Raw genomic sequence first — 576,716 nt, 5'->3', positions numbered from 1 at the left:
GTAGTTCAGCAGTCTGGAAAATTTATGGTAAAACTTAAGAGGATTCATCAGTACACGATAGTCCCCATCATCCAGAGCAGCATCTGAGGCCAGGACTGTGAGCTCCACCGAGGGTCAGAGAGGAGAGGAGGGTTGGCTGGCAACTCAAAAACCTAACCTGAACCATCATCAGTTCATCAGGAAAGGGGAAGTGAAGAGAGAAAAGAAAGACAACACAGGAAAAGTAAAATAGGACATGCTGAAAAGAAAAATCAAGTCTATTTTTAGACACACACAACTACAGTGTAAATAATAAGAATCTCTGCCTGACAATGACCAGATACTCTTGAGCCACGTTTGAGAATAAATCTTCAGTCCTGTGTAACCCTGGCCAGCACTGAAGCAGGAAACCACAGCTTCTCGGGGCTGTAGCACCTGATGCCTCAACCACACTAATCATCGGTTGATGTGTATGAGAAAGGAAAGTCTTTTACTAAATACACTCAGTAAAAATAATTTCTCCCTAAGAAAAATATAATTGGCTAAGTATATCGGATTAGTACAGCCTATGAAGCCTGCAGACAGATTTGTAAGATCCTGAATAGGGAGTTCTAAATTATAACCTATTCTATTAGGAATTTCTGTGAAAAGAATTAAAACATGTTAGGATTAAGTATGTCCCTAAATTTTCATGGATCAGCACATAGAAGGCTGCCGCATTAGCAATATGTTCAAATTACCCAACTGTTTGTGTTTGTCAGTCTTCTCGGGAGCCATAATCAAATGGTGTGTCTATGAATCATTTATGACTTCCTGTTTATTTTATATTTTTAAAGATTTATTTATTTATTTTAGAGGAGGGGGACCAGGGGAGAGGGAGAGCTTAGGCAGACTTAGGCAGGGAGCCTGAGATCAGGATCTGAGCAGAAACCAAGAATCGGATGCTTAACCAACTGTGTCACCCAGGCGTCCCACAATTTCTCATTTGTTTTAATTTAGTAATGATTTAATGTTGTAAAGCTAGAACTTTAACATATATCAGGGACTCTTCCAAATTATCTCCTGAAGATTAATTTGGCTAATACTAAAAGGCTGGTGTTTGAAAAATACGGTTTCTCATCAACCTTTGGGCCTCAGGATACACAATTTTGTGTTGATATATTGACTTTTATGTCTTAGTAGAACTACAAATGCCAGTAAATGTGACTGCTGAAACATAGGAAAGATTCCATTGACATTCTTGGGAAGAATTTTTTTTAAAAAAAACAATGTCAGATGTGACAGGAAAATCTTTAAAAAGTGGATTATTTGAAATAGATGACTTTCATATTATTTTCTCTCTCCTCACTGAACACAATGGCTTCAATGTTCTTCTTTTCCAGAAAATAGATGTTGAGCTTTACTAATAGGGTATGAGTAAGTTTTAGTGCTTTGTCTTCTTTCACCACTTATTATAATGCAAGATTCTTTCACAGGAGTTTCCATTGCAATGCAAATTTGAACGTTTTTTTTCCAGACCTCACATTTCATGATGAAAAAGTGAAGACTTTATTTCTCATAGTGTTTATTTTATTCATATCTCAAGGAACAAATTGGTCTTTAAATCAATCTACCACTTGTTGACAAATACAACAAATGAGGCCCTGCTAATTGACAGAATTAAGTAGCAGGAAATGGGAGGGGAAGATCAGCTCTTCTGTTTCTCTGCAGCCTATATTTCAATATCTACTAGATAGTTAATATTTTAGTGACCTATTCTAAACTTTCCATATCTCAGCAATGATGTTTTTGATAATAAGTTTCAAAAGAAACCATGAAATCAAGATCTCTCTTTTTTTCCTAAAATTCCATGTCTTTCAATCACAATTGTAGGCAGGAGAGGAAATTATAGACAAAACAGAGTTGAATGGAGCATCTCTTAAGTCTTCTATTCAAGATGTGACCCTTCCTTCTGTAAATGACCTTCCATAGGCATCCATGGTTTCCTACCACTATAGATGGCATATTTGTGCCCCCTACACCCCAGAATTCATAAGTTAAATCCTAATGCCCAATATGATGGTATTAAGAAATACAGCCTTGGGAAGTGATTAAGAATTTGGAGACCTCATGAATGGGATCAGTGCCTTTATAAAAAAAGACTTCAGAAAACTCTCTAGGCCCTTAGGTCATGTGAGGACACAGCAGGTAAATAGCTGTCTATGAACAGGAAGCAAGCTCTCTCCAGACACCAAACCAACCTGTGCCTTGATATTGGACTTTCCAGACTCCAGAACTATGAGAAATAAATTTCTATTGTTTATATGGCACCTGGCCTGTGGTGTTTCCCTTAGGGTAGCCCAAATGGACTAAGTCATATTTGTTTGGGGATTAGGGGTCCATAAGGACAATGTGAAGAGTTAAACAATTGTACTGAGTGACAGCCTAGCCAGTTTCGATGCTGCAAAGCTGTAGCTTTGAAAAAGGAAATAAGTGACTCACGCCTTGAATCAAATGTATGTTTTCTTTATACTCTATAAGAACAGTGTGGGTCATTTCCATACTGTATTATTCTTCCGTGTTCAACAATATGTTCCAATCATTTCCATTAGTTAACTTTCAGGTTATGATTCCTATCATAATGACTAAGAACCAAGATTTCTGTTTCCAGTGGATGACAAACTACATTCAGACCAAAGTCCTGTTGGAAACAAACACTGCTTAATATTCTTAAAAACCTTCTTAAAAGAATAAAGTATTTGACAAAATTGTAAGGGACTACCAAGCCAAAGCCTAAAAGAAAATGGGATTTAGAGAAATAAGTGAAATACTGAAGTTCCTTCTAGCCTGAGGACATTTGCTGAACCCAGTAAATTTGGATTTAGGAGATAAGATAGTCAGAAGTTAAGGCCCAGAGTCCACTCAAGGTGGTAAGTTTATTATGAGACTCTTCCCATATTAAGCTGGGTGCCAGGGGTTTCATCTCAGGGTAAAAACAAACCAGAAATAAGTCCCCTGCCTTACTTCCCACATATACACACCCCTCAGGAGACTGTAGAGAAGGTTGTCATAACACTGGGTAAATAGAAAAGAGATAAGAGGGCAGAGAAAATCCCTAAGAACTTGTCACCACAGCCTTTTCCTCATACAGATATGCCATTGGGATTACATTATTTGGGTAACCTAATCAATCTCAAGCCATAAGCTTGGTTGAAGATATTAGTAGTGCCCACTGGGATCTGCAGACAGAAATGCAAATCACCTCTGCAGGAAGACCTCAAGGAATCATAAAAAGGACTTTTTCAAGAACATTGACTAGCCCACAGTAGAAATAACCAAATACACAAAAAAATAAGGCACATGAAAAGTAATCAGCTCCCCAAAAATTGCAAAAGAGGTGCAAAAGAATTGAGATATTGAGGTGATCAGATCAAGAAATAAAACAAGTATGCTATGTATTTAAAGATATTAAAGACAACTTGAAATGTCTGCAAGAAAGGAAAAGTATAAAAATAGACCTAGCTGATTTGAAAAAGAAAGAAAATAGTATAAAAGAAACAAAAAGGCACATAAAATCTCGGTTGGGAGATTGAAGAGAAAATTAGATATTATTGAAAAAGATTTAGGAAATTAGAAAATAGACAAGAAAATTAACTAGAATGTAGCATATAGAGACAAAAAGGTTAGAAAATATAAAGTTAAGAGGGTTGCCTAAGTGGCTTAGTTGGTTGGGCAGCTGATTCTTTATTTTGGCTGGGATCGTCCCAGGGAGGTGGGATCAAGCCCTGTCAGGCTCAAGCTGAATGAGGAGTCTGCTTGTGCCTCTCTCTCCTCCTCTCTACCCCTCCCTCTCTGCCTCCCACTACGTACACTCTCTCTGTCTCTGAAATAAATCAATAAATAAAATGCTTTAAAAAGAGAGAAATGGATAACAGAGAGGAGAGCTGTCACTTTTTAAAATTGTTTTTTATTTTAATTTCAGTATAGTTAAGATTCAGTGTTCTAATAACTTCAAGGATACAATATAGTGATTCAACAATTCTATACAGTACTCAGTGTTGATCATGACAAGTGTACTCTTTAATCCCCATCACTTATTTCACCCATCCCCCCACCCAGCAACATTGTTCTCAATGTGTCTCTTGAGGCAAGGGAAATAAAGCAAAAATAAACTATTGGAACTACATCAAAATAAAAAGCTTTTGCACAGCAAAGGAAACAATCAACAAAATTAAAAGGCAACTCACTGAATAAGAGAAGATATTTGCAAATGACATATCCAATAAAGGATTAGCATCTAAAATATATAAAGAATGTATACAATTCAACAACCAAAGAAACAAATACTCCAATTAAAAAATGAGCATAAGACACAAATATTTCTCCAAAGGAAATATAAGGATGGCCAACAGATACATTAAAAAAAAAAGCTAACTTACTATTAATCAGAGTTGCATAAGGAGACAGATTCGGAAGACAGATGAGAACAGACATAAGAATTAAAGAGGTAACAGCTGGTAATTTTCCAAAACTCAGAAAAAACAGATTCAATAATTGAAACCACATTTAGAAATGTCACAGTGAAACCACAAAACCCCCGCCAAAAACCAGCTATCTTAAAGCAGCCACAGGAAAAAAGGTAGATCATCAAAAGAATGAGACAGAGACAGTCAATCCTTCAAGAACAACAATAGTAGCTCAAAGTTAGTAGTATGGTCACTTATTCATATAAGAAGCAAAATAATGACCAGTCTAGAATTCCGTATCCATAAAAAGTATTTTTTTTAAATGTGGATGGACTTAGTATTGACGGGATTTTCAGACTTGTTTCAAAAAAAAGATACACTCTTTTGTAAGAATAAGTTTAAAAAAAAAGAATATACTATGCAATTCTAGCAAACAACATGGCAGATATAGCTTTATTAATATTAGGCAAAATTGCTTTTAAGCAAAAACCATTACCAAAGATAAAGTCATTTCACTTTGATAATAAGCTCAGTTTTTCACAAAGCTGCCACATTGTTTACATTTGTAAGTAATTAATAAATTAGTCCTAAAATACACAAATCAAAACTCGACAAAAACACAAGAATACTTAAGTATACAATCACAATAGGAGATTTTCATGTTGTCTCCAAAGAGGCTTCCACTCACCCCCACAACATTATGCAGATAGAATTTTAATTCAGTCAGCTCCATCCTTTCTAGTGTACAATTCAATGAGTTTTGACAAATATATACAGGATATTTCCATCCCTGTGAAAGTTTTCTTATGCCCCCTAACAGTCCAACCCTCTCCCCTCTCTCACTGCCCATTCTGGGCAATGAGGGCCACCTCTACTCTGCTTTTTTATCACTATAGGTTAGCTTGCATTTTCTAGAACTTATATAACTGAATCATACAGCATGTATTATTGTTTTGTGTCTGGCTTCTTTCACTCAGCATAATGATTTTAAGAGTGATCTCTGTTGTGTAACATCAGTAGGTAGTTTTTAGATTGCTAAAAGAGACATTGCTCTGTAGGGATGCATCACGCATTGTTTACCTGTTTACCTGTTGACAGACAGGGGGATTGTTTCTAGCTTTTTGCTCCTCTGGAAGTTCCCTTTCCAGCAAGGAGTGAAACTGGGAAGAGGCCTATCACAAGAGGCTTTCCAGCGTGTTAGCAAAGTTCTATTGGTGGTTATACCGGCATTTACTAAATAATGATTTACTGAAATATGCATACAAGTTATATTTATCTTTTTTGTCAATATGTTAGAGCTCATCAAAAAAGAAGAAAAATCAAGATAAAGTAGCTGAGATGTGAAAGTGAAGCAGCTATGGTTTAGTAGAAAAAATCCTAGCACTGATAAAGTGAATTTGGGCAATGTCACTTAACTTCACTCAGGCCCTTTCATTTGTAAAATTAGGTTGATAAAACCACATAAATTATATTATAGGACTTCATAACTTGGACCATGCTATACCCATAGGAGATATTATTATTATTATTATTATTATTATTATTACTACTACTACTACTACTACAAAGGAATAGACAAACTGACTTGGTTCAAGTCACTTGGAACCCAAAGATTCCAATTTACCTGTCTTTTGATTAGCCTGTGGGCCTGTAGCCTCTTTCTCACTGGGCAGCTGTGAAGCTGTGCCACTCAGATATCCTTTAAGAGGGAAAATTCTGCAAAACCTTCTGACCCTTGCAGTGGCTACATGCTCCGGATCTGCTGCAGGGTTCAGGCTGAGGTTACACTCTTCCCAGGTTGCTCCTCCCAGTGCCTGAGTATCATAGGAGCCCTAGAATGGGGTGATCTCTGCCCAACACAGGATTCCCCTAATGGCCAATCTTTTCATTCCAGGGCTTCACCATTGGCCGAGTGAAGGCCTTCCCAGAGCCATACTCTTCCTCCCCTCTCTTCCCTCATCTGCTCCTTCCCTTCCATGGATCAGAACCTCAGCGCTGCTTGAAGGTGCTCCCTGACTATTTCTGCCCTCTCTAGTTTTCACAAAACTTCTCCCTAATAAATCTCTTACACTTCTAATTCTATCTTAGCATCTGCCTAGCATCTTAGAGGATCAGAACTGACTAACTGAATTCAGAATGGTGCTTTTAATTAGCAAGAACTATAAACACTAAAAAAAAAAAAAAAACACACAAGAAATTGTATGTTTACAGAAACTGAGATTTCTGACTTGTAAACAAACAGCCTCATACAATGATGCAAACCAATTTTTAATTTCTGTTTGATCCCATTGTCCCATGTTAACACAGCCATAAGAGATAATATTTTTATCCAAAAAATCCATGAATAGAATAAGTGAGTCTTCAAAAATTTGCTTATTTTGTATACTGACCCACATTTTCTCTCTCTCCTTTACTCATTTCCACATTAAATCCAGATTCCTTTTGAAATAAATTAATTAAAAGCCCAATGAATCTGGATTTGCTAAAGTCTCTCAAAATAAAGTCACCTAAATAAAGACTCTGTGACAATTTGGAAATGTTACTAAACCATAGAATTCAGATGATATAGAGAATTTAAGGATTACAGTAAGCAGAGTATGTTTTAAAAATCTCTGTATCCATATTCTGCATTTATGTTCCAAATATTTACCAAGTCAGCAGCCAAATGAAAATGATTTTTGCATAAACCATGAATTGAAAATTTTCAAGTAACAAGGGAACTGCATCTAAAGTTATTTCATTTAAAATTAGTCATGGTTTTTTACAAAATTTAGCATCTTATAATTTTAAGGAAACAACAGGAGAATATCCTTTTAAAATGGTCAGTTTTAATCGAGAGATGAATGGATAAAGAAGATGTGGTCTGTGTATACAATGGAATATTCCTCAGCATCAGAAACGACAAATACCCACCATTTGCTTTAACGTGGATGGACCTGGAGGGTATTATGCGGAGTGAAGTAAGTCAATTGGAGAAGGACAAACATTAGATGGTCTCATTCATTTGGGGAATATAAAAATTAATGAAAGGGAATAAAGGGAAAGGAGAGAAAATGAGTGAAAATAGCAGTGAGGGTGACAAAACATGAGAGACACCTAACTCTCGGAAATGAACAAGGGGTAGTGGAAAGAGAGGTGGGCGGGGAGTTGGGGTGACTGGGTGACGGGCACTGAGGGAGGCACTTGGCAGGATCAGCACTGGGTGTTATGCTATATGTTGGCAAATTGAACTCCAATTTTAAAAAATGGCCAGTTTTAAATCAATGGATTTACCTAAAATTTCACACGATGTCTTTTATTTACCTCTAACATCACAACTCTAGGAAGTATCCAATCCAAATCTAAAATCACACTTAATTTCATTATTTGAATACCAAACATCCCATTAAAAGGTCAATCTAAAAAGGTTTCTCTTTGATCACATATAAGGAAAGTACAACTAATTATCTGCACTATTTTAAGCCACTGTTGGAACACTGGTGGGTAGACTACAGGCACTGCTTATCACCCAACCTGGGTGAGAGGTAAGAATTCTATCACCAATTCAGTGGCGCAGGTAATGTCACCACTGCTATTTGTGCAAGATTCCATCTTGTTGACTCCACTACCAACTTTTTCCCCTTCTAAATTTTATCTGATCCTGGATCCCTGGGTGGCGCAGCGGTTTGGCGCCTGCCTTTGGCCCAGGGCGCGATCCTGGAGACCCGGGATCGAATCCCACATTGGGCTCCCGGTGCATGGAGTCTGCTTCTCCCTCCGCCTGTGTCTCTGCCTCTCTCTCTCTCTCTCTCTGTGACTATCATAAATAAATAAAAAATTTAAAAAAATAAATTTTATCTGATTCTTTACTTATTTCTTTGATGTGCCAGCTCTCTTTTCTCCTGTATATTTGCTCATTTTCTTCTCTCTTTATATACCTCCTTTTTGATCCAGAGATCAAATTGATTCTTAAGGCCAACATCTGCTTCTCAGTTTCTCATCCCTTCATCTCTCTAGCTATAAATCAACCCAACTTCTTTTCTACCTTTAGGATAGTCTCTCATATGCTCCCTTTGGAGTTGTCCTCCAACTCTGTAGATCTCCTTCTGCACAAGCACCTGGAGATACATCCTCACTTTCTAGATCTTAGCCATCATTCATAACAGTTTGATGACATATCAAGAACATTGCCTCCTCAAAGGAACTAATGAGTAAGTTTAATGTAACTAATGATATTTTAATGACTTCAAACAGAAATAGACCTCTAATTTGATTTTTTTTCTAAGAACTAAACATTCACATGTCTCTTCTGCTTATACCTAAATATTCTGTACGCTAACTCATAGTTTCCTGGATCAGCTTCATTGGCAGAAGGAGGGCAAAGTTATAATCATAATGAACTCTTAGGTTTTTAAACATGAAGCTTCCACTTGGGACACAGCTAAACCTGGGAAGCCTCCCTCTGGTCCTGGAGTGTATTTCTATCACAACAGGGAAGAAATGGAAACTATGGGGAGGGGGAGTTCCTTAAGTAGAACTAGTCAAAACCTCAAAATAATATGTTCCTCTTGATTTCAAAATTGCAGAGGCAGTTTTGTCGTCTACCCTGAAATATTTCGTGGATACCCAAAACCATATTTTGCATTGCATTCATGTACTTATTAAATGATTACTATGTAGTAAAAGTCGTGCTAGCCTTTGCTCTGGTCCCAGGAAGTGACACATAAGATGTATTTACCTCTGTGTTCCTGAATTCATCAGTCTTCATAATTTCAGCATGGTATCTATACTTAATCAGATGTTAGGATCAAACTAATTCCCAGGACTGTTAACTAATTAGCCCAAACGGATCTCAAGTAGATAAAGTCTGAGAGGACTCAGAACCCATTCCTACCACCTGGAACTTGGACACTCCTGCTAGGATAGAGTAGATTAAATTCCAGGTCCTGCTCCCATACCAGTTGCTTTAAAAATCAAGGCCAGATACTTAACATTCTGCTGAAATTTTAGGCCAAGATGATATAAATCAACCAACACATAGTATTGCTATTCTTTTTCACACTGGCTTTATTCCCTTCATAAGATGTATCTTCTCATTGGCCAGAAAGCCAAGGTAGGTTTAGTCCTCACACCTGCTGCTCTGAGCACACATCCAGAAAAACAGAACAAAGCACCACATTCATCCAAGGCACCATGTTGCCATCTTAATCATCATTTTTGCTTGATTCTTGCGCTTTCATACGTTTACTTTCTTTCTTCCACTATCTTCAACAGATTGCTTCTCTTTTAGTTCACAAAGCCTTGGGTCCTCTCAGTCAATTTACTATCTTGCTTTTTCTGTCTGAGGAGCACATTAATTTCTTAATTAAGTGAGACAAGGTGGGCAAAGTACTTTATTAAATATGAAGGAACAACAAGGTGTAAGCTATTGCTTCTAACAGAGGTGGCTGACTCTGGAGAAACTTAAGAAAGGCAAAGACCAAGGACCACATTCCTGTTGTCTCTAATTCAGTTTATCACTTTGCCCGCTCTGACAGCGGCTACCCGATGGCTTCTCAGCCGTAGTAAAATGAATTACCTAAGTGTTAGTTCATCACATCTTTTTTTTTCCTTTAAAAGACATATTTGTTTAGTTCACAAGCTGTACATGAAAACGTTCTGATTGTGAAAGTATAGACAAAGCCAAATTCTCAGCTTTCATCAGTGTCCCTCCCTTTTTATCACCTGCTACAGAAAAACTGCCATTGGCAATTTGGCTTGGATGTTCTCAGACCATTTTCACTATGTTTAGATATGTATATGTATGTGTAAGAGATGCTGCTTTGTTCTGTAAAATTTGTTTTGTTTTGTTTTGTTTTGTTTTGTTTTTTGCCTACAAAAATAGGATCATACTGTTCATCTAGTTCTAGTTTAGCAATGTTTTTTAAGTTAATGTCTTGGAAATATTTTCCCATTTTCAAATAGATCATTCTCATTCTTTTAACTGCTACATAATTATCTCATACGAATATACATAATTTAATCATCAGTCACCTTAGGTGCCCAGCAATTTTCACTTTTCCCAATAATGCCAGGGAATATTTTTACAAATATCACTTTGCACATATGTGGGAATATTTTTCCAGTGTAGATAAATATTTTAATACCAAATGCCAAATTTCTTTAAAAGTTTCTTGGCTAATCTGCATATTCCTCTTCTTTCCACATCCTTGTCTAAGACTTAGATAATCTCCATTTTTTTTGTTTCTTTTTAAATATGTGTTACAAATATTTCCTCTTTGTCCATTCCTTGGCCATTACCTTTGTTAGAGTTCAGGAACTTTGTCACCTGTACAGTTAAATTGTGAATATTTGGGATCCCTGGGTGGCGCAGCGGTCTAGCGCCTGCCTTTGGCCCAGGGTGCGATCCTGGAGACCTGGGATAGAATCCCACGTCGGGCTCCCGGTGCGTGGAGCCTGCTTCTCCCTCTGCCTATGTCTCTGCCTCTCTCTCTCTCTCTCTCTCTCTCTCTCTCTCTGTGACTATCATAAGTAAATAAATAAAAAATAATAAAAGATTTAAAAATAAATAAAAAATAAATTGCGAATATTTTTCTTTATGCATTTGCATTTTGCATCTTGATTAGTAGACTATGCCTGTCCCAGATTTTAAACATATCTCCTCGTGTTTTCTCCTAATTCTTTAACAGTCTGAATTTTGATTTAACTCTTTAATCCACCTAGAGTTCACTTTTGTATATAATTTAAATAATTTCCTTTTTCCTCAATGAAGAGCCATTGACATTTACTGAATAGTTAATACTTTTTCTCTCTGATGTAAAGTGCTACCTTTATCATTTAAACTTCAGTGTATTAAAAAAATAAAAATAAAAAAATAAACTTCAGTGTATATATTGTTCGGTTTCTGAGCTCTATTAGGTCCAGTAGATCAAGTGTTCCATTTTTGTGTAAATAGGCAGTTTTAGGCACTATGACTTAAGAATATGCCTTACTACATGAAGATAAAATTTCCCTTATTTAAAAAAAGTACCTTCTTCATTATTCTTATGTGTTTTAATATCCAGATTAATTTTCTAGTTAGTCTCTCAAGTGTTATAACATTTCTTGCTGAAATTTTTATTTATATTACATTGAATTCATAGCTACTTATCACATTTTTGCAAAATATAATTATTTAATTGTATGTAAAAAAGGAAGAAGATGAAAATGCCCTCAAGGAAAGAGAAAAAATTTCTTTGTGGTCTTGAAAACCAGATAGTGTAGTTTTGATTGAATGTATGAAATAATCAGAAATCTTAATGAATGGAAGGATGAGATGAAAGACTTGCCATTAAAAAGTTTTTGCTTATTGCTTCAGAAGTTTCCTAAAAGCAAAGATTAGGTTAGGATTAGGGTTATGAAAGAAACAGTCTCACATTTGGTAAACAGTTAGATGATGATTGGAATCTGGCAGTGAGGGAATGAGAACCTGACTATGGTAGTGCCAGGGTGTATGAAGCAAAAAGGACAAATGTGAACCACTTCCAAGGAAGAAATGGGCTATAATCAAACCCTTGTTTGATAATTAGGGTTCTGAGGCCTTACAGTGAAATATCTTGGCTTCTTTGTCCTTGAGTCTCCAGGTAGAAGGCGTTCAAGACAAGAAAAGATTACTCCTATGCTTTACTTCATTTGTTTATCTTTGGTATGCCTGATTTGAGTTCAGGAACATTGCAGGATTACAGTCCAATAAGCACACAAGCCGGGGAGGGCACAGAGAGAAAGAGAATCTTAAGCAGGCTCCACACCCAGCATGGAGCCCAATTTGAGGCTTGATTTCACTACCCTGAGATCATGGCCCGAGCTGAAATCGAGAGTCAGTAGCTTAGCTGACTAAGCCATCCAGGTGCCCCCCAGTCCAATATTTTCTGATTGTGACTTTGAGCTGTTGCCTGGGGTTTTATATATGGTTAATCTTTTGACTGACTTTAATATACTTAAATTTATTATTAAATGTATTTAATAATATATATATTTAAATATAAATAATATAATTGATAATATAAACAAATATATTTAATAATATAAATATATTTACACACAGCCTGATTAATTTAAAAGATATAAAACCAGTTTGTATAGTCTCTATCACTATATTAAAGTCACAAAAACATCAAAATTAAAATCTGTAAATTTTATTATGCAGAATAATTGGAATCCTCTAGGGTTATAGGTACCGGGATCTTAAGAACATGTATTTTCTAAATGATGCCCGTCATTATTTTCATCACCATCATAACTCTTAGTGTTTGTTGAGTGGTTACTGTGACCCAGATGCTTTGTTAAGTGCTGTGTACATATTATCTTAGTTAATCCACTCTTTCAAGGAATATCTCCCCAGGAGATAGATACCACTAGTATTCTCACTTGACAGGTAAGGAAACTGGGATGAACAAAAATTAAATAATCTGTTCAAAGGCAGGCCTACTGCTAAGTGAGTGTGTTGAACACAGCAGAGTCCTGAGGCTGAACTTTTAGTGATTATTCTAAATGGCTAGATCAACAGCATCTTTGCTTAGACTTGGAGATCTTAAGAAGTTTATTTGCCACTCACCTTTTTTTGTTGTTGTTGTTGTTAGTTATTTGGGGCCTATTTTCTTTCCCTAGTAATATATTTAGATGTATTGAGATCACATATTTGTGTTCAGAACTTTTATTTAAATGAAAGAGAAAGTGAGTCATCGGATTTCAGATGCCTCTTTGACTTGACTGTTCTAATTTTGCTTGTTCTCCCTGGAAATATGCAAACATCCTGAATGTCTGTGTGACTGAAGCTTCTGAAGTTAGACAGAAACATCCCTTACATCACTTCCTATTATTCACTGTAATGCCGGTCACTTAATGCTTCTGCAGACTCCATTCACTGCCATCCTACGTTAGCACCAAACATCTGGTCACCAAAGATAAAATTTGTCATTCTTCCTCCGTTTCTGTGCTAACTTCTTTTTCGTGGAGTTGAGGTTTGAGCAACAGTTACTGAAAGCCAGTTTCTTTCCGGAAAACAGAAGGTGGGGGTATTTGGAGGAAGTGGATCCCCACAACTGATTGGTTTTGAGTCGGTGGTATTTAATGAACTATAATCCTCAAGTTCAACTTGGAGACAGTTGCAACATGTCAGTCCAACCCACAATGGTGTAATCCAGAGATGCTGCTGATGCACAATTTACTTGAGAGTGATTGAGAGCTGTCTAAGGGGTTCAGCTGCATTTATCTAACTACCTTGTGACAAAAGAACAAATTGTTTCCCAATCTGCCTTGATACTCTAACTGTAAGAGTAGGCAGATCTGGGAAAAAAAAAAAAAAAAAAAAAGCTCTGGGCTTACATAGAAGTTAGTTTAAGTAAGATAAAATGAAGAAATTACTGCTGTTGATACTCTCACTTTCTTTTTGAGAAAATTTCTGACCGTATTGGCTTCAGGAAAAAAGCTCCCACAAACCATCTGTGCTAAGAGACCATTCAAACTCTTCAGAGTGGAATTCCAAGCAGCCACGCTCAGAGGCAGAACTACTGCAGAAAAACCCCTAGGTTTTCTGTTTACAAGAGGGTGGGAAAGTTGTGAAGTGTTCTTTCTTCTAATTGGATGCATAGTCCTAATTTGATGAGCTCTGCTGTATGCTCTTCCCTCCGGGGTTATTTGCTGCTGGAGAAGGGGACTCTGGGGACCATCACGCTACCCTACGCCAGGCAGTGTTTGCTTCCCAAGGCATTTATCCCACAGATAAGGGATGGACTCAGTTCACTCATTTGGAGGGTAGCCTTTCTTTGGATCTGCCCCCAAATGTCTTTCTAAAGATGCCAAGCACAAGGGCTAAAATTGCAGCAAGTAGAATGAAAAGCTAGAGGCAATCCCTTCCACATATTTTTGCACCCACTTGAGATATTTTCTTTCTTTCAAAACACACACACACACACAGAGTAAGAGAGAGAGAGGGAGAGAGAGAGAGAGAGTAGGAGAGACAGAGAGAGAGAGAGAGATTTTAAGGCCATATTGGAAAGATAGTTTGAAAATTTGAAGTAAATACCCGGCTAACATTGGTAGCAAATTGGAGCCAGAGACAAATCTAAGTGGACCAAATTGTGGGAGGGCACGCCTTCTCCTGAGTACACATGAAGGAGGGCTCATGTTCAAAACCGTAATGGAATGAACTAGATGACAAATACTGATTCCTCACAAGTCAAGATCAAAAGTATATTAGTGGTTATCTATTAATAAAGCTGAATTCCACAACATCATATATTCCAAGTCATCTTGCATACAGTTAGAGGCCAAAATACTTACATAAGATGAAAAAGAAATGCATAATTCTCCAATTATAATTCATTTCTCAGCTGACAGAGTCCCACATCTGAATGTTGACTTATATTAATTTATAATTCAGAAATGTATGGTTTCCATCATGTTTCCAGTCAACCCCACCAGGACAAAGCCATTTTGAAAATAGTAACACATGAAGTATAAAGCAGGGACTCGAGCCCCATTTCAGCCCTCTATGGTGTCCCATAATGTATGCACAGTTTTCTCACCTTCCTTCTGGGACTGTGAGATAAGATGTCTCCGTTTCTTGCTTCTTCTTTCAGGCAGCAAGATAAAACTTTTTTTTAAATTCAACTTTTTTATTTTTTAGACCTATTGTCAATGTTTGAAACGGTGACATTATTATAAAGATCTGAGATCATTATCTTTCATTATAGAATAATATATGGCAGTACTAAAGGAAAAAATCACAGGTTTTTTTTTTCAATAACTAGGATTTTTTATCACCATGTGAAGAAAAAAGAAGTAGAAAATAGTTGTTTTTCCCTTTTAAGTGTTTAGTGACCTGACAGCTTGGTCTTCTTGACCTCTTATTTTTAGTTTCCAATTACAAATGCTGGAAGGTACATTTTCATTCAATCAGGAAGTTGGCAGTCTCCAAGGATAAGCCTGCTCCTCCAAACTGCTCTTAGTGAGCTACAGCCGGTTCTCCAAGGACAACCCCCATCCCAAATGCTCCTCTAGGCCCTTGCAACTCCTCATTCAATCCTGAACATGGGCAGGTTTGTGACATACTGGTGAGCACTAGAACGAAGTAAAAGTAATGGATGGTGTGTGACCTCCCCACCTCTGTCAACTTCCCCTTGTGAGCTGGAATATTCATGCCAGAGCCCTGAGCTGCCCTGCAAGCAGTCCAATTGCCTTGCCCCAGGGCAGTCATGCTATGAGGAAGCCCAAGTTAACCCATGGGGAAAGACCACCTAGCATGTCCTGGGATCACACCAAGACAGCTGGTGGCTCCAGTCCCTACTTGTCCTGTTCTCCACAAGCTTACGAGCACCCTGAGTCAGGACCACCCTGAAGCCAAGCCCTTCTTCCCAAACAATTGGCCCACAGAAATGGTAGACATAAAAAATATTTCTCTCTTAATTTACTTAGTTTAGGGGTGATTTGTTACATGGAAATAATAAACATAGGTACTGAGAAGAAATAAATTATAAAACAAAGTGATATTTCAGTTTCAGAAATTCAGAAGATTCTTGGGAGAATTTCTGAAGCAGGTGTATTTGAATATAGCCACTCTGTTTGGTAAGCTCCATTTTTTTCTCATTAATATGTTGAAAATTCTAGATCCCAGTTGGCATAGGGATTGAAACATTTGAATCATAGACCTTGTTTTCTTCTGTCTGTAACAAATATCCCAAATTGCAAATGAGTCAAACCCAGAAAGAAAGTGGTTATATGCCAAATAGGTTAGAGTCACTTTGAATCAACCAGAATTTGTGTTGAGTACTTTTCTCTTGTCTAGTAGGTAAGTTCGTTTTCTTTCTTTCTTTCTTTCTTTCTTTCTTTCTTTCTTTCTTTCTTTCTTTCTTTCTTTCTTTCTTTTTCTTCTTCTTTCTTTTTTCTTTCTTTCGCAGTCTCCACCCCAGGACAGAGCCTGACCTCACAACCCTGAGGTCATGACTTAAACCAAAGTCCAGAGTCAGATGCTTAACCATTTGAGCCACTCAGCCACCTCTCTCCCCATTTTCAAACTGGTAAATAACAGAATGACCTCCTACTATATTTCCAAGATTTTATGTTTTTCCATGGGAAGGAGAGCCATGATTAAGAGATGAAATGGTCTAGGAGGCAACTTTTAAATTATCCTTCCTTAAAGGGTTGTGTGTTTATCATTTGAATGTATTCTTTGGTGCTTCCAATTAAGCTGCTGTGTAAATAGAAGTGTTCTTCCACATTTGTCTACTGGACACTGGTGGTGTGTGTTTTGTCTCATTAGCAATGAAGAGAGAGGAACTTTGTCTTCTCTAGTATCCTGCTACTCCCCACAACACCTACTGTAGCTCTGCACCCAGGAAACACCTAGAGAATGTGATGCCCGAATGGGAGTATTTCAAACAATTAGACATCCAGCAAGATCTTTACAAATGTCTGTAAGATAATAATAAAGGCCTTGATTGTCATAATAATAACAATAACGATGAATATTTATGGGCTATTGACTAAGTATCAAGCACTGCACAAAATATTTGAAAGCATTATCAAATTTACTCTTCATGATATTCACTTAACTGGCATAAAAATAGCTCTGAAGTGTGTGTGTGTGTGTGTGTGTGGGGGTGGGTGGGTGGGTGTACTGGGGCCCTCAGGTTCTTGGCTATTGCTGTTTGATTTTCTTTGTGGCTTCATGAAGCACTAAAGGTATGGGAAGAGAATCACTTTTTCTACAGAAAAAAGCCAATGGGAGGATAAGGAAAGCAGAAAATCATACAGCAGGACCAAGCCTAGCAGAACTGCTGTGAGCATCAGATTCACCTAAGCTAGTCTCTGTGTCAGTCACATGGATAGAAGTGAAAAATGGGATAAAATGAGGGAATATGTTACCTCCTTGGAGAACCTTTCCTGACAATCCAGTCTGAAAGATTCTTTGTCCCTCCAGCCCCACAGCCCCCTGCCTCCTGCCCCTTATAAGTTTTACAGATACACACACACACACATGCATACACCCTGATACGCGAGGTACTAATTGTTTATCAATGGTCTTGTAGGACTAGATAACCTTACTCCTTGAAGTCAGAAATAACAGGGAACCTACTGTGTCCCCAGAGCCTAAAACAGAGACTGGCACAGAGTAGATATTCAATGAATATTTGTTAAATAAGTTAAATTAATAAGAACAAACTTTAAGAAGAATTGAAAAGGGCTAGTTGGATGAGAGAAAGATTTTGGTGAAAACCACCTGCTTCCAGGACTGAAACAGACAAGCTCTTCAATGAACCTTCAGTGGTTTCCCACCCTCCAACCCAAGTGTCATTTTTTTTAGCCCAGAGTTAGTAAGACAGAGCAAAGGAGCAGACACATGATTTTCTAACCACACAAGCTTCATTTTCAAAATACCTTTGGCCAGAGTCATTTTCCTTCTCCTGCTTATAGTATTGGTAGACATTATCTTTACCTTTTTAGTAACCACTAAAATTTTTCTTGTTTCTAATGAAAAGCTCCTACCAGCATTCTTATCACTTAGATACCAGAATCCAGAGACTAAAACAATATCCAATACTGTTTAGATTACTTATCCAATGCCTCTAAGATAACAGGTCAGATTATTCCTTTCCTCCTGCATTTCACAAACACCCACTACAGAGACAGCCGGTGCACAGTCAGGAAAGCGAAGATGACTCAGAGATTATAGACTCAGCCCTCAGAAACCAATATGGAGCCCACCAGGCTGCACCATTTTCCGTGAACACCTGTACCATGTTTCTTTTCTGTGAAAGCAAGTGACAGTTTACATTAAATCACTGAGTTTATTTTCACTGATCTCACCAGCTGCAGAGCGGCCCTCGTGATATTCTTTAATGTCATGGAAAATTTCCTGTGGGTTGTGTTGTCCTGTCTCTTTCTTTCTTGAAGCAGAAAGTAAGAGGGAAAAAAAAGTATTAGGACATCTGGTTTATGTGCTTCTGGGAAAGGACTGAATTCTTGATACTTTTTTGTTCCTTTTATTGCTGCCTTCACCACCATGACATGGAATATTAGTCATTTCAACAAATACCCAGATTACAGGATCTTTATTTTTCTTTTTGAATTTCTGATTTCATGAAGACAGTTTTATAGTCCCATCTATCAAATGCATTCACTCTTCCATGCATCCATTCATTCAACAAATATGTCTTGAGTTACTTGTACAGGCCAAATATTACCCTACTCTCAAGGAGCCTGGAGGGAAGATAGGCAAACCCACAATTTTAGTACAATAAGATATTTAATTTAATAAAGATATGTGTAAGCCTGGGCCAGGGGGAATCATGGGGGGAGCAAAGGAAAGGAGCCTAAGTCTGCCTTGAGAAGCAGGAAAAGACTCATAAGAGAGATAAGTATTAGGCTGCAAGCTGAGCATAAAAGCAAGGTGCGTGTGTTGGGAGCCAGAGGGATGTTCCAGGCAGTCAAAAAAGTTCAGAGAGATGGAAATGCAACATAGATGAGTAGAGTTGGAGTGTAAAGTAAAAGTGAGAAGTGGCAAAAGAAACTAGAGAGGAAAATAAGATCTACTCATAGAAAGGCCTTGTGTTTCAGGAAAAGGAGTTGATATATTTAACCCAAAGAGGATGGGGAAGCATGAGAAATTTCTGAGCAAGAAAATGATAGAATCAGATTTCATTGGAAGGACAGCATCATGAGGATTGAATTTCTGATAACGGAGGAGTGCTGTGGGGAAGCCAAAGATAGCCAGAGAGGTAAGGAAGGAAGGCAGGCTGTGGAGACAACGTAGGTAGGAGACAATGCAGTTCTCATCTAAACAATTTAGTTTTCACTCTAATTAGCTGAAATCAGATGGTCATTGTGAAATAAAGAACAGAGAAAAACTAGAAATCAAGGCATTACTTTAACAAATACCCATTTGTTGGTACATATTACCTGCCAAATGATGTGACAGTCGCCAGAGGGAGAGAGATGAGTAACACGTGGTCCTCTTCTTAAGAAAGCTCCATTCTGGGGTGCCTGGGAAGTTCAGCTGGTTGAGCATCCGGCTCTTGATTTTGTCTCAGGTCATGATCTCAGGGTTGGGAGATTGAGTCCTGCACTGGGTTTCTGTGCTAAGAGTGGAACCTGCTCAGGATTCTCTCTCTCTCCCACTGTACACTCACCCCTCACTTGCATGTCCTTGAGCTGTCTTTCTCTCACTCTCTAAACAAAATGAAAGAAAGCTCCAAGTCTGAAAAATAGACAAATCAAGTCAACCTTAGCATACAATGAGATAAGAGTCCTGCTAAGCATGAAAGGCTCTGGGAACAGAAAAGCTTTAAGTAGGCCAATGGCAGAGGCTTTACATTCTCTGATCATCACAAGCACTAACTTCATAAGAGCTAGCATGTTTCTTGAATACCTACTATTTGCCAAAATCTGTGGATATGCTTTATGTACCCAATCTCCATAAGGGCAAAACACTAAAAATTACTTTTAAATTGTCTGTCTCCTTTCCATCCAAAATATCTTAACTACTCCAACAATATTCTAATTAACAACATGGTGGCGTATTTGCAATACATTCATTTCTGTTTGACTAAGCAATAGTACTGTTGTAGTTCCCAGTTCTCCCCCTTGGCTATGATTATCCAAAACACACAATTATGTTAATAAAAAAAAAAGACATTAAAGCATTAAAGATAACCTTTTACAAAGGTACACATTTGGACTGCTAATTGCAGCCCCTAATTTATTATTACTTCCATTAACGATGGATTTAGCTCTTACTTAACAAGATCTTAAGAAAACATTAACAGATTGCAAATCTTGTCCCTACTTTCGGACTCCACTTAATAGCTCAGCTGAATATTAACCACCAACTGGTGGTTTTACAGAAGTCAGGAGCCTGAGGTCACTTGGAGTAGTGTGTGCAATCAACGTACCCGACACGCATCATCCTTCCACAGGCCTGGTTAGTAGGTAAAACTGGATGTGTTTCTCAAGGACACACCGTGGCTTCCCCTGTGTAGTTACATTGTGTGCTACACTGCTGTTGGGAAGACACATGGTAATGTGGATGATATATGTTTGGGTGGAGGTAAATCTAGGTTAGCAGACTGTCTCAAATCCTCTCCGAGATCCTTAGACAACAGATGCCTGTGACTGCACCTTTTGTCAGTCAAAAGTGTGTTTGTTTTATACTTTACGTATAACTTTATGCAATTCAAAAAAACAGGTTTCTATGAGCTTCAAAGGCTACATGGTCTGAGGACCATGCTCTATCTACTATCTATACACTCTGTTTTCATGGCATCAGTCATTGTCCCAACTAAACTACAAGTTCCCTAAAGGCAGAAGCCATGTCTTATATTTATTCTGCAAATCCCAATATGCTGCACATGAAATGTGGACAAAATAATTCTGCACTTGGCTCTGCTGCTTGCCATCTGTGTATCTTAAGTAAACTTCCTTTCGTGCTCTAAGCTTCAGCTTGCTCATGTATAAAAGAGAGAATAATATTTTTGAGCAATAATTAGGTAATAAATTTAAGCAATGCTCTGTAAGACTAAATAAATTACCAAATATGATGCAAAGCATATTAATAATATATATATTATCAAGCATTATGCTCATATGAATATAATCATGCTAGTGATGATAACAGGCCATCAGTGAAAACATACCCCCCATGTCTCTCAGAGAAGGAATTTCTGAAAGGAGGAAAAATTCATTTACATGATTTGTACAGTGCTCTCACATGTGGTGAAGATCCTACATGTTCTTTTATCATGATCGTGGCAATGCTATCAATATCTCCAGAGATTACAGTGCTGAGGAGATGTATGATTTTGCCAAGAAAATATGTTACAACTCAAAATACAATCCATTTAAGATATCTTGATTCCAATTAGAAAGTAAAGCACAAAAATATTTATATACACTGCCAAAAATACAGAAGAAATGTAAAGAATGAAAAAACTATGAAATCAATATGTTTAAAGTGATTATCATCTACAAAATAAGTTCCTATTTTTTTAAAGTTTTATTTATTTATCTATTCATGGGAGACACAGTGAGAGAGAAAGAGAGAGAGGCAGAGACACAGGCAGAAGGAGAAGAGGCTCCCTGTGGGGAGCCGGATGTGGGACTCAATCCTGCGACTCCATCCCAGGACCCCGGGATCATGACCTGAGCCGAAGGCAGATGCTCAACCTCTGAGCCACGCAGGCATCCCAATAAGTTCCTATTTTTAAAATCACATTAATGGAGTGAAAAACAATTGTAACCTGTGGTCCCTCTGGTACATTCATTTGGTTTCCATGCATTTGAGTGGTACATTTTTTTGTTTGTTTTTGTTTGTTTTAAACTTAGGGGATCTAAAACTCTATTAAAATAAGTTATGTTTTTGAGAGAACTGAGATCAAATTGGAGATGCTAAGTCCAAAACCCCTCATTAGATTGTGTGAAGCACTTTCTTTATAGGCCTCATCTCACTCTTATGATGTATGAAGTCAATGAAATACGCAGTAGAAATTAAAAAGAAGTCATTCAGACCTTAGAAGTTAAGACAGCCAGGTTGTTTATTCCCATCAATATATCATCTATATCCTTTATAATTCAAAGGTTATACACAGCTGTGTATCTTCTATTTAACCAACTCTAAGCAAGAGAGCTCACTATCTCATCTAATTTCGTGTTCAACCGAGGCTGACCACTTCCCCTCTCTCCCCACTCCCAAATAAGGGTATGCCATAGCAGAGAGTGAGGTAGGTGGGAGAAAATAATCCTACATGGACACACGCTAAAGAGTATTTTACAAAATGCTTGCAGGAATTTCCTTAGTCCTTTACTGACCGATCATTCCCAGACTTAGTAACTTGAGAATTTTCCTGGACTAGCTACTGTTTTTGTTGGTTGGTTGGTAGGTTGGTTTTCTTAATAATGTTTTCCTTATGCAAATAATTTTAAATTGTCATTGTTTTTTGTTAACCCTAATCAAGGTCTTATAAAAGTGTGATAATGGCAATAGTGTATCTATCACCTGGCTTATTACACAGCACTGTAGCAATCAATCTTGTGCATTTTGGAAGCCCTGAGAGACCCACTTGGTAAATGGCCACTAAAGTTACAGTGTGTGGTCCCAAGAGATCATAAATAAAAGATAGTCCTGCTGTTTTTACTCAGATCGTAGATCCAGCACTTCTTTTTCCTCAGAAAAGAGGGCATTTTCAACACAGCCAGATTATGCTAGGTGATAGACATAGATCCTTTGAACACTAGTTTTCATGTATAAACTAAATTTATTCTGTCAAAGATTTGAGCTACCAATGTGGCTGTCTAAAAGACATTTTAAAAAGTCTCTTTTTTCCTTATCTTCTATCTACAACACCCAAGTACCTTTTGCCAAACTACTGCCAACTCTGAAATTATATGTTAATTCTTTTCTTCTGAAAAATTAATTACCCTCAAGTTTTAAAGAGAACCACAGAGCCTTAATATTGATCACTTTTGCTGAAAATGAAGCATCATATTCTGATATGAAATGACCAATGAAAATTCAAACAAATGTTCTTAATATTTTGGGTTAAGATTGATTCCTTTCTAGGAGAAAAACTCTTATCAAATAAGTGAATAACCATTTATGCATCCATTAATGAATCCTAAAAACTTTACTGAATACTATCCATGTTCTGTACTAAACAGGTTATCCAGCACAACTTCAACTTGAGCATGTCTTGACCTATTTATGAATACACTGAATTTAGACTGATGATTAAGTAGGTAGAGGTTGGCTCTACTAGACCCATAGAGATACTGAATGCAAAAAAATGGACTGACTATAAGTATCAGAAATCTTCAGAGAAAAGAAACACAGGTGGCTCTTTGATCTCTTATCTCATTTTTACTCATATACTATGTTTCACATCCCTCCCCAGTCTACACTGCTTAGAAAGCTGCTTAAAAAAAAAAAAAAAGAAAAAGGAAAAGAAAGAAGGAAAGAATGAAAAAAGAAAAGAGAAAGAAAGCAAAAGGCACCCTAGATACCCAGTGAGTGCCTGTATACTTTGGCAATTGGTTGATAGATAACCTTGAGAATATAGGACCAAAGTTACAATAAAATATGAATGCAACGGTTGCCTATAAAATTCAGCAGACTGAATGCGGTTAACATGAAGCCAAATTTGGTTTTGCAGGTTACCAAAGAAGAATGGTGTGTCTTTCACAGAGGATCCTGGATTTCAATACCACTAGAAGAGGAAGAGAAGCGCCTTTCCCACAGCAACCTTGCTGTTTTTCCTCTATGCAGTGTTGGCGCCCCCTTCCAGCTCAGGCCGGAGAATAGCAGCCCAAGTGAAGAAGTGAGCAAACCAAGTACTGTAGCTTCATCTCGGTGTGGAAATAAGCATCACGGATAACAGGACTGTTTCATGGCTGTTATTTATTTCCTCCTTGTGTTTGTCATTCTTGGGTCATTTTCAATTTTGATTTTAATCCCAAAACCTAAACCTAGTCCAGAATAAAAATGACAACTGGGTATTTTTAGAGTTTAACACCCAAGAATTAGGGTTTACTCAAGGAAAAAAAATTAGAGGGATGCCTGAGTGGCTCAGCTGTTGGGTGTTTGCCTTTGGCTCAGGGTGTGATCCTGGAGTTACAGGATCGAGTCCCACATCGGGCTCTTTGCAGGGAGCCTGCTTCTCCCTCGGCCTGTGTCTCTGTGTCTCCCATGAATAAATAAATAAAATCTTTAAAAAAAAAAAAGGAAAAATGTTAGAGAAAAGAACTCTTCATACGGTGACACGTAATCCATTAACCTAAAAGTATACATCACTGCCTACAGTCTCATCAATATCATTCTTCACAAACAGGATCTGCAATGACTTGTGAAAAATAGGTCATATAATCGCACTCCCTTGCACAATACCTAATTCCAACCACCACCACACCTTCATAAATGAGGTTTAGTTCTCCTTATTCCTTCAGCAAATATGTTGTCATACACCCTTAATGTGGAAACAGAACATAAATCTATTTTAGAACTAAAATTAGGGTGCATCTGTATATATATGTGTTTGTGAGCACAAGCACTATTCTTTTTTCTTTAGATGTCATAGAGTTGCCTGCAAAGACCTTTGGTGATCTACATTTTCATTTTGTAGAAGTGAAAGTTCAAACACACACACACACACACACACACACACACACACACAAATGACTTCCTTTTAGTTTTAAAATTTATTCTCACAAAATTTCCAAGAATTTTCTGGTCCTATTCTTTAAACAACTCTGAATTTTAAAATAACATAATTTTGGTTGGTCACATGGTTGCTAAAAAGTGGTTAACTGGCTATTCACAACCATTTTTATTACAGACTAATTGAAGAAAATCAAGAAGAAACAACTATTTCCAGATTGTGGTAGGTTCCAGAAAACTCAGTTACAGGAAGCAGTTACTTGCTGTAATAGAATTTGTTCCTCAAAATCTTATCCAAAATGCCAACCCTGGCTGTAACTACGGACATAGAGCTTCCTGAGAAAATGAACTCTTAGACACCTTTTGACTATTATTTAAATCTTCCTTAACTTCCTTGTTACCCTTAAGTAACTACTACTGTTTCTTCTGAAAGGAAAATGATGGAACTAGAAACCAGGCTCCCACAATTGGAAAGCCACTGTGTCGGGCACTACTGTCCTCAACTGAGTCCAAATTCCACATTTATCTTTCTCTGCTGAATTTTTTTTCTTTTTCCTTTGGACTAATTCCTCTCCCCAGGTTTCAGGTGTTTGCATAATCCACACACCATCTAGTGGTAAGAGATGGAAAAAATCCACCTAGAAAATTAAAACCTGGGAGTTCTTCAGAAAGTGAACAATTGACAAAGTACAGTACTTCCTCTTTTGAAGTTACACTTAATAAGATATACCATTTCTTATAAAGAATTAAACAATTCTTTTTTGATAATTATTTTTGATCATTTTTGAACTGTGCTTATCAAGTGGATTACCTATGGCAAGGGGAAGGAGCGTTTCTGGAGAAATTCTTTGGAGACAATTCCTATTATGTTTTTGGTTGGCTAGCAGTCAATTTTCATTCACACCCTTGCCAAAGTGAGAATAGTTAGGGATTAAGTGCTCAGACTATGGGGTCAAATGAGCTGGGATCAGGTTTCTGGCTCTGCTTTCTATTAGCTGAATGACCTTTGGCAATATTAACCTGACCTTTCTGGCCTCCTGTAAACTTTTCTTGTAAAACAGAGATTAAAATTAAAAATACACATCCTAAGCACTTACAAAAATGCTCAATGCATATTAACTACTCAATAAATGTTCGGTGTTATTATTATTAAGCAAATCATAAAAATGTGTAATACTTTCATATTTACCCAGTTCTTCAGTCAAGCCAATAAGAAATACTAAAGCTTTTTTCCTCCACTAATACCATAGCCCTATTTGTTAGCAATGATTAGCTGCTCTCATAGGAACTTCAAAGGCCCAATAGTCACTCCAGCCCTCTTAGTAACTCAACAGCAGTGCATCCTTCAGACAACAGATATAGAGGGGGTACTGGCAAAATGGAATTTTTCTCTCAGTGGAGATGGGCCCAACACATGCTCCTCTTTCAGTATTTTAATGGATATTGACCCATTCTTGAGTTTTTTACTAAACTGTTTTTCTGCTTTCTACTGGTTCTTCTTGAGTCAGTCCACTGTTCATTACTGGACCAAAAAACAAGGGAGTGAGACTAAAATACATTCTAATTTGTTTTATTATGCTGGTTGCATGAGAGTCAGAGAGGGGGAAATATCCATCACGGTTGAAAGCACTGTATGTTGAACAAGGCTCTACAGGAAAGAAATATAAGGTAGATGAGTTTTGATCAATGGATGGAAAGAACAGAATGAAGATGGTACTAAAAACATTGAGCCCATGATAGATGTCCCAGGGGAAGGTGCCTGGGTAATGACTAGGCCACATGTGAGTACTGATTCCTTGGGTATGAAAGAACTTAACATCCTCTCTTTACAATGTTTTACTTCAGCCTGGGGCTGGCCATTGATAAATTGCTTCTAAAATACATTCTCAATGTCTTTGGCTCTACCATCAACTACAAACAAAACTGAAAGGGTACGACTGGGTGGCTCAGTGGTTGAGCGTCTGCCTTTGGCCCAGGGTGTGATCCTGGAGTCCTGGGATAGAGTCCCACATCGGGCTCCCTGCATGGAGCGTGCTTCTCCCTCTGCCTGTGTCTCTCATGAATAAATAAATAAAATCTTAAAAAAAAAAAAAACTGAAACTTGTTCTTTGATTTATTTGACAAACATTTACTGAGCATCTGCTTCACAATCATCGGTAAGTGGTCTCTTCATACACAGACTAGTGAATTACTAGTAGGTCAATGACTGCCTTTCTGTACTTGGCTTTCTTAGTGTTGAAACAAAGTCTGCCCTTTAAACATTTCTTCAACAAATATTTTTGAATCATCTGCTATGTAGCAAATACATGTGTCTATGACTTATGTATATTACCAAGATGGGCAAAGCGCCAGCTCTCAAGAAGCTTACATTCTGTGGAGAGACAGATATGTTGACATGTGAAATAAATAAACAAGGACAAAAGATTGTGATTGGGGCTACTTTGAGGAGAGTGGTCAGGAACCCTTTCTGAGAAATTTAAATTTAATCTAAGATCAGAGCAACAGAGGCCAGTCCTATAAACATCTTTCCAGAAGAAGGGCCAGTGAAAAAGATAGAAATAAGCTTGGCATGCTCAAGAGACAGCTTTCTCCAGTTGAAAATGTTCTCCATTGCTCTTTCCAGATTCTCTACTTGTTCTCCATAAGAAGAGACTATTTGTAGCTAGGAGTCTCTGGAAACTTGGGTTATTTCCTGCCCTATTCTGAAAATGCCACTAAAAAGAAATGAAGTAGGTCCTTTCTTAACATTGCTCTCTCCACAGGAAAATAGCTTAGAAAAAGCATATAGTTTTTTTAATCAACCTTTGGGGGTTTACCAATTTCCCATTGCTATGCTAGACACTATACACATGACCTCATTTGGCCCTCACATCACTCTCATGATGAGGAAAAAATTATCTCTATTTTATAGATGAGAAAACTAAAATGCACAGTTATTAAGTGGCAAATTTAAGATTCAAATTCAGATTTCTCTGGGGCCTCTTAAAATATATGGAAGCAAAGAAGCCATAGGTCCCATCTCTGGGTACAATATAGGTGAAAGATCAGCGGGCATCTCTGGCTGTGTGCCAGTGACCAACACACACACACACTCACACACACAGGCATAGAAAACTCCAGCAACCTAAACTGTCCCTATTTTTGATAGGTGATATTCCAACATGATGGCAAGGAACACTAGCATTACTATATAGAGAACAGTTGTTTTGTCTAGAAAACAGGGGCTCAGAAGTTAAGACAAATGTATGCAAAAAAAGAGGAAAAGATTTTAGGATGTAAAAAATAAGCTAAGAAAATTATCACTTAGATTTGGTATTTAGTAGCAAATAGCATTTCCTTTTTTGGGGGGGGGCATTTCCTTTATTTTTAAAAGCCAAATACAAACTCTCAAAAAGTGTGTCATCTAAACACAGAGTAAATTAAGTATAAGGAACTGTATTTGTTCACATAAGAAATTGTCTGAGATGAGGATTTACCTGTTGGAAGAGGTAGCTGAGAAAATCCAGAGTACAAGATATTGAACGATGCCCATGAATAGAGACCTTTATTTTATCTGTATAGAGTGGTTCGTTTGCTAACTTTCACTGAAATTTTTAAATCTAATCTGCCATTTTGTATGCAGCTAAATCTAGAATATCAAGTGTATTGTGGACACAAGAGTAGTTCTTTGAGTAAAGGAAGCATCCCGATGTCCTAGGAGACTGAAATAAAAGTGATTTAAAAGAAAACAATCATACAATGGCAAATGGTTCCTTCTATTATTTGTTAAATATAAACTGGTAGAAATTTTAAAATTATCACAACCATAACCATAACCTTCTCTTTGATGTGAACCCCTTGATTAATTTACAGAGAGCTGGGAGACTGTATTGTATCACAAATCTCCAGATTAAAGCCTGTCAGTAACAATACATACTGATTCGCTGCAGGGCTTCACCATACCTGTGTAATCAAGCAGGGAATCCACGGATCACTGCCCTATGTTATGCATCAACCACATCTTCTTCAAAAGAGAAACTATAATAGGACATGGCATTGCCACTTTTATAATTGCTCTTTTGAACCATGACTTACTAAAACCACAAAGCTTCTTCCATAGATAGCAAATCCTTTCCTATATAAACTACCAATTTTGTTAGCTTTGGAAGAGTTCTCTTCCTCCAAATCATATATGCTTGACAATATTGATTTAAATATCACTAACACTTAAATAATCTTGTGTATACTCTATTCATCAGACATATACCACATGGTTATGTAGAGAAACCATGTAAGTGATACATTATTCAAATGTATATATTTATGTATCTTCAGGAAATATTAGATATTGAATTAAGGAGCGAGAAGTTTATATTTTTATTTTATTATTTTTAAGATTTATTTATTTATTTATTCATGAGAGACACAGAGAAAGAGAGCGGCAGAGACATAGGCAGAGAGAGAAGCAGGCTCCAAGCAGGGAGCCTGACTTGGGACTCGATCCCAGGACTCCAGGATCACACCCTGGGCCAAAGTTGGGCGCTAAGCTGCTAAGCCATCCAGGGATCCCAAGATTCTAGTTTTAAAATAAAGAACACTACAAGTAGACGCTCTTAGAAAATAAAAATATATGTATTATAGCAGAAGAATAGTCAACAAAAGGACTTAAAAATGAATTTGAAGAGCACTGATTGAGAGGTCAAATATCTAATAATTGAAGTTCCCAAAAGAAGTAGGAAGGCAGATGAGAAGAAATTATAAAAGGCATAAGTCAATAATACTTCCTAGAACTGAAGAACTTGAACTCCAAATTAAAAGACTTACATGTACCTCACCTTAATGAGCAACTCCCCAAAAAATGATGTACACAGGGACAATTGTCATGAGATTTCACAATACCAGGAATAAAGAGAAGATCCCAAAACTTCTGGAGAAAACAAAAAGTCATCTATTAAGGATGAGGTATAAGAATAATATTGTAGTCCTGAGACAACATTAAAAACTAGAGGGAGATGGGGCAACCTCATCATGTTCTTTGTGAAAAGAATTTTCAGTCTCTACTTTATATCCAGTCCAGCTACTAATCAAGGGTGATCATAGAATGAACACCTTTTAGACATCCAAGGTCTTTCAAACTTCTCCACGGTATTTGGAACTGCAGTTCTGTAAGGTTCCTTGGGAATTTCTGGAGCATATTCTCTACCAAACTAAGGCTTAACAAATCAAGAAAGAGGAAGACAGAGCATCTCAAGGGAAGAGAAGGTGATCTAACATAGAAGAACAGCAAAGAAGGGAACCTGGGGGGCTCAGCAGTTGAGCATCTGCCTTCAGTTCAGGGCTGATCCTGGGATCCTGGGATTGAGTCCCACATTGGACTCCCCGCAGGGAGCCTACTTTTCCCTCTGCCTATGTCTCTGTCTCTCTCTGTGTGTTTCTCATGAATAAATAAATAAAATCTTAGAAGAAGAAGAAGAAGAACAACAACAACAACAACAACATCAAAGGGAATTCCCTTGATGACAAAAAAAAGTTTCAGGGTAATAGCTTTAGAGTAGGCCAAGAAAGCAACCAGTATAGACTAGAACAGAATTACTGGAAGAATTGTAAAGAAGATAACAAATAATAAAAAATCTCTCTTCCTGCCTTCAATGAAAATGGAGGCCCCCACAGGAGTAGACGTGTTGAGACCACTGAGTCAAGCTAACAGGCTAAGAATAGTGGAATGAAAAGAAGAAAAAGTGAGCCTGGATCTCTGATGACAGAGTTGAGGAATCAAACACATTTTTAATCCAAACAGTGATGCTTTAGGTTTCTTTTGTGTTTACTTATTTTTTACATATACCAAGAAAACCTGAGGATACAAATTTTTCATAAAAATTTAAAAGAATTGGGGTGCCTCGGTGGCTCAGTTGGCTGAGTGACTATTTCAGTTCAAGTCATGATCTCAGGGTCTTGGGATTGAGCCCTGCTTCAGGCTCCCCACTCAACAGGGGGGTCTGTTTGAGGGTTCCCTCTCTCCCTCTCCATCTATCCCTCCCCCAGTCTCTCTCTCTCTCTCTCTCTCTCTCTCAAATAAATGAATACATCTTTTTTAAAATTTAAAAACAATGCCAACTAAGTACTCACAAAGCACCTCCTTTTAAAAAAATTTTTTTGGAGGGGATGCCTGGGTGGCTCAGTGGTTGAGCATCTGCCTTTGGCTCAGGTAATGATAAGCAGGGAGCCTGCTTCTCCCTCTGCCTATGTCTCTGCCTCTCTCTGTCTCTCTCATGAATAAATAAATAAAATCTTTTAAAAATTTGTATTTATTTATTTGACAGAGAGAGCAAGAGCAAGAGAACACAAGCAGGGGGAGCAGCAGGCAGAGGGAGAGGAGAACACAGGTCCCCACTTATCAGGGAGCCCCACACAGGGCTCAATCCCAGGAACCTGGGATCATGACACGAGCCAAAGGCCAACGCTTAACTGACTGAGCCACCCAGATGTCCCAAAGCACCCCCTTTTTAAAAAATAATGCCACCTTTTCCCCAAAGATGTTAAATGTGTTAAAGGGTGTGCCACAATCTAATTTCTCCTCATTAAAAAGAGAAACACAGGAAACAGAGCAGAGCCTAGTTATATAAATTATATATGTATTAACTGAATTCTCGGTTGGAATAAAGTATATCTGGACCATCATGGCTTTTTTTTTTTCTTCCAGTTATGTGTACAGCATCCTATACTCATAAAACTATTTACTGTTGGCTTACCTTTATTTTACTTACTTTAAACTACACCATAAGCCGAGTGAGAGCACAGGCTCTTTAGACTCAGGTGGCATAGATTCCGAATTGCTGCTGACTCACATCACCGTGAACTTATATCACTTATATCGCTTGTGAACAAGCTACCTGGTCACCTCGATCCTCAGTTCCCACATCTAGGAACTGGGGATAATGATAATATCAGCTTCATTGGATTGTGGTGAGGAGAAAGGAGCTAATAAACACAAAATGTGTAGCACAGTGTAAAATATGGGTTCAGCCAATGTGAGCTATTATTGTAATCCCTACGACTTCACTTGACAAACACATAGCATTTACTGAATGCCAGGCACTGCCCTAGGGCTCGGCAAATACTAATTTACTCATTCCTTATAAAGCGTGGTGGTTATTATTATTGTCTCAGTTTTATATTTGAGGACACAGAGAAATTTAAGAGCTATTACAGGAGCACACAGCTTGAAAGTGGCAGAGCTAGAATTTGGACAACAAAAACCTAGCTCCAGAGTGGGTGCCATGGGTCCCGGCTCTGCTTGCCCCCACCCTTCCCTTCTTCTCCCTTCCCTCCTTTCTAGTTCCTAGCAAATGATAAGTTCCTAGCAAAGAGTTCCTAGCAAATGATAAGCATTAAAGAAATACTTGTTAGATTTGCATTTGTACAGAAAAGAAACAGGCCCAGAACATTTCTAGCACCAGACATGAGGGTAATTGTGAAAGATCTTGAAGGCGAGATCTTGAATCACTCTTACTTAAAATATGAATTTTTACTTAACACTATATTTCTACTTGTTTAACTGAATGTCAGTTGTCTGTATTATACGAGAAAGTTGAGTTGGAGTAAACTCCAAAATATTAACTTACAAGGAGTGCTTTGAACGATCTTCATTATTTTTTTCACAGCAAGCGAACAAGTCTCTAGGTGTTTAGAGCAGGGACTCTTGCTTCACTTGGAAGCATGGAGAGGATACACATTTTGTAGGCTGAGGTATGAAATAGAAGAAAGCATCCTGGGGTAATTCGTTTTCCCCGGGGTTTGAAATTTAACATATTAACCCCGAATTTATTGGCAACTGTTTCATTACCTCTGACCAATGATCTGCTAAAGGTAGAGGCCAATTCTGCTTTAAAGATCTGGAAATCCAAGGTCCCCAGGTGACTCATCTTAATGAGCGTATGAGGTGCGCAATCTGCACTTTCCAAACTCTTTTCTGGGCATCACCACCCAGAATTTGGGGTTGTCAGGTTGCTTCTGGGAATTGTGGGCAGATTCTTTCCACCCCAGATGTATATGCTCTCTCTGTACCAGCAACTCCTTAAAAATGTACATCACACGTTCATGAAGTGTCCCGTGGCCAACTGCATGGGCTCTAGGTGGCTGTAAAATGAACATGGGCAGAAACGAACAGGATACAAAACAGCATGTGTGCTGGTGGGTTGGTATTAGCCCCAGGTGAAAAGTCAAAGTTGGGAAGCCAAAACCTTACTGATCATATCACTCCAACAAAGCCCCCTAAAAAGACGTAGCCTTTTATTTTTTTCATTCATTCATTAACTGAGCTACAGTCACTCTTAAAGATACTAGCTTGCATGGGATTGCACTTCAGCCTTCGCCTACTCCTCCAAAGAAATCCAGAGTGGCAGGTGTGCCGATAAAATTAAATGCAGAAAACAAAAATAAAGATATGGCTTGCCCTGATTATGTTTTACTTACAATACTCTATAAATCAATTGTTAGATGATTATTTAAAGAGGCAGAGATTCAGCAAATCTGATTAAATTAACTTCTCTGGGGCTCATATTTCTTAACACACATACCTTTGCATTTAGCTATACTAAATTATTTGCAGTTTCTCAAAGAAGCCACGTTTGTCAAACGTTTCTATTTCCAGCCCCCACATCTATTGCCTGACTTGTGGAGGGTTTCTTGGTGGATATTTGTTTTTAGAGGTGAAGGAAATTCCACCATACAGATAATTGAGAAAAAAAAAGGGACACAGCTGATCATTTGCTGTTTTCGGCCTCTGTCTCTCATTACGCGATTAGTTAAGCTTGTATGAATGCACAAGCCCTGGGAAAAATAAATGATTTCCAAGAATTTATTAGAGTGAGAGACTTTGCTTTGAAAGAGGTCAGAGAGTTCCAGCAATGTCTTGGATGTTAATCTAGTTTACTTTTACTTGATTTCTGGGTGGATTTAATTTTTACAATGAAAATGAAACATATAAAGAAAACCCAGAAGATTGAGATAGACCAAACTAAAAAATAAGTTATCAAGGAAACTTGTTTTAACATTTGCTTTTATTTGTTGAGGTATCTGTCCGTTCTATCAAATGGTAAGCTTCTTGAGGGAAGGAACTGTAAGCCACTTATCTTCATACCCAGGGATGATACTCAAAATATCTAGCAACCAATATAGGAGAGACTCTGACCAATCAGAACAGATGCTGACTGTAAACTACCAATGTGGCCATAGCTGTGTGCTGGTTAAATATTAGACCTAGCTTATTTCCAGTGCCTAGCATGGTGCCTGGGAAAATGCTGGATGCTAAATAAATGTTCGGTGGTAAATGTGTGGGTAAAGGAAAGAATAAGTGCACAAATGCCACAAGCAGGCTATGCCACCAAAACCCAGTTCTTCCAGGATTATGCTGCTATCCCTCTTAGAAGCTCCTTTGAACTCAATGGCCTTGCGCTATGTAGAGAAGAGTTGCAGGTATCATGGAAGCCACGTGACCTAGATTGCCCTGGAACTATTAGCAGTGGTTCAGTTAGCCCAGGGCTTTGGGGTAGTCAACTGTGGGTATTATTGAGAGCATAATCTCATTAATACACATAGAAAGTACATCGAAACTCCCTACGCAATGAGGATCGTGGTTCCAGAACATAGGCTGATTGTCTCAGTGTTTTCTATGCAGGCATCCCTAATTTGGATACAGAAATGACTGATTTATAAGAGGCTCCTTTTTAATCATTATCTTATGCTAAAATAAAATTCTATTGAAAATATTTTTTATCTTCCCATTCTGTTATTTTGGGTAAACATTCTTCTATGATTTTTTTATGAGTGCAGAAAAGTACTAAAAATTAGCATCAAAATTTATAAAAAGATATGCTTTTCCATGAAATAAATTTGGGAAATAAATCTTAACCCTCCTATCCATTCATTGATTATCAACAAAACATCAAATAATTATTGAATCCTTCAATGAGAAGTTGTAGTCGGAAGCTTCCCAGAATTCTTAAGAGATGTGTGCAGCCTTGCTGAAAAAATGCAAACTCTTCCCTAGCTCTAAAAAACTTCAAGGATTGCTGTCAAACCTTTCTCATTGTCCACACATAGTGGAGGAAGAGCATATAGCTTATCTTGTTCTATTACTCTTTATCTAAGCATTTTTGAATACTGGGCAATGTGACACAAGCATGGAAGAAGCAGATGGGGCTGACATATTGCAGTGGCTGTGCCTATGGAAGATCCTCAAAACGCATCCTGCAGGTCTCCCTACCCCTGACTGTTTGTACCCAGGCTTGGATCTGCAGCTCTCCCATCAAGCATTTAAGCTCTTGTGTTACTTTTTAATGAATGTAATTTTAGTTGAAGTTAAACGTGGTTAGCTTCTGTGGATTGCACAGAAGAATTGGGACTATGTTTGACATAAGATCCTGGAATTACAAACAGGTGTGCGGTACTACCCTTGTCATTAGTGACTGAACAGCTTTAGTTGAAGAGAGAGGAACATGAGTGAGAATACAGGAAGGAGGCAGAAAATGAGCACATGTGGGATAGAAACATAAGGTGAGAGTCTGAGTGACCTTGGTAGTCAGGAGTTTGGGGCAGGGAATCCTCCTCTTCACCATCTTCACTCCTTGGCTTTGTTCAATTAATTGATGGACAGCACTGATTGTCAGGTGTCCACAGAGGCTGGATCATGGAGACAGAAGAAGAGAAAATGTGGCTGCTCCCCTCAGAGGAGGTCATATCTAGTTGAAGTGTGTGTAATACACTAAAAAATGAGAAAGTCATACAAAAGAGGACAGAGCTCAGTGTTGGACTTGGTTATGTTAACTTCAAGTGCTATAGGACTTCAGAGAAGAGAGAAGGGACATCAGTAAGAGCAAATATTAGAGAGAAGCTGGGGCATCAATGAATTCAGAACAACCTTTAAATTTCTCCAATTCAATGAAAATAATCAATTTATTTCTTGGCATTATATAGACCAAAAATTAAATCCTCTGGCTTATATCTTAAAAATCTTATTGTATTTGGTATTATGGATATCTGTAACCTGAATCAGGCTTAATTAAGAAGAATAAATTGGCCTACTTGTGTGTTCAAAATACACACACATACACACACACCCCAATAATAGAATTTGCATTTATTTTTATCCTCTAGCGAGAGACTACATGAACAGAAAAAGTAGGTTTCTTAAAATTTCAATTCTTAGAAGTAATAATCTCCCATGAAGATGTATTTCAAAAATAGCTGACTCTTATATAGAAGTTGCAATATACCAGCACTGTAATTTACATATATATTAACTTTACATATATACTATACTTTACATATGTTAACTCATTCAATGTATGCTGATCAATGTTAAGCAGCCTTCCCTGGGTAGTGAGAAAGTGGAATGCTGAGTCTGTCCATTTCTGTGGTATAAACCTCTGCACTCACCCAGATTTTACTCTACACTTGTGTTGTTGCAGAAGGTAGAATTAGAAAGATGAGCAGTCTGAGAAAAGAAAGGAAGGAAGGAAACAAGGAAGGGAGGAAGGGAGGAAGGAAGGAAAAGAAAGAAAGAAAAGAGAGAAAGAAAGAAAGAAAGAAAGAAAGAAAGAAAGAAAGAAAGAAGAAAGAAAGAGAAATAGAAAGAAAGAAAGAAAGAAAGAAAGAAAGAAAGAAAGAAAGAAAGAAAGAAAGAAAGAAAGAAAAAGCAGCCTTGGCTCTTGGGAGTCATACAAGTCAGCTGGAGCACACCACATGTTCTGACATCCCATATATGGGAGAGATTCATTAGGGTCATGTCTCCATGATTAATGGGTGGGATTTGGGAATCCCTGGGTGGCTCAGCGGTGTGGTGCCTGCCTTCAGCCCAGGGCATGATCCTGGAGTCCCAGGATCGAGTCCCACGTCAGGTTCCCTGCATGGAGCCTGTTTCTCCCTCTGCCTGTGTGTCTGCACCCACCCCCCTCACCCCGTGTGTGTCTCTCATGAATAAATAAATAAAATCCTTAAAAAAAAGAAATAGGTGGGATCTGAAAAGGGATTGGGAGGTCCAACTCGTCCAATATTCACAATATAAATTGTGAAAAATTAGGCCCCCATGTAGGTTGGTGATAAAGCCAGGGTCACACGAGCAATTAAGAGCTGACTGTGGGCCTAGAGAGTCAACAGGCTGAGTTCTAACCAAATTGGTCAAGTTTCCATTCAAAGGACAGTCCAGCCCTGAAGGTGGTCTCTGTTTTCTTAGTTGGGAGAGGTGTCCAAATTTCAAGTCACCTTTTCATGTTTATACACCATTTCTGGTTGTTTCCTTTCCCAGAGAGTGCCTGGATAATCTTGTTACTGCCTTCTGGTTTGTTTCTTATACAATGTATAAAAAGATAATAAATTAGGATCAACCTGACCACTTATTCCATGTCTATGTGACTGCCTTGGGGATGGTCCTTGGTCCCAAATGAGCTTCCCCACATTCCCCACACCAGGCCTGAAATGTCACCACTTACTCTTCTAGATCTTAAAGATTTTTCTGGTTTTCTAAGTCCAATACCACCAAATCTCCCAAAAGAATTATTTTGCCACATAATTTAGGGAATGTCCATGGACTAGAGGCTGAGAAAAAGCTATAGAAATCAAATATGTCTGAAATTCTCTAAAGTTCATTATCAAAAGCAGAATTAAGAAAACCCTATAAACCAATTTCATATATTTAACACCTTTGCTTATGTTTGGAGTTAATATCACTAGAAACTGTAGAGTCTCCCAAAATCTAATATAAAACTGTTAGGTAACTTTCACAAACAGTAAGAAACTACTCTTTCTTCTTTCCTGGCTCACTTTTTAAAATAATAACTTGTTTAAGAAATGCTTGCTTTTTAAAATTATAAACTGTTTAAGAAATGCCTTCTGTGCTGCTTTGTCTCTCAAATGACTTTGTTTTCTTTTTTCATTATTATTTTTCAGGACTTTCAGTAAAGCAATTGTTTTGTAAGGGCCTTGTTACCAATGTCAAATTGTGCTGGTTTGGGAACTGGTTTGATTTTGCATATTGGTGGTGGAGTGTGGGGTTCATTATGCTTTTGAAATATTAGAGTGACTTGGCTGGCCATTAGCACTGTGAAAGGCAATCCCCTCAGCTGACTGCTTGGCCAGATTGCTTCCTTTGGCAGACAACATAAAGAGGGTATTTGCTTTACCCGTGAAATATATATTTAGTATAAACAGTAAGCATAACTTTACATCCTTGAGTAGATGAAAAATGATCTATTTACTTTGAGACTATCAAACCAGCGACCTTATGGATCTGAATAAAAACTAAAAAACAAAACAAAACAAAACAAAAAGACCCACAGGATTGGATGGACTTGGTAGTAACCAGAATCGTAGACTACCAGCTAAATAATCTCCTATTGCTCCCCTCCCCCCCACTCACAGATCCTCCTCTGCTTCCCCACCTCTCCTATGAAGGCAGGAAAGATGTCTCAGATAGCTACTTTCAACCAAAACCAAGATAGTTGGTTTCTTCTCTTCCCCCATTTCAGGAGGATGATTTAAGAATCCCCTCCCTCCTATGGTAGAGCAGTTAGATAAGCCCCCCAGCCCTTGAAGATCCCCTCCCCAAGCCCTAGTACTTTTTGGCTTCTGGGAAGTTATTCATTGATTTCTTGATGGTTTGCTTTGCTCTCGTCCAAGAAGAGAGGTGTTTAAAAAAAAAATCAACAAAACTGAGGACATATCTCAAATTATATTAAAAAAACATTAAGAACCTTAAGTAGTTGTGCTATCTCAGGACATTTTAAATTAATTTTTGCCCTGCATCCTTTCCTGACCTCAGAGAGTTAAGGTCCATAAGCAGGATTAGAGTAGAGACAGGCGGGGAGAGATTAGATGTGCTCTGGGACAAAAATAAGCAAAGGAAACAGGGCTATGCTTTCAGGCATGGATTAATTTAATTTTCTGGGAGAGAGGAGGGGATTGTTTAGGGGCTGAAATCCATGAAGCATATCAGATGCTGAAGTTTGACTTTTTTTTTGGATGGATATATAAAGATGAGCAGAAAACCAACTCATTATCTCTTTTGGAAAAGAAAAGCTATAGGGGTTTATTTTAATTATTTAAATCCTGTTTCCATGTAATACTCTTGGCACAGACTATACATTTTGAGCTCATTGTCAGAAAGAAGCTAATATTTGGTATGATTTCAGTTCAAGGTCTCAATAATTAATTCCTTAAAGATAATAGAATGTCTAACCACTAAATGTTTATTTAAAGCATCACCATTAGAAAATATTCTAAGCAGGCCAATTTTACAATCTACACATGGAATGAGAAGGTATTAAATTAGGCGGAAATATTAAAATATTGAATAATTGAAATGAGTGTTTGCTTATAAATAAAGTAAACCCCCATATCTGTGAGGGGCTTGGGAAAAGGTGGGCATGATGGTGAAGGGGTTTCCTCCTCCCAGTTGCCTAACATAAGCCCAAGTAGGAAGATGGCTCCCTGGGAAGTGCAGAGTACAAAGAGCTCAGGGTAGGGGAACCGGCAGCCTTAAGTCCTGTCCTTTGCTGGTCCCTGAACACCCTGTGACCTTCATCACAGGAATTGAGTCCATTTCCAGAAGTGCTGCAGGAGGAGATAGGGGCCATGGGGGTAAAGGGCTCTGAAATCCAAACAGGCTAAAGCTAAGTGGTATTACCACCACCCCAAACACCTTTATTTTTTTTTTAAGATTTATTTATTTATTCATGAGAGACACATAAAGGCAGAGACATAGGCAGAGGGAGAAGCAGACTCCATGCAGGGAGCCTGATGTGGGACTCGATCCCCAGACCCCAGGATCACACCCCAAGCTGAGGGCAGACGCTCAACCGCTGAGCCACCCAGGAGTCCCCACCTCAAACACCTTTAAAGAAAGTTCCCCTTCTGTGAAGAAACTTAGCAACTTTAAACTAGATCCCAAATACACATAAAAGAGTAGTTAGGAAACTGTCTTCAAGGCTAAATTAGGGCGGTTCATTAAGCAACTCCGGGAAATAGTACAAAGAGAAAGAAGGCGAATGACAAATCACAAGGACTTACTAATTTAGCTACTGGGGTCACATCTCATGTCCTAATTTAGATGAAAATGTATGTTTTCCCAAGACACATGTGACAGATCAGAGACATCTATTGGCTGCTAATTAAAGCTAGGTAATACTTCTCGGGAGATGGGAAGGACAGCTTGGAAGACCTTGTTACTTTGAGACACTTCAAACCTGAGTAGTTCCCAGCATGCTGCCCCGTGGGTAACACAACAGAGCAGGCAACTCAAACTCAAGTCAGTCCCTCTTGGTCCCACCCTTAGCTTCCTCTGCTCCAAGGAAAGTAGTAACTGTTCTCAAACGTGACTTTCTGAGTTTGTAGAACAGGCAACTGTCCACTCTGATTCAAAGAATACAGAACCTGTTTCTTATGCATCAAGCTTTGCTTGTTGATTGGCTTGTTTAATAACTTTATTGAAGTGTAACTTAAATGCAACAAACTACACATATTTAAAGGGTGCATTTTGATATGTTTTAACATATGCGTACAACTGTGAGACCATCATCACAAACAAGATACCGAAGAAATCCATCACCCCTAAAAGTCTCCTTGTTCCCCTTTATAATCTCTCCCTGCTGTCCTTCCCTACCCCCTGCATCCATCCCCAAGCCACTGTGACTATAGTTTATTCTCATTTTCTAAAGTTTTATGTAAATAGTAGTAGATAGCATATACTCTTTTTGTCTAACTCCTTTCACGCAACCTTATAATTTATTTTGGATAATAATTATTACCCATGTGGTTACGTGTTGTAATAGCTCATTCCTTTTTTATGACTTCATCAAATTCTCCCATCCAACCTCCTAAAACTTTTAATTCCACTGTGAGATATCGTTTTGAGTCAAGAAAACTTTTTGATCTTTAACTTGTCACTTCTAAAAATGCAGGTGTCTCCCCAAAAGGTGTCAGCTGACAGCTTTGTTAGGGGTTTGTGTGACAGCTAGCTATGAGTCTGATATACATGGAAGGAAGGGGGCAGGCTCCAAGGGAAGAGTATGAACATTGGGGCAGCAGCAAGCAGTGGATAATAAATTCTGAATTTTTGTTGCTTCTGTGATGACTACATGCACCCCATCTCATGTGGATGCCTGTTTTCAGTACCTGAATAATTATCTTTCACTTCTTTGTTGGTTTCACTGAGAGCCAGGGTTAGAGCTTTCCCTTCCCCATTCTCATTCCTTTCTGGGTATCGAGGATGCCCACCTTCTGATACAGAGAGGCTTAGGTATGTCCTGGACTGCTGAGACAACCCCGGACCCTGGGATCAGCTGGGATCATCAGAGTCACCTACACTGAGGAGACAAATGGCACCCTTGCCAAAGCAACAAGCTCTGTTTCTCAGGGTTTGCCCACCTTGCTTCGTGCCTGTGGCCCTCAGCAGCCTCCCTGCTGCCCCCAGGTCCTCACAGGGGTCCACTCAGCTCCCATTCACTCATCTTCCACCCCCCCACCCCGCCAGTCTCCAGTAAGGAAAGTTCCTAACTCCTGCCACCCTTTCATAACCTCTCTTTTTCCTAGAAATTCAGCTTCTGATTGAAAGGGATGGGAAGACAATGTGGATAGAGCAATCTGTCCTTGTATTTCTTTCCAAATCCATTGTTAATTTATAACATCTGGGGGTTGTTTACTCAGGTCTTTCTTCCTGATGATCATCAAGAGTATGACCTAAATAACTTAAAAAAAAATAGTAAATAAGGAGGGGCAAACTGTTACTTCATCTTTTGTTCCCAGGAAAACAATCTTACTTTTTGAATTAATGTGGAAGAAAGGTCACGCATAAGTAAGTAGGGGACAGTAAAATACAAACACTAATATTTCAAGATATTATCTTACTACAGGTATTTAAATAATTTATATGTACTTGCAATTCCTTAATATTAATGTATTTGGAGACATTTTTAAATAGAATTTAGTAAAATATTTCCAAGACTAAGACGTGCCTACAATGTAACAGTAATATTTACCCCTTAAGATATGGCTTTTGACACCAGGAAGGCTACTTAAACCAAAAGATTGCTTTGTAGCCTTTTAGAAGAATAAAACTTGAAATTACCAAAAAAAAATAAATAGGTATCATTGTTATCCAAAACCAGATCCCAAATAAAGGTAGCACTGTGCTATTCTCAGCAAGGGCAGCCAACGTGGGCTGAAGCTGCATGAGGTCCTGAGGACCACTTTAATTCCCTTAGTCTTGTTTGATGGGACCACTTTTGATCCCTCAACAAATGAGAGGAATGACAAAGAACAATAAAAAGCCATTTTGTGTAAAGAAATAGCTTGCTATGAGACTTTTTTTTTCAAGATTTTTAATTTTTAAGTAATCTCCACATGGGGCTTGAACTTACAGCCCTGAGATCAAGGGTTGCGTGCTCTACCAACTGAGCCAGCCAGGCACCCTTACTGTGAGACTTTAAACCAAACACATTTCAAGGTTTTCCAAAAGGAATGCAGCTTCCCTTGTGCCCCTGACTAGTGAAGAGTTCCCCTCCACCTGGGAGATCCCGTGTTTCACTGAGACCACACTGGCAAAGGTTTGCAAGTCCTGGAAACCTATCAAGATAGCTATATTGGCAGATTCAGCTCAAAGGTTTAGTAGAGTGACCTATTATTTCATCTACAGATGTACCCTTACACACACGTCCAAACGTTTCAAAGACCATTCACTCATCAAGTACTGTCTCTACAATAAGCTCAACCGGAAGCCAACAGGAAGTGGTATCTTGCCCTTCATGGAATAACTGTCCCTTCTTGTTTCAGAAGTAGCTCCAGCTCAACGCCTCTTTTGAGTAAAGCTTCTGTTATTTTCATTCAATCTCCTTGAACTTGCCTAATCTTTCAGAGGCTAACAGGAGATTCATAGTCTGTGAATCATAACTTCCACTTTTCTCATGTATATTTTTTGAAATAATTAAATGCTGATATAATAAGTCTACTCTACTTGGAAGCTATGATATTTTCAAGTTATTCTTTTCTTTTTTAAAAAAGCACAAAAAGGGGTGCCTGGGTGGCTCAGTTGGTTAAGCATTTGACTTCAGCTCAGGTCATGATCTCAGGGCTCTCGGATGGAGCCCCGTATCAGGCTCCCCACTTAGTGGGGAATCAGCTTGTCCCTCTCCCTTTTTCTTTGTCCCCCTCCTGCTCATGTTCTCTCTCAAATAAATAAGTAAAATCTTTAAAAATAATAAAAACGAAATCAGTAAGAAACTACATAGATCTCCTCGAGGTTTTAAAGATATTGATAAAAAACAGTATATAATTGGTTGCCTTTATATGACATTCTGGAAAAGGCAAAACCATGGGAACAACAACAACAAAAAAAAGATCAGTGGTTGCCAAGGATTAAGGATGGAGGGAGAAGGTGACCATAAACTGGCACCAGAATGGAATTTGGGAAGATGAAGCTTGGTTATGGTGGTAGTCATAAGGCTCAATGCATTTGTCAAAACTCATAAAACTGCACACTCCAAAAAGTGAAATCTTCCACATGTAAATTTAAAAATAAAGTGCACTGAGTTCTATTAAATTGTTTTCTGTCAGGGATAAAATTTGAAAAAAATAGTTGAAATTACAAGACAGTTGAAATAAGATTCATCTCCTATTTTTCTCATAACTTCTGGGAAAATCATTTGTTTCTATATTACTATTATTAAAATAATTCTTGATCATCTTCCTAAAAAATGAATAATATATTATGGCACATAAAGAATAGCAAAGTTCAGTACAATGACAGCCTTGCTCCATGTTCATAGAACACCTTAAACATAACTCCTAATCCTCATAAAACCACCTCTACCTTTGTCTTACTAGACCTTTCTCAGCTAAAAAGTTGTTAAGTAGGGACACCTGGGTGGCTCAGTGGTTGAGCGTCTGCCTTTGGCTCAGGTCATGATCTCAGGGTCCTGGGATCAAATCCCACTTCGAGCTCCCCGCAGGGAGCCTGCTTCTCCCTCTGCCTGTGTCTCTGACTCTCTCTCTCTCTCTCTCTCTGTCTCTCATGAATAAATAAATAAAATCTTTTTTAAGTAAAAGGATTATATGTACATTTTTTTCATCATGAAACACTTGGTGTTTACCAGAAAGTCACATATCGACTCTATCAGTAGAGACTAATTAATCATGTTCACATAAAAGATTGTTTACTGATAAAACTCGACCATCTTTGTAGTCCTGATTCACATCTGTGTTTCCAGAAGCCCTTTAGTCTGCTCATGTGTTTAGTAGCCAAAGACCTTTTCCCCCTTGGGTAGAAACTGCAAATTTGCTAGTTAATTAGCTAATTTGTTTCCATGCTTTGTGAACAGTGCTCATTTGTTCTTCCTTTTTCCTCAGATGCATGCTGGTTGATTCTCTTCCCATTTCAGTGTCTTCTGCCTCCCCCAAACCCCAGACAAGATGACTATGGTCAATCAGTTTCCTAAAGACTTCTTGAGTTGCATGGTGTGTGTGTGTGTGTTTAATTTTTTTTAAATGAGAAATTAAGTAGTCTGGAATACTTTTGTAGATTTCCCTGACTGAAGCCACAGAACCTTTTTTTTAAAAAAAAGAATATTTCTAGTTAGTATGTGGAGATAAATAATGTGAACTAAGATGAATTTAGGGTGATATCTCTTAACTAATTAAAAGAAGCATTTGCAAGTTCTAAACCAGATATTCCTATAGGAATATTCCTCACTGTTCTTCTGTTTAGTCAATAGAAACAAAATACTTAAAGGTCTCCCAGCTATTACTCCTTCTGGTCTTGTCTCAACTCATTTAGCAGCCCATTAAAGAAATAACTTCACAGTGAGATTTAAAATGGTAAAAATATATCAGTAGCTTTTTAAATTCTTTAAACCACATTTTCCCCCCTTGCACTCTTCCCTGAAAACTACTTAAACTCTATGTGAATATTTAGAAAGCTGCCCCTACATGAGTAACTGACCTGTTAACATTACCATAGGGTGATTTTGATTTCAGTTAATAAGCAACCCAATAATTAACCCAAACTGAAAAGCTATCTGTGAAAACAAGTGACCTAAAACATCCGAGAAACTAATTTGTGTTCTACGCATCTGTATTCTTTCCACCAACTTCAGGGCCTGGATTGTATTTCTCCCTGGCCTCAGAATGCGTCACTGTAGCCTTGACTACAAGGGAGCCATTGACTCAGAATACAAAGAGGGAGTAGGGACTGTCTCTGCCCAAGTGACTCCTTGTACTTGCTTTACATCTCTCCTGGACCTGAGCAAATCAGAACTTGCCAAATACTTGACACTGCTCTGAACTCAATCTGACATGAATTCAAGATTCCCCAACTTCAGAGTACAGGTTGTTTACAAAAGCATCAATGTGTAAAAACGAACCTCCTACAACGATTTCAACTTATATTCTCTATGTTGGAGGGCAGAGTGGCAGATTAGAAGATGTTTAACCAAGTTTTAAGGCTCCTTGGTATCTCGGTAAATTTTTGAATGGAGGTAATATAGTCCTAATTGATTTCCTACCATGGATAAGAATTTTTTTAGAAAACCTATTTGAATATGAGCTTATATAATCAAATAGTGAAAAATACATGGGAAAGACTCAAAATTGGAAAACGGGAATGATTTCCCAGCATGTTTCTAAGTTTCTTCTATTGGCTTTGCACTGGATTCTTTTCATTTTTGGCAGTTTCTAGGATTTGAAACTGAAAGCCTTAATATCATCTTTTATTCTGAAGTAAATAATAACTTTTCCAAAAAAGATTATAACAGCAAAAAGACTTTCTGATCTTAAGATCAGATAGTTGATCTTAAGATCAATTTATTTTGGTATCTGGTCACTGTCAAGTTCTTCCTCTAATTTTCAAATATCCAGAGCCAGAGGTTGAGCCAGATGTTCATGTCATTTTGTAAACCACTATGATTATTGTGTCTTACCATTATTAAATGGAAATTTATTTATATCTAGAATGTGAGTCTATAATTTCACCTCCTGTGATCATATTACTATGATTATTTTTTTAGCCCAGCCTCCCCTGACATTTAGATCAAAAATGAGCACCCTATCTTCTTCAAGACAATTCATGCCTCTTCCCTGGCCCATGCATTTTGTTTTTTGTTTCCTTTAACTGCATACATTTTGTTCAACCTAGATAAATGCAACTTTGTATTAGGTCTTTATTTTTTCTCATTGTCTTATTTTCCTTTGTTTTTTATGTGCATGTGGATGAAGTGAGCTCACAAGCTTGTTTCCTTTCCTTTTCCTATATAAATTCCTTCTCAGACCTCACCTTTCTTTTGAGTCAGTTTTGGTCACCTTAAGATTTCCAGCATTTTCTGTCTTTTCTGTCTTCTGGTCTAGTAACAGCCCCTTGCTCTGGAGTGATCCCCATCCTTTCTCTATGCCTTACCTGTGTCCCACTTTGATTGTAAGCCCCATGGACAAAGAAGGTAAATAACGCTGTGTTCACTACAGAATCCAGCATCATCGGTAGCAGCTATGACCGTAACATTCAGAATTTTAATTAACTTGCAGATTATTGCATTAATATGGCTATATTAAAACCCTCTTAGAACATATTTAACTCATTATAATCATTGCTGAAGTAATAGGCATCAGTAAAAAGCTGATACTATGTTGATAGCCTCAGGAAAAATTCTCTGGAACAATCTTCAAGGTGCTCTTCTGCCTCAGAATGCATAATCTCGATTGTTGCTAAATCATTTCTATTCTGGACATACTGCTATTAAGCAGCCAAAGCAATACATTGCATATATTCTCGTGTTTTACAGACCATGTATTAATGGGTAAATATGCAGGTTGTGTGTAGGTAATTCAACACAGAAATTATGTAATTATTAGTGAGAATTACATACTTCATTCTGTGTGACACTGAGAATTTAAATCTAAAAACCTAATTATCACTTACTGCCTTCTCTTTATATAAAATAATAGGGCAATCATTAAAGACTCATAAACCTTTGATTTTTCACCTTGAAGGGCATGTACAATATTACAAATGTTACTAGACAGCTCATGTTCTGTAGCTAATGCTAATAGAGGGCAGGAGACTATGGGCAAATATGTCCTTGAATTACCTCTGGAAATGAAACCATTCTCTTTTTGTAAAAGAGTACATCTCTATCTGAAAGATAATTTGCCTTGTATGTCAGAATTTATATAAAAGGGTCATTTCTGAGGATACTCTGTGGACAATCTTCTTAATTTTCAGTGTGGTAAGTAAAATCCTGATGAACCAAACTAAGTTTTATAAATATATAAATAGTAAAATGGGGGTGCCTAGGTGGCTCAGTTGGCTAAACATCTGACTCTTGGATTAGACTCAGGTCATGAACTCAGGGTCCTGGAATCAAGCCCCACGTTGGGCTCTGTAATCAGCGTGGAGTCTGCTTATCCCTCTCCCTCTGTTCCTCCCCCCACTGATTGTACTCTTTTTCTCTCTCTGTCTCTGTCTCCATCTTAAGTAAATAAATAAAAATCTTTAAAATAAATAAATAGTAAAATAAACTCAGTATTTAAATTATTTTTATTAATATTAAATACATTTGAGCCACCCATTTCTATAAAGAAAACTACAAAACATATTTTAACTAAATAATGTTAATTATTTAACATCATTCGTTAAATAGAATTTAATTCTGTATAATTTTGAGTGCTTGTGCTAGATGCTGGGAGTACGGCTTTCAGTGAAGCATGTGTGGGGGTCTGCCTTCTTGGAGTTCACAGTCAATCATGGAAACCACATTTAATAGGTAATCATCGGACTCTTGAATTTTATACATGGGGGAAACATATGAAATCATGATTTAACTTGGACAGGAGAGGATCAACTCATGACCTAGAAAATGGTCCACTGTGGCTGATAAATATTCCCATTCAAAAGTGCCTCATTCCACATAGGCCAACTCAATAGTGCAAGGGCCAATCTAGTCATCTCCATTGGCTATAACCTGGGGTTCTTGAAGTTAAGAGTTTAGTTCCATTTTGGATCATGAAGCTTCCATTGTGAGAAGTTTCTCTCCTCTCTCTCTCTCCCTATCCTGGCTGGTTGCCCAGTTTTCTAGCAAAGTGTGTGAACTGAAAATTGGGTCTAGGAATATGAATGATTCACATAAACTCTTCTCCTTTACTGGCAAGTAAGTCTTTTAAAAATGTCCTCCTGATTGGGTCAGTAGCTGCATTTGCATGTGACTATGAAACTTATTACTCAGACATGCTTGAAAACATCCTTGGATAAAAATAAGAAGTTGAGATTTTGCCAGTTTGTGTATTAAAATGCAATTTAATATTTCAAATGAAGGAAAAAGTGATCATTCATGGAGTTCAAAACCAAAAATTAAGTACATAAAAAGACACCTTATATTCCAAACCATCTCGCCATCTAAGCAAGAAAATGAAGGTAGGTTACAATGAAAGCTTTTTATTTTTTTTATTTTTTTTTATTTTTTTTTTATTTTTTTTATAATGAAAGCTTTTTAAACATGGGCATATACTGGGACACCTGGGTGGCTCAGCGGTTGAGTGCCTGCCTTTGGCTCAAGGTGTGAGCCCAGGGTCCTGGGATCAAGCCTTGCATCAGGCTCCATGCATGGAGCCTGCTTCTCCCTCTGCCTGTGTCTCTGCCTCTCTCTGTGTATCTTTCATGAATAAATAAATATCTTAAAAAAGAAACATGGGCAGATATGGTACCTATACAGAGTAGGCAATCAAAAACATTTGTATATTGAATGAATGAATCACTGCAGAGCTAACTCAGTGGGCTCAGGTTCTTGTATGTAGAGTGTCTTATGAAGAATCAATTGTGCCTTCTAAAAGGCTACACAAAATCTAACTCTGTTGACAAGATGGCATTTGTCTCCATTTTTCTCTTGACAACCTCTTTTTGGGGGTCATTTCAGCTCTAATTTCCTCCAGAGCAGAAAGTGATATCATGACAGGATCCTTTGCAAACTATTTTCTCAGTCTTTGGTAAGATTACTGGCTTGAAAGAGCACACACCAACCTCGATGGCCATGAAGTAGCAGCTCTCCATAGGATGCCATGTCAACCTCCCAATCAACACACTGCAAAACGAGGGGAAGAAAAATCAGAGAATAAAGTAAGAAAGGGTTGCTGGTTGGTCTTACTATGACACTCACATTCCTATCTCAGGTCCAGTTGGGGTCTCACATTCTGTTCAGTGAATTGGAGGACGCCGTCTCCCCACAATGACTCTTAACTCCTCACAAGCACTGAGCCATCCTGACGAGAAGATACATAGCTCCATGCCTTTCAATCTAAGCAGAAGATAACAGAAAATGCTAACATGTCATTTCACCTAGAAATGAGGAGTTATCCACATATCATTAGAGTTGTATAGGTAATTCCAAGAAGGAGTTTTGGTGGGACTAGGAGAAGGAAAACCCACGAGCAGAGTAGACTTTGATCATGTGACACTATTTTACAGATGCTGATGTGAGTGACCACAATATTTTGTATCATGTTATTCCTCCTACAGGGAGCTATTTCTAAAAACATTTAAATGACTAATACCCTCTTCAGACTTCTCTTTGGAGAAAAGCAATCAAGCATGAAATGCCTAAGCCTTACACATCTTAAAAGGAGATTTTTGTCACTACATGACCATCTGTGTGCATGCTTCTTAATGGGTATTGCATCTGAGAGTGGTTGCCAAATACATATCTTACTGTCATCATTATATTCCAAATAAATTGGCCTTCATGAATCACTCAAGTTTGACAGCACATCAATACATTTAAATTAGGCATAGAGGACACAATTCCTTTTGATAAAAATGTTCATACAACATCAGAATTGCATGAACAATTGGGATAGTTATATGGGATATTTCTAGTTCTTAGGGCAGAAATAAGTAACATATGGCTTTGAGTAGGGTTTTTCTTAATAAATATTAAATTAGCAAGTGCAATTGCTAACACTTTGAAAATTTTTAAATGCCTCACTTATCTTCATTCTTAGCACCCTCCTCCATTCTCCCTCACTTTTCTGTCACTTTAGTATATATGGCAACTATGGATTACATGAAATCGACACTTAGAAGCAGATCGATTAGCATGGGATTTGACCAATGTAATTTCCCATCCCGCGGCATGAACTCAGTTCATCTGACAAGGACAAAACGTGAGCATTTATAGTCCAGAAGGTTTGGTGTTCTTTTCTGCAAGTAGAATACAGCTGGGGACTTCATAATGCATCCAAATAATCTAATAAAATTTTACTCCCAAAAGGAAGGGTTTGAGGTTTCCATCCTCTTTCTCCTTGGGAGCCTAAGTTTTCCCTTATTATGTACATGATCTACTCCTTCAGAATTCCAGTTTCACAATCCTAGGAATATTAATTAAGAAGCAAATAGGCCTGTCTATCAGTTTTTACAACCACGTCCTATTCCACCCTTCCTCAAGGATATTGAATGCTGCCTTGCTTTATGGCCTCATAACTTGTACCAACCTTCCCAAAACACAAGCAGGAAGCTCCAAGGTGACTTGCCGCCTCTGATGTGCTTCAATACTGAAAGGGAACAACAACAAAAAATTATTAAATATAAATCTGAAATTGGGATTTTATCAGCTTCTTCAGCATTTTATACATTAATATCTAGAAGTAGATACAGGAATGGTTTTCCATAGAACCCAGAAGCAGGGTCCCTGGGTGGCTCAGAGGTTTGGCGCCTGCCTTTGGCCCAGGGGATAATCCCAGAGTCCCGGGATCGAGTCCCACATTGGGCTCCCTGCATGGAGCCTGCTTTTCTCTCTGCCTGTGTCTCTGCCTCTCTCTCTCTTTCCCTGTGTCTCTCATGAAAAAATAAATTTAAAAAAAAATCTTAAAAAAAAAAAAAGCAAAAACAAATTTCTGAAAACTGGAGATAGAAAAAAAAATCTAAAAAAAAAAAAAAAAAAAACCCAGAAGCAGTCACATAAAAAAGAAGACAAGTAACATTATTTTCAATGTATCCTATCCAAGCAGGAAACTAAATTCAGAGCGACTTCCATAAAGCCTTTGAAATGGGGCAACACCACATTTTCTGGAGCATAGTAGTCATGCAAGAGATATTTGTTGATTAAGAGATGAATGTAGGGGCGCCTGGGTGGCTCAGTTGGTTAAGTGACAAACTGTTGATTTCTGCTCAGGTCATGATCTCAGGGTGGTGAGATGGAGCATTGAGTTGGGTGTGGTTCTCAGTGCAGAGTCTACTCATCCCTCTCCCTCTGCTCCTCCCCACCACGCTCCCTCTCTCCCTCTCAAATAAATAAATAAATAAATAAATAAATAAATAAAATCTTTAAAAAAAATAGAGATAAATGTAGAAATCTATGTCACTAAAGAGCTAAATCAGTGGACCAGTCTCTCACCACAGACAAGAGACTTCGGAGGATGAGTTTGCCTCTGTCATCTACTCATGTCCCACCTATGTAGGTCCAGTCCTGAGAAAAATGACATTCATTTTCTCTCAGTATCCCTCATCTCAGGGATCATTTTAGCTTCTGATCCTCCCAACAAGGGTGATATAAAGTAGTGGAAATTCCCAGTCACCTGCCTTTGAACTCTGAAGACAACACTAGCTTGCATAAGAGCCCACAACAGCCATGACTGTGGATCCCCTAGGCATAAGACAGCAGCTTCTCCAGATAACATGCCTGCTTCCCCCCATAATCAACCTACTCTAAAAAGAAGGCAGGTAGAACCAGAGGAGAGGATAGAAAGAAACAGAGAGGAGAGGAAGAAAAGGCTGCTTGGATCCACCCTGCCACTCTCATTCCCATCTCGTTGCTGAGGTCACATATTCTGGGTCTCCTCTATTCAGAGAATCTGACAGTGTCACCAACCAAGAGTTAATTCTTACTCCCCTAAAACACTGAAGTGTACTGGAAAATAAGCACATAGCCCTCCAGTCTGGGCAGATGACCACAGAAAATGTTAATGTGTAACTTGCCTAGAAACAAGGAGTTGATTATATGTTATTAGAAAGTTGTAAAGGGACACCTGGGTGGCTCAGTTGGTTAAGTGTCTGCCTTCAGCTCAGATCATAATCCCAGGGTTCTGGGATGGAGCCCCACATTGGGCTTCCTGCTCAGCGGGGAGTCTGCTTCTCCCTCTATCCCTCCCTCCTGCCCATGCACACTCTCTCTCTAACAAATGTATAAATCTTTTATTAAAAAAAAGAAAGAATGGGCAGACCAAGTGGCTCAGTGGTTTAGCGCTGCCTGCAGCCCAGGGCCTGATCCTGGAGACCTGGGATCAAGTCCCACGTCAGGCTCCATGCATGGAGCCTGCTTCTCCCTCTGCTTCTGCCTCTGCTTCTCCCTCTGCTACTCCCTCTGCCTCTCTCTTTCTGTCTCTCATGAATAAATAAATAAAATCAAAAAAAATAAAAAGAAGAAAGAAGAAAGAAAAAGAAAGAAAGAAAGAAAGAAAGAAAGAAAGAAAGAAAGAAAGAAAGAAAGAAAAAAAAAAAGAAGAAAGAAAGAAAGAAGTAGTGGAAATTCCCAGTCACCTGCCTTTGAACAGCATGGATCTGCCATAGAGTGGAGCATGGATCTGCCATAGAGTGGAGCATGGATCTGCCATAGAGTGGAGCATGGATCTGCCATAGCAGCATGGATCTGCCCCATGCATGGATCTGCCATAGAGTGGAGAAAGCAAAATGCTATGAGAATGGATAGACATTGGTCCCATAAAATGATTTTCCTGATGTTTCTATAAATAACACAGCATCATAGAATCTTAGTCTTCTAAAGAGAGTTATTTTTTAAGGGAATTATGTTTAAAGACATTTAAATATCTGAATAATACCCTCTTCAAAAATCTCCTTGTAGAAGAAATACCCATGCCTTGCTGATCCCAACCATAGTCTTCACTAGGAGACTTTTGTTACTGTGTGAGCCTCAGTGTACATGACTTATAGTGAGAACTGCACCTGCCAATGCCTGCCAAATAATAGACGCCTTGATTTTATCATTATACAAAGAAATAACTTTCATAAATCACTCAGTTTGACAATACGTTGGCACATTTAAATTAGGAATAAATGATGCTGATTTTCCCTTTGATAAATATTTACCCAAAATCAGGGTTGGAATGTACAAATAAATGATGTAACTATTCAGAATATCTCCAAATCTGGAGACAGGGATAATTAAATATGGCTACAACATAGTTTTTCTTGATAAAATTATAATATCAAGTGCAAATGTTGTTACAACTTTTCAAATACCACACCTACTTTCATTTCCTTAGTGTCCTCATCCCTACATCCTCCCTTTAATACCAATTAATGTCTTGCAATTCTGCATTTCGTGGAATTTTACATATGGCTTAGCTATTGATATATATGCAGAAAAGAGTAAAGGTTTTCTACTTTCCTACCTATTATCATGATCCCTGCCATGTTACAATAATGTGTTTTTGCATCATTGTGTGCTAGAGTTGGAACAGACATGCTGGTCAACCAATAATTTCATATGTGAAACCTTTATTCTCACTAAATTAATGTGGTCTATCGTATCAAAATCACAGAATTTGGCAACTATTTTTAAAAATATTTTAATTAATTAGTTACTGTGTTTCTAAAACACTTATAAATCTACAGATTTTTCTTAGTGATATCTATATCAGTCAGGGTTCTTTAGAGAAACACAACCAATTGGATATATGCAGAGAAAGAGAGAGATTTTAAGGGTTTCGCCCACATGATGTGGAGGCTTGGACGTCCAAAACCTGTGAAGCAGACAGGAAGGGTGAAAATGTAAGCAGGATTTCTATGTTACAATCTTGAGAATTCCTTCTCTGGAAAGCCTCAGGGTTTGGTCTTAAGTCCTTACTGTTTGGGTTTAAGACCTTACTGTTTGAGTGAGTCCCACCTACATTTTTGAAGCAAACTCCTTTACTTAAAGTCAATTGGTTGTAAATGTTAATGATACCTACAAAATATCTCCACAACTACATGTAGACTAGTGTTTAAGCAAACAACCAGGCACCGTAGCCTCGCCAAGTTGGCGCATAAAATTAATTATAAACAGTCTGTAAAACCTAAATTATCTACAAAATAAACTCAGGTGCCCTTTACTATTCAAATTGAAATAGTCTCCAACTGTTTCTCACTTATTCCTGAACTTCCCTTCTCTTCTTAGAATTTCTACTTCCATGATTCCAAGATGTCTCCTCAGTTCCTTTTTGGTAGCTCTCACCATTTGTTTGGCCAAAATCTAGCATGGTTCTTTACAGCCAGGAATCTTCATCAGCTGTGAATGACTGTTACTTGGAGGGCCACACATGTCTTTGAAGTCTGGTCCAGATCAGGAGGGTTGGAACAGCTTTTCAAAAGCTACTTTTGGTGCCACACATGTCTTTGGAGTCCCCTGGAGCAGGAGGGCTGGAGCATCTGTTGGTGCTCCTGTTGCCTCATAGAGAATGACTCCACCTGCTTCTTCATCACTGCTATGATGATGGAGGATTTGCCACGGCTGACTTAGTCATCGTGTCTCAGATTGCATATCAAGGATATGAGGATATCTTCCCTGGGAGTTAGCTGTGGTCATCCCATGTAACCACTGGCCTGAAAATACTCTCTACCTCTTCTTAAAAGGCCATCAATTCTACCTAATTAGAGCCCCATCCTTAAGACTACATTTAACCTCAATTACATCTAAGTATAGTCACATTAGGAGTTGGGCTTCAACATAGGAATTATGAGGACAATGCAGTCCTTAGAACTTTCCTCATGTCTTCACCGTCCCTTGAATCCAATGTTGCATTCTTGTGACTCTTGCTAAATATGTCATGGCAATGAACTTATTTAACATCTAAAATGCTAGGAGGTGGGGATGATGACAAACTAGGACAAAGTATTTTTGTTATTAGCAAATAGCAATCATCTCAAGGGTATTAATTCCTAATATAAAGAACACTAATATCAGCTTAAGAACGGGCATCCTCTCCTGCATTTATTTCTGCTAAATCAAAGAAATTAAAGTCAGAAAGAAAGATCCAATAAGGGAGAAACTGTGGGTACCTCACTGGCATTTAAACTTGCAGTCAATGAGCAAACCAACAGCCAAATATAACCTCTGATTGCTCAAGACCTTTCTGCCTCGGGGAAAAATTGATCAATAAATAGATAAGTACATTTTTCTATTTTCATTTCAAGACATTTTATTTCCCAGTCATCAGAAGTTTAATTTTAAATATTTTATACAATGGTAGATTGCTATAAACTAACACATTCTCATCAATAAATACAATAATGCTTTGATTAATTTAAATTCCATTTTCCTAATAATTTAGAAAAATTATTATTACCAAACAAACTTTACAAAAAAAGAACACAGCTTTACCATTGGGAAGATGCACAAAAGCCAAATTAGTAAATTTCACTTCCTGAGATTTGTCCCAACAATAAATTCTAGTTAAAAGCAAACTTCTTGGTAAATAACATAATTTAATGAGGCTCCAAGAGTAGAAAATTAAATCCTTTGTACCAAATAGGCTTTCAAAAGTTAAGACACAGTTTGTTCTACAAGATTTTTATCAAAAAATTTACCCATAATCTGCATGAGATCTTGGTTATACCACCAAGCACTTTAAACAAGAGTATCTGCTTCCATGATACTATAATTAAAACTTTTCCACAGTCCAAATTGCTTATTGGACATTTCTGACAAAACTAAGTAATGCTCTGTTTAGCTAAAAGCCATATTTATAGAGCTAAATGCGGGGCCATTTTTTTTTTTTATATTGACTCTCTCTTGACCTCAGGCTATGGAGAAATAAATGCAACCTCGCTGTATCATGAAGTAATTGCTATTTATTGACTACTATATATATAGATATATATAAACATACACACATTTATATACAAATATGAATCTGTACAGACACATATAGATACACACACATAAATATATCTGTAATTTAATTTTCTCAACAACTCTATTGTGTAGGAATCAACCATTATCTTAAATCTCAGATGAAGAAATTAAGACTTAGTAAATGGCAGATCTGAAACCAAGATCTGGTTAGGTTAGTCCCAAAATCTAGACTTCCTGTTTTCTTTCAGCACTCCTCACTATACTTTTTCTAGGCTCAGCAATGGGCTAGAGTTTGTGAAAAATTTAAAAGAAACAGGGGCAGCCAGGATGGCTCAGCAGTTTAGCACCGCCTTCAACCCAGGGCGTAATCCTGGAGACCCGGGATTGAGTCCCACATCAGGCTCCCTGCATGGAGCCTGCTTCTCCCTATGCCTGTGTCTCTGCCTGTGTGTGTGTGTGTGTGTGTGTGTGTGTGTGTGTGTGTCTCGTGAATAAATAAATAAAATATTTTTAAAAAAGAAATATAAAGGATTATCAGTCTCTTGAACAAGTTTTAAACTTTGTTTTGACAGCAAGAGAATTGTAATGAAACTATAATCGCTAAAATCTTCTAGATATTTTATGTCAGGCACTATTCTAAACTCTTTACAAGTAATTATTCACTTAATCCTTACCATAGCCAACTGGGTGGTAGTAATTATTCCCACTTTATAGATGAATTTCAAACAGCTATTAAGCGGCCAAGCTGGGATTTGAACCCAAACAGCCTGACTCCAAAGCCCATAGTCCTACCCACTATGGGTCAAAAGGCTTTGTAGGAGGAATCTGTAAAAAGAAGATCTAATGGGTCAGAAGAGGATTGTCTACCCAGCACAAGAGAACTTGATCATGATAAGAATTAAGCGCCCCGCACCACCTCCATTCTGACAGCATTGGAGGGAATGGTGGGGGTGGGGGGACATATGCACATTAGGGAGAGATTCAGCAGAGAAAATAATAGTTCTGGTTCTTTCCTCCTTAGAAGCCAGAGGTTGGTTCAGACGACCAGAGCCAGAAAGAGGCACAAAGTTCCCTGACCACCTCTGAGTATATGCAATTCAATCTTGAGAATTTTAGGTGGTTGATGATGGGAGCAAAGACACCCCAAAGTTCAAATGTCAACTGGGAAATAGTAAGACTAAATGGCTCCCATAAATCGGGCTTAGAGAGGAAGTGACTCTACAGAAACACAGTGTCTCTCCTTTGTGAAGTGCCCAGGACAGGGCCTGACACACAGTAAGCTCTGTGTCAGTGTTCGTCAAATGAAATAAATGGATAATCTATACTCAGTGGACAGACTCAATGTCTCAACTCCATCATGTTCCTCCTTCCACACACTCCCTATCTTATTTAACTCTCATGATTTCTCACTTGCATCACTGACATGGCTTCTGTCTGGCTCCTGACTTTATGACAGGCAGGGGCGAGGTACCATAAGTCAAGGGAGACTGGACAAAGAGTTCTAAGGCTAAATAAAAATGCAATGAAGCCAATCCTAGCTGCCAAGCAGATGTCACAGATAATAAATGCTCTGAGTTCAGGGGAAATTGGGATTTCTATGGGCAAAGTTGTGGTAAATTTACAGGAGATGAAAGAAAGAATAGAATGAGATATGAACAGGACGTGAAGGGACCATTTCAGAATACAGAAACAATGGTAGAGAAAATCTAGAACCTGGAAGCTTAGAGTGATTCCCAAAACCACCGTGTCTCCCAAGGTTTCTGCTTCATAAAACTGCTGCCTCTCACACTTAATTCAGGTCAGAAAATGTACACTATTTTGTCCATGAGAGAGTACACCAATTTCTGAAAAAGTGGTATCTTCCCATGGTCTTAAACTCAGCCTTTCCAATCTGTCATTAGAGGAATTTCTCCTTTATATCGAAAACAAAGTCTCAAATCCTTGAGCTTCAGTCTCGACTTGCTTTAAAGATGCACATTACTGACCCTTCTGGTCTCTCAGAATTTCTGGTCCATGTCTACAGTCATTTTGGGGATAAGAAAATTAGTTATAATTTAAAAGTATTGTATTTGTTATAGAGCCTTGTTTTTTTTTTTTTCCAGGAGGAATACAAACTTTTATGTTCTATTCTGGAAATATGACTTCTTTTTTCCAAATTTCATCCATGGGCACCTGTTCCTCACTCGGTTTCCCGCAGACACAATAAGAAGAAGCACTTTATGTTCTCCGAGCTGCCACAATGTGGGCACAGCTATTACAGATTTTATTATACTCAGTAGAAAAAAAATAAGGCTCTTAACATTTGCTGGTATTGCTTTTGCAATTTATAAAAAGGTTAGTGAAATAGCACTCTGAACATGCTCTCATCTTCCACCATAGGCAGTAAACGTCCGTGGGGGAAACTACTGTTAGCTTCATGGCAGATCCTAACTTACTCAGTGGAAATGACACCTCCAAATGGGTTGTTCCTGGTTAATTTGGATTCTCTTGCTCCTTCACAATGCTTTGAATTTTTCCTTTCTCTCTATTACTGCAACTGTCTGTGTAAGCCATCAGAATTTTAATGTTTTTAAATTTTGTATGGCTCCCCAGAACAATATGAACCAGTCTCCTATTTTCTCCACATCAGCAGCTTTCATGGGTTGGTGTTAGGCTTCAATCAATCCATTTGGGGATTCAATAAATTTTGATTTATTTAAATTAATCCTCTGCTTCTACCAAGTGGCTTCACATTGCACTAGGCAGTAAAAGAAATGCATTTGGTGGTGTTCCTTGCTTTGTCCTCTACCCTTCCCTACTCTGACCTCCAAATGACGAAGATTATCACATAATCTTATCTTTGTGTCAGTATATATCTCAATGTTTTGTTTTTTTTTTTTATAAATGCTTTGTTCCCTTTAAAATTAAATGCAAGCATCACATTGTGGCATTTTTTTTTCTTTCTTCTCAGGGGTTCCTGATTCCACTTGAGGATTTCTGATTTAGAGAAAATCCAGGCCCTGAGAGAATATGGATCCACATAAGCCCAATCAGATCCTTGCTGGGCTGGACACCCAGTAGCTTTGTAGCTGCCCTCATTAGAAGCATTCTCCTCTTCTTCCCAGGCACCTCCACTTGCAGCTAAGGGTGGCCATGTGACTAAATTTTCCACCAGTGGGATGCAAGTAGAAGTGATGTATGCAAATTCTGCTTCCTTTGGTTGGTAGGAAATTACTTTCCCTTGGCTTGCTCTATTATTCCTGTGCTAACTAGTCATAAATATGCCTGAGATGCAGCTTCAGCCTTCCACACAAGCCAGTGCCTTAGGAAAAGAAGAAAAATCATGGACACAACGTGTCACTGAATGACCATACAGAGCACAGCTACCCCACAGTCTCAACCAGGTAGACCGCTGTGTAAGAGGGAAGAAGTTCCGGTCTGTTGCAAGCCACTGTATATTGTACATTTAGGTCATTCTGCTCTGGCAACTTAGCCTTTACTCTGCTTCTCTGAGCCAAGACAGCTTTACCCCTTCTCCTCCCACATTATCCCACAGGGTATTCGGACACCCTGTGGATGTGGGAAGGAAAACCTCTCTGCTGGCCTCTGCTACAAGTCATTCCACATACAGCCCATTCAATCAATATTTGATATGTGCATGTCTTGTACAACACTCTGGGCAAGGCATTGTGCAGGAATTGATACCAGCCTTGCTGGCTTAGAGAAGATATGAAAACAGGAGGGATCAGGAGAGTCCCTAAAAAGATGTAATGTTGGATGGGGCCTTGCAGCTGGAAAGAATTTCACAGTGGAGATAAAGAGATGGAAATTCTAAGCAAGAGGGAGCACTTGAGCAAAGAGACAGAGGCAAGAAAATTCCTCAGCTTGGCTAGAGCATAATGGGAAGGAAGAGAAAATGGAAGATAAAAAAAAAAAAAACAGATAGTTGGACCCCATTTTTGGAAAAGCAGCAGACCAGAATGACAGGTCTGGGACAAAGTATGGACAGCCCTAAATAGGCTTGAATCTGATATTAGACATTGAGAAAATACTGAAATCCTCTGCAGATGCCATTATCCAACTAGGTCTAGGTAAATACTCTTTTTCCTCTTTTTATTGGAAATGACTTTTGTTGCTGGTAGGTGACAAGTGAAAGCATTTATTTAGTAAATTGCCTTGAAGATATAAGGCACTTTGTAAATATTGATAGTAAAACACTAATGTTATTTTCAGCTCCTTAGTATTCCTATAAGAAAGCCAACTTTTTCCCGATCTATTTTTTAGTCTGGTCAGTGAATTATAGGAGAAATGTTAAGGTCATTGGAATGTATTTAGAACAATCTAATTTTATCTATGCATTTAGTGTGTGTTTTCCTTTGGTTGATCACATTGTCAAATCAAAATGCAAGCCCACATATGTTTAACTAGCATAATTGTTTTTTTTTTTATATTACATACACTTTTTTAAATGTGAGAAATGTGCATACATCCTATTTGTTTGTTTTGGATTATACTATTAATAGTGATGGTTTCTTTTCACTACCATTTGCAAAACTAACTCATTATTATTTCTTCATAAAAGTAGTATTGATGGGGGGATCCCTGGGTGGCGCAGCGGTTTGGCGCCTGCCTTTGGCCCAGGGCGCGATCCTGGAGACCCGGGATCGAATCCCACGTCAGGCTCCCGGTGCATGGAGCCTGCTTCTCCCTCTGCCTGTGTCTCTGCCTCTCTCTCTCTCTCTCTCTGTGACTATCATAAATAAAAAAAAAAAAAAAAAAAAAAAAAGTCACCAATAAACTTTAAAAAAAAAAAAAAAAAAAGTAGTATTGATGGAATAGCATTTACAAGCACATCCTAGCATAAGATTCACAATAGAACTCCTTTTTCTGCCTGAGTTCCTGCATCATGATTGGAAGAATTATAAATGCATCAGGTAAGTTTCAGCTGAGTATTTTTAAAGGATTATGGAGAAATGACGCCTCACAGCAAAATTTTATCCAAAGATTATTCTCATTTCCGAAACTAAAATTGATTTCAAAATCCTTAATTTGTAAAAATAAGTTGCCATAAGAATTGAAATTATCAATATTTTAGAGGGATAAAGATGATAGAGATAGAGACAGGGAAAAAGAGTGAGAGGTAATAGTTTTTTTCTCAATTACAATAAGCTCAGCATAGCCAGAGACATAATTTCCCCATTACCCCTGCCACACTCATCCCTCAAAATTGGGCATCTTGTCTATTATTCTGGTAATATAGAATAAAAGAATAGAAGGGAATTCTGATACTAAAAATAACCAATATCCTTCTCAGGGAGAAAAACAAGAACCATGTTGAACATTATTGTTCTTAACTCACTTTAGCTTTAATTATTTTCCCAAAACTCTAATTCCTAATTCCCCACCCAACCACACAATATTATTATCTCAAGTAACACTTCTGTATACACCCTTGCCATTGCCCTTGGAAATATTCCAATTTCTCTCCGAGTACAGGAAAAAAAAAGTCACTCTTACCTCGTCCTGTTGAATTTTTGTTCCCCCCACCCCTTTTACTTACTTAAATTAGGCTACTATTGTACTTAAGTCATTGGGCTAAGGATGCAAAGAATGGGCCATTATCCGAAAGACAAGTTTTGGTACACTGAGAATTTAACATCTCAAATTCCTCCTCAGTAACTGAGTACAAATTCAGCCTAACACATTGATCCTCTTAAAAGTCAAACAAAGAGTATCTGATGAAGGAAGAAGTTAAGAATAGAATTAATTTGCTCAGCACCAAACATCCAAGAGAAACTGGAATGGCTTCACAAAAGATGGTGTAAAATGTGTGCACACCTCCAAAAGCATATTAAATCCCTGGCTAATAACCATAGACTAATCCTAAAACTAAAACAACAATAACAAAAAACTGCCCTGACCTATTAAGTTCTAATCTAAATAAGTAAGTAAAATGCAATAAACCAAACAATATACTTAAGAGAAAGAGAAGAGTTAAGAAATATTTTCTTTTTTTTTAAGAATTTATTTATTTACTCATGAGAGACACAGAAAGAGATAGAGACATAGGCAGAGGGAGAAGCAGGCTTCCTGTGGGGAGCCTGATGTGGTAGTGGATCCTAGGACCCCAGGATCATGACCTGAGCCAAAAGCAGATGCTCAACCACTGAGCCACCCAGGTGCCCCCAAAATATTTTCATTATTGAGGCTAATTTGCTATTTAGCCACTTTCATTTTATCTTAGCACCTTTACATTTCCCTTCCTCTTACTGTTCCTTTTCTTCTTCTTTTTTTTTTAAAGATTTATTTATTTACTTTGAGAGAGAGAGAAAGAGCAAGCACAGGTGAGTGAGGGGAAGGGCAAAGGGAGAGAATCTTTCAAGCATACTCCCTGCTGAGCAAAGAGCCCAACTCCTAGACTCCATCCCACAGACCATGAGATCATGATCTAGGTCAAAACCAAGAGTCAGAGCCGACTGAGCGATCCAGGTGCCCCACTGTTCCCTTCCTTCTATTTCCTTTAGAAATGACCCCAACTTGGATTTTAATAGTGAAGCACTAATACTTTCATCAGCAAGTATGTATTCTCAGCTGACCTTGTTGCATTGTTTCCTCCTATAAAATGTGTGCTAACATCCCAAGTTTCTTCACTTCATTTGGCTCTGATTTACCCTAAATCTGAGAGCAGTCTGGGTCTTGCAGCTTTTCTTTGTAACTCCTACCATTACACCCCATTCAAGCCTAAATGCTGAGGTTTTGTCATCCACAAAACTGAGAGCCAGATCCATAGTTGGTGCTTAATAAATATTACCTTTTCTGTATTACCACCAGTGCACCAGTGGTGGTGCACTGCCATCATCATCATCATCATCATCATCATCTGTAAAAGTCCCAATTCCTTGTCTGGATTTCTGATACTTTGCTCCCTAGCTAGTTAGCTTAGATTAGCAACTCTTTATAATTAGTGGCACAGACTCAACTTTGTTCATAAACACAGAATTTCCAAGACCACTCCACATTTTAGTCAATTTCCCTAGTCGTCACTTCCATATCTTCCTAAATCTTCATTATCTTTATTCCTTTCTTCCATAGAATCACAGCTTGTAAGAGGTAGAAGGCACCTTAAAGATCATCTTGCCAACCCCTACATTTGAAGGTGAAAAAAGTGAAATCTAGAATTAGTAAGTAGAATAACCAGAAGTACAACCCAGTCTTCCCTCTCTGAATCCAAAGCACCTTTTTCTCTTGCTATGATTCTTAGCCCAAGATGATATTGACACCCAGGCAATGGCGGAAGAACATTTTTCATTATCACAACTGGATGTGGGAGGGATATGCTACTGGCATCTAGTGATGCTTAGCAGCATCCTTGGCCTCAACCTACATTTAACCAGATAACATGTCCTTTCATGTAGAAGTAAAATGAAGTTAAAAAATTCATACAAAAAAGGGAAACCCTCTTGCACTGTTGGTGGGAACGCAAGCTGGTGTAGTCACTCTGGAAAATAGTGTGGAGGTTCCTCAAGAAGTTAAAAATAGAGCTACCCTATGACCCAGCAATTGCACTACTGGGTATTTACCCCAAAGATATATATGTAGTGAAACGATGGGGCACCTGTACCCCATTGTACATAGCAGCAGCGTCCACAATAACCAAACTGTGGAAGGAGCCACGATGTCCTTCAACAGATGAATGGATAAAGAATATGTGGGATATATATATATATATATATATATATATATATATCCTTTCTGATGGCTGAGTCATATTCCATTGTATGTATATATAATATTCCATTGTGTATATAGACACACATGTCCACGTTGTGTATATAGATACACAATGGAATATGACTCAGCCATCAGAAAGGATGAATACCTACCATTTACATAAACATGGATGGAACTGGAGGGTATTATGCTAAGTGAAATAAGTCAATCAGAGAAAGACAATCATCATATGGTTTCACTCATATGTGGAATATAAGGAATAGTGAAAGGGACCATGAGGGAAGGAGGGGAAACTAAGTGAGAAAAACTAGAGAGGAAGACAAATCATGAGAGACTCCTAACTCTGGGAAACAAAGGGTTGCTGGGAATGAGGTAATTGAGTGACGTACATTTAGGAGAGCATGTGATGTGATGACCACTGGGTGTTATATGTTGGCAAATTGAATTTAGATAAAAGAAAAAGAAATTAATCCAAGTCACTCAGTGAATAAGTATCATTCCCAGCTCTATATGGCTTTTAGATACCATCCACTTTCCACTGTGGTGCCCTTCTGAAAAAAAAAAAAAAGTAAAAAATCAAATCAAAGTGTTGGTATTGTATATTATCTTTTTTTTCATTTTCCCAAAATTGTACCATTTCTAGTTCTCCTAAGTTTTGTTAACAGAAGCAGCCTCCCCAGGGGAAGAAAATTACGGTCCTCACTTGGTGAGAAGAGGAAGAGGCTCCAATAAGTGGTGTTAGGACCTCAGCCCGGTCTCAGGAGGGGTCCTGCAGAGATTCACTAGCTCAGCAAAGAAGATAAGGCCATCTTACAAAGACACACTGGCAATCAGAATAAGTTATCATATTTAGTTCTCATTTGAATAGGAACTACATGAGGAAAGAGAGACATTTCCTGGCCTTGCATGCGCTTTTGTATCATAAGCTATTTTCTTTGTAAATCAATATGCCCCAGAGGCCTTCTAGCAAAAAGATCAGCCTTCCTGCCTTCCTGCGTGCTCTTGGATATGAGGCAGGTGGGACCAGGTCCACAGAGCTCAGACAAGAGTGTGGAGAGACAGGATTAAAAATAAAACAAACATGAGAAACAAAAATCTCCTAAGAATGTCTTTCAGAGTTTTATCCTATCAATCACCTATAGGAGACAGAGAAACAAACAAACAAACAAACAGCCTTTTTATTTCTAGATTTCTAGATGGTATTTTTATCAAGAGTGTGACTGGCAATTTCATTGCAAATACTCTGACATTTACTATTTTTCAGACTCAGGGATTGACACCCACGTCCTCTGTCCAACCCAAGGTCTCATGTTTTATTACTGATTCAAAGTGTACTCATAAGTGGGTTTTTTTTTATTAGTTTCAGAGGTAGAATATAGTTTTTGTCATCTATGCAATCTGTACACACAGATTTAAGCCTTCAAAATCATAATACTGTGTTGATGGGATCTGGTTGCTTCTCAATGGAATCTGGTCAGTAATTTGGCTTTACTACTTATAATTACTTGAGTGACATAAGACCTGACATAATCAGAGAAACTGCAATTACCATAAATAATACTTAAAGGATCCCAGCTCTATTTTTCTTTTCTCTCACCCACCAGTATTTCTGACTCTGCCCTGATATCTTTTTATTCCTTATTTGCTTACCTGACTGCTTCTTTTAGAGGCTTATAAATTCCTTAAAGATAGGAACTCCACCCTGTTTTTCTCTTTATCCCCAGAGCCTAGGAGAGTGTCTGATGCAAATTAAGTGTTTAAGAAATACTGGTCAAGTTATCTAATGAGTGAGTAGATAGCTACTTGCATGAAAGGAAGAATAGACAACCACTGGATTTCTCAGCAGGTCTTTGTCTGCCATTAAATAAGGCCACAGAGCCCAAATTTTGCCACCATTAGAGTATCAGAGAATGAGACAAGGGAGGAGTCTCTGAAATGTCAGAAAACTTTCTCAGGAACTGAAAGCTGAGCAGCTTCTGAACACTCTATTCAGCATTCTGAAGAAAGATACCAACCTTCAAGGGCTGTGTTGACGCATGCACTAGATAACTTGACTGTTACACTCAGTAAGGAACAGGAGGGGCTAGGTAGGGAGAGATGGGTAGGGCGCCATGGAATTGGGCTCACAAAAATGCCCAAAATGTGGAGATGAAGGGAAACTTAAGATAAATAAATGAGACCATCCTGTCCCAGGTGTCAGAGGTGGGATCTCATTATAGCCCCTACTGGTGACCGACAGATAATTACTGGACCCTAAAAGGGAAATGGGTCATTAAAGATGTCATCACTAGGTCCTTATTCAAGAGTGATATCAATAAAGATGTTCAAAGGATTTAAGTTCCCTGGTTAGCCTTCAATAAAAGACCAACTCAACAAGCCCCTGGTGGCAATCCTGTCGAGACCCCTCTGGCTCCTGAGAGCTTTCTCTGTATCCTCACTTAACAAACTCCTATCCCTTTACTCACTCTCTGTTGTCGGTGAGATTCATTCTTCGACTCTGTGAGACAAGAACCTCACTCTCCCACTTAAACACCCCTGAAGAAGACATGCTCTGTGTTCCAAACCTCAACACGAATTAAGAGGAGCCAACATTGTTCAAGCACAAGGAGTTCTGTGTCTCTTACCTCCTAGAGGTTAAAAACGTGTACGTTGGTGGCAATGAACGGGGTGAGCACCACAATCACACTAAGCTCAAATATTCTATCACCACCAGAACAAATGAGAAGAGAACTCTGGAAATACGATTCTAAAGTACTCTTAATATCAGCGTATCCAGTCTATTTAATTCGGTCCCTGCATGATAACTGGTACATTGCTTAGCTTCCTCGTCTCAGTGTTCTCATCTGAAAAATGGAGACCAACAAATAAGTGAGTTTGGGGCACCTGGATGGCTCAGTGGGTTAAGGTCTGACTCTTGATTTCAGCTCAGGTCACAATCTCAGGGTTGTGAGACTGTGCCCCATGTGGGCTCTGCACTCAGTGGAAAGTCTGTTCAGGATTCTCTCTCTCTCTCTCTCTCTCTCTCTCTGCCCCTCCTCATGCACTTTTTCTCTCTCTCTCTCAAACTCAGTTGTTTTTATAAATTAATTGATTTATTTGGGCAGCCCCAGTGGCACAGCGGTTTGGCACCGCCTGCAGCCTGGGGTGTGATTCTGGAGACCCGGGATCGAGTTCCACATCAGGCTCCCTGCATGGAGCCTGCTTCTCCCTCTGTCTGTGTATCTGCCCCTCTCTCTCTGTGCCTATGAATAAATAAATAAAATCTTTAAAAATTATTTATTTATTTATCGCATTTGCTAGAGAACCAGACACACACTAAATAAATATTGACTGATAGGGTTTATAACACAGTCCCTGATGCTAAACACACAAAGTGCTAAGTGTGCTAAGTGCAATATGAGCCATAAGTTCACAATGTTACAGAAACACAAAGAAAATAACCAACCTTGGGCACCTGAGTAGCTCCATCTCTGCCTTCGGCTCAGTTCATAATCTCAGGGTCCTGGGATCCAGTCCCACATTGGGGTCCCTGGTAATTGAAGAGTCTGCTTCTCCCTCTACCCCTTCCCCACTGCTCATGCTTGCTCTCTCTCTTTCTCTCTCTCTCTCATGCTTGCTTTCTCTCTCTCATGCTTGTTCTCTCTCTCTCAAATAAGTAAATTAAATAAATAATCAATCTGAATCTGGTTCAAGGCTGAGGAAGTTCTCCTGAAGATGTCACCTCATCTAAGACTTTGAGGATAATTAGGAGTTTTGGTGTCATCAAGGAAAGTGGGGAGATGGCATTGCAGGCATCAGGGACAGTCTGAACAAAGGCACAGAGATTAGAAACTACATGGCATAGACAGGAAGCCAATGCTCTTTGGTGTTTCTGGAGTCCAAAACTGAAGATACAGCAGAAGAAGCAAGCAAGGGTCATCAAGATGAGAGCCATGAAGCTACGTTAAGCCAGTAGCCACTTGGCCACATCTGTCATTCAGAAAGAAAGCTGAGGAGAGAATGGAGACAATGTTGAATTTTACCTGAGCTCTGCACTCCTAGAGAATGGTGGAGTTTTAGAAGTCCCTCTGTGCTTTGTTGACACTTACAAAGAAGTAAGTCCCCAAGTCCTTAGATAAGATTCATGGAGGCCCCCTTGTTTATCTACAAGGCCAGGCACAGACCCTCCAAATTCCCATTCTTTGCTTTGTAAATAATTAGCTAAACTGTTTGGTCCCCCACTGGTGAATGAGAATAAAATGCTTGTTAATCAAATTTTGGTAAGGTGAACTTTGGCCCTTATCAGCCTGATGCTGCATGCAGCCCCTCCTGAGAGCAGAGTAGCCTTAGACCATTCTGGAGCATACTTTCCAATCTTGCCACTCCTGCTCGTCCAACTTGCCCACATCCAGTTCTCTCTAGCCTTATTTACTCCTCTGGTGAAGAAAAACTCTTTCTATGCTTGGGATCTTGTGGTCAGAGCCTTCTTCCTGTTGCAATAATCCATCTCACACCCCTACCTCACCATAATCCTTTTAAATAAAGTCTCTCCTTCCTAAGTCCGAAGTTGTGTTTTATTTTTCAATGGACTAGACCAGAACAAGCCTGGAGAGCACACGGGACCATTGCAACAGTCCAGATCAGAGTTGTAGCATCCAAATGAGGACACTGAAGTGCAGCAAGAAACATTTTCAAGGTGAACCCAGTGGAAACTGTTGGTGCTCTAGACACACTAAACTCTAGATGCTTCTCGAAAGAAGGAAGAGCCTGCATGTTGCCTGGGCGCCTTCTCTGAGTGTGTGACCTCTCCTTGGGAGGCTGCTCAGAGCTCCCTGGTGCCTCCTCTGAGCTCCCCATGCACCTGCCACACCCTTGCATCCCTGCACAGGCACCCGGCAACCATGTGTTCCTATAACTGTCCCCCTGTGGGCTGTGAGCTACCTGAGAACGGGGTTCGTGATTAGTCACCTTGGTACTCTCAGTGCCAGGTGGAGTTCCTGGTGTCCTAGTAACAGCCACCAAGCGTTCACTGATTCACATTAGACACGAATTCTCAAAATCGTCTTGATTTCTCAAGACATCTGTATGTGTGCAAGTTCTCAGTAAATAATTATAAAATGTTTAAGGTGCACGCCCTCTGGCTTCTCAATTGATACAAATGGCTGGGGAAATAATTTTACATAATATTTATTCTAGATTTACTGTGTGCCAGTCATCGTGCTAAGCAGTTTGATCTCCACTAAAACCCTAAGAACTAGATACAGTGACTATCATCCTTATTTTACTGATGAGTGAAGTAAGACCACAGTAAGTAATTTTCCATAAAGAAGCACAGCTAGGATTCTCTTTTCTGTTTGGCCCAAGTTCACACACTTAATCCCTACGTTGCAATTGCCTTCCTTCAACCTCAGAAATGGCCATGACCAGCTCATCACCGGAAAACTATTCTTCTTTACATACAAATGAAAATCCGAATAATAATATGCCGAAGAGAAAGAGAGATGATTAAAATGAGCAATGGAACTTACTCTTTCAGGCAAATGCCAAAAAGACAAAAATCATTTGAGAATGTGCGTGCCGTATTTGTAATTCAATAGAAACACGGACTTGAGGGAGGAGATGAGATTATGAGAGCCTTGATGTTTTGTGCTAACCATCAATCAGCATAAAAATTACCTTCCAAATAATCGCAGCCAGGGACACACACACATTAAAAAAAAAACTGAAAAATATCATTTTTGCAAAAATGTTTGCTTTTCCAAAACACTCTGTACGCATTGTGTTTTCTTAGCACATTTCTATATTATGCTGCTAGAAGATGCAGAGATTAAAACAGCCAGCACGGTGCACTGCAGAGCTGATTGTCTGCAGATGTGACACTTCCATGGGAACAGCCTTGCAGAACTATAATATGTGACTCTGAGGGTGACCCGCACTTTAATTGCACCTGAGATATATTTTAAATTAGCTAAGACACATTCCAGAGTGATGGCCATGTGGTGGGCTTAAACGTACAAAAATCATAATTAGCATGAGGCTTGGGCCTAGCCAGCTTCCAGAAGAGAAGAGAGGAGTTAAGAACCAAGATGATCCTAAGGTCACTTCTGACTGAATTATTTCCTTCTCAGGGGCTGTTGTCAGAGCACCAACCTCACTGACTCTGTTTTCTAACCTCTGGGAGTTCTGAAGACCAAAGAGATGGGGAGAAGGATTGGGGTCATTGATTATGACATTGCTGAACCAGTGTTCCATAGTTTTTCTTGCTGTTATGCAGGTTTTTAAACTGAATTTCAAATACTCAAGCTCAAGCCTGGAAAATGTAATCAATCAAAATTGGATATCCTTTAATAAATATGGTGAAAACATAAAACAGGGGTTGTGCAATTAGCGCAATTGTTGCTCAATGACATTTTCATTGAGGAGATAGGTATCGAGAGGCCCAAGTACAAGCCCTGATCCAAGAGCACTTCATGAGGCTGGATATAGAGGCAGGGAGCCCAGGCAGGAGGCTATTGCAGAAGCTGAGACTGGAGCTGCAGCAGACAGTGAATTGAGCAAGGGGTCTGGAGCCCCGCTTTCTAGCTATTCCCTGTCTCATAACCTCAGGAAAGTGACCTCATGCATTTCTGTCTCTTCGTCCTTAATGAGCTGTTTGGACTGCTCAGGTCCTTTATAAACCAAACATTTATATTGCTCTCCTACACATATGCTCCTTGAACTTTGGACAACATTTCTTTTTTTTTTTTTTTTTTAATTTTTTTTTTTTTTTTTTTTTTTAATTTATGATAGCCACAGAGAGAGAGAGAGAGAGGCAGAGACACAGGCGGAGTGAGAAGCAGGCTCCATGCACCGGGAGCCCGATGTGGGATTCGATCCCGGGTCTCCAGGATCGCGCCCTGGGCCAAAGGCAGGCGCCAAACCGCTGCGCCACCCAGGGATCCCTTGGACAACATTTCAACTTGGTTCTGACTTCATTGAGAGCCCAAAAAGTAAAAAAAAAAAAAAAAAAAGGAGAGAGAGAGAGAGAGAGAGATTGCTCTTGAGGATGTGGGTGGGACTCATCCAATCAGTTGAAGACTTTTTGAGCAAAATCTGAGGTTTCCCAGAAAAGAAGGAAATTCTCCCTCAAGAGAGATCTTGCCTGGCTTTCCAGCCTGGGGGCCAGCCCTACACACCCCCAACTCAAAACTGCAGCATGGACATTTGCCTCAGCTTCCAGCTCACGGCCTGCCTTGCAGATTTAGGATTTGCCAGCCCCCACAATCGCATGAGCCAAATTCTTAAAATAAATCTATATCTATCTCTCTATATATTTTTTAATCCCCAAAAGTACTCTTCTTGTTGGATTCCCTATGTAGTCTTTTTCTTAGGAAACCATCTTTCTTTTTTATTGAGTGAATAAACAAGCCAAAAATTCTCAAACAAACAAAACAGCAAAGGCCTTCAACCTCATGTGGGTCTCCCTCGTCCATACCAGGCTGCGTTCACAATACCGTTTACTCTGCTTCTGGATTGTTTGCTTTGTGGTCACCTTCTGTAATGTTACAACAGAACCAAGAATGAAAGCACAATCCTAATTGGTTCAAGATTAAAATCACCATGATACATGTAAATACATGTAAGTCAGGCAATCAGTTACCCAAAAAAAGCTGATATTTCATTTGCTATCCATTAATGTACAGCCATGTGACTACAGGTAAGTTTTTGTATTAAGGAAAAAGCTGTCATTTCCAGTTTTTTATAATCTTGGGTAATTTAAACAACCACCCCGTTCATACTTCATTTTGATTGTAAACCCGTGCTTAATAGTCACACTGGTAATGAACATAAAATGAAGGAGTGTGATAAGTTGAATTGCATGGTCCTCCAACAAGGTACGTTCAAATCCTAACCCCTTGTACCTGAGAATGTGACCTTATTTTGAAATAGGATCATTGGAGATGCAATTAATTGTGCTGGCTTCATGCTGGTATAGGGTGGACCCTTACTGCAATATGGCTGGTGTCTTTGTAGCAGGATGAGAAACAGACACACATGGAGAACACCATGTGATGACGGAGGCAGAGATTGAGGGGCTACAGCTACAAGCCAAGGAGTGCCAAGGATTGACAAGAGACCACTAAAAGCTAAGAAGGGGCAAGGAAGGAGTCTCTCCTGTGGGTTGGACTTCCAGCCTCTAGAACTGTTGTTTTTTTTTTGTGTTGTTTTAAGCCACCCAGTTTGTGGGGTTTCACCACAGAAACTTTAGAAGTAGAATGATAACCATGCTGAGAGATGGATCCCTCTGAGTCGAGGGTCTAGCAGCACATTTAGAAACAGTGAGCAATATTTTAACAAATAAAGCACAATGTCAGGCACCATGAGACACACTGGTATCATTTCATAATATTGTCACAACAACCAGATGAAGTAGGAACTACCATTTATCCATATTTCGCGGCTAATAAAATTGTGCACAGACAGTTCATAGCCAAGGTCACATTAGCAGTAAATATAGGGTGTTGTGGGGACACTATGGCATTTCTTGCCCTTAACAACTTTAAAATCTCCTAGGTAAAAGCTAACACACATACAGGTTGACTCAGTCACTTGTTGGTTTTGTTTCTAATTTGCTTTCCCCTTGAAATATTAACTCAAATGATCCAAGGGAGGATTGAGAGAGAGAGAAAAAGAGACAGAGAATGTGTAGTGGGGGTAATGCAATCCTCAGCAGACCTAAAAAATATAAGTACAAGCCTATTGGGTTCCTCACGAAATCATCACATCAGAGAAGAATTCATTTTCTTAATCCCCAGAGTCACATCAAAGTTCTGGTTTGAGGTGATTTTCTAAATTAACATCCATTCCTTTCTCGAAAGTCCTCAGTTCTTTGTGGATTCGGCACGTGACTCTCTCCCTCCCATGTTGTGCTCACCCAGGCAGTGAGTGCAGATGGGCTCTGTGAAGAAAATTCTCTCCTTCATGATAAAATGGGAGGAAATGCCTTTCACTCTTTTTGCCAAAAAAAAAAAAAAATCCTTTCTGCATATTTAGTTTTGTTTTCTCTTTTTGCTAATCATTCAGGATGTCCAGGACATCTTCCTAGAGTTATCATTGTCTTTGGCAGCCTCTTAACCAATTTCTCCTGACTCTAGCTCACTCCCCACTCCTTCCAAGGGAGGAGGAGACAGAGATTAATATCCGTTCTTTCAGTCATTCTTTTAATTAAGCTCTTCTAGGACTTTCTTATCCTTGGCCTTCCCCTCACCTAACTGCAACTTTTCCTTGAATTTTCTAAGCCACGTTGTATAAGGATTTATGAATAATTCTCTGTTAATTCGCATGCCTCAGCTCATTTTATTCTTTCATTATCATGACAACGAGAGTAATGACTGCTCCCAAGTAACTTCAATTTTTCTGTTTTCCAGTGACCAAAAACACGATTTTCAAAGCTCTTAATTGTCCCCTAAAATAATTGAGACAAAACTACTCGTATTCCGATTCATGGTCTTAATGAGTGCAAAGTCTCAGAGTTGACAGATGTGGATGGCTGTTGTTCATCATCCATTGGGATTTCATGTAGAACCTGGGAAGGACTGTTTAACAAGGGCCCTCAAAAACAAGACTCATTTCTAACTTTAACAAATTTCTAATGCGGTAGTTCTGGAGGCGAACAATGATTAATTCAGGCTCCATGGATAAGACACTGGGTTCTGATGCGCACTGAATACATCTTGGATAATAGTGGGATCTTTGGTTAGCAAATATTATCTCTCCGTGCTGTAGATACCGAACTAAGCTTTACAAGCATTATCTTAATTCTTATGCAGCTTAATGAGGTAATGTAATATTTTTCGATCCATTTCACAGAAGAGAAAACTGAGGTTTTAAGGGGTTAGTAGCTTACTCAAGTGGGGCCAGGATTCCCACCTAGACAACTGAAATCCGCACTTTTTGCTCTGAGCCACCATACTCTACTGCTACCTGTCTCTTCCTAGCAGAAGGCCGTTGAGAGATCAGAAAGCTTGCTACTGCACTTGAGATACTTTTAATTACCAAAGTAATAGTCACATGTACGCTGAATAGTTTTTCTGCTGTATTTTCTAATGTGAGAACCTCAGAAGGGAAGACTCGACCAGAGATATGCCAGCCAAGAAATGTATCTCCCTGGAAGTCAGTAATTGCCACGCTATTTTTAAATGAACAAATGAATTATTTTTCCCATTGCCAACCCTGAAAGATGATTCACACATTTCTTATTCTGGTGCAGAGGGCTCTGCACAATTCAACGACAGCCTTGCCTCCCAGGCTCACTTCTCATTACCCACTGGCTGCCTCTGTCCCATCCACGTCCCATGCCTCTCTTGTATTCAGATAGGCCGTGATCCCTAACACCTTCGTGCCATCATGTCTATGTTTATTCTTCCAGGAATCCCCTTCCTTCTTTCTGCCAGGGTGCAAGCCCCTTACTCATCTTCAGGACCTGGTATTATATCACCTCCTCTGTACAACCTTCCTCAACTTTCCAGTGCAGAATTCATCACTCCTTTGACTGTCACGCATTTCTACTAATATCACAATCATTGCCCTCATTTGCTTTATTATAACTATCTTTTCAGTTATCTCTTGTCCCAAAAGCTTGTCCGTAAATACGGACAATATTGTAAGCCTCACAAGGGCAAACCGTGATTGCAAGGGTTGTGCTCTGAACTTCAGTTTACCTCTCGCCAACACATGCCTCTCTATTTCTATGCTTATGAAACATAAGTCTTATATCCACAAGAAAACAGATGCCTTTTTTCCTTATCCCAGGTTCAGTCTATTGCTTTCAAAAGTCCATTTATTTTTCACCTTCAAGTTCATCACCAATCTTGTAAGGGGTGAACAGTTCACTTACAACTTAATAATTAGAACTCAGAAAGCCATTCTCTTGGCCAACAAGAAAATTTATCCTGAGCTGTGTGGGTTTGAGTGGAGTCAATATTTTCAAATATTCCCCTATTGCCAAAGAAGCATTGCTTTTTGAATATAACCACAGCTGTTAGCTAGCAGAATAATCTCTTTAAAGGAACAAGACTCATTAATGCCTTCATGTAATAAATGTTTAGGATGTCTGCCGTGTGCCAAGCACTGTGTGAGATCCTGGGGAAACAAAAGCTTTATAGTTTACAGTCTAGAGGAAAAGAAAGATGTAATAAAGAATCACTCAAATAAGCATGTATTTCCAATTGTGCAAGCACAATAACAAGTAATATAGGTTCTCTGAGAAACAGTAACAGGGATTCTCATCAAGTCTCTCTCAAAAAAGGACACTTGAAAAAAAAAAAAACAAATAATAAATAAATAAATGGACACTTGAATTGAGACAGGAAAAGTGAGCCATAGTTAACCAGTCAAGAATGCAGAGAATGTCCCAGCAGAAAGGGGCCAGCAGTTGCTCAAAGATGCTGACTGTCCATGGCTCACATATACATTTAGTTCTGCATATAGACATGGCCACTAAAGGCAAAGAGGTATTTCAAAGATACTGAACATAATCTGTCTTTATTTTTATTTTTATTTAAAGAAAATGTTGGCTACATTTAATTACTCCTTGACTAGGTGATTATTATTCAAGGTAAAAGATAGTTACCCATAAAAGGAACGTGAGAAAGAAATGTAGGAAAAGTGACTGCAGAGGTGATAAAATAAAATAAATTTTCAACTTTTTTTTCTTTTTGTTTTTTTAAAAGAGAGAGAGTGAGTGGCGAGGAGAGAGCGGGCTCCACACCCGGTGCAGAGTCTCACATGGGACTCGATCTCACAACCCTGACATCATGACCTGAGCCGAAACCAAGAGCCAGATGCCTAACTGCCTGAGCCATCCAGGCACCCCAATTTTCAACCATTCATATTTGTGGGCCTTGCTCCCGGGCTCCCAAGGAGCCTATTTACCAAGGTCAAAATGACTTGCTAAAGCGTCTAACTAAGCATGGGCTCTATTTCTGCCTTGAGCATACCTTGTACACACCTGCTTTATTAAAAATAATAATAATAATAACCAAGAAGGAGCATTCCAAATATAAAGAAAAGAAAAAGAACTCCCCCCCCCCCCCCGCCAGTTTCCATAAGATTGAAGTCACACAACCTTGTGCACCCTATAAACGTGAGATGTGCTTTAGGCTGTAGCTTTCTGGAGCATCCTGTGTTATGACAATATATGACTCAATGTAAAAAAATGCATACCATCCTGCACCAAATGTTCCTTCCCCTGAGCACCCTCTTCTTTGTGAATATTGTGTATCCAGGCAGCTGTCCTAACTTGGGCTCAAATAAAAATTCTATTCCATTTTCTTTAAAATTTTGTAAAACGTTTGTTCATTTTGCATCAACATTTCCCAACAGACTAAGAGGAGTGATCCTAATCAGGTCTCGGCTCAATAAAAGCTGGGCCAACCACACAGAATCTCAGTTTCTCAGATTACCAGTGGTCAGTTGATCCATGGAAGACTGGGTAGTGAAGCCAAGGAGGTGGGAAACCAAGAAGCTGAGGGAGAGACAGGAGTCTTCAGCAGAGGGAATGGGGGGAGCCAATGCAGAGTGAGAGGAACAGCAACAAAAGCAGATGCACGAAAGCAAGTAGTCCCTCGGAGGGTTTTTAAAAAAAATTCCCCTCAAAAACTGGAATAAAAAGAGAACTCGTAGCCTTCCCCATGAAGAACCATCAGACTTAATCCCCACTTTATTGATATGAAGTTTATTGCCCTCCCTCCATCCCAGCGTCCTTGCCTAGGAGTTCCCATCTTTTCAGTTTCCTCTGGGTCCACATATTGGCAATTCTCCTTGTCTGTTTACACTGAGGACCCAACTTTGGTCCATTTGGTTCTGCCCCAGTCCGTTGGGGTTGTTCTTTTTAACAATTGCCCCTGGTCTGCACACAGGGGAGCTGAGAGGAGAAAGCCCACAGGCCTGAGCACTCTCTGGCTCCCTGGAACAATGCCTTCTCAGACCTGCAGGACGGGCCAGCAGGGGTGGGGAGGCACAGATGGACTGCTATGTGACTTTGGGGGGCCTAACCTGCAAAGGAGGTTAGCCTTGAGCCTTTAGGTTTGGGGCCACCAACACTGCAGGGGAGGACCGCTATCAGATCTATGTTAGAAAGCAGCTAGGTATGGAATGTGGACTTGAGGGGGACAAGGCTGCAGCCAAGGAGACTAGTTAGGAGGTACTGAGTAATCCAGGGGAGACTGAAACAGCCTGAGCCGAAGGAGAAGCAATACCACGGGGGAATAAGGTTGAGGGGCATTTGGGGGTTAGAAACAGAGCTTGGTGAACACTTCAATGTAGGGGACAATAGAGAAGATACTGAGGCTGGCTCTGGGGTTTCTAGCTTGGAAAACTGGAGGACCGTGGAGACATGAAGAAAGCAGCAAGTCTGTAGTTTGATGTCTAGAGTTGTCCAACGACCACATTGTACACCCGATACTAAGGTAACACGGTGTGTCAATTGTACTTCAGTTTTAAAAAAGCAGGAAGAGGGCACCTCGGTGGCTCAGTGGCTGAGCATCTGCCTTTGGCTCAGGTCATGATCCCGGGGTCCTGGGATCGAGTCTCGCAGGGAGCCTGCTTCTCCCTCTGTGTATGTCTCTGCTTCTCTCTCACTCTGTGCATGAACAAATAAATAAAATCTTTTAACAAATAAAGAAAGAAGATTTTAAAAAGCAGGAAGAGGAGCAAGTTCAATACAAAAACAGATATGGCACACGTGAGTGGAAAGACTCTACAACTGAATTATCAGCAGTACATGTTCCCAGCAGCCTTCGATGCTTTGGTTAATGTGATGCTGCCTATAGCATCCTGTGGAATGTCTACATGAATTGGGAGGGGTATTTGTAAAATACGATATTGAAATTTTTAATTTTTTTAATTTTAAAATTTTGATTTTAAAAATATGGATTTCTAAGGGGAAGTTTTAAAATACAAATTTATGTCATTGGATTAAAAAATGTCTTCATTAAAAAAAAACCTCTTCATTAAAAAGATTCTCCTACTAGTGAATTCCCAAAGAATACACTTTTTGTTTTTTAAGATTTTATTTATTTATTCATGAGAGACACACAGAGAGAAAGGCAGAGACATAGGCAGAGGGAGAAGCAGGCTCCCTGTGGGGAGTCTGATGCGGGACTCGATCCCAGGACCCCAGGATCACAACCTGAGCCCAAGACAGACATTCAACTGCTGAGCCACCCAGGTGTCCCAATACTCTTTTTTTTTTTTTTTAATTGAGGTTGTCACTGACAGGCAAAGGAAGTTGTTCACATTTAACACCTATATCTTGATGAGTTTGAGCATAAGTATACATCAGTGAAACCACCACCAGAGACAATACCATAAACATAAACATCATCTCTAAAAATTTATTTTCCTTTCTATTTTTTCGTAAAAGTATTTCCATCTTAGATGCATAACTTTTGGAGACCAGGAGGTCAGGACATGGGGATAAGAGTGCTGTGAGGTGGGATGTGGGGCCTGGGGTTGGGGAGAGGACAGACTATTGAAAAGGGGGTGCTGCTGGCCCCTTCTGCCATGGGTCCCTGAGTGGGTGGCAAATCATGGCGAATATGTTGGAATTGTCTGGAACACATTCTATGTAAGCCTCTTGCAGGCTTGGCAGCCACAAGGATCATACTCCAGGGACTCACAAATAAAATGTTGACTCAACTAAGTGGTCATATCACTAAGGATGGGGGGCAGAATGATAGGAGAAGAGTGTTTGAGGAAGGCACAAATCCCACATTTTCGACCAACATGTATCCTTAGAGAGGATGGGAATTTCAGAGAAACTGCTTCACCTGGAAAAAAAGAAAGTACAACGTACCTGCGGGCCCATCCCTCACAGCAGACAGCCTTCCGACGAGACGATCGTGATAGGCCAGGCTGGGGAGGCCCTGGAAAGCCAAGCTCACACCACCTGAGAACACCATCAGGCCCTTTTCACCAATTTTTCATTTATCTTTCTCAAGGGAGAATGTCTTTTTCAAATGATAAAAATGGACTTCCAGTCTAAATGGTGGACTGAAATAAAAATAGCGGGGGGGGGGGGATCACTCATCTGAAAACATGAAAATTCTGGATACTTACTATGTAACAAAAGAGTCTTCAGAATGCATACCTGAGTGTGAAACACGTCCCAGGCACATTTGGATCAAAGCCAAACGTGGGTGCTGGGGCAGTGAGCAGAAGCCAAGCCAGAGAGGCCACTGGGTCTTTGAGCTAAAAGAAAGCCTCAGGTTGGATGTGAGCTGTGAGCTTCTGTGAGCTGACAGTCCCCTGAGCACGGAGGGGATGGGGTACTCGACTGAGGGATCTTCCCCTGCAAACCCGGGAGCCATGCGAGGCCACCGAGTCCCAAGAGCTAAGACTAGTCACTGGCCCAATCACCTTTTGGGGCTTGGGTGAAAGGAGACTCACTTCTAAGGACTTGGACATCAAGCCCCAACCCTGCATGAGTGTAGGATCGGAGCGGCCATAGACTTGTGCAGGCAAATGGGAATCCATCCCTGCCAGACATTCCCACAGCCCAGGGCACTTGTGGGACATCTAAAATGCCTATGTAATGTGTATGTCTCTACTCCATTTGTTTTGAAGAATATATGAAGACTTTATGAAAAAAAAAATTTTAAATGTTGACTTTATAAACTGTGCCTTTTTCCTTGATGGTTTCAGCCTCAAGTTTGGGTTTGAAGGAGTATCTCTGCAGAGTGCCAAAATACTAACGAATGAGGATCTAAGGGCACCATCTAGTGTTTCAGGGTTATATAGCCAATGTGCTCTAAGAATAAGCACCTAAGTGATGCACCACTGAATTCTACTCCTGAAACCAAAAATGCATTGTCTGTCAACTAACTAGAATTTAAATAAAAATGTTAAAAAAAAAAAGAAAGCAGTAAGCATCTCTATCATAGGTATCCAGAGATTCCATGTACCATCGTTTGGAAGGGCTATGAATGCCTGCAATGGTAGGTTGGCGGTTCTTTATCTCTGTTAAAATCACCTTCTGGACACACGACCTGTGGAGTCCATGTGTTTTCTGCTCCCCATGCCCGTTTCCACTGTGAGGACCTAGCCGAATCCATTCTCACTCCTGTCTGAGGCTGCTGAGCTGTATACAGGCCCTGAAACAAACTGGAGCCAAGTGTATCCGGATGGATGAGAGTAGAGTCATCAATAACTTGGTAGAATGACTCTGCCATTTCAAAGGAAAAATTTTGATGCCCAAAGCAATTGCCTTATAAGAAAAAGGTCTGTCTCTACAAAGAACGGCAATAGTTTCTTGCGGTAAAATTCTATACAGTAATTTCTTCTGTAAATTGCGTAATCGAGGCTTTCAGCATCTTGAGCTTGATAGCCTGACTGTGTTATCAAGGGTTCTTCTTTATTCACAGAAAATGCCTCACATTTGTAGAGCATTCTAGAAGGACAAACTGAGGTCAATGATGGCATTTGCCGAATCAGAAGCACATGCAAGGCTCAATGCTCTCTCTCTCTCTCTCTCTCTCTCTCTCTCTCTCTCTCTGTCTTTTAAGGTTTTATTTATTTATTTATTTATTTATTTATTTATTTATTTATTTATTCATGAGAGACACAGAGAGAAAGAGGCAGAGACACAGGCAGAGGGAGAAGCAGGCTCCCTGCGGGGAGCCTGATGTGGGACTCGATCCCAGGACTCTGGGATCACGCCCTGGGCCGAAGGAAGATGCTCAACCACTGAGCCACCCAGGTGCCCCCTCAGCTCTCTTGATCTGCACCCATTGGGATGGCATGCCCAGGTTCAGTGAAGGAGAGTCAACCCATTCGGTTTGTTTGTCTGTGTTTTTTCTTGTTTTTCAGGGGTAGGAGTCAGTTTCCTAATTGTAAATTGAACTACTGTCTCAGATATTTCAACAAAATAGAGTTTAAAAATTGGTGTTTTCATCTCTTGTGAGAAGTTGCCAGCTACTGGTAATAAGGGTTTTTACAGTTTCCATTTCTTTCAAAGGCAAGTGCCTGTTAGAGAACGATAACTTCCCAAAATTGGGTAAAGCCACTTGACTGAAGCTTAACTGAAAGTATAAACAAATTGTCAGATCCACAAAACGTGGTGAAGACAGTGGCAAACACTCCAGAGTAAACAATAAGTCCAATTCCTTTCAGCTCATGAAAATGTAAGAGCAAATGAACAGGCTAATCCTGCCCCTGCCTCAAATGGAAAGACTTTTTTTTTTAAGATTTTATTTATTTATTCATGAGAGACACAGAGAGAGAGAGGCAGAGACACAGGCAGAGGGAGAAGCAGGCTTCCTGTGTGGAGCCCAATGCAGGACTCGATTCTGGGACCCCAGGATCATGACCTGAGCCAAAGGCAGATGTTCAACCATTGAGCCACCCAGGTGCCCCTCAAATTGAAAGTCATAAACCATCACTGCTAATGTTCCTCCAGGCCAGGGGTTAGCAGGCCACCACCTTGACTAGGAAGTGCCTCTGGAAGCCTTCTCCAGGCTCTGAGGTGGGCAGCAAAGGGCAGGGCAGGGCATCACCAAGAATACTTCATGAAAATAAATAATTTTGTACAATTTATCAATAAATGATAGAACAAGCAGTTATAAGTCCATATTTGTTTATCTTATTCCTGGTAGGCTAAAGGGTGCAGAGAACCAATTTAAAAAGCTCAAAATAACACATTATCCTCACATACATGTCTTAGTTTTCTGTTCTCTACCCTCTAATTCATCTTCGGGATCATTTGTAACTGGAAAGTAAAGGAATCCAAACTAAACCAAGATACCATTCTTCTTCTATTTGAGTAGGATTCTTCTTAGATTACCAATACCCAAAATTTTGGCAAGGGTCTAGGAGGTATAAATTTATGCAAACTTTCTAAAGACTAAAAAGTGCATGCCCTTTGACCCAGCAATTTCATTCTGGGGATTTATCCCAAGACAAAATGTAGAAAGAACACCATCAGAATTTTTATTATACCATTTGTTTACGATGGAAAACAACCTGAATCCTCAAAAGTAGGATAATGCTTAACTAAATTATGATATATTCACATGATAAAGCCCCATGTAACCATTTAAAAAGTATATGGAAGATTATTTAAGGAGATAGAAAAATTTCACAGCATAAAAATGGAAAGGAAAAGACATACTAGCAAACAGTGTGTCCAGATGTATAAAATACGGTAATGTGAGCAGTAGATATCTCTAGGTGTTGGTATGGGTCACTTGTTTTTCTTTCTGGAGTTTACAGATTTGTCCAATGAGCACGATGCCTGCAGTTTTCTGAAAAATAAACAATAAGTTAGATATTAAAAAAAACTCTACAGAAGAAGAGTCATGTGTTGGATAGAGTCATAGGCCTGAATGAAGAAACAAAAATACCCATTGTTCTTCCCAAATAATCAGGACTCTGTAAACTGCAATTCAGCAACCGTCGCAGAGGCCAGCCAAGTGTCACTGCTGTTCGTAATTTATGTGATGAGATTACATGAATCTACTTCAGACTTCATTTTCATAACTTACACTAGTATGGTCCTATAGCAGGATTATATTAAGCTGTGCACTTGCGTAAGATATATGCTGAGACGAGAACGGGGCTCACACAAGTGTGGCAAAGCTTCCCGCGTGTTTCAGTTACCCAAAAGCTACAGCATGACCATGACATGTGGTAAGATGTACAAGCAGGGAAGGGGGACGAGATTGGAAAGACGACTTAAAATGTTCTGGATGACTAGAAAGATGGTGTGCGAGGACTTTAGCATTTGGATACGTTCAGTAGGTTATTGGCAGGAGTTTGTCACCAAGCATTTTAAGCACACTGATGCCACAGTTAAAATCTGTGTTTTTAGAAATGTGCACGCATGCATGTGTGTGTGTGTGTGTGTGTGTGTGTGTGTGTGTGTGTGTAGTATGGAAGATGAATGAAGGCGAAGAAACCAGAGGCCAAGCTATCAGTACGAAAGCTACCGTGGTAGCCCAGAACTTAGAAAAATGAATGAAAATTCCTGAAGCAGTGCTAAGACCACAGAAATGCAATGCAGGGAACATTAGAGAGGTGTTGTGGATGTAAAGGGCCCAGGGCTTGGTGATCAAGTGGAAGCAGAAAGAGACAGAGGAGACACTTAGAAGGTGGCTGCTCAGGCTGTGATGGTGCAGTTTGCACAAACCTTGGAATTCTTTTTATTATTTTTATTAATTATTATTATTATTATTTATTATTTTTATTATTTATTATTTTTATTATTACTGTCCATCTGACTAGACAACTTCCACTAGTCTGTTCCCCTTTAACAAGTGATCACGTGCCACTCGACTCCTAGTTTATTATAGCTACACAGAGCCCCTTCCAACCTTGGGGGACATGATATTTGTTTTTTTTTTTTTTTTCATTTTTTTTATTTCTTCTTTTTTTGTTTAGATATTTGTTATTATTATATATGTTACTATCTATGTTATAATATGTGCTACTATATATGTATGTACTCTGTAGTCCAGCTACCTCTGCATCAAGCACAAGGTTAGATGAGCAGAGGTATGGATAATTTAAAAAGGGATCTTTTTAAAATACAGTTTTCGAATACAGCTACATTTATAAAGAAAAAAATTTTGACCTAGCCAAAAAAAATTTTTTTGTTAAATTTATATGTAGTATTTTGTTGTTGTTTCTACTGCTGCTGTTGTTTTACTGTTAAGCAGTGTGAGAGGGCGGACCCTCTCAGCTCTTCCCCGGGTCTCACATCACCTCTCACTCAGGCACAGAGCCTGGATAGGCCAGATGGAAGGGAGCTGATGGAGGGGGGGTGCTGGGTGGTCACCATCCAGTAGATAGGCCACAAGTGACCAAGGGTCATGTATCGCCTCGCTGGCTTCTCGTACAAAGGCCAATCAAACTTCTAAGCAAAGTGTGTATTTTCTGGTCATTGACTTTTACAGACCACACCTCACTTCTCATGTTCCTCTTGTATGTTTACAATGAAAATGTTCATCGGCCCAAACAAATTTCAAAATTAGCATAACTTTTGGAACACCGATTGGCGGTTGCCAGAGGTAGCGGGCAGGGAATATGAGAAATTGGAGAAGGTGGTTGAAAGGTATAAACTTTCAGTTATAAAATAAAATAAGTCCCAGAGATGGTGACTATATTTACTAATACTGTAATGCATATTTGAAAGTTGCTAAGAGAGTAGCTCTTAAAAGTCTATACCATACAAAAAAAAATTTACAACTTTTTGTGATGATGGACATTAACTAGACTTACTGTGGTGATCATTGCTCAACATATACACATCTTAGCTCATTATGTTGTACACCTGAAACTAATATGATGTTATATGCCAATTATATCTCAAAAAAAAGAACTGGCATATTTTTTGAAAGTATCATATCCATCATTACTTGGAAATGTTACTGCGATCCAATGAAGACTTAAAATAGAACTGGTAAGCCAACAGTTATATCATTCTTAAAGATTTAAAGTTGGTTTTAGCAAAACAAAACTTTTTAAGAAAAAGTCTTAAAATACTAGTGCTTTGTATATATTGAAGGCTAAAAAAAGTGATTCTGAGTGACTTAACAAGGTGATAGTCTGCCCCCAGAACTACGGGAGAAAACTTGGGCCTCTGCCTTCTTTTCTTTCATTATTTCTAGAATATCTACAAGTTGGTTCCATCTCTCCACAACCAGAGGTGGTCTTCCCCATTTTTAAGAAAGCAATCCATTTCCCAAGTAGAAAACTATTAGCGTATTATATGCTACCAAAAAAAGAATGCCATTCTCCATTTTCTCTTCTTGATAAGTATTAATAAAGTTGTGTTCATAGGTCTCCCTTCTTTGAAGACTTGACTGAGTAGAAATTTTGAGAACTCAGTTCGCAACTGATTTTTGTCTATTTTCCTTTCTTTTTTCATCCAGCAGACATCAAGTAGTCTTTAAAGACGCTAAGGAAAGCCCTATTTTTGGAATCACCCATATTTAAACATAGATCAAGAGTTGCTTCTGTAATACTGTCTTCCATGGAAAACAGTTCCTACTGGGGCAACCCACTTTCCACCAAGAAGACAGCTCTCTGCACTGGCTTGTGGGTTCCAACACTTAACAGCTGGCACTTGTGCACGGTCACGTTTCCAGACTGCCACCTTCCTCCCTGGCTTTCCCATCAAAGAGCCATGAGCATGGCCCCTCAGCTGTTAGCATCTCCTGCTTTGCCTGCAAACATCAATTGAGATAGTCCCTTGGAAAGATGCCAGTCCCTGGTCCTTTGTCTTGACAGGATGCTGGATTCGTGAAAACTCCAACCCAGGCGGGAATTCACAGATCCCTCTAGGATTTGTTCTCCACTTTGGGGGAAAGCTTTGCTTCAGCTTGAGTCTGGCTGGGAAACAAGAGTCCCTTGGTTGGTTGGTTGGTTGGTTGGTTGGTTGGTTTCTTTCTTTCTTTCTTCTTCCTTTCCTTCTGAGATTTTATTTCTTTGAGAGAGAGACAAAGAGAGCATGAGCAGGGGTGGGGTGGGGTGAGGAGCAGAGGGAGAGTGAGAAGCCTGATACGGAGCTCAATCCCAGGACTCTGGGATCACGATGTGAACCAAAGGCAGACCCTTAACCTACTGAGCCACCCAGGTGCCCCAAGTCCCTTGGTTTCTTTAACAACATTGGAGTACATGCTAAGAAGGGACCACGTCCTTGACTTTCTTCCCTTTTATTTTCTATTTCCATTCTGAGCATAAATGTCTCCTAAAAGGCCTAAAAGGCCTTTTCACTCTCCTAAAAGGAGTGAAAATCACTCTCACATATCATCCACACCATTCTCATTATTCTGCTTGTCACTAGCCCACACTGATGGGTATGGATAAATGGTATTTATTATGGCAGGGAATGTTCTTAGCACTGAAGTGATGATAATGCAAAGCATCTAGCACTGAGCCTCACTAATCCCTATAAAAGTGAGGTCAGCTCTGGCGCAGAGTGAAGCAAGGCTCTTCTGAAATTACTTTAAACTGTGGCCAGAGCCGCCGCTCAAAGCTCATACCATGGGAACTACCTGGGGCATGAATCTAACTTCAGATGGTTTGTAAGAACAAACAGAACTCTGCCTCTAGATCCAGAGGAGAGCTACCCAACAGAACCCTGCAAGCTAATCCCGTGGGCAGCTCCACAAATATGGCACAGCATCTCCTCCCATCTGTTCCAGGCTTTCTGCTCCATTTTTTTAAATACAAGATGTCCTGGCATTGAAGTAGGGAGGAGATGTGAGTGGTCGAGGACCCAGCATCAAAGTCTATGATCCTTTTACTCATCTCAAACTTTTCCAGTATCATGGCAAGAAAATGGAATTGGCTTCTGTGGACCTGCTATGGCATAATGTAGCCAAGAAAAATGTCCTCACTCTTTGGCTAAAACAAGGATTTTCCTTTGTCAGTGAAGACAATTCTATCTGTAGTTAGATCACTTATTTTATTAAGAAAATGTGTTAATAATTGGATAGGAATCCAATATAAAATAAAATCAGGGGCGCCTGCCTGGCTGGCTCAGTCAGTAGAGCATGTGCCTCTTGAACTTAGGGTTGTGAATTTGAGCCCCATGTTGAATGTAGAGTGTACTTAAAGATAAAAATCTTAAAAATAAATAAAGTCATAGGTGTTTGCTTATTTAAATGTAGCTTACAAGGCTCTATTGTCACAAGCCAGGTATGATTTTTTTTTTAGTTTTTTAAAAATATTTTATTTATTTATTCATGAGAGACACAGAGAAAGAGAGGCAGAGACACAGGCAGATGGAGAAGCAGGCTCCCTGCAAGGAGCCCAATGTGGGACTCAATCCAGCATCCTGGGATCATGCCCTGGACCAAAGGCAGATGCTCAACCGCTGAGCCACCCAGGTGTCCTGCCAGGTAAGATTTTAATAGATAAATGACTCTCCTACCTAATACCTGCTGAAAGAAGAGTTAGTGATCTTTTAAGATCAAAGTCATCATTTTTGTCAGCTGATCCTCAACTTTTAACTAGCATAAAGGTATTCATTCTATACAACATGCTAATTTATTCAGTTACCTTAAGAAATAGTTCTCGATGCCATTTTATTTCAGAAGAAGGGACACTAAAAAGGGGATACTATACTCCTTCTTAGTAGAGAGACGAAGTAAAGTTTCTATGAAACATGTTGACTTTTTTTTATATCTGAAGTAAGTATTTTTCCATAGGCGTTCAAAGATTTTTCAAATAGAAAATTATTCACACCATTTGTTGTAGAGTCTTGGTGGTCCTGTTGCCCTTTCCTCAGGGCAGGGTAGCAGGCTCCAGTTTCTGGAGGAAGCCCTGGGGGCCCCCAAAGATGTGCCTTCATCCTGTCTCCATACGGGGAGCAGCTTCTCTTCGGCATGTGTGCGCCACAGCCTGTGGGTCCAGACCCACTGGCTGCCAGATGGAGTAAATGACTGTGCCCTGAGCTAGCACTGCAGGACAGCCACCCTCTAGGTTCTTGTCACCAGTACAACCTGGAATCACTGCTGTGCAATATAAATCAAAATCGTGTTGACAAACAATATTTTGGTACACCTGTTCCTTTAGATTTTCTAAAAATCCCGCTCTGCAGCAGTTCGGACCAACGTGTCTGTACCTGGACCATAGGTTTTTGAGCTCGCTGAAGCTATTTTCACAAATTACTCATTGACCAACTTTGAGGGATATTATGAACAAGAAACTTGTTGAATCTCTCAGTGTGTTTACTGGAAAGAGGTTGCTAATTGCATTGCACTTGCTAATTACATGACACATCCTCTCCAGGAGATCCCACAGAGTCAGGAATGAATTTGTTTCCTCTACGTAACTAGTTAAAATTAATTTGTTTTAATTTTATTGTCATTTTGAAGCATGTTATCTTTCTTCTTTGAATGGACTGCTGAAAAGCTGAGAGTCAAATCTGAAGTTTATCCTTAGCAAGCCATCTTCTACAATATATGGTTTAAAATTTTTAAATATTCTCTCCTCACTGAAGGAAACAATCAACCAAACTAAAAGGCTGAATAGGAGATGATATTTGCAAATGGTATATCCAATAAAAGGTTAGCATCAAAAATATATAAGGAACTGATACAAATTAATGCCCAAAAAACAAATAATCCAATTTTTTAAAAAGGCAGAAGACATGAACAGTCATTCTCCAAAGACATCCAGATAGCCAACAGACACATGAAAAAATGTTCAACAACACTCATCATCAGGGAAATGCAAATCAAAACTACAATGAAAAAAATAAAATATAAATAAATAAATAAATAAATAAATTTTTAAAGACTACAATAAAAAAAAAAACCTCAGTGAGATATCACCTCACATCTGTCAGAACAGCTAAAGTTAAAAACACAAGAAACAAGTGGTAGTGAGGATGTGGAGAAAAAGGAACTCTCTCGCACTGTTAGTGGGAACGTAAACTAGTGAAGTCACTGTGGAAACAGTTTGGAGGTTCCTCAAAAACTTTAAAATAGAATGACCCTATGATCCAATAATCATACTACTGAGTATTTACCCCAAAAATACGAAAACACTAATTCAAAGTGATACATACATGCCTATGTTTATTGCAGCATTATTTTAAGAGCCAAACTATGGAAGTAGCCCAAGTGTCTGCTGATAGATGAATGGATAAAGAAGAGGAAAGGTAGATAGATGATAGATATAGATAGACGATAGATAGTAGATAGATGGTCAGCTACAAAGAAGAATGAAATCTTGCCATTTGCAACCACATGGATTGGGCCAGAGTGTATACTGCTAAGTGAAATAAGTCAGAGGAAGACAAATACCATATCGTCTCACTCATGTGTGGAATTTAAGAAACATAACAAACAAGCAAAGGGAAAAGAGAGGGAGAGAGAGAGAGAGAGAGAGAGAGAGAGAGAGAGAGACAAACCAAGAAACAGACTCTTAACTAACAGAGAACAAACTGATGGTTACCAGAGCGGAGGTGGATGCAGGATGGATGAAGTAGCTGATGAGGATTAAAGAGAACACTTATCCTGATGAAAATAAAATTAAAATATTAATATTTTATTTATAATTTTTATATAATAATCTTACCTTCTAGCTTTTCCCTATACCTTCTACTCTCATTTTAATTTTTGTCCTGCTTTTCTCTTCCATTCAATTCAAATGAATTTTTACCTCAGCTTTATCTATTTATATAAGATAACTAAAAACCTTTGAAATAGGGAAAAGAATAAATAAAGCCAGGAATGTCCAGTACCTTGATTTAGTTATTTCTCAGAGGCAAATATAGTATCTTTTTTTCCTGAATTGATATACCAGGAAACAGAACACAATTATAGAATTTTATCAAGTTAGAATAATTAGATAGAATATTGTTCCAAACAAATCCACTAGTTAATATTCAAAGCACCATTTCTTGAAAGATTGAACGTGGACCCAAAGCCAGAAGCAAATACAACAGAAAGAGGAAGACAATGGTTTAGGAAGCCAGATCTAAGGGAAGACACCCGGCGTTCCCTCCAGAGTCACATACCAATGTGTTAATTCCTATCTGTAGTGGGTTGAACAGTGACCCCTAAAAGACATATCTGAGCAGAACCCCAGAGTGTGACCTTGTTCATATCCAAATGAAATGCAAAGGGAAACCAGGCTTGAAAATTCCCTGAGCAGACCAAACCAGCTTAGTCATACAAGCAAAGCTTAATTTAGCTTATTTTGCAAGACTAGGGAGGCTAACTTAACCTTGTCACTCTTGCTTGTCCCTGGGAAGATTGTAAGTGAAACTTAAATTGTTCCCCAACTTTGATAGGGCACAACCACTAACCAAGTCCCTTTCATTTAAGAAAACTCTAATATTGTAACCGGTCAGTGTGAAGAATAAACAGTTACTGCCTCCCTACTGTGTGAACTGCTGTATGACACCTACCTCCAAGCATCATTCCATGTTTTGCTTCAGGTGCTCCTGGTCTGCAAACTTGTCTTCTTGGTGTACACACGATAAACTTTTACTAATTACTATTACTGTGATTCATTGGTTTTACACGTTTTTTTTTTCTTTTTTTCTGAACTTCAGGAATAAGGGTCTTTTAAAACATAATGAAGGACAGGACCTAGTGAGAAGATCATCCTAAATCAAGGTGGGCTCTACAGGCAACAGCAAGAAGCCCCGTAAGAGCCAGAAGGAGAAGACACAGAGGGGAAAGCCGTGTGAAAACAGCAGCAGCAACTGGAGGGCAGCCACCTGCTAAGGAGAGCCAAGGATTGCCAGCAACCACCAGAAGATAGGAGAGAAGCAGAATGCAGATTCTCCCCCACATCCTCGAGAAGGGATCAAACTTGTCCAAAAAAACAATTTTGGATTTCTGGCCTCCAGAACCATGAGAGAATAAATTTCTGGGTTTTTTTTTCCTTTTTTTTTTTTTTTAAAGATTTTATTCATTCATTTGAGATAGAGCAAGAGAGAGAGAGAGAGCCTGAGTGGGGGGTGGGCAGAGGGAGAGGGAGAAGCAGACTCCCCACTGAGCAAGGGGCTTGACATGGGGTTCCATCCCAGGACTCCAGGATCATGATCTCAGCCAAAGGCAGACGCTTAACTGACTGAGCCACCCAGGCACCCCAATTTCTGGTGTTTTAAGCTATGCTGTTTGTGATAATTTATTACAGCAGCCCTGGGAAACTAATGCACCATCTTAAGTCTCCAGATTAAAACTCACACTAATTCAGGGCGCCTGGGTGGCTCAGTTGGTTAAGCGTCCAACTCTTGATTTCAGCTCAGGTCATGATCTCAGGATCCAGGGGTCGAACGCCCCCCAGCGTGCATGCATTGGGCTCTGGGCTGGACTTGGAACCTGCTTAAGATTCCTTACTGTTCCCTCTGCTGCTCCCTATGGCCGCGTGCACTCTCTAAATAAATAAACATCACACTAATCCCTGTTTTAGGTTTTAAAAACTTTATCTGCGAATTAAACTCTTGGTTAAAGTGACTTTTTCAAAGTGAAGAAGCTTAAATATTAAATATTTGTAACAAATATCCCAAATACAAATCGGTAACTATTTGTCATATTAAGTTAAAGATGTTGAGACGTTAGCCTATGTATTTTAACTTTCCAGAAATTTATACACTTAGAGGCTATTCACCATCACATTTGTATATGACATATTTTAATAGACAATGGTATGATAAGCAATAGAATGAAAAAAATACAACTCGTGTGCGCATGATTCCTATTATTCAGATTATGTCAACCAGACATAGAACTCCCCAAAATATAGTTATCAACCTTGTGCTTATATCACAGAATGTACACCTCCTTGACAAACATTTTTTACATATGCAAGCAAAGATAATAGTAAGTCATTGCACAACAGCCAGGAGACAAGGAGAAAGGGTAAGAGAGACTTTACTAAGATGAGAATATTCCAGACATAATAATACAAGACAAAATCCAAATGCATATAAGACGGTGATGAAAGATAAACTAATATTGTTGTTAAGGATAAATTTGTTTTTCCTATTTTAGAAAAAATAGAAAACATTTCATGAAAGTAATAAGAAAAAAAGGAAACACAAGGCTTCTTGGAATTTTTTTTTACAAAATAATCTGGGTGTTCTTTCTATTCCTATTAAGCTTGGTGAAAGAAAAGAACATCCAAATAAGTATTTTGAAATTCGTTTGCAATACCTAATTTCACCAGAGGATGGTAGGATTTGGTCAAAACATATGCTCAAAGAGCTACTTTCTCTTTTTCTCCCAGGAGTTCACACAACAAAGGCATAGGTTATCTCTAACTTGTGAAACTGTCAAAATCTGTTTATTCAAAAGCAAATACTAGCGCAGGGTGCCTGGCTGGCTCAGTCAGTTGGTGGAGTGTGCAACTCTTTTTTTTTTTTTTTGAGTGTGCAACTCTTGATCTTAGGGCTGTGAGTTTGGGGCTCTACACCCACACTGGGTGTAGAGATTAGTTTAAAAAAGTAAAATAAAATCTTTAAAATAGAAAACAAAATAGGAAGGTGAAACATGCATACTGTTGGTTGTTAGTATGGTTGATTTGCTTGTTAGTGTGTTTCTTTATTTTATTTTTTTCACAAGACACACAGAGAGAGATGCAGAGACATAGGCTGAGGGAGAAGCAGGCCCCCCACGGGGACCCCAGTGCGGGACTCTATCCCAGGACCCTGGGATCATGACCTGAGCCAAAGGCAGATGCTCAACCACTGAGCCACCAGGCATCCCTGTTAGTGTTTCATCTGGGGCAGGGGGAGAAGGGTGGGGGACACTCCCATCCTGGGACATTAACATACATCCTACAAGTTCCTTGTCCCGTCAGACGTACATAACAAGAAGTTCAGCCTGTGAAAGAACATTTTTCAAAGAAACATTTATAAACAAACTGAGTTGATTCGTAAGAACTTTGCAAAAGTTGGAGAGAAGGGCACTTGTGACCCAACCACAATCTTCCGTTCAAAACCCTTAAAGGGTTGGGGGACACGCTGGGAAGGTCCAGGAGCAGCCAGCAAAAAACAGAAAGGTGTCTCTTCCTACTCATGAAAATGCCCCATGTGCACCCCCCTAGGCATCTTACGCTCTTCCCATCTAATGCACCCAACTTCTAGGAAAAGACGGAGAGATTTTGGTCTTCAACAGGAACTGGAGCTGCTGGTGGGAGAATGCTTGAGGGCAAAGGTAGGCCTTGAATCGTCCCCATTTTATTCTCAGTCACTGAGTTCCTGCTAGGTGCCGACTACCGCATTCTGGGGTTCCAAAGGTAAATAAGGTCTGGTCCCTGAGCCTGAGAAGTGAAAGATGTTGAGCCAAGCGCTGTCAGCCATCGGCCCTCTGGCCTGCGGGTTCTCTCACTAATGGTTTAGTTACCCTGAGAAACCATGGGGCTCAGTGTCAAGCTCCGCCACCAGCCCCCCAGAGGCTCTGAGTCACTGTCATCCCTCCACCTGGGATCCAGGCTTTTAGGCAAACAGGCTTGAGCAATGGGATGCAGAAGGGGCCCAGGCGACCCCCCACCAGGCTGCATACAGACAGGCCCAGCAGGGGACCCACCTCAAAACATGCATAGGTCCTCCCTGGCCAATGGGCTACTTACAGCCAGGCATAGTCCACCCAAATAGGGAGGATTCCTTAGTCACCTTACTTCCTCATCTTCCCCCTTTATTTTATTTTATTTTTTTTAATTTATGATAGTCAGAGAGAGAGAGAGAGAGAGAGGCAGAGACATAGGCAGAGGGAGAAGCAGGCTCCATGCGCTGGAGCCCGATGTGGGATTCGATCCCGGGTCTCCAGGATCGCGCCCTGGGCCAAAGGCAGGCGCCAAACCACTGCGCCACCCAGGGATCCCCTCATCTTCCCCCTTTAAAAACAGACTCCTAACTCTGGGAAACTGAACAACAGGTGGCAGAAAGGGAGGTGGGCAGGGGTGGGGGTGACTGGGTGACGGGCGCTGGCGGGGGGCGGGGGCACTTGATGGGATGAGCACTGGGTGTTATGCTATATGTTGGCAAATTGAACTCCAATAAAAAAAAGAAGAAGAACTATTCTATCTAGAGACAAAATAAAAAAAATAAAAAACAAGTGAAGGGCATAATCCTTCAACTGATGTTGAATAGGGCTGGTGGGGGTGGCGGTGGAGGGTGGCTATGATGGAGACTACTAGGACAACAGATGAAATTTGAACATTGACTGTGAGCTAAATGGTAGTATTCCATCACAGTTAAATTTCCTAATTTTTTTCTTAATTGCACTGTGATTTTATAGGAAAATTTTCTCCTTCTTAAGAAACACAAACTAGGGATAAATAGGAAAAAATGAATGGATGAATGGATTAAGGGATGGATGATGCATACATCAATCAATCAATCGACTGACTGGCCTAGTGAAAAATTTTGAAAACTGTCAAGTGAAACAGAAACCTCACTGATGTCAGTGTTTAGAAGAACAATAAGTAATTAGTAAACAGATGTGTCAAAGACAGAACCATATGCAATAAGAAATAAATCAATAAAAATTGCAACATCTCCTATGTAAGCCCTAACAATATATTATTCATTCAATAAACAAAATGAATAAACATTTAAGTTGAAATGTAAAGATTTATTGAACTAAAAGCTCTTGTAATTGGTTTCATTGTTAATAGATGTTATATTAGAAATATGCTATGACATCATGTCAATTTTAAGTTAAAAAAATAATTGGAGGATTTTAACCATAAAATAGTCCACAGAAATCAAATTCCAGGTATAGGTTGATGATTTAAATCTTTAGTCACTGTCCTTAAAAATCTTAATTTTTAAACTGAAGCACTAATAAAAAAATGATACAACTAAATAAATATATAAATATAAATATAAATATAAATATAAATATAAATATAAATATAAATATAAATATAAATATAAATAAAAACATCCCCCAGCCACTGCCTGGAGGCAGACCACCTGCCCACCTTCTGGTGGCTTCCATAAATTTTCATCTCCTTTGTTCTGCCTCCAGTGAATTCTTTCACCTCCGGTGCCACCAGCTTCCACCGATCGTCACCTCACATTTGGGGGGCCCCCATCCCATCAACAGACACCCAATTCAGGTACCACATTCTTGACCCTTCTTCTCTGGTCCCTGCTGCCCCAGACAGGGATAACCTCCCTGGATAACCTCCTGCCTGTGCTCATCTCTGAGACTCGACCCATCTTCCCAGGTCGGCCCTATCTCCCCCACAACCTCGCTCTGCACCCCGCAATCAGTAACCTCTGTTGGCTGCAATAACTAGTCCTTCCTGACTTTGGCCCAAAGGATACCTGCAGGCGGGCTCTTTAAGCCTGGCTTTTGATAGAAAGGCACCTCAGGGTAATTGGCATAAGCAAAGAACACAAAAGTAAATTACTCCTAGAAATGACAAATATTTACATCATAACTTCAGGCAATATTGAATCTTACTATCTCTTTGCGTGGACTTGGACAAAAGGGCCTGCCTTTTGCATTCTGACCTTCTGGTATTGATCCAACATAGAGATGGAAGGAGGAGTTCTGAGTTTTTAACTCCAGATCTGCTAATTCACCTGCTGTGCGACCATGCAACAGTTACCGCGCATCTCTGAGCCTAGGCTTCCTCACCTGGAAAATCAAATTAAGGATAATACTTCATATAGGGTTGTTGTGAGGACTAAACGAAATAATATATGTTAAGGGTATTGGGCATAGCACTCGGCACAGAGTGAGTGTTCAACCAACGTTAGGGGAGAATAACCTGGCTACATGTTAAAGCTATTTTCTAGCTCTTTAAAAAAATCTGAAAGCACTCACATTAGATTTTTTGTTGCTTGTATTTTTATTCTGAAAGGTTCAAGTGGAAAATAGACAAACTATCCAATTATATAAAGAACCAATTTTCACATCCGGTTAGTCCATCCCCAATTCCTCTAGGGCTACCTACTCAGGCTTCTCCCTTTTGTTATTTTTTCCCTCCTGCCACTTGCATTTTTTAACCGGATTTTCTTTTACTATAAAGACAATGCATCCGTTTTAAAACTTTTAAGGTAGAAAGAGGTATAAAATGAAAAATGAATTTTTCTCTTCCATCACTGACTTCCTATTCTTTTTTTTCCCCTGAGATAATCACTATCTCTATCAAATTCTTACGAATCTTCAAGCTTCTGAATATATATTCCATACAAATAAGGTCATACTACAATACCCCCTGCACCTTGCTTTTTCATTTAACACAATAGTATGTCATATAACAAAAGATACAGATCCACCATGGCATTTTTAGTCCTTTGCTTAAATGTGACATGCTTTATTTGAGTTCCCCGATTGGTGGATATTTATTTGTGATTCTTGTTTATATAAATAGCAGTGTTTTCTATGCTTTTGTACGCATGTCTTGACACCCTTTGGCAAGAATATGGGTAAGACAAATTTCTAGAAATGCCTACTATTAGGCCAAAGGGTCGATGCATTTTTAATTTGAATAGATATTGCCAAACTGTTCCCCTATGGGGTAGAACCAGATTGCGTTCTGATCTCTCAGTGGAGCATGACACTATCTGCTCTCCTGTAACCTTTCACCAAATGTATTATCCACGTTTTGAACTGCATTAATCTGATAGATGAAAAATTATTATCTCTTTGTTGTTTGAACTTTCTTCTTTTTAATTAGGAGTGAAATTGAGCATTTTTCACCTACTCATTGGACTTTTGTATTTTTATAAACTACTTGTCGAAACATTTGCCCATTTTCCTGTTTTTTTTTATGACTCTAAGTTCTTAGTAAATAACCCACTGTTTGTTGTATGTGGTGCAGCATTATAATTTATAGTGAAAATATTGCTGTCACTAATTATACATTCACATTCATATTTATATATCACACAAAATTATTCCATTTATGCAACCTAAAGTAGAAAATTGAGACTGATTTTATAGTTATAGGAAATGTCTACTCTGGCATTTATTTTATTTTTTTATTTTTTTAAAGATTTTATTTATTTATTCATGAGAGACAGAGAGAGAGAGAAAGGCAGAGACACAGGCAGAGGAAGAAGCAGGCTCCATGCAGGGAGCCCGATGTGGGACTCGATCCTGGGTCTCCAGGATCACACCCTGGGCTGAAGGCAGCGCTAAACCGCTGAGCCACCCGGGATGCCCTACCCTAGCATTTTATTATTGTTTGTCATTAAACAAATTAAGTGATACCAACTGACGAACCATTATGTACTATATCCATTCATCCAAGTGTCCCACAGATATATTTATTAGTAATATTTCAGTCTATGTACCACTTTACAAAAATTTACTGTACTAAGGATCAGACCATATGTGCCTTGCCTGGAGAACTGAGTTTTAGAGCTTACTTCTCTTAATATGCCATTTATAAGTATTCCAGGGTAGGTATTTAGAGTCATCAAGATATTTGATGAGATGATTCTAGAAGAAACCTGTGATAACCAGAAAGAGTTGACAGGAGAAGAATGAAGCAAGAGGATCACATACTGTTTTGTGAACCATAGTGGGTGATAAAGGCTAACACTAGAAAAAAAAATCACTATTGTCTGACTCCAAAAAATTCCCATTTCCAGTGAGTCATGCCCCAATTAAACTATGAGTGTCTTAGGAATAGAAAATGTATTTTCAGATTCTTTTTTAAAAAATTTATATTGTGAAAAAAAATTTTTAAAAATTTAAAAAAATTTATATTGTGGTAAGATGAAACCTACCTTCTTAACAAAATTTTAAGTGTATAATACATTTTCATGGACTCTGAGTACTAGGTCATATGGCAAAGCTTTAGAGCTTATTCATTCATCTTGTTTAACCAAAACTTTGTACTCATTAATTAGTAATTCCCTATTTCCTCTCTCTTCAGCCCCTGGCAATCACCAAGCCACCCTTTGATTCTGAGTTTGACTATTTTAGACACCTCACACGGGGGGAATCATGTAGTGCTCATCTTTCCATGACTGGCGGATATATTAGTATAATATCCTCCAGTTCATTCATGGTTGTCACATACGGCAGAGTTTCCTTATTTTTTAAGGTTGAACAGTATCCCATCACATGTAGGTGCCACACTGTCTTTATTCATCTGTTGACAGACATTTAGCATATTTCCACACGTTGGTTTTTGTGAATAGTGCAACAGTGAACACAGCCTTGCTGATATCTCTTCCAGATCATGATTTCAATTATTTTGGACAAATATCCAGGAATGGGATTGCTAGATTATGTGGTATTTCTATTTTTAGTTTTTTGAGTATCCTGTATATTGTTTTCCACAGTGGCTGCACCATTTTGTGCTCCTACTCAGAGTGTACAAGGGTTCCCTTTCAACCGCATTCTCACCAACAATTGCTGTCATTTATTATTTATTTATTTATTTATTTATTTATTTATTTATTTATTTATATTTATTTTTTTTTATAATAGCCACCCTGACAGGTGCAAAGAGATATCATTAGCCATTTGATCTCTTCTTTGGAGAAATGTCTATTCAAATTTTTAGGCTATTTTTTCAAATCAGGCTGTTTGTTTTTTGTTTTGTTTTGTTTTGTTTTTACTAATGAGTCTTAGGGGGTTTTGACATACTTTGGAGATAACCTCTTATCAGATATGTGGTTTGCAAATATTTTCTCCCATTCCATAGGTTGCCTTTTCATTTTGTTAATTGTTTCCTTTGCTATGCAGAAGATTTTTAGTTTCAGATGGTTCCACTGTTTCATTTTTGGTTTTGTTGCCAACTAAGTTTCTTTATATGCCCCATAATTAACAATTTCCATTAATATTGGCAGACTAAATATGAGTGTAACAAATTTGTAATTTTTACATAGTGGTTATTAACACAATACAGTAGTTTTAAGTATAAATCAATAATGTCATTATAAATACACTTATTCCCCATTTCTAACTATGCCTGCTAGGTCTCTGATTTATCATTTCTTCACATTCATATCCCTATTATCTCATATTTTATTTAATCCATCAATTCCTAAGAGTTTTTCTTCAACTATTTCTAATCGTATAAACAGATTTAGTATTCATTATATTAATTATCTTTTACAGAAGTGTATTTTGGGGAATAAATATAGACATAGGAAGCAATACAGACCAAAACATGGTTAAAGTGAAGGTCAACATTATCCAACAAAAACCCCATGTTCCCATGTCTATGGAACAGTTTTAGGTGCTTTAATCATGATGAAATGGTCCCTGTTGACCTAATGCTATTAATAAAGTTAACAGATTTGCCTTAAAATTGGTTAAAGTGGTTTTGGAGGTTATCTGCTCACAAAAGTGCAGACAGTTGTGATTCTTCTACTCTTAAGTTTCTCATGTTCCACATATGCTTTGATTTGTGATAAGAACGTGACTTAGAAGACTGTGCAGATCCAGGACTCTGAGAGTGGGGAGATGCCCTCCGCATGAGGTTCCTGGATATGACCCTCTGAAGATTCTTCATGGAAGACCCTGCAGCCCTGGTGATCACCCAGGGATGATCCAGGGCCTGCCCGGCTGACATGCGATGACTAGCCTCCAAAATAAGTAGTTTGTCTATAAAGTCCTTCGCCAAGTGGGAAATATTTGGCCAAGGCTAGGAAGGAAAAATAAATAAAATAGAATAAAATAAATATATAAAGTAAAAATGCACAAACACACATAGAGAATCATCTTCTTAATTACATAGATCAATGCATATCAAATCCAAAAGACTTTTTTAAAAAGTAAGTTAAATACTGTATCATTAAATATACAGGGAATCGGAAAATCCACTTTTGAGAGCCAAAAAAAAAAAAAACAACAACAACACTCTATTTGGCAAAAGGAAAAAACAAACACAAATTGTCTTCCAAACTCTCTGTTCCCGAATGAGAATGAGAATTCCTTTCCAGAAATCTGTCCAGCATGCTTCAATTAGCAGTGTGAGTTCCCACATCACATTGACGTGGGCTGGACAAGGCAAAGTAGCTGTGGTCCAGACAGTACAGCAGAATCGGGTTTGTATTTACCTCTCTGGTCATCTCAGAGAGTTCCCAGGACTCTGAGAACGAGCTAGACTGGGAAGTGGAATGGATAGAGAAATCGTCAACTTTTTCTCTCCCTTTAAAAACTTATTCCAGACTTAGGACGCCTCCATCTCCACGGCCACCAGAGAAAAAGGGTAAAACATAAGGGGCACTTGAGTGAAGAACCTTCCTGCAGTGCATTTTCTCAACACACACTCAGAGCCCTCATTACTCCCAATCAGTTAGCTACAATACAATACAATTGGGATTGGTCATGTGGTAGAGAGGCTGCAGGGTGCCATGTGTACAACCAACTACTTGATGTTTCAGGGATTCATTCTGGCAATATTTACAGAGTTTGCACACACTTTACAATAGCAGCAATTCATAGTGACTTTTGTGAGGATGGAGACAAGAGAGCTATTGTTTTACACTTGTTTTCTGCATTATCTATCAATACATACCATAGACCTAGGGGGAAAAAAGAAACTGTAGTTTTGTATCCGTTGTCATCTACCAAGGAGAAACATTGGGAAAATTGCCAGTATAGTCACTGTATCTCGAACAATAACTTCTGGTTGACAGGAGTTTTTTAAAAATTGCATCTCCCAAGAAGGATAAGGAAATCCTTACAACCTATTGTCTTTGCCCTCATGTAAGAAAAAATCAGACTCAATTCAGATGTCACACTCTCGATCTCTTAACACTCTATTGGCCTGGAATTTGAATCAAAAGAAACCAGTAAAGCAATTGCTCCTTTTTTTTTTCCCTTCAGCTTATTTAGGTAAATGAGATATGAGAAATATTTATCTCCAAAATAAAAGGCATGAAATAAATGGACACATTTGCCAAATACTCAAACACAGGGAAAATAAAATGTAAACACTACATGTCTAGACAAAGTACGTCAGTGGCTGACACTCACAATGGCATATCCTCTGCTTTGGCTAGACATCTATTTGGCTCTGGATCCAGACACATTTATCTAGGCTCAAGGTTAAATTAGATGTCCCCAATGGAACATTATAAGACAAGCAACTGAATATTTCTGGAAAATATAGAATATGTGTAGTGAGATTTATGAAGAGCTCATTATGATGACCCCAAATGAATATATACTTAAAATGCAGTTGCAGAAAATAAGGCAACATTGAAAAGTTCTTTAGCCAAAGTGCATTTTTCAAAGATGAGTTATAAATTACAGGATTCCTGAGCCATAAAGAACAGCTAGAGAGCACCTGAGAGTCAATTACATATTACACAGTAGAAAATGACAGGTATAAAAAAAATGTCAGAACTATCTATTTTTAGCTTCTTGATCTAAAATTTATTTTTGTCTATGTTGTATAAAGTATAAAATAAATTAACATACATATCTATTTTATAAATGAATAAAAATTGAGAATTGAGTGTGCATGTTCACATCATAATTTTTTGACTAATAGTGCTGTATGACGAGAAATGATTTAGAGGGGCGCCTGGCTGGCTCAGTCAGTAGAGTATGTGACTCTTGATCTTGGGGTTGTGAAGTTGAGCCCCACACTGAGCATAGAGATTACTTTTTAAAAAAATGATTTGGAGACCAAACATTGAATTAAATTCCTATCTTGGACTCTCACTTGATGACATCATTCAGTCCCTTTACCAGCCTGGACATCCACCTTGCCATTTCCACTTTTTGCCTAGAAAATTCCTCTGTTTTGCTTTGCTCAGGAATCTCAAAGAGACATTGCCATCAATCAGCCTATCAACCATTAGTCAGCCTGTCGACCCATCTTAAGGCGGAAAAAGTCTGGGATGAGGCAAGTGGATCTGGACTACACAGGCTGTCCAGCCCTATACAGCTCTAACATAGGGTCTCAGCCTCCTCATCAAAAAAAAAAAAAAAAAAAAGAAAGAAAGAAAAAGAAAAAAAAAAGAAAAAAATGGAGACCATATCTCTCTCACAAGATTGCTATTACAACCAAATTAGATCAAGTATGTGAAAAATGGTTTTCAAAATATAAAATATCATGTAAGTCTTTGTTCCTCTTGTTCTTGTTACTATTAAACCATAATATAGTTCTTTCTTCAGTTCTTTTGTGGACACATCCACCTACTATATTCAGAGAACTGGAAGAAGAAAACTATCCAAAACTTCTCATACTGATTCTACTTACTGTTATCATGATAAATGTGTGTCCTCAAAAACAAGTTCTGCATTAAGAGGTAATGAACCAAGTGGAAAGAAAGGTAGCAAGACATCCAGATGGCTAACAGACACATGAAAAGATGCTCAACATCACTCATAATCAGGAGAATACAAATCAAAACTACAATGAGATATCTGTGAGAATGGCTAAAATGAACAACACAGGAAACAACAGATATTGGTGAGGATGTGAACCCTCTTACACTGTTGGGGGGAACACAAACTGGTATGGCCACTCTAGGAAACAGTATTGGGGCTCCCCAGAAAGTTCAAAACAGAACTACCCTACAACCTGGCAGGCTCACTACTAGGTATTTGCCCAAAGGATACAAAATTACTGATCCAAAGGGATATATGCATCCCAATGTTTATAGCAGCATTATCAACAATAGCCAAATTATGGCAAGAAGCAAAGTGTCCATTGACTGATGAATGGACAAAGAATATTACTCAGTCATCGAAAATAATGTATCTTGCCATTTGCAACAACATGGATGGAGCCAGAGTGTATTGTGCTAAATGAAATAAGTCAGTTATAGAACCACAATTACCATATGATTCCACTCATATGTGGAATTTAAGAAACAAAACAGATGAATGTCAGGGGGGGAAGGGACAAATAATAAGAGACTCTTAACTATAGAGAAGCAACTGAGGATTATGGGGGGGTGGGGAATGGGTTAAATAAGTGATGGGAATTAAGGAGGGCACTTGACAGGATGAGCACTGAGTGTAATATGTAAATGATGAATCACTAATTCTATTCCTGAAACTAATATTATACTATATTTTAACTAACTGGAATTTAAATCAAAACTTGAAATTACAAAAAAAAAAAAAAGAAAGAAAGAAAGAGAAAGAAGAAAAGAAAGAAAGAAAGAAAGAAAGAAAGAAAGAAGAAAGAAAGGAAGGAAGGTAGCACTTTCTTTTATTCTGAGGTCATTCAGTTAATTTAGTGACAAGCAAACTGTAATATTTATGAACAATTCAGTCCTTCTTTATTCCCTTTGCTCTTTCTTCCTTTCCTCATCTGGTTCTTTGCCTATTTGTCTATTCTCTCCAATAGAAATTGATTAAACTGTATAAAACAAAAATAACAAAAAGAAGGTACAAACTGAAATTTAATACTAGCAGTTGCACTATCTATTCACTTTGCAAGAATAAAGGGAACTTAGAGGAATGGTATTTTATGTTCTATTGGTCTTCATTCTTTCACCTTTAAGCAGAGAAGTAAGGAATGATGTTAGTTTTTTGCATTCTAATTTCTTGATGAATAATTCCTCCTAATGTAGTTCGATTGCAGAAATGATTGTAAAGAATCAGTAGTAAGTCATTATTAAGAAGCTAGATACTAACACACACACACACACACACCTGCACACACATACACAGCTCCTAAAATTCTAGATGCAACATCTCATAATTTAAGTATTGTAATTAACATTAAAATTTGCTAAATATAGAGCTTAATGAAATACAGGGTAATAATTATTGATGGATTTAATTATAGTTTTCAGAAAACTACAAATATCTGTTTTTAAGTAGATGGATAAGCTACCATTCAAATCCCTGGACTAAGAGCACTCAAAGTAGAATTTATCTCCTTAAAAATAGTAGCACTTAGTGGTGCCTGGCTAGCTCTGTCAGAAAATCATATGCCTTTTGCTCTTGGCATTGTGAGTTCGAGCCCCTCATTGGGTATAAAGATCACTAAAATAAATAAATAAATAAATACATACATACATACATACATACATACATACCTTTTTAAAATTTGTTTTATAGAATATTTATTCAAAACTTCTACTGAGGGCACCTGGGTAGTTCAGTCAGTTAAGCATCCAATTCTTGGTTTCAGCTCAGGTCATGATCTCAGGGTCCTGGGATCAAGCCCTGTGTCAGGCTTTGCACTCAGCACATAGTCTGCTGGAGATTATCACCCTCTCCCTCTCCCTCTGCTCCTCTCCTGATCACCCTCTTTCTCTAGAATAAATAAATCAAATCCTTAAGGAAAAAAAAAAACACTTCTACTGATGACAATTCTCTAACTAGCATTTTCCTTCCTTAAACTTCAGTGACCAACCTTGGTAGGATTTCACTTAAGCTTTGCAATTAAATTTTATGTAAATGTGCCCAAAAGTACCAATTAACTTTCCATGATTTTATTAGTCGTAGACCAGAAAAAAAATCACTCTTCCTCATGTCAGAAAGCAGGAGATTCTATCATCTTTATATTATAAATACTTAAAATTTTAAATGTTTTCTCCCCAATCTAAAAGCAGACTTTAAATTGTTTTATCTTTGCCAAAGTTAAAACTGTTCAAAGACAGAGCTAATTGCGTCAGAATGCTTTATCTATGGTGGCATTTGTAAACCCTGGAAAAAGTCAGGAGATATATGCAAGTTATTACAAGTAACATCTAATTAAAAATGGAAAAAGAATCAATCCTATACCAGGCTCACAAAAAGAATATTTTTGTGAGTTAAGGAGTTCCTGACAGGAGAGAAGTGATGCTTCCAGTTTTTCTTATAAGGAAAACAGTGGAATTTAGAGGATTGTACAGTGTAATTTGCTTGAGTACCTATCACATTTTGAAACACTCAAGGTTAAAAAGAGATGTGTTCAGTTTTTAAATAAATAAATATATATATATAAATAAATAAATAGTAGAAGAACATAAGATGAGAAACTGAATTAGTCTTTGAAATCTAAATCAATAGTTGATTTATTGTCCCATATATAATATATATTAGAACCAGTTCCTATTTTAAATCTCATAAACCAGAACACAAGCATAACATTAAATTTTGATATTTGTAGGTTGGCAAAAACGTCATGCAAATAGTTATTTTCTCTTCAACTCCATGAATTCCGTTGATGATATCAAGGTCAAAAAGTGCAACATAATCAAGGACACAGATAACTACTTTACACTCTTATAAACTACCCGTTATACCAAGGGTAACATCTACACAGCCAAAATGAAATGCACATGGTTTCAATGCCAAGAAACACTCACTTGGATTGTGTTTAAGGGAAGAAAATATACTTGTACAATTTAAGTCAGAGAAGAGATGAAGAAAGTGATAAAAAGAAAATGAGGTGCATTTGATGTATGTGCAAGATGTGAAATGAAGGATCTTATAACCATTAAAAGTATTTTCTGTAAAACAACTTTCAAAGTAAAAATTTCACTTAAAAAGTTGAGCACCACATTTTTGTGAGCATAAGTTTTTAAGAACTAAACCACAGGAATGGGAACCAAATTACAAGAATTATGGCCTAACTGAAATGTGGTTCATTTCATTATTGAAATTCTAGTCATGGAAAGAGGATAAAAGAGAATCAAAGAGCCAAATCTTTTGTTCTCCTTTCCCTTTTTCCTACTTAATAATCTCAATGGAAAAGAAATACAGCAGAGAAAAAATAAGAGAAATTAATGGGGATGAGGATATAGAAAGAAAATTGGGGTCATGGCTGGTGAGCAAAATCCATCAGATATGTTACTTCTAAGTCAAGGCATCAATAAACTTTTTCCTACCAGTAGGGCAATCATAGGTGAATCTAAGTACATGGGGACCATTTTCTATTAATATCCATGTGGGATTTCTTAAAAATGTTTTTAATACCAGTGTTTATCTTTGCCAGCTGGCTAATATGGTTACAAGACTCATTTTATTATCAATTTTTTTTCACATCAAAAAAGATTCCTGTGATATAGTGCAATATAATTAGACAATAATACAATTCCCAACTCCTTGGCAAGAATGTGTAATTAATTTATCATTAGCATTAAAATGTTAACACCTCACTTTTCACACTTTCCACTTAAAAGGTGATAAAGGTATACTTGGCCTATACATAGGCCTTCATATATATATGAAGATACTGGTTATATATAGGCCTATATACTGGCCTATATGTATATTTATATATAAATATAAAGATATATATATATGTATTTATAACTAGTAACTTAGTTAAGTAAAATTAAAACTTGTAGTCCCACTGTTTCCCACATTAATAGTAATAGTAACAGAAATAGCTAACACATATATAGTGCCATGTACTAATATCTGAAACTATTCTAAGCACTGGACATTTTTAAGCTCGTTTGATCTTCACAACAATGCTGTGAGTAAACACTGTCATTATTACTATTTTACAAATAAAGAAACCGAGATACAGAGAAATTAAGAAATGTACCCAAAGTCACACAGTTAGTAAAAGGCGGAGCTGAGAATGGATCCAGCCAGCATTGCTCCAGCCCTTAACCACGACACTACACTGTTTTACAAAATACCCACATAAATATACACTCACCTGCCCAAATGCTCTAAAACTGTTCATTTTTACTACATATTCCCTTTTACGTGTTTTTGCATATGTCGTTCTGTCTACTTGGAATGTGTCAATCTCCCTTGCAGAAACTCCTCCCTTTCCTCCAAGACACAGCACAAATGTCCTCTCCTTCAGGAAATCTGACTCAAATTTCCTAAGCAGTAAGACTGTCTTCCCTTGTTCCATGGACTTTGCACCTCTGCTCCTTCATGTAGCAGAGCACTTACATTTGAAAACATACATAAAAATCCTTGGTCTCTCAGGCACCTGGGTGGCTAAAGGATCCAACTCTTGATTTTGGCTCAGAGCATGATCTCAGGGGTGTTAGATGGAGCCCTGAGCTGGGCTCCCTGCTCAGCAGGGAGTCTGCTTGAGATTCTCTGTCCCCTTTGGCCTCTCACCCTGTTCATACTCTCTCTCATTCACATAAATAAATAACTCTTCAAAAAAAAAAAAAAAAAGAGTACTTGGTCCCTCAGACAAGACCACTTGGTTCCAAAGAACAAGGACACAGGGACACCGAGCATTTTCATGTGGATGTGAATATTCCCAGAGCTATCCACAACTCCTGGCCAGAGGAAGGCCTGACAAGGAGGGTGGAGAGCACACAAGGAGGCTTTCCGACAGTCTCTGGGAGAATTATGGATGAGTCTTTTACTTACTATCTCCAGCATGAGCCCTGCTGCCAAGCTGAAAGCCATCGTGATGGTACTGATGATCCAGTAGCTAAGTAAAGGCCTCCCTCACACAGGAGACAGGATTTCTTTTTTCTTCACCAGGTGCTCAGTCTTTCTACCCTGGTTGCCTCCTGGCCATTGCAAGAAATGACTGAAAAGGGGAACTCCTACCTCTACCCTGAAAAGCCCAGTGAGTGGAGTAAATGTACCCTTCCAAACCATCCTAACATTCCAGAATGAATTTAATAAATTTAGCAATTGAAGATACTGGTTATCTAAAATCTACCTTGCTATAAATTAAAATTTGAATTCTATGTTCAATGCAGTTATAGTTGAGATATATTTACTCATGTAGTTATAAATCAGCATCTCCCAATAATTTTTTAAAGATTTTATTTATTTATTCATGAGAGACCCAGAGAGAGAGGCAGAGACATAGGCAGAGGGAGAAGCAGACTCCTTGCGGAGAGCCCGATGTGGGACTCGATCCAGGACCCTGGGGATCACACCCTGAGCCAAAGGCAAATGCTCAACCGCTAAGCCACCCAGGCTTCCCAAAATCTCTTAATAATTTTTCAAAAGCAATTATTTGTGTTAAATGCATTCTCTCTGCTTAACTCTTCATGACATCTTATTGGATCTAAGGAGGAAATATGATACAGGCCCAGCCTTCAAAGACCCAACAATGTCTTAGAAAGATTGCATAAATGTCAAAGCAAAAGAAATTTGTTATAACCCTATACACTATTCAGGAAAGAGAAAGAATAACTAACAAGTGGAATGGTCATCAAAACTCCATGAAGGAATATATTTCACCTAAAATCAAGAAGAATTAAACATTATTATAGCTAATCTTTTGCTTATACATGGATATATATATATATTATATTTGCTTATACACAGATATAGATATGCATATAATATATTTGCCAAGTGTCTAGCAAAATATTTGCTATATATATATATTAAACACATTCTTCTTCTTCATCATAGGAGCTATAGCACTTAAATCTCAGGAAGTTTTGTCCTATTTATTGCACTTTTCCACCTGACTTTTAGAGAAAAGAAGTGATTCACGCAATGTGTCATACTTGGAATTTTATTTATAAACAAAGGGACTTTAAAAAGCAACCCACATTTATTATCTTACAGTTCTGCAGGTCAGAAGGGGTCTGACAAGCTAAAATCAAGGTATCAGCAGAGCTGCCTCCTAGAGGCTCCAGGGGAGAGTTCTTTCCTTCCCTTTCCTGTGTCTAGTGACTGCACACATTCCTTGGTGCGCGACCTCTTCTTCCATCTCCAAAGCACATCACTCCAATCTATGTTCCCTTCATCACATCTCCTCTTTCTATCTTTGACACTCCAGCCTTCCTATTGTAAGGATCCTTGTGATCACCTTGGGTTCATCCAGATAATCCAGGATAATCTCTCCATCTCAAGATCCTTAGTCTCATTTGCAAATTCTTTTTTGCCACAGAGGGTAGCACATCTACTGACTCTGGGTATTAGTGTATGGACTTTGAGGGGCTATTATTCTGTCTACCACACCTATGCTTCCAGAATCAATGGTCACCCTAGTATTTAAATAAAATTGGTGCATTTAGAAATTACTTTGCTTGCTGATAAATGGTAGGAATACAATAATATGATGACAGAGAAAACATGATGATATACTTTTCTATGTCTACTAATCTATGTTTCTATGTCTACTATCTTGTTTTATGGATTGAATATTTGTGGATTGAATATTTGTGTCCCTCTGAAATTCATATGTTGAAGCTCTAATCCTTGTATCACTATATTTAAAGAAGAGGGCTCCACAGAAGTAATCAAGGTTTTAAATGAGGTCATAAGGGTAGGATCCTGATCTGATAGGATTAGTGCCCTTTTAAGAGATACCAGAGAGTTCCCTCTCTCTGTCCCTCTCTGCCTCTCCCTACCCCACCTCTCTCTCTCTACACACAGAGGTCATGAGATCACACCATGAGATACCAGCTGCCTACAAGCCAAGGGAAGAGGCCTCTTCATGAAACCTACCTTGTTGGAAACTTGATCTTGGACTTCTAAGCCCCTAGATTTGTGAGAAATAAATTTCTGTTGCTTAAGTCATCCAGTCTGTGGTATTTCACAGCAGCTTGAGCTGACTAATTCACTTAGTTTGTGTCTTGTAAAAGAATGTGAATATGATGGACATAGGTGCCTGACAAACACAGGAAAGAAAGCCAATGGGATATAAACCCAGTAATGTATTTCACAATCTGGCAATCTGCGTTGCATGTTGTCTGAGGCTACAAACAGGCATCTCCTCAACAAGTGGAGGGTGCCACTGTGGAGACAATGTCAATGCTCCATCTGGGTTCTGAGCCCCTCTTTTCTGTATGTACACACACACCCTTCCTTTGGAGTATTTTGCTTCTAAAACCCAAAACCTTGCTTTTTTTCAATGGCCGTGCTGTGGCTCCTGGAGCTACTTGCCTTTGATCCTCAGAAAATGTAAAAATATACCACCAGCTCCCCACCACCATCACCCTCACTGACTAACAGAGAGAGGTAGGTGTGAAAATCCAGCTCACCTGGGTTGGAAGAATGTTGAAGAATTCTTCCCTGCAAGATGAGGATGACCTTTATGGCTTAGTCCTCCTCACCTTCCCAGTCCTGCTTGCCCCACTCCCTGACCTGTCTCCCTGGGAGTTGACTCTTAATAAGTCAGTTGAACATGAAACTTCTTCTCAGGGATTTCTCAGCCTTTTGGGGAATCCAACCCTAGAAACCCTCAGAATTGAAGGACAAACATTATATGGTCTCATTCATTTGAGGAATATAAAAAATAGTGAAAGGGAATAAAGGGGAAAGGAGAAAAAATGAGTGGGAAATAACAGAAAGGGAGACAGAACATGAGAGACTCCTAACTCTGGGAAACAAACTAAGGGTGGTGGAAGGGGAGGTGGGAGGAGGTGACTGGGTGATGGGCACTGAGGTGGGCACTTGAGGGGATGAGCACTGGGTGTTATTCTATATGTTGGCAAATTGAACACCAATAAAAAATAAATTTATGAAAAAAAATAAACCCTCAGAATTAAACCTGATGAAAGGACTTTTTAAACAATATATTGCTCATTATTTTTGCACATTAAAAAAGCAATAGCAATATCCAGTCCACACACGGCCCAATAAAGCACACCTCCGGTACTTAGACTGTGTGTGGTCTCCTTCCACATTGAAGCTGGGCTAGCCTAAGGCTCACAGAACTCACAATAGAATGAGACAGAGGTAATGCTGTGCCATTTCCAAACACAGCCTTGAAAAGCACTGGCAACTTCCATTGTCTCCCTCTTGGAATACTCCCTTCTGCAAGGCCTAAACTACCATGTAAAACTACTACTACTCCACCGGAAAGATGCTATGAAGAATCCCCCAGGGAGAGAAGGCCCTATGAAGCAAAGAGAGAGGAAGGTGAATAAGGCCTGACGGTTCTGGTGACCTAGTTGACCCCAGATTTTCAGCCACCCCCACCAAGATATCAGACATTTGAAGGACCATAGGGACATTATCTCAATCAAGGCCCCATGACTGCAATTCCATCCCACATCACGTAGGACGGAAGAGTCACTGAGCTATAATCAAAACAGAAATATGAATTCTTTGTAAATAAATGAACAACAGAAACAGAAAGATATTCGAACTATAAAGAAAAAAACCAAAATGATCTATAATCCCCACACCAGGAAAGAAGTTCTGCTAGCATCTTACTGTATTTCTTTTAAGCCTTTATCCTATGCATACATTTTTCCACATGATTGTGACATTCTCTATATAGTTCTGCCTTTTTTTTTTTTTTTACACTTGATAGCATACTGTGAACATTTTCCAACATCCCTACAATTTTTAAGCAGGCATAATTTAGGGACTATCATACTTGATCATGTGGATGTTCCATAATTTACTCAAACGTTCTTTTAGGGTTTTTTAAAATGTTCCACTTCTGTAACTGTAGCTCAGATGAGCATCTTTATACTGAAACCTTTGTCGCATCTGGAATTATTTCCTTAGATTCTAGAAGTACAAGGGTGCCTGGGTGGCTCAATGGGATGGACAGCTACCATCAATTCAGGTCATGATCTCAGTGGGTCCTAGGATTAAGTCCAAAAAGGGGTTCCCTGCTTAGTGGAGAGTCACAAATTATATTTCTAAGAATAGAATTGTGCTCTCTCTGTCTCTCAAAAAAATAAATAAAATCTTTTTTAAAAAAAGATTCAAACAAGTGGGATTACTAGATCAAAATATATAAACTTTTAAAAGTTCTAGATATATATTTTAAAATTGCATCATAAGAAATCTGTAAAATCTGCCCTCAATCATCAGTAAATGAGATGGTTCATCTCTTAGTACTCAGCAGCAATAAACAAAGTTGAAGGGGTTTTCTTTTATCTTTATCAATTTGAAAAATTTTTTAAACAAGACTTTGTTTTCATTTGTATTTTTTGGTTATTAGGGAGGCTGGACATCTTTCCAACTTTTAATAAAATGGTACTGCATTATCTGTGAATCCTCACCATCCTTTCCCACTTCCCTACGTACGTCTTAGTTCTCAATCACCAATTTGGAGTTTTTTAAAATGCATACATATACAATAAGATATTAAAGCTTTGTCAAAGTACAGAATATATAATGTTTAAATTAACTTATATAGATTTAAATTAAAAGTTATTTAGCTTTTGATTTTGCTTAAGATGTTAAATATATAGACGTTATACCTTTAGTAGATATCATCAAACTGTCAAAAATTTCCTTCATGAGACAAAGAACCCTTTCATAGTTCAACATACACTATCTTTGGTCACTTGCGGAACATGAAATGAATTTCCCCTTTTGTCAGGCTTCCTACACACAAGCATTCACAACTTCCCTTCTCTACCCCAAAACAACAAGAAGTGAACTACATTCATAAACACCGGGAGTTCCAAGTTTAAAGAGTGGATAAATATTTTACACAAGCTACGAGATTAAACATTTCCTACCGAGGAGACATTACATTACAAAAAGGGCTTGGATCACCTAGATTCAAGGCAGAAAATCTCTCACCAAACACCCAAGGGTCATGCTGAGCTTCTGAGTACACATCAGCCTACTCAGCTGATAGAAGAAAAACTGCAAACTCACTTGTCTACTTAATTATCAGTGTCATATGCTAACCACAGACAACTCAGTAATCCAGGCCTTTGCTACCTTGAGACCAAGAGCTCTCAGCCAGGGGTGATTTTGCCCCCATGGGGGACATTTAACAATGTCTGGAGACAATTTTTGTTGTCGCAACTTGAGGAAGGTGTTGAATCTAGTGTATTTACTAGATATCCAGTACATACCAGTATCTACCAGTAGCATATGGGGGCTGGCGTGGAGACCCACCCAGTATGCCATTAAACATCCTGCAATGCCCAGGACAGCCCCATTCCCATCCCATCCCCTCCCCTCCCTGTAAAGAATCATCTGGTATCTCTCCTGCCCCACACAAACTTACTGCATGGCTCTGGGCATGCCATACACCCTCCAGGACTTGTAATAAATTAATAAATCCTGGGTTTTTTCAAAGTTAAAAAAAAAAAAAAGAATCATCCAGCCATAAATGTCAATAGTGCTGAGGTTGAGAAACTACACTAGGTTAACTCAATAGGAATAAAATTATTTCTTACCTCTCCCGTATAATTATATTTGCCTTTCAGAATCTTCCTGTAAAGTCTTGTATGGCTTTCATCATCAAAAGGCAGGACTCCACTAAGTAAAACATACGTGATTACACCAAGAGCCCACATGTCCACTGCACTGGTATAAGGTTTCCTTAGCAAAATCTCGGGGGCTACATACTCTGGGGTCCCACAGAGTGTCCTCATTGTCCAGTCTCCACTTTTGTTCCCAGAATGTGCCAAACCAAAATCTGTGATTAAAATCTTTGACTCGGCACCCGGATGATAATATAAGAGATTTTCAGGTTTTAGGTCCCTGTGGGTTATTCGCAATGCATGCAGATACCTGATACCATCAGCAACCATCTGGAGAATTCTGACAGCATCGTGCTCTGTAAAGGATCCCTGAGTCATGAGTCGGTCAAAGAGCTCTCCTCCAGTAGCCAACTCCATCACCATGTAAACTCGATCCTGGGCCTCAAAGATCTCCACGAGCTGAACAATGTACTGGTGGCTCACCCGCCTCAGGATGGTGAGCTCTGAATCACACGCTTCTCGGCCTTCCCTCACTCTGGTTTCCACCACTTTTATTGCAAAAGGTTTCTTGGTGGTCTTCTGCTCCACCCTGACAACCTTGCTGAAATTGCCTGTCCCAATAAGAGCCTTGATGTCGTATCTATTGGGAAGAAAAGACAAATCTGTTATCCTCTGAAGTGATGTTTCTTAAAAACTATCTGAGTTGGTGCTTTATATCATCTTTTCATCTTTACATCTCCCTATCTGATTCTTTTGCTCGCTATTGCTTAATTATATTTATTATATTTGAAAGCCCCCCCAGATTCATCTTTGAAATGGAGGTAAGCAATGTTAAAGCAATCAGTTGGCAGAAAGATAACTACTAAGACAACCATCTTAATAACAGCAGCTACCATTTGATTAGATATTTATTGTATGCCAGAAAATTTACTTTTAAAAAAAATTACTTTTTAAAAAAATTTACTTAGTAAAAAAAATTTTTTTAATTACTTTTTTTAAAAATTTACTTTTTAAAAAAAATTCTTGGGATCCCTGGGTTGCTCAGCGGTTTAGTGCGCCTGCCTTCAGCCCAGGGGGTAATCCTGGAATCCCAGGATCAAGTCCCACATAGGGTTCCCTGCATGGAGCCTGCTTCTCCCTCTACCTGTGTCTCTGCCTCTCTCTGTGTGTCTCTCATGAATAAATAAATAAAATCTTTAAAAAAAAAACTCTTCTTACAATGTCCCTATCAGCTAATGTAATACCATCTATCCCCCTTTTTCAGATAAGGAAATGAAGAATAACATAGGTTAAGTGATCTCCCAAGGCCATGTACATGGTAGTTGAAATGGATAGGATTTAAATCCAACCCCTTCAAGTGTGTTTCACCAAAATTCCCTTGAACTTTGGGACAACCTTCTACCATTTTCTTTCCTCCCTCCAGCCCTTGTTTTTACTATTCTGCAACAACAACAACCAACCCAGGTGGAAAGAGTACAGAAAAGAAACCTAGTCCTGTTTATAGCCTCTCATAAGAGGTAGGAAATCATATCAAAAGACAGGGCACAAAGAGTCTTCTTCAGGTTACTTGATTGTGAGCGCACAAGCCCTATTGTGCCCACGATAGCAACCTTGACAGATGATCACTGATAAACACGTCTGATAGGGGTGGTGTTTGAGCCACCATTTCCTCCCAGCTTATTCCCTACACTTACACTTTCTACCCAAGAAACAGAATTTTACCAGGGTATACACGTTAACGTGTAAAGTCATTATCTCTCAGCTAGTATTTCAAAGGCTGGTGATCTTACACTTGAACTATCTGTGTAAACGTCTACGTCAATTTAAGAATTTTATCAAGTTTAACTGCCTATCTGAGAGATGTTGAGAAAGTGCATCACTTAGAATCATGATTTTTACAGCTGGAAAGAATATTAGAGAATGACAGAATCCAACCCCTCATTTTACAAATGAGGAATCTGAAGATCAGGTTAGCAGATTGATTAAGTTCTAGAGTGAGGATGAGAACCCAGGTCGCCTTATTTTTATCATAATTTGCTGCTCTTCCCCTTTATTAAAACTTCTCCTGGGAGAGGAGGCCAGGGAATGGAGTGTGCTGAGGGGAGTGTGCAGGTAATGCTTTCAACTGCACACTCAGTACCAGAGATTCAAATGCAAATATAAATCTGTGTGGTAAATAGCCTTACTTCTTTTTTGCTGAGTTCATTCTTCCAGTAATTTTCCCCCCTACCTCTCTGTTCCTTATATTTCTATGCTTCCTGAATAAAAATGGCATTTGGCTGCACTGGCTTACAGAAAACAGCTTTGTTCTATGCAATGCATTTAATTTTCTGGCCAATTACTTTATCAAAACAGACAGCAATTTACTCATCTTAAATAGATTCTGTTGCCTCTTCTCTTTCCAACTTTGCTTTTTTATTCACGTGCACGCTCAGGTTGATTTTGAAGATAATCACAGGCATTTCAAATGCTACTGCTTTGCAGACCGACCAAAATTTACATTTACCTCTAATGTGGATGAAAGCACTTTGCAAGTACTAATTTTTCACTATGCCTTCAAAACTGCAGGCAAATTCATTTGTTCATGGAATTAATCATCCATTATCAGCTGCATTACCATCTCTGAGGAACTACACTCTTTTGTTTAAATAAAAGGAGCTTTATTCAATGCTGCTAAGGGGCCCTCATATACCAAATACTTGAAAATATGCTAGTCATTTGGCATTGAAGGAAACCGTAGGCTTACAGCCAAGATGTAGAGTACTGGAAATAAATGGTTTCAGATTGAACAACAAATGTCCCATAACAAATTCCTGTAAGTGCAGCCTTGCTTGATGGCCATGGATGGTGACTATTTTTATGACTTGAGTGGCTATATCTTGTGCAGCGCCTGGCCCAGAGGGTACAGCAATAAATGTTGAATGAAAGAATCACTCACTAAATACATATTATTTCCAAATTATCACTTATATTTTGAAAACATTAAGGATCAAATCAAGCATTGGAGAAGGCATTTACAAGGCCATTCCATTCCTTCCCCTTCCACTCTTCTGCTCCTACCCACCGCCCGACCCTCAAAGTTAATTTTGTAGGTGGTGCAATTTTACATCATCCTCAGAATTGAATCATGACTCTAACTTCAGCTGCTACAGACTGGGAATTTTTTGAACACGCATAAAAAAATGAAACATGGAAACAATAATAATATCACAACCTATTTGATAGAAGCAATTATGATGAACGCCCAAGAAGAAAGTGCATATAGTCAGATTTAAATTCTATCATCTCTATTCTGCAAGAGTTATAAATAGAGTCACAATGGAGAAGAAAGACAACAGTCTTTGAGACTCAAGTCTGCCACTGACTTGAACAAGTCACTTTATCATCTGGGGGTTCACTCTTCATCTGGTCAAGAGCCTTGAGTCAGTTGCTAGAGCCCTTACAATGTTGTGACCTTCCCCGTCTATGACCCCTGCACACTCTAAAGAACTGGGACTACCCTGTACATGGAGGTTATGAGAGTGGGTAAGACTAGACCACAGCAGCCTCATTTCTCTGGCTACAGATGACCAGAGATGCCATCTAACCAATTCAGAAGTGTTAAGATTCCTCCCATGTCCATTCTGATTTAGGTACAATTGGATCAGACAACTTTGTTTCCATGCTTAGCAGCTACTGGACTAATCCACAAGGTCTCCTTGTATTAGAAGTTCCCCCGTAGGCCAAGAAGTGGCTCTGCACAGACTCTATTCACAGCACAGCGGGGAAGTGAGCATACAATTCAAGAGCTGGAAATGTCTCTGAGAAGCCAGATGAGCCACCCACCAAGCCCTGCAGGGTGGAAGAGGATTTCATGATTCTCTTCCTCTGTATGTCTGCCATGATACACTCTGCGGAAGTTATTTTTTCAGACCAACCTATTATCCCTGCTCATTTCGTGCATAGAGGTCAGCTAGGTCTTATGTGCACCTTAGCTCAGTAAAGACTTGATTTGAGACACCTGGGTGACTCAGCGGTTGAGCATCTGCCTTTGACTCAGGGCATGATCCTGCGGTCCCAGGATTGAGTACCACATCAGGCTCCCTGCATGGAGCCTGCTTCTCCCTCTGCCTGTGTCTCTGCCTCTCTCTTTCTGTGTCTCTCATGAATAAATAAATAAAATCTTAAAAAAAAAAAAAAAGACTTGACTCATGAACTAAGCAGCACAATTTGAATGTATCACTTTAATTATCCTCACAACATTCATATGGGGTAGATATTATGATTATTCCCACTTTACTGAGACCAAAACTGAGGAAGGAGAGAGGCTAAGGAACACTCTGGTCATCCAGACACATGATAAAAGACACAGGAGTGGATCTCAAGTCTGGCTGACTCAAAGCCTTATTTCTATTCTATGAATTACGGTCTCCTCTTCCAGAATGTGGTGAAGATCCTTCACAAACAGGCCTGTCTGGACCCAGCCCCAGCGTATCTGTGGCAAGGCCCCCATCAGCCGCGTAGGGCTTGGGGGGCCCTCTCCTTCCTTCCCCAGCTCTGAAGTCCCAGATTCTCCCTCTTTCCTTGCTCCTGTCCCTCCTCTACTTTCAGTCTGGAATCTTCCCACTCCTCTGCCCTCCCTGCTCAGAGGGTCAAATAGAATCTGCCCCAACACTTTTTTAAAAACCATGAAGAAGACTCTGTCCCAAGACTATCAGGACTGGAGTCCAAGCTATGGCAGCAGGGGAGGGGGGCTGGCTTCAGCACCGTTGAGACCAGAGGCCAGTTTTCAGCACTGGGCGAGCCAGTAGAAGAAGAGTCCTAGAGGAAGGGCCTGAGGAGGGAGCCGGGTCCGGCAGGTGCTGGCCCAAGGTGGGCAGAGACAGGGAGGAAGCGGCCCCCTGATTGCATTTCAAGGGGAGGGTGCTCCTGTCCTCGGGAAAGACCTTCCTGCAAGACTTTTACATCTCAAAGGGGTTAGAGAAAGAACTTAGGGGCCTCAGGGGCCTTGCATCCCAAAGCTGGCCGCCTGGGGTTTAAATCGGGTTTTAACCCTCGGGGGAGGGTTCGGGGGTCCAGAGGGGCGCGGGCTTGGCCTTCCCCGCCCGGGCCCCGCCGCCGGGGCCCTGCACCTTACCTGGCCAGGACGCGGGGGTGGAAGTGGGCGCGGAAACGGGCCACCTGCATCCTGCGGGCCGCCTCGGCCACCGCCTCCGGCCCGGGGCCCCCGGAGCTGCCGCGGCCCTCGCGCTCCTGCCCGCCCGGGACCCGCTCGGGCGCGCCCGGGGTCACCTTGGTGCTGGCGCCGCAGCCCATGCCCGCGGCGCTGGGAAGGGCCGGGCGGGCGGGGCTGCGCTTAACCCCGAGCCCCGGGGTGGGGGGGCGGGGGCACCTCCATCCGCCCCACCCCACCCCCGGCCCGCTTGGAAGGAACCCCCACCGCGGGCCTCTGAAAACAAGCTTGCAAAAGGTCTGGCTGCCAGTAGGCCGCCTGGAGGGGTCAGCGACCCCTTACCTCCGCGGGGAGGCCGAAGCCTGGGCCTGTTTTCTCATCTGCAAAGTGAAGATGTGAGCCCCCTAAATGGCCCCAAAAGGAGTCAATGAAGGATCTCATCATCTCTCAAGGATCTTCCTGTTTCCAGGGCCGAGCTCATATCCAGATGACATGAACATTGAATGCCTATATGGTTTAAACTCTAAGAGCTTGTGACATCTAAAGTATGTAATAAGAGTTAGGCTGCTCTATTGCATTTATTTTTTTTTTAAGATTTTATTTATTTATTCATGAGAGACACACAGAGAGAGAGAGAGAGAGGCAGAGAGAGAAGCAGGCCCCATGCAGGGAGCCCCACATAGGACTTGATCCCAGGTCTCCAGGATCACCCCCTGGGCAGAAGGTGGTGCCAAAAAGCTGAGCCACCCCGGCTGCCCTATTGCATTTATTAAACACACTAGTTTCTTTCTGGTACTGCACTAACTCTCCTACAGCGGGACGGGCCTTCCCTCTGGATGAAGCATTGCAAAGAGAAAAACTGGGAGAAAACCAGATGTCTAGAACCCAGCCCAACACGTAATGCAACTACAAGAATAAAATATGTAAAAAGAAGAAGAAGGAGAAAATGATATACTCTCTTTATATTATGTAGAGACTGTGTAATCTTATCACATAATATCTAATATAATTATATTACGAATATAGTTATTATATGATATATAATCTTACGTTTTAGATAATTCAACTTTGCGTTCATAACTATCCATACATGTATTGGTGTGCATATTGTATATATCTGATAAATATTTCTTTTTTGATAAATGTTAGTTTATGTATTGATTAGTTATCAACATATTGATTATATATAATTTACATTGCTAAATGTTAAGTAAAAGATGTGTGGAAACTGAGATTCAGTCAAGACCAAGCTAATCAAGATGAGGCACCCCTAGCAAGTTGTAGAGGCGGAACCGGAGGCCCAGTCCCAAACTTCCAATGTGGCACTCTTTCAATTTGCTTTATAACTTCATTTAATTTTTAGTTTGACTTAACAGAATATCTCTGATGAGTCAGTTAGCCGCGAATTTGCCCAGAAGAACTCTATTTTGAAGGAAAATTTAAGACATGTCTTATGGGTAGCTGAGAGAAAAATGAGCCTATCCTGCAAAGGGAGCTAAACTACCCAATAATGAATTTTTCTTGATAAAGAACCCCCAGGATTCTCCAAGTACTGGGAAACAAAGAGAGAAGATTGGTTTTAAGCAGGTTTTAAACTGCTGCGGGGGTCTCAAGCTTTCAAACTAAGTTGCAGAATAAAAAACATAAAGCAAAATGGAAATGAAAAGAAAAAGGGAACAAATGGACAGAAGTAAAATGTCAAGGTGCTGTTTAAAGAACAGTTTTCCAAAAAAAAAAAAAAAGAAGAAGAAGAAGAACAGTATTCTTACCCAGAGAGCCCTAGTGTATGGGGTGTTTGGATATGTGTGGCCCAGCAAATAGGAAGCATTTACTCTAAATGCTGAGCCTGGGCAGCAGGGAAGGCGCTGGGTCGCTGTGAGGCAGCCCTTCTGTGGTCTGGGTGCTATGCTGACTGTGCAAGCTCTGTGTCCTGGCCACAACTGGCTGCACAGCAGGAAGAGCTTTGTCAAGAGCCTCTCACTAAGCCTGAACCACATTCTTTGAAAATCGGCCAATAGGGTCACTGATCTTAAAGTCTTTAAGAAGGAAAACAGTAATAGAACCACTGATTAGTTCTCTTTTGGGAAGCACCAACTAGTAACTGGAAGTATTATTGGCAAAAATAAATCTTGTGCCCGAAGGAAAAAAAGATTAACTACTTAATGCATTCAAAACTTCTACTTTAAGGCTTGTACCAAGTTTTGAAATGCTGAAATGTTAAAGTCACGGGTAAGTATGCTCTTTGAGCCTAAGTTAGCCTTGAGAAAGGTTGTTAACCTAAAGTAATATGCAGAGAAACACCCTACTACAACCTTCTATGTGTATTCCTCTCTCTCTTTTTTTAAGATTTTTATTTATTCCCTTGAGAGAAAGAGAGACAACCAAGTGAGAGAAAGCATGAGAGCATGAGCTTGGGGGAAGGGCAGAGGGAGAGGGAGAAGCAGACTTCCCGCTGAGCAGGGAGCCCCAGCAGGTCTCCATCCGAGGACCCTGGGATCATGACCTGATTTGAAGGCAGATGCTTCACCAACTGAGCCACCCAGGTGCCCCTGTATTTCTCTTTATTGTGCATAATTGCTTCATTATTTGGAAGACTTCTCAAACATTGTTATTTTTACATGCTATTTATACATTATTTATAGTTAATTATATATTTTATCCTAGTTGAAGTAATAAAATTGTTAAAATGAACTTTAGACTCAAGGCCAGTTTTAAATGAATTTTTATTTTTACATCAAATGTTTAGCGCCTATAAGTTACTTCCTATAACATTCATACGAGCTGAATAAATGGAAATGGTGTTTGGCTCCTGGTTCTGGGCTTAACTCTACTCCTGAGGTGTTTTCTGAAGAGCATTAGATGAATCCACCCTCCAGCTGCTAAAGAAAAAAAAATTTAGCTCATTCTTAACTTCCACTAGTTGCCCAAAAGTCACAAATTCTTATGAAGTAGTCAGCCATAATATTCATAACAGTATGGAATATATTGCTGTAATGAATGCCAGGTTCCATCTTACAACTAGTTTTTAAAAATCAGAATTAAAAAAATAAAAATAAAAAAAGATGAAAATCAGAATTAGAAGCCAAATCTTAAAAAAAAAAAAATAAGAGGATAAATCCTAAATATTGTTCTAGGCGATACAGATTCTGGACCTGCAGAAACTTCCTACAATAACGCTCTGGCTTATACCTCATAAATAGACTTCTGTAACTTGACCTGTGAAAGCTATATTCCACAGGTTATAATCCAACTCTTCAAGAGTATTCCACTGAGAGCATGTAAAGAATTATGCCAAATCAAAACCAATTAAAGACTTAGATTAGAAAAAATAATAATAATAAAAGACTTAGATTAGAATTTAGAGAAAATTCACATAACTCTTACATGAGTGATGTTGGTGGAAAACATGAAAAAAATTATAAACATTGTGTATTCTAGTCTATTACCAATCTTCAGTAAAGGAGAGCAAAACAAGAAATTAGAGATATCACAAGGAGTGATGCACTGGGAAGCCCTATAATTCTATACCCTCCTGTATCTCAAAAACAAAATGTATATGTATATATGCATCTATAATCAAATGACATTTTAAACAGATAACATGAAGAATTTGTTTTATTTCAAGTTAAATCCTCTTGGAATAGCTGCAAATTTTTGTGGCTGTTTTTCAAGTCTTAACTTCTCTTTAGAGGCCCTCCCCTCCCCCCCACCAACTCCCTGCTGGGATCCATTTTCCCTAAAGTGATCTCACGCCTGAAACATCAGTTTGAAGGTATTCATCTGATTGACTTCCTTTTCCCAAGGTGTAGGATTTGTGTTTGTAATGGCAACTCGCTTGGGGCTCTTTTAAGCCAATTTCACATACACAGTGATGCGACTGCATGCAGGCAGCAGTGCAAACCTGCTGGATGAGCTTTGTTTCCCCCGAACAAATAATAAAAGAGTCTCTAAGTAGGATGCCTTTGTGTGAAAGTCAGAGATAGGAGAAACTTTCCCCCCTTCCCTTGGCAGACATTTCTCACTCTCATGACACCTTACCAAAAAAGAAAGAAGAAGAAGAAGAAGAAAAAAAGACCATAATCCAGGCAAGTCAAGAAGAAATTTTCAATGACTGAAATGTTTCTCCTTCACTACAATAATGAATTATTCATATTAACTTGCATTTGGCACTAAAGAGTACTTAATTTTTGTAGAATATCAAGTTTTAAACATTCTTTATCTTGTAGTTACAAAAAAGAAGGTAAATATTAGTATATAATACTATATTGTACGTAAGAGCTCTGCTGTCAAAAACACAAATTTCACTTTTTCTATAGTAGCTGACAGCCATCGTGGTGAATCAAGTTTCCCTGTTTTACTGCATAAATTAAAGCGGGAAAGTAATTCACAATTTCAGTTGATTGGCCTAAAGAAATCTGTCTTTTCAAGGTGGGAGTTTGTATACAAAGCCTTTAAAAATTGATGGTTAGAAATGTTTAGTTATATGGAAAAATCTTTACAATATGTTGGTGAGTGAAAAAAAAGAAAGCCCTATATGGTGTGATCTCATTTTTAAACTCGCTAATGAGATATATTCCTGTTGCGAGGAAGGAAGCCTCTGGCTAATAAACAGTAAGGAATTAGGCCTGCTGACAACTATGTGAGCGATCTTGGGAACAGATTCTCCAACTCCCAACGAGGCTTGAGATGGCTAGAGCCCCAGCCTACAGCTTGATGCAACCTTCTGAGAGCTTGGCTCAGAAAGTAGGACTCCCACCTTCAAGTCCCATAACACTCTTAACCTGCTCTATGACCTTAGGATGGCTACTTAACCCTCTGGGCACCCCCCCCCCACCCCCCACACACACACAATTTTTCTTATCTAGAAACCTGAAATAGGGACACCTGGGTGGCTGGGTCGTTGAGCATCTCCTTTGGCTCAGGTCGTGATCCCAGGGTCCTGAGATTGGGTCCCATGTCAGGCTCCCCACAGGGGAGCCTATGTGTCTTTCTCTCTCTCTCTCTCTCTGTCTCTCATGAATAAATAAATTTTTTAAAAAGGAACCTGAAATAATAAAAATATAAATTTCATGGGGTTGTTGTGAATAACTTAACTCATGTAAAGCACTGAGAACAGTACTTGGAAACTTACAGATGCTCAGAAAATATCATTATTGCTATATATTCTATATAATTATTATATATTATATTAAAAATGAATGTAAGTAAATGGCTTTAAAGGGTAGTATTAGTTATCTCTTATTACGTAACAAATTCCCCCCAAATTTAGCAGCTTTCAAACAGCAAGCCTCTGTGTTTTCCCAGTTCTGAAGAGCAAGTGTCTAGGAGGGGTACACCCTAGCTGGGTGCATCTGACTCAAGGTCTCAGGAAGTTACAGTCAAGCTGTCTAATGAAGCTGCGGGCATCTCAAGGCTCGACTGAGCCTGAATGCCCTTCCAACTTTATGTCTGGAACTATCAGCAGGTCTCAGTTCCCCACTGGCTGTTGGACAAACAGCCTCATCACACATGCTTCTCCACAGGTTGCCTGAATGTCCTCTCTACACAACAGCCAGCTTCCCCCACAATAGGGAAGGAAAACAAGTGAGCATGCACCAGTGAATGAGTAGGAAAGGACCCAAAACAAGCTGCAGTCTCTTACAGCTTCATCTCAGAAGTGACATCCCATCACGTTTGCCATTTGTTCTTGGTCACACGGCAACTCTGGTACCATTTGTGCAGGAGGCACGCAAGGGTGTGATGACTACTAGGAGGTGGGCATTGGAGGGGGCCGTCTTGAAAACTGGCTTCCTCGGGGGCAGAACTAAGACCAGAGGGTGAAACTGCACTAGAAAGAGGAACTTAGAAAGTCAAAGATAACTAGGGATGAAATGGTAGGCTCTTTCTCTATGTGGAGTTAAATAGTCTTGCAAGGACCTGGCCTTGCAGGGAAAGAAAATATTCAAAGTGATTGCACTTGATGAATATTCAAACCTCTTTTAAGCCTGGGCTTCTACGCCTTCTTCTTTCATGTGGTCAAGTCTCATCATAACTAGACAGTAAATCTCTTGAGGACCCAGACCACTGTGCCCATCCAACTGTTAGAAAAATGGAAGATCTCTATAAATACTTGTTGATTCAGTCTGCAGCCAATTAAATCTATTATCAGTCTGAATCAATATGAATTTAGGTACATCTGTATGTTTATACATTTTAAAATATATTTATAGGGATCCCTGGGTGGCTCAGTGGTTTAGCTCCTGCCTTTGGCCCAGGGCTTGTTCCTGGAGTCCCGGGATCAAGGGGACTTGATGTGGGGCTCCATCCTAGGACTCCAGGATCAAGCCCTCATCAGGCTCCCTGCATGGAGCCTGCTTCTCCCTCTGCCTGCCTTTGTGTGTGTGTGTGTGTCTCTCATGAATAAATAAATAAAATCTTTTTGAAAAATCAAAAAATAAAATATATTTATATCCATATCTTTGTAATCAAATTCTTTGATTTTGCCATGGTAAGCCTTTTATATTCATCTTTTTAAAAGGTAATTCTTTTATTTATTTGAGAGGGAGCATAAGAGGGGGGTGGGGCAGAAGAAGAGGGAGAAGCACTCTTCCCACTGTATTGGGGGGGACTCCATCCCAGGACTCCCAAGATCATGACCTTAGCCAAAGCGAGACACTTAACCAACCGAGCCACCTAGATGCCCCTGTATATTTACTTCTGTTGCAGTTCTCTAGGGACTTCATCTTATACACTTTTCAAAGGTCTGAGATAACTACAGAAACAATAAAAAAAAAATTAAATTGAGATAACTACAAACTCACATGATTTCAAATAAAATCCCTTGCAAGGAAAATGTGCAGTTTCTAGGAGATAGAGGAATGAAAATTTCAAAGAGGATCGAAGATATTTAAGAGGAGAATGGAAATACAAGGGATAAACGACTACCAGCAGCATCTTGGCGGAGTAGGACATATTGTAACTTTCCATCACTGCAGTCTAGATTTTAGCTCCATATTCTTTTTTTTCTTTTTTTTTTAATTTATTCATGAGGATCACACAGAGAGAAGCAGAGACACAGGCAGAGGGAGAAGCAGGCTCCATGCAGGGAGCCCGATATTGGACTTGATCCCGGGTCTTCAGGATCACGCCCTGGGCCAAAGGCAGGCGCCAAACCGCTGAGCCACCCAGGGATCCCCTTCTTTTTTTTTCTAGCTCCAAATTACTTATGAAAAACAACAACAACAACCAATGCATCTCTACTCCTACACTTCAAATTCAACCACTTTAACCAATCAGAATGCAATTCTGAGCAAAAAACCACCAAAGAGATGACTGTGTTATTCCAGACTCTGGGAGAAGCAGATGTCAAAATAGGACTAAACGTGCAAGAATTTTATTCGGTGAAATGATTGTGCAAAAGGAAACAGGGAGGGAGCCAAAAAAGACTAAAAGAGCCATCAAAAAAGGTTGAGTCCTCAAATGCCATGCAGAAAGTCACTAGGAAGTCCTTGAGCCAAAGTCAGCTGAGAAGAGACCCCCCCCCCCCCCCGCCCCCATCTCTCAGGAACAGGTGTTAGTATTTCCCTCACACCGATCCTGGGGAGCAAGTGGCCTCTGTGCAAATGCAGCAGTGGATTTCAAAGCTCAGAGGCTGGACCTCAGTCAAGTTCCCAGAAGTAAGAACTTCTCAAGGTGCAGTCCTCATGCCTGCCTCAGATGCCAAGTGTCAATGCAATCATTATGAAAAGAAAGCAGTATTTGAATTCCCTAGACGAGCCATTTTCAGATGAGCATTTTAACAAACATAAATCAAAACTCATACTCAAAGAACTTTTGCAAAGTTTTCATAAATATTTCAAACACCAGGGGCTTAGAGACTGATTTCTAATTTAAATAAATCAACGCTTTGTTACTATTTACTGAAACATGCCCTGGATTTCCTTGCTGTACTATTTAAGCCAAACAAAACTCTAAAGAAGTTAGCAGGGAAAAGAACCTTGGATCGTGATTGACTTGTGGCTCCAAGGCATTTCCACACTTACAAGATATTGTTCATTTACCTACAATTCTCTCACTAGCCTTTCTCTCCAGGGAAAGAGCTTTCTCTTCCTAGAACACCGTCCGCTGCATTCTTGGCAAAACTTTTCTCTCCAACTGTTAGTCTGTGACCAATGTTTTCACGCCAACATTTTGGGGAAACCTGCTGTGGATTGAAATTGGAAGTCACAGTTTCCTTCCAAACATTAGGCCCAGAATGCAAGACAAAGCCCTTCTGCCCAAGACAAGCCTGTGGTCAAGCTGAAGCCAGCTGTGAAAGCTTTCAAGACTAATTTTCTTCACTCTATTATCAACTCTTCTGGTGTCCAAATGTGTCAGGTGCTGTTTGGCTTCAGGAATAGCAGAGAATGTTTAGATCCAGATTTTATTCCTCCATTTATTCCTCCAGCATTTATTTCTGAAACGCTGTTTTGTTTTTCAAGACGTTCTTTCTCAGTTTATTTACTTCAACTTCCAAATCATGCTGGTGCTTTAACGTAGTAAATTTCTGGGGGAGGGGGACGGGTGGGAAGATCTCAGGTTATTAAAATTACATCATTGGTTTGTCCCTGTACGTATGTGCCTTTTAAGATGTTGAGTGTATAACCATTTGTCAGAAAAATAGTTCAGACAAGAAGTCTAATAAGCTTAAAATCATTCACTAGTTCGAATATTTTTGCTCTCATTTTTCTCACCCTTGATCCCAGCCATTCCCGTTTATTTTCAAACTTAAATATGCATAAAAATAACCCAGGGAGCTAGTTTAAAATGCAAAGTCCAGAATGCCATTCCCCAAATTTCAGATTCATTGAGCCTGAGAAAGAGCCCAAGAATCTGCATTTATAACAAGCACCCAATGCAAATGGTCTACAAACCACAGTTTGAAAATACTATTTTAGGCATTCAAATTAAAAAGTCATTAAAACGTAAACCAAAGATTCACAGCCAAAAAAAAAAAAGATTCATAGCGATATTCTGTGCTATAACTCATAACAAAGAGTTAATTCATAGACTCCTCCCCCCCAAATGCCTTACCTTCAGGGAAATAGGGGTATAAGGTAGCAACCACAGGAGGAGGGGGGGTGGAGAGGAGAGAGAGAGAGAGAGAGAGAGAGAAACAGCTTTAACTTATAGATGTATGTAAATGCCATTCATTTCCATGTTTGTATCTTATTATTTATTAAAAATATCATGGTGTATATAATGCAATGCAACATTTTTTCTGCTTGTCACTATCCTTATTTTCCTATATCAAAAAAATAGGTATTTATCTAAAAGATGATTTTAAATGGCTGACCAGCATTCTATCATGTACGTACTCCATCACGTAATTAGGCATACCTTTATTATTGAATATTTGGTTCCACTGCATGGAGGACACTGAAATGTGCTTCCATCATCCCCTTCATCACACAGGATTGCTGTTTTTGTTTTTGTTTTTGTTGTTGTTGTTGTTGTTGTTGTTGTTGTTTTAGGTAAGCACTAAGCCTGAGATGAAGAGTCTCCTGCCCTACTGACTGAGCCAGCTAAGCATGCCATCACAAAGGTATTTTAAATATTTGTGTAAAAATCTTTCAGCGCTTTTCCTTTATTGTTTCTGCCTCTTGCATTGTACTCCAAAAGGCCGTCTACAGTGGAAACATTCTGATGTTGAAATGCACCGTGCAAATCAGCCTCAGTACTTTTGATTAAACACCTCCTCACTTTCCACTCACCACACAGATGTGAGATTACCAAAGAAAATTGTGTCCTGGGGTGCAAGACTCATTGCAAATGGCTCTCACTGCTTTCCAAGTAAAGTGGGGAAACGATGACCTCACTCTCAGCAAGCAAATCCCATTCACCTAAATCTTCTCACTTCCTTTCTTTGGTGACTTTGCAAGTCACCACTCTTCATTGACCCTGTTTACCTCTCTAGACCTATAGGAGGTCCTGTGCTTTTCGTGTGTCATTCAGTAACCTGCCATCTAGTGGTGTAAATAGAGAAATAGGGTGTCCCCCCCCCCCCCCCCCCCCGAATAACTCCATTGCAGACTATAGCTCTACTCTAAGGTCAACTGAATAATAAACTCCTATTTGTGTAAAATTATGAACAGTTTTATAAATCACTTTTAAAGTAACAGAATGAATCATAAACCTGAATTCAGAATAGCTTTGTTTTAAATCCAGTTCTGCCATTACTGATTTCTCATGTCTGTTTTTTAAAAAAAAATTGTTAACTCTTTAGAAGCTGAGCTTCCCTTTCTTTAAGATGAGAAGGATGTTTCTTATGTTCCCACGTTCTCGGTCACTTCCCTATATGTTGTATAATTCTATTCCATGTGGCATTTGAAGCACTCTTACATCAAGAGGTTTCTTTTCCAGAAAAAAAAATCGTTTCAATATTTTTAAGAGCCATTTTGTAATAATTTTTAAGAGAATTTGGTGAACCAAATATTTAAGAAAGGAACCTATCCTGCTGAAATAGACTAGTGGATTGGAGTTCTATGGGAGCATGTTTTTCTTTTCTAAGAAATAGATATTTTAATACTTGGAAATATCTGATAATTTAATGATTACCTTCAAAAAGCCATGAGTTCCTCCTTATTTCTGGAGTTGGTGTGACATTATATCAAATGACATCCAAGGTCCCATCCTATTCTGATTGTAAGGTTTATCAGTTAAAATTTTTTCTGACTATAAATCTTTCTTCTGCGACATTTTTCCAGCCTTATAATCATGTAAAATAATGACCTTTCTTCCTATAATAATTTAGTTTTCTTAGTTCATACTTTCTCATAGAAATAGTATTCTTGGCATAATAATACCATTTATTATACCTAGTGGTGAATTTTCCATCATTCATGTAATTACCATAAGCTTACCGCTGTAGCAAGACAGGTCCTGGGATCTTTGCCATCAAGATAGAAAAAATTTAAAAATGGCAAATATTTACAGGAGAGAAGAAAACATTGTAAGGTTGTTACATTTTAAAATACATGTGAATTCATATATATATATATATAATTTCTTCAAGTTACAGATAGATTGTTCATATAATAGTACAAAATGAGTTTTAAAACATTTAAAAATATTTCATGTTATAAATCAGAATTTCCCAAATGTTCCAAAGAATGCTACTTCACATTGTTAAAGGCATGAATTCCCCAAAGAAAAGGAGCTACCGTCCAACCAATTGTTTGAAAAATGCTGTTTTAAGGTAAAACAACTTTAATCACCAAAAGACATCTCAGGGAATTTTTATGTTAATATGCACTTTGGCCAAGGTGGGATATACTTATCTATTGCATTTCTGAAACCTATTTGTCCACAGAGATTTTCTTCCCCTGCGTCCCCCAGAACATCTTTCAGGGATGCTGAAGACAAGATAAGTTGCTGTGAATATAAAGGGCAAATCAATCCGGTTTGTGAAATAACTGCTGAAAAAGTTTTTTAAAAAAAAAGTAGTCTAGAAAGAAGGAAAGAAAGGCTTGCATTTGTGAAGACCAACGATGGCTTGGAGAATGGAGTAAGAGATAGGTCATGGTTGGACTTCTTGAAATTAGTGGGATGTCTAAAAGATATATTTTAACATAAGTAACTGGAAGTCACTTGTCTAAATTTTGATGTGACATTTTTCAAATGAAAAAATTAACAGGTAATTAGAAACGACAAATACCCACCATTTGCTTCAACGTGGATGGAACTGGAGGGTATTATGCTGAGTGAAATAAGTCAATCGGAGAAGGACAAACAGTGTATGTTCTCATTCATTTGGGGAATATGAATAATAGTGAAAGGGAATATAAAGGAAGGGAAAAGAAATGTTGGGAAATATCAGGGAGGGAGACAGAACATAAAGACTCCTAACTCGGGGAAACGAACTAGGGGTGGTGGAAGGGGAGGAGGGCGGGTGTTGGAGGGGAATGGGTGACGGGCACTGAGGTGGACACTTGACGGGATGAGCACTGGGTGTTTTTCTGTATGTTGGTAAATTGAACACCAATAAAAGTTAATTTAAAAAATAAATAAATAAATAAATAAATAAATAAATAAATAAATAAATAAATAAAAAATTAACAGGTAAGGTAAAGCAAATGAAAAGAGGCTTACTATAATGTTATGGTGACCTCTTGTGGTTGCAAAGCAAAATGATCCTCTCCTTGGAAAATTAATTCTGACAGCATAGCAGCAGATAGTTTAGAGCTTAAATAACCTTTTCCAGTGTTCACCCAAACTATTATCAGGGGTTATCTCTTCAGAGTGGTATTAGAGGAAATTTCATCTTATATATTTCTGTAATGGTTGAAGTTTTACAAGAAGTACGCATTGCTTTGATGAGCATAAAAGAAAACAAAAAAGAACAAAATGTAAGAGGAAGTGATCATCTTTCTCAGGTTATTACTCAGAATATAGAATTTGGATTAAAGTACTAGCTAGTGTCCTTAAGCTTTGGAAACAAGTAGCCATTCCAAGATTGTGAACTTTTTAACTTTGCATAGTTACCCTTGTGTAAATATTGTATCTGGATACTATGAGTGATGATTGAGTTTTGTTCTTTTCTAATCAGATTAACAATTTTTGCCATAGACCAAATTTTGCAATAAGAAATGAAATAGGGTCACTGAGGAACAGTGAGGTACTATGAAGGAAGACATGTACTGTATTAGGTCTAGGTTTAATTAATATATGGAAGCAAAAAATATTATTTTGTTAAAGTACAAAAGGTGAATCATTGGAGCAGATAGCACATTGCAAATCACTGACAGAAGAAATTTCATAGCCAGCCAACACCTGAAATACTTTTAGTTTCCTCTTCAGGAATAAGAAAATCAGGGCATTGGGGCACCTGGGTGGCTCAGCGGTTGAGCATCTGCCTTTGGCTCAGGGCGTGATCCCGGGGTCCCAGGATGGACTCCCACATCGGGATCCCTGCATGGAGCCTGTTTCTCCCCCCTGCCTATGTCTCTGCCTTTCTCTGTCTGTGTCTTTCATGAATAAATACATAAAATCTTTTTTAAAAAAGGAAGAAGAAAATATTAAAATACCCTTACAACTTTGAATTATCCAAACTCAACAAAATGTAGATGGTTCCACTTCTAATCCCAAACATAAAAAATCCTTCTCACTGAAGTAGCCCAGAAAAGTCAATGATCCTGATGACAGTTTGCAAATTCTCCTGTTTATATGAGGTAAGTTAAACCAGAAGTGTGTTCTTGCTGGGTAACACGATAGCTGTTCTGAATCAACGTCAGGGGAGCAATCTTGGTTTGCCTGTAGCATTCCTGTGCTGAATTCAGTCACAGGCTTTCTGTTCTTTCTCACCGTAATTCACTTTAGTCAAATTGAGATTCTTGAAGAACATACACAGGAGTTCAGTTCATGTGGCTTTCAAACTCATTTTTTTTTCCAGGATAATGTTTTTCTTGGGCTGACATGGGGGGTTTGTTTTGTTTTGACAAGTCTAATTAGAAAAGCTGAAGTACTGCAGGAGAATGTTAACAAAAGGTAATGGCCAACACATCTGCAAGAGCACTGCCTCTACTGAGCACATCTGCTTTTAGAAATCAGCCCCCCCTGGTTTCTGACCTTCGCTTCCAGTGAGCAGTGTGGGGCCATCACACCACCTGCTGCACTGCCCACCACACTGCAGAGAGTTTGCCTTTTTCTGAACACACAGGAAGGACTGCAGTGTTAAACCAGAACTTTGGGAGGAATGGCTGATTCCAAGTCTGGGCAAAAATTGTACAAAATGAGCATGGAACATCCTGTCATTACAGAAAGCAAGGAAGCTATCAAAGACTACCAGGGTTATAGCAAAAGAACATGTTATGTTTAAATCCATAAATTAATAAATTAAAATACTATTTTTAATAGTATTTTTAATACTATTTAATACTATGACCTGATATTTAATACTATGACCTGAGCCAAAGGCACATGCTTAAACAACTGAGCCACCTCTCAGTTGTTTAAGCATGTGCCTTTGGCTCAGGTCATGATCCCAACATCCTGGGATGGAGCCCCGGGTCAGGCTCCCTGCTCAGAGGGGAGCCTGCTTCTCTGTCTCTCTCTGCCTGCTTCTCCCTCTGCTCATTCTCTCTCTCTCTGTCAAACAAATAAAATCTTAAAAATACATAAAAATTAAAAATACTATTTTTTATTAAAATAAAACCAGTTACTTTCGGAGGAGGCTAGGTGACAAACTCATTATTTGGAAAAGTGGTAAGTAGTAGTTAATTAAGATTTCATCCTACCTTCCTATATAAGAACTATACATCAGGGGTACCTGGGTGACTCAGTCTGCTAAGCAACCCAACTCTTGATTTCGGCTCAGGTCATAATCTCAGGGTCGTGAGATCAAGCTCTGCATCAGGCTCTGCACTCAGCAGGGAGTCTGCTTGAGATTCTCTCCCTCTCCCTCTGTTCCTCTCCCCACTCATGCTCTCTTTCTTTCTCTCTCTCTCTCTCTCAAATAAATAAAATCTTAAGAAAAAAAGAATGCTAAGGGTAACCAGTAGTTGATACTAAAAGTTTCTTTTTTTATAGTAGTCCAGCTAATCAATGAAGACAGAATGATAAACTAAAAAAAAAAAAAATCATTTTGTTACTTCAAATGAAATAATGGATCTGGGTGATAATCACAAATAGCGGATGACATTTTTAAAAAGTGAAATATGAGGGGCCTGGCTAGCTCAGCTGGTAGAGCATGCAGCTCTTAATCTCAAGGGTCATAGATTTAAGCTCCATGTTGGACATAGAGATTACTTAAAAATAAGAAAAAATTTTCAGAAAGAGGGAGAGAGACAGATGTTACATGCATGCTGATGGAGATATTCAATACCGCTGTGAAGTGTTCTTACAAAACAATCTAACATAAAAAAGACCTAGCTTCCAGATCTAACTACCAATTTATAGGAATTACAGGAGACAGAGCATCAAGTTAAATGACACCTCAGGTGCAATCACCAAATTCCAAACTGTGGAAAAGTCTATAGAACATGTGACCCAGCTTCTTAAACAAAAAATAGCACTAATGGGAGGGAAAGTATACCTAGAAGAAAGTTAAGAGACATATAAACCAATTGTAATGTCTCTTCATTCAAACAAATCAAATTTAAAAAAAAAAAGAATGCTGAGAAAATTTGAACATTGGATATTTAATGTTAATAAATAACCTTAGTATTATAATAGAATTATAATTATATTGTAAAAGTGTCTTTATCTTTTAGAGATACTGAAATCCGTGCATCAAAAAATATGATATATTGGGTTTACTTGAAAATAATTCAGGGAGAGGGGTGAGTGGACAAGGTTGTAAATCAGGTGGTGGCTAACTATGGACCAGAAGCCAAATCTGGCCCACCACCTGTTTTTATAAATGAAGTTTATTAGATCACAGTCATGCTTGTTTATTTATGTGTGGTCTTTGGCTGCTTTTCTGCAACAATGTCATAGTTGAGTAGTTACAACAGACAGTATGGCCCACAATGCCTAAAATACTTCCTATCTTGCCCTATACAGAAAAAGCTTGCTGATACCTGGAATAGCTAAATCAAAATTGGCTGTGAGTGGATTATTACTGAAGCCGGGTGATGCTTACATGGTAGTTATAATTCTTCTTATGGGACACCTAGTGTTTTAAAATTTAAACCAACCCACCAGTACTACAGCTTTAGGAAAAGACTTTGACTTGGCCTTTGACTTGATCATTAAGGATGGCATCCTCTCTCCACCCCAAGGTGCATCCTACCCAATGCTCTACCGCTCAAGACCTTCCCAGGGACCACTCAGGAGTGGGTGTGGCTGTCCACTTGGAGAACTACCTCAGAGCTTAGCAAGGCCTTGGCCTGCTGTAGTCGGCTGCACCACAACAATCCAGAAGACTATTCATGGGAAGCAACCTGGATCTCCTTTGCTTATTCACTGCCTTTTAAAAAACCTACTATATCTAGAAAGAAAGTTTTTGTTTTCAGGGCAACAGACACTGTGCCTCTCCAAGGGGTATCTCTATTTCTTGGAAAAAATAAGTTGATCCTCTAAATGCTCTGAAGCTAATGACACTTAAAAGCTCCTAAAATTGATGGAGCACCTGAGTAGTTCAGTCGGTTAAGCATCTGCCTTTGGGTCAGGTCAAGACCCCAGTGTTCTGGGATTGAGCCTCACATTGGGCTCCCTGCTTGGCAGGGAGCCTGCTTCTCCCTCTCCCTCTACTAGCTGCTCCCCCACTTGTGCTCTCTCTCTAATAAATAAAATCTTCAAAAAGAAAAGCAAAGAAAGCTCTTAAGATTGAGAGAGCTCTTAAAATCGAGAGAAAGTCATGATAAATCCTATATATCTTATAAATAAGCATATACATGTATGTATCATGCTGTAACCCCCCCCCCAAAAAAAATAACCTCATTCCTCAAATAATACACTTACCAAATACAGTTTCCTAGAGAAAGGCAGAGCTAATGACTATACGAGCAAGTTAGGTCATTCTAGAAGTCCAGTGCTGGTTCTTCCAGCAAACAGCCCCCCTCAAGCTATGCTACTTAGCAGTTGAGAGACAAAAAGGTGAGTGAAACACTGTTTCTGGACTGAGGATCCAGTGGCACAGGGTTAAGATAACAGTGGTTGGTAATAACAGGAGGAAGAGGAAAAGCCATTGCAGGGGTTTCTTTTATTACCTACTTAGTACACATGCCTAAATGTGTTAAGCATTCTTTTTTTTTCTTAAGGTTTTATTTTATTTATTTTTTTTTTAATTTTTTTTAGCTTTTTTTTATTTATTTATGATAGTCACACAGAGAGAGAGAGAGGCAGAGACACAGGCAGAGGGAGAAGCAGGCTCCATGCACCGGGAGCCTGACATGGGATTCGATCCCGGGTCTCCAGGATCGCGCCCTGGGCCAAAGGCAGGCGCCAAACCGCTGCGCCACCCAGGGATCCCTTTCTTAAGGTTTTAAAATTTTATTCATGGGAGACAGAGAGAGAGAGAGAGAGAGGGAGAGAGAGGCAGAAACACAGGCAGAGGGAGAAGCAGGCTCCATGCAGGGAGCCTGCCTGATGCAGAACTTGATCCTGGGACGCCGGGATCATGACCTGAGCCAAAGGCAGACACGCTCAACCACTGAGCCATCCAGGGGCCCTTGGGTTAAGCATTCTAAGGATATTATCTCACTTAATCTTTACAATAAACTCTGAGGCAAGTATTATTATGCTCATTTTACACATGGAAATACTGGTGCGTAGAGATGAAGTTACTTACACCCTTACTCTGCCACAGTCCAAGCTGCTCTCCTCAACATCGTTGGTAGTTTAAACACTGAAATAAACATTTTTCTTTTGTTTGCACCATGGGGACGGATTAATAAAGAAACTCCAGATACATGTCACTGTGCTGGGTTCCCTCTCATCTCTCACAAGTTGGATTTCATCTTTGACAAATACCTTTAGCAGGAATGAGACATTTTTGTTTGTGCCAAGTTTGAAGGATAATGTGAAGAAGTACTTGGCCTGCCTCATTCATGAATTTTGCAGTCGCAAAGGAAGTTGACATATATCATTTTTTTTATTGTTTTTTAGTCCTTAAAATATTTTTTTTAAGTAACCTCTATACTGGACATGGAGCTCAAACCTACAACCCTGAGATGAAGGGTCGCATGCTCTACAGCCAACGAACAGCCCCCGGTATCTGTCATTGGAACTTGGCTCTACACATAAATGTAAAGGTCTTTTTACACACACACATACACAAAAGTCTTTTTTGAGCATGTTGACATGCAGAGGTAGCTCTGGGCAAAACTATGAGGATTGTATGTTGTACTATAAATGTTTTAACAATTGGCTCTCCCTCCAAAATATGTGTGTATACGTTTATTATAAATTTTACTAATATAAAGGATGTGTACCACCCAATCTACAACTAACAATGAAATAATGCTGCATGTTGTAAATTCCATATAATCGATTGATTTTCACAGAATGCTTTCCTTGATCTTTGTTCGAGTATCTGTAGCCAATCTTTGGTTTGACAAAATAAATGTAGTTCCAACATGAATGGTGCTGGATATTTTTATTTACATTAAAGAGTAGGATGAAAGTGAATCAGTAAAGACATGTATCCGAACTACACTTGTTCCTTATTACATGAGGGCTATCTTTGTTAAATCAGAAAATCATCTTTGAAAACTGGAAGACTTATGTCTCCAAATTTTACAATTCACAATGTAATGGCTAGAGGTACCACATACTTTAAAGTTTAGTTTGCATTATTAACATTTTCTCAAGCCTGGACAAACAAATGAAGTGGGAGAGCGAGGTTCTTGTCTCACGGAGTCAAAGAATGAATCTCAAGGACAAAGCAGAGCAAGTAAAGTGATAGAAGTTTATTAAGCAAGAATACAGAGAAAGTTATCAGGAGTGAGAGAGATCCTGACAGGGTTAGCAACTTGGGCCTCCACTGACAAGTCTTTTATTTATTTAGGGATCTTGTGGTCTTACCATTCTTGTGTTGTCTTGGTTTGATTAAGAACTCATGATAACGTCCTTAATGGCTTACTTCTTTTTTTTTAATTAATTAATTTATTTATTTACTCATGAGAGACAGAGAGAGAGGCAGAGACATAGGCAGAGGGAGAAGCACGCTCCATGCAGGGAGCCTGATGTGGGACTCCATCCCGGAACTCCAGGATCACGCCCTGGGCTGAAGGCAGGTGCTAACCCACTGAGCCACCCAGGGATCCCTAATGGTTTACTTCTTTAAGGTCTGGGCATTCTTTGTTGGTCATATGACTGTCATTAAAAAGACACCCTCCCCACCCCACCCAGGGCAGGTGGTCTAGCCTGTTCTGTTCCCTTATCTCTGGTTTCCTTACACCTCAGTATTTTGGGGATTTCCATGAGCTTGATCACATAGCCCCCTATTTATCTCTCCCTACCTAACCTTGCCTCTCCTTTACTCACAACCAACAAATCACCAAGCCCTGATTTGTACCATTTGCCTATTTCCATGTTCTAATCACTCCCACCATGGTCAACTTGAAGCTACAATAATGATACCATTAAACCTTGCTTGAAAAGGAATACACAGCAGCAAACCATTATATAGGTTATCTACCAAATATATACAGTAGACTTAATCTCAAGTGCATAAATAATAATATAATAAAATAATCAGAGGATGATGAGTTTGATTTATAATTTATTTAATTGTGGGTTTGTATTAAACTGAACTGTATAAAATTACTGACAGGCAACCACTTGTTTGAGCTACAAGAGTTAGAAGTTCATAGGATTCAACCTAAAACATACTCAGGGAGTTTGGAGATGCTGGAAATGTTGGGGGTAGGGTTGGATAATGATGGATGGTAGTCAAAAGGACTTCTACTATTTATTAAATGCTCTCAAGTGCTGAGCACTGTACTAACCCAAGTCTGACTCTCTGTGATTTTCAACAACTAAAGCAGAATTTGTGATTGTGATTCAATCTTATGTAGCTTTCCCAGTTTGAAAATATGGAGACGGACGCCTGGGTGGCTCAGTGGTTGAGCATCTACCTTTGGCCCAGGGCGTGATCCTGGAGTCCCGGGATCAAGTCTCCTGTCGGGCTCCCTATATGGAGCCTGCTTCTCCCTCTGCCTGTGTCTCTGCCTCTCTCTGTCTCTTATGAATAAATAAAATATTAAAAAGAAAATACGGAGACAGACTAGAAAATTTCTGGCACTTTAAATTCAACTAAGAATTTAACACAATATATATGAAAGTGAATTACGATATATGTAAAATAGTGTTCAAGGTATTTGACACAGTTTTTGAGCTAAGTATAGAAAAGAACAAGCACTCCTTTTTGGAGCATGAAACTCAATAATTAAGTCCTGGCTTAATTAAGTACGTACTGTATTACCACCTGTGCATTTTGAGGTGCCTCATGGATGTTGAGATCTGATTTCTTATCTGTGATTTGGGTGATAATACTATCTGCCCAGATATATGTTCCATTGACTGTGAGGTTTAAATGGGAAAAAGAAAATAGAGAGTGTCTTATAAAAGGTCCCATTTTGCAAAGGTAGTGGCTTATTATAGGATCCCAGCTCTGTGTATTTGCCTTCAGGATTGCTTTCTAGGCTCTGCTCCCAGACTTGGGGCTGGGGGCAGGGGACAAGGGGCGGGGTAGGGGGAGGGGTAGGCTGGGGGGTAAACAACTATCTGCCTTTGCAAGGGTTAAGACGTTCCTAAACATTTGCTTTACAAACAACTGCATTGCTGAATTCTCACTTCTCAGGATTCTTCAAATTGCCGGCTCACAACCAATCTATTTACAACTTAATTTTTAAAAAAGAAGAAAAGCCTTCCCTTCTTCCATATTAACAGTCCTCAAGAAATTTAGGACAAATGCAATTCACAATGGAAAGCTCAGGCACTCAGATGGAGGGAGGAATGTTCCCAAAACACACAGGTGTCTCAGGCCTTCCAGTGGCAAAGCTGGGAGGGGGCCAGTTGCTCTGGGAGGGGAAGAGCAGAGCCCTGACCCTCCCTCCCTCCTACTCTCCTTCTCCCTGTTGAGGTTTCCTTGGCTTGTCTTGCTGATTCACTGTTGCTGTGAAAACAGGGCTGAGCATGCTGTTGAGATCCACAGAAACCAGAGGAAACTAGTCATAAAAACCCTGAGTACTGACTATCAGCTGATAGATCTCTTCCTGATAGCGCCTCATAACAGCTCACACTTTTTTCCAGACTAGAGCAAATTTTCAGGAGCCGACCAGGATCCAGAGCTGTGTCAGCCCCACTTGGCAGTGATCTCTTTCCCCATGCTTGAGGGCGCCGAGCTGTACTTCAACGTGGACCATGGCTACCTGGAAGGCCTGGTGCGTGGGTGCAAGGCCAGCCTCCTGACCCAGCAGGACTACATCAACCTGGTCCAGTGCGAGACCCTGGAAGGTAAGCCCTGCTCTTCCCACCATTTAAAAAGGGGAAAAAGGAAATGATGCTGCCCATTGGAAGCCTGGGGAAGGGACTGTGCTCCTATGGCCTGAGAGTCCAAAACAGGTTCTTATTCCCAGGGCCCAGATTTCAGCGGCCCATGCACTTGGAGGAGGGAAAAAAAATTACATCTTTCTTTTCCATTTTCTCTAAGTGAAATTTAGCATTTCCTTTTATTGTGAATGTAGGCAACAAGTCACAGTGGTTAGTTAGTACTGTGTCACCAACAGAAATGCAATATTTTCATATCCCTCTACGATTCTTGCAGATATTTTGAAATATTTATATTTTCATGATTTCACAATTAAACTTGGCATTGCACTTATTCTTTAATCTTGATATTTAATGTCTTAATAAAGTACAGTGTTACGCCTGTTTTATTTTTTAATTTTTTTAGAGAGAGAGCACACATGCTAGAAGGGGGAGGGGCAGAGGGAGATAATTTTTTTTAAGCTTTTATTTTTTTATTCATGAGAGACACAGAGAGAGAGGCAGAGACATAGGCAAAGGGAAAAGTAGGCTCGCTGCAGGGAGCCCCGTGTGGGACTCGATCCCAGGACCCTGGGATCACAACCTGAGCCAAAGGCAGGCGCTCAACCACTGAGCCACCCAGGCGTCCCAAAAGGGAGAGAATTTTAAGCTGACCCTGAGTAGGGCTCACTCTCACCACCCTGAGATCATGACCTGAGTTGAAATCAAGAGTGGGACACTCAAACAATTGGGCCACCCAGGCGTTACAGAGTGTGACACATTTTAAAACATCTTGATCACTATAGTTAACACATTTTGTTCACTTTGCAATCCTATGTATTTTCATTCTACATATTTATAAATAATATCTGGAGAAGGACTTCATCAAACTGCTCAACGACACATGCTTCCCCTGCCCCTCAAAATGCTAAGAAATTTGGTCTAGAGAATTTTATTCTATATGTAGTTTTTCAGTATATATTGATAATAAGATTTATTTGAAGTTTATCTCTAACTGAAGCTTGAGAAAAAAGAGATGGGTGGGTGGTGAGGCCAAGCCCTGTATTCAAAAGTACTAACCTTGACTTCTGCTAAGTGGAGACAGGTGGCCTAAGGCTCACCACCTCTGAGCCTCAGAGTCCTCACTTGTAGAATGCAGTGGTGATGCCTGCTTTGCCTGCTTTGTTTGGAGAAATAAATGAAGTAATACATGAGAGATATGTTAGAAAACGTGAAGCACATGTGAATGGAAATTATCCTTTTTTAAGCACTTTATTGAGGTGTGATTGACATACATAAAACTGTGTATATTTAATGTATTACAACCTGATGAAATTAGGGGTAAGTATACATCCATGAAATCATCACCACAATCTATGCCGCAAATCTATCCATTACCTCCAAAAGTTTCTTCCTGCCTGCTATTATTTGTGTGTGTGTGTGTCAACTGCATTCTCTATGCTGTACAGTAGATCTCTAGAACTTATTAATCTGTGTTTCCAAAACTTTGTACCCATTGACTAAAACCTCCCCATTGCTCCCTTTACTTTGGAAATGATCTTTAAGCTACAGTTTTTTCAAAACTCTATCAAACATTTTGCATCTGTAATACAGCATTTTTATTATAAAAATATCTATGCTAGTTCATTTTGAAATGTACTTATAAAATCAATATATGTCAATAGTAAGGTGCTTTAAAATTTCCAGATTATTCTAGAAGAAACAAAGTAAGAAGGATCAAACTGCTAGAAAGTGTGTTGAAAGCAGAAACAAAACAAAAAACCTGAAGGTGACTTTGCTGAGGCTGAAGGTCCTGGGTCATTTGCTTGTGGTTTTGACTTGTTAAAGCCAGAGTTGAGGTGGAGCTGTTCAAATGGAGATAGATGCTCTCCTTTCATTAGCAATGGAGACAGCTAGAAAAATCTTTCAGATGATAAATAATTTTGTGGGCTACAAATAATTGCAATATAATCCCAAATCCTAAATCATTTCAACATATTAAATTAGAAGCTTAATGACTAGAGAATATTAATCATGTACAGAAAATCTACATAAATATTGCGATAACTTTGTAGAGCGATAGAGCATAACTAATACTTATCATGGTGAGCATTCCATAATGTATACAGTTGTTGAATCATTGTCATAACCTGAAACTAATATAATGTATGTCAACTCTACTTGAATAAAAAAGAGAGAATGTGCTTAAAGAAGAAAAAGTGAATGAATGCAGGGAAAAATGAGTGTTTTTTTAACAGAAGCCACTAGAATGATTTGTATTTAGTTTTCAGTCAAGCTTTTATTTTTTAAAATTTAAGTAATCTTTACACCTAATGTGGAGCTCGAACTCAGGACCCCAAGGTCAAGAGCCAGCTCTCCTCCAACTGAGCCAGCCTAGCGCCACCAGCCAAGCTTTTAAACGAGTTTAGGAATGCAAATTTAACACAAACAATACATAAAATGTGATACAAAATCTGGTTTAGCCTGCTCACCAAAGAATCCAGAGAAACCACCCTCAGCTTCAATTTGGGAGTGGAAAAAGGATTTCAGACCCTTTTGAAGACCTGAAGCAAGAATCTTTTTAGAAAAGTACACACAAATGCATAACATACAAAATTTTCCATGGAATATCAGGGGTCATGGTTAAGAAAGCCTGGCACATACATCAATTGTTTATTGTCCCCGTACCTCAGGTTTATATCCTTCTTTCCTCCTAATAATATATTTTTTTTAGCCAGTCATTTCACACCCCTGTTTGAATCTGTGTACCAATCTGTTTGGAGACTCCCAGGAATATCAAGTGTGAGTCAATAAACTGCGGGTTATAATGGCTGCTGAGAAAGTAAATCTAAATAGGGACTTCATGTCTGCATTAACAGTTGAGGATACTGAGGCTTAGAATAACTGTGTCTAGTCTGACACTCTTGTCAGGGAGTATAGACATATCTGCATCTCTTTTCCTACTAAAATGTCTGTGCCTCCTGAGCATGAACTGGAGCTAAATGATGATTGTCTGTGTTGATGCTAGTTCCATTTTGATATAGAAAATAATAAGGCCTGCCCTACCCGATTATTTCATAGGCTGTTGGGAGATAACTTGTGAAAAGCAATGCACTGTTTGCATCTGCACATTTACGAAGAGAAACTCAACTATCTTCTGAGCTGGATTACCAATTGAGAAGAGGGGAGCCTGGCTGGCTCAGTCAGTACAGCATGTGACTCTTGATCTTGGGGTTATAAGTTCAAGCCCCATACTGAGTATAGAGATCACTTAAAAATAAAATTTTAAAAAAGGGAGTTGAGGGACGCCCGGGTGGCTCAGTGGTTGAGCATCTGCCTTCGGCCCAGGGCGTGATTGATCCTGGGGTCCCGGGATTGAGTCCCACATTGGGCTCCCTGCATGGAGTCTGCTTCTCCCTCTGCCTGTATCTCTGCCCCTATCTGTGTGTGTGTGTGTGTGTGTGTGTGTGTGTGTGTGTGTCTCATGAATAAAGAAATAAAATCTTTAAAATAAAAAAAAAAAAGGAGTTATTCCTTACCAAAAAAGGGGGCAGGAGTTGAAGAGAAGAAATCAAGTTCAAAAAACAAAAAACAAAATAAAAAAAAAAGAAATCAAGGTCATTTTTTTTGGGCTAGCTGGTAAGGACTTCAGGGTTTCTGTTTCCGTTTGCATAAAATGTGCACTGTACCAACAATGGATGAAGAAGAGTAGGTAAAGAAAAGAAGCTAACTTGGCAAATATTAAATTTGCCTTTAGTCTTTTCAAGTTCTCTAGGCTTCAAAGGGGTTCTGACACCCACAAGTTGTTTTAGAATTACTTAGAAAGAACACATAAGGTTTCAGGTAAATTTAGAAGAGAAAATGAAGATTGTCTAGAAAAGCTTTTTGAAAAATCCTAGAATTCGTAACTGCTTAACTAGGTATATAATTGTGCCAGTGTGATCAGAAATACTCATCTGTTCCAAGGTCTGCCCCTGACTAACAGCGACCTGAATCAGTTGCTAGAACACTCCGTGACTCAGTCTTTCCCAGAGACAAAGGAGCGAAGCTAGTTCACATGGCCTGGTCCCACTGGTAGTGCTGGGAGGCTGTATCACATGGAAACTTTAAAGTCTTTAAAAGTGATTTTGCAGCAAAATAATACTGCTAAAGGGACATGAAATACTCTTTTAAAGAATTAACACTTTTTTAAAAAAAATATTACGACTCTGTTTCTTGGAGCAGCTTTTAAGTTAGCAGCAATTTTTGTTGTTGTTGTTGTTAGCAGCAAAATTGAGGAGAAAGTACAGAGATTTCCTATATAGCTCCTGCCTCCACACGCAGCCTCGCCACCGCCAGCATTCCCCCACTGCAGCCCACAGTGCACTTGTTATAACTGATGAACCTACACTGATGCATGTTAATACCCAGAGTCCATAGTTTATGTTATGGTTCACTCTCGGTGTTATACATTATGGGCTTGGACAAATATATAATGACATGTATCCGTCATTATGGTGTCATACAAAGTATTTTCACTGCCCTAAAAATCCTCTGTTGCACCTGTTCATTCCTGGCCTGCAACCCCACTTCTGGCGACCACCAATCTTTTTGCTGTCTCATAGTTTTGCCTTTTCCAGAATGTGATATAGTTAGAATTATACAGTGTGCAGCCCTTTCAGACTGACTTCTCTCACTTAATCACATGCATTTAAGTTCTTTTCATTTCTTTTCATGGTAACACTGCTGTTTTCATTAGAATTTTTAAAATTACAAATAAGACTGCGGTAAATATTCTTTCCTCTTCAAAGAAGACAAGGTGGTAAAATTAATACTTGAGAGCTCTAGAATTTAGTCATTGATCTTTTCTAAAATATATGGTGAGAAGTGTTCACTGGCCTTGTGGATTGAAACTTCACTTTGTCCTCTCTTGCCATATATATTTTTTAAGGGAATGAGGAAATCTGATTATATCTCACCAACAATTATGTCCCTTTTAGGGGACATGACCTTCCTTCCTTTCCAATAGGAATTATTTTAACAACAATATATTAATCATTTCTGGCCAGAGTCGAGGAAGTAAAACTGAATAAGATAGAGTCTCTGCCCTACAAGGGTTCCCACTCTGAAGAATAAAAATATTAAAAAATAAGAACTCTTAATGGGGGCAGTTGGGCAGGACCTATCAAAATTCCAAATGCATACATGCTTGGCCTGGGACCTCATATAGCATTGTTTAGAATAGCAAAAGATGGAAGCAAACCAAATGTCCATCTGCAGGGAACTGATTAAACTACTTATGTAACATTCACATAACAGAATATTCTGTAGCTATTAAAAAAAAAAAACAACATGACAACACCCCTTTAAGAGGACTGATATGGAAATTCGATCACCAAGATCTATTAAGGGGAAGAACTATGTGTGGCATAGTACTCTAGGAAAAGGGCAGATAAATTTAAAAATATTTTTTCTATATGCTGGTCTAGATACAAAGAAACTAAAAGGTTCCAACAAAACTAAAAATAGTAGTTACCTGCATCTAGGAATGAGTGGGCGGGGGTGGTGGTAGATGACAAGCACAGGCAACCTTTCACTTTCTATCTATATTTATACCTACTATCTATTTTTAAGTGAAAAAATACATATAGGAGGAGGACTTCGTTCAAAGGGCTTTCTTCATGCTCCCTTAAATACTATTTGAACCTCCAATTATAGCACTTAGTTTTTCCACCTTGTATTAAAAATGCATATCTAATGCCATCACGTCCCTGTTCAAAAATACTTCAATGGCTTTCATCAGGCAGGATAAACTTTACCCTTGGTTCAAAAGGCTGGAGCAGTCTTGCTGATCTCTACCTTGCAAGCATTTTCTCAAAACTTTTCTACCTTTTGTGAAGTTTATCCCTTCGGTGACAAATTCTGTTCTCTAACCTGTCTGCCTGGAGAACACTCATTCCTCTTTACAGTCTCCACTCGAGTTACTTCCTCTGTAAATCTTTTGACTGCAGCCCTGTTGGGGTACAATCGACAGGCCTTACCTTTGTACTCTATTGTACCTTGAAATGGACCTGATTCTCTGGCATGCATAGATGCGTCATGCTGGGAGGACACTTGTCTTGCTTGACTATCTAGCCCCTGGAAGTAACAGTTAAGGGCTTAACTCATAAATGAATAAATGAATCTATCGCCTCCTATACTATAAGTTTCTCAAGGACAGAAACTATCAATATGTGAGGCCACCAAGGAATAAGATAAGTGGTGGGGGAGATACTTTTACAATGTATATGTATATCAAATGTACACTTTAAATACCTTACAGTCTTGTTTGTCAGTTGTACTTCAATGAACCTGAAATTTTAAAAAGAAATATTCATTTTTTTAAAAGGAGCAGAGGCTATATGCTTTAATGTGCTAGTTCCCCTAGCCTACGGCTGTGTTTTGCACATAGTAAGAATCTGAAAATTCACCTTAGAAATGCCTGCATGTTTGGGTTCAAGTCCTAGCATTTCTACTTTCTGGCTCTAGGATATTAAGCCAGGTTGCTTAACTTTTAGCATGAGGCTTTCTTATCTGATACTTAGATAATATCTCCCTGGCCTAACTCCCAGTGATCAAGAGCATCAGAAAATTCTGAAAATGTTTTGTAAACTTTAAATCATAAGAATTCCTAGGAAACCATAAGTACCTCCCTCAACTACAGTGTGTTTACAACAAGAACTAGTTTCCCCTGTTTTGCTAGACTTTTGAATTCCTGGAATAATTCTTCCCATCTCATGGTTATGATTAGTGGTGTTTTGTATATATATATATATATGGTTCTATGTAGCTGATTCTGTTCTTCAGAGAGCACCAGTTTGTTTGGTGAATAAGAACCAAAATGAGGAGTTTCAACCCTGGTTGACATGCATGGAATTGTATAATGAAGTACTATGTGGTCCTAAGTTTTTAGCACAAAATAAATCTACCAATATTTGTAGTTTATGTGATAAAAATCGTATTAGGTGATAGTAGAGAATATGATAAGCAGTAAGATATTATTCACTCCCTAAACAGTTCTCTAGTTGAGGATCTCATAAATAAGTAAAAACAATCCAAGTTTTAACATGCAAGAATGAGGGGCAGCCCAGGTGGCTCAGTAGTTTAGCACTGCCTTCGGCCCAGGTTGTGATCCTGGAGACCCGGGATCGAGTCCCACGTCAGGCTCCCTGCATGAGGCCTGCTTCTCCCTCTGCCTGTGTCTCTGCCTCTCTCTCTCTCTGTGTGTGTATCTCTAATAAATAAACAAAATCTTTAAAAAAGATAAATAAAATACAAGAATGAGTTAAACCTATAGATGGAAGATATATTCAAAAGGGAAGCAGATCTTCAGGACTAAAGGCTAGAAAAATGCCAATGAAATGCAGGCAAGCAGGGTTGAGGTGGCTGGGCCTTCTGGGCCAGCAGGGAAAATTAATAAACTACAGATTCCTGTACTTAATAAAAACATGGATGAGGAGTAAACCAGTTTGGCTGCAATACTAGAATACATGAAGATAAGGCTGGAATTTCAGCTGGGAAAAACTTTGAAGGACCTTGGAGACCTGATTATGGAGCTTTAGGAAATGAGTGAGGTCAAGGGACCTGTTTAGATAGTTGGTCAAATACTCGCGAGCATAGAAAACATGAACATGCTATTTTTCTGAGCCTCAGTGTCGTCATCTATAAAATAAGAATATTTGTTAAGGTTAAGAGATGATGTCCATTAGAACCACTCTGTCAGTGGTAAAACAGTACAAATATTAGGAAAGTCCTTTTTGATCTGCCTACAACTGTCAATGACTCCAAGATTCTTATAGGGTCATTACTAACTCAAAAGAATTCTTAGGAAAGATGAAACTGGAGGCAGGGAGTAAGTACATGAGGAGAAATGAGCTTGGGAGAATCAATTTAGAGCTCACAGCAGTAATCTTGATGTCAGGTGGCCATTCTAAACCAAGGGCAAGAAGAGTGGAAACCAGAGAAGACATGAAGGAACAAGGCAGGGGATTTGGCTTAAGAAAGCACCAAAAAGGACTTGAAGTTTTATCACTGTAAGGATGGCAGTAAATTAGCAAAAATGGAGGGAGAAGTTCCGGTTTTATAGATATTGGTATATTTATTAAAATCTGAGCAATTATAAGATCTGATGGCCAATGCCAATACATCAGCTGAGAATATTCTGATTTAGAGAAAAAATACCAAAGTCTTTAGCCAACTGAAATAAATTATTGCTGAAGTGGGTGGGTACACGTGAGAAGAAAAAAAAAAAAAAAAAGGTAGTATTATGTAGTAGCTTCCACATGCTGGCTCTTCACCTACATCATCTTGTTTAATTCCCTCAACAACCCCAAAGCATGGGTTCTATATCCATTTTGTAGGTGAAGAAACTGGGCTCAGAAAGGTCAGATTACATCTTATTAAGTTCAGTGCCAGCAGAGTGTAGGGAAAAGGCAGGGGATGCCTCAAGGATAGCACCCCCTGCAGGTACCTCTGCGGGTGCTTCCTTGGCATAAAACCTACATGAAGTATGAAAGGTCTGGACATTCACTTTATTAGAGAGCCCCAAACAGGAAGCTGCACAGGGGGAAAAAAAAACTCTCATTTTTTAAAACTGATCTGACCAACAAATTGATGGAAGGTGATCATGATGTCCCAGATCACTATCCTGCCTCAGGAGCCAAGTAGATCACTCCACTGAACCCAGTGACTGCAACCCACAGAAGACACATTTTTACACTATGACCCTGTGTGCACACATATATATGCTGCTCTGTGTTATACACTTATGTTTGTTATAAAAGCCTAATCCAATACTTTTATTCTTTGCCATTTGGGACCTATTAATTTGATGTAGTTTGTAGTGATCCCAGTTTGGAAAACATTTCCATTTCCTCATTTGAATGAAAAAGAAAAAAACGTCACTTCTCTGGATAAAAAAGCAGTCTAATTTTCCAAAGCGAGCTCCGTGGGTGGCTCCATTGTTTTCTAGTGGGCTCGGGAGGTTCTGTACCATACTCTTTTCAAAAATCACTCAACGTAATGTGTTAAAGGCTTTCCATTGCTACAGCTGAGAAGCCTGTTTATTTCAAATTCATTTGACCACAAAGTCCTTTTTATCATGTACCTATATAAATAAGCACTTGGGGAAATGGAGAGAAAAAATTATGTGAACCCATTTTGAAAACTATAAAATGATAAGCGTTGCTGATATTGTTAGCAGTCTATCGTCAGCTCAGAGCAAACATTTCAGATTTTGAGATGTTCTTAGAATCTCCCTGCAAGCGTCCCTTGGATTGTTTTGGTGCTGGGGAAAAAAAAGGTTCCTCTTATTTCATTTGCCTCTCCATTGACAACAGTATTACACGATTCCTGGGGGATCTGAAATACTTGAGATGTTGAATTTCAGGATATCATTGGCAGCTAAAAGGTTTGGAAATTATTTTGCTTAAAAGAAACATATGCCACATGAGCAAAATATCATGGTTTTGAAAGAAATAACATTTGTATTTCTTCTGTTGGCAAATATTCCTCAGTGTTGAGAACGCAAACTGTCAAATTGTATAAAAATCCAAGCTGCCAAAATAAAAGCCAAGTAAGACGTGCCCCCCCCACCAAAAAAAAAGGATAATTTTTAAAAACCAAGTTAACTAAATAGCTAATTGAGCAAATAAATTCTGCAGTCAGATAAAGAATATTTCCGGCACATAATCTCCTCCAGATAGTAAGAAAGAATGCCTGTCCACTGAATCTCAGATACATAAGAATCACTTGAGGCCTAATTGCAAATCCACTCTCTCATCAGCTACCGCAGCAATAAGTTCATAGCCAACAATGAAATCCGGTTATCCTCGGGATAAAGGAAGTCATTCCAAGCCTTTCTTGAGACAACCCCTGCTTGTTTCTCTGGCTTCATTTCTTAACCTCTCCTTCTCTCCCACTTAATGCTTCAGTAATTACCTGGCATTCAAAAACATTGCCATTTACAGGATGCTTGGCATGGTCTTCTGGAAATGATGTTCGATTTCAAGAGTAAGGAGATCCATCTCCTAATTCAAGCCTTACTACTATAAAACCCCACCACTTAGCCTCATTGAGACTCAATTTCTTTATCTATAATAAAAGGATATTGTTGAAGACTGCCCATTCCACCTCCCATACCCATGGTAAATACTACTAAGAAACTTATTTTTTCCATCAAACCAAGATGAAGCTTTAGACCCTTCTTGACAGTTTTCTGAGCAGCTCTTTCCAAATGACTACAACTGGCTCAGGTAAACTTAGGACTAGGTGGTTGTTAATGTTTTCACCTGTGTTAAATAATTCTAGATTACTTGACTAATTGAATTTTTTTGTTGTACTAGAATATCTGTACTAACATTGAATTTTCTATTGCTTTAGATAGTAACACTCAAAGCTAACTCATACGTAGACTTCATGTTAAGGTCTAATAAGATAATTAATATGCAATTTATCATAAAGTCACAATAAATTCAATTAATGTTGTAAAAGCTACTTAACGCATGTTCAAAATTTAATCTGATTTGAGATTTCATTTAATTTCAGATGTGAAAATTCATCTCCAGACCACTGATTATGGCAACTTCTTGGCTAATCAAACAAATCCTCTTACTGTTTCCAAAATTGACACGGAGATGAGGAAAAAGCTATGCAGAGAATTTGAATATTTCCAGAATCATTCCCTGGAACCGCTGAGCACATTTTTTACATACATGACGTAAGTGGTAGCAGGAAGCCCTATTGATCCCCTATTTGTGCAAACAACCCATAATAGTTATAGGTGGGGGGGGCATTAAGTTGGCATGAGGCTTAAAACCTTTTTCTCTTGTTTGTAAATTTGAATACATAAGCTCACCAAGCCTCATATTCATTGCTAGAAGATAGACTTCATTTATTTATAAACATAATTTTGTAGGTGGTGGTAGCCTCCACATAAAGCCATGTTTTCAGGGCTGCCTAGAAGGCTCAGTCGGTAGAGCATGCAACTTTTGATCTCAGGGTCATGAGTTCAAGCCCCAAGTTGGGCGTAAAGTTTAGTTTGTTGTTGTTGTTGTTTATTGTTTGTTTTCTTTGTTTAAAGTCACTGTTTTCAGTTTACATTTTAAGAAAAATTTTAAGCATGCTGATTTAAAACATTCTGGCTGCTGATACTGAAGGTAAATATTATGTGACATTTTTGGATCATTTGTCAGGTTGGAGCTGAAACATCACAAATTATTGTTAAGGCTACATCTACCCTTTCCTGATTCCCTTTGCAACAAGCAGAAGAAGCTCCCATCATAGTCACATGTTTTATTTTTATTCCTTTCCATCACTAGTAGTTGCAATTTTTTTTCACTATGAAGGCTTTTCATTCTAAACAATGTTTGAATTTCCACACAATAATAAATTGTGCCTTTAGTAACCCAGTTAATAAATTTTATCCAGTGTTCAATATTTTGGGCCTCTCCAGTTCTAACAAAGAAGCTGGGAACAAATGTCCACAATAGATGAGCTGATTATTATGAATATACCATTTCAATGTAATATACAAAGTCAAGAATATTAGATTCAAGCCTTAGACTGGTTTAGAAAGGTATAAAATTAAAATATTCCTCTATTCCACATGCCCCTTTCTTCCCCACTCAGTTCCTTTCCACAAAAGTAAATGCTTCTCCATTTCATATGTATTTTCTAGAAAAATACTTACAGTTGAGTATGTTTATTGATACACACTCAACCCATCTCACTTCATAATTCAAATTTATGCAAATGGATCATATTCCTTCTGCACTTTTTACCCCACCTAATATTTCTTTTTTATATATATATTTATTTATTTATTCATGAGAGACACACAGAGAGAGAGGCAGAGACACAGGCAGAGGGAGAAGCAGGCTCCATGCCCGGAGCCCATGCGGAACTCGATCCCAAGACCCCGGGATCACGCCCTGAGACGAAGGCAGATGCTCAACTACTGAGCCACCCAGGCGCCCCACCACCTAATATTTCTTAGAAATATCCTTGTCAGCATAATTCTCTTTATAATTGCCTAGAATTCCATGTTTGGTATGTATCATGAGTCGATTCACCAGGCATCTATTAACAAATAACTAATTTTTTTTCCATTGCAAAAAGTTTTGCAACTAGCTTATTACTGTGTAGGTCTTGAATTTATTTTTAAGCTAAATTTTTAGCAGTAGAAATAGTGAATCAAAGGAATTTTTAAAATTTTTATAAATTTTGCTAAGTTGTACTTAATATAAGTATCACCAATTTGCACCCCCCCAAAACAGTGCATGAGAAAGCCTGTGTCCTTACACCATCACCAACATTGGATATTATCTTTTTAGTTTTTGCCCATCCAATAAGTTAGAAGTTGTATCTTTTGCTTTGACTTCTATTTCTTTGTTAGCAGAATTGAGTTAGCAGAATTGAACATCATTTTGCACTTGTTAATCATGTGTGTTTGCTACCTGACCAAATACTTTGTCTAATTTTTTTTATTGGAGTATTCAGCAGTTTTTGTTGCTATGGAACGGCTCTTGGTGACGTAAGAAAGCTAGCTCTTCCTAATATATGTGGCAAAATTAATTTCTCAGTGTGATATAATTTAATTTTTATAGCTTTTCTTTTCCTGTAGAAACATTGGAATTTTTAAATTAGCTATAATCATCAGTCCTTTCATTCGTTGGCTTCTGATTGTCGTATCCTGCTTAGAAAGCCCTCCTCCACTCCAAATTTTTTTTAAACATTTATTTATTTATTCATGAGAGACACAGACTGCGAGAGAGAGGCAGAGACACAAGCAGAGGAGGAAGCAGGCTCCTCACAGGGAGCCCCGTGCAGGACTCGATTCTGGATCTCGGGATCACAACCTGAGCCAAAGGCAGGCACCCAATCGCTGAGCCACCCAGGCGTCCCTCTACTCCAAATTTATAGTAAATTTGCCTGTCTTTTATTTCATTTATTTGTTATTGTTGATGTTTCTTTTTTCTTTTCTCTTTTTTTTTTTTTTCGTTTTGTTTTTTACATTTAAAACTTTGGTTCATCTAGAATTTATTTTAATGTAAGGAATGAGACTAGGGATCCAGCTCAAATTGTTTTTCCCCAACAGCTATCCAGTTGTTCTGATTCCATGTCCATGAATAAGCAAGTAGAAGAGATGACCATGGTTTGAGGCAGGAAGTAATGGTTGGTATACCTGAGACATGTGATTAGTGCCAACATACATTGTGCAATCAGATCTCCCATCAGTGCTATATAGGTTAGGATTTGATTTAAAGACAAGACCCGGGATCCCTGGGTGGCGCAGCGGTTTGGCGCCTGCCTTTGGCCCAGGGCGCGATCCTGGAGACCCGGGATCGAATCCCACATCAGGCTCCCGGTGCATGGAGCCTGCTTCTCCCTCCGCCTGTGTCTCTGCCTCTCTCTCTCTCTCTGTGACTATCATAAATAAATAAAAAATTAAAAAAAAAAATAAATAAAAAAAATAATAAAGACAAGACCCCAGGTGCTGATTTCTTAAAGAATTCGCAAATACACAGCTAGTCAGAGATGAAACTTTGGGTCTTACTCAATCCAAAGCCCAAGCACTTTCTTTGAGAAGAAGTTTCTTTGAGAAGCCTTCCAAAGATCTGACATTGTTGCTGAACCTGGAAAAATAGTAGAATTTGGAGAGAGGGAGAAGTGGAGCATCTGAGGTTGAAGTATGTAGATGGGAAGGTCGCTGCATGCATGATGAATAACAGGTCAGTTTTGGTGGGAGTGGGCCGTGCCAAAAGGGGAAGGGAAAAATGGAGAAGGGAGGTTAGAAAAGTAGGTGCCCGCCAGAAAATGCAGTCTTCAATGGCAGGCTTAGGAAGTTGGGCTTTATCACATTGAAGAGTATTTTCCATATGTGTGTTAGTATCTGCAAGACCCTTCCTTAACAATAAAAATCTGAAAGAAAGAAAATAAAATAAAAATCTGAAGGGGCACCTGACTGGCTCAGTCAGTAGAGCATGTGACTCTTGATCTTGGGGTTGTGAGTTAGAGCCCCATGTTGGGTGTGGAGCCAACTTAAAAAATATATATTCTTAAATAAAAATCTGAAGCAGAAACCCAAAATGTAAAAGAGACAAAAGAAGAGGCCAGGTTTGCTCATAGGACTCTTACCTCCCTGTATGGCTGAGGTGAAGAACAAAGTGCTTGGGCTTGGACTGGGTCAGCTCCAGGTTCATATCAGATCTTCAGTGGCTGCCTGGGAGAGAGGCTTTCTAAGCAGCAATGCCTCCTGCCAAAAAATTACCCTGACAAGGGCAGTTATGGAAACATCATTAAAGATTCCTCAGTGGGAAGACAAGATGGCCCTATCTGTGTGGAAGTAGAAATGACAATCAAAATACTAGACAATATTTATGGAATATTACTATATGCCAGGACTCTGCTAAGTGCTTTACAAACATTGTCTCCTTTAAACCTGACAAATCTTAGTTCTTATCATCACCATTTTAAGAATGAGGAAACTAAAGTTAAGTGCAGTAACTTGCCTGAGTCACAGATCAACAGATGGAGGAGTCATGCTTTAAAATTAAAATAAGGCAAATGTTGGCAGTAGGCTTTGTATACATATTTTGCTCAGATTTTAGATGAGTTCAGAAAACCTGACCCATGGTAATGACAGAGGACAGTTGAATTTTAATGGAGTCAAAAGGCTGCCAGATTTCATACTTTTTGGGTTGAGAGACAGGTCTCCTAGGACAGAAACATGCTCAAAATGTATTAGAAAGTACTTTAGCTCTAAGAATGACTCTGAGTCACTTGGTCAATGTTTCCTCTTATGCGATGACTCCACGGTTAGTGTTTTAACTATAGAATCTTAAACTTGGAGGAAGCCTTAGCATTAATTAAGCAAACATGTTTATTGCACAGCAAACAACCATGTTGATCTAGTTAAATAAAATGTACTCTGTTTCTAGGGGTGCCTGAGTGGCTCAGTCAGTTAAGCATCTGACTCTTGATCTCCGCTCTGGTCTTGATCGTGGCGTTTTGAGTTCAAGCTCCATGTGGGGCTCCACTTTTAAAACATTAACTACATAAAACTGAAAAGATAAAATGTACTCTGTTTCTAAAACAAAATCACTGGGCAGCCCAGGTGGCTCAGTGGTTTAGCGCTGCCTTCAGCCCAGGGTGTGATCCTGGAGACCTGGGATCGAGTCCCACGTCAGGCTCCCTGCATGGAGCCTGCTTCTCTCTCCCTCTGCCTGTGTCTCTGCCTCTCTTTCTCTCTGTGTCTCTCATGAATAAATAAATAAAATCTTTAAAAATAAATAAATAAAATAAAATAAAACATAATTACATAAAATTCTAAATATTTTTGGTCATTAGCAATGTTTAAAAACTATATACTAAGAATACAGGTGGTCACAAAGCCTTGCATACAATATTAACACAAAGTTGAAAATGGAAAGATGGTCTAGGTAGTATTGGTACTGTTAAGGGTGTTAGTCATGGACATGTTTTAATTTATCTACTCTCTTGGCTATAAATTCTTTGAATTACTTCTTTTAGTATCTCTATCTATACTTGCTAGTATGTAATGGGCACTGAATATTTGTTGATTCAATATGTAATTCTGTATTTAGCAGCACCTTACACAGAGTGAGTAGATACTTCCAAACAACTCAGGATATTATATTTTATATAGCACTTGAATATTGGTTATTTACTGGCCAACATGTTAGGCCAGTATGTTACGCCAGATGTCATGCCTGCAGATACATTTTGTATAATAAGGTCAGCGTTTAAAATAATTTTTAAAAATATATTTAGTCAAGGCTTGCATTCTTTAGTGGCCATGGTCTCTAACACTCGCTATTGTCTATTATGATCTTCTGATCTGTCTTGTTTTACAATCTTTAGGTTACTTATTAGACCCCCAAAAATATTCACTTTTACTTGAATGTTTTATTTACATCTCCACACAGGAACCCTGCAAAGAAGATGTTTACATCTCCATTTTTTTTAAATTAGAGAAACTGAGGGTCAATAAAATAATGAATTTTCTAAAGTCACACTATAATTAAGAGATTTGGAATGAATTTGATTCCAGATCCATCAATCTAGAAAGCTAAAGATCTTGCACTGCCCTGGTAGTTTATAAAAAAGCAAGTAATTCAGAATTATCTGTGGGCATTTAAAAAGTTTGTATGTTCCTGATTCATATTCCAGGAAATTCTGAGCTTATTGGCCTTGGAGTGAGGCAGGCACCCTTTTGGAAGACACCCAGGTTATTCTGATATGCACCTCTGATTAAAAATGTCTCATCATGGTGCCTCAACTTTATGACTTGGAAGTCACTTTCACAATTATTCTCATGAGCGTTACCTCCTTGTCAGAGACCAAATAGCTCAACTGCACCAAAACTGAGGTCTTCTAAATGTCAGTCCATGATTTGTCCCACCATATCCTGTGAGTTGCCAGTCCAGGCAGCATCCAGATACTCTGTGCAGGACCTAGAATTGTGTTACTCTAACAAGATGTGTACATATGAAAAACAGTTCTAAAACTACTTTTCTAATTTCTCTCTGGAACGTTTTGTGAAGTCAGGTGTCTAGCACCCACAAAATTCCATCAAATAGGATTACTATTCTATCAGGAATTTGCCCAAGGCATCCTTATGAAGATGTGAAGTCAACCTTAGTAGAGATGGTCTAAATTTAAGTTGTTATAATAAATACAATCTAAGCATTGCACATTTGTGTGATATAATTATCATATATGTGAAACTTATTTTGAAAATCTGGAATGGATATTTTTAAATGCTTAATAGCAGGAAGATCTGGGGGTTTTGTATACTATAATTATACACAGTTGTGTGAAACAAAGGAATGAATCCATAGCATTTTAATGAAGAGACTATTTAATATAGGACTGAATTGTTTTATTTTTCTTCCCTCCTACTTAACACTTTCTGGCAGCATTTCAACTTCTCATCCCTTTTGAGGCTAGCCATCTTTTAAAAATAATATTTCAATATTCAAAATATTTCACCTCAGGGGATGTAAATTTTCTGAATACAGGAAAATCAAGAGCAAGATCAAACATAGCCTTTAAGTACTTGGACTAATAGTAGCCAAGAACTGTAGGTTAAGGACCACACATTGAAGAAATCTTCCAAGATTGGTTCAGAAAGGCTAATCAAAGTTCTTGACTATCTTGATGATGCATTATAAACCTTCCACAGGCTTGTCACTGCACTATATATTAGGAGACTGTACACCTTGGTTTACCTGGAGGGGTTTCTCAGGGCTTCTACTACTAAAACTGGATGAATTGGTTGCCCCATCACTTATAGTCACAAATTTAGTAATATAATTCCGAGGCACTTACATTCTTAGGGCTCCGACTTTGTCTCTATGATTTAAAGTCAATAAAGCAAGGCTTTTCAGAAAGTTTTCCACCTGACATGCTTCCTATGTGCTGTTGACTATACTCCTCACCAAGTAGTCACCACCTTATAAGGTGGAGCATATTCTGCTGGGAATCACTTGGAAGAGTGGTTGAACATTTACAGGCCCTCGGCCTAAGGCAATGTAATGCAGCATTAGTTTCTCCTCTAACCAATGGGACAGTATCTGTTCTTATAGTGTACAGAGTGTTTGTTCAATAATTGGTAACTTTTTTATTATGCCCATTTCCTGGAGCATACTTTAAGGGCCTTGTAGCTGGTAAGCAGAGAAGCTCATATGTGACATCAGATCACTGGATAGCATGCCACAGGGGTTACTTTCTCTTTTTTGTTTGTTCATTTGTTTTTGCTTTTCAACTCTTACACTGCCTTGAAAAGTGAGGGGACTGATCTTACATATTTAGAAAGATTATTCTGTTGATACTGTGAAAGGTGCGTTGATGGAGTGGAACTGGAAACAGAAACCAGAGGAAGATATTTTTAACGTCTGGACTGGAAAGAGCAGCCAAGATAGAAAGGAGTGGACAGTGGTTAGATACATTTGGGAATTAGGTGTTAACAGAATTTAGCATCTTGACTTATGATCAGTGAGAGAAAATAGGCAATGATTTCTAGAAATTCTAAGCTACAGAAAGAATCTGCCAGTAAGATAAAGGATTTTGGTTTTGTTTCTAACCAAAAAGAATAGGAAGCCTACTAAATTAGAGACAGGTATACAAATTACCCTTAATCTCATCATCATTTGGCATTATTTTCATTTTTTCATACATTTTAAAAGAACTAAAATCACTCTAAATATAATTTTGAATCTTAACTTTTCCATATATAATATCAGCAATTTTTTCTAGGTCAAAAATGTTTCTAACATTTGTAAATGACTATATAGCCTTCCATGAAGGTCATGAACATCTTAGAAGGGCTGAGTTTTGTGTCTTCCTGACCTCAACGTCCCCATAGTATTTAATTTATCAAATTTCGATTTTAGCAATAAAATTCCCAATGATATTATAGAATCGACCATTGGACACCACTTTGCATTTGTGATTCTAAATCTTTGGCCAGAAAAATCCTTCCGAAATCTTAAGGACTGCAGCAACTTTAAGGTTTTATAGCCAGAGATTCCATGTGGATGTTCAAAGGCAAAAGCAAGTAGGAAGCAAAAATGTCTCAGTTGTAGAAGCTGATAAAGCCTCCAGCATTTAAAAGCCTCAAGCACTTTGAGAGTTGAAAAACCCTGGTGCTATCCTGCAATAGCAATACTTGATCTGTCTAGAACTGGATGACATTCACTTAATCAGGATACCATATACTAAGTGACTGCTAGGAGAGAAGGTCTATGCTAAGTTCTAAAATTAGAGAGTGACTGAACATAAACTTGTTCTCTGAGCCAATGGAAGAGTTACTTAAAATGCAGATTCCAAGACCATGCCTCTAAAACTTATGTTTAATTAGGTCCTGGAATGTGGTCTGTGAATCTGCACTTTTTATAAGCCCTCCAGGGGACACTGCTGCAGGTGAGAAATTTTTGTGACCATTTGTAGACTCTAACCTGAGTCTATAATACATCAGTTGTGGGATTTTGAAAACAAAAGTTCCTTAATCATTCAAAGCCTTAGTTTCCTCATCTAGAATAGTAATAATTATAGTCAATATAAAATTGTGAGCGTAATTTGAAAACAGGGCCGGCTAGGGATGTTGCAAGAACTAGTGCAAATGAAAATATAGGGCCCTTGTTAGAAAAAAAAAATGTTTAATAATTTCAAGAGAGCAACAGCAGAGAATTAAACTAAGTGTGGGGCCCTTCTCTGTATTGGACCCTGTGTGACTATATAGATTGCAGGCCCATGAAACTGGCTGATATACATATATAATATATAAATATATATACATAATGTATGAATATATCCACACTTACAACATATCCACATCCACATACTCCCAAAAAATGCTGCTACTTTTTTTTTTTCTTGCATTAGAGTATAACCCCTGGTGAAAGCGAGAAAAGATTGCATAAAGGAAGTGATGCCAAAGCCAAAGACTTGAAGGATGAGACCCTGTTTGCAAGTGGATGTGGCTGGGAAGAGGCAAAGCAACCGGTGCAGAAACATGGTGCTGCTTACCAGCACTACTATTGCGTTGCCGATGCCACAGGACATCAGCAAAATTAGTGTCTGCCAGTTAGGGATGTCAAGGCAATGGATGTAAAAGAGCTTAGGATGCTGTCCCTACAGCAGGTGGGGATGATAATCAACCACCAGGGGTCATGATTGAGCCCAATAGCCTGTTTTCCAAAGCACTGTTCCTTCCCCAACAACTGTTTAGTAAAATAAATTTGAGACTGTCTCCTAACCTGGAAAGATTGAAATTCACCGTGCTACTGTTCCAGATATTCACTGCCTTACTTGTATTTTGTTTTATCATGTTTATTTTCTATTTTTTAATTGAAAAAAAAGCCTATGCCTGTGTTTCTTAAGAGTTTTTTAAATTAAATTTTATTGAGTGTTCATTACGAGCCAGCATTTACATAATCACTATACGTGTATTAAGTTCGTTTTTAATTCTCATGACAACCGTATGAGTGGCACTAATATTATTGGCATTTTAGAAATAAGGAAACAAATTTAAATAATCTCTACACCCAAGGTGGGGCTCCAACTTTCAACCCTAAGTTCGAGACTTGCATGCTCTGCTGACTGAGCCAGCCAGGTGTTCCAACTCTCATGTTAGATGCATAATTTTTTTCTAAGTGAAAAAAGTTTTATATGTATGCATATGTTTATATGTAAACAAATATAAGTACACATAGCTAGTTTTATTGTTTTAGAACAGCAAGATCATATATGTATTATCTGCACTTTGTCTTTTTTACATAATCTCATCAGAATTTTCTACATAAGCACACAAGATCTATCTTATTTGAAGCACATATATTATATCCCACTGTGTCGGGTCTACCATCATTTATTTAACCATTTCCCTTTTGTCCATCTAGGTTGTTTCATTTCCTTGCTATCCCAAGTAACGCTGCAACAAACATCATTGTACATAAATCTTTGCTTCCTCATGCCAGAAATTCTTTTGCATGGTTTCCCAGAAGTGAAATTGTCAATAGATATGCCAGTCTTCGATTTTGATAGATATTAGCAGACTGCTCTCTCATATTCCAACAATATCTGAAAGTTTTGTGACTTTCCTAGTCTCTCACCTTTTTTTTCTTTCCTCATCAGAAGATATGAGATTCTCCAATATCTATTGTTACTGGTGTCTTGAATCTAATAAAGATGAGATCTACCTGTTAAATGTTCTTCACCAAATGAACAGGCTCTACTAGACACAGCTTGTTTAAACCCATGTAACTGGCAAGAAGAACCACTCCACTGATGTTTTCCTCAGAATTATCATAATATTTACATGTATGGCTAAACAGGAGGTGACAGTTGAGTACTCTCCCTTATGTTCTAATTCTCCTCAATGGAAAAGTACAGAAAAAGCAAGGAATAGGCAGCTATGACCTCTAGAAAGGGACCTCAGGCTAAGACACGAGGTAGCTGGTTATCTCCTTCACTTCTATTTACCAGTATCAGAGTCAATGTACTTGAATGAACATAAAGAAAAATTTATTCATTGATTGAAAAACATCATCATTGTGTTCCTACTCTGTACACGTATGGTTAGGCTTCTTGAAGCCCACAAAAAATAATAAAGATTGGTAGGAATTATCTGTAAATAACTACGTTTGAAATGAATATGTAAAATGACTTACCTAAAAGCACACAGTTGAATAATGGCAGAATTAATATTTGAGTCCAGGTCTTATTTCCTCAGATATGCAATAAATATTGGTGAGTGAATGAGCTAACTATTCATGTTCACCATCAATACTGCCAGTATACATTGATAATTAATTTCACCCCAGGATAAATATAAATGCAAAATTTAGACAAAAAAAAAAGATATCACTTCTAGCTGGAGATATTTTAAAAGCTTAATGAAAAATGTGGTATTTGAATATGACCATTAAAGAATGGGAAGGATTCCATTTCTAGCAATTGGTGGGGAAGGAAGGTTTTATACATCTAGAGAGTAATAGAAACAAAGACACTGGAAAAGGATAAACAAGTTTGAGGAATTTTTTAATCCAAATAGATGGGTTAAATCAAGATTGTAGAGAAGTACTTGAGAAAAGAGTTTTCTAAAGATTCCAGAGCTACCAAAGGTTTGGGAAATGCATAGTGATCAGCTTTCTTGTTCTAAAACATGCTATTGTAGGCAATGCTGACTTCTTTCAGTATTTTATTTTGTGAGAAGGAAAAATGAGCATGACAGCAAAATTAACTGCTTTTAAAAATTATTTTAATTTTCACTTCTTCTATTTAAAAAAGGGAAACTTTAGGGAAGTAAGAAATGCTACCCAAAAAAGCCAAATTTCAAGAGGCAGCAGATGTTTATAGGGGATATTCTAAATCTCAACAGTCTATTTAGCAAGTCAGACCAAATAGCAGAACTGCCTATGTGAGGATAATGGAGTTAGCATTGGATTAAATAAATCTGTAGTAACAGAAATGTTTACCAATGTGATCAGGGAAAATTTTCATTTGAAAATTAATACTTTGGAAAACACTTCCAACATGGCTCCATTGTTCATGTCACAATAAATACTGTTGGGCCTGTCAAGGGTGGATCAGCGCCTTTCATGAGGAATGAAATAACTTAGCATACACCAAGTCTATTTCACACATAGCCCAATCCTTTCTGTGAACAATTACTCTTGATTATGTATTTCATGTCCCTGTCCCTGTATTTTCCTTCTGTACAAGTGTGGCCTAGCAAACATATCACAGTTCTGGTCACCTAAAACAGAATCGTTGGTATCAAGAACGCTATATATTATGTGTTGCAGATGAAAGGATGCTGACCCAGCCTCTTGGTAGCCCCTTGCTATAGAAACCCATAGCAATCAAGTCCTGATCTCAGGATATGGCTCTTGTGATAAAGCCAAATCCAAGTCATAATGCTTTCAGATAATGAATCTGTTGTAATCGCCAAGTTCACCAAGTTATCTACTATCCAGACATCCAGACGCACCCAATGGGGAAGTTCAGACTGAGTCTTGAAGCGCCTCCATCAAACAAAGGGACTCAGGCCTTTTAATATATAAAAAAAGTTATCATTTATGACAACTAGTTAACAGACATAGTTTGAGATTAAGGATTACATTCCCAAAGAGATAAACATTAAACTATTTGAAGTCCAGCTATCTTAAAGGAAACATCATGAAGTAATGGCCACACAAAGCTCATGTACAGAACAGGATGGTAACAGGTTTTCTAAAATAAGTATAAGTCAGATTTAATATTTAATATCCCAGCAAGTAACATAATTTATAGTCTTGTGGATGATCCGGTCTTCCACATGACTACCATTCAAGTCCTTGTCTCTAGACCACAAAAGAGTTGATAGCCTCTTAGCTTCTAAGAGCAATGGGTAAATTAGAAAAGGTTCTATTGGCTAGAACTTGGTGTAAAACTACAGAGGTGTAGAAATCTTGGAAAATACAAGAATTTAAACACTGTACATTTTTTATATCAAAGATTATGTAGCTTATAAATTTCCTGTTCCCCTTCTTCCAAAGTCTGGTTTATTATCTTTTTCTAAGAGTGTATGATTGCACACACCTTCTTTATCTGAGGCCCTCTACTAGTGCTCTCATATGTGTTACTAATCCAAATGCCAAACATTCAAAGTTGAAGAAATATTTCCATGTTAAGCCACAGAAAATGGAGCTCTTGTTAAACTGGTTTTTAGGTAACACAGTTGGGTTTAGAATTAGGTTTCTCAGGACGCCTGGGTGGCTCAGGGGTTGAGCATCTCCCTTTTGGCTCAGGTCGTGACCCCAGGGTCCTGGGATTGAGTCCCACATTAGGCTCCCTGCGGGGAGCCTGCTTCTCCCTCTGCCTGTGTCTCTGCCTCTCTCTCTCTCTCTCTCTCTCTCTCTCTCTCTGTGTCTCTCATGAATAAATAAATAAAACCATTAAAAAAAAAAGAATTAGGTTTCTCTGTTTTAAAGCTTGATGTCCTTCTACTGTGACAATTTAACAATTGACAAAATGTATGATTGGAGTCAGTTTACACAACGACTGTATGAAGATAGTGATATTCTCTACCCTTTTCCACACCTTGATGCTAAACTTCTTTTTTAAAAAGTTTCCTACCCCATTTTACCCCCCCACTCTAATTGCTAGGTCCAACGGATATATTTTCTGCCTTTTCACAACTTGCTATGGTATTTAGTTGTCGATGTCTTCGTCTCATGCATTCTGTGATGACACTTTCTCTTTGTGCTCCTTTTCCCATCCTGGCCCTACCTCAGTCAAACTTGCAAAGTCTCTTCCTGCCTTTTAAGAGCTTTTAGGAGGTCTGTTCTATTCACTTGTCTAAAATGCATACTTTTTTAAAAAATGATATTATTCACATCCATAGCTGGAGAAGTAACCAGAAGCCAGGTAATAAAAAGCTTTGTAAAAAAAAAAAAAAAAAAAAAAAAGCTTTGTATACAACGGTGAGAAATATGTGCTTTATTCCAGAGGCTAAAGGAAGCCGTTGACAGATTTTTAGGAATGAAAGTGGTGATGTTGCTGATAGAGATAGAGATAACAGAAGAAGGAGAAATACTGGAGACATTCAAGTGTTCAGATCATGGGCCTGAGTTGTCTATGAGAAAACCAGGCAGTGAAAGCCACAAAAAGGAAGTAAAAGAGTGGATCTGAGGCTGGGCAGAGAGATTTTGACTAGAGCTGAAGAATCATGCCTCTAACTCACCAGTGAGGGCTCTAATTGACCTCTGCAACTGTTGTATCAGCTTAGAATTTGATAGCAGACAAGAAATGTGTTTTAGTTAGCTTCAAGATCCTTAAATAAGTTTGGGAACAAAAAGGGAAAGAATAGCACTAAGACCAAAAGGAAATATTAAAATATCATCTGCCTTGAGCTGTTTTTTTGTTTTGTTTTTGTTTTTTTCTGAATCTAATCGGAGCAAGACTTCTGGCTTTGGGGTGCCAACTCTGCCTCTTTCTAGCAGGGTGACCTAGGACAAGGTATTTAAATAAAGTGATGGTAATAATGGTCCTTAGAGCCTTGAATCATGAGGCTTGAATAAGAACACGCACGTAATACCTGACAGAAAAAACCTCAAAGAGGGCTAGCATTTTAAAAACTATAATTTTTACAACCTAATTTTTTTAATTGAGTTATTCACTCACAATTCTAGGTGACTTCATGATTTTCACAGGTGCCAATATTAGAGTTATAGAATAAAATGTTTAAAGGGGCTATTAAATGAGAATGTTTGTCTAGGCCACTAGTAAGAGAAAAATTAACCCAACTCATCCTGGCTCTGTCACTACATGTGAATGCAATTATCTTAAACATAAGGACTTTGAACTAGATGAATACCCCAGTGTCTTTAAGCTCAAAAATTACTCAAGCAATATCAGCAGTGATTTTATTCCTAACTACTACATGTGTGGCCCTGAGGATCTATAAAGATTATAGCCTGGAGAAAGTAACCTGTTTTCTGGGCACATCATTCCCTTGCCACCCAAGATAGTCAATGATAATTATATACCTAGTGCATATGTGTGATGGGGATGAGGAAGGGGGCAGGAAAGAGACCCCTCCCTTCGGCCTCCTGCCATGGGCTAAGTCCTGGGTTTTCACTTCATTTCCTGAACAACACTATGAGAACTGGTGTTACTGCTCCATTGTAGAAACAAGGCCATTTAAACAGTGGGTTGAAATAAAACAGAATCCAGTTGTTATAGTCCTTGCTCTTTGCAATTTAGAGTCTAGACTAATAGTAAAAAAAAAAAAAAAAAAAAAAAAAAAAGGTTTAATTTTTCTTTTCTTTTTTAGGTAAACTCTACCCTCAACATGGGCTCGTACTCATGACCCCAAGATCAGAGTCTCCTGCCCCACCGACTAAGCCAGCCAGGCACCCCTAAAAAGAATTTTTAACTCAATACACACACGTACACACGTACGCATGTGCACACCCACATGCACACACTGCAGAGACATAGGCTTGAGTGTTCCATGTGGGCTAACTCCTCACAGCATTGACATTGGTTGCCCGTCAACGTTTAGTCTTAACAGTCTTCTGCGAGTTGGGAGTGTTGGCAGCTCATATGCTTTTACATTACTGAGGTGCTGTGGGGAACAATTAAATGTCTGGAGCCTGCTAAGGATTATTAAGTGCTAGCAATTCCTCTCTCAGGTAATAGCTTTTGAGCCATAAAGGGACAGTTAAATAAGCACTTCCATTTTAATATCATTTTCAATAGATAAAAAGGAGTCTAAAATTCTATAATGTCTAAATTTGGTACTGCTGTTTGGGAGGTGAAGAAACTTTAGAGTCATGTGCCTTTTAAAAGGGGATAATTGCCTGCTTCTCAACTTCTTCAGATAGAATTTTTATTGAAGTAAATTGTAGAAGCTCCACAATGAAGGAGACTCTCTTCCGGCTGGATATGTTCTCTTGCAAACGAAGTCTGTGACCCATGCAGCCAGGCTCTAGTGACAGTGGCTTCTAACTGGCTCGGCTAATTTTTATCCAGTTATTTTTCAAGCCTGAATTGTGGAGCAGTTAGTCCCATCACAGTCAGACCTGAAGAAACTCAGCTCTTCAGTTGGCTGCCTCTTCGCTCTCCTTGATCCAAAACCTCACCTTCTTGGCTCCCTCTTTCCTCTCAGCTGTGGAGCGTGTTCTCTTCTCTCCCATCTTAAGAAAAACAAAAACTGAAATCCAAAGCCCCTTGGCCCCTGAGTCTCCATAGAACTGTCTTCCCCTTCTTTTAAGGTCAACTTGTAGCTTGAACTCTTTTTTTCTTTTTAAACTTCCTTACTTCCCTCTCACTTTAAACGTGAGATCATGTTTCTGCCACCTTCTCCCCTTTCTCTTCCACTAAACTTCACTGGAAGTGTTTTCACTGTTGTCAGATGGCCTGTTAGTTACTGCATCCTATGGACACTTCATTGTCTACCTTGACTTTCTTGTGGCCTTTGATGCTCTGACCGCTTCTTCCTAGAACTTCTACAATTATCTCCCCTGGTTTTCCTCCTATTATCTTGTCATTCCTTCTCAGGTCCATCAAGGTCCTCAAATGGTGAGGTTACCCAGGATTCTCAGGGTAGAACTCTCTATGTGCACTCTAGAATGTGATCCCAACCATCCCCCAAGACTTCTGCTTCCACCATTAACTTTCCCCGTTAGACCCCCCAGATGTCTGGTCCTGGCTGTCCTCTGGACTCAGACTTCTGAAGCCTACTTAACATCTCTTCTTGGATATTTCCCAGGCATCAAAACTCATCCTGTCTCAAGCATCTGCTCCCATGACAACCCGCTCTTTTTCCAATGCTCTCATCTCAATAAATTTGGGATTCACAATCTGTTAAACCTAGAAACCTATGTATCATCCTTGACAGCTAAACACATCATAGTATAAGGGCGAAGAGAAAGATTCCAGAGACAGACTGCTTGAGTTTCTCAGCTCTCTCATTTGTTAGCTGTGTTATTGTGTGCCCCTCTGGAGATAAAAGCAGTATTTATTGTCATCACAGTGTTGTTATCCTCATTAAATAATAATAATAACTTCTGTAGAGGCACCTGGGTGACTCAGTGGTTGAGCGCTTGCCTTTGGCTCAGGTTGTGGTCCTGGGGTCCTGGGATCACATCCCACATCAGGCTCCCCACAGGGAGCCTGCTTCTCCCTCTGCCTGTGTCTCTGCCTCTCCCTGTGTCTCTCATGAATAAATAAATAAAATCTTAAAAAAAAAAAAAAAAAAAAGAAACCTTCTGTAGAGCACCTCACTGTTTGTTTACTCCTTCTCCTGTTTTAATCATTATTCTACATAGATCGTAACACCCCCTTCTGTTTAAAGGCATCTAATATCTTCCATCACCCTCCAGGCCCAAATTCCTCATTTTGCCCATCAGAACCCTGCATGCTTAGCCTGGGCCCCACCTCCATGGCCCAGTCTCTGGCAGAAAATTCCTTGTATTTTCTTATCTGGGGCTTTATTGCATGCTCTTCCTTCTGCCTTGAAGCCTTCTTTCCCTCAATTTCCGACCACTTTTGCCTGAACAGCTACTACTCATTCTGCAAGTTTCAGCCTGAATATCACTCCCTAGGAAGTCCAATCTTTGCTTTGGTGCCCGGCTCGGAATCCCCACACCATCTTACAATTTGCCTAGCATCGGTGCTTCATTACATTATATTGTAATGGATTCTTTGTCCAGTTCCTCCCTCAAACTACATTCTCTGTGAAGTAAGGGATTGTTTCTTTTACTTTTCAGCCTCATTGCTTGGACTATCCTGGGTGCAACATAATCACATAAAATACGGTCCTATGGACTCTTGGGGACCTAGGGGGGGAAACTGCTAGGAAGTTCACTACTTGGGCTCATAGCCAGAAAAGAATACAGAATATTTTAATTTTTTAATAAATTAAATAGTAAATATTTTAATATTAAATTTAATAAATATTTATTTTAAAATATTTTAAATGTTGAATGAATGATAAGCTTTATTACAGGTTTAAAAAGTCAGTTTTGAAGATTGCATGAAATGCTCCAGCTCTGTGTTTCTCAACTTTTGAAGTCCATAGTCCATTCTGAGAAACCACACAACTTCATACTCATCCTCGGCATTTGACAGTTACAATGTAGGGGTCATTTTCTGCCTATCCCACCAACCGAGGTTACAGCCTAGTTATTACAACATTGATTTTCAAACTATGATGTCCCCAGAGAGACATTTTACTCCATTCACATCTCTCAAATCCCAGAGTTTAAAAGAAGACTCATATATTTCCTTAATGAAAGAGTGTATGTGCCTGAACTATACTTATTTTTTTTTCACTTGTGGTTTGCTTCTTATTCTCATACAGTTGATTTCCTAATGATTGAGACTTCTTCTAAATCAGGTGCAGTTACATGATAGACAATGTGATTCTACTGATGAATGGTGCCTTGCAAAAAAAATCGGTGAAAGAAATTCTGGTCAAGTGCCACCCATTGGGCCGTTTCACAGAAATGGAAGCTGTCAACATTGCGGAGACACCTTCTGATCTCTTTAATGCTGTTCTGGTTGAAACACCATTAGGTATGAAAGCATAAGCAATCATATAGCTCCCTGTGCGTGTTATCATAGTCATCAGAAAATGTACATTTAATTCATAGTTTTCCCCATGGATACAACATCATACTATACAGATTCCTAGGTGCAGAAGACACATTAAGAAATCTAGTCCAGCTCCCTCATTTTTCAGATGACAACAAATGAAAGTAAACTTCCCAGAGTCACATAAGAATCATTTGTAGCCAGGTAGGAGCTGGAGCTCATCTTTCAACCTCCAAACCTTTGTACATTGTACAGATCATAGTAAATAAATAAATAATTATGATCCCAGGTTAAGAAAAATTTAACATTAATTTTTCAAAAAATTAATTTTCTAGCTCAGTTTTATATGATTAATTTCTTATCCTTTTGTTTTAAACTTCTATCTAAATAAGGCTGCATATGGACAGCATTTTGGTTTAGGAAGTGTAGGAATGCCATTTTTCTGAGACACTCAGGGGTGCCTGTCAAATGACCTAGAGCAATGATGAAATAAATGCTAATTCCATAATAATTTAGCACTGATAATAGTTCTAACATTCAAAATGCTAATGGGATAGTTTTATACATGTTATTGTCAGGAAACCTGGGTAGTAGCAATTCATAGCAATTTGCAGTTGATCATATGTCAAAATAGTTGCCGTTGAAAGCAGAAATTTTAAAAAGAAAAAACAAATTGTGTCATCATTAAATGTGTGATGCTAAGGGAGCATGGTAGGAAGAGGGTAAGTTCATAATCATGGATGTTTGATTCCAGGCTCAGCCTGGTGACGTGGGCCAGTGCAGTTCCCCTCAGTTTCCTCATTTGAAAAATAATGGCATCTTAGTATAACAGAGCTTTGAAAACTAAATAAGACACAGTTTGAGTACAACTCAATGCTTAGCACATAGTAGGGTTGCAAATGACAAATACTACAATTAGATGAGGGGTAGAGGGTCTTCAAAAAGGAAGCCATAAAGTGAACAGTTCCAAGGTATTGTGAGGATCAAGTAAGTTGAAATATAAGCAATGTTTAGTGAACAGCTTGCACACAGTAAATGCTTAATAAATAATCACTCTTTCTGTCATTATCCAGTCTGTGGATTGCCACTCTAATGTTCTAGTCAGGAGTGAGCACAGGGTGACGTGTTCAGGAAATCTTTTCTACAGTTTATAATCATGATTTTCATTTATTTATTTTATGTGATAATTTCTGCTTTCAGCTCCATTCTTTCAGGACTGTATGTCTGAAAATACCCTTGATGAACTGAATATTGAATTACTGCGCAATAAATTGTACAAAGTAAGTATTTCCCAAACTATTATGTTTTTTTTTTCTTTATTACATAATACATCTTAACCAGAGTCCTTTGTTAAAAGTTATTTTGGGGACACCTGGGCGGCTCAGTTGTTGAGCCTTTGGTTCAGGTCATGATCCTGGGGTCCTAGGATCAAGTCCTACATCAAGCTCCTCTCAGGGAGTCTGCTTCTCCCTCTGCCTATGTCTCTGCCTCTCTATCTCTGTGTCTCTCATGAATAAATAAGTAAAATCTTTTAAAAAATAAAAATTAAAAAAAGTTACTTTGCCCATTAGCCAACTCCTACAATTATGAAGGTTGACATACTTGGAATACAGCTTTTACAGTCCTAGTCTTCTAGTTCAATACATATGTGTCCGCTTCCCCTGATGCAGCAAGATCTTTAAGAGGAAGTTACATTCCTCATTCTTCTCTGCATTTCTAGCTCCTTGCCTTGGTGTGCCTGGGACAAAAAAGGTTGCAACTGGATAGATGGATGGTGGGTGGACAGATGAATAAGGTGAACCATATCCATTTTTAAAACACTGCCTGGCTGGTTCAGTCAGTAGAGCATGGAACTCTTGATCTCGGGGTTGTAATTTCGAGAACTGTGTTGGGTATAGAGATTACTTAAAATCAAGATCTTAAAAAAAAAAATTAAAAAATAAAAACCAACCAGTATACATAGTGACCCTTGTGTTACGTAGTATCTATCCCTGTCCTTAAATTTCACCTTGCATAACCTGGCCAGCTATCTGTACTATGCCACCACCATTTGAGTAGCTCTGTGTCCTGGGGGCTGAGCAAAATCTGCCCATTTTCACTCATACAACCATAGCATCTTTGATACTCTCACTGAGTAACTGAAGGAGTACATACTGTATACTGTATATATGGAGAATATAGTGTCATGCCATATGTGTATATATATATATATATGTTTATGCTAAACGTATGGTCCTTCCAAGAGCACTGTGTTGCAGGCAATTTTCCTTTTTATAAAGAGATGTATGGACTTAGAGGAGGCATCCTTGAGGTATAGCTAACAGAAGGCACCTTTCTAAGCAAATTATAGGCATTAGTTCACTTAATCCAGCCAGCAAAACTATGTGCTATCCTCATTTCTCAGATGAGAAGTCACTTAGCTAGTAAGTGAGTTGACATTCAAACACAATCATTCCAATTGTTCAGCCCAAGCTCTGCCTTCCCAGTATGTCCTCTGCATTCAAAGCCATCCCAAACATGTCTCCGGGGCACCAAGAGAAATTAAATGTCAGCACAGGAACAAATCTAGAATTATTTGTTGAGTTCATGAAAGAGTTTGGCACTTTTATTAGAATATCAAAAATTAATAATGTGAAATAAACATAGGAACCATGCAAACAGTGCTTGCAAAAAGCGCTTGCTTGTTAAGGAATCATAAGGTATGTTAAGTACAATTTTGTTCTTTTTTAAACCTGTGCAACATGCTTCAATGCAAAAGTTTGTATCAAATTTTTAATAAAATATTGCCCTACGGGACAAGTAATTCAACCTCCATTAAAGTATTTAATAAGCCATGAAGAGCTGATCTAGAAATTTCCAAAGGAAAATATCTTCATTTTATTGTTTTATGATCTTTCTTCTTTTTAAGTCTTACCTCGAGGCATTCTATAAATTTTGTAAGAATCATGGTGATGTCACTGCAGAAATCATGTGTCCCATTCTTGAGGTAAGAAAGTCTTTCAATTTCTTTATGTCAAATAATGTGCTTACATACTTCTCATTTACATAATCCTACTTTTATTTATTTAAGTTAGAAGGTCCTTTATCTAGGAGCTGGGTGCCTGGGTGGTTCAGTGGTTTAAGTGTCTGCCTTTGGCTCAGGTCATGATCCTGGGGTCCTGGAATCAAGCCCTGAGTCAGGCTCCTTGCTTAGCAGGGAGCCTGCTTCTCCATTTCCTTCTCCCCTTCCTCCCTGCTCATGCTCTCTGTCTCTCTCAAACAAATAAATGAAATATTTATTTTATATTATTTATTATAATATAATTTATTTTATATTATTATATTATATTATTTATATATTTTTTATATTTATTATAAATAATATAATTATTCATATTTTATGCCACTACTGCTTTCTACCTGTCTAAATAAGATATTTATTTGTTTGAGAGAGAAAGATAGCAGGAGAAAAGCTCCTTTATCTAAAAATAATCAACAACATATTTAATCATACATATCATTTGATGCCTTCAGTTAAGAGTGATATTTTCCAAGTTTCCTACATAAAGAGTTATTTTGGAATTCGAAAAGAACAATGCTGAGTGGCCCGGGTGGCTCAGTGGTTTAGCCCCGCCTTCAGCCCAGGGCCTGATCCTGGGGACTGGGGATTGGGTCCCATGTTGGGTTCCCTCTGCCTGTGTCTCTGCCTCTCTCTCTGTTTCTCTGTCTCTCTGTCTCTCATGAATAAATAAATAAAATCTTAAAAAATGGGTGAATAAATAAATAAAATTTTGGTCATGATTCATTTTGATATAATATGAACAAAGTACAGTATAATTAGTTAAAAATTTGGTATATGATGAGCAATTGGTAGACTATGAGTACTTGTAATAATAACCCAACTTCCATCTAACAAAGAACATGGGGCAAGTTGGGAATTCTCACAACATGGAACCAAAGTCCACTATGGACCTTGTTCCTAATATAATCCCAAAATAAAGGACACTAAAACAAAACAGTCCTTGAGCATTCCACCTCTGGGTAGGAAGACTTTGGGTGAGATGATTCACAGTTGGCATGCTCACTTAGTTATATATCATATGCCACTACTGCTTTCTACCTGTCTAAATGATGCTATAATCTTTTAAATTCCTCTTTATCATCACAGATTTCATCTGTGCTCGAGATCCTCTTGTTTGCACATGTCGATCTCAGAGATTAGGCCAGAGTTCAGAAGAACCTAGGGACATCCTGGGCATAGTTTGTATTGTGTTTCATATAGATCTCTTTTGCTGGCTTCAACTTGAATTTAAAAAGGGGGCAGGGGCAGATACCATTCTAGACAGAAAAGCCCTTTGCTTTGCCCTGTGATACGAAGTTTTGTCTAAAGAATATCTTTAAACATTAGACTGTCACGGTGACTTCACTGGTAGGTAGATTAAATAATTCAATGACTTCTGATTTCAAGAGAAGCCTGAAAAGAACTGCCCTTTTGGCAAAAAGGAAGAAACAAAAAACCTGGATAACTTCATATGCATATATTTTATTTTATTTTATTTTATTTTATTTTATTTTATTTTATTTTATTTTCATTCTTTCTTAGCCTTTTTTTATATGCATATATTTTAATGTTCTGAAACTGCATATGATAAAATTAGTTCCCCTCAAAACATCTGATCATTAAAATTGTACAATTAAAGATACTTTGCTATCCTTTGTTAACTCTTCAAGCAAAAGCAGTCCTTGAAGTAAAAATTTATCACTGGAAAACTCTAAAAAAATCATTTTTGCTTTATTACACAGGAAGTGGGCATTGATAAATAAATAACATTTTTTATGGTATAGTAAACGTCAGAAAGTGACCTGGTCTCTTTCATTCTGATCACATAACATAAGTAACCTGCTGGCCCTATGAAGCCCTCCCCTTCCTTCTCATAAATTTTTAACTACTAGCCACACTATGAGAAGCCACATTATCTATGGCTTGAAAGTGTGATTTCTACTGGCATAATTCCTGTGGTTTAGAAATGGCTGATGTGCTTTATACCCACAAAATATGTGAAATAAGAGCTATGGCAAAGCTTATAACCTTACAAAAGATCTACAATGACACTATTAATAGTTAACATTTATTATGTGCCAGATACTATCCTAAGTGCTTATATACTTAAATTCTCTTGGACTTCAAAACAGCACAGTGAAAATAAAAAACCAGCACAACAACATGGGAGATTAGTATCTATTTTTCAGAACAGGCAACTGGGGCACAAAGGAGTCTAGTAACTTACCTGATGACACACAGCTAAGAAGGGGTTGTGTCAGAATTTGAACCCACATAGCCTAGCTCCAGATCCTCAGTGTTTATCCACAATATAACTTCTACATTAAATTTGCCATTCGCAAAAGCAAGTTCTAATTCAGGGCACCTGGGTGTCTCAGTCGGGTAAGTGTCTACCTTGTGCTCAGGTTATGATCCCGGGGTCCTGGGATGGAGCCCCGCCTTGGGCTCCTTGCTCAGCAGGGAACCTTCTCCTCCCTCTCCTTCTGCTGTTGCTCCTGCTTGTGCTCTTTCAAATAAATAAGATTTTTTTAAAAGTAAATGCTAATTTATAAGCAAGATCATATTGTGTGTGCTATAAAAATCAGAAATAGGTAAGAATTATATCTGTAATCTTCAGTAATGCAGAAAGGACAGCATAGTATTAAAAGAATCCTTATCACTCTGTTTGCTCAAACTGCTATATACCCAGTGTTCCCATTATCCCTTTCCTATGCCCATGATATTACCACATTAGATTAGATTTTATTCAAGCTGTGTTAAAGATAAAAGTCCATTTCATTATCTTTATACATTATATAGAGGTATTAGTTACACATAGCATGCAATTATAATGATTCTAATGATATGATCAGAAGAGATTTGTCAAGTTTATGTAAATATATCAGATCATGTAATTACCCCCCATTTTCTTTGTGCAACAGTGCACTTGCAGTCATAAAGTTCTTCCATATATGTTCTTATTTAATCTCAATTGACTTCAAAAGACTTAATATGGTAAAAGAGAGCATTGACCTGGCCTTGCATGCAAAAATTTGACCTAATTACAAGATTGGGACTTTATAAGGAAATAAAAAGAAATTGACTTATGTTCACTGCAGCGTACTGTTTGCTTTTATGCCTTGTATTATTTGTTTTGTCTTCGGTCCTCTGACAATCTATATGTTTAATCAAACAGTGAAAAACAAGCACAGAATACAGTTGTTTTATCTTCCTGACTAGCAAGCCTGTACTCTATTCCAGTTCACTCCACTCTCTTGCACTGCCATCGACCCCTCCACCCACTGCCCCCACAAGGTATTCCTTTCCTCCAATAATGAACTGGCAAGATGTGTGACCTAATTAGCCCAATTCTATCATGTGCAACTGATAATGATTTTGAGTAAGTCAACAGTACACTATTACCTTTTGCAACAACACCCAAAAATAAGTGATGGTTTTAAAATGAATGAGTGTAAGGAAGAGGGAAAGGACATGGGACATTTGGCATTATCTGTGCCACACAGGATGCCAACCCTCTATAAATGATAGAGAGAGCTTAAGTGAAATCTAATACCACCCCATTCACTATCTTCCATAATCAGTTGTTATGTCAAACTGTCTGCCTGGGGTTCAAACAAAATATAGCCCTTCACACAATTTCAAGATTATAGTTCTTTTTTAAAATTAAGATTTTATTTATTATTTGACAGAGAGAGAGAGAGAGAGAGAGCAAGACCATGAGCACAAGCAGGGGAGTGGCAAAGGGAGAGGGAGAAGCAGGCTAGGGAGCCGAACTCCAGGCTTGATCCCAGGACCCTGGATCATGACCTGAGCCGAAGGCAGACACTTGAGACAAAGCCACCCAAGCTCCCTGTATAACTGTTTTTACTAAGAATAGACATACTCGGGATGCCTGGGTGGCTCAGAAGTTGAGCGTCTGCCTTTGGCCCAGGACGTGATCCCTGGATCCAGGATCGAGTCCCACATCAGGCTCCTTGCAGGGAGCCTGCTTCTCCCTTAGCCTATGTCTCTGCCTCTCTCTCTCTCTCTCTCTCTCTCATTGTGTCTTTCATAAATAAATAAATAAATAAATAAATAAATAAATAAATAGACATACTCATACACAAAGAACATCTAGACTAGAAAAAAGTGCTAAGACACATGGTTATAATAAAAGGGAAATTAAGGTATAGTAGGGAATCAAAGGAAATCATATTCAACTAGGGAAGAAATAGATGGGCTTCTTGTAAAAAAAAAAAAAAAAGGCATTTAATGGAGCCTCCAATGCAGGTAAGATATCAACATGGAGAGTTCTGGAATGAAGTACACACGTAGGCAAAAGGAAGAAGTATTTACAAGAACAAGAAGTTGGAGTGTTCAGATAACCTGTTGTGTGGGGATGTTCAGATCCCTGATTGTATCAAAGTCCTCTCCTGGCATGGCCTGTGAAGCCTGTCCTGTGTTCTTCACAGCTACCTGTCCAGCCTACTTCTTCATATACTTTCCTAGTCTCGAGCCTTGACCATTCCTCCAAAATATCATGCTTTATAACTTCATGCATCATCCTCCTCCAGAACGGCCTCTGCTGCCCGGTATATCTGTGATGCTGCTGATTCCACCCTGCTTCTCTCCTGAAAATCCTAACATCTTATAGAGCAATGCATGTCAATTATTTCTCAATAAAACTGGGCAGGGTCGGGGGAGTGAAAAAAATATAACATTTTAGAACTAGAAAACACATAAAAGGGCATGTGGGACAATTAACTCTATTATTGCTCCCCCGCTCTAATTTTCATTTCAAGGTTTCTGATCACCAGGAAATCTCCCTCTTGCATTTCTTCTGTCCCTGGAAAGTCTAAAATTCCTGACAGTACTGGCTACATTCAGTAGCCAGAGGCAGCTGCCTTTGTTTCCAAATGAGGCCACTCCCGGCTTCTGGGTCACCCATACTTTCCGTGAGATCAATCAAAAGGATCAGAAGGAACTAACTCTCACCCTTCTGATAGGAAACACCTGTTCTAACAAGAGTTCCAGTAAAATCTGTGGCAAGTCTGGATTTGTTAATTAGTCAAAAGTAAGCTGATCAAAGGATATCACAGAGCAGTTTATTTTAGTTATTGTGTGTGTACAAATAATCTTGGAATCCTGTTAAAATGCAAGCCCTGGTTTAGTAGGGTTGGGCTATGGCCTGAAACTCTGCATTTCTTTTTTTCATGACCTGAGGCGAAACCAAGAGTAGGACACTTAATGAACTGAACCACCCAGGCACAGGGAGACTCTGCATTTCTAATAAGCTTCTGGGTTACATCAAAGCTACTGACCTATGAAACACACCTTGAGTAGCAACGTTGTAGAGAATATTGGAGAATATTGAAAAACATTCTCCAATAGTAGAATCACAGACCATTCTGTTGGATTCAGTAAACAGTTATGTATCTTCCTACATGTCAGGCACTGGATATTAAAAAATAAAAACAAGAACGGCATGATTTCCCTCAGATTTTACAGCGTAAGAAAAAAAATAATTTCCAGATTTAAAAATAATGTAGGTGCAGGGTGTTTCAGATATATAGAGAAGAGTTTCTCAGCTCAAGGATACTGTGACAAACTCCTACGATAGGCAGAGAGGATCCCATGAAGGACAGACTGAGAAGGAATGAGCAGAAAAGATAGGAGAAGAACCAAGAGACAGAATACATATGGAGACCAAAGGAATAGTAAGAAATTTCCAGAAAAACTGAGTGGTTAGAGGAAATAGGTCTGGCGTGGAGCTGTTTGCTCCAGTGCCTAGTGGTACTCAGCACAAAGACAGGACGTGAGTATATGTGACCCACTTGAAAGATCATGAGATCAAGCTCTATGATCTTACAAGTGAGGAAACAGGCCTCAAAGCAAGATAATTTGTCCTGAGCCATATAATCCTGAGCTACAGGGTTAGATTTATTGATATCCAATCTGGGACTTTCAAGAAGAAAACCCCAACCATCAAAGTACAAACAAATGGCAAGTAGTATGAAATCTCATTATGTAGAAGAAATCAGACCGACATCAATAACCAGAAAGAGATGTTAACATCTATGACATGCACTCTGTATTCTAAACACCCTGACAGGCACTTCCGCTTACATTATCTCGTCCTATCCCTGAACAGACCCCAACAAGTAGGTATTATTCCCATTTTTATGGAAGAGACATTTGAGACTCTAGGGACCTACGTGACAGAGTCACATGAGTAACAATTGCAGAGTGCCTGGGAACTGAAGTTTTCAGTGGGGTTTCAAGAGTCATGGGCCATTATCACTGTGTGATCCTTCTCTGGCAAACAAAGTTACTCCATTATAAGAAGAGGCTAAGGGAACATTAATAACACATGTTTGTATTATAATTAGACATAAATCTGGAAAGGTAAGCAAATCACTCTGGAAATGAATTCATCTACTTATAAATGTTCTGTTTATAGCATTTAGTACATGGTTAGATTTCACTGATTTTATGTCTTGCCAATTCAGTTTGAGGCGGACAGACGGGCTTTTATCATCACTCTCAACTCCTTTGGCACCGAACTGAGCAAAGATGACCGGGAGACCCTCTACCCGACCTGTGGCAAGCTCTATCCTGAAGGATTGCGCCTGTTGGCTCAAGCAGAAGACTTTGATCAGATGAGAAGAGTAGCAGACCATTATGGAGTACGTGACTAGACCAGGGGCCCTGAACATCTCACGTTACTTCATCACATGGACTTTAGAAGTTCACCCATCAAATTTACATGTCTTCTCTAAAACAGTTAGGTTTGTAAGGTAGAAAGCAATGTCATTCTAGAACTGTCTCTCTCTCTCTCTCCTTCTTTTTTTTTTTTTTTTTTTTGGAGGTTCCTGCCAAGCAAGTACTTGTTTAAATCTCCAAGGAGCAGTCATCTGAGCACGTCTTTTGAAGTGCTTGATAAAGCAAGTTCCCCAAGGAACTGGTGCAGTGTTCTGGATATGTGAGCTGATGGCAAAGTTATATAAAATAGCCTGGCCCAGCAGTCTTTTCAAGTGTGCATTGGGTAAACTGGCTTAGGTACAGAATGTCTACTTGAAACACAAGAGGGAATATGAACATATTGGTTTCTACCATTCCCTTTAATCAGTGGCCAGAAATAAGGAATGGAAGGAGGGCTACTGTGTCCTTCCCTTATTCCACATCCAAATGCTCTCTGAAGAGCCTGCAGCTTCTCAGCTCATCCCCTGATTCCATGCCTCCTGATTTATGGTAACATATGCCTTCCAGGTAACTTTTTCAGAACTGAAGTGACACTCTTACCTTCTCTTATGGGTTTCTGGAGCCTTCAGGTAAAGAGAAATCAGAAATCTGCATAAACCTTTGCAGTAGCTCATGTCATCACAAGAGGCTATTTTTAGCATAATATTAAATTTTGAGCTTCTCAATTTCCACCTCTTCCATACTTGAAATCCCATATGAATTTTACCAACTGTCATTTCAAAGAGCCCATAAACCCATGCTGCTTAAGCCATGAGCATCCATTTATCCTCAGTAAGGTGCCCAACTAGCCCTAAGAACCTAATGTAGAAATTAGCTCATACAATGTATATTGAGAGTAGAATTGCTTTTGCCTCTTGCCCTGTAGGCCTGAATAAGCCACTAGACTAGAAATTCATCCATACTCTTTTATCTGGATTTTTGGGTATTTTTTTTTAGGAGACCAAGAGCCTACAAAAAACATTCAGTCTTTTTGGACAGATTTTTTTTTAAAGAACAGGCACATCATTTCTGTATTGCTAGGAAAATATCTTCATGTTTATAAGAAATGAGAATTTGTTTAAAAATAGTCTCTGTTTTTTAGGTATACAAGCCTTTGTTTGAGGCTGTGGGTGATGGCAATGGAGGAAAGACATTGGAGGATGTGTTTTATGAGCGTGAGGTATGATATACATGGAAATGCTATTAGCTTATATATGTTTTTTTCTCTTGCTCTAGGTTTTAGATGTTTTCTTACTTTAGGTTTTCTTTTGGGGGGCTTCTTTTTACAGTTGATCAGTTCTAGTGATTAAGCACAGAATTTGACAACCAAATGGGTATTAATATCTCTGCCTTGGAGGCCCAGGGTTCACATATGATGGCTTCCTGCTGAATTGTCCTACCCAGAAACCCATAGTACACATACTGAAGCTCTGGAAAGAATGCAGCTATTCCATAGTTAACTGAAGAATCAGAACTAGGACATTCTCATGATCATATATTGACTATCTTCAAGGTGTATGGTCTATTAGGTGCCTCTCTCACTCTCTAATCCATCCCTTCCTCAAGAAGACTTTGTCTAAAATTATAATTTAAGAATACAATGATCCCACTTAGGAATTATTTGTATGGAAATCCATCTGGAGCATCTAGATTATTCTCTTTCCTTAAAAAGCAGAAGAGTACTTATTCCATTTATAGTGAATTCCTGGGCTACCAAAGTATTCAACAAAAGGGCTTCTTTTTGAGGTAGTTGGGGATACCAGATAAGGTATCTCAAATCTAGAGAATTTTTCTAGTATATGCTATTCATTTCTCTAAAACCACTGGCCCTTCCCCTTCAATTGATTGACAGAGAACCCTGAAATCTATCCAAATTTTAGGGTAGGACTGACTCCGGAAAGCAGTTTGGGCCCCTTCCTGTAACTCTTACTCTAAATATTTTCCAACAGCTCTCTACTGCCTGTCACAAAAAGAGTAAAAACAATGCAAGTTATTCCCATATATTAGGGATGTTTTTAAAATTCCACACTATTGCACAACTGCTTCAAAGAATGCTGTTAAGAAAGCTGCCCTTGGCAGGAAAAATAAGTATCTGTTCCTGAAAGCAAGGACCTCCACTTCCTGAATATTTAGCTTGACGTTTTCAGAGCTGCATGAGGGACTCAGTACCTCTCATACTTTTTTCAAAATGGAAAAGAATAAAAGAATTGTTCCATTGTTCAGACTTTACCCCAGCTGAATGATTTTTTTTTTAATTTTCTTTTACCGATATACCTTCTGCAGAAAAAAAAACAATTCAACCATATGTCAAATTGCTGTAGAATATCCTAAGAAAGCTCAAAATGTCACTCATTCCAAATTCCAGAGGCCTGTGGCATTGCCCTGGAGGAGAGTTAGGCAGCCTACAAACTTTTTAGAATTTTTAAAGTTGTGGCCAAGAAGGAATAGTCTACCTAAATGAGATGTGCCCGCTAGCTAGAAACCAACTCTGTATATTACTACAAAGTTCCACACTTATATTCACATACAAACACCAAGATTTTCCCAGGAATCTTTTCGCAAGCAGTGCTGAGAAGATTTGGAGTTTGTCTTGTGATTAAACCTCCTTTATTTTATTTCTTTATATTTTTATAAACTTACTTTTATTTTTTTAATAAATTAATTTTTATTGGTGTTCAATTTACCAACATACAGAAAAACACCCAGGGCTCATCCTGTCAAGTGTCCCCTCAGTGCCCGTCACCCATTCCCCCCCACCCCCCACCCTCTTCCTCTTCCACCACCCCTAGTTCGTTTCCCCGAGTTAGGAGTCTTTATGTTCTGTCTCCCTTCCTGATATTTCCCACACATTTCTTCTCCCTTCCCTTATATTCCCTTTCACTATTATTTATATTCCCCAAATGAATGAGAACATACACTGTCCTTCTCCGATTGACTTACTGCACTCAGCATAATACCCTCCAGTTCCATCCACGTTGAAGCAAATGGTGGGTATTTGTCGTTTCTAATTGCTGAGTAATATTCCATTGTATACATAAACCACATCTTCTTTATCCATTCATCTTTCGATGGACACCGAGGCTCCTTCCACAGTTTGGCTATTGTGGCCATTGCTGCTAGAAACATCGGGGTGCAGGTGTCTCGGCGTTTCATTGCATCTGAGTCTTTGGGGTAAATCCCCAACAGTGCAATTGCTGGGTCGTAGGGCAGGTCTATTTGTAACTCTTTGAGGAACCTCCACACAGTTTTCCAGAGTGGCTGCACCAGTTCACATTCTCACCAACAGTGTAAGAGGGTTCCCTTTTCTCCGCATCCTCTCCAACATTTGTTGTTTCCTGCCTGCTTAATTTTCCCCATTCTCACTGGTGTGAGGTGGTATCTCATTGTGGTTTTGATTTGTATTTCCCTGATGGCAAGTGATGCGGAGCATTTTCTCATGTGCGTGTTGGCCATGGCTATGTCTTCCTCTGTGAGATTTCTCTTCATGTCTTTTGCCCATTTCATGATTGGATTGTTTGTTTCTTTGGTGTTGAGTTTAATAAGTTCTTTATAGATTTTGGAAACTAGCCGTTTATCTGATATGTCATTTGCAAATATCTTCTCCCATTCTGTAGGTTGTCTTTTAGTTTTGTTAACTGTATCCTTTGCTGTGCAAAAGCTTCTTATCTTGATGAAGTCCCAATAGTTCATTTTTGCTTTTGTTTCTTTTGCCTTTGTGGATGTATCTTGCAAGAAGTTACTGTGGCCAAGTTCAAAAAGGGTGTTGCCTGTGTTCTCCTCTAGGATTTTGATGGAATCTTGTCTCACATTTAGATCTCTCATCCATTTTGAGTTTATCTTTGTGTATGGTGCAAGAGAGTGGTCCAGTTTCATTCTTCTGCATGTGGATGTCCAATTTTCCCAGCACCATTTATTGAAGAGACTGTCTTTCTTCCAATGGATAGTCCTTTATCATTCTCAATGGGGAAGCACTGGGAGCCTTTCCCCTAAGATCAGGAACAAGACAGGGATGTCCACTCTCACCACTGCTATTCAACATAGTACTAGAAGTCTTCGCCTCAGCAATCAGACAACAAAAAGACATTAAAGGCATTCAAATTGGCAAAGAAGAAGTCAAACTCTCCCTCTTCACCGATGACATGATACTGTACATAGGAAACCCAAAAGCCTCCACCCCAAGATTGCTAGAACTCATACAGCAATTTGGTAGCGTGGCAGGATACAAAATCAATGCCCAGAAATCAATGGCATTTCTATACACTAACAATGAGACTGAAGAAAGAGAAATTAAGGAGTCAATCCCATTTACAATTGCACCCAAAAGCATAAGATACCTAGGAATAAACCTAAGCAAAGAGGTAAAGGATCTATACCCTAAAAACTATAGAACACTTCTGAAAGAAATTGAGGAAGACACAAAAAGATGGAAAAATATTCCATGCTCATGGATTGGCAGAATTAATATTGTGAAAATGTCAATGTTACCCAGGGCAATTTACACGTTTAATGGAATCCTTATCAAAATACCATGGACTTTCTTCAGAGAGTTAGAACAAATTATTTTAAGATTTGTGTGGAATCAGAAAAGACCCCGAATAGCCAGGGGAATTATAAACTTACTTTTAAAACTACTATGGTCTATCTGTAGAATGACTCTAAAGTTCCCTTTAGAACTTGATGAGTTGTCACCGCTTTCTTTTATTTGACCAAATTTGGACATTGCTTATTTAAATACAAATAATCACTATACAAGCACAAGCCAGTCTGCAATTTAATATTATTTCAAAAATGTAGTATATTCCCAATAAGTGATGGTCAGTTTTGTTTTTTCCTTCCTTAGGTACAAATGAATGTGCTGGCATTCAACAGGCAATTCCACTATGGTGTGTTTTACGCATACACAAAGCTGAAGGAACAAGAAATGAGAAATATCGTGTGGATAGCAGAATGCATTTCACAAAGACATCGAACTAAAATTAACAGCTACATTCCAATTTTATAACTCAGTGTGGGGCCTCAAATGTAGAAAATCTTCAATATGAAGAAGAGGTTCTGAGGAAAATAAAAAGAATTGTGTTACAATTATCTGGGTTACACAAAAATAATTCACACTACACCTTCACAAGTTGCAGACCCACCAGAAATATAGTAAACCAACAGACACAAAGTGGTTTTTTTTTTTCCAGTAGCCTTAAATTTTGTTTCCACATTTATGTCTTCCTCTTTACCAGACTTCAGACATTAATTCTAACTAACTGTATGGTACTTTTCCTATTCTTGTTTGGTTGTATTAACAATCAGATCTAATTAAAATGTTTTACTTTTGCTTTCCCATGCTTCTCCACAGGCCCAATATTGTCTGCTTTATTTTTTCCTCACCTAGGTCCACAAAAACCCAGGATTGTATGAGGCTGGCATCGATCACATGTGATGAAAATACTGTAGTTTTTCTTTTTATTATTTTTCAAGATTGATTTGATTCCTTTTTTTTTTTTTTTTTTGAAAGAGAGAGAGTGTGGTCACAGGCAAGTAGGGGGTGGGGCAGAGGGAGAGAGAATCTTCAAGCAAATTCCCAGCTGAGCATGGAGCCCAATATAGGACTCAATCCCAAGACATCTGAGCCACCCAAGCACCCCAAAATTGAAAGAATTTAAAGTATACAATGTGATGATTTGATATACATATACATTGTGAAAGAATTCCCCTCATCAAGTTAGTTATACATCCATCACTTCACGTAGTTGTCTTCCATCCCACCCCCCCACCCCCCCCACACCCCCTGTAAGAATATTTAAGTTCTACTGTCTTAGTAAATTTCAGTTATACAATAATGTCATCAACTATAGTCACCATGTTATGCATTAGATCCTCAAACCTTATTCATCTATAACTGAAAGCTTGTCCTCTTTTACTAACTCTTCCATATTTCCCCATCCCCCAGCCTCTGGCAACCATTTTTCTACTCACTATTTCTAGGAGTTAAATTTTTTACTTTTTTTAGATTCCACACATAAGTGAAAATTAAAAGGAAATGTACAGCTAAGATTTTAATAATCTTTATGATTAGATTTTTTAATTCAATAATATTTTTCTTAAGATTTATGGAGACATGGAAGAGTAGATAATCATGACTCTCAGCTTTCAGTGTCCAGATCATGTGGTTGTACACAAGCTTCATCTTGTTGATATGGTGACAGTGATTGATATCGAATAAAATTTTCAAAGCCTCAAAGGCTTTTCAGTAGAAAGATCAGAGGAAAGTTATGCAATATCCACACATGCAAATACATAAACATAAATCATATTTTAGAGAATTACTGTTTTGCAGATTAATTGTCCCTTGTGCTAGATATAACTGTGAAATATCAGGATTATCTGAGTCATAGAATTTAACATGAGATGCTAAGAGTGGCTTTAATCATTCGAGTTCACATAACCCTTTAAGAATATGATGAGCACTATGGATACTTTCCCTGAGAATAATAGACATCTGGATATTCATCCAAAATTTTACATAGTTTTTGAAAAGACTATGGATCCTCTAAAATCCATTCATGTGCAACCTAGAAGTCCAAAGACTCCAGGTTAAAAAACTCCATTGCACAGGCCAAGGAATAAAAGAATACAACAGGTTAGAAAGCCATGGATGAGAAAGGATTTGATTTAAGAAATAAAATAGAAGAGGGCAGCCCGGGTGGCTCAGCGGTTTAGCGCCACCTTCATCCCAGGGTGTGTTCCTGGAGACCCAGGATCGAGTCCCATGTCAGGCTCCTTGCATGGAGCCTGCTTCTCCCTCTGCCTGCATCTCTGCCTCTCTAAATAAATAAATAAATAAATAAATAAATAAATAAATAAACAAAATCTTTTTAAAAAATAAAATAAAATAAAATAAAATAAAATAGAAGTACTTGTATACGCTTCCATCTCTTGAAAGCGATGGAAGCTTGCTCAGCCTGTTTGGCTGAGCAAGCATTTTCAGGGTGGAAGCACATGAGCTTTGGTAGAAAGGGCTCCTCACCTGGCCAGCAAGGTCAGTCATGTCAATAATGGAGATGACAGAGGGACAGAGGTCACAATCAGTTTGCTGTCATACTAAATTGAAATTATGCTCCAAAGCATCCAACTCTACTTTTTGAAATGATGTCCATATTCATCCAATGCATTAACCAATGTTACTATTTTTTGCAAGAAGAGTGGATGAAAACTCTGCAGATTGGTTAAAAATAAATTCTGATCTATAAATACAGTCAACTAATCTTTGACAAAGAAGTAAAAGCAATACAATAGACCAAAGATGGTTCCTTCAACAAATGGTGCTAGAACAACTGGGCATCCATATGCAAAAAAAAAAAAAAAAAAAGACACTAGACATAGACCTTATACCTTTCACAAAAATAACCCAAATGGATTATGATTTAAATATATGATCTATGTAATAACCTAAATATAAAACATGAAACTATAAAGCTTCTAGAAGCTAAGAGAGGAGAAAACCTATATGACCTTGGGTATGATGATGCCTTTTTTGGCATAACATGAAAAACACAATCCAGGAAAGAAATAATTGATAAGCTAGACTTTGTTAAAATTAAAATATTCTGCTGGGGACAGCCCGGGTGGCTCAGCAGTTTAGCGCTGCCTTTAGCCCAGGGTGTGATCCTGGAGACCCGGGATCGAGTCCCAACGTCGGGCTCCCTGCATGGAGCCTGCTTCTCCCTCTGCCTGTGTCTCTCCTCTCTCTTTCTCTGTGTCTTTCATGAATAATAAATAAAATCTTTTAAAAATAAAATAAAATAAAATAAAATACTCTGCTGTGCAAAAGACACCAAGAGAATTGCAAGACAAGTTATAGACTAGGAGAAAATAGTTGCAAAAGACACATCTGGTAAAATATTGCTATCCAAAATATATTTTAAAAAACTCTTAAAACCCAACAATAAGAAAGCAAACAATCTGATTAATACATGAGCAAAGACCTTTTACATACCAGTTCAACAATAAAGATATACAGGTGGCAAAGAAACATGAAAAAATGTTCCATGTCATATGTCATAGGGAGATAAAAATTAAAACAACAATAAGATACTATTACACACCTATTAGAAGGGCCAAAGTCCAGAGCATCGGCAACTCCCAAAGCTGACAAGGGTATGAAGCAACAGGAACTCTCTCATTCATTGCTGGTAGGAATGTAAAATAGTACAGCTACTTTGGAAGACAGTTTAGTGATTTCCTAAAAAGCTAAACACACTCTTACCATATAATCTGGCAATCACACCTGTTCAAACGGAGTTGAAACTTACGTTCACACAAAAGCCTGCGCGTAAATCCTTATGTCAGCTTTATTCATAATTGCCAAAACTTGGAAGAAACTGAATGCCCTTTAGTAGATAAATGGATAAACAGTGGTAGACCCAAAAAATGGAATATTATTTAGCTCTGAAAGTAAATGAGCTATCAAGCCATGAAAAGACACAGAGGGGAATGCCTGGGTGGTTCAGTGGTTGAGCATCTGCCTTGGCTCAGGTCATGATCCCAAGGTCCTGGAATCGAGTCCTCCATTGGGCTCATCTCAGGGAGCCCACTTCTCCCTCTGCCTATGTCTCTGCCTCTCTCTGTCTGTGTCTCTCATGAATAAAGAAATAAAATCTTAAAAAAAGAAAAGACACAAAGAAACCCTTAATGCATCTGAAAGTCTACATATTGTCTGATTTCAACTATATGACATTTTGAAAAAAACAAAACTATGGAGACAAGAAAAAAATTAGTTGTTACCAGGGGTGGAGGGGATAGAGGGAAGAGATGAAGAGGCAAAACAGGATTTTCAGGACAGTGGAAATACTCTGTATGTTATAATAACAAATATATGCCATTATACATTTATCTACACACCCGTCATATACAACACCAAGAATGAATTTTAAGGTAAACTATGGATGTTGGGGGATTATGATGTGTTAGTATAGGTTCACCCTAGTTAAAAAGGAAAAAAAAAATGTACCACTCTGGAGAGTGATGTTGATAATGGGGGAGGCCATCTATGCATGAATGGGAGCAGGGAGTAAGTTAGAAATCTCTGTGCCTCCCTCTCAATTTTATTGTAAACCTAAACCTACTCTAAAAAAAAAAATCTTAAAGAAATAAATTCTGGGCAGCCTGGGTGGCTCAGCAGTTTAGTGCCACTTTCAGCCCAGGGCCTGATCCTGGAGTCCCAGGATCGAGTTCCGCGTCGGGCTCCCTGCATGGAGCCTGCCTCTCATGAATAAATAATCTTTAAAAATAAATAAATAAATAAATAAATAAATAAATAAATAAATAAATAATAAATGCTGAACACCTGATATTTCCTGAAGTTTTATCTTCAGGATTGAATGATCAAATGGGAAAAATTACTTTTAAGCCTTCATCTTTGGTGAAATAGAAGAAAATTGTACTCTCACATTTCTTCATGGCACCTAGAAATGAATCATTTCTATCTTCTTGGTCACCTTTTATCGCTTAAAGCCAAATAAAAGAAGTCAAGTGGAATAGTAACGAGTGGGCAGGACAGATGCATAACCTCCTTGGTAAATATTATAAATCCGGGAAGTGCAGGTGGAAATTTAAATCGGTGTATTTCCTGGAAGGAAATATATATCTTTATGTTCAGGAAGTAGCCTGTGCTATGCTGCACTGATGAGGCCATTTTCAGGCAAGACTTCGGAGAGAGATGGGTTGTATTTAAATCAAAAACAGCTGGGCATGGGCTAACCCCCTCCTGAGTCACATGGAAAGCATAAATTGACTTAAGACTGGAGTAATTGTAAAATATGGGAGGGCAGCAACAAGGAGAAAAAGGATGCCTGTAAAAATAAAGCAAACGTCAGCACTTAATTCAGAGAAAATGACTTCTTTCAAAATTAGCTCTCTGTCGAAGCCACGAGAATAGACTCCTCTGAGACATAACTTACCCGAAGAAAAATAAGTAAAAGTAAATGTCATGAATGTTGAATGAGGAGCGTATTCTTTTTAAGTCAAATTAGTGCTTTCACCTTTTTCCTCCCTTAGTCCTTTTAGGTTTTCCCTGCATATCTTCCCAGGAGGATATAACCATTATAAGCACTAAATTAATTAGGAAAGAATAGGCTCAGAACAGGAAAATACATGCTGATTTCAAATTATAACTCCTAGGTACTATGGAAACAACAGGGTTTACTTCCCAGAGACCAAGTTTAGGCAATTTGACATCTTTTGTTGAGCATCCAAAGGACATACCCTAATAGCTACTTAAGCGCTCTGCATACAGCTTATGGAGGCTTATCTCAAAATCAGCAAGTGGTTAATAGGAAGTGACCCCCTGCCTCTGGCATCCTATGAATGCGGTTGCAGGTAAAAAGGAAAATCTCCCTTTTTATAAAATAGACATTATAAAAGAGGCTGCTTATTGTATAAAGCTGATGCAAACTGAGGGTCTTTCTTTTCAGGCTTGTGAAGGACTAACATCCCTGTTAGACTGTTTTAAAGACCTCTGATACTATACCCCATGTAAACCCAAAGCAAGAATTTAAGAAAAGAGATTTTTGAACAGTCACTAAGAAAAGTAGTAACAACAGGGACTTATAAGTCACCTATATTTTTTAGACCATCCATACATCCACCAGTATGTCAAAGCACACAGCTGTGTCTCGCATGGGTGATGGGGTAAAGATGCTGATCCGGTAGCCTTGGGGTACCCATGGTCTCCAGTCTCCGCTGACCCTCAGCAGTCTTTCTACTTGCTGCTAGATGCCAAAAGAAAGTTATCATTTTATGTGTACATAATGATATGGAAAGAAACCAAGTAAGATAACAGATGAGTATCCTATGGTTCCTCCAACAAGATAAAAGCAAGACTAGCAGAGTCCATTTTTATATTTTTATGGTACCCTTTATGGACCTGAGAACCCTGGTCAGCACAATTTGATATCTGTGTTCCTGAGAGATTAGCATTCCCCACGTTCTCTACGGCTGAGTCTTTGTCTTACAACACAAATTCAAACTACCATAAAGAATTGACATATATGGGGCACTTGATGGGATGAGCACTGGGTGTTATTCTATATGTTGGCAAATTGAACACCAATAAAAAATAAATTTATAAAAAAAAAGAATTGACATATATGTACATACGATCCACTGATTTTTTTACAGTAAGTTTCTCTACTTTAATGGTCATTTCTTGATCTGTCCAAGTTAGTATATTAGGCTGAATATTCTTTTGTTTCCTTATTCAATATAGCCATCTAAGAAATATGTTTTTATTTCTTATCTGTCAAAGCGTTTCATGTAAACTTTTGCAATTGTAATATTTATTATTCTATCAATATTTGAGAAATCAGGAAGAATTATGAAAATTATTGTTAATTTACTTTTATAAACTAATATTTGCACAATTAATCGTAGCCAATGAGGTTTATCTGAGGTGCGATTATTGCTAATTGAAAACTTTACTTTTATAAACTATTAGAATGGTAGAAACACCACCTACTTGAATTGTTTAATATGTACCTGAGTATTCACTTTTATAAATTAGTAAAATAGTAGAAACACTATCTACTTTAATCATTTAATATGTGCCTGAAGATCCACTGTGCTTTATTTAATCCTTTAATATGTACCAGGCCTTAACACACTCAGTGTAATTTAAGACTTCCAGTTGGAAATAATTTTGCCATTGTTCAATGCTGAGGGCCAAATGCATAAAATTATTTGGAATGCTAGTTATCAAAGCTTTGATTTATTAAAGTTTTAAACTTAAAATGTTAATAATTAAGTTATATAATGACACCTTAATCTCCCTCATCCATCATTTACAACCCTTTAGAGAGAGAGAGAGAGAGAGAACAAGCAGAGGGAGCAGCAGAGGGAGAAGGAGAAGCAAGCGCCTCGCCAATATGGGGCTCCATCCCAGGACTTTGGGAACATGACCTGAGCTAAAAGCAGATACTTAACTGAGCCACCCAGCAAACTTGACTATGGCCTATTAGGCCCAGATTGGTCAGGTCTTTGTTGCTTTTCCATTCCCTTCTATTGACTTCTTTCTGCCTAACTATCTATTACACTCTCACTGGCCTTCTTTCAGATTTCCAATATCCTGAATTTTTTCCCATTTGGGAGCCATGATACATGTTCTTCTCTCTACAGGAAAACTTTTTCACTGTATGTTCACATGGAGGGCCTCTTTCCTTCAGGTTTTATTTATTTATTTATTTATTTATTTATTTATTTATTTATTATTATTTTATTTATTTATTTATTCATGAGAGATAGAGAAGAGAGAGGCAGAGACACAGGCAGAGGGAGAAGCAGGCTCCATGCAGGGAGCCTGACGTAAGACTTGATCCTGGGACTCCAGGATCACGCCCTGGGCCGAAGGTAAGTGCCAAACCGCTGAGCTACCCAGGGATCCCCCCTTCAGGTTTTAATGTCACCATGTTGCCCAACTCTGATGGGCACCTTTCATAACTCCGGAATTGTGCAAACCACCAGAGTACAATAATAATGGATATTCACCTCCTCAAAGAGGTCCTCCAGTCTTAAGGAGATATCTCACATTGGTCTCTTCACCTCATAATTCTTCCCCTCCCGCCTTTTTCACCTCACAATTTGTAACCATAAATTTGTTTTTTAAAATATTTTGTTTATGCGTGAGAGACACGGAGAAAGAGACAGACATAGGCAGAGGGAGAAGTAGGACTCGATCCCGAGACCCTGGGATCACAACCGGAGCCAAAGGCAGACGCTCAACCACTGAGCCACCCAGGCGTGCCCATGAATGTATTTATGTGTTTGTCTTGTAATGTCGGTCTTCCTCATCCAACTATGTTCTATGAGACTAGGAAGTTTATCTTTTTAATCACTGCTGTATACTTAGTATTTGGCATAGAGACTGGCATAGGGCAGCATTTAATATATATTTGTTTAATAAATGAATGAGCAAATTCCTCTACCTGTAAAATTCTGTAAGTCAAATCACAGAACTACTAGAAGAACCATATTACAAATTTTAAGACTTTATTTGATCAAAAATCTATCCAATTGGGCAGTTCCACACGGGAAGTAGGTAGAAGGGCTCCAGCGAAGGGAATGAGGAGAAAGGCTTACAGAGGCAATGCTGAGGCAAGGTGAGGAAATAGCTCATTGACTATAGCTTAAGCATTTGCCTTATTTGGAAAAGCCTATCGGCTATTTGGGGTTTTTTTTAAATAAATTTATTTTTTATTGGTGTTCAATTTGCCAACATATAGAATAACACCCAGTGCTCATCCCATCAAGTGCCCCCCTCAGTGCCAGTCACCCAGGCACCCCCACCCCCCGCCCACCTCCCCTTCCACCACCCCTAGTTCGTTTCCCAGTTAGGAGTCTCTCATGTTCTGTCTCTCTCTCTGATATTTCCCACTCATTTTTTCTCCTTTCCCCTTTATTCCCTCTCACTAATTTTTATATTCCCCAAATGACTGAGACCATATAATGTTTGTCCTTCTCCGATTGACTTATTTCACTCAGCATAATACCCTCCAGGTCCATCCACCTCGAAGCAAATGATGGGTATTTGTCGTTTCTAATGGCTGAGGAATATTCCATTGTATACATAGACCACATCTTCTTTATCCATTTGTGACTTGTCCTTAGGTTTTGATTTCTTAACCTTGAGTCACTTACGGGCCTAGGTTTTGCTTTGCTTACTTAGATCCTGGAACCACCTCAGTCTAACAGCCTCCTTGTTTAATAAATCTAACAGAGGGAAAGACCAAAACAGAACTAGGCTAGGGGACCCATAAACTGCCTTTGGGCACAGATATTTCCAGTACCCAGGAAGACAGGAAAAGCAAAACAACTAGACTGAGAGATTGCCACAGTCTCACTCCGTGGAGACACAGAAACATGCTGAAAGGTAGAGACCCTGGGGCCCCTGCACATGCATCTGGAGCATACTGCAATACTCAGCTCACACGAGGAGCACCCCACGGATCTGCAATGAATGAATGAATGAGTAAACCCATATGTGAGGCAAGTATTGCATCAGTACCCACATCTGACCCTTGCAGCAAAAGGGAAACCGTGACGTGGGATCTGCATCAAGCACAGCATTTGCTGAGACAGTGGAGCAGCCAAATTGCCACTCCTGCCTGTGCTCACATCTGGCAGGAGCACTCACAGTCAGAAGCCAAGCCAATTTGATCACAGGAACATACTTTGGCCAAGAACTCCTTAACTAAATGGAGCCTACTTCCCGTGGTCTACAAACACAGGTGTTTACAAAGGACGAACCCAAAGGACAGGGAAATTCACTAAAATGGCTTCATGGTGTTTCTCTGAACACCAGGATAAACTCGGGTAATGATTCCCAATCCAATCCGCCTCCCTGCTCAAACACTTAACATCTACCCCGAAATTTATAGGACTCTGAGAATGTATAAAGAATTGGTTAGGTCCCCTGTTCTGAAGCGTATCAAAAGAAAAAAAATTCGACTGAATTATCAAGTGGGATTTACTCTGCATGGCACTGTTTGTCTATTCAACTAATTATGTTACCTCTGTCCTTCAAAGGGTTCATGTAGGTAAAAGCAGAAGTACGGAATATTCCATGCTGGTGATGAAAATCAGTATATTAAGTAAAAGGTACAATGATATTTAGAAAAGGAGAGAGAAACTATTTCAAACAACTGCAAATGGCATGTAAGGTTAATTGCAAAGTCTCCAACGTTGCTGAAACCAGTGTCTGCCTGTCTAGCAGGCACCGAGCCACACCCCATTCATCGTACCAAGACCAGAAAGGCACTTAGAGAGGCCACTCGACTTTCAACTAAGAGGGATAGCAGAGATTTTCTGAAATAATTGTTCTGGAGGTTTCACAATTATTACATACTCTTAGTATGGTCTCTTGATAGCAGGCAGCAGTTAGATATCTGTTCAAAACAAACAATTTTCTTTACTTAAATGTGGAACCCTTGGGGGGGAGTGGAGAGTTATTCCACACTAGACTCCTTCGGGTGTAGGTGAAGATGAAGTATACCATTGCCCAAACACAGACTAAAAGCCATATAAATGCATGGAGTTTTAGGAAACCTCTATAGTTCTACAACTCTTTTTTGAGATGAAGAGTGCTAAAAATGCACTCACTCTGGACGAACATTGTATTTCTTCAATGACATCTGCTCTTCCTAGGCACTTAAACAATAAGTCTAATCTGCTTATCTGAATGTTTCTCAATTGCATCCATTCCAAAAGAAAAAAAGCTTCAAAGTACCACTCTCCTAGTTAACCAGTTCAATAGTCTTAATACTTTAATTTACTTAAATTTAGGAAGATGTGAAGCATTAGACCTCGGTGCAGGAAAGCAATCAAAGACATTTGGACATCCTGGTCATGATTTTGCTGTTTTTCTAACCTTCTGTCATAAGTCCTTTCTCCAGAACTTACTTCACAGTTGGGGAGAAATATTTTGAGACAAGTCTACCTCAAACACTATTATTTGCTTTGATAGTATGGGGGAATGGGGAGTTAAAAAAAAATCAAAGTGTAAAATGGTTTCAGAGGAGAGCTTCATTTTCCATAGTCATCCTTCAGAATAATGATCCATCCCTCAAAACAGATTGCCTTTACTCTGCTAGGCAGAACTCAGGAGATGAAGGCCTCAAAAATTAATATTTCAAATCTTGTCAGGCATCAAACAAACACACTTTGACTCTAAAAAATTAATTGTTTAGAGCAATTAGAGAAAAGCCTTGAGGAGTGTATGAGTCAGAGGAATTTGGATCTATCTTCCCTAACTTCCAGAACATTGTGGCCATCGGCAAGTTAACTGAATTTCTAAGACTCAGTTTCCCCATCTGTGAAAGTGAAATAATTATATCTTCTTTTAGGATTGCTATAGGACTTAGATAAAATAATTTATTTAATGCTTAGTACACAGCCAGGCACAAAGCAGGAGCTCAATAATTGTTCTACTCATACTTCCTTAGACAGACTTGCACTAGATTGACTTGGGCACTTGCCTATCCCAGTCACTCGACTGAAAACACCTGGGAAGTGAAGATCATCTCTTTGTGTTCCTATTAGTTCACAATACAGTGTTTGCTTAAAATAAATTATACGTGCTTTTAATTATTTTTAAAGAGTTTATTTATTTATTTCTTTATTTGAGAGAGAGAGAGAGAGAGAGAGCATGAGTGGAGAGAGGGGCGGAGGAAGAAAGAGACTCCCCATGGAGCCAGGACCCCAATGCAGGGCTCAATCCCAGAACCCTAGAATCATAACATGAACCAAGGGCAGCTGCTTAACCCACTGAGCCTCCCAGGCACCCCCTCATACATGCTTTTTAGATAAAGTCAACATTTGCTTGATGTTGACAGATATAGACATAGGACTAAAATCATTTTACTTTATTCTCAGATTACAGTTGGCTAAATATTAATTAATTAAAATAAACAAGAACCCCTGCCTCCCATATCAACTTGCACAACACCGGATGGTCCCTTTGGTTCAGTAAGTACTTTCTTCTGCTTCCAACCCAAGGCATCCCCTCTCCAGACTCCTAGAGCAGCTCATGGGCCTGCCTCCCAGTTCCTGCTCCTCTGCTTTCCCATTCCTCCCCTTCATCGCACCTATCTGCTGCTACCCTGCTGCCCCTCCTCATGTCTCCTACTTTGTGTCGGGGCTCATCACTTCTCTCTCTCTCTCTTTTTTTTTTTTTTTGATATCACTTTTCTTTTTTTAATCTCCTCTGCTCCCCCAACCTCAACTCAGTCCTACAATCAATCCTAATGGAAAGTTGGGCAAATAGGCCCCTACCTTTTTAACTAGAAGTCTGCCCGCTGGATATAAACTCTTCTAGATGATTCAAGTTACTTGCTTTTACTACCTCAACCTCCATTTTTTTGTTTGTTTTCATAACTTATATTTTGATAATCTGCCTTTTTAGAAAGCATCCGTGGAGCCACAAAGCCTGAGTTAAAGAGAGATCCCGGGGAACCTGGACACGTGGAGTCTTGCCCCCTTGCCTAGTCCTTAGGGACAGGGGGTACCTCCCTGCACCAGGAGGGGTGAAGGTGCCCATAGACAGTCAGCCCCCTGAACGTGCCCCACGCCGTAGGTCACCTCCCTGTGTCCGGGAGCCCTCTGCCTGACACTTATAAGCAAGTCCCCCTACCGGAGCCCACTCAAACCCCAGCACCCTCTCCACAGCCTTCCCTTTGGGGGCTGTATATATAGGGTTGTCTTATTTTCAGTGCACAGTATTAACGTGTGTTCAAGAATTACATTTATATTTAAAAAGTAATTAAATAGCTAAAAAAAATTTTAAAGTTAAATTTATACTTCCATTTTAAAAAACTACTGTTAGAGGGACACCTGGGTGGCCCAGTGGTTGATCATATGCCTTTGGCTCAGGTCGTGATCCCAGGATCCCAGTGATTAAGTCCCACATCAGGATCCCTGCAGGGAGCCTGCTTCTCCCTCTGCCTGTTTCTCTGCCTCTCTCTCTCTCTCTGTGTCTCTTATAAATAAATAAATAAAATCTTAAGAAAAAAATCTGTTAGTAAATATCTTTCATTATTATTTCAGAATATAAAACGGCAAAATAACACAGTGTTGCCTCAGAGGCTGCTAAACTATTAATAAACCCATTTGGCCTCCTTTGTTGTTACTGTTTTTCTAAGTGAGCTCCATACCCAACGTAGGCTTGAACCCTGGGCCGAGATCCAGAGTCACATGCTTTACCAACTGAGCCACCCAGGCACCCCTGCCTTTCTGTGAAATGATTCCCAGCAAATACATGTTTTGTAGTTTGGGGATCACCTTTTCTAGAACTTCCTTTTCCCTCCTCTCCGTGCCAGTGTAATAGAATTATTTTTTATCATTTCTCTCTAGTTTCTTTCTCTTGAATCTGATTTGCTGCTCACCTACCTGGGAGCAATAAAACTAAACCTTTATATCGGTTCCAATTTGGTCTAAAGGAAGAGTAAATAGAGCTCAGTGTAAACTTTAATACTTGGCATTGTGATGCAGCTTTGAATTCTCAGTAAACCCTTTGGTTTGATGGATTCTTTTCTATTTCCTGAGAGCTAAGATTACTTTGTTAAATGACTGCTGGGCACATGAAGAGTCTTTATATTAACATTCTTGTTGACAGGAAGTGGTGGGACCCAATCAGCAGACTGAAACGTCCTCTAACTCAGTATTAAATCATGTCTGCGTCGGTTCACAAAGACAGCGGGTAGTGGAGATGCCAGTTGCCAAACTGCATGACAAAATCAGCCTTTAATTCCTTCTGATTATTAAGTATTCCACTGAGTGTGTGATAACGAAACAAGAGAGGATATTTTCTTCCCAGGGCACAGCCAATTCTCAGCTTGGATTTAACACTTTGGCTGAGCACATTTCCCCTTTCTGTTTCATCTGGGTGACTTTTGCTTTTCTGGTTTCCTGTCATATGAGGTTATGTTTACCAAGGGGCCATATCATCTTTGGGTAGAAGGTATTTCACAGGGCACTGTCAGGCTAATTAGCAAGTAAAGCTGCTTAGCCCAAGCTGCTATGGAAACGTCAGATACTACATTATGTCAGACTGTGTCATTTTAATTGACATTGAGGGAAAGTAGACCTAATCTCTAGGAACAATTTAAGCCAAAATCCTTCACTAACTTGATGTGGCATTTTAAGTTTGAAGTGGAAATTCAGTTTCTTGAAGGGGAAAAATATATTCTTTTTATAAAAAAACACCAAAAAGGGACACCTGGAAAAGAGGGAAGAAAATATTTTAATTGAGTTGATAGGGTTTGTAGGAAAGACTGTTGTGTGTTTGCCCACCTTTGCTTCTGCTCAGTCTAATCCCTTAGAGGGCTATCGAATCTGTAGACTCAACGAGCTTCACCGTGTGGGTTTATGAGAACCTAGTCATTAATCCACAGAACAGGGAATCTAGCAATAGTTCACAGTCCTTCAGTACTTTTCCAATGGGTGCTCTGGTTAAGATTCTTTTATTCGCAAGCAAAAGAAACTGACCGCCTAATCCAAATGAAACAGGAGAGAGTGTGTTAAAAAGGGTTGCCCTCAAAATCAAAGGAAGGGCAGGAAGCATCGACCTTGAAGATGACAGACATTGGAGCAGATGCAGGGAAATCATCAGGATTGGTTGTTCATGAACCCTCTCTCCAGGACACTCACATTAGATGACTCAGCTCTGAGAACTTTCAGTTTTTACATACCTCGCTTTATTTTCAAATTTCTAAGAAAGGACTATTCTATGGGCCCAGCTAGATTTAGCATTTCTCTAGCCTTGGATTAACAGCATAGCCAATGCCAAGAATAAGGAGAAGAATAAAAGGGAAGGCAGTACAGTCAGGGCCACTTGGAGAATCATTGTGCACCCAGTAGCAACCTCACTTTGCAACTTCCGTTATCAGTGAGCTTATAATCAGGCTTTAGATTCATGTGGTTAGAGCATTGATTTTCCTATATATTTTTTTGAAAATTAATAAGCCATTTCAACACTTCAGTACATACCTATACTATACCAGGGAGAAGACAAAATGCCAAGCATAAAAAGATAAGCTCATACTCCAGAAAGAGACAGAGATGTGTAAGTAATGTAATTTGAATCATATCAGATACAATTCAGGTTGTGTGTATTTAGGGAGTTACTAGAAGCTTTGAAGGGAAGTGTCAATGTACATATTCCTGAAGATGTCAGGGAAAGCTTCCTAGAGGAAAGACTATTTGAGGCGTGTCTTAAAGGATAAATGGGAATTTGTTACATAACAGGAGAAGAGAGGCATGCCCTATAGAAGAGGTGCATTTTTAAAACATGCAGCACCTACAAAGGATAGAAGAAAAGGACAGCGTGGCTCATTTGGGAGCTGTGAATAGTTTGGTATTGTTGGAGTTTCAGAACCTGAAGAAGTTGCCAAAAATAGGTCTGAGGCGAGAGGCAAGTCCCTGAAGTTTCTCTTATGAAACATTATGGTGAATGAACTAAATGCCTTAAATAATGGATAGTCTAAACGATTTATGATTTGGTAAAGTAACACAATCAGGTTGGTTTTAGAAAAACTAGTTCAGGGGATGCCTGGGCCCAGGGCTTGATCCTGGAGTCCTGGGATCGAATCCCACATCAGTCTCCTCTCAGGGAGCCTGTGTCTCCCTCTGCCTATGTCTCTGCCCCTTTTCTCTCTCTCATGTCTCTCATGAATAAATAAGTAAAATCTTTAAAAAAGAAAAAGTAGTTCAACAGTAAGGTAGGTGGAGGAGAGTTTAAGAGACAAATACCCTGTCGAAGACCACTACAGTAGAGCAGGAGAAGGAGGTCCAGGGAAATTCAGTCTTCTTTCTCAGGCAATAGTCTAGAGAGTGGCTTCACTAATGGAGACACACAACTAATGAAGAGAACCTTCAGAAGGTCAAGTGTTCAGCGGTCAAGCGCTAGGTCAGTAGCCAAGAGAAGATAGAAAGACTGGAGACTTGTATTTCTGAGTCAAAAATACTATTTGGCTATCAAGGTGTGGATATTTATGAGGCTTTGCATATAGAATATTGAGAATAAAAGCACAAGCCTAAGGATGGAACCCTGGAGACAAGTAAGGGGGACGATCAAGGAAAAGTCTGAGCTGAAATTCAAGAATAATAGGAAAGACCAGTAAGGAGCAGAAATCACAGAAAATAAACAGAGGGAAGGGAGGGGAGTTTCGAGAAAGAGCATGTGTTGGTTAGGATTAGATTTAGCTGCAGGTGACAATTCTTTCTAACATAGACTAGATGTGGAGTTAGGCAGCAGATGCTGGTACAGGGGCTCCATTATCATGCAGCTCTTTCTCTAGTCTACAGCATCTTGATAGGCCAAGTGTGTTGTCCAAAATTCAGCCCAGTGTGAAGGAGGACATATTGAAGAAGGAAGCACCACTCCCTTTTAAAATAGTGACTCTACATTTTGTACAATTTCTACTTCCAGCGCATTGGCAGAATTTAGCCACATGGCCACATCTGACTTCAAAGGAGACTGGACAATGCACATCGTATTCTGGGCAACCATGAGTCCAGCTTAAAATGGGGTTCTACTTGATTTGCTAAGGAAGAAGGGGGAAATGGATCCAGGGAAGCAGCTGGAAGTCTTGGCCACAGAGGAATTGATGAATAATGACATTAAATGAAAAGAGTTCTTGTAAGATAAAGACTTAAAAGTGTTTGTTGTGATTAGTCAGTGATGACCTTGACAAAAGTAGTTTCTTAACTGGTGAAAACAATAAATCAAATTATAGTAGATAGAAGCCTGTCAGTATGATAAGGAAAATGAAGAGGAATATAGATTCCACTCTCAACAAGCAAGACCATAGTTAGCTCAGCACTCTCGAGAATGGAGTTCATAAGGAGTCAGGGCTAAGATTTTGATGGCCCCTGTGCAAGTCTGAAGCCAGTCATGAAAAAGAGGACAATGGAGCAATCTTCTTCTTCTAGAAACTGATTCTTCTACCCACCTTCTCCCAGTTTTTATGTTTTTTTGAGATGTTGTATTCTTATATGATTTATTTCCTGGTCTAGCTTAATTGGTAGAGGGTAAACCTAATCAAAATTGATCTGACGAACCCAACTTAAATAAATGAGGAGTGGCTAAATTACTTAAATGAGCCAAAGTAACTCTACCATGGGATTTTTAGATTTCATACCAGAGAAAATATCAAGTCATTTCATTCCCGTAATCGAAACTAAAAGCTATAAAAATAATTTTATAGCCTTGTTTTCTATCTTGTGTTGAGAAGCAATGTGCAATGAGAAAGACAAATGAAGCCAAGATTAAGAGGAATATAAAGGTATAAAATGACAGGAAAAAAGAAAGGATCAGAGTCCTAGCAGCATTTAGATCCTTGTGTCTGGTTTTTCCTGAGATCCAGCAACATTCTTTCCCTTGAGACGTATGATGTCATTCGGGTCCCTATAATAAAATTCCCTCTTTCTACTTAAGTGAATTCTAGCTGGGCTTCTGTCATTTACCATCAGAAGTGTTCAATTAATATTGAGAGGAAAATGCTTCTAGGTTTAGGAAAGAGACCCAGGAGAAAGGCCGAAGACACAAAAGACAGAATTGGACAGTGTATCCCTGTTTCTGCATAGCTCCCTTTGAACTAAAAGTCCCTGCCCCAAATCCTTCCTGTCCTTGTGACCTCAATCCCTGTCCACAGCTGTTTGGATCACGAGGGGGACACCTGACTTCCCTGTATGTCCTGGATGACCTTGTCTTGATTGTATTCTTTTGTGGTGTTTGGAACTGAGATGTGTAGACACTGAGCTCGTGAAGAGTAGAGGCTGAGACTATGTTGAGCCATGTGCAAGCTGAAACTGAGGGAGCAAGCGACTGAAAAGGAATGGAGCATTCCCAGAGGGAAGCAGAAGGGACTGTGGGACCCTAAAAGAGAGGGTGATGGAGGAAGTAGCTACCTTGTAATGTTCAGGAACATGAGTTTCAGAATCAGAACTAAGTTGGAGCCCTGGCTCCCTATCAACTAATGTAATCTTGCAGAAGTGACTTATCTCTATAAATCTCAATTTTCTCATCCATAAAATGGGAGTTGATCATTCCCATTGGGCTGTCAGTAGAATCAAAAGAAAGATATCTATGAAGTACTGAGTTTCCCATGTGTGACCCATGGGAAACTTGTGTTAATCATGTATTAAATACAATATGATCATCAAAACCACAAATAATAAAAAGTACCTCTTAGTTGTACTAAGTTGGATTAATTCCCATCAATCCCAGATCCTTTCTTCATTTCTCAATGAAATCTATGTATCCTTGTAATAATCTTTCTTTCTTATTGACCCGAATAGATTGAGATTTTTTTTCCTCACTAACACGGAGTTAAGAATGCTTGGCTCTCAGTCCCAGGGTGAGTTTGGACAAGTTACTCTCTGAATTATTATTGAGCAATATTGCCCCCTCTGTCCATCCTGAAGCACTCTTGCCCTTGGCTTCTGTGACCCTACTCTCCTGGCTTCCCTCCTACTTCTCTGGCTATGGTGTTCCCTTGCTGGCTCAGTCTCTCCTGCCTATCCCTTAAAATGCTGTAGTCCTCAAGATTCACTCTTTTTCTTTTAAATTTTATTCATTTATTCATGAGAGACACAGACTGAGAGGCAGAGACACAAGCAGAGGGAGAAGCAGGCTCCCTGTAGGAAGCCCAATGCGGAACTCGATCCCGGGACTCTGGGATCATGACCTGAGGCAGAAGGCAGATGCTCAACCACTGAGCCACCCAGGCACCCCTCAAGGCTTACTCTTAGGTGTCCTCATTTTTCTCACTCTGCATTTTGTTCCTAGACAACGATGTAAGCACATGCTGTCAATCATCTTCTAATTGAACCCTTGACTCCCAAAGAGTTATCTTTATCCCAGACCTCTTTTAATCTCCAAATCTATGTATCTCACTGCTCACTCAACATTTTACTTGGAGATATGAAAGGCGACTCACAATCTGCAAGTCCCAAACTGATCTCATGATCTTTTCCCTCCAAACCTGGTTTTCCCCCAGGGTTTTCTATCTGATACCACTGCCCACCCACCCATTCAGTTTTGCAAGCAGGAAAACTGTAAGTCATACTACAGACCGTTCTCTTCCTTATCCCTGGTCCATCACTAAGTCCTATCGATTTCCCCATCAAAATATTTCTTCAGTTTTTCCTTTGCTCTTTCTCCTTGCCACCATCCTTGTCCAAGCCATCATCATCTTTCACAGGACCCTCCAACAGAAGTTATTTCATTACTTCCTATCATATTTTTCTACAATCCTTTCTTCATACTACAGCCAAAGCTCTATGGCTTTGTGTTGTTCCTTAAGATAAACTCCTTGTCATGACATATAAGGCTCTGGATGACCTGGCCCCTGTGTGAGAAAAAGGATGTGTTGGAGTGGGCTCAAGTAGGCTGGCAGTGGCATACAGGCAGTTAATCTGGTTAGTTTTCCAGGATTTTGCAAACTGATTTTTGAACGGTTGGTAATTTAAAGTTGGATGAGATAGGAGAAATTGGCAAATGCTACAAAGCAGGGCTGTTTCCCCCCCTGGGGGAACCAGTTTACCAGCACACTGCTTATCTCTCTCGTCAGCCTCAGACTCCCTTAAACATTCTGTGTGTTCTGTGCACTAGCTATTTTTAAGTTCCTCTAATATATCACACTTCCTCCTATGTCAAATCTATTGGCCCTTTAAGTTCCTCTAATATGTCATACTTCTTCCTAATATCAAGTATATTGGTCCTTCTTTCCCAGGAAACTATAAACCGTAAAAGGTCAGTGACTATCTATCTGTTGGCCCAACATTATATTCTCAGTGCTTACCAGTACCTGGCACCTGGTAGATGCTCAATAAATACCTGCTGAATGAAATACCTGTTCTCACATGGATTTTATAAATCTCAAAACAAGTACCTATGATACTGATTTGAAAATGATAAAAATAATATTTAAATAAGATTATTCATCTTAAAAGATGTTTTGCTTTTTTGAACAAATATATTCCTATTTTTACTAGCTTTTCTATTGTCCACTTAGGATAGTATCACAATTTATCTTCTAAATGATGAATTTTTATTTATATAAAACAATCATAATTGAACCATGACATTAATGTTCATTAGCTTGAATCAGATATGACTTTTATTATCATAATAAAATTACATCAGAATAGATGAGGGTGATATTTAACAATGAATTCTTTGAAATTTCTTCTTTCGTATTTCAAAAGTCAGTTTTTCAGAAACACATATTCTTCCTCTTTATTCAATGAGGTAGTTAAAACATGATGTTAAACTATTTCCTCTCAAAAGAGATTGTTTAAATTATCAGAACTCTCTTGGAAAACATTTCCAGTTAACTTCTAATGAAGAGAAACTTGCATCATCATCATCATAATTATTAAGATTATATCCATCATTAGAATTTTCCATCTATATGACAAAGAAATATGTTCATAACTATTTCCCTATCAATACTTTTAATTATTTATGCATTTTTTCATGCTACTTTTTCCCTCACAATGAATATTTGTCTTTTGTCCTTAAGGCACTAAATGCAAATCGGATTTATTTAGCATGTGAGCTAATTAGGCAAGGCAATACCTTTTTACAAATGTCATAGTTTTATACATTATTTCTTCCACATAATTGCAACTTAATTTTGGAAAGAAAAAGTTGCTCCGTCATAGCATAATATGTGATAACATTGTAAAAGTTAAAGTGATATACAGTAATTAGCTACTCTTTACCATAATCGCTAGTTTTTGTTGTATTTAATGTTGGTACCAGATGTGATTGAGTAGACATCTTTAGATTAGTGCTGGGGATCTAGCCAATTTTCTGTGGTTCCAAGTTCAAATTATCTCCAACTAAGGCATAACAGAAATAAATATGCTATGTAGAATAATCATCTCAAGCTCACATGGAACATTGGGCAGGATGGATCACATTCTGAGCCTCGAATGTATCTTAGCAAATTTAAAGGAATAGAAATCATACAGTGTCTGCTCTCAGACCATGAAGGAATTAAGCCAGAATAATCAGATGTGCTCAACTCTTAATCCATGCATTGGTCTCTCCCTGCTGGTTTTCTTATTCTTGTATCTGGGTATGATCCAGCAATGCAGTGTTGCTTGTAAAATTGCGTATTTCTGTATCACCTTATTAAAGTTTCTTATGTGTCTATCACTTGAAAAGTGTCTCCTGTTCTTCAATGAAGCACTTTATGACTTTTATGTCCTCTTTCCCTGTTGGTACACTCTATTGGATGTAATTAGTCTCTGCTTCCAAGTGTATGTGAACAGACCGTTGCACACAGTCCTTCAGTTATATTTGATCATTGTGGACAACAAGCCAACAATATAGACAAAAATAACTTCATTCTTTTCCTTAATAAGAGAAATAGCTTGTAGTTTTTGTTTGGATTTTTTATGTACTTCAGCTGTCCCCATATGTTTGTCTATGTTGATTTACCTTATAGAAACATTTTTCCCTGCTTTCTTTTTTTTAAGCTGAGCATTATAATTTAAGTACAAATAATGTTGGTCTGGTAAGAATTTAAGATGTTTTCCTTTTTATAAGACTTATGGCTTACACAGCTTACTAGATAATATTGTTTGGTACTTTATCTTAATTTAGTGTCTTATAAGATGTGAAGTATTTTTCCATTTATTGTATTACTTTGTTCAATTATTCTATATATACTAACATTTGTAATTGCTCTCTCAGGTCCAAGGAACACATCAGGCAGGGAAATTTATGCAGAAAAGTATTTAGGTTATGGCCTTTGAAAATGGTTTATTATAAAATCATTGTTTTACGAATTGTTAAATACTATACCCAACATACCTCTGATGCTCATTTCATTCCTGCTCTTTCTGCAGTCTTCCCTAAGCTCCCAGACTAAGTCATATCTCCTCATTTATGCTTTTATAACACCACATTCTTTTCTTACATAACTTTTATCTCAGTTTGTAATCATATGTTTATTTTGAGATTAGTTGATAAGCATCTCAGTTTCTCTGCAGATTGTAAAGATCCACGAAGGCAGGGATTGCATTAATTAAGGTACAGACTAAAATACTTGAATAAAGAGAACCTCAAATAATGGAACTTACACAAGTTGCAAGTCTATTTCTCTTTCATAGAACATTCCACATAAGGACAATATGGAGCTGATGGGATGGCTCCCCTTTTCCAAAAACATGGCTTCCATCTCTAAGTCAAGGGAGCTGACAGTTTCTTACTATCTCCCTGTCAATTAAAAGAGAAAAGGACCAGAGCAGCAGCACAAGGTCAATACTTTAAAGGGTGGGACCCCCTAAAGGAGCATACATTGCTTCTACTCACAACTCATCAAACATAACTTAGTCACATGACCACAACTAATTACAAAAGAATCTGGGAAATGTAGTCTTTAGCTGGTGATCACCTATCCTAGGGAAGAAAGAGATTAACTCTAGGGGGACAGTTAGTAGCCTGCCACAATATCGCTATTATTACTACATGTTATATCTCCAGAAGTTACTCCAGTGTCTGTCCCATAGCAAGCTCTCAGTAAATATTTCAAGGATGAAAAGATGAATGGATTTCACATTTTCATACCATCGCTGACCTTCCCCCCAACCTTTGACAGCTGTGGACTCAGAAGAGCCAGTGGCCCAGGAGAGTTACAGTTATGGGAAAGTGGCTGTACAAGCAACCCAGGAAACAGCTTTTTCTTTTTTTTTTTTTTTTTAAGATTTTATTTTATTTTAGGGACAGAGTGCATGAGTGGAGCAAGGGAGAGAGGAGGTGGTAGGGGCAGAGGGAGAGGTACAGCAGACTCTCCACTGAGCACAGAGCCCCAACTGGGGCTCCATCTCGGCCCTGAGATCGTGAACTGAGCTGAAACCAAGAGTCAGACTCTTAAACCACTGAGAGACCCAGGCACCCTCAGGAAGCAACTTTTTTTCCAAGAGTGATGAGATAAACTGAGACGCTGTGTGAATCACTAATCCCTAAGGTAAAATGAAGATGTTTCAGCACCTAGCCATGTGGGGGCATCTTCCATTGTGCCATTACCCATCACTCTTAAATTGAAGGCATGTCGATTTTTTCTTCCAGTTGAATGCACAGGATTGTTGAAAAGGACACACATATCTCCAAAAACCAAATATTAATTCTGAGAGAATAGTGCAGAGGGAATAGAAACATTTTTTCTCTTGTACAACTCAATTGTTACTTTCCATTATCAATGGAAATAGATGAGAAAGAAGACCATGGCTCTCCAAGGAAAATTTAATTGCAACTTTCTCCATGCCCACCTCACATCTTCTATCACACTTTTCACATGGTATTATAGTTAACTACACTGTGAGATATTTATGGACTGATAGAATAACTTGTTTATATTTACCTAATCCCCCAAGTACCAAGTAGCACATAATAGTACTCAACAAATGTCTTTTAAATGAATCAGTGAATGAATGAGGAATTAATGAATCAATACTGAATCTCCTGAGTCATTGTGCTACCAGAAGAATAGAAGGTTAGTTGAAGAATAAAATTTCCTCCTCACTCCTTCAAGAGAAGGTGAAGGAATCTCAGAGCTTTAGTAGGGCTTTTGTGAAGAAAAAGGGTTGCCCACTATAAAAAAAAAAAAAAATTGGAAACAAGGGAAGAAGGAAAATGCTATTTTTTCTGCTTAACCTACAAACTGTGAAGTATTAATTTAGTTATGAATGAGAAAAATGTTTCTCAGGGCAGCTGGGTGACTCAGTCAGTTAAGCATCTGACTTCAGCTCAGGGCATGATTCCAGGGTCCCGGGATGGAGCCCGTGTCCCACATGGGGCTTCCTGCTCAGTGAGGAGTCTGCTTCTCCCTTTCCCTCTGACTACTGCTCCCCCTGCTTGTGCTCTGTGTGTGTGTGTGAGTGTGTGTCAAATGAATAAATAAAATCTTAAAAAAAAAGAAAAATATTTCTCTGCTTTATTATATGATTGGAATTTACTATCTATCAGGATTAGGATGTGCTTTGGGAGGTGGGGTGTGTGTGTGTGTTTTAAGTGTTCCTCCATGCACAATTGGGGGAAGAAACTGCCATTCCATGAACTCACAGTGCTCTTATCTATTCGGGCCGTTACTAAGCTACTTAGGGAGTGTCGGCAGGGATCATTGACTCCCCACCTCCCACCTACCCATCCAGAATGTTACTTTAAATTAATGACTCAGATTTGGGAAAATGTACTTTTGTGAAGAGAAGAATGGATTGTGGGAGGAGACCAACCTCTGTAGTTAAGATGCATGATTTCCCAAAAGGAAAGTAAAGATTTGCAGGGCAGAAGTCAGAAAAACAAAGCATGGGGTATAAGAAACCAGATTAGAAACATGGATGTGTCCAAGAGGGATCCTCTATGATGTTTTGGCCTCTTTGGTGCTGTGTCTCTGGACCTTGGGAAAGGCCATATTTGGTGTATGTTTAGGAACTCCCTTGACTTACACTGAGCTGTGTAATCAATGTGAGAAAGTTATTCTGTGTACTATAGTGATGGTGGCAGTAAAGAGTGGGCCTACCCTTAGTTAACCTTGCCCACCTTGGTGCCTATGGACAGAAGCCTATGGCCTTTCCCCAGGCCTGTGATAGAGCAGGAGAAGGGCAAGGATGCTGGCGGGGGGGGGAAAGGGGAGTGGTGGCAGGCAGGGGGTAGCGACCTGCACACAGAGGGAGGCAAGATTTGAAATTAAAGAAAGCAGCTCCCCTTTCCCAAAGGGCAGCTATTTTTTTTCCTCTAAACTACCCTTCATTTGAATCTCATTTGGATGAAATTGTCAAAAAGTTTAGAGATTTCAGATTCTGAAAAGGACCATGACTGTAGCTCACTTTGTCCTTAATATTTTCATTTCCAAAGAGTTTGTCTATAAGTAAGAAGCCAGGGAGTCTACAGATATTAAGCAATTTATATTTGTCATTGAGTAGTCCCAGAGATTCATGAGATCATTGGTGGGAAGCAAGATGTCATAATAATGCTCCACATTTAAAGAACATAGTACTCTAAGGACCTGAAACAATTTCATGGTGGATTTTTATTAAATATCATTTATTTCATAAGCATAATGTCATAGTAATTAGTTCACTAACCATTAAAAAAGATTATAAAATGCTTTTTGAAATTATATTGCTTTCCATATAAACTGATTATTACCAGTTCTCAATTTGAATGTATCATCTCCAGTCTGGACACTAATTCAAAGCTAAACTAGCCATTTGGCTACCAATATGCATTCATTTTACATGGATGTGTGTACTTACACTCAATTTTTATGTTTAATGCACAACTACTCATTTCTCTATTAAATCTCCTAGCAAGTCTTGATCTTTTTTCCATGGTTTTTAAAGGCTCATATTCCCTAGTTTTAAAGGTCACCTATCCAGCAGATTGATGATGACCATGCTAATGGTAAGTTAGGATGTAAGATAAGCTAAATTCAACATTTTCTTCTCATCCAGCAAAGACTTTTTTTTCCCCCACAGGAATGCTGGAATTCCAGAGGCAGTGATGAAATCTCAAGGCTTCCACAGCAGAATTTGCCCCTCATTTGTCTGCACTTCTCTTCTTTTTGCTTCAAGCTTTCTTCCAGGGCATCTTTCAGTAAGTTGTACTTCTGGCCCTGCCTGCAGCTCTTCAACTGCTGTTTGGAAGTTGATTAGCTACCTGCAGGCTGGAGCACCTCCCCAAACCCCCACCATCAACATCAATTAGAAACAACTCCCAAGACTATCATTTGTGAAGGTGACACTTGACCTCTGGCTCTTAAAATGATTAGTTAGATGGATAGATCACTGCAGTGCCATCACTGATAACATTCAGGGAAATGTAACCCAACTTGCACCACTTTTTTGTCTGACCAGGTCTGTGTATCCACCAACAATTTGGCATGAGGTCAGCTGTGAGAAGTTTCTTGAAACTTTAGCCAGTTAATCTGAAATTTTGTTTTTCTTAAGCTCTAAGCCAATAACCTTAGAGTCTCTTTTCATGAATTAAGTAACTTTTGGTTGGGCTAATTATAGAAGTAAGTTTAGTCCTACATAAGGCATAATGCTGACCTGGTCTCTTTGGTACCTCTATCTTTAATCTCAACTGAAACTGTATCATATAAATTCCACATTGACTCATGGCATGCTCCTCAGGTACCAGGAAAGCAACACTGTGTAAAGAGGAATAATCATGTTGGATGGGCCATGATACTTTAGCTTCCTATGTATCAGATTATTTCCCATTTCCACCCTTAGAATACATTTGAAGTCTTTAAAAATTTTTCCCTGGCAAATAGTAGGCATATAAGTATTTCTTAAATAAAAAAATCATCTCAGTTTTATACTTCATAGGACAAAATTTTTTTTCATTTATTATTTTATATGTAGGTTTTTCCAATTGTGTACCATTTTGTTTTAAGAGGAGTACAATTAAAGGGCTTGCTGTGATCAAATTTTTTGAGAAGCCTCAAGAAAGGTAACGTTAAGGAAGCTTACTTACTGAATCTTTTGGGAGAACTAGGTTGTTTAAGGTTGTAAAGATCAAAATAAGGTATTTTGCAAATGCCCAGGGCATGATTTTTTTTTATTCCCTGAAAATTAGTGTTAATTTTCATTGACCATCATAATTGAATATGCCCTGGCTAAGCTAATTAAAACCAGATGAGCTGGGTTTTCCCACTCTCAGTTTTTGAACTAAGAGTTTTCAAATACTACTAAAAATCATTCTAAAATTGAAGGACTGATAAGTTAAACCTTAAAGTTTATTAATAAACCTAGGTTTATTAGAAAACAATAATTATCCTTGTAGGAGTTATCTAATTGTGGAGATCTCTCCCAGATTTCAAATTTGTTTTATATTTTCTACACAGCAGTGATCATATTTATTTAATGATTTATCGTTTTCTAGTATGGTATTTACAAAGCACTGGCTCTTGGCATTTTATGAGAAATGAAGATGGATAATATGAGGAAAATTTATCAAAGACTTGGAGATGGTTAGGAGGTACTGCTGGGTGTCCTGGCAGGAAGGCCATCTAGGGGTTATCTGATTGTACAGAGGTGAGACCTTTGACTCTCTTTGTTTGACTAGTGTTTTGCAATTCTGTAAAGACAGAAGAAGATGTAGAAAACTGATAGCAATGTAAATAATTTCAGTTCCTGTCAATGCAAATTAGTGTTGTCATGTGAAGAACATAAATCTCTATAAATTAAATTCTTACTTGAAACAGTTTTAACATCTTACTGGTTCTCTCATTAATGACTTAAATAACGTTTGGTGCATGTTCATTTTTCATTGGTGTAAATATGATTTCAATATTTTGAAAATTATACCTTAACAATGAAATATGTCTCTGCCCTTTCGAAGTTTATAATCTGAAGTGAGGAAATAGACATATGTGCCATATCTATAATACATGTCAGAATTTGGGAAATTCCCTATAAGAACTGTATGTTCATTAGACAGGTTATTTTTACTTGGAGAACAGAGATTTCAAGCAAGGATTCAGGCCAATGTTACTCTGATGAAAAAGATAGAAATAAAGGAAAACATTCCGGGTAGGGATATTATAAACAAATGCATTGGGATGGAGAAAATAAATTGAATGTTAAAGGAACAGCAACCAGGTCAGTTTAATCAGAGCACAGGTGTACATAGAGAAGTTGTAAAATGAAAGCTAGTAAAGGAGAAGAGACAGGAGAGAAAGAGCATTTGCTTCTGTTGGGTGTCCCTCCACAATTCATCCTATTTTACAGTTTTTAAGGTAACATGGTCACATAATGACTTTTAAGATTAAGATAAAAATACATTAGAGGGAGAAATGTCAAAGCAGCAGCAGCCCGGAGCACTTAAAAGTCAAAAGTGTTGCCATTTTTATATACAACACCTCCCTTTACTTAAGCACTTCACCTCCTCCCTGCCATCAGGGCAACTTTTCTTTCCTGGCCCAGACTCTCCCTCTCTAATGTTAGAGACTGGCCATTTCAAAGTACAAAGTAATGCCACAATGGAAATATTATGAATGTTGACACAGACAGATTTAGGTTCAACTCTTGACACTGCCACTTACTAACTGATGTTGAGAGCTTCCCAATCTTCTGTAAAATAGCTGCATCTGAATCTGTAATCCTTATTTCTGGCCTCAAGGCAGCCAGTCTAAGGGGCAGGGAGGCTGGGGAAGGAGAAGACAGGTAAGAGATTTGGCATTATTTTTTGTCTAGCTGAGCTCTCTCACACAAAGATGGAAGAGTCCCAGTAACCTGCTATTGAATTGGCTCCTAGGCATAATAAGGAGTTTCTATTACCCCACATAGAAAATTCCAAGCCAGGTTCAAGAAGTCCTGTCTATGTCAAGTTTCCAGGGATAACACCCAAACGTTACAGACATAGGGAGAGGGGTGGCATTTCGTCCTCTATTCTCATTATCCTATAAAGAAATAAAGAGTTGACCAAATATCCATCCACAGGTGAATGGATAAACAGAATATGGTACATTCATACAATAGAATATTATTCAGTCCCAAAAAGGAAAGAAATTCTGACACAGGCTACAACAAGGATGAACCTTGAAGACATTATGCTAAGTGAAATAAGCCAGTCATAAGAGGACAAATATTGTGGGATTCCCCCTACATGAGGTAACTAGAGAAGTCAAATTCATAGAAACACAAAGAAGAATGGTAATTTCAGGAGCTGGGGATTGAGAGTTAATGTTTATTTAATAGGTACAGAGTTTCAACTGGGAAAGATGGAAAAAAAATCTGGAGATTAAAAAAAAATCTGGAGATGATGGTGGTAATGGTTGCAAACAATATGAAATGTACTTAATGCCTCAGAACTATACATATTTTAAATGGTTAAAATGGTAAATTTTATGTTATGTCTATTTTACCACAGTAAACAGAAAACAATATAGAACTGAGCTGCCCAGCTCTCAGGATGTCCTCAAATGAACACTTTCTAAGTTAGGAGATTGTCCTGTACTGACCCTTCTCTCTATTTCTTATACTCCTATCACTTTCTCACCCCCAGAGTCTCCACTTTCTTCATCATGTTACTCTTCTTCCTTCTCCACTTCCTGGGCACTGCAATTTTCTCAGCAGCTAGTTATTCATAAGCTTTCTTTAGCACCTGAGAAATTTTGTTTTCTTCCAGTGTAAGTTGTAAATCACAGTCATTTCCTTCTTCCCCATGGTTTTCACTGCTGGGTAGGGAAGAAGAGGAAGCTTCAAGCCTCAGGATGGGGGAGGAAAGGAAGATAATCCTCCAGTGTGAGCTGCAGTTTGGGTCTTCCATTTGCTTTTCTTTGGTTGTCCTCAAGAACATGAAACAAGTTAGATAGCCTCCCTGCAGCTACCTAAGAGATTCATATCTCTCCTACTAGCATAACTTCAAGTCCTTGTGTTAAAAGAAGAGTTTCTTCTCTCCTTGGTTGCATTTCAAAACTCTCCTCAGTTGATTCAGCGTGGGAGGCCTCCATCACCAACTGCACCTTCCCAATAACTAGAATACACCCACCCACCCCACCCAAGTCAAGGAGTAGGGGATCTGTTGGTAGAGTCTTACCACACTGACCTAATAATGAGGACAAAAGATAACACAGATGAAGCCTCCACCTATTCTTGACATGGAAGCTCAATAAATGATGCTCATTTTAAAGATCAGAACCATATGCAAGTATCACGGAAGAACTTTAAACATTACCCAAATCTGTTTAGTATGGACACTGTAGGATTTTTGAACAAGGGAATGACACGTTCATAGCTCTCCTTCAGGAAGATGAAATTAGCACCAATGAGGAAGATAGATTGAAAAAGAATGCAACTAGATGCTGAAAAATTAATTAAATGATGAAGGGATTTTCATGTAACACTTCTGACATCAACTTTAGAATGTTTTCTAAAACATGAAGCAGTCACTTTTCTGATTCTCTGAATACCAACTGGGTGTTCAACAATTCGATTCAATACTGATACTTAACTAAAGTTAGTGCAAACTCCACAGATTAAGGGCTCAGTCCCACAAGACTATCCCCTACTTCAGATGCTAATCACAAATCCTGAGCCTCCCCCTACACTTACTTGTGACCAAGGGGCTACAAAACCAAGGGTCTCACTACCCCTCTTCGGGTTTGATAATTCACTAGAACAGCATGCAGAACTCAGAAACATACTTTATTTACTGATGTATTATTAAGGACATTTTAAATTATACAAATGAATAGCCAGATAAAGAGTCACATAGCTCAAGGTCTGAAAGGGTCCTGCTCCCAGGAGCCTCTGTCACCCTAGAGATGCAGTGTACCACCCTCCCAGCATGTGGTTGTGTTCATCAACCTAGAAGCTCTCTGAAATCCATCATGTAGGGGTTCCTATGGAGGTTTTATTACATAGGCACAATTGAGTAAATCATTGGCCATTAGTGATTAGCTTAATCTCCAGCCCCTCTCTGCTCACCAGAGATTGGGAAAGTGAGGTTGAAAGGTCTAGGATTCTAATTAAAGCTTGTTATTTCTGATGACCAGCCCCCATCCTGAAGCTACCTAGGGTCCTACCAAGAGTCACTTTGTTAGAACAAAAGAAGCCCCTATCACCCTATCACTCAAGAAATTCCAAGTGTTTAGGAAGAATGCCAAGAATGGGGGACAAAGACCAGGTATCTTTCTATGATATCACAGAGGAGTGTTGCAGAAACTGCTAGGGAATTTAAAAAAAAAAGAAGAAGCATTGTTTATTGGTGTTGGAAAACACCCCAGAATTGATGGTCAGAAGTTAAGGACTTGTGTTAGGAAAGTAGGTGCAGCAATGGAAAGGAGTAGAGCAATAATGTGAGAAACACTGTCACAGTAGAATCACTATAATGCAGATGGTCAACTAAATATGGGGAAGTGAGGGAAAGGAGGACTCAAAGATGACCCTTCAGTATGAGTCTACATTGCTGGGAAGATATTGATGCTGCCTACTGAGAAGTAAAGGTAGAATAGATTTGGTAGGGAAGATGTTCAATTTTATATTTGCGGAGTTTGAAATATCAGTAAAAGATTCTAGTGCAACAACTCAAGTAGGGACATGAAAATACTAGGATACAGTTAGATAACAATTTTACATTATATTGAAAGAACTGCTCCTTTGAGATTGGATCAACCCACGTAAAACTTTGGGACATGTTGACATTTTATACTCTCCACCTACAACTTTTGAAAGAAACTCACACATTTGGCAATAATTTTCACTGCTAAGAAAGTAAGTTGAGAAATAGGCATCCCCAAAATAAGAAGAAAATATCAATTACAAATGAATCCTTAAAAGACCGAAGTTCAGACACTTTCCAGAAAATGTCTTTCATTGACCTAAAAGGCTAGAGAATGCTTTTGTGTGTGTGTATGCTAATTATAGTTGTATTTCTGAAGATCAGTTCATATCTTCCTTTGCCCCTTCATGCAGCTTTGTGAGGTTTTCTCTTCTTTCTGATTTTCTGTATTCTGAATGTATCCCTTCAAAATTTGAAAAGAACACATGGCTGGGCCATGTTCTTTAACATACTTAACTTTTTCTTGAGTTGACAACCATTTCTAATAGAAATAGAAAGTTGGCAATAGGAAGTTGGCAAGATGTAGTGGGAAGGGGGAGAGAGGAGAGGTGAAGAGAGAGGTTTTGAGGCAGATGAGGCTGGCAGGTAACTTCTGCAGGCTCTCAGACACACTATTTGGCAATGAGCTCTGGCTCTAGTAATCAGCATTATCATTTCCAACTTTGCTGAACGTTACCTACGCTTGTTTAAGGAGCCTTGACACTTGTAGAATGAAAGGTAATTCTCTTCTAAAGTATCAGAAATTTTTTCATCCATTCTATCTTGTTATAAAAATGAGAAATCAATAGGGCATGGATGTCTAAGATCAAATGACTGACTTGCTCATTTCATAGTTGCTTGATTTAGAGTAGTGTCTAAAAATAATCTAAATAATTTGCCTCTATAGAATGGCTATTTTTACTACACATATGTAACAATTTATGGGTACTTATTAGAAGCTGTGCAACTTGTATGAAAAATTTTCCTAAGCCTCATAGCAATCCCATGAGGATGGGATATGGTTTTACACACCTCCATTGTCGATGTGAATCTGCAAACAAAATCTCCACCTCCAAAATGGAGACTGGTAATTGTCGTTCTCAAACTGTTTCTGTACCCTAATTTAGAAACTCTGGCTGAATATTCTCTCACACTGGAGTCTGAAGCCTCATTTTACTAGCTTTACCATAGCTAAAATCTCCTCAACGTAGTCAGGGTCTAACTAAATCTGCCACACTGTCCCTTCTGTCATTACTGATTCACAAGTTTGTGAATGAATATTTTCCCTCATCAGACCACAAGTTGAGTCTTCCAATGACTGGTGTTTGAAGACTACTCATCCCATGAGACTCAACAAAGGCCATTTTTCAGCTCATATACACAAGATGAAGAAAGCATATGGTGCTACCCCATTAGTGGCTTTTTCCCCTCAACCACAGATGTGTGCCCATAATCTTTCAATGGCTTTCCAGAAGGGCAACCAAAGAAAGGACAGCATTAATTCTTCGATGGCTTTGGCTTTTCAAAACTGCATGTCTCAGATTCTGCCTTTAGGCTCATAAAATATTTAGACATAAATCATTTACTTGTTTCCAGAGGACTTCACACAAATATAATCATTGGTTTAAGTCATTTCCTTTATATTGACCTGAGGTAACTTGGATGCTGTTGAACCAGCAACAAAACATCACAAAGTTTTGAGCTCTTACGTTTTAAATTATGATTTCTGCAGAACTTGCAATCAGGCTTTTACAAAATTCCAAAACAAGAAGGGGCTTTGAGTTTAGTTGTGACATAAAGAGTTATGTGAGCCAGAATTTTTGTGAGAAACACAATGTATGTTTCCTGTAAGCAAAAGAAAATAATATTATCTTTCAATTTTATGTATGTCTTTTAAAAGTACAAACTGCTGTGATAAGATTGAGACCAAAAGATGATGAAATTCAAGTTGGAACTCTGATTGCTGCCCGGAATGAGCCCATCAATTCAGAAGAGGAAGAGAATTATAGAGGCTACAGGCTTTTATAAGGAACACCTTGTTCTGCAGAAACCTCTCTGATGCACTCAATTTGTTTTAATGAGTTCTGTTTATGGCAAAATGCTAAATGCATATTATATAAATTGAAATTTGATACTACATAAGCCTGTAAGATTTTCAGATAAAATTCCAGATAGGGTGAGAGACAAAGTCTGTCCTTAACACAGTTCAAAGAGATTTCTCATGAGCAGCTCCAGGATAATTTCCCATGATGCAATGGACTACTTTATTAGCAGTAAGTGGCACAACACAATCTTCTATGGAGGGTTAATATTTTTCTATTGATACTGATATTCACTCACTCATTTATTTATTTGTTCCTCTGGTAAAAATGTATTACACACCTACTGTGTTCACTTGTTTTATACATTTTATGGAACATTTACCATGTACCATATAGTGAACATGAAAATATTTATATATAAGGCTGGGCCTGACTCCATTTAGCATAGTCTCATTAGGTCAAATCATGAGTAGTAATCTAAGTTAGGATGGCAGATTGAAAAACCATCTATTTCAGCCCCTCTCATGGAATCCAACCAAAATTATGGTAGTGGAAACTTTGAAATAAATAGCCCCATAAGGAAGGAGAAAAAGAGGAGAGCAATAAAATATTGGAAACTGGCAAGTGTGTTAATAAAAGGCAACTAATTAGCAGACTCAATATGGTGGGTCTCTAAACTAAAAGTAAGAGAAGTTGAAATGCAATGTGAGGTGTACTACAGAATCCTCAGCGTATCATATAGAGCCATGCAATTATCATGACTGGAGATGGCAGCCCCTAAATAAGGAGGATTAAGTGGAAATAACTTCTAGATTCCCCACTCTACTCTTCACCCCTAGTAACTGCTCTTATCCTGTGCTACCACAGCGAAGAAATGGAGACGTATTTCCGGGAGTCTTCAGCACAGTTGGTGTTCTAGGTACCATGTGAAAATAAGAGATTTAAATGTGATTATATATACTGATTACTAAGTGTTGAGGCTCTGCTCTCTAGTCCTGTTCCAACACAGCTCCCAGTAGCATTATAGCAGTCAGTCTTGCCCTTCAAGGAGAAGATTTGAAGATTTTTCTGGGGAACCTCATTAGCTCAAACTGATAGATATACAGATTTTATCTTTGGGGGGTCATTAGCAATTAGTCCATCCATATCACCATAGACAGTTACCCCTAATCCATGGGTTCTTCATTTCAAGACTCCCATTGACTGCTTGAAACCAAAGATACTACCAAACCCTACATATAGTTTTTTTTTCCTATATACATACCTATGATAATGTTTAATTTGTAAATTAGGCACAGTAAGAGATTAACAACAGTAACTAATAATAAAATGGAATGATTTCAACAACAAACCATAATAAAAGTTATGTGAATGTGGTCCTTCTTTCTCTCTCTCTTAAAATATCTTATTGTACTATACTCACCCTTCTTGTGATGTAAGAAGGTAAAATGCCTATGTGATGAGATGAAGTGAAGTCAGTGACATAGGCATCATAACTTGGTGTTAGACAACTACTGACCTTGTGACAAGAAGTAGGAGAATCATCTGCTTCCAGACCACAGTTGACTGCAGGTTAACTGAAACTGTGGAAAATAGAACTATGGATTAAGAGGGGCTACTGTAGTCAGTTTTCAATCTCATAAACCTCATGCATACATTCGGACAGTTAAGGCACAAGACATTTGAGAAAAACCCTAGTTCAACATTGACAATAGAAATACAAATGCAGGAATGCCTGGGTGGCTCAGTGGTTGAGCATCTGCCTTCAGCTCAGGGAGTGATCCTGGGGTCCTGGGATGGAGTCCTACATCAGGCTCCCCGCAGGGAGCTTGCTTCTCCCTCTTCCTATGTCTCTGCCTCTTTCTCTGTGCCTCTCATGAATAAATAAATAAAGTCTTTTTAAAAAAAGAAAAGGGAATACAAGTGTAGATATTGAATCTATGAGCCAAAACAACATGTTATTAAAAAGAAATATAAGTGACACAGTGGAAATTAAAAATATAATAAGTAAAATGAGAGAAGAGTAAAATGAAGAAGAGAGAAGAGATTTTCTCATGAGAAGCATGAGGAAATATCCAGAGAATAGGAATAAAAACAAACAAATAAAGATTAAAAATAGGAAAGAAAAGACAAAATCAGAAGACCAGTCCAGGAAGTCCAACATCAAAATAATGAAAATTCTGGAAAAAGAAAACAATAGAAAGAGAGAGGAGGCACTTATTAATGAAATGACTCAAGAAAATTTCCAAAACCAAAAGAGAATATTTTCTGTATTGAAAAGGCTCTCTGAAGGTCCAACATCATAGGTTAAAATAAAGGGAAGCTTGATTTTCCCCTTCATCTTAAAGTTACAGATGTGCCTTATTTAGAAATATAAGGTTGAAGCTTTATTCTCTACAAATTTACTGTGTGACTTCTCTATATTTAGGACATTGTTACCCGTGCTTCTAAATGAGCACATAGCTATATGCTGGGAAATATCCCAACATGCCCAATCCATTGGCACAGAGCTGACACTGAGGCAAATTGAATAAAGCTGCAGTCTGCAGCAATTCACAGGGATGTCATCTCAAGAACCCTATCTTCCCAGCTTAGTGGAAAGACATGAACAGAGTCACTGAAGCACAATTATTTTCCTCACAACCACATCATTAGCCTAGACAACAAAGCATGGCATAAATAGCAACATCAAGATTCTTGCTTCTCAAGAATTCCCAGGGTGCTCTCTTTGCTGGAGTCTCTGACATCAGGATCATAATAATCCAGCTCTAGAGATTACCTGGCTATGATCCTCAAGTCTACTTTATGGTCTCTTTTGAAATACTGATCCTGTCCTTTCAGGACACATTGCTAATATGGAGGCTCACAGTATTATATCCTGGGAGGGAGTTTGAGATCCTTCCAGATTGCATATTTTAACTCCAACTCTAGCATGCAGATGAGTTGGCACCCACAGAAAGAAGTAAAAATGGGGTAGCCTATATGAATCAGCCTGTGTGGCTGTCAGAGATTACCCTGCAAATTGGGAATTGAATTTGATGAGTAGGAAGACCTAGCTTAGTGGGTTGAGTAGTAGTTCCCCTAAAAAATACCCATTTGGAACATCAGAATGGGCTTTTATTTGGAATAAGAGTCTTTTTGATGTAATTAAGGGTCTCAAGATGAAATCATCCTGGATTTAGGGTGAGTGTCCTTATAAGTGAAAGGAGGAGATCTGACATACAGAGACACAAGGGAGAAGACAGAGGTAGAGCAGCTAGAAGCCAAGGAATGCCAAGGATTCCAGCCACCACTAGGAGCTTGAAGATAGTCATCGACCAGATCCTCTCTGAGGGCCTCCAAAAAGAATCAATCCTTACAACACCTTGATTTTGGACTTCTGGACTCCAAAACTGTGAGAGAATAAATTTCTGGGTTTTTAAGCCACCAAATTTATGATTATTTGCTATATTAACCAACCCTAGAAACAATACACCCTCTTCAGACCTATTCTAAACCTGCTTTGGCTAGAGAGGAAGTCAAAGTTCCTCAGAGGTCATCTGCTTTGCTGATTTCATGATGCAAATAAGAGCTAATATCTCTAAGGTCCTATTTACACAATAGAGATGAGATCACTTTTAAACTTCAAAGTACAGTCATGTACAACTTATTAATTTCCACAGTATGCTTGGGTCAAATAGGTACGTGTCATTAACTGCACTTCAGAGTATAGCAAATAAGTCCCTTGCTTAATGTGATCAAAGGAATTCTTGACAGATTGGCTTCAAAACAGACTCCCTTTAAAGTAAATATGACAGGAAAATGAAGCATTCGTGGTCCTGAGTGATACAAAAAGAGTTGGAAAGCAGAAGATTTGCTATGCAAACATTCTAGAAGGTCTTATTTCCTATATATATATACATATAAATGTGTAAATATATATTTGTATGTATAAATATATGTACATATATAAAAACCATATAAAATACATGTTGTAATTTTCCTTGAAAAGCAAATGCTAAAACCCTGGCTTTTGCTACCATCAAGATGATTTCTCATCATCTTGTTATTTTTTTTTTTTAATTTTTATTTATTTATGATAGTCACAGAGAGAGAGGGAGAGAGGCAGAGACACAGGCGGAGGGAGAAGCAGGCTCCATGCACCGAGAGCCTGACGTGGGATTCGATCCCGAGTCTCCAGGATCGCGCCCTGGGCCAAAGGCAGGCGCCAAACCGCTGCGCCACCCAGGGATCCCTCATCATCTTGTTAAAGTAAGTTTCCCTGGGAACTTTTATCGACCTTACAGACTTGCAGAGGGCGTATCTATCCCACACAATCTTAGAGTAGGCATGTCTCAAGCCATAATTTATAGGAAAGACTATGGGGCCAAAACAGTGAACAAAACTGTAATGTCTAGAACAAGGGACATGGTAGCTGTGGTCTACCCTGCCATAATCAGACTGTATCTAGAAAAGTCTATGTTATTTACGACACAAAAAATTAGACATTTCTTAACATAAAAGGATCCTAGGGCAGCCCAGGTGGCTCAGCGGTTCAGCGCCGCCTTCAGCCCAGGGCATGATCCTGGAGACCCGGGATCGAGTCCCACGTAGGGCTCCCTGCATGGAGCCTGCTTCTCCCTCTGCCTGTGTCTCTGCCTCTCTCTCTCTCTGTGTCCCTCAGGAATAAATAAATAAATAAATCTTAAAAAAGAAATGCTTTTGGAAGATAGAACTATCCAGAGATAGGATGGGCATCTTTAATAAGTATTACCCTCTACCCCAGGGGTATACAAGCACAGGCAGGTGAGTTACTTTGTGGGCATGCTGGAGACATTTAAGCTTTTTTCTAATTCTAATATTAATCAAATCTGTGATCTTCTCACTTGTAATTTAAATATCTCCCAGGTCTCCAGAATCTGAAGTTCTGGTCCTGACTCTGAAAAATGTAAATGATTTCTATGAAACTAAAGTCCAGGAATGACTTTGCCACATATTGTGTTGCTGTACCTCTCCTGCTAACTTGAATATGTTATTGTTTAAATATGAATAGTGTTTAAAAATATGCCAAAATGAGATGGAGTGTGAAGACCAGGTAGGGGTGGTCCTTAGTGAGCAAGAATAGGGTATGTGGGTTGGCTGGGAAAAATCAGGGTTCTACAGAGAAACAGAACATATAGGATATCATATATCATATATATAAGGAGAGAGAGGAGAGAGAGAATTTTAAGGAATTGCCTCATGGGATTATGGGGGCCAGTTAGTCCCAATGCTGCCATGTGTATAGGTAGGCTGGAGAGTCAATGTTGCATTTCAAGTCCCAGTGCCATCTGCTGAGAAATCAGTGTTTCTATTAAAGCCTTCAACTAATTGGATGAGGTCTACACACATGGAGGGGGTACCTGCTTTGTTCAAAGTCCACTGATTTAAATGCTAATTTCTCCAAAGAACACTTTCACAGAAACCTCCAGAATAATGTTTGACCAAATATATGGGCACCACAACACAGCTAAATTAACACATAAAATTAGTCATCACACCAGGGGATGGTACCTGGGAAGTTCTTTGACATATGTGGGTACCAGCGCTAAAGGATGAGAGGGGATGGGAAGCAGAGTTGGCTAACAAATGTCACTGAACATCTTCCCACATTGCCCTTGTGCTTTCCAAAAGGGTATCTCCAAACCCAGATCCTTTAAAACTCTAAGCTAAGTAGACAGATTTTGTATATTGAATGATACCAAGTAAGCGCCATAACCGAGATACAGTCCACTCTACATCTGTTACACACACTTCATATACACAACTCCATAGTCATAAGTAAATCACATTTTAATCAAACAAAGACATGGTAAACCTGTTCCTCTAAGGCACCTCAGAATTCAGAGGAAGGAATACAAAGGAAAATAACCTAAAACCCATGCTTCAAAATAGCTTTTAGGTTGAAAAAATACCACTGGTAGGGAAAAGCTAAGACAAATGGGGTTATTCTTTTATCTTCAAATCAGAACCATTAGAAGGACTCAAAATGATGAAGAGAATGCTTTTTAATTTTAATTGCTAACTTTTATCACAAAATCACCACAAATTAGGTAGTAAAAGTTTAGGGTGCAGAAAAAAATGGAAGAGGGAAAAATATCATCAGTGTATCAAGCAAGGCTAACCAAAACAGCTTTAGTTAGACAATGATTTCTGCATGATTTGTATAGCTAGGTACTATCATGGGAATGCCTTTTTTTTTTTTAATTTGGCATGCTTTCTGAAGGCTATTTTCTTAAAGTTTCTACTTCTGGCATCTGTTTTTCAGACACATCAGGGATGCAAATATTAAACAGCAATTGTAAATAGCATGTCATCTTTTCAAACCAAATCAACCTCAATTTGAAATATATTAAAGGTCTGTAATACAGAAGTCCATTAAGAACAAAGAGACACATGTAGATATAATGTATATGTGGAGACTTCACCAAAGGGATCAAAACCAAACATAGGTAGATAGCTGTTGTTACCAATGGTAATGGAAAAGACAACTGGAAAAAAAAAAAAAAGCAAAATTCAAACAATAAGATATGAAAATCCACATAAGGTATCTGTATATTTATATAAACAAAAAAAAAATAAGATATAAGCTAATGATAGAAAATGGGCTAAGTTATCTGAGTTTAAATAAATCTGGCTTAGTAGTATGTTGAAGACTTCTTTGTCAGGGTATTGGTTGAAAGAAATGAACAATGTTTGACTGTTCTTGAGTGGAAATAATCATGATCATTCGTTAGTAAGATAAGCATCTTCTGATCTAGGCAGAATGAATTCCTTAAGAAGTTGCTCCTAGAACTCAATGAAAGGCACAATTTTCCTGGGAATATATCCCAAGGCAGCAAGAAATTCATGTCAAAAACACAAAGTATCCTTGGACCCTCTGTTAGGCAGATATTGACAGGTAAATATTATAACTTTATAGGCTCAGGATATTTTAAAAAATCAAAACAAAAAACTTCAGCCAAGACCATTCTCCCTATTTCTAGTGGATTTTTGCTTTTGTTTTTGTTTTAGCCAAAAAAACTTGAAGCCCTATTCTTGGTACCTGCTTTGTGTTAGGACTGTGAAGTGTCTTGCACCAAACATTAACCAACCTAGGGAGAAAGTTCAATAGGCAGACACTTTTGATACATCTTTAATAAATAGATTCCAATCTATACTCTCAAAATATAACTATTTTCATATTTATTAAACCCTTTAACTAGAAGATCATTCCCTTGGGAAATTTATTAAGAATTTCTTCTGGGGCATTGGCTGTCTCAGATAGTAGAGCATGAGACCCTTGATCTCAGGGTGGTGAGCTGGGTGTAGAGCTTACATTAAATAAATAAAAAACAAAAATCTCTTCTTAATTTGTAAAACACCCCTGAGAAAGATAACTTGTCATCTCACAGCTCAATATAAATTATCAAATAACTGAGAGAAAAGAAAAGAGCATTCATATGGCATTCAAGACAAATATTAACAACTTATAATTGCCCTTGCCTTTCTTTTTGATGCAAATGTGTATCAAATAATAATATAAATCATTATAACCATCAATGTCAGACTCTGGACTGTTTGCATGTCTTAGCTTACATTCCACATTCCTAGCGTGTAGGCATTATTTATTCCCATCCTAGATCTGAAGAAAATGAGGATCAGAGGTTAAATAACAGGTGATTCCTCCTTCCTCATCTATTTTCTGAACACCTTCTGAAGGTCACCACGTGGCAATAGTCATACTATGATTTTTGGTTCACTTGACCAGATAGATTATGCCTTAAGGACACGAGCCATGTCTTATTCCTTTCTGCACCCAGAATACCTGGTAAGATACTTAAGATATAGTTGCTTCTCAAATATGCTAAAGTTACAGGATGGCTGGACGGAAGAAGTAGAAGAAAGGACTGAAAACGAAAGATGGTTATAAGTCAACCAAGGTTGATGGTTAGAACATTGCTTTCTTTTTCCCTATGTTCTTTCTCTCTTTTTAAAAAGATTTTATTTATTTATTTTAGAGAAAGAGAATGCAAGCAGGGGAAGGGGTAGCGGGGGAGGAACAGGGAAAGAATCCAAATAGACTCTCCGCTGAGTGCAGAGCCTGACACAAGGCTCCATCTCACAACCCTGAGACCATGACCTGAGCAGAAACCAGTAGCTGGAAACGTAACCGAGTCACCCAGGTGCCCCTTCCCTGTGTTCTTTCTTAAATTTCTTATATTATATATTTCTTACAGTTGTTTGTATCTGCTAAAAGGCAAACACTCCAAAGAGACTGCCTAGATTTCAATCCTGCCTCTACTCCATGCTGTGCGAACTTGGGCAAGTAACAAGTTTTCTAAACCAATTTCCTCATTTATAAAATGAAGATAAGAGTAGTATCCACCTTTTGTCTTACTGAGAGGATTACATGTGATAATGGAAGCAAAGCTTTTAACACGATGCCTAGCCCACCAGGACTATTCTGATAATCTGAGCATCAAGGCCATGTTTCTCCAGTAGTATCCTTATGCTCCTAAGTTTTTGCTTATTTCTTTTTCCTTTTCTATGATTAAAAGGCTCTCCTGTAAAAACAAAAACAAAAACAAAAAACTTCCTGATCCAGACTGACAGTAAGTTAAAGTAAGTAAAGTGGAAAGGATGGAATTTTTGGTGATCAAATTAAGTTGATGTTTCAGGGGATGCCTGAGTGGCTCAGCTGTTGAGTGTCTGCCTTTGGCTCAGGGCATGATCCTGGAGTCCCTGGATGGAGTCCCACATCAGGCTCCCTGCGTGGAGCCAGCTTCTCCCTCTGCCTGTGTCTCTGCCTCTCTCTGTGTGTCTCTCATGAGTAAATAAATAAAATCTTAAAAAAAAAAAAAAAAAGCTGATGTTTTAGGATAGGAGGTGCTATCACCTGTGACCCCACAGCAGCACTTGTCTCTTCTATTTCGCACTTGCCAAATCTGACCCTGTGTGTGCAAGATACCCATGTGCATAGGGAGCTACATTGGTAAACAAAGTAATCTCTGGCCAAAAGACTCATCATGATCTGTCTAATCACCCAGAAGACTAGCCTTCCCTCTAGTAAACCTAATAGAACCTAGAAGATTTTAGACTGAGGAAAATCTACCCAATAAACATGAAAGCTAAGGCCAGACTACATTTATGGGCTTCACAATTTGGTAGTAGTGAGAAGGTCTACCCACAGATGTTCTGAATATAGTCTTCAAATATGGTTACACCTGATACATTTTATTTCACATAGAAAAAAATGAGAAAACTCACTTTTACCTTATAAGGTCTAGGTAGATTGGGCTCCTGGTATCGCAGTTTTAGTATTCCTATCATTGACAATACAGACCAAATAGAAACTACAAAAAATAAAGATAGTTTATCAGATCAGTTAGGGTTGTAGAGACAATAGCCATGGATGGCATAGTGACAAGTACTAGCACAGATACAAATGGAGAGGAGTGAAGATTAAGCATATTAAATAACAAAGGCAGTTGGCCCTCTTGGCCAGCCATATATGTCACTCTTGAGTATTCAAATACATTAACCAGAAGGTTGCTAAATACTGAGGCAGACATACTACAAGGAATAACTCACGTTAATGAGGGGATAACTCTATCAGTCCACATTATAGCCACAGCATCTGCAAAAAAAATAGCACACAAAGGCAGTGTATTAAGAACCAGAAACTAATGATAAACCTTTAAAGATTATTTCTGAATAAAAGCAGAAAATTCAAAAGGAATTAAGAAAGTTAAATTTTGTTTAATTTCACTTATTTTACACAGACCTAACACCATACACACATGTACATTTTAGCCGTATCACACTGTATCATAAATGCTTATCATCTCACACATTGTCACCAATAGACCAGAAACTTCACTTCCTGTGGGCAATTTCTTTTCTATAAAAACTAGCATTTCAAAAGTCTCAGAAATATTGTTTCAGTTTTCAATAAGATCTGTGAAATGAATGGTTGAATCGAAGATTGCATGCTTATTTTCTAAAACGAGTTTACAGAGGGCTAATAGTTGCAATCAGAGTCAAAAGAGTACAGTACAATATTACTGACACAGGAATGAGCCTTACAAAGTCACCACATCATGGTGCAAGTATTAGAAATATCAAATATTTCTATTTGAAATACTTAAGAGAAATTTAAAAATCAACCCTGTAGACACAGAAAACAAATTATACATAGATTAAAATACTGATGACATTTGGTTGCTTGTCTAAACTATAGACCAGTGGCTTTCAATGGGAATTGATTTTGCTCCTCAGGGGTCATCTGGCAATATCTGGAGACATTTTTTTGATTGTCACAAAGGGGGAGGTAGGAGGTTACTACTGGCATCTAGTGGGTAGAGGCCAAGGATGCTCCTAAACATCCAACAGTGTCAGGAAGCTGTCCATAACAAAAAATTATATGGTCTAAAATGTGTAGTGCTGAGACTGAGAAACCTCCTATTGACCAACTATTAGAGAATATTCTGATTTTCATACTCAAAAGTGAAGAGCTCTTATAAACACTCTTTCAGTATAAATCAATAAACACACACACAAAAAGGTGTTAATAAAGAAATGCATATCCATTGTTTATGAGACTCTGAGTCCAATTCCTATTACATAGATATAAGCTAAGACAGATCATTCAGATACAGAAAAATAGGTTCTCAGCTTTTCCATGGAGTGAGTACACCAAGATCTAGTATCTTTGGGAGTAGGTATCCTCTAGGGCTTTGTCCTGGTGCCAACATTGCCTCTAGGACATCAGTGAAATGACTTATAACAGATAGTAAAGCCTTTTCAATATGACAAAATTAAATCATCATTAATGGTTCTTGTTCTTAAAAATCTTCATTTTTGAACCCATTTTAAACAGCCTTATTAAGTGCTGTTTTCACTTCTCTCTCTAGAACTATTCTACAATGTTGGGTCCTGTTTTAAAGTGTTTCCTGGGGGCACCTGGGAGGCTTAGTTGGTGAAGCATCCTCCTTCAGCTCAGGTCATGATCCTGGGATCCTGGGATCGAGCCCCACATCAGGCTCCCCATGGAGAGTCTGCTTCTCCTTCTCCCTCTGCCTCTCCCCCTGCTTGTGCTATCTCACTCTCTCTGTCAAATAAATAAATAAAATCTTTTAAAACAATAATAAATAAACTATTTCCTGTCTCACTTATTGTTCATTTCAAATAAGGTATTATCGGCTGTTCCTCCTGGACACCCATACCTCCACACATTTTCCATTTTCAAACACATTTCAGAAATACTTCTTTCCAGTAGTGAAGTCCTTATTCTCCTTTGATTTCCTGTCATGCATTCTACAAACCCAGTTGGTTATAATTAGATGAGGTTCTAGTTCAACTCTGCTATAATCTTTATCTCTATTCCACAAGTAATTTTTTTCTCTTTTTATTCTTTTCCTCATGGCATTTTTTTAAAAAAATATTTCTTTATATATGTTTTGGTAAAAAGTAAAATAAATAGCAGTGAAAAACATAAAGTAAAAACTAAACGACTCTCTCCTTACCAACCCTTCATTCATGCACCCCAGATATAACTACTGTTACCATCTTTTTGGATATTCTTTCAGAAATTTTCTATGCGGGGATCCCTGGGTGGCGCAGCGGTTTGGCGCCTGCCTTTGGCCCAGGGCGCGATCCTGGAGACCCGGGATCGAATCCCACATCGGGCTCCCGGTGCATGGAGCCTGCTTCTCCCTCTGCCATGTCTCTGCCTCTCTCTCTCTCTGTGACTATCATAAATAAATAAAATAAATGTTTTAAAAAAAAAAAAAAAAAGAAATTTTCTATGCATACATAAGCGTCCATGTTAGTTGTGTGCATGTGTGTGTGTTCAGACACACTTAGGCTTGCTTTATTTTTAACTTTCCAACATATCTTGATCATATTATATATATGCATCCATCTAATTATTTTAAACAATTCTCAATATTCCATTATATAATTAAATTAAATTATTTAGCAGTTGGTGGATTTTCAAGTTTTTTTTGTTATTGTTTTTTTGTTTGTTTGTTTGTTTGTTTGTTTGTTTGTTTTTGCTAATATAAGATTACTTTAATGGACATACTCTTCAGGTCTTAGTAGTTGTGCAGTTCTCTTCTTAAATTCTTAGAAGTGGGACTATGAGTCCAAAGGTGATACCTTCTTAAATAAGTAAGATATTACAAAATTACCCTCCCAAAATGATTACACCAACTCACTTGTAAGTGATTCTGACATTTCTGTTTTCCTCTCAAAATTTCTAATCCCCCCAAAAATAAATTTCTAACCACATTTGGTTGGCCAGATACCTGCAGGCTATTTTTGGTCAGGGGAACCTCCTTACCCTCTGCTCCCATGCAATTTATTTACTGTTTTAGATTCACTCTTACCATGCCAATATTCTCTAGTTTTAATGATAACATGGAACCCTCAGGAAGGTTCTACTAAATGGGAGCACCCTTGTCAGGAGTGTTTTAGCAGGACTTCAATAACATTGAAATCCTCAAGCTGAAAAAGGCAGGAACGAGGGTTTCCCACTATGACATTTCCACACACTTCATTCTAGAGGGACATCCTTCCAACTGGGTTACACAACTAATTCAAAATTAAGGCTATTTTTTTCTTCTAAGAGAAGAATCAGCAAAGAAACAGGTCAGAACTCTAACATTGATACAGATAAAAACACTGCATGATTAATAGCACTGGTTCTTTTTCCACATAAACCACAGAATCTAATATGTATCACAGCTTGGTACAATTTTTTTCAATGTTCATCAAAGACTACGTAGCACCCAATTCACACCACATCTTAGATAATTCTATATTCTTTTGGAACTTTTCATGTCTTTTAAATATACCCATTTGATTGAAAACATTCACTCCTTAATCCTTAAATTTCTTTAATTTAGGAATCTATTTCCTTTGCTTATAATTTCTTTCTTTCACTGCATAAATTACACAGTTCATGCATTCATTAAAGAAAATTTGGGAAATCTAGAAAGGAATAAAGCAAAAACCACCCACAAGATCATTCCAGCATATCTTGACCATTAACTATGTACTTTCTGTTCCATTTATTTATTTTTAAACATTTTATTTATTCATGAGAGACACACAGAGAGGCAGAGACACTGGCAGAGGGAGAAGCAGGCTCCCTATAGGGAGCTTGATGTGGGACTCGATTCCAGGACCCCAGGATCACAACCTGAGCCAAAGGCAGATGCTCAACCACTGAGCCACCCAGGTACCCCTTACCTTCTGTTTTATATCATAATAGATCCTGCCTTTTCATCATTGTTACATTATAAACATTGTCTCTTTACTTTAAATATTCATAGCAACATGATCTTTGAAAAAGCTTAGAATGGCCTATTATATGGATTTCCATAAATTATTTACTTCAACTCTACTAGATACTTTGGTGGTCTTTAATTTTTTGTCTCATATGTAATGCTATGATGGTTGTTCTTATGCATATATTTTTTGTATATAGCTCTGATTATTTTCTTAATTTAAATTCCTAATACAATAAAAGATGGATGTTTGAATTCAAGAGAATTATTTCAGAATCTAAATGAGGTCTGAGGATTATATGCCTAGAAGAGTCAGCATTAAAAACCAAATCACAAGCATTAGTCAAAACACTTCATGGGTCTTCCACACTGGTGGGTCTTCCACACATGTGGAACAATTGTGCCACTCATAGAATTGCTGCAAATATTAGGATGCACCAGATGAGATCACCATAATTTTTAACAGCAGTATGACCAGAGCACCGGCAGTCATTACACATGCCAGAATCAGTGAACCATAAAGTCTGGGTCAGCTGATCAGCAGTCCTGACCACACCCATAATTAATTTTGTAAATTTATTCTTTACATAATCAAAGTAGTTAATAAATCACTAATTGTTCTTATCCAATTTAGCAATTTTTTCCCCCACAGACACTCAGAATCTTGATCATGTCTAGTTTACAGTTCCCTAAGAGAGCTGGACCATTGTAAATCAACACTAATGCCATGCATATGGCAGCTTCCTGCATGACACTAACACAAGAATGGAGGCAAAATGTGTTAGGACACTTACATTAAATGTCTCTTAGATTTACCTCCAGTGCTTCAAAGATTTACCAAAACAGTAATAGCTACTCAAAGATTAGTTCAAAAAAATGATTAGTTCTAATGGTACTGCATGCTAGTTTATCTCAGAAGTTTATTGCATATTTCCAATATGTTCAGGGCCACTTGGTCACCATAAATTTTAGAGTCATTTATAATAAACATTATATTATGTATGAATGCTATTAATTATACCCATCAATTCACCATTATCATCTATTCTTTTAACTGCTAATATTCCACAATACAAGTTGATCATTCTTCATGTCACATAGAATAACATTTTTTTTAAAGATTTTATTTATTTATTTATTTGAAAGAGAAAGAGAGAAAGAACTAGAACAAAAAGCAGGGAGCTGCAGTGGAAGAGGGAGAAGCAGACTTCTCACCGAGCAAGGATCCCAATGTGGGGCTCGATCCTGGGTCCATGACCTGAGCCAAAGGTAGATGTTTAGCCAACTGAGCCACTCAGGTACCCCTCACATAGAAGAACATTTAGAAAATCAATGCGGTAAAAGTTTTAATAGACTGATGAAAGTACAGATTACATAGTGTTACTCTGATGAGGGAAGATCACGAAAGGAATATAAAAATTTTGAACCTACTCTGCATCATATGTCAGCATTATAAGTATTTTTCCATATCACCAGAAATATGGTTTTCCATATTAGCTGCTTAACTAGAAAATTCTTTCCTAAGCCAAATAATACTCTTTGGCTTCTTCGTTATTTTCAAGAATTGCAAGTTGAGTGTCTATATAAAATAATGAAAAACAAACAACAGTCTGACCGGTAAAGTGATACTTACATGTGCTAAAATGACCAGAACTGTCATTATTATTATTTATTGCCTTAGTCACTTGTATACAACCATGAAGAGGGGGAGGAGGTGCAATGTGGCGGAAGAGTAGGGTCCCCAAGTCACCTGTCCCCAAAAAATTACCTAGATAACCTTCAAACCATCCTGAAAATCTACGAATTCGGCCTGAGATTTAAAGAGAGACCAGCTGGAACGCTACAGTGAGAAGAGTTCGCGCCTCTATAAAGGCAGGTTGACAGGGAAAAAGAACTAAAGACACAAAAGGCCTCCGAGGGGGAGGGGCCCCGCGAGGAGCCGGGCTGAGGCCGGGGCGAGTGTGCCCAGGACAGGAGAGCCCCGTCCCGGAGGAGCAGGAGCTGCACCAACCTTCCCCGCGGAAAGGGGGCCCGCAGGGAGGTGGAGCAGGACCCAGGAGGGCGGGGATGCCCTTGGGCTCCCTGGGACACTAACAGGCACCTGCGCCCCGGGAGTTCTTCCTGTTTTCTTTTTTTTCTCTTTTCTTTCCTTCTTTCTCTCCTCTATTTTTCTCCTTTTCCCAATACAACTTGCTTTTGGCCACTCTGCACTGAGCAAAATGACTAGAAGGAAAACCTCACCTCAAAAAAAAGATTCAGAAACAGTCCTCTCTCCCACAGAGTTACAAAATCTGGATTACAATTCAATGTCAGAAAGCCAATTCAGAAGCACTATTATACAGCTACTGGTGGCTCTAGAAAAAAGCATAAAGGACTCAAGAGACTTCATGACAGCAGAATTTAGATCCAATCAGGCAGAAATTAAAAATCAATTGAATGAGATGCAATCCAAACTAGAAGTCCTAACGACGAGGGTTAACGAGGTGGAAGAACGAGTGAGTGACATAGAAGACAAGCTGATGGCAAAGAGGGAAACTGAGGAAAAAAGAGACAGACAATTAAGAGACCATGAAGACAGATTAAGGGAAATAAATGACAGCCTGAGGAAGAAAAACCTACGTTTAATTGGGGTTCCCGAGGGCGCCAAAAGGGACAGAGGGCCAGAATATGTATTTGAACAAATTCTAGCTGGAAACTTTCCTAATCTCTCTATCCAAGAGATAGAGAGATTCCCCCCCTAAAATCAATAAAAACCATTCAACACCTCGACATCTAATAGTGAAGCTTGCAAATTCCAAAGATAAAGAGAAGACCCTTAAAGCAGCAAGAGACAAAAAGTCCCTGACTTTTATGGGGAGGAGTATTAGGGTAACAGCAGACCTCTCCACAGAGACCTGGCAGGCCAGAGAGGGCTGGCAGGATATATTCAGGGTCCTAAATGAGAAGAACATGCAACCAAGAATACTTTATCCAGCAAGGCTCTCATTCAAAATGGAAGGAGAGATAAGAGCTTCCAAGACAGGCAGGAACTGAAAGAATATGTTACCTCCAAACCAGCTCTGCAAGAAATTTTAAAATTCCCCTTTAAGAAGAAGTTCAGTGGAACAATCCACAAAAACAAGGACTGAATAGATGATATCATGATGACCCTGAACTCATATCTGTCAATAGTAACTCTGAACGTGAACGGGCTTAATGACCCCATCAAAAGGCACAGGGTTTTAGACTGGATAAAAAAGCAGGACCCATCTATTTGCTGTCTACAAGAGACTCATTTTAGACAGAAGGACACCTACAACCTGAAAATAAAAGGTTGGAGAACCATTTACCATTCAAATGGTCCTCAAAAGAAAGCAGGGGTAGCCATCCTTATATCAATAAACTAAAATTTACCCCGAAGACTATAGTGAGAGATGAAGAGGGACACTATATCATACTCAAAGGATCTATCCAACAAGAGGAATTAAGAATACTCAATATATATGCCCCGAATGTGGGAGCTGCCAAATATTTAAACTAATTAATAACCAAACTGAAGAAATACTTAGATAATAATACACTTATACTTGGTGACTTCAATCTAGCTCTTTCTACCCTAGATAGGTCTTCTAAGCACAACATCTCCAAAGAAACGAGAGCTTTAAATGATACACTGGACCAGATGGATTTCACAGATATCTACAGAACTTTACATCCAAACTCAACTGAATACACATTCTTCTCAAGTGCACATGGAACTTTCTCCAGAATAGACCACATACTGGGTCACAAATCGGGTCTGAACCGATACCAAAAGATCGGGATAGTCCCCTGTATATTCTCAGACCATAATGCCTTGAAATTAGAACTTAATCACAACAAGAAGTTTGGAAGGACCACAAACACGTGGAGGTTAAGGACCATCCTGCTAAAAGATGAAAAGGTCAACCAGGAAATTAAGGAAGAATTAAAAAGATTCATGGAAACTAATGAGAATGAAGATACAACCGTTCAAAATCTTTGGGATGCAGCAAAAGCAGTCCTGAGGGGGAAATACATCGCAATACAAGCATCCATTCAAAAACTGGAAAGATCTCAAATTCAAAAGCTCACCTTACACATAAAGGAACTAGAGAAAAAGCAACAAATAGACCCCACCCCCAGAAGAAGAAGACAGTTAATTAAAATTCGAGCAGAACTCAATGAAATCGAGACCAAAAGAACTGTGGAACAGATCAACAGAACCAGGAGTTGGTTCTTTGAAAGAATTAATAAGATAGATAAACCATTAGCCAACCTTATTAAAAAGAAGAGAGAGAAGACTCAAATTAATAAAATCATGAATGAGAAAGGAGAGATCACTACCAACACCAAGGAAATACAAACGATTTTAAAAACATATTATGAACAGCTGTACGCCAATAAATTAGGAAATCTAGAAGAAATGGACGCATTCCTGGAAAGCCACAAACTACCAAAACTGGAGCAGGAAGAAATAGAAAACCTGAACAGGCCAATAACCAGGGAGGAAATTGAAGCAGTCATCAAAAACCTCCCAAGACACAAGAGTCCAGGGCCAGATGGCTTCCCAGGGGAATTCTATCAAACGTTTAAAGAAGAAATCATACCTATTCTCCTAAAGCTGTTTGGAAAGATAGAAAGAGATGGAGTACTTCCAAATTCGTTCTATGAGGCCAGCATCACCTTAATTCCGAAACCAGACAAAGACCCCACCAAAAAGGAGAATTACAGACCAATATCCCTGATGAACATGGATGCAAAAATTCTCAACAAGATACTAGCCAATAGGATCCAACAACACATTAAGAAAATTATTCACCATGACCAAGTAGGATTTATCCCCGGGACACAAGTCTGGTTCAACACTCGTAAAACAATCAATGTGATTCATCATATCAGCAAGAGAAAAACCAAGAACCATATGATCCTCTCATTAGATGCAGAGAAAGCATTTGACAAAATACAGCATCCATTCCTGATCAAAACCCTTCAGAGTGTTGGGATAGAGGGAACTTTCCTCAACATCTTAAAAGCCATCTACGAAAAGCCCACAGCAAATATCATTCTCAATGGGGAAGCACTGGGAGCCTTTCCCCTAAGATCAGGAACAAGACAGGGATGTCCACTCTCACCACCGCTGTTCAACATAGTACTGGAAGTCCTAGCCTCAGCAATCAGACAACAAAAAGACATTAAAGGCATTCAAATTGGCAAAGAAGAAGTCAAACTCTCCCTCTTCGCCGATGACATGATACTCTACATAGAAAACCCAAAAGCCTCCACCCCAAGATTGCTAGAACTCATACAGCAATTTGGTAGCGTGGCAGGATACAAAATCAATGCCCAGAAATCATTGGCATTTCTATACACTAACAATGAGACTGAAGAAAGAGAAATTAAGGAGACAATCCTATTTACAATCGCACCCAAAGCATAAGATTCCTAGAAATAAACCTAACCAAAGAGGTAAAGGATCTATACCCTAAAAACTATAGAACACTTCTGAAAGAAATTGAGGAAGACACAAAGAGATGGAAAAATATTCCATGCTCATGGATTGGCAGAATTAATATTGTGAAAATGTCAATGTTACCCAGGGCAATTTACACGTTTAATGCAATCCCTATCAAAATGCCATGGACTTTCTTCAGAGAGTTAGAACAAATTATTTTAAGATTTGTGTGGAATCAGAAAAGACCCCGAATAGATAGGGGAATTTTAGAAAAGAAAACCATAGCTGGGGGCATAACAATGCCAGATTTCAGGCTGTACTACAAAGCTGTGGTCATCAAGACAGTGTGGTACTGGCACAAAAACAGACACATAGATCAATGGAACAGAATAGAGAACCCAGAAGTGGACCCTGAACTTTATGGTCAACTAATATTCGATAAAGGAGGAAAGACTATCCACTGGAAGAAAGACAGTCTCTTCAATAAATGGTGCTGGGAAAATTGGACATCCACATGCAGAAGAATGAAACTAGACCACTCTCTTGCACCATACACAAAGATAAACTCAAAATGGATGAGAGATCTAAATGTGAGACAAGATTCCATCAAAATCCTAGAGGAGAACACAGGCAACACCCTTTTTGAACTTGGCCACAGTAACTTCTTGCAAGATACATCCACAAAGGCAAAAGAAACAAAAGCAAAAATGAACTATTGGGACTTCATCAAGATAAGAAGCTTTTGCACAGCAAAGGATACAGTGAACAAAACTAAAAGACAACCTACAGAATGGGAGAAGATATTTGCAAATGACATATCAGATAAAGGGCTAGTTTCCAAAATCTATAAAGAACTTATTAAACTCAACACCAAAGAAACAAACAATCCAATCATGAAATGGGCAAAAGACATGAAGAGAAATCTCACAGAGGAAGACATGGACATGGCCAACATGCACATGAGAAAATGCTCCGCATCACTTGCCATCAGGGAAATACAAATCAAAACCACAATGAGATACCACCTCACACCAGTGAGAATGGGGAAAATTAACAAGGCAGGAAACGACAAATGTTGGAGAGGATGCGGAGAAAAGGGAACCCTCTTACACTGTTGGTGGGAATGTGACCTGGTGCAGCCACTCTGGAAAACTGTGTGGAGGTTCCTCAAAGAGTTAAAAATAGACCTGCCCTACGACCCAGCAATTGCACTGTTGGGGATTTACCCCAAAGATTCAGATGCAATGAAACACCTGCACCCCGATGTTTCTAGCAGCAATGTCCACAATAGCCAAACTGTGGAAGGAGCCTCGGTGTCCATCGAAAGATGAATGGATAAAGAAGATGTGGTTTATGTATACAATGGAATATTACTCAGCAATTAGAAACGACAAATACCCACCATTTGCTTCAACGTGGATGGAACTGGAGGGTATTATGCTGAGTGAAGTAAGTCAATCGGAGAAGGACAAACAGTATATGTTCTCATTCATTTGGGGGAATATAAATAATAGTGAAAGGGAATATAAGGGAAGGGAGAAGAAATGTGTGGGAAATATCAGGAAGGGAGACAGAACATGAAGACTCCTAACTCTGGGAAATGAACTAGGGGTGGTGGAAGGGGAGGAGGGCGGGGCGTGGGGGTGAATGGGTGACGGGCACTGAGGGGGGCACTTGACGGGATGAGCACTGGGTGTTATTCTGTATGTTGGTAAATTGAACACCAATAAAAATTAATTTATTAAAAAAAACCCTGAAGAGGGAATTTCCTTGGGTATCAAAACAGTCAGGTAGGAAATATTAACCTATAGATATATGATAGTCAGCAGAGGTAATGCAGTATATATGCATCTTGGAATCATCTTTCTGGGTTTCTTCAGCTCCCCTGTAACACATAAAAGAGCAAAATCACGATGGGTATAAATTATGTCTTAAATTTATCATTTCTTAAAATATTTTATTTATTCATGAGAGACAGAGAGAGAGAGAGAGAGAGAGAGAGAGAGAGGCAGAGACACGGGCAGAGGGAGAAGCAGGCTCCATGCAGGGAGCCCGATGTGGGACTCGATCCCAGGTCTCCAGGATAAGGCCCTGGGCTGAAGGCGGTGCTAAACCACTGAGCCACCTGGGCTGCCCTAAATTTATCTTTAATACTGCTTCATGCATTAACTACCAGTTGGAATTCCTGCAAAGCACCCAGGCCACCGCCACACTCATTCACACACATACACAAAACACATTGGTGAACTGCTACACAACTATCTCCTTTCTGAGCTCAGTGATAAGTGCTGAAAGGGGGGAAATTTTCCTCATTTTTCTTCTAGATGGTAATATTTCTGAAGAAAATCACAAGAATGAATATCAAAGCTGAGTCCATGGGACCCTGTATGGTTTGGAGCCTACCTGTGCCTTGTACCTCATCTATTAGGTACAAGGTAGTCTGGGTAGTGGAATATGATAGTGAGCAAAAACAAACATGAAGCCTAACCTCAAGGGATCAAGGGCTTTGAGAATATATTATATGATAATTTGATGGTCCCCTTTGCTATCTGTGTCAGAGGCTTATGGGCTTTTCTTCAGTTTCTCAAAAGTGTCATGCCCTCTGTACCCATTCTTTCATGTGGAATGTTCTTTCCTTTCCTAGTTGTTGAGCTGGACCCTTACTCTTCTTTCAGATCTCAGCAAAATCATAACTTCTTCTGGGAACATAGGAGAGGAAGCTTTCCTTGGCTAGCAAAACTGTCCTAGTCTATATACTTTCATAACATATATGAAGAGAGTAAAAGAATCAGTCATAAATTTTATTTTCCTGTAGGCTCTTTGCCTTCCCTTTATGTCAGTATTAAGCGGAAAAAAGGAGAGAAGTCATGATTTAACATCATAGATAATGGACTTTCCAGAATAGTCTTAATTTCAAAAATTATTCCATTTGTTATACCATTTTCCCCAATTTTGCCATTCTATGAAAATTATCCCTGACATGAAGAATTGAACGTTATAGTTCTGTGTATAAAATGTGACCCTGTGCCCTGGCTACTGGTAATAGAACTGAGTCCAGATCTCTAGGACTCACTGACAGCCAGTCACCGTAGCATACACGAAGATTCCTCGCAAGAATTTGAACTAAATGTCAACAAAACTGAGATAAAGAGGGAAAAGGCAACGTAGCAGTAGCAGAAAAGAAAGGGGGCTGATAAATCTAGTTTTTAAGTCTCAGAGCTTGCCTAACTCCTGATGCTCCTGAAGATCAGTAACTCTGGTCTTCCTTGAAAGACAGCATTATTCTTCCAGCAAGTTCTTCTTTTATTGTTTAAGCCGATATGTATGGTTTCTGTTACTTAATGCCTAGTCCCTCTGATGAATAAAAATCTTTCCTTTGATATATGTCAAATCTGTTTCATTTGCATCTGCCCAGAAGTAGAATGTAATGTCCATGGTGTACACCCATATGAGCTGATTAAGCACTCGAAGAGTTAAGAATTAGAGTGTTCTCAGTTAAATGATGCCTCAACCATTTACTAGTTGTGGGCTTCTGGACAATTTATTAACTGTTAAGGTTTCAATTTCCTTACCTGTATATTGGGGAGAATGGAAAATATAGGGACAATAAAATTCCAATCAAATGCCTAGCACTTCATAAGTTAGTCATAAAGATGGTTATTAGTCAAAGGTTTTGAACAAGCATAAAGGCAACTTTCAGGATTAACTATACTTTCCTCTGGGCTCTTTTACTCTTTCTTATTATGTGTTAGATTTATAGAGAGAGGATAAGAAATATAATATAACATAACATAATTCAAGGTTATAATGGCAAGACCGTGAATATCCTTGGTCTTGAACTTAGAAGATAGGTGTTCCTACAATATGTTAAGTCAGCTGCCTACATACCAATGTTTTACAGGCAAAAGTGTTACTTAGAACTTAGCCGTACTTAAAGTTTATTAAGTAAATTAACAATCCTAGCATACGCTGAAATTCCTCCGGCTTTTTTCACTGCCAGCTGCTTGTGAAGAGTTCTATAATAGTTTATAGGTTAGTAAATTTTGTGAATCTATTTTCAGCAGAGAAAAATTATCTAGCAGTGAAACATCTCTGGCAATGGAACAAGATGAATAAAACAGAAGCCAGAGATATCTCTTCTATCCTTCTAAGAGAGACCGACGAAGTGAGAGAGAGAAAGGGAGAGTTAAGCTAATTCTACTAGCCTCTCAAATTGCATTGGCACATTTAATCACAAACTGCTTAAAAGAGTAACCTCATCTCATGGCTTTCTTTTCTCAATGCTTCACTTTTTAACTCAATGCAGACTGACTTGCCTCTCATGTCCAAAGTTCACCAATGACTTCTTACTTAGTGAAATGGCTTCTGCTCAATCCTCACACTCCTCAACTTCTGAAGCACTTCACCATGTTGATTACACCCTTTTTTGGGGGAACATAGGGTGATTTTTCTTTTATAATTCTCTCAACTTTGTCTGGCTTCTTCATTGCATCTTCTTTCTCCACCTACCCCCTAAAAGTTGGCCTACTCCAGTCATCTGTCTCTAACCTTATGCTATTTCATTCTACTTTTCTCTATATACTTGCCTTAGTAATCCTATCTTAACCAGTTCATCAGATGCAGAGCATTTTGCAGTCACCCAAGATGACATAATGGGTCTTATATGTACCTGCATACTTCTGGTCTCCACGGCTTCATTCACATTATTTTACTGCTGGAATTTTTCTGAGTTCAGTGAAAGTTGCCACTTTTTAGATAACACAACAAAAGGTGATCTTACCATCTACTGAATTCTCATAGTAATCACATTGTTCTTTTATTACCACTTGTTAAATACTATCATGCCATTGCTTATCAGCACAGAATTATACTGATTTTAAGTCAAAATGGCTGTTTTTCAGATGAAGGAGGAAAAAAAAATTAAGTCCAGAGAGGTAAAGATACTTGCCGCAGCTCACAAGTGGCAGAGGTCAGACAAAGTCGAGATATTGCTTTTTCCATTAAACTGTTAACCTCTTTAGAGTAAAGAATATATATTACTCATTTTAAGGAACTATTAGAGGGTTTCAAAAATAGTCAGTGTTTAAAAAGATATTTGCTGACTAAATAATGTAATGCATAATGGACACATCAGTGACTGGGGGGCAGGGGGCCGCTGAATTTTTTAAAAATATTTTTAAAAAGATTTTTATTTATTTATTTGAGAGAGACAGAGAAAGAATGAGCAGAGGGGAGGGGTAAAGGGGCAGAGGGAGAGGAAGAAGCAAACTCCACTCCACCCTGAACAGGGAACCTGATGAGGGACTCAATCCCAAAACCTTGGGATCGTGATCTGAGCCAAAGGCAGACGCTTAACCAACTGAGCTACCCAGGCACCCAGGGGGTCCTAAGATTAAAGGAAATATGTGTTTTAAGAGTAGAGCCTACTTCATGTTGAAATGTCAAGGAAAAGAACTGAAGTTGGAAAAAAATTAAATAAATGAATAGGAAAGATCCCTGAGGAGGTGAGAGGGAAAGAGTCGAGTTCAAGAGAAGAGACTAATTTCAAAAATGAAAGAGAAATCTTTTGTCTTGACATTGAAGGGAAAAGTATTAAATCTGGCCTCTGGACAATTATATTTACGATTCTCTTCTCTTTAAAACTACTTCAGAACATAAACGTGTCACAACCGTTCACAACACAAACATAATCTGGCATTGGCTCATTCCTGGGGAATATACCCACAACCTCAGAATTCATCCATTGACAGAAAGGAAACCAGATTAACATGGAGATCTCATATCTGTGGTCCCAGAAAAGAAAGCTGAATAAAAGAAGTCATTCAATAAAACAAGTACTTTTGAATGAATGGGGGAAAACATTAAGACTGGGTGGTAAGTACAAGACTGCCATATTCTGACTCAATTTAGAAAGTAAGAAAGAAGAATAAACACTGAATCATCATGTACTTAAAATAAAATTCAAAATATAAAAAAATGATGTACATTGCACATTGCTTGCAATGTCATGACTTGAGATTTTCTTCCTCAATGAATTGTTAATCATCATCTATAAATGTAAAACATCCCCCGCCTGAAAATGCAAAATATCCTTGGAAAACAGCTTCTATAAACTGGGAGGCTTCAGGAAACTCAGTATCAAAAGAGTCCTGAAAGTTTTCTACATTCTCCTTCCTTCCTCTCACAAGCAGCACCACCCCACTCAGGGAAATAAGGCCGAGTATGGCCATTTTCAGCACTAGGCTGGCTGTCTGAAGCCAAGTCACCTCTTTCACACCACAAGAATTCAGAATTCCCACAGTCCACAATATGGCTAATGCCAGACATTTCTTTGGCAGCTTTGGAACAAAGCAGCTGGGATAAAAAAGGCTCGATGCTATACTCAGCGAGGAGTAGGGCTTGGCTGGCAGCTAACCCTGGCCCCAGAAACAAAGCTGTCCAGAGATTCAGGAAAGAGATCAAGTTGCCAAAACATCTTTTGAGAAAATTGTATTGAGTTCCACTGCGTGGGAAGGTGATACCTATCTCTGCTGAGCAGAGTGGTCATCATGGACAACAGGGTACAGACAGGCCAAATTCACAGGGAGAGCCCCACATTCATGCAAGTCTTTCAATACCCCTTTTGGGGCCACAAAATTTCCTACACCAATTATATTAACAATTAAAAACCTTGTGCCCAAGCAATATCCAAACATTCTTTGGAGTTGTATCTTCTTTATCCACTGTAATTATTTTTTAAAAAAATATAAAAATATATAAAAAAAATAAAATTATAAAATTTTATAAAATTATAAAAAAAATTAAATTATAATTTCAGAATTTTTCTGCCCCAGTTGCTGAAAAGGATGTTCATGGATTCTCAGAAATAAAACAGTGCTTTCCTTTTTGTTCCACTTTGTTAAATATAGCCTATTTTCAATCATTAACAAAATATATGTGATGCGTTCAAGCAAAATAATATAAAGTTACTTGGAAGGGTTCAGTTTCACTTGTTTCTTAATTATTATCAAAATAATACATTAAGATGGAAAAAGGAATTTCATAAAACAGTATTAGAACAAAAAACAGGAGTTTCTTACTCTAATTTCACTCCTTTCCAAATACATTTCCAGTTCTTTTCTCTGGAAACAACCATTTATGTGTGGTTTTAGTTCTTTTCGATAGTTGCCTCCATAACTCTAAATAATATGGAAAGACTTTTAATACTGAGTATCTCAACTTTAAAAATCATCTATTGACTTCCTCCCGTAAATACCGAGGAGTAACTCACTTACTTTCCTCTTACTTAACCTATGCCTTTTTCCTACCATTTTTTACCATTAAGCTCTCAAGAAACAAAGTATTTACCTTTCATCAGGCTCATGGAAACCAATTAATACAGTGAGAGAGTGAAAAACCCTGCAACATAAGACTGTCCTTTAACCAGCCATCATTCTGGTAGCCTGGGTCATACACAGGAAGATGTGAACCTGAAGTATAGGAGAAAGCCTAACCCCACGGATGGAGGGAATGAAGTTTCTGAACATCTGAGCAAGGCCTGGACCTTAGTAGCTCTTACATTTGTTGGCTTTACAACACAAAGCATTGTTCTGAGTATCTGCAAAGCCCTATCAGCTTGAGGCACACCCCCAGCCTTGGAAGTATATTATTTTCAAATTATCCTCTAAGAGTGAATAAAAAGGAAATTGTTTATGTTTTCTTTCTATCTTTCTTTCTTTCTTTTTTTTTTTTTTTGGCTATAGCTATTTTCTGGCAGATGGCATTCAAGAAAAGCCACTGAAAATACTGTATAGATCTCAATAAATATGACAACGTTCCTCTCCCCAATGAAACCATACTTCTCATCCCATCCCAGAAAGCAAAGACCTGGGAGTAGGGAAGGAGACCAGAAAGCTCACCTTAAGATAGAAACAAAGTATGAGAAGTAAACCAGACATAGAGAGACAAGTACTGCATGATTTCACCTATTTGAGGCATCTAAAATAGTCAAATTTATCAAATCAAAGACTGGAAGGGTGGTTACCATGGGATGAGGGGGAAAAGGGAAGTTATTAATCAACAGTCATAATGTTTAAGCTAAATAAAATGACTACTCTGAAGGGCTGCTGTACCACAGTATACCTATGGTCAACAATAATGCACACTGAAAAATTTTAAAGAGGATAGATCTCATGTTAATTGTTTTTATCATAATAAAATGTTTTTTAAAAGAGTAAAATATAATTTAACTTATGAAAAAAAATAGAAATAGGAGGGAGAGTTAGCCAATGTCCTGCCCATTAATCTCCCACCTACTTGTTGCTTTCAGGAGAGACAATAAGAGAATCCATTACCCATGCCCTGAATCTTGCAGCAGGATAATAAGACAAGAGGAAGAACTATGGCCTCCAAATAAGAGTATGGTAGCTTTTTGGTGTGTCACTTTGGCTAGCCTGAACTACATTTGACAAATTTCTCAGTTAGAATGGACCACAAGGACGATTCTTGTGTGAGAGTTGAAGTACACAAGTACAACAGCAGTTATTTTGGTAGTTCCATTGACAAGTTGTTTTGGTAGTTCCTTGACCAAACTTTAGTCAGGCTCCATTGAGCCCTCTTCTCAACTAAGCTGCATCCCTGGCCTGTTCAGTACCAGTTTAGCAAGAAGGCCCACACCCTTGATATGTAATCAAGTTCCTCTTAGTAACTTCCATCCACTGACCTTCTCACTCTGCCCATTGGCTGTACATCCTTAGATATCTTTGCTACATTTGGGATTAGGCTCAGTTCTAGACTGAAGTCTCTCTTTTCTCTACTACTGTAGCTCGAATAAAATCTGTCCTGCCATTTTTAACAAGTGTTCTGTGCAGTTTTTCGGTCATACATTGTCTTGTATACAATGGCCTACCTCTTTGCTGTAATTATCATGTATCTGCTGGTTTACTTCACTGGTATGATGTGGTGACCAAGGCTTCATGTGCTCCACCTTCACCAAGATCTTTCAGCTTCACCAACTTCAGGGTCAAGTGTATGTTTAGCTCTGTGATGAAGGACCCCAACTTCTGCAATGTAGCCACACTATCAAGTTTAGTGATAATGAGAACTGACACAGATTTCAGTTCATTCTCTTGGGCTCCAAGAAAATGCCTGTAGGTTCCAGCCTGTTCTTGTTCTTCCCTACTTTCACACCTGTCATTCCTTCTGGATTACTTGAACTTCAACTTCCCAGCAGGAGATTTGAAGACAATAGCCCTAACAGAGACAAATTAATCAACTCCCACAACTACATAATGTCAAATCTTTATAACAAACAAATTCTTGTAATTATAAAGGTGTGTAATTAGGGAGAGATTCAGATATAGATATAATGATAAATAGAAATATACGTAGATATCGTTACAGATGTAGATACAAATATAAATAGACAAAGATATAGATGCAAATTTCCTAATGGTTCTGCTGCTCCAACTGATACAGAAAGCAAAAGGCTATGCCATCTCATGCATCCCTGGAGTCCTGAGTATTCAGATATGTCTGTGATTCTGAAAATGTAGAATGTGAAACTGGAGACTTGGTTGAGGTATCAATCCCCATTTTGGCTTTCTCAAGACTATCAGAGATTCTTCAAACTCAGGGAAAGCACTCTTTAAACAGTTCCCCTGGTCTGAGGGGCATATACTTGAAAATTCTATGTGAAACTACTGCATCAAAAGGGAAAATATGCAAAAATCATCCAATATTAGGTTCCCTGACATAGCTCCTGCAATGCCTGAAGGAATATCTTCCACACAGCATATATATAGATGAGCTAGGCTCAGCCATTGGACAGAAACTCTAAAAGGCTAAACAAGAAAATGCCATGCCAGTGCCTTCTTACACATAACTTAAGAAACAGAAGACTGGGAATGTGGAGGAGACATTTTGAAGGACATCAAATTTTACAGTGACATGCCACTCTCAAGGGTTTGCAGTGTTATTCTTTTTTTATCTTTTTTTTTTCTATTGATCTACTAGGAAAAGATCTGTCATAATGGCAGATCGGAAAGTGTCATTCTTATTGAGTGTATACCATCAACTCAATTGTACAGATATGCAAAAAAAGGCTGATAGAAGTTCAGGAATGTATCCAATTCATGTGCCTGTAATTCTGTCTTATTCCAGAGTCTTTGATCTTAATGTCTAAACTCTACTTTTTTGTAGCCCTGACTTAAAAATAACTTTGACAGCCCCAATGGCAGATGGAAGATCCCCACTTGTCTGCTTTTCAATAAAAAGCAGGAAAACACTGGAAAATTTGCCAAAATCAACCTTTTCTTTACTCTAGAAACTAATATAAGACTTGTAACAATTTGAGGAGAATTTATTCAAGAAAAATGTCTGAATTTTGTGGGTTTTTTAGCTTGTCTACTCCAATCCTCCTCTCAGCTCTAAAGCAGCCTTGAAAACCAGCAGCCCTGATATCATGGTAGCTGTGAAAACTCCCAGTACCGCAGGGACAAACCAAGAGCCCCTCGAAGAGTACCGTCTCCAGCGCATTCTTCTCAAATATCTCTTATCTTTGAAAAAGCCCCATTTTCAGGGCTTAGACATTACTCAGAGCTTGCTCTGTGAAAATCCCTATCTGCAGGGCATTTGTCTGAAATAGTCAACTGCAATTGATTAACACAACAGCTGTCTACAGCAGCAATGCCACTTTAGTGAAAAAAATCCCAGTCTAAAATTTAAAAGGCAGATCTGGAGGATGAAACATCCAGAAGGGCCTTTGAAAAGTGTTCACATATCCCTGAATAACTAGGAAGCCATGTACATGTTGAGGCCTATCCAAAGCCCGGGAAGGACCTGATAGGGCCCCAATCCCTTACCTCTGGCTGACCTTGAGGCTGTACAAACAAGAAATGAACCCTAAGGCAGACTGGTAAATTGCCTTAGCCTCAACACACACACACAGAGCTCCTTGGCAAAGAGTAGAAGAATTACTATTTCCAAGCATTTGTGGAAACTTCTGATCAGTTGTTAGCTGACTATTGAGCCAGCACAGTAGAGAGTTCAGTGGTTGCGCACTACAGGGAATATAGACTGTATCAGGTTCCCAGGGCTATTGTAATAAATACCAAAATCTCAATGTCTTTTTTAAAAGATTTTATTTTTTAATTCATGAGAGACACAGAGAGAAAGAGACAGAGACAAAGGCAGAGGGAGAAGCAGGCTCCCTGAGAGGAGCCCAATGTGGGACTTGATCCCAGGACTCCGGTATCTCAACCTGAGCCAAAGGTAGACGCTCAACCACTGAGCCACCTAGACATCCCCAAAATCTCAATGTCTTAAAACAATATAAATATTCTGTCTCATTGTTCTAGAGGCTAAAAGTCTAAAATCCTCAGCAGGGCTATGTTCTCTCTGACAGCTCTAGGTAAGGATCCTCCCTGGTCTCTTCTAGCTTCTGGTGATTTCTGGCAGTCCTTAGCATTTCTTGATTTATAGATGCAATCTCTAGTCACATGTCTTTTTTGCCCTGTGTATCTTCATATTTCCTCTCATCTGTGCCTGTCTCTGGGTCTAAATTTCCCTTTTGAAAAGGATACCAGTCATATTGGATTAGAGTCCACCCTAAAGACCTCATTTTAAATCAATTACCTCTGTAAGGGCCCTATTTTAAATAAGGTCACATTCTGAGGTACTAGGTGTTAGAACTTAAACATACCTTTTTTTGAAGGACACAATTCAACCCATAACAGATTTTATAGAATTAGTCCAGGAAGGTGATTAAACACACAGGCATGCACGGGCACACACACACACACACACACACACACACACACACACACCAGCAGCAATAACAACAATAAGCTATGGGAATGAGGGCTCTGATTTTCAGAGGTGCCACATTATATTATCTAAAATGTCCAATTTTGACAAAAATTTATGTAACCCATAAAAGAAGCAAAAAAGTATGCCCACACACAGGAAAATAAGCAGTCAATAGAAAGTCTATTTGAAGAAGCCCAGATGTTGGACACATCAGAAACATATAAATCAACTTCCAAAAACATGTTCAAAGAACTAAAAGAAACTGAGACTAAAAAATGAAAAGAAAGTATGATAATATCTCATTAAATAGAGAATATTAATGAGGATATATAAAGTATTTAAAAACCAATAGAAATTCTGTAGTTGAAAAGTAAAATAAGTGAAATGAAAAATTCAGTAGAAGGACTCAAAAGCTGATTTAAGCTGACAGAAAATAGAATCACTGTACTTGAAAATAGATCAGTTAGGATTATTACAATCTGAAGAGAAAAAAAGAAAAAATAATTTAAAAAATTAACAAAGCCTGAGAGACCTGTATGGTGCCAATAAACACACTGGCATGCATGTAGTGGAAGTACTAGAAAGAATTTGGAAAATTGGGAAGAAATGATATTTTAAAAATAATGTCTGAAAACTTCCCAAAATTGATTAAAAGCAAATGAAACCCAAGTAGAATAAACTGAGAGCTCCCCACCTATGTGCATCATAGTTGAACTGTAGTAGGACATAGACAGAGAATTTTGAAAGTATCAAGAGAAAAAAACAACTTATCATGAATTAAAAATTCTCAATGAGATTAATGCTAACTTCTAATCAGAAACTATGAAGACCAGAGGCAATGGGACGACATATTTAAAGTGCTAAGGAGTTGAGGAAGACCACCAACTGAGAATTCTACATCTGACAAAACTATTCTGCAGAATTGTGGGGAAAATTAAGATATTCCACTGTAAACAAAAGCTAAAGGAATTCACAACCATTACTTCAGTCCTAATAGAAAGTTTTCAATCTTAAAAAAGACACTGTAGAGTAACTGAAATCCATATAAAGAAATAGAGTTTTAGTAAGGTAACTACATAGATTAATATAAAAAACAAAACAAATGAAATCTTGTAGCTTTTTTTCTTCTGATTTAGAAGACAACTATATAAAGCAATTAATAAAAACCTGCATTGATGGTCTTATAGTGTTTAAAGATGTAATTTGTTTAACAAAAATATCACGTAGGAAAAGGGAAGGAATGGAGCTGTATTAAGGAAAAGTTTCTGTATACTATTGAAATTAAACTAATATTAATCTAAGCTAGATTAATTTTTTAAAAGATTGATTTATTTATTTGAGAGGGAGTGAGAAAGAGCATAGCAGGGGAAGAGGGAGAAGTAGGCTCTGCATTGAGCAGGGAGCCCAACATGGGGCTCGATTCCAGGACCCTCAGATCAGGACCTAAGCCAAAGGCAGACACTTAACCAACTCAGCCACCCAGGCACCCCTAAACTAGATTACTTTAAATTAGGATGCCAGTTATAACACCCAAGGCAACTACTAAGAAAGTAACCTTAAAAAAAGGGTAAAAGAAGCACAGTGTGACCCTGGTGTCTGAAAAATGGTAGAGTAGGGGAAGCTGACCTTGCAGTTTCCTCTGTCCCCTTCCCTTTGAGGCCAGCTTGAGCTCCATCTCCTCTAATGGTCCAATGAATGGGGCTCAGCTATGGAACTCAGGAAAGCAGCAATGGAAGAGACCATGGAAGAGGTCATAGCGCAGTGTGTATTTAGTTCTTGGGCATCCCCATGTCCCAGCCCACCACAGATCCTCCAAGCACACAGTTCAGGCTCTTTCCCAGTACTGAGGACCTCTACAGGGTACCAACCCAGAGGATGTAGCAATCCACTAGATGTGCTACACCTGTGGGTACATGGTGAAATATTTTTTTTAAAAAAGGAATTTAAATGGTACTTTGTAAAACATCTATTTAACATAATAGAAGAAAGTAATAGGGGAACAGAGGGACAAAAAAGACATACAGAAAACAAACAGCATTCTCCCTCTGCCTGTGTCTCTCTCTCTCTCTCTCTGTGACTATCATAAATAAATAAAAATTAAAAAAAAAATAAGAAAAAAAAAATTGGGATCCCTGGGTGGCGCAGCGGTTTGGCGCCTGCCTTTGGCCCAGGGCGCGATCCTGGAGACCCGGGATCGAATCCCACATCAGGCTCCCAGTGCATGGAGCCTGCTTCTCCCTCTGCCTGTGTCTCTCTCTCTCTCTCTCTGTGACTATCATAAATAAATAAAAATTAAAAAAAAAAATAAGAAAAAAAAAAAAAAAGAAAACAAACAGCAAAATGGCAGGCATAAATCCTACTTTATCAGCAGTGCACTAAGTGTAAATAACTAAATGCTCTGATCCAAATTGCAGAAACAGGTAAAATGGATTAATGAAAAAAAACCCATGATCCAATTATATACAGTCTATAAAAGACACCTTAAATTTTTAAAAAATAGGTTAAAAGTAAAAAGATAGGGAAAAAAAAACCATGTAATACAAATAGTACCCAAAAAAGAGCTGGAGATGCTATACTAACAAAAAAACAAAACCAGACTTTAGGAAAAACTTGCTACTAGACAGGAGAGACATTTTTAAATGATAATAGGATCGACATAGCAAAACAAATAATAATTATAAGCTATAAACACCTAACAATTGAGTCCAAAGTATACGAAACTAAAATTGACAGGATTGGAGGTAGAAACAAAATTCAACAATGGTTGTAGAGTTCAATATTCTGCTTTCAATAATTGATGGAAAAACTAGAAAGAAAATCAGCCAGTATATATACAGCTTAAAAAATATCATCAACCCATTTGATCTAACACCCACTAACAGTAGAATACAAATTCTTTTCAACCACACTTGGAATATTCTCTAGGATAGATCATATATTAAGCCATAAAATAAGTATTAACAAACTTAAAAGAATTTAAGTCATACAGATGGAGTTAAATTAGAAATCAAAAACAGAAAAAAAAAACAGAAAGAAGCTACAGTAATCAAGATTATGTGGTATTGGCAAAAGGATAGACAAATAGATCAAAGAAGCACAATAGAGAGTCCAGAAATAGAACCACACAAGTATAATCAACTGATATTTGACAAAGAAACAAAAGTAATTCAATAGAGAAAATAGAGTCTTTTCAAAAAATAATGTTGGAACAACTAGACATCCAAATGCAAAAAAAAAAAAAAAATCCAGACAGAGATTATACACCTTTCACAAAAATTAAGCTAACGAAAAAGTATTTGCAAAACATCCCATAAGGAACTTGTATCTAAAATATACAAAGTACTCTTTAAACTCATCAATAAGAAAACAACCCAATTAAAAAGTAAGAAAAGAATTGATCAGATATCAAATAAGACATACAGATGGCAATAAGCATATGAAAAGATGCTCCACATCATATGTGATTTGGGAATTGCAAATTAAAACAACACTACACATCTCTTAAAATGGTGAAAATCCAGATCACTGACAACGCTAAACGCTGGTAAGGATATGGGGCAACAGGAACTCTCATTCACTGCTGGTAAGAATGCAAAAAAATGGTACAGTCCCATTGGAAGATAGTTTGACAGCCTGACAGTTTCTTAAAAAACTAAACATTGGCCCACCACATGATCCAATAATCGCACTCCTTGATATTTACCCAAATGAGTTGAAATCTTACCTCCACACAAAAACCTATACCCGAAGCTTTATTCATAACTTACTATAATTTGGGAACAACCAAAATATCCTTCGATAGGTGAAGACATAAACTGTAATATATTAATACAATGGAATATTATCCGTGATTAAAAGAAAGAAGACATGGAGAAATCTTAAATGAATATTACTAAGTGAAAGAAGCCAATCTAAAAAGACTACATACTGCATGATTCCAACTATATGACTGCTGAGATTTGGAGTAAGCTACTCCACGGTATGGCTGCCTTGGCATCCATTTTGTTTGGCCAAGTGGCCTTCAGGGACCTTAGCTGACATTAGCCCTTCATGCAAGCACATGCCCGGTTAACAGTCTGCGGAGTCACAAGTAAGTGACTATAAGTTCCTGATAGGGCTTCCCCAATAACCCTTAAAATAAAGTCTCTTCTGCCTGTCAGAGCTCTCCCCTTGTGTACCCCTGAGATAAGAGACCTGTATCTTATCAAAATCCTGCTGTTTTGATGTGAATTGACTAATCTGACCAAAACCTGGGGACTCCAAAGTACTCCACCTCTGGACCTTAACAAAGGCATGCACCCTAGATCCTGTTACTCTCTGCCTGCATGCTGCCTTGACCACTCCACTGACCCCTCAAGGTATGCTGTGTACTTCTTCCATTTCCTATAAGTAATGCACTTCTCTATTTGAATTCCTTTGTGATCTCTTGTGAACCAAGGTTCACCATTTGACACTCTGGGACTGTACTTAACAAATACTAATTTTACAAATTCACAGCAAACATTCTGGAAAAGGCAAAATTACTGAGATAGTAAAAAGAAAAGTGTCTTCCAGGAATTTGGAAGAAGGCTGTAGCATGGGGGACTTTAGAGGAGTAAAACTATTTGTATGACACTGTAATGACAGATGTATTTGTAAAAACCCATAGGATACCTGAAACTAATGTAATATTGTATGCCAAGGATATATTTCAATTAAAAAAAATAGGGTGTACAACACAAAGTGAACTCTATATTAAACGAAGGACTTTAGTTAATAATAACGCATCAATAATGGCTCATTAAGTGTAACAAATGTATCACACTAATGCAATATGTTAATAATAGAGGAAACTGTGTAGGAAAGGTGAGGAGGTAATAGGTAGAGGAGGTATGTGGGAACTGTACTTTCTGGTCAATTTTCTGTAAACTTAAAACTGTATTAATAAAATAAACTGTATTAATTAAAAATAAAGTACAGCAAAATTGCTGGATAGAAGATCAATATACAAAAATCAATTGCATTTCTATATACAAACAAAATTAAGAATATAATTTCACTTACAATAACACTAAAAAGAATAAAATATTTGAGAATAAGTTTTACAAAAGTGCAAAACTTACACTGAAAATTATAAAACTTGGTTGATGTAAACTAAAGAAGACCTAAATAAATAGAGACATTCTGTGTTTATGAATTAGAAGAGTCAATCTTGTTAAGATGGCAATTATCTCCCAAACTGATCCATAGGTTCAACAAAATCCCTATCAAAATTCTGTAATGTGATGGAGATGCTAATTATCACTACAATGGCAATCATATTACAATATATAAATGTATCAAATTAACATGTTGCACACCTTAAATTTACACAATAGATTTTTAAAAGATTTTATTTATTTATTCATGAGAGACACACAGAGAGAGGCAGAAACATAGGTAGAAGGAGAAGCAGGCTCCCTGGGGGGAGCCTCATGTGAAACTTGATCCCAGGACCCTGGGATCAGGACCTGAGCTGAAGGCACACCCAGGGGCCCCTAATTTACACAATATTATATGTCAATATGTATCAATTAAGAAAACTACTGGTGGGCTTTTTTTTTCTCCCAGAAATTGAAAATCAGGGGTGCCTGGTGGCTTAGTTGGTTAAGTTCCCTACTCTTAGTTTCAACTCAGTTCATGATCTCATGGGTTGTGGGATCAATCCCCACCCCGGGCTCCACACTCAGCTGTAAGTCTGTTCCAAGATTCTCTCTTCCTTCCCCCACCTAAATAAATAAATAAATAAATAAATAAATAAATAAATAAATCGTTAAAAAAAAAAGGAAATTGGCAAATCCTAAAATTTGTATTAAAATGCAAAACACCTAAAATAGTCAAAGTAATTTTGAAAAAAATAAGAACAAAGTTGGAGAACTTTCACTTCCTAACTTCAAAACTTATTATAAAAGATAAAGTAATCAGATAGTCTAGTACTGATACATAGACATGTAATTATACAAATTATGAAAACAGAATTGAAAGCCCAAAAATAAAGCTTTCTATTTTTTTTTTTTAAATACAGTGGCTGAAAGAAGCTCAAATGTATTTTTTTTTAATTTTTATTTATTTGTGATAGTCACAGCGAGAGAGAGAGAGAGAGAGAGAGAGAGAGAGGCAGAGACACAAGCAGGCTCCATGCACCGGGAGCCCGACGTGGGACTCGATCCCGGGTCTCCAGGATTGCGCCCTGGGCCAAAGGCAGGCGCCAAACCACTGCGCCACCCAGGGATCCCCCTAAAGCTTTCTATTTTAGTCAACTGATTTCTTTACAAAGGAGCAAAAGCAATTCATTGAGTGGAAGGATAGTCTGTTCAGCAAATGGTGCTGATACCATTAAATATCCACACACAAAAAGATTGACTTAGACCTTCATCTCAGACCATACATAAAAATTAACTCAAAATGGACCATATGTTTGAATGCAGGAGTTAAAATAATAAAACATTTAGAAGAATATATAGAAGAAAATCTTCAAGACCTTGTTAGACAAAGGCCAAAAGCATGGTTCATAAAAGAAAAAAATGTTAAAATGGACCTCACCAAAGATTAAACCTTCTGTACTTCAAAGGCACCATTAACAAAATGAAAAGGTAAGCAATAGATAGGAAGCAAATATTTTCAAAACACATACCTAATGAAGGACTTACACCCAGAATTTACAAAGAATGCTTATAACTCAAAAATAAGAAGATAGTCAATCAAAAATGGACAGACATGTGAATAGATATTTACAAAATAAAATATATGAATGGTTAATATAAAAATGCCACAAGAAAAGATACTCAATAATATTAATTATTTAGGAAATGGAAATTAAAATCACAATGAGATATCACACCTACCAAAATAGCTATAATAAATCAGGCAGGCAGTAACAAGCATTGGCAAGGATATGGATAAACAGGAACCTTCCTACATTGCTGATGGAAATATAAAGAAATGTATTCACTTTGGAAAACAATTTGGTCATTTCTCAAAATGTTAAACATGAAACTACCATTTCACTCAGTAATTCTACTCCTAAAACCCAAGAGAAATGAAAATATATACCTGCAAAAGGACTTGCACAAAAATGTTTATAGCAACATCATTTATAAAAACCAAAACTTGGAAACAATTTAAGTATCTGTCAACTAGTATGTAGGTAGGGAAAAAAAATATGGTATATCCATACAATGAAAAACTATTCAGCAATAAAGAAGACAACCTGCCAACACGTGGCCCATCATAGATGAGTCTCCAAAACATGCTAAATGAAAGAAGCTACCCAAAAAGACCACATATCATATATGATTCTGTTTAAATGAAATGTCTAGGAATGACAAATTTAAAGAGATAGAGAGTAGATTAGTGGTTTTCTGGGACTAAGGGTGGGAAAAAGAATGACCTGTAAATAAGCGTGAGGGATCTTATTGAGGAAAAGGAACATGCTCTAGAACTGTTTTATGGGAATGGTAACACTACTTGGTAAAATCACTAAAAACCATTGAATTATACACTTGAAATGGATGAATTTTATGATATGTAAAACATACCTCAATAAAGTTAAAAAAAAAAAAAGTATGGTGACGTGCTATGTGAAGTATTAGTTGGTATTTTCCCTTATCCCTCCTGGTTTCCTGCTGATCTTCCCAAATATAACTACATCCGGAAAAAAGTATGTATTTCTTCAAGTGATTTTAAAGGTTAAGGGGGAAAACTGGATGCCAATTCTTTATTTCTAAGCTATAAAGACTTTTTCCAGACAGAAAACATTTTAGAAGAGAAAAAATTATGTGAACAAGCCCCCATTGGATAAGGAATCTTTTGAGCAAAAAAGTAGGAGACTTTGGTGGGGAAAAAAGAGTTACACACATTGTAAAGGACATGCTTTTTGCAGAGCAACCAACTCCAGGACTTTCTGTGTCTTCAAACTGGAAGTCCTGCATCCTGGAAATCCTTTCATTCTCAAGCACATCCAGAGATTTGGTCACCCTACTTTTAGTTCACACCTTCTGAGTCATGTCCTGGGGGATCGGTGCAGGGGTGTTGGTGGGAAACCAAGAATAAAAAAATCTTGTGTCCTGGTTTCTACCTGGGATTTCTGAAAGTCAGGAGCCTACTGTACCCGAAGAAGATGGGAAAAGGTGAAGAACTAGACATGGTAGTGTGGCCTACTTAGGAGTACACTCTGTCCCAGGACATATATGCCACCTGCAGGGTGCAGAAGGGAGTCTAAAAGTTCCTTTAAGCCCCACATGTGCCTTGAAAGCTAACTCATGGTTATCTCTGTGGATGTCCAAAATTAGGCTGAAAAGAGGCATATCCAATAAGGCCAATACAGACCATCCTCAAAAGAGAGGTGATAAGAATGGGCTCAAAGAATCATAGATGCCAAGATAAGGCCACATTCTACCCAGGTTGCTGTTTGAGAAAGCATCATACTCAGCTTTTGCCATGAATCTGATCGAATAAATCATATAGAGAGTAAGGACCCAGTTCGGGAGTGAACAAATCAAGACCCGGGTGAGATCAGGCCTCTCTCACACCACCCACAGTGGCAGATGCATAAGCCCCTAAAATTGAAAAATCCACCCAGGGAAAAGGATAGTAAAAAAAGACTGAATCAGGGAAGGGGTGAGGGAGGGCATCCTGAATATAATTAAATTTCAAAATTAAATACTGAAAAATAACTGAATTTATTTTTACTTCGAAAAGACTAAACTAAGCTTTCTGCCTCAGGCAAAATGAGAACTCGAGACAAAAATCAAAGTGAATTATATAGACAACAAAGGCATGGACATTTGAGAAATTCCTAAAGCAAACACTCTGCCCTCCACTGAGGTTCTCAAACTTTAACTTTCAGAGAATGTGGAAGAACAGTTGGCCTGTAATTTGCATGAAGATAAGTGCTGGCAGTCATTGAATCCCTGCGTCTCCTTTGCAAATAAATCTAAAAATGCCAGTACCATCTCTAGGAATGAAATGCTGGAGAGTGAGACGCACCGGGAAACAGCTCATTGCATGTACAAGAAGATTTAATGAGGAGACCTGGGAGCTCATTATGTGCTCATTTTAATAATTTACAGACTGGGAACAAAGGTTTACTTCTACAAACAGAGATTTTAAAATTAGAGATCGTTCAACAATCTTGCCCCTGAACTTTGGATTCTGGTTAATGTCTGTTCAGGTTTTCAGATGAATATGGGCAGAGAAGCATTGTTTCAATGCATTATTCTAAGCGTTCTTGAATTTAGTGAAGACTGGAAAACGTCTTCTGTGTTGTTTCTCATATTAATATACTAAGTGACCATTCTGATGCAAGGAAATGGTATAGGCTCGCTTTCAAATGTTTTACTCAGCATTAAGCATTTTTTCTGATCCTGTTCAGTTTAAAACATTTAAACATACCAAAAAATATTACTTAATCCTATCTTGTTTCTCAGACACTGACGGAGTTACATCATTTAGCCAATAGGCATAACATTAAAATACACGATATTTTTGTATGTGTGAGTGGAAAAATATTGGCAAATAATCCAATGTAATTATCCTTTGTGATCTCATATTTTGGCTTGGACCAAAAATCCACAACTCTGATATAAGAGAATGTACTTCAAACAAGGATTGTATTTTTACAGAATTAAAAATGGGGGAAAATAACTTGAAACTAAACATTTTAAAGACTTTTCCATTACTGGCTCTGTTGTATAACACGTTGTGTAACATGTTGGCAAAATCCCCACAAAATGCATAAGGAAAAAATATCTGCCACAAAACTACATAAACACTAAGAAAAATATCGATATTCTTTATGAAAAATATATCACATTATGCTGATAATCTAAGAAAGATAGAAACACGGAGAGTGAGAAGACTAAATAAAGAAAAACAAGGGTACCTGGGTGGCTCAGTGGTTGACTATTTGCCTTCAGCTCAGGTCGTGATCCTGAGGTCCTGGGATCGAGTCCTACATCAGGCTCCTCGCAGGAAACTTGCTTCTCCCTCTCCCTAAGTCTCTGCCTCTCTGTGTCTCTCATGAATAAATAAATAAAATCTTTAAAAAAAAAAAAGAAAAGAAAAACACTGAGAGGAAGGAAAGAATTAGAGAGAATGAAACAGAGAACAAAAGGATGGGGAAAGAAAGGAGATCTAATTTATTCTTTTGCTATTAATTAAAGTGTACTATTCAAATTTCAGGAGTTCTTTCAAAGTAGAAGCTTTTATATTGATCTATAGTAAGGCTTTGAGGGAAATAGCTAATTTATAAAAACCACTGCTTGTATAAAATAAATACAATTTGCCCAGATCATACGAGATGGTACTTACAAAGACAAAAATGGTGAATGGAAAGGGGAGATACTAAATGAGTAAATGCACTTTTCAATTTTGAAATTGGTCTTGAAATTTTTCATTGTGTTGAAAAAAAAGGGACAATGTCCAGTTTGGCTTCAATACCATCATCCTCTAAATCCTTGGTATAACCATATTTAGTATAATTATATTTTATTGTAGGAGTTAGGAACCACATACAAATCAACTTACAGGAAATCTGAGTGGCTTTTTAAACTGTAGTCATCTTTTTTCTTGCATCAGAGGAAAACTAAGGTAGACATTAGTTCGGTGGCTTACCTCCACTAAAGTTCCTAAGGGTTGCAAGATGGCCGCTAGGGCTTGGGCATAGCACCAGGAACCTGGGCAAGAAGAAGAGGAGAATGGTAGTGCCGCCTCACGTGTTTCTTTTGCCAGAGAATCAAGAAAATTCATGAAAATTCTCCAGCTCCAGGGGTAGGAAAAACTGTTAGGTCAGCCAACCAACAGTTGTCAGCAATAGTTTTTTTAAGATCTGTTTTTAATTCTTTGTTCTAAGATCCTAATTATGAAGTAAATCAAGTTCAAGAGCTCCATAATAAATTATAAGAAATTTATTTCAAAAGAACTAAATATTCAGGGAAGTAGGTTAACCTTTAAGTTCCTACTTGGTACTGTACCCCAAATGCCGATCATACTTAGTGTTGCAAACTGCTTTCTAGGAGAACTCACTTTCCCTCAACATGTGTATCTAACAGGAAAGTATCTATCGGCAAAATAAACACTGTTAAATTCCAACCCATTCACCTAGAAAATTAAACTAAGTCCCTTGCTGATTAACAACAGTATTAGAAGATCAAAACCCAGTATTTCATATGAACATATCAAGCTCTACCAGGTGGGAATTTAGAAATCCCTTTATATGAAAGAACACTGAAACACATCTTTTTTCTGGACCCAAGTAACATTATTTTTCTAAGTGGAGAATAGCACCAAAGTATGGCTCCCTAAGTATTTTGAATATGTGTCCTCTAGTTTTATTTCATTTCTTTTTTATGTTTTTACAATATTTCCACATGACTAGCATTCTAGAAAATATCTCAGCATTGCAATCATTTTTCTTCTTCTCCACTGGCTTCACATACAGATGTTGGTCAGAACTGTTCTCAGGGGGAAAGTTCATAAAATAGATTTAGAAATGTTGGAACCTATCTTCCAGGCCTAACCTAACAAGAAGGGAGCAAAGCCATTGGATCATACTAATGTTTCTTCCAGGAAATCATTAGACGAGTTAGGTAAAATAAGTTAATGAATAATACCAGAGATTTTCAAGTTGTCTATGAAAGAATCTTCAGGCCTCTCTCTATGGCTGTCTCTGTTTTTGGCTGAGTATTCTTTTTTTTTTTTTAAGATTTTATTTTTATTTATTTGACAGAGAGAGAGAGAGAGAGCACAAGTAGGGGGAGCGGCAGGCAGAGGGAGAAGGAGAAGCAGGCTCACCTCCAAGCAGGGGGCCAGATGTGGGGCTCCATCCCAGGACCCTGGGATCATGGTCTGAGCCAAAAGGAGACGCTTAACTGACTGAGCCACCCAGGTTCTCCCTTGGCTGAATATTCTAGTGGAAGCAGGACCTGACCACTGAGGCCTTGTTCTTTACCTTAGAGATATTTTGTAGAAAGAGTGATTCCATTGAATTCAGAGAAATCCAAGGGCCTCACAGGGCTCAGTGTTGACACCATGTTTATGATTATCTAGATTTTTAAAGTATAGCTCATATTTGAAAAAGTCATGAGTTGGCCTCCAGAGACAGGCAAAGCAGAATAGGCTTTATGGCTCAGTGTCTGTGGCCAGGGAAGGTCAGACACATAAACTAGGAAACTATTTTTGATAACTTGGACTTGGAAAGACCAGCTGAGCTCTCTGTAAGCTATTTAAAACCTGCTCCGGATTCTCAGGCAGCACCAGATCTTCTGATTACATGTTTACAAGCCAGTCCTTAAAGATCTGCGTGGCTCTTCGATCCACAGCCAGGACACCTAATGCTATTCATCTTTAAAGTGAAATCCAGATACTAATGGAATAATCTCCATAAATATCTGTGTGTCTAGATGAGTGCAATTAATCTATTTTAGAGACCAGCCAGTAAGCTCTTTGTCTAGTGTCATCAGGAAAATCCACATTAAATCTGAGTTCAAATCTTACATTTTTCCAATTTGACTCAACTTGAGTCAAATTGCTCAGCATAAATTTGATGTTCCAGAAATAAAATCTTTTGAAGAAATGTAAGACACATGCTGAGGAGCATGAGAAAGCAGTGGTTAATCTCATAGACTCCAAAACCAGACTGGCAGCTTGCTTCCTCTTCCTGTGCCTTAGTTTCCCCATTTTAAAATGGGGCTTATGGTGGTAATAAGCATCCAATAGATTTGCTGTTAGTACAGAATGAGATTAATGTTTATAAAATGGTGAAAACAACTCCCTGGAACATTGTGACTGCATCACAATTATTAGCCATCCTTAGCGTAAAGCAAGAGATCTTGTTCTTCAGAATGATTTATTTCTAAAAAAATAATTCAGTTACATAGTATCTCTGAACAAAGAAAATTGGCATTGTTTTCTGTGAGACCAATGATCTATTTTTTTTTTTTTTATCTTGCTCTGGAATAAAGATGTCCCTACCAATTGTGAAATAGTGGTGTGAAGATTTATAACTACAAATATTACAAAAGTTGTAAATAAATTTAATTTCTCCACAACTGCAATTAATTTTATTGTCAAACCCTAATTAGCATCTTTGGTGGAAAGTTCATTCTTGCCAATTCAAGGTAACTTAATCACTTTCTTTATAACTCACTCTCTTATGACTCCCATCTATCTCTTCTCTTTTGCCCCTTTCCGTCTGTGTAAAGTTTTTTTTTTTTTAAGATTTATTTATTTATGTATTTGAGGGGCAGAGTAAGGGCAGAGGGAGAGGGTGGGAAAATCTCAAGCAGACTCCACGCTGAGTGCAGAGCCCAACATGGGGCTCGATTCCATCACCCCGAGACCAAGAAACCAAGAGTCAGACACGCAACCAACTGTGCCACCCAGGCACACCTCCCCTCATGTAAAGTTTTTGAGATTTTTTTTAAGTTCCTGAGAGATTTGTCTTATGTCTATAAGAGAATAAAGGTGTTCTGTGCTCTCTCAGGTGTGACTGCAGTAAGGGTAAACCTTGGGCTACTTGACCTTGGACATTGCCTTTATCTCCACTGTCTTCCATATAGTCCTCAACTGGTTTAATATGGAGTCTCTTGCCTTGGCAGGGCTAGTCCACCCCACAGACCCAGCTAGAGGCTCCATAACCTTAGCCCTGGGCTCCTCTCTCAGATCTTAGTGCTTGACCAAAAAGATTCGGGCATGGGGGTGAACTAGCTCATGCTCTTTTTTGCTCAAACATGCCACACCACCATTCTATCAAAACCACCTCTTGTTGGTGCTAGACAACATTAATCATCTATTACTGCATAACTTATTACCCCAACACTTAGTGGTTTAAAATAGCAAATATGTATTAAGTCAGTTTCTGTTGGTCAGGAACTCACAAGCAACTTAGCTGTGTGATTGTTGGTCAGGGTCTCTCATGAAGCTGCAGTCAAGATGTCAGTAGGACTGCAGTCAGCTGATAATTTGGCTGGGGCTAGCAGACTCACTTCCAATATCACTCATGTCACTGTTGGCAAGAGGCCTCAGTCTTCACTGGCTATTGGCCAAAGACCTCGGTTCCTCATCATGTAGGCTTCTCCATACAGATTCTGAGGATTCCTGGGGACATGGCAGCCCGCTCCCCCAAAGCAAGTGATCTGAGAGAGAGAACAACAATTTTATGTAAAAGACTAATGTATTTTACTTGTATAACAATATTACATGGGATTCAATGGTTTATGTGGCTTCTAAAGCAATTAAGGAAAGTTTGATATCTAGAATTAAAGAGATGATAATCCTGCTCTATGATTATTCTCATTTGTTATTTAAATAACTGCCAGACATTGTCAATTTGAAGCTGTGAGACTGAACATCCAAAAAAATGGGGATAATAACAACAAACTTTAAATCACAAAAATCAAATTTTGCCATATAATTATGGTACTTGAACAGGAAATAGATATGAGTGTTATTTTAAACTGAATCACACACAAAATAACATTGTTTCTATAAGGCTTTTGAGAATTTTTTTAAAGATTTTATTTATTCATGAGAGACACAGAGAGATAGAGAGGCAGAGACACAGGCAGAGAAAGAAGCTGGCTCCATGCAGGGAGCCCGATGTGGGACTCGATCCTGGGACCCCAGGATTACGCCCTGAGCTGACGGCAGACGCTTAACCACTGAGACACCCAGGCATCCTGAGAATATTTTTCTTTAATGCACACAGGAAAAAAAAGATAAATTTCCTAATATATCAGCCTTCTCCCAGGAATAAAATAGGGAAAAAATGTTTATTGGGCAAATGACATTACTCTCTTCTTCAAAATAGTATCAGTAGAAACATTCAGGAAAGCTGGAGAGGGTATTTCATTTAATTGCAATTATTTCCTTTAATCAAGCATAATTTACAAATTCAATAGAGAAAGTATAGGAAAAAAAGGACCGAATATGAACAACTCCTTTATTTAACAAAATGATCATGCAGATCAATATTAAAGAGATACATCTGGTTTAAAACAATATGAACCTACAATAGATGAAGTATGAATTTAGGCACATTTACATAATATCTCCTTTCAGAAATAAGTATTATAGTGTTTTCACCATTATTGATTTAGTAGACATTTCATCTTTATTGGGAATGTGGACCATCCTCACAAAGCTGTGCTGTTGGGCGCCTGAGTGGCTCAGTCTGTTAAGCATCTGTCTTCAGCTCAGCTCATGATCCCAGGGTCCTTGGATAGAGTCCCCCATTGGGCTCCCCGGAGAGTCTGCTTCTCCCTCAGCTCCTCCCCCCTGCTTGTGCATGTTATCTCTCCCAAATAAATAAATAATCTTAAAAACAAAAACAAAATTGTGTTGTTGCTTTATAGCTTCCTGCTCTGTTAGCAATTGATCAGCTACATCAGATAAAGACTTTGATAGCAATCAATGATTTTCATCAAAACAAAATGAAATATAATTTAAAGAATATTGAAATTAAACACATCCCATAAGGAAAAATATTGTACATAGATCATATGGAGACATGATCATTGGTATCCAAATCAAAACTGATGAACAGTTTAGATATGAAAACCCATAAAAAGGTATCTGCATATTTCTCTGATGATACAAAAACAGCATGTAGGTTAATGAGCTACAGCAACTTAAGCTACCTCTGAAGCTATACAATGAAATTAAATAAAAGGAGATGATTTCAGAGGGCATCTTTGTCAGAATTTTGGTTAAAGGGAAGGAACACTCATGAGTCATAAACCCCATGTGTGTGTCAGGATTATGACTACTTGCTGCCCTTGCCAGCATGTGCTTATCCTTATAAGGAGATTTTGTTCAAGGCAACACAAGTAATCAAATCTCATGCTAGAAAATGTTCTGGTCATAAACCCATAAGACATCATCTAGCTGTGTGACAGTCCGAATGTAGCAGGTTATTGGTGTGATTTAAGAGGCGTGTGGTGGTGGGGGGGTGCAGAATAAAGAGAGATGCTTGCACCAACAATTCCCTCAGCCAATTCGGAGCTTTATTACTTCCCCTCCCCCAAATCCCTCCACCGCTGGTGCCACTGCTTCAGCCACTAATCTCAAACCACACAATTAAGGATTTATCCTTCTGGTGTGGAATCATTTTGTGTTAAGGCATTTTCTCTTAATTCTTAAATATCAGTGTGAAAGATAAACTTTTTACCTAATACCTTTTAGGGCAGCCAAAAACTAAGAATAACTAAGAAAGACAAACAGAAGATAACAAGGACACACAAGACAAACGTTAGCCAATTCTCCCTCATAACTTGGGTTAGCTTTGCCACTTTGAAGATGCAAATGTATGTCAGGTAATAATGATAATCACAGAAGCTCATCTTTATTGAATGTGTACTATGAGCTAGACACTGTACTAAGTGCTTTGCTGTCATTTATTTATTTATTTATTTATTCAATACTAAATGCCCAATACTATTCTTCGTTCGTGGATTATGCTAATGAAGACAGTAGATACTACCAGGCTTTCCTGGATTGTTTATTCTAGTGGGGAGAAGGCAAGCTGATAAACAATATATCAAGAGGTGGTAGAGAGTATGTTGAAAATAAAGGGAAAGATGGTTAAAAAACAATGTCACTGTCTCATTTAATATTCAGAGCAAACCTAAGAAGTACAAGTGAGAAAACATGAGGTTCTGAGAGGTTAGGCAACTAGACCAAAGTCACACAGTACTTTTGTGATAAGGGTTTAACAAAATTCTTTAATAAAATTTATAAAAATAAATATTTAAGAATTTTCTCAGTTTGAATTGTTTTCCTTTTCCACCCCTGAAGAACATGCAAAACTATTAGCACCCATACACATACACTCAAGCAATAGTGACATTCTCTGCACATGACTACATTAGAGTTTAAACTGTTGAAAAATCAAGACAATTCCAAGAAGTGATTGCAGGGATGATTTTTTTTTATTTGAAAAGTAGGTGACAGACAGTGAAGCTATTTAGATAAAACTATTTTTTGTGGTGGTCAAAAGTTTCTCAAAGGTCACATTTCAACTAAAAGAAGATCCAAATCCAAGTTCTCCTCTCCCCTTGCTAACAATCTTTAGGGCTACATTTCCTACCTGCTCCTAAGGAAAAAAAGTTGGACTTCCTGATATGCTTCAGTTTTCTTTTTTCTTTTTTTCTTTCTTTCTTTCTTTCTTTTTTTTTTTTTATGCTCAGTTTTCTATGCACACTTGAAATTTGGGGCAGATGTGTCCAAATCAATGTGAACTTGACTCTTAACCATTGTATGGCTTTCTTGGTTATTTTTATTTAATTATGTTCACTATTTGATGAAGAAATGGGACAAAGAATAGCAAAGGAGAAAGAATTTAGAATTTCTAAAGAAGGACAAATCCCACTGCCAGTCATAAAAACCTTTCAGTGCTAGCTAGCTGCAGGGTACCTAGCACTCTTTGCTTGTCCCTACATGGTCCTTACCATGCTGTATTTTCAATTCTTTATTTTGTAACTGTTCCATTGGGCCATGAACTACTTGATGGAAGAGATTATCTTCCATTCATGTTTATATTCATAGTATCTAACACAGTCCCAAGATCAAAGTTGGTGGCCAACTAATAACTGTTAGATGAATAAATTAGCAATTAAGTTAGAATTTGAGATGATTCTCTTTTTTTAAGATTTTATTTATTTATTCAGGAGAAATACAGAGAGAGAGGCAGAGACATAGGCAAAGGAAGAAGCAGGCCCCCCATAGGGAACCCGATGTGGGACTCCATCCCAGAACTTCCAGATCACGCCCTGAGCCTAAGGCAGATGCTCAACTACTGAGCCACGCAGGCGTCCCTGAGATAATCCATTTTTGAAGCAGACAGCCCAAGTAATCATTGCTCCAGGTGTTCTTTCCTGCAGCTCAGAATACTCACAGAGCATAGGTTAAGAGCTCTGACAGCAGAGTCCAAAATCTAAGGTTAAATTTTCAGTCACAGAACTCATGAGTTGTATGCTCAGGGCTCTTTAGTCAACTTCTCTAAACTTCAGTTTCTTTATCTACAAAACAGATAATAAAAGCATCTAACTTTTTCCTGATATATTAGATATAATAGTTCATGTTAAATTCTTAGCAATAAACCTAATACTTTGTCATTGCTTCATACATATTAGCTATTATTATTGTTATTATTATTATTATTATTTTAGGTATTTGACACAAAGCTTATAATTAGAGCATCTTGTCCTAACTAGCTTAAGTCAAGAACTTTTCAACAATAATTCTCCATAATAAAACCACTGTTACCATTCATTCTTTTTGTTGAAATCCTCCTTATGCTTTCAGGCATTGAAGGCCAAACAGTTTTGCAGACCCTAAGGTAAGGAGGCTAAGATGGAAATTGTAAGTTGGAAGGTTGACATTTTGGGATAGGCGTTCTCAGAGTACCACTTAAGAAGGTGCCTGTTCTACTTGCTATCTGATTAAGAAGAAATACAGAGTGCTAATTCAAGAGTGATCCATAAGTGCCTTTCAAACTTCTATGCATAACTAGCTGCATAACTGCTCTTCAGAAGCAGAGTGAGATCCTAGGACACAATGTTTCCCCAGGGGTATTTTTTCTCTGTATGGTGCTCCAAGAAATTCAGTAGCCCTAGTTTGTCTTTGATGGCACCAATATCTTGTCCTATCATAAATATATAAAAAATTTTAGCATGATGAAATTAAAATGACATAATATGGTTCAGACACTTTAATAGCTTCACTGAGTTCAGTTTTTAAAGGTCTATGAGGTATTTTTCTTCTCTAATTCAGTATACAAATAGTCTCATTCTTAGAGTTTCCTCCTTTCTTACTGTTCATGTCCAATACTGATACTGATGCTGGTTGCCCCTGGATACTCTTACTTCTACACATTGTCCTACACTTTTCTACAAGATCATTGTCTACGAAGAATTTTGAAATAAAAAAAAGCAGCTTCAAAACTGTGTCTCCACAACATTTGACTAGTTGAGCCAAAAAAAAGCCAGGCAACTAAGCCAAACAATAAAACAGTTGCCACCTATTATTATGTTCTTAATAAAAATGATGAGAAGGAAAAAAAAACACAAGAAGCAAAATTGGGCAATGCATTGTGGCAATGTTCCTAACCCTCCTGTTCTGACCATTTCCTATTCATCTCATTAGTGTAGTAAGGATCCTTCACCCTAAATAGTATGAGATGGCTGAACACATGACACCTAACACTGGACAGATGAGAATGATAGCAGTTTATTAGTCATGTATCTCACACTCCCCGGAGGAGAACACCACATGCCCTGCAAGGTCACACAGGGATTACACTCAGGAGTAGAGTGAGCCAACAAGAGCTATGGAGGTCTGGAGGAGCTTGTAGGACCAAGTGATGGTCCTTGACCAAATGGATGAGGTGCCTTCTGCTTCCCACTGGAGGATGTGACTGACTTGCTTGAAAATTTTTCCAGTCTGACATGGAAGTAAAAATTATTAGGTTGATTACTAGGTGCGGTGCAGCTGGTCCAGCTGGGAGGGTAACTACTCAGGTAGGAAGCCTCTCCTGTTAGGTGGGAAGTGTTTCTGGATACAGCAGGAGGACTCACAATAATGCCTTTTGGCTCATTGATGTCAGGACAGCCCTTGAAATTTTATGTCTTACCCCTCTATACTATTGAGTCCATAAATCCCTGAGAATTCTCTCAAATACTCCAATACTTAGTTTTTGTAGTAAAGCTAAGTGAGTCATCTTATTTTGTCATAGAAATGAGTGATGAAAAAAAAAAAGAAAAGAAATGAGTGATGAGGGGTACCTAGGTGGCTCAGTCGGTTCAGGGTCTGCCTTTGGCTCAATGACCATCTCAGGGTGCTGGGATCGAGCCCCAAGTCAGACTCTCTGCTTAGCAGGAAATCTGCTTCTCCCTCACCTGCTCCCCCTGATTGTGCTCGCTCTCTCTTTCTCTGTCAAATAAATAAATAAAATCTTTAAAAAAAAAAAAGAAAGAAAGAAATGAGTGATGGGAGAAACTGGTTCAGTAGGGGAAACTAACCACAATGAATCACTTCAGACTGAAGAATGGATCAGCATCATGACCGTACTTACTTTTTTCCAATTGTTTTATTATTATCAAAGCAGGGAGGGAACCTGTGTTCATCAAATTTATCTACTGTTCCTCAGGAGCACACATTTTCTCTGTATCTCCAAGTCACTTTGCAACTACCTTGGGGCCATGAAACTGAGATTCAGCCAATGGAATGGGGACAAAAGTTACAAATGCCACTTCCAAACCCATATGAGATCCTCTATTTTTTCTTCCCTTTCCATAGTAACCAAAAAGTCACAGGTTGAATATGATAGCTTCAAAAATAATAGTCCCTGAATGACTATGGTCCTCTTCCCCCACAATATTCTCATTGGACTAGAATGTAAGTGAACTATTATAAACTTTTATTATATTAAATCTCCAAAGTTTGAGAATTACTTCTTATAGCAGATAGCTTATCCTAATAGATAAGCCCATACAGAACACTAAGAAAACATAAGATATGAAAGTACAGCCTAGGTATTGTTACAAATACTGGATACCATTTCCTCTGAGTCATCCCTTTCTCCTAGCATGCCTTGAGCTGTAGAAAACATCTCTAAATTATACCACAGAGAAGAAAGTGAACTCCTCTTAGAGACAGTGGAAAAAGAATCAAGAATTAAATATAATAGAGCAAAGAAAAGTTCTGAACAATACTACCCAAGCAAGAGTAAGGTAAAAAGAAATGGAAAGACAGTCTACTATGTTAATGAATAAAATGAGAACTAAAAACAAAATGATAAGAGAAGAATGGGAGAATAAATAAGAGATTGTAATAATTTAACTGAGGGCCCAAAGAGCATCATTATAGATAAAGCAAATAAATTAGTAACAGAATGAATAGAGATGAAAATTGAATTACTGAGGTAGATAAAAACTTGACCAAGTCACCAATAAAATCAATCAGCAGATAAAAAAATAAGAAAGGGGAAGTGAGTATTGAAACTATCAAATATAAACAAATAGATAAGGAACATAAACATCCACAACTCAACAAAAGACATCCTGAAACTAGAGAACTTAACAAATGCAGCCAAAAGTCTTCAAAGAATCACTACCAACAAATAACCCTCAAATAAAGAATGATTCCAGTACACTGAACACACATAATTAACACCAATGAAACCATAGTTTAGTGCAATCATTATATTTTAAAAATAAAGGAAACAGAAGGAAAAAAAGGGGAGAGGATAGACAAAGAGAGGAACAAAGAAAGGAAAAGTTAGGAAAAGAAGAAATTCTTTAGGCATCATGCAGGAAACAAAAAAATCTCTAGAAAGGAAAAAGAAAAAAGTTGAGGCACTGCAAAGACCCAAGCCAAAACATAGGGGGAAAATATATGAAGAACATTTCTAAAGGAAAAAAATAACATACAGCCCAAGGAGATTATACTCAACCAAGATGTCAGAACATCAAACGGACCATACAAATTTGATGGAATTCTAGGAATATAGGACTCCTGAACTCAACTAAGATAAAAAGAAGGAGGAAGAGGAAGGGGAGGAGAGGAAGCAGCAGCAGCAAAACACACACACACACACACACACACACACAAACAAACAAAAACAAAAACAACAAATCAAATTACCAAATGCAGAAATGGAAAATCCATGTAAAGGGACTGGGAATGGGACTAAATCCACCTAACTAGGAAATAAATACTATACTGGTGTGATCAAAAAACAATGTCATGTAAGACAGTAGAAGTAATAGACAGCTTGAATGTACAGAACAAAAAGTTCCACTAACTAGTAGGGGGGCGGGGGGCAGGCACCAATGTAAAAGGAAACAAGTGGGAGCTAGAGCCCACTTAAAAAGAAAATTAAAAAAAAAAAAAAACTAAAAGAAAACTTTAGTTTTCTCATCTAAAAAATGGGGATGATACCTCTACCTCATGGGCATGTTTTAGGGATGATATGATTTAATACACTTAAGGCATTTAGAATAGTGTTTGGCACATCGTAATCTCTCAATAAGTGTTAGCTATTGTTAGTAATGACCTCATTTCCCATAACAAGGACTTCGATTGATACTGTTTAAAATGGAAATAAGTAATTTTTAAGAATGACTCTAACTTCTTAATGTGTTTTATTACCTCTTTTAAGCTGAGAGAAACCTTTTAGAATATAATATCCCAGCAATTTCATTTCTCTTGAACTCAAATAAATTTAAATTTAATATTTTAATTTAGACTATAGTCTCATTAAAAAACTGCTCCCACCAATTTACATACCTATGCTTCCATCTGTATATATGTGTAGAAAGATATCTGGGGTAAAGTTGTTTTTATGCGGTGGGATTAGCAGTAATTTTTTTAACTTTTAAAAAATGTTTGCATTATTTAACTTCTTTATATTGATCCTGTGTTATTAAAATAAAAATATTACTCTAGAACAAGGAAAATTGTTTCTTGCACCCCTTAATTAGGTATCTTTTGGTATTATATATTTAGGTATATTTAGTGTTGAAAACTTAAGGGATTTTATACAACTAAACACCATGCCCCCGGCAAAATTTATTGGTTTACACTCAATAGATTGTTCGTTCACCTCTTTACCCTAGTAAAGTCTTCAAGGGCTTTTTATTAATTGCATTTCATCGGTTTAAACTGGGCTCAGCTGAGTGGCTATGCTTCTGGCTTGGGTTCAAACTATAGGATAAGTTCAGGTTTGTTCTACATACTTGATCTACCTAAGGCATGACCCCCCTCATGGCAGGTAACTGGAATGTCAGGACTAAGCCAAATTAAGAACCAAGCACATTTAAAGCTTCCTGCTACAGCAGGACTACTAACATTCCATTGGTCAAGGCAAGTTACAAGGCCCAGCCCAACATCCTAAGATTGGTGAAGTCTACTCCACCTACAGTGTGAGGGCGAGGGGAATGAATGAGAATGAATACTTGCTGAACAATTATACAAATTACTACAGACTAGTTCACTCAAAATTTAGCTGCCACCTCACAGCTCTTTGATGTCATTGGTTGTTTTGAAAACAATCACTCAGCTTTTTTTTAAATTTGAGGAAAACTTGATTGGAAATATCTTTTCCAAAATAAGAAAATAATGTTGAATAATTTTTTAAAAAACACTATAAATGAAAATTGCCTATACTAATATTAACAACAGATCATTACTCTGAAGTCTGGTGCAATTACCTATCCATAAGGAAAGCTATTCTATATCTATGTTTATATAGGATATTTTATAGCATGTCTCAGTTACCAGTAAGTTATGAACATTTTATTAGGTCATTAAATATTTTTCATAAACATGGGCTGTGTAATTGTTACACCACAGACTGATACCAAATTTTTTCAGTAATACCTATCATTGGACATTCATGGGCATTAATCTTTGTGCACCTCTGATCTTTCCCTCTAGTGCTTACTGCCTTCTCACTCCTTACTCTTTTTGTTCCAGCCACACTTGTCTCCTTGCTTTTCCTCAAAATTCCAGGCACATTCCACACTACACTGGCTGTTTTAAAAGTCTGGAATACTCTTCCCTGAGATATCTCACATGACTTGATCTCTTACCTCATTGAATCTTTTTCTCAAATGTCACCTTCCCTATAAAACTTTTTATGATCCCCCCAACTTGAAACTATAACCCAAGCTTTGTGCTTTTTCTCATTCCCTCTATCCTGCTCTTTTTAAAAAAATAATACTTAACATATTCTAATACCCTGAATAATTACTTATTTGCTATATTCACCATTTGTCTTCTTCTTTCTACTAAAATGTAAGCTCTATGAAAACAAAGATTTTAATCTTTTTTCACCAGAGATCCCCAGTACCTAGAAGTGTCTAGCATACAGTAGGCACTCAATAGAGATTATGAATTAATAATCATCTAGGAGTAGAATCAAAGACCATACTTTAAACTTCTAAAAACTTATTTATGGTCAAAATTGGTCTAAGGGAATGCATTTTAAATAAAATTAATATAGGTCATATTTTATTCACTATACTTTATAGGGTTTCCATGCCCAAATAAAACTCTGTACTATATGAAAATTATTTTCTATTCACAATTCATTCTTCTTGAAAGTTAATTGATAATTATTCATACATAACGCTTTCAAATTTTATTACCAGAAATATCAATCCTGTTTTTTGTCTAGTTGAACATGCTCCTAGCATAGCTAGATCATTATTTCATTTTTTTTTAAATTTTTTTATTTATTTATGACAGTCACAGAGAGAGAGAGAGAGGCAGAGACACAGGCAGAGGGAGAAGCAGGCTCCATGCACCGGGAACCCGACGTGGGATTCGATCCCGGGTCTCCAGGATCGCGCCCTGGGCCAAAGGCAGGCGCCAAACCGCTGCGCCACCCAGGGATCCCTAGCTAGATCATTAAAATCCAAAACATTCTACTCTTCACATAATTTAAGATAAAACTGAAAAGCATAAATAGAGTCTCATATAAACTTTCTCAAAACTCTTAAACATTTACTGAAGAGGTAATAGCCACGTATTCAAAGGAATTTGCTTTCAGTGTTTATAGTAGATAAGTAAATGAGGTTTAGTGTTTTATTTAGGAAATCACTAATATCCTACTTCCTTAGTTCTCTCTTTTTTCCAAATTTCCCTATCTTTCTCAGATATGTAACTCCTATTCTTAATATATGTTCCTACCTTTAGATTTTTGTGGAGCACACTCTTATTTTTTGTCCATTTTCTCTGTTTAACAGGGACTCTAAAACACTGCTCTATCCAATTGTCATTATTTTACAGATTCATTTTCAAACCGACTTTACATTAAATATGCACAAGAATATCAGGAATTACTGATTTTTTACATGTGTTTCTCTTAGTCTTTGGTATATACTCTTCCAAAAGTGACTTGTAAGAAGAAATAACTTAGAACTGTTGTTCATAAAGGAGAATGAATCATTATCATCTATTCTTAGGGCTTGAACCTAAGGGACAATAGAACAAATGCTTTTTATTTTTTCTGTATTTCAATCCAATCCAAGCCGCCTTTACATTATCCCTCTACAGGATACATTTTATTTTCAAATGAAAAATACCACCCATGCCAACCGTGAACACTGGCATTTTTCTAACTGCAGCTCTCCGACAGATTCATGCCCACTGAAATAGCAGTAGTGGGGAACAGACTAGAGGATAACTTGCCTGCTAATAACTTTTCTAAAATAGTTTTTAGGGAAAGTGATGTTGACTTCCATTCTACCCCATCGAGCAGTGGAACAAGAAGAAATTGGCTCTGATTGCAGCCAGAAAGATTTGCTGTTATTATGGAAGTCTTCTTCATGCTGCTCTTCCCTCAAATTACCATCCTATCATGCCTTTCTTTCATCACAAATGTCACAAAAATAACTCCCTCTTTCTACCATGTAATCCATGCCATGTGGCTTCCTTCTCCTTCATTCTCAGAGATCACTAGTAATCTCAAAGCAGTCTCAAATGCCCTCCTCCTACTATAGCCTCTTTAATTTCTCTGTGGCATGTGCCTTGTTTGACCTTCCTTCATGGAATTAGACTGGTTGTCTCTGAACATAATTGTCTAGCGTCTTGACTGGACCTGGGTCTTAAGAGTAGGCATTCTCGAGCCTATGTCATTTTCTCTTTGTCTCTTTCATTGCACACTTCCTTCAGGATTTTAGTCATTTCCGTGGCGTTATAGATGTCCTATATTATAGCCAGCTTGTGTTAAATGCCAATTTCAGTACACATCCTGTTGTTTTGTTTTGTTGTGTTTTGTTTTTTCCTGTCTCCATAGCCTCGCTTCTATTGTTTGCTCTGGCTAAAATGATCTCTTCAAAATCAGTGTTCAAAATTCATCTCGAGTTGCCATTTTCTCCGTAAAGCTTTCTCCAAATGGAAGTGAACATTCCTTTCCATGAATGTCCACAGTAGTTTTTTTTTTTTTTCATTTTTTTCTTTTAGTGAGAACATGAAAGCTCTCTCTTAGAAAATTTCTATTATATGATACAACATTAACACCTATGTTTACCATGTTCTACATGAGATCCTCACACCTTACTGTGAATTGTTATAAAGTGGCATTTTTCTGGGACCTGATCAACTCAGCTGCTTGCAAGGTTTTGTTTGGTTTGGTTTGGTTTGGTTTTGAGCAATGGTATCCCAAATCAGGGAATCCATTATGAGAAAGTGTTCAAAATACAGATGGCAGGGTGAAATATCACCTGGCTTTCTTTGGAGATGGGGGCAGCCATGCAGGCAAGCAGGATGATAGAGATGGAAAGCTGGGTCTCTCTTTCCCTATGGGCAGGGCAAGAAGGTTAAATGGATGCTGCAAGATGGGATCTGAGCAGTGGGTAAGGCCCCTCTGAGCTCTCAGAAGAGGACAGCCAGAATTTCCTTCTTTTTTAAGGTTAAAGAATATTCCATTGTATATATACCATGTTTTCTTTATTCGTTCATCTCTTGATGGACACTTAGGTTGTTCCCCTGACTGTTGTGAAAACGCTACCCTGAACATGGGAGTACAGATAGCTTTTCAAGATAATGGTTTCATTTCCTTTGGATATAAACCCAGAAGTGGGATTACTGGGTCATTTGGAAGTTTACTTTTAATTTTTTGAGGAAACTCCATATTCTTTTCCATAGTAGTTGCAGCAATTTACATTTCTACCACCAGTGTACAAGAGGTCCTTTTTCTCCACATCCTTGCATTTCTTATAATTTGTCTTTTTTATACTAGACATCCTAACAAGTATGAGGTGATAGCCCATTGTGGTTTTGATTTGCATTCTTCTGAAAATCAGCGATGTTGAACCCCTCTCATATACTTTCAGTCATTTGTATGTCTTCTTTAGGAAAATGTCTATCCAAATCCTTTGCTCCTTTTTAAAACTGGGTTGTTTTTTGCTATTGAGTTGTATAATTTCCTTGTATATTTGGGATATTAACCCCTTAATTGAATTAGTGGTTTGTAAATGGTTTTCTACCATTGCACAGGTTGTCTTTTCATTTTGTTGCTTGTTTCCTTTCCTGTGCAGAAGATATGTAGTTTAAGGTAGTCCCATTTGTTTATTTTTGCTTTTGTTATCCTTTGTTTTTGGTCTCAAATCCAAAAAGATTGTTGCCTACACCAATGTAAGGAGCTGACCCTCTATGTTTTCTTCTAAAAGTTTTATAAAAAAAAATTTTTTTAAGTTTTATGGTTTCAGGTCTTATATCCAAGTCATTAACATCTTTTGAATTAATTTTTGTGTATAATGTAAAATGGGAGTCCAACTTCATCATTCTGCATGTGGCTATCCAGTTTTCCCAACACTATTGAAGACTAATCTTTCTCCATTGTGTATTCTTGACTCCTTTGTTGAAAATTAATTAACCATATATGCATGGCTTTATTTCTGGGCTCTATTTTCTGCTCCATTGATCTATATGTCTTTTTAGATGCCAGTACCACACTCTTTTGGCTACTGTAACTTTGTAGTAGAGTTTGAAATCAAGAAATATGCCTCAATCTTTGTTCTTCTTTCTCAGAATTTGTTTGGATTTTCATGGTCTTTTTAAGCTTTATACAAATGTTGGGCTTATTTGTTCTATAGTAAATTCATTGGAATTTTGATATAGATTGCATTTAATGTGGTATGGACATTTTAACAATATTAATTCTTCTGTTCCATTAGCATGGAATAGATTTACATTTATTTGTGCCTTCTTCAATTTTTTTTCATCAATATTTTACAGTTCTCAGGGTACAGATCTATTATTTCCTTGGTTAAATTTATTTCTGTTCTTTCAGCAATCCAGTCTGTGGATCCAGTCTGTGTCATAACTTTGTTATGACAAACTAGCAAACTACTACTGTACCATATTAAAATATAAAGTATTGATATTATTTGATTACAGAAAAACATTCTAAATGATAAAAGTTAGTTACCTTATTTTTTCTTATCCCTTCCTTTTGACTTAGACTAAAGATTTGCAATTGTAATAGGCAGTATATACTCTAAAAAAGAATTAATTTTCTCCAGAAGAGATATTCAGAGAAAGTGTTTAGATGTTGAATATCTGAAAATTCGTCTGTTTATTTCATCTTTCATAGCATGGTGGTAAGAGCTCCTAAATCATGAGGGAAATACCTGTCTGATGCAAAGACAGATGGTGCCAGAAAAGAAAACACCAGGGGGCGGGGTGGGTGGGAATATATATATATATAGAAAATGGCCACATTGTATCATAGAATGAACCAAGTAAAAGCCAGACTAAAAGAGGTTAAGATAGAAGAATAAACCCCAAAAAAGGAAGGAAGAAAAGGAAAAAGAGAGTAAAGGGAAGGGAAAAAAGAAAAAAAGAAAAGAGAGGAGAGAGGAAAAAAGAAGAAAGGAGCAGGTTAGGAGAGTGAGAGAAAAAAAGTCTATTATTTTTCTTCTTTCTCTATTGTTACTAATAAAAGCTCATGGAGAGCACTGGGTATTATTCTGTATGTTGGTAAATTGAACACCAATAAAAATTAATTTATTAAAATATAATAAAATAAAATAAAATAAAATAAAATAAAATAAAAGCTCATGGAGTTCTTCCAGAGTGGAAGTGTTTGTATGGGTTGATAACAATGTTTTGGTGAAAGTGGCTGATGTGCAAAAAAAAATAATACTGTGAATGTTTGTAAAATAACATATTTAGTTTGCTCGGTTTTTTTGCAGAAGTGTTCAAAACAGTGATGAAGAGTGGGGGGGGGGGAAGTAAACGGAGAAGCAGAAGTAAATCTCAAATATGATGACTTTTCAAAAAACAGTAATGCATAGAAAACCAGAGAGAGGATTTTTCCTCTACTGATTGGTTTCAGCAGTATTGTGCCTTTCAAGCACTTGTAAATATTGTTTCCAATAACCATTTTAATTTTTGTTACTGAATGATAACAACTCATGGCTGTCTCCTTCTCCAGAGTGCTGCCCTCAGCCAAACAAGAGCCACCTTGCCTAGAAAGATATTTTTTAAAGGAGACATTATGACATAATTTCTGTTCTAGAATTCCTCTAGGGGAGATTGAAGTTGAAATCACATTTTTTGCTTAGCGTTTTATCCCCTGCCCTATCCTGCTTCCTTCCTTCCCCTTACCCTGAGCATATTCCTGCAGTAAATCACTTCAGTTAGATACTCAGTTTCAGGCTCTGTTTGTGTTCTAGGATATGGTCCTAAGAAGCATCTAAAGATGAGATTCTGGAGTTGGATACTTGCCTGCTGAAAGGCAATGAGGACACATTGAGGTAACATGTAAAGTATTCATAGTCACTGGTTTGCTATAGGAGTGCCATTGTTAAGTTTCACTTCCAGTAAAGAGTAAAGACTTGTAAAGGCAGGCAAAAACTGGTGCTATGTTTTGGGCATTTGAGAAGCATAGAGAAATAGCAGATGCAAAGATTAGAACGAGTTGCTAAGTGTTAACGATTCATTGAAAAGAAAAACAGTCTCAGATTTATTCATCAACAACTTAAAGCAAAACATGAAAGTCAAAGGACCTCTTTGGCTGTCATTTTTTTAAAGATATATTTATTTATTTGAGAGAAGGAAGGAGGGGGAGAGGGAGAGGGAGAGAGAGAATCTCAAGCAGACTCCCCACTGAGCATGGAGCCTAAAGTAGGGCTCAATGTTATGGGCCCAAGATCATGACCTGAGCAGAAATTCAGAGTTGGGCACTTAACCAACTGTGCCCCCCAGGCACCCCTGGGGCACCCAGGCACCCCCTGTCTTGGCTGTCTTTAAAGAGAACTTCATTTTCTGTTATTGAAACGTTGAAAATCAGATATAGGATTTAATTATAAAGTGGCAGAGCCACAGGGAAGGCTAAATTCTCATTCTGGCAAATCTCCTATGATAAGGTCTGGGTCTGATGGGGAAGTAGAAGGAAAATTTAGGACAGGGATAGCTGAGTAGATGCACTGCAGAACCTTGGACCTCTAAATTTTTGACCCACATTTTCTTACTGGAAGATAGACTCACCTTCACTTCCTTGCTTGAGGCCTATGTGGAGGACTCACATGAAGCAGAAACCTTAGATGACCATATTGCCCTCCTCAAGATCTGCCTCCATCTCCTTGGTTCCAGCCACATGGTTAAGGTCGAATCTCTATATAATGAGATTAGAAAAATGCAAGGCTTGCTGAGGGTGAAAAGAGAATATATGCTGAAGTGGCTATAGGCCCTGGCTAATATGTCCCAGCAGGAACTGAGGAAGTGAGTGTATCTGGAGAGTATTGGATCAAGAGAGATGGAATATAAAACTGAATATGGGCTCCCTGCATGGAGCCTGCTTCTCCCTCTGCCTATGTCTCTGCTTCTCTCTCTCTCTGTGTCTCTCATGAATAAAAAAATAAAATCTTAAAAAATAAAATAAAAAATAAAACTGAATATGGGTGTTTGTCAATATGGGGACATTCTTCCGTAATACAGGACTAAACATCTTGGTCAGGGCCGTGGGTAAGTGCTCCAGTATGCTACTGGGATAGTTCTTGGAAGCTTAGGGGAAAAAAAAAAAAAATGACCCATATTAAACAAAGTAAGGATGCCAGATTTGCCATGTTATTTTAATGGGAGAAGGGATTGAAAGGCTCAGAGAAGTGGGCACACTAGAATGGGTTCACTATATAAAACTGGAAAACCCTCCCTTTGACCATGTTCAATTTCAGATACATCTGATTTTAAAAGAAGTAAATTCAGATTTAATTTCGGCCAGTGCAAGACTTTCAACTTTGCTTTGATTTTGTGTTGTTCCTACTAATGTGAGAAAGATGGTGATAGGTAAAAGGAGATGCTTTATATAGCTTTATACGGAAGGGGCATGAAGCGCAGGTGTCCCATCCCAATGCCTTCTTCTGGTCCTCAAAGATCTCCACTAAGGTATAGCTCTTTTTTTTTTTTTTAAGATTTTATTTCTTTATTCATGAGAGACACAGAGAGAAAGCGAGAGAGAGGCAGAGACACAGGCAGAGGGAGAAGCAGGCTCCATTCAGGGAGCCTGATGTGGGACTCGATCCCGGGTCTCCGGGATCACGCCCTGGGCTGAAGGCGGGCGCTAAACTGCTGAGCCACCCAGAAATCCCAAGGTATAGCTTCACTAGATTAGTCTTCAGCCCTTCTGTTTATTGTCTCTATTAGACAGCTTAAGATAAGTTCTCCACAATTACCTGGAAAAGGCTTTAAAAATACTCCTCTATTTTTTAACCATTTGGGTGAAACCAAATTTTCTTTATATACTTCAACCGAAGCAATGTGCTGCAAAAGATTGAATACAGAATAGATATGAGAATTCATCTGTCTTCTATCAAGCCAAACTTTAAAGATATTTACAAAAATGTAAATACTAGTTTTTTGTTTAGGACAATATAATTGTTTTCCATAAGAGCATGTTATCTATGTTAACATGTAATAAGCCTATTGTTAATATTTTTAAATAAATTAGCAAATGAATATTTTAAAATGCTTCATTTTTAGCTTATAATACAGTAAAAATAAATGGATATTACCCATATTAACAAAAGTTCTTTGGAGTCTTCAATAATCTTTTAGAGTATAAAGAGTACACAACAACACAACAAATATGGGTATTGCTGGAAATGCTATTAGCCCCATTTTGGAAAGTGTAGCAATTAAATCTCTTCCCTCAGGTCCTCAAGGGGATACATATTTTAAAACTCTGGCTCCAAACCTCACACCACTCAACATAACCATGGCTCCCTGAATAAACATAGATGTTCAGAATCTGTACAGAAAGAATTTGAAGACAACAAATTTACTGAACAAATTTTCTGTAAGCTCTCATTTTAAAATACAATAGGCAATTCATATTGCAAATTTCCTTTACTTCCCCCCAAGAGTTATTTTATTTTATTTTATTTTATTTTAAAGATTTTATTTATTCACTCATGAGACATACACAGAGAGAGAGAGAGAGAGAGGTGCAGAGACACAGGCAGAGGGAGAAGCAGGCTCCATGCAGGCAGCCCTAAATTTTATATTTCTCTTTTCAGACCTGATTATCTAATTTCTTTCTATATTTTTCTGAAAGAAGATGTTCCATGGGAGGGCTTATTTACTAACTTTGATTAATTTAATAATCACACTATAGATTCAGTAAAAGATTTATGAATCCATGAAACTATTCATAAATTGAGGGTCAAAATACTTAATATTTAGAATTAACAAAGACACAGTCCTGCTCTACACCTCCTTTGTCAGATTATATCTGAAGGAATTGCATCCATTCTTGGCCATGACACATTTAAAAAGTGCCTAAAGAAAATTGAGCCGGTTGATAAACTGGATTAAAAGTAGACATTTTACAAAGAAATTTGGAATGATTAGCCTAGAGAAACATGGGCTAAGGAGCATGACAATGATTGCTCTCAACCATTTAAAGAAAAGAGTCATTAGATCTCATCAATTTGTCACCAATTTGTGAAAGCTACAAGCTTTCTGAAGATAAAGAATTTCCCATCCCTGGGACTATACAAGCTAGGCACACTATAGAAATGTCACCATCCTCCTCGTTCTGGATGCTTTCACTCTAACTCTTCTTGTTTGTTATTTAAATACCTTCCACATCTGAATCTGAAAGTGATGTTGAATTAATGAGAGCAACTATGCAATTTAAATCATATGAAAAATCGGGCTTAAAATTAATAATCTATGAGAATAAAATAGCTTTAGGTATGTACCATATTTTTATTTGTATAAACACATAGTAACGCTCTTCTCAGACATTTAAGAATACCAGGAAATACACACAGAACAAAATGAATTAAGGTTTAAGATGGTGGTACTAGAAATTTAACAAGCCAACAGAGCAAATGAAGTTATCCTCTGAACTTGAAATCAGGGCCCAAAATAGGTTTTAGGAAAAGAAAAAGATTTTATTTTCAGTAACTTTTATTAAGAGTGTTGTATAGATTTAACAGAGATGGGCAAGAGAATAGAAAGAACAGATGAGTGGGAGAGGCAGGTTATAATTTACCAAGATATGAAAATGGAAGGTCTGTAGCATAAAAAGGGCACCCTTTCTGGGCAGATGCAGCCTCCACCTGTGGGCAAGAAAGCAAATGTGCATGCCAGCTGTTTGGATTACAGTCCACACTAACCTGCACATCCTTAAGAAGCTTGAGAATAAAGGCATTTGATTTTCATTTAACAAAAAAAGTGCTCAATAAGTATAAATTCCGTGCAATTTTTAAAAATATACCTGTTACCCCAATATGCTTGACACTGTATATTGTTAAAACAAAAAAGGACAACAGGCCCAAAATGGAGTCACTTATATAAGCCCCCTGTCAGCAAAGAATTAACACCTAATTTAATTGAGTTTCTGCCTCTCCCAGGAATGTAACCTTTAACTAGTCAGTCTGGAATTACCTGGTCAGCACTAGTGAGGTAATATGCTGAGTAGACTGCTGCTGTCCCCAAAAGGAAGGTGACGTTGCCTAAAGCAATCAATCCACTGCCAGAAACTCCCTATTCCCATCCTCTTCTGCCTATAAAGCCTTCCATTTCGTACAGTGTCTTGGAGCTCCTTTCTATTTGCTAGATGGTATGCTGCCCAATTCATGAATCATTGAATAAATTAGGCCTTCAAATTAGATCTATTAGATCTTCAAATGTACTCAGTCGAATTTTACTGTTTAACAATATTTAGGTATATACAGATGATCTCACTCTTTAAACAAAAAAAGTATATAGAACTTTCACACCAATGGTTTCACCAAGGATTTATCTTTATGTAGAATTTTGAGAATTCAATTCCAGACACTTCAAAGAAGGAAGCATTCAATAGTAATTTTTAAATATTAAGTGATTTTTCCAAACAAAGTGGAATAAAACTGAAAACACTTTAAGTAAACTACAATAAAAATTCTTCTAGAAAAAGGAGAAAACAAAGCTGAAAATGTATCTACAGAGACTCGATCATTAGGATCAAAGCCAAGCAGGAATTAAGGCATTCTGGCCAATAGAATAAAAGCCGTTTTTTTGTTTTGTTTTGTTTTGTTTTGTTTTTAATGCTACTTATCAAAATTCAGGTAACTTTATATTTCCTCTCCTAAAGATATAGGAAATAGCAGATGATTTAATGGGGAAAAAAATGAGCCAATATTAAGTTGTTAGCTAAGACTAATTTTCAAAGAGACATTATAGGTTATTTTTTAAAGAATATTGGTCCAAACATTAACATCTAAGAATTAGACTGCTGAAGCGGTGTGTCCCTCTTTTGAAACTATGACAATAAGGCCAACATTTTGCTGATCAAAGTAGAAATGATCATTTATGAAAGTTCCTATGGAGCCAGTATAAGTATTAGTATGTTTCATTGACGAATCTCAAGGCAGGAAAGCATCAATGATGAAAAACAAAATAATGTATTTGTGTCGATTATTACTCACAGTTGAACAAGATCGACACCAAATGGTGTAATTTCAGGCCTGTGAAAGGGTGGAGTGTAGAGAGGAAATTTGGAAACCTGGCCAAAATAATTATCCTTAAAGTCTGCCAGCAGAAACATAAATCTCCACTATTACTCTCTCCTTTGATTTTGCACTTTGAGAATCCTGCACTAAACTGTGCAGCTTGAGAAAAGAAAATAAGCAGACGCTTCGGACATATAATTTGAGAAAAGCAAGCCCTCTCCTCTACCCCAAAAATATCTCCACAGCTAGTCTCAGATTTTGCACCCCATAATTAGATGTGCATTCTTCCTGGGTCCTGAAGGGCTTTTGTGTTTTGTTGTCTTGTGCAACTGGAAAACATTCCTGGGAAGAGTAAATCTGTCAATTCACACTTTAGAGAGAATTAGTTACTAAAGAAGGGAGTGAGAGGTCTGAAGCAACACAAAAGGAAAGCACTAAGTAGGGTACACTTGAGCCCGATTTCAAATATTTCTCAGCTGTTCCCAAGACTTTGTAAACTGACATGCATAATACTGTTAGTAACAATAAATAATGCTAACTGATCATATTCTATGTAGCACTGTACCAACCCCTCACATCGTGGGCAGCCGATTTGAAATTTACCTGTCAAAATGCCCTCAGAGGCTCCAAAAATACTTCATTCATTTTTCTAGAACTGAATACAAGTCAGTCTATGCCCACTAATTGAGGAAAAATATAAACATGCCCAGTCAAAGTAATTCCAGGCGCTTCTCATTTTAAAACAAGTATATTCAGAATTTCATCTCAGACAATGGCAACTTGCAACCTCCCCCTTGATTTCATCTTTCTCTCTGTTAGAGGTGTGAGATGAGGATAGGCCCAACTCGATGCCTTCCCGTGTGCTCCAAGGCCTCCACTGTGAAGGTACAGTTTCTCTAGCCTGGTTTTCAGGCTCTCAGGTTAAGTTATTGTCTCTATTACAGACTTTCACTGGCCATTTGGAAACTTAAAGGTAAGCAATACTTTTTATACATAGGCCAAATCCTCCTTCCATCTCTGTATTGACTCTAAGGGGGAAGCCCAGGGCAAGTCGGTAAATCCCAGGAAATACCAGGAATGCTGAAGGTCTCTGTTAATACTGCACAGGGATTTTTCCACTACACATGCATTATTTTTGCTTAAACTTGTCCATGTTTTCAATGGCTCATGAGTGAAAAATCAGGGATTTTCCTCAGGTGGGGACTGACTTCAGGGTCTGAGCAGTTACATAGCCCTATTTATAAAATCACTCAGAGGAGCAACAAAAACACCATCCACTATTAACACCTCAACTTTTAATTCACTAAGTCCAATGACTGGTTAAATCTGATGCTCTAACAAAGGTCTAGGATACAGAAAAGAAAAGGTGGAGGGGGGTGGGAAATACCAGGTGTTACTCTTTAAGAGAGACCCTAGAAATACGCTAAAATGGGCAACCATGAAAACCTTCCTGTCAAAGTTGGATGCTCTTCAGGGGTTGTATCCATTTGGGAAGACAATTCTCTGAGGGTCTCTCATATTTCTGCACTTGTGTGCAGAGCCACTCATGGCTTTTGTTCTGGTTTGTCTTTCAAGACTTTTGTATAGTAAACAGCCTTGGAATATAGAAATGGTCTCTTCCTCTAGAGAAGGCAAGCTTGTTTATTGTCAAATATAATAAAGATAATGTCTCAGGCACCTGGGTGGCTCAGTCCATTAAGCATCTGCCTTCAGCTCGGGTCATAATCCCAGCATCCTGGGATTGAGCCCCACCTCAGGCTCCTTGATCACTGCTTCTCCCATTTCCTCTGCGCCTATCCCCTGTCTGCTCTCTCGCGCTCGCTCTCTCTCTCTCTCTCTCTCTCTCTCTTTCTGTCTCTCACACTCTGTCTCAAATAAATAAGTAAAATATTTTTAAAAAATAAAGATAATGTTTTCCCTCAAGGCAAAAGTTGGGGAGGTTTGTTTGCAGTGCATTTAAAAAGATTTAGGTTTCCTAAACTGGAGTTGCCTTAGCAGTGACACAAGCTCATTGCATGTGCAGCATCTACTTGGGCTGTTCCGCTTCCCTTGTGACTTTGGGAACAGCAGAAACACATGTGAACATGAAGCTTATGCTGCATTTTGTGCCATGGGTAACAGTCATTTATCTCCAATCCAGGAGTCTCATGTCCTCTCCCAACATCCATGAAATTGGCAGGCTAATCTGTGGGTGTGCAAGAACGGTAAAATCTCAGAGCATTCACAGTTGCTGACGCCCATAAAATCTTGTTCTTGCCTTAAGGTAGCCTTTATTATAGTTATTCTATTTTGGCCTATTAATATCTACCACAGGTTATAAACCATTTGAGAATAGTATATCATACAATTTAATCAAAGTTGTGAAGTGGTAACAAATAACTTCAACTATTAGTGACTAAACATTGGTGTATTGATAAATATTTAACAACAAGCTCCCCAGAAATAAAAGTCTTGATCTGTAGCATTTGGCAATTTTCATAATGTAAATACTCCCACTTTGGGCAATTTTAAGCTACTAACATGGCATCACCTAATGCAGAATTGGGAGGAGATGCATGCAATCATTTCCCACAAGCCAGTACAAGCCAACTAGCACACCACTGGCTTTAAACAACAAAGGTTTACTTTCTTGCTCACAATACGTACTTTTTGCAGTTCAGCTTAATTCTGCCTAAGGTCATTTTCATTCCAGGATATAGGCTGAAAGAGCTGCCTTTTTTTTTTTTTTTTTTTTGGAACAGGCCAATTAATGGTAGAGGGAAAAGAGTAAGAGTGGAGCCGTCAGATGACTCAATGACTTTGCTCGAATTGGCATAAGTCACTGCTACTCACATTTTATTGGCCAAAGCACATCACTTAAGCAGGCATGTCAGTGGGTTGGGAACTATATTCCCCCTGTCAAGACAGATCCAGTAAGGAGGGACAGCAAGTATTTTGACACTAATACAAATCAACAATGATGTGTCTCATGTCTTACTTCTCTTTAAATTCACACCACCCAAGATAATATTTTGCACATAGTTAGTACTAGGTTAATGATAAGACTAAGTAAGCAGTTAGTGATCACTGAGTCTTAACGATAACATTAGAAGGGTAAGCTAAAATGTTTGCTGTGGGGCGCCTGAGTGGCTCAGTCTGTTAAACGTCTGCCTTTAACTCAGATCATGATCTCAGGGTCTTGGGATTGAGTCCTGCATCCAGCTCCCTGCTCAGCAAGAGGATCTGCTTCTCCCTCTTCCTCTGCCTACCACTCTGCCTGCTTATGCTCTCTCTCTCTCTCTCTCTCTCTCTCTCATTCTCTGTCAAATAAATAAACAAAATCTTTAAAAAATAATAAAATAAATAAAATGTTTGCTGTAATACCAGCTACTATTGTGATTTGAACTTTGGTTTCCTTTATTTCAGTCTCTTCCCAGAGGATTACATAGCCCTCTCCAAGGAATGCAGTATATCTAGTAGTTAAGACTGTTAATGGCATTGTTTTGGACTTCTGAATAGATGGAAATATGAAGAAAACCAAGTGTTTGCTCTCACTTAAAATCTATCAGGAAACATATCCTGAAGCAAATAAATAAATAGACATATAATATGCCATTCCATGATAAGTTCAGTGAAGAAAAATAAATATTTCACTAACATTTATGAACCCATTTTTATAAACATTTATGAAACCATAGCAAGGGTACAAAGGGAGTCTCACCTCTATTGCCTTTGTTCTAATTAGTAATTAAATCTTCATTTAGCAAAGAATATGAAATTGCGCAGATTAATGACATGTAGAAGTTGTAAATTTGATCAAAATAATTTTCCTTATAATGTTTCTTTGGGGTAAATCCCCAGTAGTGCAATTGCTGAGTCATAGGGCAGGTCTATTTTTAACTCTTTGAGGAACCTCCACACAGTTTTCCAGAGTGGCTGCACCAGTTCACATTCCCACCAACAGTGTAAGAGGGTTCCCTTTTCTCCACATCCTCTCCAACATTTGTGGTTTCCTACCTTGTTAATTTTCCCCATTCTCACTGGTGTGGGAAATGTGGTTTTGATTTGTATTTCCCTGATGTCCAGTGATGTGGAGCATTATCTCATGTGCGTGTTGGCCATGTCTATGTCTTCCTCTGTGAGATTTCTGTTCATGTCTTTTGCCCATTTCATGATTGGATTGTTTCTTTGCTGTTGAGTTTAATAAGTTCTTTATAGATCTCATTCATTTGGGGAATATAAATAATAGTGAAAGGGAATAGAGGGGAAGGGAGAAGAAATGGGTAGGAAATATCAGAAAGGGAGACAGAACATGGAAGACTCCTAACTCTGGGAAACGAACTAGGGGTGGTGGAAGGGGAGGAGGGTGGGGGGGTGGGGGTGATTGGGTGGTGGGCACTGAGGGGGGCACTTGGCGGGATGAGCACTGGGTGTTATTCTGTATGTTGGCAAATTGAACACCAATAAAAAATAAATTTATTATTAAAAAAATAAAAATAATTTTCCTATGTGTTTTTATTGTTTTGATCATTAGTTAAATCTCCATTAAATAATTTGTAATGTGTTTTCAAAAATTTTATGTGGGTTGTACTAGTTGTTTCTAGTTTTTAAAAATTTAAGCACAGGATGCCTGAGTAGCTCAGCCATTGAGCATCTTGCCTTTGGCTCAGGGTGTGATCCCAGGGTCCTGGGATTAAGCCCCACATCAGGTTCCCTGCATGAAGCCTGCTTCTCCCTCTGCCTGTGTCTCTGCCTCTCTCTGTGTGTCTCTCATGAATAAATAAATAAAACATTTTAAAAATAAATACATACATAATAAAAATAAAAATTTAAGCAGTCTGCTTTTTTGGAATTTTCCTGTTTCATTTTTCTTTTCAGGTTCTTTTTATTTTGCGGGATCCATTTTGTATTTTTGAATTTCTATCATGTTTCCAACTTGTCCTCATTCCTAAAGATCTAAGGAATAAAAAATATGCAATGATATTCAATGTATTCAATTTGAATTTATATTTTATCCAAAATATAAAAATTAAAATTTTTTTCATTCATGTTTTCAAAAGTGTTCTGTTTTTTCTTAAATGTTTAGAATTACCCATTAAAAATCCAAGGCAAAATTCAAAACTATGGTTAATGGATTAAAATTTTAAATTAATAAAGCCAATATTTGAATTTATTTTTCAAAATTGTAATGAAATCTTACTGAATTTTTGTCAGAGAAGGAAAACTATTTGCAACTTTACATTTTATACCTAATGCCAATGCAAAGAACTAGTATTATGCTTTGTAAATTATGTTTAGTTCTATATATAAGTTTAAAAGTAAATACAAATTGTTTAATATTGCAAAATGTCTCTCGGGTCCCACATGCAACTGTTGTTCTTTAGGTCCCACGTGTCATTTTTCTGAACCTGAAAAATATATTTATTTATTTATTTATTTATTTATTTGAAAAATATATTTAAAAAAAGAATCACCAGTGATGCATGGAACAGAAAAAAATGCAGGGCACTGCTGGGAAATCATGTTTCATTATGCAAGAATTTATTGTATTCATGTTATCTGAAAGAAAGGATTTGAGAAGTTAATGAATCTTAAAGTTCTTCCCCTGCCTTTTGAAGTCATGTCAGTCTCAGATGTTGGCAACAGGACAATCTGCAAATATTCACAGCACTCACAGTATCCAGTTGCCTTTTATTATAAAGACCGTGCTAAAAAATGTAGAAAGACACTTTCCTGGGGCCTGAATATGTAAGTTACAAGAATGGATGTTTAGGATGGGGCTGTGTTGGCAGGTGCTGAGAAATGGCTCCCAAGTGATAAAGATTACCTGTGTATCCTTTAAAAAAATCTGTTTTTGTGTTTTTGTAATATGGGGGCAACTCTAAAGCATGGAACCATGTAGTGCCTTGTAGGCTTTGGTGAAAAGTTTAGATTTTATTTTAGATGGAAAATCTTTGGAGAATTTTGAGCAAAAGTGTGACTTGACCTTGTATCAATTTAAAAACTATTTTTCTGAATGCAATGTGAAGAATGGATTATAAAACAGCAAAAATAGAAGCAGGGAGACCAGTTTGAAAGCTATTGCAATGGTCAGGTGGAACATGAAGATGGCTTAGACAATGGTGATAGATGTGATAAAAGTGGTCCAATTCTGGAAATATTTTGAAGGCAAAGCCCAAAGGATTTGTTGGCTCAAACCTCCATGCATTTCTTTCTTTCTTTTTTTTTTTTTATCTCTACACATTTCTAAGATTATTTTTCTTCACCTTGAAAGGGGACCATTTTTAAAATTTGGATTTATATAAAGAATAAACGTGATAGTTCATGTAAAGTTATTCTTGTGATGTCTGATATATAACAAGCATAGAACAAATATTAACCATTAAATTACCTTTAAGGCATCACCTAATAAAATCACTTTTCTCAAATATACTTTTTTCAGCCTCTAGATTTTTGCACATTTATTTTTCTATAATTAGAAACCCATTGATCCTATTCTTTTCTTGTCAAACATCCCTATCTACCAAGACTTTTAATACCAAAAAGCTTTCCAATCTCAAAAGAATGAAGACAAAATACTGAAAATGATAGGAGATGAGTTGATATCTGGGGGACAGGAGATCTTAATCTTCATGAGCAGTTATCTATTCTACTAATTACCTGTTAAATCTGAAACTGACTATTCAGTACTACAGAATACTATTTCATTGGCAATTCATTAATTTTTTTTTCAATCTCACCCATATGCATGAATAGATCCACAAAGATAAAAACTAATCTTGTCAAGAGATGCATAATGATCTTTGCCTAACTGCTCCAGGAACCTTCTCTCCTCTCATGAGAAAATATTTTGCACTGTATTACAGAAACCTTATATTGAATAGGGCTTATATATGCTACACACCAATACTGGAAAATTAGACCTAGACTACATTATCACTATATGTTTTACAATTGGTTGGGTCGTAAGTAATTCTCCATATTGAGGTTCTGAGTATATTCTTTCAACATCATAGAACTAAAGTTGTCTTTTCAAACAGAGGACAAATCATAAAGCCTATTACAGCCTAAAACTAATTCTTCGTTTTTAACAGTCTTATCACTAATTATTCAGTCTAAAGGGGATTTGCAAAGTAAAGATAATTTATTTGTCAGAGCAAGTAAACTGATGTGATAGTCAAAATGGTTGCTACTGTAGTCATTACTGATACAATCATAGTGAGAGAAAAAGGAACTTTAAACTTTGTGAACAATAAAAGCAGCTGGCCCTTTTAGCTGGCAGTTCAATTCAGTTTTGTAAGGAAAATGCATGAATCAGAAAGACACTAAATTCTCAGGCAGAAGCACCAAAAGGAATGACCCATGTTATGGAGCAGATAACTCTATTAGCCCCTAAGACAGACACAGAACTGCAGAGAAGAAAAAATATACGTAAAAGGAATCACCAGGGATGCATGCTTTTATCTATTTTTAAATGATCGAAGGAAATTCCCCTCTGATGAAGGATACTGACTTCTATGTTCCATTGCAGTTGGCTGCATCTAACGTTCCTTCTTAAACACATATATCTTGTGCCTAGCTCCATTCCATAAATGTTGATTTTTATCTATTTTTTCTACTAGATTGTGAACCACTTATTGAAGTAAGGAACACCAAGAAAGGTCCAAATAAGGATACGAGTGATTCGGTTTCAGACATACTAAGTTTGAGATGCCAATGAGGTAGCATAAGCAGCCTATTTTACCAAATAGATCTTCCAAGTCTGGGACACATTCACATTTCCTTGTATGTTGATTTTACAGCTCAGATCATTTTATATAGGGGGTGCTCAATAAATATCTGTTAGTTGATTTAATAACTAATGAAAATTTCATTACTGGATTTGAAAGCTGATTATTTCATTCTGCAACATAATAAAATTTACTCTAGCGTCCTGCTTTCAAAGAAAGAGATCACATCATCATGATCATCATATAAAGTAGATGATCTCTCAGTGTCTACAAAACTTATCTTTATTAACAGAATGCTACTTTCACTTTATTACACCATCTAAAGAAATGTGTATTTCAAGAGGACAGTGTTCATTCTAATAAATAGAGTTGCACTACATGTCAAGAATTGCTGGGCCAAGCTGTATTCATGCAAAAAAATTTCTAAGAAAGGAAAAGGAAATAGGGAGAGGAAGGAGGCTGACTCAGTAGGAGGCTGTTTGTTAATTAGTAAATATGTGCTATACACATATTGAGCCATGTGGCTGCTTTTTAAAAAAGCAAAGTACGTGGAGAAATTTCGGCTGTTTCCTGAAAATATGCTCACTTACACTTCCCCAATGGAAAGATTGTTTATTGACTATGAAAACTGAGGACTTTATTTTATTGAGAAGAAAGAGATAAAATGGGGAAGGGGGAAGTAAGTACTAGGGAGTCATCTCAGCAGCAAGCTGAAAAAGAGAAAATGTTCGGGGCTAAGGGCTTGTTCAACAGAAACATGTAGATCCATATTCTTACCAGAACGGCATATCACATTTTTTTCTTCTTAGAAAATTTGCAAAATCAGAGTTGAGGACAAAATTTGGGCGTGGAGAGAGTGGGAGGTTAGTGACTGTTGTTGGCACCCTGTTAAGTTTTTCAAGTGTATTTAAAATGTAGACAGTTTAAACAAGGACTGCCAGGATCACCAGGGTTTGGACTGTTGTCAAGGCCCTTAGACCATGACCATGTCACCGAGTTCATGGACTTTTGTTTATTTACTTAACAAATATTTACAGAGAACATACTAAGAGCCAAACAAATATTGTTCAAGGTGCTAAGAACACAGCAATGGGGAAAAAAACAGATTAATGTCTCTGCTCTAAAGGAATTTACATTTTCCTGGGGGGAGGCAGGACAATAAGCACATAAACAGGATTTTCAGATGGTGATAAGTGCCATGAAGAAACTAAACTAGGGTGATGTAATAGGGAATGACCTTGACAATCAGTAGAATAAAATCCCCTCCAAGGTGCCAGACTGGCTCCATTGGGGTATGAGCAATTAGAGTCTCTGTGGGGATCACGGACCATTCAAAATCCAAGCATATGCAGAAGATAGGGTATTCATCCCTATTGGACAATTTTAAAAGCTCCTGACTAGTCCTAGACCTATACTGGCTACAAAAGGCCCTTCATGATCCAGAAGCAACTGCTGTCCAATAGCTCTGAGTTGCTCTGAAATTATAGGCCTCTTACAGCAGATGCTTTTGACTAAAATAACTGCTCCCTCCAAGCATGCCCTGATTTATGGCTGGCTTAGTTTTCTTGATTGCCTTAATGTTGTTGATATCAAATTCCATTTAACCTTGAGCCTCACCTCCTTTCTCTACTGCACTACCTAGGCTATCCAGCTTTCTTTCAGCAACAAGGCAAGCTTGACTAATCCTATTTTGGGCCTAACTCTGTCTAGTTGTAACTTGGATGAAACACGCTACTGACATGCCCCACAATTATGACATCCTTGGCAGAACCTGGTCATTCTTTTCCCCATGCCAGCACCAAGACTTTTGCCAACTTGCCTATTTGCACAAACGCTCCAGCAGTGCTTTTTACATCTATACTATCTAGGATATTTTGCCAACTGAGGTTAAGATGTTATGCTTTGAACACTCGGTAGTAAAGGATCTTGACTAGGATATCTAAACCAAGATTGCTAATTTGCAGAGGAAAACCCTACCCATCAATACCAAAAATGTCAACTGTCTCAGAGGTATACCCATGGGCACAAGAATTCAAACTAAGTGACAGAAAAGTCTGACTTAGAAAGCAGTAATGGTTACTGGAGCAGCAGCATCAGGTCGGTGCCAAAATGGCTCCAGGGCAGGGCAGAGGCTCATGTTAAACTGAAATTACTCAGGAACAGAAACTAAGAGACTTTTGAAATCAACCTGGCTGCCTAAAGGAGAAAGAAAGGTAGGTATGGATAGAAACATGCAGAGAAGAGAAATGGTGCTGCCTGCGAGAAAAAAGAAGAAAGGTAGCTTGTCTGAAGTCGTGTTTTCTAGCAGTTATGAGGCCTAGTAGTACTATCTACAGTTGGATTATATGAGATTCCCACAGAGCCTTCAAATAAACTCCCTTTCACCTGGTCTATTAGAAAGTTTTTCTCAGCACCCTACACAAATATTTTTGGAGTCAAAAGCTACATAGCCATTTCAGGGTATCTCAGATTCTTTGGTATAATGATCACTCCCCAGCCTAATGAGTCTCAGGAAGTTATTCCCATGCTATTTGTGCTTCCTCCACCTGTGCCCATAGGTCTACCTCTCAGACAGTTGACATTTTTTGGTACTGAAGGGTAGTTCCTCTCTGCCAACTAGCAGGCCTAGAATTCAGCTATTTCCCCTCAAGACTCTTCACCACTAAGTGTTCAAAGCATAACATCTTACCCTCAGATCCTCAGAAAAGAGAATCTGATTGGCCCAACTGTGCTTTGGCTTGTTTTTCTCTGAGTTATCTGTCCAGTCAGCTGTGGTAAGACCCTAGAGTTAAGTATCTTAAGACCCTGTACTATACACATGGCAACCATGGGTGTGGTCCAGGGAGAGATTTTCTTAGATGGAGGGCAGGGTGAGGTAGGCAATGATTAGCCAACAGGTCCAGTGACACTATAAAGTCCAGTCCTCAGTCACAACTACCAATGAGGCCACACTTTCCAGGTCAATGACCATAAAGAATCTTGTGTCTCCAACTTATATGAATGCTTAAATTGTCCATTGTTAGTGAGCATGTAGTTCTAAATGTTTCTACTTTCCAAAGGCAAATCAGATTACAGACATGCTAAAGATAGATGTTTTGTAAATCTTGATCTAGCAGAATTAGTCTAGCTAAGCCAAAAGCTGTGAAGCAATGGTGAACAAGAATGTGAATAGAAAATAATTATAAGGAGCTGGAAAATGGTGGCAGGCTTGCTTGCACTTACATATGCTGGTTCATCTCCTTAGAATGTCTTTCCTTCCACCATTTTGGCAAAGTCTCCCTAATTCTTAAAGACCTAGGTTAACCATCATTTCATCTGAAAGCCTTTTCTGAGATAGCCCAGTTTCTTTTCTTTCAGGCAAAGATCATCAGTCTCTCTTTTGATCAAGTGCAACATGCACACCGTTTCAATTTTTATTTCAGGAATCCTCATGCTAACTACATGTATTGCTTTACAACAGTGTGTCTGCAATGCTACTTTAAGTCCCTTCAAAGCAGAAACCCTGTCTTATTTGACTGCGTGTTCTTGGGCAGCTCAGTGCCTGAAATAGAGTTGGTATTCAAGAATTGTTGATTGAATGAGGAAGAGTAAAAGAAAGTATATTATTAGTTTGGCACAAGTGTAGTCTGAAGAATATTCCAGATAATTGAAGTTTATACCTTCAGGAATCAAAACTTTTAAGATGCTTTATAAAGACAGAAATCCTTATAAATTATCTTACAGATTTTTCTGCCTCATGAAACAAACTGAAACAACATCATAAATACTTTCTAATTTATTCAAATTCCTCATTGGTTCAATTATTCTATTCTCTAATATATGCTTAAGAAAGCTTAGTTCAGGCACCACCTCCACCAGGAGGCCTTCTCTAGCCCTATCACATCAGACTTCCCTAGATACCATCTTAGATATTCACACAACCCACTTGTATAGTGCTTACAATACTTTATGGAAATTACCTGTTTATTCACATGATTCCACTACTTCATATGGTGACACGTGTTCTATTTCCCCATTAGGCAGTGGATGGCTCTGGGCACAGCACCCCACCTTATTCATCTTTTCATTGCCAGGGCCAAGCAGAGCACACCAGGTGTCCAACAAATGTTGAACTGGAATGAACGTAGTAGTATTATAAGAGGGTTTTGAAGTGTGTAAAACTACTGATCTCTACACTAAATTATTCTCAGTTTTTTTTTTCTATTTTAAAGTATTAAAATTTTTTTATATTGCTTCTGTTTTTTTCCCAATTATATCATTTTACTCCATCAGGTTAACAATCTCTAGAAAGCCCTTTACATTCCTTTTATCAATCCAATGATTTCTAAATTTTTTAAAGAAAAGATTTTATTTATTTATTTGACAGAGAGAGAGAGCACAAACAGGGAGAATGGCAGTCAGAGGAGGGAGAAGCAGGCTCCCTGCAGAGTAGGGAGCCTGATGCAGAACTCGATCCCAGTACCCAGGGATCATGAGCTGAGCTGAAGGCAGTCACTTGCTTAATTGACTAAGCCACACAGGCACCCACCATTGAACCTTTAAGACTTGACTTTGGTAAATTAGAAAACCTTGTATCATTCTTCAGCCACAATATAACATATTAATAAAAATATTTTCAAACACTTGTTTTTCAAATACCTTTTCCATAATACCATTTCCCTAAAATTGTTTACTTTCTGATTTACTGTGAAAAAAGTTTGCTTTACTTTGATAATTCCTAAAGAATAAGCATGCTTGTTTTTAAATATTTGCTAAGTAGCACTTTATTGATAAGTCATTTGTCATCAGTGGAAAGGTTAGCAAATTTTAAACACTTATCTTTTTGTAAATAAAGAGCTTAATTTATCTTTAAATTCAACAGCAGCTTTAAGTATTTTTCAAAGAAATGACCAGTAAAATTCTCTGTGGTAGCAAATATCATCATTACTCTCTATTTCATTACAAAGGCATGTAAATATGTGACAATATTTTAAAGGCTCATGATTTTATGAAATTAAGAACCAGTGTTGATGCACTTCTGGCTTCAGTTTCTGCAATGAAAGAAAAGTTGTCTATGAATATAAAAACATTACCTAGAATATTTTTGAATTTTCACTTGCAGGCAAAATATCAGGTCCATCATAACATATATCTCCCATGAAACATTTTAAAAAGAAATTCAGTAAAGATTTTCTTATTGCTGAGAATTTACCTTTTTCAGTAAATTATTTCTTTAAAGCTTTTCTTTAATTTCTAGTCAGTTAGCATACTGTATAACATTAGTTTCAGGTGTACAATAAATTCTTCTTTTTTAAAAAAGATTTTATTTATTTATTTATTAATGAGAGGCACAGAGAGAGAAAGAGAGGCAGAGACACAGGCAGAGGGAGAAGCAGACTCCATGCAGGGAGCCTGACGTGGGACTTGATCCAGGGTCTCCAGGATCAGGTCCTAAGCTGAGGGAGGCGCTAAACCGCTGAGCCACCCGGGCTGCCCAAATTCTCCTTTTTGAGGCACAAAATTGTGATTTGATCATGAATTTTCTTTCTGAAATACAATCGAGAAAATACAATCTGAGACACAATAGAAATGCTGACATAGCCACACTATTCCACCACTCCATGAGTTCTAATGCTACATAATTTGTCTTACCTGTTTCTCAAAGTCTTCAGCTTCAACAATGCTTTCTATGTATTTTTCCAACACTGGTGACCAAAAAAAAAAAAAAAAGATGTTAGTTTGCTGGCTTATTGCTTTATGAATTATTTCAGCCTTATACACTCTGGAAGGAAAAACAGTTTTCTAAGTGCTCCTCCCATTTTTTCCCTAGAAATTGTTTCTTCTCCATCAAACTTATCTCCATTTTGTTTGTCTTTGTGGAAGAGCAGCTTAAGACCACTCAGTGGTTGTTGCTGCCCATTCAGTGGCCTGAGCAGTGGGAGCTGCAGACCAGTCTGAGCACGCTCCAGTCTTCGGTAGGGAACTGCTGAATAGCCACAGAGGGCACCTGCACCCCTTCACGACAGTCTGTGACTCCAGGTTGAGTAGCGGTGACCTCAGGAGCTGGAGCAGTCCACTCACCCTGAAACTCCTCCTTGGTCACAGCCTTTTGGGCAGCAGCCTGCTCTTCCTTTTCATTTCTTCGGGCTCTCTGTAGAAGTTGACAGCAGTGGTAACTTCCCACGGATGTTCAGGGGAATGCAGTGCCTCTGCATTCGCAGAGCCTCCCAGGCCAGCATTCAATCACATCAGACTCACTGAGTGAGCTCCCTTTTGTTGCAAGGGATGTCAATGTCCACATGGTGCAGAGGAGCATCTGTGTCACACAGAGTGATGGTAGGTGGGTTGACATAACATGCCTCTGTGAGAGGCTGGAGTTGGTGCTGGGATCAGTAGCCACCAGAAGTCTCAGTTCCCAGAAGGCTGCCTGGGTCTGGTTAGTGAAGTCTCCAGGAGTGGGGCAGCCAGCAACAGCAGTGGCTCTAGTAGCAGCAGCACACTTCAGCACAGCTCACTGGCCAGGGATATGACATTGACATGAGCCAGGTTTTCAATGGCAGCAATGGTATAAGCTGCCAGCAGAAGCTTCTCCCAGGTTCTCTTCAGATTTATGATACAGATGCCATCACATTTCCTTTTGTAGACGTACTGTTTCATTTGGAAATCAAGGTTGGTGCCAACTAAGTAGGTTCCTGCTGCAAGGAATTTGAGGACATCCTCCTCCTTCGTTTGCAGCCATCAAGTGCTCCAGATATTGTGAAAGATTCTCTTTAAGACAATGCTATATGGACCCCTCCCTGCATGATGTGGAAAGCCCAAGAGGTCTTTTGTAATAAATAAACTTCTAAACATTTGTTATTAAGTTTAGTGACGTTTCACTAAGTGCCAGATTGAGTAACACTTGACTTTGAAGACTTCTGAAAAAATTGCAAAAGATCATCTTTATGTTTTGGATGCTTAGTTTTTTAATGTCTTGCTAATTGTGAGCTATCTCAAGGCACAGTATATGACATGAGGATCTTCATTAACAATAACAACACAAAAAATCCGCACTTCAAACAGTTTCACCATAACTTTGAATCTGAGAGGAAGGAACTTTTGGTTATATCTGAATAAATCTTGTTTAATACTGTAATTGCCAAAAAGCATTTTCACAAAGAAAAGCGTCACAGCTAAGATTTTCTTTTGAGTCCAATTGTGCTTGTATTATTAATTTTATCTGCTGTTCCTTTGGAGGATTTTTGAGTCATTTGTCTATTTCATGAAGGTTAGTTTAGTTAGAACTTAAAGCAGCCCAGATCACCCACTATGCCTCATGAAAAAGAAATGGAAGGAGGTGCCTCTTGTTCTGGGAAATGCAATTCCCACTCCTTTCCTCCCATGTGATACCATGTTAAATCCTAACATCAGACATCTACAGGCTACAGACTATGATGGCCTGTTGTCAATCTTTTTTGTTAAAGGTTACTAAGGACTAGTTTCTTTTTAAATAAGTAGAAGTTTTAACATTTTCTTCTCAAACTACAATGGATTGCCTGGTGCTCCTCTGAAGTTCACACACCTCAGTTTGGCGTAACTGTTCTACGTTTGGCTGAGAGAAAACATGCCAACCCTTTGAAAGATTTCCATCCACTACAGTACTGAGATTCATTACCTTGAGCACCAGAATGTATCATTTTTTGTTTGGCATTATTTTCATTGTAAATATATTTGTCTTGTCTCCTCAGCTAAATTATAAGTAACTGGGAGTCATAGTATTCTTCACATTACCAAGCATAGTACTTTGTCTGAAAGATATATGATACATATGTTTTCTTGTGCTAAATGATTAGCTTCTCATGTGCTATCGTCTTGTTTGTCTGAATTGCAATTTCTGTAAGGACAGGAAACTTTTTATTCTTCTTCCAATCCCCCACCTCTGCCACATGACTTACATGAACTTTTTAATGAATATTTGTTGACTAAAATCAGATAACTCAATAGATTTGACTAATAACCTCATTTTGCACAGAAATTAAGCCAATAAACTATGGATCTGAGCTGTAATAAAACTCATTTATTCTTTCATTCATTCAATCAAGTGATGTTTATAGTGTATTTTCTATGTACCACATAGTAATTATAACTGTGGCATAGCAAAACAGAAAGTAGAGACCACAAACTAAAAATATGATAGAGTAAACATGCTGTATTATCATTACATATAATCATCAGTAATCCATATTGAATAAAAGCTAAAAGAAGCTGTTAAACACTCTCCTAGGGACACCTGGGTTGCTCAGTGGTTTGGCGCCTGTCTTCAGCCCAGGGCATGATCCTGGAGACTCAGGATTGAGTCCCGCGTCGGGCTCCCTGCATGGAGCCTGCTTCTCTCTCTCTGTATCTCTCATGAATAAATAAATAAAAATTTTTTAAAAAATAAATAAATAAACACTCTCCTAAAACTATTCAATTTTGTACGTAATATCCAGTGTGCTTGTAAATTATTTATGTAATACTGGTCTGTTTTCCTTATACTGGAAAATAAGTTCCACTGAGGCTCAGACCAAGTCTGACTTGTTACTACTCTACCCTGGGGTGGAGCACAATGCTGGCACATAATCAAGTATTCAATAAGTGTATCTTGGATGAATACATAGATGAGTATATAGGGAGAAAAACAATACTAATGGTTGCATATATTTTAAAATCCAAAAATAGGGAGAGTTATAAAACAGAAGATTAAGCTTTTATTGAAGATAACTAGGAAAGACAAATTATTCAAGAAAATTACTCTATGAGTAAATTAAAAAGAGCAATTTAAAACATAAATTTCTGTTGAATTTTGGCAAAGGCTGACAGGTTCAAAAATTCAGTAATTTGTACAAGAAATATTTACTGAATGTATGTGAAATGTCAGGCACTGTACTAGGTGCTGCAATGCAGAGGAGTAAGATAAATTTGTGCTCTGTCCATATGGAATTTACAGATAGGTGGAAGGTACTAAAAGGCACAAAGATCATTTTTCCAATATGTAAAATAAAACAAAAATCTCTATTACTAAAAATAATTGCATACTTGATAACACAGGGAAATATCTAAGAAGTCTTTGAATTATTTTGGCATACATATGTATTTTGGTTACATATATGTAACTTCAGGCCCATATTATATTCTGTGATTTCCTCTATAACTGATGCTGTTCTACACTCCAGATCATTGTTCATGCTTTGCTCTTGCTGGAACTCTTTCCCACTTATCCTTTAAATTTCTTAGTCAAATACAGCCCCTACCCACCACCTGATACCCCCTCAACCATCTTTGTGTGCATGACCCTTCATTGTACTTACAACAGCATTTATTTGTCTGTCATGATTTGTCTGTCTCTTTTCCGAACTCTAAGTGTTTCTAGGGCAGAGGCTAGTTTTCACTGGTTTTGTATTTATGATGGCTAGTACATAATAAATGATCAATAAATGTTTGTTAACTAGAGCTGAAACTCCTATTTTCTATTTAGAAACTTGCATCTATCTAATGTATCTAATAGGACTTCACCTGACAGAGTGTGTTTCCAAGATGTCTTTAAAAGACATTCTACAATCTACTAGTCATCAGGAAAAATCATAGCTACAAGCATTCACACACCTGATTACATTCTCACTTTTCACCAGCAACCTAAGCCCACATGAGAATTTGAGGCAGAGAATGTAATGTATCTTTACCATCCTGATCACATAAATTCCATTTATCTTCTTAACACTTCAAGTACCAAAAGGCTGCATAATAAGCAAAGTTACACTTCTTTTTTGGCAAGTCTAGTGTCTAAAATGCTGCTGAAGTGCTACAGGGGAACATTCTCTGTACCATTACCTGTCCTGGGGTAATAAATGAGTTTTTCCAGAGACAGAAGATTAGAATACAAAAAGAGCTATGAATACATGAAAATATCCACCATCTGTGAATATTATCTCTGACTTGGTACCTCAGGTACATAGAGGTACCTCAGGTCCCCTCATTGGTTAATTAATATGTTGGTATCTCTGTATTATTTGTTGCCACAATAATGTTTCATACCAAGCCATCCAAAACCATCATCTTATAATAAACATTTATCTAGTTCACTACAGGTTGTTGACATTGGAGAGGTTTATCTGGAAGCTTCTTCTGATCTCATCTGGATTTCCTTATGTATCTGAGGGCTGGCTGGCAACTGGCTGAACCAGGATGGCCCTAACTCAGATGTCTGAAACAACTTAACCCTGTTCCACATGTCTACCACAACCTTCCTGCAGGCCAGCTGGACATGTTCTCATGGCATAGCACAGGGGAATAGTGAGTAGACCCAATCATACAAGAAGGCAACAGAAAAGCATATACCCCTTTCTATAAAGTCTAGGTTTGTATCATGTTAGCTAACATCCTATTGACCAAAACAAGTCACATGCCCAAGCATAGAGTCAGAGTGAGATGGAACTTTAAAGTCATAGGAAAAATATGGTGGATTCAAAGAAGTCATTAAGTGGGGTCATTAACACAATCAACCTGGATCCCTGAAATCTACCATGATCCTAAATTTTAAAAACCTGTGCAAGAAAAATTGCATGACATTTCCATGTAATGAATTCTGGATAGTTTAGGAAGTAAAGTTCCCTAAGAAATATACTACATTGGTTTAAAGTTTTGAATTTTATTTGAAATTTGGTATTCAGTTTCACAAAGCTAGAGATTGGTAAAAATATATTCTCCATATGATATAGTCTCATCAAATATAAGGGTAAAGGAAAACTATGCAATAATAGCAACTATAAATTACAAGTGATTTTGTGAAATCCAGCAAAGTAAAACCGTTAAGACAGATAATAATGAAGGTCCACTAAAGAAAGAAATAGGATGTAACAGAAAAATATGTAATCTACAAAAATAGTGTGCATGTGCATATATGCACACACACACACACACACACGAAATATTATAGCCAGATAGGTTCTCTCCCATATGGCTGAACTCATCCCTGCTTCCAGTGACTGTTCTGATCTCACTGCCATTTCCCACTACCTGTTTTTTACTTTTACCTCTTGACTTCTGTTACTATTTTTTCCCATAAAGACTCTGTTTCCATGTCATTCTGTTACCTGTATCTCTCTGAGTGTCTAATACTGCCATCATCTTTCAGGAGGGTGTTGGCAAATCCTTTATTCCAGGCCATGTCTTAAGCTACAGGCTAATTTTTAAATGAATATCTTTGGCTCCAGAATCCATCATTGTTCTGCTCAGCTATTGTCCAGTGTCAGTGTTTTTGGGTAAAAATGAATCCCTCAGTTGAGGCTATCCATATTTCATGCACTTTGTGGCCTCTCAAAGGAAGGTAGCCTAATGTCAAGAGCTCTCAGTACACTGTTTAATATAAAAACACTACAAACGAGAAAAGATGAATCCAGTAATGCAAAGATATATCACTACAAGGAAACCTGTTTATAAAATTCTAGTGTGTGTTTTATTTTCAACACTAAGCAATTCTCCAATTCTCAGGGGACACTGACAGGATATCTGACAATTTAACTCAATTCTGTAGTTATCTACCTGGAGATAGCATCAGATCCCATAGATTATGAGATGAGTCATATAAGACTGCCCCCTATTTCTCTATAGGTGTCAGTCACAGGTCCAGGTTGTCACCTATTTTTCTAACCTACTGGCTAGAGATTGGAGGTTCCCGTGATTTCCTCTTTGGGTTCGATAAATATGCTAGAATGGCTCACAGAACTTTGAAAAACATTTTACCAGTTTATTATAAAAGAATATATCTCATGAATTGCCAAATGGAAGAGATGCATAGGGCAAGGTATACGGGAAGGGGCGTGGAGCTTCCATGCCCTCTTCAGGTGTGCCACTCTCTCCAAGTCTTCATGTGTTCAACAACCCAGAAGTTCTCCAATCCTTGTTCCTTGGGCTTCATTATGTAGACATGACTGATTAAATTATTGGTCATTGGCAGTTGATTCAACCTTCAGCCCCTCTCCCTGTCCCAGAGATCAGGAGAATATTTTGTTGTTGTTTTCAAATTAATCCATAAGTTTAGTGCAATCCCAACTGCAATCCCGATGGGTGTTTTATTAATTAGACAAAATGACAAATATAACATAAAAATCATGTGAGGAAAAAAACTAGAAATTTTGAAAAGGCAGAATAATGAAGAATATTTCCCTTAAAGGCAGACTCTACATACGCTCTATGGTTATAACCTATGACCTGTGTCAGGCCTTTGTTATGATTGTTCAGTTCATTTGGTTCATGCTTATGCTTTATCAGTTGTTAAACATTTGGGGGACACCTGGATGGCTCAGCAGTTGAGTGTCTGCCTTCGGCTCAGGTCCTGATCCCGTGACCTGGGATCGAGTCCCACATCGGGCTCCTTGCAGGGAGCCTATTTCTCCCTCTGCCTGTGTCTCTGCCTCTCTCTCTCTCTGTGTGTGTGTGTGTGTGTGTGTGTGTGTGTCTCTCATGAATAAATAAATAAAATTTTAGAAAAAAACTTTTGATATATTAATACTGCTCATGGGTGTTAAGCTATATATCATAGGTATAGTAATTAAAAGTATGATACTAATGGCTGCAAAAATAGAAAGATAGATAAAAGGAAGAGAAGATGGTCCAGAAATAGATTATCATTTAATGGAATAAAAAAAACTAATTTTAACATTTCATACTAGAATTTCTCTTGGGAAAGAAATCCTTTTTTTGAGAAAGATATCTCAATATATTGCACACAGTAAAAGGCGAGAGCCTAGTGACCTAGGCCGGAAGAAGATAATGTAACAGAGAGACAGATAAACTACTCTGCCCCAAAATGAAAAATTTGTATGAAAAGAGAGTGAACAGAGGAAAAATCACATGCTTGTGGAGAGAGGTGACCAGTGAGAAATTCCTGGCTGTAGATTGGCTGAAGGCTTTTTGACAGCAGGGAGTTTTTAAGATCAATTTTATTTATTTAATTTTTCTTTTTTAAGTTTTTATTTAAATTCCAGTTAGTTAACATATAGTGTAATATTAGTGTCAGTAGAAGAATTTTGTGATTCTTTTTTTTAATTTTGTGATTCTTAAGATAATTTTAAATTGTTTGCATTGCTGCATGAAAATCCCCTTTGTCTCCCTCTAACTGTCAATGAAGAATGCTACACACAGAGAATAACTTTCTTGAGTGAGCTTTTCTTTTTTGAGGGGGTGGGGGTAGTGAGAAGGAATCCAAGAAAAATAATCTTGAAATTCATGTCTAGTGTGAAGCAGAGAAGTGGCCAGCCATGTGAGATGAGTTGTGTGTAAAAGCAGAAGTTAAATAGAAGTTGATTCACAAAGCCAGAAGAAATCATGTGGATATAGTCTCTTGGAGATTCAGATAATTTGTAAGAGGGAGATGGACTTCTCATAGAATGCTGACTAAGGGGTTGGAGCCAACTTTATTTAAATATCAAAGGGTAGGCCAACCTTAACTGACAACTGGGTTAACAAGTACACGTAGTAATTCAGCCTGTGCTAATAATAATAATTTTTAAAGATGGCATTATGAATCAGTGGGAAAAGAAAGCATAAATGAAGGAAAGAACCCGTCTTTTATTATAGGTTTAGCTAGAGAGGGATAAAGTCTTACCTAATCAGATAATAACTTGTATAGTCAAGGTATTATCATTAAGAGTTATACAGCTTAGGACCTACTCTATGCTAGGCCCTGTCTTAGACACTGGGATACAGTAATGAACATAGTAGACAGAACATCTGCTCTTAAAAACTTTTCATTCTAAACAATGGAGACAGCCATTTTTAAAGTGAGGGGCATACATCTTAGTGATGGGCTATTTTTTGGTATACTGAAAAATATACTTTGAAGGCAGAGAAAATGAATGAAGAGACTTTACATGGTCAGCAAAATGACATGAAAAACTACCTTAAAATAGCAAGGTAGACGTCCTTGAAATTATGGAGTAATTTATTTGTGTTTTAAAACTAGGGTCAGAAAACTTATTCTGCAGAGGGCTACTTAATAAATAGTTTAGGCTTTCTATGCCATACAGTCTATGTTGCAACTACTCAACTCTGCTATTGTAGCTCAAAAGTAGCCAGAGACAATACAAAAAGCGAATGAGCATGTGCTTCCTGTCGTGATATAGAATTTTACTTACAAAAGAATGGGTGCCAGTTTGTAGCCCATAGGTTACCAACTCCTCCTCTAGCACTAGACTGCCTGTACTCAAGTTTGATTTCATCTGTTACTGGATGTAAGACTTTGTACAAATTATCCGAATTCTCTAAGGTTCATACTTCATAAGAGGAAAATGAGATAATGCATTTAAAACAGATAAACTGTTTTTTATTTTTTGTATTTGTTTTTACAGTTCCTGGCTCATAATAAATTCTCAAAAATTGTTAATCACTATTACTAAATTAATGCTTTAGTTGTTTATTTATAGTCTTTGATCATAAATTTTGTCCTTGATGAGTACATGTGTGCATACATGTGCTTGTATGTGTATGCACGCATACATGGAAATGTATGCTTGTGTGAGACTGACCTAATATTCATGTTCTGGATTATAAAAAGATTTAAGAGTGTGTAAATCACACTGTTGAAATGACCAGTGTGACCACTTCATCAAAAGTGAAGGCATTGGAGTCTTCATGGCCCCAGTAGACTGAGTACCAAGCTCACTCCACCTTATGAGATTATTCTACTAGTCTTGGAGGACCAAAAACTAACATGGATGGAACTTCTGGGGTCCCAGAATGTTACTCTAGACTGAACATCTTATGCTTAGGAATTGTACTGCTTCAGGGGTGGTGGTAGAGAAAGATTGAATGAATTTTAGGTGAATTTAACCCCTGAGTTGAAGAGACAGAAAATACAGTTTGGGAAGATTACTGGAGTTTGTGGAGTGGAGCACTGAAGAGAAGAAAGCAGCATGAAGAAAAGATATTGAATCCTGTCTAGTGGACTCCTTGAAACTGCTATTGAATACAATCAACACATGCATAAGGTGAAACTCTTCAAGGCTGGACAAAAAAAGGACCAGCAAGCTATAAAGTGAATAATTTTCAAAGTTCACAAACAGCTTGGAGATATTTGAGTCTGACCAGCCAGATTCTATGAGCCTTATTGAATATCCAGGGTACAATCTACTCTAAATCAGCTCACAGACAAAAAAAAAAGGCTTAAAAACAAAACTCAAAAGAATCTAGCTGATTATCAAGTAATTTAGCTAGTATGACTAAGTTTCGAAGGTTAGCATTCTTAAAAAACAAACAAACCAGTACTCAGCAAGCCCACACTGACAATGTCCAGCATGCAATAAAAAAATTACTAGACAAAAAAAAAAAAATTACTAGACATGCAAAAAAGCATAAACATATTTCTCACACCGGAAAAATACTCTGTCAATAGAAATAAGCCTGTAAAGTAATATAAATGATGGAATTAGCAGACAAGAATGATCAGAGTCATTATAAACATGTTCAAGGCCTATAAACATGATCTGGATGGCTCAGTTGGTTACATGTCAATCTTTGGCTCAGGTCCTGATCCCAGGATCTGGGATTGAATATCAGGTGTTGAGGGGGAAGGTCACTGCTCAGCGGGGAGCCTCTTCTCCCTCTCCTTTTGCCTGCTACTCCCTCTGCTTATGTTCACTGTTTCTGTCAAATAAATAAATAAAATATTTTTAAAAAATATTCTAGAATTTAAAGGAAAAATAAATATAATTTAGACAGAGATAATATTTTTAAATATCAAATGTACTTTCTAGGGTTGAAAAGTATAATATCTGAAATAGGAAATTTACTAGATGGTTTTAACAGTAGATTAATTACTACAAAAGAAATGTAAAATTTAAGATGGCAATAGAGATCATCCAAACTGAAGTGCAAATGAAAAAAAAGTCTCTAGCAACAAATTAAAATATCAACAACAAAAACAGAGCTTCAGTGACCTATGGGGAAAAAATTAAACAGCAAGGATGTAATATATGTCATATATGTTTAATTAGAATACCTGTAATTAGAGCCCCAGAAGGAAGAGATATCAACAGGAGGTAGGAAAAAATCATTTGAAAAACAACAGCCCAAACTTTTCTAATTATAGTAAAGCATATAAACCCACAAATTCAAGAAGCTCAATGAATCTCATGGAGGATAAATCACATAAAGATACATAATAATAAAATTGCTCAAAACCATTGATAAAAAAATATTTCAAAGGAAACAATAAAAACAAAATGGGAGCAAAAGACCACGAATAACAACAACAGAAAGGCATATTACTACAGAGAAACAAAAATTTTAAATTATTTCAGACTTTCATCAGAAACTACAGGCCAGAGGACAAAATACAACATCTTTAAAGAGCTGAAGGAAAAAAAAAAAATTAAAGTAGAATTCTTTACCTTGCAAAAAAAAATTCCTTTAAAATGAAAGTGAAATAAAACTTGTTTGGACAAATAAAATGTAAGATAATTATTATCAAAGGAACTTTACTGTAAGAAATACTAAAGGGAGGGATCCCTGGGTGGCGCAGCGGTTTGGCGCCTGCCTTTGGCCCAGGGCGCGGTCCTGGAGACCCGGGATCGAATCCCACGTCGGGCTCCCGGTGCGTGGAGCCTGCTTCTCCCTCTGCCTGCTTCTGTCTCTGCCTCTCTTTCTCTGTGACTATCATAAAAAAAAAAAAAAAAATTAAAAAAAAAATATTAAAGGGAGAGTTTCAGGCTGAAGGAAATTGAAGTCAATTTGTAATCCAGAGCTATATAAAGAAATGAATATCATTGGAAATATATATACATGGGTAAATATAATTTTTTTTCTTTTTTAAAAGAATGATTCTTTAAACATGCTAATGTATTATAGAGGATTTAATGAGCAGAACTAAACTTATGACCACAACAGCACCAAGAAAAGGTAGGGAGAAGTTGAAGTACACTGCCATAAGGTTCTTACATTAAATATGAAGCAGTATAAGAGTCCCTGAGTGGCTCAGTCAGTTAGTCAGGCAGTTGTCTGCCTTTGGTTCGAGTCATGATACTGGGATCCTGGGACTGAGCCCTACAGTGGGCTCCCTGCTCAGCAGGGGGTCTGCTTCTCCCGCTCCCTCTCCCCCTGCCCCCTGCTCATGCTCTCTCTCTCTTTCAAATAAATAAAATATTTAAATAAATAAATAAATAAATAAATAAATAAGAAGTGGTATAATATTATTTGGAGTTAGACTGTGTAAGTTAAAGATGCATTCTATAAGCCTTAAAACAAACACTAAGAGACTACCAAGAGCTATAGTTAATAAGTCAGTAGTGAAGATAATAAGATGGTACATTAAAAAATACTCATCTAGGGGCACCAGGGTGGGGCAGTCAGTTAAGCATCTGACTTGGTTTCAGCTGAGATCGTGATCTCATGATCATGGGATCAAGCCACACATGAGCTCTGCACTTTGTGCAGAGTCTGCTTGGGATTCTCTCTCCCTCTTTCTGCTCCTTCTGGTCGTGCTCTCTCTTTTTCTAAGGTGAATAAAGAAATCTTTTTTTTTTAAGATTTTATTTATTTATTCATGAGAGATACACACACACAGAGGCAGATACATAGGCAGAGAGAGAAGCAGTCTCCATACAGGGAGCCCAACGTGGGGCTTGATCCTGGGACCCCAGGATCAGGCCCTGGGTCAAAGGCAGACACTCAACAGCTGAGCCACCCAGGCATCCCAGAATAAAGAAATCTTTTTTTTTTAAAAGATTCATCTAATCCATTACAATGCAGAAAAAAAAGAGAAAAAGAAAAAGAAGTAAGAAGAGATAGTAGAAAAATAGAAGAAATTTTAAAAGCCAAATAAATGTGAAACTAATTGTACCAATAATCATTAAATTTAAATGGTCTGAACATTTCAATTAAAAGGCAAAGATTTTCCTGACTGGATAAAGAAAATCAAGGTTCAAACAATGCTGCTTACAACAAAACTACTTTAAAACATAAAGACACAGTTATAGTAAAGGTAAAATGTGGAAAACAATACCATACAAACATTAATCATAATAAGCTGGGGTAGATTAAGAGGGAAATTATCTACTGATAAAGAAGATAAAACAATCCGAACTGTGTATACACCTAATAATAGACTTTTAAAATACATAAATGAATGGTTGACAGACAGAAGGGCAAAATGTTGTATCCACAATTACAGTTAGAGACTTCAATATTCCTCTTAGTAATTGATAGAGCAAGTAGATGAAATTCGGTAAAGCTATAGAAGGCTTGAAAAATATAATCATTCAACTTGATCTAATAACCATCTATAGAACAATTTTCATTCTCCCCAGCAACAGCAGAAAATACACTATTCACATGCAAATGAAAAATTCACCTAGAAGCTGGGGGACAGAACAAGTATCAATAATTTAAAATGATAGAAATAATAGAACATGTTCTCTGTCCATTATGGAGTTAAATTAGAAAATAAGGACAAAAAGATATCTGGTAAATTCCCAAATATTTGAAAAATTATGCAACATATCTCCTAATACTTCATGGGTCAAAGAAGGAATCACATGAAATATCAGAAAATGTTTAGGAATGACAAAAATAAAATATATCAAAATTCAGAGGATTAATCTAAAACAGTGATCAGAAGGAAATTTGTGCTCATTAAATGCTTATTCTAGAAAAGAAGTAATGTCCCCTGGTGCCTGGCTGGCTTAGTTGGAAGAATATGCAACTCTTGATCCAGAGTCTGAGTATGAACCTTATGTTGGGGGTAGAGATTACTAAGAAAAATAAAAATAAAAACTTAAAAAAAAGGTAAGTTCTCAAAGAATAATGTACACTTTAAAAGAAAGAGCAAATAAGCCCAAATAAATCTAAATGTGGCAATAATAAAGATGAAAGCTAAAATTTAAAAAAAGAAAATGGAAAAATTAATGAAATCAAAGCTTACACTTTGAAGAGATCAGTCAGACTAAAAGACCTTTAACTAAATTGATCAAGTGAAAAAGAAGACATAAAGTACAAATATTGGAAATAAAAGATAAGACATCACTACAGTCCTACAAATATTAAAGAATAATAAGGGAATATTATGAATAATTTTAGGCCAATAAATCTGGCAAATGAAATGGAAAAATATCTTGAAATACACAAATACCAAGACCAGCACAAGAAGATAAGAAAACTTAAATTGTATTTTATCTACAAACAAATTACATTCAAAATTTAAACTGTCACAAAAAAGAAAACCCCCTCCCTAGATAGCTTCACTGGTAAAATCTTTTAAAAATATAAGAAATAAATAATAAAAATCTTACACAACTTCCTTCATAAGTAGATAAGGGGGCTACAGTTCCAAGCTTATTTTGTTAGGCCAGCCTTACACTGAAAACAGACCCAGACAAAAACATTACAAAAAAAAGTACACTAATATCCTTTATGAACTTAGGTTCCTTAAAATCTTTTAAAATTTAACATATGAAACCTAGCAATACATAAAATGTGTAATACACCATGGTCAAGTGTGGTTTATTTAAAGAATGGAAGGTTGTTTTAACATTTGAAAATCAATCAATTTAATCCATCATATCAAGATGAGTTCATATAAAGATGAATCTATCAAAAGTTTATCTCAACAGATGCTCCCACCTAAAGAATTTGATAAAATTTAATATTCATTCATGATAAGAACTCTCAGCAAATAGGAAGAGAAGGGAACTTCCTCAACCTGGTAAAGGGCATATACAAAAAACAATCTATGGATAAATAACATCATACTTAATGGTAAAACACTGATTTCCTTAAAACCAGGAACAAGGCAAGGATTTCCTTCCTTCCTTCTGTTCAGCACTGTGCTGAATGTTCTAGTCAGTGCAATAAAGAAAGAAAAGGAAATAAAAGCATACAGAATGGAAAATAAAAAGTAAAACTCCTTATTTGCAAAGACATGACTGTGTACATGCAAACTCTCAAGAAATCTATATAGTAATGAATAAATAAATGAAATTTAAAAAAAAGAAATCTATATAATATTAGTAGAACTAATTAATTCATTAGCAAAGTCTCAGACTACAAGGCCAATATTCAAAATCTATTTATTTGTTTGTTTATTTATTTATTTATTTATTTTTAAAAGATTTTATTTCTTTAGTCATGAGAGACACAGAGAGAGAAAGGCAGAGACAGGCACAAGGAGAAGCAGACTCCATGCAGGGAGCCGGACATGGGACTCGATCCTGGGTCTCAGGGATCACACCCTGAGCTGAAGAGAGCACTAAACTGCTGAGCAACCCGGGCTGCCCTCAAAATCAATTTAAATATACTATCTTTGAGACATTAGAAAATGAAATTAAAAATAACATTTATAATACTATCAAAAGTGTGAAATACTTAAGGATAAGTAATATGCAACACTAACACTATACAAAACACAAAAATTGCTAAGAGAATTTAGAGGCTACTAAATAAACTGAGATCTAGTCTGGGGATTTGAAGACTAAATATTGTTAAGAGGTCAATTCTTCCTAAATTGATCTACATATTCACAATCCCAAGCAAATCCCTGCAGGTATGTTTTAAAAAATAAAAACTAATGAGTTAATTCTAACATTCACATGGAAACGCAAAGAATCTGGAAGAGTCAAAATTATTGTGAGAAAAAGAACAGACTTGGAATATTTATACATCCTGATTTTCAAAACTTTCTAAAGTTACAGTAATCAATATTGTGTGATATTTGCATAAAGACAGACATATAGTTAAATGAAATGGAATAGAGAGTCCTGAAATAGTCCTGAAACTTTTTACTAAACTTGCCAAAATATTCCAATGGGCAAGAATTATCTTTTCAACAAATGGTGTTGAAACAACTGTATATCTATTTGCAAAAAAATTAACATTGACTCTTTCCTCATACCATATGCAAAAATTGATCTTAAATGTCATATAGACCCAAATATAAAAGCTAAAAATAAAATTTAAGAAGAAAGATTAAAAAAAAATCTTCCTTATCCTGGAGTAGGTAAAATTTCTTAAATCTGTCACAGAAAGCATAAGTCACAAAACAAAGAATTGGTAAGCTGAACTTCATCAGAAACTTCTGTTTTTTAAAAGACATTGTTAACAAAATGAAAATACAAGTTTAGGGATCCCTGGGTGGCGCAGCGGTTTGGCGCCTGCCTTTGGCTCAGGGCGCGATCCTGGAGACCCGGGATCGAATCCCACGTCGGTCTCCCGGTGCATGGAGCCTGCTTCTCCCTCTGCCTGTGTCTCTGCCTCTCTCTCTCTCTGTGACTATCATAAATAAATAAAAATTAAAAAAAAAAAAAAGAAAATACAAGTTTATCTGTTGCTGTGTAAAAAAATGCCTTCAGAACATAGCAGCTGAAAACGAAAACATTTATTATCTCTCATAGTTTCTGTGGATCAAGAATCTATGACTTGTGTGGCTGGCCATTTCTGGCTTGGAGTGTCACTTGAGATTGCAGTCATCTGAAAGCTTGTCAGAGGCTGGAGGATCCACTTCCAAGGTGCCACCCATAGCTGGCAAGTGGCTATTAGCTGTTTATCAACAGGCGTCAGTTTCTACCTGTATGGGTCTTTCCAAAGGCTGGCTTTCTCTAGAACAAGCACTCCAGGAGGGCAAGATGGATGCTGCAATCTCTTATGATCTAGCCTCAGAAGTCACATACCATCACTTCTACAATTTTCTGGTCACACAGGTCAGCCATATGGAGGGTGGGGGGCTCTATAAAAGTGTTGATACCAGGAGGCCAGAATCAATGGGGTTCATCTTTGATAGACATATAGTTTATATATGCTTATATACATAGTTTGACCACCTTGGTAACCCATAAACTGGGAGAAAATATTTTATACATATATATCTCATGAAGGATTGGTATATAGAACTACACATAGAAGAGACAAAAACAATGTGAAATGGGGAAGAGATTTGAGCAGAAACCTCATCAAAGAAAATATACAAATGATCCATAAGCAAATGAAAAGATGCTCAACATCATTAGTTATCAGGGGAATACAAGAGACAACACCATGACTTACCAATACACATCCATGATAATGGCTAAGATCAGAAAGGAGTGACATTACCAAGCGTTAGAAAGGAAATGGAACATCCAGAACATACATTGCTGGTGGGAATGTAAAATGGTACAACCACTTTGGAAAGCAGGTTGGCGATTCTTTTAAGGTTAAATATATACTTAGCATATGACCCAGAAATTCCACTCCTAGGCGTTATTTACCCAAGAAAATAAAAACATATGTCAACACAAATATTTTTAACCACATAGTCATGGAATCTTTAGTCACAATAACCAAAAACTGGAAATAAACAAAATGTCCCTGAATAGAATAAACATTTAAAAAATTTGGCAAATCCATACAATAGAATAGTGGTAAACGGTAAAGAAGGAACATTGCTACACACAATATGAGCAAACCTCTAAAATATGCTGAGCCAAAGAAGCTAGACACAAAGAAGTACATAGTGAATGAGTCCATTTATGCCAAATCCTTGAAAAAGTAAAATTAGTATCCAGTGGTAGAAAGCAGAAAGCCTAGAACCAGGGTTAAAACAAGGTGAAGCAGCACCCAAATGAACAAAAGATATGAAGCAAACCCACCTCTTTCATAAGTACATGTGAAAGAGGGAAATGTTAAGGTGCAGGGAAAACAAGTTAATGAGAGATTTCTCACCTTGGGCAACAAATTGCCATTTGAATCTGATAATTCTTTGTTGCTGGAGGTGTGTGTTTACTATCTTGGGCACTGAAAGATATTTAGCGCTCTCTGGTCTCTACCCACAAGATGGCAATGGAAATCTCTCCCTCCACCAGTTGTGACCATCAAAAACGTCTTATAACATTGCCAAATGTCCCCATGGATGCAAAATTGTCCCTAGTTGAAAACTACTGGGTTAGTGTATTTGTTATCTATTGCTGCATAACAAAATTATCTCCCAAATTTGGTAGCTCAAAACAATAAACATGTATTATCTCACCATTACTATGGGTCAGGTATTTGAGAGTGACTTGGTTGGGGGATCTGGTTCAACTTTTCTAATGTGGTTGAAATCAAAATGTCTGCATCATCTAAATGCCTGACTGGGACTAGAGAAACTGCTTCCAAAATGGCTCAATCACATGGAGATTGGCAGGAAGCTCAGATCCTTGCTGTTATTTGGCAGGATATTCTGTTCCTTGCCATGTGGGCATCTGATAAAGTTACCTGACATGTCCTCATGACATGGTAACTGCCTTCCCCAGAGCAAGTGATCTGAAAGAAAGTAGGGAAGAGCCATAACACCTTTTTAAGATCCCTTGGAAGTGACAGTCTGTCACTTCTGCTATATTGTATTCATTAGAAGCAAGTCACTAAGTGCAACTCACATTCACTTGGAAGAGAATTAGTCTCTACTTTTTAAAGGAAGGACTATGAATACATTTGTGGGCATATTTTAAAATCATAATAGCTGTAGAAGGATTCTTTAACAAACAAGCTAGGGAAGATCAAAGACTATGTAGAGAAAATAAAAAACAGATCATGTTTCTAAAATAAATCTTGAAGGGATTAAATTATTTAATGACAAAAGTGAAATTACCAAATAGAAAAAAAATAAAGACAGATATCCATATGATCTCAGGATGGGAAAGGACTTATGAAGCATAAAATAACAGAAGAAAACAAAAATGGAAAAGGCCAATCATTTCATCTGGGATCAATATCCATACTATATATAGGTTGTCTTTCTGTGAATAAAAGAAATAAGAAAATGAACAAAGGACTAATGGCAGGATACCACGTTTGCTCATATGAAAATATACCATGATGAGTTGGCACAGTGAAGGACAATCATATACTCTCCAACAGTGCTGTGGGAAAATTGATAATAACAATATAACAAAAGCAATTTATTATGTGCCACATAATTCTTGGTATTCTTTTGTAGCAACTCATTTGCTTTTCACTACAGTATCATGTAGTAGCATTATACCAATTTTCTGGTGAGGCACTGTTAGATTAAGGAATTTGGCCAAATATCCTAGTTTGCAGGCGGCAGCAAAATTGACTTATCCAATTGTCAGTAGGCACAGTGGCTCAGGCTACCATACTTTTAGGCGCCCATAAAAATGTTTTAATTTCTTTTAAAATCAGAAGGGAAAGGCTGAAGAAAATATTTTCATGTATAGTATTAATATGTTTGTCTTTAATTTTTAATATTATTTTATGGAGGAAGAGGCCCACAAAGGTAAAGGCATCTGGGAACCCACAAAAGTTTGAATATGGCCTTCTTGGGTAGCAGAGCTGCATTTTGCATGGTGGTCCACGCAACGTGACACCTAAGCCTATGTTCTTTCTGGAAGGCAACCTGCCAATATGTTTCAAAAGAGCTAAAATTATTTATACTTCTGATTACTTTTAAGGATTTAAACTTAGGCAGTAAGTAAGGATACAGACAATGATTTATAAAAAAGATATTTATAATAGTATTTGTTAGAAACCAAGGAAATACTTAATAATGAAAAGTTGGCGGGGATCCCTGGGTGGCGCAGTGGTTTAGCGCCTGCCTTTGGCCCAGGGCGCGATCCTGGAGACCGGGGATCAAATCCCACGTCGGGCTCCCGGTGCATGGAGCCTGCTTCTCCCTCTGCCTATGTCTCTGCCTCTCTCTCTCTCTCTCTCTCTCTATCATAAATAAATAAAAATTAAAAAAAGTTATAAAAAAAAAAAGAAAAGTTGGCTCAACATTGACTGCAAATTTAGGGGCCTTGGTGACTATTAGGAGCTTCTGAGGACTCAGAGGGGAACTGAAAGTGAGCAGGAAGTGGAAGGAGGCCTGTAGGCATTCTTGAGATGGCAAGCAGACCTCTGCTGGGTATGTGTGCGTAATATCTGAGAGTGCACTTGTAAGCATGTTTTTGAATTCATTTTTAATGAGAGTGGACCAACAAAACAGTGAGGAAGAGGTTAGAGGAAAACAGTACTCATTTAGGCAGAGATCAGTGAACGCAATCAGGGGAACTCTGAAGACAGAGCTCTGAATCCCAAAGACAGAGGGACCTAACAGGTGACAGTAAAGAAGCCTGGAAGATCATGTTAATCCTTCTCTTGAAAGCTCTGAAGAGCCAATGAAAGATTTTAAACAGTGAAGCGACACGCTCACGTGTGTATTTTAGAATAATCATAGTGGATATGGTGTGCGTTGGGCCCTGGTATCAATTCGGAGTGTAGAAACTAATGGAAGGGAGAGGAAGAGAAGGTACATTCCTTCAATCAGAGTTTTTTTTTTTTTTTCAATCAGAGTTATTATTTAATCTTACAATTCTTCACGGGGCGTTGATGCTCTTCTTGGTACATAGCTTTTTCAAGAGCTTAATTAGGATGGAAAAAGAGGGAGAACTAGAGAGAGGTTTTAAAGTTGAGGAAAAATTTAAGACAGAACATAATTAAAACATCATCATGCTGAGGGGGCACAGGAGGGAATGGACAGTAAAGAGGTCCTCTTTGGAGAGAAGCAGACACCCAGCCTTGGAGTCAGAAGGAAAACCAATAGGCTCGGGTGTGGATGTAGGTAATTTATGGGGCTTGGGTGAGGCGGGTGGGCTAAAATTGTAGAAACCCATGCTTGAGGGCCTTTCTCATTTCTGAAGTAGAAGACCAGTCATCTGGTGAGTTATGTGGTCACCACTGACTTCTATTTGCAGGGCGGCCTTCTAAAAGCAACGCACAGAACCAACAGGACTTCTAGAGACTTAGTTAACTCGTTTTTCTAAAGGGGAGAATGTACTCTTTTTCATGGCGGCACCGTGCGAATTTGCTGCACGGACACCTGTACCTGCTCAGTACCAGTTTTATCACCGTAGCGCTATGGGGGCGAAGGTTTCGGTGACTAATGAGAATAAAGTGGAAGTCTTCTGTGGCCGCCTGTCAAATGCAGTGGGGTTCTAGGTCAGATGCTCAGGTCAAGGAGTATTTATTAACGGCCTACTTTTGCAGTAAAGCACTCGAGATGAGAAGGCCAGCGCCGGGGTCCTGAGCCGAGGTCGCTCACCCGCGCTGTCCCGGTCCCGGACGGGAAAGCCAGGTCAGCAGCACCCACACCCACCTCCCGCTCAGAAAGGCCTCTTCCCAAATCTCAGCGGTGGCCCCGCCCCCTCCGCAGGTTTGGGCCCCGCCCCCCTCCTCCCATTGGCTGGCCCTCCAGCTCTCCTCGACCGCGCTCGGCAGCCCCAGAGGAGCGGAGTTTTCCGAAAGCATCCTCGCGGGGGCGCCCTCGCTGCGCATGCTCGCGGGAAGCCCGGGTTCCGGGTCCGGGCGTGGGGGGAGGGGGAGCTCTAAGGCGGCCGCGGCGCAGGCGCGCGCTCGCGGCGCGGCGCCGGTGACGCGAGCACGCGGCGCGCTCCTGAGGCGGGAGGTGTGGGGTCTGCTGGGGGCGGCGCGCGGCCGGGGTGGGGGTGGGGGTGGGGGGAGGGTCGGGTGTCGCCGAGCGCGGCGAGCGGGTTCCAAGTGGCTGCAGGCGGCCTGGGCTGCCGGGGCCGACGCCTGGGTGGCTGCCGCCGCCGCCGCCGCCGCCGCCGCCGCCGCCGCGCCTGCTGCGAGATGGCGATCTTGGGCGCGGAAGGGTGAGGGCGCCCCGCCGCTGGAGTGGCCGCCCGACCGCCGGGAGCCGACGGCTTAGCGCCGGGTAAGGACGCCGCGGCGGGGGGCGGGGGCGCGGGGGGCGCGGGGGGGCGGGCGCGCGGCCCCCGGGCCGGACCCTCTGAGGGGCGGCCGCCGACCGTCCGCGCCGCGCCGGCCGCCTCCCCCGGCCCGGGGGCCCCGGAGTTTTCTGGGGTGGGGTCACGGGGCTTGCCCCGCGTTGGCCCCGGCGCAGGCCCGAGCTGAGGATCCCGGAGGAGCCAAGTGTCTCCGTGACTCTGCCGCCGCCGTCCTGAGGCTCCCTCAGCCTCCCCTCAGCGTTCCGTCCGCCTCCTCGTCCTCCCCCCGCAGCACCCCTCCGAAACCATCCCCGCGCGTGGACTTGCAGCCGCTGCCCTGACTTTCACCGCAAGACTCCCTGCCGTACAGAAAGGCGTTTTTATTTTCCTGACGTGTTTTGATCCCTCCGGGTTCTTCCCTGACTCTGCAGTCCCCCCCCCCACACACACACACCAACACAACCCCCACCTCCACCTTTGTGTGACCTGGTAGGTCCCAGTGACCTTGCAGTTTTTACTCCTTATCTCCTCAGTGACCTGGACCTTCTCCTTTCATCTTTAAAAAAAAAAAAAAAGGTTTTAATTTTGTAGTTTGTCCATTGTTTTTTGGGGTTTTTTGGTTTTGTTTTGTTTTTTGTTTTGTTTGTTTTTTGTTTGTTTTTTTACAACCTCCGAAGGATCCTCAGTCCTTCCTTGACTCCATCGTCTGGAGTTAGTTGAGCGTCCTTTGCTCCCGTAATTACAGGGAAACCTTCCCTACCCAAGACGAGTATCTTTTATTTTGACATTCTTACTCTTCCAGGATAAAATATTTTCCAGGGGCTTGGTGTGACTTTTTTTGCTTGGTGAGTTTTTATCTTTTTTGTGTGTGTAGGCTACTGTGCAAAAAAAAAAAAAAAAAAAGATTTTGAGTTTCGGCTTTAAAAAGCTACTGGTCAGAGTGGAAAATAACGTCCAAAGTTCTCTTTTTCTCCTCCTTTGGTGTTTTTTTGTTTTGTTTTGTTTTGGTTTTTTTTTAATCTGAAGTACCTGCTGTACAATGTATGCGGGTTTCTGCAAGCGTTCATCCTTCTGTAGGAATCCAGTTGACCTGTCTCGCTAAGGCTCTGTGGATGATACAAGCAAAATGCACCTTTAAAAAATAAAAATAAAGGCATTCTCTTACGTGACTTTGCTTTGGCCATAAAGTAGATAATAGTTGGGACTGCAAATTATCACTTCTCGTAAACAGTTAATATTTTTTGAACGGAAAAATTCCTGGCCGAGTGTTGGGAGCTACTCACACTGAGAAGTGTAAAAAGTATGTAGAAGAGTTACTTGGTATGTAGCTTATTGATGTTTTCACGTAGCTTTTCCCTTAAAATACAGAACTGTTTATAAGACATCTAATGCCAAGACTTAAAGGGCAGTGGGGTTATGTTTTTTAGAATCCTAGTATGGTAGAGGATGTTACAAATAAGTTCTCTGCCTTCAGAGAGATAGTGATCTTTGCTGTTTGCCCCACGAAGGCTGAAATTTCCTTCATTTCCTTGCACAATTATTAAGCATCTCCTGCATGATTGTGTGAGGTAGATGGAGTAATATGAAGGATTACAGCAGTTTCTGCCTTCCCAGAATAGTTAAGCAGGTAGGACTATCACAAATGCCTCCTTTATCTTTTAATACATCCTTACGTTTCATATAGAATTCAAATTCAGAAGAGGAAGAGCTCACATCTTACTTGGCAAGGTGCGGTAAGAAGGGTTAATCCATAGAGCTTCTGGCTTTTGAAATCTTTGTTTTGAAGGGTGACTGTGACTTTTGATAAACCAAGAAAAGTAATCCAAGCAGAGAAAAGGGACTAAGAAATTAGAGCACAGAATTCATATGTTTGGGGAGAGTTCTCCCATTATAATTGTTAAATATATGTTTGAGAAGTTTGTTTTCCCATTATAATTGTTAAATATAAACAATTATATTTGGGTGGAACATAAAGTATTTATACTAACATAAAGGCTGATAAAACGAAGTAAAAGTTTGAACCGGTTTATGATTGCTTTTAAGGCTGGGCTAATGACCTTGGATATAATATGTTTGGGGGGTTTTACAGATGATTTTTTGAATTGCGAATGAAAAGCTTAAAATACTGTTTTCAGAGGATTAATTTGGCAGCAACGTGTAATGTGAATTGAAGTAGAAATCTGGAGGTAGAAAGACCTTGATTGCTATGGTCATAGGTAATGAGGGTCTGAACTACGGCTGGAATATTAGGAATGGAAAGGCAGAATTTGATGGTCAGAGAAAAAAAATGAAGAAAGTAAAAATAACAGATTCTGACCCAGGTTGGGAAAATAATGGTACCATTTTGAACAGTATCCACGGAAGCTTTATCTTCGGCAGATGTATGTTACTTTACAGCAGTAATTAGCCTTTTGGTGATTGCTAATCCTTGGTGAAACTAAAAAAAATCTGGCATGGAAAATTTCCATATGCACCTGTGCTTTCTGTATATAATTTTAGGGAAGTCCATGAACTCACCTGAAGCTCACCTATGGAACCTGTGGGTCAGTAGGTTGAGCTAGGAGCAGCTCTCAGGATTACTGGAGGCTTTTTAAAACCATGGAATTTTCAAATTCTTACACTTACTGATAACCCCTACTGTAGAGACATACTTTATATACACTTAAATACAATATCTCTACTTTGTGTTGTGGTTTACAGTTTATCAAGAATTGGTACTGTTATTTGCTATTATATAACAGACTAGCCTAAGAGGTTAAATGATTTGCCCTGTTTCAGTTAGCAGGTGGTAAAAGGAGGAACTGATTGACACTGATGGTTTTCTTTCTTGTTAGAAGATGTATAATTTACCATCAGTTGCATATAGTTACTGCCTTTAAGTGACCTCATCAGTAAGACTAAGTGATCCTGGAGGTTCCTTTCAGTTTTTAACATTTTGTGGTTCTTGGGTCTTTGATTTTTATTGTACTATCTATACTGTTCTTGTTTTCCATGTAGAGGAGAGCAGATAGCAATATTGGACCAGTCACTTACTTTTTTATTTCCTTTGTATCTTAGTTTGGGTTTGGGGGAAAGAGGGGAAGTGATATATGAAATCTTAAGAACTTTTATTTTTATTCTATCTTCTTACGTTCACGTATGCCTTACTTAAAAATATTCCTTTCACTTCATTCATGAAGCCTTATCAAGTAAAAATGGAAACTTTACAAAAGAAATGAAGTGTGGGGTCCTACTCAGTGCATTTCTTCATCAGATTAAGGAGCTAACTCTCCCCAGTATGATTAAAGCATAATTTGATTAGTAAATGATTTACTTTTCTCCACCTATAAGATTATCTTCCTGATAGGGAACCTGAGAAAATTATTATTTAGTATCTTTTGTAGCTCTAGAAACTTTGATTCCATAATTATTAGCCTGGGGTCTTTTTTACTCTTTCTATAAAAATATGATGTAATAACAAGGAGTGGAAAAACCAACAAATTGACCTTTATAGTAGTGTTGAAGGAACTAGTTGCTAATCCTTAATGGAGGGAAAATGTCTAGCAAAAGCACGTACATAGATGATTTTTCTACTCTTTGCTGACGTTAAGAAGAGGATCATATCTTGTATTTGTATAGCATTTGACATTTTTCCATAATGGTTATATAGACTGTATTATTTGATTTTTATGACACCTGAGCAGTAGGTGTGTCAGGAGATAATCATTGCTGTTTTAGATGAATACACTGATGCTCAAAGAAGTTGAAAAAAAATTCCGAGTATATGACTAGTAAGTGGCTAAAATTAGAACTAGAACTAAGACCCATATTTTTGTTCCTAGGCCAGTAATTTTTTTTCTTCCTAACTCTTCATCTAGAATGGAAATATAACCGAAGGCTATATAAGAAGAGTTTGAAATCTGTGTTAAACTTTTGTACTATGTAAATCTGAACTTGTCTACTTTTTCCTTTGTGTTAAATAAAATGATAACCTCATTGCAGTGGCTGTTGATGGGTAATTTTGAAATTTGTAAGTATTTATCAAAATAGTTATCCTCCTGTCAACGAAAGAGCAAAAGTTGATTTCTTGTTTTAAAAAGTACATTAGGGGATCCCTGGGTGGCACAGCGGTTTGGCGCTTGCCTTTGGCCCAGGGCGTGATCCTGGAGACCCGGGATCGAATCCCACGTCAGGCTCCCGGTGCATGGAGCCTGCTTCTCCCTCTGCCTGTGTCTCTGCCTCTCTCTCTCACTCTATGACTATCATAAAAAAAAATAAATAAATAAATAAAAATAAAAAGTACATTAGGGGATCCCTGGGTGGCGCAGCGGTTTGGCGCCTGCCTTTGGCCCAGGGCGCGATCCTGGAGACCCGGGATCGAATCCCACATCAGGCTCCCGGTGCATGGAGCCTGCTTCTCCCTCTGCCTATGTCTCTGCCTCTCTCTCTTTCTCTCTCTGTGACTATCATAAATAAATTTAAAAAAAAATTTTTTTCAAAAATAAAAAAGTACATTAGTGAAATGTAGGTATCAATTTCCTTCTGGAAATTTGTTGATTTTAATTCAGCTGCTTTTACTGATGAAGTTTGTTCTCCCATTATAAAAGCCTCGTCTATGGAAATTTGTATTTTTGGAGCGTATAAATCAGGATGTGATTTCTGAAAGTATGTATCATGATTTTTACTGTCACATAAAAAGCTTTATCATTAAAAAAAGATTTGCCGTTAAAAAGCTCTTAGTATATACTTCAAATTCACATGATTAAACAACTCTTGGAGCTTATTATATAAAACCATATGCCAGATAACTCCTAAGTTATAAGGAAGACTAACATTTGTCTTGACATTCCTTAAACTTATTGTTTGTTCATAACATAGCCTATACCTATTACATGCCAGGTACTGTGCTAGGTGCTGGAGTACAGTGCTAAGAGGACAAACAGGAAGCCTGTCCTCTTGGAACTCAGTTTAGTGGGGTCACTAACATTAAGAAGGGCATAAGACTTTTATCTTGTGAGATTGTATGAATATTTGGGGTTATAATTCATTACTTCTCTCCTTTACTCTGGGTTTTGAACAAATTATGCCAAAATGCAAGGAACTAGGTAAACATTGTTTTGGTCACTTACTGCTCTTTAACAACCCTAACACTAAATGACTTAAAACAATCATCTTGGGATCCTTGGGTGGTGCAGCGGTTTGGCACCTGCCTTTGGCCCAGGGCGTGATCCTGGAGACCCAGGATCGAATCCCACGTTGGGCTCCCGTGCATGGAGCCTGCTTCTCCCTCTGCCTATGTCTCTGCGCCTCTCTCTCTCTCTCTCTCTCTCTCTGTGTGACTATCAAAAATAAATAAAAATTTTAAAAAAACAATCATCTTATTTGCTTATAGTTTTGCTATCCTGGGCTGGGCTCATTTGAGCAGTTTAGGTTTTGCTGGTGGTCACTCTAAAGGGTACATTCAGTTGGCAGTTCAGCTGGGAGATGATCTTCTCTCTTTTTCTTTTTCTTTCTTTCTTTTTTTTTTTTTCCATATTTCTTAAAGTTTCAGGGATCTGCTTCCTAAGTGGCCTTTCCACCAGTGTGGCTGGCCTTACATAGTGGCTTAAGATGCAAAACAGTACAAAAGAAGGACCCAGGCCTTCCTAAGGCATAGCCTTGGCATAGCATAATTTCTGCCACATTCTGTTGGTTAAAGCAATTCACAGATCCATCCCAGATTCAAGGGAAAAGGACTAGACAAGTATGTGAATCCCAAGATTAAGACAGATAGGTGTATTATACCAAAATAGGGCGCCTGGAAGACTGTTTATGTAGCTGAGATTTAAGCTGCCTAGTACTTTGGTACTTTGAGTCCAGGCCTGTCGGAGAGAAAGTGGAGTCTGAAATGCAAATAATAGCATATTTTGCTTATTATACAGATGGAAGTAGCTGGCACTATCCTTGGGTAGAAAAGAAAATTTTGGATCTCTGGGATTTCACCATGAATGCTACCATAATGGGGCAGGATTGACTTGCTTTACTTGGGGGCAGAATCTAAAAAGTGCATGACCCAGAGCCCAGGCTGCCCTGAAGCAGTGATTTACCCAAGTCTCCCAACTCGGATGAAACAAATGTCCCAGTCAGCACACTATGCAGTGGCTGCTACAGGTGGGGAGAGACCCATCCCCTTAGCCCTTGTGATTAGATAGGACACTCAGGGTAGCAGAGCTCCTTGGCCAGTCACTCTAGCTTTGACAAGCCTTGAGCAACCAAGTGCCTCACAAATACTATTTTCTGTTTGCAGTGTCTTCGAAAAAGGTTAGGATGAGCCCTACTCCTTGGAGAGGAGTCGTTAAAGAGGAGAGAATACTCTTTCCTTGTGGAGACTGGGATGGAACTTCTCTTTCCTCGGGGGCATGTAAAGCATAAAAGTAATGCTCATCCTTACCAGGAACAGGTATTCATTGATTGCTTAGCTGCGTTTCTCTCACTTTATCTTCATCACTTATCTTTATCAGTTTATCTTAGTTGTTTTTTTTCTTTTTCTTTTTTTTTTTATCTACTATGTAGTGTTACGGCTAGTGTTACGGCTAACTGTGGAATGAAGAAGATGAGTGTTACATTATTATTGCATTATATCTTCTGAGGAGAATAATGAACCAATATATTTTATTTAAAGAATTTAGTAGATTTGAAGCATTTCTCTTCATACTGAGAAATGAACTCCTGCATTCTAGTGCAAATGTCTTTCGAATTTCTGAAAATAGTATGTTGGCTATTGTGGAGAGGAGCTTGGTAATTGAATGTACTGAGAAACAGGATTTATATAAATAGGAAAGGCTAGGGCACAAAGAAGGGGACAGATAGAATTACCTTAAGGTGTTTCTTTGTGACTCTGCCCTGCCCTGAGTTATATGGTAGTTACAAGGTAGTTTAAAATGTACTAGCATTAACAGAATTGTGGATGTGATAGCTTTTTTATTTAACTAAGGAAAACAAGTTCTTTTGATAGCTGTCTAGTATCCCCATAATTATGATTGAATAGTATATGTGGAAACAAACTGTTGAGTCCTGACTTGAAGTAGGATACTCTGGTCATGTATTAGCCTCTGCTTGCCAAGTTGCACTACTTTTTGTGCTCATTGTGAGGAGAATTAGTTAAGTGAACGTGTTCTGTATAAATTAGGACATACTTTACCAAGAAGTAATAAACTAGATCACTGCACTTTTAAAGTTTAAGAATTAAAGGCATTCTGGCATGTGTTAAGAGCTGTAGCTTTAAAGTCAGGCAGAGTGGACTTAATAGCAGTGTTGCTTCAGTTTCTTCTGTAAAATGTAGAGAATATTCTTACTGGATTTTTGTAAGGATTAATTGAAATAATGTTTGTAAAGCAAGAAAGCTGGTCTCTGGGACGTAAACAGCTCTTAAATCATTTTTATTGCACTTCATTATTATTAGTGAGTTAAAATTCAGACAAGTAATCCACTTTTTCTGTGAGCCACTCATTTTAACTCAGAGATAGTTAGTTGTAGCTTAGCTTTGGCATGATCAGAGTTGCATGTCTAATCTCCCCTCTTACCTTAAAAAATAGGTGCTAAAAGGTTAGGAATGAGTCTAAGAAGGATACTGACTCAGCGTGGCTGGCAGTCTATCAGCTGGTAATGGTTTGGCTGTGCAATTTGGGAACAAGAAATTGCTAACACCATCATTAGATGAATTACAGTATAGAACAGTGTTTGTCAGTGTGCAGCCTCTGCATCACAGTCATCTGGTATAGTTAAACCGCAAGATGCCTGAATACTTTTCGAGAACTATGTTATAGTCCTTGATAGAGTGGAGCTCAGGAATTTTCATTTTTAACAAATATCTTTGATGATTTTATACATATTAGAGACTTGCTGGTAGAAACTGAATCAGTAATTAGGGGCTCTAGTGAGTCTGTTTTTTAAGTAGTGTTCTGTAAACACATATATATAATGTAAACAAAGAGAGCTTAACATCTGAACCTTTCAGATGTTTAAAGAGGCTTAAGATAATTGCCAAGGACTTGATCCAGACAAACTATAGAAACCTGATATTGGGTGATTATGTAAGGAATAGGCAGGAGGAGTAACCCTGCAAGAGGTATCCATCAGGCTTCCTTGTTCAAAAAAATTTCCCCATTCTTCTACAAAAGAAAAAATTCTTTTGAGTAAAGATATTTCTTCTTAAAAGAATGCCTACTGAAACAGTTAAATTAGATATTGTGATTATCAGATCCTCTGATTGCTTTTCACTTTGCTAAATAATCTACTCAAAATAGAGATTCTCATTGAAGTGTATCTGCTTTAGAATTTGTTCCTTTGGGTAGAAAGTAGGTTGGATGGGAACCATAATCTGTCTTTTGTGGGGAAAATCTATTGCTTAGTTTAAGGGCATTGGCTTGGGAAAAATATTTTGAGAAAAGACTTAAATTTTAAATTGATCAGTTAAGAAAAAAAGTTGATGCTTATTTTCTCTAACTTTTGCTTAGGACAGTGATGATGATACCCTGGGTTTGTGTCACTTAAACCTTTCTCAGTCCAGTGAGCATATCTGATGAAACAAGAGATCTTTAAGTTTGGGCTGTTTCTGGAGAAAAACTTGACCTATGTTTATATCAACCATATTTGTATGGTGTTTAGTACATTTTGTGGTTAAAAAAAAAAAAAGTCAGATCCATGATTCTTTCTAAATTCAAGTGGAAGGGATTAGTTGGCATTTGTTTGAGGAACGTACTACTTTTGTGTTTGCTTTCACTCACTGACTTTGTGGCTAGCGCTTTGGAGAGAAAAACAACAGTAAACTCATCTCTTTTTGTCCTATGAAGTGTGGTGATGTATGGTGTCAGTGTTTGGATGTGAATACCTAGGATGGAAAGTGTACATTTTACTCAGGAATTTCATGTTCTAGGTTAAAAGTTTTGGTAATAGTAACTTATTTAAACTTTCTTTGTGATTTAAATTTCCTTTAAAGTGTTGACTTTTGAATTGCTTAGGCCTTAAATTAAGACAGACCTAGATTTGAGTTCTTACACTTCTTTATGGGCTAAGTGATTTTGGTCAAATTAACCTTGGATTAAGCCCTGATTTTATCATACGTAATCTAGGTATTCATATGTAAAGTAGTAGTAATAATACGTAATTCATAGATTTATTGTGTGACTTAAACCTGTCACTTAGAATTAAGTAAATATTCACTGGAATGGGTTCATAATACGTTAGTGATGTCAGATGTGCTTCAGAATTTATTTTGTTTTTTAATTTGGAAATGTAATCCAATCCACATACCATGTTAGGTAAAACTCCAATGAAATGTAGGGTAGCACCCTGTACTTTCTTTGGCAGACGTTAAGAGTATGGATAAATAAGACAGTAAAAAAGCAACACATTCAGTCAGATTTTGCTGTTAAATGAGTCCAGGTCAGTTTAGTTTTTGCCACCAAATGAGTTATGAAGTAACTTTATGTTTTTATAGCTTTCTGGGTTTTAAATTTATAGCCTTGTATATGTACCATATTTTAAACTTGAGAAGAATTACATTATTCCAGGAGTAAAGTTTTAGCTGTTTAGTTGATTTTCTCATTTTGTACATTTTCTATATGTTTTGGATTCTGATATTTTTCTCTGAGAGTGGGGGTATCTGACGAATGTTTATTCTGGCAGCCTCCTTTAAAATTCTTAGGAGGAATATTTGTAAATAGTAAATTAACATTGTGTTTCAGTTACATGAGTAGCTTTAAAAACCCCGAAATTTTGTATTTATAACAAACATTTAGCAGTACTATATTCCTCTTAAGTGCTTAAGTCTTACTTTGATCTGGTCCTTACTTACTGCAGATACGGGGGTTTTGCTACATATCATTTTGCAGCATGACCATGTGACTGAAATGCTTTCTTAACCTGCTCTCCTCTACAACTGTGGAAGGATGGTTAAAAAAAAAAAAATACTGGAGTGTCTCTACCTATTGATAGTGTGGCTAGAGAGGCAGTGGTGATGGGATAATGTTAGGAAATGAATACTCATCGCATACCTTCTGTAGTCCAGATTCTAGAAACAATTCCAGTTTCCTAGAGTTGATGTTAACACTTCCTTTCCCCTCCTCAAAATTGTGTTTGTATCCTCATTTTACAGGTGAGAAAACTGAGACTCCAAGAGATTAAATATATACAAATAATAGAGTTGAAGTTTGGACCTAGGGTCTATCTGACTTCAAATGACATTCTCTATATTACGTTACTCCAACATGTTCTTCTCACATTAGAAATTGGCACTTTGGAATTGAAGAATTTGTAAATTTGTAAATTTCCATGGCTACTTAAATACTAGTAAATTAGAATCTTTAATGTATTAGGAAACAATCAGGAAATGTTTTGGCGTGAACTTAACTTTGGGTCATGATACCCTAGTGAGCTGTGCAATGCAGAAGAGCAGTAGCCTCATCAGCAGGCCTGGGTTTGGCCTTAAATTAAGAAGCTTTGTGTCCTTAAGTAAGTCTCTTAATCACCTCTCAGCTTCGGCTCTAAACTTTCATGAGATGTAGCAGATACTGTGTATTTTACTGGATTGAAGGGAAAAAAGTCTGGAAAGCAAATATGCCATTAAAATACCATACTTTGAAACAACCAATTATTTACGGAAATGTTCGTGTCATTTTGAAATATGAGATTGTGCATAATATAATTATATTAAGTTTGATCCTTGTAAAAATAAAAATGTTATGTGCCCTGGATTATTTTCCCCAGAATTTATGAATCATGATCCCAATACTAAGGTATTGGGTAATCTTTCATTGTTAGTGTGTTTACGTTTTACATATTATCTTTTTTAGATTACTTGTTCTTTCTTAATTTTTAGCAAAAGCATTTTTAATGACTAGCTTAAAAGCTCCACAAACCACCGTACTATGAAGTTGCTTAATCTTTAAGTGGTAAAATAAGAGAATAGTACTATCAGACTGATAGAGCAGAATGCTCGGTTTAAGGCATAGATTTTGCTTAGTTTTGTTTTTTATATTCAGTTTATGTAGTGAAACAGTAAAAAGAACATTGGCTTTGAGCCAAGGAGATCTGGGTTCAAAATCCTGACTTTCACTAGTCTTAAGGCCCTAGGCAGTTTAAATTCCTAAAACTTAATTTCTTCTTTTGTCAGTAGGAATAATTGACTGCAGGGTAATTGAAAACATTAGTTTGTTTGTTTGGTTTTTTGTTTTTTTTGTGTGTGTGTGTGTGTGTGTGTGACTGACAATAAGAGACAATAGTCCAATAGATAGTCACTGTGTTCTTACTAGTTTTGGAGTTAGAGACATGCTTTAGATTATAGAAACATAGACTGATTATGTTTCTGAGCCACTTATACACCCCACATAAGTGCAGATGATCCCAGGTAGTTACACTCTATCATCTTAGACTTATGCTTAGGAAGTATTTACACAGTTCTTTTTATTACTTTAAGTTGATAGTGAAAGTGTGGAACTTAAGTTTCAAGATGCTCAGTGTTATTTGAATTTTATTTTGTTAATTGAGTAATGTGGCACAGGAGTGGGAAACCTGTTTCCTACTGATATCCATGAAGGCATGGGGAAAAATGATCAAATACAAAAATGTTTTGCTTGAAAAGTTTTAGTATTTTGCTATTGTAGACATATTACTGCATTTTATAAGAAACAGGAATTATTGCAAATTAGAAAAGAAACTATCTCATTCTCATTACTGATTTCATTTTGGTGTAGTTTTCCTTTTTGATGTAAATAAATCTTAGTGTCAGTTCTTTTAAAAACAGAAAAATAAGAATCATCTCCCTAAATTAAGAATAATTATGAAAAATAAAGTTAGCCAGTGCAGAAGTAAAAATGTGCTTCAGTTTTTTATTATGACTGAGGAGCAAGAGAATGGAGCAAGGAAAAAAGAAAAGATTAGTGTGATTAAAAATACAATAATATTGCCAAAGTCCTGTGTTTGTTTTATTTTTAAGGGTCACTGTTTAGCTTAATTAGAATAATTACTGCTAATTTTTGTGATTGTCTTTGTCCTCACTAATGTTTTCTAGTAAACAAGGTACAAACATTTTTATATACCTACTTCCAGCAGAGGAAAAGTGTCCATTTTATTTTGGGGGAAATTGGTATAATGTATTTAATTATATATTTTTAAAGGTGTGTTTTATGGAGCAATATCCCCATCTTGTGGCCTTCTAGAAAAGTGCCAACATTTTTCTACGACTATGTTTTACTGCTACAAGCTTTCTCTGATGTTGGCCAAGGGTTCAGTCAAGTTTGAAATAGGCAGTTCTTACTGTAAATGGGGATGGGAGTAGAAAACAGAGTGATTTGTATACTTGGGTTGCAACTTTGTAAAAAAAAAAAAAAATAAAAAAGCAGCAGCTTATTGGAGGAAAATAATACTATAAAAATGAAAACAGTTGTGGGTTGGGTTGGTGCAAAGATTCTGGATGATTGTTACTCTTTTATGTTTTCATGAAATATGCAGTGTTTTTAGACAAGCAGTTGTAAGCTAGAAAATCTCAATATGTTCTGTGCTCTAACATTTTAATAGGATTACCAAGGCCCAGAGAAATTTAGATGCCCTGTCTCGCTATGCCATTTTTAGTGAGGCTGTTGCCTTGAGCGGTGTTTTCTAAGTTGGTGACTCAGGAATATTTTCTACATGAATTTTTACACTTAATTTTTCATTTTGATGATTTTAAAGGGAAAAAAATCAATTTCAGAAGTACAGTAGTTCATTTAAAAGAGGACCTAAAAACTACATAAGACTATACTTGGCTTTAAGCCTGGGGTTACTTGTTTTTGAGATTCGGTTGTTATTAATTAACCTTCATTAGCAAGCAAGTATTAAACACTCCTCTGTGCCAGACTTTGTGATAGGCAGGGTAGATATAATAGTGAAGATTTGTCCAGCACTCTCGGAGTTTACAGTCCGAAAATGCAGATCCAGTGAGAAAAATAAAACTATTTTGAAGAACACAAAAGGTAGAAATCAAGGATTCTGATAAAAATAGCTGTAGTTTTTTGAGTATTTACTGTGTGCTATGCAAAATGATGTTGGTACTTTTTCTCAGTGTCAGAAATTTATTTTGGAATTTCTTTGATTTTAGCAGGAACAGTGCATATTCACCCAGATAAGTATTTGTGGAAGCTCAGAAACATCTCTGTAAAACAATAGATTTCCTTGTACAGTACAGTGGTTCAGCTCTTTTGAGTCTGATAGGCTATTGTGGCTTGGTCTTGTTATCTTACCACTATTTATAACATTTCTGTGAAAAGATTTGTACTGTATTCTAAGCAGCCATATTTCCCCCAGACTTTAGAGTCCAATTGATATATAATTTGAGGATTACCATATGACTTCTGAATTACTTTGAATATTTAGTTAGGGCTAGAAGTTTTTAAGTTTAAACTTGAAACTTCAGCTTTCTCTTGTTTATGTACTTTTGGATGTTTAAGTATTTAATAAGTAAGCACTTCAGGTAACATTTATGCTTTTACTTTTATATTGAATATTTTTGTATTGTGCTGTTACTGTGGGTTGTGACAATGAAATCACATTGGTAGGGTGGACATGGACTTGGAGGCTAGAATTAGGATGAAGATAGGATATAGGTGGTTTATAAGATCTTCCAGGATTTTCTTTATAACATTTTAAAATTTTAGTTATGTACTATATGGTTTGTTTTTGGTTTTTTTTTTTAACCTAACCATCCTAACCAATTCTACAGGGTTGAGTTAATGTTTTATTAATTGTGAATATTCCTTTTTATCATAAATTTATTGAGTGTTAAGTAAGTAGGCTAGGGGCTGGAATTATAAAGATGAGTTATAATAAAAGAAATTTACTGTGTAATAAGGGAGAGAAATAAACATGGTTATAGTGCTGTGAAACATGTAGCAGTTAACTAGTCCAAAATTGGAGAAATGACACTTGAACTGAATCATGAGGAATGATTAGAAATTAAGTAGATGAGGGTCGAGAGTACCCAAATATTTCTGTAAGAATCCCCTGGGCCCCCAGCATGGTTCCCCAGATGATTCTGACATGCAGCCAGGTTGGGGAAACTGGTAGTGGATTAGAAATAGTGTCATTAGTGAGCCTTGAGTAAAGAGCTTTTCTGGAGAATACCAATTATCTTATTTTCTCTAGCTGAATTTTAATGAATGAAGGTGGCAGAAAAGGTGTGTATACATGATATATTTGAATAACCAGGACTAGTTTGACAGTAGCTAGTAGAGTATGCCCTTTTCTCTTCTGGAACCTGTGCTCTAAGCGGCTCTAACAATTAGTATCATTGCTTCTAAACATGAACTATTAAAAATGAAGTGGAAAAAAATTCACATGTCTGTGGAGATTGGTGCTGCTACTCTCCTGGACCCAAAAGTCTTCACTCACTCTCAAATTCCTTACCTAACCATATGGCTGTTAAAACAGGGAATGTTGTCTATTTTTATTGACCATTGTATTCCCAGTGCCTCAAAGATTGCTTCCTTCGGAGAGGAAATTGGTAGGTAAAACCTCTTTAACTTTCTTCTCACTTTCAGAGATATCTGTATTCTCATCCATTCTTTTCTTTGTTTAGCCTGTGTGAACTATTTATGTCTGTACCTCTGTTAAATGTCAACTAGCTCTGCCCTCAGAAATCTTGTCATAGTAATCATTTCTTCTATGACTTCAGCTCCTTCCTGTCTGAAAATATGTTCAAGTCTCTTCCATCTTCCATCACAAACAAACCCATGAATACCTCCCTTTAAGTCTGTATCTGTCTTTTCCTTTACAGTCACACATCTAAATAATGATTTCCTAAGCCATTGACTTCTGGTCTTACCATTGTATTAAAATTGCCCCTGCTAAGGGCCTCCTAACATCTATATTGTCCAGTGGACAGTTTTCTCTTTTTACCTGTCTTACTGTTACCATCTCTCAAAAGCCTTTCCTGGGATGCTTGGGTGGCTCAGTTGGTTAAAGGGTCTGCCTTCAGCTCAGGATCCAGCCATCATACTTCACTTGGACTCTCTCTGTCTTTCCCTTTCTTTCCCAATAAATAAAATCTTTTTAAAAAGAAACTATTCCTGACATTTCTTCACCTCTTCCCACCAAATCTAATTTAGGTGCTTCTCTTTTGTACTGTAGTTACTCTGCACAACCCTGTCAATGAGCTTAAAGCTACTGATTTCCTTGTCTGTTTCCACTGCTATATTATAAACTTGCTGAGGACAAAGAGGATATCTCAGGTGATTTTTGTGTTCCTTCTATTTAACACATTACCTGAAAACATGTCTAGTGTGTGTGTGTGTGTGTATATATATATATATATATATATATATATATGCTGAAAGAATTCAGAAAAATTGTTAAAAGAAATGCTTAATATGTAGTTTATTTTTTTTTTAATTTTTTAATTTATTTATGATAGTCACAGAGAGAGAGAGAGAGAGAGAGGCAGAGACACAGGCAGAGGGAGAAGCAGGCTCCATGCACCAGGAACCCGACGTGGGATTCGATCCCGGGTCTCCAGGATCGCGCCCTGGGCCAAAGGCAGGCACCAAACCGCTGTGCCACCCAGGGATCCCAATATGTAGTTTATTGTGTGCTAGGTACTTTTGTTAGCACTTCGTCAGTATTAACTCATTAACTCATAAAGTAGGTGCCTTTTCATTTTATAGATTTACAAACTCAGGCACTGTGAGGTAAAGGAGCTTGCCAAAAGTTGAACATACTAGTCAAATGAGCCAGGATCTAGGCAGTCTGGCTGCAGAATTTACACTCTTAACCACTCTTACACTGCTTCTTCGTAAATGTGAGAGTAGAAATTCAAATCCAAATTCAAACTAGCCTTTGGCAAATGATATTTTCTTATTTTCAGTAGTTTACTTCCCCCTCCTCATTAGAAATAATTGGACCACCAAACAGACTGAAAGGCTTCTATAAATGACAGTTTAGTTGTTGACAGAGCTTGACTTCTGTTTCTTGTAACTTCAAACGTTACTGGATGTTTAGAGTCTTACATTAAGTTTTCAGTAAGTGTAATTTTTTTAAATTGTTAACCTCTGACTTGTCTAAGAGCAAAACCTGGCACTCTGTCAGTTCATAATATAAATATCTTGGCTCTTTGATCCTCTGAACTGGACTTTACTTCAGTATGTCCTCGTTATTGCTAGTTGAGCCTCTAGACCCTGCCAAGTCCTGTTATTAATTATTTATTACCTTTTTTGGAGGAAACTTGCATTCTGTTTAGACCAGAAGACCCTATACGTTTTGCTGGTTGGAAGTTTATATGAAACACATTTTGTTTGACAGGATAGGTGGTTAGTTTTGCTTTGGATAGGTAACTATTTTGTAACTTTCTCATCAATGGACGGCAAACACCTTGATAAGAAAAGCAAGTTAAGTTACTATGATCATGATTGTGCTGTGACTGGAATCTTGCTAAGTGCGACGCAAGACTGATTTGAAGGCAAGGAAGTAGATGAAATTTGAAGGAACCAGACTCCAGAAGTAACTTGATTAGAACTAACTAGAATAAGAGAGAGAATGGAGTTAAATAGCTTGACTAGCTATTGGACATAGCTTTCTGTAAATAGAATGAATTTTAAGTAAAGAGCAATGAGAAAGTAAATTCTGGAAATTAATGGGCAGCAGTTCATTAGGGTGTGTGCCATGGTAATTTGAGGAAGTAAATTCAGCAAGGCTTTTGGCTACCTCAGTAAGGATATACACTGACAGTGTGAATGAATGTTTATTGATTTGAGGAAGAGAAGGAAGTTTATATGAACTATATAACCAGTGTTTAGATTGGTCATAGAATAATTTTGAGAGCAAGGAGTTCACATGTAAGATTTTTTTATTTATTTTTGATTCCTAGCTTGAGGTGGCAGCAGGTAACATTAATGAGAGGAAAATTTTCAAATCAGTTTATGGTAAAGCAGGTTTTCTGTATAATTGTTTGAGAGAAAGAACAGTTAAAAATGAAAGCTACAGTTGAATATTAACTCACTGGACACAGGAAAGTGAGATTAAAAAATAGAATGAATTTATGAAAGGGGAGATGTGAGACATATTTGGAAGAAAAAAGTCAAAAGAGGCCTAGATTCGTGTTGCTGGAAAAGCAGAGGTAAAAATTGGAGGATGTGTAAAAACAGACCCATAAGGTTTGGAGAAAATTAATGTATTTTCCTCCTCTGGTTGAAAATCTGAAATTGGATGGAGATAAATAATAAGAGTTGGAAGTAGTGATTTAGGAAATTTGGCATTTTGAAGATAAATACATTTTTTCTCATTAAAAAAAAAAACACCTTTCTGTGCTCCTCCTGTCACATGCCATAATATAGTTCACTAAGACAAACTTTAAAATTGACTGAAAGTGGGGATCCCTGGGTGGCTCAGTGGTTTAGCGCCTGCCTTCGGCCCAGGGCATGATCCTGGAGACCCAGGATCAAGTCCCATGTCGGGCTCCCTGCATGGAGCCTGCTTCTCCCTCTGCCTGTATCTGTGCCCCCTTCTCTCTCTCTCTCTCTCTCTCTCTCTGTCTCTCATGAATAAATAAATAAAATATTAAAAAGAAATTGATTCAAAGTATAGAAGAGTAGAGGAAAGGTGAGTTCATTAGAGCCTGTGATTAAATAGGTATTATTAGATTAATATAAATGCCCAAACTATAGTCAGAAGTGACAAATTACCTGTAGATGCCCATCTTCATTTGCCCTTTGTCTGGTAGATACTGCAAGTGCTTTATAAGTCACAGAATGGCAGAGATTAAAAGTGGTTGTGTGTGTGTGTGTAATCATGGTGACACTTGTTTTGCATTTAAGAGAATCAGTGATACTTACACAGACAGGTCAGTGTGGGCAAGTGAACTTTATAAGAAATTTGCTAGCCTCTATCCCAAGCAGAAAGGTATGTGAAATTTTGAAACTGGGAAGTACTATGAGAACAGTAGTGATGATATTGCTACTAGGTGCTAATGGGACAAAGAGGAGCTGGAGGGACTGGAGATACTGAATTAAGTGGACAGATTGTAAAGGGAGCATGCGCTGGTGGAGCAGGGAGTCAGCCTTGCTGGTCAGTGGAATGAGATTGGCCAGCAGGATACAAGACCGGGGGTTGTTGACATTGATGCGGAGACTGGACTGAGGATAGTGGTGTGGTAGGGGAAAGAACAGTGGACCTGAGTATTAAGAAGTTATTCAAGAAGTTGGAAATGCCTTTGGATCCTTGGGAGACCACAGTGCTGATTATTTGGAGTTGGGTAAAAGCAAGCAGTTCTGAGGGCTAAAAGACACTAGGTATTGAGAAAGCGTCTTGCTCCTTCCTCTTCCTTTGTCCCAACATGTAGTCCAAGTGGTGTGATATTGAGGTCCACTGATGAGTTGTACTCCCTGTAAAGTTGATTTTTCCTTTCTGAATATTTAGGTTATACAGAAATATAAAATTTAACCAGATTATGCTTTATTATAACAGGATTCCACAAGAAAAATCTCTTTGAGGTACTTCAGAAAAGTGTCTACACAATTAGAGCCCTCATACTGTTTACTAAGTTTACCCTGGTGTGCCCTGAAGCAAGAGGTTTCCCATTGAGCAGAATTAAAACCTGTATGGTCCTGGCAAATCAGTATGAGTCACCCTCTTGTTTACTGTTACTTCAATTTATAAATGAATTGAAATTATCAACAATATCTTTTGTAAAGATATTGTAAAAGTAATATTCCTGTATTATTAAAATTAAATCCCCTATTCTGTAGTCTGTGCTTTTATGAAACACTTATTTTCTGTTTTAGAGTTGTTAAATCTTGGCTACTTTAGGGGCAGGAAAGCTGCTTTTTTCATCCATAAATTGGCCACTTTGATTGAGTTTTTAAATTTTGTACAGTTGATGTAATAGCTTTGCTTAAATGCAGGCTTTCCAACCTTCAGGTTCTACATTCATTAGATGAAATATCTCTAGCACCTATGTACCATCCTATCTTGTTACTGAAGTGTTTACTGTGTATTAATACCACCTTTAAAACTAGACTAAGTTTTGAAGTTGAGAGTTTGTCTTCTACCATTTTTGGGTCCTTGCCATGCCCACTTTACAGACAAGGCAGCCAGTTAAGTGTGTTTATTAATTGATCCAGGCAGATAGGTATGTGACAGTAGCTTTCTGGGTTTTCCAAGCCTTGATTCTTTACATAGCATGCGAAATGGATCAGACTTGTTGTTCTTTTTTCTTAAATTTTGCTTCTGAAAGTAAAAGTCGTCTTTAGTTAAGCAAGCCATCTTGAAGTAAGCAGGCAATTAAGATACATCTTCTAAGTGAGGGTTCAGTAGGCCTATAACCTTGCAGGACTGGAAGCATAGTTTATTTTCTACATTCAGGAGTGTTCTTTGCAGTTGAATAATAATAAACTCTTAAACAATTCTGTGGCATTTTTGAAGGGTTGAGCTGGACATAAACGGCTTACATATAACTGGCCATATTCTCTGGGCATAATTTATGACCTATATTCATTTGGATGAATAACTAATTTGCTCAAAAGTTTGTTAAAACTCAGACTTTGTTTTTTCCTTTTGCCATAGTTCGTCACACAGCTGTTAAGTGGAAGAATAGGTGATTAAATCAAAGTAGTATGACTGCAGAGTTGGCTCTTAAACTTTGTACTGTATTGTCTCCCACAGTTTGCTCTTCCTCTGCTGTCCACTGTCCTGGTTATAGCACCTTCATCCACTCATTTAGTGAAGTAGGAAATTTTAGTTCAGAATCCTCCTCCTTTCTAACCCTCAGCTTGTCCCCAAACCATCTGGTCAAAGATCTTTTCTATATCCTGAGTTTTTTTCCCCTCACACTACCTGCTCTGGTTTAGATAAACTCAGTATTTTAAATCTAACCCCACTGTTGCCAGTTACTCTTCTCAAATGTGATTCTCAGTATTGAAACCCATTGGTGTCTGTCAGTTACCTTTATGATAAACTTTAAACTACTACTCTCGGTATATTTCGAATACCATATAAACAATTCAATAGGATCCTCTACAATTTAGATTACTCTGTCACCCTCATCATTTGACACTATCCTTACCTTCCATTTTCCAGCCATTCCAATAGTTCTCTGAATGTTCTATGTTTTCTGTAGTTTTCTCAAAGAATTATACTTCAAGACACTTTTCATTCAAAGGTTGATTATCCTCTGTGAACCCTTTCCTGATTCCTGTAGTTTGGATTATCCACTTTTTCTTGTGTGCCTCAGATATACTACTTTACATTTTGCATCTGTTTTAGTATTAGTAACTGTAACACTGAAAGCTGTTTATTTGTTTACAGGTTTGTCTCCTCACTAGACTATGAGCTCCTTGAAAGAAGGAATCGTGTCTTACTCATCTTTATATCCCCAGTGTCTAGCACAGTTCCTGGTACATAGTAAGTGATGAGCAACTTCTTTTTTAACTAAGACTATATTTAACACTCAAACTCCATATATTGATAGTTAATTATACCTCTCTAGACTACATTGTCATAAAAAATATGACTGTAAACTTTGAACACTTTTGAGGCATAATCTCCTCATCTGTCAGATGAGAATAATACCTCCCTACTCATACATCGTTATTATAATGCCAGATTAAAGAATATATATATAGTAGTACATTGTATTTTAAGTGTCCTGCAACTTTATGTTATTAAATGAAGTGTAGGAACTAATTGTATGTTGGATTTGATTATTTTATTGCCTTTGTTTCTTCCCTTTGAAAGCAAAATGGTACCATTTTTGAACCATCCCTGCCATATTTTGCTGTTTAAATTTGCAGTTACTAATCATTATAAGTATCTACTTAAAATAATCATATGCCTGTTTATCTTCTTTATTCTCACCTTTCTAACTGATTAATAAATCTCCTCAATTTCCTTTTAATATACCTCCAAATGACTTAATATCTTTACCTTTCCTTTAAAAAAAAAGATTTTATTTATTCATGAGAGACAGAGAGAGAGAGAGAAAGAAAGAGAGAGAGAGAGAGAGAGAGAGAGAGGCAGAGATACAGGCAGAGGGAGAAGCAGGCTCCATGCAGGGAGCCCGATGTGGGACTCAGTCCTGGGTCTCCAGGATCACATCCCAGGGGCAAAGGCGGCACTAAACCACTGAGCCACCAGGGCTGCCCTCTTACCTTTCCTTAGATCCTTCATCCATTGTTTAGAGAAAGAGTATCTTTTTCTTTGAAGACTAATCACATCATCTGTGTGAAAGCTATGTCCTTTCCTTCTTTTCCTTTGCAGGCTGTAGGCATACTCTCTTACCATCACACTTGATGAATTAGTGATCTACACTTTATCTACTTCCTTGCCTTCCATGCGTTCTTGAAACTTTTAAAAATTCTATAATTTGAACCTGCCAGTAATGTGTAACATATGGAAGTTAATAATAAAAACAAACATTTGGGCACCAACCAATTACAAACTAGGTCAGTACCAACACAGTTGAAGAAGCTGCCTGTGAGCACCTCTGTAACTGCATGTTCCTGTCTTTCCCCAACACCTGAAGTAATTGCTTTTCTGAAATTTTTTAACCTCTTTTTAAAATGGTATTACTACAAATGTATTTTTTTGTTTTGAATTTAATAATTGTTCTGTTTATAGACTTTGTAAACTTGGCACAAACTATATTTTATTATAGAGAAAAACCTATTTTACAAATCTTTATACATTCCAAAGAAAACCTTCAAGTATCTTAAAAGAATACATAGAAAAATTTCAGTGTGCACATTTAAATTTACAACAGAGCAGTGGTGGTGAATTATTTTTGGACTATGTTGCTGTGTCACATACAAAATAAAATACTTTATCTGGAGTTTAGAAATATAGCAGAAATAATTCCATACACTGATTTCCTTAGTTTGTGCAGAAATGTTTCCATTATATTCAGAGCATACTCCTTGGAAGAGTGACACTTTGTTATTTGATTGCCCTTTGGACCTCAGCATTTCTTCAATGGGTTTCATTCGGTTTCATTCAGTTTGTTGATTGTATAAGCATTTGAGACTCAGGATTCACAATGTCTCTATGTTTCTGAATCTCTTTCTCAATCATGGAATTGTGTTTTCAAAGGAAATGCATAGGAAAAGATGAAGTCACAATAACCGCCAAAAGAATTCATTTCTTTCTTCTTTGTGTTTGAGAGTTGGAAACATTTCTTGATGATCTCAGTGTAGAATGTTAAATCCTAGAGGTGGGACGGAGCAGGAGGAAGATATTAATACTTAGAACTCCATTTGTATTTTTTTCATTCACTATTATATTTCTAAGACCCATTCATGTTGTTGCTTACAGCTATATAGTTCTTTCCTGTTGTTGCCTATAGCTGTAGTTCATTCATTCTCACTGCTGTATAATGTTCCATTGTATGAGTTAGCCTAATTCATTTAACCATTTTTCTACCAGTGGACATTTGAGTATTTTTTCCTTTTGTTATTTTTAAGTATGCTTACATTTGGCATACAAGTAAAAAAAAATGCCTGTAGTAGGTACCTAGAATTGCTCCTTGAAGGACATGCAAATCTTCAATATCATGTGACGTCAGATTATTTTCCAGCAATTATACCAGTTTTAACATCTACCAGAAGGATTTAACCAATTTAAACACCTAGTTGCAGTGTGTAAGAGCCATCATCTTTACGTTTAGGTTTGTTGTGATGGTGGTGGTGGTTGTTGTGGGGGGGGGGGGGGTTTGGCCATTATTTTTACTGTTAATGTTTCTAGTTTTTATCATTCTAGTGAGTTTATTTTTCTAGTGAGTTTAAAAATAACATCTCATGTGGTCTTGTATTTCACTGATGAATAATGAGATTCTGCATCTTTTTATATATGAATTGGCCTTACAAGTTTCCTTATAGTATAAAAGTCCTGTTCAGGTTTTTTTGCCCATTTGACTACTTAAGTTGTTTTTATCCTGTTTTTTGTAGAGGTTCTCATATAGTTTATTTTATTTTTAAAGATTTTATTTTATTTATTTGAGAGTGAGCAAGAGAGAGAAAGCACAAGCAGGAGGAGGAGCAGAGGTTGAGAAGGAGAAGCAAACTGCTTGTTCAGCAGGGAGCGTACCTCAGAGCTAGATCCCAGAACTCTGGGATCATGACCTGAGCCAAAGGCAGACTCTTTACCGAATGAGCCACCCAGACACCCTTCTCATATAGTTTAAATACTAATCTTTAATCAGTTTTATGTTTTGTAAATATCTTCCAGTTTGCAGCTTATCTTTTTAGTTTGCTTTCTTATGTTTTATGATAAACAGAAGTTCTTGGTTTCCACCTAGTCAAAATATTCACACTTTTCCTTTTTGGTTGATATGCTTAAGATATCCTTCTTTTCTGGGATGGTATAAAACAGTAGTTTTCTGCTCTTAATTTCTTAAAAATTTTAAAGTTTGCCTTTCGTATGTACATCACTAGTCCATCTTGAAGTGATTTTGTATATGATGTGAGGATCCAATTGAATTTTTCCACATAGGCAATTTCAGTACTATTTGGTTGTCCTTTTTTCCCTCAGGTCTGCTTTGTTACATCTGTTACATAGGATGTCTTTGGTCTCCTTTGGGGCTCTGTTTTGTTTTTTATTTACCCTTCATTAGTCTTGCTAGACATTTATTTGTTTTAGTCTTTTCTAAGAATTCTATCTTTATTAATCACTTCTCTTTTTTAAAGATTTTATTTCAGAGAGAGAGCACCAGTGTGTGTGTGTGTGTGTGTGTGTGAGCAGAGGGGAAGGGCAAAGAGAGAGGGAGAGAGAGAAACCCAAGCTGACTCTGCACTGAGCATGGAGCCCAGTGCAGGATTCAATCCTATGACCCCAAGATGACGACCCTAGCTGAAATCAAGAGTTGGATGCTCAATGAACTGAGCCACATGGGCACTCTTTGTTAATCCTTTTGTTACTTCTTTCCTAATTCATTAGTTTCTTTTCTATACTATTCTGTACTTCTTGGGGATTTACTCTGTTTATTTCTATCTTAACAAATTTACCTGTTCTCTAATTTTCAGCCTTTCTTCTTTTTCCTAGTATAAGTCTTTAAGGCTCTAGATTTGCCTCTAAGTTAACTTTTATTGTATCCCACAAAATTTTATATGGTATATTTGTTATCATTCATTTCTTAGTATTTTTTTTTTAATTGTCAGCATGGTTTCTTCTGACTCATGAAATATTTAGAAGTTTTTTTTATACTTGTGTTTTTAAAATTTATCTCCTATTACTGACTTTTTAAAAAGTTTATTTGAGAGATAGAGAGCACATATGCATGCATGTGCATGCACAAGAAAGGGGAAGGGACAGAGGGAAACAGAGAAGCAGACTCTGATGAGCAGGGAACCCAATTCAAGGATCCATCTCAGGACCCCGGGATCATGACCTGAGTGGATAGGCAGATGCTTGACCAGATGAGCCACCCAGGCACCCCATAGTACTGTTTTTTTTTTTTTTTTCAAGTTAATTATATATAGTCAGTGCCTGGGAACAACATGATACACACTCTTTGAAATTTAGTGATATTTTCATTATGTCCTAATATGTATTAGTTTTCTGTATGTCTCATTTATGCTTGAGGAGAATGTTTATTTTCTAATAGTTGGGTATAAGATTCTGTTTATGTTTGTTAAGACCCACTTGTTCATCGTTTTGTTTTTATTTTTATTTTCAGGTCTATTTGACCTATGAAAAATTGAAGTGTGTTGAAACCACCCACAGCAATGACAATTTGTCAGTTTCTTCCCATACTAAAAATCCTTTGAGGCTTTTTTCCCTTGCCAACAGATGGTGAACTGGTCTGGATATTTTGTCTTGTCTAGATAGATACTTGGTTTTCTCAGGAATGCTTCAGGGTCACAAGAAAATAGGAAAAAGTGCAGGAGTGAGGTCTATTCTGTAAAATCTTCCCTCTCATTTCAATCTTACCCGTCAGCTGGAAGAGCAGCATACTTACAGTACTGAATTTACAGGCTGAATTCTTCAGGTGTCTGGCTCAGGTGCAGATTTGGATTTTTTTTTTTTTTTTTTTTTTTAAGTAGGCTCCACATGCCTAGTGTGGAGCCGAACTCGGGGCACAAACTCATGACCATGAGAGCAAGAACTGAGCCAAGATTAAGAGTCAGACACTTAACTGAGTGAGCCACCCAGCCATCCCCAGATTTGGAATTTTGATCCTTTTCGCCATGTTTTCCTTTCAGAATCCTTCCATTAGTGTTTATTCCCTTCATATCTTGGGTTATGCTGGCCTTCTCGCTTCTACTTTTTGGACATTCACCCCATCTAGTTTGTTTCTTTCCAATTTGATCCTTCCTGAGATGATTGAGCTGGAGTTACTCCCCCCGCACCTCCCCCCATCCTTGTAAGAGATTGTTGTTCTGTTTGAGCTCTGAGATCAAGGATAAGAATTAGCACTTCACTTTACCCAAGCATTGCCTCTTAGTGGAAGGGATTACCTTTAGCAGCTGACCAGGTTTGGGAGGATTAGAAGTTAGAGAGTGGCAGTCTTCTGTGCTATTTCATTTTTCAGACTTCTCACTTTCTCTCCTTCGTGCTCTGCTCTGACTTCTGATACAGCTGAGGTCCCAGTTTGAGATGATAAACTTCCTGTCCTTGACCATTCTTGTTCCTCAGTTTTTTCACTTTGTCAGTATGTGTCTCTCCTAAGGACGTCATTCTAGTTTTGGTTCATCTAGCTGATGTTTTGATTTCTCCTTCTTCTGTAGCTGCTTTTCTATTTCTTGTTCTTTTATAGCTGGGTCAGTAGGCCTTGCGGCTCCAGACATCGAGGCTGCTTGACTAGACTGGGAAGTGCCAACCAAGTGGTCATCTTCCTTGAGAGTACTCTGAATGAAGCTTTAGATTCAGTTTTGTTCTTTGGGAGGGACTTCTGTCATCACATCTGTAATCATCCCCAGAATAATCATCTTTGGAGCCCCTCAACTGAACATCATGTTTATCATATTTGTCTTCCTTGTGGTCCCACTTCCTCTATAGTCATCATCCATATTGTACCCCCTACCAAAAAAACTTTGCTGCTGTTTATCCTGGAGTCATAGCCTCAATCATAGTCTCTGCTATGTTAGTCTTCATAACAGTCCTGTTCTCCATAATGATCGCGATGTTTGCCTTCAGAGCTATCGTCACCTCTTCTAGGTAGATAGTCATCTAGGCTGTCTGTTGGATATTTTCTGAGAATCTTGATTTCATGCTCAGTCAAAAGAATGAGCATCCATGTCTTTGTATTGAGCTTGATGAAGATTGGAATTTTGTTAACCAGAGACTCTTTATTGAGGCTTAGAGCACTGAGTAAGAAAGGCAGGTTCTCAAACTCCACGCAGTCAAACCTTTCAACCTCTGGCTTGCTGGATTCAAATGGTAAATGCACTGCACTGATATTTAATCCTCTGAAGAATTCCTTAATGAGACTTCTGTCACATTACAAGTTATATTCCCTAGAGAAGCAACACAGAGTAGCATTTTGAGAAGAGGGCTCTGTTGATAGTAGGTGGCCAGGCAGCCTGTGGTGCAGTGGTCAGATGGAGGTGCCTTATACATGTTGCCATCATTAGTGTTCCAAGTGGTTGAGACATTTTCCAGATCATTCCAGCTTACTGGTTGGGGGACAGAGATGTTTCTGCTGCCATCCTTATCCAGGAAGTCTGTTAGGAAAATAGTCTTCCCTGTCTTTTTTGCTGAGGCCACTATGTTGGGGAGCATTTCCTTTTAAGCATGCAGATTTATAGTTTTAGGTCTACCTATTTGAACCTTGAATAATTCTCTTCTCCTTTTTCTTTTTTTTAAGATTTATTTATTCACACACACACACACACACACACACACACACACACACACAGGAGCAGGCTCCGAGCAGAGAGCCCGACATGGGACTCTATCCCGGATCTCAAGGATCACACCCCGGGCTGCAGGCAGCACCAAACTGCTGCGCCACCGGTGCTGCGCATTCTCTTTGTTCTCCTAAGAATGCTGTTTGCTATTACAACTAATTTCAGCTTTCTTTTAGTTTTTATTTGTCTAGTATGTTCTTTTCCATATTTTGCTTTCATCCTGTCAGTATCTTTGCTAGGTAGGTGTCTCTTACCCTTTGAATTTATCCATTTGTTGTGATTATTTCTGTATTCCAATTGTTTTCTGTGTTTGGACTCTCTTACTTTGTGCTTTCTGTTAGTTTTGGTTACTTATGCTCTTTTTTTTCTGTCTAGACTTTTTTTGGATTGAGTTGGTTTTTTAAAATTCTTTTCTACTCTACTAGCTTGGAAATTCTGTTTCTATTCTTTTATTATTATTCTTGAAATTCTGCTGTGAATGTGATATAGTCTAAAACCAGATTATAATCCCACTACTAAACGATGCAAGGATTTATATAATTAACTCCTTTCCTTTTCTACCCTGCCCTACTCACTATATGCTTCTGTTTCTTTGTTCCATATATTAATGGTTTGTTTAAATACCTTAATGAGATGTTGCTGTTTTATTCAGACAATATTTTTTTAGATTTATTTGTATGCTTACCAGTTTCTTCACTCATGTTTCCCTTCTTGCCTCTTATAGCATTCTTCGTGGTAATTTTATTCATTTATGAAACACATTATTTAGGTTTTCTTAAAGTAAAGGTCTCCTGTTGATAAACTCTCCTTTGGTGTTTTTGGCAATGTCTTAATGCCTTCCATATTCCCCAAAGAGAGTTTTGGTGGTTGCATAATTTTTGTCTCAGTTCTTTGTAAATAAGTTTGTTCTCTACCTTCTATGCCTTCATTGTTTCTGTTGAAAAGTCTACTGTCACATTATTCTCTTTTCTTGTGTGCAGTCTCTTCTCTGGCTATTTTTTTTTGTATCATGGTCCCTTTTTGGTGTCTTGCAATTTCACTGCTCTGTGGCCATGTGTGAATGTCTTTGTTTATCCCACCTCTTTTATTTACACACACATACACAATGTATTTCTTAGAATTGTGGATAAATGTCTTTCATTGTTTGTGTAAAATTAAGTCATTTTCTCTCCTAGTATGACTTCCTCTTTTTTCATTTCTGGGGATGTTGAGTAGAAATTTATGTCCAGTTAGCTTCATGTCTTTTAGCCTCTCTTTGCTTTTTTCCGTCTGTTTGTTTCAGTACTACTTATAAATGACTTCTTCAGATTTATATTCAAATATGTTGATTCTGTCTTAAGTTCTATCTAATCTGAAAAGACTGGAATTTAGTTAATATATTGATATTGGCTCACTAATTATGACAAATGTGGCATACTCCTGTGAGATGTTAATAGGGGAAGCTGGGGTGTATGAGAACCCTCTTCACAACTTTTTTGTAAATCTGAAACTATTCTAAAAGTTAAAACATGCTGTTTCTTTTTTTTTTACATGCTGTTTCTTTTTCAGATATTCAGTGCCATTTTTCTTTCTGCTTGACTAGGTTTTATCATTTATTGCTAAAACTAAATTTTTAAAAATTTATACTTAATAATCATATTATGTAAAATCCATGTAGGATCAGAAACTGTTATTTTTTGTTCCTGCTCATAGTGGCTTGTTTTATTATAAGTTAGATTTTTTTTTTTAAACCTCAGGCTCAGGGATCCCTGGGTGGCGCAGCGGTTTGGCGCCTGCCTTTGGCTCAGGGCGCGATCCTGGAGACCCGGGATCGAATCCCACATCGGGCTCCCGGTGCATGGAGCCTGCTTCTCCCTCTGCCTGTGTCTCTGCCCCTCTCTCTCTCTCTCTCTCTGTGACTATCATAAATAAATAATAATAAAAAAAAAATTAAACCTCAGGCTCATAATTGGTTACTCTTTATTTTAGATAATCCCAGGGGCATAAATTAGGGTGCTTTCCTGCAAGCATATGTATATGCTTCTGTTGTGTTATAGGTTATGTCTGACTTGGACCCTTGCTTTATGTGGGAGTCTCCACTCCATTACCTTGCAGCAGGCCCAGTGTTTTATCTCTTGATCCCAGTGCTACTATCAACATGCACACCCAGGGCAATACTGTAATTTAAAAAATGGTTTTACTTAATACAGTCCTCTTCTGTTTCAACTCCGTTAAAAAAAGAACTTTTTTTTTTTTTTTTTGCTACTGTTAATATGGGATGGGAGCAAGTTTGATAGTTTCTTATACTTCTTGAGAACATAGTAACGTTCGGAAACTACACTAGTTTTAGTTTACCCAGGATCTTTTACACTGAAGCAGGAGGACCTTTTAAAATGTTTAGTATACCAGCTGCTTGAAATTGAAAACCTTCCATTTCTATTGATTTTCTTCATTGTCCATTGATTGTCTAAAGCTTCTATTCCCATTGGTTTTCTCACATGCACATGACAGCTGATGTACCTGCAGGTGATGTAATTCTTGAGTCCGTTTTCTCCTCTGCAGATTGACAGCATTGGCCTAAATGAGATCTCAGAATCTGTAAATATATGCTAACCAGAATTAGTTAACCAAATAGTATGCAACGGTTTATATTATCTTTTTTATACACATATTTGCATATGTGCAGACACATAATATATGCAACAATAAATAAGAAAGCATAATGATTTTAGAGTATTAGATTCCTGAATTTGGGGGAAGGATCTAAAAGGAGCATAGAAAGTACTACAAACAGGGAAAAACAAGATAAACATTATATTCAAAAGTATTTCTCAATCTTGACCAGAATGTTCCACTTCATCCTTTAGTAGGTTAAGCATGGTTAGAAGTTTTAGCTTTAAAATATTTGTCATGCAGAAAAAAGCTGAAGTTGCTTGGCTTTGTATTTTATTTAAAAAGTAAAAACTGAAGTGGAAAAATGAAGCAGAACATGAAAAAAATTACGTATAAAAAGAAACCGGTAAGATTTCCAGAGGACATGATAACTAATGCAATATATAAATCTGACCTAGGTACTGTGGTGAAAAAATTATGATAAAATGTCTTGTTTGGAACAGTTGATAAAATTATAGAATATAAACTATATAAAAGAGAATAGTAATGTATTAAATTCCTGAATTTGATCATTGTTCTGTTGTTATTTAAGAGAGTATTTTTATTACGAAATATACACTGGAGTATTAAAAGATGAAGGGACAGTTTACTTAGGATAGTTCGGATAAGTAAGCAAGTAAATAAAAGAAGTATATAACATATAAAAAAAATTGTATGTTTTGTTTGTAAATCAACACTGGATTCGTAGTGTCATCATTTATTTTGTTCAAATTGACCCAGATACGGTTTATTGGCCATATTCTTCTGTAATGCTTATAGTGCTGAGTTTTAATTTTAAATGGAAGTCAGCTATGAATATGTCATTTGATGAGTTGAAAATATTTAGGTTTGATTTCTAAATTGATTCAGTTTTAATCATATTGAAAGTTACACTCTTGTCTAACACATGAATAAATTAACTTTTTAATAGGCTTAAGCTGAATATTGGGACATGGCCACTGCTTCACCACGGTCTGATACTAGTAATAACCACAGTGGAAGGTCACAGTTACAGGTAACTGGTAAGTTATTTTCATAATAACTTAAAATAGTGATTCCCTGATGAAACTTTTTAAAAATACCTAATTCATCAAATTCCTCAAGTATCTTTTCTCCTGGATTCATACTTGGTGTATTTGTTGCAATAGGCCTTAAAGGTAGAAATTTTCTAAAAGTACTTTTATTTATTCAGTAAATATTTATTGAACCTGTGCTGGATGCAGAGAAGATACATCCTCTCTGGTGGTGAGAGAATTTGGATATTAGAATAAGCATGTTTGAATTGGTTCTTAAATGGTTATTAAGATGGAGAAGGATGCTGAAGGCCTTTTTTCATCTATTCAGCCATCCAGTCATTGAGCAAAAATTTAAGTGGAATTATGTGTATGAAAACACAAGGCCCTGGTTCTCCAAAAATTTACTATGTAGTGTTGAGACAGGTTTGTTTGAGAATTCATTTCAAATTATATTGGCAGCAGAAAGCATTAGAAGGAGAGGAAAACAACATTTGCAGAAGATGAAAGAGCCTTGGTTAGGAGACTTAAGATAATTCATTCATTATATATAAACAATATAAATATCTGTAAGATAAAAAATTCCTGGAGGTAAAATATATATTGGAGGGGCAGGGGCGAGGTGGGGAAGGTAGAGAGTTTGTAATTCCAAAAGACAGGCAGTGGAATCCTAGTTAGACAATGAAATAAAATAAATATATGTACCCGAAGGATCCAAGTTTTAAGATAATATTGTTAAATGAGAGGTGTAGAGTAGTGTGCATAGTATACAACCATGTGGATGTAAAAAAGGAAGGTATGTGTATACAGCTCTGTGCTTAGAACATTAGAAGTAACATTTGCCTCAGGAGGGGTGGAATTGAAACCAGAGTAGGAAAAGATACTCTAATTCCTGTGGTACTTATTGCTGTGAGGTCAGTTGTTTCTAGTTTTCAGTGACCAGAGCTAGGACATGTTTAATGTCTTAGAAAGCAAAAAATAAATCTTGAGTTCATGTGTAATCTCTAAGTACTGTGTTCCACTGAAAGTAGAAAGAAGATATTTTTACCGTGTTCCACTGAAAGTAGAAAGAAGATATTTTTACTTTATTTGACTTTATATTTCTGTTTCTTTTAACCCAAAAATCTTAATCCCAAATGATAGTAATGTATCTGTTTTGTCCTAACACACATAGGGATTGGCAACATTAAAATTACTAAAAACAGGGGATTCCTGGGTGGCTCAGTGGTTTAGCGCCTGCCTTCGGCTCACAGCATGATCCTGGAGTCCTGGGATCGAGTCCCATATCAGGCTCCCTGCATGGAGCCTGCTTCTCCCTCTGCCTGTCTCTCTCTCTCTCTCTCTCTCTGTCTTTCTGTCTCTCTCTCTCTCTCTCTCTCATGAATAAATAAATAAAATCTTAAAAAGGTAAAATAAATTACTAAAAACAATGGCCCACTCGTTGCAGTTTAAGATTTCTTTGAGAGCTCCCCCCCACCCACCCACCCTCTTAGGATGTATAGTCAGAATACTATACATTTCAAAGTAACTTAAAGTAATACACTTCAAAGTAACTTTAAGTAGTTTCCCATTTGGTTACTACCAACTGCATAATCAGGTTTATTGCTTTCACTTATTTTTGTTTAGTTTTGTTTATTATGTGTAAAGAAAGCATTTACATAGCTCTGGAGTAAAGTTGTTAAATCGAGGTACATTTGAAGGGATCTGGCCATTCTAATAGGTATGTAGTGGTATCTTATGGTTGTTTTGTTTTTTTCTGATAACGTATGATGTTGAACAGCTTTTCATATGCTTATTTGCTCTCCATAATATTTTTTTGGTGAGGTTTCTATTAAGGTCTTCAGACCATTTTTTAAAAATCAGGTTTTTGGAGTGTGCCTGAGTGCCTCCCTCAGATGAGCGTCTGCCTTCAGCTCGGGTCATAGTCCCAGAGTCTTGGGATCAAGCCCCACATTGGGCTCCCTGCTCAGTGAGGTATCTGGTTCTCCTTCTCCCTCCCCTTGCTCATGTTCTCTCTCATTTGGCTCTCTCAAAATCTTTTTAAAAAATCAGATGGTTTTCTTACTGTTGAGTCTTAAGAGTTCTGTGTATATTTGGGGTACTAGTTCTTTATCATATGTCTTTTGCATATATTTTCTCCCAGTCTATGATATGTCTTCATATTCTCTTGACATTGTCTTTTGCAGTGCAGAAATTTTTAACATTAATAAAGTACAATTTATCAGTTTTCTTTCATGGATTGTGCCTTTGGTGTTGTATTTTTAAAAGCATTGCTATAACCAGGGTCATCTAGGTTTTCTCACCTTCTCTGAGTTTTATAGTTTCGTGTTTTACACTTAGGTCTGTGATAATTTTGAGTTATTTCTTGTGAAGGACTTTGGGTTTGTGCTTAAATTAATTTTTTTGCATGTGGGTGTCCAGTTGTATGGCACCATTTGTTGAAAAGATTTTAACCACTGTGATTTTAACTACCATGCAATACTGCTTTCCCCTTCTTCTAGTGTTTTGAAAGACCATATTTTGAAGAAATGACTCTTTAATTTGGATGAGGAATCTTGGTTGGGGGATTTTTTGGGAAGGAGGTGTCTGTGCCTTCTATGTTACTTCAGTGGTGTTGAACTAAGAGCAGTTTGAAACAGAGAAGGATGGAAGTGAATTTTGCCAATACCTCGATTGTAACACTTGAGGTAGAACACTGAATACTCTTTGTTTTATGTTGCCAATCCTTAAATACAGTATTTTCCTTTGAGTCTCTCTTGCTATTCTTCAGATACTAATTGAAGACTCTAGGGCACTTGAGTAGCTCAGTCAGTTAAACATCTTAACTCTGATTACAGCTCAGGTCTAGATCTCAGGGTCATGAGATCTGTCAAGTTCTGCGTCAGGCTCCATGCTGGGCCTGGGGCCTACTTAAGATTTTTTTTTCTCTCTCTCTCTCCCCTACCCTCTCTCCTTTTTTTCTCTCAAAAAAAAAAAAAAAAAATTACTTGAAGACTTTACTGTATTTCAAATACTTCTGCTGCAGCATTTATCACTTCATATTTCAGTGATTTTTTTCATGTGTCTATTATTGTTACTATTCTTTCATAGTAGAATAGAAGCCTACATTAGCTTACATTCATATCCTTAACATGTGATAGAGGTATGACATGGAGGGGGCAGGGCATTCCCCTTTCTCAGACCCATAGTATTCATAGGTAATATAGGATAGAGGTGATCTTGATAAGTTATTATTACTGCTTAGTAGTCAGTACTTTGCCCTGAAAATTTGTATTCCTCATTTGAATTAGTAGTTGCAAAAATTATTTAAAATTAATTGTTTAGCCTAAATTAAACAGATCTTCCTCCAAATCAGGTAAATTTTATATAAAATTAATTTTCTGTGAAGGGTTATGATGAACTTCTTAAATGACTTTTTGAGATTTTTTTTTTTTATTTGAAAAAGCAAATACTTCCCCTTTTATTGGAGACCCACTTTCTTGGTAAAGCATTTTTTAAAAATTGCCAAAGTTTATATAATTTTCAATAGGCAAGTATGAAACACTACCTGGCAGAGAGGTTAATAGGTATGTTGAATCTGAAAATACTTATTTACCTTTCTCTTGACATTTGATGCAGTTCGGTATTAAATTGAAATGATTGGCAAAGATGTGAAGAAATTGGAACCCTTTTACCCTGCTGGTGGGAATGTAAAATGGTACAGCCGCTTTGGAAAACAGTCTGGCATTATTCAACAGAGTTCTCATATGACCCAACAGTTCCACTCCTAGCTATACTATAGGCCAAGAGAAATGAAAACATATGTACACACAAAAACTTTGTGCAAAAATGTTTGTGGCAGTATTATTCACAATAGACAAAAGATAGAAACAACCCAGATCTCTATCAACTGATGAATCGGTAAATAGAAAGTATACCCATATAGTGGAATATTACTTGTCAGTAAAAGGAATGAAGTACTCTGATACATGCTACAATATAACATGGATGAAGCTTGAAAGCATGGTAATTGAAAGGAGCCAGTCACAAAAGGCCATATGTTTTATAAATCCATTTCTGTGAAACATCCAGAATAAGCAAATCTACAGACAGGGGCTAATTAGTAGTTACCTAGGGCTGAGGGGGGGAGGCACTAGGAAGAAATATGGTGACTGTTTGTGTGGGGTTTCTTTTTGGGGTGATGAATATGTTTTTAATGTTGCTTATGGTGATGGTTGCACAACTCTGAATATATTAAAACCACTGAATTGTACAGATTAAATGGGTAAATTATATGGTATGTGAATTGTTTTTCAGTTAAATTGTTAAAAATTCAAATGGTTCTCAGGCATTATCAATGGTCCTTTTGTATTATTTCTCCATTTCCAATAAAGAGAGTTAGAGTGCCTAAGAAGCACAGTTCCATTTTTATTGATTTATCTACAAAGTGCTACTTTTTGTCTGTATATATTCACTAATGATTATCATGTTTCTGTTAGTTTCTAGTGCCAAACTAAAAAGAAAAAAGAACTGGTTTGGAACAGCAATATATACAGAAGTAGTTGTAGATGGAGAAATTAAGAAAACAGCAAAATCCAGTAGTTCTTCCAATCCAAAATGGGATGAACAGATAACCGTGTAAGTACCTTGTATAGAGAATGCAGAATTTTCGAAAGGGGGAGTATGCTTCTTAGGATGTTTTTATATTTGTTCTGTTGTAGAATAATTTCAAAGTTAAGTAGTATCATTTTCCAGTGTGACTAGACAATTTTAAATAAGAAAATATTTTTGGTTAATCTCATTTTCTTTAGAGGAAAAGCATAATAATTCTTGCTTTTTGCTTTATTAACTGAACTATTCCATACAGCCATATTTTCTGTTATTGTCTTATGAAAATTAATAGGGCAGAAAATCACTTAATTTTGTCATATCTGAAACATAATGTTACAAATTTGTATATAATAAAATTATTAAAAATAACACCATCAGTTGTCTTAAATATTTAGGAATTTGTTCAAATAGAAGTATTTGTGTTACTGTGAAATCTCAACAAGGTGCTTCATCTATTGCTGGTGTTTTGTTTGGTAATTATAAAAATTCTTATCTAATTATTGAAGTCCTAATGTACTTGAAAGTAAATGATAGTTTTTATTTATAATTCATCTTTACTGTTCCATACAATATTTTTTTCTCAAACTCAATTCATGGCTTTTTAAAAATTATTGAAGTAAATGTCTACTCTCTATATATTTTTGTTATAATTTTACCCTTACAGAAATGTGACCCCACAGACTACGTTGGAATTTCGAGTTTGGAGTCATTATACTTTAAAAGCAGATGCTTTATTAGGAAGAGCAACAATAGATCTGAAACAAGCTCTGTTAATGCACAATAGAAAATGTAAGTTTTTGTTCTAATCTTTGTTTCTTTAAAAATTTATTTTAGATATGTTTCAGGGACACCTGTGTGGCTCAGTATTTAAGCGTTTGCCTTTGGCTCCAGTCGTGGTCCTGGGGTCCTGGGATGGAGTCCTGCATCAGGCTCCCCAGAGGAAGCCTGCTTCTCCCTCTGCCTGTGTCTCTGCCTCTCCCTCTGTGTCTTTCATGAATAAATAAATAAGTAATTGGGGAAAAAAGTAGATGCCTTTCAAAGTATCCCGAAGTACAGAAGCAAAAAATAGTTTTGTATTTACAAAAGAGAACTTTAGTTTTTGCCTATGATTGCTTTTAAGTTTGTGGTGCCGTATGAAATAGGAAATACTTACTCTGGCCTTTCTCCTTCTTAACAGATTTACAAAATGATCTCAGTCATCCTTTTATCAGTGATCATCAGTGATTTGTTATTTATTATATACTTTAAAACTTGAAAAAATCATAATCTAAGACTACTTTGAAATCTGGTTGATAATTTGTACAAAATTCTACCTTAAACTTTTCTCATTATATAACTAGTTTATTATAGAAAATACAGAGAGTGTACAAAATTACAGAGGAATATAAAGTACCTGTAATTCTACTATCCAAGGATAACCACTCCAATAACTTGGTCTCTTGTCTTTTTCCTTTTCATAGATATAAACATTTTTTTTCTTTGCATCTACTGATTTATCCCCTGCTTTTTTCATTTAACAAGTTTTTTGTTTTAAGATTTTATTTATTTGAGAGACACTTGAGTGGCTCAGTGGTTGAGTATCTGTTTTTGGCTCAGGGCGTGATTTCTGAGGCGCAGGATTGAGTCCCATATCAGGCTCCCTGCATGGAGCCTGCTTCTCCTTCTGCCTGTGTCTCTGCCTCTCCCCCTCTGTGTCTCTCATGAATAAATAAATACAATCTTTTTTTAAAAAAAGGATTTTATTTATTTGAGAGAAAGAGAGAGTGAGTGAGCTGGGGAGAGGGAAAAGCAGATCCTCCCGCTGAGCAGGGAGCCTGACATGGGCTTGATCCCAGGACCCTGGGATTTTGACCTGAGCTGAAGGCAGATACTTAACTGACTGAGGCACCTGGGTGCCCCTCATTTAACAATTTAATATGAATAGGTTTCCATGATACTCCATTTTTCTAGCCTGGGTAACATGGTTTAAGCTTCAATTATTTGTAAATCTACTATCATTGTATACAAAAATTGAGGAGTATACCTATGTTTATAATTCTGGAATGAGAGTTCGTTGCTGTTAGCAAGTTCTCAAAATATTGTGTGATCCAAAGAAGATTAAAAGCCACAGTTCTAGTTTATGATTGAACTAGTCTCATGTTATTTGACATTTAGGAAGTTTCACTAAAACCAGTGCCCCTGCTCAAATATGCAAATCTTTCTGTTCATCTTATTCTTCGAAATTTTCTCATTCCTAAGAGATATTCTGAGTCACAGGTTAAAATGCTAATGTTTTAAATAATTTGGTTTTTCTGAGGGTTTTTTTCTGTTTTTAACACAAATCCACTTGTAACTTAATCTGTTTTTGATGTAGTTTTTGGACATAAGGAGTTAATGGGTCAAGAAAATGTAAAAGCCATACTAACTGTAATGTATACAGATTTTTTTTTTAAAAATTTTCTTTTGAAGCAGTTAAAGTTTAATTCTCTGCTATGCCATAGCTTCTGTTCATGCAGTTCATCTTGGTTATAGAAATAAGGTCCTGTAAGCATATAATACCTTTCCTAGCCTGATGGTGGTTGGATTTGTACTTTTTTCTTGGCTTTATAGCATTATTGGTATAAAGAGTAATACGTCAGTTAACTTCTGTTATTTCAGAATTAAAGGTTTGGTTTAACCAATTTATATCCTATTTCTGCACTGGACTTAAACATTTGCATGGGACCTCTTTTATGTGTGTGTGTGTATAGAAGTATAGTTGACATACAATGTTACATTAGTTTCAGGTGTACAACATAGTATTTTAACAACTCTATACATTATACTGTAACTCACCACAAGCGTAGCTACCATCTGTCACTATACAATGCTATTACAGTACCACTGACTATATTCCCTATGCTGTACTTTTTTGCCAGTGACTTATTCATTCCATAACTGGGAGCATGTGCCTCCCACTCTCCTTCACTCATTTTTGCCCAGCCCCCCCACCAACAGCCAATCAATTTGTTCTCCGTATCTATGGGTCTGTTTCTTCTTTTTTTGTTTTGTTTTGTTTTTTAGATTCCACATGTAAATGAAATCATATGGTGTTTGTCTTTCTTTGACTTGTTTCACTTAGCATACTATCCTCTAGATCTATCCATGTTGTCACAGATAGCAAGATCTCATTCTTTTTTATGGCTGAGTAATATTCTGTTGTATATATATACCACATTTTCTTTGTCTGTTCATCTACTGATGGACACAGGTTGTTTCTATATCTTGGCTGTTGCAACTGATACTACAATAAACATAGGGGTGCATATATCTTTTTAAGTTAGTGTTTTCATTTTCTTTGGGTAAATGCCCAGTCATAGTATTACTGGATCATATGGTAACTCTGTTTTTAAATTTTGTGATGAAACTTCATACTGTTTTCCACAGCAGCTGCATCAACTTATATTCCCACAGCAATACACAAGGGTTCCTTTTTTTACCAAATCCTTGGAACACTTGTTATTTCTTGTTATTGTTGTTAAAGCCATTCTGACAGGTCTAAGGAGATATCTCATTGTGGTTTTGCTTTGTATTTCCCTAACAATTAGTGATACTAAACATCTTTATATGTGTGTGTTGGCTATCTGTACATTTTCTTTGGAAAAATATCTGTTTAGGTCGTGTGGCCATTTTAAATCAGATTATTTAAAAAAAAAAAAAAATCAGATTATTTGTTTTTTTTTTTTTAGGTGTTAAGTTGTGTAAGTTTTTAATATATTCTGGATATCAATCCCTCACTGAATATATCATTTGCAAATATCTTCTCCCAGTTAGTAGATTGTTTTGTTGATTGTTTCTTAGCTGTGCAAAAGCTTTTTATTTTGGTGTACTCCCAATAGTTTACTTTTGCTTTTATTTCTCTTACCTGAAAAGACCTTTCTAAAAAAATATTGCTAAGGCCAGTGTCAGAGCAATTACTGTAACCTATGTTTTCTTCTGGGAGTTTTATGGTCTCAGGTCTCACATGTGGGTCTTTAATTCATTTTGAGTTTATTTTTGTGTGTGGTATAATAAAGTGGTTCAGTTTCATTCTTATGCATATAGTTGTCCAGCTTTTCCAGCACTCTCTTTTTTTTAAGATTTTATATATTTATTCATGAGAGACAGAGAGAGGCAGAGATAGGCAGAGGGAGAAGCAGGCTCCATGCAGGGAGCCCAATGTGGGACTCGATCTCAGGACTCTAGTATCACACCCTGAGCTGAAGGTAGATGCTTTAACAGCTGAGCCACCCAGGTGTTCCATCCAGCACCATTATTAAAGAGACTGTCTTTTCTTTTGTATATTCTTGTCTCCTTGGTCATAGATTAATTGACCGTATAAGCATGGTTTATTTGTGGGCTTCCTATTCTGTTCCATTGGTCTATGTGTCTATTTTTGTGTCAGAGACATACTGCTATGATTATTATAGCGTTGTAGTATATCTTGAAGTCTGTGATTGTGATACCTCTGAGCTTTGTTCTTTTTCAAAATTGCTTTACCTATTTGGGATTCCATACAGATTTTGTGGTTCTATACAAATTTTAAGGCTGTTTGTTTTAATTCTGTGAAAATACTATTGATATTTTGATAGGGATTACATTAAATCTGTAGATTGTTTTGGGTAGTAGGGACATTTTAACAGTATTAATTTTTTCAATCCCTGAGCATGGTTTGTCTTTCCATTTGTGTCATCTTCAATTCTTTCATCAATGTTTTATGGTTTGCACATGATCAGTCTTTTTTACTTCCTTGGTTAAGTTTATTCCTGGTTATTTTATTCTTTTTGGTGCAACTGTAAATGGAATTGTTTTCCAGATATCTCTTTTTGCTACTTCTTTATTAGTGTATAGAAATGCAACAGATTTCTCTATATTAATTTTGTATCCTTCAACTTTATTGCATTAATTTATTCTGGTAGTTTTTTGGTGGAGTCCTTAGTTTTGTGTGTAGTATCATATCATTTGCAGCCTGATGTAGGACTCAATCCTAGGACCCTGGGATCACGACCTGAGCCACCCAAGCGCCCCAGCACCTCTTTTTTAGTACACATACTTATTTCTCATAACTGAACCCAGAGATAGTAAGTGCTAACAGTTTGATGAATTTTGTTTGTGTGTATATTAGTGTAACTATTGGGACTTTATTCAGTTTTATATACTGCTTGGCTTTCTTAATGTTATCTTATGTGCATTTCCCTGTATCTTTCAGTGGTATTCTTTGCAAGCTAACTTAGTAATTTCGTATTTTATCACATACTGTAATTTATTTAACCATGCTTCTGTCATTGCTATCTAGATTGTTTCCTATTTTGTTATATTAGAATATATTGAACCTTCATATAAAGATTCTAGTTATCTTCCCTACAAAGATTGTGCCAAAATAATTTTGTAAGAATGTCAATATTCTTTGAAAGAAAACTTGTAAATTGTATAAACTTGAAATTATCTGTTATAATTTGAGCTGAATATGCTTAGAGGAAAAATAAAATTTTGTAAACAGTCCTACATTTCTGAAGTTGATGGCTTCAGAAATGCTAGTAGTAGCATCCTATACACTCTAGGCAGTCCATATTCTCTTTTGAATAATTGAAAGTTACATTAGTTTGCCAGGGCTGCCATACCCAGATACCAAAGACTGAGTGCCTTAAACAACAGAAATGTACCTTTTTTTTTTTTTTTTTTTTTGCGATTCTGGCAGCTAGAAGGCTGAAATCAAGGTATTAACAGAGTTGGTGTCTTCAGAGAACTCTTCTCTTTTTGGCGTGTAGATGGCCATGTTCACATGGTCTTCCCTCTATGCATGTGTCTGTATCAAAATTTTCCTCCTCTTAAAAGAACATCAGTCATTATTGTATGAGAGGCACCCTAGAAACCTCATTTTAAATACCTTTTTAAAGATGCTATTCCCAAATAGAGTCACTTTCTAAGGTACCAGGGTTAGGACTTAAACATTGGAATGGGAGAGTGGGGGATATAACTCAGCCTATAACAGACGATAAGTAACTTAATTTTTAAAGTTAAAGCTTGTGAATCATAGTACTTTAAAGGTAAAAGAATGACTATTTATTAAATAACTTTTAATGTAAGTGGCTTGCTCAAGAACAGAAGTAATTGCAGAGTTTTGACTAGAACACTGGTTTTCTGATCCTTAGCTTTTAATTTTAATTAGAACAATAGAAAGTTAATGTAGTTCTAGACAGCCTTGTAGAATTTAAAAATACACTTATAATTGATTAAATTATTTGGTGCTTTTGATTTAGCCTGTTGCCGTGGCACTTGGACATTGTCCCTCTTCAAATTTATGAGGCTAATTTCTTCCTGTACTCAAGGCCCTGACATTTTCTTCTCATAAATTCATGTTTTTACTATCCTTTCTCCTGATATATTTGAGGTAAGGGTGGAGGCATAATTCGTTTGAATAGATATTTCTCCCAGTTTTGAAGATATTTACTTCATTAGCCTTCAAGGTGTCATGTGAGTTGTTGCAGCATTAAATAAAACCCACAACTAAACCAACATAAAATCATCTATTTTCCGAAAAAAAATCCAACAGCAGCCTACTGGGAAATTCTTTCATTTCTTCACATTTAAATCCCAGCAAGCCTTCTAGTCCTTAACCTTCATTTTTCTCTTGTCATAGCCTAGTTGGATAATGTCCAAAGGTTTTACTCATGTAATCCTCTAATATGTTTTCTCAGATCTTATGTAGATTTAAGCCCTCATTTACACTCCACCCTTTAGTTATGTCTTCAGATCACTTGAATGCCATTCTAAATTGTGGAAGTTGTTTAATTGGCTCTGCAGAGATACGTGGTATGTCATCAGCCTAGGATAGTGATATCTGAGATTCTTTCTCTCAATCCCGCTATTTCTTAAACTGCAAAGGAAAAATCCCTCTGTTATTAAAGATAAAGTCTGATACTAGTTAAAATGGTAAGGACAAACTTTAATCAATAATATACTATTGCAATAAGGAAGAGGATTCAGCTTGATCTGAACTCAACTTCTATTGGTATAGAGGTGGGTGGGTGTGGGTGGAAGCTAAGTCAGGGAAGTGAAAAATTAGGGTTGATTGGAATAAATGTGAGTAGGCAAGTTTTTTTCTTGCTAGTTAGAATTCTGTTCTCCCATATAGACTGTGTGTTCTAGGCCTTGTCCTTCCTGATGATTACATTTCAGAGGAGTGGCTTTCAGGTCCTTAATAAATACACTCCTGAGTTATAGGAGATAACATATACACTTGACCCTTTCCAACACAGGTTTGGACAATGCGGATCCACTTATGTGTGGATTTTTTACACTACAATATAAATACATTTTCTCTTCCTTATGGTTTTCTTAATAATACTTTTCTTTTTTCTAGCTTAATTTATTAAAAGATAAAGTATATAATACATATAGCATTTTAAATATGTGTTCACTGACTGTTTCTATTATCAGTAAGGTTTCTGGTTATCAGTTAGGCTATTAATTAAATGGGGGGGGTCAAAAGTTAGAGGGGGGTTTTTAGTTCCACTGGGAGTCAGTGCCCCTGAACCCTGCATTGTTCAAGGATTGACTGTACGTGTCAAAGGGACAGAGGAAGGATTCTCACCATTTTAAGCCTTTTTTAAGTAGGTGCTTCAAGATGGAGTAGTCAGGGGCCTCTCACGGATATAGACTGGAACAAACATTGAATTTTTTAGCAACCCTGAATTTTCTCAGGCAGGCACTTTAAGTGGGGCTCTAGTTATCCTTGAGTTGTTACAACTCTGTTTATGTTCAGGTTTTTTTAATGTGAGGGGAGGAGGTGGTGGATGAGGTCTTTGTGCTGAGTGTTTATAGATATACAGGTGAGGGATGAGGCCTAGTCAAGAAAATGGCTCAGAAGAGCTTGAGTTTGTTTAAGGAAAAAATCTTTGTCACCATTCATGGGTGAAAAATGTTTAAGAATAGTGTAGCTAGTCTCACATCAGAGTGTATATAGAACTTCGTTTTGTATTTCAGTTTTGAAATTGACAGGGCTACTTTAAACACCCGAGAGAGAAGTCCGATGGCTGCCAGTCAAACACTGGGGACTACCCTGGGTTTTTCTTATGGTGTTAGTAGAATTGAGAACTTAGCTTTTATCAAGGAAAGCATTTTGAAATCCATTAAGTTCACTTTAAATTGAATTATGTCCCAAGTGATTTACAGTAATCAGATAATTTGAAAATTATCTCTCTACATCTAATGGTAGGGAAACACAGCAGAGACATATGTCATTTATGACAGAGGACAGAGCCTAAGTCAAATTTTATTTTATTTAAAAATTTGTTTTAGTCTTACTTAACTGATTTGTTTAATTTGCTAAGACTTAAGTCTCTTTTCACTTAGTATTAGCACAGTCTAAGATATGTTAAAACCAAGCTTTTGAATAAATAGTATTCTCATATCCAGTTATATAAATGCATTTCTATTCTTCAGAAAGATTTTTAGGATTGAGATTACTAGGTCAGAGAGAATGAGCAGTTTGAAGCCTCCAGTTATGCATAGCTGTCTCATTGCCTTCCTGAAATGTGACTAATTTGTACACACAGTGAAGCATATGAATGCCCATTTATAAATATTTGTCATACTAATAGATTTTTAAAATAGATTGTTTTTATCAGAGCATTTCTTTAATAATTAAGTCATATTTATTGATCATCTATATTTTATCATTTGTGGTGGTTCTTTTGTTTTTTAAGATTTTATTTATTTATTTGAAAGAGATAGCACAGGCAGAAGAAGAGGGAGAGGGTGAAGCAGACTCCCTCTGAACAGGGGGCTTGATGTGGAGCTTGATCCCAGGATCCTGGGATCATGACCTGAGCTGAAAACAGATGCTTAATTGACTGAGCCACTCAAGTGCCCCCATTTGTGATTGTCCTATATTTGTACCTTTTTTTTAATTGGTTTTCCCTTGTTTTCTCACTGATTTATAGGAGCTCTTTTTTCTCAATTAATCATTGGCCACTTTTTTTTAAATTTGATTGATAGGCATTTAATATTTTCTTCTATCATTAACGTTTATCCATCTTCCATTTTTTCGACTCAGAATGTTTTTCGATCCCTATATTTCAGTTATCTTCCTACACAATTATTACTTTATTTTTAATTTCTTTTATAAATTCTTATTAATTTTGTTACATGTTAGGAAATGGGCACTTTGTGAGTTATTGCATATTGACTCATAGTGTGATATAACTGAAAGACTTGGCATTTAAAACACCTGGTTATTCTTAGCACTATCATGGTTTGTAACCCAGTATACTTGTTTTGTTTCTAAAATTCTGTTATAATCATACATATGTTGGCCAACCTCAAAAACTACCCCAGGCATTCCTACCTTCTGGTATTTGCACCCTGTGTGGTCCCTGCCACATTGAATCAGAGATGGCCTGTGATAGAATATGATAGAAGTAATGGTATCGGACCTCCAAGACTTGATCATAAAAGACATTTCAGCTTTTGCCTTAGTCTCTTGGATTATGTACTCACAAGTCACCATAGCGAAGACTCAAGAAGCCCTGTAGAAACACCTAAATGGAGAGGAGCTGAGGCCTCCTCTCAGCTGTCAGCACCAGCTTATTAGCTGTGTGTATGACCCACCATTTTTTTTTAATTTTTTTTTATTATTATTTATTTATGATAGTCCTACAGAGAGAGAGAGAGAGAGGCAGAGACACAGGCAGAGGGAGAAGCAGGCTCCATGCACCGGGAGCCCGACGTGGATTCGATCCCGGGTCTCCAGGATCGCGCCCTGGGCCAAAGGCAGGCGCCAAACCGCTGCGCCACCCAGGGATCCCTATGACCCACCATTTAAGTGGATTTTCTAGCCCCTCCCAAATTTCTGGCTCTTAGAAACTGAGCAGTAATAAATGATTATTGTTATTTTTAATGACTAAACTTTAGAAAAGTTTGTTACTTAGCAATAGATAATACAGTGTACAAGCAACTTTTAAAAATGGCTTCAGAATATGATTGATTTAAACCTAAATATGTGAAACACCATTAAAAAACAAGATTTCTTTTTTTTTTCCGCCCCTCAGGTATACATAAGCTATTTATTTATTTATTTATTTTTAAATTAATTTTTATTGGTGTTCAATTTACCAACATACAGAAAAACACCCAGTGCTCATCCCGTCAAGTGTCCACCTCAGTGCCCGTCACCCATTCCCCTCCAACACCCGCCCTCCTCCCCTTCCACCACCCCTAGTTCGTTTCCCCGAGTTAGGAGTCTTTATGTTCTGTCTCCCTTCCTGATATTTCCCAACATTTCTTTTCCCTTCCTTTATATTCCCTTTCATTATTATTCATATTCCCCAAATGAATGAGAACACACACTGTTTGCCCTTCTCCGATTGACTTATTTCACTCAGCATAATACCCTCCAGTTCCATCCACGTTGAAGCAAATGGTGGGTATTTGTCGTTTCTAATTGCTGAGTAATATTCCATTGTATACATAAACCACAGCTTCTTTATCCATTCATCTTTCGATGGACACCGAGGCTCCTTCCACAGTTTGGCTATTGTGGCCATTGCTGATAGAAACATCGGGGTGCAGGTGTCCCGACGTTTCATTGCATCTGAATCTTTGGGGTAAATCCCCAACAGTGCAATTGCTGGGTCGTAGGGCAGGTCTATTTTTAACTCTTTGAGGAACCTCCACACAGTTTTCCAGAGTGGCTGCACCAGGTCACATTCCCACCAACAGTGTAAGAGGGTTCCCTTTTCTCCGCATCCTCTCCAACATTTGTTGTTTCCTGCCTTGTTAATTTTCCCCATTCTCACTGGTGTGAGGTGGTATCTCATTGTGGTTTTGATTTGTATTTCCCTGATGGCAAGTGATGCAGAGCATTTTCTCATGTGCATGTTGGCCAAGTCCATGTCTTCCTCTGTGAGATTTCTCTTCATGTCTTTTGCCCATTTCATGATTGGATTGTTTGTTTCTTTGGTGTTGAGTTTAATAAGTTCTTTATAGATTTTGGAAACTAGCCCTTTATCTGATATGTCATTTGCAAATATCTTCTCCCATTCTGTAGGTTGTCTTTTTAGTTTTGTTGACTGTATCCTTTGCTGTGCAAAAGCTTCTTATCTTGATGAAGTCCCAATAGTTCATTTTTGCTTTTGTTTCTTTTGCCTTTGTGGATGTATCTTGCAGGAAGTTACTGTGGCCGAGTTCAAAGAGGGTGTTGCCTGTGTTCTCCTCTAGGATTTTGATGGACTCTTGTCTCACATTTAGATCTCTCATCCATTTTGAGTTTATCTTTGTGTATGGTGAAAGAGAGTGGTCCAGTTTCATTCTTCTGCATGTGGATGTCCAATTTTCCCAGCACCATTTATTGAAGAGACTGTCTTTCTTCCAATGGATAGTCTTTCCTCCTTTATCGAATATTAGATGACCATACATTTCAGGGTCCACTTCTGGGTTCTCTATTCTGTTCCATTGGTCTATGTGTCTGTTTTTGTGCCAGTACCACCCTGTCTTGATGACCACAGCTTTGTAGTACAACCTGAAATCTGGCATTGTGATGCCCCCAGCTATGGTTTTCTTTTTTAAAATTCCCCTGGCTATTCGGGGTCTTTTCTGATTCCACACAAATCTTAAAATAATTTGTTCTAACTCTCTGAAGAAAGTCCATGGTATTTTGATAGGGATTGCATTAAACGTATAAATTGCCCTGGGTAACATTGACATTTTTACAATATTAATTCTGCCAATCCATGAGCATGGAATATTTTTCCATCTCTTTGTGTCTTCCTCGATTTCTTTCAGAAGTGTTCTATAGTTTTTAGGATATAGATCTTTTACCTCTTTAGTTAGGTTTATTCCTAGGTATCTTATGCTTTTGGGTGCAATTGTAAATGGGATTGACTCCTTAATTTCTCTTTCTTCAGTCTCATTGTTAGTGTATAGAAATGCCATTGATTTCTGGGCATTGATTTTGTATCCTGCCATGCTACCAAATTGCTGTATGAGTTCTAGCAATCTTGGGGTGGAGGCTTTTGGGTTTTCTATGTAGAGTATCATGTCATCGGCAAAGAGGGAGAGTTTGACTTCTTCTTTGCCAATTTGAATGCCTTTAATGTCTTTTTGTTGTCTGATTGCTGAGGCGAGGACTTCCAGAACTATGTTGAACAGCGGTGGTGAGAGTGGACATCCCTGTCTTGTTCCTGATCTTAGGGGAAAGGCTCCCAGTGCTTCCCCATTGAGAATGATATTTGCTGTGGGCTTTTCGTAAATGGCCTTTAAGATGTCGAGGAAAGTTCCCTCTATCCCAACACTCTGAAGGGTTTTGATCAGGAATGGATGCTGTATTTTGTCAAATGCTTTCTCTGCATCTAATGAGAGTATCATATGGTTCTTGGTTTTTCTCTTGCTGATATGATGAATCACATTGATTGTTTTACGAGTGTTGAACCAGCCTTGTGTCCCAGGGATAAATCCTACTTGGTCATGGTGAATAATTTTCTTAATGTGTTGTTGGATCCTATTGGCTAGTATCTTGTTGAGAATTTTTGCATCCATGTTCATCAGGGATATTGGTCTGTAATTCTCCTTTTTGGTGGGGTCTTTGTCTGGTTTCGGAATTAAGGTGATGCTGGCCTCATAGAACGAATTTCGAAGTACTCCGTCTCTTTCTATCTTTCCAAACAGCTTTAGTAGAATAGGTATGATTTCTTCTTTAAACGTTTGATAGAATTCCCCTGGGAAGCCATCTGGCCCTGGACTCTTGTGTCTTGGGAGGTTTTTGATGACTGCTTCAATTTCCTCCCTGGTTATTGGCCTGTTCAGGTTTTCTATTTCTTCCTGCTCCAGTTTTGGTAGTTTGTGGCTTTCCAGGAATGCGTCCATTTCTTCTAGATTTCCTAATTTATTGGCGTACAGCTGTTCATAATATGTTTTTAAAATCGTTTGTATTTCCTTGGTGTTGGTAGTGATCTCTCCTTTCTCATTCATGATTTTATTAATTTGAGTCTTCTCTCTCTTCTTTTTAATAAGGTTGGCTAATGGTTTATCTATCTTATTAATTCTTTCAAAGAACCAACTCCTGGTTCTGTTGATCTGTTCCACAGTTCTTTTGGTCTCGATTTCATTGAGTTCTGCTCGAATTTTAATTAACTGTCTTCTTCTTCTGGGGGTGGGGTCTATTTGTTGCTTTTTCTCTAGTTCCTTTATGTGTAAGGTGAGCTTTTGAATTTGAGATCTTTCCAGTTTTTGAATGGATGCTTGTATTGTGATGTATTTCCCCCTCAGGACTGCTTTTGCTGCATCCCAAAGATTTTGAACGGTTGTATCTTCATTCTCATTAGTTTCCATGAATCTTTTTAATTCTTCCTTAATTTCCTGGTTGACCTTTTCATCTTTTAGCAGGATGGTCCGTAACCTCCACGTGTTTGTGGTCCTTCCAAACTTCTTGTTGTGATTAAGTTCTAATTTCAAGGCATTATGGTCTGAGAATATACAGGGGACTATCCTGATCTTTTGGTATCGGTTCAGACCCGATTTGTGACCCAGTATGTGGTCTATTCTGGAGAAAGTTCCATGTGCACTTGAGAAGAATGTGTATTCAGTTGAGTTTGGATGTAAAGTTCTGTAGATATCTGTGAAATCCATCTGGTCCAGTGTATCATTTAAAGCTCTCGTTTCTTTGGATATGTTTTGCTTAGAAGACCTATCGAGGGTAGAAAGAGCTAGATTGAAGTCACCAAGTATAAGTGTATTATTATCAAAGTATTTCTTCAGTTTGGTTATTAATTGGTTTAAATATTTGGCAGCTCCCACATTCGGGGCATATATATTGAGGATTGTTAAGTCCTCTTGTTGGATAGATCCTTTGAGTATGAGATAGTGTCCCTCTTCATCTCTCACTATAGTATCGGGGTAAATTTTAATTTATCTGATATAAGGATGGCTACCCCTGCTTTCTTTTGAGGACCATTTGAATGGTAAATGGTTCTCCAACCTTTTATTTTCAGGTTGTATGTGTCCTTCTGTCTAAAACGAGTCTCTTGTAGACAGCAAATAGATGGGTCCTGCTTTTTTATCCAGTCTGAAACCCTGCGCCTTTTGATGGGGTCATTAAGCCCGTTCACGTTCAGAGTTACTATTGACAGATATGAGTTTAGTGTCATCATATCTATTCAGTCCTTGTTTTTGTGGATTGTTCCACTGAACTTCTTCTTAAAGGGGAGTTTTAAGAGTTCCCCTTAAAATTTCTTGCAGAGCTGGTTTGGAGGTTACATATTCTTTCAGCTCCTGCCTGTCTTGGAAGCTCTTTATCTCTCCTTCCATTTTGAATGAAAGCCTTGCTGGATATAGTATTCTTGGTTGCATGTTCTTTTCATTTAGGACCCTGAACATATCCTGCCAGCCCTTTCTGGCCTGCCAGGTCTCTGTGGAGAGGTCTGCTGTTAGCCTAATATTCCTCCCCATAAAAGTCAGGGACTTTTTTTCTCTTGCTGCTTTAAGGATCTTCTCCTTATCTTTGGAATTTGCAAGCTTCACTATTAAATGTCGAGGTGTTGAACGGTTTTTGTTGATTTTAGGGGGGATCTCTCTATTTCCTGGATCTGAATGCCTGTTTCCCTTCCCAGATTAGGAAAGTTTTCAGCTAGGATTTGTTCAAATACATATTCTGGCCCTCTGTCCCTTTCGGCGCCCTTGGGAACCCCAATTAAACGTAGGTTTTTCTTCCTCAGGCTGTCATTTATTTCCCTTAATCTATCCTCATGATCTTTTAATTGCTTGTCTCTTTTTTCCTCAGTTTCCCTCTTTGCCATCAACTTGTCTTCTATGTCACTCACTCGTTCTTCCACCTCGTTAACCCTCGTCATTAGGACTTCTAGCTTGGATTGCATCTCATTTAATTGATTTTTAATTTCTGCCTGATTGGATCTAAATTCTGCAGTCATGAAGTCTCTTGAGTCCTTTATGGTTTTTTCTAGAGCCACCAGTAGCTGTAAAATAGTGCTTCTGAATTGGTTTTCTGACATTGAATTGTAATCCATATTTTGTAACTCTGTGGGAGAGAGGGCTGTTCCTGATTCTTTTTTTTGAGGTGAGGTTTTCCTTCTAGTCATTTTGCTCAGTGCAGAGTGGCCAAAAACAAGTTGTATTGGGAAAAGGAGAAAAAGAGAGAGAAGGAAAGAAAAGAGAAAAAGAAAAAAGAGAAAGAAGAAAAAAAAGGGGGGGAAAGAGAAGAAAAAGAAAAAGAAAGGAGAAAAAAGAAAAAAAAATGGTGGGGTGGGGTGGGGGAAGCAATCCAAAATCAAGAAGAAAGAAAAAAAAAAGCATAAAACAAAACAAAACAAAACAAAAAACAAACAAACAAACAAAAAAACACGGGGAGTATCTTCCGATTCTGTATACTTTAAGTCCCTTGACTTCCCCTGGAACTGGTCCGTCTCGCTGGTCTTCTGGGGGAGGGGTCTGCTGTGCTGATTCTCAGGTTTTAGCACTGGGGGAGCTGCTCTGCCCCTGCCTGGTGCAGGGCTCAGTGGGGGGTGTTTACCCCGTGAGGCCCCGGGAGGAAGCCACAGTGGCGGGGGCAGCTCTGGGACCCTGGAGTCAGCCCCCGCAGTAGCTCCGGGGCTCTCCGTCTGCAGGGCCTGGGGGCTCCCGGGCAGGGCTGCTGATCTGCTCAGTTCCAGGCAGGAGTGTCCTTGCTGTCCTGGGCCCTCCCGGCCTCTGCCTGTCCCGGGGGAGGCCGGATCCTGGGCTGTGTCCCGGACCCTGTGCTCCGGGGCCTGGGCTGTTGGATTCGCGCTCCCGCCCCGCAGCCCCCTCCGCGGAGCCGCCGCCCGAGCCCCTCCGAGCTGTTCCCGGAGCCGCGCCTCCCCCTCCGCGCGGAGCTTCTTCCTCCGCCGGAGCTGCCGCCGCTGAGCTGTTCTCGGAGCCGCGCAGCCCCCTCCGCGGAGCCGCAGCCCGAGCCCCTCCGAGCTGCTCCGGGTCCCGCCGAGCGCTGCAGCCCTTAGGGAGCTCGGGGCATCTCCCGGGGCGCAGTTCCTCTGTTACTGTCCCAGGGAGCCCGAGGGCATCTCCGCCTTTCTGGGGATCCTGCTCCAATTCCCCGGGAGGCCTTTCCGCGGGGAAGGTTGATGCAGCTCCTGCTCCTCCGGGACGGGGCTCTCCTGTCCTGGGGACACTCGCTCCGGCCTCAGCCCGGCTCCTCGCGGGCCCCTCCCCCTCGGAGGCCTTTTGTGTCTTTATTTCTTTTTCCCCTTCTTCCTACCTTGATAGAAGCGCGAACTCTTCTCACTGTAGCGTTCCAGCTGGTCTGTCTTTAAATCTCAGGCCGAATTCGTAGATTTTCAGGATGATTGGATGGTTTTCTAGGTAATTTGTTGAGGACGGGTGACTTGGAGACCCTGCTCTTCCGCCATCTTGCCCCTCCCCCTCAAAAAACAAGATTTCTGAGGATCTTTTGTTTTCTTTTCAGACAGAGTGTATGTTTTCAACAAATCAGTGATAGAAGGATAAATTATCTAGTCCTGTACCTAGCTTTTCAGAGTCTCAGATTGTTCCTTTGCCCTCTTGGAACTAAGAAAGAAGTCTAGAAAGAAAAATCAGATTCTGCCTTAAAAGTTTCCTAAAGACAGTCCTATCTTAATAATTTATTTTAAACAGTAATTAAGCACCTACCTTCAGTCAGGTACTGAGGATATATTACTAAATTAGATGGATACAATTTCTGCCCTTTTGGAGACTTCAGTATCTGGAACACATTAGGCATTTATGTACTGAATAGATGAATATGTCTGAGTTGCTTCGTCTAAACTGTTAGAATAATACTCTCATTCCCCTTACCAACATACATACATGCACTTGTAGATGGGAATTATTTACATGATAGTCCTCCCAATTTTATGACCTAGAAATGTTATATCCCAATTTTCCACGTTCAGAATTGTGAAAGACTAGATACCGTAAACAATCTCTCACTGCAGAACAATTATATACTGGATAGAATGCATTTTTGTGACATTAATGATTTTTGCAAGGAGGCAAAGTGATCTTCAAGGCCCCCCTTTTTCCAAAAAATAAACAGATAAATAAATCAAGGCAAGGAAGATCTTACAATCTGGAGTTAGAATAGTGAATGATGCTGATAGCAGATTCAGGATACTGAGCTTGTGGCTAACCAGATTGGGGAGCTGAGCTTGGACTCCTGTAGTCCAGATTTTTGGGGGTGCCCTCAAGCCATTGACAAAATTAGAAATAGTCCCCCACTGTACCAAAGCCCAAAGATTACCCTTAGTCTAATATCGGAAAATGAACTCACCATCAAAGATAAATTATAAGAAGGCACCATAAGCAAGGGGTGGCAAAAGTTTCCTGTAAATGCCAGGATAGTGAATATTTAAGCTTTGCGGGTCATATAGTCTTTGTTGTACCTATTCAACTCTTCCATTGTAGTGGGAAAACAGCCATAGAAAATATATAATAAATGAATCAACATGACTGTCTTCAAATAAACTATTTATGAAAACAGGTAACGGGCCAGATTTGGCCTGCAACCAGTTTACTAACCCCTGCAGCAGAAGGTGGAGTAGAGGAGAATAATGGCTGTGTTTGAATACTGATGAAAAATAAATTCTAAGGTCCATAATATCCCAACCAAGATGATAAAGAGAAAGTCAGGCTTTCATCAAGTGAAATGCATGACACCAAAGACAAAAGAAAAACAGCTATAGAGAAAAAGATAACAAAATTTTTGGCAAAGAATTTCTCTGTCCAGTGATTCTAGTGATTCCAGATTTGTTTTTTTGGTCTTTTCTGTATTTGGATAATAAGTATGCTTATGCTGGACATTTGATAAATGATAAATGATAAATGAGTTTCTGAAGCAACTCAGAAAACACCCAAATTTGTTAAATATATGAAAGACCAAAGTCAAGGACATAATCTAAGAAAAACTACTTTCCATGGTTCCAAAAGCTGCAGAGAGCCAGTAAATATCAGGCTGAAGTAATTTGCTTCATTTTGGGTAGTAAAGGGATCACTAAAAGCTTAATGTATTTCTTGGGATAAAAGTCAAAACAAAATTACCTTGAGTTTAAGTAAGAATTATTTGCCAAAAATTTAAGAACCACATAATAGAAGACTTAGAGATTACCTACCCCAAACTTTACACTATCGTAAACCTCATTTTCACTCCACATCACAAAAATATATTAATAAAAACAATTAGAGACTAGGCAAAATATAAAAGTATGGGGAAAAAACCTACAAAAGCAAGAATTTCAGCTTTACCTGATATCCTGATAACAGGAAGGAAATATTTGTGATCTTCTATGAAAAAAATAATAAATATTATCATAGTACTTACCATTTATTGAGTGTTTAAAGTGTGTCAAGCATGGTGCTAAGAACTTTCTATGTGGTTTTGCATTTGGGCCTTATGACAGTCCTTTTAGTTTGATGTCTTAATTATCTCCCATTTTATAATGACTGTAACTGAGGCTTTATTCAGATTGACTAGTTACTCAAAATACTGTAAGTTTCAGAGCTGGAATCAATAACCAGACCACCTGATGCCCATGCAGAAATTTTGCCTTAACCACAAGTCTTATGGGCTGAAGGGCAAGTTTAGGTAATTGTTGTGCTTATTATCTGCCTATATTTATATGTTCTCTGTGCTTTATACAGTGCAGAGGAGCAATTAAAGATGACCTTGAAAGCATGGGTGAGGGGCAAGGAGTTTTTTAACTTGGTGTGAAAGGGAGGAAGCCTGATGCAGTATAGAAGAGTCCACTGATAAAAATGAAAATCATTTTTAAAAATGAAAAAAATTCTTTTTTAAAGATTTTATTTATTTCTGAGAGGGACAGCACCAGCACGAATGGGGGTTTGGGGGTATAGGGCAGAGGGAGAGAGGACAGAGAGAGAGAAGCAGACCCCCTAACTGAGCAGGGAGTCCAATGCTGAACTCGATCCCAGGACCCTGGGATTGTGACCTGAGCTGAAGGCAGTTGCTTAACCAACTGAGGCACCTGGGGACCCAAAAGTGTAGATAATTCTTTCTACATGTAGCAATCAGGTACTGAACTAGAGTGACTCTTATATGTAGTTTTGATTTCTTACACATAATTTTGTATATGGCAGAAGCTTTTAACTTAAGATTTTTTTTTCTAGTGGAAAGAGTAAAAGAACAATTAAAACTTTCTTTGGAAAACAAGAATGGCATAGTCCAAACTGGTGAATTAACAGTTGTGCTCGATGGACTGACGATTGAACAAGAAAATCTAACAAACTGCAGCTCATCTCCAACCAGTAAGATAACTACATGATTTTAAAATTTGAAGGGGAAAAAAAAATCCAGCAAGAAGTATATAAAAACCTGCTTGCTTGCTTTCTTGTTGTTCAGTAGAAATACAGCAAAATGGTGATGCCTTACATGAAAATGGAGAGCCTTCAGCAAGACCAACCTCCAGGTAGATTATCTTATTTTAGTATTTGTGGCAAGATAATGTAACATTTCCCATATATGAAGTTTTAGATTTCATATATAATGTTTAGTTTAGAGTTTGCTATACAATTTAAAAGTTTCTATCTAAACAGGTCATTTCTTTGAATTCTTATAAAAGTAATTTTTAAAGAAATAACTTCATTGAGATACAACACACATACCAAAAGGTTTACTGTTTTTTAAACTCTATATCTCAGTAGATTTGGCTGTAACTATCACTACTATCTAATTTCAGAAATTCTCATCAGCCTTAAAAAGAGATGCTTTACTCATGAGCTGTTTCTCCTCTTTCCTTTCTCCTCCCAGATTCTGGCAGCTGCTAATCTACTTTTTGTCCCAGTGGCTTTGCCTATTCTGGCCATTTCGTAGAAATAGAATCATACAATACATCACCTTCTATTACTGACTGGTTTTACTTAGTCTAAGGTTCCTGTTGAGACATGTATCAGTTCTTCATTTTTTTTTTTATTGGAAATGGCTTCTTAAAATCTGTATTTAGGCATATTTTATCAATAAATAGACTCAAATAATGTGGAAAAATGGATTCTTTTTACAATATGAATTGGCATCTTCCTGTAGATCACTATAAGATACATGCTCCACAGATAGTGGTCTTTCCTCAGAAGTCACCCTGCCATCTCCAAGCTGCCTTGCATTCATGTTTGATGACAATTAATAAAAGCTTTCTACTTAGAATATTTTAAATTAGAATAAAACATTTAATAGGTCAAATGTAATGGAGTGAATCCCCGAAAATATAAAAGTATATTGCTGTAAAAATGACTTGTTAATTTGAAAAAAAACATGCTGATAAGGGTGCCTGGGTGGCTTGCTCAGTTGAGCATCTGACTCTTGGTTTCAGCTCAGGTCATGATCCCAGGGTTGTGAGATCAAGCCCCATGTCAGTCTTGAGATTCTTGAGATTCTCTCTTCCTCTCCCTTTGCCCCTCCCATTTGTGTACGTGCTTACACTCTCCCTGTCTCTCAAATAAATACATAAATCTTTAAAAAAAAAAAAAAAACCATGCTAGCATATAAAATAGTGTTGCTTCTAGTAGTACACAGAATTATTAACATCATTACTCCTAAAATGACAAATGATTCTCATAGAACATTTGAACAGATAACTATATCTTCTGAATATATATTTGGCTTACATATGAGAAAATTAAGAACTAGGAGGGTACAATTAGGTAGATTAAAAAATTTTTTAAAGATTTTATTTATGTATTCATGAGAGAGACAGAGAGAGGCAGAGACATAGGCAAAAAGAGAAGCAGGCTCCCTTTGGGAAACCCAGTGCAGGACTCAATCCCAGAACCCTGGCTGGGATCATGCCCTGAGCCAAAGACGTTCAACCACTGAGCTACCCAAGCGTCCCTGTTTTTATAATCTTTGAAATACAATTTTAGATGGGTAAAGGAGCTTGAATCACCACCAGTCTATAACCTAATGTTGTTTATTGCATAGAGATAGTAAGACATTTTGAATGAAAGATTAGATCTACAGCTCCAGGAGAACTTCAAGTGAGTTCTTATACTTAAACTCCTGGATCACTGATTCTTGCTTAGTGGCTGGGGAGGGCTGTACAAACTAGAAGAATCACTTGGGAACTTCCTTCAAACTTCACTTGTACAAACTTCTTTCTGAAGACATCTCGTTCAAAATATATAGGTGACAAAGGAAAGAAGAGTGGCATTCATTCATTTATTCATTTTTCATAAGATAATAAGTGCCAGACGCTAGTCTAACCACTAACAGTCCTGGCCCTGTTCCTGTGAAATTGCATTCTGGTGGGATGAAGGTAGATAGTAAACAAGTGAATAAATAAAGTAGGTAGTTGGCGATAGTAATAAGAACTATGAAGTCATTGAAATAGGACAAGATGACAGGAATGGAATGGAGCCTGTTTTAAAGAGAGATGTCAGGGGAATCCTCTGACATCAATCCATTTGAGCTACAATTAAAAAGCCAAAAATGTGCTATCCGTGCAGAGTTCTGACAGGAGAGCCTTATTCTAGACAGAGGACAGCAATTGCAAAGATCTTGAGTTTATCTTTTGTTAATTTATGCTCTACAAGTTCTTCCAACTCTAGAATATAATATTTAACTTTGTTTTGGATTATCTTGTAGTCATTATAATATTACTATCTGTGTATAATAATTTGTAATTAACATTTGAAGATTTTACAGCATGTTTTCGTATTCTCTAAAATTGATACATAGTATATTTGCTTCAAGGTAAGCAAGGAGGAAGTTGAAGAGAAATAGATTACAAATAGATGGGCAGGGCTTAGGGACATGATCTGATTTTTATATATTTTAAAAAACATTAAGATTGCTTTGTGGAGGGCACATACAGGGTGGCCCGTATATTTGGAAAAACTCTCCTGTTAACTTATGTGACATCATCTAACTCCCTATCCACTGCCAGTAAGATTTAAAAACTTTGGCAGTTGTAGAATTATTTATTTGCAGTTCATGTGCTATAAATTTTTGTAACTCTGCAATATAATACTTATGTTTTCTGATTATCATGTACCCCTTAGTTTAATGCCAGTACATTGTAATGTGTAATCAGTATTTGAAGACCTTTTCACCTTATTTTTCAGTATCCAGTAAAATTACAGTAGGTTGGAAATGATTTTTAAAAGTTCCATAAGCTTTTTAAAATACTTTCAGAGCATTTTTTTTAGATGTTATTCATTTATTCATGAGAAACACACAGAGAGAGAGAGAGAGAGAGAAAGAGAGAGAGGGGCAGAGACACAGGCAGAGGGAGAAGCAGTCTCTACACAGGGAGCCTGATACAGGACTCGATTTCGGGACTCCAGGACCACACCCTGGGCCTAAGGCAGGCACCAAACCACTGAGCCACCCAGGGATCCCCTAGAGCATTTTAATATAAAGATTATCTTAGACTTTAAATATTTAAAATGTACGACTTGATCAAAATGGATTCATTTTGATTTAGTATGTGTATATATATGAGTGTACAGATATCTGCTAGTGTGGATACACTTGGAAATGAAAGTAATTTAAATTTTAATGTAATAAAAGTATGCTATATCTTTTTTTCATTACTCTTTCTACCTATCACTTTGCTTTAATATTAAGAATTTGGTAAAGCTTTCCTACGACAATTTTAATGGAAAGTTAATTGTACTTATTCAAGAAAAGCATCTTTTTTTTTAAGGTTGGCTGTTGAAGGTACCAATGGAATAGATAATCATGTACCCACAAGCACTCTAGCTCAAAACGCATGCTGTTCATATGTAGTTAATGGAGACAACACGCCTTCATCTCCGTCTCAGGTTGCTGCCAGACCCAAAAATGCACCAGCTCCAAAACCACTCACATCTGAGCCTGCCAATGACACTGGTAAGCATGGTGATTTATGACTCATTGTTTAAATGAAAACTAAATTAAACTTTATGTACCTGTGCCTACACTTTTTACTGCACAATCTTTCTTAATCTTCAGTTTTATGATAGGAATGTAACAATCACAATACCTGAAATATTTTCTAATAATTTGAATTTTTCTAGATTATTTAGTAGGATATTCCAAATATATATTTAGCTTAGAAATAACAATACATTTCACTAAGCATGTTCTTATATGTTAGTTAGATTCTTAGGCTTCATGCCACAGATATTTTTGGAAATAATTAGATAAAGGGGCAGTTATTTATTAAGTTCACTACTAATTCATGAAAAGTATAAGAATGATGAATGCTTATTTCAGAAAGGCTTATATCACTACTCTGTATCATTCTTGTCATCATCCACCATTTAAACCCTGGAATTTGGTGTGTTAGCTTTTCTTTCTAAAATACTTAGCTGTTTGAGTAGATTGGTGAAAGTATCCACTGACCAGTAGATAGTTGATAGTTGCGTGGTTTAATGTTTGAGTATATTCAGATGTTGATGCAAAAGGGAGGAGGACTTACTAAGGCTCTCCCTGTTGCAGGATCTCTTATTTATACTCCACAGCTTGTCAGGTACTTTATAGGCCCTTCCCATTGGGAGCAAATTCACTTCCCATGTTCTTCTCTTATTTATCCTTGCCCAAAATTTCAGGGTGACAGTAAAACACAAGGGGAACTAGAATTGAAGGCTCCATTATAAGTAATTCCCACAACATTCACAGTAACTACTAGGAAACATAGGATAATCATAATAGCTAATGTTTGTGCTATCAATGTTCTAAACACTGAATGTCTGTTTACTGATTTAACTTTCACCATAATAAATTGAAATAGATACTAAGATCTTTCCCTTTTTCCTGGGAGGAACTGAGGCACAGAGATCACAGTTAGGGAGTAGAAGAGCTGTAACTGACATCCACCATGCCTCCCTGTTCACTGTGTTGTGTGTGATTTTTATAGTGTCTCAAAGTCATACCATTCATCTTTTATACTCTGATGGGCTTCAAATAATACTCCCTCATCCAGCTTAGTGATTGTTTTTAACCTCTTCTGATAAATGGTGACATCTGACAAAACAGTCCCCTGTGTCATCATTCTATTGGCTGGTTTACAGAGACTTCCAGAATCTCTTCTGTTGGTAGCAACCACTCTGCTAATGTTTTTTGTGTGATCTGTCATCCTTTAGAAGGAGGATGAATTCAGGTACTTCTCAAGGAGTGGGGTAATCTTTAAGGCATTAGTGCAAATATGGTATTTATTTTTCTAACCAAGAACTTTAAAAGTCAGTTATGTTGGAGTGGGAGTATGGGTAGGAGTGTGCATATTCAGTGTATAACTCATTACATGTTTTAATCCCATACTAAAATCTTTAAAACCAAAAGGATGTTTTGGTAAACAACTTTGATGGCAAAATGACTAGAACTGATTTGAAGGTATTTATATTTCACCATGATTAGTGTATCTCTGCATTTTGCCACAAAAATATTATTGTGTAATTACAGTGTGTAGCTCCCAAGCCTTCTCACATACTACTGTAATATGCAATATATGTGCCATATTAATTTCCTAAGTTCTGAAAAGTGACAGATTATGGAATATACTTTGCCCCCTGGGTTTCAGATATGGGATTGTGGGCCTGTGCTAAGGAATTTTAAGACAAATAATTTCATTCTACCAGAGACAGTATTATACAAGAGAGCTTTGCAGGGAGATTTTTTCTCTCCTGTTCATTTGACAAAGTTTTTTTTTTTTTTTAAATTAATTAATTAATTCATGAGAGACACAGAGAGAGAGAAAGAGGCAGAGACACAGGCAGAGGGAGAAGCAGGCTCCATGCAGGGAGCCTGACGTGGGACTCGATCCCGGGTCTCCAGGATCATGCCCTGGGCTGAAGGAGACGCTAAACCACTGAGCCACCGGGGCTGCCCCATCATTTGACAAAGTTTTGATTAAGAAGGTCCATTTGATAAGTTAGTTGCTATAAATATTAATTATTTTAGGCTAAAATAGGCAGTTTGTATGGTTCTGTATCTTGATACAGTTTGTAATCTCTCCAGTTAAATTGTCTCTCCATACAATTTCAAAATCAGGAAATTGGCATTGACAAAACATTTCACCAGTTACTCCTGGTGTTGTGTGTGTGTATATAGTTCTGTGCAGTTTTCTCATGTCTGGCATCATGTAGCTGCCACTGCAATCAAGATATAGAACTGCACCATCACCAAAGGCCCACTCGAACACTACCGCCTTCATAGCCACCCACTTCTTCCAAGTGTGAATAGACTTTAAAGAAACTTAAAGTGCTTATATATAGTAGTTCTTCATGTCACACTTTTAAAAAGGAGTAAGAATGATACGCAAATACTCCAGTATTTCTGCCTTTTTCTATTTTATTTGAATAGTTGCAATAAGGGCAAATGCATGGTGCTTTGAGATGTACATATCATAAAGCACAAGAGAAACTTCTCAAGGATTAAACAAAGTAGGCAGATATGTCTTGTAACCCACATGTCATAATGGCTGAATTAAGGATTGGGATACATTCATTAAGAAACCAAGTCAGTGAGTGGCACCTGGGTGGTTCAGTCAGTTGAGCATCTGACTCTGGATTTGCACTTGGATCACGGTCTCTGGGTCCTGGGATCAAGCCCTTCATTGAGCTCTGTACTCAGAATGTAGTCTGCTTGGACTTCTCTCCCTCTGTCCCTCCCTCTGCCTGGACATGTGCTCTCTGAATAAATAAATAGAGATAGATAAATAGATTAAATAAATAAATAAATCACCCCAAGTCCATGGGTGTGGTCTTTTATCTATAGAGAAGGAAATGCTTCTTTGCATAAACTTCTACTACCCTACCTGTCACACATTTTAAATACTAGCTTACATATAATTCTCCATATTCTTTCATGAGCAAAGAGCCTATGATCCTGACCTCACTCCTCTTTCTCTCTCTGCCTTCCATTTTCCTTCAAACATCCTTATATCATGTTAACAGATGTTTATTTTGCAGCTACCGTAGATAGATGTTGATTTTACAGGACGCTGCTTGGTGGCTGGGTACATACACATCAGAGTATCTCAATTTAGGCACTGTTGACATCTTGGGCCAGAAATTCTTTATTGTGAATGGCTGTCCTGTGTATTGTACATTCCTGACCTATACCTACTAGATGCCAGTAACATCCTCTCTTTCCCTTAGTTGTGACAACCAAACATAGCTTCAGACATTGTAAAAATGTCTTTGGAGTGGGGGACAAATTTGTTTCCAGTTGAGAACCACTGATATATACATCTATCTATCTATCTATCTATCTATCTATCTATCTATCTATCTATCTATCTATCTATCATCTCTCCAGTTAAAGATATGCCATCCTGCCCTGCCCAGAATTTCCCATTATTAACATTTTGCATTACTGTGGTATATTTGTTACAATTAATGAACAAGTATAAATACATTATTATTAACTGTAGTCCATAGTTTTCATCAAGGCTCACCCCTTGTGTTATATGGGTTCTGTGAGATTTAAGAAATGCATGTTGTTGGGGCCCCTGGGTGGCTCAGTGAATTAATTAAGCGCCTGACTCTTGATCTCAGGGTTGTGAGCCCCGTGTTGGGCTCCACGCTGGGCATGGAGCCTACTTCAAAAATAAAAAAAAATGAAAAGAGAAATGCATGTTGTCATATACTCACCAGTACATGACATGTTGTACTGTACTCACTAGTACAGTATCATAAGGGATTTTTTTACCATTCTCAAACTCCCCCATGCTCTACCTGTTTATCCTTTTCCCCACATTCCTAGCAACCAGTGATCTTTTCACTATCTCTATAGTTTGGCCTTTTTCAGAACATCAGATGTTTGGAGCTTTCTTTGACTTAGTAGTATGCGTTTAAGGCTCCTCAATATCTTTTTGTAGCTTGACATCTCATTTCTCATACTGCCGAATAACATTCCATTGTATGGATATACCTAAAGTTGCTTATCCATTAACCTTGAAGCGTCTTGGTGGCTTCCAGCTTTTGGCAATTATAAATATAGCTGATATAAACATTCATGTGCAGTTTTTTTCAACTTAACTGGATTGAGGACCATGGCTGCTGGATTATATAGTAAGAGTATGCTTATTTTTGTAAGAAACTGCAAAACTGTCTTCCAAAGTGGCTGCAACCCTTTGTTTTCCCACCAGCAATAAGTGATATTTTCCTCTTGCTCTGCTTCCTTACCAGTATTTGCATATTAAGGAGAGTTTATTATTATTATTTTTAACAGTGTTAAATCTTCCATCCAGAGGTGTTTTATGTCTCTCTCCATCCATTTTGTTTTAAAATGTCTCTTAGTAATGTTTTCTGGTTTGTTTAGATAGGTCTTGAGGGTAATTTTAATGTTGAACTTATATAGGGTCATTGTGCTAAAATGTTTTAATCGATACTAAGTTTTTTAGTTTATTCTCATGAGTGTTTGAAATAAGCTTACCCTCTGTGAATGAGTTTTATCTTTTAATTTCCAATATTTTTCACTTTTTTCTTGTCTTAATGCATTGTCAAAGTAAGCAGCAATATTGGAATGGTGATTGTGATCTTCCTTGTTTTGTTCCTGATTTTAATTTGTTTCTGACCTTAATGGAAATTCTTCTAATGTCTTACAGTTCATATTTTTCATATTTGATGCTTACTGTGGGTTTCTGATGCGTAATCTAGATCGTTTACTAATTTTTCTTGATTCCTTTTTTAAAGTGTTTTATCATGGTTTTATTGAAAGCTTTTTGGTTTGGATTGAAAATAGTCATACTACTTTTTTAAATGTTTGCACAGTCCGACTTCCTAATATAATTTCCTAATGTTGAGCCATCTTTTAATTTATTTAGTTTCAACTTTAGGGTTATATTATCCTCACAGAATAAATGCAAGAAACTCCATTTTTCTTTTTCTTCCCTAATGTACTGTGCCACTTTAAATAACACAGGAATGATCTGTTCATTGAAGGGTTTATAGAATTTTCTGAGAAAACTTAAGGGAGTCTTGTGCTGTTTTGTGGAATAATATTAGATCTTTCATCACCTTTTACATATCTATGTGGTGACTTTTTCTTTCTCTTTTTTACTTTCTTTTTAAAGATTTTTAAAGTAATCTCTCCACCCAATGTGGGGCTTGTATTCAACACCTCTGAAATCAAGAGTCACTTGCCCCACTGACTGAGCCAGCCAGGTGATGAGTCTTTTCAATTTTTCTTTCTCTTGACATAGTTAATATATTTCAAAAATTAGCTTTTTTTTTTTTTTAAAGCATTTCCACACTCAGGGTGGGGCTCAAGAGATCAAGAGTCACATGCTCTACCAACTGACCCAGCCAGGTGCCCCTTAGTTAATATATTTGAGACTTATAAAGTGGTTCTAACATATATTTTTCTTTATAAAACCCAGAAAGGTACACTTCATGGCTTCTCTGACTTTACTGGTAAGAATTCATCTGAAGCATTTGTTAAAAATAACAGATTCCCAGACTCTTCCCCCCATAGAAATTCAGTTAAGTCTAGGATAGGAACTGAGATCTGTATTTTCAATGAGATCCCAGCTGATTCTTTTTTTTTTTTTTTTCTTTTTTTTTCCCAGCTGATTCTTATCAAGTAAGTTAGGAAATTCTGATCTGTTTTATTGGTCTTTTAATTCCTTTTACCATTTTTCCTGCCTGGCTCTGGAATTGATTGCTAAGCTCATTTATTGCCATTCTTTCTTACATCCTTAGATACTTTGGCTTTGTCTAGGAGCACTTGATACAAGTGTTTTCATTGCTATTAAATTCCCTAAAGTTTATAATTTCATTATTATTTCTTTTTCAACTCAGTATTATTTAATTTCTCTTCTAAGCAAATTGATTGTGGATTGGGGGAGAGCTACCATTTTTATAGACATAAAAATATCATTTTTTTTTCACCAGTAAAATGGGAATAATGCTGTTACCTGTCTCAGCATTGTACTGTAAAGACCAATTAAGATAACCCTTAAACAGATTACGTCAGGCTTTCAGTAAACATTTTAATAAGCTGTATTTTATTGCTTGTTTCTATTTATTGTAGTTAGAATATGGTCTCATTGTATAATTGGGAATTTTCCTTTGGTGTTTTACATCTCAGGTTTTCTAAAAGTTCTTAAGAGGTGTTTTTTTTTTTTAATTTTTATTTATTTATGATAGTCACAGAGAGAGAGAGAGAGAGAGAGAGAGAGAGAGAGAGAGACGCAGAGACATAGGCAGAGGGAGAAGCAGGCTCCATGCACCGGGAGCCCGACGCGGGATTCGATCCTGGCTCTCCAGGATCGTGCCCTGGGCCAAAGGCAGGCGCCAAACCGCTGCGCCACCCAGGGTTCCCTTAAGAGGTGTTTGGATGGAAAATGTATATAGTGGAAACTCAAAGCTACCTATCTCTAACTGTAATTTAAGTCAGATGTGTTATCAAATCCTTCATACACTTAATTAATATTTCTACTAAACTCTTTAATCTGCATAGTTTTGAAAGAAGTATGTTCAGTTTATTTCTTCCTCTGTGATTTGTCTTTAATTTATTGATATAGCAAATATTTATTGTTTTCATGTGCCAAGAATTTTCTAACAGTTGGTGAATACAAGAGTGAATACAATTAAGTTCACACTCTGAACTTAATAATGAAAAAAAAAACAAATACATAAAATGATTTCAGAACATGAGAAACTAAAACAGGTTAGGGACTGGTCAGAACAGCATTAAATAAGGTACTCAAGCACTGCCTCAATTGCATTTTGAAGATGTAATTGAGCATGTACTCCAAATGATGAGAAGAAGCCAGTCATGAGATATTCTGATACCATGGGAACTGTAAGTGCACATCTCTGAGTGGGAAGGAGTTTACTGTAGGCAAGGAACAGAAGGAAACCATTGTGAGAAATCAGGGGTAGCCATGGAGCAGATTAATTTCATCATAGGCCATGGTAAAGAGTTTAGAATTTATTCTGGTAGTAATGGGAATCCACTGGTGTATCCAATTAGGATAGTGAAAAGATCTGTTAAATGTTTTGAAAAAGATTTCTTTGGACTGTCATTTGGAAAATGGGTTGTAGTTAGACAAAAGAAAAAGCAAGCAGACTAAAATTAGGAGGTTGTTGCCAGTATTGAAAGCAAGAAATGATGGAGCAGGAGGTAGTGGTACAATGGAGAGAAGTGCTGAGAGCACTTGCTGTTGAATTATTATAGGAGAGAAGTTTCTGCCTTGAATGAATGGTGTTACTTAGTATTTCATTCTCTTTCTCTAACAGTTTGTGTTTTGTGTACTGTTCTGTGTTTTAGTATGCATAAAGGTTTATGACTATTAACTTCTTTTATTCTTTTCCCATTTGGTGTTATTTTGCTTTGAAAAGAATACTGCTAAGCTTTTCCATTTTTGGACATTAATTTATGCACTGTTGAAGAATAAATATTAAATGAGATAATTTTTAAGTGAAAATCATATGCGGGACACCAGAATTTAGTCTATGAACATTTATTTTTTTCATTTCTCTATGTTATCTAACAGTGTTTGGTATGGGGTAACTGTAAATATTTTCTTTCTTGTATTTTTTTTCCTCCAAAGCCATTCTCTCCCCCATATTTGGACAGAACTTGATTCATTCTCTTGGTTTTTGGGGGGTTTTTTGTAATTAGTTTGATTCCTTTAATAGTACATTTCCTTTCTACTATTTAAGTCTTTTTCCTTCTTTAAAAATCTACCTGAAGATTCTGTTACTCTTAATTAAGTCTCCCTCTCCCCATTTCAATTAGAATTTTATGTGGAATTTTCTAATAGGTTTTGGTCAATAATCTATTCTCCTTCTAGTTTTAACTTGACTTACTTTAATAGGGATACATAATTGAAATTCATCAGTCACATTTAAAATGAATATTAAGACAGCTGTATTAGTGGATCCCAGTACTGGGTCATTCTTCAGAAAGTGTAGAATGAATTTCTGCATCTTTTTTGGCAGTCCCCTGTAGTACTATCTTCATTAATGCCATTGTATTTCCCCTATTAGCATTTTTGATATTAGCTACTATTTGCATATGAAAAGGGAGATTAAAAGGGATCATTTAAAGTTTTTATATAAACCATGCAGACTTTCAAAATTGATCATTTGGAGGAAAGATATGTTATACTCATGTTGATTTTTCTTTTCCTTAAGGTTATTAGTATGTATATACACACACACAGTTGACCCTTGAGCAAGAGGGGATTTGGAATACCAACATCATACACCCCCCAACCACCTCCCACCCCGCCAATTGAAAGTCTTTGTATCACTTTGGATTCCTCCCACAAATGTAACTACTAATAGCCTATTGTTGACCTTGAAGCCTTACCAGTAACATAAAGTCAGTTAACACTTATTTTGTATATTATATACTGCCTTATTACAATACAGTAAGATAAAGAAAATGTTAAAATCATAAAGAAGATTCGTACCGTATTGGAAAAAAAATCAGCAAATACATGGACCTGCGTAATTCAAATCTGTGTTGTTCCAGGGTCAACTGTATCCTTTAATTTACATGTTCATCTCTAAAATGTGAGCAGGAAAAAATACAATCTAATTTTATTTTCATCAGTACCTGATACAGTACTCATGGTGAATTAAGTACTAAATAAGTGTACCTAGTGAGTTGTTTGCTTTGTCATTCCTCGGTAGTTCATCTTACTGATTTTTCTCTTTTCAGTTAATGGAGAATCATCCTCATCTGCACCAACTGATAATGCTTCCGTCATGGGTACTGCAATAGTATCTGAAGAAACCGCCTTGTCTTCAAATTGCACTAATACTACTGTTGAAGATCCTCCAGTTCAAGAAATACTGGCTTCCTCAGAAAACAATGAATGTATTCTTTCTAACAGTGCAGCATTTGGATCTGAAGCTAGAAGTACTTTAGACCCTGCTGCCTCTAATTCTGGAGGTAATTCTGCTTTTGAGGCAGCCAAATTAAGACAGCCAGATGGGTGTGTGGAACCTGTACGGCAACAGTCTGGAAATACCAGCACAGAAACTTTGCCATCAGGGTATGTTAAATATATTTTTTATAAGTTTCACTTAGATTTGAATAGCAGCTTTTTGGTAATACGACTGTTGAATTTATATATAAAATTTTTGCATTGGTTAGTAATTTGAAATCAAAGTTGGAATCTGATACTAATTTACACAATCAAGTACTTTTTAAAACAGGGAACAATTACGTATGAAGTATGTGCAGTGTGAAGGGAAAAGAAAAAACCTTGTGTTAATTTGTAAGACATTCTTGATTTGATTCTTGGTTTATTTTTACTGTTAGATAAGACTGGGTAGCACTACATAATTACCTCACTTCCCTAGCTTCCTTTATGGTCTGCTCCCCAGGCCCAGCATAGCTAGCCATCCTTTTTCTCAGCACTGAGTGCTGGAAAAGTCACCTAACCCTGCTAATAGCTCTATTGCAAACTCAGTTTTTCGTTACTGCTTAATAATTCCTAATCTCTTTTAAATTTCTCACTGAAAATATTCAGCTTCCTGAGATTTCCTTTAAAGGGTTATTCTGTGTGTGTATTCCATTTGGTCATGTCTCCCAGATTTATATAACAGGTTTTTTTTTTTTTTTTACTCGGCTCTAATGATACTAATATGAGTTATTAATGATACTAATATGAGTCACTCATTATCTCTGACTTCAAAAAGCTTATTTATAGTGACTTAGACTTGTAAACATATATTTGGTACAGTTTGACTATGGTATAGAAGAAGTATAGATGCAGTGCTTTCTTACACAATAGCAGTTAGAATGGTTCCCTTTGGAGCTGTTGAAACTGTACTTCTAGAGGTCTTACCTTACTGCCCTCAGTTTTTCATTACAGTCATTTTGCTCATGGCCCCATATTATTTTCTGAACTGGTTTTTCAGTGCTCTTTGCTGGCTCATCTGATTCTGCCCACTGCCTATAGTCATTTCAGCCCTTTTCGGCTTTTGGTCTTCTGGCCACGTGTTCTTCCTCTGTTGGCACTCATACTCTGCCATCACTGTAACTCTTAAATCTGTATGTCAAGGCCAGATCTTTTTCTGAGCTTATTTTCAGCTACTTGCTGGAAATCCCCACTTGTTTACTTACCAGCGTTGTAGACCTTACAGTATCTACCTTTTTCTCTCAAAAATCTCTCATTGTCTCTGTTTTCTGTTTTGGTAACTTAGTCATTTATCCTAGTTTCATGAGTCTGCCACTGCGACACATACATATTCCAAAGCTGTGAAGAACCTCATGATCTGGGGGCACCTGGGTGGCTCAGCGGTTGAGTGTCTGCTTTTGACTCAGGGCTTGATCCTGGGGTCGAGTCTTTCATGAATAAATAAATAAATCTTTAAAAAGAAAAAAAAAGAACCTCATGGTCTGATGGGAGGGTAAAGATAAATAAGGAGCAACTATACTGGACAGTTAAGGCTGGGCTAGAGGTACATTTAGCAAGCTGTGGATGGGAACATATACAGAGGTCTTTCAGGAGAGTAGCCTACACTATTGAGATCAGAAAATACTTTCTGAAGGATATGATCCTTACACAGATTTCTAAAAGAGGGTTAGGAGTTAGTAGAGCAATAATGTAGCCACCAGTGGTAGGAGGAAGGCTTCATTCTCAGTAGAGCCAACTGCATGTTCAGATCTCTAGCATCCATAAAAATGTGTAAGTGGAACTCAGGAAATAGTATTTTGTTACAGCTTGAGTTCAGCATTTGAGGAATTGACATATGTACTGAAGACTAAACAGTCCTATGAAGAATTTTGTATAGTTTTCTGAGAGTGTTGGGAGTATTTTCCTGAAAACCATGAATAAGCATTAATGACTTTTAAGCAGGATCGTAGTATAGCCCTGTTTGCATTTTAGTTAGGTCATTCATTCTAACTGTGGTGTAGACAGATTAGGAGTCAAGGAGACAAGTTAGGATAGCAGACAAACTGGTTTATAAATGAGAGAAGCAGCCATTATGATTTAAAATGGTAGTAAGGACATAAACTTAATTCTGTGGGGCCAAATAAATGCTTCAGCATGCCTGTAGCCACCAGATATGATGTTTGTGTTAGGAGACTTTTGTAGTAACCTGGATAAGTGATTTTTAAATTGCAAGTTTGCACCTCGTTTGTAGATTGTGACCAGCATTTGAAACATATAATTGAAATAAATCGGTATTGACTAGAATAGAAAATACTGAAGACTGTCAGTTGTAGTGAGAGTAAACGTCGTTTCCAGAAAGTTTATTTTTCTGGTGGGTGTTTGTGTATATAAAATCTCTGTAAATAGTAATCTAGTACATAAAGAGATGTTTATGTAAACCACATTTCTTATTCTGTAGCTGTCATCAAAAAAAGTTTAGAAGCAGGGGCTCCTGGGTGGCACAGTCAGTTAAGTGTCCCACTCTTGTTTTCAGCTCAAGTCATGATCTCAGGATTCTGGGATTGAGCCCCTTGTAGGGCTCTTTGCTCAGTGTAGTCTGCTTTTCCTTCTCCCTCTGCTCCTCACTCCAACTCGTGCACTCTCTCTCTCTCTCTCAAATAAAATCATTAAAAGATTATTTCTTTTGATTTTAAAAGAAAAGATGCTTTTAAAAAAGAAAAGTCTGGGGATCCCTGGGTGGCTCAGCGGTTTGGCGCCTGCCTTTGGCCCAGGGCACGATCCTGGAGTCCCGGGATCGAGTCCCACGTCGGGCTCCTGGCATGGAGCCTGCTTCTCCCTCCTCCTGTGTATCTGCCTCTCTCTTTCTCTATGTCTATCGTAAATAAATAAATATTAAAAAAAAAAGAAAAGTTTAGAAGTTACTAATCCAGATGAAAAAATAGCCAGCACTAAGGTGGATGCTGTTCTCTTGGAGTGATGATAAGATGTGTCCTGGTGGGGACGCCTGGTGGCTCAGCATTTGAGCATCTGCCTTTGGCTCAGGACGTGATCCCGGAGTTCTGGGATCGAGCCCCACATCAGGCTCCCTGCATGGAACCTGCTTCTCCCGACTCTGCCTGTGTCTCTGCCTCTCTGACTCCATCTGTGTGTGTGTCTCATGAATAAATAAATAAAATCTTAAAAAAAAAAAAAAAAAAAGATGTGTCCTGGTAATTAGTTGTGAGGTGGTTGAAGGATAGAACAGTGGAACCAAAGTTGATTGGCTTAGGCAGTACTGTCTTTGTGTAACTTAGGCAGTATTCTCTTTGTGTAACTGTCTGAGTTAGCAGTTTTCAAATTTACATTATCTTCTCTCTCTTTCCTCAGAAGTTTCTTAGTTCTTGTGTTTCCTGTCTTTGTAACTTGCTCAGTTATTTAGCTAACTACCAGTGGAATCACAGTGCCTGGAATCACGAGTGTTCTGAGAGAAGAGTATTCCAGTCTGGAGAGGACATTTGAGTATTAGGCCAAGCATTATCTCACCCAGAGACCTTTGCATTTGCCTAGACTTTTGTGTGGAATGTTACTCCTCTGATACCTGCATGACTCATTCAGGTCTCTGCTCAAATGTTAGCTTACTCCAGAGGCCTTTTCTGATTCCCCCTATTTAAATCAGGCCCCTCTGCATCCATCCCCTGACCCTGCCTTATTTTTCTCCAGCCTTTTGCTAGGAAAATTTACAAACATGCCTGAAAATTAGAAGAATTTGACAGTATATGTACCACTAGATTTTTTTTTTTAATTTTTTATTTATTTATGATAGTCACAGAGAGAGAGAGAGAGAGAGAGGCAGAGACACAGGCAGAGAGAGAAGCAGGCTCCATGCACCGGGAGCCTGATGTGGGATTCGATCCTGGGTCTCCAGGATCGCGCCCTGGGCCAAAGGCAGGCGCCAAACCGCTGCGCCACCCAGGGATCCCCTATTTTGTAATTGACATTTTACTGTTTGCTGATCTCCTGTCTCTTCATCTCTCTATCCATCTAACTTTTATGTTTTATTCTTTTAAAAGTTTTTTTTTTTAATTTATTTGTTTATGAGAGACGGAGAGAGAGAGAGAGAGAGAGAATGAGAGAGGCAGAGACACAGGCAGAGGGAGAAGCAGCCTCCATGCATGGAGCCCAACATGGGACTTGATCCCAGGACTCCAGGATCACGCCTTGGGCCAAGGGCCAGCGCTAAACCCCTGAGCCACCCAAGCATCTCTCCATCTAATTTTTAAATGCATTTTAGTGGGTTGCAGACATCAGTACATTTTGACCTTCAGTACTAAAGCTTGCATATCATTAGAGTTCAATATTTGCTTAAAGTTTTCTAGGTAAAATTTACATAGAAGGAAATGCCTAAGACACTATTTTGATGAGTTTTGACAAATGCATACATGGGTTAACCCACACCCTTATCAAGATACTAAATATTATCACCCCAGAAAGTTCTCTAAGTACCTTTTTCAGTCAGTCACCGTTCTGATTTTTTTCCACTATAGATTTTTGGTCAGTTTTCCCTGTTACAGAACTTAATATAAATGGAATCAGTATGAACACTTTTGAGTAGGGTTCTTCTAATCAGCATAACTTATATTATTTTTCTTTATAACATTTAAATCACCACGTGACATGTATTTGTGTCTTGTCAGTTTTCTCTCCACTGTACTGGAAAGGGCTTTATTTTGTCCATTTCTATATTCTGATGCCCAAAACTGTGTCTGCCACATAGCAGGCACTCAATAAATATTTGTTAAGTAAGTGAAGTAGTGCTCAATTAAATGATTTTGAGTGAGTAAGCAACTGGGCAAAGATTCTAGCTTGTAAAAACCTTCTGAGGAAATGGTTAACAAAGTCAAAAACTACTAAAAAATTCAAGTAAGAAAAGAACTGAAAGGCGCTACTTGAATTTAACAACAAAGAGATTATTTATTGTTGACCTTTGACAAAGCAGTTACTGGGAAATGGAGCTGTATTCAGAATGCTGTGTGATAGAGTGAATGGGTGGGGTAAATATGTTTAGAAAACTTTTAAAGAGAGCTGGTATATAAAACTTTTTACCTGTGAACACACAGAGAAAGGTGATGATCTCAGGGTCATGAGATTGAGCCCAGCTTTGGGCTCCATGCTGGTTGTGGAACCTGCCTAAGGTTCCATCTCCCTCTGCCCCTCCCCCCCCTTTATAACAAAGAATCAATGGCTTGCATTATGCTTAGAACATGAGGGCCTGCTGAATAAATATTCATGAATGTTAAATTGGGAATATTTGCAGCTTACCTGAGATAAAACTAGAACAAGGTTTCATAGCCCATTATATAGATGAAATACTTGGGTATGTTTATTTTTTCCCCTAATATTGTGATGTGTTTCTGATCGCAAGCTAAGACATGACCAAGTAAAACATTTGCGTAAGACAAAAACACTCAGAGATTGTGTCTATATATTGTTCCACCAGTAAATATATAAGAGTTTCTTTGTGTCAGAGTTTATTCTAGGCCCTGGGTGTTCAGAGGATCAAGAGAGCCCAAGATTCTGCTGCTGTGAAGTATGTGTAACAGCAGGCTGACCAGCTAGGGCCTTGCATACACAACCTCTGCAGTAATGCCAAATAGTGACAGGTTTTTTGAGGAAAGATAGAAGCAGATGAAGAGGTTACCGCGTAGCTATATAAATTACTGTTTTGGATGCACCTATAGAATAATTTTAAGAAAATGGGATCATACTGTACACAGTGTATTTCAATCGCTTTTTATCTTTTTTTAAGTTATTTTTCAAGTTTTTATTTAAGTTCCAGTTAGTTAACATACAGTATAATATTAGTTTCAGGTGAGAATGTAGTGATTCATCATGTAAATATAACACCCAGTGCTTATCACAAGTGCCCTTTTAACGCCCATCAGCCATTTAATCCATCCACCTCATTTTCTCACCTTTCTCCCCATCTTCCGCTCTAGTAATCATCAGTTTGTTCTCTGTAGTTGTGAGTGTTTTCTGGTTTGCCTGCCTTTTTTCCCCCCACTGTGTTCATCTGTTTTGTTTCTTAAATTCCGCCTATGAGTGACATCATGTAGTATTTGTCTTTCTCTGACTGACTTATTTCACTTAGCATAATACCCTGTAGCTCCATCCACATTGTTACAAATGGCAAGATTTCACTGTTTTTGATGACTGAGTAATATTCCAATGTGTAGATATACCACCTTTTCTTTATCCCTTCATTGTTTGGTGGACATTTGGGCTCTTTCCATTATTTGGTTATTGTTGATAATGCTGCTATAAACATCAAGATGCATGTATCCCTTCCAATCAGTTTATTTATTTACTAATTTTAGGATGTGAGTGGTGGATGAGGCAGAGGAGGAGAGAGAAAATCCCAAGCTGACTCACACCCAGTGCCAAGCCCAACGTGGGGCTTGATCTCACATCTGTGAAGTCATGATCTGACCCAAGATCAAGATGCTTAACAGACTCAGCCACCCAGGCACCCTTTAAATCAGTATGTTTGTAGTCATTGCGTTAAATACCTAGTAGTGCTTTTTAAAACTTTGTCATATGTCAATATCAGTACAAGTAGATTCACACATTGAGCAAATATTTAGTAAATATTTATTTAAGCACCTCTTCTGTGGCAGGCACTGGGCTTTTTGCTGTTAATACATGATAAGCAGTACAGACTTAAAGCTCAACCTTCATGAAGCTTGTGGTCTAAATATGTTATTTTGCCTTAATTCATTTTAAGTAGACTCCACACCCAGTATGGAGCCCAGCATGGGGCCTGAACTCACAGCCCTGAGATCAAGACCGGGGCTGAGATCAAGAGTTGAATGGTTTTGTAGTATTTCCTTGTGTATTATTGCTGTGTAACAAATTATCCCCAAATTTAGCAGTTAAAACAACAAAGCCATATCATCTTAAGTGGTTTTTGAGGATTAGGAATCTGGAAGTGGCTTAGCTGGGTGCTTCTATGCAGGTTCTCATGAGGTTGTGGTCATCTGGAAGATGATTGAGTAGAGCTGACCTAGCAAACCTAGGGGAGCTAAATTCTGGCCTGGGAAGGGGATAAGCCTGATCTCCACATTGGCACTCCAATAGGGTCAGGAATTGGTAGCATCAGATAGAGTGGGAAGTGGTGGTGAAGATGACACTATAAGCTGCAAGATTGAAAGTCACTTTGAGAAATGAATCCTTAATTTCCCTCCCTGCAGCTAGGACTACTACCCTGCCTACAGGTGTTTTCTCTGGAAGTTTTCTGCACTTGGGGACACCAGGCACACTTAAAGGCAAGGACTGTGCTAAATCGGGACATAAATGAACCTTTAGGAGATGAGTAAGTGAATAAAGTTTTAAGTAAGTTTTCCAACCTACAGCATTCTTACCTACTCAAATCCCAGAATATTGACAATAGGATTTTACCTTTCTACCCAGATTGGAACTTTTATTGAAACCCCTCACCCTAAAAAAGACTAAAAATACTGGTCTCTGTTTTCCAAGGAAATAGCCTCATTCTGTGCTCCTTCAGTCAATCCCAGAATCTACACCCAGGCACACTAAGGTCCCAGTCAGTTTTAATAAGCTCAGAGACATAAGAGTAGATAAAACTTAACGAAAGAGGGGGAGGGGCAAGATGGCGGAAGAGTAGGGTCCCCAAGTCACCTGTCCCCACCAAATTACCTAGATAACCTTCAAATCATCCTGAAAATCTACGAATTCGGCCTGAGATTTAAAGAGAGAACAGCTGGAATGCTATAGTGAGAAGAGTTCACGCTTCTATCAAGGTAGGAAGATGGGGGAGGGGGGGAAGTAAAGAAACAAAAGGCATCCAAGGGGGAGGGGCCCCGGCGAGTGCCCCCAGGACAGGAAAGCCCCATCTCGGAAAAACAGGAGCTTCACCAATCTTCCCAGGTGGAAAGGCTCTCACAGGGAGTTAGAGCAGGATCCCAGGAGGGCGGCGATGCCCTCAGGCTCCCTGGAACACTAACAGACACCTGCGCCCGGGAAGAGTGCACCGAGCTCCTTAAAGGGCTGCAGCGCACACACGGCTGGACCCGGGAGCAGCTCCGAGGGGCTCGGGCGGAGGCTCCGTGCGGAGGGGGCTGCGCTGCCCCTGGAGCAGCTCGGAGGTGGCTCCAGCAGAGGAAGATGCTCCGCGCGGAGGGGGCTGCGTGGCCCCGGGAGCTCGTAGGGGCTCAGGCGGCGGCCCCGCGGAGAGGGGGCTGCGCGGCTGGGGCACGAATCCAACAGCACAGGCCCGGGAGCACAGGGCGCTGGGGACACAGCCCAGGATCCGGCCTCCCCCCGGGACAGGCAGAAGCCAGGAGGGCACAGGACAGCAAGGACACTCCTGCCCCAAGCTGAACAGATCAGCGGCCCCGCCCCCGGAGCATCCCCGCCCCCGCAGACTGAGAGCTCTGCGAAGTTACTGCGGGAGCTGAATCCAGGGCTCCAGAGCTGGCCAACGCCACTGTGGTTGTTCCTCCTGGGGCCTCACAGGGTAAACAGCCCCCACTGAGCCTCACAGTAGCCTCGCAGGATAAACAGGATAAACATTACTCACTGAGCCCTACACCAGGCAGGGGGCAGAGCAGCTCCCCCAAGTGCCAACAGCTGAAAATCAGCACAACAGGCCCCTCCCTCAGAAGACCAGCTAGACGGACAGGGGAAAAAAAAAATTATTGACCAAGCAGCACTAGAAAGTTCCAGGGGAAGTCAAGGGACTTATAGTATAAAGAATTGGAGGATACTCCCCGGTGTTGTTTGTTTGTTTGTTTTGCTTTTTGATTTCTGTTTGCTTCCCCACCCCTTTTTTTCCGTCCTTTTTATCTTTTTCTTCTTTTTTTCTCTTTTTTCTTCCTTTTTCCTTTTTTCTTTTTCTATTTCTACTTTCTTTCCTTCTTTCTCTCCTCTCTTTTTCTCCTTTTCCCAATACAACTTGTTTTTGGCCACTCTGCACTGAGCAAAATGACTAGAAGGAAAACCTCACCTCAAAAGAATCAGAAACAGTCCTCTCTCCCACAGAGTTACAAAATCTGAATTACAATTCAATGTCAGAAAGCCAATTCAGAAGCACTATTATACAGCTACTGGTGGCTCTAGAAAAAAACATAAAGGACTCAAGAGACTTCATGACTGCAGAATTTAGATCTAATCACACAAATTAAAAATCAATTGAATGAGATGCAATCAAAACTAGAAGTCCTAACAACGGGGGTTAACGAGGTGGAAGAACGAGTGAGTGACATAGAAGACAAGTTGATGGCAAAGAGGGAAACTGAGGGAAAAAGAGACAAAATACCATGAGGATAGATTAAGGGAAATAAATGACAGCCTGAGGAAGAAAAACCTACGTTTAATTGGGGTTCCCAAGGGCGCTGAAAGGGACAGAGGTCCAGAATATGTATTTGAACAAATCATAGCTGAAAACTTGACTAATCTGGGAAGGGAAACAGGCATTCAGATCCAAGAGATAGAGAGATCCCCCCTAAAATCAAGAAAACCCGCTCAACACCTCGACATTTAATAGTTAAGCTTGCAAATTCCAAAGATAAAGAGAAGATCCTTAAAGCAGCAAGAAACAAGAAATCCCTGACTTTTATGGGGAGGAGTATTAGGGTAACAGCAGACCTCTCCACAGAGACCTGGCAGGCCAGAAAGGGCTGGCAGGATATATTCAGGGTCCTAAATGAGAAGAACATGCAACCAAGAATACTTTATCCAGCAAGGCTCTCATTCAGAATGGAAGGAGAGATAAAGAGCTTCCAAGACAGGCAGGAGCTGAAAGAATATGTGACCTCCAAACCAGCTCTGCAAGAAATTTTAAGGAGGACTCTCAAAATCCCCCTTTAAGAAGAAGTCCAATGGAACAGTCCACAAAAACAGGGACTGAATAGATATCATGATGACACTAAACTTGTACCTTTCAATAGTAACTCTGAACGTGAACGGGCTTAATGACCCCATCAAAAGGCGCAGGGTTTCAGACTGGATAAAAAAGCAGGACCCATCTATTTGCTGTCTACAAGAGACTCATTTTAGACAGAAGGACACCTACAGCCTGAAAATAAAAAGTTGGAGAACCATTTACCATTCAAATGGTCCTCAAAAGAGCAGGGGTAGCCATCCTTATATCAGATAAACTAAAATTTACCCCGAAAACTATAGTGAGAAATGAAGAGGGACACTATATCATACTTAAAGGATCTATCCAACAAGAGGACTTAAAAATCATCAATACATATGCCCTGAATGTGGGAGCTGCCAAATATATGAATTAATTAATAACCAAAATTAACACATACTTAGATAATAATACACTTATACTTCGTGACTTCAATCTAGCACTTTCTACACTCAATAGGTCTTCTTTTTTTTTTAATTTTTTATTTATTCATGATAGTCACACACAGAGAGAGAGAGGCAGAGACACAGGCAGAGGGAAAAGGAGGCTCCATGCACCGGGAGCCCGATGTGGGATTCGATCCCAGGTCTCCAGGATCGCGCCCTGGGCCAAAGGCAGGCGCCAAACCACTTCGCCACCCAGGGAGCCCATCAATAGGTCTTCTAAACACAACATCTCCAAAGAAACGAGAGCTTTAAATGATACACTGGACCAGATGGATTTCACAGATATCTACAGAACTTTACATCCAAACTCAACTGAATACACATTCTTCTCAAGTGCACATGGAACTTTCTCCAGAATAGACCACATACTGGGTCACAAATCGGGTCTGAACCGATACCAAAAGATCGGGATAGTCCCCTGTATATTCTCAGACCATAATGCCTTGAAATTAGAACTAAATCACAACAAGAAGTTTGGAAGGACTTCAAACACATGGAGATTAAGGACCATCTTGCCAAAAGATGAAAGGGTCCACCAGGAAATTAAGGAAGAATTAAAAAGATTCATGGAAACTAATGAGAATGAAGATACAACCGTTCAAAATCTTTGGGATGCAGCAAAAGCAGTCCTGAGGGGGAAATACATCGCAATACAAGCATCCATTCAAAAACTGGAAAGAATCAAATACAAAAGCTAACCTTGCACCTAACGGAGCTAGAGAAAAAACAGAAAATAGATCCTACACCCAGCAGAAAAAGAGAGCTAATAAAGATTTGAGCAGAACTCAACGAAATCGAGACCAGAAGAACTGTGGAACAGATCAACAAAACCAGAAGTTGGTTCTTTGAAAGAATTAATAAGATAGATAAACCATTAGCCAACCTTATTAAAAAGAAGAGAGAGAAGACTCAAATTAATAAAATCATGAATGAGAAAGGAGAGATCACTACCAACACCAAGGAAATACAAACGATTTTAAAAACATATTATGAACAGCTATACACCAATAAATTAGGCCATCTAGAAGAAATGGACACATTCTGGAGAGCCACAAACTACCAAAACTGGAACAGGAAGCAATAGAAAACCTGAACAGGCCAATAACCAGGGAGGAAATTGAAGCAGTCATCAAAAACCTCCCAAGACACAAAAGTCCAGGGCCAGATGGCTTCCCAGGGGAATTCTATCAAATGTTTAAAGAAGAAACAATACGCATTCTACTAAAGCTGTTTGGAAAGATAGAGATAGAGTACTTCCAAATTCATTCTATGAAGCCAGCATCACCTTAATTCCAAAACCAGATAAGACCCCACCAAAAAGGAGAATTATAGACCAATATCCCTGATGAACATAGATGCAAAAATTCTCAACAAGATACTAGCCAATAGGATCCAACAATACATTAAGAAAATTATTCATCATGACCAAGTAGGATTTATCCCCGGGACACAAGGCTGGTTCAACACTCGTAAAACCATCAATGTGATTCATCATATCAGCAAGAGAAAAACCAAGAACCATATGATCCTCATTAGATGCAGAGAAAGCATTTGACAAAATATAGCATCTATTCCTGATCAAAACCCTTCAGAGTGTAGGGATAGAGGGAACTTTCCTCGACATCTTAAAAGCCATCTACGAAGAGCCCACGGCAAATATCATTCTCAATGGGGAAGCACTGGGAGCCTTTCCCCTAAGATCAGGAACAAGACAGGGATGTCCACTCTCACCACTGCTATTAAACATAGGACTGGAAGTCCTCGCCTCAGCAATCAGACAACAAAAAGACATTAAAGGCATTCAAATTGGCAAAGAAGAAGTCAAACTCTCCCTCTTCGCCGATGACATGATACTCTACATAGAAAACCCAAAAGACTCCACCCCAAGATTGCTAGAATTTATACAGCAATTTGGCAGCGTGGCAGGATACAAAATCAATGCCAAGAAATCAGTGGCATTTCTATACACTAACAGTGAGACTGAAGAAAGAGAAATTAAGGAGTCCATCCCATTTACAATTGCACCCAAAAGCATAAGATAACTAGAAATAAACCTAACTAAAGAGGTAAAGGATCTATACCCTAAAAACTATAGAACACTTCTGAAAGAAATTGAGGAAGATACAAAGAGATGGAAAAATATTCCATGCTCATGGATTGGCAGAATTAATATTGTGAAAATGTCAATGTTACCCAGGGCAATTTATACGTTTAATGCAATCCCTATCAAAATACCATGGACTTTCTTCAGAGAGTTAGAACAAATTATTTTAAGATTTGTGTGGAATCAGAAAAGACCCCGAATAGCCAGGGGAATTTTAAAAAAGAAAACCATAGCTGGGGGCATCACAATGCCAGATTTCAGGTTGTACTACAAAGCTGTGGTCATCAAGACAGGGTGGTCCTGGCACAAAAACAGACACATAGATCAATGGAACAGAATAGAGAATCCAGAAGTGGACCCTGAACTTTATGGTCAACTAATATTCGATAAAGGAGGAAAGACTATCCATTGGAAGAAAGACAGTCTCTTCAATAAATGGTGCTGGGAAAATTGGACATCCACATGCAGAAGAATGAAACTAGACCACTCTCTTTCACCATACACAAAGATAAACTCCAAATGGATGAAAGATCTAAATGTGAGACATGATTCCATCAAAATCCTAGAGGAGAACACAGGCAACACCCTTTTTTAACTCGGCCACAGTAACTTCTTGCAAGATACATCCACAAAGGCAAGAAAAACAAAAGCAAAAATGAACTATTGGGACTTCATCAAGATAAGAAGCTTTTGCACAGCAAAGGATACAGTTAACAAAACTAAAACACAACCTACAGAATGGGAGAAGATATTTGCAAATGACCTATCAGATAAAGGGCTAGTTTCCAAGATCTATAAAGAACATATTAAACTCAACAGCAAAGAAACAAACAATCCAATCATGAAATGGGCAAAAGACATGAAGAGAAATCTCACAGAGGAAGACATAGACATGGCCAACACGCACATGAGAAAATGCTCTGCATCACTTGCCATCAGGGAAGTACAAATCAAAACCACAATGAGATACTACCTCACACCAGTGAGAATGGGGAAAATTAACAAGGCAGGAAACCACAAATGTTGGAGAGGATGTGGAGAAAAGGGAACCCTCTTACCCTGTTGGTGGGAGTGTGAAATGGTGGAGCCACTCTGGAAAACTGTGTGGAGGTTCCTCAAAGAGTTAAAATAGACCTGCCCTACGACCCAGCAATTGCACTGCTGGCGATTTACCCCAAAGATGCAGATGCTATGAAACGCCGGGACACCTGCACCCCGATGTTTCTAGCAGCAATGTCCACAATAGCCAAACTGTGGAAGGAGCCTCGGTGTCCATCGAAAGATGAATGGATAAAGAAGATGTGGTTTATGTATACAATGGAATATTACTCAGCCATTAGAAACGACAAATACCCACCATTTGCTTCAATGTGGATAGAACTGGAGGGTATTATGCTGAGTGAAATAAGTCAATCGGAGAAGGACAAACATTATATGGTCTCATTCATTGGGGGAATATACATAATAGTGAAAGGGAATAGAAGGGAAGGGAGAAGAAATGGATAGGATATATCAGAATGGGAGATAGAACATGAAGACTCCTAACTCTGGGAAACGAACTAGGGGTGGTGGAAGGGGAGGAGGGCGGGGGGTGAGGGTGAATGGGTGATGGGTATTGAAGGGGACACTTGACGGGATGAGCCCTGGGTGTTACTCTGTATGTTGACAAATTGAACACCAATAAAAAATAAATTTATTATTGAAAAAAAAAACAAAAGAGGTTTTGTAAATACAGTATACTTAGAGAACCAAGAGCTCTTAGAAATCTAATTCAGTGGAAATTTTGGCTCATAGAGGTAAAGTAATTACCCAGAAAATTGAACAAAAAGATTTATAAAAGAAATAAAATAGAAAATGTAGAGTATTAGTTCAAAGGGTCTGATGAGAAAAGTTCCAGAAAAAGAGAAAATGGGAGGAAATCCTTAATGAAAACTCAAACATGAGGGAAGGATATGGATTTTCTTATTAAAGGGGCTCAGCAATGACACCTGGGTGGCTCAGTGGTTGAGTGTCTGCCTTTGACTCAGGGTGTGATACTGGGGTCCTGGGATGAAGTCCCGCATCAGACTCCCTGTGGGGAGCCTGCTTCTCCCTCTGCCTATATCTCTGACTCTCTCTCTGTCTTTCTCTCTCTGTGTCTCTTCTGAATAAATAAATCTTTTTAAGAAACGGGGGTGGAGGGCTGAGCAAAACTCAGAATAATGAGTGAAAATGGATCTCTTTTAAGATGCCGTGTTGTGAAAATTTTAGCTATGTTGGGGCCAAAAAAAAAATATTTAAACATTCCCAAACATTTTAAAAAGAGAATTAGAGCAGATCTCATACTTATCAGAATAGTATTAGAGTTCTCAGAATCAGCACAAGAAGTTATTAGGCCAACTCAAAGTTGAGGGAAATTAAACACAATTTAGATTTCTGTAATCAGCCACACTGTAGAGTGTGTGCATAGAATAAATATATTTTCAGACAGCCTTCGTTTTCAAAGTTTGTTTCCCATGTATTCTCTCTTAGGAAGCTACCAGGACTCGTCTTTCTCTAAAATTAGCTACTGAATGTGAAAGACACAGGCTCCAGATCTTAAGTGTCTTGATGGAAAGGGAATGAAAGGAATCACCAGGAGGATGATGATGAAAGGAAGGCCAAAATGGCAGGCATGCTGCAGGCTTCCCAGTTGGCCTTGTGAGACCAACAGCTCATTGGGAGACAACTGTGATTAATAAATACCTGATGACTCTGAATAGTTTGAGAGAACATTTATGCAGCTCCAAAGTATTTGGAGTTTAATAAATACATAGAAAATAAGGAAATGGGAAGAAAGGAGACAAAAGACATGTTAGGTTCCATGACTCAGTTGTCAGGAGGGTTTTATATCATAAGGGAAAGACGTGGAATGTATGTGTGTGTTTGGAATGGTCAACAGAGGGTGAGTGTTACAGAGTGTATATGCATATATATGTTTGCAGGACGGAGACTAACAGCTTCACCTTCACAGTGAGAAATCAATATATATTGTTTGAAATTAAATATAAAATAATAAAGTAAGCTTATTAATATGAAAACAGATAAATACTAAAAAAATTGGCTAAAACAGTTGAAAGTGTTGCCTTTGTGGAATGGAAAATGAAGTAAGGGGACAGCAGGCATTGTTTTTTATAGTGAGCCCCGTAGTCTGTATGTATGAAGATATCTATAACTATATAACTAGGAAGGTATAAAACTATGTGAAAATGTATATAACTTTGATAAAAATTAAACCTAAATTAAACATGGTAAAGAGTATTTTAAAGAAAGGATGGAAACCTGGAAATTCTGCTGCAGAATTGCAACAAAAATCCAAGGACTGATTACAGGAATACCTAAAAATAGCATAAATACCATTATCAGGAGGTTCTTGAAACTTCATACATTTTGAAGATATTTGTTTTGGGCTTTTGAGCTTTCATACATATCAATTGGTGATTGATATGTATTGCAAATATTCCTGAAATGTTTTAAAAATAAAATTTCATATTTGAATCCTGCCTTCCCATGAACTTTTATTATGTAAAAGCAAATACGAGAAAACAAGAGTAGAGAAAATAAGAGGTTGAAAGTCTTTGAGATAGAACAGAAAAAGATGAATTCAGGGTTTTTTTATTATAAAAAAATAAAAGCAATAAAATAAAAGCAAGTAAAATCTGAAAATCTGAAATGCTTTTTTGTAAAAAAAAAAAAAATACCTAAATTTTTGTAGTACAGGGTAGCATGGCTGTGTAAGATTTTATACAACAGTGTTTTGTTTTATTTTGTTTTTCAGTTTAACAGTTTTTTATTTACTAAAGTCATATATGATTATTTTATTGCTGCATCTTTTCACTTGTTTCTTCCTTCTACTTGCCCTTTGTCTTTCCGAAATTGGTGAGATTTAGCTTTATGTTCAAGGATCTCTTTTGCAGTCTTTGTCCAGTTTTAGTCTAGTGATAACCACTTTGCTAGGGTGAATGCCCACATGGACAGTTGTGCCATTCACCTTCACTCACTGTACCACTCACTATACTTGTTCAGTGTAGATGACATATTTCTTCCTGTAAACCTGGACTACTTTGCTAGCTTTCAGGCCTTTGTAGTGTCCTCGCACAACCTCTACTTCATCATCCTTTTGGATGGACATGGATCAGTCATTGTACTTCTGTCTCAGCTCTTTGGAAAGAGAGGAAGACATAATCTTCTTCCAAATGTGGGAAGGTGCATTGGAATGTCTTGTTTGAAAAAAAAAAAAAAAGAGAAAAAAATGTCTTGTTTAGTTCTTGCTCTAATCAAAAGTCACAAAGGGTTTGAATTTCATTTTGACTGCCAGTGCTTCAGCAATGGCTGCAAAAGGGAAGAGAGCGATAGTAATTTTTTAATAGATAAGTTTAACAACTTACATGATCCTGAGTCAGTTGTGAACTTCAGCATTTTTGTTCATAGCTACTATTGAGGCATTTTGTGACTTATATTTATTGGATGCAGCTTAAGCAAACTATTAATTTTTTTTGCATGTCTTTTAAAAGTATGTGTGTACCTTGCTTAGTCAATAGCCTTAATATGTGTAATCATCATGTAAGAAAATTTAGGGGTGCCTGAGTGACCCAGTTGGTTGAGTGTCCAACTCTTGGATTTCACTCAGGTCATGATCTCAGGTGAGATTGAGCCCTATGTTGGGCTCCAGGGACAGCAGGAAGTCTGCTTGGGATTCTTTCTCTTTCTCTCTCTCTCAAAAAAGTAACTCTTAAGAAACAAAAAAGAGCTTAATAATTAAAGGCCTCTCTAATCCGAAAGGAATCAAATTAAATTGAGTTCCTGAGTTTATTTAAGAGGGAGAAAAAATACTTCCATTTATTCTACTTTCAATTGAAAACAGGAATGCTAACATCAGAAATAATCAGGTTTTTATATTTTATATTTATCATTTTTTTCTATACCGTATTACAGAAAGAATGGAGAAGAAACAGGAGTCACAGAGGAGAAAACAAGAGTAGGGAAAATAAGAAGTTGAGACTCTTTTAGATAGAACAGAAAAAGATGAAATTGGGATGCCCATAAACTCAGGAGTTTTATCAGAAGCAAGAGGAAGATAGTTATATACAAAAAGACACTGTTTGCATATAGAAGAAATTTTTTGGAGCATTGTCCCACATATTTCTTTAATGCAGTTTCAGCTAAAAATCTTTTTTTTTTTCTAAAAATCTTTTAGAGATATATTTTTGAAATTGCAGGCAAAAGTGAATATTACCTCATTAACATTGAGTGTGATATTAGGCTGAAATTTCCTCTACTTTTGGTTAAATTTGTCTTTTTCATTTTTTTTAAGATATTATTTATTTGAGAGAGCACACCAGCAGGGGGAGGGGCAGAGAAAGAGGGAGAAGCAGACTTATTTTTACTTTATACTCATTTGCTAACTGTATTTACTGAGTTTCCAAAACTGTTAATAAAAAAAAATGTATAATTAAGAACTTAAACGACACTGATAATTGGGAAAAGAAACTTTTATATGTGTGTGTATATATAACCTTTTGAAGTAAAACCGGTAATTTTCCTGATTCTAAGATGGAATGATTTTTCAGATTGTCTTAGTTTATTATCTTCTACTTTTGTATTTGCATTTTTATTAAAGGTGGGAACAGAGAAAAGATCCTCATGGTAGAACTTATTATGTGGATCATAACACTCGAACGACTACATGGGAGAGGCCTCAACCTTTACCTCCAGGGTATGTGGCATCTTTATGCATCTCCAGTTGTGTTTTATTATATACATGTGATTTCTGAAATTTATTTATTAAAACATAACATGATTCTTTCATTGTGCATGTTATATTTCCTTCCTTTACTTTTGTGAATGGCAACTTCAGTAAAGGAGATTTGTTATATCGTATCTCTTCTACAGTTAGTCTGAAGTGGCTTCCTGTAGAGATTGTCAAGCACTGGCATGAGTTACTGAGAGTAATTGTAGAATTTTGGTCCAAATTTAGTGCTTGTCATTATTTTTTAAGGAATGAAAGGCCTATTGAGAAAAATGTATGTCTATGGTTCTCCAAAGATAGTGATCTAAGCTTTGTTATTTCATGAGATTTAATGACATAAGAGATGTTAGAGTAGTTCAAAGTTACAATCTAAAAGATTACTACAAGTGAAATTGTATTACATTATGGCTAAAATGATAGAGGGTCTTAAGTACATAAAAAGATTTCTATTATATGCTAAATAAATTCATTCTGTTAGGCTGTCTTTCACAAAAATTCACAAACAGATCCTTTTCCTTTGTGTTCTTATATTTCATAACTTTTTTTTATATATTGTGCTGATAGCTAGTGGAATTACTTATATTCTCCTCAAATAGTGTCTGTGCCTGAAATATTTTCCTTACTGTCTTTGCTACTCAGAATATCTGTCCTTCCAGATGTAAGTTAAAGTCCACCAATATACAACACAAAGTCCAGAAAATTCAAAACAAGAAATGTTATTTTTGTGAGATGTGTTGCTGAAAGGATTTTTAAATCATTGTATGGTTTAATGGCACAAAGAAGAAGTGTTGGCAAGGGAGCTGAGATGGGGGCAGGGTAGGAGAACCCTAGGCTTGTCTGGTTTCTCAAACAAGCTATATAAGTTAATAGCACAAATTGACTTAAGGTTGGTTAACTGAACCTGGGAGAATGGGGAGAACTCCAGTTGGTGGCAAAATAAGGAAGGGCAGTTTGTCTTAAGGGAATATTCAAAGAGATGACAACATGAAATATGATATATTTGGGCCCAGCAGGTAGTTGATTTGGCTCTCATGTGGGTCCCTTGAAAGATCTTAGGGGAGATGAGACTGAAATAGTGAATGGGTTCATTTTTATGCTGTGCTGGAGAGCTGTGCTAGGTAGAATGACACAGTTGAACCTGTGCTTGTGTGCAGCAGCCACATAATAGCAGGAATGTTAAAGACCTGTAAGGGTGGAGTTACAGCCCTGAACTTAGGCAGTGGCTAAAGGGGCGAGATTGCTAGCTATCCAGTAAGCATGCAGTAACTTCTTAACAAGAAAAAGAGAGAGGGCAGTCAGATTGATGCTAAGATTGTTCAGTATTAGGCTCCTTTTTTGGACAGTTCTTAGAAATCATGTAGTAGTAGAATGGGAAGGCAATTTAGCTAAAAAAAAAAAAAAAAAAAGCAAGTTACATGTTCAGAATTTTTCTGAAGAATGTCAATATTTAAAATTATGTTGTCATGTCTCACTTGCTTTTTAAGTTATATGAGTGAACTGTTAACTCAGTACTTTCCAGTTTCTAATATTAAGACATTCTTGTTTAATGTTTATTAATGCTTATTTGCGGTAGTTGGGAAAGAAGAGTTGATGATCGTGGCAGAGTTTATTATGTGGATCATAACACCAGAACAACGACCTGGCAGCGGCCTACCATGGAGTCTGTTAGAAACTTTGAGCAATGGCAGTCTCAGCGGAATCAGCTGCAGGGAGCTATGCAACAGTTCAACCAGCGATACCTCTATTCGGTAATAGCAGATTTTAAGATGTCAGTACAACTCTTTCCTCCAGGCATTTACTCTTTTCTACTTTGGTGATTTTTAAACGTTATAGACTACATTGCAAGGTATTTTTTATTTTCTCTTTAATAAATAATAAGTATTTCTGATATACATACACACTTCTAAGTTTTTTAAATTCTAGTTTACTAACAGAAGTATAGTTTTTGTCTTTATTAAGTGATAGTTTCATAAGTAAAAATTTCTAAATGAAATAATTTGTCTTTGCTAGTCCCCAGTCCTTTGCCTTTAATAATAATCATTTTTTGCTTTAAATCAGTTATTTTACTTAAGACCAGTCTTGCCATTTTCCAGCTATTCTGATTCCCATCAACACTTTAATATGTTTGGCCTACCAGAGGTATTCCTGGGATTAGAGATAGTTTTGTCCAAAAAATCTAATGCAATCTGAAAATCTGACCAACTTAGCTGTATACATGAAAACTTTGGGTCAGAATTAGGTCATAGGGATGTATTAGAAGTGTGTTCTCCTGCATAGGACATCCTTAAATAGGTTGAGGTGTAATTATCTAAGTATAGCACAAGTCTGGGATAAAAGCCCAGGGCTAACAGTTACATTGGCTCAGTAATGCCACCTGGCAATTCTTTGTGCATCATTACCATGCTTCATCTTTCTTACCTCAGTCATAAGATTTGCTGTCCTTTGGGCTTCATTACCCAGTGTAGGCAAGAAGAAAGGGAAAGAGGAGTGAGAAGCCCTTGCAAGCCCTGCCTTTTTACTCAGAAAGGGATGCCCTTACCAGGGACTTGTGCCAGTACTCACTGGTTGGAACTGGTCATTATACCAACCCAGCTGTGAGGAAGGCTGGGAATGGAATTATTAGATGGACACATTGCTACCTTGAACAAAACAGTGGTTTGAGTGTCAAAGAAGGAAGTGTGGGAAATGGATATTGGGTAAAATTAACAGTATCTGTTGTAAGGTTATAAAATATTTATCAAGATGCATATCCTTTTTCATTAAGCTTTAATTTTTCAGGTGATGATTTTTATATTTATCATTTTTAAAAGTGATAGAATGTTTACATTTTCTTTTGACTATATTTCTGGGTTATAATATATCTAAGCTTGAATGATTTTATGTATGAATATATAAAAGATATTAATATTAAGATAAAAATTTATTTGTATAAAGATGATACTGGATTTTAATGTTGGTTTGTTTTTATTAATAGGCATTTGTTTTAAAGAGAATTTGTTGCACTTTTAAACAAACAATATTTTTCATTTAAACACAACAATTTTCTGTAGCTCTACTCTCTCAGTTTACTCCTAATAGATTATTATAGAAGGGCTAAGAAATTAAAATATTGATGTCATTATTTCTAAATCATCTTAGAAAAACTAATGATCTTATCAACTGAGTGACTCCTTTTAACTCATGACATTTTAAAATGTACTTTGTATCTTGAAATGACTATTCACATTCCTTTATCATATTTTTTAGAAAATTGGTATAAAAATGTTCTACCAAGTGTTTAGTTTACCTCTGCTTTTATATTAAAGTATTTTTTTTCCTTCCAATCCTTTCTCCAATCAGGCTTCAATGTTAGCTGCAGAAAATGACCCATACGGGCCTTTGCCACCAGGCTGGGGTAAGCTGATATGTTGATGGTAAAAATATATGAAGGTATAGATAGTAAATAGTCATTAAATGCTATGCTCACTTTATTTTTTTAGAAAAAAGAGTGGATTCAACCGACAGGGTTTACTTTGTGAATCATAACACAAAAACAACCCAGTGGGAAGATCCAAGAACTCAAGGGTATGTGTGTACTAAGGCTTTATTTAAGCCATCTTACATATATTTATACGTAGAATCAAATAAACCTTGATTCAGATGTCTTTAGTGCATAGAAAATGTTCACCTTGTGATTGTAACTTTGTCTTTTAGCTTACAGAATGAAGAACCCCTGCCAGAAGGCTGGGAAATTAGATATACTCGGGAAGGTGTTAGGTACTTTGTTGATCATAATACAAGAACAACAACATTCAAAGATCCTCGCAATGGAAAATCATCCGTGTAAGTGAAAACCTGAAATTCTTAAATGTTGTTTAATGAGGTAGCCTCAAGTTTAGCAACAGATTTGTACTTTGTGGATCAAGAAAACCTGTATAAGTAATAGCCCAGTATACCTATCTTTGCTTTACGTTACTACAGAATGAATTTGTAGTGCATAATGTGGTAATAATAACAATAGCAGATATTTATCTAGTGATTGCTATATGCAGAGGATTGCTCTAAGCACTTGTAGAAACTAGCTCATTTTATTTCTCAACAACCCTTTGAGGTTGATAATACTATTTTCCCTTTTTCAGTGCAGAAACTGAGGTTTAGGGAGCATAACTAACTTGTTCAAAATCAGACAGAAGGGAATGGAGCTGATTTCAGACCAAGGCAGTCTATTCACAGAGTATTGTGTTCATAACTGCCACATCATGCTACTGTAGTGTGAAGGAATGAGAAGTCAACAAATCTGAATTTTCCAGATAAAAATATCCTTTAAAATATCTTAAATATCTTAAAAATATCTTAGATTCACCTTCATCCTCATTCTTAGGTGTGATTTCTTTGCATCACTAAGAAGATAGAAGCAACCATAAAAGGGGTTTTTGGTTTTGTTTTGTTGCAAATTCCTACTGTCACACCTGCCCACCTACCAGCATGTCTTCCCTCTTGATCCTATAGATGAACTATCTTTGTTCCTATCAAAGGCCCATCCCTTTGCTGGCACTCCAGATCTTTCCCTCCCTTTCCCATTTAATTGCCCCAACAATTATCATCTTTTTGTACTCCATCATCAGGTTCTCTTCCTCTATTGAATGATTCTCATCAGCTGCTATTTCTCCTAGATGAAAAATAAGTAAAACACAGCTTTTCATTTTTCAAATTAATTCAGTGAAAACTCATTTCTTTTGCTGCTCTGAAAGCATTGTCTGTACATTGCTGTTTCTAATTTCTCTTTCAAACAGACCACAAGGAAGTTCCACTAACCCTGAACTTGTTAAGGGCACCAGTGACCTCCACATTGCTAATGGTTAATCCAGGGGTTGGTTGCTGTTCTGTCTCACTTGATTTAGGAGCATTTGACACAATACATTTCTACCTACCTCAACTTCAGAATGTGTCCAGAATCTTCTTTACATCTTTACAAAAGACCCATCCATCCATACTTCTCACTGTATGTGTATTCTTATTGTTCAAGCCTCTTGGCCCATTAAATGTGTCTTCTTTCCTAGCAAATAACTTTCCTGTGGTCATTTGTAGGACTCTGGTATACTCCATTTTCATACTTAATATTACATATCTAATTTTATTCTGAATTAATATTTGGTTTCTTTTTTTTTTCTTTAGAACTAAAGGTGGTCCACAGATTGCTTATGAACGCAGCTTTAGATGGAAACTTGCTCACTTCCGTTATTTGTGCCAGGTACTACAGTGGTAAATAAATCTTATATTCATTATAATTTAGTCTTTATACTATATATACACTACAGCTTACATGATATCATGATGTTATTTTTGTTTTTAGTCTAATGCACTACCCAGTCACGTAAAGATCAATGTGTCCCGGCAGACACTGTTCGAAGATTCCTTCCAACAGGTAAGGAAGATTTTATCAGAATAAACAATACAGCTTGTTCAGTTATATTCTATATATATAAAGGGAGTTAGGGTTTAAAAATTTTAAACCATGACTGCCAGTTACTGAGTGTCCATTATAATAATAGTCCTAATAAACCCCATCATGTATTGAGTGATTGCCAGTGCTTGGCCCTGGCATCTTATATTTATCCTTTAATTCATTATCACAACATCCCTTTGAGGTAGCTCTTATCATTATGTCCATTTTAAATAAAGCTTAAACAGCTTCTGGAACAAGTTGATACATTTTGACACTAAATTTTCTGAGATTTTATTAACTCAAACAAGTCTTGATAATACTACCAAATTAAAATTGAATCAGTATAGATACTCTGTTCCATTTAAGTATTCTTCAGTAACCCTAATGTTCATTCTTACCTCTTGTAGGTTTGTTTAAAGGTTATGGTCTTAGAGAGACCTTGTCTGAGCTCAGTAGTTAAGATGGCAGTCCCTGCTCACCTCCCTCATAGTCCCATTCTAGCCATTTATGCTACTTTATTCTTTCAATAACACTTAGCACCACTTGACCCATTTTATTTGTTTCCCTTACTAGAAGGTAAGCTCCATGGGAGCACAAACTACCTCACTTACTGCTGTTATGCTCAGTACCTAGAATAGTGTCTTGCATAAAGCAAGTATTCAGTAAACATTTGGTGAATGAATAAATGAATGTAATATGTCCGCCTTTCCTGAATCATCTATATATATAGATATATAAAGATAAAATATCAAAATATTAAATTTTTTTCTGATGATGTGGAGAATTTTTCATAAAAGTCTTCTCATTCCTCTCCCAAAAGTATTACAGTGATGAATTGAAAGCCCCTGTGTATACATGTACACAGGGACTTGTACATAAACAAGCCAAAATAGCAGCATTCTAAAGTCAGAGATGTTTAAATCCTAGTTTAATTTTACTAGCTGTTGGAATTTGGGCAAGATACTTAATGTAGCTATTATCAAAACTTTTTTTTGGTTGGAGTTAATTCTTAGCTTGCTCTAAGTTCTTGAGCTTTATTGTAGTTTGAGCTTTATTGTAGTAAGTTGTACATCCAAGTCACGAAAGACTTTATTTTGCCTTGTCCTCTGGTGTGGGGAGAATGATGGTCTATTTGATGTGCATGACTGCCTATGAGGCAAAGTTCTGCTGGTGAGCTGTGCCGTCACACGAACATCAGTCTTGGCTTTGGTTTTGACAGATGTGTGGTGGAAGTAGTTAATTGTTATCCAGAAGTAAAACCTGTTTGCTAGTAATCCAATGTAAGGCATAAAGACTATGGAAATTGGATATGGGTATTGTATAAATAATTCTTTGCTTTAGCTGACTGAGTCCCTTTCCTACTGAGAAATGGAATATGTGGTATAAGCAGGACCCAGAACAAGCTCTTTGCTTCTTATCAGATGTTGCCAGTTAAAAAAGTATAAGTCACCTTTTACAAGATTCTGGTAATTTGGGGCGTGACAGGGGAAGGACTATTTTCTAAACTTAAAAGCTTTCTGTGTCACTCTTCCTCTGTTGCCACTGATCCAAAGTAGAACTACCGTTTAATACTAAAAGAGGGGAAAGAGATTTTAGAAGGTAAATCACAGAAAGCTTAATAGAGTAAGGTACATCTCTACTAGTTTGTGGAACATACCAGTTTATCTCTTGAGTTAAAGGCATTGTACAAGATAAGGAAATGTGTTATTTTGGAAGTGGAGATTAAATTTAAATTGAATTGTTTTGGAAGAAACTTGTGCTGTATGAGTGCTTAAGTATCCATGTTTTTGTTTTAGATTATGGCATTAAAACCCTATGACTTGAGAAGGCGATTATATGTAATATTTAGAGGAGAAGAAGGACTTGATTATGGTGGTCTAGCAAGGTAAAATAAACGCACATTTGCTTTGAAATAAGTATGTCTCCATTGTATGCATTGGGTGTATTCTTGAAAAGATACTTTTTTTTCAGTAGCAATCCAGTTATTTTAAAAACAAAAGTTAAAATATTAGCACAATTCTAGAGGTAACTGTTACTACTATCTTATTTATCTTATACGTTTTCTCTGCATATATATAAATTTGTATGTATGTGTGATATAGTATATATTTGCTGGTTTTTGTTTTTTTTTTTTGAAACCGAATTGATCATACAACATGTACAATATAGCAACTTCATTTTATCGTTTTATATCTCATGGACATCTTTTCATAGCCTGTATGGAGCTATTAATACTCTCCTTTGTTTTATGACACTAATACTTCTCTCATTTAATGGTTGCATAATATTACATTGTATGCAGATACCAAAATTAATGGATCTTAATTATTGCTATTGTAACAGTATATGTTAGTTTTATGTTTGTGTTTTAATACAATCTGAGCCCTTTTGAGAATAGTTTTTCACATTCATTAAATAGATTGTTAAAGTGGGAAATGTGAAGCAATAAGAGTGGGAAATCCTTTTTTTTTTTTAATGAACAACTTTTTTGCTTTGCCCACACCTAATTTGACAAGTTTATTTTTAAGCAGAACACTTTCATTAAATCTTTTAAAAGAATTAAACCTGCTTTTCATAGGAACAAATCTTTTTAAACTAGTATTTCAGAAGTGTACAGAATTACAAAAATCATAATTTTAGTACAGCAGGCAAAAAGAGATAGGTGGGAGCATATATGTGCAATTATCAGAGGTTTGCTTAATTAACATATTTTCTCCTTGAATGTATTACTAAGCTTTTTCAGAAAAGAAACACTACCTATCACAGTAAATGTTCATATCACATCTGTTGTGATTTATCTCAATTCAGAAATGTTCAGACATTAAAAAATAGGTATATCTTAGAAATGAAATGTACTATTTTTACTGTCTGACTTTATAACATTCATACACTTGTCTGCACTCATAGTTACCTCAACTATTTGGGTTTAGTTTTATGTTTTGAAGGTTTAAATGCACATATCCAGTTACTCCATACCATGATTTTCTTATTCCCAAATTCTTAATTTTGATTCATGTATTAGTTTTAATTTATTTAGGATTTCACAAGGGTGATATACTCCTCTAGTTTTGCATGTTTGAAAATGTATTTTCTGTTGCTTTTGTATATAAACAACTTCACTAGATGCAAATTTCTTATGCAACTCCAGTTTCTCTACTCCTCTGTAGACATTGCTTCACGGTCTTCTAGCACTGAATGTTAACAACACTATGCAGTGGAAGGACAGCCCCTTGTAGGAAACTTTTTCTTTGGGTGCCTACACAGTCCTTTTCCTTGAAGTTCATTAATTTCATTATTGACTGTTTTATATCTTTTCTTAGGAACATATTAAAATCTTTCTTAATTTAAGGGAAATTTTCTTCTATTATGTCTTTGAAAATTTTTTCTGTTCCATTTGTTCCATTTTTCTTCAGGAACATCAGTCATGGGTATGTGGAATCTTCTTTGTCAGTCTTACATGTCTGTCATCTTTTCTCTGATTATTTTTATCTGTGTGCTTTTCCACTTTGTTTGAATTTTCTCAAACCTATCCTCATGTCACTGTATGCAGTACTGCCCTACATTTTGTTGCTTCTAATGTGATTTTTCTTCATTAGTGGCTTTACTGTTTTCTTCATTTTCTTCTCTAGGCTCTGCTAGCTCATCTGTTGTCTCATAATTTTCTAACCTCTCTCTTTAGTTTATTTGAGAATATAGGAAAGGATATGTTGAAAATGAACTCTTCCACCTCTTGTTAGTTAGAATTTTTCCTTCTTTTCTTTTAGTGTCAGGATATATAGGTCAGATACCATGTTATAGGCATTCTTCTTTTGAACATACTCCATTTTCTCTGGGCTGCTGTTTGCTAAAAGTGATTTGCAGCAACTAGAAAGTTTATTTCTAGTTTTTTTTGTGTCTAAACACATTCTCACAGACCTGTCAATCCTTTCCCTGGGGGGCATGTCTTACCTCAACCTTGTCCCAGTGGGAAGTCACGTGGTTCAACTGCTATATTGGGACTGAATTAAGTTTGGTTAATTGGTGTTTTGTCATTTCTTAGTTGATTTTTTATAGGGAGAGACTCCCTTCTCTACCTATTAGGCAGTTTCTGAGATTGTATTTTTAAAGCTTTATAAAGAAAAGCTTTTGTAAATGGGTTTCCAGGCTAGATCTGGCCTGCCTAATAATGTCTCCCATTGTGATTTTTTAACTTTTTCAATTATTTGACAGCATTAAAGAAAATCACTAGATTATGCTTAAGAATCAAGATTTCTGGCTTCTCTTTAAAAACCTTAGACCCACATTCCCACCTTCTCACATGACATCAATTGGCTGAATCTCAGTAGCTGATTCAGCCCTGTAGGTTAGATACATTCTTTTTCATTTCACTCTGTGCCCACCACTGCCCTGTCATCTAAGGACAATGATTATCTGCCTAGAAAGAATTCTTCCTTAAAAGTGGTAATAACTTTTATCAGGAATACAATGAAGAATGAGGGGTTGTGGTTAAGCAGAGAATATGAGGCTTGTGTAGAGAAGGAAACCACTTACTGATGGTCACTATAAGCATTTGAGCTTGGAACCCTGCTTTAGAAGTAATTTCTTTTAAAGAGAGTGTTGCAGATTGGATTTATTTTGTGTTATGAATTATTAATCTTTTATCTAGTTGGATTTCATGTATTCAACTTTGATAAATGAGGCAGCATAGGTGGTAATAAGTTAGAGTATGCTTATCACATTGAAAGATTTCGTGTTTTTAATTTTAGTTCCATTTGTAATACATTGGCAATAAATGTAAAACTTTTGTAGTAGTAATGCTTTCTATGTCAGTATCACCAACAAATACTTACTAAAACCTATTGCATATAGATCCTAGAATGCCTGTGAGTTAAGGATACAAAAATATATATGAAGACATGGCTTTTCCTTTTGAGGAGCTTCTAGTCTAGTGGATGGGCAGGTCATGCATGTATGGGAAGATGAATAATATTGTGGTTGTTATCACAATACCACAAAGTATTCAGTGATTGATACAAATCAATATGCTGAAAGTTGCTTCAAAAAATTGCTGAAGCAGGATATATCTAAGTTGACTGAAAGCAAAAGCGGGACCTACCCAAAAGCGGGACCTCCCAGCTGACACTGAGGAGACATACTCAAATGAAAGTTACAGCATAGACAGAAGCATGATATCTATGAGTGGCACTGAGTTTGTGGTTTGGCATCACAGGAACTGCAGGTGACTGGATGGAGGGTCAGATCATAGGAAGACTTAACTGGAGCACTGAGGAATTGGGCAGTGAAGTTGTTAAAGGCTGTTGAGCAGAGATATGATATGTGCATGGGTATATTTAAGATGTTTTTAAATTCATGTATGTATGAATGCTAAAAAATAATCTTACTTTCTTTTAGAGAATGGTTTTTCTTGCTTTCACATGAAGTTTTGAACCCCATGTATTGCTTATTTGAGTATGCTGGCAAGAACAACTATTGTCTACAAATAAATCCAGCATCAACCATTAATCCAGACCATCTCTCATACTTCTGTTTTATTGGTCGCTTTATTGCTATGGTGAGTCCTAATTTTCCTTTATTTATTTATTTATTCAAACTCGCTTATTTCAAAAATATTTTAGGGAGGACTTAAAAAAATTATCCATGTTGTCCTTGATTGTGTATATTTACAAATTTTGTTACCAAGGAAGTTTGCCTAGAAAGAAGAACAGCATATTTTTTGAGTACCTGTATGAAATCAAGATTGTGAATATGAGAATTATTAATGTAGCTGCTTAGCTATTAAAAGTCCTTTGATTTTATAGGTAAAGCTTGATTACAGTGTGACTTTTTCTGTATAAAAGGAAAATCTGAGTTGTATAACAATTGCACCCGACTGATATTTTGGGAGTTTTCAGAACTTTGCAGAAGCTCTTGTGGGACTATTGTCTTTTCAGAAATATTTGTGTTTATTTGTACATTTTATGTTTATTCACTCAGCAAATATTTATTGAGCACCTACTATGGCATCATAGTATGACATAGAGGAAACCATGAAGAAAAGACGTAGTCCCTGCTCTCAGTATCTAAATTCTATTAGAGGGAGACAGAATAACACATAAGTATGTGCTGAGGGAAAAGGAGTGTTGCTTTTTTTATATGGCATGATTAGAGGAAACCTCTCTGAGGGGTAGCACATAAAGAGAAATGTGAAAGCAAGGGATTGAATGATGCATATATCTTGGAGAATGACTTTCTAGGCAGAAGGAACAGCAAGAAAAAAGTTCCAAAGTGAAATTACATTTTTGATTAAAAAATAGTATGCATGGAACAGAGTATATGAGAAAGAATTTGGCCAGAGATGGGGCTACTAAGTCTACTTGCTGCTGTGTAGAAAAGAGACTAATTAGGGGCAGAGGAAAGCAACAGTGGAAGCAGAGAGACCATTTGCCACAATCCAGGTGAGAGGTGATAGTGTCTTGGACTTGAGTAATATAGCAAAGGAGGTAGGGAGAAGTGGTTTGGTTTCTGGAGCTAACAGAACTTTCAGACGGCTTAAATTCACAGCGTGAGAGAGTCAAGTATGGCACCAAAATTTATGGCCTGTGTGTCTGGTTGCATTTGCTGTATTGTAAGGTGGCAGGGTTGTGGCAAGAGCACATTTTTGGGGTTGGGAAAAATCAAAATTCAAATTTGGAAAAAATGTAGGTCTAACCTCCAAATGGAGATATATAATAGGTAGTTGAGTATAAAAGTCTGGCAATGAGGGGGTATCTAGCTAGGTTAGGGCTATGTGATTATTTAAGGAATAAGAGTAGACAGAGAAGAAATTTAAGGACATTTGCAAGTAAGTCATGGAGATGGGAAGGAACCAGCAAAAGAGCTGAGGCAGAGGAGGTAGGAGAATCAAACAAACAAGAACAGTTACTAGAAGACGAAGGAAGATGACCAGCCCTGTCCAGAGTGCTGGTATGGTGAGCAACATGAGATCTTAGAAGTAACCATTTGATTTGGCCAGCGGAAAGATATTCAGGAGCAGTAGAGAGGAACAGTTGATTGGTGGGAGGGAAATCCAGAGAAAATGGGAAGAGAAATGGAGATGACAAATATAAACAAATATTTTAAGGAAGTTTGCTGTAAAGGATGATAGGGAAATTGGGTGGTATCTAGAAATAGATATGGAATCGAGAATGGGAGGAGAATAAAATATTTACATGCAGATAATCATGATTAAGTAAGAAAAGAGAATTTGATGAGGTCAAAGAGATAGGGAATACAGGAGCAGTGATCTTGAGTAAGAGAAAAAGCAAGACCATTAGCTCAGAGTGAGAAGTAGAGAAAAGAACTATTTGAGGAATGAAATAGTCACCCAGGAGAGTGACTGCAGTGGGGAAATAATGATTATCAGGCTCCCACCAAGCTCCCACTGGAGATTGTTGGTTATGAACTAGTCAGCATGGTTGTATGTGCATTTCTAGCATGTTCCGGTACCTAGGCACAGGCATGGAGTAGGTTAAGGGTTGTGTTTAGCTGGGCTTTGGATTTTGCCAGAAATTCATTGAGGAGAGGCTGGGTTTGAAGGTATACAAGAGAGTAATTTTAATTATTGATGATGGAGTCAAAACTGAATAAGGGGAGAAATAACTTTTTTGAGAAGCTGAGAAACAGTGATAAGGTTCCATGTATTCTTTAGATTCCGGTGGAGTCAAAAATTGCAAAAGGCAGTGAGCTAGAAAATTAGGTGTGGTTCAAATTGAGTTTGTGAAGGAAAACAGTTATTGCTAGTAACAGTATCTAAGGTCATTGATGTCAAGAATGTTTAGATGTTGAAATGTCCAAAATTATGATGGTAGTGTAGAAGAACACGTCATTGAGGGAGTAACAAGGAGAAACCCAGAGATCTACAGTTGATGACAGCAACGTGAGGGTGAGGGTGGTGAGCCACTAATGGCAGTATGAAGCCATGAGTTGGAAGACGGGCACATTTGAGGAGGAGGAATTAGTAATGAGGAGCAACACCTGCCCTACTTCCAGGCGTGGTGACATGAAGGGGATGGGAGAGAAACAGCACGGAGGACTTGAGGGGAAACAAGTCTTCAGAAAAGTGCCAGAGGTTTGTTAAATCAAGGTGCTAAAGGATCTTCAGTGAACAAGTTGAGTATCTGGGGGATTTTGTTAATGATGGATTACAAACTTCAAAGGGCAAATCATAGAGATGGTTTTGGGAGTGAGGGGAGGTGTGAGAAATGGAATTGGATTTTGAAGTGGATGGGCAATTGGTGGTGAGAGTTGGGGTGCTGAGAGGGTCTGGCACTTCCTGTGTTGGCTGTTGTGAGCAACAGTGAAAGCAAATGGAGTTAGTCCTGCAAATCTCTTAAGCAACTGTGGTCAGAAAGGAGTAGAAGGAGGGGTCTTGTCTTGCTGATGTATGCACAGGAGCCCTGAGGTTTTTTCCTATATTTCTGCATCCAGGTAGGTAACTTAATTTATAAAACATCCTAGAAAGAGTGGGGGTTTTGTTCCTTTACCGTCCTTGTTGACAGTTATCGATAGGATGTGATAGAGCTAAGTGTTTGAAGTCATTTAACTTTGTATTTTGTGTTTCATACTTAATACATTTCATGTAATATTTTGGTTTTCATGATTTATGCCGGTTGCTTATTTAAGTGCTTATTTTGGCCTGTGAAGCCTCACGTTTTCTCTGTTATCATTGTGCTCTAAATAAGAAAATTGTTGTTTTATAAATTTTTAAGTAAAAATTTTTATTTCTCTTGGCAGGCACTTTTTCATGGGAAGTTTATTGATACTGGTTTCTCTTTACCATTCTACAAGCGTATGCTAAGTAAAAAACTGACTATTAAGGATTTGGAATCTATTGATACTGAATTTTATAACTCCCTTATCTGGATAAGGTTTGAAGATTTATCTTTCAATAAGGCATTTTCTTAAAGTCAACTTAGATACATTAATTAATCAATGTATATTTGTATCACCTAGAGACAACAACATTGAAGAATGTGGCTTAGAAATGTACTTTTCTGTTGACATGGAAATTTTGGGAAAGGTTACTTCACATGACCTGAAGCTGGGAGGTTCCAATATCCTGGTGACTGAGGAGAACAAAGATGAATATATTGGGTAAGGTGATACACCTGATTGACCTGAATCTCTAGAACTTCTAGAGCATGTCAGAACTAACTCCTCTGTCTGTACCTTTAATTTATCCCATGTTCCCTCCTCTGGGAAGCTGTTCCCGCATTCATTCCCCCTTTCACTTATCCTTTTTTGCATTTGCGCTCTACTCCATCTTGGTCTGTTTATAAACATGCTCAAAAGTTCAAATGTACTAAAATAACTTCTCTTGCCTCTAATGTACATTTATTTAAGTTCTTCTCAACAGTACTAGTGTTCTTGAAATAAAGGAATAAATGGTGACCTTCATTTTCCCACTCGCTTGTGCTGTATGCATTCTACCTTTGTCCAGATCAAAAATTATAGAGCAGTGGGGCTTAAAAGGGCTTTGCAAAGACTGTGAAGCTTTTTTATTTCTAGGTGAAGCACCCAGGGTGCTCTTTCAGGTTGTAGCAAAGCCCAGCCTGAACCCCAGGCTCTGACCAGCAGCCCGATGCTCATTCCTCTTCCAGCTCACTTTTCCTCTTTAACTTACTCTTTTCATAGGACCTGCCAAGCCCCTGTTTTGAAACTCTTTATTTTCTTGAATTCCATGATCCTGCACCATAGAAATTTTCTTCACATTTTCTGCAATGATGGTTACCTAAACCCCAATTTCGTAGCTATGCATGCTTCCCAGGTTCTTTATTCAACCTGCTTCTCTACATAGTCTGCTACCGTGGCTTCAGTTTTCTATTAAGGTAGTATCTTCAGATACTTAAGGTGTAATTTCCATTTGCCAGCAAGGTAAATCCGTACATTTCCAGAATAGAACCAGACAGTAAATATTTCAGGCTTGTGAGCCACATACAGTCTCTCTCGGAACTACTCCACTCTGCTATTGTAGCACAAAAGCACATAGAATATGAAGAGATACTTGTAGCTATGTTCCAGGAAAACTACTGAGGACTCTGAAATGTGATTTCAAATTATGAGATACTCTTTCAATATTTTCTCAGCCATTTTTAAAAAGTAAAGACTATTCTTAGCCCACATGCTGTGTATAAAAAACTGATGACAGGCTGGAGTGGGCCCATGGGCCACAGTTTGCCAACTCCTCAACACGTCAAAATCAAAATTCTCAATTTGTTTTCCTATTGCCTCACTTGACCTGTCTCTGTTGATGATACTATCATTTTTATGCTCTTTCAGGCTTGGATTCTCAGTGTCACCTTTGTCTCAAATTTTTATGTTGTTCTTGATATTTGTTTAAAAAATGGGATCATATCATACATGTTACTGTCTAGCTTGATTATTCCATCCTCCACATCAGTAAAGAGAGATCTAACACATTTTCTAATAGCTAGATTAATTATGATATATCCATCTGTCATTTTTGCTAGTAGGTATTCAGGTTGTGTCCAGTTTGGGCTACTACAAAGGCAACACAAAATTTCCTTAGCATAACTCTGTATACCTGCTGCTTTTGTCTTTGTGGAATAGATTTCTGAAGTGAGATAATTCAGTCAAAGACTCTTTAATAGGGATCCCTGGGTGGCGCAGCGGTTTGGCACCTGCCTTTGGCCCAGGGCGCAATCCTGGAGACCCAGGATCGAATGCCATGTCGGGCTCCCAGTGCATGGAGCCTGCTTCTCCCTCTGACTATGTCTCTGCCTCTCTCTCTCTGTGTGTGTGACTATCATTAAAAAAAAAAAAAAAAAAAAAAAAAAAATCAAAGACTCTTTAATAGATATTGGTGTGTTGCTTTCCCAGAAGGTCATAATTATCTTTTTTTCTCTTTTTAGCCCATAAGTTGCTATGGCCTTTGAATTTCACATCCTTAATGTCTCCCTGTTTATTAAATAAATGCAGCCATTCTATGTGGCATTCTAGGCCTCTGGCTTCCTATTTTTCTGCTAAACTACTGTTGTCCAATTGGAGTTAAGCCAATGACTGATTTTCTTCTTTGTATATATTTGTATTCTCTGACATATTTCTGTTTTGCTTATTTGTCATGCAGTAAGCATTTATTACTCTTACTGGCAAAAACAATATAGCTATTTACATTTTGAAAACATATTTATAAGGATGGTTCATAAGGCACTGGGCTTTCTGTACTTAAGCCTTAAACTTTCCACAGGATCCAACAGTAGTTACGTAATAGCGTAACTGAAGCATTTTTAAAAATACTGTCAATATTTTCAAATAACGAAAACAGATTAAATACAGTTTCATCATATGAAGTTCATATTTAGTTCACTACTTTGAATTTTATGTATTGTGTTAAGGTGATCACCTTATCTGTATAACACCTGTTATAAAAAGTTAATTTTTCTAAAGTCTTATCTGTATAACACCTGTTATAAAAAGTTAATATCTAATCCTGAATATAAACAATTTTTGGATAATTTCGTTTCAGTCTCTGAAACTGTAACAGACTTTTTAATCTTGTATTTTAATCTTGCTCTTTATGTGAGACTTTATGCTATTATGTGAGACTACTCTTCTTTTTAAATTGTGATATTTTGTTTCTAGTGTACAGAGTAGAACCTCCATGAATCTATGAGTAAATGAATGGTAGAAAGATGTATCAAGTGCTGTCGGGATCCAGAGTGAGAAGGAAGTCATTGATTCTGTTGGGAGAACTGAGGAAAGTTCTTCATAGGACATTGCGTATGTTAGGTCTGAAAAGACAAATGGGAGCTTGCCTGGTAGATGGAGAGTTTTGGGGGGAGGGAAATAACAGGAGCAGAGGAATTTTTTTTAAAGATTTTATTTATTCATGAGAGACACAGAGAGAGAGAGAGAGAGAGAGGCAGAGACATAGGCAGAGGAAGAAGCAGGCTCCATGCAGGGAGCCCGATATGGGACTCAATCCTGGGACTCCAGGATCACGCTCTGGGCCGAAGGCAGGTGCTAAACTGCTGAGCCACCCAGGGATCCCCTTGGAGCAGAGGAATTTAGGTATTAAAGGGATTAGTTTATCCTGAGAATTCTACAACCACAGCACTGTGGTAATAGTATCATGGTGAGAAATAGTGGCTAGCTAGGAGCCTCAGGTCGTAGCCAGATTGTATATTAGTCTAAGGAAATTCTTATGTCTAAGAAACCTGGAGTTTGCTCTAATATGAGTCATGAAAAACTAACCAAAACCAAGATGAGGTGATGAGAATTGTTTTTGGAAGGCTAATTCTGGTATCTTTGTGGAGGATGACCTGGGAGGGATAGATGGATGGAAGAGAGTGGTTAGGGATCAGAACATAGGTAAGAGGCTCTTTCATTCTTCTTGTGGTTGAGTATCATAGACCTGAAATAGGACACAGTAGACATAAATGAAGGAATGGATTTTTTTTTTTTAATTTTTATTTATTTATGATAGTCACAGAGAGAGAGAGAGGCAGAGACACAGGCAGAGGGAGAAGCAGGCTCCATGCACCGGAAGCCCGATGTGGGACTCGATCCCGGGTCTCCAGGATCGCGCCCCGGGCCAAAGGCAGGCGCCAAACCGCTACGCCACCCAGGGATCCCCAGGAATGGATTTTTAAGGATGTTATAGGAATACATTAGTTCAGATTTAAAGATCAGTTACATATAGTGAGGAAAATACTAGCAAATGAAATATTTGAAGTTTCTGGATTGGTTAACAGTTGCATGTGTTAGCAGGATATCCAAGGAAGGAGGACTTTATATCTTAGTATCTTAGGAGGAAATCAGGATTTGGGAATTCAAGAATGACTGGCTTTTCTGTGATGATTAATAGTTTAGGTAATTAATGATATCATGTTTAGGTAGTTAAAAGAAAAGAAAAGAAGGCAGAGATCGCAGTGATACCAACATCTGTGGAACAGTGAAACCAATGAAGGAAATTAAGAAATAGCCAGAGTTAGATCAGATCAGGAATGGTGGTATTGCCAGACGAGGGAAAAACTGGAGTCGGCTTGTGAATGCCAGTGCCCAGTGTTACAGGACGTTCATGCATAGGAGTGATTTTGAAGAGGGCCTGGGGCTTGGCAATTAGAGTTCTTTGGTGATATTTGTGAAGAAAGGGTTTTTTTCCCCCCTAGAAGAGATGTTGAAAGCCCCAGACCATTACAGTGGTTTAAAATTTGGGTAAATAGGAGGTGAGAAGTGGAGGCAGTGAAGTATAAACTTTTATTAGGAGTGGTGGTAAAGAGAGAGAGAATAGTTAAGAGGAAACACTGGGGGTCACCTGCATGGCTCAGTGGTTGAGCGTCTGCCTTTGGCTCAGGTCATGATCCCAGGGTCCTGGGATTGAGTCTCACATCAGGCTCCACTGATGGGAAGGAGCCTGCTTCTCTCTCTTCCTATGTCTCTGCCTCTCTGTGTGTCTCCCATGAATAAATAAATAAAACATTAAAAAAACATAAAAACACTGGGTTGAAGGAAGGGTTTTGAAAAGTAATAGTCTAGCACCCATGTGGGCAAGTGGGAAGTGAGATGGGAAGGTAGAGTGGAGGGCATGGGCAAAAGAGGGCAAGGCATTGATGAACAGCTGTAGAGGCAGCAAGGATGTAAGGTTTGCCTCAGCAGAGGAGACCAGCTTCCTCTGGGACCCAGTGTCGGTAAACAGCCTTTCCTTTTATCTGGCAGCTTCTCCCCATCACTAGTCCTGCGCTGTTCCTCCAGAGACCTCCAGACCCATCTACTGTCAGAGGGGCCCTTTGTGGAGATCCTGCAGCACCGTACAGATTCTCTTCCTTCTTTTTTATTATACTTCCTCCTCTACATCTGCTTGATATGTCGCCTCAGAATATTTTTATTTTCATTTTACATACGATTTTTTTCTATCCTGTTAGGAAATCTTTGCATTCTCTGTAATAGCATGTAAAGAACCAATTCTCCAGCTTTAAGCCTTCTCAAGTCTTCTTTGGCAAATGCTTGGCTGGAAGGAAAACCTGTAGAATGAGGAGCCTTTCCCTTGCTGTGTTAGCACACGATATTTGGTATTCTTTGTTTACACACGAACAGGAAAGAAGTGCTCAAATGTGGCTGTGTTATTGACAGAGAACTTCCTATTTTGAAAAGCATCCTTGGGGATCCCTGGTCAGTGGTTTAGCGCCACCTTCAGCCTGGGGCCTGATCCTGGAGACCTGGGATCAAGCCCCACATCGGGCTCCCTGCATGGAGCCTGCTTCTCCCTCTGCCTGTGTCTCTATCTCTCTCTTCTCTTTCTGTCTCTCATGAGTGAATAAATAAATAAAATCTTAAGAAAAAGCATCCTTCTTAGCTGCTGATGTGCTAGAACTGATTTCCTCATGGAGAAGCACATTAACTCTTAAACTACTTACATACACACATCAGCATATATACGTGTTATATATAGTATATTTGGAAAAAGGAATTTCAAAAGTACTTTGTTTCTAAGCATTTACCTCACATAACAAATTAACTATTTTTAAATGCTGTCTTTATTTTCAGTTTAATGACAGAGTGGCGTTTTTCTCGAGGAGTGCAGGAACAGACCAAAGCTTTCCTTGATGGTTTCAATGAAGTTGTCCCTCTTCAGTGGCTTCAGTACTTTGATGAAAAAGAATTGGAGGTTAGGCTCTTTTATTATGCTATTTAGGAAATGTTACTGGGAGGATGGACTGTTTTTGTGCTTCCACAGAAGGATGTCCACGCGTTTTTAAATGACGTGGCACAACCTTGAATCCTCATTCATGTCAGGGGTGAGGGGGGTATTGAAATCCCAGCATGGGATGGTGGTCTTAAGTGTCATGATAATGTCATGGGCACAGAATCATTAATCAGTACCTGCTATTAGGGGTACTCAAGGTGAATGCAACCTTCCTAATAACTTGGGGGACTTCATGAAACCCTGGTTTACTAGTGAAGTTGCCCCAAAGATCAGTTTTTTAGGTCATAATTCTTAGTCACCGTAACTGTATTTAGACTTGTTAGAAGTATATTAGAAATTATTTTGAAGGGGGATGGGAGAGAGTAAAATACACATAACAAAATTTATCATTTTAAACATTTTTTAAGTGTACAATTCAATAATGTTAAGTATATTCACATTATTGTGCAGCCAATCTCGAGGCTTTTTTCATTTTGCAAAACTGAAATTCTGTATCCATTAAACAACTCCCCATTTCTACTCTGGCCCCACTGTTCTACTTAGTATGAGTTTGACTACTCTTGGCATCTCCTATAAGTGAAATCATGCAGTATTTGTCTTACTGTGACTGGCTTATTTCACTGGAAATAATGTCCTCATAGTTTATTGCTATTGTAGCATGTATAAAATTTTCTTTCCTTTTTAGGGCTGAATAATATTCCATTGTACGTACATACCACGTTTTGTTTATCCATTTATCAGTCAGTGGATATTTGGTTTGCTTTGTTTGGTTTTGATGAATAATACTGCTACAAATATGGATACATAGATACCTCTTTAGGATATACACCCAGCAGTAGTCTTGCTGGATCATAAAGTAATTATATATTTAATTATTTGAGGAACTCCCACACTGCTTTCTACAGTGACTGTACTGGGTTATATTCCCACCAAAAGTATGCGAGAGTTCCAATTTCTTCACATCTTTGCCCACACCTGATATTTTCTGCTTTGTTATAGTAGCTAACCCTGATGGGTATACGGTGATATCCCATTGTGGTTTTTGGTTCATATTTCTCAAATGATTAGTTATGGTGAATTCCTCAAGTCTTCTTTCCCCATATAGGTTAGAACATAGGCAGGGCTGTTAGATTAGCAGAAACACATCAGAAGAAAAGAATGGTTAGATATTTTTTAGAGTACTGTTAATCTTTCTTTTAATCATAGACTTCATTAAAGAATCTGAAAAAAATTAAATAATTTTGTGTCTTCAAAGTGCATACACCTAAAATATTCCATACCCCCCTTAAGAACCCCTATTTTAGAGGCCCACCAAGTGAAAGAGGGATGTTACAGCCAGAGTCCCACCATTAGAGCACAGATGAAACCAAGATAGTAGATCTGAAAGGAGGTGAATAGGTGCATACTTTTTTATATACCCTTGGTAGAGTTTACAGTTGTCTCACACATGGCCCTGTGAAATAGCTGGGCCATATGATAATTTCCTTTTATGCATAAGGACACTAAAGCCCTTATTGGTTACTGATGCCTTTAGCTCATAGTAGAGCTGTGAGAAAGTACAGATCTTTTTTGTTGTTGTTTTGCTTTGAGTTTTATTCCTAGTCTTTTTCTTTTACTTCCATATCTCTTAACCATGAATATCACGATAATGGGCATGCATAACATTATGTGAAGTAATGATTATTCATAGTCATGCCCCTTTACAAATTAAAATCTGTTTAAGATAATGTAATAATCATTCTTTGTAAAAATTCTCATTACACTAGAAATAGAAGGCAACTTTCTCAGTTTGTTAAAGGGTATCAACAAAAAAAGATAACAACCCTGACATCATTCTATATGGTTATACCATGAATATTTCATTTTGAGATTGGGAACAGGGGCAAAGATGTCTACTCTCATCCTTTATATTGCCCCATTGTACTAGATGGCCCAGCCAGTGCAGGGAGGCAAAAGTAGAAATAAAAAGCAAAGAAGTAAAATGGCCTTTATTCATGGTAACATGATTGTCAACTTAGAAAATCCTAAGGAACCTACCAAAAAAAAAAACCCCGTGAATTTAGCAAGAGTACAAGATAGAAGAAGGCCAATAATTTAAAAATCAAGTGTATATCTTCTATGTGCCAGCAACACTTGGAAATTGAAATCATAAGGTTTTTTTTATTAAAGCACTCAAAAAATAAATTTAACCAAGGGCATGCAAGAACTCTATACTTAAAAACACAAAAACACAAAACATTGCTCAGAAAAATTAAAGAGAACTTTAATAAATGTTTAATAAATAACATCATGTTATGTATTGGAAGACTCAACATTATAAAATGTCACTTCTCTCCTAATTTATCTGTATATTCAACACCATCCCAATCAGCATCCCAAGAAAATTTTTTTGTAGAAATTGACAGGCTGATTCTAAAATTACAAGGAAATGCAAAGGTGGTAGATAAGCTAAAACAATTAATTTTGAAAAAGGAAAACTTGGAGGTTGTTCACTACCTTTTTTCAGAAATTATTACTAAGCCATAATAATTAAGATAGTATGGTATTTTTGAAAGGATACACAAGTATATCAGTGAAACAGAAGAGAGTCCAGAAATAGACCCACACATATATATTATCAATTGATTTTCAACAGAAGTGCTAATATTTTTCAGTGGGGAAAGAGAAAAAGTCTTTTAAACAAATGATGCTGCATCAACTAAATGTCCATGTTAGAAAATTAACCTTGATCCTCACTTTAGCCTTAAGAAAGATTAATTTAAAATATAAATATGGGGATCCCTGGGTGGCGCAGCGGTTTGGCGCCTGCCTTTGGCCCAGGGCGTGATCCTGGAGACCCAGGATCGAGTCCCACATCGGGCTCCCAGTGCGTGGAGCCTGCTTCTCCCTCTGCCTATGTCTCTGCCTCTCTCTCTCTCTCTCTCTCTCTCTCTGTGTGTGTGACTATCATAAATAAATAAAAAATAAAATAAAAATAAAATAAATAAAATATAAATATGAAAGCTGGAAAAAGAAAAATCTTAGTATGGGCAGAAGTTTTTAGGAAGAACACAAAACAATTAGCCACACATCATATTTTGTGTTTTTTATATATATATATATATATATATATATATATATATATATATATATATATATATATGTATGTATATTCATATACTCTTACAGCTTAGTAAAAAGACAAATTTTGTAGAATGGGGGAAGACTCACTTTACAAAGGAAGCTATGATGGCAGGTAAACACACGAAACCTCATTCATTACTGGGGAATGTGAATTAAAACTAAATGAAATACCACTTTGGGATAATGTTAGAAGATTCTTACAATGTGATATACATGAGCCTCTGGTGCCCTAGCAGTTCCACTATTAGGTATTTACTCGAGTGAAATAAAATACATATTCATACAAAGATTTTTCCATAAATGTTCATCACAACTTTATTTATCAAAGCCAGAAACTTGAAGTAACTTCTAAATGACCATTAAGAAGTAAATGGGATAAGTAAATTGTTGTAGAGTCGCATAATGAAATACCACCTAGCAACATGAAAGAAGTATGGTACCCACAACAATGTGGATGAATCTCATAAACATTGTGTTGATGTGGGGAGCCAGAGGGTGGAGATAACAGGAAAATGGTGTGTGTGTGTGTGTGTGTGTGTGTGTGTGTGTGTGTGTGTGTGTAGCATTCTCAAAAATTTAATCTGTGATGATATCATTGATGACATTGAGCCAAAGATGAGGATGGTGTTTTTGACTACAAAATGGGACCTAATCGGAATATTCTTCATCTTGATTGTGGTGGTGGTTACATAGGTGTATATATCTGTCAAAACTCATCTAACTCTATACTTAAAATACATTCATGTCATTGCATATAAATTGTAGCTCAAAATTGATTTATGAAGAAGTGAGTAAGTATTAGACTATCTTATTATGCCAAAATTAGCTTTCATCCCATATGTGGTGTACTAGGCTTACTTGAAAATTTCACATAGAATATTTTATTCCCAAAGTCTGGAAGAGTTAGTAACAGGAATTCGTATATATTTTTATTTATTTGTTTTTATTTAAATTCAATTTGCCAACATACAGTATAACACCCAGTTGCTCATCCCATCAAGTGCCCTCCTCCTTAGTAACTGTCACCCAGTTACCCCATCTCCTCACCCACTGGAATTAGTGTATTTTTAACTTTAAATAGAGAAGATCGCATAGATTAAAAAGAAAAAAGAACCAGAAATACATGTTTGAAATATAATAATAATTTGGATTTTTTTTTACTAAAGGATTCTTTTAGCATAGCTAATGTTTTTCTTGAAGAATAGTATGTCTAAATGCTTTCAGTTTGAGTTCATTAAACACAAAAAAGATAAGTATCAAAGAATCCTTATTCTAAATTGTTACAGATTTTGTTGGATGTGCCTACTGTGATCATTAGTTGTCATGTACCTAGCTGTTCACGTAATTCAGCATGTGCACAGGTATTCATTAGCAAATACCAGTCACATAGTTCTTCTCTTCACTAAGTCTGCACTGTAACCTGCTGCTGTGCTCGTTTCCCAGGTTATGTTGTGTGGCATGCAGGAAGTTGATTTGGCAGATTGGCAGAGAAATACTGTTTATCGACATTATACAAGGAACAGCAAGCAAATCATTTGGTTTTGGCAGGTATTTGCTTTTTTTATCTTTCTAAAACAAAGGGTTCAAAGAAAATGTTTTCTCGTGAGACAGTGGTTTAAAAAACAGTTCATTTTTAAAATTGACACTGCCTTTGGACTTGGTTTTTAGTCTTTGAATTATAAAATCAGAAGTTGAATATGTGAACATTTGTTAAAGGAGTTTCCATTGCTTATTTTGATGGTCTTTCCTAAGTGGGAAAATGAATGATGGAATCTTCTTTAAGTAGTAATTTAATGGTAATATTTGCAGACATAGCATGTTTTTTCTGGTAGTATCAAAGTAGTTTATAAATTCTACTTAATTCTAGAAGTAAATGAGGAAGTATGTTTTGTTTTTTGTTTGCTTTTTAAGCCCGTGTGGGGCTTGAACTCAACGTCCCTGAGACCAAGACCTGAGCTGAGATCAAGAGTCAGGTGCTTAACCATCTGAGCACCCCCCCAAACGCCCCACTAGTATGTTTTTTTAATGAGAAAGTTAGTGTAGATATAGATACTTAATTCCTCAGGTGTGATAATATATATGCTAGGGAATTAGGGTAGTCTAAAGGATAATGCCCAAGAAGGACTTCTTTTTTCTTTCCTTCCCTTACTTCCTTTCTTTTGTTGGTGTTTTAGCTTAAACTGTAGTAGGGTGGTCTTATCCAAATGCTGCATGCTAATCTTGAAGCACATTTTATTAGATTTTGTGTGTTTGAGAATTTCAAATCTCTAGGCCCAAGGATATTCTTCACAAAAATCCACTAATTGAGATTTATTTGAGCAATTTAGTGACTGAACTTGTAGTTTATGTATGCTGAACTGTCATTTTCAGATGAAAACTAAGCCTGAGATTTTGTTTAATACTAGAGAAAGACTTTCCAGAAGTGGAATCTTTTGATAAGGATATGTCATTTATTTACTAACAATTTAAAGAAGTGTAGAAACTTCTAGAAATTTATAGGTATACTTCAACATATGCAAAATGGCACATACTAGATAGATTATTTATTGCACTACTATTGGTATACTAACAGAGACTTGAAATATCTAAATGTCCATTGGGAGGGGACTAAGTATATAAATTATATAACTGTTCTGTAATTCTGTACATTGTAATCATTCTTTTACTTTTTTAATGGAAATTAACAAAAATATTGGAGAATGAGATGTTTCAGTACAATTTTAAGGGAAGAGGAAGGTGTATATACTATGCTATTGGGCTAAAAGGAAAATTTATATTCTGTGTATTCAAAATGTATGCTGGAACAGCCGATTCCTGAACAACAAGGGTTTGAATTGTTCCAGCTACTTATACATGGATTTTTTACAGCACAGTACTATAAATGTATTTTCCTTATGATTTTCTTAGTAACATTTTTTTTCTCTAGCATATTTTACTGTAAGAATATAGTATATAATACATATACAGAATATGTGTTGTTCATCAGTATGGCTTCTGGTCAGCAATATAGGTCATTAATTAAGTTTTGGGGAGTCAAAAGTTGTATGTGGATTTTCCTGAGATTTCAACTGCACAGGGTAGGGGTCAGCGCCTCTAACCCCTGCGTTGTTCAAGGGTCAACTGTATACCAATACATCATCTCTGAAAAGGTAGAGAAAAAACTGGTCGCAAGGTGTGAGAGCTGCTCTTGATGCTGTACCTTTTAAACAAAGGATGCCTGGCTGGCTCATTTGGTGAGAGCATGTGACTCTTGATCATAGAGTTTACAAAAAATAATAAATGAATAAAATAAAAAGTAGGAATAAGTCCATTTTCAAGCCTAAAATACCTGAATTGCATCACATACAGAACCTATGTGGGTATTTATAATCTTTCTAGGCTCTTTATTAGCTTCTTCACTCTTCATATTCTTGGACTTTTCCTTGAACATTTGTGTCTGTACCTGAGGAGCTTGAACTTTGGGCCATGTGAATCCAAATGAGTAGTTGTGTTTTCCAGATTGGGTTTGTTTTAGGAAAAGAGTTGGTTTATGCCAGACGTGGTAATAAGCTCTGTTTCTTGTGTCTTGATGAAATGTGTACCCTAACACAGTTCTATGCAGAAATGGTTTTGGTCTTATATTAGCACTTTTTGTCTTCCCCTTACCCAAAGTATATTTTTGTTTACTTTTCATAAATTTTATCTTCTAAGATGCACTTCTGCTCTCAGACTGCTCCGTAAGTTCCCCTGCCTTCTGCTACGGATACTCAGACTAATTCAAATCTATATTCCACCACATTACACATTTGCATCCCTCTTTGAAAAGATAGTAAATGAACTAAATAGTCTAACAAAATGCATAGTTTAAGTTTTCAAGTATGCAGAATCCGAAGAGTCGAGAAAATAGTTACAGTGGGAGAAAATACTGCAAACTGTTGAGAGTGGCGATTTGAAGTGTTCGTTAGTTTTTGGTAGCTTATAAAGAGAGGAGGGTAGTTGACTCGGGTCAGGATAATGGGTTAGAGCTCAGGAGACCAAGTGTTCTGCCGCTTAGCAGCAGTTTGAGAAAGACCAAGTGTTTTATCTCTAGGTGTCTGTTGTTTGTCTGCGTGCATGTACACTGGGGATGCCAAGGACGGTACCTGTGTCCTTGTCCTGGTGCAGGAGCTAAACACACCAAGAGCATAGGGCACAGCTGGGCAGCAGCCCTCACTAGGTGACTGCTGTCATAACGAACAGCATCTGTCCTGGTTACCTCTCAGTGGTAGGACCTTTTGAAGCCTCCCATTTCCCTCTCTGTGAGGTGGACATAAGAAGAGTAGTAGCCAACCAGTGGTGTCCTCGTGAGGATAAACTAAAGATTCATGATGTACTTCACATATGCCTCACCTTAATAAATTCTTGAAGAAATTTAATAATTTAAGTATCTACTATTTTAATTATTAGATTATTTTATATTAAAGTAAATTTGGTTTTGTTACACAGTTTGTGAAGGAGACAGACAATGAAGTGAGGATGCGACTATTACAGTTTGTCACTGGAACCTGCCGGTTACCTCTAGGAGGATTTGCTGAGCTCATGGGTAAATGCAGTTTTACTGCAGTTTCTCTGTAGATAGTTTTGTGATAATAATGGCGTTTAGACCTAAACCAGACTTGAATCTAAGGAGTATTCTTCTATGCTCTCTCTAGGGCATCTATGAGAAGAAAGACTAATTAATAGTTAATACCAAGTACATTTATAAGACAGAAATGAAGCTGCTTACATAGTCTGGCTGGCCAGTGCTTTTGCTCCTTAGGGTGATGGTGAAGGGAGCAAAATTCTTTAGAGCTACTTCTTTTTCCACTGATTCAAATCGTATATTGCTGGATTTCTGCAGCAATAAGAAGCTTCTCTAGGCAGAAGTGATTTACATTTTATTCCGTATTAGTCATAGGACTATGTGACATATTCTGTTATATAACTAGTTGTTAAAAACAAAAAGTTTAAAGGACCAGATAAATTTTGTCTTATTTTCCTGGTTTAGGAAGTAATGGGCCTCAAAAATTTTGCATTGAAAAAGTTGGCAAAGACACCTGGTTACCAAGAAGCCACACATGGTAAGTTCAAGAATCCTAAATAAGAAGGTGAAAGTCAGAGAATCTTTAATATGTAAGACCCAGTATAAGTTCTTATTCATTAAAGTAGCTAGAATTTCAGTTTTTAGAACAGACTAATATGGCATTCTGTAACTGAACACTTTGGAATGATTTCTGTACTTGGTTAATATACTGAGAAATGTATCCATTGATTAAACAGTTATTTAGAACAACTACTATGAAAAAAAAAAACCTTTGTATAAAGAAGATTGAAGTGCTCCCAGCCTTTTATGAAGTTTGCACTCCATTAGGGGAAGGGAACACAAACGACAAGTCAACTAGTTGAAAACTAAGAAGGCCCTTCAAAGGAAATAAAGAAGATGCTATAAAAAAACTGAAGGGAACCTCCTCTAGATTGTGTGATCAGGGAGATTTCTCAGAAACAACGTTTGGGTTTGATAAATAGCATACTGCGGGAACAAAAGGAAAAGTGCATTCTTTGTACAGGCATTTCTATAGACCTTGAAGTAAGAAATTGCTTTTCAGGGAAATTAAAGATGACTGGTATGACTGGAATTTAGTGAATGAGGGAAGAGAAGGATAAAAATTTTTGAAATGTAAGCAGGCACTAAATTATGTAGGGCCTTGTAGGCTGTTATAAGGAACTTGGATTTCACTCTAAGGGCAGTTAGAAGCCTTTGAAGAGCTTTAAATAGCAACTAATGAGATTCAGGAAAAACCACTCAGGCAACAGAGGAGGAATCAGATTCAAGACTGAAGGCTGGGAGATTAGTTAACAGCAGTGTTAAGAGTCAAAAGCTGAGCATTGCTTAGGTGGTATGTGGTTCTTTCAGGAGGTCAGAACCGCTTTCACACTAAGCAGTTATTTGCCTTTTTATTATTTTGACACTTGCACTTATAGTGCAGAAGCAACAGTGGGTAAAAATGCTGTGCCTCAGCACAAATCAAGGCAGTGGCACCAAAATGCCATCTCCATTCTTTAGCATCTCACCCCTGCGGTTTACAGAAAAGGGGTGGGGGAGCCAATCTCTTTTAAGATTATTCTTTACGAAGAAGTGAAGAGTGATTAGATCTTGATGCTTGAATATCTTTTTAATATTCTGTAAGACAAAATGGGAAGCCTGCATGAAGCACTTACACACACCAGAGAATTGTGGTTGTCTTGAGGGGAAGGCTCTTTGGCAGTTGAGCTGAAAGCTGAACCAGCTTGCTTTTTTAATGAAACATTGTTTGCCAATCCTACCTTTCAAGTAAAAACTGTTTACCTGGCAGACATTTTCTTGAAAAGTAGTGAAGTTATCAGTAGCTTATCACTTCAAGGAAAACAACTGACAGCATTTGTAGGCAACGATGAAAGTTGAGGTTTCAAGCAAAAATTAAAATTTGGGAAAACCTGTATAGACCAACCACCATGAGCTTGAAAGCTTCCCGGACTTATCTGATATTGGTGGTATTATTAACAAATGTGATCTTTTCTTTCTGTTACATAATTAACTGTCAACATTTGGAAATACTTTATAACTTGGTGAACCATTATTTTGAAATGACCAATGCATGATATTACAAACCCATGCATGGGTAAAAGATCTATTCAAAGTACAAGATAAACCACTGGATTTTGTGTAAAAAAGGTGGAAAAAGTTCTCTGATATGATGTCAGAGCCCATATTATGTGTTACTTTGTCAAACGTAATATCTAAGAATAATAGCAGCTACCTGAAAAAAATGAGATGACTGGAGTACATCTGTTTTCTAACTGCATATCTGTGGGAACAAATTTTCATAAACTTCATATAGTGCAACAAAATAAATGCACACAAGGATAGCAGAAACTAGGTATCTTCCATTAAGCTAGACATTAAAAAGATTTGCAAAAATAATAAAACAAGGTCAATCTTTGTATTATTTTTTGAAAAGTTTTTCTTTTCATAAAAATAAGTTTATTTCAAAAGGATTTTCTCAATTTTAACTTCTATTACAGTAAATATCAAACATAATTGATATAAACAAAGCTCTTTGGGATTCTCAATATTTTAAAGTGTGAAAAGGGATCATAACCTAAAAAAAATTTGAGAACACCAGCCTAGATTAAATTGATGAATCCAAAAGAGAATTCTTGAGGCAGGGGAGAGTTCATAACCAAAGGAGATAGTTCTTCAAGAAAGATGAAAAGAATTGGGATGCTGAGTACGAATTAAGGAATTGGCCTCTAATAAAAACAAACACTTCCTTTATTGTAATAGAAAAAGAAACGGTGGACTTTAAACTATAGAGGTTTGTTTTGTTTTTTTTTTTGTATTTTTTTTTATTGGAGTTCGATTTGCCAACATATAGAAACTATAGAGTTAATCACTATTGGTTTCTGTTTTCTCGAAGTACAAGGTGAGGTCACTGGCTAAGAATGAAAAAAGTAAAAACTTTTGAGGAGAAAGAATGAGCTGTCAGAGTAGGCAAGTATTTACCAGAGAAATATGGCTGAGAATGCTGCGCAATATTGGACTGCCCTCTAGGATCTTTATAAAGTAACGCCAGTCTGTCTCACTTTAGGAGTCTTCCTTCCAGTAATTTTCAGCTGTTAAGGCCCAAGAAATGAAAAACTAGAGGGCTGAATTAATGAAGTGTTCGAGCTTTGATTAGTAGGGTCTAAAGTGGGAGAGACAAGGATTTAAAAGTATTTGCAAGGTAGTCCTGCGTTACAGGGCTGGGCTGTGGATTAAGTACAAAGTAAGGATAGAAGAGTGAGGAGAGGCATGGGTGGTGAGAAAGATAGGGGCTAATAGATTGCCATTTCAATTGAAGGAAGCTGGAAAAACGAAATAAGAGTTTTTAATTAGAAATTTCCTTTCCTGGTGATGACAAGGTTCAAAGTGTTATCTTGAAGTCAGTAACTTCAGTAGAGGAATAGGTCGCTGAAACGGAGAACTGGGAGGCCATGCATGGGTGTTGGGTATCATCCAAGTGAATGGGAGGAAGACACAAACCAGGTGCCAAAGCTTTCAATGACTAACGAATAGGACCATGAGGTCAACAGAGGATAGAAAAGTTGAGAAAGAAGGTTGTTTGGCTAGATCGTGTGTGCCTCAGAGGAGAGAAGTTTTGTTGATTGGCCACAGGGAAATGGTATGTTTCAGACTAGCTGGATTTGTAGTTAAGGCAAGAGAGGAGTTCTTCAGACTGTAGAAAACTGCAAATCAGAAAACAGAAGTTTAGAAGATCTGAGGTGGAGGACAGGGAAGAGGTGGGGATTTAATTCAGGTCAGCGGAACGCAGTTGATCCAGAGATAATAGTTTTTAGTAGTGACTAAGGTAAGCAGTGCTACTGTCTGTGGTAAAGTGGTGTTGATGATCCTCAGGTGGAGTGCTGCTCTCACGCCCAACGCTTTGCTTACTGAGGTGGCGACTTGGATCAGGGGTTCCTCAGGCTGTCAAGTGGTACAAGCCAGCGGGGTGCTGTTCGCTTAGTCCACTGGAACTAAGTTATCAGTGTCTTCCCTTCTTATCGATCAATAGAAGTAGAAATTTGACTCAAAGCTGGAACTAAAACAAAGCTAAACGTAAAACATTCCGAAATCCACATAATAAGTGCTCAATAAAAGACAAATAGATTTTGGTATAGTCTCATCCTTTGGCTTATGTCTTAAACGGAACCCTGTTTGGGACGTTTTCAAGTAATCCACTGTCTTAGGTAGTTCAATTCATCATTTTACTAAATGCGTCAATGTTAGGAGAGCAGAGCAGACTGCCCCTCATGGGTTTTAGAATCTAATGGAAGAAACCAATCAATCATAATACAGAGTAAATTATGTCTAAGATGCTCAAGGAGAATTATTTGTAGTCCAAAAGTTGTAGCATCTGGAATGATTCTTAGTGCATATTATTTTCACGGGCAGAAAAAGTATTCTAGATCATGAGAGCCGTAAGAACATGTCACAAGACAGAGGAGTGTGTGGCGCTTGGAGAACATGAACTCCCAGAGCCCAGGCAGCTTCCTGGCCCCGTACCTTTAATCCATACTAATCAGAAGCAGCAGAGGCCTTTTTTGTTTTCGTTTTTTAAATGAAACACTTCACGAGTTTGCCCGTCATCCCTATGCAGGGGCCCCGCTAATCTCATTGTTCCATTTTTAGTATACGTGCTAAGCAGGCCCAGCAAAGAGGAAGTATCTGGGAGTGAACGAAGGCCAGAGATTCAGGAGGATGACTGAATCTGACGACGACTCTACGTGAAAGATGTTAAGAACTAGAAAGGAACAGGTGGTCTTAGTATGTAGGAGTCCACTGAAAGATTCTTCTCTTGACCTCTGCTCAGTGTACCGAGAAGCAGGGAGGGGTACATGGGCTGCTTAAATGACTACCGTTTAATATATTTAAGAGAATAACACGGTTTGAGGAAAACACCATTTTAATTGACTGTCTTGTTTCCAGAGGTTCTTGATTATCAGGTTTCCTGACTCTTACCTGGGAGTTGGGGCGAGGGCAGATGGGAGCGGTAGCAGGGAACCTGGATAATCGGTAACCTTCCATATGAGAAATGAACATGAGAACAGCCTTAACTACATTAGAGCTATTTCACTAGACATTTAGTGTGTCCAGTCCAGCTAAATGCAGCACAGGGAATTCCTTGGAGTCTGGCAGGAATGGAAAGACAAAAAGTGTGTATTTATTGGCTCTCTCCACCCCAAAATGTAAGTAAACGCCTGAGGATTAGGGACTGTAGTTTATCACTCTGCATCACCAGCTCCTGGAAATACATCTAATAGATTCTTAATAACTGGTAAGTGAATGAAAGAAATGAAAGAATCTTAAAAACCCAGAAGTTATGGGGAGTTGTCATAACTAATAATTACAACTTTCTCTGGGAAATGTCAAAAAAGTATACTTTTATGAATGTTTTCATTTCAGTAGCTCGCCATAAGAAGTCTGTATATGGTAATATAGTAGTGAATGGTTAGAATACTTCTGGCAAAATCTTTGTAACTTCCACTATCCATTTAGTTTTGCAAATGTGCTTTAAGAATTATTTTATTAGAAATTTTTAGAGTCTGTTTTATTGAAAACACATCTGTTTTTGTTTTTGTTCAGTTTTAATCGCTTGGATCTACCACCATATAAGAGTTATGAACAACTAAAGGAAAAACTTCTTTTTGCAATAGAAGAGACAGAGGGATTTGGACAAGAATGAATGTGGCTTCTTGTCTTGGAGGAGCTCTTGCATTTAAATACCCCAGCCAAGAAAAATTGCACAGTGTATATAAGCTGTTCATTCTGTACAGTGAATTTTCTGAACCTCTCAAAGTATAAATGTTTTCCGTTCTTCCACAGAAATATGCAAAACAGTCCATCCTTTTCTACTTTATTTATTGTGACTGACCAGGAAAAAGACCAACCTTAAATTTTGAAGCAAGCAAGAGACTTTATTAAAAATAAGTATATATCTATATAAGCATATATGATTGTGGCTCTAGTTTTATAGAGCTCTGAGTATATTACAGGACAGCCGTTCATTCAGAAATAATCTGGATTTGCTTTACCTTGTTTCTATTATCCAGAGGACAAAGTACAAATTGCTTCATGACCTTCTCCCTTATGTAACACCTCCTGCCGGTGTTTACTTTGCATGGCTGTTCAGGAAGGTATTAAGGGCTTAGGCCACATCTTACTTTGAGTATGAAAAAAAAAAATGCTGCTGGCTTTTCTGAAGACAGGCATTTGGACCTGTCAATTTGTTTTAAATAAATACAATAGTTGAAAATTTTCCCTCTTTGCTACATCACTAACAAAGTAATGAATGAAACCATAAAGCACATGTAAGTCGTACACTAGATCCAATGCCATTTAGTTCATTATAGAGATTGCAAAGAATTCATGAAGCAGCAAAGAGGCTTGTTTACATGTTACTTTGGGATGCTAGGTATTTGTGGAGTCAAGAAATCAGGTACTCATGTACTTTTGTTTTTAAGTCTGTGATGTTCTTTAATTCAGAATAAATTGACGCAGTTTGATACTTAGGAACATATAATAAGGTAATATGAATGAACATTTTCACTTTTGGTTAAGAGTTTTGGTTTTATAAAACCAGATGGACTGAGGAGTTGTATAAGCATTTGAACACAGATTTATTTTCTATTAGTGTTCGTATATCTTCATTCCTCTTAAATTCATGAAAATTTTATGATCTGAATTATACAAGCATATTAAAAGATCTCTTGGTCCCAGCCCCCTTTTTACATAGATCATTATTTTTGTCCTAATAACTTTTTAATTATCAAGGGCATTTGCTGAACTACAAAGATATATAACAAATTAAAATCTGGTGTGAATGTTATTAATGCTATTTTAGCAAACTGGGCTTCCTTGTTAATAACAAAAATTTAAATTTCCATTTATATCATTTCAATATGCAGTGTAAATTTCGGTAAGTTAAAAATCTTTTTATAACCATGAACAGACATCTTAAAATGTTCTCTGTAACATATTTAACTAAGTACATGTGGAAAATACTAGTATACAATTTCCCTAAACAGTTTTTGTTTTGCCAAAATTTTATTTTTCTACATATTAGATTGTGTTCTGCACTTCTATTCAAAGTTCGTAGTAAAGATGAAATAAAGGCAGTGATCCACTATGTTGAATAGACTCCTTTCCCAAATCCTAATCTGACACTGGGCTATTTTGAAGCATAAAGAATTAAAAACAAATACTAACGTATATGACATGTGATAGAGGTGACCAGCCTTCAAAAGGGCTACTTAAGTTACACCGTAGAAAGCACCACTACTCAATTTTGCCATGACATGACCGAGGTTGTTGATAAACACCATTCAGTGGCAGGGACAGTGTGAGAATGCCACTTAGCAGACCTGCCTGAAGACGGGAGGCTCTCGGGCTGCTGGTCCCCTCTCCTCACTTCAGGTAAGAACTTACTGTTCGCCCGTGGAGGCCACGCGCAGCCCACACAGACCAAGGCAGCTTCCTGAGGAAGCCTGTTTGGAAGAACCCAGGGCCTCTACCTTTCCACCCCAAGGACAGAATCCAGGCCTCCAGGCAGGGTCTGTTGTCTTGATTCGTATATTCAGTGGCTGTGAGAGAAACCAAAATGTGGGCCACCTCTCACCTTCTCGCTTTTCCCATCCTTGTCCTGTGCTGGGCTAGACAGGCTCACTGTGTCTGAAATGAAGACACAGAATGAGGCTCAGAAACAGACTCCTATTGTTCCTTCATTTCAGCGACACCCAACTCCCCACCGCCACCACCACCAAAGGAAGCCCAGGGAATGGGTCACAGGCACAATACAGGCTCAGTCAGACCAGTTTTCTGTCTTCCCAGGAAAGCAGCTATACGTGGCTTTTGAGTGCTTCCTGGGCAGTTTGAAGCAGAGCTGAGGAAACCTTTTACCACGCCGCCCCTCGTTAACCACCTGCCTGTCCTCTTTAAAACTAGATGGGCTGATAGGGGTGAAAACTAGGGATAAGGGTCAAAATACCATTTAGCAACACTGCTTCCGTTAAAAATGACCCCTGACTGGGAAGTTCATCTGGACTGGGAACTCTCCAGACTCTGGATAATAAACCGTACCTTTGGATTTCCCAGAGGAAACCCATAACTGATGTCCCTTAGGAGGTCCCTGAGCTGGGAGCTGGGTGCATGCTCCGCTACAGACTGCTGCTGTGAGGAGTCCTCACGGGGACTTGCTGGCCAGTTGTGGTTCCTTCTTACCGCCTCCTCAGTAAGCCTGTTAGACTTGAGTCTGGATGTTTGCTGCACCCTGCGGATACTGAAGTCCGAAGTCTCCTCACTGAAATATGTAGATGAGAGGACAAAGGTTGTCTTAAAAACACTCCCAAGTTTTCTCAATCTCTGAACTTAAAGAGCCAGATGAGGTAAAAATGGGGAATTGGTCTGTCTCTAGGGGAAAACCCAGACCTTATCAGGAGCCTTCTACTTTTTGAAGCTCCTCTGTACTGAGTGTATATTCCTCACTCCTAGGACAACACAGTTCACTGTTCTGAGCAGTGCAATGGGTCAGACCAGGGCATTCATTAAAATAATCCCACGGCCCTTGCCAGAGTAATCCACTCCTCCTAGTTTTTCTTCCCCGTAATGCCCAGGCACACACGATCCAAAAATAGGTTGTATGGTGACCACCACAGGAAATCAAAGAATATTCCTCAAATAATATAATAGCAATCTAGTAGCAAAAATGTACGACTCAAAAAGTGGCATCTCCTGAATTCCAAATTCTCTCCCCCAAATCTCAACTAAGAACACAGATAATAGCATTTAGAAGAAGTATTTACTGATACAGTAAGTCCTCTGCATTCTTTCATCCTTACAACCCTAAGATTGGGGTTTGCCCTCTGTTGTAATGATGCTTGTTTTACAGATAAGAAAATATCTTCATTTTTATGAAGGCCACATAAGCTAGTTCACAGGCTATGATTTAACCATTCGATTGGGAAAACTTTCCTAAGAAGTTAACGGAAAGCTTTCGGATTTTCTAGAGTAGCCACTTTCCAAATCCAGATTTATTCTCAATCCTGAAAAGGGAACTTGTTCACAAGGTGAGGTGCTTCACCCGTCACCCACAGCCCATTGTCTGTAATATGTTTAGAAGAGAGAATGCTATAAACTCGGTTCACCTGCATGTGAGGGGGAGTAAGCGTCTCAAACTAGCAGTCACATCCGCAACACACAGCAGTTAAGCGGGACTGCACAGGAAGGAGAATAATGGGGCCCTTAGGGTTCGTTCCCAGAAGCAGTAGGTCTCACTGTGAATGGAGATGCCAAGAATCAGAGACAAAGTACACACCCTCAGAATCTTAGGAATGTATGTCGCGGAGAGGGGACCTATCCCTTAGTTTAAGGGGAAAAAAGGGAAGGTAACAGCTCCAAAAATTAGGACCTGGCAACTGCACTCCTAGGTGTTGGTAAAACTTGTACCTGATGTTCACAGGAATCAAAGACTGGAAACAGCCTAAATGCCCTTCAGTGAATGGTTAAGTAAATGGTACACAAATGCAGGGCAATAGTGTCAGGAGTACAGACCACTCAACTACTGACGAGATTCAGAGGGTCTGAAAGGAATTCTGTCCCAACGAAAAGGCCAGTTCTCAAAAGGCTACATATTCTCTTCCATTTACATAACATTCTGGAGCAGACGCCAGGACTAGGGATGGTGGTAGAGAGGGCAAGTGGAAGAGTGTGACCCTGCAGGATAGCACTGACCAGGGAGTTTGAGCAGTTGGTGGAATGGTTCTGTCTTGAGTGTAGCGGCAGTTAAAAAAGAAACCTGCAGGTGGGGCACCCTAGTGGCTCAGTCAAGTCTGCCTTCAGCTCAAGTCCTGACCCTGGAGTCCTGGGACGGAGCTGCACATCAGACCCCCTGCTCAGCCAGGAGTCTGGTTCTCTTTCTCCCTCCCCACTCCCCCTGGCTTGTGCTGTTTCTCTCAAAATCTTAAAAAAAAAAAAAAAAAAAACCGGCATGTGACAAAATTACATAGAACACACATAAATGAGAGCATTTAGAATTAAAATCTGAATAAGATCTATGGCCTATACCAGTTACCTGGTTTTGATACTGTACTGTAGACATCTAGGACCTCTACCTTTTGAAAAATGATTTCTACCTTTTATCCACCCGAACTTCCTATGAATCTATAATGATTTCAAAGCAAAAAAAAAAAAAAAAAAAGCCTCTTTTAAAGCACTGTGAAATATCAGAAGATAGCTTTATTACTGAAAGATCATTTCACAAAAACTACTTTATAGAGGTTATTCTTGAACACATCCAAACCCTTAACCTCCCATTTGATTCCTTGGTACCACTGGTAACAACAAACACACATACACAGTCACACCTCCAGAAAATATTAAAAGTCACTATAAGAGAAAACTGAAAAAGAAAATTTCAGATAAAAAATGTTCAAAACAAAAAACATTAACACAATATACTAATATGAATTAAATGTAAGTAACTACAGATACCAGAAAAATCCAAATTAGAAATTTAGAAACTGGGCAGCCCAGGTGGCTTAGCAGTTTAGTGCAGTCTTCGGCCCAGGATCGAGTCCCGCCTTTGGCTCCTCCCTTCATGAAGCCTGCTTCTCCCTCTACTTGTGTCTCTGCCGCTCTCTTTCTCTCTGTGTCTCTCATTAATAAATAAAATCTTTAAAAAAAATTTAGAATCTCAGAACTGGACAAACTAAACTGAAATCTTTGCTGACTGAAATTGGGGAAAAAAATGGAAGAAAAACATCTCAGAAGTGAAGACAAAATCTGAAGAAGAAAACAAAAATAAGGGACATGGAAAACAAATTGAAAGAGCCAAGAAAATGAACCAAGAGGTAAAAAAAATCAGAGAAATAATTTAATAATCAGGCAAAGAAGATCTAATATACATATAATTAAAGTCACTGAATATAAGATGGAACAGTGGTTCTCAAAAGTAGGGTAAGGCAAATGTGGAATGAAGGACAGTCTAAGATAACTGGACTGGCCTCTTCAAAAAGTCCATGAATGATGGGGTAAGAAAAAAAACAATGGGAGAACAGCTCTAGATTTCTTAAAACTAAGGCAGAAAATCAAATACAATATGTGATTAACTGGAGCCTGGTTTTTCAAAACTGTAAGGCATCCTAGGATATTTTAGAAAATATGAATATGGCTGGATATTGGAAGATGATATTGAAGAATTATTGTTAACTTTTTGTTGTGATAATGGGTTTATTTGAAGGATGTCCTTATTTTGAGATAACATGTGTTGAAGTCTTTAGGGAGGAAGTATGTTGCCTATAATAAATTTCAAAAGTTTAGAAATACACACATACACACACACACACACACACACACACACCAGTAAAATATAGCCCAAGATTAGCAATTGAAGATGGGTATATAGAGTCCAGGACTTTGTTTTCCTTTTTGTTTGAAAATATACATGATGACACAGAAACAGCCCACACCCATGTAGTTCACTGTTAACAACTGTCAAATCATTTGGGGGAAAACCCACCTATGCAATGTACTCGATTTATCTAAGTGACATCCAAGACAATCCTTTTTCTAGAACAGTTCTGCAGTGGTGGCATCCCAGCCTCAAGTAATACTGTCCTGCCTATTTAAAACCTCTTACTTTCTATTTCACCATTGAGTTCTGTGTTCCTATCACCCTATTAGGGCAGAGAATCTGGGCTTTATCTAGTGACAAAATCAGTGCTCCACTTATGAGACTATGTCCCATTAAAAAAATCACTCCATTTTCTGTCCTCTCCTGACTTAAGTTTTTTCCTTATACAGGTTGTTTCCAAGAGCCATCATTTTACTACTTTATACCAAGAACTAGGCTCAACATCCTAACCTATTTTCACTGCACCTTCTCTGCAAGATCTCAACTTTGCATCAGTCCAATTTGACAATGCATTCCCCAAATGAAACCTCTTCCACAAAGCTCTCTTTTCTTGATCTCCCATTCTGATGTGATCCATCCTCCTTAGAAATCCTACACCACTTTGTACTGCTGGTGTCCTAAATGTGCAATATCTCTGCCTCTGAGCCAGGGAGAGGTCTCTACCACTCTTACTGTAATTATTTCTTTTGTCTTGTCTGTGAAGAAACTTAGGATTTTGTATATTTAATCTGTCAAATGGTTATTTACACATTAAAGGAACTGAGGAAACAGCTATAGAACAGTTATGGTTTATGTATTAACTTTGTAATTTGATGAAAAGGCAATGTTTCTTAGATATTTCATGTGCTTTCTTCTCTGAAAAATTCTCAGTTCTTGTCACTGAAACCTGTGAGCAACTGGGCAGCTTCTGTCTGTATCTAAAATGGAAAAATACATGTTATAAATAAACAGTACAGCACTGATACCAACTTGCAAAATCTAAGTTCATAAAGTGGGCTGTGGTTTCTAAGAGTCCCCAAAAAACCAGGATAGCACTTTGGAAGAATAAAACTGAACAGTGACTAGGTAAGACTCTTAGAGAGCTCTTCCGAATTAGTACACATCCCTTGCCTTGTATTTTAGAAACTTATTTGATCTGTCGTATGTGTCAAACAGGAATAAAACAGCAAGTAATTCAAAACATCTGTTGAATAGTAACTAACCACTTGCTATATGGAAATTAATAGAAACGTTAATGAATTTGAAACAAACACTACAATATACATGTAGACAAATTATGTTTTTAAATAAGTTCTTAATTCACCTTTATTTAACAGTGCCTTAATTTATTGGCGATATTTTACCTGTTTATCCTCCTCTGTGTGTGCTGGATAGTCCTTGGCTTTCATTAGCCAGAAGGCAGCAAGCTTTTTATTGTGTAACTTCAAATATGTCTTTCCTAAAAGAAGCAAGTTTTTGCTGTAGAAGTTTGGATCCACTGTACATAAAAAAGAAAAATTTATCTCAGATGAAACAGAATTGCTCTTATTTTTAAGGCTTAATTTTTTCAGGCTAAATTCCAATAAAAAATTTGTGTGGTCAATAAAAGATTAGGCTAACTAGAATCCTCTTTTCAACTATTCTGATCTCAAAGAAATATTGGTAAAGTACATTTATTCTGTGTCCACTATGTGCCAGGCATCCTATTATAAAATTGTATTAAAATGAGAAATGTAAAGGAAATACTCCATTTAATAGATGAGAAACTGAGGTTATTGATAGAATGTAAGCTCTATAAGGACAGATGTTTTTATTAATGTCTTTGGCTCCCTGCTATACCCTAGGTACCTAGAATAGTACCTAGAACATAACATGCATCCAATACATATTTCCTGAATGAATGAATGAAATCATGATGATATATGTACAGCTGACCCTTGAACAACACAGTTTTGAACTGCGCAGGTCCAAATATATGCAAGATTTTTCTCAATAAATAAAGTACTGTAATGGTATTTTTTCTTATTCTTAACATTTTATTTCCTCTAGCTTATTGTATTGTTGGAATATAGTTTATAATACTTGGAACATACAAAATATACTTAAAAAACTGTTATCAGACTGCCTTCTGGTCAATAATAAGACTATTTAGTTGACTTTTAAGGGAGTCAAAAGTTATATGCAGATTTTCAATTATGCAAGGGGGTAGGCACCCCTTACTTCCTCGTTCGAGGGTCAAGTGTCCATACATACATTTGATTAACATTTACTGAATGTAAGTTATACTTAAATATAAATTTAACAAAGACTTTGTTCTTTTGGAATTTATAATGAAGAGGAGAGACCAATGAGCATAACTAAATGTAATAGAAGAATGAAAGGAATGCTTTGACAGGTATACACATTTTAAAGTGCTATGAGAAACCAAAGAGAAGAGCAACTAACTTTAATAGGTTACATCTGGGCTGACTTGGAAACTGAATAGGATTTTAACAGAAAAGTGGAGAACATTTTTGGCTGAGGGAAAACTGAACAAAAAGCCAATGAAACCATGGGACTGTCTCACTAGCTTCATTAATTCTTCAGTACAGATTCCTCCTATCAACCTGGGACTTTCCATATTTAAATCATACTTTTTCCTGGATATAATTTATGGTTAACTCCATTTGCTCCTTTAACCTAAAGCTGTTCTACTTCTTTTATTTGAACATATTTATGAGATGTTGTGTAGATGTACTTAAGATTTCCTTGGGACTCATTAATTTGTTTACCCAGTCATTCAACAAATTTGATAGCTTTCGTCTAAGCAATGAGGATACAAATTGTGAGCAAAACAACAAAGTCTGCATCATCCTGAATTTAGTCTTAGACGTGTCAACAAATACTCATACCATAGAATATAAGGGTCATGATGGGAGAAGTTACGGGTACTTAAGAACCTAGGAGGAGCTCCTGACCAGATATGGCCCATAAAGAAAGGCCGCCTGCTGGAACTGACCTATAGGGTAAAACTTGGAGAATGACTGGAGTTACTGACCATGTTTTTCTCAACACCCAGACCCTTAATCTCCTCTAAGGCTCTATTTTTACTTTGCAATTATGCTTCTAGGTCCCTTTGAGGAAACTTTATTCCCAGATTCATATTCCTCATCTACAAAACCTACTATCACAACAGGTAATCAGTGGAAGGCAGTAACAGAGCAAATCAGAATTAATATATTACTAACATTCACAAACAATTCTTTAGAAGAAATTTTTTTTTAAAAAATGCTTTGCTATCCTAAAAGCATTTGAACAAGTCTCTCTATGAGTAGGCTCTCTAATACATTGTCTTTATTTTTTTTCTAATTTTATAGAAATTGAATTGTAATGGTTTTTTTCCTGGTATATCTGGTAACATAAGCTTATGTCCTTTACTCTCCTAGTTTGTGCGATTACTATTAAAAAGGATGAACTCAGGATGGACTAGTGTCAGTTTTGCAGGGCCATTTCTTCAAAGCAAGAGTGACATGACACTTCATAAAAGACAGTATTTGCAATAAAACAAAAACTGGTCTGGTTTAAAAAGATTTCTCATTTAAATGCTTTCTGAAGAGAGAGTAAATCTTAGGAAAAAAATCAAAGATTTTTTTTTGCAGTGTGACAGTATTAGCTAGACTTATTATAATCATTTTAGAACATATGCAAATACTGACTTCTTATGCTGTACACCCGAAACTAATGTCAAATATACCTCCAAAATTTTTTAAACATTTAAATAAATGTTTCTAATCAGCTGTATAATCTTGAATAAGACAGTTAACCCATCAAAGCCTCCTCTCAAAAAGGAAGGCTGAATCATACCAAATAAACAACCATTCCAGAACTGTAGCTCTCAATTCAGTAGCAGCCTAATTCTTACTCTGGTGATCTTTACTGAATAAAGACTAAAAACTGCTTGATAATGTCTAACACAAAAAGTAGCATTATCACAGTAAGTAAAATTTTTGTTTTAAAAATTGCTATCGTGCATAAAGCATTCACACAATTTTAACTATACTAGTATGTGAAATAGAAAAATGTTACCTTGCTCTGCCCTGTGAAAGTAGCCTAAGGCCTGTTAAAAACATAAAGAGCCCAAACATAATGAAATGAGTTAGAACAGAATCAATACTAAAAAAACATTTTCTCAAAAGTCAGGAAGTAAATTAAAACATCTTAAAGATCAATTTATTAAGAGTGAAAGTTAACATAGCAAAATTGAACATTATGAAATCATCAGAGCACAGATTACAGTATATGCATCACTTCTAGTAATAACTTGATTGCTGTTTAGAACTTGTATGAAAGCAGCATCAAGTGCAGAGAAGAAAGAACATTATATGCAACTCAGTTACTCTGTTCTTTCTCTTTTGAAGTCATAATAGTTATAATCCATAAAAACTTGATAAAATCAAAAGCTACATTTAATATATAGGTTGTACCAATAAATTTTTTTAAAGTCCTTTGTTACTGAATTCCAACATTAAATGTTATTGTGAACCTGAAACTATTAGCTCTTTTTGTACTATTTAAACCATTTTAATACTATATCAATTTCCTAGAAACATAACTAATTTATTATAGGAGAGTTGACTAGATTTTTCTTAGGATACATTCTTTTTAATAATAATATATATTTCCCAACTGTGTTCTAATAATGCAACTAAATATTTTTTTATATCAAATTCTATACCGTAGACTCCCAGCAGAAAAAACAGCTCCTTGTCATGATACTAGGAAAAGTTTTTTTTTTTAAAGATTTTATTTATGTATTCATGAGAGCCACAGAGAGAGAGAGAGAGAGGCAGAGACACAGGCAGAGGGAGAAGCAGGCTCCGTTCTGCGAGCTCGACATGGAACTCAATCCCAGGAACCCGGGATCACATCCTAAGCCAAAGGCAGACACTCAACTGCTGAGCCACCCAGGCATCCCATAGGAAAGCTTTTTCAGTGGCATTATTTCCTTACTCTAAAAATTTTAGCAATTCAGTAAGTTAACGCAAACTGTCTGACCAGAAATCCCTTTCAAATTTTATTTTCAACAAGAAAAGCAAAAGGCCTTGAAAATATGAGGGGAACCTGGGAGGCTCAGTTGGTTAGGCATCTGCCTTCAGCTCAGGTCATGATCCTAGAGTCCTGGGATCAAGTCCTGCATTAGGCTCCCTGCTCGGTGAGGAGCCTGCCACTCTCCCTGGTTCTGCTCGTTCTTGAACTCTCTAATAAAATTTTTTTTAAAAAGGGAAAATAAAATATGAGTTATGAGTCCTTCAACCCCACTTTCTCAAAAAGTTGTACTTATTCTTCCTTTAGCTATACAAATACATGATTTTCCAGGTAAATGACTGTTAGTGTGTAGAACATGTACCTAAGACAAGCTGAGGAATATTTGAATTTCTTACCCTATTTTATGACTTTTATATGGTACAGATTTCAAACAGAAAACAATGGTAGATTTTAGCCATGGGGTATTACAGCTGACAATATACCAAATCATCAGCCACTAACCTAAAAAAAAAAAAAAAAAAAAAACCACTCACCAGTCATAGGTAATAAGTATTAAGCCTTTGTGATAATAAGGCAGTTGCACTGGATAGTTAGAAATGTGCTCAAATGCCTCACTGATCAGAGCTCCAGATCCTGACCCTGTAGAATGCACTGCAGTTAAGAAATCAGTACTAACTTAACAAAGGACAGCACACTACCTCCTCATAGGTGGAACTAGGAGGAGTTGCAAACAGCATTTTAGCAATTCTTCTTTGATACCAAGGCATTTCAGCAAATGTATAACACCTAGAGAGAAATAACATACACATCTCAATTGTACTTTTTCTCTTTCAGAAAACTAAGCATCTTAACTGATATAAAATTATCTTCTCCTGTTGTACGTTTAAACAATTTGCACTCTGCATAATAGCCAGTAGGTTAATATTCCCACTGAATGACTAGACACTGACTTGTATCGATCCATCAATTACAGTGTGTTCTGTGATTAAACATTAGTAAGCACCACTACTAGTAATGATAACACAGTATATATCATTCGTCACTAAGTGCTTACTCTGCTTCAGGTGCTCAGTGATTATCTCTTCCTTACAATGACTACATGAGGTAAGATCATTACCCCTGTTTTTTTTATGTAAGAAAAACTAACTCAGAGAAGTTAAAAAAAAAATGACAAAACTAAACATGATGTATATATAAAAAACAATGGCAAACAACAATTTAAGTCTGCCTATTTAGGAGTGAGGCAAATGATTAACATCCAAAGGTCTTGACAACTTTCTGCTATAGGGAGGGAAAGAAGTGCTGGATCTCTGACAAGGGTCTGAACTCACTGAAGTAAACCTCAGCCAGTGGGTGCCTCTCAGCCAGTGGGTGCCTCTCAGCCAGTGGGTTGGGGGCTAGACTGGACTCGTTCTTTATCCTCTGCTAAGTGCAGAGCAGGAGGCCAGCAGCAGGCTCAGGCTCTCAGCACTGGCTAACCATTGACATCGTTGGCCTCACTGGGCCTGGGAAGGAGTGAGGCAAGCCCTTCAAGTTCCCTGGAATAGCTTGCCAGCCCTGAGCCTCCACACCGAAAATGCAGAAACTCAGCCAAGGAGCTTTAGTTACGTATGGACGGTGACTGAGCCAAGCTACTTTCTGAGCTGCTTGCAGATCTCCAAGAGCCAGAGATGAAAGGTGCTGCATTTTCCCGATTCTTAGGATTCCTGCTTCCCTACTACCATAGTGATTGTTAAAGAGATCATTTTATTCTTAATATTAAATCTCAGTTCCAGCCCTCAAAAAAAAAAAAAAGTCAGTGAAGTAAACACTATTTATCTTTACTCCCTAGCATCTGACTTAGTGACTGTCTCCCATTATTATTAGTCCACAGTAAGCATCTTGTTAGTTTAATACACTCCTTTATCCCAAAGGATATGTAACTCCTTTTAAAGAGTCTGATATAAGGCCATTTACACCTTTTACAAGACAAAATATTCAGGTCTGCAGACTATACCCGAGGAAAACAGTGGCAAACCTGTCTCAAGAAAGCTTCATTTTTTTTTTTAATTTTTTTTTTTCAAGAAAGCTTCTTAAATCAATGTTATACACTAGACAAATGGAAAGATACTGAAAGTCAGATTATATTATTCCTCAGATGAATCAGGCTGTATTTGACAAACCTTGAAGATCGCAAAGACCCTCTTAGGGCATCGAACCGTATTGCTATATAGATTAATCCAATTTCAGTTAGCCTGGTAAGTTAGAACATTCTTTCCCAACAAAGGGAATTTCAAGGTCCAGCAAAAAGTTTTACTGCCTTTTTCATTTTAATATATATTTCTAAAAGATCTGAATAACAATAATTAATATGATCACAATCAAATTTAGTATTCTCTAACAATGTATCACAGCTGCTAGTGAATATAAATGAAGTAAACACTCATGATACCAAATACTTCTTAAGTACATCTGGTTTTATATACTACAAAATAAAATTAAAAACAAAACAAAGTAAGATCATACTACCACTGAAATACTTATTTATTTAAGGAAATGTTCTTACCAAATACCCATAAGGTGAATTGAGGTAGCATCTTTTGGATTCAGTTCAATTGCTTTCTAATAAGAAATGAGAAAGTCAATCATAATTGTTTTCTAAACACAAATAAGTACTATGTTTGCTGAAAAAAGTCATGGTTAAAAAAATTTTTTTTTTGGCAGCTCTGCATTTCAGTTCTTATATAGTACCAACTTTTTTCCTCTTCATTCTTTAATGTGGTTAAATTCATTTCAGTACACTGATAATGACTTGTATTAGAGTCAAGTTCAGCAACTAAAGGGTTTATCAGTATGAGAAAAAACATGAAATTTGTAAATGAATCTAATTTTGAAAACAATAATCTATTCTCAACGTTTCTTCTAGATTAGAGAAAAAATAAGGAGATGCTTTTTGGCAAGACCTATATGAATAATGGATTAAACTATTCTTTCCTAAAAGAAGGATAAAGTACATAATAATTTTACAGTCGCTTCCTATATGTACATTTGTTCAACTTCACCATCTGTACTTAACAAAGGAAAAATAAATATTACTCATTCACAGCATTTATTAGTAAAATAACTATGCATAATATAAAATACATTGATAATGTCTCCCTAATTTCTATTTACTATATGAAAGTCCTATGTGTAAATATAAAGCATAAACTACAGAACTTTAAAGCAACTACTTCTCCTTTTTCCATTATTTGTCGAAAGCCACTCAGAAAAATCTGATTAATGTTAAAAATTAAAGACCCTTTTAAAAAGATCGAGACCTCCCATCTTAGGTTTTCCTGTAAATCTACATTTTCACGTTTAGTCAGTAATGTGTGAGATACACATTTTAAAATATTTGTATTAATTACCAGTGTGGCCCTAAAAACCAGACTACCAGTGTTCCAATCACAGCTCCAGTGACTTCTAACTTTTTCACTGTGGCAAGTTCTCTCTTCTTGCCATTCCTGAGTTTGCTGTTTTATAAAATTGATAGAGTAGTAGTAGTTACATTATAGAATAGTGGTGAAATTAAATGAGCAAGTAATAGGAGGTACTTAACACAGTAATATCTTCTAAAATCGACATCATTAATTTTACTTTTCAAAAGTACCGATTTATTATTGACATTAATTAATGTTAGCAATAATAGAGGCAATAGCTAGAATAAGGCTAATAACTAGATAGGACTTAGCAGAAATCTTGCTTCATTAGTATGGGTAAGAGCACTGACTCTATTTTAGTTTTCCATCAAATAATAGTGATATGACTTATAACAAAATGTTTTAAAGTATACATAACTTAGACACTAAGCAACCTTTCTTAAATGGAGTTCCACTAAAAAATTAAGCCCTATAAAAAATTATATGAATAACTATTTTCTCCAATCTACCAAGAATGGTGTAGAGCTAGTACCATTCTAGATGCAAGAGAGAATTAGAATTCATAACATGCAAGGATGCCTTAGAGAATTTTCTTATGGGATGGGTTGAGAGGGACTACTCTCAAGCAAACCCTTTCTTTTATAGTTCTTCCTGCCATTAGTTTGTTCTCAAAAACAATCCAAAGATAGAGGTGCCTGGCTGGTTCACAGTTGGTGGACTGTGCTCGAGCCCCACACTGAGTGAGGAGATTACTTAAAATGTTGACAACAATCCAAGGATAGTAATTCCTATGGGTTTAGACATAATAATCAAATTAGGAATAATAATATAAATGATCTTCTTAGTATGTAAATACTAACCATTATCATTTTAAAAAATATAATCAACACATACACGTTTGAAATCTGCAAAACACTAATTTAAAAAAAAAAATAATCTATAGCCTGTTTCCATTAATATAGCCTCTGCAATTTTTCATTATTTATATTGGAAGATATTTGTCATATATTTCTACATACTATGGCACAGAATAATTTAGGCAATTTATTTAATGCCCACTGAGCAAATTATGACATTTCACAGAATCTAAGACCATGAAAGTTACTACACATCATTATTATATGTATCACTAAAAAGAAAAAAAGTACTGCCTATTATAAGATATTACTGATTATATTGCATTCTTATTTCAAAGGTCTTAAAATGTGAAAATTGTCGCATATTAAATTGAAAAAAATGTATGTATACACATAAACACACATACACGTGTTTGTATATATACTGTTGATGCCTGAATTAAAGCTAGGTCTCCTGATGCCCAGCCCATTGTGTAAAATAGGAACTGAGACTATAACCACAAAATTCAGAAAGGCCATTAGCTTATCTAGCAGTCTCCCTATGAATGTTTCTATCATATTCTCTTCCTTTGTATTTTTGAGATGGTCTACAATATCAAAAGAGAAATAAATATGCTGAATTTTTAGTGCCCTTTATTCAGGAGTATTGTATGTATGGCACATCATGAAATAAGCATTTAAGAAAAGCTTACTATAAGTAACTTTAGGGGAAAATATTAAAACACAAAATACACAGAGATAATAATTGTAAACAATACCATTACTACTGAGAGTGGTTTGTCACTTGTGTTAGATTTTACACCACACCACTGAGTATTCAGGACTTTGTATAGTTCCCGCTTATCTTGGCCACATGACTTGTTTAGTTACCAAGTGTAATGCAAAATGGAGGCCTGGTAAAGTTTGCACGCTGGAATTTTATCTTGGAATGCTTATTCTTGGAAGCCAGCTACCATGCTATAAAGCCTGAGCCAGACTACTAAATAATGCAAAGAAAAGTAGAGAGAAACCGTCACATAAGAGGCCATCTTGTGCATTCCATCCATCTCAGCTAAAAAGAGAGGTGAATGAGGCTGTCTAAATGACCTCAGCTACACCAGACAGATCAGAGCACCACTACATAGTCAATCCACAAAATTTTGAAAAATAAGCTGCCACTGCTTTAGACTTCTAAGTTTTTAGGTGGTTTGCTATACAGTAATAGATAAGTGAAACAGAAATCTGTTAAACTAATGACTTTTAAAATTCATCAGTACCTCAAAATGCTCCTTGATAACGTAGGCATTTGCAATTTTAGCCTTGATGCCTTCATAATCTCCAACATCACTAATACAGATTGCATACCACTAAAAACAAGAAAAAAACACATAAGAATAATACTCTACTAACATTCCACTCAATACAAGGTAAAAAATGAATATTCCTCAGTAGTCATTCTCATTCAACAAAAACTTAGTCTAAAAACTGTATTAAATATACTGTCATATACAAAGAAAAGTAGACATGACCCTAAGGAACTCAAGGACAGGACATGTTTATAGAAAACTATAATACAAGGTAAAGAACAGAATCTCTAAGTCATCAACACAATGGGGAGATAATGATACATGTTTATGACCTGAGTATAAATTTAGAAAAATTTGCAATTGAATATCATTTTATTTCCTCATCCTCTTTTCTGCAAGCTGCCTTATCTTTCCATCTGCACTGTTGTGTAATAAGAGCCACATTTGTTAACTGTGACTTTGTCCCTATAGCTACAGTTGGGACAACACACCTAAAACTGAGACAATCTTTCTTTCATCCCTAAAGCACTAAATCCAAAATATCCAAGCTTCATAAACTCAAGTGCTATAGAAAGTTACACGGCAGAATGAGGAAAAAAAAAATCTGTAGAGAGAAAGATTTGCAGGTAACAGCAAAGAAGAAAAATAATGAAGCCTCAGAAATAAGGCCCAGTTTTTCCTGCACCCAAAGCACCCTCCCTTTAGGTTCTGTGAAAGACAGTAAGTTCCTTATAAAAAAAACACCTTCCTTGTTTTTGTTTATCTGTGTAGGGTTTTAATAACTATAACCAGAAAGATTTTAACTAAAACAAACTTCTGTTTAAATTTATTCTCCATCAAAATCTTAAGTTTATTGAAATTTCAAAAGTATAACTTAAAGCAGACATACATGTGTATCCACGTACACACCTCTATAGGTGATGCTCCACTTACTCTCCACTAGGAGTTACCCAACTGCCAAATCCAGATGACTAGAGGGGTCACAGGGTTTCAGATTTGGTGTTCTGATTATCTCCCACTTACTCTGGATAACATCACCTTTTTTGATACATATCTCACTATATGCAAAGCAAACATAAGCTTATGCATAAATCCTAAACATTCTTCCCTGATTAGATTGGCAGTATTCTGAGATTTTTAACATATGTCAAAGATGTATCAGAGTAACAGCACAAAGAGCAGTTATTAACACATAAAGTGTGTATCACCTATTGTAGACTATAAAATTTAAAGCAACCACTGAAATAACATAATACACTTATAGCTATTTAGTCAATCACCTAAGTAAAATGTAATCCAAAAAATGACCAATACAAAAGGCAGCGGAAAAAGAAGAAAATGAGAACAGATGGAACAAATAGAAAATAGAAAGACAGGAAATTAAAAACCAAAAACATCATTAATCACATTAACTGCAAATAGTCCAAACACCCCAAGTGAAAGGCAGATTGCCAACTGGATTAAAATTAAGCAAGACTCAGAGTGACATAAGTGAAAAAGGCAAGTAAAGAACTCTGAATTCTCCTCTATAAAAGCAATGAATAAAAATGAGCAACAATTATCAGAATCAGTGTTTTTTTTGGGAGTCTAAAATTAACCTAAAGCTTACCATGACCTGGGTAGGGATGCTTATTCAAAGTAACAGATTCATTCCTAGTGAGAAGAGTGAATTTTGTGCTGTTTTATCTTACTTCAGTCCTATCCCACATTCCCAATCTCAGAAGGAGCTGTGTAAATAGCCCTCCATTCCAAGTACCAGACGGAACAGAACAGATCTCATTCATGGAGAACTGTATTTATTTGTTCTAATCCATTAGGTGGCTCCCTGGAAGACTGGCCTTGTACACATTACACCTAACTTGAAAAGGCCCTAGTGATAAAGTTACTTCAGGAGAAGAGGGGGAGGCAGAGGACATTTGCTGAATAATCTACAGACTAATATCTTAGATTCCTGCTGTCTCCAGCAAATAGACTAATGAAAAGCTTGAGAGAAAAGACTAGGGAAAGCTGTCCCTAAGGGCTCTGAAAAGCCTCAATAAAGAAAAGCTAAAAGAATATTTCATGACATGAAAATTAGGTTCATTTCAAATTGCAGTGCCCAAAAATAAAGCTTTACTAGAACACAATCATGCTCATCACTTATGCATTGATTATGGCTGCTTTTGCTCAATAACGGTAGGGTTGAATTGTGATATGAGATCATACGTGATATTTAAAGAGATTCCCATTGACACTCCATACCCTGTGAATCACAATGATAGAGTTATAACCTGACAGCTTCTTGAGTGCCACACATACTGCCATACCATGACATTTTATTTTTTATTACCAATGCATATGTCAAAAGAAAACTTCAAATGTCATGCTTTGAAAGCAGAGTGAAATGTGAATTATTGTTACCAAATTAAATGGCAAAGCATTTGGGGGGGGGGGGGCTCCAAAATATCCCTGAAAATCAAAAGACATATATGCTCAAAAATGTGTGCATGCTTAGAAAAGATCTGAGAACGCCCTAAACTTACCATCTGCTGACCTTAAGTCTCTTCACAAACAGGAAGTGAAAACTAAGGTACAGTTTACCCTGCCCAGCTAAGTGTTAAAGGTATGTCCCAACATAGACACAGAGCCCTTGACCAAGACTGGGAAAGATTTTGATTCCAGGCATTTTATAAAATGTCTGTCCAATCATTACCTGACCACTAAGCTAATAGAACAGAAACTTCAGTGGCTATACATGACCAAGAATACAGATTTTACAGAATTTATTCAGAAAAGTCACTAAAGAAAAAGAATAGAGGGGGCCTGGCTGACTTAGTAGAGCATGTGACTCTTGATTTCGGGGTTGTGAGTTTGAGCCCCACAATGGGTACGATGATTACTTAACAATAAAATCTTAAAAAGAAAAAACAAATACTAGCCACAGCAACAACAAATTCTGAGAAAGGAGGGAGTCTGATTTCCACATTTACCATATTATAATAGTCAACATGTCCAGTTTTCTGGCAAATAATCACAAAGTATGCAAAAAAAATAAGAAAGTATAACACACACGGGAGGAAAAAAAACAATCAAAATTATGCATGAAGAAGCCCAGATGCTGGACATCCTAGATTTTCTATTATGTTCAACTAAAAAATACGTCTAAAGAGCTAAAGAATACTATGAGAACAATATTATATCAAGTTGAGAATTATCAATAGACATAAATTAAAAAACGGAACCAAAGAGGTTTTTAGAGTTGAAAAGTATGATAAATGAAATTAAAAATTCACACTGAATTGAGGACTCCATGGTGGTTGTAAACAGGCAGAAGAATTAGATTAACTTGAAGATAATAGTCAATTAATATTACACAGTATGAGGAACAGAAAGTACAAAGAATGAAGAAAAATGAACATACCTCAGAACCTACCAAAATACACATAAGAGGAGTCTCTTAGGAGAGGAGAGGAGATAAAGAGGTAGAATGAATATTTGAAAACATAAATGCCAAGGGCTTCCCTACTTTGATAAAAACAAACGACTGCAAGTAAGATAAATTCAAAGAGATCCAAACTAGAAATAGCATAATCAAACTCAAAGATAGAAACAAAGGGATAACCTTGAAAGCAGCAGGAAGGAAGTGACTTGTCATGTACAAAGGGTCCTCAATAAGATTAACAGCCAAATCAGTACCATGGACATCTGTCTTAGTGGGCTTCTGCTGCTAGAACAAAATACTAAGGTAGGTAGCTAAAACAATAGAAATGTATTACTCAGAATTTCTGGAGGCTGGGAAGTCCAAGATCAAAATGCCAGCTGATTTGGTCACAATAAGGGGATGGGAACAGAGATACAAGAGCAAAGTTGGTATACTACTGAAATTAAGTTGACATCCAATTTTGAACTTGGTTGTTACAAATTATGTTATTAGATTTCCTCAGGATAACCACAAGAGTATAACTCAAATTATATAGTACAAAAAATAACAAGGGAATTAAAATGGTACAACAAAATCAACCCAGGGATGCCTGGGTGGCTCAGTGGTTGAGTCTTTGGCTCCGGTTGGGATTCCAGGGTCCTGGTTCAAGTCCCACATCACATTCCTCATGGGGAGCCTGCTTCTCCCTCTGCCTATGTCTCTGCCTCTGTGTCTCTCATGAATAAATAAAATCTTTAAAAATAAAATACTAAAGGACCCTAATGGAGGACTTGAGAAACAAAAGATTGAAAACAAATAGCAGAATTACAAAAGAATTTATTTTTGTCAATTACATGTGAATGGGTTAAACTCTCCAATTAAGGGGCAAAGATTAGCAGAATGTATTTAAATGCATGATTCAAGTATATATTGTCTACAATAAAATTTAGATTCAGAGGTATACAGATTTAAAGTAAAAAGGGGGGGATCCCTGGGTGGCGCAGTGGTTTAGCGCCTGCCTTTGGCCCAGGGCGCAATCCTGAAGACCCGGGATCGAATCCCACGTCTGGCTCCCGGTGCATGGAGCCTGCTTCTCCCTCTGCCTGTGTCTCTGCCTCTCTCTCTCTCTCTGTGACTATCATAAATAAATAAAAATTAAAAAAAAAAAAAAAGTAAAAAGGGGGAATTTTATCATGCATAAATCATATCATGAGTATGGTTTCATACTCACAAGAGAGCTGAAGTGGTATTAGGTATTAATTAGAATTAGGTAATCAGACACAAAATTACAATAAAATTATTACATGAGAGACAAAGAAACACATTATTAACATATAACAATTAAAAACAGATATACACCTAACAACAGAGCCCCAGAATAAAGCAAAACCTAACAGACTTGAAGGTAGAAAAAGACAATTCAACTACATAGTTGGAAATTTCAAATAGACACAATATATTAAGATGTAAAAAAGTCTCAAATTTTATAAGACAGAAACCAGAGTACGTTCTGACCACCATGAAATGAAAATATTTTATTAAAGAAGGAAATTTGGATAATTCACAATTATGTGGAAATTAAAACAACACATTCCTAGGGTAGCTTAGTTGATTAAGTGTCTGATTCTTGGTTTCAGCTCAGGTCACAATCTCAAAGTTGTGAGATCCAGCCCCAAGGCAGCCTTCATGCTCAGCAGAGAGTCTGCTTGAGATTCTCTCTCTCCCTCTTCCCCTTCCCTATCTTTGCTCTCTCTCAAATAAATATTTTTTTAAAAAAACCATATTCCTAAATAACTAATGAGTCAAATTTTTAAAAATCACCAAAAAATTTAAAAATTCATTGAGAAGAACAAAAATAGCACAACCTAACAAAATGTGGGGGATTCAGCAAAGTTGTATTCAGAAGGAAACTTATGACTATAAATGGCTACCTTAAAGAAAGATCAAGTCAATAAACTGACCTTAAGAAACTAGAAAAAAGAGCAAACTAGGCCAAGTAAGTAGAAACAAGGAATAATAAAGATTAGAGTGGAAATAAATAATTTTAAAAGATTTTATTTATTTATTCTTAAGACACACACACACAGAGAGGCACAGACATAGGCAGAGGGAGAAGCAAGGCTTCATGCAGGGAGCCCAATGTGGGACTCGATCCTAGGACTCTGGGATCATGCCTTGGGCCAAAGGCAGACACCAAATTGCTGAGCCACTGAGGCATTCCCAGAATTAAATAAAATATAGGTAAAATGGAGAAGAGTAGCAAAACCAAGTTAATTCTCTGAAAGGATCAACATTTATAAACCATTACCTAGACATAAAAAGAAAAATTACTAAAATCATGAATCAAAGAGGACATACATTGCTACTAACCTCAGTAATAAACCTAGGAATAAAAGACTATAAGGGAATAGCAAAATAACTGTATGGCAACAGATTAAGTGACCTAGCAAATGTGAAAAAATTCCTAGAAAGAACAGTCAAACTGACTAAAGAACAAACAAAATCTGAATAAATGAATAAGTAATACTACAGAGTTAGTAATCAAAAGAACTTTCAACAAAGTTAATACCAGGACCAGATGGCTTCACTGGCAAATTCTACCAAATGTTAGAGGAGAATTAACACCACACTTCTCTTAACTCTCCCCCAAAAATAGAAAAACAGTGAACATTTCTTAAGTGTTCTATGACACCAGTGTTACTCTGATATCAATACCATCACAAAACATCACAATAAAAGAAACCTAATATAGGTGCAGAAATTCTCAATAAAATACTAAACCAAATTTAGCAAATATTAAACATAGACAAAACTCAACATTCATTCATGATAAAAACTCCAAAAAGTTGAATTAGAGATAGAAGGAACATATCTCAACATAATGAAGACCATATGTGATAAATCCATAGGTAGAAAAGTTGAAAACCTCCTTTAAGAACAAGACAAGGGTACTCACTCTTACCACTCCTATTCAACCTAGTACTTGTCCTATCGAGAGCAATCAGGCAAGAAAAAAAATGTCTATTTGCACATGACATGATTTTATATACAGAATGTCCTAGAGACTCAACTAAAAAGCCATTTGATTAGATGGATTTAGTGAAGCTATAGGATATAAAATTAACATGCAAAAGTCAGTAGCAATTTATAACCTAACAAATTTTCTGAAAAAGAAACATCCAATTTTTAAAAAAGATCAAAAATAATCAAGTAGGAGTAAGTTATTTAAGAAGGTGAAAATTTCTCTCCTGAAAAATGCAAGACAATGATGAAAGAAATCAAATATAAATAAGTGGAAAGGTAGCCTACATTCATGGACTGGAAGAATTAATATTGCTACAATAGAAATACTACCAAAGCCATCTACAGATTCAATGCAACCCCTATGAAGATACCAATGGCATTTTTCACAGAAGTAGAAAAAAACACATCTAAAATTTATAGGGAACCACAAAAGACGCAGAATAGTCAACAAAATCCTGAGAAAGAACAAGCTATTCTATAAAGCTGTAGTCATTAAAAGAGCATAATAGTGACATAAAAACAAATAGACTAGTGGAACAGAACCGAGAACCCAGAAGTAAACCCAAGAATATACAGACAACTAATATCTGACAAGGGAACTAAGAATATTCAACTAAGAAAGGACAAACTACGAAAATGGCACTGGGATTATTGGGTATTCACATGTAAAGGAATAAAACTGGACACATACCGCTCATAAAAATTAACTAAAAATGAGTTAAAGGATTAAATGTAGGATCCAAAACTATGAAACTCCTAGAAGAAAAGATGAATAAAGGTTTTTGACATGGTTCTTGGTAACAATTTTTTGGATATGACATCTAAAGCACAGGCAACAAAATAAAAAATAAACAAGTGGAACTACATCAAACTAAAAAGCTTCAGCACAGGAAAAGAAACCATCAACAAAATGAAAAGGCCTACCAAATGGGAGAAAGTATTTGCAAACACTATATCTAATAAAGGATTAATATCTGAATTATAATTCAAACAATTACATAGAATAGCAAACACAACAAACAAACAAAATAACACAACTAAAAATTGGGCAGAGGACCTAAATAGACATTTCTCCAAAGAAGATATATGAAAGGCCTACAAAAGATGCTCAACATCACTGGTCATTAAGGAAATGCAAATTAAAACAGCAACGAGGTATCGCCTCACACCTGTTAGAATGAATGCCCATCATCAAAGAGAGATGAATGGATGTCGAAAAAAGGAAACCCTTATGCACTGTTGGGATTCTACACTGGTACAGCCAATCCTCAAAAAATTAAAAATAGAGTTACCATATGATCCAGCAGTTACACTTGGGAATTTATGAAAAAAAAAAAAATGAAAACACCTACTTGAAAAGATACCTGCACCTCCATGTTCATAGCAGCATTTGCCAAGAGCCATAAATGGAAACAACCTAAGTACAGATCAACAGATGATAAAGCAGTTGTGGTGTGCATACATACACACAACAAAATTTATTATTCAACCACAGAAAAACAAGGAAATCCTGCCATTTACAACAACATGGAGGGACTCTAAAGGCATTATGCTAAGTGAAATAAAAATACTGTATGATCTCACTCACATGTAGAATCTTAAAATAAACAAAAAAATAAAAACAATCATAAGACTTGTGGTTACCAGAGGCAGAGAGTGAGAAAAGGGGGAATTAAAGGAAGGTGGTCAAGAGGTACAAACTTCCAGTTATAAGATAAATAAATACAGCTGAACAACACAAATTTAAACTGTACAGATCCATTTATACATGGATTTTTGAAAATATACTGTAAATCTTTCTCTTCCTTACCATTTTTTAGTAATATTCTCTTTTCTGTTATTTACTTTAAGAATACAGTACATAAGCCATATAACATACAAAATATGTATAGATTATTTGTTATCATTAAAGGTTCCAGTCACCAGGTATTTAGTAGCTATGTTTTTGGGAAGTCAAAGTTGTATGTGGATTTCAAACTGCCCAGAGGTCAACACCCTTCTCATGTTGTTCAAGGGTGAACTGTGCTATGGATGTAATGTACAACATGAAGACTATAGCTAACACTGATATATGTTACATAGGAAAGTTAGTAAGAGTGTAAACCCTAAGGGTTCTCATCATGAGGAAAAAAAATTTTTTTTCTCTTTCCTATTTTATCGCATCTATATTACAAGACCAATATCAGCTTTACCTATTGTGGTAATCATTTCACAATAGTATGCAAAGCAAACCACTGTGCTGTATGCTTAAACTTACACAGCAATGTACGTCAATTCTTTCTCAATAAAACCAGAGAAAAAGAAAAAGGAGAACTAAAGAGTAGTTTCTCTTATGATGCAAAATTCCTCAACAGAATAATGGCAAGCTGAATTCAGCAGTATATGAATAGGATTAGACAGCATGACCAAGTGGGACTTCTCCCAAAATATAAGGTTGGTTAACCATATGAAAATCAATTGATATAAGATACCACATTAATACAATGATGGATGGGGGAAAACCAACATGACCATCTCAACAGACACAGGAAAAAAGCATCTTACAAAACCCAACACCCTTTCATGATAAAAACAACAAACTAGGAATACAAGAGAACTTTCTCAATCTGATAATTTATAGAAAACCCATATAGTAATCACAGTAAATGGTGAAAGCCTAATAGCTCCCCTCCTATAAACAGGAACAAGACAAAAGTATTCACTCTTGCCACTTCTACTCAACATTGTACTGAAGTTTTAGGAAATTGAGCAAGATGAAGAAATAATAGGTGTCCAGATTAGAAAAGAAAAACTATCAATAGATGATTTATAAATGACATGATCATATATAGGAAAAAAAACTAATTTACAGAACAACTAGAACCAATAAATGAATTCAGCAAAGCTACAGGATATAAAATCAATATACAAATACCAGTTGCACTCCTATACACTAGCAATGAACAATATGAAAATAAGATTCCAATAGCATCAAAAAGAATAAAATACTTAAAGAATAAATTTAGCCAAAGAAGCACATGACTTGAACACTGAAAATTACAAAGCACTGCTGAAAGAAGAAAAAGATCTAAATAAATGGACACATAATATGTATCTATGGGCTGGAAGATACAATGCTGTTAAGATGGCAATACTCCCCAAAACTAACCTACAGATTCAATGTAATCCTTATCAAAAACCCAACTGGCTTCTTTGCAGAAATTTATAAGCTGATCCTAAAATACATATGGAAATTAAAGGACCTCAGAATAGTCAAAACAATCTTGAAAAAGAACAGCTGGAAGACTCAGTTCCTTATTTCAAAACTTACCACAAAGCTATAATAATCAAGACATTGGGATACTATTACAAAGATCAACAGGTCCTACACACAGACCAATGAAATAGAATTAAGAATTCAAAAATAAACTCATACATTTATGTTCAACTGATTTTTGTAACAATAGTGCTAAGACAACTGGATATTTACATGCAAAAGAATGACCTTGAACTCCTACCTCACGATGTATAAAAGCTAACTCTTAAAGATAAAAAACCTAAATATAACAGCTAAAAAATATAAAACTCTTAGAAACAAACATCGGTGAAAATCTGTGGTGTTTTTTAGATATGACACCAAAAGCACAAGCAATCAAAGAAACTAAACTGGTAGTAGGTAAAGGGTTTGTTTTTGAGGTAACAAAGATATTCTGGAATTAGTGCTGATGGCTGCACAACACAGGGGAAAATGCTAAAACCACTGAAGCGTACATGTACTAATGATGAATTTTACCTAGCGTGAAATACATAAGTAAAAATAAAAGCAAAACTTAATCACTTGTTTACAACTACGTGTTAAATACAGAGATAAAAGGACAGAAAAGGATATAACATGCTAGCATTCATCAAAAGAAAACAAGAGTTGCTATGTTAATACCAGACAAAGTAGACTATAAAACCAAGAGTGTTTCAAAGATAAACGGGATCACTTTACAATGATAAAGAGGTCAGTGCATCAAGAAAATATAGTAATCCAAAATGCTTATATTCTAATATAAACTTTAAAATACATGCTGTAAAATTAATAAAATTGCAAAGAAACAAAGCTACAATTACACTTGGACATTTCAACTTGCCTCTCCCATTAATTTATAGAACTTGCAGATAGAAAATCTGCTTTTTGTAAGGATACAAAAGACTTGAACAACACTATCAACCAACTTGATTTGAATGACATTTATCTAAGACTCCCAATAATAGCTAAATGAACATTCTTTTCATGTATAGCAAAGATGGGCTATAAAAGAAAACAAAGTTAAGGAATCCATATTTATTAATATAAATCAGTATTAGTGGGGTGTTGACAGAGACTGGCCCCTCTAAAAGGAGCATTTGAAAATGGGTGGAGATGAAATTTGATTGTCACAATGACTTAGCAGCTCTCGTGAGGACAGTCCAACATCATAAAGTGATGTCCTAATCCAAAATACCAGTAATGTCCCCAGGTGTCTCCCCAGTGTCCACTAAAACATTAAACCAGTTAGGAAATTTAGAAACTAGCAGAGTCACATGCGAAAGTTATACTAGGTCTCAGCTGTCCAGCTGTTCTATCCTCACCTCTACCTAAAACAGAAATATAATGTGAGGAAAATGAGTAACATTTGTTAAGTGCTAATAATACTAGGAAGAAAGACATAGGTAATTCATGAAACTACTAATGCTTTTGCTTTAAAAATAAGCGTTCACAAAAATAATTTATCAGCACATTAATAAAGTTAGAAAAAATGCTCAAGAATACAAAGAAAAAAACATCTTTTTGAAAAAATGTTATAGATCTCTTCCCTAGTTCTTTAAAATAGACAAATTTTCTTCTTTCCTGTGTAAACAGGAATAATAGGTAAAGTACAGACCAATGTACCCCCCAGATGGTAAGTTTCATTACTTTTAAGCACCTCACCTTATGAGCTGCAAAACTGGATTCATTTTTTTCTAGTGCTCTTTTTGCATACTCTAGAGCTTCATAGACCAAGAGTTTTTTCTCCTCTTCCGAGGTTCCACTAAGCTGAGCTATATCACGTGATGCACGTGCCAATCGCCACAGTAACTCTGCATCTTCACTAATTTGAAATAAATGTAAAATAACCATTTTAGCTCACATTTAAAATTTGTTAATTAGTTTTTTATATATATATGATACATTATATATATATGATACATATATATCATTATATATATATGATACATATATATCATATGTATAATTGTATCATATTATACATATGATAATCTTTCCGGTCAATGAAGATATAGCAGTATCAAAAGCCATTATTCATAATGTTATATTCTTTCACATACAAACTTTCTTTGCTAAAATTTCCTATAAGATATCCAATATTGTACATAAATATTCACTTTCCTATATTCTCCAAAATACTAGCTTCCTTAGAAAGTATCTTTGTATCTGAATTCTCTAAACACTTGCACTATAAAATTTAACATCTACTTGATGCTTGAGTGTACTGGCACTTCAGACAACTCACTAACTGGTTCAGACCATACCACAAAATACATAATCTGTAGAGACCAGGTCATGCTTTAAAAAAAGAAAACTGCTATATCCCTAGCCTCAAATATAGTATCTGGCACACAACAGGTATATGATAAGTATGTGTTAATAAATGAATGATTGAATATAACAGAATCTCAAAATAAATCTCATATTTGAATGTGTTATCCATGCCATGAAGTATGGAATATTTCAAGTAAGGGCACTGGACTCCTTGAAGAATATCCATATGAATATACTTACATAAAACAAGAAATGGTTAATAAAATAGTAATCACAGTTAAGAGTTAGACATATTTTTAAAAGATTAAACTCTTTATCCTTTTTATTAAATGTTTGCCTTTAAGCCCATTACGTATTTTTATTTTTTTATTTTATTTTGTTTATTCATGATAGAGAGAGAGAGAGAGGCAGAGACACAGGAGGAGGGAGAAGCAGGCTCCATGCCGGAAGCCCAACGTGGGACTTGATCCCAGGACTCCAGGATTGTGCCCTGGGCCAAAGGCAGGTGCCAAACCGCTGAGCCACCCAGGAATCCATCCCCCCCATTACGTATTTCTTAACAAAAAAACAGTATTCACATAAAATTTTGAAATTAAAGGGTACAATAGTATATTTATAATTAAATAAAGATGGAGTAACTATCTTACAGTTTACTTTTCAAGTAATTACTGAAATGACCAGAAAATCTCAAACATGCTACCATAAGTAAGCGAAAATGGAGAAGAAAAAGTGGATTCTATAGATATTTAGGAAGTAAAATTGATAGGTCGTGAAGAGAGAACTCGTCTTGGGAATCTAAGAAAGATAGCTGAAAATGACTAAATATTTTTAGTTTAGGAGATTAGATAATTTTGTGATCTGAAAATGCCAATTTAGCCTTTATTAAACCTATTTTACAATCTCCTTCCAACATCCTCCCAAAAACTGACTGCATATTGATACTATGAACTAAACATACAATCTAATACTAAAAATAGAAAAAAGAGGTATTTTTAGTTTCTCTAAAAAACTGCTTCTAAAGTGATACACAGCGACACCTGGGTGGCTCAGCAGTTAAGCACCTGCCTTGGGCCCAGGGCGTGATCCTGGAGTCCCGGGATTGAGTCCCACGTCAGGCTCCCTGTATGGAGCCTGCTTCTCCCTCTGCCTGTGTCTCTGCCTCTGTGTCTCTCGTGAATAAATAAGTAAAATCTTTTTTAAAAAAAATAGTGATACACAGATACTAGTCAATGATGGCATACAAAAATCCTAATTCACTTACATCTTATGCCAATAAGAAAATTGACTTAAAAAATGAGAAGTATACAAATAGATAAAGTAACCATATATTCAATGACTACCTCATATGATCCAAAGCAAAATAACAAAATGGAATAAATAATTCAACATTCTACTAAAATGAGTATGGAGAATCACCTTTTCTAAATCAATGAGATACATGTAGCACTTGTGAATCATTTACTGTAAGAAACATCATACTACAGGGGCACCTGGGAGGCGGTCAGTCAAGGCCGCCTCCAGCTCAGCCCATAATCCCAGGGTCCTAGGATGGAGCCCCACATCGAGCTCTCTCACTGGGGAGTCTGCTTCTTCCTTTCCGTCTGCCTGCTGCTCCCCCTGCTTGTGTGCATGCGCTCTCTCAAAATCTTTAAAAAAATTAAATTGGAATCCAATTTAATTTTGGCTCAGCAGTTGAGTGTCTGCCTTCAGTTCAGGGTGTGATCCTGGGGTCCTGGGATCAAGTCTCACGTTGGGCTCCTTGCACGAAGCCTATGTCTCCCTCTACCTATGTCTCTCCCTCTCTCTCTGTGACTCTGATGAATAAATAAATAAAATCGTTTTTAAAAATTAAATTAAAAAAATAAAATTTTTAAAAAGGAATCATATATAAACTGTAAGAAATATAATTTTGCAATAAAAACTTGAAAAAATTATAAAAATTTCAAGCACCAACAATTATTTTAATTGTTAAATAACAAAAATTCTGAGGAAACTGCAAACCCAGGCCTATCATAGATTGCCTACCTTTCCTTATATTGGGTAAGCAACTGATAAAGTTTTTCTGTTTCTCCGCTCTCATATAGGTAGTCTGCTTGTTCAAGAATTTCTTCAACTCCGAAAACTAAAAATGAAAAAAGACACAATAAAGTAGGGCTTCCCAAACCAGCAGCAACAATTCTAAGAAACATTTTCATATATAAGCAAAACAAATTAGATATAAAAATCATCTATAAAAGAAGATCAGAAATTCTGAAGGTTCTAGATGTAAGTGTAGTAGAGGTAAGTATGAAGCTATCACAGTGTTTTACTGAAACCACAGAAAATAAAAATATTAGAAAACATTGTGGAACTAACTAAATAGGATACATTTTTTTAAAATGAAGAAAGCAATTTCCTGTGAGGAATTTATAGTACCCTTAGTCTCCACACACACAAACTCTTTGTTGCTAAGTACTATTACAGAAAATGAGAACATCCACTTCCAGCACTGAACATTATTAATTTGCCTGGACTACACCACACTGTTTCACTAGATTCTCTTAATGACCTAACTTATAAAGACACTGTTATGGAAAAAGTCAAATTTGCCATCAAAACCTTAGATGAATTTAAATATACAGAGAATCTGAAACATACCTCACTGCCACTCTGCTCCAATCAATTCATTAGTTTATACATTACTACAAAATATATAAACCTTATAGAAAATGTGATGCTCTAAAAAAAAATCTATTTCCTGAAAAAAAAAAAAAAAAAACAGCAAGCTTGAATTTCAGGATATTCCAATTATTAATAAGGAACATACATATTTAATTGTCAAGCCAACAACATTTCAATACATTCAATCAAATTTATTATTTACCTTACTATGCTTTAATTGATAATAGCATATTTGAGCGTTTTTTTTTCGTTTTTTTTAATTTTTGAAAAATTAAAATCTAGACCAGAAAAAAATCTCTTGAATTTGACACAACTATGTAAAGTGAAGTATTTTTTACCAAGTTAACATCATAATGTAATTATAAAAATAATTTAAGAAAAAAATGAATGACAATAGCAAATTCTTCCTTATTCCTACTTCATTCAATCTGGTTGGATGCCATAGTTCAATATACATATGGCTGTTTAATTTTCCTAAGTTTGCTTCCATTTTATCCTATATTTTTACCAGTGGCTGATTCTCCAAATTAAGGTATAAGAACCCAAAGATTTTTGTTTTAAGATTTTATTTTTTAAAGATGCCTGGGTGGCTCAGTGGTTGAGCGTCTGCCTTCGGCTCAGAGCATGATCCCAGTGTTGCGGGATCAAGTCCCACATCAGGGCCCCCGCATGGAGCCTGCTTCTCCCTCTGCCTGTTTCTCTGCCTCTCTCTCTGTCTCTCATGAATGAATATTATCTTTAAAAAAAAATTTTTTTTTTTAAAGTAATTTCTACACCCAACCTGGGGCTCAAACTTACAACTCTGAGATCAAGAGTTTCATGCTCTACACTAACTGAGCCGGCCAGGTGCCCCAACAACTCAAAGATCCTTAAGAAAAATTAGTGATCCTTAGCATTCTTAGTCGATATGTGTGGTAGGCAGAATAATGGCCATAAAAATGTCTACATCTTAGTCCCTAGAATCTGTACATTTGGTAAAAGGGAATTAAGTTTGTAACTAGAACTAAGGCTATTCATCAGCTAACCTTAAAACAGGAAATGACCTTGGATTGGCCAGGGGGCCCAATATAATCATGAGTTACCTTAAAAGTGGAAAACAAAGTTAGAAGAACAAACTCAAAGAAGGTTTAACAATGAAAATAAGGGCAGAGTGAAATGATTCCTGGCTTGAAATATGGACAAAAGGGGTCTTCAGCTGAGGAAAGGGGTCTTCAGCTTAGGAATGTGGAAAACCTCTAGAAGCTGAAAATAAGGAAAGTGATTCTCCCCTAGAGCCTGGAACACAGCTCTACTAATGTGTTGATTTTAATCCAGTGGGACCCATTTTGGACTTCTGAACTACAGAACTATAAAACAATAAGTTTATGTTGTTTTAGGTTGCTAAATTTGTGGTAATCTGTGACAGCTCTGTGACAGAAAACTTCTACAGTATTAAATATACTGACCTGGCATATTTGAATGTATACATGCTATGTGTAAATAACAAAGTTACATTTAATTCTATCCATGATTTTGCTCAGCCTTTTCTGAGAAGACTGGGATTACTGTCCTTAACATGATCTAGGAATGCTGTATCTCATCACCCATGTAATTAAAAGAAAGCTGTAGAAACTAAGTGAATAATTTAATGTACTAGTGTGTGTACATTTTTGTGCGTACTAGTCTTTCTTAACTTCTTAAATCACTTATCTACTTTTTTATTACACAGTATAGGTCCATAAACTATCATATCCAGGCTCTAAATATGTATTTCTTTCTTGTTTCTTAGAGATAAATTTCTAAAATCATGCAGTGTGCAATTTACAAGAAAAAAGCGCACTTACTCTGATACTACAGACTCACATAGGCACTAGGTTGGAAACATGTAGACCACTAATATCTGCAAATCAGCTGTGTGGATTTTTACTTGTTTAATGCTCTGTACTTTTCCTGAAAATATTTAAAAATAAGCTATGTTACTAACATAAAGAGACCATATTGTATGAAATAGACTAAACTTTTAAAGTCAATTACTTCTCAACTTAATAATGAATATCCCAAGATGAATTGAGATATTAACTCAAATGTACAATAAAATCTAAATTTAGCCTAAAAGGAGTATGTACAAAATCATAATCCTTGAAATTTTTAAAAATATCATTGATATGACATAAGCTAATAAACTTTGGTTTTCTAGTTTTTCTTGCTAAGTATACTCTTGCCACGTGAGACCTATCTGAACAAAAAGAAATATTCTACCCTCAAAGCAAGCAAAATAGTTCTACTTCTGGGAAGTAGAAGTACTTTCTCCTTACAGAAATTATAAAGTAGAAAACGAGTATCTAGGGACCCGTGGGTGGCTCAGTGGTTGAGCATCTGCCTTTGGCCCAAGACATGGTCCTGGAATTCCAGGATCGAGTCCCGCACTGGGTTGCTGCATGGAGCCTGCTTCTCCTCCCTCTGCCTATGTCTCTCTCTCTCTCTCTCTCCCTGGATCTCTCATGAATAAATAAATAAAATCTTAAAAAAAAAAAAAAAAAAAAAGAAGAAGAAGAATCTAGATTTCCCAGATACTCTAGGATTTTTCTGGATCCTAGAAGGCTGAGTACCAACATCATCAACATTTTAGGCAAATTTTTCATACCAACAATACTGTGTCCCAGCAGTATTGGAAGCAATGCCTCTAAAGATGCTCTGTAGTGGGCAGCCCGAGTGGCTCAGCAATTTACCGCTGCCTTCAGCCCAGGGCCTGATCCTGGAGACCCGGGATCGAGTCCCACGTTGGGTTCCCTGCATGGAGCCTGCTTCTCCCTCTGCCTGTGTCTCTCTCTCTCTCTCTCTCTCTGTCTCTCATGAATAAATAAATAAAATCTTAAATAAAAAATAAAGATAAAGATGCTCTGTAGTAATACAAAGAAATACAGATGAAGGAGCACTGACCTCAGTTCTGTGGATTCATCAAAGAGGAATCAAAGTATAAGAAAGAGACAACTGAAGTGCTTATATGAAGAATCCTTATTTAAAATGGGCCACTTGTAATTATCTTTTAGGCATTTTACAAGTGAACCTTCACACACACAAAAGAGTAATGTGACTGTATTAGCATATCTTGAGGGACCTTAACTTTTGTCTATTTTAGAGAAATAATGAGAAACTATTTACTGGAATTCTTCAATTATGGTTGACAAGTAGGTATTTGTCCTATCCTGTGATAAATACAGATGTTACCATTTTAAAAAAGAGTCCCACAATCCCATTCCAACTGAAATGTCAAAAAATAAATTAAATGCCTTTAATTGCTAAAAACATGATTTAGTGTATGATTGTATCCCAGTAAACAGAGGAGGAAAAAATTTTTTAAACTGGCCTCAATGAGCATGAAGCAGCTCTAAAGAGAATTGAGCAGTTTTTGATGAGTGGAATTATCTGAAGAACATTTCCTAAAAAGTATGAAAAATAAAGATCAGAGTATAGCAAATAGAAGGGAGAGATATATGACAAAGTAAAACTTGTAATGACTGATTATAGTTTTATAGAAACAGATCATTTTCCAAGTTAAAATAAAACCTCATCTCTATATTTTATCAATAATTGATGTTTTTTCAGGGCGTCTAGGTGGCTCAGTTGGCTGGGCATCTGCCTTCAGCTCAGGTCATGGTCCCAGAGTACTGGGATCAAGTTTCACATCAGGATCCCTATTCAGTGGGAAGACTGCTCCTTCCTCTCCTGTTGCCCCTTCTTGTGTGCATGCTCTCCCTCTGTCAAAAAAATAAAGTTTTTAAAAAAGAAATTTGATGTTTTTTCAAGGGCTATGGCCTAGTTGCACAAATTATGATGAACATGCCAATCAACTAATTATAAAGCAACATTTAGGAAAATAAAGCTAAAGAAAATCAAAGGAGGCTAAACATATATCCACACCCTGTTCTTTGTATTAACTTTCGAAGTGCTCCAAATATGCTTGAAAACACAGGAAGGATTCTACAATATAAGACAATTTTCTTAAAATCTATAATAAAAAAAAAACCTATAATAAAGAAAATTTAGTTTTCAGAATAAGTTATACCTTGGAATATTAATTAAAATGCTATATTTTGGGATCCCTGGGTGGCGCAGCGGTTTGGCGCCTGCCTTTGGCCCAGGGCGCGATCCTGGAGACCCAGGATCGAATCCCACGTCGGGTTCCCGGTGCATGGAGCCTGCTACCGACCTCTGCCTGTGTCTCTGCCTCTCTCTCTCTCTCTCTCTCTCTCTCTCTGTGACTATCATAAATAAATAAAAATTTTTTAAAAAATGCTATATTTTAAGGTCGGATCAAGGTTTCATTCGGAGTTAGGACTGGAACATTAGAGTTATTGCATAAACTTTTAATTTTACATTTATAAAGAAGTTACAATTTTTTTTAAAATAGCATACAAATGAACATATATATAAGCCAGCCAGAATGAAAGAATTAGTATGTACTGGATGAAAAGAATCAGAATTTCGGGATGCCTGGGTGGCTCAGCAGCTGAACATATCTATCTGCCTTTGGCACAGGGCATGATCCCAGGTCCCAGGATCGAGTCCCACATTGGGCTTCCTACAGGGAGCCTGCTTCTCCCTCTGTCTGTCTCTGCCTCTCTCTCTCTCTGTGTCTCTCATGAATGAAGTCTTTAAAAAAAAAAAAAAAAAAAAGAACCAGAATTTCTATAACACATTAAATACATACATCATGCATTCTTTTTGACTAAGTAGCTGCTGCTACTACTACTACAACACACACACACACACACATATAGCAACTACTACACACATACACAAATTCAAGTTTATTCAAAAGTTTAATATACAATCCTACATCTACTCTCCTTCAATAACTTCAAAATGGTGGCTTTAAACAACTTTAAAGCTTGATCTCTTCCTGAATTTCCCAAAGTCTTTCTGCACTCTTTCTCAAATAGACTTCCTCTTCAGGGGTCTGCTTTATCTTAGTAAGGTTTGCAATACCATTCTATCCCAGGATATAAGGGACAATAAGGAATACTTCATTTATTCTACAGAGGCCCTTAGTTATAGTGGAAACTGGATGCATTCTCCTAAGATTCTTCAAAATGCTTTCCATTAAATCAGCTATAGATAGGCCACAGCCCAATTAGTATACCCTTTCATTTTAACCATCTCATAGCCATAGGTTATCATTTCTTTCTGGACATTTTCCCAGGGCTCAGGATCTTTATCCATTCATATATCTGAATTCAGATCCTTCAAGGGGATACCAGCAATGTTAACTCCACTCCACTCAGGTACACTTGAGTCTCTATGCTCTCCAAGGACCCAACCATGACAGCTTTCTGAGTGGATACTAATAAGTCTCTGCCCAACAAAGAAATGGAAACGGGTAGCGTCCAGATTACAGTCACTTCCAATAATACGGTTTTGGGAAAAGGCATTCAACTTCCAAGTTACATAAGTTAAGATATCCACTGGATTGGGAACAATTATCATTTTGCAATGAGGACTATACTGGGTAATGTTGGAAATCATTAATTTAAAGATGGACACATTTCTCTGGACTACATCAAGATGCGTCTCTCCTTTCCCTGAGTGTGCACCTGCTGTCATAATCACTAGGCTCGGGTTTGTAGTGACATGGTCATCTTTGTTGAAAACAATATCTGGCATTTTCATGAAAGAGCTTCCATGTTGAACATCCGTTGTCTCACCCTTCAGTTTGCATTCATCAACATCCACAAAGGCAAGTTCATCACTCAAGCCTTTTAATGCGATACTGATAGCACACGCCATGCCAACTGATTCAGTTCCTATAAGAGATCTTATTGTGATGAATGGTCTCCTTCGAAGTGAAATTCTTAATCAGTTTGCACCTCACAGTTGCCATCCTGGAGACAGGGATGAAGGATCAACTCTCCCTGAGGGGGATGCATGTTACCTGGCAGGAATGCAGAGCCATGCCTAGGCAAAAGACATTCACTCCTGGAGGGCCTAGTCTCTGGCTTGCCTGCAGGACTCCCCCACCTCAGATCATAGCTGCTCACCCAACAGGTGAAGGAAGGGAATGGAGGAAAGCCACATTAAAGTTATTTGAATCCCAAAGTAAAGAAATAGTTGAAGGTTCAATACACTACCCCACACAGCTCACTACTGCAGCTAGGTGAGAACACACTCAGCTCATGCAGCCACCCCACCCCCCCAGGGTCCAGCATCTTAAAATGTTTTTCAATTTACTGAATATGCAATAATTTTAAATAAAGGCACTTTTGAAAAAATGGACTATTACCATGAAAGCTAAAGTTAATTTCAGTTTTTCCTTTCAGAGTGTCATATTTTGTTGCTCAGTGAGGCCTACACCTTTGCACTCATTTCTGTAAGGAAATGGTGCTAAGGCACACTGAACTAAATGTGACAGACCAAAAAAATTGGTTAGAGTTCTAATCTCTGCTCTCACACTTTAAAGAATTAAAACTGTGAGCTTCTTTTTGAAAGTTAATACTGTAATGGATGGACCCTAGTTGGCTCAGTCATTAGAGTTCCCAACTCTTGGATTTCCCACTTGATCTTAGCCAAGAGGCCAAGAAACAATAACTTGTGGATCTCCTGGTCCTAAGCTCCAGCCCACGTTGGCTGTAGAGTTTACATTCAAAAAAACATCTATATAATGTATACACTGTTATGGAACACACATACACACACAGAAAAATATTAAAATATTAAAACTACAACCACTGGGCACATATCTCAGGGATACATTTTAAAAATTTATTATTATTGTGTCATAATACAGTTTGTCCTTACTTTACAAGGTTGCTGTGAGAACTGAAGTTAGGTGACAAGTCTAAAGAATCAACTCTTCTACTTTATCCTTCATAAGAATTATACATTTAAAAAAAAAGGAAAGATAAAACAAAAAAATAGCAATTCTCAATGATCTGCTCTTTTAAAGACAATATCCATGGGAAATTGAAATCAATAATGACATTTTTAATAACTAGTAATTTTTACCTAATATTCTCAAATTCTTCATCTATCACAATTTTAGTAAGAATATCTACTCAAAATGAAATCTCTGCTTCTTTTTCCAGCCACTTCTTAATGACTGAAGGGTGGGGACTAAGAAAAACAAAAAGTTTAACCCCAAAATTAAAAATCTTTCTCTAATATACTGAAATTTTGGCTCTGTCAACACACACATAATTAGTTTAATTTTTTTAAAATATGGCAAGTCTTGATATACACTTACTTATCTATAATATGCCAAAATGCCAAATAAGAAATCTGATATAGTTTTTCTACTTTTTTAATCAGTTATTTGACATTTTGTTTTGTTTTAAAGATTTATTTTGAGAGAGTGGGAGAACAGCAGAGAGGGGCAGAAGGAGACGCAGACTCCTCACTGAGCAGGGAGCTGGAAGCCATCAATCCCAGAAACCTGAGATCATGACCTGAGCAAAAGGCAGACAGACGCTTAACTGACTGAGCCACCTAGGCACCCTTGTTATTTGATATTTAGTACTAAATCGCATTTTGTTTGTAAATAAAATACTTCTACCTCAAAGTAACTGAACCTTTCTTAACATATCAAGATGAGTATATTACCTTGGAATTAAGGAAACAAAAGAATTATTATGTCATAAGGCACAGATATACTCTCTGTGGTGTAACCCTCTCCCATTATCCCTCAACCCCTTAAAAATCTAAAAAACACTCCTACCCCAAGGGTCCCATAAAACTATAAAGTATGAACAGAGTATTTCTCACTGAAGGAGCTCTAGCTGCTAGAAGAAATTACATATACAAAGATATATATCCACACACAGAGCTATATCCACACACACAGATATATACACATACACAGATATGTATTATCAGATTCATTGACAAATAGAGCAAAGTAGGAATATAGCCTATGTTAGTTTCATTACTTACTCAAAAATAACTTAAAGTTATCAACAAATATAACAAACATAAGTAATTCTAAGTAGTTCATATGTTTAGCTTAGGCTTACCTTTGGCTGTGGCATGAACCACAGCAGCCTGGGAAAATAGTCGATATGCTTCAAAACCCAAATAAGGTAAGGCTGAGAATAAAAGGCTTCTTTTGAAAGCTCCCAGATTTCCCATCACCTATGGAAACAATTATAGTCAGAGTTATCAAACACAAAATGCAAAGGAATAGCTACTCCAAGCAAAAATTACATTAAGAAAATCACACCGATTTTCTCCTACCCCCCAAAATAATCAATCCTAAGAATACTGGAGGCTCAAAATTTACTTTATCAAATCCTTCAGTAAAACTAGTTACATTATATAGTTACATTACAGGGAAAGCATATCCTGTTAAAAGATTCTTAACAACAGCTAAGGCTAACAGTAACTTATCTAAAAATCACAGTCATACTAAGTGCTGAATGTAAGATAAACATTTTATGAGGAGACTTTCATATTATAACTTAGAAATAAAATATGAGATAGTAATATATAATAAGTATTAATCTTATGAACAGACAAGATGAAAAATATCAGTTATGGTGATTACTACACATTAAAAATGTACATGGATTTAAAGTTATCTTCAAAAGTGATTTATAAAACCCAAGCTTTCTAAATAAACAATGAATAAAACAAAGAGCATATCCAAACAGACTTATAAATTAGTTCTCATTATGATGGTCAGTATTTTCAAGACCAGTGGCAAAGGAGAAGTATATATCCTTGGAAATCACTCCAATAATTCTTTCCTACAAAAGTTATTCTCTTTACATATTTTCTCCTTTTCTCTTGTTTCATCCCCACTGCTATAAAAACAAGCCATACTATCTTTTGTTTTTCTCTTAAAAACAAAGAGCTTTATCTTTAATTCACTTCTCCCTTAAGTCTCATTTTCTAACTTGTCTTTTAAACAAAACTTTTAAAAAGTTGTCTGTACTGTCTCCACTCCTCTCTTCTCATTCACTCTTGAACGCACACAAATCACTTTTATCCCCACACCTCCACTGATGGTATTCTAGTTAGGGTTACCAAGGACGTAGTTACTTCCTATCGTCAATTCTGAATTCTCAGCTTCCTTGACCTATTGACGATATTTGACAGCTGATCACTTTCTTTTTATTTTTTAAAATTATGAATAGATGGTTAATTTCTTTTAAAGTTTTATTGAGGGATCCCTGGGTGGCGCAGCGGTTTGGCGCCTGCCTTTGGCCCAGGGCGCGATCCTGGAGACCCGGGATCGAATCCCACATCGGGCTCCCGGTGCATGGAGCCTGCTTCTCCCTCTGCCTGTGTCTCTGCCTCTCTCTCTCTCTCTGTGACTATCATAAATAAAAAAATTAAAAAAAAAAAAAAAATTTAAAGTTTTATTGAGACAAAAGTGACATACTATAAATTGCACATACATAGCATGTAAAATTCATTAAGGCATGCATATGAACCCATGTAACCATCACTATCACCACAATCAAAGATATCTGCAAGCCCCTTCCCCCTTTTCCCCATGCTCCTTTGCAATTCACCCAGCCCCTTTCCTCAGCACTTGCTGTGTTCTCTCACTCTCGAAACACTTTTCACTTGGCTTTTGGAACAGTACTATCATTTATTTTCTCCGATTTCAACAACTGCTCCTTTTCTTTGGTTGGTTCCTCACTGGCCAGGTGTGTTTTGGCCTTCATCCCAGACCTTTTCTCTACTTGTACCATTTTGGTGATCTCATTTCTTTAAATACCATCAATGTGCCAAAAACACATAAATTTAAAATGAAGCCTGTATGACTCCTCTCAACTTCAGAATCATATATCCAACAGCTTAATCACCATCTCTACACAAAGTACAACAGGCCTCTCATATTTATTAGCCAAAACAGCTACTGTTTCCCTCAAATTTTCCAACCTCACAATTTTCCCAACTCTATTCTTCTAGTTGTTTAAGTTAAAAAAACAAATAACCTTGTACCCATTCTCAATTCTCTCTCAGGACTCACATCTGACCCATATTTAACTTCTCATAAGGATCTAGGAAAAGAATGAGGAATCCAACATATTCCAATTTGCTGAATGCTTTATTTACTTCCTTGGGCATGAATATTCAAGATACTCCATACAAATGGATTCAAAACAAACCAACAGCAAAGTAGGAAAACTGAGTCTGACATAGTCACAACTTTAACATTTTTTTTTAGTGTATTCACATTACCAAGAAGCAGCAATACGGGGTTAAGGGCAGAGGGTACGGGGGTGCAGGTAAACAGTGATGGTGGTACTTACAAGAAAAAGACTAAGATTTCATAAGTCTCCTGACTTATGGCCACATCACATGGTAAAAAAGTTTGCACATTGGTATGCCTAGGTGGCTCAGCGTTTAAGCTTCTGCCTTCAGCTCAGGGCATGATCCTGGAGTTCTGGGATCTGTCCCACATCGGGCGCCCTGCAGGGAGCCTGCTTCTCTCTCTGCCTGTCTCTGCCTCTCTCTGTCTCTTATGAATAAATAAAAAAATTAAAAAAAAAAAAAGAAAAGTCTGCACAGACTATTTTACCTTGAGAAATTACACATTCACAGTGTTCAACTTCCTTGCTGATGTACTCAATAAACAATATTCTGGCTTTCTGAGAGAGGAGAAAATACACTGTTGGGCAGCTGACATTTATATTTCTTATTGTAAATTAATAAAATGACAGTAAGGGTGAAACTCTTACTAGTTTGGTTAATGTAAAGCAGCTTTCTGCTCATCTGTCAGAAAATATAAAAATGTTTCTGGAACTAAAAAAAATCAATTGAAAGAATCCGGACTCAGTGACCTTTAAAGAATATTAACTTGTGAAACTGTCCAAGAGAGCTAGAATGAGTCGCTTTACTTTGCACCTCCAATACTCTACAACAATGAATTCTCAAAAAATATTTGTTAAACCAAAGAAGTAAGCTATCTCTTAGGCCTTTTCTTCAACACTGATAATACTAAGTTCAAGCCAGAAGGAATTCCAAAATACAAACTTATCATTAAATGGAAAGGAATGTGTCCCTACCATCTCCTAGTTTTCCTTCTAATTCCCTGTTAGTTCCTTCTCTTCTTAAATGTTAGAATTCATCCACAGTAAGTACTAGGCCTTCTTCTAGTCTTGCTATAAAGTACTTTCAACCTCTACCATGTTATCAGTTACAATATTTATATTTTAAAGATTTTATTTACTTACTCATGAGAGACGCGGAGAGAAAGGCAGAGACATAGGCAGAGGGAGGAGACTCCCCAGGGAGCCTGATGTGGGACTTGATCCCAGGACCCAGGGATCACGACCTGAGCAGAAGGCAGACGCTCAACTGCTGAGCCACCCAGGCGTCCCAGTTTACATCCTTAATACTTTAAATGCATCCACTTATATTCATAAATATTTTCATTTCACATTTTTTTATGGTGCTATTCCAATCACTGCTTATCTGGTCAATAGCACCCACTCTATAATCTATCCATTCTTGACCCCAAAGTTATTTTGTTAACATAAATCTGATAAAATGATTTCCCTGTTTAAGACTTTTTCATGTTTTTGAGGTACCTGGGTGGCTCAATCCCTTAAGCATCTGTCTTCGGCTCAGATCATGATCTCAAGGTCCTGGAATCGAGCCCTTCATCAGACTCGTTGCTCAGCAGAGAGCTGCTTCTCCCTCACCCTCTGATCCTCCCCCCTGCTCATTCTCTCGCTCTCTCAAATTCAAAAAGCTTAGAAAAAAAACACTTTTCCATGTTTTCCTGTAATCTTTAGAATAAAATCAAAAATACTTAACATTGTTTTTTTTTTTTAAATCTTTTTTTTTTTTTTTTTTTTTATTTATGATAGTCACACACAGAGAGAGAGAGAGAGGCAGAGACACAGGCAGAGGGAGAAGCAGGCTCCATGCACCGGGAGCCCGATGTGGGATTCGATCCCGGGTCTCCAGGATCGCGCCCTGGGCCAAAGGCAGGCGCCAAACCGCTGCGCCACCCAGGGATCCCCTTAACATTGTTTATAAGTTTTTCTGAATCTTATGGTTGTGGTAAGCTGCCTCTAAAATGGCCTCTAATGGATCTGGTTCAAGATGGCAATGTGGGAGGATCCTGAACACACAACTTCTCATGGACACACCAAATCTATAGCTATATGCCAAACAATTTCCTCTAAAAGAAACCCCAAAACTAGCTGAATGATTCCTTCACATTTCACCAACAGGGAAAAAAAAACAAAAAACAGCAAAATGAATAGAACTGAGACTAAATCTTGGTGTAAACCCCACCTGTGGTATGGTGACCCACAATCAGGAAGGAATTCAAAACCCCAAGCTTCTCCTTGAAGAGTGAAGGGCTTTTGTGTTTTTCCAGTAGGCTCCTGGCCCAGTGGAGCTCATGACCCTGAGTCAAGACCTGAGCTAAGATTAAGAGTCAGATACCTAACCAACTGAGCCACCCAGGTACCCCAGGAGAGAAGCATTTGAACCCCACCTCAGGCACCCCAACTTTTAAGAACGGCACCCAAAAGACAAGCCTCCAAACATGTGGGTCAGAAAATAATTGGGGCCCATGTCTATGAGGCCTACAAGGCTACAAGGAACCTAAAATCAGTTCTTGAAGTGTGCAGATTCACTCACCGCAAAGCCCAGCACAGAGGCAACCAATTAAGAAGTGCCCACACTTTCTGTGAAAGAGGCTCCTTCACTTATCTTAAAACTTCAGCCAGAGGGGCAAGCATCTAATTTAACACACATCTAGGTGCCTACAATAATTCTCTCCAGAAACCACAGGGGATGGGTGCAATCATCACTCTTTCTCTCTGCTGTGCTCCAGGCCCCATCTGTCAGTGTCTTGAAGAAACCAGCTTGTGTAGGCATCTGGTTCACTGGCTTCTGTGGCTGCAACACAGAGCACACATCCTGCAATAGCCTGGGGGTCGGCAGGCCTTGTGTTCATGGGTTCAACGGAATGGTAGTACACAAAGGTACAGTTCTTAACAGGCTGTCACCTCAGGGTTCAATGCGAAGGGAGCAAAGAGAACGCCCAACTCCCCAGTCTTCCCCTGAAAAAGGAATATTTGCATATTTTAAAACCTGCTGCCTAAGCGTCTGGCTTCCAATCAGTCTGGATAGAAGTATTGACTGAGATCCTTGTCCCCCTTAGGACACTGACTGGTCTTGGCACACCCTCACCTACTGGGAGCCATTACGAATAAAGCTGCTTGGACAATCACAAAGGTCTGAGACAAAGCCAAGAGCTAAGACAGGGTTGAGCATAGGACTCCTCTCCTACAGAAGCCATTCCTTCAAGAATGAGATAGCTGTTTTCACTAATGCATATAAAAACCTCAAAAGAGTCAAGAAAAAAAAAAGAGGAGTTATGCTACAAATAAAAGATCAAGATAGAACCTCAGAAAAAGATCTTTATGAAACAGAAATAAGTGAATTACATAAGAGTCCAAAATAATGGTCTTAGGATGCTTACCAAGCTAAGAAGAAGAATGAAGAAAGTGAAAAATTTTGAAAAAGAGACATAAAATACAAGAAAGTACCAAACAAGTCACAGTGCTGGAGAATACAATAACTGCATTGAATATTATAAGTGAGGGATTCAACAACAGACTAGATGATGCAGTGGAACAAAAGCATACATGAGCCCCAAGACAGGGCAGTGGAACTCATCCAATCAGCACAGCAAAAAAGTAAAAAGAAATGAAAAAGAGTGAAGACAGCTTAAGAGACGTATGAGACAACACCAAGTAGACCAACATTCATATTACAGGTATCCCAGAAGGAGAAGAGAGAGAAAGGGATAGAAAACTTACCTGAAAATAGAAAGGCTGAAAATGTCACTAACCTGGGGAAGGAAACAGATAACCAGATCAAGAAAGTTACAAGTAAAATGAACCCAAAGAGACCACAGTTAGACACATTATAATTTACAAATCTTAAAAATGGCAAGAAGAAAGGAACTTGTTACATACAAAGGAAACCCCTACACACAAGAATGCAAACACTATTTCAGAAGAAACTGTAAGCCAGAAGAAAGTGGCACTATGTATTCAAAGTGCTAGGAGAAAAAAAAAATTCCAACCAAGAATACTCTACCCAGCAAAGGTGACCTTCAGAATTGAAGGAGAGATAAAGAGTTTTCCAGAGAAGCAAAACCAAAGTTAAGTTCATCACAAGACCAGCCTTCCAGGAAATCTTAAGATTTCTTTAATCTGAAACAAAAGGGTGCTAATTAGTAACAGGAAAACATGAGAGTACAACTGATTCTTGAACAACATAGGTTTCAACTGTACGGGTCCACTTATACTCACTTTTTTTTTCTTTTAAAGATTTTATTTATTCATGTGAGACACACAGAGAGAGGCAGAGATAGAGGCAAGCGAGAAGTAGTCTCTCTGCCCATCAGGGAGCCTGACCTCAGGATCATGACCTGAGCCAAAGGCAGACACTCAACCACTGAGCCAACCAGGCATCCCTATACTCACATTTTTTTTTACAGTATGGTACCACAAATATATATATTTTAAAAGATTTACTTATTTCAAGAGAGAGACCACATAGGTGCTAGTGCTGGAATGGAGGGAGGGGCAAAGGGAGAGGAAAAGAGAATCTCAAGCAGACTCCCCTCTGAGTGTGGAGCCAAACGCAGGACTCGATCTCACAACCTCAAGATCATGACCTAAGCCAAAATCAAGATTCGGACACTCAACTGAGCCACCCAGGCAGCAATGTTTTCTCTTCTTTAGAATTTCCTTAATAACATTCTCTTTCCTCCAGCTTACTTTAAGAATATAGTAAGAATAGGGATCCCTGGGTGGCGCAGCAGTTTGGCGCCTGCCTTTGGCCCAGAGTGCGATCCTGGAGACCCGGGATTGAATCCCACATCGGGCTCCCGGTGCATGGAGCCTGCTTCTCCCTCTGACTATGTCTCTGCCTCTCTCTCTCTCTCTGTGACTATCATAAATAAATAAAAAAATGTGAAAAAAAAAGAATATAGTAAGAATATAAGAAAATTATAAGAATTATAAGAACATATACAAATTATATGGTAATCAATCCTTTATATTATCATTAAGGCTTCCTAATAAGCTAGTAGTAATCAAGTTTTCGTACAAAGTTATATGCAGATTTTCATCTGCATGGGGAAGTTGCTGCCCCTAACTCCTGCATCGTTCAAGGGTCAACTGTATAAATCTCATTAGTAAAGGCAAATATAGTAAAATCCAGAATAAGCTAATAACACAAAGGTGCTGAGTTTATTATCATTTACAAAGCTAGTAAGAAGGTTAAAGCATGAAAGTAAAAATAATTATAAGTTCAATAATCTGTGAATGCATAGATAAAATAAAAAGAAATAAATCATAACATTAAAAACACAAATAGTGGAAGGGAGTGTAAAAATATAAAGCTTCAGAATGAACTCTAGGGGTGCCTGGCTGACTCAGTCAGAGAAGCATGGGACTCTTGATCTTGGGGTCATGAGTTCAAGCCCCACATTGGGTGTACAAATTACTTCAATAAAGAAATAAACTTTAAAAAGCTTTAGAGGGCAGCCCTGGTGGCGCAGCAGTTTGGCGCCGCCTGCAGCCCAGGGTGTGATCCTGGAGACCCAGGATCAAGTCCCATGTTGGGCTCCCTGCATGGAGCCTGCTTCTCCCTCTGCCTGTGTCTCTGCCCCCGCCCCCCTCTCTCTGTCACTCATAAATAAATAAATAAAATCTTTAAAAAAATAAAATAAAATAAAAAGCTTTAGAATACATTCTAAATAGAGTGGCTCTGAACTTAAAGTAGACTACTAACTTTTTTAAGAAAATATTCTGTCATGGAAAAAGGCATCAGATTCATGCCTGCTTGAAAAAAAAAAAAAAACTGGGACGCCTGGGTGGTTCAGTGCCGAGTGTCTGCCTTTGGCTCAGGGCATGATCCCAGGGATCAGGGATCAAGTCCCGTGTTGGGCTCCCTGAAAGGAGCCCGCTTCTCCCTATGCCTGTGTCTCTGCCTCTGTGTGTCTCTCAGGAATAAGTAAAATCTTAAAAAAAGAAAAAAAAAAAGAAAAGAAAGAAAAAATTGAAGATTAATTAGTATGTGGGTTTCCTGTTCCACATGGGAATGGGAAAATGCTATAGGTTCTCTAGTATTGCCCACACTGGAAATAAGAGGAGGAGGAGGGGGAATGAGAGAAAAAAAATAATCACACAATCTTGGGAACAATCTCACATTATGAAGAGTCTGCCAAGAAACGGTTTTTTTTTTTAAGATTATTTACTTATCTCATTTATTATTACTATTTATTTATTTATCTTATTTATTCATGAGACACACACAGAGAGAGGCAGAGACATAGGCAGAGGGAGAAGAAGGCTCCCCACAAGGAGCCTGATGCAGGACTCGATCTGGAACCCCAGGATCATGCCCTGAGTCAAAGGCAGATGCGCAATCGCTGAGCCACCGAAGCATCCATACCAAGAAACATTTAAAGAAGTAAATATTTGTTTCTACAGTAGCTTTGGGCTTATAGTTCTTGGAATGACTAATTTCATCCATCTCAGTAACAGGAAGCTTCATTTCAGCAATGCCTTATACAAATATTAATTTAAAAAATATATAAAATAATGCAGTTTATCTCTTCCCATTACCCCAGCAACCATAACAACACTGTGAAAACTGTTTTGCTTGAAAAAGAGTTAGTGCTCAACAGGGCAAATATGCAACCTAGAACACTCTATCTAATAAAGCTATCATTCAGAATACAAGAGGAGAGAAAAGTTTCCTATACAAAAGCTAAAGGAGTTCATGACCACTAAGACAGCCCTACAGGGAATGTTAAAGGGAGCTGGGAGTGAAAAGACAATGAGTAAGTAAGAAGCCCAAAAGTAGTTAAAATACATATATCTGTAAAAATCAGTCAAGGGACTCACAAAATTAAAGGAACTAAATTAAGATGCCATATACCTAAAATGTGGCAAGAGAAGTAAAGAATGGGTTCAACCTCACACGACCATCAACTTAGATAGACTTCTGTAAACAGATGATGTAATATACAAACCCAATGATAAACACAAATCAAAAACCAGTGAAATGCAAAATATAAAGAGAAAGAAATCCAAATATAACACAGAAACCATGAAAGAAGACAGCAAGAGAAGAAAGGATCAGGGAAAAACTACAAAAGGAATCACAAAACAAGTAACAGAATGGCAACAAATACATGCCTACCAATAATCAAAAGTCTAAATGGCCTAAACATTCCAATCTAAAGACACAGAATGACAGAATGGATAAAAAAACAAGACCCATCTACATGTTGCCTATAAAGGACACATTTCAGACCTAAAGACACATGCAGATTTAAAGTGAGGGGATGGAGAAAACACTAATTGGGCAAATGGATGTTAAAAGAAAGCTGGGGTAGCAATACATCTATCACACAAATTGACTAAAACAAAGACTATAACAAGAAACAAAGATGGACACCATATAATCAGTAGGGACAATCCAACAAGACATAACAACTGTAAATATTTATGCACCATGGGAACACCCAAGTACATAAAACAGTTAATAAAAGTATAAAGGAACTGAGGCACCTGAGTAACTCAATCAGTTAAGCACCTGCCTTTGGTTCAGGTCATGATTCCAGGGTTCTGGGATCAGGCTCTCTATGGGGCTCCCCACTCCATGGGGAGCCTGCTTCTCCCTCTCCCTCTGTCTGCTGCTTCCCCTCCTTGTGCATGTGCTTTGTCAAATAAATAGAATCTTTAAAAATATATATATATAAAGGTACTAATTGATGGTAATGCAATAATGGTAGGAGACTTTAACACCCCACTAATGTCAATGGACAGATTATCCGAACAGAAAATCAACAAGAAAACAGTGGCTTTGAATGGCATACTAGACTAGATAGATTTGACAGATATATCCAGAACATTCCATCCTAAAACAGCAGAATACAGATTATTTTCAAGGGCACACGAAACATTATCCAGAACAGATCACGTTAGGTGACAAAATAAGTCTCAACAACTTCAAAAATATCAAAGTTACACCATGCATCTTTTCTGACCACAATGTTATGAAACTAGAAAACAACCACAAAAATAAACGAACAAATAATTCTGGAAAGAGCACAAATATGTGAAGGTAAAATAATATGTTACTAAACAATGAATGGGTCAACCAGGGAATCAAAGAAAATTTTTTAAAAACACGTGGGGACAAATGAAAATGAAAACACAACAGTCCAAAGTCTTTGGATTGCAGCAAAAGCAATTCGAAGAAGAAGTTTATAGCAATACAGACCTACCACAAAAAGTATGAAAAATCTCAAGGAAGCAACCTAACCTTACATCTAAAGGAGATAGAAAAACAAGAACAACAACAACAACAACAAAAAAAAACAATTTCAGAAGGAAGGAAAGAATAAGCAGAGCAGAAATAAATTATATAGAAACTAAAAAAAACAATCAAACAGATCAATGAAACCAGGAGCTGCTTCTTTCAAAGTTCAACAAAATTGATAAACCTTTAGCCAGACTCATCAAAAGAGAGAAAGGAGTCAAATAAACAAAATCAGAAATGAAAGAGGAGATGGGACGCCTGTGTGGCTAAGGGGTTGAGCACCTGCCTTCGGCACAGAGTGTAATCCTGGAGTCCCGGGATCGAGTCCCACATCTGGCTCCCTGCAAAAAGCCTGCTTCTCCCTCTGCCTGTGTCTCTACCTCTCTCTCTGTCTCTCTCATAAATAAATAAATATTTTTTTTAAAAAAATGAAAGAGGAGAAATAACTGATATCTTAGAAATACAAAGGATTATAAAAGATTATGAAAAATCACATGCCAACAAACTGGACAACCCAGAAGAAATGGATATAATCTCCCAAAACTGAATTAGGATGAAATTTAAACAGATGGATTACCAGCAATGAAACTGAAGTACTAATCAAAAAACTTTCAAAATAAAAGAGTCCAAGACCAGATGGCATCATTGGTGAATTCTACCCAACATTTAGAGAAGAGTTACCACATATTTTTCTCAAACTTTTCCAAAAAATAAAAGGAAAACTTCCACATTCATTCCATGAGGCCAGCGTTATTACCCTGATACCAAAACTAGATAAACACACCACCAAAGAAAACTCCAGGCTAATATTTCTGGTGAACATAGATGCAAAAATCCTCAACAAACATTAGCAATCCAAATACAAAATACATTAAAAAAAAAAAAATCATTCACCGCAATCAAGTGAAATGTATTCCAGGGATGCAAGGGCTGTTCAATATTTGCAAATCAACCAACTTGATACATCCATCAATAAGAGAAAGGACAAAAACCATATGATCATTTCAATAGATGCAAAGAATGAAACTGGACCATTTTCTTGCACCATACAAAAAAATAAACTCAAAATGGACTAAGGACCTAAATATGAGACCTGAAACCATAAAAATCTTAGAAGAGAGCACAGGCAGCTATTTCTCTGACATCAGCCATAACATCATTTTTCCTGATAAATCTCCTGAGGCAAGGGAAACAAAAGCAAAAATAAACTATTGAGACTACATCAAAATATAAAACTTCTGCACAGCAAAGGGAACAACCAACAACCAACTAAAGACAATCTACTGAATGGAAAAAGATATTTCAAACATTATCTGATAAAAAGTTAGTATCTAAAATATATGAAGAACTTAGACCCAAAAAAACAATCCAATTTAAATATGGGCAGAAGACATGAACAAATATTTCTCCAAGACATACAGATGACCAAAGGACACATGGAAGGATGCTCAACATCACTCAGCATCAGGGGAAGGCAAATCAAAACCACAATGAGATATCGCCTCGTACTTGTTAGAATGGTATTGCCAAAAAGACAAGAAATAACTAATGTTGGTGAGAATGTGAAGAGGAATCCTTGTGCACTGTTGGGTGGGAAGGTAAACTGCAGAAAACAGCATGGTGGTTAATCAAAAAATTAAAAATAGAACTACCACATATGACCCAGCAATTCTACTGGGTGTTTATCCAAAGGAAATAAAAATACTAACTCAAAAAGATATATGCATTCTCATGTTCACTGCAGTATGATTTACAGTTTCCAAGGCACAGAAGCAACATGTGTGTCCATCCATGAATGCATAAAACAAAGTGTTATGTACATACACATACAATACAATGGAGTATTTTGGGATCCCTGGGTGGCGCAGCGGTTTGGCGCCTGCCTTTGGCCCAGGGCCCGATCCTGGAGACCCAGGATCGAATCCCATGTCAGGCTCCCGGTGCATGGAGCCTGCTTCTCCCTCTGCCTGTGTCTCTGCGTCTCTCTCTCTCTCTGTGACTATCATAAATAAATAAAAATTAAAAAAAAAAATACAATGGAGTATTTTTCAGCCATAAAAAGAATGAAATCTTGCCATCTGTGAAAACATGAAAGGACTTTGAGGGCATTATACTAAGTGAAATATGTCTGACAAGAAAGACAAATGCAGTATGATCTCATTGTGGAATCAAACAAAATCCAAACTTATAAATAGAGCCCCTTTGGTTGCTGCCAAAGGTGGAGAGGGAGGAGAAGGGGGTTGGTTAAATGGTTAGTGGTCAAAAAAGTATAAACTTCCAGTTATAAAATAAGTCCTAGGATGTCCTGTACAGCGTGATAACTGCAGTTAATAATACTGTAAGTATATCTGGAAGTTGCTAAGAGAGTAAATCTTAAAAGTTCTCATCAGGAGAAAAAAACAGATGGATGTTTACTTATTGTAAAGTAAACAAATCATATCATTTAGCAATATGTACAAATATTGTATCATTGTGTCATACACCCCAAAATAATGTTACATGTCAATTATTTCTCAATTTAAAAATATATAGATAAGGGGACACCTGGGTGGCTCAGCAGCTGAACACCTGCCTTCCGCCCAGGATGTGATCCTGGAGTCTGGGGATTGAGTCCCACATCAGGCTCCCTGCATGGAGCCTGCTTCTCCCTCTTCCTATGTCTTGCCTCTCTCTGTGTCTCTCATGAATAAATAAAATCTTTAAAAATATAGAGAGATATAGATAAGTTAATTAAAATGGTCCCAAATGATTCCTTCCTTCTGTTGGGGCCCAGGGCAGTTTGCCCCAAAATGTACCACAATGGTATACTGACTATTCTGAATTGAAGCTATTTGGGAAACTGTTGTGAAAAGACATGCAGACCCTCCTCTGAACCCCTGAAAACAGAAATAAATCTCCCACATGAAAAATTACCTTCCCTGTACTACGAAGTGAGATAGGGTTGTTGTTTTTTAAGATTTTATTTATTCACTCATGAAAGAAACAGAGAGGGAGAGAGTCAGAGACACAGGCAGGGGGAAAAGCAGGTTCCCCACTAGGAGCCTGATGTGAAACTCGATCCCAGGCCTGCGGGATCACGCCCTGAGCCAAAAGCAGATGCTCAACCTCAGAGCCACCCAGGTGCCCTTCCCTGTACTAAGAACTAAAAGAATATCCTTATCACACCAGAGTTGGGGGCTTTAAAACCTAAAAAGCAGGGTAGCCCTGGTGGCTCAATGGTTTAGCGCCGCCTTGAGCCCAGGGTGTGATCCTGGAGACCCAGGATCAAGTCCCACGTCAGGTTCCCTGTATGGAGCCTGCTTCTCCCTCTGCCTGTGTCTCTGCCTCTCTCTCTCTCCCTGTGTCTGTCATGAATAAATAAATAAAATCTTAAAAAAAAAAGAAAAACTAAAAAGCAGTAGAAACAAAACTTACTGCAAATCTAGTATTTCAGTCTAAACTCTGCTTAAAATTCCTTACTAATTAAAGCTCCAAAAACTCTGTTTTCTTTATCCTGCCAATTTCTCACAAATCTGTCTAAAAGTGTATAAAAAAACTGCCTGCCTTGGCCATTTCTTTCAGTCTTCATTAGTGGACCTCCGTGCATACATAATTAATCTTTGGTTTTTGTTCCTGTTGCCTCAGGTCAGCTTAATTCCTAAACCAGCTGGAAGGATCCTGAGAAGAAAGATTTCCCCCTCTGTACTTCTAATCTTCACTCCTTTTGAGTAATCCCCTTCCTTAAACGTAAGGCGGACTTTACTGGCTCTCTAAGAAACAGAATATGCAAAAGTGAAAGGTCATTACTTCTACTTAGGTTACAAAAACTGCAACTTCCTTGACACCCATTCTCTCCAGGGTTTCCTTGCACTGCGCGGCCAGCCCCAGGCCAGCCCCAGCGGAAGCTGCGGTGTCTCAGGGCAGCCCTTTGGGGAAGCCGCCCGAGGGAATGCAAATGCCTGCCTACGACCACCTCAGCAAAGCTACAGGCCTAATTTTCCCTCCACCTCTCCACTGAGCCCTCCAGTGGAAACCTCAGCAGCTCAATACCTTGATTCAATCCATTTGAGAAACCTGCTGCCAGAGGCACCCAGCTAAGCCTCACCTGGATTCCATAACCCAAAGGAACAACGAGATTTATGTTTGCTGTTTTAAACCATGAAGTCGTGCAATACTTTGCTATGCAGTAAGAGATTAATAAACTGGTACCTGCCTGATTTTTCAGCCTTGGTTTGTATCAGTTTATTCTCCCACTTCAAGTTCCAGTCATAATTTCAGGTCCTCAAAAAAAAAAAAAACACTTTTTCTTACCTCAAGGTCTCTATCATGTTACTCTCTACTGGAATACTCTTTTGTCTTCATTTTCCCATTACTTGTTAACATCCAATCATTCATTGTATCTCATCTCTGGCTCACACCCTTCCCCTTCCTTCAAGATCAGGTTAGGTATAACTTTGCTTCTTTCCCCAACTCTTTGCATTAATTACATTTACTCAATTGACTACCTTTCCTTCTAATCTGTAAGATCAATGAAGAAAAGTGTTTCTGTCTCCAGAGCTTAGAACAGAGCCTTGTTCACAGTAAGCACCTGGTACAACTCTGTTGAAAAATAAGTGTTCCTAATAGTGTTTTGTAACATAGATCACATATAGAAAGAGACAGAAAAGTGAAACCTCAACCACTCAGAAGTAGCCCCCAATTTCATCAAACTCCTGGAAAATATCTCCAACTCAACTTACTGACATCTTGCTAAGAGAAAAGTCTAGGAAAAAGAGAAACGATGAGGGCTACAAAAATGCATGAGAAGCTGGAAAATCGGTAATAATTAGTTCCAAAACACTTCAATTTATCTAGGGAAGAATTTTTCTTATTGCCTTTGGCTTAGAGTTTTATTACTTAAGAATCTTTCTAGGGACACCTGGGTGGCTCAGCGGTTGAGCCTCTGCCTTCCGCTCAGGGCATGACCCCCGATTCCAGGATGGACTCCCACGTGGGGCTCCCTGCATGGAGCCTAATCCTCCCCCTGCCTCTGCCTCTTTCTCTCGAGTAAGTAAATAAAATATTTTTTTAAAAAATCGTTCTAGTCCCTCTTGATACTGATTTTTCTACCCTTTCCTATCTTCTCTGGTTTTCAGGTTTGTAGCACAGGTGGCTGGCTATACGCAACACATGGGCGCTGTAGATACCCTACCTGCCATCAAATCCAAGGTATTGATTGTATTGCTAGCTGTGTGACTTGGATACGTTGTTTAACCTTACTACCTCAGTTTCCTCTTTGTAAAAAAAAAAAAAAAAGATAAAGTAACAGTTCTCACTTCCTAGGATGAAAATGGAGATTAGGTAACACTTAATGCAACGCCTGGTTATGGTTAAGGCGTCTGTTATGCCTGTTACTATCGACACAACGGTGACGCCACTAAAATGGAACTTTTACCTCACCAAACGCTGTGAGTTGGGAATTTGAGGCTAGTTTTTTTTTTTTTTTTAAGATTTTATGTATTTATTCATGAGAGATACACAGAGAGAGAGAGGCAGAGACACAGGCAGAGGGAGAAGCAGGCTCCATGCAGGGAGGCCGACCCGGAGACTGGATCCCAGGCTAACGCTCAACCACTGAGCCACACAGGGCTCCCGGCTAGTTTCATACTTAGTATTCCTCCCACCTCTCTGCCTATATCTTTTAACATCTCCCCATCTGCCTATAAGCATTTTGGGAGGATAACGATCAAGCCTTACTACCTTTTATTACCCTTAACAGCCCCCCACAACCTCGAATATAGCAGTCAAAAATGTGTCTTTTAGGGTTCAAAATAAACACCTAGTTCCGATAATATTACCCTATGCATCACTGCCCACCGTCTCTCTCCAGTGCCCTTTCCTGGACAGGTAAACCAAGGCCCACGAACGGTCTAACAGAGACAGCCGAACCTGGGACGACAACCCAGCATCCTTCCTTAACATTATGCAGATATAACAAAGAACTCAAAAGAATTTTTTTTAAAACCTAAATAAGCACAAAAATCTCTGCTTTTTAAGTCGTAGTAATTTCCAAAAATCCCACCACCTCCTCTTCAAAGCCTGGTAGACCGTGAGCCGCAGGGGCCGAAATTAAACATTTTCGCGGCGGTCCAGGTGTTTCTCCCTCTGAGGTGCTCTGTTTTCTCTTTCACAGGAAGGACAAGCAGGATTCCCAGATTCTCGGGGGGGTGGGGGGGGACTCACTCCTCCGCAGCCACCTGGAGCGCTCCAGGGACATCTGGCCCTGAGCTCCTGGCTCCGTTACGGAGCAGCCCGGCTGAGGAGGCCGCGACCGGGGCCCAGTCAGCAGCGAGGGGAGCGGGAGTCAGGGCTGCGGGGGTACCTCAGGGCCTCGGAGTCGCCGACCACAGCCACGTCCGCGGCCGCCAGCAGCAGCCCTCGGGAGCCGCGGTCCCGGAAAGACGCCACGGGCCAAAGGCACAAAGCGCCAAAGCCGCGCGGCCAGGGCCATGACCTACAACTCGCGGGCCTCACGGCAGACCGTCGTGCAGCGACGCACAGCGAAGGCCGCTCAGGCACTTCCGGAGGAAACCACGACTCCCTCCCCTTCCTGCCACGCCTCTTCCGCTACGCAATTTCCGGTCCCCAGGTTCAGGGGGAGGGGCGGACGCGGTGGGCAGGGCCTTGGAGGCTCTTCCGTGCCTGCGCGCAGTGACCTCTGGCCCGGGGACCGCTCCCTCGGGGGATGCCCCGGTTCCTGCTCCCGCCTTGCGGGGTCGGCGCTTTGCCGTGGGATCAACCGCCAGGATGGAAAGTTCTCAGATGCGATCATTTGAGTGTGCAAGAAAAACATGACCTGTTTATTTAGAATTCTCTGCTAGCCTTCAAACATAGGAGTAATAATAATAATAAAGGGTCCTTTTTGGGGAAAAAAAAAAAGGCTTGGAACAATTAACCTTTCCATAGAAAGAAAGCAAAGAGATGGAGAGATTGGAGGAGGCGTTGGGGGGGGGAGGGGGGAGAGAAACCAGAGTAGAGAAAGTGAAGTCCAGGCTGGCCTTAGTAGAGAATGATGTGGAAAACAACGGCAGAAGAAAAAATAATAATGATAAATTTTCCCGTAATAGCCTACAGCCCATGGACAAGCACCTTCCTCAAAGAAGGCTCAGCTGGGCACCCCGGGGGGCTCAGCGGCTCCGCGCCGCCCTCGGCCCAGGGCGTGACCCTGGAGACCCCCCCCCCCCCCCCCCCCATCAGGATCGAGGCCCGCGTCCGGCTCCCTGCATGGAGCCTGCTTCTCCCTCCGCCTGTGTCTCTGCCTCTCTCTCTCTGTGTCTCTCATGAATAAATAAAATCTTAAAAAAAAAAAAAAAAAGCCTTAGCTTCCTTGGGCAACCGTAGTTTGACATTAGCCCAACCTCTAGGACACTAAAAATCCCTGGGGAAATTTCCTTTATCTCTACTCCCCACCCTGCAAGATAAATGTCAGCAATTATCCTCCTTGTAGTGCACTGATACACATCATGACTGAGGTTTTACTGGACAGTCGTAAATGACCTTTTTCTAAATAATGATAGCCCTTCAAGGTCTTGGAAACCTTGCTTCCAAATTCCCTAGAGACTTTTACCCTATCCCAAAACGCCCTCACAACTTTATTTTATTTTTCAAGGTTCCATTCATCTATTCATTCATGAGGCACAAAGAGAGGCAGACACACAGGCAGAGGGAGAACCAGGCTCCATGCAGGGAGCCCGATGCGGGACTCGATCCTGGGTCTCCAGGGTCAGGCCCTGAGCCAAAGGCAGGCACTAAACCACTGAGCCACCCAGGGATCCCCCTCCCAATTTTAAAGTATGATCAGCAACTACTTACAACCCCAGAGCACTTTGCCCACAGGTGCTGCTTTAAGAAAACCACCTTTTTTTTGCACTGAAGTCGTCTCAATAATTCTTTCTTAGTTATTTGCTCCAAACCCCAGTATTTCACATCAGAAAAAAAAACAAAACAAAACAGGGAGAGGAGGCCTCTTGAGAAAAAGGTGATGCCCTTGTTTTCCATGGGATGTATGGTACAAAACCCTTGGCTTCCCCTCAGATTTAGTAAGATTGATACCTTTCACCAGAGCAGAATATTTTTAGAAGGAATGAAGAGGTTTGAATCTTACTTCAGGATTGATGTGGGTGAAAACACAAGCTGCAAATGGAGTATGCACTATCTAGATTATGTGATTTTTTTTTTTTTTATGGGCAATAAGGGAAGACAGTCATAGTTTTTTAAAAATAGGTTGCATTGGGATCCCTGGGTGGCACAGCGGTTTAGCTTTGGCCCAGGGCGCGATCCTGGAGACCCGGAATCGAATCCCACATCGGGCTCCCGGTGCATGGAGCCTGCTTCTCCCTCTGCCTATGTGTCTCTGCCCCTCTCTCTCTCTCTCTCTCTCTCTGTGTGTGACTATCACAAATAAATAAAAATTAAAAAAAAATAGGTTGCATTTAAAAAAATAGGTTGCATTTATGTAGTACCTATATTATACTCCAATTATTATGTTTTGTTGTTAAATCTTTTGAGAGTAGATTATATATATCACAACTCTTTGTGTCTAGAAACAAAGACATTCTCTTATTTAGTCCAGTACAACTATTAAATTCAGGAAATTGAAATTGAATACTATAACATGGGGCTTAAACTCACAACTCTGACATCAAGAATATCATGTCTACCAGAGGAGCCAGCCAGGTACGTCTCTATTCATCTTTCAGATCTCAGCCCAAATGTGTCTTCCTCAGAAAAACTTTTCTTGATTCCCCCTACTATACTTTCATTTTCTTTATGGATCTAAGTTTGTTTTGTAATGTCATATGTATATTTGTGATTATTTGTTAATCTGGAGTGTACTTTTTTTAAAGATTTTATTTATTTATTCATGAGACACAGAGAGAAAGAGAGGCAGAGACACAGGCAGAGGGAGAAGCAGGCTCCATGCAGGGAGCCTGACATGGGACTCAATCCCAGGTCTCCAGGATCACACCCTGGGCTGAAGGCAGGGCTGAACTGCTGAGCCACCCAGGCTGCCCTGGAGTGTATTTTGGATGTAGAGTCGATAAGAATTGGTAATGTGTGCTTTTGCTCTACTGTAAACTCAGTGACATGTTTGATTTTTGCCTATTTCTGGGCCTAGTCCAATTTCTTCATTCCTTCAACAAGTGTGTGTTGCAGGTCTATAACACGCCTGGTACTCTTCTAGATATGAATGAACAACTTCCTAGTGGAGTATATATTTCAGCTGGGGAAACACAATAAGCAAAAATAAATAAGTAAAAGATGTACTAGATAATGATAAATGCTAATGAGGAAGATAAAACAGAAAGAGGTACAGGGCATATTTCTGTGTAGATACTGTAGTTTTAAGCAGAGAGTGGCCACAGAAGACCTGAAGGAGACATTTGAATAAAGATCCAAGGAAGAAGGACTGAACCAGGAAGATAAGTGAGGGCCAAGCATTTCATGTAGAGAAAAAGGAAAGTGCAAATGCCTGGATTGGTAAGGCAAGTGGCATTTTCCATGAATACTAAGTATGCTCTCTCTCTCTCTTTCTCTCTCTCTCTCTCTCTCTCTGCGTGTCTCATGAATAAATAAATACCCCCCCCCAAAAAAAAAGATTCAAAAAGCTCTTTTATTTTTTTAAGATTTTATTGATTGATGACAGACAAAGAGAGAGAGGCACAAACATAGGCAGAGGGAGAAGCAGGCTCCCCATGGGGAGCCCCATGCAGGACTTGATCCCAGGGCCCAGGATCACGACCTCAGCAGAAAGCAGGTGCTCCACTGCTGAGCCACCCAGCACCCCTTGAAAAGCTTATTTGACATCTATGTCAGCCAGCCTCCAAGGTGGTTCAATGAGCCTTACCTCCTGGATTTACTCCTTTGTGGAATCCCCTCCTACATTAAATCTAGGCTGGTGTGTTTGACCAATAGAAAACTGCAAAAGTGATGGTGTGTGATTTCTGAGGCTGGCATAATTTCATTGAGCTTCTGCATTGATTTCTTGGATTGTTTGCCCTAGGGGAAGCCAGCAGCCATGCTCTGGCTCAGAGCCATGCTCTTGAGAGGCCTGCATGGAAAGGACCTGAGGCTCCCCACCAACAAAGGGCATCAGTGCTCATGTGAGTAAGCCACCTTGGAAGTGGATTCTCAAGATGACTGCTACCCTACCGAATACCTGACTGCAATATAATGAGAGATAAGGAGCCAGAATTGCCCAGCTGAGCCACTCCTAACTTCCTGAATCACAGAAGCTATGACAGATAATAATGACTGTTTAGTTTTATGCCACACTACATTTGGTATAATCGAATAGCAGTTGATTACTAATACAACATCCAACTATTTAGAGTATGGAGTTGGAATCTGGTATTTTAGGGTTTGGTAGGTCGGTAGCCTTCAGAATGTAGATGGATTTCATTTTTTTTTTTAAGATTTTATTTATTTATTCATGAGAGACACAAGAGAGAGGCAGAGACACAGGCAGAGGGAGAAGCAGGCTCCTCACAGGAAGCCCTATGCAGGACTCAATCCCAGGTCCCTGAGATCACGCCCTGAGCTGAAGGCAGGCACTCAACTGCTGAGCCACCCAGACATCCCTGTAGATGGATTTCAAAGCTGTAATACCAGATGAGGTAACTAAGGATGTGAGTGAAGATAGAAAAAAGAAAAGTTCAAGGCACCTGGGTGGCTTAGCTGATTAAGCAACTGCCTTTGGCTCAGGATTGAGCCCCATCTTGGGCTCCTTGCTCAGCGGGGAGTCTGCTTCTCCTTCTTCCTTGGCCCCTCCCCCTGATCTTTCTTGCTCTCTCTCAAATAAATAAGTAAACTCTTTTTTAAAAAAGAAAGAAAAAAGGAAAGTTCAAGAACTTAGCCCTCCGGGGGCACTCCATTATAAAAACTCGGAATATGAGAATCAAAAAAGCAAAAGAAGTAAGTAGAACAGCCAGTGAAGTAGAAGAACACCTAGGAGGTATTTTAGCACTATCTCATTCATTTAATATCCTTTAAATATCCACCTGGTGGGATCCCTGGGTGGCGCAGCGGTTTGGCGCCTGCCTTTGGCCCAGGGCACGATCCTGGAGACCGGGGATCGAATCCCACGTTGGGCTCCCGGTGCATGGAGCCTGCTTCTCCCTCTGCCTATGACTCTGCCTCTCTCTCTCCCTCTGTGACTATCATAAAAAAAAAAAAAAAAAAAAAAAATTAAAAAAAAAATAAATATCCACCTGGTGTTGAGTCCCATACTTATTTGTTCTTTTTTTTCTCTTTAAATATTTTATTTATTTATATGAGAGAGAGATAAAGCATAAGCTGGAGGAGGGGCAGAAGGACAAGTAGACTCCCCACTGAGAAGGGAGCCCCACCCAGGGCTCCATCCCAGGACCTGGAGATCATAACGTGAGCTGAAGTTAGATGCTTAACCAACTGAGCCAGCCTATTTGTTCTTTGTTTATAGAATCTTGTTATTCCTGATACATACTATGCATTCAATACATGATTGATAAATGGTTGGGTGAATAAGAGCAAAAGCAGAATAGAATCTAGACTGTGATTTGAAGAGAATAAATGAACATGTTGAATAGCTATGGCACTATGTATCTAAATGAGAGATTGCAAAAAAATAAATAAATGAGAGATTGTATACTGGGTACTGAAAGTTCAAAACCATTCCCTTGTCTCTACTTCTTTCTTTCCCTATTTTAAAGGAACCAACATTCAGGTATGGATATGGGTATGCAGTCTTGAAATTCTGAAACTTGAGACTAAGTTTGTGGTGTCTGCGGACTTTTACTTAAATGTAAAGTCGGAATTAAAAGTAAAACAAAAAGTTGTTTTTACAACCTTTAGTAAAAACAAAATAAAGTACTTCTCTTTACTTATTAGTGCGGAGACACACTTCTCCCCAGTGTCCTCCAACCACAAAGGCCTTGTTTCTGTCTCTGCAATTTGCTAAGTCTTTGTCTTTGCTATCATTCCCCTGATCTCAGATCTTTTATGGCTTACTCTTCCTTATTTTTCAGGTTTTTTTTTTTTTAAGGTTTTATTTATTCGTGAGAGACACAGAGAGAGAGGGGTAGAGACACAGGCAGAGGGAGAAGCAGGTTCTATGCAGGAAGCCCAATATGGGACTCGATCTTGGTTCTCTGGGATCATGCCCGAGCCAAGGCAGATGCTCCACCACTGAGCCACACAGGTGTCCCTATTTTTCAGGTTTTAATCAAATAGCACTGCCTTAGACTTTTCCTCATCCCCAGTCTACAAAAGCGCCCATTTAGGAAAATAGCTGGCTCAGTTGATAGAGCACATGGCTATTGATCTTGAGGTTATAAGTTTGAACTCCATGGTGAGAAAAGATCTTAAAAATAAGATCTTAAAAAAACAAAAACAAAAACAAACAAAAAACTCAAAGCAAAAGCTATCATTATCCGCAAGACCTTTTCTATCATTTGCCCTGTATTACTTTCCTCATGGTGCTTATGGTTATCTGAAATCATCACATTTGTTTTTAATAACTTATTATTTGTTCTCCTTTTAGAATAGACCCTTCTGTCTGTCACTAATCATAAGTCTAGAACAATGCTTGGCCCATAATAGCCACTCAGAAAGTGTTCAATAAATATGAATCTTCCCTTGTGCTGATAGAATTATTTTGAAGTGTTTTGTTTGAATTTTTTGGATTAAAAGTATTTTTTTTAACTTCAGAAGGTCTATATCTCTTCATTTGTTTCATTTTTCATGTCTTCTGCAATTTAAAAAGAATATACCTTTTGCTCATTTACCTACGTTTTAAACATCAATTTAGATTAAGGTACTAACCCTTCCTTTGACTCTCAAGTTTGTGGCAAATACTCTTTCCCATGTGTTTGCCTATTGATTTTGTCCCTGTTTTCCTTGTAGGTGTTTTCAATTTCCAGTACTCAAGTGTAGCGATATTTTCATCAGTAGTTTGCTTAGTTGCAGGCAGCATCAAGTAGCAGTCAAGTAGGAGGCTTTGAAGTTATTTTACATAGACTCTGTGACTTCAGGCAAGTAGACCAAATTGCTCAGCTACCACATTTCAAGTTCATCAGTTTTCTTATTTGGGAAATGTGGTTAATGGCACTAACTTCGTCACAAAATTGTGAGAATTTTTTTTTTAAGATTTTATTTATTTATTCATGAGAGACACAGAGAGAGGCAGAGAGAGACAGAGGCAGTGGGAGGAGAAGTCAGCTCCATGCAAGGAGCCCAACGTGGGACTGGATCCTGGGACTCTGGGATCACGCCCTGGGCCATAGGCAGAGCCAACCACTGAGCTACCCTGGCATCCCAAATTGTGAGAATTAAATGAAACTCGGATGTAAAATGATTCGAGTAGTTGTGCACACTGAAAGCGCTCTAAGTTAGAACGGTTAGCAGCTTGCATTTCACTTTAGTTAGTCTCCTGCTGAATTTCCCTGGGTCGGATAGTGGCATACATTTTTCTCAAATATTTTAATTCTTTTGTCCCTCTTACATTTATTTTGGTGCACCAAGCAACTCATTTTAATGCCTTAAAACCAGCTTGGGGTTTTGGATACGCAAGCGATCTCCTTAGGAGCCTTGAATAATCATCCATCAGTAGGCGGAGCTGCAGATCAGAGTCGGCCAGTCCCGGGAGGCCCGTGGCCCTGGTGGGCGGGGCTACACCGCAGCCCCTCCCCTCGCCCTGTCAGCCCCGCCCCGCCCGGCCCCGCCCCGCCCCGTCGGCCCCGCCCCCGCCCTGCAGGCCCCGCCCCTCCGCCCGTTCGGCCCCGGGTTCCTGAGTCCCCGCGCCCGGCCAGCCTGTGGACTGCGGCTGCCGGTCTCCACCCCTCCCCGGTCTACGGCACTGAGAGCCGGATGTGAGTGCGGGCGTCCTTCTGCTCCGGGCCGGCGTGGCGGGGCCCGGCGCCCCACAGACCCCCGGGGGAGGGGGAGAGCCGCGCGGGGGCGGCTGGGCCCGCTCGGCCCAGGCGTGGACGCGCTCCCCGGGCTCCGGGCGCGGCGTCGGCGGGGGGCCGGGACTCTCGAGCTCCGGCTTGCAAAGTCCGCGGCCCGGGGGGGCGGAGCTCGGGCCTGGCGTCCGCGCACCTGGGCCGGCGGCGCCCGGGGAGGGAGACGGGCCCGAGGACCGCAGCACCCGAAGGGGGGGAGGGGGAGGGGGCGGGACGGGGTCACCGCGCGGGGGGGCGCGGGGCAGCTTCGGAGCAGCCGGGGTTCCAGGAGGAGCCGGGGGGTGGGGGGTAACGCTCAGTTTCGTAGCGGGGCAGAAGGGCGTGGGGAGGGATATCCTACAGCTCCCACTGCGGTCCGGCTCCCCGTCCTGTGCGGCGTTTTGGGTCCCTACAGCCGGGGGCGTGGAGGAGCCGCAGTGCGCGGGTGCGCAGGGCCCGAGCCGCGGGAGGCCAAGCACCGGCCGTCGAGGTTGCGCCTGGTGATCCTCGACTGCTGCGTACCCTTGGTGCTGCCCGTCTGTGGCTGCCTCAACAAATCAGAGTCAAATAGAGGGAATGCCGGATTCAATAAGGCAATTCTGGGGTTACCATGACCCATAGACACTGCACCAGGCAATTTTTATATCTGTTAGCTCATTGAATGCTCACAACCGCAAACTTGGTGGTTATTGTTCTTCTCTTGCACACCTGGATCTCAGATTAAATGACTTCCTAAATCACACGAGTGCTGATTAGGTTAGTTGGCATTCGGGTTGGAATCCAGGTCTCTGTACGATTTCAGGGCAGAGGCTTTATGGCTAAAAGTAAAGAACACTACTGTTTGGGATAAGACAGATGCCTCGGTTTCCAATTTATGCTTTGACATTTGTTAGCTGTGTGACCTTGGGCAGGTTACTTAACCCTTGAGGGCCTGTTTTCTGCATTTGTGAAATAGAGATAAAATACATCCTATGTCATAAGGTTTTTATGTAACACTCAACAAAATGCCTGCCACAGAGTTAGTGGTAAGCTGCGGATAGCTACGTACATTCTGCTGTTGTCATTTATTGGGTTTCAGCAAACTCCTGTTCTGAGTGCTGCCAGTCAGAGCCAAACTAAACTTGCGTAGGCATAGAGCACAGGTGGAGAGAAGCAGGAAAGGATCAGAAAGGAGAATTGAGAACAGATGACCTATATGATGGCAATTATAGTGAAACCGGTAGTTGAATGTGTGGTACCCAGGGCCACTTTTTTTTGCCTTTCTGAGATATTTTTAAAGGCAGTTCCTTTTGTTTGTTTTTTATAAAGCACATTCTTTTTTAAAATTTTTATTTATGATAGTCACACAGAGAGAGAGAGAGAGAGAGAGAGAGAGAGAGGCAGAGACACAGGCAGAGGGAGAAGCAGGCTCCATGCACCGGGAGCCCGACGTGGGATTCGATCCCGGGTCTCTAGGATCGCGCCCTGGGCCAAAGGCAGGCGCCAAACTGCTGCGCCACCCAGGGATCCCAAGGCAGTTCCTTTTGGCTTGTGTTTTGGAAAAATGTATCTCACTCTGGGCTGAAAATATTCAAGGAAACAAGTTTTTGGGCCTGGACCATGAGGAGACACTTTGGATGTGAGGGGGAGCTGAATTTCAGCACTCCCCAGACTAAAAGATGCCTGGCACAAATCTCAGAATGAAGTGTACAGTTTTCTTTCAGGATTTCTTCTTTCAGACCTAGCCCCTGAAGAATAGAGAGGGAGAAGAATTTTCAGAAACGAGGAAACAAAAGGATTCTTTGTATTTTAATGGTTGTATAATGACTGGATACCTGTCCTAATTTCATTTTTAACTGTAAACACTTTATAGACAATGGTCTTGATTTCCACATAAATTTAAGTCACCTTATAATTACACATCTTTAAATATTTTTTTATATTCTCTTTTCAATGCTATCACTGTGGTCCTGAATATTTCCTTTGCTGCATCTGTTCAGATACCCAGTTCATACTGTATCCTAGCTCCTATCAATTCTTGGGATAGCTTTAGACATAATTTTCCTTGACCCCCTTTTTTTTCTCAGTTCTATTGCTATGCTTTTTTTCTACTATTTTTAGAGTTTTCTTTTTACCTTAAAAAAAAAATGGTTTTGTCCGTGATTTGTTATCCTGGAAAGTATGCCTGTCAGCAAAAATAGTGTTGGATCTGAAATATGACTAAATAACATTTTGACCTTCAAAGATCTGTAATGAGCCACCACTGATCATCAAAAACATATTCTCTGAGATGGATCTTTTAGCAAAAATCAATGACACCATCTACTGAGAATACTCAGCAAGTTGGAGGAGCCCAAACTTGGACATTCCTTTAATGTACCCACTATTACCTTTACCCTACAAGGTTAGCTTCCTTCCCACCAATGTTTTTCCTTTGCGTTCTTATTTATATTATAAGGATTGCTAGTCAGGTTAAAGTCCTACAAATAATTAGGTAGTGAGTATGTGATTCAAGATCTGTTGAAAGATGGCTGAGAAGAGGTTTAAATGAGCACCTAAAAAGTATCATAGATTTTATTTAACTACATTTTTAAAGTTTCTGACATAATCAAAACCAGTCATTATATATACATTTGGTAAAATGATAATAACTACATTTAAGTTGATTATGCTGGCTTAAATTTGAAGAAGCTAGTAGAAGAATATTGAGGTTCTTTTGGAGAAGCTGTATTCTTTTAGTATATAACAGCTTATCAGTGTGCAATCTTTTTTTTTTTGCAATCATATCTTTTAAAAGATTTTATTTATTTATTTATTTGTTTGTTCATTTATTTATTTATTTATTTATTGAGAGAGCACAAGTGGGGAGGAGAGGGAGAAGCGTGTTCCCTGCTGAGCAGGGACCCCCCCCCCCCAACAAGGGGCTTGATCCCAGGACCCTGAGATCATGATCTGAGCGGAAGGTAGACACTTAACTAACTGAGCCACCCAGGTGCCCCGATTGCAGTCATATTTAAAAAAACAAACATTAAAATCAGTGTAATGGTCATATTTACCAACATAAGTTAGATAGATAGCATATTAATACAGTTTTCCCATGAAAAAAAGAAGAGATACTACATATTCATTTCAGCAAATCATTTTGAAATGTCCTCTTACTAATTGAGTATACAATGTCTGGTTCCTGTGAAAATTACCAAAGCACAGCATGATTGCAATATGCATTGTCATCAGGCTACTTCAATTTTCTGAGCTTTAGTTTGCTATGCCTCTAAGGTGGTAGTACATGTTAAAATAGGTATCTGCAACTGTAAAGAGGAACTTGTTGGTCACATTTTCATCTGTTTAGGGGTCTGGATTTTTTAAAAAGCGAAAATCAAAGCAAGTAATTTCCGATTGTGTTGTCAGGATAAGCTTATAAAATATCTAGAATTATACCCCACCTTCAATTCTCCCCTCCTGTGCTTAATTTTTTTCTTTAGCACTTTAACACCTAGCATACTATATATTTCACTAACTTATCTTTTAAAAACATTTTTAGTGATATATTTCATTTAAGCAAATATACTTAAAATATTATCATTTCAGTATGCGGTTAATCTAAAAAGTTATTGAGAGATCTCACATTTCTTTTTCATACCAGTCTTGGAAATCATGCTCACATCATCTCAGAGGTACCACATTTCAAATGTTCAGTAGCATACTGGTCATCTCAGGGCTGGAACTCCTTGACTAATGTCCAGACCATATGCAAAATTCTAACATCTAACAACTGAGGCGCTGTACCTCTAACACTCTGAGGTTCTAGTGTGACATTCTAGAATCCTGTAATTCAAATAGTCTGAAACTAACACTGTAGGATTCCTTGGGTCAAATAGCCTATGATTCCAATGTTCTAAGAGTCTGTGATTCCAACATTTCAGAGTCTTTGGCTGAGATCAAGGGTCAGCAAACTCCAGCCTATGGGAAAATCCAGCCCACTCCTTGTTTCTGTAAATTAAGTTTTATTAGAATACTGCTATCCCCATCGAGTCTGTGACCACTTACATTCTACCAGGGCAGATTGAGTAAGTTGTGACAGAGACCATGAATGTGACCTCTTGACCAGACAGAACTAACATATTTACTTGTTTTTTCCTTTACTGAAAAACTTGACTGACTCTTGACATAGATATTCAAAGATTCTAAGATGAGTGGTAGTTTTACAGATGTTTAATTGATTGTTGTACTTTATAACTCATACATGTTACATACACTCTTTTCTGTGCATCAAATATCACATAATATATATTGTTCAAAAGAGACTGGCTTCCCCATCTTAGGCATTCAGCATTTCAGGCTTATATAATCCATTAGGTTGATTACTTACCTTATTATTTTATTTTATTTTATTTTTTACTTACTTTTTTTTTTTTTAAAGTAGGTTCTATGCCCAACATGGGACTTGAACTCATGACCCGGAGGTCAAGAGTCCAACGCTCTACTGACTGATCCAACCAGGTGCCCCCCCCTTTTCTTATCTTTTTTTATTGTCTTTCTCCCTATAGTATAACCTCAGGGTCAGATATTTGTTTTGTTCATTGTTCTCTTAACACCTCAGGAAAGGACCTGACACACAGTAGATACTCTATAAATATGTGTTGAATGGATGAATAGTATTATTAAACTGTTTGTGGTTGGGAAATAGAGGATTGCCAGAAAGTTAAAACCAGTTGAAGTTTATGTGCCAAGTAACCATAAACGGAATATTCTTGAAACCAGGAAATGTATGAACATTTCAACAATCCTTGCTCAACATGTGAATTTTTTTTAAGATTTTATTTTTAAGTAATCTCTACATCCATCGCGGAGTTTGCACTCACAATCCCAAGATCAAGGGTTACATGCTCTACTTGACTGAGCCAGCCAGGTGCCCCTGCTTAGCGTACCAGCTTAAATCTTGAGAATGAAGTAGTTGTAGTTGTTCCAGCTTTAAACTGAAAGAATTTTTTGTGTCTGTGTTCACCATGAGCTAGAAAGGAGCATATAGTGACAAAATGTGAAATGCTCATCTTGCCCAATTCAATATTGTAGGTGTCCAGCTAAGAAGAGAGGAAGGGAGCTGAGTTTTAGAAAGCGTGCTTTTAGACTTGGGCATAGTTGGATAGTAGGGCCAGGTGAGACATTCTGATGGCTGCCCCAACATCTAGGAAGGTGAGGAGTTCTTTTTTTTTTTAAAGATTTTATTTATTTATTCATGAGAGACACACAGAGAGAGAGGCACAGACACAGGCAGAGGGAGAAGCAGGCTCCATGCAGGGAGCCCGACATGGGACTCGATCCCAGGACTGCAGGATCACGCCCTGGGCCTAAGGCAGGCACTAAACTGCTGAGCCACCCAGGGATCCCAAGGTGAGGAGTTCTTAAAGCTCTTAAAAGCACCAAGGGACATTAGTCTCAGCAGGTTGCTATGCCTTTATATAATATCCAAACTGCCAGAAGCTTTACTGAGTCCTTACACATTTAACATTTTTCAACTGAGCATCCTGGAAATTCCTGCTAGAGGATATAGTTCTGATTTTTATCAACGCCATTTTTGGTAAAAGATGATTCACTTTATAGATAATTACTTTGTAGCTAATTTTGCCAAGATGCATGCTTCCAAAGGGGAGCAATATTGAGATGTTACAACTGCTTCTAGCTTTTATTAACACTTCACTCAGTGCACCTACTATGAACTGTTCATTTGATAGGCTCGATGATATAATCAGCAACATTTCCAAAATGTGTATAAAGCAGCCAAGGGATTAGTAAAGCGGTCTAATCTGAAACACATGTGAAGTAAACCCTATAACCTGCTATGAATCATAAAACAGATCAATATATAATCATAGGAATTTTCTGTGATATGAGCTGGGAGTTAAATAATGTGAGATTCCATGGATGATAGTAAAACTCGCTTCCTTATTATGCTGCGGGTACCGAATAGATTGGGCCCTGTGTTTTGTTTGTTGATATGTATTACTTTTTCAAGTCATCTGAGGATAGAATATTTAATGATGACAGAAAAGTACCTAGCTGATGGGAAAATATCTAAATATATATATTTTTTCGGGTACAGCTCTTCAGTAGTGGGAGATGGAAGCTGAATTTGGAAAATTTTATTCTTTTCCTTCCATTTCTCTTTTTGGTTCTTATAAATTTTCTGCTATTACTTTTTAAAACATTTTTTTTCTACTCTTTCAATACTACTTCCTAAACAAATTCTGTACTCACTGTAATTAAATTAGTCACAGAACATTAACTAGAAGAGGCTTTAGAAGTTACTTAAAGGGATTGGCTCAGGGGGCCTGGGTGGCTCAGTTAGTTAAGCATCTGCCTTGACTCAGGGCAAGATCTCAGGGTCCTGGGATCGAGTCCCACATGGGGCTCCCTGCTCATTGGGGAGCCTGCTTCTCCCTCTACTCCTCCCCCTGCTCATGCACACACACTCTCATGTTCTTTCTCTCAAATAAAACAAAATTAATGAGGAAAAAAAGGGATTGGCTCAACTCTTAGAGTTAACAATTGAAAAACCTGATACCTAGAGCCATACAGCCCTTGCTCACATGTGGTGTGACTGACACAGAACTTACACTATTTTTCCCACTCCTGGTCCAGTGACCCTATTGGTCCCTTTGCTCATTAAAAAGAAAACATGCCCTTTTCTCTGTGTGCTTTAATGCTTGGCCTAATTCTAATTCTCTATCCCCATTTCTAGTATTCCATTGCAGGGATTAAGAGAAAAAATGTGGGCATCGCTTTCTTAATAAATACAAGGCAGGCTTACTGCACATTCCTTTAACGTTAAGTTTTCACTGGGTATTAAGTGTGGTATATTCCTGAGAGAATTAATGTTGCCACCTCCAGAGACCACTGAGATCCTGTAGCCCCCATGTAGATCTGTGTATGTGGAGACTCCAGCAGGAAGAAAATGCTTTCTTAGCCTTAAGTAATTCACAGTGTAATGGGCTGTTTTGAAGAGGAACTGCTGTGATAGAAATACAAACCATTCCAGTTCTTCCACTGTTTGGCTGCTACTTTTTTTTTTTTTTTTTAGGAGTTCACTTATTTATTCATGAGAGACACAGAGAGAGGTAGAGACAAAGGCAGAGGGAGAAGCAGGCTCCCTGCAGGGATCCTGATGCAGAGACTCCATCCCAGGACCCCAGGATCATGACCTGAGCCGAAGGCAGATGCTCAACGACTAAGCCACGCAGGCGTCCTTGTTTGGCCACTACTGTTTATTCTGGGTTACCTTTGTTTAAAGAAAGATGATCATAGTCGTAGCCTCAATATTGATTTTCTAATTTTATGAGATCATATTCATTAATTTGTGTCAGGCTGAATATTTACATTTGATATACTAATTAAAAAGCTATAGGGAAATTAATTAGAGAATGTTGCTATTATACTAAGTAATGATTAAGTACAGGCTTTGGTGCTCTGGGGGCATTTTGGCATGATAGGAAACAAATCTGGGTTCTTGTCTTGGCCTTGCTACTTAGTAACTTGTTTATCTTGGGCAAGTAATTTAAACATTGGGGCCAATTATTGTTATTTTTTCTAGTAGACACTATTGTTTTGAAAGTTAACAATGTGCTGAATATTATTTAACATAGTCTCCGGCAATCCAGATATTATAGTCATAGCTCTGGTGTATTGACCTCTAGCCATATAGTATTAATGCTTGTCCTGCCCAGTTTACTAGGATTTTTTGGTAAAGTTCAGAAGATAATAAGATAATATATTGTTTGGAAGCATTTTGAGAATATTGTAGAAAGCAAAAACCAGAAATTATCTAGTCTTGTATATTTATTAACTCTTTCCATTTTCCCTTCTCCCACTCTCTAGCTTTAAATTTAAGGGTAAAAAAATTCAGTAGCAAGTGACAACATGAATATAAATTCCTTTATAATGGGGATCCCTGGGTGGCTCAGCAGTTTGGCGCCTGCCTTAGGCTCAGGGCGTGATCCTGGAGACCTGGGATCGAGTCCCACATCGGGCTCCCTGCATGGAGCCTGCTTCTCCCTCTGCCTGTGTCTTTGCCCCCCTCTCTCTCTCTGTGTCTCTCGTGAATGAATAAATAAATTCTTTTAAAAAAAATTCCTTTATAATGGAGTATAGTTTTAATCCTCTGTAAAAACAGAAATCTTGGGGCGCCTGGGTGGCTCAGTCGGTTAAGCTTTTGCCTTTGGCTCGGTCATGATCCCAGAGTCCTGGTATTCAGCCCCATGTCAGGCTCTCTGTCCTCAATGGGAAGCCTGCTTCTCCCTCTCCCTTGCCTGCTGCTCCACCTGCTTGTGCTCTCTGTCTCTCTCTGTGTCAAATAAATCAATAAAATCTTAAAAAAAAAAAAAAGAAAAGAAAAAGAAATCTCTAGATTTCTTCTCCAGCTCTGAGGGCACTTTGATTCTTTCCTCTCTGCACCACACAGTTTTATATTGTTGTGTGTTATTTCTGTGTATACTTAGGTACCTAGGTATTTTGCTTTTGCTTTGCTTTCTTCCCCTACCCCGTTTAGAACACATAGAAGATTAAAAAAAAAAAGGAAGATTCTCATTAAAAAATTGTTAAATGAATGGATTGCCCCGATGTGGTTATAATGAGTTCCAAGGTCTTCTATTGCTGTATCATGTCCCCACTGTCCTTAGCATGATAATGGGTGCCATCTATAACCTCTTAATGTAAACACTTGTTCATTTGACCTGGGACCTCCAAGTAGTGGAGGCTCTTAAATTTACTGCCCTGTTACTACCCTTCTCCCATTTTTTTGGAGGGAGGTCGAGCAGGACACCTTTGCTGTTCCGAGCCACACAGTTTGAAACACTGCATAGGGTGTGTACTGCTGATGTTGCTGGGCACCATTCCAGTTGCCCCAAGGTTACCCTGCTCGAATTCAGTGGAAGCCATGCAGCATGCACTACGAATAGCAGCGGTTAGTGAATCATGGTATACGAACCAGAAGGAACCTTTGAGAACTTTGTAATGTTGCCAACCTCTTCATTTAGTAGCTAAAGAGTGAAGTTTAGTAAAAAGACTTTGGTGGCTGGGCACTGACTTCTCCCTCCCAATTGTTCTATGACAAATAATGAGTCACTGTCACTGGCTCTGGCCCCCCCTTCCCTCATGCAACAACTATGCAGTACCTCAGGTAAACAAACTCTTCTGAGGGGATTTAGGAAAATTAGCACTTATCTATAGTAAAGGCAGCCTGCTTGGCAGATTAATTTTTGTAAATTCCAGACATTCTTTTATTATTTTTCTGAGAAGTTCTTTATAAACAAGAATGAGAAAGGTGCTTTTGTCTTACTATTGAATAATAAGCCATTGATGCTGGCACTATCAATTAAAATATTTGAGTAGTTAATAAATTAACAATTGCTACAATTTGTAGGCTATCTAAAAATGCTGAGTGCCCTACAAATCTACAATTGTCAGGTAATTTTTTTTATCCCTATTTTATAGATGAGGAAATTGAGGTTCAGACTGATAATTTGGTAAAGCTAACACACCCAAATAGAAGGTAATTTGAACCAAGTATACTGACTCCAGAGTTACTGCTGTTCCTGTCATGAAAAACCTGTGCCAGATGTTGTGCTTCAGGATGAAGAGGAAGAAGTAAAGCACAGGTCCCTGTCAGCTCACAGTAGATAGAAAGGGTGATGAGCCATACATACAAGTAACGATAGTCTAAAGAAAATATTGTCAGTACCATAACCGCACCAGGGGAGTATCAGCAACAGCTTTATGGAGAAAGTGTCATTTAAAGTGGATCTTGAGGAACTTAGATGGGCAGGCTGGGGGCAGATGTAGACAGAGCCATGAATTCCAGGTATAGCTCATTGGACTAGGGTAGACCCTGGGTAGCCAGTAATGATTTTTTAAAATTTAATTTAATTTAATTTAATTTATTTTTAAAGATTTTATTTATTCATGAGACACACACACACACACACACACACACACACACACACACACACAGAGGCAGAGACACAGGCAGAGGGAGAAGCAGGCCCCACGCAGGGAGCCTGATGTGGGACTAATCCCAAGTCTCCAGGATCAGGCCTTGGGCTAAAGGCAGAGCTAAACGGCTGAGCCACCCAGGCTGCCCTGTTTATTTTATTTTTTTAAATATTTTATTTATTTGAGAGAGAGAGCACATGCGAGTGAGCACAAGTGGGGAGGGGCAGAGGGAGAAGCAGACTCCCCACTGAGCAGGGAGCCCAATGCTGGGCTTGATCCCAGGACTGGGATTATGACCTGAGTGGAAGGCAGATGCTTAATCGACTGAGCCACCCAGGTTCCCCGATTTTTTTTTTTTTTAATCAGAAGTGATAAAATCATGATATGAGTAGAGAGGATGGCAGTGAGAGTGCCCATCTGGAGACCATTAAGTAGGCAGGTAGAGCTACAGAAGATCTGAAGTAGTTGTGACCATGGGTATAGAGAAGGTTCTACACCTCCATAGTTGAGAGAGATTTGCAGATTCTAGGCAGAATCTGCTTTACTGAGTAGATGTAAGGAATACCTTTAAGGGAAGATGGGAAAAGAAAAAGCACACGAGACAAGAATTTTCAGCTCTGGCATAGGAGTGACTATATATATATGCCTTAAATTTCATACATTTAGCCCAACTTCAGTGATTGGGTCTTAATTTTTAATTCTTATGAACTGTCTGTGTTATATAATGTTGATTCAGGAAAATTAGGGTGACTATGGAGACTAGGGAGAATGGTTCATAGGTTTAGTATTTCCAGGGGTTATTTGTATTTTAGAAATTCTCCAATAAATAATCTGTATAGTAATAAGGTACTATCCATTCCTAGAGGCTCTTTCTGTCTTCTCTCTCATCCTGCTTTTTGAGTAGTAAAATACATGGAATCATTCTTTTTTTTTTTTTTTAATTTTTAATTTATTTATGATAGTCACAGAGAGAGAGAGAGGCAGAGACACAGGCAGAGGGAGAAGCAGGCTCCATGCCCCGGGAGCCTGATGTGGGACTCGATCCCGGGTCTCCAGGATCGCGCGCCCTGGGCCAAAGGCAGGCTCTAAACCACTGCGCCACCCAGGGATCCCGGAATCATTCTTTAGTTGTGCACACACATTCTTCTGCCCACTTATTCCAGCCAAATCTCCTATTTTCCATACTGAAAGGGTACAAAACATTTGCTTTAGTTTCTTCCATCATAAAAGAATACTCTAAAGCTCTTTTTAAATTGTATATCATGTGCTGGATGATGACAATGAGAGGAAATGAAAAGAGCATCTTCATGAATGTTGCTATTAACAAGGTTCCAGACCTGATTGTTTATGTAATTTCTTCAATTTGTCATTCAGCCATAATGAGTTTCTAGAAAAAAAAAAAATGAGGATGCATTCAGAGTCATTTTCATGGGGGAATGCTGTTAATGGAGGAAATTTGTGTCTTAACAGTGATGTAGTAATGTAACTGTCAACAATTTACTAAATAATGAGGTGTGTCTGGCATGTTGTTTTTGTAGCTCTTGTATGAGCATTGTTAGGGGAAAAAAATAATGCTCCTCTGATGTGTTGTGCCTCTTTGCTTTGAGACTGACTTCACACATAGATATATATTTTCTGTTGAATTCTCCCCATCCTTGGCACTTTGAAGGCTTTCTGGTTATTTTCATTGTGCAGATGAGGAAACTGAGGTGTTATAGGGAAGTTAAGACTCTCTCCTGAGGTCACACATCATTAGGTCAGTGGTGGGGCCCAGAGGAGAACTCAGCTGTCTGATTCCAGAGCTTGTCAAATGAGGCGATGAAGAGGAAGGGGCAAAGACCTGAGCTGACATCAAGAGTTTGACGCTTAACTGACCAAGCCATCCAGGTGTCCTGACACAAGTGACATTTAAAAAGAAGCCATTTCATCCTATTCCCAGTTTGAGAACTTTCCCTAGCACCTTCTTACCCACTCCCCTGAGTTCTTCAGCCTGGCTCTTAGGACACCAAACTTGTTTCTCTTCCTGTCCAGCTTGGTTTCCCCCAACGTGTGGATCCTCACTTCTGAGACACATGATGAGGTGTCCTCTCTGTGCCTTCTCATGTCTTGGTTTTTCTACCTCTGTGCTGTTCTCTCTCTTCACCTAATGGAATCCTTCAAAGCCCAGGGAATGTCAGTCTCACCCACACACTCTTAGTACTGCTAATTCTCCTCTGTCTGCTTCAGTGATTTCTCCTTGATCTTTATAACTTTGGCACATATTGTCAGCATTGTGTATTTTGGCACTTAATAATTTGGACAATGTAAAGTGGCAAAACAAAGAAATCTGAATTTATAGTAGTTTTAGTTTTACAAAATACCTGGGTAGGATATTTAGTAGACAAATCGGGAATTTGTGAATTTTGTTTCTTATTAAAGAATAATTCTCTTCCCAAGTGGAGATACACACATGTAACATTGGTTTTAAGAGGAATCTCTAGCTACTAAATGTATGAAACCTACCTTATTTTTCTCATTCTCCTTTAACTTAGGAATATTAAATGCTGGTATTGATTTTTGCCACACTTTGAGTATTGCTATGATTTTTAGAGAGTCCATTAGAGTAATTAAAGAATTTCCCTGAGACATGAGTTGTTATTGACATTGCCAAAGGGCTCTTTTCATAGTAATCCTTGTCATTTCAGACCTGATTAGTCATTTTGTACAGCACAGATATCCTATTTAAACATAACAGGATCATGAGTGGATTTGTTCCTGTTGTCCCAGAATTTCAGCTCATCTCAAAGTGGAGGTCAAGGGCATTATATACTCCATATTCTAAGGATGTTACCAGCAGCTCTAGGGGAGGGGTTACCTCCTCCTCCTCCTCCTCCTTCTTTTTTTTTTTTTTTTAAGATTTTATTTATTTATGAGAGACAGAGACAGAGAGGCAGAGACACAGGCAGAGGGAGAAGCAGACTCCATGCAGGCAGCCTGATGTGGGACTCGATCCTGGGTCTCCAGGATCACATCCTGGGCTGAAGGTGGTGATAAGCCACCCTGACTGCTCAAGGGAGGAGTTATCTTCCTACCTTGAGAACCTGTCCTACCACCATCAACCTCCACTGGACTGTTAGACAGCTGGCTAAGTGGACTTTCAGCTGAGAAATGCAATGCCTGTGTCCTCTTTTTGGTTACATGTGCAATTCCTTTCTTTCCCTCACCCTCAATATGTTGACTCTCAAGGCCAGCTCCCAAGTACTCTACTTGTCCCTGGTCATTTTCATATATTGACTGGAGATTGGAGTGAGGGGGGATGTGTGAAAGTTAGGCTAACTGTGGTATTTCTTAGCAAGTCTTCAGGAAGCATGAGCCATGCCTATTCATTAGATGCTCTCTGGGAGACTGGGTTTGCCAACCTTGTCTACAAATTAGAGTCATCCAAGGAGCTGATGCCCAGGTTGCACCCTAAACCAGTTAAATCTCTTTGTGTGGGACTCTGGCATCAGTGGCTTTGAAAACTCTGCGGTTGATTCCAATAAGCAGCCAAGATTGAGAACCATGGCTGTAAAATGTAGGGAGATGATGTGTGGGGGGAATTAGGGAGTCCTTTGGGTCTTTTATTCCCCAGGTTTGAATCTTAGATGAACTTGTTTTTAAGATTTTATTTTTAAGTAATCTCTATACCCAATGCAGGGCTTGAACCCACAACCAGAGATCAAGAGTCTCATGCTCCACCAACTAAGCCAGCCAGGTGCCCCCGAAATTCTTTGAAAATAAAATATCTCACTCAGTATCTTGTTAATAAACAGATAAAAATAAAATAAAGGTTGAAGTTTGATTCATTTTGTTATTCAGCTGAATACAGTATTTACCTTTATGTGAAAGATCAAGAATATACTTGAACTTTTTCTGAATGGTAAAACTTATAGTGAAGTGAAAAAAAGAATAATATGTTCTATTGGCCATTTTGAAAGCTGCATTTTATTGTTATACAGTAAATGAGTTTCATCCCAGCAAGAGAATCTGACTAAATACTAGAATGGGGTAATAGCCACCTGAATTGCCAGGAGGCACATCCTAACGGTCTTATTCTAGCAAGTTTACTCCATGATCCTATTTTGACAGTCTGTCCTAAGAATTCAGCTATTTCAGTGGGACCGTATGTACTTCTTAAAGGCACCATTTCATGAGCTTTCTCATTTCCTTGGCTTTCTCACAGCTCCAGAGATGGCTGCCCAATGCGTTACGAAGGTGGAGCTGAATGTTTCCTGTGACAATCTTTTGGATATGGATGTAGGGTCAAAGTCGGACCCTTTATGTGTGTTATTTTTGAATACGAGTGGTCAACAGTGGTATGAGGTAATGTTAAATACTGTAGGTGAAAAGCAGTATGAATTGCTCTCTTGATAATGTGAAGCACTTGTTAAAACTGTTAAAAAATAATGAAAACATTTCAGGTGTTAATGCAGTTTTTTGGGGGCATGTTTGTCTTCCTTGACTGTGGAATTTTTCATCTACATATAGAAACTTTCTTTAGCTATCTGTTATGCTTATATATAGTTTCCTGTAGTACATAAAGATGCTAAAATGTAAATGCACTTTGACCTGAAGAAATTTTTTGTTTTGGGGGTGCATATAGGTTGATCGCACAGAAAGGATTAAGAATTGCTTGAATCCCACATTTTCCAAGACATTTATTATTGACTACTACTTCGAAGTGGTTCAGAAATTGAAATTTGGTATTTATGACATTGACAACAAAACCGTAGCGCTGAGTGATGATGACTTCTTAGGAGAATTTGAATGTACCCTTGGACAAGTGAGTATAACTAGCTACTGCAGTATATTGTATCTAAATTTTAACTAGAGAATTGGGTGTTTTTTTAAAAAAGTGCTCATTAATTTTTAGAGTTGAAAAGTATGTAATCACTTTAAAGACCTGAATCATAAAAAAAATAAAAAATAAAAAATAAAAAAATAAAAAAAAGACCTGAATCATATATTAGTATGTTTGGTTTGAACATTATAGAATTTACCTTATTTTTCACAAGGGCAAGGACCGTGTATTTTTGGAAAAGCTCATTAATTCTTTTGAGTTAGGAGTGTTTCATTTGACATTTCAATAAGTAATACTATTGTTCTAACTGCTTTGTGTACTATTTACAGATTTTAGCACAATTTTGTTCTTTTAAAAACATTTTTTTTAAAGATTTTATTTACTATTTATTTGAGAGAGAGCGAGCACAGAGAGTGACAGAGAGACAGAGGGAAGGGAGAGGGTCAAGCAGACTGATGCCAGGCTCAGTCTCAGGACGCTGAGGTCATGACCTGAGCCAAAATCAAGAGTCAGAGGCTTACCTGACTGAACCAATCAAGCACCCCTACAATTTTGTTCTTATGTTTAAGTAATAAATGCTTTCAAAGTAACAGTAGCTTCTCTGATGTTCTAACTAACGTGACTGGTCCCTCTAGATCCCTGATGGCCCAGCACTGTCCCTTTTACCTGGCTTGCTCTTCCTCAACCTTAGATACCTCAGTGTAAGCCTTCCTCCCCAGTAAGCCACCTCTGACCCCCTTGAGTAGTTTGGAGAACCACCCTGTGCTCACCATGGTAGTCTCTACTGTTTCTACCTTCACATCTAAGGTCCATGCATAGTTGCTTAATTAATAGTGGCAATTCAGGTGGCTATTACCCCATTCTATTATATAAAATTAAATTTTTTTTATGGCAGATTTGATCAGGGAAGAGTTGCATCTGTAGGTTTACCATTTTGCTCCTTTCTTAGAGTCTGACTTCCAAAGAGAAATCATAGAGCACCTGGGTGGCTCAGACTCCTAATTGCAGCTTAGGTTGTGGTCTCAGGGTCCTGAGGTCCTGCTCAGTCGGGAGTCTGCTTGTCCCTCTCCCTCCGCTCCTTTCCCCCCCTCACCTCTCCTACCCCCCTGCTCATATGTGCTCTCTCTCTCAAATAAATACATAAACCAAATCTTAAAAAAAAAAATCAAGAGAGGTCATGACCATTTGTAATATTGCTGGGAAGGCCTCAGGAGAGAGGAGTCCTTGTTTTTTCAGTGGGTGACACTTATTGCTGAGATTTGTTTACTTTTCAGTGAATTGTTTGGGGTATTTCCTATGTCTCAAGGACAATATGAAGCTGAAGCTGATCAGTTTTCTAAAACTTTGATGCATATATCTTTAAAAAAAATAAAATGATATTTTGTGGGAGTTATATATATTCAAGTTCTGTGTCAGTTGAACAATTGATTCCCATTTATTGAGTGTTCTCAGGCCCACCTCTTCCCTACAGGGTTTTTAGCTCAGTGATTGGTATATATGAAGAGAACTTGTCCCTCTTTGTCCATTACAGGGAAGAAGTTGAACTTTGAAGTAGTTGATAAAGAAACTAGAGGTTGGGAAGATAATATCTGCCAGGACTGGCTCCCTGGAAATCTTTTCCAGTGGGTTTTATTTATTTATTTATTTAATTTATTTTTTAAAAGATTTTATATTCATGAGAGACACAGAGAGAGAGGCAGAGACATAGGCAGAGGAAGAAGCAGGCTCCTTGGGGAGCCCGATGCAGGACTTGATGCGGGGATCCCGGGATCAGCTCCTGAGCCAAAGGCAGTCATTCAACCACTGAGCCACCCAGGCTTCCCTCCAGTGGGTTTTAAATGTGTAGATGTGTTTTATAGTCTCTAAATCCTTAAGGCATGGATTTAATGTTTCCATTTCTAATGACTTTAAATCAACTTTATTCTCAACTGTTTTTGAAATCATTCAGCTTAAAAATTCACATGGTGAAGTGAAATAGCTCTTTGTATCACTTTTCAATTTTAACAGATTGTTTCCAGTAAGAAGCTCACTCGACCACTGGTGCTTAAAAATGGCAGACCTGCGGGGAAAGGGAGCATCACGGTAAACAATAAGATACTTGTCTTTTGCCTGAAAAGATTTTAGCATAATAGGACATGCTGAAACTATGCAAAGCAGACAAATATTCTATAGCTATGCTTTGTCATTTGATCCCAAATGTTGCCCTTCATCTGTACTTGACCTATAATGATCACAAATGAGAAATGTGTTGGGTCAAAAAGGAGAAAAATGCGATGTGGGAATTCCTTCTTTGAGTCTTTTAAATTGCCCATGGAATCAGGTGCACCTTGGTGATGCTTGCCTCTCTCTCCACACGGAACTGTAAACTCCCAAGTTAGAGAGAAATGGCTTAATCATCTGAATGGATTAATTTGAGCGTCTCCAAAACAAACACAGTTCCCCCAATAGCAAGGAAACTGCATAATGGATTTCATTCCAAATGGATCTTATGCTATGCCCGCTAAACCTCTCAACTCTTTCTTTTTTTAAGTTTTAATTTAGTTATTTAAATAATAACTTAAATGTGGGGCTAGAACTCATGACCCCCAGATCAAGAGTCACATGTTCTTGCAACTGAGCCAGCCAGGCACCCCTGAACCTCTCAACTCTTAACTATCTTTTTTTGTGCTTGCACTCTCCTGCCCATCTTCTGTTCAGATTTTTCAATTGCTAATTACTGGTCCTAGGCAAATGAATATGTGCTTTATACTGTTTTAGATTTCAAATTATATAATGCCATACTTTAAATAAGTATCTTTAAATAATAGGATAAAGTAATTATCTTCTAGAGTTTCTGTCCAGATTATCACTGCCTCGAGCAATAGTTACTAACTTTAGCTCTGTCTGAGAATGGAAGGCTGGCTCCCTGAGAGAGTCATGTTTGAGGGTTATCGTCACTCTCAGGGCATTTCCCTAAGCAACTATTTTGCCCTAGTTTAAATCTCCGGAGGCATAAGAATGTTAAATGTCTTTGGGGTGATGACTTCTGTGAGACAGAACATTACAGTAGTTAGTTAGTTTTATTGCCCTTAGGGTAATGATAGCCTGGAATTTTTAAGTAGAATAAGATTTTTTCAGTTACATTGGATGAAAAATGTCGATCTGTTATTTCAATTTAAAGTGTTCTCTAGGTATGATTTACTTTAGGAGAGCTTTAGGTAGGGTCATGCAGTCTTTCAGGGCTTTGATTTTTCAATGAAATGGTGAAGATCCAGGGCAACAACATTTGAAAAGTAAGTTGAATAATACAGATTTGGCATATTTTGAGAAAATATTTATTTTATATAATTAAAAGAAATAATGATCAGTCTTTCTGGATGGTACTATTTTTTTTTATCAAAGATTTAAAAATCTATTTATATTAGTACAGACTGTATCTATTATGAGATAACAGAATAAATCAATACTTCTGAGTTTATCAGAGCTCCTAAAACATATGGTCTTTTACTTACCTTATCTACTCTTAGATTTCAGCTGAGGAAATAAAGGATAACAGAGTGGTCTTGTTTGAAATGGAGGCAAGAAAACTCGACAATAAGGTGAGTAGTTGATACACATTTCCACAAGGATATCATGTTTTGCCTCACCTTGATTCCTTTTTGAAACAAATAGTAATGCAATTAGTATTATGAACTCCATCATCTAAGCATCACTTATTTAGTTACTTCCAAATTCTACTTTTCTATGTACGTTTAAGCAGAAGCCATCTTCTTTTACCTCTTTCCTCTAGATGTTATCAAAGGGATTGTCTAGCTTAAAGGAGGCGTTATTAAAAGTATTGTTATTGTAAAAGGCATTTGAGAGAGTGTTGTTGGATTACCTTAAGGAAAGAAATAGAAATTCCATGCTCTATTGGGTTTTCCTCTTTGCTTCCAAAAGTCAATATTTTTTTTAAATGAGGAACGAATTCACAACACAATAATAACACAACAATTTAGTATATAGCATGAATTAGAATAATTCCTTGATTTTTTATTTAATCACATAAACCAATTTTTTTTTTTTTTTTTTTTTTTTTTTTTGTCATTTACATTTACCTTACAATTCAATTTGCAAACATCTTAGATTAGTAGCCAGGGACTTTTTTTTTTTTTTTTTTTTTGAAAAATTTAAACATACAAAAATAGAATAGTCTTTAAAAAACCCTGCATGTCCCCATCATCCATCTTCAACACTTATAAATCATGGCCAATTTTGTTTCATCTCCACCTCTATCTACCTTCGCTCCTCCCAGACATCATATCATTTATTCTGTAAATATTTTGGTGTATCTCCAAAGGTTCTTTAAACAGTATAATTGGTTAATATGTTTCAAGTCTTCTTTAAACGATAAGTTCCCTCCTTTCTTTTACTTCCTTCCTCCCTCCCTCTCTCCTTTATTCCCTCACATTTCCTCCTTTCATCCCATCCATCCTTTCGTCCATCATGGAACTTATTCAATAAAGAAATGGACTCCGTTGTCCCATAGAAGTTGTAACATTGCATATAGCTGATTGTTAAATGATACCACAAGTATTCATATTCCTCTCTCTACCTTTATTTCCTGATTTCTGTAAGCTGGTAACTGAATTTAGAGAAATGATCTGATGGTATTTTGAATTGTAGGTAAGGCAACAATTCAATAGGTGGTGGCATGTGTTTACATCAGGAGGGTCACATTGTTGAGTTCTTTTTGGGATGTTAGTGAACACTGATGATAATTATACTATCTAAATGTGCTATTTTATTTTATTTTTTTAAATGTGTTAAAGAGTCTGTTAAATCATGAGATTCTCATGGTATCATTGCTTCTTCAATTATTAATGAGGATACTTCTATAGATTAAAGTATTCTTACCCATGTTAGGTATTTATTATTCTGAGATATGATTGTACAGGAAGCAAATTAAAATGATTATTTTCCTTCATATACACCATTTCACAGAATAAGTTGGTTGCCTATCATCCTCTAAATGTGACAATGTGGTTTTTTTTGTTTGTTTGTTTGTTGTTTTTTATTTTTAGTGTTGCTATGAGCTCTTTATCAGTGAACTCTTATTGATGCTTAAATTATCTTAACTTTAGCCTATGGGAACCTCGTTAAGTTTGTTCCTGAAAACAATTGGCACGTCTCCAGGAGCCTTTGGATAGCTTCCTTGCTCTGTGGCATGACAAGATGTTTCAGGCTTACTTTATCTAATTTCTGCTCCAGACTGGCAGATTAAAAAGAGACTGATTATATTTTAGTGGAAATTGTTATGTAGAAATCAGTCTGGTGCTAGGGGTGCTTATTGTTGATTATTGCCACTTACTATTTCTAAGGCTTTTTAGTAGACAATTAGAGGAAAGACTTTTTTTTTTTTAAAGAAGAACTAAATCATAAATTTGTACAACTATTTCGAGTTCAAATATAGAATTACAGGGCCTTACCTCCCTTCTCTTAGGCTGAAAATCTCTGTTCCTAAGGATGTTGACATATTTGCTTATCTGTTTTGTCTTTTACAATTTACAGAGTTTCACAATAAAAATATCCATATTATAATTAACAATAATTTTACTGAAAACAGATTGAGCTTTCTTTGAAATTCTTTTTCTTTTTTAGTTTTATTTATTCGTTTATGCAATCTCTACTTCCAGTGTGGAGCTCTAACTCACTTCTCTGAGATCAAGCGTCACATGCTCTACTGATTAAGCCAGCTAGGCACCCTTTGAAATTTTTTGTCTTTAGGGTTATATGTTCCACTTGGGTTGTGTGTTCAAATTCTTGTGTTTTAAAGAAATCTTTTAGTAATTATTTTATCACAATGACACATTTGATTTTGCTTTTGATATTTAGGGATTGTTTGCAATTTTAGAAAATTTAACTTTGTTTTATAATTATGTAGAAGATTTATGTGGTTCCAAAGCCAAATTTATAAAACAAGATATATTCAAGATATTTAGCTTCTTTCTCTGTATACTCTGTTTTTTCTTCCTTTTCCCCTGTAGGTAATAATGCTTTAAAGTTTATATTTTATGGTTTAATTTTTCTTTTTCTTTTTTTAAGATTTTATTTATTTATTCATGAGAGACAAACAGAGAGAGAGGCAGAGACATAGAGGGAGAAGCAGGCTCCTCACAGGGAGCCCGATGCGGGACTCGATCCCCAGACCGGGATCATGCCCTGAGCTGAAGGCAGATGCTCAACCACTGAGTCACCCAGGCATCCCTGGTTTAATTTTTCAATTTCCTTAAGAAAAGGAATAATAATAATAATAATAATAATTTTTTATGTCTGTGTATATATTTGTATGTGTATTTGTATGTCTGTGTATCTATACACATATGTCTGTGTATATTGATATATCTAATAGATAGATATGTATGTGTGTATGTATTTGTATTTATATTCCCCACCATCAGCCCTTGGGTAGCTGTAGCATACTACATACATACACTTTTTTTTAGTGAGCAAGAGAGAGGGAGAGAGAGTGCCTGTGTGTCCATGTGCATGCACTAGTGGGGCGGGGAGTGTGCAGGGGTGAGGGACAGGCAGAGAGAGAATGTTAGGCAGGCTCCACTCAATGGGAGCCCGACTTGGGGCTCCATCTCACAACCCTGACATCATGAGCTGAGCCGAAAACAAGAGTCTGTTGCTTAACTGACTAAGCCTCCTGTGTGCCTCCAGACATATACTTTCATACACACACACACACATATATGTATATTCTCTATATATGCATATATATACTTTTCTCCACCTTGCTTCTTTCACTTAATATGCTCTGGGGGTCTGAATCAGGAACTTTTAATTCTTTTTTTTAAAGACTTTATTTATTTATTGATTTGACAGGGAGAGAGAGAGAGAGAGAGAGAGAGAGAGAGAAAGTGAGCACAAGTAGGCCGAATGAGAAGGAGAAGCAGGCTCCAAGCAGAAAGCCTGACACAGGTATCAATCCCAGGACTGTGGGATCATGACCCGAGCCAAAGGCAGATGCTTAACTGACTGAGCCAAGCAGGCACCCCAGGAACGTTTAATTCTTATTTTATTTCTACTACTGACATCTTAATGAACTTTCAAAGAAGGTTTGTTGTGTGACCTTTCAGAACGGTAATAATGATATCCTGCTTTTTTTTCATAGGTTTATTTCTAAGATAGGTCAGACAGGGTACATTAGTTTTTAGAAAGTTAACTTCTCGGTGTATAGTGCTGCTATTAGTTTTATAAAATGGTTCATGTAGGGGCTTATATTTTGATTCTTAAGATTCTTCTTAAGTTCTGGGGCGCCTAGGTGGCTTAGTTGGTTAAGCACCTGCCTTCGGTTCAGGTCATGATCTCAGGGTCCTGGGATTGAGCCCTACGTCAGGCTCTCTACTCAGCGGAAGTCTGCTTCTCTTTCTGCTTCTGTACTCTCTCTCTCAAATAAAATCTTCAAAAAAATTTTTTTTGTAAAGTTCTGCATAGCCTTTGTGTGTGTGTGTATATAATCTCTACAGCCAAATGGGGCTCAAACTCATGACCCAATATCAAAAGTCCTGTGGTCTCCTAACTAAGCTAGCCAGGCACCCCTGTGTTTATGTATTTTTTTAAAAGATTTTATTTATTTGAGAGAGAGAGAGCACGAGGAGGAGGAGAGGCAGAGGCAGAGGGAGAAGCAGACTTCCCACTGAGTGAGGAGCCTGACATGGGGCTTAATCACAGGACTCTGAGATCATAATCTGAACCACAGTCCAACTTCTAACTAACTGAGCCACCCAGGCTTCCTCCCCTCTGCCCTGTGTTTATATTTTTGACTGTACCAAATGTATTATTTGCTTGACATTGAACTGCTCAGGAGGGAAATAACATTATCTTAGTTCTTACTTTAATACTGAGTTTATTTATTTATTTATTTATTTATTTTTTTTAAAGTCAGGGTGCCTGGCTGGCTTAGATGGTTAAGCATCTGTCTTCGGCTCAGGTCATGATCTCAGGGTTCTGTTTTTTATTTTTTTTATTATTATTATTATTTTTTATTTATTTATGATAGTCACAGAGAGAGAGAGAGAGAGGCAGAGACACAGGCAGAGGGAGAAGCAGGCTCCATGCACCGGGAGCCCGACGTGGGACTCGATCCCGGGTCTCCAGGATCACGCCCTGGGCCAAAGGCAGGCGCCAAACCGCTGCGCCACCCAGGGATCCCTAATACTGAGTTTAATATAGGACTCAAAAAAATCTTCAATTCAGGGGCATAGCTACATATATTACTGTGGAATTAACAGGTAACAGGAATTCATTTTGACAAATAAAATTCTAAGGAGTGTGGAAATTTCAAAAGGAAGGCAAACAAAAATGGGAAAACAAAATCATTTATAATTTCACTACTTGAGTTTGACCTTTGGAATTGATTTGGTCATTCTTCCAGAATTTTAATTTCTGTGTAAGTGTGTGTAGGTGTGTATATTTGTGTGTGTTTGTGTTGAGGATGCTGATAAGGGCATTTTTGAGCACTCACTGTGCTGCAGCATTATACGGGTGTGGTGTGGTGAATTACAGAGGAAAAAGATATACTTTGTACCCTTCAAATAATTCTGTTATGCATTTCACATATTTACCTCTACTCCCTTGTGTGTGTAAAGAAATGTGTGGAATGGGTGGAAGAGTATTGGACATAGAAGGATAAGATACAAAGTCAAGACTCTAATCCACGAATTCATTCGATGTGTGATCTTGGCAAAGTGATTTAACCCCTCTGAATCCTTTTTATTGCTGATAACTGCTCTGTCCCTCATGGAGTCAGTACAACTAATGTTTGAAATGTCATTTTATATCAAACTATTCAATGCCATACAAATGAATACTGTTAATAATGAAAACAAGTCCAGGGGATCCCTGGGTGGCTCAGTGGTTCAGTGCCTGCCTTTGGCCCAGGGTGTGATCCTGGAGTCCCGGGATCGAGTACCGTGTCGGGCTCCCGGCATGGAGCCTGCTTCTCTCTCTGCCTGTGTCTCTGCCTCTCTCTCTTTCTCTATGTCTATCATGAATAAATAAATAGAATCTAAAAAAAAAAAGTCTAAAACATATTTTATTGATTATGGGTCCTATTGTTCACTATATTTAAAAGCCATGTTCTCAGTTTTTTTTGAGAAATAAAGTCCTGATACACAGGGTTATGAGCATCTATCACAAATGCCTTGCTTCAGCAAGTTTGTAAGTTCATAAGGAAGGTAATGGGATTTGTATTTACTACTGTATTGCATATATCTGTACTACGGAGTTAGGCTTCAGGTATTGCTAATATGTAACATGAATAATATGTGGTTTCACATGGTTTCAGAGGAGAATAATTAACTTTTTTTAAATGTAGGATCTATTTGGAAAGTCAGATCCATACCTGGAATTCCACAAGCAGACATCTGATGGAAACTGGCTAATGGTTCATCGAACAGAGGTGAATATCTGAATTTGAAAAAGTAGGGTGATTTTCGTTGGAATTGTAGTAACCTTAATTTTTAAAAATTATGAGTTTATAAAAATATCAATTTGAAAAAAAAATCAACTTGAGTTCAGATGTATATAGCCAGAGATACAAGATCAGCATACTCATTTTTTTTTCTTTTTATGAGAAGGAGCTACCAAGATTAACTATTAGTAAAATTTTTATATTGAAAAATTTAAAACCCTATAAAAAGCATTAAAATGTATACCCTTGTATCCTTCACCTAGATTTACCAACTAGTCATATCTGCATGCATGTTTTTTCTTTTTCACTTACTCACATGCTCAGCTTTTGGGCCAGCCAGGTGCCCTGCAGTCTCTTACTTTATTATTTTATTATTTTATTTTATTTTTTTAGTCTCTTACTTTATATTAAAGTATATTCTCAGGTCATTTTATAGTCACCTTGTCTCAGGTCTGGAATGAGCTCTTTCTCTTGGAACCCTATTCCTGTAAGAGAGTAGTGCTAGATGTACTCAATAGTATTGACATGTTGTTTCATTTAGGTCTTTTCAGTGGACATAGTTGGGAATCGTGTATTTATGTATATGTTTATTATGTGTATATATATTTATGAAAATATTTAATCATGAATTTAGACTATTTCTTCAAGTCCAACCCAGCCAGTTCTTTCTCATCCTTTCTTACTCCAAATTTGAATCTTCTGTGTCCTGCAATGAAAACTCTGGTTTCCAACAAAATCAACAATCAGTAGTTTTAAGTGTACCTTGTAATGGGTGAAATATATTTCCAAATAGTTTCTTTTCTCAGAATGTATCTATCACATTTTTTCCTAACAGTTGTATAATAATTGTTCTAGATAGTTTTTCATTGAAAAAGTTGATTGGGCGAAAAGGTAAAGGATGATTGGTAAGAGTGTATCCAGAATGTAGGAAAAGGAAGAGCAAAATGTTAAGGAACTAAGTGTTTTTCTAACTAGTCTTTGAATCTTCATTTTACAGGTTATTAAAAATAACTTGAATCCTGTTTGGAGACCTTTTAAAATCTCTCTTAACTCCCTGTGTTACGGAGATATGGACAAAACGATCAAGGTGATTTAAAGTTATATATATGCTATATATACATATATATATAACATATATATATGCATTTTCTTTCATAAAACTAGTTGAATAGATAATATTTAATAAAAATAAATGATATAACAGATACCTGTAAGGATTGAATTTTATTTGTATTTAGGAATATTAAAAGAGAAATGTCTCTGGTAAGTAAATGGTCAGTTTGAATGGGTAGACATGTTTGATCTGTTGGTCTAATGCTTAATCAAACATTGTGATTTTTATTTTACTCTTCATTGTTAAAAATAAAATGTCCAATTTAAATCTTCCCTCCTTTGAATAAGATTTCTTTGCTCTGCAAATAGGAACCTTTAACTGCACTCTTTGCCTTTGAGTGTCCCTTAAAGATAAAAGCAGACGTTACTTTAACTAAAAACCAGAGCATCTTCCTGCAGAGGAATATAGTGGTGGCATTTTCCATCGCTTATTTTCAGAGCAAGATATTTTTCATTTAATACTTCTAGATGACTTTAGTATAAAGTGTTAGGGAAGCAGAATGGGAACAGGAAGTAGCAGGTGTTTAGGAATTTTTTTTTAATGTTTTAATTTATAGCCATTTATTGGAAAATATTTCTTATTTTAAAGACACATACTAGAGTCTCTACATAAAATTCCAGATAGAAGCGTCTTGTGTTTAGATGTCAGCTAACCAAAGTGTTCCCCCCGCCCCCTTTGATAATGAATACAATAAAAACAGGAAAGGTGATGGCACAGAACACATGATTTCATGTGAGACTATTGTCCAAGTTTTGACTTAGGCCTTCAACCAGATAAGGGATCTTGGGCAGATCATCTACTCCTTCCCTTATACAACAGAGAAAATAATGTCTATATTACAAAAAAGAAAGATTAAATTAATGAAAGTGTAAGTTTTATAAGCCATTATACATAGAATAGATGCTATTACATTGACAATGGTTTCATTTCTTAGATACATAAAAATTTGTCCTAAGTTGGCAGAGAACTTGAAAGATCAATATAAGTATGATCTATGTGGTATTTCAAACAGCAGTGAAAATTTAGGTAAAAAATAAATGTAGAACAATAGTTTTAAAAGTTAATTTCTATTGTTAAACTAAATCTAGAACTTTTGCTTTTCACATTAAAAGAAAATTTTAATAGATCTGAGAAACAGGAAAGGCTGGGGAAAAGAAATGCCTACACCATAACTGATTGCTTGTAATAATATGTTAACAATGAAACAATGTTTTTTAAACTTTTTTTGCACACAGTGGCATGCTTACAGGGCTATTTTATTATAGTAAGTAAACTGATTTTCTGAGCTTTCCTGATGAATGTCTTTTGTTCTTAAAAGTTTCTCAGTTTCTTTTAACTATACACAACTTGATTTACTACATCATGACTGTCTTTATTTCTTTAGTTCTATATTTCTTTGCAATATCATAAAGTCATACATCTGTGATTCTCTTGGTGTTTGGAAATTGTTTAGAGGTGTGGTAATGAGTTTTAGAGCAGAGAATAGAGTCAGGATCATCAATAATTTCTTTGCTGCTGTGTGAATGTGCCAGTGTTATCACTCCAGCATGTATTATTATTTCCATAAAATCAAGTAAGTAAAAGAAATAATCATGCATGCTGCCACCTTGCCTAAATGAGAATGCCTTAGTGAATATAGTATTGTGTGGTGTGTGCATTCTTTTACATATATACATATGTGCGTATGTATATATGCATATATTTCAATTTCACAAGCACTGCTGATACTTTTGTTAAAACAGCTAATAGTACTAGTTTTTGAATTTTTGAGAAATTAAATTATACAAATCATTATATCATTTACTTTAAACTATATCTGAACATATGCCAGCATTATAAATGTCACATCTTTTAGTGCCAAATGTTTCCCTTCAATGTGGCAACAGTGAGTTTTTCATATATATTAATTATAGTGAGCTATCAGAAATTACAGCTTAAATATCTTTTTATATTCCCTGAAGTCTCAGGCAGTCTAAATATATGAAGAATTTAGGTGTTTATATGCTTCTTTAAAAAATAAAATTGGCCTTATCAAAGCTTGATCTTGTCTTAGATATAAGTTGGAGTTTCCTGAATGCAAATCTAAAATGCAGTTCTAGGGTACCTGGCTGGCTCAGTTAGTAGAACATGCTACTCTTGATTCCAGGGTGGTGAGTTTAAGCCCCATGTTGGCTGTAGAGCTTACTTAAAAAAAAAAAATCAAGTTCTATTTTCCATAATTAAAAAACATCTATTAAAAAGTGAAATCGTGAAAATATTAAAATTGCTTTTGGCTTTATCTTAATTTTACTTTCTCTGGAAAAAAATTAGTGAGATCATTAATTTTCTTTTCCCCTCACTCCTCTCTGAAGAGTCAGATAAAGGGGCTTTGGTTTAAAAATTAAATATCAGATATATAAGGCAAGAATCAAACTGTCATAATTGGTCGGTGACCAGAGTGTTTATAACAAATAAAAATCTTTAAAGTTCCTCAAAATTGCAATTCTAGATCTTATCTTTATTGATTGACTGAATTTTAGTCTTCCTGGAATCGTAATGAAAATATTAGTAAGGAATGAAGCACTTCCTGTTATGATAGGCACTCATTTCACTTCTCATAGAACTGTGGGAAGAAAATAAATCACTCTGCTGGATGAACACATAAGTCCTAAGCATTTTAACTTGGCAATTAATATAATTTTGTAAGAGGTACTCTCTTGGCAAATACTCTCAGTTATTGGCTTTTGTTTTAAATCTCGAGAAGAATTCAAAAGTGTCCTTAGCACAGCTTTACATACCTATATTAAAAAAAACCTATATTAGTTAACAAATAAAATATATCATCTTCTAACACTATTTAATTCCTTTGCCTACTTCTCAAGCCTAAGTAGATAATGTGTGCAGTGCACATAATAAATGTTTGTGGAAATGAGATAATCTGTTCTGAAATTACAAAGCCCTATTAAAAGGTTGGTTATTCAAATGATCACAATGAACACCTCCGTTTGCTAACAGTTCACACCGTCTTAATATTCTCATAACAATGAATAATCAGGTATTCTTGTGAATATTTACCCTCTGGCTACGCTGTCAGTTTAGCAATATCAAAACTAGATGCACATCAAATACTTGATGTGCATTAGACAACTCTCTAATGCCTGCTTTAAGAAAGAACAATCATTACATGAGAGCCATAGAAAGGAATAGAATTCACCCTATGTTACATGGATATAAAATTAATATGACCCAGGCTAGATACTTCCTCACTGGATTAAGTACTCTTTTTCTCGAATTTTAGTTTTCATTCTACAACCCGTGATTCTCAGAAGGATGCAAATCTGACTTCATCATGTCTAACTCTGAATATAGGCCTAGTCTTACCAGATTGCAACTAATGAAATACATTTGCCATATTTCTAAGTTATCTAGGATTTAATTATACAAGTTTTAGCTGTCTAGGATAGTGACTTCCTTTCTTCCTGCAGATGATAACAGTGATAACAAGTAAAGAATTGGATGAGAAAGAACATGTAATTCCATTTTGATGTTATCAGCTCTTGATGTTATCAGCTCTTATAAAGAGCATGATAGATGAACTGGAAACTGCTTAATATAGAATTTAAACAGTATTTTTATTTTTCATCTGCCTGTGATCTATCTTAGAGCCCCACTCCACAAATAGCTGGGGTTTGAAAGTGTTTCAGTATTACTCCTCCAGGAAGTTAGTTAATTCTTCTCCAAGTAGAACTGCATATTCAACATTTTCACTAATTTTAATCAAATGGGCATTTCTTGGTAAGTCCCATTTATTGCAGCCAATCCTTTTAAACAAAATGATGTTGATTTTTATACATCTTTATTATACTTCATCTAGGTAGAGTGCTATGATTATGATAATGATGGGTCACATGATCTCATTGGAACATTTCAAACCACCATGACAAAACTGAAAGAAGCCTCCAGAAACTCACCTGTAAGTTGCATCTTTGTCATTGAAAGTACTTTACTGTTTGGCCATGTATTTATTATTTTGTTTTTTTCCCCCTTGGTATAGCAAACAGCTTGCCGTGTTTTTACTCTGTTACAAACTTTTCTGAAATCTGTGGATTTTATATTGTAGTAATTGGATGATCCAAAATTCATGCTTGGAGCCTAAGTTTACATTTATAAATAGAGGTTTGGTTTCCTTTAGTTTCAGACAACATATAGGGTTTGATTGAAAATCTCTAGTTTGGGAGCACTTGGGTGGCTCAGTTGGTTAAGCATCTGCCTTCCATTTGGGTCATGATCTCAGGGTCCTGGGATGAAGCCCCACATTGGGCTCCCTGTTCAGTGAAGAGTCTTGCTTCCCTCTGCCTCAGTCTTTGTCCATCCCTCTGCTCATGCTCACTTGCTCGTTTTCTCTCTCAAATAAATAAATAAAAATCTTAAAAAAAAAAAGAAAGAAAGAAAATCCCTAGTTTTAAAGTATTTGGCATTGGAATACCTGGGTGGCTCAATGGTTGAGAGTCAGGGTATGATCTCAGGGTCCTGGAACCTCCCTGCAGGGAGCCGCCTTTTCCCTCTGCCTGTGTCTCTGCCCCTTTCTCTATGTCTCTCATGAATACATAAATAAAATCTTTAAAAAATAAAAAATAAAAATAAAGCATTTGGCATTTCATCGGTCATAATAATTAAGTTCTACAACATTAGGTAAATATACCTGGGCTTGAACTGTGTACATTTATGTTCCTTCTGGACAGGCTTTTACAATCTGCCTCTGGCTCTTCTGTTTTCACCAAGGCGAAGGATAAAAGCATAATTATGGTATTTCAAATTATGTAATATTAAGCCTCCATCTAGTGGCACTAATTTTGTTAAGATCATTCATGTGCCTTAACTACATTCAGTTTATTATTTAGCATCCCAACATATTCCTAAGAAACTTTTCTGCCTCTAAAGCTGAGATGGCTAAAAAGTATTTCAGAGCATTTTATGAGTAGAGTAAAACATCAATTTCTCCCATCTTATTTCCTTTCTAGTTTGGATGGGATAAGCTGTTAATTCTCTTTATAGCTTGCTTATAATAGAATAATAGGAATTATTTATTACATGCTTAGAGACCTGCGTAATGTTAATGTATACTGCCTTTCCTTTTGCAAATGCAAACATGGGGTTTAAGAGATAAGAAGTTATAGTTAGATGAGGTCTTTTTTACCTTGTCATGTAAATGAGGAATCTAAGACAAGATAATGATAGTTTTAGATCAAAATTTAAATACCAAATAAATAAACAAGCCATTTAGTTTAAGTAATGGGGAAAATGAGTTTTATTTTATTTTTTTAGAAGATTTTATTTGGGACACCTGAGTGGCTCAGTGGTTGAGCATCTGCCTTGCACTCAGGGTGTGATCCTGGGTTCAGGGATCAAGTCCTGCATCAGGCTTCCTGAGAGGAACCTGCCTCTCCCTCTGCCTATGTCTCTGCCTCTCTGTGTCTCTCATGAATAAATAAATAAAATCTTAAGAAAAATAAAAGATTTATTTATTTGAAAGAGAGAGAGAGCATAAGCAGGGAGAGGGAGAAGCAGATTCCCTGCTGAGCAGGGAGCCTACGCAGGGCTTGATCCCAGGACTTCTGGGATCATGACCTGAGCTGACCTGCTTTTAGAAGATAATGAATGAACAGCTAACTTTGTAATACTTTATAGGTCCTGTAGAGTTTTTCTCAATCTAGCTATCTTGATCCTTCCCTTTTCCATGACAGAATGGGGCTTTTACTGCTGCTGCAGTGACAACATTTACCCATTCTTGTTTTTCAAAGGCAGGGCCATATAATCTGTGTTTTCAGTGCCTGGAATAGTGCCTGCCACTTGGTAGACACTGTAGAACTGGGAATAAATGAAATGAAGTAATAAAGCCTTTTACCAATGAGAATTCTCTTTAGGCCTTTCCTGCATCTCAAATATTCAATTGTTAACATCTATGATGTTGACTGAGACTCTGGCAGGATCCTGAACTACCAAAGAATTGTTTAACATAATTTTGTTTTTTATCATTATATCTATTATACCTTTTAATGTTTGATTCTTAGAAAATTAACAATGGCTCTGCCTAAAGTATATAAGTTACTTTCTGTTAATTAGAAAAGGTGACTGACTTATCAAGTATTCATTGAGTATCTCTTATGTTGTTATTAGGCAACATAGAGAAAGTATATTTCAAAGTATTTGAAAGTATAATTTGTAGGTGATTATATCCTAGGTGTGAAACAAAACTAACAAAACAATTGAGAATAACACAAAGTATGTAACTAAATTTTATATGGTGGTAGAAGTTTAAGAAGATGAATGGACACAGAAGATTGGAATAGTAGTTGATGTTATAGAGGAGAGCAGCTTGAGCCAAGCTTTACAGATGGACAGGTGGCTAGGAGGTGGAAAAGAAGATCCTTCTATTTGGGGTAGTTCTATTCCTAAAAATATTCCCAGTGGAAAGAGGTGATCTTTGCATATTTTACCATACAGTTAGGCTCCATATATTTCTGTTTTCTGATGGGAGGTTTTTTCCTTCTTTTCTAAGCAGCATATTTTTGTTCTTTCTGAAAGAAATGGCTCAGAGTAATATTTTATTTCCCTTATTATAAAAAAGGAAGAATGCTACTTGGAACATTTGCAAGGAAATCATCTATAGAGGCAAAAATTTATACTTAGGAACTATTTAAAAATGTATACAATTTTAGGAATGCCTTGTGGAAATGTCAGTGATAAATATTTCACATAGTTAATCTATTATGTAATTGTTTCAAAATTGTATTTTACTAACAGGCTTACATTAGCAGATGTTTTGATTCCAAGAGGAAAAAACCATTTATTTGAATTCACATTTTTTTATATTACTAGTAAGAATTAACATTTTGTCTTTTCTTCCTACAGGTGGAATTTGAATGCATAAATGAAAAAAAGAGACAAAAGAAGAAAAGCTACAAGAATTCAGGTGTTATCAGTGTGAAACAGTGTGAGGTTAGTTGATGTTAACCATTTATAGTAAAATGAGATCATATTTCAAGTTTTTTCTTCAGTAGGTATATATTAAACCAACAAAGAATATTAAAGCTTTTTCCTTAGAAAATGTGAATTGAATTTTGGGCAGTTGAAAATCATATGATCATCTGGACACCTTTAGGGGAAAGAAGATAGTCGGGAAGAGTAAAGAAATCTGTCAATAACTTTGTTTCTAAGGTTTGACAACTTTTCGGGAAAAGACAAAGAATATTGAAGTTTTTTCCTTATTTTAGGAAATGTGAAACATCATGGTATTTTCCCAGGGCATTAGTGGAAATGACCTGATGCAGTGCATCTATCCTGGTCATAATTTCAAGTTAAGATATTATAAATAGAGGGAAAAATTCAGGAGATTTCTTACAGTAAATTAATGGTTTTGTTTTGTTTTTTAAAATCTTGATTATTTTGCTTGTTAAAGATCTCAACATATTAGACTCATTATTACTAGTTTCTCAAAACTTAAAGTGAGTATATTTCACCTTTATCCATTAATATTCTAATCTTAGGGTGGCTCAGGTGGTTGACGGACTCTTGATTTATGCTCAGGTCATGATATCAGGGTCATGAGATCCAGCCCTGTTTTGGGTTCCCTGTTTGATGGTGAGTCTGCTTCTCTCTCCCTCTGCCTCTCCCCCAGCTCATGCTCTCTCTCTTTCAAATAAATAAATCTTTTTTAAAAATTCTAATCTTAATTTTGTTTTAATTATCTCAAAGTAAAATCTTATAGATTCATGACAAGTAGGGGCAGGGGTATCTTCAACTCAAATGGTAGGGTAGTTTCTATGTGCTTATATCATAGTTTCTATGTTCTTTTCAGTTTCTAACTGTTAAAAATATATGCCCGAGAGCTCTTTTTATCTCTTGTATAGTAAGAGATTTGTATTTTTTTTAAAGATATATTTATTTATTGGGGGGAGGGGGATGGGCAGAAGGAGAGAAAGAGAGAGAGAATCCCAAGCAAACTCCTTGCTAAGTGCAAGAGCCAGATGCAGGGCTCTATTCCATGACCCACTATGACCTGAGCCAAAACCAAGTGTCAGATGTTCCTGACTAAGCCACCCAGGTACCCTAGTAAGAAAATTTTTTTTTAAAAGATTTTATTTACCTATTAATGAGAGACATAGAGAGGCAGAGACATAGGCAGAGGGAGAAGCAGGCTCCCTGTGGGGAGCCCAGTGTGGAACTTGATCCTAGGACGCCAGGATCACACCCTGAGCCAAAGGCAGATGTTCAACCACTGAGTCACCCAGGTGCCCCCAGCAAGAGATTTTTAATTTTGAAGTTTGCTATTCTATTTGTTTTTAGATCACAGTGGAATGCACATTCCTTGACTATATCATGGGAGGATGTCAGCTGAATTTCACTGTAAGTAATACTGACTTTTTCAAAGTAGGCTGTAACATGTTACTTTTTCCTACCATTTTATAGTGTTCTTTCTTTTCCTGTAAAACTGACTTTGGAATTTACACAGTCTGTTTAGTTATGGTCTCCTTAGGTTGTCTAAGTTCATCATGAAGCTTTCAACTTTGTTAATAAATTCTGTTCCTTTTGATGGAAAGCAGATATGTCCTGGAGTAATTTAAATTATAGAAAGCATTAGTCAACCTACAAAACAAGCCCTATGTCTAAAGTCATGGGTGTAATAATTCATGGATTTGAGACATCTAGAAAAAATAGGAATATCGGGTTGTTTCAGACTGTAGCTTCAATTGTTTAATTGTCTGTGGAAATACTGGTAGCCCCAGGCATTTGTTAGGAAATGGCAGCAGCCAGCTCTGGAATGAATGTTTTTATCTGTCTCCTAGACATTGAGTGTAGGGCTTCTCCTTAGTAAGGGCTGTGATTGTTATTTGGCAGGTGGGAGTGGACTTCACTGGCTCTAATGGTGACCCAAGGTCTCCTGACTCCCTTCATTACATCAGCCCCAATGGTGTTAATGAGTATTTGACTGCTATCTGGTCTGTGGGACTGGTCATTCAAGATTATGATGCGTGAGTATGACTAAAATACTTGTTTTCTTAACTCCCCAGAAAGGGTAGTTTCTGTTTCACCTGCTAGTACTCTGATATAGTTGGTGATGATAAAGCTGCTGGGGTTGACTGGGGGAAGGGGAAGGAGTGTGGTGGGGGTAACTTTCTCCCTAACATTTCCTTTGTGTTATCTTTTCTAGTTTTCTCTTTGTAACAGTCTTAGTGTTTATTTTTGACCTCTTATCTTTAGCTGTGACCAGTTATAGTGTGTTATATATAGCTTGTTTATTTAACAGCTGACTGGAGTCAACAAGACTTGTTTCTTTGATTTAGTTTCCTTGGGGTTTACTTATTAGGGATAAGTTATATGTGTGATTGGAGTCCAGATGACACATTGTGTAAATACTCATAGACAGTGTTTATTAATGTGTCTATTTTTTGGCAGCCACTGTCAAATTATTTTCTTTTCTCCTTTTTTTTTTTTTATATTTATTTATTTGAGAGACAGAAAGAGGGAGGGAGAGAGAACACAAGCAGGGTGAGGGACGGGGAAGAGGCTGAGGGAGAGGGAGAGAATCCTAAGCAGATTCCCTGCTGAGCATGAAACACCATGCCTGACTGGATGTCTCAACCAGCTCATGAACTGAGCAAAAATCAAGAGTTGGACACTTAACCAACTAAGTCACCCGGAACCCTTCAAATTATTTTCTTAATGGCCACTTTGAACAAGTGCTGAAAGATAACTTGACCTAATTGCTGTAAAATATTCTGAATAGATTCTCAGTGTATGGATTTTTGAATAGATTACATAGGCCCTCTTGAAGGTTTACCAAACAATAGGAAAAAAGTTGCATTAATAATTTTTGTTCTAGGGATGCCTGAGTGGCTCAGTGATTGAATGTCTGCCTTGGTTCAGGGTTGATCCTGGGGTCCTATGAGGAGCCTGCTTCTCCCTCTGCCTTGTGTCTCTGCCTCTCTCTGTGTGTCTCTCATTAATAAATAAGAAAAATTAAAAAAAAATTTTTCTGGATCTCTTAGAGCACAGTATGAATTTTCACTTGTCTTTGCCTATTATTTTATGATAAAAGCCCTTTCAGATATTGATGGAGCTTTTCATTAGTGTGCTATGACATTTAAAAAGGTAAACTTGGGATCCCTGGGTGGCGCAGCGGTTTGGCGCCTGCCTTTGGCCCAGGGCGCGATCCTGGAGACCCGGGATCGAATCCCACGTCGGGCTCCCGGTGCATGGAGCCTGCTTCTCCCTCTGCCTGTGTCTCTGCCTCTCTCTATCTCTCTGTGACTATCATAAATAAATAAAAATTAAAAAAAAAAATTAAAAAAAAAAAAGGTAAACTTAAAAAAAAATAAAATAAAAAATAAAAAGGTAAACTTTTCAGGCAAATGCAAACAAATCTAAAGGTGGTAATTTCATTATCAGCCTAGTATTTAAGGCAAAATCATTAAATATAATAAAAAATGATTTTATATAATACTTTGTTACATAATCCAAAATGAAAATATAACCATTGACATGTTTGATAACAGAGTATTTTCAAATGAAAATAGAAATATAATAAAAAATTTAAAGTATCAATTATAATGGGGCTTATATAAAAAATAAAAAATTTACAGGGTTGCTTTATCAGTCTGCCACCTAGAAGTTAATAACAAAAGGATAACTAAATACAATTTACCATATGGACATAAAAAAATCTTAAGTTGATTGAAGAGGAAATTGAAGTATAATAACAAACTATCTAGAAATAAGGAGCAACGAGACTATACATGATCCTATCTTTTTTTTTTAATTTGAATTTTAGGTAGTTAATATACAGTGCAGTCCTATCTTTATTGAAGACAACTTCTGGCTTTACATGCTTTTATTTTTAAACAATAATAATTGAATATAAATGAACTAGCATTTCAATAAAATAAAAGAATAGGAAGAAAAATAACAATAATGGCAGGATCTATCTATGTATTAGCTATTATGTGTTAGGCACAGTTTAATATAGTTTTTTTTTTAAAGATTTTATTTATTTATTAATGAGAGACACAGAGAGAGAGGCAGAGACACAGGCAGAGGGAGAAGCAGACTCCATGCAGGGAGCCCAATGTGGGACTGGATCTCGGGACTCCAGGATCACACCCTAGGTTGAAGGTGGCGCTAAACTGCTGAGCCACCCGGGCTGCCCTTAATATAGTTTTTATGTGACACTCGTGTAATCCTCATACTTTGCTGTGACATAGGTACTATTATCATCCATTATTATCTATAGTGTACAGATGGGAAAATTGAGGGATAGAGAGTTAGGTAACTTGTCCAGGGTCACTGAACTGGTAACTGGCAGAGAATTGAGCCTGGGCTACCTGCTGGAGACATGCTCTCCAAGCTTTATTATGAACTTGATGGGCAGCCCGGGTGGCTCAGTGGTTTACCGCCACCTTCAGCCCAGGGCCTGATCCTGGAGTCCTGGGATTGAGTCCCCTGTCAGGCTCCCTTTATGGAGCCTGCTTCTCCCTGTGCCTGTGTCTCTGCCTCTCTCTCTCTCTCTGTCTCTCCTGAATGACTAAATAAAATCTTTAAAAAAAAAAAAAAAAAAGAACTTGATGTACTGTGCTGTATTTCCTCTATGCACTGAAAGTAGGAACTTGAAAAGTTTAACCTCCTGTCTCTCCAACTAAATTAATAAATTCAATGAAGAGAGGATTCTTCGCAAGTTCAACAAAACTCAGGCAAATCTTGCCAACCCCGATCCCCAAGAAAGAGAAAACATGCATAGAAAGAATATTAGTAATGAGACAGAGATTATAAGCATAAATTCAGTTAATTAAAAGTTAATACTATGTAAAACTTTGTTAGTACATTGGAAAACCTGGATTCAAGGATGATTTTGGGGGGTGGGAAGCTTTAAAGTTTTAAGCTTTTAAGCCTTAAAGCTTAAATTAGCAAAGTTGCCTCAAAGAGGCAGGAAGCCTGAATAGACCTGGAAAAATGGAAGGAATGGAATGGCTTAGTCAAAGAGCCACTCCTCACAAATGCAGCAGGCCAAGACAGTTTCAACATACGTTCTAGCAAACCTATAAGGAATGAATTCAAAACCTAAAATAATCAAGCAAAAAAATACTAGAAAGTAGTGAGAGTTCAGAAAGGTGGTCGGATACAACATAAAATTTTTAAAAAATCAGCAATTTCTCACTAGCCAGCAATAACCAGTTCAAGAAATTATGGCAGATACAATATCTCAATTCATAGTGCAATAAAAAATGAGGATGAATTCAGTAAGAGGTCTAGGATCTTTATCGAGGGAAGACAACAAAATTGTACTAAGGGACAAGGAAGGAGATTCGTTTAAATGGAGAGATAACCATGATTCTAGGTAGGCAAGTGTCATAATAATGTAAGATATAAAATTTCTCCTAGAATTAATCAATTCTAATCAAAATTGTAATCAAATCATGCTAAAATGATTTTTAACATTTTCTAGAGGGAAAAACGAATTAGAATAGCCAAGAAATTTTTCAGAAAAAGAAAAAAGAAATAAGGGGAGTTTTTTTCCCAGCAGAAATTAAAACTTATCTTAAATCTACATTAATTAATATTACCTGACCAGTAGAACAAAGCAAGAAGTCTTGAAATAGACCCTAATGTGTACATTAACTTAGTATGTGATAGAGATGACATTTTAGGGGAGAAAAGTTCTCACAGCTGCTAAACTAGACAAGAAGTAAATTTGGATCCCTAACTCAGACCTGTATATGTTAGGATACTATTTTTTTCTTTTAAGATTTTATTTTTAAGTAATCTCTACACCCAACATGGGGCTCAAGCTCACAAAGTTGAGATCAAGAGTCACACGCTGCACCGACTGAGCCAGCCAGGTGCTCCTGTTAGGATACTGTTTTGTATATGGTACAGATAAACTGCTGGAATGGATACTCAAAAACAAAGTGCATTTATCAAAATAGAAGTTTATTTCTCTTTCATGTTGCAAGTCTAGAGATAGTACAGGACTGATAGGGCAGTTCTATCATTGTCAACTCACAGATTCCAACCCTGTGTCCACAGCAGCTGCTATGCTTCTCATCTTGTCTAGTTGAGTGGGAGGAGGAGAAAGGCAACTGGGAGGGAGTACATGTACATTCCCTCCTAGGGGCATGATTCAGAAGTTGCTGGACGACTAGTTCTACTCACATTTCCTTGACTAGAATCTAGATGCCACCTGGCCACATGCAGCCCAGAGGGGCTGGAATAGAGCTAATGTGGTCTCTAGCTCAGGTGTTCCATTATTAAGAAGGGAGAGAATTGATACAGGTGGAGAGTAGCAGTTTCTGTTTCATATTCTACTCCAAAATACTTTCCAGATGAATTAGAAGTTTGATATCAAAATTAAACCTTGAGGGCGCCTGGGTGGCACAGTGGTTGAGCCTCTGCCTTCAGCTCAGGGCATGACCCCAGGACCCTGGGATCGACTCCCACATCGGGCTCTCCACAGGGAGTCTGCTTCTCCCTCTGCCTGTCTGCCTGTCTTTGTGTCTCTCATGAATAAATAAATAAAATCTTAAAAAAATTAAACCGTAAAAAAAAAAAAAAAAAAAAATTAAACCGTGAATGTTCTAGGAATAAATATGTGTGAAATGTTTATAATCTTGCAGTGAGGAAGGCTGAGCAAGGCAGCAGAGGCAGAAATCATGAAAGAAATTTTATTTGTTCACATTCGTTAATATTGAAAACTATAAAAGGAAATTTATTTTAAACAAAGTTAAAGGCAGACCACAACCTGGGAAAAAATACTCCTGATGTGTCTGACTTAGGTTCTATCCTCAATGCAAAAAGAATCATTAAGAATTAATATAAAAAGAATATCCTAGCAGAAAAATAATTATGTTCATTACAGAGTTTTATAATAGCAAAATGGTGGATGTTTATAGGTTGGGGGAGAATATCCATACAGTAGAGTACTTGGCAGCCACACATGATGTTATATATTCAGGTCCATAATTCTTTGGGGCCAAATATTCACACATTTTGATACAAAAAATGTGAGAATTTTATATGTGGCATTTGTACCATGTTTCTCTGGCCAAATGTATGGATATTCATATTCAGTGGCATGAATAAAAGCTGTAAGTAGCTTCTTATCAGTTGAGGTCAGGCTTTTTTGCCAAATGAGTTTGCTATAAGCCAATGAACTTGTGGTTTTTAGAGCTTTATGGATTTATCTACATTTTATTTAGCAAAATGATGTATGATATATAAGTGGAAAATAGCATGTTAAAAATATGAATATAAACTCCAGTTTTATAAATATATGTAGAGAGATTTTTCTCCCTCCTTGCACAGAAAAATACTTAGAATGATTATTGCCAAATATTAACATTGGTTCTCTTTGGTGGTTATTTTGGGTTTAATATTTATATTTTCCTAAGATTTTGAATTTAAAAAAAATCTATTGGTTTTATGAAGAGTAAAGGTAAAATTTTCTATTTTGAAAACAGTGATCTAAAAACAAAACAATGATCTTTCAGTTTTTACAAATTTTCTTTTTAGTGATAAAATGTTTCCAGCTTTTGGTTTTGGAGCTCAGATACCTCCTCAGTGGCAGGTAAGAGGAAATCTCATTTTAAATATTTGCCTCCCACAAAAGTGAAACAGGCCTTCATCACTCCTTTCATCTTTTGACAGGTTTCACATGAATTTCCAATGAATTTTAATCCATCCAATCCCTACTGTAATGGTAAGCTAAAAAATAAACAGAAATATTTTATACTGAACACCTTAATAGTGTTTGTTACTTGTTTTTTTTTTTTTTTCTTGTGGTTTACTCAGATTCCCTCCCTAGTTTTCTTTTTGTGACATATTTAACTTTCTGTTGTATAAAGTAGAATTATACGAGGTTGGTGGTTTGAGTGGTAAAGATACTAATGATGCAAATCTATCATGATGATTGTTGGCTAAGTTCTACTTTAAGAGATTTAATAGAACAAGAAAATTCTCAATCTTGAAAAAGATCAATAAAAATAATCATTATTTTCACATCTTATTTTAATTCAAACCTTCAATAAAATGAGTAATCCAGTATCAGATGTATAAAGATTTTCTCAGAGTAACAGTCACTCTCTACAAGGGAAAAAATGTCCAGCATCAAATTACTTGTTACTCGGATGACATCTGAGTGGGCTAAAGGAAAAAAGAATTAAACTCCTACAGTGGCTTTCCTCTGTACAGATAGCAGGAGGCTGACATTTGTTTCTTCTTTTTTTTAATTATACCTTAAATACCCAAGGCCTTCTTCCTTTTTACTCCATTGAGCAATCAATCTAAAATGCCAAATGTCCCACAAAATGATAGAAAACTGAACAGTTTGAAGGAGGACAGGGAAGTAGGGGCAGAGGCATAAAATTGTAGACAATAAGCTAATTTTCTGCAAAGGGTCCTGTTGACAATTACAGAATGTTTAGATTTCTAACAAAAGAAGGTGCTCTTTCCTTATCTTTAAAATTCATGAACAACATTCATAAGACAGAAGAGCATGAACATTTTGTTGGGAGTAGTTTATATTAGAGTTTTCTTGTTTTTCCAGGACACTTTTGCCATACTAATTCAGTGTTCCTTTGATGTACCCTAAGTGGCCCGTTGTCACCTTTTTATCCCTAGCCATTTGAAATTGGGAATAGCATTTCTTTTCAAGAACTGTGTTTCGTGCTTATGATGAAATTGGAATAATTTTTGAAGTTTGGTGTAATTACATTTCATTTCTTGTCAATAAATATGGATAACTTATATTGTGTGATAATTCATTTTAGAAGTTCATTTATTCTGAATAAAATGAGCCCATCTTCGGGCTGCCATTTAGTGCAGCTTTTCTACTTTTGGTTTATAGTCTGAAGAAAAGAATCCGTTTGGTTTTATTTTTATTTATTTATTTTTTTAATTTTTTAATTATTTATTTATTTATTTATTTATTTATTTATTTTTAATTAATTTTTATTGCGGTTCAATTTACCAACATACAGAAAAACACCCAGTGCTCATCCCGTCAAGTGTCCACCTCAGTGCCCGTCACCCATTCCCCTCCAACACCCACCCTCCTCCCCTTCCACCACCCCTAGTTCGTTTCCCCGAGTTAGGAGTCTTTATGTTCTGTCTCCCTTCCTGATATTTCCCAACATTTCTTTTCCCTTCCTTTATATTCCCTTTCACTATTATTCATATTCCCCAAATGAATGAGAACATACACTGTTTGTCCTTCTCCGATTGACTTACTTCACTCAGCATAATACCCTCCAGTTCCATCCACGTTGAAGCAAATGGTGGGTATTTGTCGTTTCTAATGGCTGAGTAATATTCCATTGTATACATAAACCACATCTTCTTTATCCATTCATCTTTCGATGGACACCAAGGCTCCTTCCACAGTTTGGCTATTGTGGCCATTGCTGATGGAAACATCGGGGTGCAGGTGTCCCGACGTTTCATTGCATCTGAATCTTTGGGGTAAATCCCCAACAGTGCAATTGCTGGGTCGTAGGGCAGGTCTATTTTTAACTCTTTGAGGAACCTCCACACAGTTTTCCAGAGTGGCTGCACCAGTTCACATTCCCACCAACAGTGTAAGAGGGTTCCCTTTTCTCCACATCCTGTCCAACATTTGTTGTTTCCTGCCTTGTTAATTTTCCCCATTCTCACTGGTGTGAGGTGGTATCTCATTGTGGTTTTGATTTGTATTTCCCTGATGGCAAGTGATGCGGAGCATTTCTCATGTGCATGTTGGCCATGTCCATGTCTTCCTCTGTGAGGTTTCTCTTCATGTCTTTTGCCCATTTCATGATTGGATTGTTTGTTTCTTTGGTGTTGAGTTTAATAAGTTCTTTATAGATTTTGGAAACTAGCCCTTTATCCGATATGTCATTTGCAAATATCTTCTCTCATTCTGTAGGTTGTCTTTTAGTTTTGTTGACTGTATCCTTTGCTGTGCAAAAGCTTCTTATCTTGATGAAGTCCCAATAGTTCATTTTTGCTTTTGTTTCTTTTGCCTTTGTGGATGTATCTTGCAAGAAGTTACTGTGGCCAAGTTCAAAAAGGGTGTTGCCTGTGTTCTCTTCTATGATTTTGATGGACTCTTGTCTCACATTTAGATCTCTCATCCATTTTGAGTTTATCTTTGTGTATGGTGAAAGAGAGTGGTCCAGTTTCATTCTTCTGCATGTGGATGTCCAATTTTCCCAGCACCATTTATTGAAGAGACTGTCTTTCTTCCAATGGATAGTGTTTCCTCCTTTATCGAATATTAGATGACCGTACATTTCAGGGTCCACTTCTGGGTTCTCTGTTCTGTTCCATTGATCTATGTGTCTGTTTTTGTGCCAGGACCACACTGTCTTGATGACCACAGCTTTGTAGTACAACCTGAAATCTGGCATTGTGATGCCCCCAGCTATGGTTTTCTTTTTTAAAATTCCCCTGGCTATTCGGGGTCTTTTCTGATTCCACACAAATCTTAAAATAATTTGTTCTAACTCTCTGAAGAAAGTCCATGGTATTTTGATAGGGATTGCATTAAACGTATAAATTGCCCTGGGTAACATTGACATTTTTACAATATTAATTCTGCCAATCCATGAGCATGGAATATTTTTCCATCTCTTTGTGTCTTCCTCAATTTCTTTCAGAAGTGTTCTATAGTTTTTAGGGTATAGATCTTTTACCTCTTTGGTTAGGTTTATTCCTAGGTATCTTATGCTTTTGGGTGCAATTTTAAATGGGATTGACTCCTTAATTTCTCTTTCTTCAGTCTCATTGTTAGTGTATAGAAATGCCATTGATTTCTGGGCATTGATTTTGTATCCTGCCACGCTACCAAATTGCTGTATGAGTTCTAGCAATCTTGGGGTGGAGGCTTTTGGGTTTTCTATGTAGAGTATCATGTCATCGGCGAAGAGGGAGAGTTTGACTTCTTCTTTGCCAATTTGAATGCCTTTAATGTCTTTTTGTTGTCTGATTGCTGAGGCGAGGACTTCCAGAACTATGTTGAACAGCAGTGGTGAGAGTGGACATCCCTGTCTTGTTCCTGATCTTAGGGGAAAGGCTCCCAGTGCTTCCCCATTGAGAATGATATTTGCTGTGGGCTTTTCGTAAATGGCTTTTAAGATGTCGAGGAAAGTTCCCTCTATCCCAACACTCTGAAGGGTTTTGATCAGGAATGGATGCTGTATTTTGTCAAATGCTTTCTCTGCATCTAATGAGAGGATCATATGGTTCTTGGTTTTTCTCTTGCTGATATGATGAATCACATTGATGGTTTTCCGAGTGTTGAACCAGCCTTGTGTCCCAGGGATAAATCCTACTTGGTCATGGTGAATAATTTTCTTAATGTGTTGTTGGATCCTATTGGCTAGTATCTTGTTGAGAATTTTTGCATCCATGTTCATCAGGGATATTGGTCTGTAATTCTCCTTTTTGGTGGGGTCTTTGTCTGGTTTCGGAATTACGGTGATGCTGGCCTCATAGAACGAATTTGGAAGTACTCCATCTCTTTCTATCTTTCCAAACAGCTTTAGTAGAATAGGTATGATTTCTTCTTTAAACGTTTGATAGAATTCCCCTGGGAAGCCATCTGGCCCTGGACTCTTGTGTCTCGGGAGGTTTTTGATGACTGCTTCAATTTCCTCCCTGGTTATTGGCCTGTTCAGGTTTTCTATTTCTTCCTGCTCCAGTTTTGGTAGTTTGTGGCTTTCCAGGAATGCGTCCATTTCTTCTAGATTTCCTAATTTATTGGCGTACAGCTGTTCAAAATATGTTTTTAAAATCGTTTGTATTTCCTTGGTGTTGGTAGTGATCTCTCCTTTCTCATTCATGATTTTATTAATTTGAGTCTTCTCTCTCTTCTTTTTAATAAGGTTGGCTAATGGTTTATCTATCTTATTAATTCTTTCAAAGAACCAACTCCTGGTTCTGTTGATCTGTTCCACAGTTCTTTTGGTCTCAATATCATTGAGTTCTGCTCGAATTTTAATTAACTGTCTTCTTCTGCTGGGGGTGGGGTCAATTTGTTGCTTTTTCTCTAGTTCCTTTATGTGTAAGGTGAGCTTTTGAATTTGAGATCTTTCCATTTTTGAATGGATGCTTGTATTGCGATGTATTTCCCCCTCAGGACTGCTTTCGCTGCATCCCAAAGATTTTGAACGGTTGTATCTTCATTCTCATTAGTTTCCATGAATCTTTTTAATTCTTCCTTAATTTCCTGGTTGACCTTTTCATCTTTTAGCAGGATGGTCCTTAACCTCCACGTGTTTGTGGTCCTTCCATATTTCTTGTTGTGATTAAGTTCTAATTTCAAGGCATTATGGTCGGAGAATATACAGGGGACTATCCCGATCTTTTGGTATCGGTTCAGACCCGATTTGTGACCCAGTATGTGGTCTATTCTGGAGAAAGTTCCATGTGCACTTGAGAAGAATGTGTATTCAGTTGAGTTTGGATGTAAAGTTCTGTAGATATCTGTGAAATCCATCTGGTCCAGTGTATCATTTAAAGCTCTCGTTTCTTTGGAGATGTTGTGCTTAGAAGACCTATCTAGTATAGAGAGAGCTAGATTGAAGTCACCAAGTATAAGTGTATTATTATCAAAGTATTTCTTCAGTTTGGTTATTAATTGGTTTAAATATTTGGCAGCTCCCACATACGGGGCATATATATTGAGGATTGTTAAGTCCGCTTGTTGGATAGATCCTTTGAGTATGAGATAGTGTCCCTCTTCATCTCTCACTATAGTCTTCGGGGTAAATTTTAATTTATCTGATATAAGGATGGCAACCCCTGCTTTCTTTTGAGGACCATTTGAATGGTAAATGGTTCTCCAACCTTTTATTTTCAGGTTGTAGGTGTCCTTCTGTCTAAAATGAGTCTCTTGTAGACAGCAAATAGATGGGTCCTGCTTTTTTATCCAGTCTGAAACCCTGCGCCTTTTGATGGGGTCATTAAGCCCGTTCACGTTCAGAGTTACTATTGAGAGATATGAGTTTAGTGTCATCATATCTATTCAGTCCTTGTTTTTGTGGATTGTTCCACTGAACTTCTTCTTAAAAGGGAATTTTAAGAGTCCCCCTTAAAATTTCTTGCAGAGCTGGTTTGGAGGTCACATATTCTTTCAGTTCCTGCCTGTCTTGGAAGCTCTTAATCTCTCCTTCCATTCTGAATGAGAGCCGTGCTGGATAAAGTATTCTTGGTTGCATGTTCTTTTCATTTAGGACCCTGAAGATATCCTGCCAGCCCTTTCTGGCCTGCCAGGTCTCTGTGGAGAGGTCTGCTGTTAGCCTAATATTCCTCCCCATAAAAGTCACGGATTTTTTTTCTCTTGCTGCTTTAAGGATCTTTTCCTTATCTTTGGAATTTGCAAGCTTCACTATTAAATGTCGAGGTGTTGAACGGTTTTTGTTGATTTTAGGGGGGGATCTCTCTATTTCCTGGATCTGAATGCCTGTTTCCCTTCCCAGATTCGGAAAGTTTTCAGCTAGGATTTGTTCAAATACATATTCTGGCCCTCTGTCCCTTTCGGCGCCCTCGGGAACCCCAATTAAACGTAGGTTTTTCTTCCTCAGGCTGTCATTTATTTCCCTTAATCTGTCCTCATGGTCTTTTAATTGCCTGTCCCTTTTTTCCTCAGTTTCCCTCTTTGCCATCAACTTGTCTTCTGTGTTACTCACTCGTTCTTCCACCTCGTCAAGCCTCGTCATTAGGACTTCTAGCTTGGATTGCATCTCATTTAATTGGTTTTTAATTTCTGCCTTATTGGATCTAAATTCTGCAGTCATGAAGTCTCTTGAGTCCTTTATGGTTTTTTCTAGAGCCACCAGTAGCTGTAAAATAGTGTTTCTGAATTGGCTTTCTGACATTGAATGGTAATCCATATTTTGTAACTCTGTGGGAGAGTGGGCTGTTTCTGATTCTTTTTTTTGAGGTGAGGTTTTCCTTCTAGTCATTTTGCTCAGTGCAGAGTGGCCAAAAACAAGTTGTATTGGGAAAAGGAGGAAAAGAGAGAGAAGGAAAGAAAAGAGAAAAAGAAAAAAGAGAAAGAAGAAAAAAAAGGGGAAAAAGAGAAGAAAAAGAAAGAAAAAGAAAGGAGAAAAAAAAAAGGGTGGGGTGGGGTGGGGGAAGCAATCAGAAATCAAGAAGAAAGAAAGAAAGAAAAAGCACAAAACAAAACAAAAACAAAAACAAAACAAAACAAAAAACACGGGGGAGTATCTTCCGGTTCTGTACACTTTAAGTCCCTTGACTTCCCCTGGAACTGGTCCGTCTCCTTGGTCTTCTGGGGGAGGGGCCTGCTGTGCTGATTCTCAGGTGTTAGCACTTGGGGGAGCTGCTCTGCCCCTGCCTGGTGCAGGGCTCAGTGGGGGTTGTTCACCCCGTGAGGCCCCGGGAGGAAGCCACAGTGGCGGGGGCAGCTCTGGGACCCTGGAGTCAGCTCCCGCAGTAGCTCCGGGGCTCTCCGTCTGCAGGGCCTGGGGGCTTCGGGGCGGGCCGCTGATCTGCTCAGCCCCGGGCAGGAGCGTCCTTGCTGTCCCGGGCCCTCCCGGCCTCTGCCCGACCTGGGAGAGGCCGGATCCTGGGCTGTGTCCCGGGCCCTGTGCTCCGGGGCCTGCGCTGTTGGATTCGCGCTCCCGGCGGTGCAGCCCCCTCCGCGGAGCCGCCGCCCGAGCCCCTCCGAGCTGTTCCCGGAGCCGCGCCTCCCCCTCCGCGCGGAGCTTCTTCCTCCGCCGGAGCTGCCGCCGCTGAGCTGTTCTCGGAGCCGCGCAGCCCCCTCCGCGGAGCCGCCGCCCGAGCCCCTCCGAGCTGTTCCCGGAGCCGCGCCGCCCCCTCCGCGGAGCTTCTTCCTCCGCCCGAGCCGCCGCCGCTGAGCTGTTCCCGGAGCCCCGCAGCCCCCTCCGCGGAGCCGCCGCCCGAGCCCGTCCGAGCTGCTCCGGGTCCCGCCGAGCGCTGCAGCCCTTAGGGAGCTCGGCGCATCTCCGGGGCGCAGTTCCTCTGTTACTGTCCCAGGGAGCCCGAGGGCGTCCCCGCCTTTCTGGGGATCCTGCTCCAATTCCCCGGGAGCCCCTTTCCGCGGGGAAGGTTGGTGCAGCTCCTGCTCCTCCGGGACGGGGCTCTCCTGTCCTGGGGACACTCGCCCCGGCCTCAGCCCGGCTCCTCGCGGGCCCCTCCCCGTCGGAGGCCTTTTGTGTCTTTATTTCTTTTTCCCCGTCTTCCTACCTTGACAGAAGCGCGAACTCTTCTCACTGTAGCGTTCCAGCTGGTCTCTCTTTAAATCTCAGGCCGAATTCGTAGATTTTCAGGATGATTGGATGGTTTTCTAGGTAATTTGTTGAGGACGGGTGACTTGGAGACCCTGCTCTGCCGCCATCTTGCCCCTCCCCCCAATCCGTTTGGTTTTAGACAGGACATACTGTACTGAAAAAAATACAACCTTGTTTTAAGGCAAGGAAGCTGAATTCCCCCTTTTTAATTAAGCATTGAGTTTAGTTGCCCAGAAGTAACATGTCTCACTTGTTCCTTTAATGCAAAAGAATGATTTCGGCATAACTTAATTTTAGTGGAGGGATTGAAGACAAGTGATACTTATCAAGAAATTTAATTAATAGTTTATATATCTTCATATTGAAAAGAAAGCTGAGATGATAAAAATGAAAGGATATTATTGCCTGGGGACTGAAATTTTCTACAGTATGTATCATTGCAGTAAGATCCTGCTGCTGGCTGATGTTAACATTATTTTTGTTCCTACTGGACTGACCATAAGACTTATTCCTAAGTTCAAAATGAGTGAGAGGAGTTAGTTAGAACTCTTAAATGTTAAGAGAGTTGGTCTTGTGAAACTTTTAAATCAAGTATATACTTCTTTTCCTTGTTGATCTCTTCTGTTGGATATGTTTTAAGTAAGAGACCTGTTTTAGTTTACATTAAAAAACTTTTCTTTTTAAGATTTTATTTATTTATTCATTAGAGATACAAAGAGAGGCAGAGACATAGGCAAAGGGAGAAGCAGGCTCCCTGTGGGGAGCCCAATGTGGGACTGGATCCCAGGACCCCAGGATCACCTGAGCCAAAGGCAAATGCTCAACCACTGGGCCACCCAAGTGCCCCCATTAAAAATCTTTTGAGGCAGATGGCCTTGACTATTTCAACAAGTGTTATGGAAGAAGTTTTTGAGGATTTCTAGTATCTTACCTGCAACCTGGACATTCTAATGTAAGGGGTAGATTGAACAGTTGCATACGTCACATTAAAGCTTCACCAGCAGTGCTTTTACCAGGAATGCCATTCAACTTCCACTAAGTTGTGCTGATATAATAAACAGTCTAAGTCTCAGTGATTTATAACAGCAATAGTTTATTTCTTGCTCATCTATACATCCCTTCACATGTGGCTAGTCTGGTCTATGCTTCTCATTCTGGGATCCAGGACCTTATCTGGGATGTGCTTCTCCCTTTGCAGAGGGAAAGAGCAAGATTGCTGGTGAAAACAGGCAGTGGTTCTTAACTTAGACATGAGTGTCATGTCCATTGTCATGTCCGTTTACATGCTTGGTCAAAGCTAGTCAAATGGCCCTGCCCAATCTTGTACCATAAAAACATCCCCGCTGGCCCAGATTGTATGGCATAAACAAACAAGACATTAGTATTTCTGCAGCAAGATGTAATACATAACCTGGAAGTGAATGTTTAGAACTATACAGTTTATCATACCATGCATACTAAGTTATGGAGTAAACTCTTGACTACAATTAACATTAGGTTTATAGCCATCTGATTTTGTAGGATTTTTGGCCACATATGCAAAAGTTTTTCCATTTAATCAGTAACTTTTTCTTACCTTTTATTGTCAGTTGTGTAATACGGCATCTTTTTCATGATTTTTTTTCCATTAGAGTCTTATGCCTAAAACACAAAAATTAAGCACTATAACAGCTCTACTATAGATTAATGAATAATTTGGCTGAGATGAAAATAAATGTCTTTTTATTGGAAGAGGGATACCATTTATAGGTTTTTGCAATGGTGTATAGCTATGAAGTTTTGTAATACATGTTTTTTTTTTTTTTTTTTTTACATGGTTTAAGAGGAACTCTTGAATATAGAATTTTTAACTATTTAGAGCAATATATATATACACACACATAGAGCATATATGTCTATACATACATACATACAAAGATATAATTAGCCTGTGTGGTAAACAATGAACAATTAAATCGTGTTTGAGAATTTTTAATGCTACTTTTTCTGTCTAGGAATCCAAGGCATTGTAGAGGCATATCGGGCCTGCCTTCCTCAGATAAAACTCTATGGACCCACTAATTTTTCTCCAATCATAAATCATGTGGCCAGGTTTGCTGCTGCAGCCACCCAACAACAAACAGCTTCTGTAAGTGCTCTGGTGCTGGGGTTGACAAGGAGAAAATTTGGATTGGTAGTTGCTTCTGGTGCCATATTTCCATTTATTTGGTCCACTGAGATACAAAGAACATGAAGTAATAATGAAGCTATCCTTGGTTTGGAAGTAACAACTGATGTTGTTAAATTAGTGATCATTAAAAGCAAGACAACAAAAATTACCCGTACACTCATGAGTCTTTTCTCTGCCATTTGAATTATTTTTTTTTTAAGATTTTATTTATTTACTTGAGAAAGAGAGAGAGAGTGACAGAGGGCGAGAGAGAACACAAGCAGGAAGGAGAAGCAGGCTCCTCACTGAGCATGGAGCCCAATGTGGAGCTCAGTCCCAGGACACCTGGAGCATGACCTGAGCCGAAGGCAGACCCTTAACCGACTGAGCCACTCAGGCACTCCTGAATTAATTTTCTTTAATAGGTTTTACTAAAAAGAAATGACTAACATCTTCCTTTTTGAAAGTAGACTTAACAAATTAAGGTTGAGGATTTTTATAGTTTCAGTTGCTGATGAAAAATTACTTACTGTACTACAAAGATTTGGATTAGATCACCATTACCTGTTGGACCCAGATACCAAAATCTCTCTTAGCCTCATAGCTTTTTATACCCAAAAGTAACTTCATATGATTGCTGAAAGGTAAAATAAGAGTTCATATAAGTGCACAGTGCCTGGGGCAGAGTAAACAGCACGTTAGCTCTGTTATCAAACTTATTTCCATTCTAGATTCAAATGACCCAAAAGATGGAGTCACTTATGTAACATTTTACTGTTCTCCAAAACTGTTTATCAGAAATGACAGAATTGAAAGAAAGATTTCCCTGCCTTAACCCATCTCCATTTTTTAAGAAGTGAACTTTAGTTTGATAAACAATTCTACTTCTCCCATATTTGACCTTTTAGAAAGCATTGCAACTAACTTCCTTGATCAATACTTTAACATAGTTAATACTTATGTTGAAATGTTTATTCCTATGCTCACTAAAAGTTTAGTCTTTGACATTTAGGTCTCTTGCTTCTGTATATTTATGCCAATACCATTTTGTGGTCTATTGCACTTTTAATGAACCTGCAATTTTTGTTTTAATAAATTTCCTTGTCATTAGAGAATGTTAGAACATTTTATGTAGATGGTATCCTGGGTAGAGACTAGCAAGGAAAATGAGCAAGAAAGAGACTGAATGAGTCATCAAGCTGGAGGTGTTTTTAACCATTACTTTTATTGTTTGGGAGCTCAACCTGCTCAGCGGATATAATTTTCTTTCTTGGCAGCAATATTTTGTGCTCTTAATCATTACTGATGGTGTGATAACAGACCTTGATGAGACCAGACAAGCTATAGTTAATGCTTCCAAGCTTCCTATGTCAATCATCATTGTTGGAGTAGGAGGTGCTGACTTCAGTGCCATGGAGTTTCTGGATGGTGATGGTGGAAGTCTCCGCTCCCCGTCAGGGGAGGTAGCCATCCGAGACATCGTCCAGTTTGTGCCTTTCAGACAGTTCCAGAACGTGAGTACCACTCTTCTTATTTTTCATGCACACTAAGGAGTTTGAACACACCCTTACTAAATCCATAACCAAGTAGTTGAGTAGGTGTCTGGGGTTAGAGGATGTATGGAGTTTGGGTTTGAAGAGTCCTGATGAGGTTTTGAAGTTTTGCTTCAGGTTGTATACTTGCATGCCTCTTGCAGTCTGTATGATAAATTGCTATAAATGGTGTTGCTATGAATGTTTTAAAATACCTTTTATCTTTACCTATGTCTGTAACAACAGAAAAACTCTATATAGGTATATGATGAATTTGCCCAACTGGAAGTTGATTTGATGAAAATCTCTCAGGACTTTGTCTCACCCAGTTTGCTCCACTGGTAACATCTTGTAAAACTATAGCACAAAACCATTACCAGGATATAGACATTGATAAAATCAAGGGTCATCATCTCAGGACTCCTCGTGTTGCGCTTTTATAGCCACACCCACGTCCCTTCCACTTCCACCCCCCTTAACCCCTGGCAACTGCTAATCTGTTCTTCAATTCTATAATTTTTTCATTTTAAGAATGCTATAGAAATGTTAGGATTGGCTCCCCCCCCCCCCCCACTCAGCATAATTTTCTGCAGGATTGTGGCCTGTGTTTCTTCTTATTCCTGGGGAATAATCCATAGTGTAGATGTTAACCATTCATCCATTGAAGGACATCTTTAATTGTTTCCAGTTTTTGTCTGTTATATGCAAAGCTGCTATAAACACTCATGTACAGGTTTTTGTGTGAGGATAGATTTTTATTTCTCTAGGGTAAATACCCAGAAGTTCAGTTGCTGGGACATAAGATTATTGCATGTTTAGTTATTAAAGAAACTATTGAACTTTTCCATTATGGTTATGCTTTTTTACATTCCCACCAGCCAATGTATGAACCTAAGGGAAGGTGATTAAAAGTGTTAATGTTAGGAATCCTTGTGATGATGAAACAGTTCTGTATCTTGGTTGTGGTAATGGTTATACAGATCTACCCAGATGATAAAATTACATAAAATAATACATAGACACATGCAAGTGAGTGCATGTAAAGTAAAACTGGTAAAATCTGAATAAGGTCTGTGAACTGTCCCATTGTCAGTTTTTTGGTTTTGATATTATACTATAGTTATAAATATATAACTTTGGAAGAAACCTTTGGAAGAAACTGTGTGAATACTCTATTATTTTTGCAATTTCCTATGAATCAGTAATTATTTCAAAATAAAAAGTTAAAAAAATTAATACCAAGTGAATGAAAGACCCACATTCAAAAGTTAAATAAAAAAAAGAATATTAGAGAGGAAGACAAACCATGGGAAACTCCTAACTCTTGAAACAAAAGGTTGCAGAAGGGGAGGTAGGTGGGGGATAGGGTAACTAGATGACAAGCATTAAGGAGGGCACATGATGAGATGAGCACTGGATGTTATACTATATGTTGGCAAATTGAATTTAAATAAAAAATTTAAAAAATTCAAAAACTAGAAAAAAGTAATTATCAAATGCCAAAATGCTGGCACCAAAAAGGACTTGATAAATGTAAGTGGGAGTAATAAAACACTCGTAAGGAACATTAGTTATTTAGCTTATTCTGTGTTTCATAGACTGTTCCTAAGACAAGATACAAGCCTAGGAATTGGGAATTACTGCTTTTTACTGACTGGTAAGGTATTCTTAGTCTGGTATCAAAATGCCAGTAAAAATTTGGTTACTAATAAAGTCATTTTGATTTTGTTTTTCATAAGGCTCCAAAAGAAGCACTTGCTCAGTGTGTCTTGGCAGAGATCCCCCAGCAGGTGGTGGGCTACTTCAACACTTATAAACTCCTTCCTCCCAAGAACCCAGCTAAGAAATGAAAGGAGCTATGGCTGCCTGAGCAGAATTCTTTTGTATGGAGCAGTGGATTCCTCTCCAACCCTGAATCATGAATCTGTTATTTTACATGCTTTTCTTTTCATTCCCAGCATTTTTATGTAAACCTAGTTCTCTATGGATTATATCTATTTAAAACATTTTTATTCCTTTTTTTTTTTTTTTTTTTGAGGAAAGTGCTAGGTTAATCTTTGCTCAATCAATGCAGTGATTTTAGTGACTTGCAGTGACACTATGGAGATCAGAAACTCGTGTGAGAAAAGTTGATTTGGTAGTTGTGGTTGTTTAATATGGTGAAAATACTGTTTTGAATGTTTTTCAATAGAATGAAAAATTGCTGGGACGTGATTTATAGGTTGCTGTACTTTGTTCTAGGCGATATATGTTTTACAAGCCAACGTAATCATACTTGATGACAAGAACTTAAATTAGATGATATTGAATTTGTTCCTATACCTGTATTCAGTGCCTTTCCATGGGATGAAACTGTTCCCTTTTGCCTGAATTTTGCTGCACTTTAGATATTGTAGTTTACAAAATAGTATGCATTCACTTAGGACTTCTTAAAAAATACTGAATGAGAAGGGAAGGCACATATCCAGTTCTTAAAATGTACAATCAACAAGTAAAAGGAACCTCATATAAGTAAGCCATTTTTATTTGCCTTTCCGGATCTTTTATTTTCATTTTGGAATACTGTAAACATGGTCAGATTTGACCTTTTCATTTACTGTATGTGACATTCAGGATTCTGTATCTGCATAGATGATGGGCTGTCCTAGATTCAACATTATTAGAGTATTTTAATTGGAGTTTGCTAAAATGGTTAGGACTGCTTTGTCCAGGAAAGCTATGAGGACCAAATATATAAAGGGAAATTCAGAATCCATTTCCTTTTAACTAATGAAATACTTATTTAAGAAAAACCTAATTTTTATATTTTCCTTACTAAGTTCTCACACATTGATTTGTACATTGGTGCACATTCATTTAGACATTTTCTTCCCTTTTTTAAGTAACATTTTTAGTCTGATTTTTAAACTTATGATAGTGGTTATGTAGTAATCAAAATCAAATTTTGTGTTTTAATTATATATTATTTCCTAAGCCCAAAATGTATGTATTAAGCATAAAACCTGTCATAACTTAAAAAAATCTCTTCCTCATGTATTAAGATAGAGTGGACTTTACACACTTTTTTTTTTTAGAGTTTTTTTTTCCTGATTTTTTACTCTTAGAATATATTACTTATCAAACATGATGTTTTCAGAATAGATTCAGTAACATTTTATCGAAGGACCTGTGTGCCAAGTACGACGCATATTCATATGTTGGCCAATCATCTCTAACAACTTAACGTTAAAAATTGTGTGTTTATCATATATAGCCTTAAGTGGATGCATCAGTGCCTTGCTGACATGCCTTTCAGTCTTACTGAAAACTTGTATCACAGCTCATATTGCTTGTTTTCTGAAATGACTAAATGACTAAATGAGCCCTCAGCCATGAAGAACTTTGGCTTCTTGGGAACTTGCCACGGTCAGGCTAAGAGAAGTCCTGCTTGCTGTTCTAGCTTTGTTCGTGTGAGCAGTTTCCACTTTCCAACCTAGCTAGCTAGCCTCTGTATATGTGCTATTAACCTGAAGGTAGGAGTCTGTTATTCTATGGCATATCTCAGTTGACAAGTCATTTTAACATTAGTTAAGTGAGAAGAAAACTGATCATTCTTTCAGTAGTTTGGACCTTTGTTGTCTCAGATGTCCTGATTTCAATTCTCTTTGTATGCTTGGAAACAGCATATATTTATATATATATATATATATATATAGGCATATATATATAGCTGTGGTTTTCAGGATTTTTTTTTTAACACATTGAAGCCTTAAAAGAAATGATATACACACATTCTCAATGTATGGTATAACAGATAGAAGTAGAGCTTCTCTAGGTCCAGAGCAGGGTCCAGAGCCCTACTCACTGGGCCTCGTCACTCTCCTTAACCAGCTCCTGGCAGCACTGAGTCACCTGTATTGGGCACTTGGAAACCATTGGGCAGGAGCTTCGTTGTTTTTATTAGCCAAGTAACAGTACTTCTGTTTCCATTGTCAAATTATTTTGGTCTTCATAATTTTGTATTCTGGTTTTAACCAGAAACATTCCAATTTTTAAATTAATTTTAAAAAATTCATTCTTGATCAGGGTCATCAGTAGATGCTATTATTCATAAGAATTGTGATTCCAGCAAATGAGGACAATTGATGCCTTTTTTGCAGTTTTGAATAAAAACATTTACAATTTCTAAATTATCATTTTGTAAAATTCTTAAAATCTTACCATTTCACTTTATCACATAATGATTTAATATTGTTTTATGTAAAAAAAATAGTCTTTTTCCCTATTGTGCCACCATTCATTCAAGTGTCATTAGTTCTTAAAATGCATTAAAAAAACAAAACAAGTTGACTTTCACACCTTTTATAATCAGCTGTATTACAAACACATATTGGGGTGACAGTTTCCTGGACAGACATAATATTTCTCACATATGCCTTTACTGAGAAAATAATAAACCAATTAGCTTGGCCATGTCACCTTGTGCTTTGAAATGAAATTTTTAAGATCATAAGTTTTCAAAGTCAGATCAGGGATTTACAACTATAATTGTTTTTTTTTTGATAGTGCCTTAGGCAGCCGTTCCAGAGTAAATTCTGGGCCCCATTGTTGTTTATGCTTTATTTCATATATTTTGCCTTTTTCATTTTATAACTTTCCTGGGAAACCATCTTCAATAAATTTTTCCTACTTTCATTTGTGTGCGGTTGGTAGTCATGGGAGTGACATATAAGGGAGGCCAGAAGTTTGACTGAAATTGCAAGAGACTGTATTGTGCTTTAATAATGTCATACTTGATAATAAGTGTATAAGTTACTAATATATGAATTCATGTTAAATATATCTTCCATTTGAATTCCTGGCAGATAAAGTTATTTCTTAATGTGAAACGATAGTGCCTTGTTTTTATTTATCCTTTCTCTAAATGTTATCAAAACCAGTAGAAAAAAAATAGAAATAAAGTGAATATAGTATTTTAGGGTGCCTGGGTTCATATTTTACTGAATTGAACAGTTTGGGTTTTTAAAATTATTTTGTGGGATTTACTCATTTAAAACATACTGAATGCATTCAAGAAATATTTCTAGGAGCAAAAAAAAAAAAAAAAAAGAAATATTTCTAGGTGCAGTAAGGGGAAGGTTCTCAGTTTATAGCTGGATGGCCTGAAAAATAAGGCACTCACAATTAGTTGTGTTAAGCAGGACAGTATACCCACCTTATTTGTGTGTTTGTTCTTAAAATTGCTTCTGTTATGTTGCAGTCATTGGTCAAGGCCTTGGGAATACCGTGGTAACCTAGATGCCCAAAGCTGATGTCTTCATAGATATAATGGACTGGGGGGAGAGGCTGGACAGAAAACATTAAATGAGTAATTAGAGAGACATAACCCATGTAGGTGGCAAAAAGCACTTTCCTGATGATGTGCCATTTAAGCTAAGACCTTAAAGTTAGCTGGGTGAAGAGAGTTAAAAGCATTTATGAAAGTATTAGGTCAACAGCAAGTATAGACCTGAATATTTTAGGAATGGAAAGAACTTAAAGTATGCTGGGATATAAATTGTGGAGGGAAAGTGGTAGGAGAAGAGTGGAAAGACGAAGTGGAGTGATTGGTCGAGTTTACATCCTGCAGGACCTCTGGGGCATACAAAGGAGTTCAGGCTGAGGCTAAAGGTAATGGAATGCCACTGAATCAATGTAAGCAAAAGAATGATGTGATCAGATTTATGTTCTTGAAAAACTGGAGGGCCTTGTATTTTAGATCAGACAGATGGATGTCTGTTGTCAAACTTGGGCCTAGCCACAGTGGCTTTGCCTTGGTGAGGCCCTGATGAGGGAGTCAGTGGTGGTCACCTTCTGGTAGAGACTCAGCTGTTTGGTCACATATTGCTAAATGTCTGATTCTGGGTCAGTTTCTGAATCCTGTGCTTTTCCTGCCACAACCCTGACTCCACATCAAATCATCTGTGAAGCCCGTATCTTATCAATTAGGTTTAGAGTCTGGCTTGCACCTTGTGGTGATGTTGATCCCCAGGATTGCTAAACCCTAGCTTGAAGCAAGACCATGACCCGTGTCATTTGTCACAAAGCATGGCCATGTGAGTGTTGGCCACATACACCAGAAAACTCACAGCAGGTTGTAGTATCCTTGGAGAATTTTACTCTGGCTTGGCTATTATCTCCTCTCAAAGAAGTGATCAATGAGACAAATATCATCATAAGCAGAATTTTTACTTCTTACAGCAGAGAAAGGGAGGCCATGATATCTTTGGCCTTTTCTTTCTTTTTCTTTTTTTTTTTAAAAGATTTTATTTATTTATTCATGAAAAGCACAGAATAGAGAGGCAGAGGGAGAAGCAGGCTCCCTGCGGGGGAGGACCCGGGGATGGGAAGGTGAGCCAAAAGCAGGCATTCAGCCACTGAGCCACCCAGGTGCCCCTATAAAGAACTCCTTGTATACAAATGTAAATTTAAAACTCAACATTGGGACGCCCGGGTGGCTCAGTGGTTTAGCATCTGTCTTTGGCCTTTTCGCAAGCAGACACAGCACACCAGGTTTTGCAACAGTACTTGGATTTCTTTTTTTTCTATAAATTAATTTTTATTGGTGTTCAATTTACCAACATACAGAAAAACACCCAGTGCTCATCCCGTCAAGTACTTGGATTTCTAAGGCTGGACTTGGAAGAGTATCAGGAATTGGGGAGCTCTAGAGAGTTCTTAGAAAACTGAGTAGGAAATAATTTGTCTTTTTCAACCATTCCTTTCATCCAGTAAGAGGTACTCACTTGTTTTTGAACATATTTTATTGAGTAGCTTAGTTATGGCAATCGACAGGCAACATCAAATTGAGTAAAATTTCTTAACTTCAAAGAGCTTATGATCTAATATGGGAAAGGAGAGTATATAATGCTAAAGTAGAAAAAAAGAAAAACAATAAGCAAGGTAAGGCGGCCCTTTGTCCTTAAAGTAAGACTGTCCCTTATGCCTCAGACACCTGTAGCCAAGAGTACAGAGGGGGATCCTGAACATCTCTGGCAAGATGCTCCTCCTTCTCCTTCCACAGCACTCCTTTCTCCCCACTGCTGTCCTAGGACCACCAGGACCTGCCAGTCCTTACAAGAAACTCAGATCATGAACTTCCTCACTCTAACCCATCTCTGGCTCCTCTGTACAATCCGTATCCTGACCACACCCCACTTCTCTGCAACTGCCCAAACCCTGCCACTCTGCCCTTAGGAACCGGGTCATTCATTAGCATACTGTTTTATCAGTGCATTTTTATTCTAATTAAAACCTAGCTCTTTCTAAGGACCTTCCTTCCTCTGCAGTCCTCTCAAGTAATTATTTTCTCTTACTGGTCTACCATGGGGCTTGGAGGCAGGGTTAAATATCCTCCTTGGTCTTCCCTTCTGCCTTAGATAACCTTTCCCTCCTCCTAAAAACCTCTAGCTTTAAAAAAAAACAAAAAACAAAAAAAAAAAACCTCCAGCTTTGAATCTCTTATCATTAGATTAGATCACTTTCCCTCTGTAATAATCTTATTCTTCACTTTACCTCAGCCCTCACTCTTAAAGGCATACCCTAGACCTTATAACCCATAACAAACCCTTTCCTAATCTCAAGTATCCCGTTTTCTAATAACAACCCACGTTACAGCTCACTTCCTATAGTACCACCACTTCAACAAATCATTCTCCATCATTTACCTTCAAGTTACTAATCCTATGAATTTTCAAAAGCTCCTGCTCCTTTTCTAGACTTCTTTTCTACTGCTGTCTGCCTTGGCCACTCTGTTCCAACCATACATGTTTTCTTGCTCTTACATAATATGCCTGGCATACCCCTGGCTCAGGTCTTCTGCACTTGCTCTTGCCCCTTCCTGAAGAACTCTCCCTAGTCACCTGTAAGCTTTGCTCCCTCACCTTCTTCAGGTCTTCATTCAAGCATCACCCAAGTCAGATGTTTGCTATCACTTTGTTTAAAATTGTACCTCTTTCCCCAGTACCAGCTATTCCTCTTTCCTGCTTAAGTTTTAGGTACCGTGTTTCTTGTCCTCTTTGCCCACTATCATGTCAGTTCCAGGAAGTCAGGGTTTTTGTTTTTTGTTCATTGCTGCATCCTGAGCCTGGAGGAAAACTTGGCATCTCGTAGGTGCTCCCTAATCGACATAGAAAAAACCCCGAATGAATAGGTATGTGTTAGAGCATACGTAATGATAGAAATTAGTTCATATGAGAAAAATTTTTTTAATAAATTAATTTTTTATTGTTCAATTTACCAACATACAGAATAACACTGAGTGCTCATCCCGTCAAGTGTCCCCCTCAGTGCCCGTCACCCACTCACCCCCACCCCCCGCCCTGAGAAAATGTTGAAGTTTAGAGTGGGGAGGTTTTCTTTTTCTTTTTTTTTTTTTTTTTTAAGATTTGATATATTTATTAGAGAGAGCACAACCAAGGGGAGTTGGAAAAAGAGAAGCAGGCTCCCCTCTGAGCAGGGAGTCCAATGCTGGGCTCCATCTCAAGACCCTGATAACATGACCTGAGCTGAAGTCAAGAAGTCAGACACCCAAACGACTGAGCCATCCAGGATCCCTGAGTGGGGAGATTTTCATCTCATTGTGGGAGGCAGTCAGAACACTGGGGAGATATTGGAAAGCTTAATAGGTGGTTTAGAATTTCATTGAGATTTGAAGGACTTAGGGTTTTCTAATGTAGAGAAAGCAGCAGAAAGAAAAAAAAAAGAAACTGCAGATCAAGAAATTGACATTGTCTATGGCTTGAAGTCAGAAAGTAGTGTGGACTGTGGACATTGTTGGCACAGGGAGAGGACTATGCGTTTGTAATAACACTTGTATTTCACAACCAACTCTCTACTCTTACAAATGGATGTCAAAATTCCAACTCTGTTAATTTCTCACATTCCTTTGTTAGTGAAATCTGTGGTTAGTCCCTTTCTGAAGTGTCAGCTTTCTTCTCAAATTTGGAATATAAATATGTCCCTTAACTGGCAGATTTTACTGTCATTTTGCCCCATGAAATTTTGAGAAATGTATTTATTTGTAAAACTCCTTCTTCAGGTGGATGCTACTTTTATCAAATTAGTCCATGATCTTCATGTTTGAAAAACAATGTGGTGTCTTTGTCCTTGGGTTCTGTCACACTGTGGTGTGATCCTGGGCACAGGATTTTGTTTTGTGTTTTGTATTAATGGGGCTTGGAGTAGTAATCTCTAAATTCCCTTTCAAGTCTAATAAGATTCTAGCATAAACAACAGAGCTTGATTTATTTAAAGCTGGATGCAAGAAACTGCATCACAAGCCTGGTTAATAACCCTTAGCATGCACTGTGCATTAAATTTCATATTGCTTAGGTTTCCAGCAGATCGAGTCCTCGTAAATTTGTATCAGTCATTGTGTGCAGTAGGCAGAGATGACTAGGGCTACAAAGGGACAGTAAGAGGGGCTGTGACCTTTCAGGTAGGGTTCCCTTTCCTCATCTGAGCCGTTATTGTCTAGAAATGTCAGGTTGTATTGCTTAATGATGCACATTTATTTGACCTTTGCACTGTCATTTCTAGTCACAAAAGTTATAGTAGGAAAAATATAGCCAGTCATAAAAACTCATGGAGGAAAACATCAAATTTTACTACAGTGTATGGGTAAGGTACTTAAAGCATGAATTTCAGGTATCTTTACTTTGATTAGATATAATAAATTCCAGAATAGCATAATGATTAATATCTTCCAAAGATTTTAAAAAATTCCTCTTTGGATGGGAAAATAATTATTATAAATATGGAACAGCCCAAATTACAGAAAGTACAGACTCTTTCTTCTCTTGTTGGTATTCTATGTAGCAGTTTATCATCTAATGCATAACTGAAATGAAACAGTTTGTTATATATTTTTTTAGGGTTCTTTATTAGTAGTGTTTCACAAAAGATGGTTCCTAGAATATGGAGAGGGTGCCAAATTATTCTTTTTATGTGGGTATATGTAGAATTTATGGCTCATTATAATACATTTGATATAGTTGTAAACTTTATTTTTTTATTTTTATTTTTAAAAAGATTTTATTTACTTATTAATGAGAGACACACACACAGAGGCAGAGACACAGGCAGAGGGGGAAGCAGACTCCATGCAGGGAGCCTGATGTGGGACCCGATCCGAGGTCTTCAGGATCAGGCCCTGGGCTGAAAGTGGCGCTAAACGGCTAAGCCACCTGGGCTGCTCATAGTTGTACACTTTAACAGTAATTTCAAGTTCTAAGTTCTCTCTCTCTCTTTTTTAAGTAGGTAGAACTTACTCACGACCCTGAGATTAAAAGTCACATGCTCTATTGTCTGAGCCAGCCAGGCATCTCGAAGTTCTCTCTTTTTGGGTAAAGAAAGGTTTTATTTATCTTTGACATGGTTCTATGTGTAGGATTGCCAGATTTAGCAAACAAAAATACAGGCATCAAATTAAATTTGAATTGCAGATAAATAATAAATACTTTTTTTAATATAGATAGGTCCTGAATATGACATGGGTCATACCTATAAATAAAACATTACACATTACCTAGAATTTCTGTTTTTTATCTGGTACTATCCTGTCTGGGTGATGGTAAAAATGGCTACAATCCCTTCCCTTTCTGTCCCCACCACTTCGGCAATGTGACTTTGCAATCCTCCCAAGAGGTGGTTTTTATTACTCTGGCCCTTGCATCTGGTCTTGTGACTTAGCTAATAGAATATGGCAGTTGTGCCAATTCTAAGCCTAGACCTCAAAAAATGTGCTTACTTTGATCTTCTCTCTCTTGAAACCCTGGGCAGCCTCTGAACCGTGGCTAGCCTTTCAGAAGATAGGAGACTACCTGAATGACACAGCCAACCCATCTGAGACTTCTAGACAAGCAGCCCCTAGCCAATTCAGCAGCTGACTACAGAGCATGGACTAAAGACCCGAAAAACCACCTGTTGAACCCAGCCCAAACTGGCAACCTACAGAATCTTGATTATTATTTTAAGTCACATAGTTTTAATTAGCAGAAACACGTTGATACAGCCTAATAATGTAAAGCAGAGCTGGGCATTTTTTAGGACTAGTGGACACTTTATAGGCTGTGCAGAATTTTGAGGGCTACAAATGAAAGTAATATAAGAACAAATAATACTTGAAGCAAATAATCAATTTTGAGCAAATCATACTTGAAGATGGCTTCAGGAAGTCAGGAAACTGCTTGTTGAATAAACACGTGGGCCCACAGAAAAAAGTTCATTTGTAAAAGGATGTTGCTTTACTACTTTAACAATGTAATGTTTATAAAGTGTAGAGCTTCTGCTGAGTGACTCCTTGCTTTCTTCTTCCTTTTCTGGGGATCTTTTAGGGATACATCCCTTTTAACCAGCCCATTTTGGACCATATCTTTGACAATCAATTACTGAGGTCAGACCCGGGTGGGAGTTGAAGAAGAATTTTCATGTATCTATGCACCATCAATTAGCCAGTTAGTCAACAGACTACTTGTTGACTAGTCAAATGACTAATGAACATGGCTCTATCAGGGATCCAGAGAAGAGAGATATGGGGGTTAGTAGTGGTAGAGGAAAAAAAGAAAAAGTGGTAGGGAAAAATTCAATCTTTATCTCTGGGGATCCCTGGATGTGTGGGTTTTGAATTTGGGTTAAGATAAGGGTGGTGGGACGCCTGGGTGGCTCAGTGGTTTAGCGCCTGCATTCGGCTCAGGGCCTGATCCTGGAGACCTGGGATCGAGTCCTACATTGGGCTCCCTGCATGGAGCCTGCCTCTCCCTCTGCCTGTGTCTCTGCCTCTCTCTCTCTCTCTGTCTCTCTGTGTCTCTCATGAATAAATAAATAAATCTTTAAAAAAAAAGATAAAGGTGGTGGGATTTATGATGTGGTATTTCAAATGCTAAACTCCTCTGGTGACCCCTGGAGTTGGTCTTTGCTTAAGGTTTTCTAGTGGCCTAATTGATTAGTCAGCCTGCCTTCATTATGTGGCTAGAGGGGCTTATGACCTCCACTGGGAAATATAGTTTTGAGCTCTCTTGTAACCTAGATTCCTTGCATAGATATTGATGGTTCAATCCTGAAACAGAATGTGGTCAGATCCTTATGTAACTAAGGATGCTGGGACCTTGTTCATGGGATGCCATTCAGACCTCTCAGCGCTTGCCTGGGCTCTTTCTCTTGCTGTATTGTGTCCATTTGTCTTTAAGAAAAAAATAGTATGAGTGTGAGTATAAATATTAGTATGGGAGTATAAATAGGCTCTGTGGAATATGAGGAGTCCTTTCTAATAACCTGACTTTGGAAATCTTTGCACTCTTGGTGACCCAGAGCAAGTTAATGATTACTAAGTCTCATTTTCCTTGTCTGGAAAATGATGAAAATGATAAAAATAATAATGGCTTTGTAAGATTGTTAAGAAGATTAAATGATTTAGTAGTGGTACCAGACTTAGAACAATAGTTGGCACATAGTTAATGCTATGTGTTAGCTATTATTATTATTTTGAGCCTATTTAATACCTTAGCATGGGAGAAATTTCATCTCAATTTCATTTTTGGGAGTTGGGGGCAGGTATTTATGTGTACGATAATTGTTTCTTGTCCACTCACCTATTATAAAGAAAAATATCTTGTTCTAAAATAGTTGTGTTTTACTTGTTCATTTTAAGGTCACCATGTGGCAGGGCACATAAAATTCAAAATTGGAATTTTTATTAGGCATATTCAAATGCCTTAGTATGTGTTCAGAAAATAGTAGTGGGGCAACTGTTTTGTTTAAGTTAATGCTAAATTTAGTTTACATTTGCTGGAAAGCACACTCTTTAGGTAAGGAGACGGGTGGGGGAGAGAGGTCCGGGAGGGAAGGATTTCAATGCTAACCCACATCATGACAAGTGGAAACTGGGCTGCATTACAAATACAGATAGCGCACAGGAAACAGCATGCCCTTGGAGAGATCAGGGATGAGGTTAAGTGGGTGTTCCGTACCAATAGAGTTTTGTCAATAGTAGTGAGACTTAGTGTGACTTGAAATCGAGTATAGGATATTAGAGGATAAACCCTGCCATTTTGAAGGGATCTGGCTGAGAAAAAGAAAATCTGAATGAGCACTTCCTGGGAATTTATAAATCCTCAACTGAGATGAGTGAAAAGAATATAGACGAATAAGACCGGAAGTTCTAGGAGTCTGGGAAGATGGCGGAGTAGGAGGACCCTAAGCTTGCCCATCCCACAGATACAACTGGATAACACTTACATCAGCATAAATAATTGACAAAATGACCCTAAAACTGGCAGAACAAACTCCACAACTAAAGACATAGAAGAGGCCACATCAAAGAAGGTAGAATGGGCTGAGGCATGGTTTGGGAACCAAGCGGATCATGGCCATGGGAAGGAGCTGGTGGTACAAAGAAGTGTGAGAAAAAGACTGTCACATTAGGGATCCCACACAGGGAAGACAAGAGTCTATAATACTGTCTTTGAAAGTGAGAGAGGTGGAATTTCATGAGTTTTTACAACCAGTGGGACTTACAGCCTGGAATTAAAAAAAAAAAAATCAACAGGCTTGGCTCTGGGAGAGCCCAAAGAGTGTTAGGAAGTCTCCCCTAAAGAGACAGCACAAAAAAAGCCCACAGAGATACCCTCCTTGTGCATACTCTCTCTGTCAAACAAATAGAATCTTTAGAAAAAATATATATAAGGGTACTAATTGACGGTAATGCAATAATAGTAGGAGACTTTAACACTCTACTTACATTAATGGACAGATAATCCTAACAGAAAGTCAACAGGGAAAACTGTAGCTTTGAATGACATACCGGACAGACGGATTTAACAGATATATTTAGAACATTTCATCCCAAACCAGAAGAATACATATTCTTTTCATAGGTACACGGAATTATCCAGAATAGATCATATATTAGGTCACAAAACAAATCTCAATAAATTCAAAAAGACTTAAGTCATACTATGCACTTAAAAACAAGATTTATTTATTTATTCATGAGAGACACAGAGCAAGAAAGGCAGAGACATAGGTAGAGGCAGAAGCAGGCTCCTCATAGGAGGCCCGATGCAGGACCTGATCCCAGTTCCTGGGAAGGCAAACGCTCAACTGCTGAGCCACCCAGGCATCCCACCATGCACTTTTTTCTAACCACAATGCTACAAAAGTAGAAATCAACCACAAGAAAAAAAAATCTAGAAAGAGCACAAATAATGAAGGTTAAATAATATGCTACTAAACAATGAATGATCAAGAAAAAAATCAAAGAAGAGATAAAAAATTACATAGAAACAAATGAAAATAAAAACACAACAGTCAAAAATCTTTGGGATGCAGCAAAAATGGTTCTAAGAGAAAAGTTGATAGCAATACAGGCCTACTTCAAGAAGCACGAAAAATCTCAAAACAACCTAACCTTACACCTAAAGGAGATAGAACAAAAAAAAAACAAAAAAAAACAAAAAAAAAAAAAAAAAAAACCCAAACAAACAAAACCCGCCAAATGAAGGAAATAATGAAAATTAGAGCATAAATAAATTATATAGAAACTTAAGAAAATAATAGAACAAAAGTAACCAGGAACTGATTCCTTGAAAACATCAACAAAACAGATAAACCTCTAGGCAGACTCCTCAAAATCAAACAAACAAAAAAACAAAACAAATCAGAGAGAGAGAGAAAAAGAGAGAGCACTCAAAAAAAAATCACTGATGAAACAGAAGAAGTAAGAACCAACCAACACCACAGAAATATGAAACAGAAGAAGTAAGAACCAACCAACACCACAGAAATTCATATTTCTTTGTTTCTGTCCAACAAAGTGGACAACCTAGAAGAAATGGATAAATTCCTAGAAACATATAGTTTACCAAAACTGAAGCAGGAAGAAACAGAGAGTTTGAACACAGTGGTTGCCAGCAATGAAATTGAATAAACAAAACAAAACAAAACAAAAAAAACCTCCCAACAAACAGAAGTTCAAGACCAGATGGCTTCACAGGCAAATTCTACCAAACATTTAATGAAGGGTTAATATCTATTCTTCTCAAACTATTCCAAAAAATAGCAGAGGAAGGAAAACTTCTAAATTTATTCTATGAAGCCAGCATTATTACCCTGATCCCAAAATCAGATAAAGACACCACAAAAAAGAGAACTACAGGCCAATATTTCTCGTGAACATACAGCAGATCCAAAAATTTCAACAAAATATTAGCAAATCAAATCCAACAATACATCAAAAAATTATCAACCATGATTAGGTTAACTTTATTCCTGGGAAGCAAAGGTGTTTGTTTCAGTATTTGCAAATCGATCGTGATAGATCACGTCAATAAGAGAAAGGATAAAAACCATATGATCATTTCAATAAATGCAGAAAAGGCACTTAACAAAGTACATTTATTGATAATAAAAACCCTCAAAAAAGTAGATTTAGAGGGAACATACCTCAACATTATAAGCGTCATATATAAAAACTCACAGTGAACATCATACTCAATGGGGAAAAACTGAGAGCTTTCCCCCTAACATCAGGAAGATGACAAGGATGTCTATGTTCACCACTTTCATTCACTGGAAACCCTAGCTATAGCAGTCAAACAACAAAAAGAAAAGACACCCAAATTGGTAAGGAAGAAGTAAAACTTTCACTATTTGCAGGTGACATGATACCTTATATAAAAACTCCAAAAACTACTAAAACTAATAAATGAATTCAGGAAAGTTACAGGATACAAAATCAATGTACAGAAATCTATTACATTTCTATACAGTAATAATGAAGCGGCAGAGAAATTAAGAAAGCAATCCCATTTACAATTGCACCAAATGTAATAAAATACCGAGGAATAAACAACCAAGGACATGAATGACTTCTACTCTGAATAATGTAAAACATGGATAAAAGAAATTGAAGACAACACAAAGAAATGGAAAGACATTCCATGCTCTTAGATTGGAAGAACAAATATTGTTAAAATGTCTATATTAGGGACGCCTACGTGGCTCAGTGGTTGAGCATCTGCCTTTGGCTCAGGTCATGATCCCAGAACCCTGGGATTGAGTCCCACATCAGGCTCCTTGCAGAGAACCTGCTTCTCCATCTGCCTATGTTTCTGCTGTCTCTGTGTCTCTCATGAATGAATGAATGAATGAATGAATGAATGAATGAATGAATAAATAAATAAATAAATAAATAAAATCTTTATCAACAGCATTTTTCCCAGAACTAGAACAAACAATCCAAAAATTTGTGTGGAACCAAAAAGATCCCAAAGACCCAAAGCAATCTTGAAAAAGAAAAACAAAACTGGAGGTACCACAATTCCAGACTTCAAGTTATATTACAAAGCTGTAGTAATCAAAGCGGTATGGTGCTGTCACAAAAATAGACACATATGTCAATGGAACAGAATATAAAGCCAAGAAATAAAGTCACACTTATATCGTCAATTAATCTCTGACAAAGCAGGAAAAAGCATACAGTGGGAAAAAGTATTTTCAACAAATGGTGTTGGGAAAGCTCGACAGCTACGTGCAAAAGAATGAAACTTGATCACTTTCTTACACCACACACAAAAATAAACTCAAAATGGATCAAAGACCTAAATGTGAGGCCTGAAGCCATAAAACTCCAAGAAGAGAGCACAGGCAGTCATATCTCTGACATTGGCCATAGCAACATCTATCTAAGTAGGTCTCCTGAGGCAAGGGAAAGAAAAGCAAAACTAAATTGTTGGGACTATATAAAAATAAAAAGCTTCTGCACAACAAAGGAAACAGTCAACAAAACTAAAAGGCTGCCAAGTGGATGGGAGAAGGTATTTTCAACCCTGATAAAGGGTTAGTATCCAAAATATATAAAGAACTGATACAATTGAACACCCAAAACATGAATAATCCAGTTAAAAATGGGCAGAAGACATGAACAATTTCTCCCAAGAAGACATACATATAGTCAATAGAAATGCAAAAAATGCTCAATATCACTCGGCTGCAAGGAAATGCAAATTAAAACTACAATGAGATATTATCTCACACCTGTGAGAATAGTTAAAATTCTGACAAGAAACAACAAGTGTTGGGATCCCTGGGTGGCGCAGCGGTTTGGCGCCTGCCTTTGGCCCAGGGCGCAATCCTGGAGACCAGGGATCGAATCCCATATCGGGCTCCCAGTGCATGGAGCCTGCTTCTCCCTTGCCTATGTCTCTGCCCCTCTCTCTCTCTCTCTCTCTCTCTCTCTCTCTCTCTGTGACTATCATAAATAAATAAAAATAAAAAAATAAAATAAAAAAGAAGAAACAACAAGTGTTGACCAAGATGTGGGAAAAAAAAGAACCTTTGTACATTATTGGTGGGAATGCAAACTGGTATAGCCACTGTGAAAAATAGTATAGAGTCCCCTCAAAAAGTAACAGAACTACCTTATGATGCAGCAATCATACTACTGGGTGTTTCCCCCCAAAATGAAAAAAAATGCTAATTCGAAGTGATATGTGTACCTTTCATGTTTCTTTGCAGCATTATTTGCAATAGCCAAATTATGGAAGCAGCCCAAGTGTCCACTGGCTGATAAATGTATAAAGAAAATGTGGTATATATACATAGTGGAATATTACTCAGCCATAAACAAGAATGAAATATTGCATTTGCAAAAACATGAATGGAGCTCGAGAGTATAATGCTAAGCAAAATATATGAGGGAAAGACAAATACCATATGATTTCACTCATGTGGAATTTAAGAAACAACACAAATTAGTAAAGGAAAAAGAGAGAGAGACAAACCAAAAAACCAGATTCTTGTTTTTTTTTTTTTTAAGATTTTATTTATTTATTTGATAGAGGGATCCCTGGGTGGCGCAGCGGTTTGGCGCCTGCCTTTGGCCCAGGGCGCGATCCTGGAGACCCGGGATCGAATCCCACGTCGGGCTCCCGGTGCATGGAGCCCGCTTCTCCCTCTGCCTGTGTCTCTGCCTCTCTCTCTCTCTCTCTGTGTGACTATCATAAATAAATAAAAATTTAAAAAAAAGTTATTTATTTGATAGAAAGAGAGAGAGAGAGAGAATACGTGGTGGGGGAAGGGGCAGAAAGGGACAGATGCCCCAATGAGTGGGAAACCTGACTCAGGGGCTCAATTCAAGAAGCCTGAGATCATGACCTAAACTGAAGTCAAATGCTTAACCAATTGAGCCACCTGGGGCACCCCCTAAAAAACAGATTCTTAACTATAGAGAACAAACTTGTTACCAGAAGGGAGGTGGGAGGAAGATGAATGAAGTAGGTGATGGAAATTAATAATTACCTGTTGTGATGAGCACTGAGTAATATATGGAAGTGTTGAATCACTATATTGTACAACTGAAAATAATGTAACACTGTATGTTAACAATGCTGGAATTAAAATTTTAAAAACTAATTTAAAAAAAAGAAGAACTGAAGAGGTTTATGCATTATAAAGCCAAATTATTTAAGCAAAAATCTTAGGAGTAACACTGAGGCTTGGCAGAGTGATAAAGGTAAACTCAAGGAGGCTGGATCTTGTTCTAGTACTGGACGGAGGGAGTGTCACATTTAATTTGGAGATTTCATTCACTCAGCTACTTTTTATTGAACATGCACTGTTCGTTTTACTAACGTGGAAAAGGAAAACACCTTAAAAATTTGAAATTCATAGGAAAAAATGTCTCCCCATCTATGTTTTACCATATGCCTACCTTCCCCCTCACATATTTCACATATTTAAACCAAGTATGGTTCCAAATGAATGAGAACATACACTGTTTGTCCTTCTCCGATTGACTTATAAAGGAAGGGAAAAGAAATGTTGGGAAATATCAGGAAGGGAGACAGAACATAAAGACTCCTAACTCTGGGAAACGAACTAGGGGTGGTAGATGGGGAGGAGGGCGGGGGGTGGAGGGGAATGGGTGACGGGCACTGAGGCGGACACTTGACGGGATGAGCACTGGGTGTTTTTCTGTATGTTGGTAAATTGAACACCAATAAAAATTAATTAAAAAAAATAAACCAAGTATGGTATTTATATTATCAAAAGTGGTTTCTGGGCCTGGTATCTGTTAGGAACTAAAAGATAATAATACCCTGGGAGTTTAATGAGGAAAAATGAAATTATTAAGACTTGTCAAGATAAGTGTGGCCAACATCTATGGTGGTTACAAATCCAGATTTCAACTACTGTTCTTCTCCATAGTTAAGATGCTAGGAACTCCTTGTTTGTGATGAACCTAAAAAATTAGCTGATAAAATTGAACACTGGAACTCAATATTTTTCTTCATTGTCCCCTTATGTACCCATTATTTTACACCTCCACTGACCTTATCACTGGCTTCTGAATCCCCACAATGTACTCTTCATCTGTTTCACTGTCCCCCTTTTTTAAATTTTACTTTTAATTGTATTATTATTATTTTTTTAGAGAGAAAGAGATAGAGCATGTGTGCTGGGGGGAGGGAAAGAGGAAGAGGAAGAGAGAGAATCTGAAACAGGCTCCATGCCCAGTGTGATACAGGTCTCGATCTTGCAACTTTGGAGATCATGATGACCTGACATCAAGACATCAAGCTTAACCAAGGTGCCTGTGAGATTTTATTTTTAAGTAATCCTTACACCCAACATGGGGCTCGAACTCACAACCCTGATATCAAGAGTCACATGCTCTACTAACTGAGCCAGCCAGGTGCTCCCTCACTGGCCTTTTCTACTTCTCAAACAAGCAGTTTTTACCACCACAGTTCATGAAACCATGTGTACTATATTAGCCTGGTAGGGCTGCCATAACAGAATACCACAGAATGGGTAGTTAACAACAGAAATGTATTTTCTCACAGTTCTGGAATGTGGAAGTCCAAGTTTAAGATGCCTGATGGTTTGTTTCTCCTGAGGCCTCTCTTCTTGGCTTGTAAATGGCTGTCTTCTCACTGTGTCCCACATGACTTTTTCTCTGTGCATGAGCATCTATGGTGTCTCCCCCCTTCTTGTAAGTAGTCTCTGCAATGGTCAATGGAGACCTGCTTACATGCAGGAGAAAAGTCTCATTGGTAGGTCAAGGTACTAGTTAATGGGATCCCTGGGTGGCGCAGCGGTTTGGTGCCTGCCTTTGGCCCAGGGCACGATCCTGGAGACCCGGGATCGAATCCCACGTTGGGCTCCTGGTGCATGGAGCCTGCTTCTCCCTCTGCCTGTGTCTCTGCCTTTCTCTCTCTCTCTCTGTGTGACTATCATAAAAAAAAAAAAAAGGTACTAGTTAAGCAGATGAAGTAGTGGCTGTGTTACAGTGGCTACCTGTGTGGCTCAGGAGTAACCAAGGCTAAATGAAAGATCCTGGTGTTGATGGGGTTCCCACTACTAGTTTGTTACTAGACCCAACACGGAAACTTAACACAGAATTGAGTGAATCATGCTCCTCAGGTCACTGTACACTACCCTTACTTGTTGCTGCTTTTGGTTTTTATTTTTTTCTCACATCATATATTCCTATTGCTTCTTTCATTCTCTCCACCTCAATAGTATCTCTAATGCATTTCACATGGTTCCTTAGACATATATATACTTTTGAAAGATATATAGTGTTTTGTGTATGTTTTAAATGAGATCCTGTAAACACTGCTTTTGTTAACAAAAGGACATGGGTGTTGAGAAACTTCGTACTCTAAAATAAAAAAAAAAAAAAGAAACGTTGGTGTTTGAAATCTTATCAATAAGACTGAAACATTCTACTTTTGCCTGAAGGATTGGAGTAATTCCAATGCACAAAAGCAATCAGGTATATAACTTTGGATAAGAGTTTTCTGGCAACAACAGTCTGTATTTATTTTAAACTGAGTACTTTCCAAGGAAATAGGACCTGAGTCAGCTTGTTGGCCCAGGTCTGATGCTGACCCCCTTACATATGGTTTTGCTTTTTTTTTTTTTTTTTACAATTTTGCTTTAATTTGAAACATTACTTCATTTAAACTCTACCCTAATGTCTACTTTCCCCAAACACCCTATAATAACCCTGTCCTTCTCAGAGTTTGGTTAGACGCCCATGTTTCCTCTGATGAGCAGTCTCCCTTCTTGTAGCAAGTTTGTAAACTTGGCTTTGTTGGGCTACTGGTTTGTGCCTGAAAATTTTTATCAGATAGGCTTTATAAAAATACACATGCATCATATTACTTAAGATCTCATTCTTTCTTCTTTAAAAAAAAACAACACGTTTTTTTTTTCCCCCCCTTAAAGAGCTATCCATGTTGTTATGTGTAAGTCTAATGCATTACTTCTAATGGCTGGATAGAGTTTCATCTTAAAAACACATCCACACGCCCACACACCATATTCATCTATTTCCCAGTGTAGACACCAGAGTTGCCTCTAGTCTCTTTGTACTATAAACAATGCATTTCTTCTTGAATTTTCTCTGATGGAACTGCTTGAGAATTTTCTAGGATACATTTTCTGAAGTTGTACTGCCAAATTCCAAGGTGTGCTGCCAGAACTTTGCTAAGTACTACCAGAATAGTAGCTCCAACTGATATACTACCAGCACTTGGTATTATTATCTGTTTTCAAATATTATCCAATTTGATGGGTATAAAGTGATTCCATTTTTGTTCTGATTTGTATTCCTTTGAGCACAAATGAAGTCAAGAATCTTTTCTATGTCGATTATGTATTTATTTTACTTCCATGATTTGCTGATCAATATTCTCTCTCCCTTTATAAAACTGGGCTTTTCTGCCTTTATACAAATAAAGCATAAGAACTAGTCTTTGCCTTGTTATAATTCATGCAGAAATAATTCATAGTTAAGCAGAAATTTCAGAACAATAGAGTGCTATACTATGTGGTACTTCCCTGAAAGTGTAAAAGATAATCCTTTGAGACTACACCATCATGGATTGTTTTTAGAGGCAACTGGGAGAGATCTGGAAGTATAGGGAAGAGGTAAGTGATGGAGGAGAGACAACATTCCATACTGTGGCAGGCAGCCTGCACAAATACCAGAGGAAGAAAGGTAGGAGGTAATCCAGAAAAAGCAGGAAGACCAGTGGCAGTGAAGGGTATGTTTGGGGTAGTGGTAATTAAATTTGGATAAAAGAGATTTAATTGGTAGGAGGGACTCGTAGGTCCCTGAGTAGAGAAATAACATTGTCAAAAGGGGTTGCTATGATTTGAATGTGGTTTCCCCCCCACCAACTGACATATTGAAATGTTAACCCCAAAAATGAAAGTATTAGGAGGTGGGGCCTTTGGCAGGTGCTCTGCCCTCTTGAATGGGATTAGTGCCTTTGTAAAAGAGGCTCCAGAGGCATCCCTTGCTCTTGCTGCCATGTGAGGACACAATGAGAAGAAGCTTGCTATTAACCAATAAGAGGGCCCTAACTTTACCATGTTGGGCCATGATCCTGGACTTCCTAGCCTCCAGAATTGTAAGAAACAAATTTCTTTTTTTTTTTTTTTTTAAGATTTATTTATTTATTTACTTACTTACTTACTCACTTACTTATGAGAGACACAGAGAAAGAGAGGCAGAGACACAGGCAGAGGGAGAAACAGGCTCCATATAAGAAGCCCGATGTGGGACTCAATCTCGGGACCCTGGGATCACGCCCTGAGCCAAAGACAGATGCTCAACTGCTGAGCTATCCAGGCATCCCGAGAAACAAATTTCTGTTGTTTATAAGTTACCCAGGTACTTTGTTATAAACAACCTGAATGGACTGACAGTGGTATTGTAGAAAGATCTGATTTTTCTCTTGACAAAAGAATTGAGAAGGTAGATCAGTGATCAGCAGAGATTTTAAGTAAAAAGTGAATGTTTATTTGAATTGAACAGAAAATACATATGAGGTGTAGCGTTGGAACTGAAAAAGAAAGAATAATTAGAAATATTTAAGAAATATTGATACCAAATAAACAATGGAAGGACTACTTACTTACTCTTAGATTTTAGTCTGAGGGACTAGGAAAGTGGAAATGATAGTTTCCAAAATAGGAACAGTTTGGGAGGGAAAATAAGCAACAGGGGAAAAACATAAATTGCAAAGGTGTTATATTTAAATCTCTTTGTGGGATGTAAGGGGAGAACATATTATTCACATATTCAGGATTCTTTTCCCTTTATTTTTTTCCTATTACTAAACTTTTCTCAGGCCCTATTTCTACATTTTCTTTCTGTCATTTTCTAATCATTCTTTCTACACACAAACTCCCGTAATCAAGCAAGCATCATTTAACAATTTCTCTCCATCCCCACAACTCCTGAAAAAAGCGCAAAAATAACTTTTTGTAAAACTCGCCATGTTTTTATGATACTCAAACACTATATTAAAAAATGATGACCCAACTAAATAATACATTTTATTATAGTGATCGATTTATACATGGTTTGCTGAATGCATCTATGTTGTAGGCTTTTTGGTTAATATGATTTGTTAAAACCCTCTCAGCAAAGTGCTGTTACAATGACCATCTTCTGGGACTTGGGAATAGTCTTATTATACAGAACTTAATGTTATACACTAATGGCATTTATTAGAATGGAATTCTATATGTATTATTACTTCCGACATCAGCCTAGCTTTTTTAGTCTCCTCACAGCATGAGACTTTAGTAATTATGCTAATGTTAGCTGATTCATGAGGACAACTTCCTAAAGTGCACTTAATTAACTTGGAGATTTTGTAAACAGCTGTACATGTAGATTCTGCAAATTGTAGGGATATGTCAATCTGACATGTGTACAGTCTGGCTTCCTAACCTCATCACTTTTTACTAAAACTGAAAACAATAAGAAGCTCAGGTCTGGCATCGTTTGAAGCAAATGCTTGGGGAAGACTCAGAAATGTCATGTTAGCCTACCTGAAGACAGGGACCATAGGATTCCTCCAATCTGAGTCTGTGGAGCTAGATGAGTTAGGTAGATTGCTGCCTTTCAAGTTCGTATGAGGGGAAAATATTAAAGTCTGTCTCTTTAGCAAAGGGAATGATTTTTTCAACATGTTGCTACAATATGTTTTTTCCTGTGGGTTTGTTGGTACCACTGACCAATACTGCTCTTCCAAGGACTTTTATGCAGGTCAGATTTCACATCCACAGGCTCCATTATCTCTGCTTTTCTCCAGTCCCAGCTGCTGGGTTGATTTGATATTTGAGTGGCTCATCACCCTTATTTGAATGGAAATATTGAATGATATTTTACTTTCAACATTTTTATTAAAGTATCATAATCCCCTACAAGTGAGAAGTAATATTCACATGCATAGGACATTTAACGAAGACTAACTGTCGTGCAAGACTTCAACACACACATAAAGATTGTAAAGGTAAGTGAATCACTTCAGGGCCAAGACCAAACTAATCAAAATGGAGGATGGAGGGAAGAAACATCAAGAGAGAATGGAAGAAAAAACCCTACTACATAAAATTAGGAGAAATACCAATAGCATAAAGCTAATGACAACAGAGAATAGGGATATTTTTGAAATAATCTTACCACTGCATAAGATCACCCTCTCAGATAATTCCTAGAAACTAAGCTAAGGATTTGTCTATCATTTCTCAAGGGTCCCAGTGAGGTCTTTCTCCCTCATTAATTTAAGCTACATTCGTGGGTACAATCTCTTTGGGAATTAGCTAGATTACATCTAAAGATAATCAAACACTTATTGCTTAGCCTTTTCTTTGACTTCAATTGTCAGAACCTCTTCCCCTGCCTCTGCAGAAGGAGCCATGCTGATGATGAGGGATTGATGAGTAGTTCCTCTGGGTAAAGCTGCCCTTCTAATGGACTGGGGCATTTCCTCTGCTATAATACAATTTGCTCTACATTCAGAGCTGTCCAGTATTTTCTTTGATGGCTCTCTTTCTTTATCTTCATATTCTCTTCTTTTACCCTCTCCTTCTTCAGAGTTTTCACTTGTTTTCTGGAAGAAGCAGTTAGAAAGAATTGGTCTGAAATCATAATAAAGGACATTGGAGTCTTTTGATTAATATACAATAACTAAAGATCACCACCAAGAGAAAGAGTGTCTGAATTAAATTAATGTGGGAATCACATCTGCCTCACATTTGACTATCATCTGACAGCTTTCTAATGTGCTGAAGAATGAGACTGAGCTGTCACATTTGACTTAACAGTGTAATTCTGGATTGCATTTTTGTCCCTGACAAGAAATTCTCTTCCTAGTTGTCCTCAAGCTTTCTGAATTATTAGACTTAGGACTCAGGATTCTTTGCTTTTGCTTTAAAAATATGTATTTATTTATTTTATGGAGATGAAATTTTAAATATCTATTTTCTAATAAAAAAGTGTTAACCAAATGCCATAAAACTACTACAGAATGTATGGTTTTCCTGCTGCATAAGCTCATATGAGAACCTCAAGGAGGAACTCATCTCTCTTTCCTAATACAGTCTTCTCCATTCATCCCACGGGGGCTTGAGCTATATAGTTTTAGAAACTATTATTCTTAGTATCATCTGCAGAGATTTCATAGTAAAAAACATACTATGCTCTTTACTGATGATGCTTCAGGTCAGTTTAAGAGAAGCTTGTACAAGGTATAAAATGTACACATGTAAAGTGGAGGAACTTACTTGACACAATGACCTATATTTCTTTACCCCATAAACTTTTAACACAAATTATGATTTCAATGCTGATTAAATGAGTCATTTGGTTCATACTGTATTCCTAATTTTCACCATAGTGTTTGTGTGAAAAGGAAGAGGCAAGTTTTAGCCTCTTGAGGGTGACTGATTTATAATATTTGCTTAATGATTTTCTTAAAGATCCACAGCCACCCATTTCTTACAGTTTTAGGGACAACATGACTCCATTCAGAAAATCTGAATCCCTGCTCTGTTTTCAACATTTGCCCTCCTACACCTATTACAAGAATCAAAGAAATACGAAAATCAAGAGAGAAAAACAATAACATTTGAGTATCTTGAAATTTCTAGGAATTGAGAGGCAGCTCAGTGTAGGCCTAGAAGTCTGAATACCTGAGTAATAGTTTTTGCTCTGTCACTTTTTGTAATCTTATCCAAATATGTTGCTCTGGAGTTCAGTTTCTTCATCTATAACAAGAAGGGCTTGGATGAAATCTATGAAGTTATTTTTGGCTTTTAACATTTGTGATATATAAGTGATTGAATATTTGTGAAAATATTTATTGGCTCATTGGTAAAATGTGTTACATATTTATAGATGTATATTTTAGGACTATACATATATAATTGATTCTCATTATTCATGGTAGTTTTGTTCTATAAAGCATCCACAAACACAGAATTAGCAAATACTGAATCATTGCTCCTAGGGATAATGCAGGATTTGGTTCTTATGAGCTTCTGGTCAAATTCTTATCAACAAATCAATATATAACCTTGTTTTGTGTGTATTTCTGTTTAGAGACATTTATTTAACAAATATTGTCAATTCATTATATTGAACTCATAGCCAACAGCACTGTAACTCATGCTTGAAGGAAGCTTACATGAAGCTATATCTTTTCTCTGTAAGGTACATCAAAGCATTTTTGTACTTAGGAACACTAGACAGCACTTCAGCTCTATGCAGTACAAAAATAAGAAAAACATTGCACTTAAACGGACCATGAAAAGGTCACTTGTTTACAGTGTGAGAACTGAAATAGAGTGTCTTCTTGTCCAACTTCAGCTGGGAACATGTGCACTGGGCAATTTAAATTTTTCATCACTGCTCTGCACATACGTATTTTTGCAAATGAACATGTTGAGCACTGATTTTGGGGTTACAAAGAAATTTCTATGAGTAGATAGATATGCAAATATACAGAATATACAAATAATGAGAGTTGAATGTATTTGTATATATATATATGGATACATGTGTATCTATAATAAACTGTGAGGATTAAATGTAATGATACATGAGGATACAGTTTAGATAATAATACGTGCTATAAAACAGTCATTATTATTCACACTAGATGCATCCAAACTATCCCAGTGTCTGAAATGGAATTAAAGTAAGGGTTTGTCTGGGTTTGCTTAGTCCAATGGTCTGTGACAGCCCTCCATTCACTCTGCCTTATTACCTGAATGGTTTGTTCTCTCTTCAGTTTGAGTAGTCTTGTAAGTCCTGCTTTTCCTGTACCTCCCAGGAGAGCTTTAAAAATTTTGGGTGTCTCTTGTTTTGGTGGGAAGAGAAAAGCAAGTCCTTTTCTTGGAGGGGTTGTCTCTGTGGCTGGGGCCTTCTTCTTTAGAAGCACACTGTGGATAGAAGGGAAAGGCTACTTTAGATAGTACTGTAAAAATTCTGGAGAAATTACCAGAGACACCAATGTTTCTCCTAATCTGTGAAGTTTTTAATGGATAGCTGCATAAACATTTGTTTGTTAAAGGCATCTCATGAAGAAAGTTGATCCCTGTCATCACAATACAGTCCTCCGCTTAGATTTTCACAAAGTAAAACCAACTATAATGGGGTTTTAAAGGTCATACCTGGCTTTTTTCATGAGGAGCTTTTCAGAATCTGGATAATGCACTAGAATTTCTTGGAGGGTCTTTTTGTCCAGAGTTAAAAGATTGGCAAACCCATGGGCTATCACATTGGCAGTTCGGCGATTTCCTCCTCTTCCTGCTAGAAGGCTGTAAGAGGAGAACAGTGAATCTTTACCACCAGTTTCACTTTTCTTCCAGCGAGATTAAAAAGAAAAAATAGACATAGAATATTTTTTTTAAATTTTATTTATTTATGATAGTCATACAGAGAGAAAGAGAGAGAGGCAGAGACACAGGCAGAGGGAGAAGCAGGCTCCATGCACCGGGAGCCCGATGTGGGATTCGATCCCGGGTCTCCAGGATCGCGCCCTGGGCCAAAGGCAGGCGCCAAACCGCTGCGCCACCCAGGGATCCCTAGACATAGAATATTTTAACCACTTACACTGCTTTGGAGAGAGGCAAAGGCGAGAGTTCAGGTGACTGTGTGGAGGACGTTGGAGGAAGTTAGAGGTGGTGGCGATGGAAGTGGCAACAGTTTTCAACAGGTTTTGCCTTAACTCCCACCTCAAATGAAGGACTTGTAGCCATCAGTGCCCTATGGGATTCTTCATCCCAGATTCCAGAAGTGCAAAGTCTCTTTGGACTGGGTATCCTCTATTTGCTCCTTCAGATTCACTTTTCATTTTCCCATTCCTATTTGCTCCCAGAAAACCGACCTCTGTAGGCTTGTCCTCTGACTTCCATTTGAGTGCAGCCAAGGAGAACTATCAGTAAGAAGTTGGAAACAGGAGGAGTGTGGTGTTGGAGCACTTATTCCCTTGCTCATTCCTTGCTAGACCTTAGGTAAGCAGTAGTTACAGTTCTCTACCAAAATCTACAGCCCTGATATGTGGTCTTCTTCTAGAAGTAGGATTCCACAGTGGAGTTGTAGTAATATGCTCACCCCTTTCTTGGTTCTGGGAGTGTGCCCTTCTCTTGTTCCCTTCAGGCCTAGCTGTAGAAAGACTCCCTTGCCATTGCTAGCTTCAGGATGCATCACCAATCCTTGCTGGATCACTTAGATTTTTCTTCCAGTTTCCTTCTATTGGTGTCTGTCAACAATGCCTTAATTAAAAGGAATTACCTTGTTTGAGTGTACCTCTGTTTTCTGCTTGGGTCCTGTCTGATACAACTCATACAACTCTGACATCAAATCTTAATGATGCCTTGGTTACATCTGGTGAATCCAATCTCTTCTACTTAACTCTCAAATCATCTTGTTTCTCAATATCGCAAACTGCTCTGTAGTATAGTCATTCACATACAATGTCCCACTTGAAAAGTCAGTGAATCCTGGGTTTTACATTTTTTAAAGACACAGCTGGGCATTTTGTATTTGGGAAGTGACCAACAAGTAGTTAGTGAAGAAATGAACACACGAATGAATTTTAGAAATGGTTAAAAATTATATCATTCACCAATAATCTAGAAAATAAGGGTTGGTATTTATTTATTTTTATTTTTATTTTTATTTTTATTTTTTTAAGGGTTGGTATTTAAAACCAAGACAAGAAAGGACAAATTTAAATGTTTTTTTTTTTTTTTTTTTTTTTTTTTTTTTAGTGCAAAGATAATACAATAGATTTAATTCCTTGGAGTCCACCAGTTAGGAAAAAATAGTTGTGTTCTTTTCCTTTGTGTGTGTATGTGTGTGTGTGTGTGTGTGTGTGTGTGTGTGTGTGTGAGAGAGAGAGAGAGAGAGAGAGAGAGAGAAAGAGAGAGGAGAATAGAAAAGCCTCACATTAATAAAAACACAATCTCTAGGGGTAAAAAGGACACAGAAAGCAACTTGGCAATAAGAATGAATGTTCATACTTTCACAGCCCTGCCTTTAGGGGGAAGTGTGAGAAGTTGCATGGGTCCTATGCCTGAAGATTTGTATTAGACAGTATGTGCTTCTCTGTTGCAGAAAAGAGAACATTCTGACTGGCTGTTAATTGATAAGCAACTAACAGGGTTTTAGCTGTCACACATTAAGAGCTCATAAGTTATCACCTATGTTCTTACTACCAAAAAAAGCTGAACAAACTGGAAACCAATAACTTTTCTTGTATTTATCAGAGAACTGGGGTTGCAGGTAAATTCCTACCTAAATGTGGAGAAATAGGTGAATCCAGAAAGCCACAGCCAGACCTACTTAACTGGAACAGAAGCCTTGGAGCTATAACTGGTACAAACATTTAAATGGTAATTTAATTACCATTTAGGTTAGGTTGAAATGGTGGATTATCAAGAAACACTTGAGGGTCACAATTATGGGGAAACCGATATCTGTATCGGTTTATCCTTGAGGAATCCCACCATATTCTCATGGTTAACAGCCAAGAAAGATCTGCTTATGGTTCTGGCAGCAGAAGGGGATGATTAATCATTATAAAATACACCCGGAACTTATTTGTTCTCCATAACAAAGGGCTGCTATCTAGGGAAAAAAAACTATCAGAACTGTATGCCACCTGAAGTGTTTCTCCCATCCCAGGGCTCTCTAGTCTTCCTGTCTTACCTAAGGAGAATGAAAAACAAAAGAAACACTGGCAAAGGTCACATCCCAGGACACAGATCCACTAAAAGACTGCAATTTAAATATAAGATTATAGATCTCCCCCATATCTTATCACTGTAGCAATGGGGTTTTTGTATAATAACAGTGGATTACAGCAGCAGGATGCAGACTTTCTCTGAGGAAATATACTTAGGGAAGGCTAAAGTCAAAAGGGAGATAGAAACAAGGACATTTTAGAGTAATTTGGAACTTCTGGCACCTAGGGCTGCATCTAACATTAAACACAGTCCAACTCCTAGCCAGATTAACATAAAACCTCATGCTAAAGACCTATCTACCTCAGTTCTTATTATGGATTACATTATATATAGCTTCCAGCAAAAAAATAAAAAGCACACTTAAAAAAAAAAACAAGAAAAACACAGCCTAACAAGACAAAGAAAGCATTAGAACCAGACTGAGATATGACACAGATACTGGAATTCTCAGACAGAGAATTTATCTATCTATCTATCTATCTATCATCTATCTATCTATCTATCTATGTATGTATTTATTTATTTATTTATTTCTTTTTCAGACAGAGAATTTAAAATGACTTTGAT

The 576,716-nt window shown here is 37.9% G+C and overlaps 7 protein-coding genes, 2 long non-coding RNA genes, 1 other non-coding gene and 2 pseudogenes across 16 annotated transcripts in view; 4 read left to right on the top strand and 8 right to left on the bottom strand.

Moving 5' to 3' along the window:
• Positions 1–97,889: 97,889 nt before the first annotated feature.
• On the bottom strand, positions 97,890–116,829 carry PSKH2 (protein serine kinase H2). The gene is made up of 3 exons (XM_041769628.1): positions 116,651–116,829; positions 111,508–112,174; positions 97,890–98,195 (listed from the first exon to the last, which is right to left on the bottom strand). Exons 1-3 carry the CDS (start codon positions 116,827–116,829, stop codon positions 97,890–97,892), a joined length of 1,152 nt encoding a protein of 383 aa, XP_041625562.1.
• Positions 116,830–137,328: 20,499 nt separating this feature from the next.
• Positions 137,329–181,088, top strand: ATP6V0D2 (ATPase H+ transporting V0 subunit d2). Its single transcript, XM_041769629.1, has 8 exons — positions 137,329–137,605; positions 148,181–148,352; positions 166,047–166,225; positions 167,444–167,523; positions 169,152–169,229; positions 175,772–175,948; positions 177,106–177,183; positions 180,844–181,088. Exons 1-8 carry the CDS (start codon positions 137,476–137,478, stop codon positions 181,003–181,005), a joined length of 1,056 nt encoding a protein of 351 aa, XP_041625563.1. The 5' UTR covers positions 137,329–137,475; the 3' UTR covers positions 181,006–181,088.
• Positions 181,089–187,402: 6,314 nt separating this feature from the next.
• On the top strand, positions 187,403–187,537 carry LOC121499223. Its single transcript, XR_005990052.1, has one exon. It is a non-coding gene; the product is annotated as a U4 spliceosomal RNA (small nuclear RNA).
• Positions 187,538–219,892: 32,355 nt separating this feature from the next.
• SLC7A13 (solute carrier family 7 member 13) lies at positions 219,893–241,347 on the bottom strand. Its single transcript, XM_041768592.1, is given in 9 exon segments — positions 219,893–220,156; positions 222,921–223,007; positions 223,010–223,287; positions 234,148–234,287; positions 238,449–238,756; positions 238,758–238,932; positions 238,934–238,999; positions 239,001–239,113; positions 241,279–241,347. Coding segments are annotated over 9 exon segments (1,500 nt in total).
• Positions 241,348–254,810: 13,463 nt separating this feature from the next.
• LOC121499106 lies at positions 254,811–281,861 on the bottom strand. Of its 2 annotated transcripts, none has more exons than XR_005990012.1 (5): positions 281,480–281,861; positions 275,381–275,468; positions 274,197–274,323; positions 258,182–258,331; positions 254,811–254,872 (listed from the first exon to the last, which is right to left on the bottom strand). It is a non-coding gene; the product is annotated as an uncharacterized LOC121499106 (long non-coding RNA). The 2 variants fall into 2 exon arrangements; XR_005990011.1 differs by having other exon boundaries at positions 254,825–254,872; positions 258,074–258,331.
• A 9,887-nt stretch (positions 281,862–291,748) lies between these two features.
• On the bottom strand, positions 291,749–292,622 carry LOC121498654. The gene is made up of 3 exons (XR_005989851.1): positions 292,417–292,622; positions 291,988–292,040; positions 291,749–291,882 (listed from the first exon to the last, which is right to left on the bottom strand). It is a non-coding gene; the product is annotated as an uncharacterized LOC121498654 (long non-coding RNA).
• Positions 292,623–312,754: 20,132 nt separating this feature from the next.
• WWP1 (WW domain containing E3 ubiquitin protein ligase 1) lies at positions 312,755–491,272 on the top strand. Of its 4 annotated transcripts, none has more exons than XM_041768531.1 (25): positions 312,755–313,027; positions 333,327–333,422; positions 347,982–348,120; positions 348,758–348,882; positions 367,237–367,374; positions 367,469–367,535; positions 370,767–370,951; positions 379,721–380,057; positions 398,012–398,107; positions 399,714–399,888; positions 401,480–401,534; positions 401,620–401,704; positions 401,834–401,962; positions 403,295–403,370; positions 403,473–403,544; positions 405,362–405,450; positions 408,957–409,116; positions 412,317–412,450; positions 412,536–412,676; positions 418,089–418,209; positions 422,815–422,919; positions 425,836–425,932; positions 426,377–426,449; positions 485,947–486,019; positions 490,854–491,272. In XM_041768531.1, exons 2-25 carry the CDS (start codon positions 333,347–333,349, stop codon positions 490,959–490,961), a joined length of 2,856 nt encoding a protein of 951 aa, XP_041624465.1. In that variant the 5' UTR covers positions 312,755–313,027; positions 333,327–333,346; the 3' UTR covers positions 490,962–491,272. The 4 variants fall into 4 exon arrangements, with proteins under 4 accessions (XP_041624465.1, XP_041624467.1, XP_041624468.1 ...); XM_041768535.1 differs by lacking the exons at positions 485,947–486,019; positions 490,854–491,272 and adding exons at positions 343,422–343,512; positions 431,531–433,073 and having other exon boundaries at positions 312,758–313,027; XM_041768533.1 differs by lacking the exons at positions 485,947–486,019; positions 490,854–491,272 and adding an exon at positions 429,803–431,504 and having other exon boundaries at positions 312,756–313,027.
• LOC121498538 lies at positions 394,017–397,443 on the bottom strand (annotated as a pseudogene).
• On the bottom strand, positions 438,127–487,475 carry RMDN1 (regulator of microtubule dynamics 1). 3 transcript variants are annotated; one of them, XM_041768538.1, is made up of 11 exons: positions 487,173–487,307; positions 485,021–485,092; positions 470,521–470,638; positions 461,900–461,996; positions 459,263–459,422; positions 447,873–447,962; positions 444,904–444,959; positions 443,057–443,144; positions 441,399–441,429; positions 438,698–438,831; positions 438,127–438,271 (listed from the first exon to the last, which is right to left on the bottom strand). In XM_041768538.1, the coding sequence occupies exons 3-11, from the start codon at positions 470,633–470,635 to the stop codon at positions 438,221–438,223; spliced, it is 822 nt and encodes a 273-aa protein (XP_041624472.1). In that variant the 5' UTR covers positions 470,636–470,638; positions 485,021–485,092; positions 487,173–487,307; the 3' UTR covers positions 438,127–438,220. The 3 variants fall into 3 exon arrangements, with proteins under 3 accessions (XP_041624472.1, XP_041624471.1, XP_041624470.1); XM_041768537.1 differs by having other exon boundaries at positions 485,025–485,092; XM_041768536.1 differs by lacking the exon at positions 485,021–485,092 and having other exon boundaries at positions 487,173–487,475.
• On the bottom strand, positions 466,280–470,492 carry LOC121498536 (annotated as a pseudogene).
• Positions 491,273–494,591: 3,319 nt separating the features above from the next.
• CPNE3 (copine 3) lies at positions 494,592–550,936 on the top strand. The gene is made up of 16 exons (XM_041769355.1): positions 494,592–494,697; positions 508,934–509,073; positions 509,354–509,533; positions 511,559–511,633; positions 513,058–513,129; positions 518,895–518,978; positions 519,988–520,077; positions 523,958–524,056; positions 526,996–527,082; positions 528,430–528,489; positions 528,982–529,115; positions 534,646–534,700; positions 534,781–534,832; positions 544,382–544,515; positions 545,814–546,050; positions 547,808–550,936. Exons 2-16 carry the CDS (start codon positions 508,942–508,944, stop codon positions 547,916–547,918), a joined length of 1,602 nt encoding a protein of 533 aa, XP_041625289.1. The 5' UTR covers positions 494,592–494,697; positions 508,934–508,941; the 3' UTR covers positions 547,919–550,936.
• A 19,809-nt stretch (positions 550,937–570,745) lies between these two features.
• CNGB3 (cyclic nucleotide gated channel subunit beta 3) overlaps positions 570,746–576,716 on the bottom strand; it is a 141,248-nt gene continuing 135,277 nt past the window's right edge. Inside the window, exons 16-18 of the mRNA XM_041769633.1 lie at positions 573,570–573,716; positions 573,164–573,338; positions 570,746–571,006 (exon numbers count right to left, since the gene is read on the bottom strand). Of these exons, the coding sequence (XP_041625567.1) occupies positions 570,746–571,006; positions 573,164–573,338; positions 573,570–573,716 (583 nt within the window). The remainder of the gene's footprint in view (positions 571,007–573,163; positions 573,339–573,569; positions 573,717–576,716) is intronic.

Source organism: Vulpes lagopus, chromosome 9, assembly GCF_018345385.1.
Source record: "Vulpes lagopus strain Blue_001 chromosome 9, ASM1834538v1, whole genome shotgun sequence".
NCBI classification, from domain to species: Eukaryota; Metazoa; Chordata; class Mammalia; order Carnivora; family Canidae; genus Vulpes; species Vulpes lagopus.
Note: the sequence above shows the minus strand (reverse complement) of the source record. Positions and strands in the feature narration are given on the sequence as shown.

Excerpts from the sequence above, each read along its gene's own strand:
- PSKH2 (XM_041769628.1), bottom strand. The coding sequence starts at position 116,829 with ATGGGCTGCGGCGCCAGCACCAAGGTGACCCCGGGCGCGCCCGAGCGG. Across the intron at positions 112,175-116,650 it reads CACCCCCGCGTCCTGGCCAG|ATACGACATCAAGGCTCTTA; the intron begins GTAAGGTGCAGG and ends TCTTCCCAATAG. Across the intron at positions 98,196-111,507 it reads AATATAATTATACGGGAGAG|CCTTGGCCAAATATTTCCCA; the intron begins GTAAGAAATAAT and ends TTTCCTTCCTAG.
- ATP6V0D2 (XM_041769629.1), top strand. The coding sequence starts at position 137,476 with ATGCTTGAGGGCGCCGAGCTGTACTTCAACGTGGACCATGGCTACCTG. Across the intron at positions 175,949-177,105 it reads GAGTAGCAGACCATTATGGA|GTATACAAGCCTTTGTTTGA; the intron begins GTACGTGACTAG and ends TCTGTTTTTTAG. Across the intron at positions 177,184-180,843 it reads ATGTGTTTTATGAGCGTGAG|GTACAAATGAATGTGCTGGC; the intron begins GTATGATATACA and ends TTCCTTCCTTAG.
- WWP1 (XM_041768531.1), top strand. The coding sequence starts at position 333,347 with ATGAGCTCCTTGAAAGAAGGAATCGTGTCTTACTCATCTTTATATCCC. Across the intron at positions 401,535-401,619 it reads GCCTTTGCCACCAGGCTGGG|AAAAAAGAGTGGATTCAACC; the intron begins GTAAGCTGATAT and ends TTATTTTTTTAG. Across the intron at positions 401,705-401,833 it reads GAAGATCCAAGAACTCAAGG|CTTACAGAATGAAGAACCCC; the intron begins GTATGTGTGTAC and ends TTTGTCTTTTAG.
- RMDN1 (XM_041768536.1), bottom strand. The coding sequence starts at position 487,301 with ATGGCCCTGGCCGCGCGGCTTTGGCGCTTTGTGCCTTTGGCCCGTGGC. Across the intron at positions 470,639-487,172 it reads GGCGACTCCGAGGCCCTGAG|GTGATGGGAAATCTGGGAGC; the intron begins GTACCCCCGCAG and ends TTGTTTCCATAG. Across the intron at positions 447,963-459,262 it reads CCAGTTTTGCAGCTCATAAG|TGGTATGCAATCTGTATTAG; the intron begins GTGAGGTGCTTA and ends TCTTGTTTTTAG.
- CPNE3 (XM_041769355.1), top strand. The coding sequence starts at position 508,942 with ATGGCTGCCCAATGCGTTACGAAGGTGGAGCTGAATGTTTCCTGTGAC. Across the intron at positions 509,074-509,353 it reads GTGGTCAACAGTGGTATGAG|GTTGATCGCACAGAAAGGAT; the intron begins GTAATGTTAAAT and ends GGGTGCATATAG. Across the intron at positions 518,979-519,987 it reads TAATGGTTCATCGAACAGAG|GTTATTAAAAATAACTTGAA; the intron begins GTGAATATCTGA and ends TTCATTTTACAG.